This window comes from Hyperolius riggenbachi, chromosome 12 (genome assembly GCF_040937935.1).
Source record: "Hyperolius riggenbachi isolate aHypRig1 chromosome 12, aHypRig1.pri, whole genome shotgun sequence".
Taxonomy (NCBI): Eukaryota; Metazoa; Chordata; class Amphibia; order Anura; family Hyperoliidae; genus Hyperolius; species Hyperolius riggenbachi.
Genome location: NC_090657.1, coordinates 136,473,193 through 136,972,155, shown reverse-complemented (window position 1 = coordinate 136,972,155; position 498,963 = coordinate 136,473,193). Strand labels below are relative to the sequence as shown.

The following is a 498,963-nucleotide window of genomic DNA, read 5'->3' as shown; positions in this document are numbered from 1 at the left end:
AACCATCTTCAGTGCGTGTGCAGAAGACCAGTCCCTCACCGGGGTAAGTGGATAGTCTCTCGATGGGTAAACTGCTCTATCTAAAAGGTGGATGACTGTCTCCCATGGGAGGTAACACAAATGCAAGAAAGGGGGTAAGAGGCACCCAATGAAGTATAAAATGATTACAGATTAAAAGTGAGGTAAGAGATTGCTTACATAAAGCAATCTCTTACCTCACTTTTAATCTGTTTGTAATCATTTTATACTTCACTGGGCACTTCTTACTTTTTTATTTGTATATGTGGGGTTACAGATGTCGGCGAATGGTTCGCGAACCCCTCACCCTGTACTACTTCCGGGTCGCTATGACCCGGAGTAGTACGGCTGCACTGGGCCGACGGTGCTCGTCCTTGATCACCCCTCTGTTGCCGGGCACTTTCTGCGCATGTGCGTGATGTCATGAGTGACGTCACACTCATGCGCAGAGAGTGCCCGGCAACAGGCGCGTGATCAAAGACGCGCACCGCCGACCCAGCGCAGCCACACTACTACAGGTCATAGCGACCCGGAAGTAGTAGCGGCCCATAGAGATTCGCTGGCGAACGGTTCGCCAACATCTCTAGTGGGGATGCTTTTTTCAGAAACATTTTCAAAAATGTTAATAAAACATCCCTGCTAAGTAGAACATATGCAGAATTTTTTTTTTTCATAGAAAGCAATTGACAAAAATTTACAAAACTGGAGTGGCAAGGCCTTCCCTCTCTTTTCATCCTTTGCAGAGCGCCATTGTCCAATGTTAGGACCCGTAAATGGCAAGAAAATTAAATGTAAAAACAACAACCCATAACTTACTGCTCTTTAAAAGCATAAGTTAACTTTAAATCCTCTGCTCATGTGGTTCATCATATGCCGAGGCTAAAAACAAGTAGACATGCAAAGAGTTATATCTTTTGTTCACAGCAAGCCATTTTTACATTTTTATTCAAAATATTAAAGCTCAGAGTCAGGCACAGATCTAATACCATCTGGTAGCTTAGGAAACAGAGTGCAATGTTAACTTCTTCTTTTTTTCCTTTCTTTCTTTATTTTTTTAAATCAGATTAGACTCTAGCAGCTGAAAACCTTATTTTAAAATTTTTGGCCAAATGACTTTAAGCAGTTCAATGAAAAATGTTAACAGCAGGCTCTGGAAGGGGCTGTTTCTGCTCTTTGCCTGTGCGTCGCCATGTTGTCAGACCTAAAGGGTGGGGCATAAGGAAAGCTTTTAGATATGACTGTGACCTGCAGATGTGGCCCTATATACAGTAGTACTAGATTATAGAACACCCATTCATTTGGGTGCTACCATAGAACCAGTGCCTAGGATCTATAACATGTAGTCATTCCTGCAAGTTGTAATGCTTGAGCACAAGTGACCCTTGTTGATTGTACAACCCAAGCACTGGATATCAGCTGTAGTGTAGTGCTCGGCTAAGCAACAACAGCAACAACAACAGAAAAAACAACAGCAACAACAACAAGCAGCAGCAGCAGCAATCTGCCTATCAACTGTACAATGGGCAAATGTTCATGATGCCAGTAAAAATAATGGAACTTAAAAGTTTGGGCTTATATTTAGGATTTATTTTAGTGTTATGGGATATGGGGAAGCGGATACATTTAAAGGGATACTGTAGGGGGGTCGGGGGAAAATGAGTTGAAGTTACCCGGGGCTTCTAATAGTCCCCCACAGGCATCCTGTACCTGCGCAGCCACTCACCGATGCTCCGGCCCCGCCTCTGGTTCACTTCTGGAATTTCAGACTTTAAAGTCTGAAAACCACTGCGCCTGCGTTGCTGTGTCCTCGCTCCCGCTGATGGCACCAGGAGCGTACTTGCGCAGGCCCAGTATGGTCTGTGCCTGCGCCGTGCACTCCTGGTGACATCAGGGGAAGCGAGGACACGGCAACACAGGCGTAGTGGTTTTCAGGCTTTAAAGTCTGAAATTCCAGAAGTGAACTGGAGGCGGGGCCGGAGCATCAGTGAGTGGCTGCGCCGGCACAGGATGTCTGCGGGGGACCATTAGAAGCCCCAGGTAACTTCAACTAATTTTCCCCCGACCCCCCTACAGTATCCCTTTAAAGAGAACCCGAGGTGGGTTTTGAAGAATATTATCTGCATACAGAGGTTGGATCTGCCTATACAGCCCAGCCTCTGTTGCTATCCCAAACCCCCCTAAGGTCCCCCTGCACTCTGCAATCCCTCATAAATCACAGCCACGCTGCTGACAAACAGCTTGTCAGAGCTGGCTGTGTTTATTTCTATAGTGTCAGTCTGCTGCTCTCCCCGCCTCCTGCAGAACTCCAGTCCCCGCCTGCATCCCTTCCCTCCCTGCTGATTGGAGGGAAGGGACAGGGGCAGGGACCGGAGCTATGCAGGAGGCGGGGGAGCAGCAAAGACTGACACTACAGATGTAAACACAGCCTCACAGCACGGCTGTGATTTATGAGGGATTGCAGAGTGCAGGGGGACCTTAGTGGGGTTTGGGATAGCAACAGAGGCTGGGCTGTATAGGCAGATCCAGCCTCTGTATGCAGATAACATTCTTTAAACACACCTCGGGTTCTCTTTAACAATTAAGCATAGGAATTTATAGTTAGTTGTTAGAAAAGACAAAGTCCTAGGAGGAGATCTGGATTAGCCCTCAGCTTCTGCTGTTGGGCGCACTCCAGCGCTAGTGTGAATGCCAGGGTTATTTAAACCTTGGCCAAACAGCGTCCAATACTGTTGCGTCTCTGTACACAGCAACGGCATGTCTTAAGTGAAAAGTCTGTCATAGTCCAATCCTGTCTGCCAGTCCTGCCCGTCAATCCTGTCCTCTCCATCGGCCCAGTCTTGTACATCAGTCCAATCCATTCCTGTCCTATCCACCAGTCCTGTCCATCAGTTCAGTCTAATAGTCCAGTCCTGTCCAACAGCCCTATCCACTAGATCTGTCCATCAGTCCAGTCATCCCCGCTAATCTAGTCCAGTTAGACTAGTCCTGCCTGTCCTGTCAGTTCTTTCATCCCACAAAGCGGTTTTTGCCCTCCTGTTCTTTTTTCCCATGGGGAGGCAATCCTGGAGGTAGCCAATCACCCGCTAGGGGTGATGACTCATCATCCCTTGCAGGGTGCTCTGGAGAAGACATGTGGTCACTTAGACCCACACCCTGGGAGCACCCACCCTAACCACTGGTGCTGAGAACAACAGGACCTTGACATTTAGGCATTAGGAAAGAGAAGAGGATTGTTAAAAGGACATCCGAGGTGAAAATAAGCTGATGAGAAAAACAATTTTATCCATCCTCCTTCTCCTAAAAATCACATTTTTAGATATCCCACAGTTTTATTTTATATATAAATCTAGTTGTTAAGTTTTTACTGTTTAATTTTCTCTGCTCAATGACACATTCATTAATTCACTAAAGTATCCTAGAGCTCAAATGTATGAATTTTTGATTCTGTATACCACTCTTAACCTTCTTGCCGGTTATCCCAAGCTCAGCTCGGGGTAACCTGCGCAGAAGGATTTCTCGGGCCCCGCTGGGCCGATTTTCAAATTTTTTTTTTACTGCACGTAGCTAGCACTTTGCCGCCGATTCGCCGCTACCCGCCGCGCTGCGCCACCCCCCCTTCCAGACCCCTTGCGCAGCCTGGCCAATCAGTGCCAGGCAGCGCTGAGGGGTGGATCGGGATTCCCTCTGATGTCCCGACGTCCATGACATCAGTGACGTCATCCCGCCCGGTCGCCATGGTGATCTGAACGGGATTTCCTGCTTACTCTGATCGCCGAAGGCGATCGGAGTGTGTAGGGGGATGCTGCTTGTCAGCGGCTACCATGTAGCGAGCCCTGTGCTCGCTACATGATTTAAAAACATTTTTTTTAAAGTGCTGCGCTGCCCCCTTGCCGTCAGAATTGGAACAGCATGGGGGTTAAGGGGCCCATACACTCAGCCGATTTTCTGGCCGATCGATCGATCGATCGATTGCAAATCGGTTGGCCAATTGACCGATCGACGGCCGATTTCGATGGATTTCCATTGAACTGGCAGGGTGGAAAATCTAGGTCGATTTGATGAGATTGCTTATCATTTTGCATTGGCCCTAATGGAAATCTGATGGCAAAAAAATGTCATCAGATCGAATTTCAATAGATTTCAAACTGAAATCTATTGGAATTCTATCCTAGTAAAAAATGTTCTAAAAACACATCAGATAGATAAAAAATCCATCTGATGATGTATCTGCTGCTAATCTGACAAGTGTATGGGCACCTTTAGAAGCCATTTACTCACAGGAAAGTATTTTATGGCTGTAATTACTAATCCATGAGGGTTATGCTGTAGTCAGACCCAGTCCAACCCGGACCCGACCCGGACAGAAACTGTCACTTGTACACCCGTTTTTTAACTCTTTCAGGCAGAGAAAGTAAAAAAAAGAAACACAGCCTAGTTATTTGTGCGCTTGGCACTGTACATGGTGGTGGCTGGATAGTGTAGTGGTTAAGGGCTCTGCCTCTGACACAGGAGACCTGGGTTCAAATCTTGGCTCTGCCTGCTCAGTAAGCCAACACCTATTTCAGTAAGGAGTTTCTTGGGCAAGTCTCCTTAAAGTGACTCTGTAACAAAAATTACAACGTTTTTTCTACCATCCTACAAGTTCCTAAACCTATTCTAATGTGTTCTGGCTTACTGCAGCTCTTTCTACTATAACCATCTCTGTAATAAATCAATGTATCTTTCCCCTGTCAGACTTGTCGGCCTGTGTCTGGAAGGCTGCCAAGTTCTTCAGTGTTGAACTGTTCCTCTATGCACACTCCAGTGTGTGTTTTATTTACATAAGCCAGCAGCTTCTCTGCTATCTTATCAGTGATAGAAGAGAGCTGGATAAAAATCCTCCTCTGGAGGCCGTGAAAGGAGCTGGTCTGTCACATACTGAGGAATTAACGACATAGGCAGAGCTGTCTGCAGGAAGCCTGTAATGTTCAGTGCATGAGAGAAGCTGGGGACAGAAGGTAAACACACACAAGTGATCTCTTGAGATTCAGAAGTAAGGCTGTATACAGCCTGCTTGTGTATGGATGTATTTTCTATGTGTGGACATGCTGTACATCAACCTACTTCCTGTTTTGGTGGCCATTTTGTTTGTTTATAAACAAACTTTTTAAAACTGTTTTTGACTACTTTTAATGCGGCGGGGAGCGGTGAAATTGTGACAGAGGGTAATAGGAGATGTCCCCTAACACACTGGTATGTTTACTTTTGTGCGATTTTAACAATACAGATTCTCTTTAACACTGCTACTGCCTACTCAGTGCGCTCTAGTGGCTGCCTCGCAAGCGCTTTGAGTCCGACAGGAGAAAGGCGCTACACAAATACTGCCATTATTATTATTACATACACATGTCTTTCTCACTATGACACATGTCACATCGTTTGTCCTTTAAGGGATATCTAGCTGATGGGAGAAATACAGAAAACCCTAAGGTGGAAGCACTATCACAGAATATTTATTGCACTGCAGCTGGAGTTAACAGTACCGGCATTACAAACATGTACACATGTGCCCCCATGTAGCAGGCAAAGGTGTTCCTGACCATATAATTTAATGCAGATTTATTATTTCTCATCATCTAATCAAGTAGCTTATACAAAAACAAAAACAAGCTCTACCCCTAGAGCAGTGTTGGCGAACCTATGGCATGCGTGCCAGACCCGGCACGCGTAGCCTGATCTGCTGGCACGCCAATGCTGCTTATGAACTGGCTGCAGCGTCTACTAGACGCCGCCGCGCCAGTTCACAGACCGCAGCCCCGCAGTCTCCCGGGAGGCAGAGCAGGGCTACGGGAAGATGGCGTCCGTAGCCCTGTACTGGAGACTATTTGTGTCTCCAGTACAGGGCTTCGGGCGCCATCTTCGCCCATACAATGTCATGGCCATGCCTATTTTTCGGCACCCCCCCCCCCATTGGCACTCGGTGATAAATAAGTCGATGTTAGGTCGCAGTTTGGGCACTCGGCCTCTGAAAGGTTAGCCATCACTGCCCTAGAGTCTTCCCAGGGCAATGATAATGTTGTGCCCATTATAGTGCTGTAAATTTAAAAACATTTAGTTTCTGGCATTTTAGAGCCATGAAGTCCCATCTTTCATCCTGTACGATAGACTCCCATGCAGACTATAAAGCTGTCTAAATATAGGTCATGTATTGGGGTGTTCTGTCACTATCATGTGTTGTAGAACCTCACTTCTGTGTTTAGGAGAATGAAATAAACATGCAAATCCTCCTGAGGGGTTAAGAGATATAGACTGGGTTTTTAGGGGAATGTTACCTAACTAATTATCCATTCTGGATGACTGTCTAAGTCTCAGAAACATTATTTATTTACTAATAACCATCTAAAACTATATGTCATGAAGTGTAAACTATATGCAAAATACATCAAGTTTAAATGTAAATGTTAATACCATACTGTGTCACCCAACTGGAAGTCTTACGATTGCCCCATGAAATGAAAGTTTATTTTACATTCGCTTGGGATGATAATATTACGGTTACCACTTTCAAGTCAAGTTTAAGATGCACACATTTGTTTCAAGGAGTCTTTTAAAGAGTTGACCGATACCTGTGGGATTATATGTCTTATTTCCATATGGATGTGATATTGATCATTGCATCCATTCATACAAGTAATTTTAATATATCGAATGTGAACATATTGAATGTACTTCATGTATTCCAGTTTTGAGAGCTTTGTGTATTCAGCAATATAAGATAGTCTTTTGTGACCTTTTATAGTCCCTAGCACATGCAAAAGTTGTGTGTGTGTGTGTTTCATGCAAAAGTAGTGTGTGTGTGTGTGTGTGTGTGCGTGCGTGCGTGCGTGCGTGCTATGAATTTTGATACTTTATGCATTATGTATATTTTTAAAGTACTGTGATATGTGCATTTAAATAAAAAAAATTCAAATAACTAAATAACCCAAATTTAAATAACTTGTTTTAGAAAATCATTCAAGAAAGTTATTCTCCTTAAAAAGACTATTTTTTCCACATTAGTAAAACGTTTAAACTCCCCCTTGGCTCATCCCTAATCCCCAACCTCTCCCCAGTGCTTAAAGAGAATCTGTACTGTTAAAATCGCACAAAAGTAAACATACCAGTGCGTTAGGGGACATCTCCTATTACCCTCTGTCACAATTTCGCCGCTCCCCGCCGCATTAAAAGTGGTTAAAAACAGTTTTAAAAAGTTTGTTTATAAACAAACAAAATGGCCACCAAAACAGGAAGTAGGTTGATGTACAGTATGTCCACACATAGAAAATACATCCATACACAAGCAGGCTGTATACAGACTTCCTTTTGAATCTCAAGAGATCATTTGTGTGTTTCTTTCCCCCTTCTGCTCTCATGCACTGAAGTTTCAGGCTGCTCTTTTCTTCCTGCAAACAGCTTTGCCCTTGTCTGTAATTCCTCAGTATGTGAAAGCCCAGCCAGCTCAGAGGACGATTTATCCAGCTTGTAAAAGATAAGAGAGAAACTGCTCTAATCCTAAATAACACACAGGCAGTGTGCATAGAGGGGCCTCGAAGGGGGAGTTCATAGCAGAACCACAACACTGAAGAACTTGGCAGCCTTCCAGACACAGGCTGACAAGTCTGACAGGGGAAAGATACATTGATTTATTACAGAGACTGTGATAGTACAAAGTGCTGCAGTAAGCCAGAACACATTAGAATAGCTTTTGGAACTTGTAGGATGATAAAAAACAGGATGCAATTTTTGTTACGGAGTCTCTTTAAAGTGAACCCAAGGTGAAAATAAACTGTTCAGATAAACAATTGCATTCATCCTCCTAATCCTAAAAATGATTTTTTTAGATATCCCATGGTTTTATTTCAAGTAGATTGAATGTTTTATTGTCTCTGCGCAATGGCAGTCTATTAAGTGTCCCAGAGTTAAAATACATGAACTGTTGATCTTTTTCTATTTCTCCTCAGAAGTTTTATTCTTCCAGGAAAACTTTTACGGCTGTAATTTGCTTATCAGCGAGGTTTGCTATATTCCTGACAAGGTACAGACAAGAGAGAAGCAGTCACTTCATGCGTGAAAATTAACTCTTTCAGACAGCAAAGCAAGAAAAGAAAAACAGCCTGGTTATTATGCTTTGCACTGAACATACATGTTTATCTCATCATGTCAACTCAGGTACAGTTTAAGCTTATGCTCACAACCTAAAGGTGCTGGGAGTGTGTTCACACCGGGGTCTAAGAGTGAATTGTACACGTGCGAGTGAAGAATATCCGGTTAGAGGTCGCTGATTGCTTGTGGTCGGGGACTAGTCTGAGACTGATTGAGGGGAAACAGAGGCAGCAATCCTGGTGTGGATACCATATTAAATGTTTGTATAGACCTTTTTGGGCACATTGTTTTAACTCAGATGTACTTTAAGCTCCCGAAACATGTCTTGTGACATCAACAGCCTATGGAGAGATGCTGCCACATAGTGATAAAAGATGTACTCAAGAGAAAAGTTAATTTAACAGAGTCCCTGTTGTCTAACCATACTTATCCCCTAAATGTCTAAACCTATCCACCTTCCTGCTGCTTATCCTAAGCCACTCCCTCCTCCCCTAATTCAATAACCTAACCCCTTCCTGGTGCTTAACACAAAGCGGCCTCTCCCTCCTTCAGTGCCTTGCCCACACCATCCTCCTTTGGTGCCTAAACTTGGCAGCACTAAAGTGTCTTGGGTAACTTGGGCGGTAAAGTTATTATTTTTCTTTATATAGTGCCAATATCTTCCATAGTGCTGTATATAGTACAAAACACATAGTGGGTAGCATCAGTGGCGTCCCTACCATGGGGCGGCCAGGAGCGCTCCGCTCCGGGTGTCAGCTCCAGGGGGGGTGTCATCAAGGCCTCCCCAGAAGCCTTGATGACACAGGAGGGGAAGCAGCGCTGAAGGAGGGGTGGCAGCGTCGGCGGGGAGGGGGGAAATACCCCCCCACATCTCCCTCACCTGGGTCCCCTCCTTCGGCGCTTCCCCTCCACGGGCGCCGGCAACGGGCACTGACAGGGCGGCTGATAGCCGCCCTCAGTTTACCCGAGCAGGGCTACGGGAAGATGGCCGCCGAAGCCCGCACTGGAGACAAAAATAGACGGCAAGATGGCCGCCGACGCCATCTTGCCGTCTATTTTTGTCTCCAGTGTGGGCTTCGGCGGCCATCTTCCCGTAGCCCTGCACTGATGACGCAGCAGGAGACGGCGCGGGACATTCAAGAGGAGCTGCGGAGGCTGCCTGGGACTCGGAAGAGAGGTTTCATCTGCAGGTAAGGTTTTTTTCTTTTACAGGTGCACCGGCCCGGCCACCCACCGCTGCTGCCCACCTACCCACCGCTGCTGCCCACCTACCCACCACTGCTGCCCACCACCTACCCACCACTGCTGCCCACCTACCCACCAGGCTACCCACCACTGATGCCCACCTACCCACCACTGCTGCCCACCTACCCACCGCTGCTGCCCACCTACCCACCACTGCTGCCCACCACCTACCCACCACTGCTGCCCGCCTACCCACCAGGCTACCCACCACTACTGCCCACCTACCCACCACTGCTGCCCACCTACCCACCGCTGCTGCCCACCTACCCACCACTGCTGCCCACCTACCACCACTGCTGCCCACCTACCCACCACTGCTGCCCACCTACCCACCAGGCTACCCACCACTGCTGCCCACCTACCCACCACTGCTGCCCACCTACCCACTGCTGCTGCCCACCTACCCACCAGGCTACCCACCGCTGCTGCCCACCTGCCCACCGCTGCTGCCCACCTGCCCACCGCTGCTGCCCACCTACCCACCACTGCTGCCCACCTACCCACCGCTGCTGCCCATCTACCCACCGCTGCTGCCCATCTACCCACCGCTGCTGCCCACCTACCCACCGCTGCTGCCCACCTACCCACCACTGCTGCCCACCTACCCAGCAGGCTACCCACCACTGCTGCCCACCTACCCACCACTGCTGCCCACCAGGCTACCCAGCAGGCTGCCCACCTACCCACCACTGCTGCCTACCTACCCACCAGGCTACCCAGCAGGCTACCCACCACTGCTGCCCACCTACCCACCACTGCTGCCCACCTACCCACCGCTGCTGCCCACCTACCCACCGCTGCTGCCCACCTACCCACCAGGCTACCCACCACTGCTGCCCACCTACCCACCACTGCTGCCCACCTACCCACCAGGCTACCCACCACTGCTGCCCACCTACCCACCAGGCTACCCACCACTGCTGCCCACCTACCCACCGCTGCTGCCCACCTTCCCACCAGGCTACCCACCACTGCTGCCCACCTACCCACCACTGCTGCCCACCTACCCACCAGGCTACCCAGCAGGCTGCCCACCTACCCACCAGGCTACCCACCACTGCTGCCCACCTACCCACCACTGCTGCCCACCTACCCACCACTGCTACCCAGCAGGCTGCCCACCTACCCACCAGGCTACCCAGCAGGCTGCCCACCTACCCACCACTGCTGCCCACCTACCCACCACTGCTACCCAGCAGGCTGCCCACCTACCCACCAGGCTACCCAGCAGGCTGGCCACCTACCCACCACTGCTGCCCCCCTACCCACCATGCTACCCACCTACCCACCACTGCTGCCCACCTACCCACCAGGCTACCCAGCAGGCTACCCACCACTGCTGCCCCCCTACCCACCACTGCTACCCAGCAGGCTGCCCACCTACCCACTAGGCAATCAGGCTGCTCACCCTTCACCACCTACCCACCAGGCTATCAGCTTGCCAACACTCAAATCTGCTACCGATATTGTGTATTTTGTGGTCAGATCTGCTACCTACATTGTGTATTTTGTGGTCAGTTTAACTACCGTCATTATGTATTTTGTGGTCAGTTTAACTACCGTCGTGTATTTTGTGGTCAGTTTAACTACCATCATTGTGTATTTTGTGGTCAGTTTAACTACTGATATTGTATATTTTGTGGTGAAATCTGGTGCTGACATTGTGTATGTTCTGGTCAAATCTACCGCAAGATTGAATGATTTTTTTCTGGTCAAATCTGCCGACATGATTGAATGTATTTTCTTGTGAAATCTGCTCACATAACGTGTAATGTCTGGTGAAATGTTCTCGCATTACGTGTATTTTATGTTGAAAGCTTCTGACATTTTGTGTATTTTCTGGAGAAAAGCTGCGCAATGATGTGAATTTTCTGGAGAAAGGTTGACTAAAACTTGGGTGCACTTTTAAATTAGCTCCGCCCCATCCGGTCATAGCCACGCCCATTTTCGCGCGCCACAGGTGGTGTACCGTGGGGGGGGGGGTGTCTTTCAATACCTAGCACCGGGTGTCAAATGCCCTAGGTACGCCACTGGGTAGCATAAATACATGAGAAGTTCAAAACTCTGTACAGTCAGGACATCGAGCAATACAAGTTTAAATGCATACATAGTTGATGTGTGGTTTGAGACATCACCAGTATTGGTACATGTTCACAAGATAAATTACAGCAGATAACGACTAAGAGGATGTCTCTGCCCTTACAAGCTTACAATCTGGAGGGTAGTGGGGTGGAGCCCCTAGGGGAAGGGACACAGGGGTTTGCGATTGAGGTAGCAAGCTGCCAATGCTATCTATAGAAAATTATAGGCTTGTCTGAAAAGGTGGAGCATGATGGACAGGCTGTGGGAGCGAGTTACAAAGGAAAGGTGATGCTTGTAAGAAGTCCTGGATGTGGGAATGAGTGGAGGTGACCAAGGTAGAAGCCAAGAGGGTCTCATCAGAGAAGTGAAGGTTCTGGGTAGGATAGTTTCTGGAAATTAAGGGGGAAATGTATGGAGGTGATAACTTATTTAGAGCTTTGTATGATGAGGAGATTAAACTAGATAATTTGCGTAATAGGTAGCCAATGGAGAGATTGGCAGAGAGGGGCTGGCTCAGAGGAGTGGGAAGAGAGGTGGATGAGACAGACAGCAGAGTTCAGAAGAGACTGGAAAGGTTCCATTCTATTTTTGGTGGACGGTGGACCTCACAGTAGGGCGTTACAGTGGTCAAGACGGGATATGATTAGAGAATATAGAATCATTTTAGTAGCCTCGTGTGGAAAAAAAGGAAGAATTCTGGAAAGTTTTGGAGATGGAAGTAACGGGGTAGTTAATATGTGGTCTAAATGAGGGTACAGAGTTTAGAGTCACCTCCAGACAGCAAGCTTTAGGAGTTGAGGTTATTGGGGTGTTTTCTACATTGATGGTAACAGTGGGTGGGGAGTAGAGAGGTAAGGTGGAAATATCACAATCTCCATTTTATTTATGTTAACTTTAAAGAAATGGGATAACATGAATGTAGAGACAGCAAACAGATGGTCAGGGGCTCAAGATGATAGTGTAGAGAGAGAAATAGATTTAGATGCCATCAGCATAGAGGTGATATTGATAACCAAAAAAGCTTATTAATTGTCCCAGCCATAAATAGAGTGTAAATGGAGAGAGGAGAGGCCCAAAAACAGAACCTTATAGTACACCGACAGACAGTGAATGTGGAGAGTAGTTACTATTGGAGTAGAACTGTAGAAGACAGTAAAAGAATGTCCAGACAGGAAAGAGAGGATCCATGAATGCTCTATGCCCTTACTCATCAGTGGCAAAAGGGTCTGGAGAAGCACAGAGAGTAGCTCACCTCATTTGGTGGCTAACAGTGTCAGTATTGAAAGGTCAGCATCAGTGGTTCCACCACCTATAGTGTTGTCTCACTTGTGATCGTCACGTCTGTTGGTAGAACATCCGTCCAGGGAAACAAATATAGAAGATTACTGTATATAAATCACAGGCTGCTTGTTCCCATAGCGGAAAAGGTGTTTATTTTTTATTACAGGTTTTTTTTAGATTCACCCTTGTTTCATCAAAAGTTAATGATACTTTACTCCAAGTGTGGACATAGTGAGCTACCCCATGGACTAAAGGTCTCTTTTGCTGTTTAGGGTTATGGGACTGTGAGAGAGGAGAAGTATGAGAGCTTTGTAAAGGAAAGGGCTGATGCAGTGATTTTTTTGTAATGCAGGAAGGGTTAATCCTGGTGCCTGTGTAATTTCAAAGCTGCTAGGTTGGGTGCTCCAATCACTTGCACTGCACAGAATCCACCTGCCTTGCACGAAGGATGTTTTCCCAGACTATCCTCAAGGTTAATGTTGATCAGCTCATCTGGACTTTGGCAGACTTAGGCCTGGAACCCACTAGAAAGTGCAAAACGCTATCGCAATTGCTAGCGATTTGTGATAGCGTTTTGCAATCGATATTGGGAGCGATTTCCCTGCTCCTATACAATTCATTAGAATGGAAACGCTCCCAAAATGCTGCATGTCCTGCGATTGCTTATCCGCAATCAGTGTAGTGGAATCTGTCCCATCCATTTACATTGGCAGTGCATTTAGGGAAATCACTAGCGATTGATGTGCTCCCTAAAACGTTGTAGTGGGTTCCAGGCCTTATGCTGCTTTCCATGGAGAAATCATTTTCATCAGAATTTCTGCTGAGTGCTTACACACACAGGTCTTGTACTATAACAGCAAGCATGTCTACTCAATTGCTTGACAAAAAACTGTTTGGCATTCAGATCACGCAACCTCATCTGACCTCCATTTAATTTCCATGGCTAGCCTAGGCTGAAGGAAAAATGTTACAATGAAGACCTATTAGGCCTGATAATCAATCCAAAGCTGTCAGATAGCTGTATAGGACAGCTTCGGTTTTCTGGGGAATACAGTTATCTTAGGTGTTGAATAAATATTACAATGGTAATAGTGCAATGGTAACCATTGTTAACTGGGTATATTATTTGGCTCCCTCTATTCCTGCAGACAGTACACTTTCTCCCTCCATTTTATATGTTTACTAAATGTAGTGCTAAAAATATTTTTTTAAGAATATTTTTTATCAGTAATTATATAAATATAACAACTGTAAACATAATTTTTGTGTAGAGGGTTATCCACTAGTTTAGCAATACAAGTACAAGAAAGGTTTTATTTTGCCATAGAGCAGTAAAGAAATTATAGCTTTATAAGATCTACTTATCAGTCTTATATTTAAAAAGGTTGTATTCTGCTTGGTAAGTTCACATTAAATAATTACGGTCATACACTATATTCCTGCTACAATATATCAAATGCAATGATCATGTGATGTCCCTCCTTACTTCACCAGGGGGGTTGCTGAAGCAGGTGGTTTTGCACACGGCGCTCAGCCGAAACCAGGCGCCCCATAGCAGCAATGTTATGCTGCACGGGGCACGTAAGAGTAATTAGGAGCTCTGGCGATTCCCAGTTCCCGAATTAAACCTCCCTCCGAGTTGCGCCGACTCGGAGGGGGAATAGTATTTAACACCACCTCCAAGGTTTACTAGCAACAGGGAGAGCCGTCAATCGGCTCACACTGCGCACAACTCTCTGACAGCGTACTAACACGTACATGGGGCTGGAGGGAGGTCCACAGCAGAAAAGATGCCATTGACAAATAATACATTTGACAATGGGAGCTAAGATTTTACAATGTAATGCAAATACTGACTAATTTATAAGTGACTATTGTAAAAAATATTCATAAAGTTATTAATTTAAGTAAAGATCCTTTTAACTGTTGCCTTTTTTTCTTGACCAGTCTCCCCTCCCCCATACCTTTTCTCACTGCCTTTCATGTTTCTTAATCCTCTGAAAACAACGACCCGACCCCTTAAAAGTGCCTCACTTGATCATTAAGCTCAGCTGTGACACATTTCATCAATCTGACAAACACAAGTTTTTGCTGTAGCAGTTCTATAAAAAGTCGCCTCTGAGATTTTCCAATTTTTTGTCATCATCAACATGCTTCTATTAGGACATGCATTAATAAATACTTGCAATATTTAATGATGCCTTACAGTGATTTAACCTCCTTGCCGGTTATCCCGAGCTCAGCTCGGGGTAACCTGCGCAGGAGGATATCTCAGGCCCCGCTGGGCCGATTTGCATAATTTTTTTTTTGTTACAAGCAGCTAGCACTTTGCTAGCTGCTTGTAACTTCCGATCGCCGCCGCTCGCCGCCGATCCGCCGCAATCCGCCGCGCCGAGTCGCTCCCCCCCGCCCCAGAGCCCTGCGCTGCCTGGCCAATCAGTGCCAGGCAGCGTTGAGGGGCGGATCGGGATTCCCTATGACGTCCCGACGTCCATGACGTCGGTGACGTCATCCCGCCCCGTCGCCATGGCGACCGGGGAAGCCCTGCAGGAAATCCCGTTCTCAACGGGATTCCCTGCATACTCTGATCGCCGAAGGCGATCGGAGTGGGTGGGGGGATGCCGCCGCTTAGCGGCTATCATGTAGCGAGCCCTGGGCTCGCTACATGATTTAAAAAAAAAAAAAAAAAAAATGTGCGGCGCTGCCTCCTTGCCGGATTTTTTAGACCGGCAAGGAGGTTAACTAATATAAATACATAAGGATGTAACTTTTCTTATTTCTAGCATAGCAGTAGATATAAAATCCCTAATTAGAGACTTGATCTTCTGGCCTTTAAGGCAAAACCAAAATTATGCCTTGAGGACCCAAGGTTTCCTCCTCTTCCCCAGCAAGGTAAAGACAGTAACCAGAAACATTTTAAAAAGTGGCCCTAAATCGGCTTATACTCAAGTCACTACCTTTGAGTAAACACCCCCCAGTGCCCCCACTATGTGCACAGGGGCCCGCACCCCCCCCCCCCCCATTGAGCCATATGGTGGGTGGCATAATGATGCGGGATACATTTTACCAGCGGTGCAGTGCGGTAACATGTGTGGCCAACTCTGAGTCTCTCTCTCCCCAGCAGCCCTCACCAGAGCAGCGTAATATACCTTATGCTGTTTTGGGCTGCCCCCAGGCATATGCAGAGAAGCGGAGCATTAACTCATCCATCCACGCCTGCCACAGTCTCATATCTATGACGTCCAGCAGTGGTGCACATAATGAGAGGCACCACTGCAGGACATCATAAATATGAGACTCTGGCAGGCGTGGATGGGTGAACACTCGGCTTCTCTGCATATGACTGGGGCAGTTGAAAACTGTACGGTATACGGTGTATCGCTCCACTCTAGTGAGGGGTGCTAGGGGGAGAGAGAGAGAGAGAGAGAGAGGGTGGCTGCACGTGTTACTGCACTATACCGCTGGTAAAATTCATTCGGCACCATTATGCCGCCCACCACATGGATCAATAAGGGGGTGGAGGGACACGCACCCCTGTGCACATAGTGGGGGCACTATGGATGAGGGGGGAACTGGACCCACATATGTTACAAACCACTGTGCATATGGCGGATGATACAGATATTCATCCCTTGCATGCCATTCCTGTACATCACTGGGCTGCCACTGCATCATTTGAGAGAGACCACACACTTGATATTTCCATGCGAGATCCCAGCTAACCTCAATGGTTGTGGCTGGCCACGGCTGTGAGTGGTGATGTGGCATTTTCTATCCCCACCTTATACACGGGTCAGACATTTTTTCCAGTTTTATAAGGTAAAAATTGTGCGGTTAGCTTATACTCGAGTGTATACGATACTTCCCAGGTGCCATGTACCAATTTACTAAACAACGCAACACAATTTATTACACTACACAGGCTGAGGATTTGGCATCCAATTTTCCATTTTTGGCACTTGCAAAAGCTTCCCAATATCTATGTATAGAATGCAAAGAGTAGGTGCCCAAGGATGTATATATGGAAATTATCAAACCTTTTAGAACAGGCAGATCCCTGACTTTACGTCAATACATGACGTCAGTACAGGAAAATCTAAGCCCCACCAAAACTCTTTACCTATAAATAAGTGCAGCAACTGATTGCCAAAAAACAGCATGTTCTTTACTGTTGGTGAAATGTATAAAAGATTTGCTTAAATTTTCTTAAAACTAACTTTTTTCAGGGTTTCTGTTGAGAAGCTAAAATGGCTTAATTGGGTGGACAGATCTGAGGTTAAATGAATGTATTCACTATTATCTCCAAATTGACACACAGGCCTAAAGCAAGCATTGGGTGCTGCACTGTATTGCTATCTTTTCTTAAGATGGACTGTGCATATTGAGGGTAGCACTCCTTGAAATTTATATGGAATTAATGTTTTGTCTCTCCCTGCTTGATTGAAGTAGCTAGATAAAGTTGTGACATAACAAACTCTAAAAATTTTATCAAATTGAGATTGAAGTGCTGTTTGCCTAAGACGGCCAGTTATTTAGTATTTATATAGCACTAGCATCTTATAAAGGCTTTCGCAGAGTATATATATTCTTGTCATTAACTGTCCCTACCATTGTCATATGTCTGTTGCAGTCTAGGACCAATTTAGGGGGAAGCCAGTTAACCTATCTGTATGTTTTGAGGATGTGGGAGGAAAGTATAGTGCCTGGGGGAAACCCACACAGCCCCGGGGGAACATACACACTTGTTGCGGATGTGGCCAGTGTGATAGTATCTGAGATTACTCATGCACCTCAAAGCCACCTTTGTCTCTTGATGCTTACATATTTATCCTGGATACCCTAGGTCATAGTTCCCCAACCACGTCCTCAAGGGCCACCAACAGTACATGTTTTGCTGGAAACCACAAACATTCACAGGTGAGGTAATTAACCACTTGAGGACCACAGTCTTTCTACCCCTTAAAGGATACCACAACTGAAATGTGACATAATGAGATAGACAAGCGTATGTACAGTGCCTAGCACACAGATAACTATGCTGTGTTCCTTTTTTTCTTTCTCTGCCTGAAAGAGTTAAATATCAGGTATGTAAGTGGCTGACTCAGTCCTGACTCAGACAGGAAGTGACTACAGTGTGACCCTCACTGCTAAGAAATTCCAGCTATAAAACACTTTCCTAGCAGAAAATGGCTTCTGAGAGCAAGAAAGAGGTAAAAAAGGGGAATTTCTTATCAGTGAGGGTCACACTGTAGTCACTTCCTGTCCGAGTCAGGACTGAGTCAGCCACTTACATACCTGATATTTAACTCTTTCAGGCAGAGAAAGAAAAAAAGGAACACAGCATAGTTATCTGTGTGCTAGGCACTGTACATACACATGTCTATCTCATTATGTCACATTTCAGTTGTGGTATCCTTTAAGGACCAGAGCCTTTTTCTCCATTCAGACCACTGCAGCTTTCACGGTTTATGCAACGGTCATGCAACCTACCACCTAAATTAATTTTACCTCCTTTTCTTGTCACTAATACAGCTTTCTTTTGGTGCTATTTGATTGCTGCTGCGAGTTTTAGTTTTTATTATATTCATCAAAAAAGACATGAATTTTGTCAAAAAAAATGACTTTTTAACTTTCTGTGCTGACATTTTTCAAATAAAGTAAAATTTCCTATACATTTGAGCGTGAAAGTTATTCTGCTACATGTCTTTGATTAAAAAAAATCCATTCAGTGTATATTTATTGGTTTGGGTAAAAGTTATAGCGTTTACAAACTATGGTGCCAAAAGTGAATTTTCCCATTTTGAAGCATCTCTGACTTTTCTGACCACCTGTCATGTTTCATGAGGTGCTAAAGTTCCAGGATAGTATAAATACCCCCCAAATGACCACATTTTGGAAAGAAGACATCCCAAATTATTCACTGAGAGGCATGGTGAGTTCATAGAAGATTGTATTTTTTTGTCACAAGTTAGCGGAAAATTACACTTTGTGACAAAAAAAAAAAGTTTCCATTTCTTCTAACTTGCGACAAAAAAAATGAAATCTGCCACGGACTCACTACGCTCCTCTCTGAATACCTTGAAGTGTCTACTTTCCAAAATGGGGTCATTTGTGGGGTGTGTTTACTGTCCTTGCATTTTGGGGGGTGCTAAATTGTAAGCACCCCTGTAAAGCCTAAAGGTGCTCATTGGACTTTGGGCCCCTTAGCGCAGTTAGGCTGCAAAAAAGTGCCACACATGTGGTATTGCCGTACTCAGGATAAGTAGTATAATGTGTTTTGGGGTGTATTTTTACACATACCCATGCTGGGTGGGAGAAATATCTCTGTAAATGACAATTTTTTTTATTTTATTTACACACAATTGTCAATTTACAGAGAGATTTCTCCCACCCAGCATGGGTATGTGTAAAAATACACCCCAAAACACATTATACTACTTCTCCTGAGTACGGTGATACCACATGTGTGATACTTTTTTGCAGCCTAGGTGCGCTAAGGGGCCCAACGTCCTATTCACAGGTCATTTTGAGGCATTCGTTTTCTAGACTACTCCTCACGGTTTAGGGCCCCTAAAATGTCAGGGCAGTATAGGAACCCCACAAGTGACCCCAATTTAGAAAGAAGACACCCCAAGGTATTCCGTTAGGTGTATGGTGAGTTCATAGAAGATTTTATTTTATGTCACAAGTTAGTGAAAAATGACACTTTGTGAAAAAACAATAAAAATCAATTTCCGCTAACTTTTGACAAAAAATAAAATCTTCTATGAACTTGTCATACACCTAACAGAAAACCTTGGGGTGTCTTTTTTTCTAAAAAAGGGTCACTTGTGGGGTTCCTATACTGCCCTGGCATTTTACGGGCCCAAAACCGTGAATAGTCTTGGAAACCAAATTTCTCAAAAATGACTGTTCAGGGGTATAAGCATCTGCAAATTTTGATGACAGGTGGTCTATGAGGGGGCGAATTTTGTGGAACCGGTCATAAGCAGGGTGGCCTCTTAGATGACAGGTTGTATTGGGCCTGATCTGATGGATAGGAGTGCTAGGGGGGTGACAGTAGGTGATTGATGGGTGTCTCAGGGGGTGGTTAGAGGGGAAAATAGATGCAATCAATGCACTGGGGAGGTGATCAGAAGGGGGTCTGAGGGGGATCTGAGGGTTTGGCTGAGTGATCAGGAGCCCACACGGGGCAAATTAGGGCCTGATCTGATGGGTAGGTGTGCTAGGGGGTGACAGGTGGTGACAGGAGGTGATTGATGGGTGTCTCAAGGTGTGATTAGTGGGGGGAATAGATGCAAGCAATGCACTGGCGAGGTGATCAGGGCTGGGGTCTGAGGGCGTTCTGAGGGTGTGGGCGGGTGACTGGGTGCCCTAGGGGCAGATAAGGGTCTAATCTGATGGGTAGCAGTGACAGGTGGTGACAGGGGGTGATTGATGGGTGTTTAGAGGAGAACAAATGTAAACAATGCACTTGGGAGGTGATCTGATGGCGGGTCTGCAGGCGATTTGATGGTGTGGGTGGGTGATCAGATTGCCCGCAAGGGGCAGGTTAGGTGCTGATTGATGGGTGGCAGTGACAGGGGGTGATTGATGGGTGGCAGTGACAGGGGGTGATTGATGGGTGATTGACAGGTGATTGACAGGTGATCAGTGGGTTATTACAGGGAAGAACAGATGTAAATAATGCTCTGGTGAATTGATAAGGGGGGGGTCTGAGGGCAATCTGAGCGTGTGGGCGGTTGATTGGGTGCCCGCAAGGGGCAGATTAGGGTCTAATCTGATGGGTAACAGTGACAGGTGGTGATAGGGGGTGATTGATGGGTAATTAGTGGGTGTTTAGGGTAGAGAACAGATGTAAATAATGCACTTGGGAGGTGATCTGACGTCGGATCTGCGGGCGATCTGATGGTGTGGGTGGGTGATCAGATTGCCTGCAAGGGGCAGGTTAGGGGCTGATTGATGGGTGGCAGTGACAGGGGGTGACAAGGGGTGATTGATGGGTGATTGACAGGTGATCAGGGGGGATAGATGCATACAGTACACAGGGGGGGGGGGGGGGGTCTGGGGAGAATCTGAGTGGTGGGGGTGATCAGGAGTCCCCAGGGTGCAGTTAGGGACCTAATAAAAAAAATAGCGTTAACAGATAGAGACAGGGAGTGATTGATGGGTGATTAGGGGAGTGATTGGGTGTAAACAGTGGTCTGGGAGGTGGGCAGAGGGGGTCTGAGGGGTGCTGTGGGCGATCAGGGGGCGGGAGGGAGGAGATCAGTGTGCTTGGGTGCAGACTACATTGTATATCCTGAAATATTGGCATGGATATGGCACCCGGTCACCAAAATTGGACACACCTGATCTAATAATAACCAGTAATCGGAATGCACAAATGTTACATTCTACATCTAAAACAAGGAAATGCATCCTCAAGGAGTGAAAGTCTGCAGTGGAGGAAGTGGTTTGCGTTTGGGCTCCTGACAGACTTTAAGGGCTGGTTCACATTATGTCCACTGCCCGGATACTGAAGGACCAGACAGTGAAATTTAAACAGATGGCTTGAAGACTGCAATGATTTTTCATCCCATTCCTCTAAATTGATACCATATGGTTAGGCAGAGTGTGAACCCCGCCTAAACGTGATTTAACTGACATCAGGTAAGTAAGGAGTTTTTATACTGATAAACAAAAAAATTCTTCGAACAGCCTATGTTTATTAATCTGCCCAACTCCTTGTCCAATCATTCAGCAGCTATGTTAAAACGAACCTGAACTCTTGCTCAGGACAGAAGGTAAACATAGAGAAATGCACCGTGAATGTATTTAGAGAGTTTAGCCTGTTTAATTACCCCTCATTTGTGTCTAATCACAAGTTGTAATTTGATCCTCCCCTGTGTCACATGACTGCCTATGGCAGATAAGCAGATAAGCCCATTTTAAAGTACAGGTAGTAAACAATATGTCTGTTTCCATGAATCAGGAAGTAGAAACTGTGCAAATTTATTTTAGGATTTGTATCAGCTGTTCTCAGTCCAGTGTATCGGAGTTCTGAGTCCAGGTCCACTTTAACTGTTCAGTGATTTTCTAGCCCACAAATCACACCCTCAAGTGAAGCTAATTAGCAGTTAGGAGAATTGTTGGTTCATCTACTGTATATTCAGTAAATATACAGTGGGTTGCAAAAGTATTCGGCCCCCTTGAAGTTTTCCACATTTTGTCATATTACTGCCACAAACATGAATCAATTTTATTGGAATTCCACGTGAAACAACAATACAAAGTGGTGTACACGTGAGAAGTGGAACGAAAGTCAGTCATCATTCCAAACATTTAAAAAAAAATAACTGCAAAGTGGGGTGTGCATAATTATTCAGCCCCCTGAGTCAATACTTTGTAGAACCACCTTTTGCTGCAATTACAGCTGCCAGTCTTTTAGGGTATGTCTCTACCAGCTTTGCACATCTAGAATCCTTGCCCATTCTTCTTTGCAAAACAGCTCCAGCTCAGTCAGATTAGATGGGCAGCGTTTGTGAACAGCAGTTTTCAGAGTCTCGATTGGATTTAGATCTGGACTTTGGGCCATTCTAACACATGGATATGTTTTGCTTTAAACCATTCCATTGTTGCCCTGGCTTTATCTTTAGGGTCGTTGTCCTGCTGGAAGGTGAACCTCTGCTCCAGTCTCAAGTCTTTAGCAGTCTCCAAGAGGTTTTCTTCCAAGATTGCCCTGTATTTGGCTCCAACCATCTTCCCATCAACTCTGACCAGCTTCCCTGTCCCTGCTGAAGAGATGCAACCCCCCGAGCATGATGCTGCCACCACCATATTTGACAGTGGGGATGGTGTGTTCAGAGTGATGTGCAGTGTTAGTTTTCCGCCACACATAGCGTTTTGCATTTTGGCCAAAAAGTTCAATTTTGGTCTCATCTGACCAGAGCACCTTCTTCCACATGTTTGCTGTGTCCCCCACATGGCTTGTGGCAAACTGCAAACGGGACTTCTTATGCTTTTCTGTTAACAATGGCTTTCTTCTTGCTACTCTTCCATAAATGCTAACTTTGTGCAGTGCAGGACTAATAGTTGTCCTATGGACAGATTCCACCACCTGAGCTGTAGATCTCTGCAGCTCGTCCAGAGTCACCATGACTTGACTGCATTTCGGATCAGCGCTCTCCTTGTTCGGCCTGTGAGTTTAGGTGGACGGCCTTGTCTTGGTAGGTTGACAGTTGTGCCATACTCCTTCCATTTCTGAATGATCACTTGAACAGTGCTCCGTGGGATGTTCAAGGCTTTGGAAATCTTTTTGTAGCCTAAGCCTGCTTTAAATGTCTCAATAACTTTATCCCTGACCTGTCTGGTGTGTTCTTTGGACTTCATGGTATTGTTGCTCCCAATATTCTTTTAGACGTGTGTGTGTGTGTGTGTGTCTCCATCACTCAAAACGTCTTGACCGATTTCAACCTAGCTTGGTATACAGATCCCTTATTACCTAGGAGGATATGTACTAGGAGTCTCATGCCCCCATCACTCCTGGGCAGAACAACAAACAGCCATTCAGATTTCACCCATTCATGTCCATGGGAAAATGTTAATGGGAACCTAAACCGAAACTAAAAAAAAAGTTTCACTTACCTGGGGCTTCTACCAGCCCCCAGCAGCCGCGCCATCACAGATCGAGTCTCTGCCCATAGCCTCCCCCCCCCCCCCCGGCCACTGGCCAGTCCATGGCCACTGCGCATGCACAGGATGCTCCCGGCGGCGGAAGCGTGATCAAGGACGCACACAGCCGGGGCCGCGCAGGTGCAGTGGCTATCCACATGGCTGAATTAGCAACAATGAGACTTAATGACAGCAGGGGACCTGAGATTCGATCTGTAAAGGAGTGGGCACAGGGCAGCTACAGGTGGCTGTTTTTTTTTTTAATTTTATTCAATTTAAAGTACCCTTTAAAGGCTTCTATTCTCACAGTAGTAAAGGCAGAGTCAACGGTTAAAATTCAGAGAAAGTGTGTGAAGCATAAAACAGCCAATCAAATTCCAGCCATTCATTTTAAAAGGGAAAATGTAAACTGCAGCCATTCTTCGACTGTTAACTGCAGGATCCTCAAACTTTGCACAGTTGGTTAGTGGGTGACTGGGATTAATATTCAGGAAAGTGGGTGGAGCCTACAAAAGCCAATCAAAATTCACCTATTGATTTTCAAGGGGAATATTTAAATTGCTGCCATTCTTACACTGTTGATGGCAGAGGCCTCAATCCTGCTACAGTTGGTCATTGGGTGACTGGAGATCAAATTCAGAAAAAAAAGGTCAGAGCCACAAATGGCCAATCAGATTGTTTGCTTGATTTCAATGGGAAAACTTAAACTGCATACATTCTCATATTATTGCTGCCAAGGACCCCAAAGCTAAAACTTGGGTTACTGTGAAGATAAGAAAAAGTGGTCGGACCCAACAACAACCAAGTACTTACCCGAGCAGTGCCAGGTCTTCAGCTAGTTGCTAATTAACAAGCTGTGCCATAGAGTGTTTGCACAGAAATCAGTACTAGGAAAACATTTGTGCCTGCAGGGGGATCTGAGAACTTCATATAATCATCATCCATGATGAGGATCGACAGAATGTCAATAACAGAAATAAAATGTGTGAACTCTTAACCAAAAATAGTCCAAATAGTCAGTGCCCTTCAATAGAACATCCAGAAGATCAATGGAAGATGCTAACAAGCATTTTGCGTCTTGGAATGCCGCGCTAACAGGATGAGTCAGGATAGATCAATACCGTGGGAACAAAGAAAAAAACATAAAGAGTACTGTGAACCAGCAGCTGAACATATAAAACATAAAGCCATAACCACAGTGAGTAATGCATGAAATTCTCAAGAAATATAACCACTTATTTTGCATTTCCATAGGGCTGACATCTTCTGCAGCACTTTAGAGTCCACAGTCATGCCACAAACTGTCCCACAGAGGAGCTCATAATCTAATCACTCCATAGTCATATATTTTTAGGTGGTAAGCAAGTGACTTATCAGGATGTTTTAGGACATAGGGGGGGGGGGAGGGGGGAAACAGGAATGCCTACAGTAAGTACAAAGGGAGAACATAGAAACACCATGCAGATAGTGTCATGGCATATATTTGAACCAGAGACCCTAGCACTGCAAGGCAAAAGTATTATTCCTCTATGCTGCATATCCAACATCACAGAGTATCCAAAATTGTAGATTTTATATTAACCTTTTATTAAACATACCTATAGAAAGTGAATAAATGGTGAAAAAACACATAAGCAGGTGAAAACTGAATGCTACTATTTAAATTCCACTCTTGTCAATTTTAAATTTAAATTCCACTCGTCAATAAAAAAAAAATCCCTCAGTACACATCTTAACATCACAAAAAAATGTAACATATTGTTTCCAATGTATTACCTTGGTTGAATCTGCAGAGACGGCGACATGAAAGCCTCAAGCTTCCGGCCAGCACAGTGAGCACTGCGTGTGCCAGTTTTCTGATTACAGCAGTTGATGCTCCTTCAGAGTTGCATTGCATTCTGCTCTCTGCAATTAAACATACAGGAAGAGGAGAGTTACTGGGCAGACTGTATTTTACACAAGGTACTAATAAGTATAGATTTGGTGTTTGAAAAATATTGATATTTGACTGTCCAGAGCACAGGTGTCAAACTCAAGGCATGCGGGCCAAATGCGCCCCACTTTGCAATTTTATATAGCCCCTGTGACATTCAAATATGCATGATTGTTAGCATTAAAAGAAAGACAACACACAACCTTCTTAACCTAAGAAACACACCAACAGCATTTCTGGTTACAGCAAGGCCAGCTTGAAGAGGGACAAAGCAACAACCTACACGGCCCTCCAACAAAATTGGCATGAGGGTCCCTCTTGGAATCCAACCAACCCCCACACACGTGGCTAGTAAAATACACCTTTTCTTTCCCCAATACCCTCTCTCCATGTTGCAAAGTAGCGCAGTGGAGCAGTGTAATATTTACCAGCTCCAGCGCCGAGTTGGCACTCTCCTGTTCTTCCTGGTAGCTGCACGCCCTATGCTTGCATACCTCCTAATCACGTGATATCCTTTAGGAGCCAGAGGTATGCAACACAGAGGATATAGACCCGATGCAGCACTGAAACAGATGAATGTTACACTTCTCAATTGCACTGCTTTGCAGAAAGGGGAGGAGCAGCGGGCACTGATAACACTTCATACCCCCACAGTCACTACAGTTGCATCACTTAGTTTGAGACTGTTCTATAAAATGTTTGATCTTAATGAACAATTTGTCTCACGACTTAGACTGTTTTAGATTTTAGCCCCTTACGTGAATGAGTTTTACACTCCTGGTCTCTAGATCCTCAAGGACAATGAAATGGGAAGAATATGTTTGCCAAAAACTACAAAATGGCTTGTGCACCACTGACACTTGACAGGTATTTTTAAATTGAAAACAATGGGAATTTCACTTTAAGTGTAAGTACACTGATATGTTGGACGTTGTTACTGCTGTGACCTTGCTGTGCACTGAGAAGCATCCTTTCTTAGAATTTAGTCCTGTTATAATTCACATAAAATAACATTAAATGGATCAGTTACAAAGGAAGCAGAGCCTAGCTTTACATTTTGTCTTCCGCTAGCCTTGGCATTACATAGCCGGCATCAGATAGCTTGGAGCTATTTTCCACTATGCTGTTATATGATCAGCCCCAGATTGATTATTGCTCATCTGATGCCTCCACTGCAAGGAGAGCCTGTGCTGTAGAGATGATGCCAGGCCAGAGATGGCCCTTCCAGATTTCCCTGGGCAGTGAGTGACTAATGTACTGACTGTAATCCCCAGGTTCCAGAGGTCGCCACTCGCCAAGACATTTTCTATCACAAGCCACAAACACTGCAAATGGTTAAAATACGAAGGCTGCATGATTATGCTTTTCCTTTTAAGTTATAGTCTTTATTTTAGCGCAATAACAGAACCAGCTGTGTATTCATTAATAAAAGCACTCATTTCTGTTTCCAGGTAGATGAAGGATAATTCACACAGATGGTTGAGGGCTTGCTCAATGAGCGTTCCTAAACTCATGAGCTCCCCCCCTTCCCCAAACCTCCAGTGCCCAAGAATGCAATGAACTGAATGGCCCAGTACACACTTTTATGGTTAACAAGAGGCTCAGCACAACGCAGAGGGAAAAACAATGCATGCAGATTTAAGCTACAGCACCATGTACTTGTATTATTATTTGAGTATATTATAGAGCTATATTATGTTGTCAGGTTATATTATAAAGTTATAAGTAGATGAGGTAAAGTAACAAGGCAATGTGCATTACCATAGCAAAGCTTGCATTACCCATGTACAGTGGGTCTCCGCTAATTGTGCAACGTGCAGTGCTGTGCTGGTGCTAGTACCAGTAATACTGCTGTGCGCTCCCTACACGCAGCAAATTTACTGGTGGTTCTTGCATCAGGCCCCTGATGAGATAAACATAGGTACATATAGTATAGTCTTTTTAACCCTTGCCATTCATGGAAATAAAAATCAACCTCAGAGAATTTCTTATCTCTGCAGTTCATTTTTATTTTCATGAATAGCAATGGTTAAAAAAAAGTTATCTAAGCAAATGAGCTTGTTGAACAGCTTGACGAATTCAGCACAGCTTCCTGAAAAATGTTTAGAACACAGAAAAATCTAGCTGAGGAAATTGCTGATAAAGTTTTGGTGCTCGAAAGGTCAAAGGGTCATTACAATTTTTTTTGCAACTGAATAACACAATTCTACATAAGACTACCATGACTGCTGTTTAGAATTCAGTCTTAAAAATGAAGCCCTTCAACTGAAAATAAAAGTATGATTCTCTACGATACTAATTTACAAAAAGTACTACAAATTGTAACGATTGGTGTCAGCAACACAGATTTTTCTGATTATTGGTGATCTGCAGTATCACCAATAATACAGATGCTATACCTGATTATGTGGTGATCTGCAGAATCACCAATAATACTAGTATAGCTAGACACAGGACACCCAATGTGGTATTGTGTTTGGTACAACAGTAATTGGAGAAGTTATCTCCCGAGGAGCGGGAGATACAGACAATATTGCAGCCAAGGATCCCCTGAGGGGCAGGGGATTCAAACTGCACTGCAGCCAGTGGACTCCTGAGAAGCAGGGACCACTGACGGTGTTTAGAGAGTATGATCACCTGAAGAGCAGGTGATCAAGACTAAGCTATAGCCTAGGATCCCCTGAGGAGCAGGGAATACAGACTGTACTGCAGCCAAGAATTCCCTGAGGAGCAGGGAATTCAGATAGTACTGCAGCCAGTGGACACCTGAGGAGCAGGGACCACTGACTGTGCTGCAAGGGTGGTCACAGGTGGAATGAGTGATTATGACTGTACTACAGCCAAGGATTCCCTGAGGAGCAGGGAATCAGACTGTACTGCAGCCAGTGGACCCCTGAGGAGCAGAACCCCTGACTGTGCTGCAAGATGATCTCCTGAGGGGCAGGTGATCAACAGGCACTGCTTGCAGCTAACAGACACCTGAGGAGCAAGTGTCACAGACAGTACAGCAAGGCTGATCACCTAAGGGTTAGGTGACAGCCCTAAGAATTTCCCCACTAGTGGCAAGACCCACTAGTGAGCACAGCAAGGTCAGACAAGCAAGGTCAGCAATGAACGGACAGATACAGTACAGAGGCGGAAGACTGATTCGGTATCAAGGTACAGGCAGTGTCGGCAACAGTTATCAGATAGGCAGAAGTACCGAATCAGTAAGCAAGAGAGTAGTCAGGAAAACGAGAGATCATAACAGATAAACAATAGTAATATAGCAATATCCTAGTCTAGGTGTGAAGTCCTTGGTTTCAACACCTGGGAACTAGACTAACAGATGAACAGTAGCAATATACCAATATCCTAGTCTAGGTGTGAAGTCCTTGATTTCAACACCTGGGAACTAGACTAAAGAATGGTACACAAGTCTTATAATTACAATAGTACTTAAAGCTATCAACGGAATCTGACTAAGTGTGAATTCCCAGCTCCGGCTGGTTCTAACAAACTGTAAGATCTGACTAGGGTCTGAGTGCTCACACGTAAGCATTCACAACAGCAGACAACTTGCAACTCACAAGCGAGTCCTATAAATACCCAGAGCGCTCCACAGCGCCGCCCCAGTCACTCAGCCAATCCGGAGCATAGCTGGAGTCAGCTGACCGGCTTGATCAGCTGACTCCCCTTTTACTTGCATAAAGGTCCTGTCGCCTGACACGCGCGCGCATAGCTCTTAATCTGTGTGCACTAGAAGGACCAGGCGAACCAGCAGCATGTAGCTACACAGCAGAAGCCGCCGGCTGGAACGCGGAGAAGGCCGCCATGCCGCTTGCCCATGCGGCGGCATCTCCGCTATTCTTTACACAAATACAATTAACCATTAAATACTTTTATTCTCAGGTTTTCTATAAGAAAAGGTTTGCTCCAGGTTTCTAAAAGAGATTGAACCACTAATTTAAGTGACTGTCAGTTCAAATGAAGAAAGTGGAAGTTCTTCAACATTTAATTGGCCAGTCAACACATTAAAACCACCAGACTTATATTACGTAGGCTCCCCTTAAACTTCCAGAACAGTTAATGCACGGACTCTTCAAGACCTCTGAAAGGATCCTGTGGTATGTGGGAGCAAGATGTTAGCAGCAGATCCTTTTAAAGTGGACCTGATCTCTTGCAAAGGACAGAAGGAAAACATAGAGAAATGCACCCTGTATGTTTTTAGAGAGTTAAGCTTGTTTAAAGCGGAATATAACCCTGCATTTCAACTTTGCTCTAAAACATTATTTACAGTATATTATATGCAACCAGCATTTTTTTTTTCACTAGACCAGCATTGGAAGGGTTACACAGTGCTTTAAAGTTCCTGGAGATTTCTGCAGACGCATCCGAAGCTGACATAGATACATTTTGTTTACATAAATGTATCTAAGTGTTGAGTGACTCTCTCTCTCTCTCACTGAGGAGCTGGAGGACAGCCAAAGAGTGTGTAACATTTCTCAATAGATACATGTAACTAAATAGAATGTAACAATCTGAACTTCTGCATATCTCTCCACGGAACTTTAAACCTCTGTGTTTAACCCTTCCAATGCTGGTCTAGTAAAAAAAATATGCTTTTTGCCTATAATATGCTGTAAATAATGTTTTAGAGCAAAGTTGAAATGCAGGGTTATATTCCGCTTTAATTCCCCCTTATTTGTGTCTAATCACAAGTTGTAATTTGATCTCTCCCCTGGGTTATCTGACTGCCACGGCAGATAAGCTCATTTGAAAGCACAGGTTGTTAACAATATGTCTGCTTCCATGAATCTGGAGGTAGAAATAGTGAAGATTTATTTTAGGATTTGTATCAGCTGTAGCAAAGAAATTTTTTTTGTTTAAAGGTTATTATACGGTTGTGTATCTTTTAGGGCAGAGAGGACATTCTAAGTTCAGGTCTGCTTTAAGTTCTGTAAGCTGAGAGATGGGGCTCCCATGGATCAAACTTGATTTTCCAGTACATCCTACATATAGAAACCAGAGAAAGATAATTCATCAGCTCAGGCCACTTTTTCTGTTCACCTATTATTCAGTTCTGATGCTCACATTCCATTTGTATGACTTTAGCCTACACCTTTAGAAGTGTAAAACTGGTCAACACTGGCATTTGGACTAGTGTGTGGTTACGCAGTCACATACTTTTGGACTAGTGTGCGACTACACAGTAGAGGTGGGACGAACGGTTCGCCGGCGAACGGTTCCAGGCCAACCTCGGGAACTTTCCCGGAAGTTCGATTCGCCCCATAATGCTCTATGAGGGTCAACTTTGACCCTCTGCATCACAGTCAGCAGGCGCATTGTAGCCAATCCGGCTATACTAAGCCCTGGAGCCCCACCCCCCCTTATATAAGGCAGGCTCCGGCGGCCATTAGCCTCACTCGTGTGCCTGCTGGAGACAGACTAGGTACAGCTGCTGCAGACTTGTTCTCCCAGGGACAGATTAGTCAGGCTCTTGCCTTCTTAGCTTGCTCCTAGCTGAATCTTATTGCTATAATAGCGCCCCAGAACAGCTCTTTTCAGAGCTCATCCTGCTCGTGCGATCAATTTTTTTTTCTGTGTTTGAAACTGACACTTGTGTTGTTTAGACAGCATTGCTAATTCATACTGTGTGTCCCACTGCCAGCAGCAGCAGCAGCAGCAGCACATTCAATGACTACCTGTGTGTGTGAGACACTTGTGTTGCTTAGACAGCATTGCTAATTCATAATGTGTGTGTCCCACTGCCAGCAGCCCACCAGCATTCAGCAGCACATTCAGTGACTACCTGTGTGTGTGACAGGGAGCTGCACATTGTACTACCCACCCAATACTGCATTTACCTACTACTAGTACCTGTTGTGTTTAGTTAACCCACCTCATCACTGCATACACCTACGTTTGTGTTGAGTGAACCCACCTCGTTGCACATAACTACCTTTTGTGTTGAGTGAACTTACCTCACTGCATATAACTACCTTTTAAGTTGAGTGAACTCACCTCACTGCATATCTACCTTTTCTGTTGAGTGAACTCACCTCAATGCATATAACTACCTTTGTGTTGAGTGAACTCAGCTGACTGCATCTAACTACCCGTTGTGTTCAGTGAACTCACCTCACTGCATATATAACTACCTTTGGGTTGAGTGAACTCACCTCACTGCATATCTACCTTTTCTGTTGAGTGAACTCACCTCACTGCATATCTACCTTTTCTGTTGAGTGAACTCACCTCACTGCATATAACTACCTTTGTGTTGAGTGAACTCAGCTGACTGCATCTAACTACCTGTTGTGTTCAGTGAACTCACCTCACTGCATATATAACTACCTTTGGGTTGAGTGAACTCACCTTACTGCATATAGCTACTTTTTGTGTTCAGTGAACTCACCTCTCTGCATACAACTACCTTTTGTGTTGAGTGAACTCACCTCACTGCATATACCTAGCTTCCCCCCGAGATGGACAAAATGGACAAACCAGGTAGAGGAAGAGGTAGAGGCAGACCCAGAGGAAGGCCACCTGGCACTGGCAGGTCTGTGCGAGGTGGTGTTGCTGTGATTTCATGCGGACCTGGCCCAAAGTACAGTGCTCAGAAGAAGGCACGTGCCATCACTTCCCAAAATTGTGAGGACGTGCTTGAGTATTTAACACAGAACACCTCATCTCCCGCAGCCACCAGCGCTACAACAAGCACCACATCCGCAGCATTTGACACTTCGTAGGCGTTATTTGGTGGTGGTGGTGGTGAAATCACTGATTCACAGCCACTACTGCAACAACAAGAAGAAGGCGCAGGTACACCACCTCATACGTCTGAGTTAGGTGGTGATAGTATGGACGTAACGTGTGAGGAGGGGCATGATGACCCACCTGAAGTTGGTGCAGTTGTGGAGTTGTCTGAGGAAAGCGAAGCTGGGCAGGAGGATTATGATGACGATTATACGGATGCCACGTATGTTCACAATAGAGGAGATGACCAGGGGGACGGTTCAGAGGGGGAGCCAGAGAGGAGTAGGAGGAGATGACTCCATGATAGAAGCAGAGGGAGCTCGTCCTCAGAAACAGCTGGGGGAAGTGTCCGGCACCATGTATCGCCAGTTAGGGCCAGCCAGCCAACATGCCCTTCAAGGTCAGCTGTTGATGCCACCGTAGTGCCATCAGCCCAGGGGAGCTCAGCGGTTTGGAAATATTTTAACGTGTGTTCCTCAATTAGGAGCAAAGCCATCTGTTCTCTCTGCCTCCAAAAATTGAGCCGTGGAAAGGCCAACACTCACATAGGGACAAGTGCCTTACGAAGGCACCTGGAGAAAAGGCACAAACAGCTATGGGAAGAACACCTGAGGAAAAGCAGCACCCCTCAAAAGAAAAGCCACCCTCCTTCTCCTCTTCCTCCTTCAGGTGCATCGTCTTCATCCGCTTTCTCCCTTGAACCTCCACAGCCACCCTCCTTCACACCGCCTCTGCCCTTGAGCGGTTCCTGCTCCTCTGCCCACAGCAGTAGCCAGGTGTCCGTGAAGGAAGTCTTTGAGCGGAAGAAGCCAATTTCGGCCAGTCACCCTCTTGCCCGGCGTCTGACAGCTGGTGTGGCGGAACTATTAGCTCGCCACCTATTACCATAAATTTGTGGCCATTGGGACACCGCAGTGGAAGATACCAGGCCGCACTTATTTTTCACAAAAGGCCATACCCAAACTGTACCGTGCAGTTCAGAGGCAAGTGGTGTCATCTATTGCGAAGAGTGTTGGGTCAAGGGTTCACCTGACCACAGATGCCTGGTCTGCCAAGCACGGGCAGGCCCGATACATTACGTACACAGCCCATTGGGTCAACCTGGTGACCAATGGCAGCAAGCAGGGAGTGCGTGGCTGCGCAGCGGACTGACTTGTGACACCTCCACGGCTTGCAGGCAGGCCTCCTGCTACCTCCTCTCCTTCTCCTCCAGCTACATCCTCTTCGCTGTCAACCTCCTCCTCCTCCTTGGCTGAGTGTCAGTTGAACTCTAGCGGTGCTGCCATCTCCTCTTCCTCTCCAGCTACACAGCCCCATCTCCCCAGAGCCTACGCTGCATGCCAGGTACGATGGTGTCACGCAATTTTAGACATGTCTTGCCTCAAAGCGGAGAGTCACACTGGAGCAGCTCTCCTGGCTGCTCTTAACAAACAGGTGGAGCAATGGCTGACCCCGCACCAGCTGGAGATCGGTAACGTGGTGTGTGACAACGGCAGCAATCTGATTTCCGCTTTGAATTTGGGAAAGCTGACACATGTACCCTGCATGGCACATGTGCTGAATCTGGTCGTGGAAAGATTTGTCTCAAAGTACCCAGGCTTAGAGGACGTCCTGAAGCAGACCAGGAAGTTGTGTGGGCATTTCAGGCAGTCTTATACGGCCATGACACGCTTTGCGGACATTCAGCGGAAAAACAACTTGCCGGTGAGACGCTTGATATGCGATAGCCCAACTCGCTGGAATTCCACCCTGCTCATGTTCTCTCGCCTGCTAGACCAGGAGAAAGCCGTCACCCAGTACCTGTACAACTACAGTAGAAGGACACAATCTGGGAAGATGGGGATGTTGTGGCCCAACAGCTGGACACTGATGCGAAATGCATGCAGGACCATGCGGCCGTTTGAGGAGGTGACCAACCTGGTGAGTCGCGCTGAAGGCACCATCAGCGACTTGATCCCGTGCCGTACGTAGAGTGGTTGATGAAGCTGTGGAGGAGCGGGAACAGGAACAGCTACGGCAGGAGGATTCGTGGGAGCGATTTACATCTGAACCACATGTTTCCTCGACACCTGCGGCACCACAGAGGGGGGAGGAGGAGGAAGAAGAGGAGTCGTGTGGGGAAGGAGAGGAGTCAGACTCGGATGACGATTATGAGGAAGGTGTTTCTGTGGAGGAGGAAGAGGCGGCAGAAGAACAACCGCAGCAGCCATCACAGGGGGCTTCTGCTGCTCAACGTTCCCGTGGTATTGTTCGTGGCTGAGGGGAGGAAGAGGAGTTGCGTGACGTCACTGTGGAAGAGCAAGAGGAGATGGAGAGTACGTCAGGATCTGACTTTGTGCAGATGGCCTCTCATGTTGTCCAGCCTGTTGAGGGACCCCCGTATCAAAAAACTCAAGGCGAATGACCTGTACTGGGTGGCCACGCTACTAGACCCTCGGTACAGGCACAAAGTGGCAGACCTGTTACCAACTCAACACAAGGCGGAAAGGATGCAGCACTTGCAGAACAAGCTGTCAATGATGCTTTACAATGCATTTAAGGGTGATGTGACAGTACAACGCAATAAAGGTACCACTGGCAGGAATCCTCCTCCTCCTCCCCAGTTCACGCAGGCAAGGACAGGACGCTCAAGCGATCTCAGGGTGATGTCGGACATGCGGACATTCTTTAGTCCAACGCCTCGCAGTAGCCCTTTGGGATCCACCCTCCACCAACGCCTGGACCGGCAGGCAGGCCGACTACCTGGCCTTAAGTGTGGATGTACACACTGCGACTGCGAGCAGCGAGGATGAAGCCTTGCTCTACTGGTTGCGCATGCTTGACCTGTGGCCAGAGCTGTCCCAATTGGCCATACAACTTCTCTCTTGACCTGCCGCAAGCGTCCTGTCAGAAAGGACCTTCAGTGCAGCTGGAGGCATTGTCACTGAGAAGAGAAGTCGCCTAAGTCATGACAGTGTTCAGTACCTGACCTTTATCAAAATGAATGAGGCATGGATCCCTGAGGGCTATTGCACGACCGAAGACTAAGTCAGTCCCCACACACAGCATCTCTGCCTGCAGGCCGCTTGACTGCCTTCTCCGCCACCACCACCAGGGTCCAGGACTCTAGGCGGATACCAGAATTTTTAAGGCCGCTGCTAGCAGCGGCCAGTATACTAATTTTTCTGGGGCGTGCACATGCCTGCCTAATTTTTGTGGCTGAACTGCAGGCGGCTGCAACAAAAAAACAAAAGGCATGTACATGTGCCCATCCCCCTTTGTGATCATTACCTTGCCGCGGTGAAGGGGCTTGCGTATCACAATGAAGCAATGACCACTGGCTATATGAGTGTCTCGGGTGGGGGTGGCACACCAAAGATAATAAGGTCGTTGTTTCATTGTGGTCAGACCAAATTTGATCAGCTGGACAGTCACTGTTCTGTCATTCAGCTACATCAGCCGGGCGACCATATGGGCTGAAAAGCCACCATCACCTGCACTCTCGTCATGGTGCGCACCAGTCCTGCACGGCCGTAACTACACAAACGGCTGTTTGCAGTCACTGCATACCTTTCACTGCATCTGTGACTGCACATTGTATTATACCTGGTAGTCAGTGCAGAACTTGCACTTGAATGGATGGCAGACTTGCCCTCCATAACGGATTCCCGTTAAAGGATTTAAAGTTGATTCATTACAATTAGGGCCTCAAAAGTCCTCCTGAGTCCTGTATTGTTATTTGTGGTCACTACCTCGGGGCGGACGTGCATGCCTGCTGCCCTCCCTGCCTGGATGTGTGGTGGTAGCTGTTTCTTAGCCTCCAACTCCGGAACGCAATACAACCATCTACAGTTTCAAACAATTTAAAAATACAACCATCTACAGTTTCAAACAATTTAAAAATACAACCATCTACAGTTTCAAGCAATTGAAAAAAATGGCAAAAAACGTGCCCTCCGTAAAACATTCTTGGCAAATGCTTTCGACTTGGTTTGTCTTCTGCTGGGTCAAGGGTCCATCTGACCACAGATGCCTGGTCTGCAAAGCACGGTCAGGGCAGCTACAGCATGGGTCTCAGCAGGCTCCCACTTCGGGCCGGAATCCAACCTTCATTCCCCGCCCATTACCCGTGGTGACAATGGCAGACTTGCCCTCCATAACGGATTCCCGTTAAAGGATTTAAAGTTGATTCATTACAATTAGGGCCTCAAAAGTCCTCCTGAGTCCTGTATTGTTATTTGTGGTCACTACCTCGGGGCAGGCGTGCATGCCTGCCTGCTGCCCTCCTTGCCTGTGTAGTGGTAGCAGTTGCTCAGGCTCCACACCGGATTCCATCCCTCATTCCCCGTCCATTACCCAGGGTCACAAATGGCAGACTTGCCCGCCTCCGTATGATTCTCGTGAAAGGAATGTGGTGTCATCTTTGCCCGCCATAACTGGTTCTCGTTAAAGGATTTAAAGTACATTCATTTCAAATACAGCGAACCCTTGATAGTCCTCCTGTATTGTTATTTTTGGTCACTACCTCGGGGAGGGCGTGCATGCCTGCTGCCCTCCTTGGATGTGTAGTGGTAGCCGTTGCTCAGGCTCCACACCGGATTCAAACCCTCATTACCCGGGGTCACAATGCCAGACTTGCCCGCCTCCATAGGATTCTCATTGTAGCGGTACTGAACAAGTACACAGCAAGTAGAAAATGTAATTTAAAAACAAAATGTAAGCTTTTTAACAATGCCATGGAAAGTTGATAAGGCAGTCACACATTACCTGACATCACTGAGTGAGGAAGAGCACTCTCGCCATGTTGCGCAGTAGTCCAGCTTGGCCGTCACTACACAAACAGCTGGTAACTTGCGGTGCATTACACAGTTAGTTTGGTGCGTCAGTGTGAAGCAGTACTTTAATTACACTACCTGATTGATGTATACACATGCAAGATGTTTTAAAGCATGTTAGGCCTGCAATTTAGCATTCAGTGTGATTTCTGCCCTTAAAACACTGTGTTGCGTCACATCCAGATTTTTCCCCGGGACATTTGGCGTGTATCCCACTCCGCCATGCCCCCCTCCAGGTGTTAGACCCCTTGAAACATCTTTTCCATCACTTTTGGGGCCAGCATAATTTTTTCTATTTTTCAAAGTTCGCCTCCCCATTGAAGTCTATTGCGGTTCGTGAACTTTTTTGCGGTCCGAACCTTCGGGAAGTTCGGGAACCTAAAATCGGAGGTTCGGCCCATCACTACTACACAGTCACATACTAAGCAAGTCACATACTCCGCAAGCTATGATACGCTGTATCTTCTGGCACCTTTTTTCATGGCCAGCATTACAGTTTTGAGTTAATTGTCCTACAGTGGGTTTTCAGTGAGACAGAACCATACAGATTAGACTTGGGCACACATGCCAGTCACCAATTGTCCTTCCTTGGACCTCTTTTCATAGTTACTAACCACTACACACTGGAAACGCCATATAAGAATAAACATTTTGGACAAGACACCCACTTGTCTAGTTATAACAGTTTGTCTCTTCTCAAAGCCAAGGTCCTTATACTTGCCTGTTTTTCGTGCTTCCAACACATCATCCTCAAGAACTATCTGTTTATTTGCTGTCACATCCTACCCTATGACAGTTGCCAAGGTAGTACATTAATGTAATTTATGTCACCTCACCTGTCAGTGATTTTCATGTTGTGAATGATCAGTGTATGTCCGCATGGATGACTGAATGATGTAGAAAACATACCTAGTCTAGATCGAGTTACATTTGGCTGTTTAAGGTCTCATTTGATTTCAAAACCTTCCTTATGGTGTGAATTATCTCTGTGATAGGTATACATGTCAACAGAAATCTTTACTGAAGCAGTTTAACAACACTTCACACATTCATTCCTGAACAAATGAAATCCACACAATGAATGTTGTGGCCCTATGTTGAAGAGATTGTGGCAGCTTGGGAACACTCGGGCTCCTGAAGACTTCTGAAGCCTCCCGGGCAGGATATTTGAATGGAGGAGCCTGCAGGGGAACAAAGGGTTGAGGAGAGGAACGGAAAGGCTCTATAGGATCCAAAGTCCTTCCCTCTCCTTAGGTATCTGTTTTCTGGTTTATTTTTTGTTTTTTTTTTGCTTCAGATTCACTTTAACTGCTTCACCACTGAGGGGTTTTACCCCTTCAGCATCCAAACAATTTTCACCTTTCAGCGCTCCTTCCATTCATTCATCTATAACTTTATCATTACTTATCGCAATGAAATGAACTATGTCTTGTTTTTTTCGCCACCAATTAGGCTTTCTTTAGGTGGGACATTATGCCAAGAATTATTTTATTCTAAATGTGTTTTAATGGGAAAATAGGAAAACATTTGGGAAAAAAATCATTATTTTTCAGTTTTCGGCCATTATAGTTTTTAAATAATGCATGCTACTGTAATTAAAATCCATGTAACTTATTTGCCTATTTGTCCCGGTTATTACACCATTTAAATTATGTCCCTATCACAATGTTTGGCGCCAATATTTTATTTGCAAATAAAGGTGCATTTTTTTCAGTTTTGCATCCATCCCTAATTACAAGCCCATAATTTATAAAGTAACAGTTTTATACCCTCTTGATATAAATATTTAAAGATTTCAGTCCCTAAGGTAACTATTTATGTTTTTTTTTATTGTAATTTTTATTTATTAATTTTAATACAAAAAAATAAAAATTGGTAACAATTGGGGAGTGTGGGAGTTAATGAGTTAATTTTATGTTGTAAACTAATGTATTTGTATGTGAAAAATGTTTTTGGGTATAGTTTTACTTTTTGGCCACAAGATGGCCACAGTAATGTTTTGTAAATGCGCCCTGCAAGCGTCGGAAGTACACTTGCAGGAAGTTCAGGGAGGCTGGGAAACTGATTTTTTTTCAGAATGATCACGCTGCTTCTCATAGAGGCAGCCGATCATTGCTGGGGGGCAGAGATCAACGAACGGGAATGGATTTTACCCGTTCATTGATCTCCAGACAAGTGGACGGCAGCGTGCACAATCGCGGGAGCGCGCACACATGCGAGCGGGAGCGCGGACAGTGGCGGTAGCGCGGGTAGTGTGTATATCTACGCTCCAGGCCGGGAACTCAAGTCCAAAGGAGCGTAGATATACTGTATCCGGGCGGTGATGTGGTTAATTTTAACGATAAAACTAAATGAAAGTCCTATTTAAGATTAGGACTATGGATATAATAGATTATTTTATCAGTTTATTTTCACTTCAGGTTTGCCTTAAAGGATACCCAAAGTGACATGTGACATGATGGGATAGACATGTGTATGTACAGTGCCTAGCACACAAATAACGATGCTGTGTTTCTTTTTTTCTTTCTCTGCCTGAAAAAGTTAAATATCAGGTATGTAAGTGGCTGACTCAGTCCTGACTCAGTCCAGACAGGAAGTGACTACAGTGTGAACTTCACTGATAAGAAATTCCAACTATAAAACATTTTCCTAGTAGAAAATGGATTCTGAGAGCAACAAAGAGGTAAAATCTTATTAGTCAGGGTCACACTGTAGTCACTTCCTGTCAGGACTGAGTCAGCCGCTTACATACCTGATATTTAACTTTTTCAGGCACAGAAAGAAAAAAAGAAACACAGCCTAGTTATTTGTGTGCTAGGCACTGTACATACACATGTCTATCTCATCTTGTCACATGTCACTTTGGGTATCCTTTAATATAACATGATGGAAAATGCAGCAAGAAGAAATATACAATGACCCAGAGGCATGTCATTGTGCACACGACATGCCTCTGGGTCCTATTAGGATTATAATATACCCCCCGGGTTCTCTTTAATGCTAGCCATGCACACATCTATAATTTGCCCAATATGGCAATGAAACAATCGCTTAATAGTGATAGATAATACCTAATTCAACCGCTTACAATTAGATTTAGGAACACTCTAGCATGTACTGGCTGTAACTCTGTAGATATGACATAAGTAGGTGGATCTGTAAGACATTTACTAAAACGCCCAGACGTATGCTGCTGGGTATGCGCTGTCAGCATTCCTCAATTGGGTGTCCTTTTTTTCCACTATGTACTCAGTGGTACAATTGTGACATTTTTTGTGAGGAACAGGGAATAGCAAAAGCAATTTTAGTCACTTATGCAACAGGCATTTGCCATTTGCTCTAGGTTGAACAGTAACCCTCTTGACTGCCAGATGACAGCTAGTGATGCTCACAGAGGCCAATGCTGTATTCTTTATTATGGTAGAGAACAGAGGCGCCAAAAGGATAAAAACAATATTTAAAAGTTTTAAAATTATTGCTTAGGAGGCAGTGGTGGACTCACCTCCCACAAGCAGACACAACAACTGTGTATTCACAAAAGGGACATTTATTGGTATACTCCAAATAAGGTTGCAACGCGTTTCGCAGGTCAAACCCGCTTCATCAGGCAATTACAGGAAGGAGCACACAACAGCAGTATGTCCAGATAGCACCTGGCGCCTCTGTTCTCTACCATAATACTGATTGTATCCACCTTTGGTGGAGGGGGATACCCCTTCTTGTTTTTCAAGCCTACAGAGAGCGACTTCTTATTCCTGAGTGAGGACAGGCTAATCTCCTCACCTGCCTACACAGTGGTTGCCTGGAGGTAACCCTGGTTTGTGAGTATACAATTCATACTCTTTCTAATTATCCAATTACCTTGACATACTACACCATATCGGGCTCTCGGTTCTCTCTTCTTCAATGCTGTATTCTTGTACTCCTGGCACGTAGCTGATGGGAACAGCTTGCCATTGAGCAGGTAAAGTCATCCGTCCTTGCAGCATTGAGAGGATTTCCAGTGTCACTGCATCTGAATGTAAATGACAGTGCAGCCCCTGCCTGCCTCCCTCCCTCTTCCTTCCTGCAGTGTCCTCTCTGGATATAGGTTTCTGGAGCATCGGCCTCACTCAGGGGAAAAGTGTTATGCCTCCAGAATACAAGATGATCTGATCCCTTCCTTCCCAAGGGGTGTGCAGGAGACAGGATATATGAGGGAATAAGATCAAAGTGATAGGAGAGAAAGAAGGGAGGGATGGATGGGGTAGTTTATCTGTTATGTGTCACTATGCATACAGTCAAGTGTTTTATGTGGCGGAATGTAAATCTATTTATAGGAGATACACTGTGCATACCAGTACCTTTTTTTCCCCAAAAACACACAGGAATGTTTTCAGTAATTACTCTTGTCAATAGATTAATGGCTACTGTTTGCTGCAGTATGTAAGCTTATTACATAGGCATACTGCAGACAGCTATTTGTCTTGTATACTACTGTTTATATAACACCATCAAATTCCTCAGCAGGGTGCAGTGATCACTGACTTATTTTTATCTGTCCCTGTACCTTAATTATTGATCCTATACCCTACCATTTTTATACAGAGAAGTACAGCAGCCGGTGTAAATGTGTGTATTACAATAGTGGGAGTGTGTATGGCTGCACTGTGGCTAAAACTGTATTTCATTAACTTGCTTGATGCCGATTAAATAAGGCTCAGCTTACTATGTTGGAGTGTCAGCATATGCATACAACACAGATACACTGTATCACTCTGGAGGTCCGCTGGAGTGTCCCATGCACTTGGGAACATATGAATGTCATTCTATGGGATGAATGGCAACACGTCCGCTGCCTGTAAAAACTGGTTTGTTTATTGCAGAATATAATAATAATAATAATCCGAACATTTGTATAGCGCTTTTCTCCTGTCGGACTCAAAGCGTTTAAGAGCTGCAGCCACTGGGACGCGCTGAAGAGGCCACCCTGCAGTGTTAGGGAGTCTTGCCTTGAACTCCTTACTGAATAGGTACTTGACCTTGCAGAAGTGCAACAAACTAACCTGGATATGGGAAGATATAGATGTGAACAGGTTCATGCTTTTCAATAGAAAAGAATATGCCTGTTCTGCATGCCTATTGGTTCATTACCATCAGCTTTTAGACATGGTCTGGTAGCAAACTTAAGGAGCCCATTAAAGTGGACCCAAATTAAAAATACAAGATTTCAGAAATAAAATCTATTTTCTAAATTATAATAATAAATAGCAGCCTTTTTTCAGTTGCATGATGACAGATATAAAATATTTTACATTTATTGGAGGAACCCCTCCCTTCCTTTCAAATTTCCGGGATGTAGATGGTGTCCGGCAATGGAGGAATTGCTAATGGCTGCCCGCAGTATAACCCTAGCTACGAAACGAGAAGGGTGAAAAGGATGCACTACAATGATCATAGGTTTGAAGGAGTGTTTATTTATCTTTGTAGGTGTCAGAGTGGTGCAGCTAAATATTTTTAATTAAAAAAATGTTTGGTTTGGGTCCGCTTTAACAATACAATAATCGATCGGCCACATTAATCAATAAACAGTCGGTCGTGTCCATTAATGGCTGAATTCCCGCTAGCCCATTCGATCAGATTAATTGAATAAATCCGTTTTTCTAAACTATCCTATCGATCGGCCATGATCATGAACAGACCAATCGTTTCCAATCAATTACCATGGTGATTGGAAACAATCAGTTGCTGGATTGTATCGTTAACGGGCACCTTTAATGTGAGAAAGCAGTAAAAAGTTCTACTACAAAATGCACAAAAAAGTATAAACCATTTTGCATGTGTTTTTGTATGTGTTACAGACCACATTCAGTGTGTGTGTGAACATATACACTGTATGTATGTATGTATGTATATCAATGTGCTTAACAGTAATGAAAACATGACAGGTGTACACACACATGCACACACACTTATCAGCTGGAATATTAAAGCCACTTGTCTAATATTGTGTAGGTTACCCTTGTGTTACCACAACAGCTGTGATCCATCGAGCCGTGGACACACAAGACCTCTGAAAGCGTCCTCTGGTATCTGTCGTATAGTGGCAGATCTCTCGAGTCCTAAACGATGCAAGGTGGGGCCTCCATGGATCGGATTTGTCTTTCTAGCACATTCATCAAATGCTCATTCTTACTCGGTTCTGGGAAATTCATAAACCAAAGAAAACCTGATCCATCAGACCAGACAACTTTTCTTCCATTACTCCATTAAGTTCTGATGCTCACATGTCCACTGTAGGCACTTTCGCAGTGGACATAGATCTGCATGGGCATTGTGACTGGCCTGCAGCTACACAGCCCCATATGTAGCAAGATGTGATGCACTGTGTTCTGGAACTACTCTTTCTTTCCTGTCATTAAGTTTGTAGCAAACTGTGTTGTAGTAACTCTTCTGTGAGATCCGACTAGACAGGCTCACCTTCATTCTCATGAATTACAATGAGCCTTGAGTGCCCATGACCCTGTTGTCAGCTCACCGTTTGTCCTTTCTTGGATCATTTTTGGGTAGGTACTGTATCTGGCCATTCACTAGCAGATTTGCAGTAAAAAAAGTGAACAATTAATATCTACCTGAGATACTATAATCAACTGGGTTACAACCTCGAACACATGCTAGATGGTTCTCAGCTGAGGCAACCAGTAAAGATGACCCATGCCAAGAATCCAGCATGAGTACAGCAGCCCCAAAACATCAGATCCGTAGAGCCAGATCATCTCGGCCAAGTGCACCTTTTTCCACTTTCCTCCTAACAAATGAAGCCACTCTGTTGTGGGCCATACAGTCGACCCACATCCCCCTTCCATAGCAACAGAATACATCGCTACTAAGAAAATGGAGAGTATGATCGTGGATTTTCAAATCTTAACCTCCATAGATGTTGTGTAGTTTGCTTTTCTCTATGTAATGTATCATGAGTTCAGTTCAGCTTTAATCAATAAGACACTGCAGAAAGCGATAAGAATGCCTAATGTGTAATAATCAATAGCAACCAATCAGAAGTAATTTCTTGACTAGACTGTAATAAAATAAAAGCTTTGTTAGGAGATCCTGTACTTTGCACATTAACCGTTGCTCTTTGCATGGCCTTACTGAATAAACCAGAAATTGTGAAGTCACTCTGAAGTCTGTGAGCATTTATGTAGTTATGTAAATAAAGGCTAAAATAAACGTTACAATTAATGGTTTAATTTTGACAGAATGATGTCTGACCTCAGTATGTTGAGTTTGTGGTGCATTCATGTGTACCACATTTAAAATGCATCAGGAAGCATTGTTAATTAGTACAACGACTACATTAGTATCCGCATTTCAAATGAATAAAATGGAAAAGCTTTAGATGTACCACCATCTAATTCATTTTAACATAACTTCAAGCTCTGCAGTGTTTACTAAAGATAGATTTTGTCTGACCAGCATGCTCAGGTTTTATGAAGGGGCGACTGCGAATGTAGATATTGTGAATGCAACAGACATAAAATACTTGGTCCATGAAAATGTTTTAAAACCAGTTCTCATTACTGCCTAGTGCAAAAGCTGAAGGTACAGGAACTAGGGGGAAATGTGTTCACGTGGACAGAGCCAGCCAAGGAGAGCAAAGAGAAATTTTAAATGGATCATACACAAAATAGGTCATTACAGGATTCAGTTGTCTTCATCTTGTTTAATTAATTACTTTGTATATGAAAGAGAATGTGAGGTTCCCATTTTACAGATGATACAAAATTATGTAGTATTAACACTCAGACAAGATTATGTAGAATTAACACTCAGCAGGATGAGCCATACCTCCTTTAGTCCATAAAACACCAGTAAACAGGCCAGGGTGAACTACATGGTCCAGAGCAGAAATTAATGTAGGGTTTCGTAAGAATATAGGGATACCCTTAAAGAGACACTGAAGCGAAAAAAAAATATGATATAATGAATTGGTTGTGTACTATGAATGATTACTAGAAGATTAGCAGCAAAGAAAATATTCTCATACTTTTATTTTCAGGTATATAGTGTTTTTTCTAACATTGCATTATTCTATAATATGTGCAGATTACACAACACTCAGCATTCAAAATGATTCTTTCAGAGCAGTCTGTGAAGTAATGACCTCTCCTCTGGCAGAGGAAAAGTAAATAGTGCAGGAACAGTTGAGATAATAAAAGTCAGATAACAGCCCTCTCCAGGACTAACTTAGTCGGAGAGCTTAATGGCTTGTTTGCATAGAGATAACAACTGGAGTTTCTCAACTCTTCCTGTACTGGAAACAATTAGACTGCTGTATCTGATCTTAATGTTTTATTTCTTAGCTGTACTACACATACAAATCATAATATCATCATTTTTTTTTCGCTTCAGTGTCTCTTAAAACCAAATTAGCATATACTGTATAAATCAAACAGGCAGCAGACTGAGTAAAGAGTGAGTGACTCCAAACCCATTTAAGGCTTCAATAGGTCACAGCCTGATTTCAGATATGCTTTTGCATGTGTCAAAATCTCTCTTCAAAGAAGTTTTTGACAGAGAACAAGTGCTAAAGCACAACATAACAAAAGACAGATTTGCAAACTGACATGTTGTTTAAGCAGTTAGCGAAGCTGTGGATAATGCAACCATGATCAGTTTGCAAAGCTGAGAGAGGAGTAATATTGTAAATATTTTTTTTTTAGCCTTAAGTAACCCTTTACACTAACACTGGTGGAGGACAGGGTTTGGTGGAGGAGCCCTTGACTATATAATCTGGTCTTAGTAATGGAAAAGGTAAATTTACTAATGCACAACAGACAACTCCTTTAAAGGGTCTCTGCCCGCGTCCACTGGCGCATTTAGCCAGGGGTTACTGATGTTTGGACTACCCCCTTGAGACTCCTGTACCTTTAAAATAAATCCCTGAAATCAGCGGGCAAGTTGGTAAATATACAGAGCCTTGCCTCCTGCCGGGTCTGTAGGAAAAACTCATCTCTCCCACCATTGTAAAGACTGATGTGGACAGCTACATAAGGTATTTCACAGGTTGAAAAGTTTTTGACAGTCCCTAGACTCCAGGAGGGCTGCTTTCTGACTTGTGTGAAAGACTGACAGTGGCAGGAGTCCTATTACAGGCAAGCAGCCTCTGTGTGATGTGGAACTGCAATACAGATACGCTCTCTGCTCTATCTCAGTCTCTCCACTCCTCCTCTCTCCCTCATTCACTCTTGTTTTCCCCCTTCCCCTAGTGCTGGCTGGATGTGTCCGTGCTGCCATGAATTGCACCTTTGTGACAAAAAGTGTGTCTTCTGATATGAACATTAAGTGTGGAGATATGTTTGCTTTCTATGCTTTGTTGTAAAGTTAGGTGTTAAAAGGCCCGGCCCCAGCACAACTGCAAGGGTTTGTTTGTCTATTCATTGCTGAAGATACGATTTAGATGGTAGTTGGTATTTGGTATTGCTTTAGGGCAGACAGCACCACACATAATGACAGACAGCACCACACATAATGCCTGAAATGCAGGTAGCATGAAAGTCTATAGACTTTCATGGTACCATTCACACTACAGTTTGTGTTCCCGTGTGCTGCATTGTAACTTAGCCGGGAACATCATTGCACACAACGTATATATTTTTTATTATGGAATGGAAGCTGCCGACCTATGCGATTTAGTACTTTGCAATGCATGTATGAAATTGCGTTCATGCATGCGCTGCCTAGTGTGAATGAGCCCTTTGTATCACTTCGAAAGTTTTGTAAAAACTGGGTACTAGCTGTTCCTTTTACAGAGGAACAGGTCTTTTGGTGCCAAATTCTTTTGTCCCTTTTCAAGCCTTGGAACTGATGTATTGATCTATATACTGACAATATATGCACCCTTCTACTGGGATTTGTTTGTGAGACTTGAAATTTGATTCTATCCTCTGAATTGATATGTAGCTTATTTACAGATGCTAATGTAATTATTATTTAGTATGTATATAGCACCGACATCTTCCGCAGATGCATATACTGTATCCCTGCATCATATGGCTATCGCTTGCGCTATGTGACACTATGTGGCATATTCCACTTAGTTGTCCAAACTAAGTCTATCTGCCATTCCTCTCTCGGGGAGTTATTCCAGCGCTGTCCCCCGTTCAAATTTGCGGCTTCCAGAAGTCCTCAGAAACACTTGTGTCCTTGAGTACTTCCAAAGATAGGCAGCTCCGTAATATGCCAGCGCACTTTTGTGCATGGGCAGTATGGAGCCACCTGTCTTCGGAAGCACTCGGGGACATAAGTGCTTCTGGACCTTTCAGGAATATCCCCCTTAAAAATCCTGCGTTTGCCCCTGGCTTCCTCAGGTCAATTACAATTGCCTGTGATAATTCAGTCACGAACAGGACCCACATCCCTGATTACAATTACCTGTGATTCAGTCAGGGATGTGGGTCCCGTTCATGACTGAATTATCACAGGCAATTGTAATTGACCTGAAGAAGCTGGCAGAGATCTGTGAAACGCTTTGTCTTCTGTGCATCGATAAACTTACCTTTTCCATTACTTTTTGATTTGGTTTGATCTTTTGAGAAGGTAAGTTGTTACACTTCTCATTAACATTATTGCAACCTGCTTATATCATCAAGGGCGCCTCCACCAGTGTTTGTTAGCCTAGTTATACCCATTGGGGTTTCAAGTAACAAGGACCTTGTTTGTCCTCAATACTTTTTCCAGGAATGCGACTTACCAGCATCTGCATTGGGACACCTGGGACACCGAGCGGGGACAGTTATTTTCCTGCAGGCACTGACGGTGGTTGCAAGTTTTTGCAACCCTCCTTTGTGAGTATATTTCTTACATACGTGTCCTTATTAGCTCTTTGTCTGACGATACTGCATCATTAGGCTCCTGGTCTCTCTCATCCCATAGATACTTGGAGGCTATGGGTAACCATCAAGGATCGGCATTTTTGCACTTAAAGGGACCTTGACCTCTAAAAATAAATGAAATTGGTACTTACCTGGGGCTTTCTGCAGCCCATGGGAGGTCCCCCGGCGTCATCCTGGCTCCTCTCCAGGGCCCTCCGCCGCATACCGCACCGGCGACACCCAGGCCGGGTGTTGGGCTCCCACTTCCTGAACCGGGACGCTCTTTGTCATCACGACGGCCGGCGTGACAGTACTGCGCATGCGCGGTTTAATTGCGCATGCACAGTACTGTCACGCCGGCTGCCGTGATGACGCGCCGTGGCCGGCGTGATGACGAAGAGCATCCCGGTTCAGGAAGTGGGAGCTCAACAACCGGCCCGGGTGTCGCCAGTGTGGTATGCGGCGGAGGGACCGGGAGAGGAGCCAGGAAGCCGCCGGGGGACCTCCCGACCTACAGTGGGCTGCAGAAAGCCCCAGGTAAGTACCAATTTTGTTTATTTTTAGAGCTTGGGGTCCCTTTAAAGTAATTCTGAAGCGACATGTGACATGATGAGATAAACATATTCACATATGATACTAGTCCAACAAACAAATTATGTTAAGTCCCTTTCTGTTTTCCAGTATAGCAAGAGTTAAAAAAACTTGAGTTGTTCACCAACTTGGTTGAATTCAGTCCTGTTTTCTGAAGAGCTTAGGGCTGGTGCACACCAGAGCGGTTCTGGAGCGTTTTTTAAACCGCTTGCAGGTGGAAAACCGCTTGGCTAATGAAAGTGAATGGGATGGTGCACACCAGAGCGGGTCGTTTTTTCCACAAACGCAAACTCAGGGGCTGCAGCATTTTTTAGATTTCTGAGGCGTTTCTGCCTCAATGTATAGGAAAGTGGAAAACAGCTCTGAAAAACGCTAGATCAGAGCTGTTTTCCAGGCGTTTTTGTTACAGAAGCTGTTCGGTAACAGCTTTACTGTAACAATACTTGCAATCTGCTACACAAAAACGCTCCAAAAAATGCTAGGCATGTTTAGAAAACGTCTCTAAACATGTCTAGAATTGCTCTGAAATCTGCTTCAAAAATGTCTAGCGTTTTGCGGATCTGCTAGAGGTTTTTGGTGTGCACTGGGCCTTAAATAGCCAAGAAACAGTACGAGTCAGTTTCATATAAGGTTTTACTGCAGGAAAGTTCAAAGGGCCATTACTTCTGCTGTTTTACAGTTAAAAGGTAGCGTGTGGATTCTAAACGGCAACTGTGACAGTCTGATGCAATGTTATAAATAAAGCAATATAACTGAAAATAAAAATATGGGACTCTTTTCTTTGCTACTAATGTTCTATTTTTTATTTGTACTACACATACAATTCTTTATCTTATAAGTTAATTTTTGCTAACCTTGCTTGGGAGACAAAATTATTGGCAAGACTGGATGTTTCTAGCTATTCAATTCAGTTTTCCCTTAGAATTTCTCTTGCATCGCTCCTCCCAAATAATACAAAATACATACCTGGCTGAGTCAAGCATTCATGTTGATATGCTGATCTTTACAATGAAGATTTTTGGCTAGATCATGGTGTGTACATCTAACTACTACTGACAATATACCTAACTTTAGTTGCAGGCCTTATATTAACTCAGCACTACTTACAAATACTCATCCAACCATTCAGGACAGTTGCCACTAGCAGATGCTGGGTCATCCTACAGCAGACCTTGGTGAATTCACTGTTGCAATGCATAATAATCTGTGAAACTTGCACTATGCTATTTCCAGTTCAGCAGGAGGGAATACAGCGTAACAGAGATTACCAGCACTCCCTGTTGTGTTGTTGGCAGTTATCACTCTGATAAAAGCATTGCTGCAGAAGACAACATAGGAGGAAGGTGTCACACTGAGCTCCCTCCCGCAATTAAGGCTCAGGAAGGTGAATTGAGAAATTGTGTTTTATCTCAGGTTTATCGGTGTTAAGGTTCAAGACCAGCTTGTGCCACCCTGCTCATACGAGGGATGCAAAGTAATTTAGCACTAACAATCAAAAAGGTTTAATAACAATTATTAAAGGAAACCTGAACTGAGTAGAACGTAAAGGGTACAATTGTAGGAGGTACATTTGCTTGGATCGTCTCAAAATGCTGCTTGTCTGTTATGTTGAGCTTTTATCTTAAAAAGTGTGATGGATACAAAGGGTATCATAGCTGATTCCTTTTATAAATGTGGCTTGCCTAGCTGTCGTTCTGAACCTCGGTTTCTAATAATATCCAATGGCCATACACCATACCATCTTGGTTGTACAATCTTACCACATCTATTTCTTACATCTGAAATAGCTGTTCAAAGTCTATTCAGTCAGGTTATCCTTCTGCTAAATAGATTTAGGAAAATCGGACACATAGTTACATAGTTATTTGGGTTGAAAAAAGACATACGTCCATCTAGTTCAACCAGAAAATAACACGTTTTAGCACACAATGGCTATCATTCATAAAGCGTTCCCGCATGCGGATATGCTAAAAACAGCCGACTTTACCGACCACCAAGCAAAATGTGTATTCATAAAGGCTGTTTCCGCATGCGAAGCAGACTTTTCCGAGCAGAGCGATAAATCACCGCATTCGGCGGTGATTCCATGCGGAAATGTAACAAAATATCAATTCATAAAAACTAACGCAGGCGGTATGTGGACGAGGATTACCGCTTCCCTGGATGTAGCGATAGGCATGCGGAGTATATGTAAGTGAATGGGACAGACCTCCCAAGCAGCAGCAGAGAGAACACCGCATGGAGGGACTCGGCCAGCTTCTCCTGTGTCCGCATGCCTACCGACAGCCTACAGCGGGATATCTCCGCACTCCTACCGCAACAGGCAACATTTTTATGAATGACCACCCAGAAGGCTGAAATACCGACAGCGGTGTTTCCCCGCACGGATTTCATTCACCGACAGCACTTCTATGAATAATAGCCAATATTTCATAGGCTATGAACAGCTCTAATCACTGACTAGGAAGAAGCTTGTAGTTCATATATTCTGATACTACTGGCAAGATGCTGGTGGCATACCTAGAGTCGAGTACAAATGTTACACTCCCCTCCCCCCCTCCCCATACACACGCACTGCATGTATTATAATCACATGATAAAGATGGCCAAAACCATATCTTCAAGGACCACTACTTTGTGAGAAGTGTAAGGCTTCGTTCACACAATACGTGATGCCATGCGCATTTTAGGAACGTGTATAGTGTGCGATACGTAAGAACATCAGAAGTGCATATACTGCAATGTCTGATTTTCTCATTATTGTGCTGTGCAGCAGTGCAATGCAGTATCATAGTGCTGCGTGCATTTTTTGCAAAACCGAACGCTGACCCATTCAGCGTGGTGATTGGGTTCAGCAATGCAAGGGATAGTAAAACAGGTGGTGGTGATTGCTTGTTTTGCATTCTGAAGCATGGCCATTTGCGTTTGCTAATGTGAATAAGGCTTGAGGAAAGTAATGGTTTGTTAATGATTACTACTATTAAAAGGACATATAGTGGTGATCATTACTGCTGTAGCACCAATAAATGGCTGATGTAGAAACTGGACGGGGGATTCATGTGGGCTCCCCAAGTCCAGGGACCTTGGTGCGTTCACAACCTTTGCATCCCCTATTGCCACTCCACTGCGTATTCAAGGTATGAACCAGAAACTGCAGATGCCAAAAGAACACAGTGACAGCCACGCAATTCAACATGGTCAGTGATAATAGAAGCTAATAATTCCCACTTAGACCAAAAATTGTATGCAGGAAAGAATTGGGCAAATCAGACACACTTTTTGCTGAATTTGATTGGCCCAATTCTAAGCTGCATAGAATGTTGGGATCCACACACTGCATCTACTTACTTCTTCCTGTTTGTTGCGTTCCATCTTACAGCATTTTTTGCATTACAATGTCCATCTCCACAGGCAATGGGTTATTTTAGGAAGGAATTTTGAAAATTCAGATTTCAGGACATTCACTCCTGAAAAATGGTACAATGGAACCTTGGTTTGCGAGCATAATTCATTCCGGAAAGATGCTTGTAATACAAAGCACTCATATCAAATCAAATTTCCCCATAAGAATTAATGTAAACTCAGGTGATTCATTCCACAATCCAAAAACAGTTATGGAAAAATATTTAACACAAAGTAACAAGACTTTCACTATAACGAACAATCATTGCCATCTGTTGGCTTACCCCAACCTTTCTTTTTTGTGTGACTTTAACAAGGAACTTATCCAATGAAAGTTGCTTTTACCTACTTTTGAGGCTTTCATGAAAATGTGACTTAGTACAGTACTTACACTCTGATTAAGTACAATTCTGCAGCGTCAAAGGGAGAAATATTGCCTCAGTTGTGATAACATGAACCACGTATAGGTTTTTTTGCTTGTATATCAAGACGTTGCTTGTATATCAAGTCAACATTTCATAAAATGTTTTGCGTGTATTGCAAAGGGCTCTCAAACCAAGCTACTCTCAATCCAAGGTTTCACTATACTTACATTCCAATGTTCTTGATCTGTTTTGGTTAATCAATTAAAATTTAAAAAATCAACTCCAAGCACAAGTACAATGAAGGTAGGTGCTAGAATGGTAAGTTGTTCCAACCAACCTAAAAAACGTAAACCGGCAATTTAAAAAAAAAAAGATTGGGCTCAAGCCTTGGAATAACAATATAGAGGAATTAATCAGTGAATTGGGGATTTTAGGTCTTAGGATCACCGTTCATATAGCCCAGACATAGCTTCCGCGGACCACCATCAGTTGATCCATTTAATGATTCCTTAAAGCTTAAAGAGGCTCCGTAGTGACATAATGTGGTACATTAATAATTAATAATGTGGTAAATTATTTAGGATACTTCTTTTACATAAATTGTTCTTTTTTCAGCATCAGAAACACTTCCTATATCTATAGATTTCTGTATTTTAATATGTAACCCTGCCCTTTCTGCGATGTCACAGCTTAGGTTGTTTAGCTATGTGAAATTCTCCTCCCAGAGCATTCTGTGAAACCAGGTATAATTTTTGCTGGGTTTGGAACATTCTGTACACAAACATTCTGCATTGAAGTGCCTGCCAACAGCAAAGATGTCACCATGTGATACATTTCAGAATGTAAATCGGTGAGGAATGGGTGAGTAAAGATTTTTTTGCAATGGGTGAACAGTGATTAAATAATTTACACATAGAAAAATAAGCAGTTTTATTAATTGTTATTTTCAGTACAGCGCCTCTTTGAATACAGGCAAGTACCAGTTACCAAATCCTAATCTATTGCAATACATCTCAGTTTTAATAATGCAACTGCATACTTACAATGATCAATTAGCACTCTGCTTACACAATCACAGTTTGTTGGATTGCATTTAAATAATGCCATCTAGGAGGAGGAGACACTGTAAGTGCAGCCAATAGTAACGCTGTAACGATTGGTGTCAGCACGCAGAGAGAATCTGATTATTGGTGATCTGCAGTATCACCAAGAATGCAGATATATACCTGATTATTGATGATCTGCAGAATCACCGATAATACAGATATATCGCTAACCTCTGGACACCTAGGGTATGGGAGTGTTTGGTGTAACAGTAATACTTTGAGCCTTGCACCTGCTGAGCAGGTGATCAGGAGCAGCCTGGAATACTGCTTTTGAGGCCACAGGAACCTTCCAACAGCCTGAGATTCTCCAAGGGGTGGAGTCAGGCTGAAGGTAGGAGGAACCTGAGCGGGAGTGACACCTGAAGGGTGGATGTCACTAGCAGGTCTGGAGACTATCTCTTAAGGAAGAGAGATAGCTCCCAAGGTAGTAACAGATATCAAACAATGCCTAGTCTTAGTGTGAGGTCCGTAGTCTCGACACCCTGGAACTAGTCTGGAGTATAACACAAATGATAATACAGTTCCCTAGTCTTGGGTGCAAGGTCCATGGTCTTAGCACCCTGGAACTAGTCTGGAGTATAACACAAATGATAATTCAGTTCCCTAGTTTTGGGTGCAAGGTCCGTGGTCTTAGCACCCTGGAACTAGCTTAAGCATAAACAAAATACAATTCAAACAATCTGGCTAAGTGTGAATTCCCAGGTCCTCCTGGTTCTATCACACTGTTGGATCTGACTAAGGTCTGAATGCTTCCACGTAAGTGTTCGCAATCTCAGACACCCAGCAACTGGCAAGCAAGCTGTATATATAGTTGCTGGACTCTGCCGCCCCGCCCGAGCCACTCAGCCAATCAGGAGTCCAGCAGGAATCAGCTGATCGTCCTGATCAGCTGACCCCTCTCCTGTTGGTATAAAGGTCCTGACTTCTGGCTCGCGCGCGTAGTTCCCCATCCAGGTGCACTAACAGACTCAGCCAGACCAGACACACGCTGCCACGTGCAAACCGCCGCACTGGATGCGGAAGCAGCCGCCTTACTGTTGCTGCATGCGGCGGCTTTTTCACGTTCTGCCCTGCTACCAGACAAACGCTTCCGCGTGCAAACCGCCGCACTGGACACGGAATCAGCCGCCTGCTCAGTAGCACATGCGGCGGGTTTTCCGCGATCTCTCACAGTACCCCCCCCCCCCTGAGGAGTGGACTCCGGACACTCTCCACTAGATCTTCTAGAATGTGGGTCTAGAATTTTTTCAGTCTCACATTCCCATTGGTCTTTTACCCTCACATGGAGGGAGGGAGGGGAACCCACGTGCACCGCTGGCTTCAACAGAGACACATGGACTGATCTTACACCTCTCATACTGGCTGGGAGATCGACAGCATAGGTGGCAAAACTAACCCTCCTGATCACTGGGAATGGTCCTATGAATGTAGGACCCACTTTGGATGATAATCTCTTCAGGGCCCTATGCCGAGAGGATACGTACACCATGTCCCCTGAGAAAAACTCCCACTCTACAGACTTTCTCTTACTAGTCTGATTTTTTAGAGTCCGGGGTTTCTTGACACTGGTAAAGATTGTAACGTAACTGGTGAGGCCTGACGAGATGTTTTACCCCCTAGAATGTCTCGCTGGCAAGGGCCCAGACTAGGCATCCAGTCCTCCACCGTCTCCGCAGGTGCCCTGACCACCCTTCGAGGTAGGCCGGTCTCAGGCTTGGCATCTTTAACTACAGCTTCTGCTTTAACCTGCACTGCCACTCCTCCAACCTGTATCTTGGTAGCACAAACTGCCACTCTGCCCAAACAATGCTGATGGCAATAGGCTGACCATTCCAGCAGCTGACCTGAAGCCCAGTCAATCTGTGGGGAGTGGAGTTTCAACCAGGGCATACCAAGAATAATGGTGGAGGTTGCCATGGGCATAACCAGGAACTGTAATCTCTCTTTATGTGACGCCCCTAAACAACATGACAACAAGGGGGTCTGAAAAAGAGATTGACCACTCTGCAGCAGCGAGTCATCCACTGCAGTGACCAGAATCTGCTGGTTAAGTGGGGACAAAGGTATCCCCAATCTTTTAACAAAATCGTAATCAATGAGGTTTACCACAGAACCGGAGTCCACAATGGCTTCTGCGGAACTAGTCTGACCCTCCCATGTAATAGAGCAGGGAAGGAGCAGACGATCATTGTTTAAAGGGAACGACTGCTCGCCTATGGTGTTTACCAACCCCAGACGGCAGCATTCTCCTGACCCCTTATCACCATCTAGATTGCGTTTTCTTGGCCCTCTGTGACTCTCTTTCTCCTGACTTAACCCTGAACACCCGATTTGCATCGGCTCGTCTGCGGGTGATGGAGATCGAGAAGAGTCGTGTAAGACCGACCTTCTAGCATCTCTACCACGAACCTGTTTCTGGTAGCGCAAATGGCGATCTATCTGCATGGCTAAGGAAATTGCCTCGTCTACAGACTTGGGCTCAGGATGTCCAATCATCACATCATAAATTGCATCCGACAGCCCTGTCAAAAAACAATCCAAAAGTGCAAATGGCCCCCATCTCGCAGATACTGCCCATTTCCTGTACTCAGCTGCGTAGACTTCTACTGGATCCCTGCCTTGGCGCAAAGTCTTGAGCTTCCGCTCAGCAGTAGAGGCAATGCCCTGATCATCATAAATTATGGCCATAGCTTCAAAAAATGTCTCAACTGATGCCAGGGCCTCATTCCCTGCCTGAAGACCATATGCCCAGGTCTGGGAATCCCCCGTCAGCAGATAATAAACGTAATTCTCTGTGTCTCGGTTCCCGATGAATTAGGCCTCAACTCAAAGTATGATAACACTCTATTTCTAAAGTTCTGAAAGTCAGATCTGTGGCCAGAAAACCTTTCGGGTACAGGCATACGTATGTCTGTGCTAAGAGGAGATCGCACTGAGTTTATAGCTGATTGAAGTTCATGAATAGCCCCAAATAGCTGGCTAATCTGGGTCTGTTGGTTCAAAACTGTGCCGGAAAGATTGTTTACCGCGGCGGTCAGGACTTCAACATGTCCATACAGTGCGTCCATTTGGTTTGGGTCTGCCATTCTGTAACGATTGGTGTCAGCACGCAGAGAGAATCTGATTATTGGTGATCTGCAGTATCACCAAGAATGCAGATATATACCTGATTATTGATGATCTGCAGAATCACCGACAATACAGATATATCGCTAACCTCTGGACACCTAGGGTATGTGAGTGTTTGGTGTAACAGTAATACTTTGAGCCTTGCACCTGCTGAGCAGGTGATCAGGAGCAGCCTGGAATACTGCTTTTGAGGCCACAGGAACCTTCCAACAGCCTGAGATTCTCCAAGGGGTGGAGTCAGGCTGAAGGTAGGAGGAACCTGAGCGGGAGTGACACCTGAAGGGTGGATGTCACTAGCAGGTCTGGAGACTATCTCTTAAGGAAGAGAGATAGCTCCCAAGGTAGTAACAGATATCAAACAATGCCTAGTCTTGGTGTGAGGTCCGTAGTCTCGACACCCTGGAACTAGTCTGGAGTATAACACAAATGATAATACAGTTCCCTAGTCTTGGGTGCAAGGTCCGTGGTCTTAGCACCCTGGAACTAGTCTGGAGTATAACACAAATGATAATACAGTTCCCTAGTCTTGGGTGCAAGGTCCGTGGTCTTAGCACCCTGGAACTAGTCTGGAGTATAACACAAATGATAATACAGTTCCCTAGTCTTGGGTGCAAGGTCCATGGTCTTAGCACCCTGGAACTAGTCTGGAGTATAACACAAATGATAATTCAGTTCCCTAGTTTTGGGTGCAAGGTCCGTGGTCTTAGCACCCTGGAACTAGCTTAAGCATAAACAAAATACAATTCAAACAATCTGGCTAAGTGTGAATTCCCAGGTCCTCCTGGTTCTAACACACTGTTGGATCTGACTAAGGTCTGAATGCTTTCACGTAAGTGTCCGCAATGGCAGACAACCAGCAACTGGCAAGCAAGCTGTATATATAGTTGCTGGACTCTGCCGCCCCGCCCGAGCCACTCAGCCAATCAGGAGTCCAGCAGGAATCAGCTGATCGTCCTGATCAGCTGACCCCTCTCCTGTTGGTATAAAGGTCCTGACTTCTGGCTCGCGCGCGTAGTTCCCCATCCAGATGCACTAACAGACTCAGCCAGACCAGACACACGCTGCCGCGTGCAAACCGCCGCGCTGGAAGCGGAAGCAGCCGCCTTACTGTTGCTGCATGCGGCGGCTTTTCCGCGTTCTGCCCTGCTACCAGACAAACGCTTCCGTGTGCACACCGCCGCACTGGACGCGGAATCAGCCGCCTGCTCAGTAGCACATGCGGCGGCTTTTCCGCGATCTCTCACAAACGCTATGTATTTGCTTCAAGCTGGGAATAGGACTGGCAATACTGCAGCATATTGTCAGTCACGACATAGGTCTCAGAGTGTAACAGCTGTGCGCAAGCTCATGAGGAAACACACTAAGGCCCATATGCTATTAACTTTTCTTCCTTAGCTTTATCCTGGGTGATAGTTTCAACAACAACAAAAAAAGAGCAAGAAAGAAAATACTCAAAATAAATTTGATAGTACTTTTTCCCCTACCCGTATTTTTTTGTTTTTTTTCAGTTGGAAAGTGTTGAAAGGGAATTTTAAAGTGAACCTAAACAGAGGAAACAAGAAGAGCTTCAATTATCTGGGGCTTCTACCAGCCCCCTGCAACCAGTCCCCCGCTGTGGCTTAGTTTCGTTTCTGTTGACTAGCAGAGGATGTGCCTGCATGGCCCTGGCCATGCGCATCATCGTTTGGGCTCCCGTCGGTGAGAGCTGGTAGAAGCCCCAGGTAAGTTAAACTTTTTCTCTCCTTTGATTTTGGTTCACTTTAAATAGAAGATGAAAAATTATCTCCTGAGAGAAAACTCAGAATAAAATGTTAACTACATATAGGCCTAGATGTCACCTTCCTTTATACTTTGCAATCTAACAAGTAAGGTTGACACCAATGTAGTAAATTCACTAGCCGTTAATTGCTGTTTTAAAAAATCTGAAACTTTGAATAAGGTAACATTGCAGAGACAGGAATGAAAATCGATATCCAAAACTTTAAAGAGAACCCGAGGTGGGTTCTAAGAATCCTATTTGCACACAGAGGCTGGATCTGCATATAATGCCCAGCCTCTGTTGCTATACTGCTTACCCCCCAGCCCCCCTCTGCGCTCTGCTGTGCCCCCATAAATCATACGCCGTGCTAGCAACACACAGCGTGTCGATAGCCGGCTGTTTACATCTGTACTTGTCAGTTTTGCTGCTCCCCTGCCTCCTCTAAGTTGCCGCTCCCCGCCCGCGTCCCATCCCTCCAATCAGCGGGCAGGGAGCGGCGACTTAGGGGAGGCAGGGGAGCGGTGAGACTGACAAGTACAAATTTAAACAGACGGCTCTCGACACGCTGTGTGTCACTAGCACGGCATATGATTTATGGGGGCATAGCAGAGCGCAGAGGGGGGCTGGGGGGAAGCAGTATAGCAACAAAGGCTGGGCATTATATGCAGACCCAGCCTCTGTGTGCTAATAGCATTCTTAGAACCCACCTCGGGTTCTCTTTAAAAGTTGAAAAAGACACAACGTTAACAGCAAGAGATGTACATTTCAAATTCTAAAGGTGGCCATACACTGGTCGACTACCAGATAGATCCCTCTCTGATCGAATATGATCAGAGGGGGATCGTATGGCTGCCTTTACTGCAAACAGATTGTGAATCGATTTCAGCATGCTGCTGCTGCCGCCGCCCCCCCCCCCCCCCGCGCTAGCTATACATGACCTGATTCGGCCGGCACGTATCCCATCACCGCTGTCTTCTTCTCCACGCTTGGCTCCGGTTTTCGGACCGTCTGGCTTCACTTCTTCCTGTCCGGGGAAGTTCAAGAGTAGAGGGTGCTCTACTGTTTAAACTTCCTGCCGGGACAGGAAGTAGCCAGCCGGAACCCGGAATCCAGCAGAGAAGAGACAGCGGAGAGAGTGGGAACTCACGCCGGCCGAAACAGGTAATGTATTGCCGCTGTATTGCGTCGGTCGTCCGGCATTGCAGCGGGCGCTATCAATGTACTCCCGATCCGCCAGCGATCGAGGGAAATCTTACGCGCGGACGGAACGACGGGAATCGGCGGGAACGATCGATTTCAGTCGGAAATCGATCGTTCTGTCAGCATTTGCACGACAATTTCACAGCCGATTCGATCACAGTGATCGAATCGGCTGTATATCGGCGGGAAAATCGGTAAGTGTATGGGCCCCTTAATTTTAGTTTCTAGCTATATTTGGGCTTTAAGAGATCATTGATTTTTTACAGACCAGCATGTGAAAGAAGCAGTGTTAGGTGTGGCTAAGAAACCAAACTAAAACATTTTTTTTCTGAAGGCGTAAATAAACTCATGGAATTTTGGACCAAGCACACTGAAAGCAAATTGGACTACGCTGAGAATGTACCCTTTTATTAATGACAAAGTTGGCCAAAGAACATTGTCTCAAGTACCTCTTATCTCACATAATTGTTACATATACACTATAAATCTATATATATTCATAATACTTATCACTGTTTGCTTATGTAGGGTTTATCCCCATAAGCCCTACTAATGTACCCCTGGAGTACGCATAGCACATGCTGAGAACCTAGGTAGAGTCCCAGTTACCCGTAACTCAACTAACCATCAGTCTGACTCTCAACCAACCAGCACAAATCACTGGCAGTACTCACAGTGGTGAAGGCCAACTTGTAAGGCTGTTTGTGGGCTCTGCTGTGCTTAAAAAACTGGCTCCCCAAGGTTAACATACTTTCAATTACTGTATTTTAACATTTAATACATAGTTTGTGGTAACTGGGTATAGTACTGTATTAGCTAGGCCTATTTTTAATATTGAGTGTCAAGCAACCAGAAAGCACACTTATCTGGCATCCGCTGATACCCATCAGGGCCGGATAACAGAGACTCTACTGTATTAGACAACAAACAAGCAAGATAGGACAACAAGAGAGATGGCGACAGAGTCATTAGTGCTTAATAAGTGTCAATGACTTGAATGTGGAGTGAAGGCTATACTGTAAATGCATTGCTACAGACTAGACATAGGGTCCATGCCTTCCCCTCTCCACAAATGCTTATAATGGGTTCATGAGCATCACAACTGAACAAGGGCAGATTGCGATGGCTAAATGGTCATAACATCTACAAAATGCCATAGTTTGGGGTATTCCTGGTATTTAGTGGTTAGCACCTACCAAAAGTGGTCCAAGAAAGGACAACCAGTGAATGAATTAGTGACGGCAGTGGGCACTGTATGCTCTCTGATTTGTTTAGAAGCTAAGACCCCATTTACACTTAATCAGTTGGTATGCGTTTCTTTTTTCTTCTCCATAGCAGTGCATTGTAAAAAAGATTTCAGTTAAAACGGGTTAAGTGTGAACTGTGTCATACAATTGTAATTTCAGTTATAGAGAGCAACTGATTTAATGTGAATGGGGTCTTAGGCTAATGCCCCGTTTACACTTAATCAGTTGCTACGCACTTTTTTTTCTTCTCCATAGCAGTGGTGCATTGTGAAAAAGTTTTCAGTTAAAATGCATTAAAACTTAACAACCCAGATGTGCTACAAAAACAAGTGTGGTACATGGAGGCCCCTCATTTTGCATGATTTAAAGGATTTGCTGCCAACTGCCAAGACACCTTCAGAGATTTTGTGGGTTCCATATCTCCACAGATTAAAGCTGTTTTGGCCAGACAAAGAGGACCTACCCACACTGCAGGGCAGGTGGTTTTAATGTTTATGTATGTATAATGTATGCAGGTAGGAACTATATATATATATATTTTTTTTTTTTGTTTTATTTTGTATATACACACACATATATTCATTACTTTGCTTACAGCTGGCATCCTGTGCCTTTTGTTGTTTGTGTTTCTACATCAGATGGAATTACAGGTTCCATGTGGAAGCTAATGTTTTAATTTATGCAATAAGGATTGATTCGTGGGTCATAGGAAGTGCTTGGATTTCATGACCTGTTGCAAATGAATCCAATCAATTACGCCACCAGCACTGCCATCATTCAAATGGCAGAAATGAAATAATTGATCACATTTTGGCACATTCATCAAATCCACCCTTAGGAGGATGTGCGAAGTTGTGAAATATGTGTCACCAGAAAAATATGGAAGCGTCTGCCCCACTTGGGGTTTGACAGGCCAGCCGTGATGCCTGGGGGTGACCAATGACTGTCTGGTGGACCCTACAGATGATCTGCACACACACACTCTCTTTACTGCTGAAATAAAGATAGATGTCAACTGCCTTGCAGACATGATTAACTGATCTCTGCAAGGCTGTGGATAGCCACCCAGCTAATGAAGGAGTTCGTAGAATAGATAAGAGCTGAACTAATACTGTTTAATGACTTGAGTCTAATCCAGGAGACAGCAAAAAATAGAAATAGAGGAGGGCATCTAAAAAGTGAGCAGAGCAGGCAGGAAGGTGTAAGAGCAGAATTATCAGTGGAATCCAGGGGATGCCTCAGATCCGCTATGTGGTGGTGATGGTTTAATGCTCTATCTGTCGCCTCTCCAGTCTCCATCCCATTCAGCAGAAAGCGAGGCGATCATGCAGACGGAGATCTAGGGAATTCCCATATGTCGTATGTCGGTGTCTCCCCTCTCTGAATGCTCCCTCTTGCTTTCTCCGTCTCTATAGCCTGAACATGTTTTTCCTCAGCTTTCATTTCATCGCGCCCTCCTTCTCCCCTTTCGCTGTCTTTATTTCTCCCCCATCTTTCTCATTCTCTCTCTGCCCCCTCCTCCTCCTCCTCCCCCTCGCCCCCCCTTTCTCTCTGTAGATGGGGCTGTGAGTGTGCGCGCTGAAAGATCTCTGCACTGCAGCCTGCACCTCCTCCTCCTCCTTTCTCTCTCTCTCTCTCTCTCGCACACGGAGCATCGCTGCAGTATTAAGGCATCAGTCCCTGGGAAGGAAGAAAAGGAGCCCGAGAGATATCGGGAGAGGGAGCGACGCAAACAGCGAGGATGCTGAATAACCTGACAGAGTGCGAGGAGGGAGAGGGGGGTACCAGTCAAGGTAAGTGGAGGAATCTGACAACAGGGAGGTGGAGGGGAGAGAGGGGGGAGCCAATTCTCCGCAGTGCTGCTTCTGAAGTGGGGGGCGGCAGTGACCAGACATGGGGGGGAAGAGGGACCCCCCATGCTATGCTCACTTGCAAGCCAATTCATAAAACAGAGAGGGGGGGCCAAGCGCATCAGAATTAGCAAATGCATCCTTTCCATCCAGCTGTTACCCTGGAGCGCTGTCTGTGCACCCCCAAATTCAAGCACTGTTGCACTTCCTCCCTGCAGCAACTCACTTTGAACCTCTGACCCCCACTCAGTATAAGCTTAGCACCTATAAAGGTGTATGACCCCAATAGCTCAGAAGCTTCAGGTAGCCCTGGCTCCATGCTGGCACATTGCACCTCTGTCTTAATATACAGGGACTCATGCTGTGAAGATATCTGCAATAGCACAGCACTAAACGCTGACCCCGTACGACTCTACAGAGCTTATAGAAAGGCATAGCTATATAATAGCTATATAATATTAGTATAGGTTGCCTGAATGGAGCTTAATTCAGCATCACTGCCACCTGTAAGTTACAAGCTATTATACTGCAACAGCTGCTAAGCACTGGGTGCAAACTGACCCATATTGCTTCATTGCTCTGCATAAATCTAAGCAGCTCAATTCAGTATTCATATTCGCTGCATTATAAAACATTAATCCATTTTATTTCTATATGCTTTGGTTCTCTGTATTGCCCTGACTGCATTACCTCATGTTGGGTATCCTTCGCCCATCACTGGCCTCTGTCACTGTCACCCTGCTGCCCCCCACACTACCCGCTCTGTGACCTGGCTCTTCTCTCATGCTTGCTCCCTGGCTCTGACATGATGTCTGTTTACTTTTCTCATTGCTTCTGACATCCCATCAACAGAGCTCCAGCTCGATTATCTCCACCGCACCAGTGGTGCATCATGTCTCACATCCACTGCATCCCTCTCATCAGCACCGCATTCTCCCTTCATACTTACAGTGTGTTATATAGCCCCTTCCAGTCTTCCCCTTGTTTGCATGCTCAGTTTATCACCTCTGCTTGTCTTTGGCTGTTATAAAAATCACTGCATTTCCTGCTATTCTCACTGCATCACAAGTTCAGCCATATTCATACTGGCATAATTAGATAATCATTTGCTGCAAGTTCTCCGGATCCAGTCAAGCATCTGTCCTCAGCTTGATGTTCCTAATTACTCCCTTTTCTGCAGGACTCTTACACTAGTTAAAAGATCCCAACCAAGACGTTAAACTACTTTTTTTAATGTCAAAAATAAAAATTCATCTGATTATTTGTATGTGTACAGGAAGCAGTTTTTACTGATATTTTTTATGTTGATTGCCTGAGGAGGCAGCATTATCAGCAAACTAAGGAACTGTTGCATTTGTCTGATAGACTTTATGGCAGGCATTGTAATACAAATATGACAACAAGATAACGTGTAAAGACAGGGTTCAAAGGGTACTAATACACAGCAACAGCTCTGAATCAGTCTAAGCACAGGACTACAGTAAACTAAAAATGGATGGATTGCTAAAGCTAAAATACACACTCCAGAATGTATTCACCCCAGATGATTGTAAGATAGTTTCTGATGTTTATCTAGCATGAGTACAGGTGTCCCCAATATCGTGGGGGCCCCCATACGTTGCATCCTGTCTGCCTGAACTTTGTTGTTGCTCCCGCAGAAGGATGGCTAATATGTACTAATCCTCACCCCTCCCAGCTTCACGGAAATAAATTGGCTGCTTGGCGAATAGATAAGCAGTGTGTCTTCAACGATCATTCTAAAATGGTCACAAGCAACAATCACAAAAGATAATTTTGGGTGACATTCATCTTGCCTTTATGCATGGCTTCGAGGGTAATAAACTATTCACACAGGCATTGTCCTTTGTATTATACAGTATATTATTATCCTAAAAGATGATAATATAGAAATATATATTTTATTTCCAAATAATTTCTCAAGGAGGCTAGTGCTGGCCAGTGTAACCTCCAAGCAATTACATAAAACTTTGTTTAATATACAAGTATGCTCAATAAAAACAAATTACATTTTTATATGTAATAAGTGAAATAAGTGTCCAATTCCTTCCCTGTATCAGGTTCATGTAATCTGTTTCACGCTTTGTTTTCACTTGGGAGCTGCACTGTGAGCCAACCAGACTGTTCAGATTTACATACTGCTTTGAGGCCCTGTTCACACTGGTCAGTTGCGTTGTAGAATAATTCTGCATGTCTATAATTCTATGGGCCTGTTCACAGTACAGCATTGTAAGTGCTGACATTCCAATTCGCTGCATGTAGGCTTTTTTAGTCTATGTCCAGTCTCCATTGCAGTTCACAGACATTATAACGCATTATTACATGTGCATTATGCAAGCAACTGACCACTGTGAACCTAGCCTCAGTGTAAGTGAAAAGACCAAAGACCTTTTAGTCTACTTTCACATTATGACGTTGCGGTTTGATGCAATGTTAAAGTCGCACCGCAAAGTAACAACGCAACGCGTGCAAAAAGTCGCAACAAAGCGTTATAACCGCATACAGCATGTACAGTAGAAAATACAGGCAATGAAGAGTATGTCGCCAAGTGTTACTGGTGCATGTGCAAACAGTCTAACGCAGCTAAAAACGTGTATAACGCATAGCATGCAGCACTTTCATTTAACATTCAGCGTTACACACCAACGCAACGTCTGCACTGTGAACAGGCCATTGATTTTTCATTGCTGTGAATTATTCTGCGTTACATGTTGTTTTAACGTGCGACTTTAACATCGCACTGTGAAAGAGCCCTTAAGGCATGAGGTATTAGAATGATGCATTTATCAATTAGCTGCTTACATGCACTGTCCAATCAGAAACGGGGAAGGACTTTGTCCATGTGGTATTGCTCAGTAGGGACAATCAAGGAGATGCAAAGCATTTCTACTTGTGTTCAATTTTCATGTAGATGCAGCTTGAACTTGGACCAATAAAAATTGTCAGGAAGTTATTATGATTGGTCTAATTTCAAGCTGCAAATTTACATGAAATTTGAATGTGAGGAGAAATTATTTGCATCTTATTGATCATTCCTATTACTCAGCTGTAGAGGTGAGAAAGGAGAACACTCAAAGCGGTTTGTGTCGGCTGTTCTGCATTGTTTAAATTAAAGGACTAATTGGTTATAATTACAATTAAGACATTTTACTTATCGTGCATTTCAGCATATGGTGTATTTAGTGCCTGCTGTGAGTTTAGCTTTGGATGTACCCATACACTATACAGGGAGTGCAGAATTATTAGGCAAGTTGTATTTTTGAGGAATAATTTTATTATTGAACAACAACCATGTTCTCAATGAACCCAAAAAACTCATTAATATCAAAGCTGAATATTTTTGAAAGTAGTTTTTAGTTTGTTTTTAGTTTTAGCTATTTTAGGGGGATATCTGTGTGTGCAGGTGACTATTACTGTGCATAATTATTAGGAAACTTAACAAAAAACAAATATATACCCATTTCAATTATTTATTTTTACCAGTGAAACCAATATAACATCTCAACATTCACAAATATACATTTCTGCCATTCAAAAGCAAAACAAAAACAAATCAGTGACCAATATAGCCACCTTTCTTTGCAAGGACACTCAAAAGCCTGCCATCCATGGATTCTGTCAGTGTTTTGATCTGTTCACCATCAACATTGCGTTCAGCAGCAACCACAGCCTCCCAGACACTGTTCAGAGAGGTGTACTGTTTTCCCTCCTTGTAAATCTCACATTTTATGATGGACCACAGGTTCTCAATGGGGTTCAGATCAGGTGAACAAGGAGGCCATGTCTTTAGTTTTTCTTCTTTTATACCCTTTCTTGCCAGCTACGCTGTGGAGTACTTGGACACGTGTGATGGAGCATTGTCCTGCATGAAAATCATGTTTTTCTTGAAGGATGCAGACTTCTTCCTGTACCACTGCTTGAAGAAGGTGTCTTCCAGAAACTGGCAGTAGGACTGGGAGTTGAGTTTGACTCCATCCTCAACCCGAAAAGGCCCCACAAGCTCATCTTTGATGATACCAGCCCAAACCAGTACTCCACCTCCACCTTGCTGACGTCTGAGTCGGACTGGAGCTCTCTTCCCTTTACCAATCCAGCCACGGGCCCATCCATCTAGCCCATCAAAACTCACTCTCATTTCATCAGTCCATAAAACCTTAGAAAACTCAGTCTTGAGATATTTCTTGGCCCAGTCTTGACGTTTCAGCTTGTGTGTCTTGTTCAGTGGTGGTCGTCTTTCAGCCTTTCTTACCTTGGCCATTGCACACCTTATGCTTTTGGGCACTCCAGTGATGTTGCAGCTCTGAAATATGGCCAAACTGGTGGCAAGTGGCATCTTGGCAGCTGCACGCTTGACTTTTCTCAGTTCATGGGCAGTTATTTTGCGCCTCAGTTTTTCCACACGCTTCTTGCGACCCTGTTGACTATTTTGAATGAAACGCTTGATTGTTCAATGATCACGCTTCAGAAGCTTTGCAATTTTAAGAGTGCTGCATCCCTCTGCAAGATATCGCACTATTTTTTACTTTTCTGAGCCTGTCAAGTCCTTCTTTTGACCCATTTTGCCAAAGGAAAGGAAGTTGCATAATATTTATGCACACCTGATATAGGGTGTTGATGTCATTAGACCACACCCCTTCTCATTACAGAGATGCACATCACCTAATATGCTTAATTGGTAGTAGGCTTTCGAGCCTATACAGCTTGGAGTAAGACAACATGCATAAAGAGGATGATGTGGTCAAAATACTCATTTGCCTAATAATTCTGCACTCCCTGTATAATTTTTTTTAATATATTCTAGCTGCGACATTTGATAAAAACACATTGAAGCTATCAAAAATATACTTAAAAATAATGCCCTCTCAATCTATGTTTGATCATTTTAGTTATTGAATGTTGGCTAGGAAAACTCCTCCTTTACCGAATCAAGTGACCATGAGAGTGAGAAGCATGTGATCAACACTCTCATAGCTTTGTATTACTTTGGGGAGTACACAGCTAGCTACTATTTGACAGTTAATGTTGAGTGGTCTGAAGTATCGATTAATCTTTGCTAACTGATTTTCGATCAAGAAAATATTGATAATTCTCAGATACGGTAAACATGGCATTCTATGTATCTTCCTAATAGCAAGGGCCCAATCAGAAAATGGTATCACTTTGAAAGCCTGTACATGCTGAAGGGTCTTCTACACTAGCGGTAGCTTGTCATATTATGGGTAGCAGATAGAATTGTATGGTGAGAAATATGTGGGTAAAATGGCCATGCCCCCTCATATAATTACTCTATTTTTTCATGGTGGGTAATGACTTTTAGGATAAATACAGCCATTACTTTTTGTAGTATAGACTGTTTAGCATGGTTGGTTGTGTTATAGTGTGAAAGATAGCCAATAAACCCTAAGAGCCATATGGTTGAATAGTCTGCCATTATCACCTCCATTATAAGCAGTAGTAGGGCCCTCACCCTACTGTGGTTTAAAATTTTTAGAAAGAAAAATGTTCTTATATCTGTGTTGGCAATTAGAGTCTATAGTATGCCTGGAAAACTGGGAGTGGCTATAGTCCACAACGCGACCTGCAGCTATGGTGGCACAGACTGGACAATTTGGGTGGCGGAGGTGCAGCTTAGTGCTAGGTTTAGGTAGGAGAGGTTAGGTATAGGTGGGGGTTAGTGTAGGTGTAGGGGGGAAGATAGTATACATGTAGGGTGGGGGTTAGTGTTAGGCATAGGTGGGGGGGGGTATAGTTTTAGGCGTATATAGTGGCAGATTAGCGACAGGTAAAAAATTATATTGCATCTTACTCTGGGACAACGTGTACAACTAATACACATGTATTATAAATGTAACACAGTTTTTGAAAGTAGTTGTTCTTTAAGTGACCTCAGCAGAGCTGGAAGGAAATAACATCCCCCCCCCCTGCCTTTTTTTAATTTTACTGCCTTTTACTCAACTCATTCCCAAGTTAATTGTGTAAACAATCTATGATGAGTTATGAAAAGCAGAGAAAACTGCTTTGGCATGAGGACACTGAACAGGTGAAGCTACAGTGCCATTTCTGTGATCTCTTCTATTTAGAAACTGAGGAGCAGGAATCAGGGTCAGGCGGTAGTTTAGAGGACACTCATACAGCAATATCAAGATATAATGAAAGCAATTTCTATTAATAATAGGCTCTGGATTTCATCTTGGTCACATTGAAAGCAATCATGTCCTATTTTAGCTACACTTTAAAATTGATAGCCTGCTCCAGACAGATGTAGCAAGACAAATGGATCTCCCCTCTCTTGGCACTCCCCATTCAGAAACGAGTGTGACACCATTATTGTACTCTTGTTCACATTGCCTTGGTGTGATGTCTGCACATTCTGATACAATACTATGGCAATTTTATAAGGACGGGCTACTGTACCAGATATTATCTGCAGTGTATGTGTGGATGACAGTCACAGTATAGACCCAGTGTAGGGCTTTAAACACCAATAAACATTTGCTCTTTTTTAAATGTGGTTATTAGTAAATGCAGTAAAAAAATATGCATTTAAAATGAATAAAATTATTAAACGTTTACCTTATTGAAAAATCCAAGTGCCTGCTGCAAGAGATCTGTTTCCCCCTTCCCCTCTCTGGTAGTTTGAACCTGTCCTCCCTGTGAGTCACATGGCAACCACAGTGATGCGGTCCACCTTGAGAGGGGAAGGGGGGGTGGGGGGATAGTCCAATTACTATCCCCACTGCAACTGTGACTCCATAGTAGCTGACAGCTTATCCATTGTCTCTCAGTCACTGGAGAGGTGTGGCTGCAGGAGGGATCTCAGCTGAACCAGCCCCCATGACATGGACTAGGTCATTGTGTCACATGACATGCGTGTGTGCGTGTGTGTGTGTGTGTGGTGTGGGGACTGAGTCTAGACTGATGGAAGAGGGAAGTAAAGGGGGCAATGCAAGGAGACATGCTGTCAGTGCTAAGGATCTGAGCACCTATAATTTGTTTCCACAGGCACCATGAATTTCCACATTCCACATTGGAAAAACTAATGAGTTTTTGTAAATGCATAATTGCATTTTTTTAACATAAATTTACTAATATATGCATTAAAAAAATAGAAGGTGAACAAGGGCTCTTAACTGCTGCTGGAGGAGACTCTACAACTGCTATGGGGCCCTGCACTTAAGGGGATCCAGCAATTATGTACAGTCATTATGTCGTTTATGCAGATAATGACAGAACTTGACAAAGACATCTGCAATATTTTAGAAACGATGGGCTTTATTCACTTAGCTGCACTGCTAAAGCAGGGCACCTTAATGTGAAGGAGCGGACGCTAATGCATGCCTTACATAGCAGTGCTCGCTGCTATGTAAGGAGCGTGCCTTCATTAGGAGTGTGCCTTACTTAGATAGTAACTATGTATAGGAAGGCACGCTCCTATCTAAGGAAGGCACGCTCCTATCTAAGGAAGGCACGCTCTTAAGGAAGGCACGCTCTTAAGGAAGGCACGCTCCTTACATAGCAGTATGCGCTGCTATGTAAGGCATACATTAGCGGACGCTCCTTCACTTTAAGGTGCCCTGCAGCTTAGTGAATCAAGCCCTATATGTTATGGCTATAAAAAGGGTTTATATTCTTCTGTAGAACAGTATTTAACCATTTTAAATTGTGCAGTGCTTACTAGAGGAATTGTGTTTGAAAACCCGCATGCCCCTTAATTATTTTCTTAGGGGGAGGGTGGACATTGCACACAGACCCAATCATTGGAGATACAGTATGTCATGTCTATATTACACAAGGATTCTCATTTCAATTAAAGTGGAAGGTTCTTTAAAGTGACCGCTATAGACTTGCCTGTCACAGGTCAAATTTGGTCAATAATTGAATACTGTCATGAAGGCAACATATAACCTCAGGGTACCATGATTGAACAAGGCCTTGATCTGTCAGCTGAGAAATGTTGTTCTAATTATCTGTTGCAAATGAAGAAATAATGTAGGCTTGGAATTCACAGCCTATGCCCTGATCGCTTTGTAGGCACTGAACAGCAGTGTGTGTGTGTGTGTGTGTGTGTGTGCGTGCGTGCGTGCGTGTGTGTGCGTGCGTGCGTGCGTGTGTGTCACTCCACTTTTGTTAAACATCTTTGTAGGCAGCTGTTGCAGGGCTTTTTTGTCATAAAATTAAAACAATTGTAAAGGTGAGTAAGTAAGCAGCTCTTGCCTCCTATAAAACAGGCAACATTCAATTGAAAGAATTGGGCACACAACGATGTGTTTCATGATGCTTCTGCTCACGTCTTCAGCTATATTATTGGCACTGGTTCTAACCTAACGGGCATAACAATAGACCCTGCAAGTGATGCAGCCACAGAGGGGCCCCATGGGGGGAGAACTTTCTTAATCTTGTCTTGTGAGACTGACAACTAAGAGCATGGAGAGAGAAAAAAAACTTTTTGCTCTGTACACAATTGTTCTAATGACTGCATCTGCTCAGCCACCAATAAGGAATCATACAAAGTTTTGTAGACAAAGATTTGTAGACAGTCCCTATTTAGTGTGCAGCAGGCTCTTGTGTAGAGCGCCCTGCCCCCAACCTCTTCAACCCTGCCCAAGTGCTTTGTACTGTAGCAATGCTGAAGAAGTCTGCAGAGCCAGTTCTGCGGTCATCAGAGGAGGACAGAGTGAGTGTATTAAGCTGAGGCTGGGACCTCTCTCGTTTGTCAGTTTTCTGTATGTGTTTTCTGCACACCATGTATGTCTATATGTGTAAAAACATGCACATTTTATCAGTAAATACTAATGTAATTGATAGAGAAAATGCATGCAGTGCTTCACTGCTGTCTGTTTTTATCTGCATGGGGAAAACACATTCAAGTGTGCACTAGCCAATTGAAGGATGTTGGTTCTCAGTTTACCTGTGCAGAAAGCAGAGGGGGGGTCCAAAATTTTGCAAAGGGGGGGGGTGCAGTGATTTCTAGTAACGCCCCTATCTACACTCTATACCAGAAAAGCCAGCAGAAGTCTTATGAATTGCACTGTTTTGTGCCCAGTAAAGTATTCTGTTCTGTGACACAGTTTGTCTGCTTTTTAGGAGGTGAGGGCTGCTCAATTATCCCCTTTTGTTTTAATTGTTTTATATCCACGCTATGCACTTCCACCCCTGTGGATTTATCTACAAATGAAGAGACCACATAGCAATTTTCAAAAGGCTCCATCCCTCGTGGCTACCTACACTTCACCTCGTCATGGCAAAGGTGGCCACAAACGGTACAATTTGAGAAACAATCATTTACAAATTGGATTGGTTAGAAGATTTTTGTCCATTAGAGGTCCCAAATGAACATTTCTGATGTTTCATACAAAGAATCATTTGTAAACGATCATTCTGCAAATTGTATCATTAGTGGCCACCTTTAGAACACCTATGTGCAGTGAAGTCTGGCCACACCCCTGATAATGTACAGTTGCTACTACTACAAAAGTAAATGCATATTACAAGAGTAAACAAGTAAGGGACAAATTGCAACCCCTCGCCAATTCCTACTCTGTTGAGAGGGCTAATTAAACAAGCAGAGAGATGAGAAATATAGCATGCCTGTACACAAACAGCATACTATTGCCATGGCTGTGAGGAAAGGAAATTAATTTTTGGCTGCGTCGAAGTTTAAAATTCAAATCCTGACTGCAAAATCAACTGAATTAGTCATTTTGATAACACTTTATTATAAAACTATTTATTTCTTTTTATGTAACGAAAACTAGCATTTTCCTTTGGATAGTACTTCAAACAGAATATGAAATGTTCAAATCGTATAACTTGTACTAACATTTATTTGAATTTGTGTGTTTATAGTGGTGTTTAGAAGTTTCCCAAGGGAAATGAGATAGGGCAAAGGCAGGAAAGTCAAGTATGACATCTACTGTTCAGTAATGTTTGTTAACATGCTCGTCAGTGGTATGCATGTCTTGGCATAAGAAGTGACAGCAGTAACCAAAAAATAACTGCAGTAATGAAGCACAGATAGCAGTAACTTGCTGTAACTAGTCGCTTTAGTTGGAGACAGTGGCTTCAATTCACTAAGCTTATCTCCTGTCTTTAATAACGTTTCTAGAGTTATCACTATGGTGATAAGGCATGTAGTATTCAGGAAACAATTTACCTCAGGCAAACCTAAAGTTAGCCTCTTCTGTCTTTACGTTAAGGTGAGATCTCTAAAGTTAACTCTTCAATCCTTAAAGAGAACCCGAGGCGGGGTTCTCACATGAAATCCCCATACAGAGACTGGCTCTGCCTATAGAGCCCAGCCTCTGTTGCTAATCAGATCCCCCCTAAATCCCCCCTGTGCTCAGCCAGACCCCATAAATTACAGCCGCGCTGTGCGGCTGTGTTTACCTTTCTAACGTCAGTCTCGGCGCTCCCCCCGCCTCCTGCAGAGCTCCGCCCGCGTCCCTTCCCTCCAATCAGCGGGGAGGGAAGGGACGCGGGCGGGACCGGAGCGATGCAGGAGGTGGGGGAGAGCGGAGACTGGCGTTCTAAAGGTAAACACAGCCGCTGCTGTCACGCTGCGTGTCAGCAGCGCGGCTGTCATTTATGGAGTATTACAGAGCGCAGGGGGGATTTGATTAGCAACAGAGGCTGGGCTCTATAGGCAGACCCAGCCTCTGTATGTGGATTTTGTTGTAAGAACCCCGCCTCGGTTCTCTTTAAAATAACTACAGAATTCTAAAGACAGATTGATAATTAACTGCATGCGAAAATAACTACAGAGGAGGTATCTTAAATCGGTTTAAAAGCCTGACATAATATTCAATAAAATCATGTTTACCTACCGTATATACTTGCATATATGCCGTATTTTTGGGACAAAAAAAGTGGCCCAAAAGTTGGGGTCTCGGCTTATATGCGAGTCTCCAGATGGTAGTGACCCCCCTGCCCGCAAAAGATACCGCAATAGGTGGCACCAATACAATATATGCGGTAGCTGGTTTCCGATTCCCTGCATGTCCATCATATGCAATGTTGTGCGGTTGTATGTAGTGTTGGTTAATGGCTATGTCCCGCTCCCCCTGCCCTCCTCCCCAGAGCTGAGCAGCATGCGTACCTAATGCATGTGTCCCTCTGACAAGTGTCCACACAACATCAGGAGAATGGATCTTACTTCTCCTGTTCACTGATCTGTGCCGCTCTTTACTTCCCTGCCGCAGTCTCATTTCTATGACGCCATCTAGTGGCGTCTCTCATCACGTGCACTGCTACCAGCGTCATAGAGATGAAGCTGCGACTGAGGCTAGAGGGATCCTAACATGGTGCAGACCGGAAAAAAAGAAGCACGAGCCATTCCAGAGGACACATGGCAGAGGGACACATGCATCAGGTATGCATTCCGCTCAGCTCTGGAGTGGGAGGGTAGGAGGCACGGGACACAGCCATCACTACATACACCCTCACAACATTGCACATAACAGGCAGGCAGGGAATCAGACACAGGCGCTCCGCGTAGGCACAGCCAGAGTTATATATCTGGGGACAGCCATCAGCCCACATCCCTGGACCCACAGCCTACATCCCTGGCCTGGACCCACAGCCTACATCCCTGGACCCACAGCCCACATCCCTGGACCCACAACCAGCCCATATCCCTGAGCCCACATCCCAGGACCCACAGCCCAAATCCCTGGACCCACAGCCCAAATCCCTGGACCCACAGCCCAAATCCCTGGACCCACAGCCTAAATCCCTGAACCCACAGCCTAAATCCTTGGACCCACAGCCCACATCCCTGGACCCACAGCCCACATCCCTGGACCCACAGCCCACATCCCTGGACCCACAGACATCACCCCACAGCTCTATATAGGGGGGCCTCATTCATCAGCCCACATCCCTAAACCCTCAGCCCTAAACCCACAGCCTACAGCCCTGGACCCACATCTATCATCCTAGTCACAGATCTATATCACACCCTGGGCTTATATGTGGGTCAATCATTTTTTCCTGGTTTCAGAGGTAAAAGTTGGGGGGTCGGCTTATACGCGGGTCGGCTTACATGCAAGTATATACGGTACTTTTTATATGCCATACGTTTATCATATTTGCATTTGTGCATAAGTATTATTATTCATTTAGAAGTTATAGGTTTCCAAAAGTACAGTTTTTTGCTTTGTGAGCTGACTTTGCATTTTATTAATAACTGGTTTTATTCATTGCTGTTTTGCAGGCAGACATGCTTTCAGTGTCTCTCTGTCTCCACCAGCTCCTGCACTGTCAGAGAATGTGTCACATTCCTCACTTGATACATTTAAGTAAACACAAGATAACATTATCTAAAGTTCGGATGGGTCTGCATTTCACTGCACTGAACTTTTAAGCTCTGTGTGTAACCCTTCCAATGCTGGTCTAGTAAAAAAAAAATGCTGGTTGCATATAATATGCTGTAAATAATGTTTTAGAGCAAAGATGAAATGCAGGGTTATATTCCACTTTAAGGACTGAAGTGAAAAGATAACTAATTCACTGTGAAAACTTACACAGTTTAGGTTAATATACCTGATTTTTGTTTTGCCAGTGTAGTGGTTCTTTGCCCAATAACAAATTTTATAAGTCAGCGCTAGCTATGTATTTTTAACCAGACATCAATGAAATAAACCACAAAAGACCAAGGCAACAAAACCTCATATTGGGGGAAAAGTAGCAGTCACTGAGTCCAGAGCTCTATACTGCACTGCTTCCTTTTAAACGGACAACTATCAGCTTACCTTTGTTTCATAGATGCTACTGTATATGCCAAGTGATGTATTTGGAATCCATGACACACTTGTTTTTTTTAACTATTTAAAGGGGAACTGAAGAGAGAGGTATATGGAGGCGGTCATGTTCATTTCCTTTTAAGCAATATCAGTTGCTTGGCAGCCCTGCTGTTCCTTTGCCTCTAATACTATTAGCCATAGCCCCTGAACAAGCTTGCAGCAGATCAGGTGTTTCAGTGGTTCAGACTTTAAAGTCAGATCTGACAAGACTAGCTGCATGCTTGTTTCTGGTGTTATTCAGATACTACTGCATTGAAATAGACCAGCAGAGCTGCCAGGCAACTGGTATTGATTAAAAGGAAATACATATGGCAGGCTCTGTATACCTCTAACTTCAGTTCCCCTTTAAGGACTACAGGCCGTTTTAAGACCGCACCATGATACCTTCATGGTAGTGATTCTTGTGTCATTGAGAACTTGTGGAGACATATGTGAGGAGTTGGTAGTTTTTGACTTTCATGATCAGGTGCTATAGCAGGAAGTGATAGCAGCAAATCGGAGCTTTGCAAATTCATTAGCTGCATGATTTTGCATCCCCACTGATTGGTGCTGTAGCGCCATTTTAAAAAGCTCTCTACGCTCTCCACTACAGTTGTATATTAAATCAGTTGTTTAAACATTAAATGATACTGCTGTCTGAAAACAGTTAAAAAGCTGGGGACGAGATCTTGGAGACAATCATATGAGTCTTATTCACCAACCCCACGGTAAAATTGTCATGCACTACCCCGAACCCCTTAAAAAGGGTATCCCAAAGGGTCAATTTCTCCGAGCCCGTCGAAATTGCTCTAATCAAGAGGACTTTGACTCTGAATGGGCCAACCTTTCAGAATAGATTCTTGGACAGATGGTACCCAAAGAGTGTCCTGGTTACAGCGGAGGTTAATGCCAGATCAAGGGAGAGGCAAGATCTCTTGAAGCCCAGGCTCAAAATGAATGATAATGGGGCAGATTTAACATCATCAATACATACTCCGACTGATCTGAAGCTATTAAAAAGATAGTGGAGAAGCACTGGTCGATTCTTCAAATAGACCCACAGCTTAAAGACCTATTATCCCTGTACCCACAATTTACATATAGACGTGATAGTAATCTTAGTGATGCCCTAACCCACTAATTTTTACCCTCAAAGATAAGAACAGAAGGTCAGTCGATAAAAAAGAAAAGAACATGGTTGGATTCCAACCTGAATTGTATGCACAAATGCGGAAAGTTCAAAGCATGTACACATGTGGAGAGGTGTCGAAGTTTCAAATCCCCCAAAGATAATCGTAATTTTGATTTGTTTGATTTGTACAATTGTGACACAGAAGGAGTTGTTTATGCAATAAAATGCCCCTGTCCACTCCTTAACCACTTGACGACCAGGGGTGTTTTGCCTGATCTGTGCTGCGTGGACTCTCCAGCCCGCAGCACAGTTCAGGATTATGCCAGGGTGATCAGACTTACCCCCTTTTTTCCCCACTAGGGGGATGTCCTGCTGGGGGGGTCTGATCGCCGCCGGCTCACTGCGCTTTGCGGGGGCTCTTCAAAGCCCCCCTCCGCAGCGTTTTCGGCGCTCCCTCCCTCTCCCTTCCCCTCTGAGCGGCGCATTGTAGGATAGGCTTCAGCCTATCATATGCCGGCGATCCCCAGCCAATCAGAGGCTGGGGATCGCCGATCTGCCTTACGGCGCTGCTGCACAGCAGCGCCGTATGATGTAAACAGCGGGGATTTCTTCCTCGCGTGTTTACATTTTGCCGGTGAGCCGCGAACGGCGGCTCTCTGGCTGTTCACGGAGACACCCTCCGTGAATGGACATGGAAATACGCAGATGACCAGTTTACGCCAATCGGCGTTAGCTGGTCGTCAAGAGGTTAATGTTGGAGAGACTACAAGATCTTTGAAAAATCGAATTTTGGAACATGTGGGGGACATCAGAAACAAATGAACTACCTCAGTGGCTAAGCATTCCTTGAGCTGCATAATGGCAATCCCGATTTGCTTAAATTCTGGGTAATCCAACAGTGGAGACTTGGACCTAGGAGAGGGAACTTGGATCAGGCCTTAAGACAACTGGAATCCAAGTGGATTTATAGATTGAGCACACTGAGCCCCGTTGGCCTAAATGAGGGGTTTACCTATTCCCCTTTCTCATAAGGCTGTTCCCCCACTGTATTACATTAGGGTCCATTCCATTGGTAGGGCCACTTTGTCATCATATACATATTAATGTTTGTGTACTTGTATTATGCTGATGCACTGTACGTTCTCCACACAATATAAATCTCTCTTCCTCTATCATGATATGCATGCTTTCTCCCTCATATATTTTTTGCTGTGAATTCACATCAGTTGACTTGCAATTATTCGTTTCGATGCATAGTTATTCCGTATGTTACCCCCCCCCCCCCCCCTTGCCTACCTATATCTTAATGATTTTCTATATGTGACATACGCCTAACACGCTTTGTCTTACCATCGGTGGGCGTGTCGCAATCGCGATACCTTTCATACCTATCCGATTACTAATGACAGAGCGGTTGGCTCGCTTTGCCTTATATGTCACACGCCCCCCTACTCTATAACAGCATAGCGGAGGATGTATCTAGTTTCACGTCTGGTCAGTCCGCCGAGTGGTGGAGAGTGAGATGTGCATTTACTCTGTGCATCCATACAGGTCATGGGGACACATGACCTTATACTTAACAATATTAATGGTCCCCCTGAGCGCACTCGGTGGGTAGTGGAGGTGATTGGGGGGGTCTTGTCCGGATAATTCTTTGCTACGTGGGTTCTGGATTGCTGAGCTGGGGAGCTGGGACTTAAACCCGGGTCTCCTGTGTCGGAGGCAGAGCCCTTGACCATTGCACTATCCAGCCACTAACAAGTCTAACGAGACTTACTTACATAAAATGGATGGCTATGTTTACTTTTAGCCCTCTCTGCCTTTGGAGGGTGTTACACAATTGCTGGAAACACCCACTGGGCTTGCTGGTACTGTTGAATTATACACCCACCAGTGATGTCAGTGATGACACCCGGCTTTAAGCACATCTTGATTGGTCGGCTGGACATGGTCACATGACGGTGTATTAGCCAATTGCAAACAAGGATTTTCGACTGGAAGTATTTTATACTTTTAAACAATTTTTTTTGCAATGGGTGAGTGAATCTACAGATCATGTTGCACTCACCAGTCGAACATTCATTAGATTCTTGATTTCAGGATCTATGTTCTGAGTGGAAGGATGTGTTTACACTGATATAGCAAAAGATAGAGCTACACTATGATTGGCCAATATGTGATGTACAGCATTGATGACCAATCAGCAGACCTTAATAAAGGGGTGGCGACCCGAGATGAGTGGACCTCTAACCACTCCCTTCATCTCAGGTATAAAAGCACGAGGTCTGCAGCATGTTCATTTGGGCTGCTGTCATACGGCCTATACGCTATGCTAAATTTGTATATAATGTATATTTTTTTCACTATGGCACGTTAGCACTTTACTGTCTGCACTTACCCTTGAAAAAGGTTCTTTATGAATTGAAACATGTCGGGTTTTATGGTGGAGGGTGTTTAATTTTAATTCTAATATACAAATACTGCGATTGGAATGGGTCTTCCCTAATACAATACTTACCTTATAATGGTTTCCAACGCAGTTTAATGGTATTTGTCCATCTCATATATGACAGCATTTTCACTTGATTTTAAACTTACTATTAAAGGTTAAGTTTTAGTATTCAGTCCCTCTCAGGGAAATTCCTGTGTATCTATTGACCAGTCAGAATTTTGTGATTTGGAAGTTAACCACTTCTGTGCCAGGGCTTTTTTTGCTGATCGGTGCTTTGTGGGCTCTCCAGCCCGCAGCACCGATCAGATAGCAGCCAGGGCGATCAGATTTCCCCCCTTTTTTCCCCACTAGGGGGATGTCCTGCTGGGGGGGTCTGATCGCCGCCGGCTGTTGCGCTTGCGGGGGGGCTCTTCAAAGCCCCCCTCCGCAGCGCTTCCTGGCCTCCTTCCCCTCCCTCTCCCTCCCCCTGTGAGCGGCGCAGGACGTATTTCCGTCCTGCGCCTGATGGGATAGGCTTCAGCCTATCAGATGCCGGCGATCCCCGGCCAATCAGAGGCCGGGGATTGCCGATCTCCTCTACGGCGCTGCTACTCAGCAGCGCCGTATATATGTAAACAGCGGGGAAGATCTTCCCCGTGTGTTTACATTTACCCTGCGAGCCGCGATCAAAGGCTGGCAGGGTGTTCACGGAGACACCCTCTGTGAACTGACATGGAACGGTTTCCATGGAATCCACTTCAGGATTCAGGGGTGTACTTAAGCGTACGCAGAATCCTGAAGTGGTTAAAGTTTAAAAGGTTTGGATAGTTACAGTCCAACTCTAGATAAAAAATATATGTATTATTTGGTTAGTGTGGAAAGGTTTTACAAACTCATTTGGGTTTTTATTGCTGTCTGTGTTTCTATCTGGGAGAGGGGATGGATTAAACTTCCACCAAGTTTTTATAGCTGTCCACAGAGTTCTGGTCTGCAATAATCCATGGAGGCTGCAGGAACAGATGGTCAGACAAAACCCCTCCGGTGGGGACACAGACTGCAGTGCAAACTCAAAACGGGTCCTGATCCCTTCCCATACTATTTAGGATAAATTCCGATTTAGTTGGGCTTTAAAATGGACTAGAATTATTTGAATGCATCGTGAGAAAGCAGTAATAGTTTGTTAGCAGCAAACTTATTTACAGTTCATGTTCTAATACAGTCCAGAAGTCAGTCTCTTGGAGATAAACTGTGTTTATAACATGAGTATAACAATATCACTAGGGCAATCCTAAGACAGACTTCATATAGGTGTTGAATAATTAATCCATCAATCTACCTGCCCTTATCTGGGTTGGATAACAAAGTAAACTATTGGCTAATGCAGTGGTACATTACTCGAATAAAATTACACACATGAATAAATAATTAGGGTAGTTCATTAGCAATCATTTCTCAGAACACCATTTTTGGTTAGACAATTAGGTGCTGGTTGGCTGGATACCTGCAATACATCTATTCATACAGATGTTCTCTAATACATTCATCCTTTATCCAAGAATGGCCTTTACACATTTCTCAGAATATGTAACAATGCTAGTCTGTGTATAGCTGGATGTACTCTACACAATGTCAAACCAACGTAAGTACAATACAATATTTAGCTTGATCAAAACTTGATTGGGAAATATATTGATCAGACTTCAGCAGCAGAGTTTTCTATGGCTCGATGTGGTACAAAGCTACAGGAATCTGGACATCATACCTCTGCTGCCTTTGGCCCTCTCTGTGCTCTCACCTCATTGGATGAGATACAGAATAAATATGTCTGATCAGTGCCGAGTGAAAGAATGGGCACACATTCATTTTCATATACTTTCAACAGGTTCAATGTTTAAGTTTAATAATAAGTAGCATAAGGACAACTATCAAAGTTAACTACAATTTTTAATGCCACATATATTTCCAGTAATTACTAGCAAATAGCAATACAAAGGCTTTTTTTCATCTTTTCATGTTTTATGTGAAGAAAATGACATTTACATAGAACAGATTTCGCTGTGTGCATTACTATGGAGGACTGTGTCTAGAACCTCCAGCATACAGAAACAATCTTCACTGACTGTAATACAGTGACTGTGACTGGAATCTTCTTAGAATGATATATAGCAGAAATATACAGTGGAATGCGAACGTTTGGGCAACCTTGTTAATCGTCATGATTTTCCTGTATAAATCGTCGGTTGTTACGATAAAAATTGTCAGTTAAAAATATCATGTAGGAGACAAACAGTGATATTTGAGAAGTGAAATTAAGTTTATTGGATTTGCAGAAAGTGTGCAATAATTGTTTAAACAAAATTAGGCAGGTGCATAAATTTGGGCACCACAAAGAAGAAATGAAATCAATATTTAGTAGATTTTCCTTTTGCAGAAATTACAGACTCTAAATGCTTCCTGTAGGTTCTAATGAGAGTCTGGATTCTGGTTGAAGGTATTTTGGACAATTCCTCTTTACAAAAAATCTCTAGTTCATTCAGGTTTGATGGCTTCCGAGCATGGACAGCTCTCTTTAACTCACACCACAGATTTTCAATTATATTCAGGTCTGGGGACTGAGATGGCCATTCCAGAATGTTGTACTTGTTCCTCTGTATGAATGCCTTAGTGTATTTGGAGCAGTGTTTAGGGCCGTTGTCTTGTTGAAAGAGCCAGCCCCGGCAAAGTTTCAGCTTTGTCACTGATTCCTGGACATTGGTCTCCAGAATCTGCTGATACTGAGTGAAATCCATGTGTCCCTCAATTTTGACAAGATTCCCAGTCCCTGCACTGGCCATATAGCCCCACAGCATGATGGAACCACCACCATATTTTACTTTAGGTAGCAGGTGTTTTTCTTGGAATGCTGTGTTCTTTTTCCTCCATGCATAACGTCCCTTATTATGCCCAAATAACTCAATTTATTTTCATCAGTCGACAGCACCTTATTCCAAAATGAAGCTGGCTTGTCCAAATGTGCTTTAGCATACCTCAAACTGCTCTGTTTGTGCTGTGGGCAGAGAAAAGGCTTACTCTGCATACAGCATCTCCTTCTGTAAAGTGCACCGAATGGTTGAACGATGCACAGTGACTCCATCTGCAGCAAGATGATGTTGTAGGTCTTTGGTGCTGATCTGTTGGTTGACTGACTGTTCTCACCTTTCATCGCTTCTGACTACAGGAGATTTTTCTTGGTCTGCCACTTTGAGCCTTAACTTGAACTGAGCTTGTGGTCTTCCATTTCCCCAATATGTTCCTAACTGTGGAAACAGACAGCTGAAATCTCTGAGACAGCATTCTGTATCCTTTCTCTAAACCATGATGGTGAACAATCTTTGACTTCAGGTCATTTAAGAGTTGTTTTGAGACCCCCATGTTGCTACTCTTCAGAGAAAATAAAAAGAGGAGGGAAACTTACAAGTGACCCCCTTAAGTACTCTTTCTCATAAATGGATTCACCTGTGTATGTAGGTCAGGGTTCACTGAGCTTACCAAGCTAATTTGAGTTCCAATAATTAGTTGTAAAGGTTTTGGAATCAATAAAATGCCAAATTTATGCATCTGCCTAATTTTATTTAAACAATTATTGCACATTTTCTGTAAATCCAATAAAAGTAATTTCACTTCTCAAATATCACTGTGTGTGTGTCTCCTATATGATATATTTAACTGACATTTTTTATCTTAACAACCCACGATTTATACAGGAAAATCATGACAATTAACAAGGTTTCTTAAACTTTCGCATCCCACTGTAGCTTCAAATGTGTGTAAATATCAGCTGTAGCTTTGTCTGTGTGCCTGATCATGTCTCTATCTCTGCCTCGCAGTGTTAAGTAAACCGTTTACAGCCAGGTTACAGTTCAGCTCTGTCTCCGCCCCCCCCCCCCCCCCCCGATACCGACACTAATAGTTGAAAACAAATGGTAAACGAGGCAATTTTTTTCACATAGACTGTGCTGAGAGCCCTCGGAAAAGCTTTCTAGTGTTGCAGGCTAAAAGCTCTATAGGTATGTGGGGATTACAGAAGAACCGTTTCTTTGAGAGTTGTTCGTTAAGTCTTTTGGAAGCCTGCTGAATACAGACAGAAATAGACATGTGATACTTGGCTTGCAGACTGGTATTTTATTATTCTAAAATTACTAATTTACCTCATTCAGGTATTACTTAAAGTGACCCTGAAGTGAACTTACAAGTTGTAAGTTATTAAAAGGTCATATGATGATAAACTACATAACCATAGGCCACTTTCAGTAAACATTTCACAACAAAATTATATTTTCTTCAAGAAACACCCCAAGAACTATATGCAAATTAGTACTGTTGCTAGGTGTGTCAAGAAGAAGCCAGCTTTGGCTTTTAAAGTGGACCTGAACTCTTGCACAGGACAGAAGGAAAACAATGATAAATCCACCCTGTATGTATTTAGATAGCTTGGACTGCCTAATTCCCCCTCATCTGTTACTAATCACAAGTTGTAATTTGATCTCTCACCTGTGTCAGCTGACTGCCACGGCAGAGAAGCTAATTGGTAAACACAGGATGTTCACAATATGTCTACTTACATGAAAGCAGGAAGAAGACACATTGAAGATTTATTGCAGGATTTGTATCAGTTGTAACAAAAATGTTATTCTTTAAAGGTTATTATGCTCATATGCTGTTGCTTATCTTTTAGAGAACAGAGGAAGTTCTAAGTTCAGGTCCGCTTTAAAGTCTGGTCTTTGAAGGTGATGGTTGTCTTTACTAACCGCTAGGGAAGCTCAGCTCATTTTACTCATTCCCAGCCTGCCTTATGTCTGCTATAATCTCAGTTTTTACTGAAGGTGACCTCTGATTATGTACATTAACAATCATGTGATCATTTATATTACTCATGCTGACTTATTATTATTATTATTATTATTTATTGTATTTATAAAGCGCCAACATATTACGCAGCGCTGGACAATAAATATATACAATGATACAAGGATGACATACATAGGGTTATACACATAGAACAAAGTTATACATACAAATTGTACAAAATACATGATCATGCAATATGGGCTGGTTAGGTAGGCCCAGTAATACAAGTACAGGCTGTCATAGGACAGGAGCACATGATCCTGTAGATTACACCAGGGAGTGGAGGACCCTGCCAGAGGCTTACAATCTAAAGGGAGGGGTGGAAACACTAGGGGGGGGATGTTAAATATTCCTTAGAGAGTTACTGTGTGGTAGGAGGTGGGTAGGCCATCATAAAGAGGTGGGTTTTGAGGGCTTGCTTGAATGTGTTGAAAGAGGGAGCAAGTCTGATGGGTGGTGGAAGGGCATTCCAGAGGGTGGGGGCAGCTCTTGAGAAATCCTGCAGGCGGGCATGGGAGTGTGAAATGCGCGGGGTGGTGAGGCGAAGGTCGTTGGAGGAACGGAGGGGGCGACCTGGTGTATACTTGTGAACAAGATGCGAGATGTAGGTAGGGCATGTTTTGTGCACAGATTTATACGCCAGGCATAGAATCTTGAAACTTATCCTGAGACGGATAGGGAGCCAGTGCAGGGATTCACAAAGGGGAGATGTGGATGCAGAGCGGTGCGAAGAATGGATGAGTCTTGCAGCCGCGTTCATCACTGATTGAAGGGGGGCAGTGCGTTTCAGGGGGAGGCCAGAAAGGAGTGAGTTACAGTAATCAAGGCGGGAGATGATGAGGGCATGGATGAGCAGTTTGGTCGTGTCCGGGGTTAAGAATGGGCGGATCTTGGAGATATTACGGAGGTGGAAATTGCAGGCTCTTGTGATGTTTTGGATGTGTGCGACAGCATCATTTCCAATGCATTGCTACATATAGTGGCTGCAGCACCATGGACAGCGACAGCCTCTCCTCCAACAGCTGATATCACCAGCTCTTATGCTACAGTAGAGAATAGAGTCCTTCCACACATTATTAATGGATATGGGAATATGGGACTTGAGGGTCACTTTAAGTGCTTTAGAAAGATCCAGAATTATCCTCTTGCACAGGGAGCCTTTTCATGAGATAGCTCTGCAGCAATAGCATTCCCATATCCATTAATAATGTGTGGAAGGACTCTATTCTCTACTGTAGCATAAGAGCTGGTGATATCAGCTGTTGGAGGAGAGGCTGTCGCTGTCCATGGTGCTGCAGCCACTATATGTAGCAATGCATTGGAAATGATGCTGTCGCTGTCCATGGTGCTGCAGCCACTATATGTAGCAATGCATTGGAAATGATGCTGTCACTGTCCATGGTGCTTCAGCCACTATATGTAGCAATGCATTGGAAATGATGCAGTTGCTGTCCATAGTGCTTCAGCCACTATGTGTAGCAATGCATTGGAAATGATGCAGTCACTGTCCATGGTGCTTCAGCCACTATGTATAGCAACGCATTGGAAATTATGCAGTCGTTGTCCAAAGTGCTTCAGCCACAATGTATAGCAATGCATTGGAAATTATGCAGTTTCTGTCCATGGTGCTTCAACCACTATGTGTAGCAATACATTGGAAATGATGTATTGCTGTCCATAGTGCTTCAGCCACTATATGTAGCAATGAATTTGAAATTATGCAGTCGCTGTCCATTGTGCTTCAGTCACTATGTGTTGCGATGCATTGAAAATTATGAAGTCTTTTAAAGGGAATGGTCTTTCAGCTACTCAGTATAAAAATACATTGGAAATTATGTGGTTTCTGTCCTTGGTGCTTCAGCCATTATTTATAGCAATGCATTGCACATTTTGCAGTCACTGCCCGTGGTGCTTCAAAATCAGAATCTTTTATTATTATCTTATATTAATGTGGGTGGAGGAATGTAGAGGGAGGCCGAGGGGAAAAAAGAGTTTCTGTGCCTGGCAGCCCTGGTAGAGGGCCTGAAGCCTCTGACCCGATGGGAGCAAGCTGAAGCAGCAGTACATGGGTGAGAGGGATCAGTGGCAATCCTCAGCACTCTGGAATGCAGTCTGGTGTTATATTGGAGTGCAAGTGAGGGAAGGCATCTCCCAATGATCCTCTCCGCCGACCTGATGACCCTCTGTAGTTTGTGCCTGTCGCTGGCGGTTCAACCACTATGTGTAGCAATACATTGGAAATTATGCAGTCATTATCAATGCTGCTTCAGCCAATGTGTAGCAATGCATTGGAAATCAAGCAGTCACTAGCCATGGTGCTTCACCCACTATGTGTAGCAATGCATTAAAAATCATGTACATTTATAAAACATTCACAGGCTGACAGCTGGCCAATTCGGTGCTTTGCTATCCATATGTAGCAACATAGTAACATAGTTAGTTTGGTTGAAAAAAAGACATCCATCCATCAAGTCACACCAGAAAGAAAAAAAAGCACCTTTCATGGTAACAGAGATCTTCTATTCTCTAAATAATGTAGTTTCCCATCTTTGTACCCTTTCAAGAAAGTTAATGTCCTTTCCATAGTGTGGTGCCCAAAGCTGTATCTCATGCTCCAGATGTGGCCTTACAAATGATTTACACAGAGGGAGTAGTATACTAGCATCTCAAGATATTATTTCCCTTTTTATGCATCCCAGAATTGTATTTGCTTTAGCTACCACTGCTTAGCATTGTATATGGTACCTAACTTGTTATCAACCAGTATTCCAAAGTCCTTCTCCAAGTCTGATATTCCCAGCATGATGCCATTTCTTTTATATGGTGTTCTACCATTGGTAAGCCCAAGGTACATGACTTTACATTTATCAACATTAAATTGAATCTGCCATGTGCCTGTCCATATGGCCATGTAGTCAAGAATCTGTTGCAGTAACCCGCTGCTAACATTTTCTCATTTTGAGTATGTTTCACTTACCACCGCTTTTTGCCGTCTATTCCTTAAGACTTACAGCCGACAGACAGCCCAGCTCTGATACTTACCCCAGGCTGCCTCCCGCCCCATAAATACGTCCCATGCCATCCTCCAGTGGTCTACCGTTCAGCCGCGGTGAGCTCCGTTACTAGTGACATCATCCGGGTTTACTGCACATGCGCGGGAGGTCTGCGCATGCGCAGTAGACCCTGACTGGCATTGACTGAGCCCGGTAACAGAGATCACCACGGCTGAACAGCAGACTGCAGGAGGACGACGTGGGACTTAGACATGTTTATGGGGCAGGAGGAAGCCACGGGTAAGTATCAGAGCTGGGCTGTCTGTCGTCTCTGAGTCTCTTTAACCAGACCTCCATCCACATAGACACATTCGCCTCAATTCACTAAGCTTTATCAAACACTTTATCAAACGTTTGATAATTTACCTCATGGGTAAAATCTAATTTTGAATTCGGTAAGGTGTTATAGGTTTATCAAATGTTTTACTGATAAAATGTTCAATAAATCTATAACACCTTAGTGAATTCAAAGTTAGATTTTACTCATAAGGTAAATTATCAAACGTTTGATAAAGCTTAGTGAATTGAGGCCATTTTCTCTAAGTCCTTGTATCCTCAGCTTCTGCACCAGGCTATTTTGGGTAACAGTGTCAAAAACCATTGCAAAGTCCAAGTATACTACATGTATTGCTTTCCCAAAATCTAAATTTTCATTCATCACTTCATAAAAGCTAAGCATGTTGGTGAGACAGAACCTGTATTTAGTTAATCCATGCTATCAAACTGAAATAAGATTCTTCTGTGCTACATAATTTTATATAGCACCCCTTTGGGCACCTTCAAACAATTTACACAGTTGACGTAAAGCTTACAGGTCTATAGTTTTCTGGTTCTGATGTATAGCAATGCATTGGAAATGATGCAGTCGCTGTCCATGGTGCTTCAGCTACTAGGAGTAGCAATGCATTAGAAATTATGCTGTCACTGTCCATGTGCTTCAGCCATTATGTATAGCAGTGCATTGTAAATGATGCTGTCCTTGGTGCTTCAGCCACTATGTTTAGTAATGACTGGAAATTATGCAGTCCCTGTTCATGTTGAGTTACACAGACTAACCAGCAAGCTCATGGTGACCCAGAACTCATTGGGGTGTGTAAGGGACTACAATGGTCCTAAAAGCCCCCTTACTAAGATGTTAAGAAAAACAAAAGTTTGCTTTCCTAAAACAGAAAGAATTTGCGATAATTCAGGTTGGAGTGAGCTCGAGATGTCTCCCAGGCACCACTGCTGAATATATGCAAATTAACCATTGTACCCTTAGAAGCTAAACACACCTCCAGAACCGCTGGAATGCAATGATGTGTCAGCTTGTTAATATGTACAGAGCCATAATAATCCAACATGCATACAGACTGTTTCGGATTGTTTGATCCTCATCAGTGCATGGCATGGATTAATTTGGCTCTATGGAGTAGGGCTTGTAAATCCGAGAGGCACAGACTAACCAGCAAGCTCATGGTGACCCAGAACTCATTGGGGTGTGTAAGGGACTACAATGGTCCTAAAAGCCCCCTTACTAAGATGTTAAGAAAAACAAAAGTTTGCTTTCCTAAAACAGAAAGAATTTGCGATAATTCAGGTTGGAGTGAGCTCGAGATGTCTCCCAGGCACCACTGCTGAATATATGCAAATTAACCATTGTACCCTTAGAAGCTAAACACACCTCCAGAACCGCTGGAATGCAATGATGTGTCAGCTTGTTAATATGTACAGAGCCATAATAATCCAACATGCATACAGACTGTTTCGGATTGTTTGATCCTCATCAGTGCATGGCATGGATTAATTTGGCTCTATGGAGTAGGGCTTGTAAATCCGAGAGGCACAGACTAACCAGCAAGCTCATGGTGACCCAGAACTCATTGGGGTGTGTAAGGGACTACAATGGTCCTAAAAGCCCCCTTACTAAGATGTTAAGAAAAACAAAAGTTTGCTTTCCTAAAACAGAAAGAATTTGCGATAATTCAGGTTGGAGTGAGCTCGAGATGTCTCCCAGGCACCACTGCTGAATATATGCAAATTAACCATTGTACCCTTAGAAGCTAAACACACCTCCAGAACCGCTGGAATGCAATGATGTGTCAGCTTGTTAGACACTGTTGAGTTAGACACTGTATGTAGCAATGCATTGGAAATGATGCAGTCGCTGTCCATGGTGCTTCAGCCACTATGTGTAGCAATGCATTGGAATTCATGTTTATTTGTATAACACATTCAGAGGCAGACAGCTGGCCAATTCTGTGCTTTGCACTTATTTGCAGATGATTTTACATGCTCAGCTGTGCATTATAAATTATTTGCATTTTTAGAAAAAAAGGCTGTATCTAATACACCTACAGGGAAATTTTTTTCTCTTATCCAGTGAAGTGAAAGTGGCTTTAAAATGAAAATAGAACAAGGTGGTCACCACTTCACTGGGCCAACTACAAAACAAACCTGTTTAATAACCTGAAAAATCATAGGAATTTGTCCATTTTAACCATTTGCCGACCGCACGCTTATACCGTGCGTCGGCAAAGTAGCAGCTGCAGGACCAGCGACGCAGTACTGCGTCGCCAGCTGCAGGCTGATTAATCAGGAAGCAGCCGCTCGCGCGAGCGGCTGCTTCCTGTCAAATCACGGCGAGGGGCTCCGTGAATAGCCTGCGGGCCGCCGATGGCGGCTCGCAGGCTAAATGTAAACACAAGCGGAAATAATCAGCTTTGTTTACATTTGTACGGCGCTGCTGCCAATCAGCGGCCGGGGATCGCTGCCATGTGACACGGGACGTCCTGTCACTGGCTGCACAGGACGGATAGTGTCCTGTGCAGCCTCGATCACCGGGGGGGGGGGGGGGAGCAGGTAGGAGAGGGAGGGGGGAATTTCGCCGCGGAGGGGGGCTTTGAGGTGCCCCCCCCGCCAGCCACACGCAGGCAGAAGAGATCAGACCCCCCATGCACATCATCCCCATAGGGGGGAAAAAAGGGGGGCAATCTGATCTCTCTGCCTGCACCCTGATCTGTGCTGGGGGCTGTAGAGCCCACCCAGCACAGATCACTAAAAACCACGCTGGTCCTTAAGGGGGGGTAAAGGGTGGGTCATCAAGTGGTTAAGCTTGTAGAATTTATATAGATAATGTTATATGTCCATTCATTGCATTTAGAGCATAGATGTAGCTTTCCATTTAAAACATAAACTGTACATTTTCTTCTTAAAAAGCTTTGGAGCAAGGTGCCCTTATCAATAATGCACATATGCGGTGTATATTTTCATTACTGATCAAGAGATTTTCTTAAAGGAGATATCACCTGAAGGATTGCCTGCTCCTTCCAACCACACAACAATTTTAATGTCAGAGCCGAATAATATAGCAGAGCAGAGTAATATAGGATCGTCCACTTTCTCTCTCTCCCTTCTGCAATGACCCACAGCCCTGTAAACTACCATAGTGCCTTCTGACTGGGAGGAAGTGTTGCTTGGGCTGCATCTTACCCCCTTTCCTGCAGTTCTCTGTGTTAGGGGTGGTGTGGCCCAGAATGTCCTGTGTCCCACCATCTTACCCCATATAACCGTGTCTCTGTCTTCCACTCTGCAGTCTTGTTTGGCAGGATTTATGGCCAAGGCTGCCTCTCACCCTTCCTTCTTACAGAGTTGTATGGAAGGAGATGCGATGTGGTCCAAACAGCTACTCACCCACAATCCCATAGCACCTTAAGGGAAGTTGAAGTCTCCCTTTCCCTTTTCCAGCGCTCTTTGGAAGAGGGCAAAACCCATACTGTCCCTTGTCTTCCCTTCTACAGCATTTTGTACAAAACAGTGACCCATGAATGGGACGCACACAGCCAGACTTCTACAAACTGTATGAGGTAGCCATGAAGCCCATAGATTGCAACCCTATTCAGTCTTTCACATTGCTGCAAGTTCTAGCTCAGGCATGTGCAAACTTTTCTTGGATTGGGCAGTAGCTTGAGTGTCTCCTTCTGTTTGGAAAATGAGGTCATGGGGAAAGATTGGGTGGTAACTCACCCAATGGCACTTTGCTGTGGTGATCTCTATGGCGACAGCATTATCATGTGACATGATGGTACATACTGATGGCAGGTCACATGCCATTGCCAAGGAGATTGGAGCTGGAGAGTGCAATTGTGTAAGTTACTTTTCTTGTACATTTACTGCACATATTTTTGAAAGGATGGTGGGAGGGAGAAGGGGAGAGGAGCAGAATCCCACCCTCTATCACTGGGCCAGCTTCATGGTGGCTGCGGGCCGACTCCAGCCCGCTGGCTGTAGTTTGCCCAGCCTGTTTTTGTTCAAAACAAGTGATCATTCTTCATTAGTGCCACCGCGTTGCCTCACGCTCGCTTGTTTCAGCCACTCCCGATGCCGATCGGTAGATTAATGAATGGGAACTTCGTTCCCATTCATTCATCTCCTTTCTAGGCCACTGTGATCACAGGCATCAATGGATGCCTGGGTCACGTCTGAAATTACATGTAACACATTATTTCCTATTTAGCGTACTTATTGTATGCTTATAGGAAGTAATGCGCGAGGACATCTTGTGGCCAAATAGTAACATGACACCTACATACAATAGGGAATAAAAAAAAATGTATATGTATGTCAAGAGAGTATATTATTATTAAATTATGGGCTTGTGATTAGTTAAAAAATGCACCTTTATTTCCTAATAAAATATAGTCACCATACATTGTACTAGGGATATAATTTAAAGGTTGCCATAATCGGGATAAATGGGCAAATAACATTTGTGGCTTTCATCCACAGTTTTACGTTTTATTTTAAAACTGGCCGAAAACTAAACTTTTTGCTTATTACTCCTGTTAAAATGCATTTGGAATAAAATAATTCTTAGCATAATGTACCACCCAAAGAAAGCCTAATTGGTGGCAAAATAACAAGATATAGATCATTTTGTTGTGATAATTAGTGATGAAGTTATTGGGGAATGAAAGGGAGGAGCGCTGAAATGTGAACATTTCTCTCAACCACAAGGTGAACACAACCTGTGGGGGAAATGGTTAAAGTTTGTGAGGGAAAATTTGCCACTACTGTTAAGAGACAATTTTTTTCTTATTTTCAAGGCACTTTTGGGGATACTTTATCCCAGTGATCTGCAAACTTGGCTCTCCAGCTGTTAAGGAACTACAAGTCCCACAATGCAATGCAGGAGTCTTGACAGCCATTGTCATGATTCATTAAGACAAATGCATTGTGGGACTTGTAGTTCCTTAACAGCTGGAGAGCCAAGTTTGCAGATCACTGCTTTATCTTCAAGAGATCCTTTCTGTAGATCTGTACCAACAATACACAACTGTTTTTTTAAACATCACGCATCTTCAAAACACACATACAGAATTTTCACCAATAATTGCCCAAATATTTAACCACTGTCATGTTAAAAGAGACAGACAGAGATGGTTTCCATATTACAAGAAGGTGTAAGTGACCACGGTCATACTTGAGTATATCAAATAAAGTACAGCCAAAGAAACCAAAATCAATTCCTACACTTGGTACCAGAAATATATTGCATACAAAACTAGACAGGTCAACAATGATCACATACAGTATATGAATTGCAAGGGTCTCCACTCTGCAGGAAAAGTCTCTGGCCACATAATGTTTGGTTGAAGGCTGTGGAATTGACAAGCCTGCAATTAGCTCTCAAAATTCAAGCCGTCAAAGCTTAAAACATTTTTCTATTTTGGAGATGTGCTTTATTAATTAATAATTACACCTTGGCTTTTGTATTCAGCATAACTAACCTACATATTGTTTCTAATGTATGGATGGGGCTTTGTGTTGATGCTATGTATCATCAAATATAGGATATAAAAGGGGAGACACCGAGAGGCCAGTATAGTGCAATATGTACTGGAAATAGTGAATGTGTAAAAGTAAGTATATACATTTATACTCACAAACCAGGGTTACCATTCAGGCAACCAGTGAAAAGGCTGGTGAGGAGAATTAGACCTGTCCCCACTCAGGATTAAGAAGTCGCTCTCTGTAGATCAGAAAGAAGGGGCCCTCCACCAAAGGTGGACTCAATGGCAATGCAGTAGTACAGAGGCGCCAGCAGAATAAAAACAGTTAGTTAAAACTTTAAAAAATGGTGTAGGCAGTGGTGGGCCTACCCCTTCAATGCAGACATAAATCGATTATCGTTTTTAGCAATACAAATTGCTTTATTTACATACTCCAAAAAGGTGTAACGCGTTTTGCGGGTATAACCCACTTCCTCAGGCAATACAAGGGAGCATATAACCAGTGTAGTCTGTCTCGTAGCTTGGAGCCTCTGTGACAGGGATAGGCCCACCACTGCCTACTTCATTTTAAACATTTTAACTAACTGTTTTTATTCTTATGGCACCTCTGTACTACTGCATCAAATATAGAATTTTTTTTTACCTATAAGAGAAAAAATGGCTACATTGTAAACATGATTTTGACTAGAAAAGAATATGTAACCTTGAGGATCTGTGGTGATCATACGTCTTGAGTATTTTTATTACATTTTAATCAGTTTTTATTACGTTTTGATGGATTTTTATGGGCTAGAATAGCAGAATCATATACCTAATCAGTCTGCATGCTTCCTTGGTGGTGTAATATCTGTATGCTGTAATAAAAATGCTTTCTTGGTGGTATAATATCTGTGTGCTGTAATAAAAATGGTCACCAACCTTAGATATCAAACCCTAACTCACATACACAAAAAATAGGTTACAAAAAAGAAACTAATCTGAAAGGTTAATTCTGATCAGCCACACAAGGCTATTTTATTGTGCATATAAATAGGTCTCTTTTCCTATACTGTAGCAAATATGGTCACAGGCATCCAGAAAAAGCAGTGTGAGGCTTTTTTTACTCTGCAAATCGCAATTCCGATTTCTGATTCCAATTTGAGATTTTCACTGGAACACAAAAAAGAAAAAGGCAGAAAAAGAAGCAGCATGCAGGACTGTTTTTTAAATCACATCAAAATCGGAAATCGAAATTGCATGTACTGGTAGATTAAAAAAGACCTGCTTCTTTTACACTGCAAATCTCATTTCCGATTTGCGATTTTCACTAGATGCCAGCAACCAGGGTCGGACTGGGACACTAAGGGCCCACCAAGGAAGTTTCAGCCTGGGGCCCGCTCCCCTCTCCTCCTTCCCCCCCTCTCCTCCTTCCTCCCCCCCTCTCCTCCTTCCTCCCCCCCATCCCCTCTCCTCCCTCCTCCCCCCATCCCCTCTCCTACTCCACCCCCCCCCCCCCCCATTTTGGGCTCACATACACATGTACTCTACAAATTTTGCATGATTTTATGGTAGGGAATAGATTGTGAGCACTTCTGAGGACAGTCTCCAACAGGGATATGTCCACATGCGGCTCGCGCAGCAGCAAAAATAAATGAGTGTCACCACGCACTGGAACATGGGCGTGGTCATGATGAGTTATGGGCAGGCTTTAAAACAAAAAAAAAACACAAAGTAAGTAGCAGTGTTATTCACAGAGCTTAGGTCTGACCAGATACATTTTAGATAAAATAATCAAGTAGTTACATGCCTCATTATAATTCATCAAGTAGTCAAATGGTAGCAGAATTTCTGACAAAATGCAATCAGATTGGCGGCAGATTTCCCGACAAAATGCAATCAGATTGGCGGCAGATACCCCCACAAAATGCTATAAGATTGGCGGCAGATATCCCCACAAAATGCAATTAGATTGGCGGCAGATTTCCCAAAAAAATACAATCAGATTGGCGGAAGATATCCCCACAAAATGCAATTAGATTGGCGGCAGATTTCCCCACAAAATGCAATTAGATTGGCGGCAGATTACCTTACAAAATACAATTAGATTGGCGGCAGATTTTCCAACAAAATACAATCAGATTGGCGGCAGATATCCCCACAAAATGCAATTATATTGGCGGCAGATATCCCCACAAAATGCCATTAGATTGGCGGCAGATATACCCACAAAATGCAATTAGATTGGCGGCAGATATCCCCACAAAATGCAATTAGATTGGCGGCAGATTTCCCTACAAAATGCAATTAGATTGCCAGCAGATATCCTCAGAAAATGCAATTAGATTGGCAGCAGATTTCCCCACAAAGGCAGGTCCCCAGTTAGTGGGGGCCCCAGAGCTGAGAAGGAGGGGGCACAGCGCAGGAAGGGGGGAAATTGTGGACAGAGCAGCAGGGAGGGGGGAAGCCTCCTCCCCTCTCTCACCTAGGGCCCCCCCTTCCGCGATCTCCCTCCCTCCAAAATTGCAGCCAGCGGCAGCAACGGGAATAGCTATAGCACTGCGTGCCGCTGGGCTGGTCTCCGTCTCCTGCGCTGACCAATCACGCTCTCACAGGAAGTACTGTGAGAGCGTGATTGGTCAGTGCAGGAGACAAAGACCAGCCCAGCGGCACGCAGCGCTATTACTCTGATCATCCCGGTAAGCTATTCCCTGCTGCTGCCGCTGGCTGGCTGCAATTTTGGAGGGAGGGGGAGCGCGGAAGGGGAGGCTTCCCTCCTCCTCCTCGCTGCTCTGTCCACAATTTTCCCCCTTCCTGCGCTGTGCCCCCCTCCTTCTCAGCTCTGGGGCTCCCAGGAGGAGGAGCGGCCGGGGCCCACCGTTGGGACCAATCGGCACATTTCGGCGGCTCAGTACGAGCCTGCCAGCAACACAAGAAGAAAAATGCTGAAAAAAAGCAGCATGCAAGGCTTTTCTTTAACTGCATCAGAATTGTAAATCAAAATCACATGTAGTGTAAAAGAAGCAAGGGGAGCAACCCTGAAGTGTGTGTGTGTGTGTGTGTGTGTGTGTGTGTGTGTGTGTGTGTGTGTGTGTGTGTGTGTGTGTGTGTGTGTGTGTGTATGTGTGTGTGTGGGGGGGGGGGGGGGGGCTATCAAACAGGTTGATGAATAACCAAACATTTTTATCCTGCGCTTGTAACAGAGTTTTGTGGGTATATGGATATGGTCTCTCCGTCAATTACTGTTAAAAACACATTTACCGTATTTAAAAAAATATATATAAAAAAAACATTTCTAAAAAAACACATTTATCAATCAATTTTTTTCTATTTATTTTAATATTAGTGTTTGTAACAGTATTTGGTGGAAGGAACATTTTGAAGATCACACTTTAGAATCGTCAGACCCTGCAAATACCTCACAACTCCATTCTTTGGTTTATACTGTATATGCTCACTACTAATTAAAGAGGTTGGGGGGTCCTTTCTATTCTTTTGTTGTTTTGTTTTGGCTCAGTTTAAATTTGCTAGCCAAGTGTGTATAATTTAGCATAAGGGCCTGTTTCCTAATAAGTCTGTAAGTCCAGTAAAATACAATCTGATCATTTCTATTCACACAGCTATGCACAGAGAGCTCTACATAAATGCTTTTCAGCTCCCAGCCAATCAGCATGTACTGCTCAATGTAAGGGGGAGGGGGGAGATGTGTGAGTGGCACCAAAAGGAAATTCCCTCAGGTAATGAGAGAAATTGGTGATAGGTATCCAACCGTTCATACCTCTACAGAGGAGGCCTGTAATGTCAAGGAGAACTGTGCACAATTTAGATATTCACCTGAAGTGATCAAGTATGAGAAAAACCTAACATGTGTATGTGGTTTTACAGTCCATCAGAGCAGCCACATACAGAACCAGAGGTCTTTGTGGTCCTTTCTTTCTTTTCTGTTCCTCAGTGGCCTCAATTCACGGAGCATTATCAAACGTTTATCAAACACTTTATCAAACGTTTGATAATTTACCTCATGGGTAAAATCTCACTATTTTATGGCCTCAATTCACAGAGTTTTATCAAACACTTTATCTAACGTTTGATAAACGTTTGATAAATTACCTCATGGGTAAAATCTAATTTTGAATTCACTAAGGTGTTATATATTTATCGAATGTTTTACCGATAAAACGTTCAACAAATATATAACACCTTAGGCCTCAATTCACGGAGCGTTATCAAACGTTTATCAAACACTTTATCAAATGTTTGATAATTTACCTCATGGGTAAAATCTCATTTTAAATTCACTAAGGTGTTATATATTTATCGAATGTATTTCCGATAAAACGTTCAACAAATATATAACACCTTAGTGAGATTTTACCCATGAGGTAAATTATCAAACGTTTGATAAAGTGTTTGATAAATGTTTGATAATGCTCCGTGAATTGAGGCCAATGTGAGCTTTTACCCATGAGGTAAATTATCAAACGTTTGATAAAGTGTTTGATAAACGTTTGATAATGCTCCGTGAATTGAGGCCTAAGGTGTTATATATTTGTTGAACGTTTTATCGGTAAAACATTCGATAAATATATAACACCTTAGTGAATTTAAAATGAGATTTTACCCATGAGGTAAATTATCAAACGTTTGATAAAGTGTGAATTGAGGCCAGTGTCACTCTCTTAAGCACCAAGTGTGTTATGTGTTGTGTGTTCTATGTTTACCTGCTGCCAATAAGATCAGCGGAAATTGTCCTAATATGTACCCCAGCACACATTTAAATGGATATTTGAGCTTATAGAAGCCACATACTGTAGCTGCCCTGTGAGGCTCAGATTCTGACCATGTTGTACTATGCACACACACATATATGTGTAGCAACCATAATAAAATTGTAACGGCAATGCATAGTGTTTCCTTGCATGTTTGTTTTATATATTTATTGTGTTTGACACTAAAAATTGAAATTTTTTAAATATTTTTAATTGTAAACCTATATAATATTACAAATAAATGTTTTTAGCCTTTTCTGGTGCTCTGTCTACACCTCTGCTGATCATGTTTGATGAAAAAAGAGAGTATTACTTTATTGTTACAGTAAAGAAGTATCTAACATTACAAGAGCCAAGTCCCCAGACTTGGCAACTGATAACAGAGCCCATCTTGTTACTGTACTGCATGAACTAGGTGCAAAGCTCCAGCAATTGGAGTGCTAAATAAATACAGAATTTTCAATAGTAAAATTTAAAAAAAACACACACACCAGTCCTAGAAAATAAATAAATGAAAATAAATAAATGTGTGCAAGCTTCCTTCCTTGTGTAGTCCAGCGCGTTTCCCTAAGCTCCGCCCTACTGGTTTCATCAGTGCTGCTGACTCATCAGGGGAGTCCCTGCCACGCAGCTGTGGCCGGGACGGTGATTATGCGATATGCTGTATTGCAAGAAATTTTAATATACGCATATAGGTTTTAGTGTTTTTTTTATTAAAAATACTGATTCACACATGAACAGTGCTTGTGTTTTGAGTTGACATTGGATATTGATGCTTAAAGGAAGCAACATCAATTTATACACTTGCATACAAGAGAGCTTCTGGTGAGCAGAGGATTGATGGGGGGGCGTGACCCTGATACCCTGGTGATGGTTTATCACAATCCTGGGACTGTCTGGCTGCATGCTTTGGGCATACACAAGTGGAGATCCTAGTGATTTCTACAGTCTGCACTATGATATGTCTCAATTATTTTATATTTAAGATGTTAATGTGATCGAAGGAGTATGCGGGTATTGGATACTGCTGCACTTGAACACTGAGCGCCTGTAGAATTGGATAGTATAAATAATAATTTTTGCTTAGTCACAGATGGGGGGGGGGGGGGGGGGATTAGACTGGATAAACTCTATAAATACATACAGGATGCATTTCTATAGGTTTTCCTTCTGTCCTGTGCAAGAATTTAGGTCCACTTTAACTTGTTGTGACTACAGTTGGTCCAATGTTTATGTGTTATGACAAAGGGCTGTTTCACACCAAGAGTACTTGAGTAATGTTTAAAAAAAACCTTTGATTAAAGTAATCAAAGAGGTCATTTTACACGGGAAAAGCAAAATCGCTGTGAAAATCCATTCAAAATGGCGAAGTGCTTTATGGCGTGAAACAGCCCCTACAACATGTCTAATCTGCTAAACATTTTGTCCAGCTCATCCTGTGATTTAGATGGTAATAGACAGCACAGCCAGCATCTAACCATACTTTTCTCCATCGCACACCAGGCAAATGGCAGGGAGGTAGAGGCATGGTCACTAGACGACATGACACTTTCTTCTTTTGGTGCTACTGTGCTATAAAAATGTATTCAATGTGTTAATGAATGTGTAACTGAATTAAATCGTGTTTTTGTGTTTGATCTGTCTGGATGTGAATTTTAACTTACCTGTCCCTAATCAATTTATCAAGCCTTGTTAAAAAAATGGAATGTAAAAATGTAGCAGTTCCCTAGAGCTACCATCTAAAATCTTTGATTCATTGAACAGCTGAAATCCAATTGGCTTCCCTGGGCAACTGCTCCAGTTTTGCTTAACATGTTTTTGTAACTTACATGATAATGAGCCCCACTGACTTTGGTTGCAACAATTTAGTGACTGTTGCATATTTACCTGCGACTGCACGGAGACCTCCACACTGTGTACATCTACCTTCTTACCTCCTCTCTATCATGTGACCAGACTGGATGTAGGAACTGTATAAGCCATGTGTAAGGGGTTATGGAAAATGGCTGCATGTTATACAGTGAACAAAATTACTTCACTTTATTTGAAGCATATGTAATAGCTGCACATTTAATGTGGGCCATTTTTTTTTTTTTTACAATCCATTTGTTTCAGCATATGTTTTTGTGTGGCATGACTTTAAGGTGTAGCATCTGTTGAGTGGTAGAGTTTAAGCCTCAAGGTCTTCTAAAAATGTTAATCCAGTGCTGCTTAAGCTAATAACTGCAACAGAGTACTGTGGAATGTACGCTTGTCTTTTTAAAACGCATGTGTATATATAGTTGATGACTAGTGTGCTTGTGCCAATGTAGTTGTTTGTTAACATCTGCACTCAGAATACAAATTTAGTGAGGCGTGATTGGGTGTAATGCCTCTAAACTACGAATATGCTTTCAGGCTTACACTGTGATAAGGAAAGTGCAACAAAATGATAATGGGCATTGTAAAAGTAATCCATAGTAATTAATTACAAATCATCTTTGATCTGAAATGTGATTGGTTGCTATGGATTACTGTGCTTTGCGCATCACCATTGATTGCTGCAGTGTCCCAGTTAATGTATCCCGTTGCTCTTGAAGGTCCCACGGCCTGGAAGCTTGGCAGGCAAATCCGTTTAATTGGTGCGAGCAGTCCCTCTGAACTACATGACCCTATTATTGTAGAAATGGAGGGGGCAGTTACATCTTGCTCCGATGATTCTTTTTCAGTCTTATCTTTGTAATGTAGAGGGACTTCATGGATGGGTTACAAGCAAGTGATGATCACTGAGGGCTATGTAATCGTAATGAAAACAGAAGCTTAGGCTTGCATGGAGATGATATTGGAACAGTAGCCCTTGGGGAAGAAGATCATGTTAATTTTATTTAGCGGATTTTTATGAGCCGTGTTACCATACTGATGATTCGTTATGTAATGGAATTTCATTATACATGGAAATGGAGAACAGCCTTATGTTGGTCACATGACCGTAATTCATTTTCAGGCTTCTGTTTTAACCTATATTACTTTCTATTCTCTTGACAAAGCTAATATTTGATAAAAAAAAAAAAAAAAAAAGACTTAAGAGAGGATGGCTCTACATAGAGCTGCCTGCGTCACGAGAAATGCAAGAGAATATTTATACAACTGGGTCACTTCACATAAAAACAGTTGGAAAAAGATGAATGGGATCATATATAACCCTCTGAAGAATTGTCAAGGAAAGCACTGTGGTTCAGCCGTGAGCCTAATCAAAGAGAATGGAGGGCATTATATATGCAGTAGATATTTATACAATCTGAGTATGCTGGTTAAATGACCACTACAATGAAAAGGTTGATCTTCTGCAATTCCTATAGTTATTCACGTAATAGAGGAAGATAGAAATCACCAAAATGATATTCCATTATTGCTGATTTAAAATAAAAAAACTAAAACCCTTATTTCATAATAACATTACCAGGGATTTTACAAATATTTCAGGTTCTTACTTTGATCTGCAGAGATGGCTAGAACCTTGCCTTTGCTGGATGTGTAGCTGATTACTCTTCCATACTTCATCTGCGCAGCCAATTACACTTGCAGGAAGATGGGAATTACTGGGTTGTTACTGAGCAGGACATACATAAGCCATAACATGAAAAAGTACTGATTTCATGGTTGAAAAAAAAAATATTTATATTTTGGAGCTTACAGGCCCTCAAAGCTGAAAACCTACATGAAAAGATAATTTTTAAGAACGTCAAATTACAAAATGAGTTGTATAGCACTAATGCATACGTTTTTTTTTATTTTTTTTTTATTTTTTTATTTTAACAAAAGTGGAAAGTTGTCTTCTTATACTCTATGTAAAAAATAGATTAGAAATGCCATTTTTCAGTGTTTGACAGTTCATCTGTCAGTAGACTTGTTGGCAGAGCAGGGATTGCCCTCTTCACTTTAATTCCCTGATTCAATTCAAATTGTCTCTCTTTTTTTTTTCAAACTCCGCTACTATGTGACCCAAATGTGTACATATGTCAGGCCATATGCAATTAACTTTTTCTATGGAGTTTTCTCCTAGGTGATGTTTTTACACCTTGGCATAAAACGCATTTTTAAACCAGCAAGCAAGAAAATACTCAAAATTATTTTGATAGTGATTTTTCACCAGCATTTGGGTACTTTTTGAATTTTAAAATGCTGAAGCGTTATTTTAAAAAGAAAATGAAAATTATCTCCTTGAAGAAAACTCAAGAGAAAAAGTTAATTGCATATGGGCCCTCATCACCAAAGCCATCCTAGGTGGTTTTGCTGGTTTTCTCCTAAGTTTTCTCTTAAGTAAAACTTGCTTTTAAGCCACCAGCAAGTAAGAAAATACTTTAGACAGTATTTTCTCACCTTTTTAGTATTTTTTTCCGGTGCACAGTGCTGAAAAGTTATTTCAAATAGACGATAAAAAAAGACCTCCTGGGAGAAAACTTAGGAGAGATTGTGAATTAAATAAGGGTTTATGGCCCATATGCAGTTTTCTCCTAGGTGATATTTTCACAACCACCAGCAAGCAAGAAAATACTCAAAATAATTTTGATAGTACGTTTTCACCTATTTTTTTAGTACTTTTTTATTGCATAGTGCTGAAAATGTATTTTAAAGATTGAAAGCTATCTACTTGGATGAAACTCAGGAGAAAAATTGACAGTGTTAAGGATTTTATTCTACGCTATTACATGAATGACTATGGTAACACATATACCGGTAGTTATTTTGGTTGAAAAAACATCCGTCTATCAAGGAAAGAAGGAAAAAAAACAGCAAACCCCATCAACATCCTGAACCCCACATATATTCTAATTGATCCAGGGGAACCCAAAAATCCTTACAAGGCCTGGGCCAATTAGCCTTAAAAAGGGAAAACTTCCTTCCTGACTGCAGAAGACAGTCAGATAAATCCCTGGATCAACTCTCTCAGGAATTACTCAGTAATTATAGCCGGGGATGCCCTTCAATACAAGTAAAGCATCCAAGCGCTCTTTAAATGCAGATATAGAGTTTGCCATAGCTACTTCCTGAGTTAAAATATTCCAGATTTTAACCACTCTCACTATGAAGGAACCCTTTCTAAATAGATGGCAAAATCTTTTTTCCTCAATACTTGTCCGTTGTACAACACTAAGGACAAAAAGCTCATGTGCCAAGCTTATGTATTGCCCCCTAATGTATTTGTACATGTTCATCAGGTCACCTCTCAGTCGCCTTTTTTCAGAGCTAAATAACCTCAGTTTGTACAACGCTTCTTAGTAAGTGAAATGTTCCATTCCTCTGATTAATTTAGTTGCCCGACTTTGTACCCATTCTAGAAGGTCAGTGTCCTTTCTATAGTGTGGTGCCCAAAAATGTTTCCTATACTCCACATGTGGCCGCACAAGTATTTTATACTGAGGGAGTAGAATAATAGCATCTCAAGATTTTATTTCCCATTTTATGCGTGCCAGAATTTTCTTTTCTTTAGCTACCACTGCTTGGCACTGTACAGGATCTTCTAAAAAAATTAGCATATTGTGATAAAGTTCATTATTTTCTGTAATGTACTGATAAACATTAGACTTTCATATATTTTAGATTCAAATACACACAACTGAAGTAGTTCAAGCCTTTTATTGTTTTAATATTGATGATTTTGGCATACAGCTCATGAAAACCCCAAATTTCCTATCTCAAAAAATTACCATATTTCATCCGACCAATAAAAGAAGTGTTTTTAAAACAAAAAAAGTCAACCTTCAAATAATTATGTTCAGTTATGCACTCAATACTTGGTCGGGAATCCTTTTACAGAAATGACTGCTTCAATGTGGCGTGGCATGGAGGCAATCAGCCTGTGGCACTGCTCAGGTGTTATGGAGGCCCAGGATGCTTCGATAGCGGCCTTAAGCTCATCCAGAGTGTTGGGTCTTGCGTCTCTCAACTTTCTCTTCACAATATCCCACAGATTCTCTATGGGGTTCAGGTCAGGATAGTTGGCGGGCCAATTGAGCACAGTAATACCATGGTCAGTAAACCATTTACCAGTGGTTTTGGCACTGTGAGCAGGTGCCAGTTCGTGCTGAAAAATGAAATCTTCATCTCCATAAAGCTTTTCAGCAGATGGAAGCATGAAGTGCTCCAAAATCTCCTGGTAGCGGATAGATAATAGAGGATAACACGAATACATAGCTACTATTGTCTTTTTAAAATAAGAAACAATTTAAAAGGAAAGTAAGCAGCACTTAGCACCTATAAAGCATCCACAATTTTATAAACATGTTTCACAAAACCTCTGTTTACTTCTTTAGGTATAGTATCAATAAACTGACCTAAATTAGCAGGCATGCCACCTATATTCACAATTATGTTATAGATTGAGATGGTCAATGATGCTAATAATGGTGTGCATGCAAATTGTATGCAGCTTGGAATGTATCTAATCAAAATAACAGTAAGTGCAATCATTCGTTAATTGCATCTTATTGGCCATCTTTAGATATACAGTAGATAGCAGAAGAAAAGCAAACTGGGATACACTGATCAGCCAAAAGATTGAGCCTAATGCCTGCTTCACAGCATGCAATTTTCCATCAGATCAATGGGTTGAATCAATAAGTTCTAACAGATCCAATCTGATTTCTGATTGTTTTTCTGATCAATTTTCCGATCACTTCTGTTCAAAATTGTTCAGAAAAATGATCGGAAATCAGATCAAACTTGTTGGAAATTGTCAATTCGACCCGTTGATTTTAAGGGAAATTGCATGGTGTGTACCAGGTGTAATAATGTGTAGATACTTTTCTGTATTCCAAACAGCTCTGACCTATTGAGACATGACCTTTACAAGACCTCTAAAGACCCCTTCAGCCTTTACAAGACCTCTAAAGACCCCTTCAGTTGTATGTAGCACAAAGACACAAGCAGCAGGTTCTTAAAAGCAAACCAGAAGTGAAAAAAAAACCTAGTAAGTTAACAATTATATCTAGACTTTGAAACCTAATTAGGATTTTACTGAAACCCTGTAGTCGTAGTTTTGGTATTTTTGTAGTCATTTTCTGGTATATGAGGGTAGTTATTCAACTCCCATACAGACAAATCTTCAAATTAAACCTTTTTATCATGTTCCCTGCATTCAGATGTGTTTCTCTGAGTTACACAGTTTTAAAATCTCTGTTTACCTATAAGTTACTCTAGATTCCAAATGCTGTTTGACCGCAGAGACACTCATGTAAAGCCCTGGATACATAAACAGTGAAACAAAAAAAGAACACACCTAGTTCTAAGTAGGATTAGTATAAATCTCCATATATATACAAAAACGTTATAATCTCATGTCACCTGTCACTTCAGGTGCCCTTTCTGTAAGATTTGAAATGGATCTTCTATGGATTGGACTTGGGGTCAAACATGGACCCTGACTAGTGTGACGCAATGGCCTCAATTCACTAAGCAGTTTAGACTAGTCTACTGATGGTTTGGTCAGTTGAAAAGAGGAATTCGCTATTACCAAATGTTTTAGACCTGTTTTTAGACCTGATCTAAAACATTTAGTAATTAGGTCGGTAAAGCAGTGGAAATTATCAAAAGATGCAATTCACAAATCAGTAGCTATGACTGATAGCCTTCTCCTATGATGAGCTCTCCTCTGCATACAATTAATTTCCTGCATAATAAATTCAAAAGGTTCCATCCTCACATCTAAAATACCCCACAGAATTACTTTACCGAAAGAAATCAACTGGTCTAATTTCTGTCAGAAAAAGAGGGCATGGTTACTCCTTGTTTGCCTTTGTGAATTGTGTAATTACTGAATGTTAGACCATGTCTAAAAACAGGTCTAAAACATTACACCAAACCATCAGTAGACTAAAAACCATCTGTAGACTAGTCTAAACTGCTTAGTGAATTGAATCCATAGCATCTCGTTATGTAGAACAGCTGTGATGTGCAGTGTGCACCTTTCCTTCATGACCAGTACATTAGTGGCACTTGTGTACCCATGGTGCTGTTGCTAATTCACGGGTTGTCCTTCCTTGGACCACTTTTGGTTGGTAACCCAACCTGCATACCACATCACACAAGACCAGTCGCTTTACAGATGCTCTGACTCAGTTGTCTATCCATAACAATTTGGCCCTTACACTTGCCAATTTTTCCTGCTTCCAGCTCATTATCTTCAAGAACTGCTTGTTCACTTGCTGCCATAATAGATTGTACCCCTTGACAGGTGCCATTGTAATGGAAATAATGCCATCAACCTGTCAGTGGTTCTTATGTTGGGGCTGATCAGTATATTGTCACCAAATGCATAGAACATTTTCCCCATCTATCTTATTTATTGACAAGTGGACCTGTTGAACCGTTCTCCTCAGAACGTACAAGAACTGCAGGCCATTTAACTGGGCTCCTCATAGTCTCATTATTATAACTTTAGTTTACACCTATTAAAAATGATGGCCATTACAAGAAAAACTCACACACAGTGTAGCGTTGCTGTCTGTGGTGCAACCGTCTCTGAATGACTATTGCTTGATTTATGGTTCCTATAGGAAGGGATTTTTTCAAGTGATCTTTTAAACCTCATCAGCATCTATTCACATTTATTCTTCTTCATATAACAACTTTCTCAACCAAACCCGGATTTGCATCACAGGAGCCTGTGGGCACAGATATTCTGGAACCTTAGACTTCACCCTCCATGAACCCACAACCACCCCCTCATCTCAAGCACACCACAAGTGTGCAGTGTGGGTGGGTTGTCACTTCTCTCCTAACTCCTTCTCCCAGTGTAGGAAGCCACAGGTGCCCCTAAGTATTAGGTATTCAGAGGTACCCTCAGTATTAAGTAGCAAGAGGTAACCCTAGGTATAAGGTAGCTAGTGGTGCCTCCGGCTGAAGCGTGTACTTGTCAGTGGAATGCTGAGTGAGTACCCTCTAATTTATGCTCTGCTGGAAAGAGGAAGGTAGTCACATGGAGTGAGCCTCCTTTCCCTCATCAGGCGCCGGTAGGCATGAGTCTATAGTGTCTTATGGAAAATCCAGCTCTGTTCTCAACCTTATCTGTGAATTCCCCTGCAAATTCATCAGATTAATACTACTAAATTACTGAAGTGGAACAAGCATGCATGTTGGGACTCCTTACAAGAAACAGCATGATTGGTCTGGTTCTGTGACTCAATAAGCAGAGAAATACGGTAGTTGTTACAGGAGAGGTTGATTTTGGGCTGGTGTGCACCAAAACGCTTGCGCTTCAAAAAGCGGTTGGCGAATACATTTGAATGGGGTGGATCACACCACAACGATAAGCTTTTTTCCCAAACGCAGATGTGGGTCCTGCAGCATTTTTGCTGATTTCTGAGGCGATTCAGCCTCAATGTTCAGTATAAGAAAGTGGAAAATCGATCTGAAAAGCGCTAGATCAGAGCGATTTTCCAAGCGTTTTTGTTACAGAAGCTGTTCAGTTACAGCTCTTCTGTAACAGAATATAAAAACCGCTACACCAAAAATTGCTAGGCATGCTTAGAAAATCGCTAAGCACATGCTTAGAATCGCCATTAAAAAATCACTTTAAAAAAAAAAGCGCTAAACGTTTGCTTTTACGCTAGCGCTTTTTGGTGTGCACTGGGCCCAACACATGCTTTCTTTATCCTCTCAAAAAACAGTGGGAGGCCAGTCTGCTGCAATGATGTGGCGGAGGGGGGGCATGCGTCTATCATGCTGACAGAGTCCTCCTTAGTGTAAGGAGGGGTGGGGGCAATCAAAAATAAGTGTGGGTGGGCTTTACATGCAGATCACAGGTACAGAGTTCACCCTTACAGCACACCTGATGTGAGAGAGATATGGACACAGATATTTATTTACCTTTTAACGATACTCATTGCCTGGCTGTCCTGCTTATCCTCTGTCTCTAAATACTTTTAGCTAATGTCCCTGAACAATCATGCACATCAGATGCTCTGACTCAAGTCTGACTGGATTAGCTGCATGCTAGATTCAGGAGTGTGACTCTATTACAACCAAAGATCCACAGGACTATTAGGGACCTGGTACTGTTGAAATGGAAATGAATGTCAGCCTCCATATATCCCTCTTACTTCAGATTTCCTTTAAAGCCGTAATTCAGTTTTAATATTTCTAATATGCATTTTATAGAAATGCAATTAAAAAGTGATGCCTTTGAAATAATTCATCAAACCAAGTTTTGGTGAGCAAACAGTTAAATGAAAATATACTGCCAAAAAAAACCAAAAAAAAACATGGAGCCTGGGATCTAAAGTATAACCATTTTATTTTTATTTTTTTTATGAGCTGCACCCATGAGAATGTTTTTTGTGCCGGAGCTGATGATAATGAAGTGTTGCAATTGTGTCACAGCTATTGATTATGGTTTTGTAGAAACTGCATAATTGAAGGTATTTTTTTTTATAATGATGATGATGAAATAGCTTCCCAGGGCTGTTGATGGCTGTCTGCGGTGATTACTGGCTTCTGCGCTCTGTGGATGAGGTGACATAATCCATTATGATGAGTCAGTTATGATGGGAATGATCAAGAGAACATTTATTCATAAAAATACAGTGCTGGTAGACTCTACAAAGGATGACTGGACATGGAATGGATACAGCGGCACACATCATGATAACCTTTGTTACAGTTTAGCAAAGATTTTTTAAATAGTGTAGGCAATGGAGCTTTCATGGTTTTCAATATTGTGTGTGTCCAATAGGGGAGACTTCCCTCACTGGACAGGGAGTGAGGTGCATCTCAAAATGTAGCAGTTGTCATGACAAAATGAAATGAGTACATGTTCAGGAGTGGATGTCTGCAATGGCACATAGCTTGCAGTCTAGATGGGGATGTTGCACATTTAAAGGAAAGAGGGTGGCGCACATTTAAAGGAGAGAGGGTATCATTACATGTAAATGAACAGGATGTTCATTTGTAGGGGAGTAAAGGATGCTGTACATGACTGTGAAGTCTACTATACAAGCAGGGACTTTACATGTAGCTGTTAGGGCTGCTGCATTAGGAGGGCTTGTGAAGCATGAAGCATAACGGTAGCTCTGAGCAAGTCTCTATGGGGCGCCTCTGTCAAAGGCCGGAATTCCTTTCCTGCTGGAGAGGTTCTCTTTTAGTCCTGCCTTGTTTCTGTGGTAGGACATGATAACATAGCTCCCAATTGGTGCACCCACAGCAGTAAAACTACAGGGGGTTCACCCATGCCGGTGGGAAAAAAAACTCTGCAGATTCTAATCCTTTCCCACTCTATAGAAAACATGAAAGATGGCAGCAGGACTGTATGGATCACAGTGGTTTATACATTCTCTTTAAAAGAAACCTGAAGTGAGAGTTACATGGAGGCTGTCATATTTAGTTGCCTGGCCCAGTAGCCCTTCTAATCTTAATGTCTGCAGTAATATCTGAATCACACACTTGAAACAAGCATGCAGCTAATCTTTTCAGATTTTTGTCATAAACCTATTAAGGACAGAGGATCAGCTGGACTGCCAGGCAAACTGGTATTGTTTAAAAGGAAATAAATATGTCAGCCTCTTACTTCCTTTTAAAGTAGAGACTGACACTGTTGTTAATACATCAAGTCAACATTTTATTTTGTATTAACCACTTAATGTAAACTGGACACATTAAAAACATCCTGTTTGACCTTCTTAATGGCAACAGAACATTTTAATGCATTATTTACCGCTGCAACCACTGTGCATGCCCGCAGATACCAAGCATGACATATTCATGATTGGTGAACAGGAACATGTGTTCCCAGAGCCAGTCAAAGAACCAATTAAAGAGCCTGTAAGGAAAGGATCATGGATTCAATGAGAAGCCACTGATCATTACTGTAGTAAACACGGCCTGTGTGCTCTGAACTCTGTTTAGAGCACACAGAATAAAATGTGTGGGGACATCTAGTGGTGATAAAAAAAATACATTAAAATACACATTTTACACTACAGAAATTAGGAAAAAAAAACTCTTTCTCCCCCCTCCCCTGTCCACCATAATTACCCCCAAAAACACTTATTAAAAAAAAGTGACAGCATTAAAAAAACAAACCCAATAAATATTAAAAAAAATTCCATAAGGTAACAATTATGGATTTTTTAAATATTTATTTTATGAGGGTAGAATACTGTTATTTTTTCAAATAAGGGCTTGTTATTATTGAGCGGGTACAAAATAGAAAAACAGAAAAATACACCTTTTTTTCAAAAATGATATTTTGTAGCCATACATTGTACTAGGGACATACATTTTGTAATAACCGGGACAAGTAGCATTGTTTATTTTAAAGCTATTACAGTAGCATTGTTTATTGTAAAACTATTACAGTAGCATTGTTTATTTTAAAAACTATTACAGTAGCATTGTTTATTTTAAAAACTATTACAGTAGCATTGTTTATTTTAAAACTATAGAGTATGGAATTAGTTTATTTTTTCACTACTTTCCTTGTTTTTTCCCCTTTAAAATGCATAGAAAGTGAAGTAATTCCTGAAAACAAATATCACCTCCAAAAATCCTAATTTGTGGTGGAAAAAAAACAAGATATAGAACATTTAGGTGTGATAAGTAGTGATAAATGTATTGGCAAATTGGAGGAAGGAGCGCTGAGATATGATAATTGTTCTAGTCTATAAGGATAAATATCCCTTAGTGGTAAAATTGAATTTCCCTTCTTAATATTTTACATTTATAATTTTAGCCAGTAGATGGGGGCTCTAAACATTCTTGAATGTGTCCAGATAGTGTGCATTTTACAGCTCTCCTATTGTGAGATAGATAACATAGATGTCTATGGACATGAAGCTACTGCTGAACTTTCTTATAAGAAATGTGGGCAACCTTTGTAAACTTCATACCATGGGCCTGTAGAAATGGAATTTCAGCTGAACTGCTTACTTGTTTCGGAATGGGGTCAGTGGTTCATAAAGTATAAAGGTTGAAGGAATAGCACAGCAGCCAGATATGGTAACTACACTCTTTGAAAGAAAGAAAACAATGGCAGCCTCCTTATTCAGGTTGCCTTTAAACCATTCATGTACTTATATATATGTGTGTTTAAACTGTCTTCATATGGGTCTCTGTCCAATAATACATCCTTACAAAGAAGCCCACCCCCTGCTTTTTCATCACAAAACAAACATAGGATGGCACATTACTGAGCCTCTACAATTCCCAGACCCCGTGGACTCTCTTTAAAAGTAACCATCTGGGCTCCTGAATATTGGCGTACTAAAGTTACAACTATACTGGATAAGTGTTCTTATTTTATTGACCAGTTCTGACATTCTAATTTTAGTTATTCTACCTCCTTATAAAACTTTTGACTTTATAATGTTTCTTATGCTTTAGATTTAGGCTGTGCAGATGTCATACCAGTAGAGTAGGGAGGGTGGGAAGGTAGTGGTAGAGATGTGTAAAGGAAGAATCCTATTGGGGAAGTGGACTTGCTCAGATACTCTTATTATTTATGACCCATATGATTAATAGCATAACTTAGCACAGGCTGTAAACAATATGTCTGCTTCCATGAATCAGGAAATAGAATCTGTGCAGATTTATTTTAGGAATTGTATCAGCTGTAACCAAGAAATGTTAGAGGCCGGGGGCAGAGCCGCCCCTGGCCTCTAACCGCACCTCTCTCCTCCCCTGATTGGCCGTGCTATCAGCGACCAGCAGCAAAATCTGATAGGACGCGTTCTACAGCGGCTGGCCGCAAAATTCAATGTGACGTGGCCATGAGGCCGCAATCTACGAATCAGGCGATCGCAATCTACCGGTAGATCACGATCGACCTATTGGGCAGCCCTGTCCTAGAGTTACACATGCAGTTTTTAATTTCTCAGTCTTGCAATTAAAATGTCCTGAATTTGATTACTTTGCTTGCATCCCATGGTTGAGAATGAGCGCTCCTTCAGATTTGAGTTGTGAATTGAGCTATTGATCACCCACGATCTGTCAGTGCCACATTTCGACTACGTAGCAGAAAGTATAATTAATCTCCTGTGTGCTTCTTCATTGACTGGAGCACAAAAGGAAATGTATTGCTCAACAATTAGTTATTTTGAAGATCAGATTTGTTTTCTCATTCTATGTCCTGGGAGATTAAAGTCACACTGTACTAGAATCATGAATATAAATGCACTGATGTATCCTGAAAAAGAAGTGATTGATAACAGGACAGGTTCTGTTTTCAGCCCTGAACACCTTTCATTTAGTCTTATACAGCCATATGAAAATACTGCAGTTCTTACAACTTCTAGTGAAGTCACAACTGAACTTACTGATTTCCATGAACGCTGTCCACATCTCCCTTCTGATATTTCCTGCTGGCCTGGTGGATAGAAGACAGCTTAAGCCATCAGATGGGGAGGAGTGATAGGGATGAGAGAGAACAATCTCACAAAAAGCGGGATCATACCAGAGCGTTTGGAGGGCATGGACTGCATATGTGTGGGCTCTCTCTACGAAGCCACCAACTCTCCTCTGATGTACTCCATGCCACATTCCATCTTCTTACACTTCCACCTTTTAACCGAAACTTCCACTCTGAAGGTGGATAAGTGAAATGGAATGGAGCAAGGAGCATATCAGAAGGGAGGAGGCGCCAGCTTAGGTGAGTTAAACCCCGCATACACAGTCAGTGTTCTCCCACACACACTGCAGGGCGATCTCGCTTTTCGTGAGATCTTTCTCCAACCAGTAATCAGTACTAGGCCTGACTGACGTGCATTAATTATTCATAATGATTGAATAAGACAGAACAGATTTTTTTAGGGTAAGAATCCTTCTGTTTCAAGATATAATCGTGGATTCATATGCATGAATCTGCAAATTAATCACTTTAAACTAATGATAAAAATCTACTGCACCAATAAAGCGTGTTTGTTCTTGCCACTCTCTGACATTATTATATCACCATCCATGTAGCCCTGACTTATAACATCTTCATCAGCCAGCCAACTAAAGGGGGGGTTGGATTCAAGAAATTTGTTGTCAGGAAAGGACTTTTTTAATGCAAATTTTGGAAATCTAGCCTGGTTGCAAATGGCCTTTTTTTTGTCATACAATTTTTAAAGTAATGGTGTAGCCTGTATTTCTCAAGGACACTGTGGAATGGTTGTGTTCTCAAACAATGTGAGTTGCAGTGTGTGGATATGAACTAAAAGTTTTTTCCTCTCTTTAATTTATTGGGCATTTCACTTCACATTTTTATTTATTTTCTAAAGTTTGCTTATTAAAACTACGAGAAAGCATAAGAGTGATTCCAGGGATTTAAGTAAGGGAATCTAGCTTAGTGAAGACGGAGGGAATATCCACAGTCCCTGTTTAATTGTAATGATAGCTGTGGATAATGACAGGGAAGTGCTACACTTGTAATGGGATGAAGAAGCTGCGTGATGGTAGTTATCAGGGGAATGATGAGGATGGTGATGACAACATACAGGGAGTTTCTGGCAGATCCCGTCTGCTCATTCATCTGCCTTATTGCAGTTGAATGTCTTAATTGATTCTCTGCTCATCAAGGAGAGAGCTCAGCGCTCACCCAACGTGAGCCTGATGCCGTTACGTTTCTGCAGGGAGACTTTGCTTCATGTGCTTGGTGCACTCCACTTACATTCATGTTGTTATTATAGCTCTAGAGCTTCCCGCAGACCAACTTCAGAGCTGACCTTTCCTGCTAGTGCTCCCCAGTAGGTATTTGTCTTTGTAGCCTGTGTTATTTACACCACGTACATTAATGTCCTAGTAGAGCAGCAGTTTTATCATGCTGCTCTTTTCTGCGGGGGAGAGAGAGAGCAAGCCTAATTCCCATCATTAAAGCTCACCTACAAAGAGAAAAAAAATGTTATTTTAGTTCTGGAGAGGATAATTTAAAGGGTAACTGTACTTAGAAATCAAGTACAGTTATTCTTGTGCCCTGTGCCGTGCTCCTCATTGTTTCTACTGCTCACCCTGTTGCATGTAAAGCCATATGGAGTGGTGCGGCCAAGTCTCAAAGGACCAGTCTGGGCTGGATTTACACTTCAGGATCTTGTAGGCACAGAGATGCTAGCGCCCTAAACTCCGCCCCTCAGCACAGGCCACATCCCCATTCTCAGCCATTATTTTCTTGTATGACATAAAGTGCTAAATGTACAGGTACCTAACAGCAGTGTAATTTAAAAAGAGTGCTTTACCAGCAAAATCTTGGATGAGACCCCCTCTACTTGAACAAATATATATATATGGTCCTAGTTACCTTACAAAACAGGCTGCACACAATTGGGGACATGACTACACACCACAATCGGGGGCTACATACAACTACCACCTTAAGTTGCCTCAAGCCCACCAAGATGAAAAGAGCAGGAGGCAAATGGCAGTGTGTATGGCCAGAGAGCACAACTGATCCGCTCTGCTGCTGGTGCAGGGACAGAGGGAGGAGGATGCAATACTCACACACCGCCCACCACGCTATTCTCACTTTCACAGGAGGCACTAATTAAGCCTTAGATCTCCGCTGGCTACATGCCTGCGGCTGCTGGACTGGTACTGGGTAGTGAGTGACATCGCCCACCGGCTCTGCTGAGAGAGGTGACATTTGAGAAGGGAGGGGAGCTGCCTCTGCCACACAAGGCACCTGTAGGCATGCACCTACAGAGCCTTATGGTAAATCCGGCCCTGGGACAGGGGCATCCTTTCAGAATGACTGGTGACTGCCTGTCTATGAAAGAAGCGAGGGGCATACTTTAGCGGTTAAAGCAGCAGGGATTGCCATACTATCCCAGGGGAAAAAAAACACATATATAAGTAGATAACTACTTGTTCTATTTACATAAAAGATGTATTGTACTGTCCACATTTTGTTATCAGTGAATTTTATATAGTAAATAAAGAAAATTGTGTTCCTTGCATTTTCAAATTTGAGTCCCTCTAATTGAAGCCACTCCTGATGTAATTTCTTCCTTTATTTTTTTCATGTAGGAACTGCACTGTTATAGCTAGCTTGCTTTGTAAACACATGTGAGCATAGCATAGATCAGATTTCAGCAGCTCACTGAACTGCCCTGAGCCAATCGGTGAGGAGCAGGAATGTGTGTGATGACAAGCTTTCTTCTCAATGGCAATGGCAAAAATATAGCCAGGATGACTGAGATAAGATTTATTACAGTAGAAACATTTCTGAATAGATTGAAGTGCTTACAATGCAGGGTAAGGTTGCAGGCTGCATATTAAACACAGAGCAGTGGGTAAATGGAATTTGATTGTGTGGCTGACAATCCTTCTTTAAGGGCTTTTAATAGCTATGCTATGAGGGGTTATCTTTGTGAATATACTTATCCTTTAAAACCTGTTCTGAGTGTGTACTGTTGTTTATGGGGCTTAGCTATAGAGAATTGTTTGTTATTTTTTTTAAAATCAGTTCATCCCTTTAAGATGGCCATATTTACCTATGGTGATCTGATTCATTGAGGTGGATGAACTGAACAGCACTTTGATAGGCTACAAAAATTACCCTGAAAGGATCACTATCCTGAAAAATTTAACAATTTTAAATACTTGCAAAAACACATATTACAAGTACTTTTCTCCCTGCGTATAATGCGCTATAGATTACTTTTCTCCGATGTTGCTTTCACTTAAGATAGGCATTACAAATCTGACATATCTGGCAGGGTTTGTACTAGTCCATCTCCCCATGGGGGATTCTCAGCATTATTTTATTCTTTATGGAAACACTCCATACAAAAGATCCATACAATGATGCTGGTCATCCTTCACATCTTTTTGCACATTATTTGGCAGTTTAACTAAGCAGCTGCTGTCCAGTAAGTGCTTTTGAAAATAACAAAAAATCCTTTGAATCCCCATGAGTAGTTGGACTAATCTAAAACCTGTCAAATCTGTCAAACAGCACCATAGGAGAAAAGTAATCTTTAGCTCATTTTACTCTTGGAGAAATGTAAATTTTATATGTTTGCATGTATTTTACAATTTAGCATTTTTCATGATAGTGGTTCTTTAACTCTCCTGGCGGTTAATTAAAACCGCCAGGGGGCAGCGCAGCACTATTTTTTAAATTTTTTTTAAACATGTAGCTAGCCTAGCGCTAGCTACATGACAGCCGCTGTGCAGCGGCATCCCACTACCCTCTTCGATCGCCCGTCCGGAAATTCCGTTTTGAATGGCGACGGGCGGGATGATGTCATCGACGTTGTGACGTCAAAGAGAGTCCCGATCCACCCCTCAGCGCTGCCTGGCACTGTTTGGTCAGGCCGTGCACGGGGTCGGGGGGGGGGGGGGGGGGCGGAGCGGCGGCTAATCGGCACGGAGCGGCGGCGATCGGAGTAGTGCACATGCTTACCTCCAGGAAGGTTAAGTTGTGATCCAAATGTCCCTTTGTTTGAATGTAGTGTTGGATTGGAAGTGACCATTTGTAAGAGAAAAAAAGGCCCAAGTTTGGTTTGGTTTCAAAGTGGTGATATGTTTAAGGTGCTCATTAATGGTACAACTTTTACTGAATGATCATATATTCGATAAGATTATTCTGATCGTATTGCATAAAAATAGAAACTGATGATTGCCCTGTGGGTGATACTGCTCTAATCAAATCACTAGATGCTAGCAGCAACACATACTTAGAGTAATCTTCTAAGAGAGAGGAGAGTCATTTATAAAACTGGATTGAAAGTGAAATAGTTGCCACAAGCAACCAATCCAGCTTTAAATATTAACTTAACAAGGGTTCTGGTTTGTACCTGCCTTGATAAATAAGCTCTATTGTAGCATGAATAGATGTCAGATATAAATACACTGTTGTCAGAACTTCCTAGGTCTCTGTCTTCCTTATGGTTTCACTGCACAGTGAATCATTGACCTGTAAAAAGCATGCAGCCAATGAAGCATGCAGACAACTTCAGGCATAGAGTTAAATAGATCATCTGATAGCTTGGTAAGCCAAGTGCCTAAATGTTACCTTTTTTTGTATGTCACACACGGCTTCTGCAGCTGAAACTCCTATTTTAAAATTTTGGCTGTGTCTTGAAGCCATGTACTGTTAACAGCAGATCTAAGGGGCAGGGCTGCACCTGCTGTTTACATTATTTAAGCTGCTGCTTAAATAATGTACAGTCATGTACAGAGATTGGAGATACTTTATATCTCCAATCTCTTCAGATTCTATGGCCATAAGGTACCAAGACAAGAAAAAATTGTGACCCATAGTGGGTTCTAAAATTATCTGAATGCAACCTGTCGTGTAAAACTTACAACAGAATCCACTGTGTTACTAATTAAAAAAAAAAAGTCAAAATGAAGAAGCCATGTGTGAAAACTACATACACCCTGCAATTCAGTAGCTTGTAGGGCTACTTTTAGCAGCAATTACTTAAAAAAACATGTATCTATTACTAGGAGGCTTTCACATCATTGTGAAGGATTTTTAGCCCAATTTTATTTACAACATTACTTCAGTTCATTATAAATTGCCAGGATTCATTTATCCACAGCTCTTAAGGTACCACTACAGCAGTTCAGTAGGGTTGAGGTCTGGTCTTTGCTGGGCCATTGCCACAGTTTGATTCTATTACTTTTCAGCTTTTCTGTTGTAGATTAGCCGATGTACTTTGGATCATTGACATGTTGCATAACCCAATTTCTGCCAAGGTTTAGCTCGCTCACATTGGATTGTCAAATACTTTAGTGTAGAGAGGAATTCATAGCCGCATGATGTCCTGATCCCGTGGCCCAAATCCTCACCTATGCACCCTCACACTTGATGGTTGTATGAGGTGATTTTTTCTGATATTTTCGTTTTCATTTACATTTCTCAACTTGGTCTTCTCTGTCCAAAGTACACCTTTTCAGGAGTCTTGTGGTTTGTTCAGATGCACCCTTGCACACTTTAACCACGGTGCCATATTCTTTTAAGATTAGAGACTTTCTCTTGGTAACCCTTCCAAGCAAGCACATTTTACTCTTTTTCTTATTGTACTATCATTACATATTTAACATGTAAACTAAGGTGTGTAGAATCTGAGATGTGGCTCTTGGATTTTTTTGGTTTCTTTGAGCTTTGTGCAGCCAGACTTTGGGGTGAGTTTGCTGGGGCTAGGGATGAACTCACATTTTTGCATTAAAAATTGCATTTTAGTCTCTGTATTTTTTATTACCTAAATGCTCAGGATCAATTTTTTTTACCCTCATATGTAAAACGTTACATATGAAAGAGGGTGTATATGGTTTCATTGATGACTATGTTTGACATCAGATAATCAGAGATATTATTATACACAAGTAGAAGTAAGAAGTGGGGTCTGTTACTTTTTTCACCAGGGACATGCGTACAGATTTGAGATTTTGTTATTACAGTACTTACAGAAAAGTTTGTTGCCATTGGCCTACTTAGGGCTCTTTCACATCAGAGCTTGCGTTGGAGAACGCTCAAAGCATACGTTTTGTTGTATGCCTTTTACTGCGTTTTGATATGCGTTGCACTGCAGTTAGTGTGCGTTTTTAATCCGTTTTCAATCCGTTACTGCACATAGAAAAACGCAGGTATTTTTTTTTTCTTTTAGTTGTCAACTTTCTACATTGTTCCTCTGTTGCATTCTGGGACTGATTGCCTGCGTTAACGGATTAAAAACGCGCATAGTGTGCGTTTTACATTGACTAACATTGTAACGCATAAAGCTAGCGTTGGCCAAAAAACTGCGCCTGGGTGCAGTGGAACGCAACGCACAAAAAGGCTGCGTTATATGTGAAAGCTAAAATGAAAGTCTATGGACTTTCATTTCACCTTGGGTAACGCAAACTTTATCCTTTGCGTTGAAACGCAGAAAATCTGCCCTAATGTGAAAGAGCCCTTAGAGCTTTTTGTTTTTGTACTGCATGCTTTTTAAGTTTATCAACCTTTTCCAGAATTATTTGCACACCTCCCTTAAATCTGGTCTATGGTAAACAATATATATTTGCCATTTAAAGAAAACAATAATACTTGTTCCTTAGCTCAAAGTAGTGGCTATGTGATCTGTTTAAGCTTTTTTAAACAACCGGATACAGCGGATATAGAAATGTCTAAAACTGCAGGACACTTCCTCACCTCCTACAAACTTCTGTTGTGTGGTATAATTCTCTCCCCAGTCTGCTGTGTCAGTCCACCTTGATAGGTAGCTATGTACACAATAAGAATACAGACAGTACAAAAAGGATTAAAAAAAGACGTTGATGACCTGCTCATTCAGAAGTCATGGAAGCATTCGTTGTGGTCAGGTACCATAAGACAGAGATTTTTTCCAGGATTAGTCAATGAGATGCAAATCGTTCCAAGTTGAATCAGGCGCATGCAAATTTTGTATGCAAATGTATGTCACATGAAAATGCACCATTTTTTTTCTGCCAGTTGGCCAATTTTCAGCTGCATAAATTTGCATAATCCTGCATCAACTTAAAACAATTTGAATCTCATTGCCCATCCCTACTTTTGTATAGCAGTTTTTAGAGAACAATAGCTGGAGCTAATACAAACAGGTAAAATTCTGAAACCGCTAATTGTTTTCAGCTTGGCTCCCTTAAAGAGATAGACGCTATTGCTGTTATATTTAAAGTGCAACTGAGATTAAAGAAACCACTTCCTCAAGTTTATCATTTTTCTTTTCAGGAGATGGAAATCCCAAGGAAAGCTCCCCATTTATCAACAGTTCAGAGGTCGACACAGGAAAGAACATGGCTTTGTTTGAGGTAAAAAGTAGTTACAGACTAACAACCAAACATCGGTTTTCATTATATTGATCATCATAGCACTGAAAATTATTTCTGTCTGGTAATTAGTTGGTGGGTAGAGAAATAGCAGCGTTCTCCCCAGAATTTTTTTCCAGCTGGGTGGCATAACTGAAAATATCAGGCTGTAGCTTCTTACAAACATATGAGACGTAATAAAATAGACAGTTTATCCCACAATAGCTACCTTTAGACTCTGATTTGTACACCCCCAACAAAATTAGGCAGCATATGCACCAGACAACATAACTAGGCAACATATTCACCATTCATACTTGGCCAGTAAATCCTCTAAACAACAAAAATAAGCAGCATATCACACCAATCAGACAATGTACCCCCCCCCCCCCCCCCAAAAAAAAAACACAATTAGGCCGCATAACCTCTCAAATAACATAATTAAGCAGCATACCATACCAACAACATAATTAGGCTGAATATTTACCGAAAACCAAAACACAATTAGACAGTGTGTCCCTCAAACATAGACAGTGTTACAAATTAGGCAGTGTACCCCCAAATATAATTAAAGCAGTGTGTCCCCAAGCAAAATTAGGCAGTGTTTCCAACACATAAATAGACAGTGAGCTCTCAAAACATATAGTAATTAAGCAGTGTGCCCCCTCAAACATAAAGGCCTCAATTCTGGTAGCTATGTGAGGTAAATATTTTTTGGTAGTTAAAATACCTCACAAGGTATTTTCCTCTATTTTTAGAAATTCTGAAAGATTTTTCTCCATTTCCGAACATGAGGTAAATGCATAAAGTAAGGTAAAACATGAGGTATATCAGCAGTAAGCATGCAGTAAATAAATTATAGCAGTCTTTAATTGTCTTCCATAAGTTACAATAGTCTTTGGAAGATTTTTTTTTTTGAGGGGGGAAGGGGTTTACAAAAGTATTCTGCACCCCTGAAGTTTTCCACAATTTGTCATATTACTGCAACAAATATGAATCAATTTTATTGGAATTCCACGTGAAAGATCAATACAAAGTGGTGTACACGTGAGAAGTGGAACGAAAATCATACATGATTCCAAACATTTTTTACAAATAAATAACTGCAAAGTGGGGTGTGCGTAATTATTCAGCCCCCTTTGGTCTGAGTGCAGTCAGTTGCCCATAGACGTTGCCTGATGAGTGCTAATGACTAAATAGAGTGCACCTGTGTGTAATCTAATGTCAGTACAAATACAGCTGCTCTGTGATGGCCTCAAAGGTTATCTAAGAGAATATTGGGAGCAAAAACACCATGAAGTTCAAAGAACTCACCAGACAGGTCAGGGATGAAGTTATTGAGACATTTAAAGTAGGCTTATGCTACAAAAAGATTCCCAAAGCCTTAAACATCCTAAAGGAGTATGGCACAACTGTAAACCTACCAAGACAAGGCCATCCACCTAAACTTACAGGCCAAGCAAGGAGAGCGCTGATCAGAAATGCAATCAAGAGGCCCATGGTGACTCTGGACAAGCTGCAAAGATCTACAGCTCAGTAGAGATGGCCCGAACGGTTCGCCATGGTTCGTGATCGCAGAGAACCGCAAGCTTTTTCGGATGTTCAGTCCGCCCCTATACTACATCATTAGGGTCAACTTTGACCCTATACATCACAGTCAGCAGGCACATTGTAGCCAATCAGGCTACACTCCCTCCTTGAGCCCCACCACCCTTATAAAAGGCAGGCAGCGTCAGGCATTTCACTCACTTGTGTGCCTGCAGTAATTAGAGAAGGGAGAGCTGCTGCAGTGAGAGCTATAGGAAAAGCTTAGTTAGGCTCTTGTAGGCTTGTTAGCTTGCTCCTTGCTGATTCTTATTGCTAAAACCCCTCAACAGCTCTTTTGAGAGCTAATCTTGTTCTTGTGATCTATTTTTTTTTTGTGTGTGGCCCACTTGCATTATATACAGCCCTGTCAGCCAGTCGCAGCTGGCCTTTGGCCCCTTGGTGGTAATTCCTACTGTGCCACTGCCAGGCCCAGCACATTCAGCGACTACCTGTGTGTGTGACAGGCAGATGCACAGGTGTAATCCCAATCACTGCACCTGTTCACTGTTCAGTGCACCTACCTACCTACCTACGTGAGCGCACGCATTGTTAACACCACCAGTCATTGCACCTGTTCACGGTACCTGTGTGTGTGACAGCTGCACATTTGTAATACCAATCATTGCAGTGCATACGTGTAACCTGTTCAGTGCACCTATGTGACCGCAAGCAGTGTAATATACCACCAGTCACTGCACCCGTTCACGGTACCTGTGCGTGACAGATGCACATTTGTAATACCAATCACTGCAGTGCATACCTGTAACCTGTTCAGTGCACTTACGTGACCGCAAGCAGTGTAATATACTACCAGTCACTGCACCCGTTCACGGTACCTGTGTGTGACAGCTGCACATTTGTAATGCCAATCACTGCATACCCACCTGTTCAGTGCACCTACCTACCTACGCGAACGCAAGCAGTGTTATATTCCACCAGTCACTGCAGCTTTTCATGGTACCTGTGTGTGTGACAGCTGCAAATTTTGTAATACTAGTCATTGCATAATTGTTCACTGCACCTGTGTGACCGCACGCTGTTCAGTATATCAGTCACTGCATACCTTTCACTGCACCTGTGTGACTGCACATTGTATTAGTCAAGTCAGTGCATACCTTTCACTTCATCCCCCCGATATGGACAAAACAACAGGCAGAGACAGACCCAGAGGCAGGCCACCCGGCAGGTCTGTTCGAGGTCATGCTGACGTGATTTTGTGCGGCCCTAGACCAAAGTACAGTGCTCAGAAGAAGCCACGTCCCATCAACTCCCAAGATTGTCAGGACATGGTTGACTAACACAGAACACCTCATCTTCCGCAGCCACCAGCGCTACTCCAAGTACCACATCCGCTACATTTGACACTTCGCAGGAAATCACTGATTCACAGCCATCATTGTTACAAGATGAAGGCGCTAAGCAAGTTACACCACCTCATATGTCTGAGTTAGGCGACACTATGGACGTAAGGTGTGAGGAGGAGGATGATGAAGTACCTGCTGTTGGTGCAGTTTATGAGGTGTCTGAGGCAAGAGAAGCTGGGGAGGATGATTATGATACGGATGCCATGTGGGTTCCTAAGACAAGATGACCAAGGGGACAGTTCAGAGGGGGAGTCAGAGAGGAGTAGGAGACCAGTTCCTGAAAGAAGCAGGGGGAGCTTGTCATCAGAAACAGCTGGTGGCAGTGTCCGGCGCCATGTATCGCCACCCATGGACAGCCAGCCAACAAGCCCTTCAACGTCAGCTGCTGACGCCACCATAGTGCCCACACCCCAGGGTGGCTCAGCGGTGTGGATATTTTTTTGTGTGTCTGCCTCAGATCAGAGCAATGCCATCCGTTCTCTCTGCCACCAAAAATTGAGCCGTGGAAAGGCCAACAGCCGTAGGGACAACTGCCTTACGAAGGCACATGGAGAAAAGGCACAAACTGCAATGGGAAGACCACCTGAGCAAAAGCAGCACACAAAAGCAAAGCCACCCTCCTTCTCCTCTTCCTCCTTCAGGTGCATCATCTTCAGCCACTTTCTACCTTGCACCTTCACAGCCACCCTCCTCCACTCTGCCTCTCACCGTGAGCAGTTTCTGCCCACAGCAGCAGCTAGGTGTCCGTAAGGGAAATCTTTGAGCGGAAGAAGCCAATGTCTGCCAGTCACCACCTTGCCCGGCGTCTGACAGCTGGCTTGGCGGAACTGTTATCCCGCCAGCTGGTGGACTCTGAGGCCTTCCGAAAATGTATGGCCATTGGGACACCGCAGTGGAAGATACCAGGACGCAATTATTTTTCAAAAAAGGCGATACCCAAACTGTACTGTGAAGTTAAAAGGCAAGTGGTGTCATCTCTGGCACACAGCGTTGGGTCAAGGGTCCATCTGACCACGGATGCCTGGTCTGCCAAGCACGGTCAGGGCATGTACATTACTTACACAGCCCATTGGGTCAACCTGGTGACCGATGGCAAGCAGGGAGTATGTGGCTGTGCAGCGGACCTAGTTGTGACACCTCCACGGCTTGCAGGCAGGCCTGCTGTCACCTTCTCACCTTCTCCTCCTACTCCTCCTGCTACATCCTCTTCGCTGTCGTCATTCTCCTCCTCCTTGGCTGAGTGGCAGCGCAACTCTACTGGTGCTGCGATCTCCTCTCCAGCTACACAGACCCAGCTCCCCAGAGCCTATGCTGCATGCCAGGTACGACGGTGTCACGCCATCTTAGACATGTCTTGCCTCAGAGTCACACTGGAGCAGCTCTCCTGGCTGCTCTGAACAAACAGGTGGATCAGTTGCTGACCCAACACCAACTGGAGATCGGCAACGTGGTGTGTGACAACGGCAGCAATCTCATTTTGGCTTTGAATTTGGGAAAGGCGGCACATGTGCTCAATCTCATAATCAAGAGGTTTGTGTGTAAGTACCCAGGCTTACAGGACGTCCTGAAGCAGGCCAGGAAGTTGTGTGGGCATTTCAGGCGGTCTTACACGGCCATGGCACGCTTGGGCGATATTCAGCGGAGAAACAACTTGCCGGTGAGGCGCTTGATTTGCGATAGCCCGACTCGCTGGAATTCGACCCTCCTGTTGTTCGACCGCCTTCCACAACAGGAGAAAGCCATCACCCAGTATCTCTACAACTACAGTAGAAGGACATGCTCTGGGGAGATGGGGATGTTCTGGCCGAAGAACTGGACACTCATGCGAAATGCCTGCAGGCTCATGCTGCCGTTTGAGAAGGTGACAAACATGGTGAGTCGCAGTGAAGGCGCCATCAGCGACTAGATCCAGTATGCCTCCTTCCTGGAGCGTGCCGTGCGTAGAGTGGTGGATCAAGCTGTGTATGAGCGTGAACAGGAACAGTTACAGGAGGACGAGTTGTGGGATCAATTCTCATCAGAACCAGATGTTTCCTCAACACCTGTGGCAGCACAGAGAGGGGAGGAGGAGGAGGAAGAGTCGTGTGGGGAAGAGGAGTCAGATGATGAGGAAGGTGCTTTTTTTTGAGGAGGAGGAGGCAGCAGAAGAACAACCGCAGCAGGTATCGCAGGGGGCTTGTGCTGCTCAACGCTCCCGTGGTATTGTTCGTGGCTGGGGGGAGGAGGAGAACTTACCTGACATCACTGAGGTAGAGCAAGAGGAGTTGGATAGTACGTCTGGATCCAGCTTTGTGCAGATGGCGTCATTCATGCTGTCCAGCCTGTTGAGGGACCCCCGTATAAAAAAAAACTCAAGGGAAATGAGCTGTATTGGGTGGCCACGCTATTAGACCCTCGGTATAGGCACAAAGTGGCAGACATGTTACCAATTCATCTGAAGGCAGAAAGGATGCTGCACATGCAGAATAAGCTGGCAACTATGCTTTACAGTGCGTTTAAGAGTGATGTCACAGAACAACGGAATAAAGGTACCACTGCCAGTAAACCTTCTCCCATGTCCACGCAAGCAAGGACAGGACACTCTAGCGATCTCATTGTGATGTTGGACATGCGGACATTCTTTAGTCCAACGCCTCACCTTAGCGCTTCCACCCTCCACCAACGTCTCGGCCTGGCAGGTAGCAGACTACCTGGCCTTAAGTGTGGATGTAAACACTGTGAGCAGCGATGAACCCCTGGACTACTGGGTGCGCAGGCATGACCTGTGGCCAGAGCTGTCACAATTTTCCATCCAACTTCTGTCTTGCCCTGCCTCAAGTGTCCTGTCAAACAGGACCTTCAGCGCAGTTGGAGGCATTGTCACTGAGAAGAGAAGTCGCCTAGGTCACAAAAGTGTTCAGTACCTCACCTTTATCAAAATGAATGAGGCATGGATCCCAGAGGGTTACTGCCCGCCCGAAGACTAAGTCAGTCCCCATGCACAGCATCTCTGCCTGCACACCATGTGACTGGCTGCCTGCCCCAAGACTAAGTCGGTCCTCACACAGCATCTCTGTCTGCAGGCCGCTTGACTGCCACCACCAACAGGGTCCACCAGGACACCAGGCAGATTCCTGAATTTTTAAGGCCGCTGCTAGCAGCGGCCGCTATAATAATTTTTCTGGTGCGTGTACATGCTTGGCTAATTTTTTTGGCTGCACTGCAGATGCAACAACAAAATAAAAGGCATGTACATGTGTTAATTCCCCTTCGTGATTGTTACCTTGCCGCAGTGAAGGGGCTTGCGTATCACAATGAAGCAATGACCGACGGCTATATAAGTGTGTTGGGGTTGGGGGGCACACCTGACCCAAGAAGATAGATAATAAGGTTGATGCTTCGCTGTGGACAGACCAAATTTGATCAACTGGACGCTCAGTCACTGTTGTTCTGTCATTCAGCTAGCTCAGCCTGACCATATGGGCTTGAAAACCGCCATCACCTGCACTCTGGTCATGGTGCGCACCAGTCCACCACAGCCATCACTACACAAACAGCTGTTTGCGGTGCGTTACACAGTGATTTTGGTCTGTCAGTGTGAAGCAGTACGCTAATTACACTCCCTGATTGATGTATACACATGCAAGATGTTTTAAAGCACTTAAGGCCTCCAATTTAGCAATAAAATGTGATTTCTGCACTTAAAACGCTGCTGTGCGTCAAATCCTGATTTTTCCCGGTGTTTTTTGGCATGTATCCCACTCCACCATGCCCCCCTCCAGGAGTAAGACCCCTTGAAACATCTTTTCCATCACGTTTGTGGCCAGCATAAATGTTTCTAGTTTTCAAAGTTGGCCTCCCCATTGAAGTCAATTGCGGTTCGTGGAAGTTCGCATGTTCGCGAACTTTTGCGATAGTTTGCATTCGCGATTCGCAAAACGAAAAACGGAGGTTCGGACCATCTCTACAGCTCAGGTGGGGGAATCTGTCCATGGGACAACTATTAGTCGTGCACTGCACAAAGTTGGCCTTTATGAAAGACTGGCAAGAAGAAAGCCATTGTTAACAGAAAAGCATAAGAAGTCCCGTTTGCAGTTTGCCACAAGCCATGTGGGGGACACAGCAAACATGTGGAAGAAGGTGCTCTGGTCAAATGAGACCAAAATGGAACTTTTTGGCCAAAGTGCAAAACGCAATGGCCTCAATTCATAAAAGGCTTTGCGGTAATAAAAATCTGGGAGGGAAAATACCGCATTCGGTATTTTAGACCTTTGTGTGCTAATTCATAAAGATTTTCACAGCTGCCTTTGAAGTTACCGCAGCCCATTAAGCAGTACAGTAGAAGTGTGGCGATATCTCTCTTCTGTTACAAGCTGTAATTACGGCTCCCTGCACAGATGACTCACACAGACGTCCCTGCACAGATGACTCACACAGACGGCTCCCTGCACAGATGACTCACACAGAAGGTTCCCTGCACAGATGACTCACACAGACTTCGGCTCCCTGCACAGACTCACAAAGACTTTGGCTCCCTGCACTTTGCATTATTAGGACCTCACCAGAGCTGTCAGTAACTTGTTAAGACCTCACCAGAGGTGTTGGTAATTATCGTTTGGCTTACCGCTTGTTAAAGCTTTATGAATTGACATTTGCTGACAATTTACTGGAGGTAACTACTGCCAAGTCGGTAATTTTCCTCACTGCTCGGTAATTTCAGTTTTTCATGCGGTAACAGGCTTTATGAAATGACACTGGAAAGTCTGTTTTATGAATTGAGGCCTATGTGTGACGGAAAACTAACACTGCACATCACTCTGAACACACCATCCCCACTGTCAAATATGGTGGTGTCAGAATCATGCTCTGGGGGTGCTTCTCTTCAGCAGGGACAGGGAAGCTGGTCAGAGTTGATGGGAAGATGGATGGAGCCAAATACAGGGCAATCTTGACAGAATACCTCTTGGAGTCTGCAAAAGACTTGAGACTGCGGAGGAGGTTCACCTTCTAGCAGGACAACGACCCTAAACATAAAGCCAGGGCAACAATGGAATGGTTCAAAACAAAACATATCCGTGTGTTAGAATGGCCCAGCCAAAGTCCAGCTCTAAATCAAATCGAGAATCTGTGGCAAGATCTAAAAACTGCTGTTCACAAACGCTGTCCATCTAATCTGACTGAGCTGGAGCTGTTTTGCAAAGAAGAATGGGCAAGGATTTCAGTCTCTAGATGTGCAAAGCTGGTAGAGACATACCCTAAAAGACTGGCAGCTGTAATTGCAGCAAAAGGTGGTTCTACAAAGTATTGACTCAGGGGGCTGAATAATTATGCACACCCCACTTTGCAGTTATTTAAAAAAATGTTTGGCATCATGTATGAATTCCACTTCTCACGTGTACACCACTTTGTACTGGTCTCTCACATGGAATTCCAATAAAATTGATTCATGTTTGTAGCAGTAATATGACAAAATGGGGAAAACTTCAAGGGGGCTGAATACTTTTGCAAACCACTGTATGTAGCAACCTATGAAAAGTATATTTATAGGCATCCCTTATTAAAAAAAAATCCAGTAAATATTTGAAGTTTTATTTCTACTATTCTTTTCTACTACACAGCCTGAATAGGAACGACACTAAAACAGCAATAGGAACTCCACTAAAAACTGCAAAATGCATACAAATTGACTTTACATCCAGGTACAGGCAGGTCTTAAACTGATCGGTAAATTATATGCTAACATGCCCCCTAATTTCCATGAGAATAGTTATTTTCAGTAAAATGTATGGAAATTACCTCATAAATTACCTCATGAGTTAAAACATGACTAAAACCTACCAGAATTGCTAAATGTCAATACCTCACATGAGGTAATTTGTTTGATAACCCTACCAGAATTAAGGCCATTATGTCAGTGTTGAGGCGGTGTGGCCACACAAGTGTGATCTTCCCTGTGAGGATATAGACAGCAGTAAAACTCCCTACAGAAATTTTAACGCCTTTTCCACACAATTCAAAACTAAAACGTTTTTGTTGCAGATACATTTTAAACTATCTCTTAATTTTCACTTACAAAACAAATCAATCCTCATCAAATTAGTTATATACAGTATATTATAAGTGTTTTAACAAATTGTGATAAACTAAAATTATTATTGTTGTGTCTGGATCTCGCTGTACATTGCACAGGAATAACTTCCAGCAATATGTCCCTGGCATTACCACAGACTCGATGTACAGATTTGGAGGGAGAGGATGGAGGGGAATGTTTTTGCGTTTGTTTTTGTGTTTTTCTTTGGTTCTTCTGTATGTTAAAATGTGGAAGAAAGGGGGAAAAGAGGAATGTGTTCTATGGTGGAAATTGAAGATTTTTGATTGTATATGGAGGCATTCTCTTTTCTTCAATAAATTATATGAAAAAAAAAAAGGAACAGCGTTCAGATTTAGAATGCTCATCCCTAATTCAGAGACACAGAGTTGCTGAAAATGTTGCTTTCTGATATGTTCACACCAATCAAATGTTGAGTATAAATGTCCATGTGAACACATTTATATCTGTACCTGACGTAGTACTCCTGATGACAACAAATATGGGGTAACACTGACAATCATTGCCAGTGTAAATGTAAACTTATTACTATTACTAAAATACTCTAAACAAAACAGGCCACATGTACTCACAATTGCGTATTAATAATTTACCATAAAAGAAAAAGAACCGAGAGCCCAATATAGTGTAGTATGTATTGGAACCGAAGGAAATTATGAAAAGTAAGTATTATACTTACAAACCGGGGTTGCCCTTAAAGCAACCACTGTACAGACAGGTGGGGAGATTAGGCCTGTCCCCACTCAGGACTAAGATGTCGCTCTCTGTGGATAGAGGAAAAAGAGGGTGTACCTCCCTTCCACCATGGGTGGATATCTTGATTTGTAAAGAAGTACAGAGGCGCCACAAGGATAAAATATTCTAAAATCGTTTGAAACGTTCAGGAGGCGGTGGTGGACCAGCCACTCCAAAACAAACACAACGCTGTTGATTCAGGTACTCACAATTTATTTACATACTCCTAGAAACAACTGGCAATGCGTTTCATGGGCACAGTCCCGCTTCATCAAGCAATAAACAACAGGAGTATCACAGAGCCAGAGGTGCCAAGCTGATATTGGACCCCTTGCTGTGTGAAACTCCTGTTGTTTATTGCTTGATGAAGCGGGACTGTGCCCGTGAAACGCGTTGCCAGTTGTTTCTAGGAGTATGTAAATAAATTGTGACTACCTGAATCAACAGCGTTGTGTTTGTTTTGGAGTGGCTGGTCCACCACCGCCTCCTGAACATTTCAAACGATTTTAGAATATTTTATCCTTGTGGCGCCTCTGTACTTCTTTACAATAATTTACCATGCAATTTCTAGCCATCAATGTGTTCCCAGTTGCTGCTTTTGCTTATAAATCGTACAGGAAAGTTTTATAAATATTTTTCTTGATAGAAATGTCACAAAACTGTTTTAAATCTACAAGCCCAAATATTTTATCAACATGTCAATCATTTAGATTTTTTTTCTTTTATTTATAAAAAGATAAACTGCATGTTCCCCTATGTCTTTTTATCTCATTATCGACCATGCTTGTTTAGAGGGCAGGATGGAAAAACCTATCAGTATGGGGCTCCACCCCTGACCAATACCAACACACACACACAAGGTGAGGTTGAGCTCCATTGAGGTATCCGTTCAGTGTTAAAACCCATCATGTGGGTTAGTGGTGGCCAGGGGAAGAGCTGTAAGGTGTAAAATTCAGTCAGAATACATGGGCCCAACCTCTTAATACAGCCCTACTCAATATTTATGAATAATATAATTGTATAATCATTCCTACCCACTTGATGATCCATGAATGCTATTTAACATACATTACAGTAAACCTCTATTTAAAATATAGCAAATCCAGTTTTCTATCATTTTTTAATTAATTAATATATTGTAGCTACACCCTGTGAAGGAAAGAGGAGAGTATTATTCCCAGCTATGACATCACATGAGGTTCCCAGACAGCCATGCTTATTTTTTTCCCGTTCTGTGTTAGTGAAAATTTGTGTATAAAGAGAATGTTTTGCTTGCTTTGATTTGTTTTGTGCTTTTATACACTTTGCCCTCTTTCCATCACTCTTCCCAGTTTTGTACCATTGCTAAGTTTAGCTTTGTTTTGACTTCTTGTAATTACAGGAGGAGATGGACACAAGTCCTATGGTCTCATCACTTCTTAGCGGTTTGGCCAACTACACCAACCTGACGCAAGGAGTACGGGAACACGAGGAGCAAGAGAACAATGAAGGGGCCAAAAAGAAGCCAGTTCAGGTGATGTTTCCACTTATCTGTAACATTTTTAAAGCAATTCTTTACAGGACTGCATCATTTTATAAAGGACAAAAGACCACATTCTTGCAAGCTTGTCTTCCTCCATTCTGCCGTAAGCTCTGCTAAACAGCCCTCTCCTGAACCCTTGGGGCCTTTCATAGTTTCTAAACTTTGTAGTTCTACTTTCAGAAAATGGAGGACTGCCTTGCAACAATTATTAAAGGTGATCTAAGGTGAGTCTGTGATTCTCCACAAATGTGGAGGCTGCTTTCTTTATTTACTTTAAAACTGAAACTTATTTACCACAATGTAAAGCTGCCCAGATGCAGCCTTACGGTTAAAGTGATAGAGGTACCCTTTAAAGAACAACTGAAGTGAAAGGGATATGGAGGCTGCCATATTTATTTATTTTTTAAAGTACATTAATTGAATGGCTGTCCTGCTGATCATCAGCCTCTAATCCTTTTAGTTGTAGATCTTGAACAAGCATGAAAATCAGATACTACTGATATATGAAAGATCAGCAGGATGACAGGCAACTGGAATTGTTTAAAAATAAATATGGCTGCCTCCATATCCTCACTCTTAAAGTTGTCCTTTTAATTTGACTAAAAGAAAAAAAATGCAAATCTGTTATTTTGTGAATATGTATAAACTGCCATAACAAAAAAATGGGGGTACCTGCAAGTGCTGCTACTCTTACAAAGCTATTTATCTTGACTATTCCTCGAAAATATCATCAAAGGGGTTTTCTGGCTAATATTGTGGTGAAACCTCTCCCACAAATTGTCAAAAAAAAACGTATGAGAAATTTCAGAATGTAAATCAGGGTGCGGAAAGATTTTAAAATGGGCATAATTTATAAGTAAATATTGTAAAATATAAGCCAATTTATCCATTATGTTATTTTCACAACAATTTCTCTTTAACCTCTTTTGGGCACATGTAGTTGAAATCTGTTTATGTCCGCCCTACGCCTGTCAAGACATAGATTTCAACTTCCGCATTCTGCAAGGACCCACTGCTACCACCGGTCCTGCAGATCTCCTGCCACTGCAGCTCACTTGCCCTTCTTTCGGTGAGCCAGTCAGGAGACAATTTTATTGGCTCCTGACCCTGTCATCACGGAGAGACAAAAGAGCAAGTGAGCTGCAGTGTCGGGAGAGGGACGTGATTGACGGTAGCGGCGGGTCTGTGTGGCGTGACGTTGGTGAGCTCAATTTTTGTACCAGCAGTCTCTGGTACTTAAGTAAATTATTACTTCTTTATAGTAAGAATGTAGGTTTCCCCCTGCTAAGAAAAGCAACGTTGTGTTCCTATCGACATAGATGGCCATTTTCAAAGTAAGTACTAACTTTTAGAAAGCTACCATTTGCATAGACTCTTTAGTAGTAGAGGAATGCTCATGCTTTCTAGATTCTGGTGTGAGTCAGATAATCAATACTGTTTACAGAGCTTTGTTGTTTTCAGAGTTACACTTTAACTAACCTGTCACTGATATGTTAACAATATTCTTTTTTAAGAAACAATACATTTCGTTAGTTAAAAGCAGGCCAGAGTTTTTTTTGCTGAAGCAAGATTTTCAAAGCCTGCCTTCCAGGAGAATTGTGGGAGCACAATTTCACCTGTAACACAAACTATGCATGCATAAGGAGGTATCATAGGCATATGCACATTGCCAGCAGAAAGTTGCTACCTGAAGCCCCATAAGGAAATACAATATGGCAGCTCTCAATGAGAAGTCACAAAATGTGTACATTTTGCATTTTCAAGCATCAGCTGGGGTTATTATGTAACAGACACTTTTTTCTTTTCTTCAGTTGGGTCTTTGTAACACGTTAGATTTTTTACTTTTCATGCCATTGTGCAGGTCCATTTAGTCTTTTGTGGCTGCTTAAACATTCTCAGACCCCTAGTTCAAGTTTTTTTTATAATTGCATTCATAGGAGAATTTAAATGCATATTACAAACATACTTGGTTTTTGCCTCTTCCCAAAAATTTTTTGCAGATGCAGTAGATTACTGGTGGCTGCTTTCTCTCCCCTACATGCAGCTACCTAAAACTCCCCATCTTCAACTCCTTCAGCAGTTGGCTCTATCAGCAAAATGGTTCTTGTCACTGAGGCCCATATGCAATTCACTTTTTCTCCATAGTTTTCTCCTAGGTGATATTTTTAAACTTGTCAATAAAATGCCTTTTAAGCCACCAGAAAGCAAGAAAATACTCAAAATAATTTTGATAGTACCTTTTCATCTACTTTATGGTTCGTTTTTAGTTTAAAAGTGCTGGAAAGTTATTTAAAATTGAAAATGAAAAATTATCTCCTAGGAGAAAACTCAGGTGAAAAGGAGAATTGCATACGGCCCTGAGAGTGAAGCCGAGTGAGAGCTTTAAAATAGTCATGCCTAATAAGTGAATGACTCCAATGGATAGGTTGTCACTACTGAGGTGTAGTTGTAGCAGAGATCACACTCAAACCTGCCCTCTATCCCTCAACGCACCCAAATGTCATGGATTGCATCAGGGCCTTTCACAGGCAGGGAGCAGAGAAAAGGACGTGTTGCCTATTTATGGTGATGAATATGAAACCTACCAGCTACTGTAGCTATAAACGTTACCCAATTCTATCAAATTTGACTATAGTGCCCCAGCGTTAATATACTGCCTTCCGTAGAGGGAGTACTTGATTCACAGACCTGATCCACTCAGTCATAGAATAATTTTAAATGTGCTCTTTTTTAAAGAGGAGCTGTCAGCCATACTATGTCAGATAAAAAAAAACGACATATATAAGTAAATACTAGCTCTACTTACATAACATGTGTGTTGCACGGTCCAAGTGTTGATTTCAGTGAACTTTATAAAATAAAAAAAGGTAAATGGAGAGAATTTTGTTTGCTGGCCGGGGCCATCTTTACTCCTTCCAGCTGAAGCCAATGGTGAGGTAATTTCCTCCCTTACTCTCCCTTTCTCCCCACACCAATAGGTAGGGTTGATTGTAAATGCAGGGAATCCCTAAAAAAATGGTAGCAGGGACGGGGGTCCCGTCCCCATGGATGCGGTGGTGGCAGCCACTGCCCACATGAATCAGTGAAGATGCCTGTTGGGCTGGAGTGTGGGGAGGTGGCAGACAGTCATGGGAGGCAGCCAATGAGAGGAAAAGGAGTGAGAGCGACACAGGCTGCAGCCAATCAGGCTGAACTAGCTGTGTCTGTGCAGAAACTCCCCCCAGCCTGAACTGCAACTTCTCTTTTGAGGCTGATTACTGGCTGCATACTAAGGGGCTGGGGACATGAGGATTAATCTCTGCAATAAAAAAGTAAGATTGATTTTAAAGTTATGCATTGCCTTTTTAGCATTCCTTTTATATGATCAACAGTTAGAAATAGAGAATTGATTTTGTTTTTCATGCCTTACAGTTACTCTTTAAAGATGCAGGTATAAAATGGAATCAGAAGATTTTGTTTTAGAAGGTCAATAGTTATCCAGGCAGCCAAATGCATGAAAAGTGAACTATATGCATATACAGTATCATTTGCAGATGCTTGGTCCAAGAAAGAAATATAAATTCAGTAATCTCCATACCTTAGTGGTCCTGTTTATCTCATAATGAGGCTTTTTCCAGTAAGATAAGAAGTTTTTGTGGCTGTTGTGAGCATTTGTTGACTTGGATTGTTCTTTTTCTCCAGGCTCCAAGGATGGGAACCTTCATGGGAGTGTATCTTCCCTGTCTGCAGAATATTTTTGGTGTCATCCTCTTCCTACGACTTACATGGGTGGTCGGAGTTGGTGGTATTCTAGAATCATTCTTAATCGTCCTGATGTGCTGCTCCTGTGTGAGTATGAGACCAGGGTTCTACATGGGGAGGGACATTAGCTCAGGTTATTAGGAAAAGACAACCAGTAACCTAAACAACATTCATTTTAAGATGGAAAAAAAAGATAGATTCAAATACATAAATTGGAGATACGATTTTCTTTATATGTATATCATTTTAGCACATTAACATTATTGCTGGCTATAGACGGGATGGTTATTCATCTGATTACAATTTATAGAGGAGATGATTCTCTAAGTTTAGACAACTGTAGAGAAAATTGGAGAACTTAACCAATTTTTTAAAAACATTGTATGGGATAGAGAGGTGACTTGGGCCCTAATCACCTTCTATCCTCACTTGTCCCCATTCATTTTTGGATCATCTAATCCTATCCCAGAGGATGAATCTAAACTGAATGAGAGTGGGTAGAAAGTAGAGATGCATACCTCTAGTTTGCATACTTGACAGTTGTTTGCTACTCTAGCTTGAAGGTGCAGTTGCTGAAAAGTTTGTAAATTTGTGGTTGTGTAGCTGGTGTCATCTTTACACAATCACAGAATAATAACAGGAGTTCTTGGTGTGTGTTGTTGTGTACCTGTCACTGCAGTAGCAAAAATTCATGAAGCTTTCTGAAGTGTTTGTTATATGCCAAGCAGTCTATGGGAGCAGTTGGAATTTGCCTCACCAAGAACCATAGCCCATGATTGAACTTCATCTGTTAAAAGCCAAAACCCTCTTTCCCTTGAGAAATCGTTAACTTTTCTCAAATAGATCATCAGGGACATTTGTATGGTTAATCTTGCGGTAAAACCCTTCCAACAGTGATATCAGGACCATGGCCCTGACAGTTTCCTGTCTGTGAACCTCATTGCATTGCGTGAAATAACATCTGTTTCCAAAGTGCCAAGCAAGCAGTATCTCCCTCTGCGCATGGGCGTGTTTATAGATAATGGTAGTTGGTGCAGACTTTTTTACTTGTCTGCCAGCAATAAAGACGCTGACCTGCAGACTCACGGCATAACAAACAATATGAACAAATTACATGGCGAATATTAAGCGTTTCTTGATCTATCTTTTATTTTTTAAACTTCTCACTTTGCAAGGTATAGCTGTATTTTTTCCCCCTTACTACTATCTTTTGGCAAAGTTCCTTTTTAAGTTCGTTATTGTTCTCCAGCCTTAGTAAATCACCCCTAAAAGGTTCACACAACACCACTGCATAGATATATTTTTTGCTGTGTATGTTATTATGCAGACTAAAGCCAGTACTGAAATAATAATGAAGTCATTATTATCTCAACAATCTGCAGTGTCTGATCCACCAGAGAATGGCAACGGACAAGAGTTCTGCAGTTTATTATTCTAATGAGTAACCAAGCAGCTTGGGGTGACCCAAACCACTAGGAATGTATAGGGGGATAAAAGAGATCAAAAAGCCCTAGTACTAATAAGCAATGCTTAGTGAAATTTGCCTTCTTAAAACAGAATAAGTATACTGATGGCTGGGACCTCTCCATGTTATGTTACAAGACAAAGGCTTTTACTATTTTGTTGCATGTCCCCTTTAAGAAGTGTTTCTAAGGGCCCGTTTCCACTGACACGTTTTCTGTGCCAAATCCGCCATAGGGTACAATGACGCCTCCGGCCAAATTGCTTGCGCTAGCGATTCGGCCGACATTTTCATCCCAAATTGGTGCAGGAGGCTGCAAATTCCATAGCCGTGGATGGCAGACGCATGCATCACAAGTGGAAACGGGCCCTAAAGCCTGCCGTTTATAGAAACCGTGTGATGAAAGAATATCAGTATCCTTATAAGGGTCCATTTTGGCAGATATGCATTTATGAAACGTTTTGTCCTATCAGATGAAAGATCAGCCCACATATGGTCAGCATGACATTTTTCACTTTTTCACTAACACTAGTGGTAGGCCATTTTACTTCATCAGGAGTTAGGCTTAGTTTAACCTTAACACAGAGCTAACACTGCATGAAGTGACTGTTACAGCCAGTAATTTTGTTAGTCCTAATGTATTCCAAGACAGAGTGAGAACACTGTAATAAGTTGTGCTTACTACTTATGTTATCTGTTTTTAACCTTCTATTAATTCATCATGTATCCTTTCCTTCTCCCATCCTCCTACCACATGTAACTACATCTGCCTCTCCCACATCTCCACTGACGCAATTCATAGCTTCACTACTCTCATCCTACAGAACGTGCAGCCAAACACTCCGGTGCATTTGAGGGTTCTATAAGTTAGAACAGACATATCTAGTTTCTGAGGAGATGTCATACACAGAGTGATCACAAAGACTTTTAATAATAAACAACTGAGGAAAAATGGAAATGTTGATGAGGCAACCAATTAGCTTTCAAGTGTCATTCCACCGGTCAAAGAAATGATTAAAGAAAGCCAGTCGCAAATGGTTATTTGTTATAATCTGGATCCTTGCTCTCTAAAGCTTTGTACGCAAGCTAGATAACACTCAGTAAAGACAGCCATTAAAAACGGCCTCACCCGAGAATCTAGCATTATTACAGGTGTCCCCGAGGTCACATAAAACAATGACACTCAGGCCCAATGTTTCCCACCTCACCCCGCCCACTGGAAGCCACTCCGTTGTCTGTGGTACAGTCATCCCTCCTTACTTTTCCTTAGAAAGACACGCCTCTTGGCTGTAGGTGGATCCTGATGGGGGTCACTCGTGTGTGTGAACACACCTTGGGGCTCTTTCACACCAAAAATCACAAAATGCAATCGCAAAACGCAATAGCAAAACTCAAACTCATTTTGCGATTTTCAGTACGTTGGCCTCAATGGAAATGAAGGGAAAATGCAGCAGAACTATGATTGCATTCAGTGTGAATTCATCCCCACAATTCCCATTTTAACTTTACTGTACTTGGGTTTGAAAAATTGCAAGCCTTTTCAAAAACCAAACAAAATGCAGCCGGTGTGGAAGGGCAGTTATACTGCAACCTTTCCGGATTTATTTTTAATAGTCCTGTCCTCTTTTGCTATCAGAGTGCGAGGATCACTGTAAAGGTGGCCACTAACGGTCCAATTTCTAGCGAAAAATCGTTTGAGCGATCAGAAATTCTGATCGGATTGGTTGTAAATCTCTGTTGATGGGCACAATGGATTATGAACGATTATAAAAACAGTCGTCCGATTGGATTTTCTTCGAACAAAAATTTTGATTTTTTTGTTGGTTGTGATAGATGGAAAGCAAAGATTGGTTCGTTGATGGTGTAGTGAACGATTTCACTTCCGATCAGAATTTCTGATCGCGCGAACGATTTTTCGCTAGAAATTGGACCGTTAGTGGCCACCTTAAGCCTAATTCACACTGGAGGCGATTGTGTTGTGTTATTTATGGGAGCATTCTCATTTTCATTGTAAACCAGATCTCAAGCTGGATTTATCCAGCTGTGTTTAGGCTGTGTTATCTCAATTAACTATAAAATTACAAGGATGGTGCTAGAAATAAATGAAAACTAAACTATTTGTAAAGTTATTGACAACAATGGGAAATCATCTGTTAGCAGCAAGGAACTCATACTGTTTGGAAGAGGACTGTTTAGGGCTGTGACTTAGCACTGTGGCTAATGCAGATGCAGAGGTTGCAATCGCACCTTGGGCCAGAGGGCCCCTCCCTCAACCACAGCATTAGCTTTCTATTGGTCCTGTGTTGTTACTAGTCACCGCTGTAGATGCTTTGAATAGTAGAAATCATTAACAAACTGTTCCCATCCCCTTCTTGCACCTCTGACACTGCGGTTGCCCTTTGCAGGTTTTAGTGTACTGCACCAATGATGTATACAGTGCTTGAGGGGCCCCCAACTTGCACTGGGGCCCATAGTTCCTTAGCTACGCCACTGGTTTATGGGCTTCTTGTCTAAAATAAAGCGTAATTTTGATAAGACACTTAAAGAGCATCTCAAGGAATATTTTTTTCCCCTGACTAACAGAATGACATATCCCAACCCCCTTATATCTTCTTTCATTCTCACTTACAGGGCCCTTAACATTTCAGGCACACGTCCCCTGTCTGAGCAAACTTATGCCACCCCTCTACATCAGCCTCAGGGCCTGCTGCACAGAAGCCGCACGTCTCTCTATAGGCTTACATTTGAGGAAGGATGAGTGACGGGTTTGACATTCTACTTCTCCTAAATGCCACTTTTCATTATGAGACAGCTGCTCACCTTTCAGCAAGGTTGCTGGTAGTGACAGACATCTCATTCCTTAATTGGTTCACTTCCACCTGCGCACAGGTATTGAACGATCAGTTACTGCAGAGAAGTAATGGTTTGTCATGTGGAATAGACCAAGTGCATAGGGGGATCTCTGCCTCATTCAGTGGCTGACAGATGAGGAGCTGTCACGTATTGAAAAGTGGCTTTTCTGAGCATTTTTCTTACACATATTAAGGCTTTCACTGTGCTGCTTTAGTAATAACTATATGAGAAGTAGAATGTCAACATGTTTCCTATGGTAGCTGTTTAAATAACAGCATACGCATCCATTTCAGACAGAGCTGTTAAGAGTGGAGATTCACATTACAAATTCTTCTTTGCGACTGGTTCTCTTTAACATTTCAGTAATCGATCGGGCCTATGCCAGTGTATCTGCCTTCCTTGAAGGGTCAGTCTGCCCCAAAAATATATTTCATTGTGACAGATGCCAGCACCCAGTGGCTGCTAATCAGTTAGGGACTGGTAACAAAATCATTTGAGTGATCAGAAATTCTGATCAGATTGGTTGTAAATTATCTCTGTTGGTGGGCACAATGCATTATAAAAACAGTTGTCCGATTAGATTTTTGTCGGAACCAAATTTTCTTTTAGGTTGTGATAGATAGAAAGCAAAGATTGGTTTAATGATGGTGTACTGAATGATTTCACTTCCGATCAGAATTTCTGATCGCTCAAACGATTTTTCGCTAAAAAATTGGACTGTTAGTGGCAACCTTAAGCAAGTGAGTAAAGGTGGGTACACACACCAGATAAAAGTCTTTGCAAAATGAAGGATCACAGACCAATTTTACCCCCTTCCATGTAGTATGAGAGCCATACTCTACACAGTCTATTCTATTGAGCTGAACTCCCCATCAGATAAAAATCTTTGCAAGATGCTGCACACAAAGATGCTGTACACATGCAAAAGATCAGTATCTGCAAAAGATCAGCTCCTGCAAAAGATCCGTTCCTGCAAAATGCATTCATAGTCTATATCTGCAGATCTCATACACACCTTGTTTAATGGACAATCATCTGCAGATCAGATGCACCAGGATAGATCTTTGGATCTGCAGATGATTGTCTGATCTGTAGATGAATGTCTGTTAAACAAGGTGTGTATGAGATCTGCAGATATAATAGACTATGAAAGCATTTTGCAGGAACGGATCTTTTGCAGATACTGATCTTTTGCAGATAATGATCTTTTGCACGTGTACAGCATCTTTATGAACAGCATCTTGCAAAAAATTGTATCTGATGGGAAGTTCAGCTCAATAGAATAGACTGTGTAGAATATGCTCTCATACTACATGGAAGGGGGTAAAATTGGTCTGTGATCTTTCATTTTCCAAAGACTTTTATCTGATGTGTGTACCCACCTTTAGGCAAGGAAATGCCACTGCTGGGGTTGTCAAAAATATACAAGTAGTCAATGTATGATTCTGCTAAACAGCATCAAGATACAAATGTAAACAGTTCTAAATGGACTCACCATTCAAAGGTCTAGTGTAAATGGACCTTTGACTTTGACTCATTTCTCAGCTATATAGAGTAAATGGGAAACCCCTAAATTAATTGAACTCCATCCTATAGTGAAATGACAGCTGAACTGATCTCAACCTGGACATAAATTGAAGTAAATGGTCTGTGTACACTAGTCCCAAAATTGGCCATGCTCAATACAATTCGATAGAACAGCAAGTTCAATATTGTAATCAAATAAATCTGTAAATCAAATGCAACATTTTTCATCAGTTGTTTTTAAAAAGAAGTTGCAGAACTATTTGTGCCCTGAACTGATCTGCCATGTTGTAATCCATATGTATTTACTGTACTTCATGTTACATTGACTGAATGAACAATGCTGGATCATGTGACAGTGCCTTATCTTGCATCCACTGATGTACTGATTTTTTTTTTATCTCTGTCTGACTTTGCTGCCAGTATCTGTGTCTGTATCACTCCCACTCTCCATCGGATCGCTTCTGCTGCCAGATCTCACCCTTAATTGAGCAAAGCAGAGCTGTTTCCTGAATTATCGCCTAGTTTTGTATTCTATTGCAAGTGCTAATTCGAAACAAGCGCTATTTGGCGAGCACTTAAATTGCAGTACCCATTTGTGTTCGAGGCTGTTAAGTTAAAGAGGTGGAATTCATTCAATTAAGACTGCCAGAGACGATCTTTTGCCAGACTGATATGTACACGCAGAAAGAGCTGCAGAAGGGAGGAAGTACTCAGGGGGATGGTAAATTGCATAATATGCAGGTTTCCAACCCCCCCCCCCCTACCCCATAAGCATCTCTATTCATAAGGGCTCAGGTGCTTAAAGAAATGTCCACAAACCATAAACAGTTTAGGATGAAATGGGGCCCTGGGCAAAATAGCAGGGTTTTTTTTTCTACCACTAATGGTCATCTGACTTTTATAGTAATATTAGGTGAGGGCTAACATCCACCAGGCCCCTTCACTCTCTTCACACCCTAGGCAACTGCCTACGTTTGCCTTGTGGGTGACCTGGCTCTGCCAGAAACACTTACTAATGCCTTTCAGGGTCACTTTGATGTACAGTTTTATTTATTTATTAGTATTAGTAGTCACTTTTTCAATATAAAAATCTAAAATCTTGGTAACCATATCCTGCCCAAACAAACCCTGAGTTTGTTTTTTATCCTAAAACTCTAACCTGTGTAGTCCACAGCCAGGATTATGCAGTGACACTAATGACACAAGCTCAAGCAGTGCGCAGTGTCTAGGTTGTGCATACTCTTCCCTTATCTACTTACACCCAGAACGCTTCCTGGATGCATCTAACCTAAGTCACCCATCACCAAACATGGGCATATTGAATGGTACTCAAGCTATTAAAACTACAGTTATTTTTCTGTTTCTACCATCTCTACCTCGCAAAATATCCTGACCGGCATCTGAACTCTAAAGCTGTATTTACATTTGAATTCCACAAAGCTGTGGTAAAAGCAGGGGTTTCCAACCTACTGCTTCTGTTTTTGAGGATACAAAGCTATTGGAACGACCCCCATGATTCCACATAACACCCGCCAAAAAAAGAGAAAAATTTGCTGATCCTAATTTTTTCTTGTTTCATGAACAAGGAACAGAGGAAACATTTTAACAGATTATCCATAAATTTACAGGCAATTAACAGCCCCCTCCACTTACTACACACACAGTATGGCAACAGACATACAATAAAATTGTATCTACATTTTTATCCTAGAAACGTCAAGATCATGTTACCACTGCTTTGTTCCCTCTTTGCCTGCAGACTGCCTGGCAAGGTCTGGCACCTCCAGATGTCCACAACCTACCTTCTCATAGGAGTGTAGCAAAAGTGCCAAAAACATTAGACAAACTCAAGCCCCTTTATTTTAGAAGATGCAGGGCTTGAAGGACACCCCGTGCAAAATTCCTTATGCTCCTTGCTCTCTAAGCTATCATATGTGCTATGTCTGCAGCTTAATGGCTGCCATTAGTCTGGGCATTACTTTACAGTAGGATTCTGCATTTAGAACAGGTATATAATATCCTTTGTTGCTGAATTAATTATGTAATGCCCCAGCTCAGTCCTGAAATACCCCTGACTCCACCCACCAGGAGAAAGAGTACTAGTTACTTATTAATTTGCTGCCACATGTGCTTGAGAATATTTCTGTAGGGCTCTACTGTTCTATGCCAGGGGCTCAATCCAATCTAAAAGCAGGTCCCGAGGAAATGAAGTAGCTATCCTTCAGTCATGTGAACAATGTCCTTCTAAGTATTGTAAAAGAGAACAGAGGCGCCAATAGGATAAAATGTACTTAAAAACGTAAAAAATCTTCGGGAGGTAGTGGTGGACTTACCTCCCCGAAGTAGACAAGAAACTGTCGATTTTCATACAGAAATTTTTTTATTTATATACTCCAACATACAATGTCCTTCTAGGATATATATGGTAGACTGTACACAGGCTTAATTATTTTTAACCAAATCTGATCCCACACTGTAGATGGGGACGGGGGAGGAGATAAGTGGAATACACTCTTACAATCCATCTAAACTCTCATCTCTTGGCTGCCACTGCAACACTAAGCAGATCCGGGACAAGGTCCTTCAAGCACCCAAGGCTGACACACCAAAGTGCGTCCCTCCATCCCTCCCACCCCAGCCGTCACACACTGATTGCTATCAGACTAATAGGTGCTCCAGCCCCCCCCCCCCCCCCAACACCTTAATCTCTATTTATCTGGCTTGCAGTCACTGCCATGTATCCCCTTTTCTTATTTGTCTCTGCTTCAAACACAATAGGGGAATGATAGCTTAGTGAGTTGTGCACCCCCTCCTACACTGCGCCCTGAGGCTGGAGCCTCTCTCGCCTCTGCCTCGGCCTGGCCCTGACACAAAGACAGCATCCCAAGCTTCTTTCTGAAGAATAATACACCATCAGTCCAGCAGGCAGGCCCACAGAAGTGTTGGGACTAGTGTGGTATATATGTAGACTTGTACAACAGTTTCCAAAATGTTGGGATGCTGAATAGGAAATGAGGAAAAACAGAATGGGAGGGCTGCCTTCAATGTAGAGTGTGTTAAGCTTTGACACATGCTAAACGGTTCTTGGCTGAGGCAACTTGTTGGGGCAGCCTCTGCTGAGAATCTAGCATGTTTATAGTGGCACCCCATCTCACTCAGTGCCTCGGCCAACGATCAGCCTAGTAGATCATCTCACCCAAGCACTGGTTTAAGGCATTGCTTTACCCATGCACACTGCCTTCCTTGTGCCATTCTGTCATGCACTGTTTCGTCATCCCACCTGAACCTACCCAGAGGCTTTAGACTTGAGGCCAATTTTGGGTAAAACCAATTAACTTATAATCATGGTTTTTAATAACCTGTGACAAGACCACTGAGAAAACAAGACACAATCTGGATTGTACAGTAGAATGTTACCTAATCTATGCAAGATGAGGAACTTCCTAAAGTATTCATTCAAAATAAATTAAACTTTGTATTCTCTTCTACTACATAGATTTGGTAAGATTGTACAATCAAGAGTATATCATTGATAGGCACCTTAACAAGCAAGCTTCCCTGCAAAATTAACCATTGAAGGTCCAGTCTCATACCAAGTTATACATTAAGAGCATTTGATTAAAAAGTTTAAAATAAAGTAGGCAGTGGTGGACTTACTCCTTCAGTGCAGACACACAAAAATTGTTGGTTTTGAGAATAAAAATAGTTTATCTACATACTCCAGAAGGGTGCAATGCGTTTCGTGGGTATATCCCACTTCCTCAGGCAATACAAGGGAGCATATAACTTATGGGGCTTGATTCACAAAGCGGTGCTAACCCAGTTAGCACGCCTAAAGACTTTAGGCGTGATAACTAGGGTGCTAACTAGGTTAGCACCGCTGTGTAAACCTGATCTCGGGCGGTGCGCGCAAAACGTCGCATAGAGGTGAATGGGCGCTGCGCTGTGCGTGGGCAAAACTTTGCACGCGATCAGAACTTATCACGCCCAAACTGAGTTTAGGCGTGATAAGGGGCTTTTCACAAGCATGCTAACAGTTAGCACCGCTTTGTGAATCAAACCCATGCAGTCTGCTTCCTAGCTTACCACCGCCTTGACAGAGGCGCTAAGCTAGGAAACAGACTGCATAAGTTATATGCTCCCTTGTATTGCCTGAGGAAGTAGGATATATTCGTGAAACGCATTGCACCCTTCTGGAGTATGTAAATAAACTATTTTTGTTGTCAAAACCAGCAACGTTTTTGTGTCTGCACTGAAGGTGTAAGTCCACCACTGCCTACTTCATTTTAAACTTTTAAATCAAATGCTTTTACTCTTCTGGCGCCTCTGTACAATTGCATAACTACTGAGTCCACCTTTGGTGGAGGGGATTTGGCCCCTTTCTTCTGATCTACAGATAGTGACTTCTTAATCCTGAGTGGGGACAGGTCTAATTATCCCCACCTGCCCTTTCAGCGGTTTCCTGGATTGTAACCCTGATTTGTGAGTATTCAATTAGGCTAGGTCCACACTAGACACAGTTGCAGGACGGACACTATCCGTTTTCACATCAGTTTTTTGCCTGTGGAGCTGGAGATGCGTTTTCTCATTGCTTTTCACTACCCCTGCGTGTATCCGTGGTCCTGATCCGTTGCGTGAATATGCAGCAGATCCGGACCTTCCGTTCAGGTTTTGAAAACGGGTCCCCGCAAATGCAGACGGATCCGTTTTTTACTTGGGTGAGGCTGGCTGCTATTTTGAACATTAGTATCCGGGACTCCGTTTTTCATCAGGTTTGAAAAACGCAGCCACGGATACATTTCCGGACCTAGTGTGGACCAGGTCTTATACTTACATTTTCACACCCACATTTCCAGTACATACTACACTATATTGGGCTCTCTGTTTTTCCCTTTTATTTCCTTTCTGCAAGTTATACATAAAGTCCAATTTTCATTTATCCCAAGAAGAAAATGTATAAATTATCACTGTTTTCTTTCATGAAAAATGTGTGAACATGCTTTATTTAAAGCAGCTGATACGGCACGTGATTGCTTTCCCTGATTAAAGACTTTGCTGGACTGCAGCATATGTGACTTTGGAATGTTTTCCTGGCAGACACCTGGGTGGCCAGCCTGGACTTCCTCAGCAAAAGCAGAGGACATGATTCCCTAATCCACTAACTGCATGACCTACTAATCTTATAGGAGAGCTATTTCAATTAAGACTTTTTCCAGGAGCTCAGTGAAGTAAGGTGATTATATGATCAGATTAATTAAGGACACCTGCACTGTAGCACAAAGACAGTAACTGACTAAATGTATGCAAGCATAGAGAAACACAATCTAAAGACGAAGAATCCTTTTTTTGCCAAAACAGCAACATTTGTTGTAGTTGTACGGGAAGAAAAAAAAAACATTCATTCTTACAAAAAAAAAATTGTCATGTGTATGTTAAAGCATTCACTTTAACGAATGACCAACACAATACAATACTCTTTAAGTAGTTAACTGCAATGAAACTTTTAGCAAGTGGAGGACTCTCAAAGAATCTGCCCAAGTGTAATTTTACAAATATGTCACAGAAGAAGCATAGTGACCCTTTAAAATAAAAACCACAGAAGGCAGAGGATGTAAATACACGGCACAGTTGGTGAATAGAGATGAGCCGGATTTCACATAATAGCCAAATCCGTCTAATAGTAAAATTGTGCATTGACTTTACACAGGAAAAGGAAGTGTTCCTCTGTGTCCAGGTTTTTATATTTGCAACTTTTAAGACTTCTTTTAGTCAGTAAGTTCATTTAAATTGGTAATATGGGTGGCAGTGGTATCGAATTGTAGTGTCTTTCCTGCAGAAATTATAGCAGCTATGGGGAAAGTACCAATCAGCCGCCCACGACAAAAACAATCCTGTAGAGGATTGCATCACGTTTAACTGGTGATCTAGATGCATGCTGTCAGAGGGGAGGGGGAACGGCTTGGCTGTCATGTTTATAGTCTAATCCACATCTGAGCAGAGAAAGCATGCTGGCAAAGGCATAGCTACAGATCCATGGGCCCTGGCATGGGTCCCCCCACCACCACCATGGTTTAAAAAAACAGATGCATGATAATGCAGCATCAAATCTTTTTCAAGGACAGATGTAGAGTGAGAGAGGTGTAGTTAGGTTGCTTGTTGATTGTCCCTATTCAAGGCATGTGCAGTTTATAGCTGTTTATTAGTACCATATCACTGTTGAAAAGATAATGCAGCAGTTGATTGATGGTCTTACAATTCTCTGGCAGATTTACCTGACAGATTGATTATTTCCAACATGTCCAATCTGAATTTCGACATGAATGAAAATCGATTGAAAAAAACTATATAAAAAAAAACGATCGGAAAATTGAAATATCTATCGAAATTCAGACCGGACATGTTGGAAATAATCGATCTGGCAGATAAATCTGCCAGAAAATTATATGGTGTGTACCTAGCATTAGGCAGATCTTCAGGTCTAGGCACACAGGTGAAGTTGCAAGTTCTACATTTCCTATTTTTATGCTATTATATGTTGGGGATCACTAAAGTCCCTTTTCAGCATGTGATTCTGATGTGAGGATAATGCTGCACTTCCAACAGTTAAAGTGAACCTGAACTGAGAGGGCTCGTTTCCACTGTTGCGGTGCGGAATCGCCTGGATTCCACCGCAGAAGAAATCGCATGCGGCTGCGTTTCCGCCTGCGGATTTAGCCGCGATTTCGCATGCGATTTCGCATGGCAAGGAGCCAGGCGAATTTAACCATGTCACTGCCTGAGTAAAGCTCCATAGCAAACCATGCGAAATCGCACGCGAAATCGCTTGGAAATCCGCATGACAAAGCCGCATGCGATTTCCCTATTAAATGCATTAGCGGCGATTCGCCCGCATTCCTCCCGCATGCGAAATCTGACGGCTCTGCCGTGCAGATTTCTGCCGCACCGAAAAACGCTCCCGCCGCCGCACAAGTGGAAACAGCCCCATCCACTTACATTGACTATGCGAATCCGCATGCAGTGCCCGCATGCGGATTCGCTATAGTGGAAACGAGCCCAGAAGGATGTGTATTTTCCTTTTTAACCTTCCTGGCGGTAACCCCGAACGTAGTTCGGGGTAAGCCGCGCAGGAGGTTTTCTCAGGCCCTGCTGGGCCGATTTGAGTAATTTTTTTTTTGCTGAATGCAGCTAGCACTTTGCTAGCTGCGTCAGCACTTCGATCGCTGCCGCCCCGCGCTCGATCGCCGCTATCCGCGTCGCAACACAGCCCCCCCCCCCCTAGACCCCTGCGCTGCCTGGCCTATCAGCGCCAGGCAGCGGCAAGGGGTGGATCGGGACTCCCTTAGACGCCACGACGTCCATGACGTCGGGGACGTCATCCCGCCCCGTTGCCATGGCGACAGGGGAAGCCCTCCAGGAAATCCCGTTCTTTGAACGGGATTTCCTGATCGCCTATCGCCGGAGGCGATCGGCGGGGCTGGGGGGATGCCGCTGAGCAGCGGCTATCATGTAGCGAGCCCTAGGCTCGCTACATGATTTAAAAAAAATAAAAATTAAAAAAAACGGCTGCGCTGCCCCCTGGCGGTTTTTAATAGACCGCCAGGAGGGTTAAAATAATACCAGTTGCCTGACTCTCCTGCTGATCCTGTGTCTCTGATACTTTGAACCACAGCCCCTCAACAAGCATGCAGATCAGGTGCTGTGACTGAAGTTAGACTGGATTAGCTGCATGCTTGTTTCAGGTGTGTGATTCAGCCACTACTGCATCCAAAGAGATCAGCAGGACTGTCAAGCAACTGGTATTGTTTAAAAGGAAACATCCATATCCCTCTTAGTTAAGGTTTCCTTTAAAGAGACTCTGAAGCAAGAATAAATCTCGCTTCAGAGCTCATAGTTAGCAGGGACACATGTGCCCCTGCTAAAACGCCGCTATAGCGCCGCTAAACGGGGTCCCTTCACCCCCAAACCCCCCACTGCGACACTTGGTCGCAGACTTGGTCGCTCCTGGAGGCAGGGCTAACGGCTGCAGCCCTGCCTCCAGTCACGTCTGTCAGCGGCGCATCGCCGCCTCTCCCCCGCCCCTCTCAGTGAAGGAAGACTGAGAGGGGCGGGGGAGAGGCAGAGATACGCGCTGACAGACGCGCGTGGGGCAGGGCTGCGGCGGTTAGCCCTGCCCCAACCAGGAAGCGCTCCCCCACATTACGGAGGGGATTTGGGGGATCAGGGACCCCCGTTAAGCCGCGGGATAGCGGCGGTTTAGCAGGGGCACACGTGCCCCTGCTATCTATGAGGTCTGAATCGAGATTTATTCTCGCTTCAGACTCTCTTTAAGGCTGTTTCACACCAAAAGTGCTTTTCTGATTGCCAACATATTGAAACGTGCTTAGGCAATGAAATCATATGGGTTGTTTCATACCCAAAACAATCTTCATCGAAATCGCAAAGCGCTGCATGTAGCATTTTTTTAGGGACTGCGATTTTGTTTGGAGTATAGAAAAAAAATTGCTGCGAAATTGATGGCGATATAATTGCAATTAGCATTTTTTTAAAAACATCGCTTAGGTATGCAATGACTCACTGCAGGGCTGATTTAAATAAATCATTTGAAGAGATAAAAAAGGTTTTTTTTTTTAAAGATGAGCTTAAATATTTAATGTATGAACACTTTCAAAAATTGATTCAAAGATCTTCAGAGAGATTCATCTTTAGAAACAACATCCCATAAAAAGGTGCAAAAAATTAAAATCACATAGCAAGATCAGTTGTTTAACAAGGCGACAACGTCGACTTGTTTCGGGTAGACCCTTCTTCAGGCCCTCACAAACAATGGTGTACATCTAAACATACCGTAATTTACAAAAATATAACATTAAAATACATCGACCAGAGAATGAATGGTTCCAGCACCAAAGAGAAATTGGAGAAAAATACCACCAAGATAGAGATGAAAGCAGCAATGTGTGACAACCGTATAGAATCCCAGATAACAAGGGGATAGAAAAGAGCAGTAAAACTAAGGAACAGTGTCACAGAAAAACTGCGGTAGTGAAAAATGAGAGAGCCTCTATAAGTAAACCGCAAGGGAAGGATAAAGGTTTAAATAATAAAATACCTGCACTGTATAGGAAACAACAGATTAAACAACATCTGGACAACAACTAAGCCAGAAATCAACTCCTAGCATAATATTAATGTATATAGTATATATCAGAAAATTGACTCTACATGATATATCAAAATAGAACAGCAGCTCAATAGGGATAAACCACAATGTAACATATCAGTTAACCTCAGTGCAGCAAAATAAAACCGCACAGAGCCAACAAGATAGTGAATAAGTGTCAGGGACTAAACAATAAATGGATCAACAAAGCAATGTATACTCACTTTCACTGTAAAAAAGGTGCTGCATGCAGGCAGAACGGACCAGGGGAGAGTGGTGACTGATAGTAACTGAGACTACATTGTATAGCACAGTGGAATGCCCCAAATCAAATAAAAAATCAAATGCAGCTGAGCGCGGGAGATGGGCCTGGAACGCATGATGGAACGCATTAAGCTGACGTCCTATACGCCAGGAGTAAAAGTGCATATGTGCGTATCACATCCGCCTAAAAAAGAAGAACTAGCACGCATAATGGAGCGCAACGTTGCATAAAACGAAAAGGCATGATGCGCCTAGAAAGGACTACAGGGCGTAATGAAACGTGTAATGGAAAGCAGCATCATGTAAATAGAAAAAGAGTGGAACGCATTAGTAAGACGTAATGCGTAATATGGTCCGCATACACGGGCCACATAGCGCAAATTGAATGAACGCTCACCCCAACAGGTAACAGGCTGGTATAATGCGTAACACTAACCACGTGGGGCAAAAACGGTTAAAAAATGGGCTACAAGAACAGCAACAAAGTAGTAGATAGATCCAAAACTAAGTTACCTGATACCCATGGAAGATGACTATAGAGTAGATCAAGATCCAAATGGTGCATATCAAAACCAGAATGAAACTGGAGATACAAAACATAGAAATACAGCATGAGAAATATATGAAATGGAATATATACAATATTAACAAAAAGGCAACAAAACAGTGTAAGGACTATACTCAAGATTCATGCCATGGGGTACCAGTGTATGCAAAAATCTTAACTGGAACGCCTCACGTTTGATGAGATATGCCTGTCTATCGCCCCCCCCCCCTCCCCCTGGGATTTTTGAATGACCTCCAAAACCACAAATTTAAGTTGCCTCACTGAATGCCTTGCTTCCCACAAATGTTGAGCAATCGGAGAAGTCAAAGATGCAGCAGAACCATTATGTTTATAAGCTTTGTTTATATTAGAGTGATGTTTGCCTGTACGGTCCTTGACTGGACGTGTGGCATAATGTCGCAATTTTATAGGTGTCCCTCGCATAGGATGATTACATTCCTTTCCCTTCATGATATACTGACAATTTACGCACTGTAAACAAAGGAAAGTGCCACAACGCAATGGTACCAGACGTCTCTGGTTGCCAACATCAGATGGATCTATATCTGCTTTAACTAAATGATCTCTGATAGATCTAGCTACATTGGCAAATGCTGGGATCTCTGTGCTCAGAGCAGCCAAGATATCTCCTAATATGTATAAAAGTAGAGATGGAGAGACTGACCAGTGACAAGCAGAGAAGCAGAGACTGAGCAGTACCAAGCAGAAACTGAGATACTCACCAATGTCAAGCAGACCCCAGTGACAGACCAGATTTCTGTGCAGACTTCAATAACAGATTAGACCCCCCAGTAACAGGCTAGGTTGCAACTATCCATGGCCCTCACCACCTTATTACATAATTTGGCAGCAAGTCCCCAAACCACATAATTAGAAAGTCAAGTTTTCCAAAATCACAGAACCACAGGGCACATAGACACCAATCACAGGTGTGTCTATAACCTCTTCATTTTACAGAGCCATGCTACTCCCAACCTGCATAGCTTATTGACCCTCAGCAGCTAGTGGAGGAGTGTCCAAATCAATCACGCTAGTGGCCAAAATCTCAAACACAGTCTAAGTCTGGGCCAAATTGTTTATTAAGATTGAACATATATTGAATAGTCTCAAACTAAGTGGCATATCTATAGTGACCATGGGGGCCTCCTCCTCCCAATTTCGACAAGTAGCGCAGTGGAGGAGTTCAATATGTCTGCTCCAGCCCTGCTTCAGGTCTCCTTTGATCTTCTTGACAGCCACACGCTCTATAATGCATACCTCTTGCTTCTCACCGGTGTGCTCCTCTAGAAACGAAGGCATGGGGCTATCTGTTTTTTTGCTTACAATGCTGGACATTGGAAGCTCTCAATGGCCTCATAAAATGTCAAGGAGAGGGCTGCATTCGGCCTGCAGGCTTTGTGTTTGACACCTGTGAGCTAGTAAATCAAAAATAAACTAAGACCATTATAGCAGTTTGCTGATGGATAGATAGCAACAAGCTGGGTTACATCCATCCTGTAGTCAGCCAGTGTTCTGTTCAGGTTCTTTACACATCAATGTGTCAGCTTCTAAGATAAAAAGGTATATTTGCATCAAAATAAGACTGCTTAATCACACACTGAAAATGTAATTATTGCCAGTTAGTTACAATTCAATAAAAATTCAAATGTGAAATATGAATTATGAATTCACTGAGCAACGTTTCATTGTGTTGTCACCATTATGTTTGATGAGAGCAGCAGCAATGTCTGATGACTGTGACTGTTGCCATGGCAGCTGTCAGTGTTTGATCTGATTGCGTCTGTTCGATACCATTGAGCCCCATGCAGATCACAGACTGCAGCTACGACTCAGCGCAGGGTGGAAGGTGACACTACTAACCAGTTACCCTCAGCAACAAGAACACCTTCCATGAGGACAGATCAACCACTGCACTCAGTAGCATGATGCCGTTAGTCAGAAATGTTCATCTGTGATTTAACTGCATAATTTATTTACCAGTCACAGCTTTACAGCCTTGCAGGACTCTGACCCAGGAAATAAGGTCCAGAAGTACCATACTCCCTCATACAACAGGCTACCATAGCATGCATGAGTGAATCTTGTGCTAGTGATCAGAGTGTTAAATGCTCTGATCATTAGAGGTCATAAATTAGTACAGCTTAAAAGTCAAGATGCTCTTTTCCCCCAAATATACTGGTAATTATTATTAAAAACTTTATTTATATAAATAATAGGGGGCAAGACTGATGGAGGAAGTTCAATAGAGTCTATCTCCTGCTCTGGATAAGTCCTGGAGCCTTGCGAGTGAGCAAGTGATGCAAGGGTTGGATAATCGGTAGCGTGTTGGAAGAGCAGAGAGAGTGGGTTGGAGAGTACCTCTGGATGAGATCTGAGATGTACAAAGGGTAGGTATGGTGGATGGATTTCATGGAGGGCACTTTAATTCTGAGGGGAACAGGGAGCCAGTGAAGGGACTTGTGAAGTGGGACAGCTGAAGTGGAGTGGCAGAAGTAGTAAATGAGCCTGGCAGCTGCATTCATAACAGATTGCAGGGGTCGGAGTCTGGTCTCAAGAAGTCCCGAATGGGACTTGCAGTAGTTCAGACAGGACTACTGGTAATGGAATTAGCAGGGCTGGAGAAGAACTTTGCACTTGGTTAATTATATTAGGCACCTGCTGGTTAATTATTCAGCAGCTCCCAAATCTGATTAGTCCCTTGAAAAGTTTTAGTTCCATCTGTCAGCAACCTCCAGCAATATAGAGTTTTGTAAGACTAAAGCAGGTCATACACGCATCATTTTTCCCTGGCAGATTTGATCAGGGTGAAAATCATAGTGAAAATCAATTGCACTACAAGCTGCATTGATCGTAAGCCAAGCCACTTGGGATTTTTCTATCACCACACACAGGCTCAGTGGGGGTGGGTAGCTCCGGCCTGCAGAATTTCGCTGGGGGGCCCGTCAAACTTAAGTTACGCCCCTGATGTATGGCCACCTTAGCTAAAAGTTACTGTAGTTTTCATTGCAGCCAGAGACCTCCTGCTTGTTCTCCCTCCACTCCTCTCCATAGGACAGAAAATGCTGCTTTGCACAGATCCCAGCAGGATGTCTACAAAATAATTGTTAAGGTCCTTACTAAATATAATCTTCAGTGTAAAATTTTACCAAATCATGTAGTAGAAGGGTAAATTGAGTTTATATAATTTGAATGGATACTTTAGGTAGTTACTCATATTACACAAAATTAGTAAGATTGTACAGATAAGATTGTATCATTAGTGGGCACCTTTAAGATGGGCATGAACGATACAATCCTACAGACAATCGATAATTTCAGATCATCATTCTGATCGGTTGAGAAATCGTGGCCACTAACCACCAAAAACCCACCAAACAATCCGATCAGTTTGATGGGATAGATCAGAAAAATGGATCGATTCAAATAATCTAATTGAATTGGTTATCATGCTTTCATCCATGAGTGGACATGACTGATCATTCCCGATCAATCAGAATGATGATAGGAAACGATCGATCACCTGTAGGGATTTTGTCGTTAATGGTCACCTTTATTATTATTATTTAGTATTTATATAGCGCCGACATCTTCCGCATAGCTGTACAGAGTATATAGTATTGTCACTTAACTGTCCCTCAAAAGGGCTCACAATCTAATCCCTACCATAGTCATATGCCTATATGTATTGTGTAGTGTATGTATCGTAGGGCCAATTTAGGTCGGAAGCCAATTAACTTATCTCTATGTTTTTTGAATGTGGGAGGAAACTGGGGTGCCAGGAGGAAACCTACTCAGACATGGGGAAAACATACAAACTCTGTGCAGATAGTGCCCTGGCTCAAATTTAAACTGAGGACCCATCACTTAAAGGCGAGAGTGCGATCCACTACGCCACTCTGCAGCCTTTAGAGAACTATCACCTGATCCGATAACAGTTAAAACACCAAAGCGTGTACATAGCTAAACAAATCACTTGTCAGCTGTTAACCTCCTTGCCGGTTATCTCGAGCTCAGCTCGGGGTAACCTGCCGTGGAGGATTGCTCTGGCCCTGCTGGGCCGATTTGCATAATTTTTTTTTGTTACACGCAGCTAGCACATCCGATCGCCGCTGATCAGCCGCTACCCGCTGCGCCGCGCCCCCCCAGACCCCTTGCGCAGCCTGGCCAATCAGTGCAAGGCAGCGCTGAGGGGTGGATCGGGACTCCGTCTGACGTCATGATGTCAATGACGTCAGTCCAATCGTTACCATGGCGACGGGGGAAACCCCTACAGGAAATCCCGTTCAGAACGGGATTTCCTGTTGGGTATTTGCGCCGGAGGGGTGGGAGGGATAGCGAAGGGAGGGGGGAAGCATGGAGCTAGCGCTAGGCTAGCTACATGCTAAAAAAAATAGCAAAAAAAGAAAAACCCTCCCGCGGCCGCACACAGGAAATAGTTAGAACGGCAGGGAGGTTAAATGAAGAATTCTGATTGGCTGTTCTGGGCATCTGCCTAAACCTTTTTTTCCTCGTTCTCTTTGTACCGGTCTTGATAAGTCTGCTAGAGTGAACATTCACTGCACATTTTTTTGGGTAAATCTCTTGCTCCCCAGTATCTGACTCTGCAACCCTCCCCCAGCATCACGTAAGAAGTGTCAGATTACAGTTTATGTGTTATTGTGACTTGTTTTATCACCTTTTCTTAACCTCAACTCACATCATCAGCGTCTGACAGGACTTTATCTAACTGCAGCAAATTTAGCGAGTCTGCATTTCATACCATACGTCTTCATTTTGAAACTCCATTATAAAGTATGCTGTCACGTTCTCATACCTTCCATCGTGTGTGCGTGACGTCTTTTGACCGTGCACTGAATTTGGGCAGGCTATCTTTGCGTGTGACATAAAACTGAATCACTCCATATTACATGCACTGTGGCCAACACTGTATGATCTCAACACAATATCACATATTTTGACTGGAATATCCCATGACCTCCCACACCGATTAGTTAATCACCGGCTTCCCGGAAGAAAAAAGAAACATCAACCCACTGTGTTTAATCTGTGCGCTTCAGATGGTTTTAGGCTTATTTAATACGCTAGAGCAACAACGCTAATGGCGTGCTTATTGCAGCAGTCTTTTGCAACCAACCATATTTTCATCAGATCAAAACAGATGAATAGTGGCTGGTTGCAATGGGATACTGTGCTTTGCTGATTGTATTTTGCCTTATTAAATAAGCTGAGTTATCTTTCATATGTGCACGTTATCCACAATTACATCCTCAGTCCTTCCACTGCATCTGAACTCATGTCCCCGATTGTATGCTGCATTTGAACTCATATCCTCTAAAAGTGCACTGTGTCAAATAACACACCTAATGAGGTGTCAAATATCACATATATAATGAGGATGCACTGCAGTTCAGAATACATTGTCTGAGGTTGCACTGCATCTAATTTTGTACCGATGGGCTTATTTGTGTGAACTTGTGACGCCAGAGACACAGGAGAAGCCATTGCTTGTTTTTTCTTCTTAAAGAAACAATATCCAGGGCTGTCATCTTAACCCAGTTCATACTGTGGGGCTTTAGTATATTTAAGCATCAGTTCTTAGTGAGTCACTGGCCTGGAACATGACACAGAACAAGCATCAGCTGGTAGGAACTTTCTGCTCCTGCCACAAAGGCTTGTTGGAAGCCACTGAGTCTGAGCTGGAGAACTGTGGAGAACTACTGCAGACACAAGTTTGACTTTCTGCTACCCTCAAGCCATTCATATAAACAAAGAGAATAAAAGCCTCAATATACTTTTTGTGTCCAAAAATATACATACTGAGAAATGCCGATTTTCAGTATCTGACAGCTTCTCATTAAGTCATTAGGGCTGCTGATGAGGACAGGGATCCCCCTCTTCACTTGGTCTCTTTCACCGGTCACAATGTCTGATTGCCATGACTTCTTTACACATAGCTGTTGACCTGTCAGTTACTGCAGAGAAGTAAAGACTTGTCAAGGCAAAGAGACCAAATAAAGAAGGGGGCTTCTAGGTAGGAATTTCTTGCTTCTGTCAGGAGCCCCTGTTGACAGATGGGTAGCCATCAGATGTGGAAAATTGGTACATTTCAGCATTTTTTAAAATGTGTCTGTGTTTTTTTATTTGTCCACTATTAGGTTGCAAACATTTGCACCCCGAGTCAAACAGAAAAAGTTTTTAAAAAATATCAGGCCAGGTTTGCAGAATCACTGAACCTCTCCACTGTTCTCCAGCCTTGAGGAACCACCAGGCCGATTGGCTTGTTTGGTAGTGAAGTGAGGACTAGGACTACAGCTTCAGAGTTTGCACATTTCAAAAGAAATTTGGCAATGGCTTCTTCTGTGAATCTGTCTCACTGGTTCACTTTAATAAGGCACTGTGAAAGAACAGCATTGTTCTAATGACATGAATGGGGAAAGTGCAGTAAGCCGTACTGCAGCAACCAATCAGATGTCAGCTTCCCTCCCTTTAGACTGGTTAGAAGTTAAACAATGAGAGATGATTTTTGATTGGCTGCTGTTGATTACTGAGCTTTGCATCTTCCCTTTTTGCCTTGTTAAAGGGACATTGCATCCACAGCTAATAATTTCTTGATGGCTGGAACCTGGTTTTTGAATCACCATTACCCTTTAAAACTCCAGCAGTGAGATGTTTCTGCTGAGGTTCCCTGCTTCCATGGTGCAGGGTCTCATTCCTCTTGCTTAGACTTCTAAACTATATATCATATTGGAAATTCTACGAAAAAATAGACTTTAGTATCGGCCATGGAAATTGGGCAAAAGTTGTGACTTGGGTACAGAGATTTCCCTATCCGAGTATCCAAGAGACAAGACAGTATTTGGTTATTCAACTAACCAGCGTCCAGTTCATAGCTTAAATATTAGCTATGGGCATAATTACCCTTTAAATAAGCTGGTTGTGTGCACTACATCTCAGGTCATGCTGTCTGAGTGGGTGTTGCATCTCAGGCAATTTAGTCTGAGTGTGAACTGCATTAGTATCACATCCTCTAACTGTACACTGCATTTGATATCATTTTTTCCCACTGTGCACTGCACCCAAAAAATCCTCCACATTGCACTGCGTCTGACATCTTCACCCTACCACGCACTGTACCTGAGACAAATTCTTTTCATGGTGCACTGCTTTTATCCTCCCATGATGCATTGCGTCTCATGTCTCCCCCCTTATGATGCACTGCTCCTGTCATCATCTCCCTTCCATTATGCGTTGGGTATAGGCTCATGGCGCCTACCTGTGTTTGCTCTGCAGACCATGCTGACTGCTATCTCAATGAGCGCCATCGCTACCAATGGAGTTGTGCCAGGTAGGGGGAATTTCAGAGATCGACAAAAACATGGGAGATGCAGTGCGTGGGAGGGATTGGGGTGGGTGTACACAATACTGCTTGATGCAGAAGCAGTGTGTGTGGGGGTGTTGGAGACTATATGCCAGATGCAGACGCTTTGCATTAATTAGATTAAGGCTACGTGAACATGGGTGCTTGTCTTGTGATTTCCCTTTTAGAGAGCATAGCATCTGTGCTCTGCCAGTATAACATCTATGCTCTGTCAACTCAATTTTGCTTCAGTCCTTTTGCACTGCAGTTACTTTATAGGGAATCTGTCAGGATAGAAATATAGAATCTGGCATTGCAAACTACTTTAACTCACATAACATCCAAACCAACGATCTAAAGACTAAACAACATAGGCAACTCCACAACAAGTTTATATAGATTGTGACAGGTCACTAAAGTTTGAAGTGCGTCTAAAAATAGTGTCAAGTTTTAATATTATTTCATGCCTGGGACTGATGGTTGTCATCTGTGGCAGATAACATACACAGCTTTGTTGGCACACTAATGCCATCTCACAAAATAGAAGAGCATATCCACGTAAAGTTTCTTGTTAAACTTAATGAAACTGCTACAAGTTATAACTGATTACACTTGTTTTTGAGTGGAGGGTGTTGAACATCCAGGGCATCTAAGCACATCAACAATTGAAGAAAACCTCAATATAATTAATGAAGTAGTGTGGAAAGATAGATGATCAGTTGTAAGAATGATAGAAGAAATGGAGAACATTCAAAAAGACGTTTTTTTGTCAGTGAACCAACACTTCTATAAAGAAGTCTTGATCAGAGTGTGAGAGAAGAAAGTGGCTAAACTGGTGGATGAATGGTTGGATCTGACATCATGGCAGTCCACGACTAGACAGTGGAATCTCTGTGCAACAGTTTGTAGCTAAGAGCCAAGAGTGCACTGAAAGGCTTGAGGTTTGAATAAAATGATATACGGTAATAAGAAAGCCAAGATAAACACTATGCAAGGTCTATTGCAAATTAACCCCCGGTATTCATTTGATCAATGAGGGAAGTGAATGCAGCAATGTATGGATGCAGGAGAAGGTTATATTGAAGGTGAAAAAAATATATTATTAAAAAGGTCAGGACCTGGATCAGGACCACACAGAAGTACATGCTTACATATATTTTGTAGACTTATTCAGCTATGACACCAAGATTACTGAAAATAATATATATATATTATATATGTATATAAATATATACACAGTATATGTAAGCCTGGGCATGTAACATTTACTTTTATATGGTTCTGATCTAGTTGGCCAATTTTACAACCTCCATTTAGTATGAGGGTTAACAGATCTTAAATACTATGGCCAGATTGTGTAAGTAAGCTCTCATACTGCATGGAGGGGGGTCACTGATTGGCCAATCAATGTTGAGGGCTTTTTCACACTACAAGAGCATTTTAAGTGCTAGTGATTTTGAAAAGATCTTGCCAATGCTATGGGGGATTTTTTACAAAATCACATTGCTCAAGTGAGAACACACACAGAGGATAACATTAGCAAGAGCTTTTAAAACCACAAAGCGCTTAGAAAAGCCCTTGTAGTGCAAACAAACCCTGAAGGTGTGTACCAGGCTTTACCTCTGGTATTCTTATCCAATTTTGATTGGCCAAACACTGGCCAACTTTACCACTTCTATGTAGTATGAGGGACAACAGATTTTGAATATTATGACCAGATTGTGTAGATAAGTTCTCATACTGCATGGAAGTGGTAAATTGGCCATTTATTGTTAAATCAAATAGGATGAGTTTACTAGACCTGGTACACACATCCAATTTTGATTTGCCAATCACTGACCAATTTTTCCACCTCCATGTAGTATGCAAGTTTACCTAAACATAGCTCATAGTATTCAAAATCTGTTAGCCCTCATACTACATGGAGGTGGTAAAATTGGCCAATCAAAATTGAAGGTGTGTACCTGGCTTAAAAATGAACTATATTTCACTCCCATATTCAGTCATGGTATTTAGACACACCTCATGTATAGTATAATTTACAGACCCACTTAGGTCCATATGCACTTAACTTTTGTTTTCTCCAAGTTGATATTTACACACCTTGTTAATAAAATGCCTTTAAAACTTCCAGCAAGCAAGAAAATACACAAAATAATTTTGATAGTACTTTTTCAATTGCATAATGCTGAAAAGTTATTTTAAAGGTAACCTGAGATGTCAGAATAAAAAGATTTGATACTTATCCGGGCCTTCCTCCATACCCATGAGCATGGATGCGCCTCACGCTTTCCTCCCGTGTGCCTCCGCTCAGCCTCAATCACTGCCGGTAATCTGGCTCAGTCGCGCCAGTCGGCTCTTCTCCGTATGCACGGAGGTGTTGCGAATGTGCAGAAGAGCTGACTGGCGCGACTGAGAAAGATTACCAGGAGTGATTGCGGCTGAATGGAGGCACTTCGGAGGACAGCATGGGACACGTGTGCTCGTGAGGATGGACGAACACCCGGGTTTAAGTATTAAATCTTTTTTAATCCGACATCTCAGGTGCACGTTAAAGAGAAGATGAAAAATGATCACCTTGGAGAAAACTTAGGAGAACAAATGAATTGCAAATGGGCCTTAATTTCCTATGTGAATTACCGCTCAGACCTAGGTCACATGGTCAATTCACGTCACAGTAACGGGATTGCCAGTAGGGATAGTCCGTAAGATACGGATCTTCTGGAGTTGAATAAAATGCTATGGCAATTGTATGCAGACTTATACAGCTAGCAAATTTGCAAATAAACCAATTAAATATAATTGATAAATCTCAAGCTGCATTAAATGCATTATTTGATTTGATTCTGATTTTATTTTGATTCTGATTTGTATCTCATTGACCATCACTAATTGCTATTAGTAACTTACCTAAATGTACTTCCATTGACTAGCACATCACTTATGGTGGAGCAAGTCACATCTCCATCATTAGCGAATGTCAGAATCATTCTGCTAGCAATGGAAGAATGATTTTCTTCATGGTAAGTGATAACTTCGCTGCCTTGTGGCATTTATGTGGTTCTCCTCTGGCAATCCTGTTTCTGAAAACAGCACTGCCTGTATGTTTTAGGCTCTATGTAAGCGTTTCCCCCAGATTTGCTTTCAAGTCTATGATGTCTGTTTCTGAAAATTACTTTTTCACTCAGTGGAGGCTCAGTAGGTTACCCCCTTGGGGCTATCCTCTAACCTCTGCAATGGGGCAGAATCTGATACCACAGGGTGAGCGTGTCTGTGCTCCCACTTCCAGGAAGTGAAGTGCAGCACTGAGAGCCACTAGGGATCTGAAGGAAATGATTTTCAGAAGCAGACATGGGGATTGGTAAGCAAGGTGATGGGAAAGCTGCTTTGCTGTTTTTTTTATTTTTAACTGCTTAAATGTTGCAAGCTCTTGAGAAGTTATGTTTTGTTCTTGAACAAGTATGTAGTTCAGGTGATGTAACTCTTCAAGTCTCTGTACTCTCTCACATTATGATGTAAAGTCAATATTGTGAAAAAATTGAAAAGGTCCTTATTCAATTCCTTTTCTCCTGAGTTTTCTCCTAGGTGATAGTTTCACTTCTTATCAAAAAATGCATTTTAAGCCATCAGCAAGCAAGAAAATACTCAAAATAATACGATAATATGAAAAGTTATGTAAACAATAAAAAAAAATATCCTTGGAAAAAGCTTAGGGGAAAAAGTGAATTGAATGACGGCCTTATGCTATTAGGTTGCCTGCGTGTTAAAACCAATCTTTCCTTTTTACTAGATATGGGAAGTTGAAAATATGCAGTTGTGGTACTGCAAAAAGACTCTTCACCCCTATCATTATGTGGACTAACATTTTCCCCCGTCTTATCATAGTTAATTCTCTAGGGTAAGAAAGTCTTTATTAGCCTGGAGAGAAGTGTACAGATCCTCCCATTCTCAGTTTATCAAAATGCCCCCATACTTTAATAATGATACATTGCTTTGGCAACGTGAGGATGGTCACAGACCACTAAGCTAAAATTTTGTTTCACAAATCTGACTTTACTCTGTTATGTGTGGAAAAGTTACTGGTCCAGTTTCAGCAGTTGTTTGCCTGCTCAGAGCATTTTAATGTATTAAAGCAAGGATAAATCTGACAGTCCTTGAGCTTGCACCTTTTAAACCAAGCCAGCTCCTGTGTTTCTTAGCTGACAGGATACTTTTTAGCATCATTACACTGTTTTAGTATTAATAAACCTACAATGGGACTAAAGCACAAAGCCTTATTTAAAGTACTTGCAGGTTATCAACCACATTTTACAAAATGCTTCAGGTTACTGCAGCCAAATGGCACTAGTGGCCGGCAGCCTAGAGGCTTAACTGCCCAACAAATAAATAGTTCAGCTGCCCCACAGAAAAATAAACCTTACTAATATAACTTTTATGATCGTACGTTGCAGCAGCTGGCATATTTTTTATTAGAAGTGCTAGTATAAAGAAGCACATGCGAGTCCTATAGTAGCTGCTCTGCTCCCAACTCCAATTCAAAAGTGAGAAGAAAATATATCTAGCTAGCTTATTGCTCTCCAGTCAGCTGTATCAAAGCTCTCCTTCAACATCTTGCCCTTCCACCCCAAAGGGCCCTTTTCCACTAGAGCAAATCTGCATGCGTTTTCTGCATGCAGATTCGCATAACCAATATAAATCAATGGGCCTGTTTCCACTTGTCAGAAATTCTATGCGGTGGACTGTACAGAAAAAATCTGCACAGCAGAGCCATCAGAATTCGCACACCGCAAGGCTAGTGTGCAATTCGCCTGTAATGTATTTAATAGGAAATTCGCCTGCGTTTTCGCTATGCAAATTTTCTATGTGAATTTGCGTATGTTTTTGCCTAAAATCAATGTAAAAGCACACAACACAGGCACTGACGTGGTTAAATTCGCATACTTACAAACAGATGCGAATTTTAACTCGTTTTCGCGTTAAAATTTGCAGACAAACGCGTATTGTGAAAGCGAATTCGTTTTCACGTTTTTCGCAATGGAATCGCACCGCACTAGTGGAAACGGGCCCTATAGGACTACTGTTATAAAAAAAAAAATTTAAAATAAAAATACATACTCAGAGTAAAATACACTATAAATTATTTTTTCCTGTGTTGCTTTCACTGACAATAGGTAATGAAAATCTGACAAATTTGTTTTCTGGACTAGTCCATCTCCTTATGGGGTTTCTCAAGGTTTTTATTATTAGGAAAAGCACTTACTGAATGGCAATTGTTCAGTCCAGCTGGCAAATAGTGCAAAAATGAGTAGGAGACCTGACTGATATCTTTGTATAGATTATTTTCCAGGAAGTGTTTTTTCAAAGAATAAAGAAGATTCTGACAATCCCCCATGAGATCTGTCAGCTTTTTACTGCGTTCTATAAGCAACAGCGACACAGGAGAAAAGTAATTTATAGTGCATTTTACTCTAGGAGAATTTTACAGTTTTTCATGATAGTGGTGCTTTATGTGCCATTCCCTAGGTTCCATACCCGTTAAAGCCCATTTCAGACACAATTTTATATAGCAGCAACTAGATGGTGGCTAATTGAGGTCCATCCCCAGCAGTTTGTTGCAGAACTGTGTGGTGACCACTTGGTAGGGTACCATTGCTTTAACTATCCATGTGCACTAGCCCTGTAAATACACTTTAATAAACCCACGCCAGATATGTTACATGATTTGCCCACTCTGGTGTTTTCCCACCAGCTAAGGAAGGCCTAAGTAAATCGGACCAGTTTGCATAATTAATAATGTGGTGGTTTTGAAGCTTTAATGAAAACAAGTACCACTGAAGAAGAAGGCACACAGGACACTGTTTTGTGCATCCACCTTTCTTCCTGGCGTTCCTCAGATCCTTGAACTAGAGTGCTTGACTTTCAGCTTTCATCTCTGAATTCGGAGTTCTTCCTTGTACCCCTGGATATGTCATCAGCTGAGCCCAATAAGGAGGGGTCCAAACTGGAATTTGATATATGAGTAATAAGCACCTTGGGATATCAGGAAGATTGAGTGAATGTGCCTGCAGATCTTGGTGCCTTGTTTAGAGTGTTTATGTACTTATAATTAAATGTGTATAAAATAACTTCAAAGGAGGCCCTGATCAATAATGCAGCATACTTACAATATTTTTTTATACCACTTTTAAGATACAGGCATGCCATCTCCAGTATGTGCAATTTATGCTGTTAGTTATACTGATAGTAAACAAGCCACTCTCCTTGCTCAGCACTGCTTTTGTGATTTGAAGCTATCCACACTGCTTCAACAGCTCTAAACTCAACAGCATATCTTTGTTGAAACACTAGTTTAGATGTATGGTCCGATCCTAGCGCATTTCTCCAATGATTAGTATCTATCTAGAAATAAGGCAAAATCAGTAATACTGGGAACACACTATACAACTTCCGGTCCGATCAACGGGATGTTTATTTCCGACCTGTCCAATCTGTTTCTGATCGATAAGATCGATTTTTGCAAAGGTATAATCGGCAAATCAATCCCTTTATCGATTGGGAGCAGTTTGGACAGGTACACATGATACAACTTCCCGTCAGATTACCTGTTGATCAGACGGGAAATTGCGTTCTGTGTTCCCAGCATTAGGTTAGGTTCACACTGCGAGTGTTGTTGGATCAGGATGGGCAAACAAATCCTGTATTGACAGATCCTATGTTAAGTATAGGATTTGTTCAGACATGTTCAACTTGTCCGTTGTAGTGACAGACCGCCAGGTCCCATCCTGCACATTTTTCTGGACAGTAAATGGATGTATCAGACATGCCATAGATATGATTAGTCCATTACAATAAACATGAACGGACATATGAAATGGACAGCGCAGTACATCCAATCTGCTGTGACCGTCCACCCATTGCATTGGACGGGATGGTAAACTCAGGTAAATACACTTACATTGGATTATTCATCAGAGCCTCATTTTTATTTATTTGAAGCAGATTTAAGTATAAGTATATGATCACCTTAAAGCATAACTGTGCTTACACATGCACTTGCAACTTTATGCTCCCAAAACTGCTTCAAAGAGCTAAGTTGGATCTACTAAGTAGGATGTCTGGATACAGAGGTATGGCTAAGTGCTCCCTCTATTATTCCACTGCTTCCAACCATGTAAATAGTGGTGAACGTCCACATTGCAGCAGTGTGAACGTAGCCTAAAGACACTCCCTGACTAACAGAAGTCCTGTCCTCATCCATTAGATGCCCTGCCTACTTTGAATAGGCAGGAGATAATTCACTATTGTTTACAACCGGCAGTGTTGATTTAAAGGCTAGATCCCAAGAGGTCAAATGTGGTTTTTTTTAGTGCATTTAAGTACAGTTATAAGCGCAAACCCATCACTGTCCTGAGCAACAGAAACCAAGAAACTTAAAACATGTTACAGGAGATTACCCTTTGTAAAAACTGTATTTCAGGATGATGGTCTGCAGTTCCAGAGTTATAAACAGTGAATTCAAAGTTAAAGTAAAGTGAGTTATGCTTCTTAACTTACCTATTAGTGATTCCACCAATCAAGTTAAAGGCCCAATAGAGAAATGACCAAGGTGTGGTTCATGCGTGCCTTTTACAGCGATACCTAAAATTGGCATGCTGTTTTAGCAGCTTATATCTCTTAAATTGTTGATCATTTTGACATGCAGCTTGGACTAAACAGTTGTCTCTGATGATTGTGTATTTTGCTTAGTGTTCAATTTCTGCTGCTGAAGTTTGCGACAGTCCCACTTTAAAGTAGGCATTGTACTTTATTCCCACTACAGGGTGATTTTTAAGCTGCCCTTATATCCACTCAGTGGCAATTAAATCTATCATGCTGAACTAGAGGGGAATCATGTGGCAAAACCTGTGTTCACAAGCCCTATCCAACACATTAGGGGAAGATATGTATATATGCATAATGCTGATAGATATTTATATTTTGTTATGTAAGGAGTTCACCACTTTAAACTAAAAGTGAATCTCTGCTTTAGATTCCTCCAGTGTAGCAACACGAAGGGTCATTATTCAGTTAGTTAGTGGACTGAAAGTCTTCTCAGATGCAAAAAACTGGAACGTTCCATTGAGTTGCAGTCCCAGTTTTCACCTGCAGTGGTGCTGCAGATGAAATCTGTAATCACACCTCCTGGTCCTATAGAAACTGGGACTGTATGGAAGGCAGACGTCCCTTTACATTGCTAATTCTGGAGCAAAGGTTCTCCAGCTGTTGTAGTTTAAAGTGGAGAAGCCCTTCAAAGATGTCTTATACATAAGCTTGATTGACGTAGCTGTATGTCTTGAGATGCTATTGTAGAAAGTCTTATTTTTAGTATGTTATGTTACTATGTAGAATAGTGGTACAGTATGCAGCACAGTGTATGCAGCCTCATGTACTGAGTGCAGTACATGGCTTTGGTGCGATTGGAATGCAGTGCATTGATCATCACTGCAGTGGCATGAGGTATCTTGCAGTGATACAATGTAGTGTTAACAAAATGCAGTGTGTTTTCCCTATGTGTGTATCTGAGCATCTTGTCTGTCTGTAGCCGGAGGTTCATATTACATGATATCTCGCTCATTGGGCCCGGAGTTTGGAGGAGCCGTTGGGCTTTGCTTTTACCTGGGAACCACGTTTGCGGGAGCCATGTACATCCTGGGAACCATTGAGATTCTTCTGGTAAGTGACATCTGATCTCTGTTTTTCTTTTAGCTGTTCTCTGGTATTATCCATATTGCCCAACCCTGTGTGCTCCTTACATGAAAATGATAAACTTGAATAAGACGTCCTGACCTAGTGGGATTACACAGGCATATGTAACATCTCTTCTGTGCCCCTACCCTCTAAAACCTTACCTAAAAGGCCAGATAGCACGCAGGAATAGCTGAAGCAGTTAATTTGGCTAGCTCTCCCCCCTCAAGCACTCTGTAACAATCAATATGGAGCACCGAAACCTTCCAAAGGAAGCTGCAGTGCCAGGGAGTTTAGCAGGAGTTTTGATCAATGATTACCACTATCCAACTGCATACAGAGGTGATCTTTAAAGCTCCAATGAAGTGGTTGGGCCCCTCTACTCCAGGGGCTCTGTTGTGGTTGCAACCTCTATCTCCTTTTGTATACCAGTGACCTTAACCATTGACTTCAGTGGCCAGTGCAGCAGTGAGCGCTTGACACGATTCAGAAAAGTTTGCTCACTGCCTTTATGTTGTCCATGTCTGTTTTACAGAGAATTTCCTTAATTTCCTGACCGTGGAACCGCCATGGTGTGTTTTGGCTTTCGTCTGAAAATTGGTAGTCCTGCAGGCAGGAAATGCCTTTTGTCAAGTAATTCAACTGCCCAGTTGCAATTACATGCAGCTGATGGTAGTGTTTGTTAACACCACATGGGTCACGCTTGAAAATTGGCGTTGCTCAGCAGCAAAAAAATAAATAAAAAAAAAATCTCATGCATCGTCAGAGCACGCTAGCTGTGCTGAAATGCAACAACATGGGAGGCTGCCTGTTTACCAACTTTGCTGAGCGCTAGCAACCACCTGGCCGCTGGGAACAGCTGACAGGCGTGTGAATTCACTGCCTTCAGCTGCTGTTAGAAAAGAGTCCTAAAAGTAGTTTGGGATTTTAACACTTCCTCAAACGACCAAAAAAAATAAAGTTTTATTTGTTGCTCTGTCACTTTTGGAGAAATGTCTTCACTTTTTGTTTGGACAGAAAGTGATCAACAGATAGGGACACGGAACTGGAGTAAAATGACAAAATAGGTTCGCCTTACCATACTATCCCAAACTAAAAATGTTATTTTCCTGTAATTGGGCTAAAATTGAAATTCAGGAACCAAATACATGTAAACAATTAGGAGTCATGTGCCAATATCTTTATAAACAGCTCAAATCTGTAATCAGTAACTCAAGATTGTTTTAGTATTAATAAGAACCTTATTTTGACTGCACATTTACATTCGTGTGATCAGTGTCTATTTAACCCTTCTCTTTGACCAGACGTACCTCTTTCCTGGTATGGCCATCTTTAAAGCTCAAGATGCCAGTGAAGAGACTGCTGCGCTCCTGAATAACATGCGTGTGTATGGCACATGTGTGCTCTCGTGTATGGCCATTGTGGTTTTCGTGGGAGTTAAATACGTCAACAAGTTTGCACTGGTGTTTTTGGGATGCGTGATCCTATCCATCATAGCAATATATGCGGGGGTCATCAAGTCTGCATTTGATCCACCAGACTTTCCGTAAGTTTTCCTTTCACTTTTAGAATGAGATTCCTAAATTACTGTCTTCCCTTGTCAAATAACTGTGTATCAAAAATGAAGGCACTTCCCACAGCTTCCAATCAGCTCTCTCACAATTTGACACATTAAATCAAGTTACTGGTTGGTTGTCCGAGGCCACTCCTTGACTCTAAAGGTGGCCCACTAATGATCCAATTTTTAGCGAAAAATCGTTCAAGCGATCAGAAATTCTGATCGGAAGTGAAATCCTTCACTACACCATCAATTAACCAATCTTTGCTTCCTATCACGACCAACAAGAAAATCCAAATTTTTGTTCGACGAAAATTCAATCGGACGATTGTTTTTATAATCGTTCGTAATCGATTGTGCCCATCAACTGACATTATTTACATCCAATCTGATCATAATTTCTGATCGCTCAAACGATTTTTCACTAGAAATTGTACCGTTAGTGGCCACTTTTAGGCCTCTTTTCCTTGGGCAGCTGCTCCCGTCCACTGGCCAGGAGCTTGCTAGCACTCAGCGCAACTGGTGGACAGGTGCTCCCCTTGGAGTTGCATCTGAGCATGGTGGTTGCTGTCCTCAAGATGCAACAGGAGATGGTTTTTCGCCACCTGGTAACACCGCTGGGTGTCAAATGTGACGCACAGTGTTACAAAATGCTTTAATTTGGCTGCATATAATTGCAGCCAAATGGTGCTTTACAAACAGTTTGTGGAAAAGAGGCCTAAGCTGTCTTCTGTCTCTATTGGTGTTTTTTAGTTCCAATTCCCGAATCAGTTGTCCTATAGAGTCTAGGTGACCACCGTTTCCGTTTCTTCTTTTAGCAACTGTACTTCTAAACAGCATAGGAATTTCTGATGGAATTGGGCATGCTAGAGCTCACAATACCAACCTTACTGGCTGTTTTCAGCAGTCTGCATAACAAATTGCACAGTTCAAACAGCAGCGATTGAGAGATAGCTGAGTTGGCTCTGCTAAATTAATGGTAGCAGCTATGCAGCACTGAGGTGAGGAGGATTCAAGTATATAGTTAACATATGTCATTTTTTTCCCATCTGCTGTTTTCAGAGTACTCTAAAGGTATTTATATATGTAATATATATTTTAATATTTAATTTTTTGTATCAGAGACTAAAAATAAATATAAAAGTGTTTTTTTTCCCCATGAGGAAAATGTGAAAGGTAACCAGTAGGTTTTAAAAAACGCTTCAGAACCGCTCTGGTGTGCACCAGCCCTCAGACAGGGGACACACTTGTCTTTCAGTTTTCTGCATGAATTTTCTGCACACCATGTGTGTTTATATGGAGAAAAACTCTCACATTTTTTTCACAGCAATTAATGTCATTTAATAGGGAAAACTGACAAAATGTGCAGAATTATCCTGCAGGATGTCAATTTTTTTTCTGCGTGCAAAATATGCGTTAAGTGTGAACTAGCCCATTGATTAACATGGGTCCTCAGTTTTTTTGTGCAGAAAACGTGCAAGAAAACAGTCAAGTGTGTCCCCTGCCTAGGACTTGTTTCACACATCAAAAGGTGTTGTCAATTTTTGACAGTTGGCATCAGTTTTGTACGTGTTTCTATAGCGGTGTTCACACATAAATATGCACATTTCCAGTTCAATCATGGTCTTATAGTTTTGTATGTGTTTCTATGGGTGTGTCTACATTTAAAAGGTGTTCATTTCCAGTCCAGTCAGGTAAAACTGATAGAAAACTGACATGACAAGACTGGACTGCGCCAGAAATCAAGCCTGAGGCCGGTTTCAATTTAGCAACCTGCATTCGCGTTGTGATCAGATGATCGCATCGCACTGCAATGCTAAAAACAGGATTTGTGGATATCTGCGGTAATGAGCCTTTATACAGTTCTTGTCAGTAGTTCAAATCATAAGTGAGGTTCTCTAGCGCTCACTTCCTGTGGCAGAAATACACATTACAAGCAAGTGTATTGAAAAAATTTGCTTCCCCACACACCAACGTAAAACTTACATGACTTCCGGTCAATGCGCATCAATGCGGATGTTGACCCATAAAGCGTGTTTGCGTCAGATGCGATACTAGGTATGAAATGTCCCATAGACTTTCATTGAATTAGCCTTACCCTGCGGTAAAAATGGGTAAAGCAATGCATTGAATACGCTCTAGTGTGAAAGGGGCCTAAAGATGCGCACACACCTGTGAAGTATGTCGCCCGTCGGGGATCGCTACCCAATCCTCTTTGGTGACATCGCTGGTCTAGCTAGTACAAAAGAGTGTCAGCTGTTTAGCTGACAATGTGTACTGTTGCTTTGCGAAGAGGCGGAGGGAGGATGGAGTGGCGCTTGCGTGATGTCATGGGGAGCAGTGTCTTAGGGCTGGTTCTGAAGCGGTTATTTAAAATGCTTGCAGGGGGAAAACCGCTTGGCTAATGAAAGTGAATGGGATGGTGCACACCAGAGCTGGTCGTTTTTTTCCACAAACGCAAACTCAGGGGCTGCAGCATTTTTTAGATTTCTGAGGCGTTTCTGCCTCAATGTTAAAGTATAGGAAAGTGGAAAACTGCTCTGAAAATGCTAGATCAGAGCGGTTTTCCAGGCGTTTTTGTTACAGAAGCTGTTCATTTACAGCTTTACTGTAACACTATTTGAACTCTGCTACACAAAAATGCTGCAAAAAAATGATAGGCATGTTTAGAAAACCTCTCTATACATGCCTAGAATCGCTCTGAAATCTGCTTCAAAAACCTCTAGCGTTTTGCAGATCTGCTGGAGGTTTGTGGTGTGCACTGGGCCTTAAAAGTAGCTGGCCGTCCGTTGGGGGAGTTGATCCACTGGGCGGATCGCTTGTGGGGTGGTGGGGTGGTGGGGGATGCGGTACACGCTTGACTTTAGTCAAGCTTGTGTGTAAGTCTTGCTGTGAAATCAGAAGCAATGGTGATCTATTAGGAAGGGTTAAAGAGTAGTAACAATGGCGAGAGTTGGCTCTAGACAGGGACTATAGTACTTCTTCAATAATGCACAAAGATTTCAAACTGTATAACATTGCTGCAACCAATATTAAATAGGGCTGGTTAATGAGATGCAAATAATTCTGAGCTGATGCAGGATTATGCAAATTTTGTGTACAAATGTATGCAGATTAAACATGGAATAATCAAATCCCACTTATAAAACGGTCTATTTTCAAGCTGCATAAATTTGCATACAGAATTTGCATCTCATCCCTCACTTATCATACCTTAGTATTACATTTTTTATTTATTACTGGTAATTTATTTAAGAATTTATATAGCGCCGACATATTACGCATGCTGTACAGAGTATATTGTCTTGTCACTAACTGTCCCTCAGAGGGGCTCACAATCTAGTCCCTACCATAGTCATATGTCTATGTATGTATCTTGTAATGCACGTATCATAGTCTAGGGCCAATTTAGGGGGAAGCCAATTAACTTATCTGTATGGTTTTTTTTTGGGTGGTGGTGGAGGAAACCAGAGTGGCCGGAGGAAACCCACGCAGACACGGGGAGAAGATACAACTCCTTGCAGATGTTGACCTGGCAGGGATTCGCCAGCACTGCAAGGCGAGAGTGCTAACCACTGCGCAACCGCCCTGCCATATTTTGGGGGGGGGGGGGGGGGAAGCAAAACTTTTAACACACTATAGACATCTTTGGGGTGGTCTGCCACTGGTTTCTAAAACATTTTTCAACTAGATGAGAGATTAACCACAAACATCGTCCAACAGAAAAATGGTAAATGCCACACCTTAATCACTTGGCACTATAAAGTTCAAAATCACAGTTTTTAAGAAAAAAAAATATCTAAACAGAGACATTCATACATTGTAGAAGTAAAAAATGAAGGAAAAAATGATTCAGAGGCACCTAGTAACTATTGATACTATAGATAGCTAGGGCTCTATTCATAAAGAATTACTCAATTGTAACTTAAACTCAGAATTAAACAAGGTAAATTCAGTCAATCATGCTGATAAACAAGTACAGTGTATAGAAGCAAAGCAGTGCACACAATAATGATTTAATGCAGCAAATGTTCTTGAAACTGCACTAGAGCCCATTCCTACTCTTCTCTGGATTCAGCCAGTGAGCAGGTCATTCTGCTGTGACCATGTGACACCCAAAGTATTAAGTACAATAGATGCTAGACATTTCCCAGCATCCCTGTGTTACAGTAGAAATAATGGGCCTGGTGCAATAATCAGCGGTAATACTACAATGCACAGCGATATTAACCTTATTACCGGCAGCAGCGTGATGCTATTAGTATGACCCATGGCACTGGATCAATGTAAATGTTTCTACGGTATTACGTGTTACCATGGCAACATTCACATTACTCGAGTATTTCTATGCTCTGCCTCCGCATGGCAACCGCTGGTTAGAGCATTAAACCTATTGTCTTTTTTTCACAAAATTTACTTAATTAGAACATAATATGTGAGAGCTAGTAGCATAACTGGTGGTGCACTGCGGGCGGTAGTACTGGTAATATCGCTGTGCACTGTCTCTGCACCGCAATATTACCACTGGTTAGTGCATTGGGACCAGTGTGTTCTCTATGTGAGGGGGTGGACCTGTTGGTCACAGTAAGCAAGCGATGAGGTTACAATAGGTCTACTTCTAAGGCCCTGGAGTTAATAAATCTGTATGGTTAGGTGCACAGTGGCAGACAAACAATTTATCATGATGGGTTTTTGATTTTTGAAACCTAAAAGTAGACTAGCGCCAATGAATCTCCTATTGCTGTCTGCATCTGAGTTCCATATTTTAGGGATATCATTGCATGTGTATATCAGCAATCATTTATTGTATTTAAAACCACTTAGTGATGCTACAAGAAGCCTGTATTGTTTATTTCCACCAGTGTCTAGGTTCGGAAATCTTTAATCTGTCTTTCTAAATAATACCCATTATTAAATAAAAGTACTTTATAAATGCCAGATTTCCCCCAAACCTTAATTTACCTTACCTTGCTTGAGTGCTCCTCTGTGTGGGCTGCACTCACCCTGTTAACCACTCATGTACAGTTGTTTGAATTGTTCTTTCCTTTTTTTTTGTTTTACTGTCACAAATTGAAATATTGAAACCAAAAGTACCTTATAAAGAAAATCAAAAACTTTTAAAACATTTCCCTCAGTAACCAAAAGTTTATTCCACATTTAAAGCCTCGAACATGCTAGATAAAACTCATCAGAAGCGGCTAATAATGACCACCTCTGCCAAGAATCTAATGTGAGTATATTGACCCCAAATGCCTCACCAGCTATTGATTCAGGTGAGCACTGGTGCTTTCCGTGCACCGCTCTGTTTGCTCTCCGCCCGCTTGCATAGCAACAGAACGTGGGGCTAGCCTATAGGCTAGCGGCACTGACTCCCAGGGGATAGAGTCCCGACGCCTACCAGGCGACTTGTCGTGCACCTGTATACGAAACTTTCATTTTAGCACTTTATTGCTGGCTAGCTGGTTAGAAAACCAATTATGCAGTGTGAGAATAATTAGGGCTCTATCACATGAAACTTTATGATCTTTTTATCACTCTATCTGTATTAAACCATCTCATCATTTTGCAAATATTTTATATGAGTAAGTACGGTAACATCAAATTTAAGGACTCAGAACCAACTTATTTTGAGTGTATTTTAGCTTGGTAGGTATTCAGACGTCATATTGATCAGTTCTGAGTACATTCAGGAAAGTGAGGATAATGAAGTGAGGACATTCAGGAAAAACATTACAATGTATCTCGGTCAATGTTCTTTTCTTGTTAATAGAATACTTTTGTCAATAGAATTTCTGCCTCACCCTGGACAATTTTCAGTGAATATCCATGACTGTAGGGGTTTGATAAGGAGAAGACGTTACCATCGATCCAGCTAAACTTCAAACATGTATGAAGCATGTTTGGCACCCAATCCTTTGGGCGACATTGCGGGACTGATACTGTACAGACATGATGCTAGCCTGTAGGCTAGCAAAGTGTTTTGTTCCTAAGTAGCATAGGAGTGAACTGACGCGGCGGGTGGGGTAAATGGGGAAAACAATGCTCTTGGCTGAAGTGATTCACAAGGCAGATTGCTGGTCGAGCAGCTAAGAGGGGGTCGGGGGCTCCTGTACACAGGCTGGATTCTCTGCAGAGAACTTCTTATGCAGTAAGCAAACATGGCTACTGCTGCACTGACGGCCCAAGTTTGGGCAAAGGTCATCATAATAATCGAAGTCTACTTGATAACGATTCTGGTTGCCATCTTGCCCCAGTAGATGTTGAAAAAAACGACAACAAGTCTCACAACTAGAAAGCCCGTGTGAACTGGAATGAAACGTATCTTTTATTAAGTATGTAAAAAAATTGGGTTACGCAAAGTACCAATGCAGTGCAAACAACAAAAAACACATATAGGGAGGGAGAGGGAGCTGGCAGCGTAATCACAGTGCAATACATGCAATGGGGGCAGCCGCGTTCCCACATGTACACAAATTAGGCACTGATGGTGACAATACGTTGCTCCCTGAGTTGAGTTCTGTTGTCTCTGTTCTTCGCTTTTGAAGGATACTTCCAGGCTGGAAAAAATAAAAATCCATTTACCTGGGGCTTTCTCCAGCCCCTGTGCCCTCACTGCGGCTCCGGGGGCTCCCGGTATCCTCCGCTGGTGAAGCTGACTTCGCCAGGTTGGGTTCCGGGTCAGCTTCTTCTGCGTCCACCGCACGGGTCATGTGGTCTCGCTGACGTCATCAGGACGGAACTGCGCAGGCGCAGAACTACTGAATAGCAGTGAACCTTGGAAACCACTCATGGTTTTAGCTGTTAATTTTATGCTATGTTTATTGCTTTGGTCCACAGATTACATTTGAGTGTAATCCCACTTTAAGACCAAGACCTTGCCATTTGTGTATATATCTGTTAATCATTGTCCGTTTAGAACCTTAGATGATTAATGACTGGTAGTTCTGCGCAATCTATGCTTACAATTCTTGATTACATCACTACTAGTAATAATAGAATAAAGGAAAACACCATAAATTACCTCGGAGTTAGCGGTGCCCTGTTGCTTAGTTTTGTGCTTTACAGAAACTACCTGTCATCCTTTGTACACAACATACATAAACCTCCCCTGTGGTCCCATTCTGCAGTTGCTTGGGAAACCCTTTATATTGAAAAAAAAATTACGTAGTTCCACTGCTTCCCACTCAGTAAAATATCAGTCAATATACCCAGAAGCAAAATCATTCCTGCTATGTTCTTCAGTGGCAGACTGCCACAAAGATCAAACTGGGTTTCTGTGCCCACAAGAAGGCAAATACATTTCCCTGGGAGAGTATCAAAACTTTGGTTCACAATTATGATAAAAGTAATTGGATTTGTTTGTAGTTTCTATTTTAAGGGGAACAGATGTCTTCAGCAATGCAAGGTCTAATATAAATAATTACTTAATATATGCAGAAATTGTACTGATGAGAACACAGTGTTGCACAATATCGCCAGGAAACTGCAGTGCTAAACAGTCTGTTGTTAACTCCTGGATGAGACTGGAAAAGCAAAAATAGAAAGAAAGTCATTAAAGACATGATAATGCTATAAATGACGGCAGCATCACATCTAAAATAGATTGGGATGTATGTACTGAGGAAGAATGTTCAGCTAAGGGAATCTAGATTGTAATGATTGAGATTTACTTTCTACTATCAATACCATAATGTTACTGCTTCTAACTACATTGTATTTTCTTTCTTTTATAAAGGCCATCTGTCTGTACTGCCTGTATATTATTACTATTTTGTATTTGTATAGCGCTGACATCTTAAACAGTGCTTCACAGAGTACATCAGACAGGTCATCTTACTGACTGTCCTCAGAGGGGCTCACAATCTAACCCCTACCTTATCATAATCTAATGTCCCAAACCATAGTGTAAAGGTTCACATTATCGATTTTCTTTTTCATTACCAGCAGATTTTTTCATTCTGATCGAGTTAGAATTAGATTTTAGTGTTAAAAGGTTGGCATTAGGAATAAGTTAATGTTAGATAGGGGAAGAAATGGTTAGACGGCAGGATTGGGTAAACATCACAGGATGTCAGAGTTAGGCATCAGGAATGGGTTAATATTAGGGGAAGGTAAAGATTAGATATCAGAAAGTCTACATTGAGTGAAGATGATGTTAGGGTTAGATGTTATTAAGGATTAGCCGATTGATAGGGCAGCCGATGTTAGCGTCCCAACTACTACGCAGAGTCAATACGTACTTACTATACTATTGCTACCCTTATCCTGAATAAATTGTATACGTAGAATGGTTACTAGAACTCTTGCCTTGCAGAGCTAGTAGACCCCCAAAACAATGCTTATACAATTCTCTTCTTCCCACTAAAGGGAAAATAAATGAACAAATTTAATAGGGTTTATTGAGGATGCAATTTTTCAGAAAATGTGTTAATTCTATATATAAATACATAATAATACAAAGATAGATACATGGGTCTATCAAGTTCACATAACCAGGCTTATTTAACAGAGCAACACAAAAATGATAAATGGAAAAAGAAAACGGACTCCAGCACTCTCCATCAACTTCTTCTTTATTTAGCCACGGAACTCAGGTACAAACAAGTGCCCCCTGTCTACAGTTGTTCCGAGTGTGAGCACGCCTCCTCAGGACACGCGGAGCCTCACAAAAATGATGACCTGCTGTAGCCCGTAGTAAGCCATAACCATTTTTTTTGTATTCTAAAGAATTAGAGCAATAAAGATTATTTTTCTCATGACCACACATTTCTGCATTGCTTTCCACAGACCCACCACTGCACATATTTTGCAGATACCCTTACATAGACATACCCTAGGTAATTAAAGTATTTGCAATATGGAATAGTTATCATCTGTGTGGATATCTACAAAACATGCACTAGTAGTGGGACTTCAGAACCAGTTGGGGAAACTCTGCCTGAAAAGTACATCTGAAGCGAAATTTAAATAAAGCATAAACCGTAACGACTTAATAAACTTACTTCTGGAAGTCTTCATGCTGCTCTCTCTCTTTGGGGTCTCTCCCATTCCCATGCTTTTTGTTATTCGGCTAACCCATCAGTTAAATTTTCTTTAGGAGGTGCCTATGGCTGTGCACCAGCAATCCCAAATCGGGAACTCACAAGATCTAAACATGCCCAGTTAAAGCAAGTGCTTGTGCACAAAAGAAAGAAGCTGCACCCAAGCTCTCAATATGGTAGTTCTCCATTTTATTGCTTTGGTTACTTAAAGAATTTTAACGAGGGATTGAACTTCATTTCAATCAGTAGCCAATACCTCCTTTGCCATGAGAAATATTTTCCTTTTCTCAAATAGATCATCAGGGGCATCTGTATGGCTGATATTGTGGTGAAACCCCTTCCGCAGTGTGTTTACTGTGTAACCTCACTGCATTGAGAGAAATAATGGCTGTTTCCAACTGCCAAGCAAGCCGTGTCTCCCTGTGCGGAACGTTCGTTTACTGGGAGTTTTATTGCTTAGTGATGCACTTCTTAGGATTTTGACACCTGTTAAAAATTTCAGAATGTAAACCTGGGTGAGTAAAAATGTTTACAAATGGCAAACACTGACTAAAAAATGTATGAAAAAAAAAATAGGCAATCTTATTCAGTACATTATTTTCACTACAGTTCCTCTAAGTTTTTACAGTATATTGCCATTTTCTGTTAGATGTTACCTTACATACTCGTGTATAAGCCGAGTTTTTGAGCCTAAAAAAGGGGCTCAAAGGAAAAGTAGGGGTCTCGCCTTATAAATGAGTCATAAGGAAATAGTGAGCATAGGCAAATGCGGGGGGTGGGATTACAGCTGCCTGCAATCCCCCCTTAGACCAGGGCCAGTGCAGTGTCTGGGGACAGGCACAAGTTGAGACACCAGAATATCTGCAGGTATCCTGCAGCTCACAGCACTGCCCCTTTCTTTCCTTGCTACAGTTGACTTTGCATGGAGTAGCAGCATGTGCACAGAGCCTGGAGCAGCTTTGGGGACAGAGTCAGGCATGAGCACAGCCCTGTGCCCTGCTGTGTGAATGCTTCACTTTCCCCTTCATTGACAATGTTGGCTGTCATTACCTGTATCCATACTGCTCCTGATCAATCCAGTTGTCGATCAGTAGCAGATCGGACATTTAGGAAATCATTGAGCATAATCAGATCCTGTTAGTTGGACAAGAAATTGCATTATGTGTACCCAGCTTGATGTCCAACCATATTATTATACTGTATTGTGCGTGGCTGAGGGAGACCTTTCAGGAATCCCCCCCTTGAAAATTCTGGGTTTGCCCCTGGTGAGCCCCCTAAGTGAACCATTTACTGCAATACGGGTAACTGAGCTAAGCAGTGATGGTTTTGTCCTTCCCCGACACGTGCAGATATGTGCAGGATTTACCTTAAGTCCATGTGCCGTGTGTAGCAAGTTGTCTGGCCTCTGATTTAAATGGCCACGTGTGAAGATTCAGCCATGTTCTCGCCTCATCGTAGTGTAGCAGAAAGTAGATGCAAACCTGTTTCCCCCAAGTGTCCCGGCATAGTTACAGCACTGCATGGATCTTTTGGGTGGGTCTTTTGATACCAATCCCCGCTGCCATCCGCACCGCTAGGGTTTCTCTGTAGCCAAGTCAATCACAGTCGCATTACTATGACACCCTCTAGTGGCGTCATAGCAATACGACTGACACATGCGCAGGAATGGCAAAGCAGCGCGGATGGTAAGCAAAAACAACCGTGCAGCGCACGTGCATATTCCGGGACACTCAGGGGGCACAGGTCTGCCTTAAAACTCTGCTCGGGGTGGGTGAAGAAAGGATACAAAGGTCTACATGAACACATGTTCAGTCATTTGCAGCATGCTTTTATTTACACTATCCCATGCTGCTGTAGATAAATGTGTTTCACTGGGATCTAGTCAGAAGCATTTAAGCATTGTCCTCAGCTTACTGTAGTCCAGACAGTTTCTTAAAGGATAGGCCTGCCTCAGGGCTATTTGCAGCATTTTATGTCAAATTAACTGACCAGTACAGCAGATTCACATACTCCGTGCTGGTGGGGGTGGCACATCCATAAAAATCTGCCAACAGTACTCTGCACATGGGACAGGGGACATACAGAGATCTGTATAAACAATTGTTCAAAAGGAGGTGCCAAATAAGGATAGAATAGTTAAAAACCGTTTAAAAAGGGTGAGGTAGTGGTGGACTTACCGCCCACAAGCAGACAGTTCACTGAAAAATATCTTTATTCAATAATAATAGACTCCAGAGTAATAGCAATGTGTTTTATTATTATTATTATTAATTGTATTTATAAAGCGCCAACATATTACGCAGCGCTGGACAATAAATAGGGATACATACATTGCAACAAGGGGTGACAGACAGAGAGGTAGCAAACGGTTATACAAAATAGCACAAGGTTATACATGCAATCAGGGTATAAAATGCGTTTTACAGAGACCTGACAAAACAAGTCCGAGTTAGTCCATGAGAAGGGTGTCATTGCTGGGGTAGTAAAATTAAGAAGGACACACTAAGGGAAGGGGGAGGCCCTGCCAATGGCTTACAATCTAAAGGGTGGGGGAGGGACAGATAAGGTAAGATTGTGTTGGGATGTTTCATGGGTGACATCCAGATTTATCAGGCAGTATATGGAGCTTGTAAAGATTCAGAGCAGGTATGAGCGCCTTTCAGTGAATAACTGATCGTGTGATCGTACTTGTGAGAGTTAAGTCCACCACTACCTCCCCCTTTTTTATTTTTTATTTTTTTAAACTATTTTATCCTTATCTGGCGCCTCCGTTTTGAACAATTGTTTATTCTGAGAGTCAACCCTTGGTGGAGGGGTGCCACCCCCTTTTCTTCTACGGAGAGTGACATTTTTAACCCGAGTGGGGTCGGGTCTAATCTCCCCACCTGCCTACTGAGTGGTTACCGGAGGTAACCCACCTTTGTGAGTATATTCTCATATACAGTATTTACTCCTTCGACCAATTGGTTTGACATATTGCACTATTGGGACTCTCGATTTGCTTTGTTTTTCAAATACAGAGGTCTGTGTTTTCTACCATTGGCTTATACATGAGTCAATCCTGGTTGCTGGGGATGTTGGGGAGGTCGGCTTATACACAAGTATATACAGTATTTGTGATTTAATATCAATTACTGCTCTTGTCTGCACAGACTACTGAGTAGGAATTTGACCCTGCCCCCTTCTCCGTGGACACCCAAAGCTATAGTGGTTTTCTGTCAACTAGCATTAGTTGAAATATGTGACAGAGCACTCCAAATATTAACCATTTCAGCCAGCGGGTATTTTTCACCTTATGGATGAGAGGGATTTTCCCATTTCAGCACTCCTCCCTTTCATTCCCCATTAACTTTATCACTACTTATCACAAAGAAATGATCTAAACCTTGTTTTTTCCGCCACTAATTAGGCTTTCTTTGGGTGGTACATTTTGTTAAGAATTATTTTAGTCTAAATGCATTTTAACCGCAATAATTAAGAAAAAATTTGAAAAAATCATTATTTCACAGTTTTGGGTCAATATAGTTTTAAAATACCACATGCTACTGTAATTAAAATCCACACATTTTATTTGCCCATTTGTCCCGGTTATTGCAACGTAAAAATTATATCCCTAGTATGGTGACAATATTTTATTTGGAAATAAAAGGTACATTTTTTCAGTGTTACATCCATCGTGTAATGATTGGTGTCAGCACACAGAGAGCATCTGATTATTGATGATCTTCAGAATCATCAACAATACAGATATATACCTGATTATGGATGATCTGCAGAATCACCAATAATACAAGTATGACTAACCTCTGGACACCTAATGAAGTGTAGGTGTTTGGTGCAACTGTAGGCTATCTCCCGTGGGGCGGGAGACACAGATATTACTACGGCCAGCGACCACCTGAGGAGCAGGTGGCCTCCGGCTATGCAGGGACTATCTCTTTAAGAGGAGGAGATAGAAATAATCTTGCAGCCAGTAATTCCCTTGTAGACTGGAAATCAGACTGCACTGCAGCCCAGGGGACTCCTATGGAATAGAGGCCACTGGCTGCACTGCAGGAAGGACTCTCTGAGGAGCAGGATGTCCTTGCAGCAAACTGACACCCGGTGGATTAGTGTCAGGGGTAGTACAGACAGACTGACCACTCGAGGGATGAGTGACAGCCAGAAGGGTCGGACAGGCCAGGTCGGCAACACACGAGCAGATAAGGTACAGAGACAGAAGGCTGATTCGGTAACCGGGTACAGGCAAGGTTGGCAACTGATAGACAGATGGGTGGAGGTACCGAATCAGAAAGCAAGAGAGAGGTCAACAGAGCCAGAGGTCATAACAGATATCAAGCACAATCCTAGTCTGAGGTGTGAGGTCCTTGGTCTCAACACCCTGGAACTGGTCTAAAGTATAACACAGTAATCCTATGCTTGGGTGTGAGGTCCTTGGTCTCAACACCCCGGAACTGGTCTAAAGTATAACACAGTAATGACACAGTAATCCTATGCTTGGGTGTGAGGTCCTTGGTCTCAACACCCTGGAACTGATCTCAAGTATAACACAGTAAATATCAAGAGCGGAATCTGGCTAAGTGTGAATTCCCAGTTCCAACTGGTTCTAACACACTGTAGGATCTGACTGAGGTCTGAGTGCTCACACGCAAGTATTCGCAACGGCAGACAACCAGCAACTGACAAGCGCTCCTGGCATAAAGGTCCTGTTTTCTAGCGCGCGCACGTAGCTCTCCATCTCTGTGCACTAGAAGGCCCAGGCAAACCAGACACAATGCTGTGCGGAAACCGCCGGTCTGAACGCGGAGAAAGCCGCCCCGCCGCCAGACCGCGTGGCGGCATCTCCGCTATTCATTACACATCGCTAATTTTTAGCCCATACATTTATAATACTATGCCCTCTTGAAATAAAGTACATTTTTTTTAATCCCTAAAGCCAGTAGGTGTAATTTTACTATTGGCCACAAGATGTCGTTGAGCAAATCCCTATGTAGCGTATAAGTATGCTACACAGGTAACAATGTGTTACAATGTGTTGCTACATTGTAACTAGGGAAGTGACGCAGGCTTCAATGAAAACCTGCATCACGGGTGGCCTGCGGGGAGATTAATGATTGGGAACTTAGTTCCCATTCACAAATCTAACGTTTGGCTGCAGAAGGCTGCGCGAAGGCTCTATTTAAGAATAAACACTGTTTTTGAACAAAAACAGTGTTTATTCTTGGCGGATTTGCACAGGGGACTTTTTTCCGCTGCCGCCAATCTCCCCTGCTACCAGCAACATCGTGATAACAGGCATTTGCCTGCACATTAGCATGCAAACCCCCCAAACTACAGGGACGTGACTAGCACATCCCTGCGGCTATAGCAGCTGCTGCTGCAGACGTGAGGCTCACGTCTGCGCGGCATAAATGGTTAATATAGGTGTTAAATCTTTGTTCTCTAAAAATCTTTAATCAGGATGCAGCCAAGTTGCTTAGTTTGCAAAGTTTTTTTTTTCCTCCGAACACACACCATAGTAGCGCCCTGAGCCAGCTCTTAGTAATGGCACTAAACTGTTCACTTTCCTAATGGATCACCAGTTAGTCTGCTTTGGTTCTGATCTGATTTCATATCGAGCCTTGAAGTAATGCCCTCAAGAATATCTGACAGTACTTGGGAGCTCCACCTACTGGCTTCAAGTGGTAAGTATAATATTTTCATGTGCTACTGTACTTTTTTACCGGATCAAAATTTTGTTCTAAACATAATAAAGCAACCTTTAAAGACCACTATAAATGTCCATCATGCACTCAGCAAATAGTTAATAAAAGAATAACATTGACAGATGCTTCCTAGATGTGTGAACCCCTTCCTCACCCCAAAGCTCCACTCCCATTAGTTTACCTGAGCATGATTTGGACCAGTGTAACAGAATACCCAAGCAGCTCGGGGTGACCCAAAACTACTGGTCCAAGCACTATTCCACAGAGCCATATCAATCCCTGCCATGTACGGAGGAGGACCAACAGTCTGAAACAGGCTGTCTGCACATTGGGTTGATGTGGCTCTGTAAATTTTATAAGCTATAGGTTTGCTATACACCAGTGGTTCTGGATGTAAGCCTGGCTTTAGGGGCATAAAGAGATCATTTGCATATTCAGTAGTGATGCATTGTGGGAGACCAGAGTCACTCACTTTAAGCTGAATTATCGCAAATACCTTCTGTTTTAAGAAGGCAAACTACACAGTGCTGGGGTATGGTTGAAGCCGGTAACAAGCATCTCAGAGCAATTTATAACCGCTGCATATTTCAGGTGGGGGCTGAGATGTGTCTTTTTACCACTGATGTTTGTACTGTATAATTATTTTGCTTTGGTTTTCATAGAATGTTCCACAAGGCCAGGTATATTGATTACCAAGCTGGTTATCACTATCACCAGCTAGGTTGGGCATAATTGTGGATACACTGCAATCAATGCACCTGATCTTATCAGAGGATCACATTATACAATGCATCCAGAAAGTATTCCCAGCGCATCATTTTTTCCCCACATTTTGTTATGTTACAGCCTTATTCCATAGTGGATTCATTTTTTCCCTCAGAATTCTACCTACACACAACACCCCATGATGACAACGTGAAAAAAGTTTACCTGAGGTTTTGGCAAATGTATTAAAAATAAAAAACGGAGAAATCACATTTACATAAGTATTCACAGCCTTTGCTCAATACTTTGTCACTGCACATTTGGCAGTAATTACAGCCTCAAGTCTTTTTTAATATGATGTCACACGCTATACTTGGCTAGTTCGCCCATTCCTCTTTGCAGCACCTTTCAAGCTCCATCAAGTTGGAAGGGAAGTGTCGGTGCACAGCCATTTTAAGGTCTCTCCAGAGATGTTCAACTGCAGTCAAGTCTGGGCTTTGGCTGGGTCACTCAAGGACATTCAGAGTTGACCTGAAGCCACTCCTTTTATATCATGGCTGCGCGCTTAAGGTCATTGTCCTTTACCCCAGTCTGGGTTCGTGAGTACTCTGGAGCAGGTTTTGATCTAGGATGTTTCTGTACATTGCTGCAGTCATCCTTACCTTTATCCAGATTAGTCTCCCAGTTCCTGTTGCTGAAAAACATCCCCATATCATGATGCTGCCACCACCATGATGGTTCATGCCTTACTGTAGGGATGCTATTGGCCTGGTGATGAGCAGTGCCTGGTTTCCTCCAAACTGGATGCCTGACATTCACACCAAAGAGTTCAATCTGTCTCATCAGACCAGAAAATTTTGTTTTTTCCTGGTGTGAGAGACCTTCAGTTGTCTTTTGGCAAACTCCAGGCAGGCTGCCATGTGTCTTTTTACTAAGGAGTGACTTCCATCCTGCCACTCATACCATACAGGCCTGATCGGAGACATGGTTGTCCTTCCAGAAGGTTCTCCTCTCTCCACAGAGGGCCTTTGGGGCTCTGACAGAGTGACCATTGTGTTCTTGGTCACCTCCCTAAGGCCTTTCTCCTCTGATCGCTCAGTTGTGCAGTTATAGGAAAAGTCTTGAAACCATATGCAATTCACTTTTTCTCCTGTGTTTTCTCATGGAGATAATTTTCCATCTTCAATTTAAATTGACTTTTTAGCACTTTGGAATGGAAACAAAAAATACCAAGAAGTAGGTGAAAAAGTACTTTAAAAGTATTTTTTGTTTGGTGGGTGTTTAAATGGCATTTTACTGACAATTTTGAAAATATCACCTAGGAGAAAATTTTGTAGAAAAAGTTGCCAAAAGTTAAAACCCTGGTGGTTTTAAACTTCTTCCACTTCCGGATGATGGAGGCCACTGTGCTTATTGGGACCTTCAAAGCAGCAGAACTTTTTCGGTAACCTTCCCCACATTTGTACCTTGAGACAATCCTGTCTCGGAGGTCTACAAACAATTAATTTGACCTTATGCTTGTTTTGTGCTCTGACATGAACTGTCAACTGTGGGAACCTATATAGAGAGGTGTGTGCCTTTCCAAATCACGTCCAGTTAACTGAATTTACCACAGGTGGACTCCATTTACACTGCAGAAACATCTCAAGGATAATCAGGAGAAGCAGGATGCACCTTGGCTCAATTTGAGCTTCATGGCAAAGGCTGTGAAGCTCAAAATTGAGCTTCACAGCTTCAACATTATATACATGTGTTTTCTCTTTTTGTTTTAATTCGCAAGAATCTCAAGTAAACTTTGTTCATGTTTTCATGGTGCTGTGTGTCGAATTCTGAGGAAAAAAATAATTTAATCAATTTTGAATTTTAGCAGCTGCAGCTAAAGCTAACAAAATTTTGGGATGCATTAAAAGGGAAATAAAAACTCAAGATGCTAGCATAATATTGCCCGTTTAACTCTCTAGTAAGGCCACATCTGGAATATGGAATTCAGTTCTGGGCACCACATTACAAAAAAGATATTGCAGTTTTAGAGCAGGTGCAGAGACGAGCAACAAAATTGATACGTGGGATGGAAGGTCTCACTTACCAAGAAAGGTTAGATAAACTGGGTTTATTTAGTCTAGAGAAAAGACGCCTTAGAGGGGATCTAATTAACATGTATAAATACATCAGAGGGCAATATAATAGCTTGGCGGATGAGCTTTTTGTCCCTAGGCCTTCTCAAAGGACTAGAGGACGTGATCTGCACATGGAGGAAAAACGTTTTAGCCATTTATTTAGGAAAGGGTTCTTTACAGTAAGAGTAATTAAGATGTGGAATGCATTGCCACAGGAAGTCGTTGTGGCAAACTCTATACCTGCATTTAAAGGGGGCTTAGATGCTTTCCTTGCGTTGAAAGACATCCATGGCTACAATTACTAGGTAATGCCTAATGATGTTGATCCAGGGATTTTATCTGATTGCCATCTGGAGTCGGGAAGGAATTTTTCCCTTTTGGGGCTAATTGGACCATGCCTTGTAAGGGTTTTTTTCGCCTTCCTCTGGATCAACAGGGATATGTGAGGGAGCAGGCTGGTGTTGTACTTTATACTGGTTGAACTCGATGGCCGTATGTCTTTTTTCAACCAAAATATCTATGTAACTATGTATTAAGGCTGTAGCATAAAAAAAAAATGTGGAAAAAGTGATGTGTTGTGAGTACTTTCTGGATGCACCGTATAGAAAAATCAAAGGGAACCTGAAGCATGAGGTATATGGAGGCTGGCATATTTAGTTTTAAACAACACTAGTTACCTGGCCATCCTGCTGGTTTGCTTGGATGCAGTAGTGTGTGAATCATACACCTGAAACAAGCATACAGCTAATCTTGTCAGATTTTGATCAGCATGCTTGTTCAGGGTCTATGGCTAAAAGTATTAGAGGCAGAGGACTGTAGGGGTGCCAGGCAACTGATATTGTTTAAAAAGGAAAAAAAAATATGTCAGCCTCCGTATCACCTCTCACTTTGGGTTCCCTTTAAGGGGTGCTTCCAACTATGGGAGCAGCATATGTTATATTTCATCTTGTTAAGAAATGACTATGTGATTGGATGTGGACAATATAAGCTCTTACACATGTGCAAAAATGAACATCCAAAATATTTAATTTTGTAGGATTGCCTTTTGCTGTACATACACTCAACTCAGCTGTCTAGTGAGCAGTGTGTCCCTCAATATGAGAGAGGGAAGGATGGAGGGATGGGAAGGAGGACAGCTAAGAGTGGAAAAATCAATACCAATTGGGCCTTGGTATCAGGCATGGTTTTCGAATATTGCCCATTGGCAGACACCTGTACATACCTCAAAAATTTCCAAAACCGTCATAAATGATTGAGCAACCTGAGTTGCAATCCTGTTGGGCTTAAGATGCATGTGCCAATTCATGGCTCAGACTCCCAGTGCTCAGCCTATAGAGTACAGCAAGCTATCGCGTGGCCTTGTGCTACAATGCCAAGGAAGACGACTGCAGAGCAGTTATCAGAGGAAAAACTGAGCAAAGTGGCTTTGCTATATTAAAGAGACACTGAAGCAAAAAAAAAAAAAAAATATGATATAATGGATTGGTTGTGTAGTACGGATAATTACTAGAAGATTAGTAGCAAAGAAAATATTCTCATATTTTTATTTTCAGTTAGTGTTTTTTTTATAACATTGCATCATTCTCTAATATTTGCAGTTTACACACTAAGCATTCTAAATGTTTTTATAGAGCAGTCTTGTGAACTATTGACCCATGCTCTGGCAGAGAAAAAGAAAATACATGTACAAACACTTGAGATAACAAGCATCAGAAGACAGAACTCTCTGCGACTTTAAAAGTCGTGGAGCTCAATGGCTATTTTGCATAGATAACAACTGGAGTTTCTTAACTCTTCCTCTACTGGAAACAATATTAGACATATGTCTCTGCTCCTAATGTTTTATTTTTTAGCTGTACTGCACATGCAAATCATCATGATTTTTTTTAGCTTCAGTGTCTCTTTAATGGGAACCTAAACTGAGAGGGATATGGATGTTTCCTTTTAAACAATACCAGTTCCCTGGCACTCCTGCTGATCTCTATAGCTACAGTAGTTGCTGAATCACACACCTGAAACAAGGATGCAGCTAATCCAGTCTGACTTCAGTCAGTGCACCTGATCTGCATGCTTGTTCAGGGGCTGTGGCTAAAAGTATTAGAGACACAGGATCAGCAGGAGAGTCAGGCAACTGGTATTATTTTAAAAGGAAAAATCCATATCCTTCTCAGTTTAGGTTCACTTTAAAGAGAGAGAAACAAAACCTCATCAATGACTTTCAGAGGAAAAAGACTGAAAACAGTTGACCTAGGGGGAATCAGAGAACAAAGTTAATGCTTTTGATGACGATGCTTTTTAACTTGTCATGCTCTAATCTTGCAGTTGCATTTGTGCTCATCTTACAATGTGCTCTTATATATATTTTCTTAGAATCTGTCTCCTTGGCAACCGGACTTTGTCCAAAAAAGAATTCGATGTGTGCGCAAAGTTTATTGACAACGGCAACGAGACAGTCACAAGCAAGCTGTGGGCTCTTTTCTGCTCGTCGCCGCTCCTCAACGCCACCTGCGATCTCTACTTTGCTCAAAATAATGTAACGGAGATTCAGGGCATCCCAGGAGTAGCCAGCGGACTCATCCGAGGTGAAAAACAATAGAGTTTGGTGATGTTTTCACAGAACAATGGCAAATCATTTGGGTTAAAGCTGGGAAATGTAGCGCGGAGAAAAATACCATGAGGAAAACAAAACTATTATTTTTCACAGCTTTACTTTCAACTTTTTTTTGTTTTTGTTTTTTGCTGCACTTTTTTTTTAGCCTTTTAAGGGCCATAGGCTTACACCCCCCCCCCCCCCCCCCCCTAGTGACTAGGCTATTTTTTTACAATTCAGTGCTCTGTCTGCAGCTTTAATAGCTTGCTGCAGAGCCATACAACGGAGCACACCAACCAAACCCCCCTCCCCTTTCTGCCCACCAACAGAGCTTTCTGTTGGTGGGCTCTGATTGTTGCTGCAGGCTTTTTTATTATTATTAATGTATTAGTTTTTTTTAATAAAGTTGCTTATTTAAAAAAAAAATTCCCTCTCCCCAATGGCCAATCACAGCGAAGGGATCGTGTTTGGAGCCTCTCCAGGGGACAGCCGAGTGACACGGCTGTCCCCAGTACAGCGCTGCATTAGATCGCAGTTCTGTACAATGTAAATAGACGGCGATTTCGCCATCTAAGAGTCTGCTAGCGGCGTTCACCGCTGGTAGACTGATGACGGAGCAGAGCTCCGTCACTCAAGCGGGTATGCGTGCGCAATCCCCTGCAAAACCGCCCAACGCTGATTGGTGTCAAGTCCTGGGGAGCAAACTTGCGACTGCCAATTGACGTTAGGCGGTCGAAAGGTGGTTAAATACATACAGTGGGTTGCAAAAGTATTCGGCCCCCTTGAAGTTTTCCACATTTTGTCATATTACTGCCACAAACATGAATCAATTTTATTGGAATTCCACATGAAAGACCAACACAAAGTGGTGTACATGTGAGAAGGGGAACGAAAATTATGCATGATTCCAAGCATTTTTTACAAATAAATAACTGCAAAGTGGTGTGTGCATAATTATTCGGCCCCCTTTGATCTGAGTGCAGTCAGTTGCCTATAGACATTGCCTGATGAGTGCTAATGACTAAATAGAGTGCACCTGTGTGTAATCTAATGTCAGTACAAATACAGCTGCTCTGTGAGGGCCTCAGAGGTTGTCTAAAAGAATATTGGGAGCAACAACACCGTAAGGTCCAAAGAACACACAAGACAGGTCCAAGACAGGTCAGGGATCAAGTTATTGAGAAATTTAAATTAGGCTTAGGCTACAAAAAGATTTCCAAAGCCTTGAACATCCCAAGGAGCACTGTTCAAGCGATCATTCAGAAATGGAAGGAGTATGGCACAACTGTAAACCTACCAAGACAAGGCTATCCACCTAAACTCACAGGCCGAACAAGGAGAGCGCTGATCAGAAATGTAGTCAAGAAGCCCATGGTGACTCTGGACGAGCTGCAGAGATCTACAACTCAGGTGGGAGACTCTGTCCATAGGACAACAATTAGTTATGCACTGTGCAAAGTTGGCCTTTATGGAAGAGTGGCAAGAAGAAAGACATTGTTAACAGAAAGCATAAGAAGTCCCGTTTGCAGTTTGCCACAAGCCATGTGGGGGACACAGCAACCATGTGGAAGAAGGTGCTCTGGTCAGATGAGACCAAAATGGAACTTTTTGGCCAAAATGCAAAACGCTATGTGTGGTGGAAAACTAACACTGCACATCACTCAGAACACACCATCCCCACTGTCAAATATCGTGGTGGCAGCATCATGCTTGGGGGTTGCATCTCTTCAGCAGGGACAGGGGAAGCTGGTCAGAGTTGATGGGAAGATGGTTGGAGCCAAATACAGGCCAATCTTGGAAGAAAACCTCTTGGAGACTGCTAAAGACTTGAGACTGGGGCGGAGGTTCACCTTCCAGCAGGACAATGACCCTAAACATAAAGCCAGGGTAACAATGGAATGGTTTAAAACAAAACATATCTATGTGTTAGAATGGCCCAGTCAAAGTCCAGATCTAAATCCAATCGAGAATCTGTGGCAAGATCTGAAAACTGCTGTTCACAAACACTGTCCATCTAATCTGACTGAGCTGGAGCTGTTTTGCAAAGAAGAATGGGCAAGGATTTCAGTCTCTAGATGTGCAAAGCTGGTAGAGACATACCCTAAAAGACTGGCAGCTGTAATTGCAGCAAAAGGTGATTCTACAAAGTATTGACTCAGGGGGCCGAATAATTGCGCACACCCCACTTTGCAGTTATTTGTAAAAAATGTTTGGAATGATGTATGATTTTCGATCCACTTCTCACATGTACGCCACTTTGTATTGGTCTTTCATGTGCAATTCCAATAAAATTGATGCATGTTTGTGGCAGTAATGTGACTCATTTGTTTCCCCCGAGTTATCCTACAAGCAGTGTTTTTACATCTCATCAGTAAAACGGCAAGAAAAAGTTTGCAAAATGATTGGTTTCATTTCATCCTAAGTTTGCCCTCTCAATTGTTATTCAGTCATTTTTCACTTGCCAATGCTGAAAACTGAAGGTATACTATAAATAATTAATGGAACTTTCCTCACCTTGTTATATAAAAAGCTTGTCAGTCAGCTATCCAATTACTTCTTGTTCTGTTCAAATGAGAGGTCTAAGCATAAAAATGCTATAATTCATAAACCATTCAGCAAACTCAGATAAGACCCTTAAAGGGACTCCGAGCACCTCTCATGGGTATGCCTAGAGACTCCGGCCAGTACTGCAAAGTACTTAAAGGGATACTGTAGGGGGGTCAGGGGAAAATGAGTTGAACTTACCCGGGACTTCTAACGGTCCCCCGCAGACATCCTGTGTTGGCACAGCCGCTCATCGATGCTCCGGCCCCGCCTCCGGTTCACTTCTGGAATTTCTGACTTTAAAGTCAGAAAACCACTGCGCCTGCGTTGCCGTGTCCTCGATCCCGCTGATGTCATCAAGAGCGCACAGCGCAGGCCCAGTATGGTCTGTGTCTGCGCAGTACACTCCTGGTGACATCAGCGGGATCGAGGACACGGCAACGCAGGCGCAGTGGTTTTCTGACTTTAAAGTCAGAAATTCCAGAAGTGAACCGGAGGCGGGGCCGGAGCATTGGGGAGTGGCTACGCCAACACAGGATGTCTGCGGGGGACCATTAGAAGCCCCGGGTAAGTTCAGCTCATTTTCCCCCGACCCCCCTACAGTATCCCTTTAAAGAAAGTACCTTTCTGTAGCTTGTGCTCTCCTCTTTCATTTGATACCTGAATTGCCATTCTACACCTAATAGTTTTTGTTCGATTTCAATTTAAAAATTGCGGCTGCCATCTTGGCTGTGTTATAACTTCCAGGTCAACAGGGGACAAGGTGTCTTCTCTGTTAGAGAAGTGCATCACTGAATGAAGCAGGAAGAGGAAGTGACATGCATGACCATTGCAAGAGGCTCCTCCAGAGGGGTTATAGCAAAACTTTGGTGGAAGTCGTCTAGCTTAAAGGCATACTCATGAGAGGTGCTCGGAGTCCTTTTAAAGTGAATGTGAGCCGAAGCTCGGGTTCCAAACAAGAACTTACCCTGTAGAGAGGGAAGCTTCAGGATCCTATTGAGGCTTCTCTTCCTTGTCCCCTGTTGCAGAACACGGCCCCACTCCACATCAGGGCCACGCAGCTCCACTTCCTTCTTCATTTGCGTGCTGTAGCCGCTGGAGCCCGCCTGCTCATGCGCAGTAGCACGGACCCCGCAGGTCCGGCTCACTACGCATTTGTGGGCGAGCTCAGTCGGCTATTGTGTGGCCATGAATAAGGAAGAGGAGCTGGGCTCAGCGATGGGGGACATTAGCAGAGATCGGGAAGCCACAATAGGATCCTGAGGCTTCCCTCTCTTTAGGTAAGTATCTGATTTTGTGTAGCCGAGCTGCGGCTCAGCCAGGTACACTTTAACTTAATATCATCCACTGCGCGCTGCCGTATCTGTAAAATAATCTGACATAGCGTAACCTGCTTACTCAATATAAAACTACACCCACAGCAAAAGTGTCAAAAGGTGAGACTGTGCCCGTGCAAATTACTCCCTCCACCTCTGAAAACAGAGCAGCTCACCAGATGATGACCACCAATATACAGGTGGAGTTCAAGCTCAGCATGTGGTACTCAGAGGCACATCAGTAATCCACATCCATGGTGTCATAAAAAAAGGCCTTTATTCCTCAATAAAAAACACATAAAAACTTCATTGCGTAACATCCAATGCTCATATAAAACACACTGCGCCTCTCGCGCCCTCTATGAACTTACAAGCTCCAAGATACAGATAAGCATATCACAACAGCAGGGCTGTCCGGCGTACCACTCTATTACTGCTGGGTTCGTTCGCGGCGTCCCGCTCGTTCCCCCGCAATCAGCGGCTCGTCCGGACTACCGTGTAGTGCGTCAGGCGTACTGGCTCCGCCCTACGCGTTTCGTCACAAGACTCATCAGGGGCTAGCGTTGCCAGTACGCCAGCCGCACTTAAACCTCCCCATACGTGACGTCAATGTCAGCTAACCCACACGCGCACCGACGTGACGCTGCGCTCCAACTCCACGCCGCGCATCGCACTCCCCTCAAGATATCCCGCCCACAGTACTGCCCATGTGATGCGCCTTTACAATACGTGGTAACACATATTCGCCCTATCTATATTAATACAGGACCCACTCCTGGGCTAACTAGTGTATTCCCAGCTGATCCCGCCCTAATCCCCGTATTGAACAGCATTATATTCTATTGTGGTTGGCGCAGCATTTTCTACCACCACTACAGGTACACTTTAAGTTGAAGGTGGCAGGCTGTAGTTTCAGCTCATATTCTTATATAACTTTTTTTATTTAAAATAATCATAGCTTTATCAATACCCAAATATTTATGGATATTGCCTGTATGAACATGACTGTTTATGGGGGAAGGAGAGCGTGAAAAGTTTAGACATTTAACCCACTATTTTTACTCTTCAGAAAACGTGTGGTCGCATTATTCGGCAAAGGGTTTGATTGTGGAGAAAACTGGACTCCACTCTGTTCCCAACTCGGACCCTATTGACTTGGACCAGCATTATGTATTTAGTGACATGACAACATATTTCACACTTCTTGTAGGAATCTACTTTCCCTCCGTGACAGGTAATTGCTGTTTTGCTTTTTAGGTAAAGTTGTTTAGACTATTATTCTAATGTGTAGATCTTCACTGAAAAACATTTTAATGTTTTCAGAGTATACAAAATATGGGGATTTTTTTCAAGGTCTGTAAGAGCTCTATAGGAAATCTAAAAGCTATTATCTGCAGTCTGCAAATGCAATAAAATACAATACAAAAAGAAATGGCTAAAAAATTCTAAGAAGGAATTCATTATTCTCTAGAGCAGGGTTACCTGCAGAGGATGAAGGACACCTGTGCAGGCATCAGTCTTTTGGGACAAATGTTGTTATGTCTGTATGAGGCCAAAAGTAGTCCAGAATGATCTAACACTGGACTCTTGACTTTGGTCATTACGGAGCTATGGCTGGGTGTCATTTAGTGTGTTTACAGAGCTTTCATTTTATTTGAACTGTGTTTCTCAAAATTCCTGTTCAGAGTATTTCAATCGAAGGACAAAAGGAACTTTAGTGAAAATAATGTAATACATGAAATGTATTTATTTATATTTTTACAATATTTTTATAAATCATATAGTCCGTGTTGGTCCATTGCAAAATCTTTACTAACCCCAGTTTACTTTCTGAAATTTATCACAGGTCTTTTTTTTTTTAGTCCTGTCAGTTGATCTTTGCGGAATGTTTGTTTATTGCAAGTCCCAAAGCCAGTAAAAAATATACCTAGTCTCTCAGAATGCTTGAATTCTTTGAAGGGGTGGGGGGGGGATATGCCACATATTTAAACAGCTTAGGATAAACATCACTGGGAGGGTGGTGTAACATACCAATATACAGCAATACATAGATTTAACTAATTATTTTGGTAAAGTTTTAAAGCATTTGAAAAAGTTTCAAGTTGAAACTCTTTTCAAATAATGTAAAAGTTTATTAGAATGCAAACAAACAAGGAGCATAAACTTGTGTTGGAAACACAATGAGGCTTTGTTAAAGCAAATGTGAAAGTACTTAAAAAATGTGAGGCCTTTTGAGATCCACAGCCTTTTCCTTTCCATCTGTGAAAATCTAACCTTATTTTTTCACGTAGCTTCAGTTTTACTTTAATAAGAATTTGTTAAAACAGGAAAAAAATAGATTGTATACATCAAAAGAACAATTTTTAACTTGATCAGAACAGATCCAATTATAAAAATCCATCAGACGGATCGACAAACCAGCTATATTGACTCAAAGGTTGGATTCACAGTGGTCCGTTGCATAACGCACGCATTATAATGAGGGTGAACTGTAATGACGACTGGCCATAGACATTAATACAAAGCCTGCATACCTTGAGTTAGAATAACGGCTTTCGTTACAATGCAGTACTGTGATCAGGTCATCTACCGTGAGCAACGGTTCATTCTGTTTTTATACATCTCCATCTGATTTATTTGATCAAAATACAAAATTGTACATAAAAATTGGGCACCTTCAGATACATTATCTTACCAAGCTGCTGTGCATACTGCTGACATCACTAGCAAGATGGCAGTACCAACGCACACACACACAAATAAAATGAAATTAAATAAAATAGTGTGAAAATGCAGGTAGTGTTGCAGTGTTGGAAGTACGCATTTAGGGCACTTTATTTAATTCTGTGGGTCAGTTCTGACACTGAAAACAATGCAGTCTTTGTACCGGATATTATTTTATAAAAAGTTCTCTTTTAAAAACCTCTCCATTTGACCATTGATTTTTGGGTGAACTACATTCTCCATGACTTGATGAAAAGGTGAGATTTTTTGCTGTTTGTACCCCATATCTCAGCAGTTGGTAAATCAGCAAGGCAGAGTGATTGATGTGATGTAAAAGCTCTCCCTCTAGTGGCAGTTTTACAAACATGTATATTTAATTTAAAATAAAAATAAAAACACAGCTGAGTTTATACAGCACATGTGAGTTTGAATAGTAACTCTAAAAAGCCTAAATTAAGACACAGTCTTATATTCATTTAAAAAAACCATTGTTTTATGCTATACTTTAAAAAGAAAGTATTGTAAAAGAAAAAAAGGGAGACAGATACCTGCTGCGAACGTTATAAGACACCTGAAGTGAGAGAAATATAAAGGCTGCCATATTTATTTCCTTTTGAGCAATGCAAATAGCCTGGCTGTCCTGCTGATTCCCTGCCACCAATAATTGTAGCCCTTGACCAGGAAAACAAACATGCTGGATAGATGATTGACTGAAGTTTGACTGGATTTGCTGCATGCTTGTTTCAGGTGTGTGATTCAGACCCTTCTGATACCAGAAAGAACAGCAGGACAGACAACTGGTAATGTTACTATGGCATACATATGGCAGCCTCCATATCCCTTTCACTTCAGGTGTGTTTAATCAGGGCTGTGAAGATGGTAAAAAATCTGCCAACTCCTCAGTTGATAATTCCACAGGCTCCAGCTTCTCTAATTTGCATATAACAATCTTGTTGATTGGAAGTATAACATAAAAGGCATCACTGCCACAGCTTAGGGATTTTAAAACTATATTAAAGTGAACCTCCAGGCTAAAAATCTACTCAGCAACACTGAAAAGGCTTGGTGTTTCTTTAACCAACAGTTTCACAGCATCAGAACTTTGTTTTTCTTACCCAAGCCTCACTTTTAGCTGCACAGAAGCTAAGCTTCACCCCATCAAAGAAATTTGCCCGGGCATTTTTCCCTTGATGCTGGGCAAAGCATGATGGCATTTCTGATGATGTTGTTCTCCTTCTGCTGTTTTGGCGCAACTTTGTTGTTTTTTTTTTTTTTTGACCACTCCCTCCTCCTCCAATCACTACAGTCCATGGGCATCCATGGTCTTGCCTTGGCCTGGATCTCCTCCTACCTATCCAATCGCTCCTTCATCACTTCCTTCAATGGCTCCTCCTCAACCCCTGCCCCCCTCTCAGTTGGGGTCCCCCAGGGCTCTGTTCTAGGCCCCCTTCTTTTCTCCATATACACTTCTTCAATTGGCAAGCTTATCTCCTCCCTGGGCTTCAATTACCACCTTTATGCAGATGACACTCATATTTACCTTCATACCCCCGATCTCTCATCCACCACCATAAACAAGGTCTCCTCGTGTCTCTCAGCAATTTCCTCCTGGATGTCAGCTAGGTTCCTAAAGCTTAACCTAGACAAAACTGAGCTCCTGATCTTTCCACCCCATGCTGCTGCACCCATCCCAGATTTCCACCTCACAATCGACAACACAACCATTGTCCCTACCTACCAGGCCCGCTGTCTGGGTGTCACCTTGGACTCTGACCTCTACTTTATCCCACACATCCAAAACATCCTCTCCTTTAACCCCGGACACGACCAAACTGCTCATCCATGCCCTCATCATCTCCCGCCTTGATTACTGTAATTCCCTCCTTTCTGGCCTCCCCCTGAAACGCACTGCCCCCCTTCAATCAGTGATGAACGCGGCTGCAAGACTCATCCATTCTTCGCACCGCTCTGCATCCACATCTCCCCTTTGTGAATCCCTGCACTGGCTCCCTATCCGTTTCAGGATAAGTTTCAAGATTCTATGCCTGGCGTATAAATCTGTGCACAAAACCTGCCCTACCTACATCTCGGAGCTTGTTCACAAGTATACACCAGGTCGCCCCCTCCGTTCCTCCAACGACCTTCGCCTCACCACCCCACACATTTCACACTCCCATGCCCGCCTGCAGGATTTCTCAAGAGCTGCCCCCACCCTCTGGAATGCCCTTCCACCACCCATCAGACTTGCTCCCTCTTTCAACACATTCAAGCAAGCCCTCAAAACCCACCTCTTTATGATGGCCTACCCACCTCCTACCACACAGTAACTCTCTAAGGAATATTTAACAGCCCCCCCCCCCCCTAGTGTTTCCACCCCTCCCTTTAGATTGTAAGCCTCTGGCAGGGTCCTCCACTCCCTAGTGTAATCTACAGGATCATGTGCTCCTGTCCTATGACAGCCTGTACTTGTATTACTGGGCCTACCTAACCAGCCCATATTGCATGATCATGTATTTTGTACAATTTGTATGTATAACTTTGTTCTATGTGTATAACCCTATGTATGTCATCCTTGTATCATTGTATATATTTATTGTCCAGCGCTGCGTAATATGTTGGCGCTTTATAAATACAACAAATAATAATAATAATAATAATAACTTGAGATTTGAAGCCTAGCGCACGCAGATGGGAAGGGTGATCAGGACACAGGACAGTTGGAACTGTGTCTCATGCTCCCTTCACCTCCATTCAACCAAAAAGATGACAGCCCCATGAAAAAGATGGCTGCCCCCATGAAATCACAAACATTAGCCTGTTCTTTCAAAACAGGGTGGGTAAGATATTATATTACATATTTTAATTAACATAACTAATGTAACTTAAAAATAGGCCTTAAAGCTGCAGTGGCCTATTTTACAAAAATGGCCCGGTCTTTGGGGACGTAAAACCTGTGGCCCTGAAGTGGTTAATGTGAATTCCCTGGCTGTCCTGCTGATCCTCTGCCTCAAATACTTATAGCTATAGACCCTGATCAGATCAGATATCTGACTGAAGTTTGACGAAATTTGCTGCATTTCAGGTGGGTGATACAGATATTACTGATGCCTGAAAGATGAGCAGGACACCAGGCAACTAGAAGTGTTTAAAAAGGAAGTAAATAGGGCAGTCTCCATATTCCACAAACTTCAGGTGTCGTTTAAACTAATCCCTTTTTAATGCTCTATTTCCACACATAAGCTATGTGTAAGCAATTAAAAATGTGGTTAAAGGAATACTATCGATTGAAACAACTTTTTTTTTCAATACTCTATATTAGTGTACACATTACCACTAGTACTCCATATGATCTGCACCATCCAAAATGTGTCTTTATTTATAGCTCTTTAAAACATGGTACAAAAGTATAAAAAGTCCATCAGTGGGTCTGTGCAAAGTGATATCACTTTGTACAGACCCACTGATGGACTTTTTATACTTTTGTACCATGTTTTAAAGAGCTATAAATAAAGACACATTTTGGATGGGTGCGGATCATATGGAGTACTTTGCGGTTTACCTGTGACTCCAGGGGCGATTACAGCACATCCTGACTTTTACCATTGGTGCAGTGGCATTTACAATTACACATTACCACTAGTGGTAGGGGCACTTTATTTATTCACCCAGGTCTCTCTCCTGCTATCCCTGCTTAAAAATTCATTTCTCACACAGCTCACAAATATATTTCACCGTGTCACTCACAGCATGCAGGGGACATGAGGAGAAATAGGCTGATCTGAGGTGGTAACCGGTAACTAAATGAGCTGTAATATTGCTGGAATATAACTAGCTATAATGCTGGGCATACACGGGTCGACCCTGCGACTCAATTAGCCGGCGGATCGACTCCCGCCACTTCCCCGCGGGTGGCCGGATCGATTCCCGCTCGTCCCCGCGGGTGCTCCTTATCTTCCACTCGATTCCCCGCTATTGTCCGCCCGCGGGGATCGAGCGGGGAATCTATCCGGCGGGTCATCGGACCTGTCGGATATTATCAATCGAGCCATCAGCGGCTCTATTGATAAGTGAAAAACGAATAGTGAATGCCCAGCATAACATTAGTCTGTGTTTACACTCAGACTGGTTGCCTGGCTGCCTGCTTATGACGATGATTTACTCCAGGCTGCATCCACTTTACAAGCTGCTGAGAGGGGCAGACCACTGTTTACAATTAGCATTATTAGTATCTTTATCAGTCAAGAGAAGCACAGATAATAAACACACATTGCTCGAATCTTTAACCCTTACCACCATATCAATAAGATTCTTTCAGCAAGGTGATAATTAAACCATAAACTGAGGAGTTGATAGCAACTCCCCTGTGCAGAGACATCCCTCTGGGAGCCGTCAGTATTTAGATACATTTTGTATCCAAAACTGACGGAGGATTTTACAGCTGAGAGGAACAGCTGTGTGAGGAATAAAATTGCTCCTAGTACTTGTCCTAATGTGTGCTACAACATACAGCATTTAAAAATAAATGCATAGATCGATAGTATTCCTTTAAATAGCTTCATTTAGAACGGGGGTGTCAAACTTGAATATAAAATGGGCTGGAATTAAACACCTAGATGAAGTTGCTGGCCAAACTCATTGGCCTTGATTCATAAAGCATTACTGCATGTGGTAATGCTGAAAACAGCTGACTTTACCGAACACTTAGCCAAATGTCAATTCATAAAAGCTGTTAGTGCATGAAAAGATGACATTCCCGAGCAGTGAGGTAAATTATCGCCTTGTGCGGTGAACACCTCCAGCACATGTCAGTAAATGTCAATTCATAAAGATTAGAGCAGGCAGTATTGGGATGGAGAATACCGCATGCTTTGAAAAGGTAATAAGGGTGCGGATAAGAGCAAAGTTAATGGAGACAGATCTCCAAGGCAGCAGAGGTGAGAACAGAACAAACAAGGCTTCCTAGAATACCTCAGGCTGTGTTTTTTAACCTCTTGGGTACCTGTTTTCATATGTTTTTTTACATCAGAAAGCCTGCATGTGTAACATTTCTTGAAATTCTTTAAGCTGTGGCAATTAAATAGATTGTTTAGAAAGACTAATAGACATATTCAGCGCAGATTCAGGGCAAACAGAAGCAGTATAACAAAACAATGCATATCTAAAGGGAAGTTGGGGATGCCTCTTGTATTGTAACGCTGTCTCTGCACAGAGAAAATTTATCAACTCAGGCAACTTATCATGTTACTGCCAGCGTAGTTCGGGAAATCCCTGAACTTCTTTTGCAACTGTAAACATTTTTATGAATTAGCACACTAAAGTCTAAAATACCAAATGCGGTATTTTCCCGACAAGATGTTTTTCCAGCACAGCCTTTTATGAATTGACCCCAAAGTCTAGTGGCCACACCCCATCCTTAAAAAAATTCCCTGATGTCTAATGGCCCTCCTCCCTCCCATATACATTTCCCTGATGTCTAGTGTTTTCCCCCTCCTTGCTCTATATGGCTTCCTTGGTAATCAAGGGCTTCACATTCAATATAGCATTCTTCGTAGACTAGAGTGGGCCAAACATAAAGCAAAGTGGAGAAACCACTTGCAAATTATGTGACGCTTGTGGCCACAAAACCCTTAGAAGCACCCCTGACTGACAGCAACTGAAATAGTGAAAAAAGGCCCCAAGGCTTTCAGCTTCCTCAAAGACAAGTCTGACAAGATGTTGTCAGAACTGATGCGATCATTGTAAGAAGAAATGGTGAGTTTCGTGGGGGGTGTATGTAATATTCATTTACAGGTACATTATGTGTTTATTTTAAATAATTTTACTCGGTTCAGGTTAACTTTAAGAAGAGCATTTAAGTCTTAGCGCAAAATAAGCTTAGCGAGAAAATAGTCTACAGTTTCCCTGTAAAGAGACTTTCAGTGTAGTAGGTTGATGTAATTGATGACTCCCTTTCTCCCATGGGTACCTGTGTATTCCAGCTTATCAAGGAGATACAATCTTCATTCTCCTCTTTATTGCACTCAGCAGCTTGTGTCTTCCATCGATCCCACCTGCCTCGCGTTTGATTAGGAGAGGAGTATCAGTAGGAGGATGTAATTTGAGCATGAGAATATTCTGGCTGACAATATTTTTTAATCACTTTTCACAGTTTGAGTTAATTGAGCTTTAATGAGAACCCATGTTATCACTTCTGCCGAGTGATTTAATAAGCAAATTCTTTGAAAGCAGGCACCTAGAAACAGCAGTTACAGGAAGGGTAGGCTCGGGCAGACACAGCAGAGTTTCTTCACAATGCCTGTAAGCTAATTAAAATGTGGAAGGGAAGAAGACAAGCCAGACTCTTAACGAAGAACAGAAATTGTTTCCCACCTCTGGCTAAATAAAGGCTTAGGCTACGGGTGAAAAAACGGTGAAAGTGTGAGGCAAGGTGTGAGTGAACAATACAGAACGTTCTTTATTTTATGTGTGGTCTCAAATCTCTCGGAAATCCAGTCCTTACATGGTCTTCAGTGCTGCAGTGAACTTCGGTCACAGGAATGGGACAGCATTGCAAAATCCATTATTATTAGAAAATATTTTCATTGGGTCTTGAAATTTTCCCCCTTCAAAAAGCTGTACAAGCGCACTTCCCTTTCCTGCCTTGCTGATTTCTGCTTCTATAGCAACTGAACCAAACTAAGGGCTCAAACCCACTAGAAGCCTTTCTAAGCGCTAGTGGATTTGAAAAAGCTCTTGCTAATGCAAGCCTATGGGGGATTTTTATAAAATCACACCCCTCTAGCAGTGGAATCACACCCATAGCACTACATTAGCAAGAGCTTTTCAAATCACAAAGCGCTCAGAAAAGCGCTCCTAATGGGTTTCAGACCTAAGGCTAGTTTATATTGCTTAGTATAACGTACATGTTACACAATCAAATGCAACATTTGCAATAGCATGCCATGTCAAATAAGCAACTGACCATTGTGCACCTTCATTGACTAAAATTGAGTGCATCAGTGGTTGATTCTAGCAAGGCACAGCATGTTCTGCATTGTAACAGAACTTGTTGCATTGCAGCTGATGAGGTGTGAATTGTTTGACTTCGAACCGCACAGAGTTACATTGCACAAAACAGTGCCCATTATCCCATAGGGGCCATATGCAATTCACTTTTTCACCTGAATTTTCTCCTAGGGGATATTTTCACAACTTGTAAATAAAATGCCTTTTACACCCCCAGCAAGCAAATAAATACTCAAAATAATTTTGACAGTACTTTTTGGTTTGGCTTTTTCCATTGCAAAGTGCTAAAAAAGTTACCATAATTTACATTGAAATTATCTCCTGGGAGAAAACTCAGGAGAAAAAGTGAATTGCTTATGGCCCAATTTGTTTTTATTACCATGAATTTACATAGCATCAATATCTTCCGCAAAGTGAAAACATAGCCATGTCACTAACTGTCCCTCAGAGGAGGTCACAATCTAATCCCTATCATTGGGATCCTTTGGGTGACAGACCAGGGCCTATGCTCAAGGGGGGGGGGGGGGGGGGGGGTATGACGCAAGATGAAGCAGTAGAGAGTGGGAGGGGGAAGGATAGAGAACAATGGAGTTGGTCAGGGCTAGGGCGAGATGATCTGGCAGTCTGGATCTCTCGCCGACACCTTGGATGGGCTGGCTGGATTGGGGGCCGCCATATACATGCTAGACGTTTCTCAGCTGAGGTATGTTAGGGAAAGTGAAGTACCTGGGTAAAACCCACGGAAACACACAAACTCAAAGCAGTTAGTATCCTGGCCCTACTATTCACTACATCACCATAAATTCAATTTGTAAAGTAGACGCACTTCGCTGATCAACAAGTGGGTCCCAGGCCTAACACCCCACCCCATAATATACCTTCCCCCAGAAAATTGTTATGTTGAGTTCAGTTACCAGAGATGGGCTTTAGAGAAGTGGTAACATTCACACAAACTGTTTCTGTTTGATCCTCAGACAAGTCAGATGAAATACATGAATTTGTTGAAGTAGCTCTACCCAGCTTTTTTTTTCTTTGGTTTATATTTAGATCTAATAAGATTTAAAATGTCTGAAGCAATGGATGCTCAAGCTGACATGTTATACAGATGGACAGCAGTGACAGTTGAACAAGCATAGCATGGAGGAAGAGTGCAATTAAGACAGGATAGGCATCTGTCTCTGACCAAAGTATGCTAAGTACAGTACCACAGTAGCTATCAAGAAGTTTCATCACAGATTCCACGGCACATTTTCAGCACAGACCGTTTGAAATATTACACTGTTACGTTACTTCTTATGGGACTTTTGAAACCAGGCTTTTTTTAGCTAAAGAACTGCGAAAGAACTGACGTGTGAGATTTCAAACGCTATGTTACACATTTTTGCCTAGCTGCTCCCAGCGTTATACATATGTTGTCTTAACTTAAGTTAGGCCTCTTGCCCGGAGGGTTACCTCATCGTGGTGGAATAATCTAGTATATACTTTGCATGCAAACTATAGTGGAAGCTAAAGTTCCTCCATAGTATAATATATGTAGCATTTGTTTGGACGCAGAGCATGCATTCTGAGTTTAGTAGAGGTGGTGCGCGCCTGAGTGATTAACCAGTCAATTGCAGCATGTTTTTAAGGATGCGCAACCCCTCCGCCTCGTTTTTGCATAAGTTAAATGTTGATGTCTAAATTCTGCCTGCTTACAAAAGCTATTAGTAAAATGTTACATGTTTGGCTACATTTACTCTGACTCATTGTGGTGAGTTGGATTCGTCAATATAATTGCATAGCAAAGGCAATGCAATTATATTGTAATGTTATGTTCGCATCCGCAGGTTAGCATTGCACTATGATGGAATCCATTGGAGTAACTTAAAGGGGAACTTAAAGAGAACCTGAGGTGGTTTCCAATAATCCTAAGAGCCTACAGAGGCTGGGTCTGCATATAATCCCCAGCCTCTGTTGCTATACTGATCTCCCCTAAGCCCCCCCCCCCCTTCCCGTTCTCTGCTATGCCCCTTAAAATCACCCAACCATGCTAGTGACGCGCAGAGTGTCGCAGCCGGCTGTTTACCTTTGCTAGTGTCAGTCTTGCCGCTCCCCTGTTTCCTCCATAGCGCCGCTCCCCACCCGCATTTCTCCCCGCTGATTGGAGGGAAGAGATGCAGGCGGGGAGCGGCGACATAGAGGAGGCGGGGGAGCGGCGAGACAGCCAGATGCGACATGCTGCGTGTCGCTAGCACGGTTGAGTGATTTATGGGGGACAGCAGAGCGCAGGGGGGGATCAGTAGAGCAACAGAGGCTGGGAATTATATGTAGACCCAGCCTCTGTGTGCTCTTAGGATTATAAGAAACCACCTCTGATTCTCTTTCAGCCTAAATAAACATACTGTCATTAAGTTACATTAGTTATGTTAATTAAAATAGATAGGTAGTTTAATCTCTTACCTACCCTGTTTTAAAAGAACAGGCAAATGTTTGTAATGTCATGGGGCAGGCATCTTTTTCATGGGGATAGCAATTTTTTTGGTTGAAAGGAGGTGACAGGGAGCATGAGACACAGATCCAACTGTCCTGTGTCCTGATCACCCCTCCCAGCTGCACACACTAGGATTCAAAATTAAAAAAACAAATTGCGCAAAAACAGCAGGAGAACAACAACATCAGAAATCTCATCATGCTTTGCACAGCATCAGGGGAAAATGCCCTGGCAGTTTTCTTCTATGCAGCTAAAAATGAGGCTTGGGTAAGAAAAACAAAGTTCTGATGCTGTGAAACTGTTAAAGAAACACCAAGTCTTTTCAGTGCTGTTGAGTAGCCATATGCAAATAACTTTTTCTTCTGAATTATCCCCTAGGAGATAATTTTCATCTTCTCTTTAAAATAAAATAACTTTTCAGCATTTTACAATTGAAAAAAGTACTCAAAAGTTGCTGGAAAAGTACTGTTAAAATTATTTTGAGTATTTTCTTGCTTGCCTGTGGTTTAAAAGGCATTTTATGACAAGTTGTAAACATATCACCTAGGAGAAAACTCAGGAGAAATAGTGAATTGAATATAGACTGCTATGCGGTACAGGACAACATGTGAATTTACAGTTGCAAAGTGAAGTCTTTGTGTGAAGTGTATTCCCCACTGTATATGAAACGTCACATGCATAATGTGCAACTTGACTTTTCCCCTCCAATGGTGTCCTGTGTTGTACATGGTACGCAATGCCCCAGTGTAAAACTAGGGTTAGTTTCAGCGCGCTGTCAGTTTAAGACTCTACACAGAACTGCCTGAGCAGCAGGTGGCTCAGCAGTTTTTGCGCTCTTAATGGTCTGATTATTGGGCTTTACCACTAATAACACAATTAATAAGCTAGTACTGTAAAATGTTTAGTCAACTAACAGAGATCACTTTGTGTATATTGTTTAAGCATTGCGTTATCTATATAGCTCTGACTTATTTTTTTTCCCTCACTACAGGTATCATGGCTGGTTCTAACAGGTCTGGAGATCTCCGTGATGCCCAAAAGTCCATTCCTGTAGGAACCATTATGGCTATTGCCACCACTTCTTTTGTGTGTATCCTTTAACCACTTAACTACTGAGGGGTTTTTCCCCTTATGTATCAGAGTAATTTTCACATTTCAGCGCTCTTCCCATTCATTTGCTAATAACTTTATCACTACTTATCACAACTAAACAATCTATCTCTTGTTTTTTTTGCTACTAATTAGGCTTTCTTTGGTTGGTACATTTTGCTAAGAATTATATTCTAAATGCATTTTAGCAACGGAAATAATAAGAAAAAATGTTGAAAAAATTATTTTTTCTCATTTTTTTTTTAGCTATTATAGTTTTAAAATAAAATGTGCTGTGGGGATAATAAACCCCAAACATTTTATTTGCCCATTTGTCCCGGTTATTACATTTAAATGTTGTCCCTAGTACAATGTATGGCGACAATATTTTATTTGGAAATAAAGGTGTCACTAATTACAAGCCCTTATTTGCAAAAATAACAGTAAAATACATAATAAAAAGTTGAGTCCCTAATGTAACTATGTATTTTTTTTTAGATGTCACTTTTTATACAAGCGTTTTATTTTGGTAACTGTGAGGGGAGGTAAGGGGTTAATTTATGAGGTATTTTATGTATTTTTATTAAATGTAATGTATGCAGGGTGTATTTTTACTATTTGGGCACTAGATGTTCCCCCACTTTATCTTCCTGTGCGTACTGTTAGTATGCTAACAGGAAGCAATGAGAGTATGTATTAGTTTCAGTTTACTCAATGACCACCGGCATCTCGTTGATGCTGGGGATCATTAATCACAGGCACTTAGATCAGTAAATGGGAACAAAGAGTTGTGGTCAATGGATCATACTCAAAATGGGTGACTTATTTCTCAGCATCAACATGGGTTTACTAAAGACAGGTCCTGTTTGACTAACATGCTCAGCTTTTATGAGGTAGTGAACACTAATGTGGATATTGGGAACGCTGTAGATGTGATATACTTGGACTTTGCAAAGGCCTTCGACACTGTTCCACACAAAAGTCTGGTGCAAAAGTTGAGGATGCAAGGACTGGGGAAGAGTCTGTGTGCATGGATAGGGAACTGTCAATGGACAGAAAACAAAGAGTTGTGGTCAATGGATCGTACTCAAAATGGGAGACTGTTAGCAGTGGGGTCCCACAGGGGTCTGTACTGGGTTCAGTGCTCTTCAATTTATTTATTAATGACCTAGTAGATGCAGTAGAAAGCAATGTTGCTATTTTTGCAGATGATACAAAAATTGTGCAGAATCATCAACTCTCAGGAAGATAGTGACATATTGCAAAAGGATCTGGATATGATGGCTATGTGGGCACATAAATGGCAGATGAAATTCAATGTTGAAAAATGTAAAGTCATGCATTTTGGTCGTACCAATGGTCTAGCACCATACAAAATAAATGGAATACAGTTGGGTACATCAAACTTGGAGAAGGACTTAGGAGTACTTATTGACAACAAGTTAAATAATCGTATTCAATGCCAAGCCGCTGTAGCTAAGGTTAATAAAATTTTGGGATGCATTAAAATAAAAATAAAAACTTGTGATGCTAGCATAATATTGCCCCTGTTTAACTCTCTAGTAGGGCCACATCTGGAATAGAGATGTAGCGAACTGTTCGCCAGCGAACGGTTCCAGGCGAACTTTGGGGGTTCGTTTTGCGGAAGTTCGATTCGCCCCATAATGCTGTATTGAGCAAAACTTTGATCCTCTACATCACAGTCAGCAGTCACATTATTGCCAAACACACTGCTCTCACTGCTGGAGTTCCTCCAAGCAAGGTCCTTATGCCATTTCACTCACTTGTCTGCCTTCACTAATTACTTAAGGGACAGCTGCTTCCCTCCACCCTCCCCCCCTTACCTATATACTTTTAGCCACAGCCCCTGAACAAGCATGCAGATCAGGTGCTCTGACTGAAGTCAGACTGGATTAGCTGCATGCTTGTTTCAGGGTGTGATTCAGCCACTTTTGCAGTCACAGAGATCAGCTGGACTGCCAGGCAACTGGTATTGTTTACAGGAAACATCCATATCACTCTCAGTTAAGGTTCCCTTTAAGCAACCTAATGTTTCTATTGCATTGAGCATAAATAGTAAATGCTAGGCCAGCTTCAGTTAGTACTGTTGTGGTACAGCGGTTAGGGTGACTTGCCCACCACACAGTGAGATCTGGGTTCGATTCCCAGCCATGGTATGTAAACTGGTTTTTGAAATAGTATAATTCCCTGGCAGATGAGACCCTCCTCCCTCCTGGAAAAGGGAATAGGTAGAAGGGGTGGAGGGTGGGCCTCCAGGTATTAGAGCCTTTAAAACATGTTTTCTATCATTTTTGCAGCCGGTAGAATTTTTTCAAATTTTCAAAGTTCGCCTCCCCATTGAAGTCTATTGCGGTTCGCAAACTTTTTCGCGAACCGAACCTTTCGCGGAGGTTCGCGAACCGAAAATCGAAGGTTCGCGACATCTCTAATCTAGAATATGCAATTCAGTTCTGGGCACCACATTACAGGAGAGATATTGCAGTTTTAGAGCAGGTGCAGAGACGAGCAACAAAATTGATACGTGGGATGGAAGGTCTCACTTACCAAGAAAGGTTAGATAAACTGGGTTTATTTAGTCTAGAGAAAAGACGCCTTAGAGGGGATCTAATTAACATGTATAAATACATCAGAGGGCAATTTAAAAGCTTGGCGGATGAGCTTTTTGTCCCTAGTCCTTCTCAAAGGACTAGAGGACATGATGGAGGAAAAACATTTAAGCCATTTATTTAGGAAAGGGTTCTTTACAGTAAGAGTGATTAAGATGTGGAATGCATTGCCACAGGAAGTAGTTATGGCAAATTCTATACCTGCATTTAAAGAGGGCTTAGATGCTTTCCTTGCGTTGAAAGACATCCATGGCTATAATTACTAGGAATGCCCAATGATGTTGATCCAGGGATTTTATCTGATTGCCATCTGGAGTCGGGAAGGAATATTTTTCCTTTTGAGGCTAATTGGACCATGCCTTGTGAGGGTTTTTGGCCTTCCTCTGGATCAACAGGGATATGTGAGGGAGCAGGCTGGTGTTGTACTTTGTTCTCTGGTTGAACTCGATGGATGTATGTTTTTTTTCAACCCAAAAATCTATGTAACTATGAACTGTGTTCCCGTTCACTGATCTGTGTACGAACGGGCATCAGTGAGAACATGCGCACAAGGCGGGCGATCATGGTGGTCGTATATCTACTCCCCTGGGCAGGAACTAAAGTCCTACGGGACATAAATATACTTCCGCAAGTGGCATAACTGGTTAAATAACTAATTACAGTGCTTTGCAGCATGGCATGGTTAAAGTTCTGCACTTTGATCCATAATGTGCTGCCATAGTCCTTCAGTACTATATTTACTAAAGGGGTCCACCAATGTATCCCATAGCAATGTGTAGCACAACAATTTGCAAGTGTGAATTTGTCTTTAAAGTTAGCTCCCACTATGCACATTGAGCCACGTTGCTACATGTGCACTCACTGCCCAAACAATTGAATGGACATGTTAATATCTTGAATTGCAGTGGTTAAAAAAGTAGAATAAGAAACTTGGATTTTGTTTTAGGCTAGGTTCACAGTGTTCAGTTGCATAACGCATGCGTTATAATGACTGATGTGTCATCACAGTCATCACTGAAACTTTAATACAAAGCCTGCCTGCAGCAAGTTAGAATAAGACAAGACAAATAACATTTATATTGCGCTTTTCTCCTAGCGGGGGCTCAAAGCGCCAGAGCTGCAGCTACTAGGATGTGCTCTATAGGCAGTAGCAGTGTTAGGGAGACTTGCCTGAGGTCTCCTACTGAATAGGTTCTGCTTACTGAACAGGCAGAACAGAGTAACGTGATCAGTTACAGCACAGTACTGTGAACAGCCCCAATAGAATTGTATAGGCAGTGAGTTGACATGCAGAATTATTCTGCAGTGCAACTGACCACTGTGAACAGGGCCTCATACCCCTGGTATTAGCCCCAATCCTCCCTTTTTAGACCTTAATAAGGACATCATATAACCTGGTATAGCATAATTACAGGTGATATAACACCTTTATACCAATAAAAAGCTTTAATATATATCTGTCCTCTTAAAAAATACTCCTATCTTAAGTTACACCATTCAGTTATATATTACATAATTCTGTATACAAGTAAGTGCATCCTAATTCAACGGTGAACGCGCATTTTTTAACCTACTAGCTGCTTCCACAAAAGCCCAACATAGACAATCTTTGAGTAGATTTCCTATATATTTTATATTTTGATTAAATCCTAAAAATTCAAAAATGTATTGGAATCACTCCAATATGAGATAGCTTCATTGCGGTCTACCACAGACATAAAGGGTTTCTGTATCTTTACCTGTAATTTGGATGATTGCATGGTAATGGACTATGTTCTCTTAACACACTTTAAGTGCGTTTCTGGATAACATGCGATAATGAGCACGTAACACAGCAATTGCTCTAGCTATGAAAATAACACACATGGTGCAACCCACAGTGTGAACTTAGGCCCGGTTCACATTAGCGGTGGCCGTCCGGAATCGCCGTGCCGGAGCCGGACCGCTTGCAGAACGGACGGAACGGACGCACGGCAATAGCAATGAAAGCCTATGCGTCCGTTCACATGCGTCCGTTCTGCCGGAGCCGGACCGGATCCGGACTCCGGCGTCCGTTCCAACATGCGCTATTTTTTGGTCCGGCTCCTCCGGCAGCCGTATCCGGGGCGGAGCCGGACTGCACCATCCGGCCAATACAAAGTAATGAGAACCGGAGAGCGCACAACACACTGGCTACAAAAACCGGACGTTCTACCCCACTTCCTATGCATTTTGGATGGGGACCACATGGAGTTCACAGAGTGGGGCAGCAGCGATTTCATGCTGGAGCTCTAGGCAGCAACATGTCTGATATAAGTCTGATAACGAGGAGGCGAACAACAGAGAATTCCCAGGTATACGAAAAATGCCTGGATCCATGGTCCCAACTGCAGTCTCTGTATCCACGGATGGTCTCCACACGTCCACCTGTCTCCAACAATGACCCCAGACCCTTCTGCTGACCTCCCAGACCCCAGGTATTTACAGGTTGTTATCTCCTTAAGAAACCGGATCCGGACCGCAACCGTGTTCACACCGCACGAAAACAGGATGCAAACGGACCGGATCCGGACCGGATCCGGATAGGAACCGTACGGATCAGGTCCGGTCCGGATACGGTGCGGTCCGGACATCCGGTGCGGTTTTGACAAAACCGCAAGTGTGAACGGGGCCTTAGCCCAAGGCCCTGACTGCACAAGGATATTCCATTTCGTATAAGTTTTTCCCTATGTGAATTCTCATGCAAATTTTTGCATACGTCTAGAGTAATTGATGATCATTAGATGAGAAATGGAGGTGTAGTGCAAAAATTGGCTTTAGTTTAGGGGACATCTCATAAAGAACAGTTTTCCAATCACAAGCACCCTGTACAGCACAAAGCATTGTTATTGGCCAAATAGTGCAGGCGTGGTTTACTACAACCTATCTGAAACCTAGCACTTCGAGAGGGTGCTTCTACCTAATCACAATAGTGGACTTTCCCGATGAGATTTCCTGCTGAGTCTTGTAAACTAGACTTGTGCCCAAAAATCTGCAGCAAGCTGTCCCATTTTTTTTCAGGTCGCAATGGACTACAAAAAAAGGCATTGAATGTTAACTATTCCATTGAAACTGCATTGATTTCAGTACTACGATTTCGCAACCGGTGGAAATGGGCCCTAAAGGTACCGTTATCTTTACATGGAAATCTATAGGCAGGGCAGTTTCTAGTCTAAAATGCACCCAGGGTGAGGGTGTAAAAATTGTGCCCCCCCCCCTCAGTCAAACAGACACAGGTCACAAGAAGATCTGCGTACTTAGTAGTGACCAGCCACTCATCCAGGAGGAAGCAGGGACCAGGATAACACACAGGTGAAGAGAGCCCGGAAAGCCGACTCCTTAATGGGCGCCGCGCACTGACAGTCTGCAGTACCACTACAGGACATCAGGTGTCATCACGTGGTGGTGACGTTATGATGACCTGATGTCTAACGCAGGCAGCACAGGAGAAGTCAAGGAAGGTGATCAAGCTGGTAATCTTTCTTCTTCCATTTGGCTACACAACGCTTCACCAGCTCCCTTGCAGTTATGTCCTTCTGCCTGCACCCCCCTTCTACTTGCCAGTCTGCTCCAAGAGCGGTCACCCTGCCTGCACTGCCCAAGAAACGGCCCTGTCTATAGGTAATTTGAGAGAATACAGTATATTGGCTGCCATTGCTGTTTACTCCTCCTGGAAATAACACCAGGAGCCTGACTTATTAAAGCATCCTTAAAACTGGCAATGTTACAAGTGACTTTAAAAACCTAGAATGGATTTAGGGCTCTTTCACACTAAGACATTGCGTTTGATGCAACGTTAAGGTTGCATAATGTGCCCCTAACGCAACCCATGTTAGCTTTGAAGATGGACGTTACATTGAACTGCGTTATGCGTCTCTTGATGCGTACTTTTTGAAGCATATTGATGGAACGAAAACGGCGCATTTAAAGAAAAAAAAAACCTTACTGAGCATGTACAAACATTCTAACTCAGCGAAATACGACTATAACGCACAGCATGCTGCACTTTCATTTAATGTGCTGCATTATACTCCAATGCAACGTGGGCGCTGTGAACAGCCCATTGATTTATCATTACTGTCAGTTGTTCTGCGTTAGGGGCTGCTGTAACGTCGCACTGTGAAAGCAGCCTAAAACAAAAAAAGTGCTGCTGCTAGCTGATAAAAGATTGCAGTCCTCACCTGTCATATTAACACAGCAGGGATTGCTGAAAGGCGAGCAAACGGTACAGCTGTATGATTTCAGTCTCATGCCGGCATCTGCAGTGAGCAGCAGTTTTTTTCTGATAATCACCAGCCATCCTGGATTTAAAAAAAAACAACTAACTTTTATGGCTTGATTTACTAAGACAAGTCTTTCTAGTGGGGTTATAAAAAAAAAATGATTCAGCAAATTTGAACTCAAATTACAGTTGTCTACTGTGATGAGGTTTGCCATTCTCAGCAGAATTCTAATACATTATACTGAGGGTTACTGAGAGGTTTATAATGTAGTGGAGGTGTGTCTCAGGGTGGCCCTAGTTTATTAGAAACAACTCATAGGCCTCGATTCATAAAGCATTTCCGCATGAGGAAATGCTGAAAACGGCTCACTTTACCGACCACACAGCCAAATCTGTATTCATAAAGGCTTTTTCTGCATGAAAAGCCGACATCCACGAGCAGAGTGATAAATCACCGCCTTGCGCTGTGATTATCACAGCAAAAGTAACAAATGTCAATTCATAAAGATTAGAGGTAGCGGTATGCGGACGGGTATTACCGCTACCTCTGATGTGGCGAGAAGCGTGCGGAATCCGTTGCAGTGAATGGGACAGACCTCCCAAGCAGCTGCAGAGAGAACACCGCACGGAGGGATTCCGCCTGCTTCTCCTGTTTCCGCATGTCTCCCGACAGCCTAACGCCTGCCTACAGCGGAGTATCTCCGCACGCCTGTCACAACTAGCTAAATTTTTATGAATTACCACCCTGAAGGCAGAAATACCGACAGCGGTGTTTCCCCGCTCGACTTTCCCCGCTCGCAGGCACTTTTATGAATCGAGGCCTTAGTGGGCACTGAACAAGGCTAAAATCACACCACTGAATTTACTAACCTTATGGGAAATCCTGCTGTGTCAGTATAACAGAGGTTGCAATTTTGTAGCAGGTGTTGATAATGAGTAATAAAGACTCATGCCTTGTGCAGCTAACAGCAATCTCGTAGCAGCTAAGTAATTACACTTACCCAAACCCCAGCTTCCATCAACAGTACACGATCACAAACATGCCTTATGGGGCGGAGCAGTGCTTTTCAGCGCTGCTAGATTTGGGCGCAGCCGGCGCCTCCATAGACTTCAATAGGAATCATTCCTATTGAAGCGCTCAGTGAGTTGCTTAAAAACATAATAATTCGGCCTCCAGCAATCGCTGGAAGCCGAATTATTTCATTCCCCCACTATCCATGTCGGCCTGGAGGGGGAATAGTAATCGGCCCGGACTTGTGCAGAAGCAGGATCAGCTATATACCGCTGTATCCTGCGCCCACGTCTACCGGCGCTGATTTCAAATGTACTCCTTATGGGGAGAGGTTTGTGTTACACATATATACATACATGTGTGTATGTATGCATTTCCAGGTTCACAGTCCTTTCTAAATTGTATACACAAACCCAGTGTCTCCCAAAAACAGCATTTTCTTAAAGAAAACCTGTAACCTTAAAAAAAAAAATTAACTTACTTAAATTAACTTGGTGCAGATGTAGGTACCATCCTGTGCCCACGCCAGTACTCAGGCCTGGAATCCACTAGAAAGCGCAAAGCGCTAGCGATTTGTGATATAGTTGTGCAAGCGGTTTTGGGAGCCATTTCCCTGCTCCTATACATTTCATTAGAATGGAAACACTCCCAAAATGCTGCATGTCCTGCGTTTGTGATTTGCTTAATCGCAATCGCTGTAGTGGAATCTTCCTCATCCATTTACTTTGGCAGAGCGTTTTGGGAAAACGCTAGTGATTTAAAGCGCTCCCTAAACGCTTAAAAAAACGCTCTAGTGGGTTCCAGGCCTCATTCTCCTGTCTCCCGCTGCAGCTCAGTTTTGGCTTCACCGACTTGCAAGTTGATGTCCACTGCACCTGCGCGGCCCTGGCTGTACGCTTCCTCGGTCACACTCTTGTCGACGGGAGCGTCCTGCGCAGGCCAGGTACGAGAAAACCTCGTACTTCGCCTGCACAGGATGCTCCCCGCAAACGAGGATGCGTGCGTCCAGGGCTGCACAGACGCAGTGGCCAGCGACTGAAGAAACTTAGCCGAGGATCCTTGAGTACGGGCACACAAGCACAGGTGGGATGCAGGGGGCTGGCAGAAGCCCCAGATAAGTGAAACTTTTTTTTAAACAAAATTACAGGTTTCCTTTAAAACCTTCCTAGTGGTATGGACAGATATATCCGTCCATACAAAACATGCTGTGAACAGTATAAACGTGCATACACATCAATACTCTCCTGCACTGTATACTAGACCCTTGCTTGACATATTTTGGCAAGTTACAGGGGAAAAAAGTTTTAAAAATAAATTATCACTTTTTGCACAGAAATCCTGGGGAAATTGAACGTCAGGGAGGTTAAAAGGAACCTCAATTAAGAGGGAGTCTGACATTTATTCAATTTTACAACAATACCAGTTGCCTGGCTGTCCTGCTGATTCTGTGTCTGCAATACTTTTAGCCACAGACCATGAATAAGCATGCAGCTCAGATGTTTTTAACAAAATCTGACAAGATTAGTTACATGCTTGTTTCAGGTGTGTGATTCAGACACTACTAAAACATGAAATATCAGCAGGATAGCCAGGCAATTGGTATTGCTTCCCTGGCGTTCAATTTTCCCAGGATGTCTGTGCAAAAAGTGATAAAATTTATTTTTAAAACTTTTTTTTTCCCTGTAACTTGCCAAAATGTGTCAAGCAATGGTCTAGTATACAGTGCAGGAGAGTATTGATGTGTATGCATGTTTATACTGTTCACAGCATGTTTTTATGGATGGATATATCTGTCCATACCACTAGGGAGGTTAAAAGAAAATAAATATGGCAGACTTCATATAACTCTCACTTCAGGTTCCTTTATATTAAGCCAGCAAACTAGAATCTGTGTGAAATATTTGGCTATTGCTATATCAAACTATTATGTACTGTATGTGTTGGCACTAAATTCTAAAAATAAAAAACCTTTGCCCAACACTCTCCCACCACCTAAAAAAAGAAATTCTATATTTGTCAAGGGTGCAAATACATTCATTGTGAAGTCACATATTCATGCACACACACAAAAGGCTCCCATCTGAGCTAACCAGAGGCAGAGCACAAACTGACATTTAAAAGGTAATTTGGGAGGGGCAGACTTCATCATCCCTCCCCTATCATCATTTGATGACTCATAGGGATAATCAATGAGATGACTTCTTGCAGGAATAGGCAAATTCTGTATGCAACTATATGCAACATGAAAATGGACCAATCAATTCCCAAGAAGGTTTACAGTAATTGGCCTATTTTCAAGCCGCATATATTTGCATATAGAGTTTGCAAAATGTTTGCATCTTATTTATTATGCTTTTTGCCTCATTGCCATGTACATACCACCCAGTCCCTCCATAAAAACACTAAACATTCACTAAATTGTTATTTAGGTACTTATCCGTTAGCCGGGCGCATCAAGCAGGTGGCGCTAATTACTATTCCCCCTCCAGGCCGACATGGATAGTAGGGAAAGATGTAACTCTGGTGGAGTTTTGTCGCCACCTAGAGGATGCGCCCGGCTAACGGATAAGTACCATTATTTATATTACTAAGTAGAGATGGCCCGAACCTCCGATTTTTGGTTCGCAAACTTCCGCGAAAGGTTCGGTTTGCGCGAACCGCAATAGACTTCAATGGGGAGGCGAACTTTGAAAACTAGAAACATTTATGCTGGCCACAAAAGTGATGGAAAAGATGTTTCAAGGCGTCTAACACCTGGAGGAGGGCATGGCAGAGTGGGATAGACGCCAAAGTCCCCGGGAAAAATCCGGATTGGACGCAAAGCAGTGTTTTAAGGGCAGAAATCACATTGAATGCTAAATTGCAGGCCTAAAGTGCTTTAAAGGGAACCAGAGGCCCCAGAAAAAAGATTTTATACATACCTGGGGCTTCCTCCAGCCCCATACGCACGGATCGCTCCCACGCCGCCCTCCTCTGCTTCCTGTATCCGGCGGTACCGAGTCCCGTAGTTTCGGCCAGTCGGCGGCAGCACGCAACCAATTGTCCGCATCACAGGGGCTCCCGGCATACCCTTACGCGTGCGGCCGCATACTGCACAGCCGCACGCGTAAGGGTATGGAGGGAGCCCCTGCTCCTGCGGACAATTGGACGCGTCCGCCAGAAGTGACGGGACCCGGTACCAGCCGATCCAGGAAGCGGAGGATGGCGGCGTGGGAGCGATCCAGGCTTATGGGGCTGGAAGAAGTCCCAGGTATGTATAAAATCTTTTTTCTTTTTATTACTATGGCGTCTCTGGTTCCCTTTAACTACTTCCCGACCGCCGTATAGACAAATGGCGGCCGGGAAGCAGACGCCGCAAGGACCGCCGTATTGACAAAATGCGGCGGTCCTTGTTTGGGCATGGGCGGAGCGATCGCGTCATCCGTGACGCGATCCTCCGCCTGTCGCCGCTCACTCGCCACAACATCCCGCCGGCCATACGGAAGCGCCGGCGGGATGTTAACCCGACGATCGCCGCATACAAAGTGTATAATACACTTTGTAATGTTTACAAAGTGTATTATACAGGCTGCCTCCTGCCCTGGTGGTCCCAGTGTCCGAGGGACCACCAGGGCAGGCTGCAGCCACCCTAGTCTGCACCAAGCACACTGATTTTCTCCCCCCCCCGCCCCAGATCGCCCACAGCACCCATCAGACCCCCCCCCTGCCCACCCCCCAGACCCCTGTTTGCACCCAATCACCCCCCTAATCACCCATCAATCACTCCCTGTCACTATCTGTCAACGCTATTTTTTTTTAATACCCCCCCCCTGCCCCCTGCTCCCTCCTGATCACCCCCCAACCCCCCAGATTCTCCCCAGACCCCCCCCCAGACCCCCCCCCCCAATGTACTGTATGCATCTATCCCCCCTGATCACCTGTCAATCACCCGTCAATCACCCATCAATCACCCATCAATCACCCCCTGTCACTGCCACCCATCAATCAGCCCCTAACCTGCCCCTTGCGGGCAATCTGATCACCCCCCCACACCAATAGATCGCCCGCAGATCCGACATCAGATCACCTCCCAAATCCATTGTTTACATCTATTCTCTCCTCTAAACACACACTAATTACCCATCAATCACCCATCAATCACCCCCTATCACCACCTGTCACTTTTACCTATCAGATCAGACCCTAATCTGCCCCTTGCGGGCACCCAATCACCCGCCCACACGCTCAGATTGCCCTCAGACCCCCCCTTATCAATTCACCAGTGCATTCATTACATCTGTTCTTCCCTGTAATAACTGATCACCTGTCAATCACCTGCCAATCACCTATCACCCATCAATCACCCCCTGTCACCCCCTGTCACTGCCACCCATCAATCAGCCCCTAACCTGCCCCTTGCGGGCAATCTGATCACCCACCCACACCATTAGATCGCCCGCAAACCCGCCGTCAGATTACCTCCCAAATGTATTGTTTACATCTGTTATCTTCTCTAAACACCCACTAATTACCCATCAATCACCCCCTATCACTGTTACCTATCAGATCAGACCCTAATCTGCCCCTTGCGGGCACCCAATCACCCGCCTACACGCTCAGATTACCCTCAGACCCCCCCTTATCAATTCGCCAGGGCATTATTCTATCCTTCCCTGTATTAACCCACTGATCACCTGTCAATCACCTGCCAATCACCTATCACCCATCAATCACCCCCTGTCACCCCCTGTCACTGCCACCCAACAATCAGCCCCTAACCTGCCCCTTGCGGGCAATCTGATTACCCACCCACACCAATAGATCGCCCGCAGATGCGACATCAGATCACCACCCAAGCGCAGCGTTTACTCTCCTCTAAACACCCACTAATTACCCATCAATCACCCATAAATCACCCCCTATCACCACCTGTCACTGTTACCCATCAGATCAGACCCTAATCTGCCCCTTGCGGGCACCCAATCACCCGCCTACTCGCTCAGATTACCCTCAGACCCCCCCTTATCAATTCGCCAGTGCAATATTTACATCTGTTCTCCCCTGTAATAACCCACTGATTACCTGTCAATCACCTATCAATCACCCATCAATCACCCCCTGTCACTGCCACCCATCAATCACCCCCTGTCACTGCCACCCATCAATCACCCGCTGTCACTGCCACCCATCAATCAGCCCCTAACCTGCCCCTTGCGGGCAATCTGATCACCCACCCACACCAATAGATCGCTCGCAGATCCGACGTCCGATCACCTCCCAAGTGCAGTTTACACATCTGTTCTCTACCCTAAACACCCACTAATTACCCATCAATCACCCCCTGTCACTGCTACCTATCAGATTAGACCCCTATCTGCCCCTAGGGCACTCAATCACCCGCTCACACCCTCAGAATGCCCTCAGACCCCAGCCCTGATCACCTCGCCAGTGCATTGCTTGCATCTATTCCCCCCTCTAATCACACCTTGAGACACCCATCAATCACCTCCTGTCACCCCCTAGCACATCTACCCATCAGATCAGGCCCTAATTTGCCCCGTGTGGGCTCCTGATCACTCGGCCAAACCCTCAGATCCCCCTCAGACCCCCTTCCGATCACCTCCCCAGTGCATTGATTGCATCTATTTTCCCCTCTAACCACCCCCTGAGACACCCATCAATCACCTCCTGTCACCCCCCTAGCACTCCTATCCATCAGATCAGGCCCAATACAACCTGTCATCTAAAAGGCCACCCTGCTTATGACCGGTTCCACAAAATTCGCCCCCTCATAGACCACCTGTCATCAAAATTTGCAGATGCTTATACCCCTGAACAGTCATTTTGAGACATTTGGTTTCCAGACTACTCACGGTTTTGGGCCCGTAAAATGCCAGGGCGGTATAGGAACCCCACAAGTGACCCCATTTTAGAAAAAAAGACACCCCAAGGTATTCTGTTAGGTGTATGACGAGTTCATAGAAGATTTTATTTTTTGTCAAAAGTTAGCGGAAATTGATTTTTATTGTTTTTTTTCCACAAAGTGTCACTTTCCGCTAACTTTTGACAAAAAATAAAATCTTCTATGAACTCACCATACTCCTAACAGAATACCTTGGGGTGTCTTCTTTCTAAAATGGGGTCACTTGTGGGGTTCCTATACTGCCCTGGCATTTTAGGGGCCCTAAACCGCGAGGAGTAGTCTAGAAAACAAATGCCTCAAAATGACCTGTGAATAGGACGTTGGGCCCCTTAGCGCACCTAGGCTGCAAAAAAGTGTCACACATGTGGTACCGCCGTACTCAGGAAAAGTAGTATAATGTGTTTTGGGGTGTATTTTTACACATACCCATGCTGGGTGGGAGAAATTTCTATGTAAATGGACAATTGTGTGTAAAAAAATCAAACAATTGTCATTTACAGAGATATTTCTCCCACTTAGCATGGGTATGTGTAAAAATACACCCCAAAACGCATTCTACTACTTCTCCTGAGTACGGCGGTACCACATGTGTGGCACTTTTTTACACCCTAAGTACGCTAAGGGGCCCAAAGTCCAATGAGTACCTTTAGGATTTCACAGGTCATTTTGCGACATTTGGTTTCAAGACTACTCCTCACGGTTTAGGGCCCCTAAAATGCCAGGGCAGTATAGGAACCCCACAAATGACCCCATTCTAAAAAGAAGACACCCCAAGGTATTCCGTACGGAGTATGGTGAGTTCATAGAAGATTTTATTTTTTGTCACAAGTTAGCGGAAAAAGACACTTTGTGAAAAAAAACTATTAAAATCAATTTCCGCTAACTTGTGACAAAAAAATAAAAACTTCTATGAACTCACCATACTCCCAACGGAATACCTTGGGGTGTCTTCTTTCTAAAATGGGGTCATTAGTGGGGTTCCTATACTGCCCTGGCATTTTAGGGGCCCTAAACCGCGAGGAGTAGTCTTGAAACAAAAATGACCTGTGAAATCCTAAAGGTACTCATTGGACTTTGGGCCCCTTAGTGCAGTTAGGGTGCAAAAAAGTGCCACACATGTGGTATCGCCGTACTCGGGAGAAGTAGTATAATGTGTTTTGGGGTGTATTTTTACACATACCCATGCTGGGTGGGAGAAATACCTCTGTAAATGACAATCTTTTGATTTTTTTACACACAATTGTCCATTTACAGAGGTATTTCTCCCACCCAGCATGGGTATGTGTAAAAATACACCCCAAAACACATTGTACTACTTCTCCCGAGTATGGCGATACCACATGTGTGGCACTTTTTTGCACCCTAACTGCGCTAAAGGGCCCAAAGTCCAATGAGTACCTTTAGGATTTTACAGGTCATTTTGAGAAATTTCGTTTCAAAACTACTCCTCACGGTTTAGGGCCCCTAAAATGCCAGGGCAGTATAGGAACCCCACAAATGACCCCATTTTAGAAAGAAGACACCCCAAGGTATTCCGTTAGTAGTATGGCGAGTTCATAGAAGATTTTATTTTTTGTCACAAGTTAGCGGAAATTGATTTTAATTGTGTTTTTTCACAAAGTGTCATTTTCCGCTAACTTTTGACAAAAAATAAAATCTTCTATGAACTCACCATACTCCTAACGGAATACCTTGGGGTGTCTTCTTTCTAAAATAGGGTCATTTGTGGGGTTCCTATACTGCCCTGGCATTTTAGGGGCCCTAAACCGTGAGGAGTAGTCTTGAAACGAAATTTCTCAAAATGACCTGTGAAATCCTAAAGGTACTCATTGGACTTTGGACCCTTTAGCGCAGTTAGGGTGCAAAAAAGTGCCACACATGTGGTATCGCCGTACTCAGGAGAAGTAGTATAATGTGTTTTGTGGTGTATTTTTACACATACCCATGCTGAGTGGGAGAAAGATCTCTGTAAATGGACAATTGTGTGTAAAAAAAATTAACAAATTGTCATTTACAGAGATATTTCTCCCACCCAGCATGGGTATGTGTAAAAATACACCCCAAAACACATTATACTACTTCTCCTGAGTACGGCAATACCACATGTGTGGCACTTTTTTGCAGCCTAACTGCGCTAAGGGGTCCAAAGTCCAATGAGCACCTTTAGGCTTTACAGGGGTGCTTACAATTTAGCACCCCCCAAAATGTCAGGACAGTAAACACACCCCACAAATGACCCATTTTGGAAAGTAGACCCTTCAAGGTATTCAGAGAGGGGCATGGTGAGTCCGTGGCAGATTTCATTTTTTTTTGTCGCAAGTTAGAAGAAATGGAAACTTTTTTTTTTTTTTTTCTCACAAAGTGTCATTTTCCGCTTACTTGTGACAAAAAATAATATCTTCTATGAACTCACTATGCCTCTCAGTGAATACTTTGGGATGTCTTCTTTCCAAAATGGGGTCATTTGGGGGGTATTTATACTATCCTGGAATTCTAGCCCCTCATGAAACATGACAGGGGGTCAGAAAAGTCAGAGATGCTTGAAAATGGGAAAATTCACTTTTTGCACCATAGTTTGTAAACGCTATAACTTTTACCCAAACCAATAAATATACACTGAATGGGTTTTTTTTAATCAAAAACATGTTTGTCCACATTTTTCGCGCTGCATGTATACAGAAATTTTACTTTATTTGAAAAATGTCAGCACAGAAAGTTAAAAAAATCATTTTTTTGCCAAAATTCATGTCTTTTTTGATGAATATAATAAAAAGTAAAAATCGCAGGAGCAATCAAATAGCATCAAAAGAAAGCTTTATTAGTGACAAGAAAAGGAGCCAAAATTCATTTAGGTGGTAGGTTGTATGAGCGAGCAATAAACCGTGAAAGCTGCAGTGGTCTGAATGGAAAAAAAGTGGCCGGTCCTTAAGGGGTAGAAAGCCCTAGGTCCTCAAGTGGTTAAGGCTGCTTTCACAGTAAGACGTTACAGGTGCACGTTAGAGCAGCCTGTAACGCAGCCCACCGCACAGCAATGAAAAATCAATGGGCTGTTCACAGTGCACACGTTGCGTTACAGGGTAACGCAGCACGTTTAAATAAAGTGCTGCATGCTGTGCGTTCTACGCGGCTAAGCCGCGTTAGACTGTTTGCACATGCTCAGTAATGTTGGAGGAGGAGGTCTCCCCTCCTCCTCCGCGGCCAGCCACATGGCTAATTAATATTCACTGCACTGTGATGTGCAGTGTTTACTTTCCAGGAGCGGCCACTCTGTGCGGCGAATGGCTGGCGAGACCACGTGATGCGGATCACGTGGTCTCCGCATCCCAGTGCACAAAAAAGGTGCACCAAGAGCTGCATAACGCAGCTCTAGGTAGCGTCCTGCTCCAACACCACCAGGCGTTGCGTTAGGGGCACGTTATGCGACCTATAACGTCCCCTAAAACGCATTGTCCTGGTGGGAAAGCAGCCTTAAACATCTTGCATGTGTATACATCAATCAGGGAGTGTAATTAGAGTACTGCTTCACGACACACCAAACGCACTGTGTAACGCACCGCAAACAGCTGTTTGCGTAGTGACGGCCGAGCTGGACTGGTGCGCACCATGGCGAGAGTGCTGGATGTGGCGGTTTTCAAGCCCATATGGTCGCTGGGCTGTGGTAGCTCAATGATAGAACAACAGTGACTGTCCAGCTGATCAAATTTGGTCTGTCCACAATGAAGCAACGACCTTATTATCTTCTTGTATGTAGGTAGGCATAGGTTGGTGCCCCAGTATAGGTAGGTAGGCATAGATAGGTGTCCCAGTAGTTAGATAGGCATAGGTAGAAGTCCCAATATAGGTAGGTAGGCATAGGTAGGTGTCCCAGTATAGGTAGATAGGTGTCCTCGTATAGGTAAGTAGGTGCCCCAGTAGTTAGGTAGGCATAGGTAGGTGTCCCAGTATAGATAGTTAGGCAGGGCCTGGCTGGCACAGTAATAGCAATTACCAAGGTCCAGCTGCAACAGATAGGGCTGTATAATGCAGTGTCAGTGGGCAACACAAAAAAAAAACAACACATCAGGAGAACATTAGCTCTCAAAAGAGCTGTTGATGGGTGCTATTTTAGCAATAACAATCAGCCTGGAGCAAGCCTACAAGAGCCTAACTAATTTTTCCCTATGAGAGTCTGCCAGCAGCTGTCCCTTAACTAGTTAATGCAGGCACACGAGTGAGTGTAATGGCCAGCGCTGCCTACCTTTTATAAGGGGGGGAGTGGCTCCAGGAGAGAGTGTAGCCTAATGTGCCTGCTGACTGTGATGTAGAGGGTCAAAGTTGACCCTAATGGCGCACTATAGGGTCGAACCAAACTTCTGGAAAAGTTTGCGTTACATGGCAAACACGAACCACCGGAAGTTCGCCTGGAACCGTTCGCTGGCGAACCGTTCTGGCCATATCTATTACTAAGTACCATCCATTATCACTTCCTGGATCTAGCAGTATGGTCAGCATGCATGACTATATTTCCCATGATACACATGATTCTGCATTCTTGTCAGCGTCCAAACGTGTTGTATAAACTACAGCTCCCACAATGCATTGGCATCAGAGCCAGATTAAGACCATGCAGGGCCCCAAGCAGAATAATAAATTTAGGCGCCCCCTCCCCCCCCCCCCCCACACTGTTGAAAGGATGTCTCCCCAGCATACAGCATCTCACAGTAGTGAGTGCAATGCTCACTTCTTTGTAAATATTCTATTTCATCTTTTCATGGAACAGACCGCACTGAAGATATGACGCTGTGATACTCTGTAGAGCAGTCGGTGTACAGCTTTTCTAACAGTGTAAGGTTATTTGCTGTGCAATAACATCAACGCACAGCCATTAACCTCCCTAGCGTTCTGGACGAGCTAGGCTCGTCCAGAGACGCCGGAGGCCACCGCTCAGGCCCTGCTGGGCCGATTTGAATTTTTTTTTTTTGAAACACGCAGCTAGCACTTTGCTAGCTGCAGCTAGCACTTAGCTAGCTGCGTGTTTTCTCCGATCGCCGCCGCTACCCGCCGCATAATAGGGTCCCCCCAGACCCCGTGCGCAGCCTGGCCAATCAGTGCCAGGCAGCGCTGAGGAGTCTATCGGGACTCCCTATGACGTCACGACGGGGAAAGGCCTCAAGGAAATCCCGTTCAGAACGGGATTTCCTGACGGGCATAGGCGCCGGCGGCGATCGGAAGGGTGGGTGGGAATTGGCAGGGAGGGGGGTATCATGTAGCTAGTACTAGGCTAGCTACATGATTAAAAAAAATAATTAGGTATAAAAACCATGCGCAGCCGCAGAACGCCCAGCAGGTTAAAGGACAACTGTAGCGAGAGGTATGTGGAGGCTACCATATTTATTTACTTTTAAGCAATACCAGTTTCCTGGCTTTCCTGTTGATCCTCTGCCTCAAATATATTTAGCCACACTCCCTGAACAAGCATGAACCTGAACAAGCTTGTTTCTGGTGCGATTCAAACACTACTGCAGCCAAATAGATCAGCAGGGCTGCCAGGAAACTGGTATTGTTTAAAAGAAAATAAATATGGCAGCCTCCACATACTTCTCACTACAGTTGTCCTTGAATGTCTAAGCCACTGGCAACAAATGTGAATACAGCCAGGCAGATATAAAGGGAACAAGAAAAATTAAAAAAGATTTTATACATACCTGGGGCTTCGTCCAGCCCCATCAGCATGGATCGCTCCCACGCCGCCGTCCTCCGCTGCCTCTATTGCTGGTACCGGGTCTTGTCACTTCCGCAGGACGCGGCCGATTGTATGCATGCACAGGGGCTCCCTCCATCTCGCCCGCGCCTGCCTTACGCATGTGCCTGCACAGTACAGAGTACATTTTGTACACAATGCATGTAGTGCATTACCATACTGAAACCCATTTTACTGCAATGCTACTGCTGCACTGTAAACATTGCATAGGTGGTGCATTGCAGTGCAATAAGCTATAGATCACTATATCTCAAGGTACTCCTATTATATGCAGGTTACCTGCAAAATGGATGCAAAATGGATGAGCTCCCATAATAAGGTCAATGGCTCACACATCCCCATAACGACTTTAAAAAGAACCCGAGGTGTAAAGACCTATGGAAGCTGTCATATTTATTTCCTATAAAAACAATACCAGTTGCCTGGCAGTGCTGCTCATCTTTCTGGTCAGTAGGGTCTAAATCACACACCTGTAACAAGTATGTCAGATTTGTCATAAACATCTGAGCTGCATGCTTGTTCAGAGTATGTGGCTTAAAGTATTACAGGCAGAGGATCATCATTACAGCCAGGCAATGTGCATTATTTAAAGGGAAACAAACATGTCAGCCTCCGTATCCCTCTCACCTCACCCTCCATATCCTTCTCCCTTTAAGGGCTGAGACCTACTACAGGTGCTTTGCAAAAACACAAAGTGACTGCGATTTGTATAATTGTGGAAGTGCCATGATTTCCCAGAGCTACTGTGATTTGGCTTCTGTGGCAACTATTGCGATTGTTCCGGGGTCGCTACCAAACTGCAAACAGTGTTTTGTGATCACAACGCTGCTTGTGGAACCACCCCCATCGATCCACTAGCTTTGTCCATCGCCAGCAATTGGTAATAGAGGCCAAAGCAAGCCTAGTGGGTCCCAGCCCTAAGAGAAGACTGGGAGCCGGAGATATGCATCCCCCTGCATAAGGCTCACCCCTGTGTATTTCTTAGATTCCTGGACGTGGGTTATTGCTGCACCAGATGTGGTGGGGTTTTCTGTTTTTAACATCCTCCTCCCCTTATAGATCTGGGTTTCCCCTATTCCTTTGTACTGCCCTTCCCGCTTTCCAGTTAGCCTTAAAGTGTAGCCGCCGGAGAGATACGTAGAAAGTGCACTTCCCTTGCGGCAGACTGGCCGAAGTTACAGTACCCGGTACTGAAGAAGGAGAAGACTGAGTATGGCGGCGTGGGAACAATCCGTGTACATGGTGCTGGAGGAAGCCCCTAGTATGTATAAAACTTTTAGTTTTAAATGTCTCTGGTTTCCTTTAAATAAACCTAAATGTTTTTTTTTTCATTCCTTTACTTACGTTATTATGAATGGACATGGCCCCCAATCGGGGTCCTGTCCATTCATTCTAGGCGATGCGATTGGTTCTGGGAAACCTTGGTTCAATTCCCCAATTGCCAACACGGAAATGCCACCTTCCCCCCACCGATATAAATGGTATCTATATACAGTCGGCCAGATAGCCAGGCAACTGGTATTGCTTAACCATTTCAGTCTATTTTGTTGATCCTCTGCCTCCGGTACTTTTAGCCATAGACCCTGAACAAGCATACAGCAGATCCTCTCTTTTATACATTTTTTGTCAAATCTACCAGGATTAGCTGCATGCTTGTTTTAGATGTGCGATTAAGACACTACTGCAGCTAAATAGAGCAGCAGGACTGCCAAGCAACAGGTATTGTTTTAAAGAAAATAAATATGGCATCCTCCATATACATCTCGCTTCAGGTTCCCTTTAAGCCATGCTTCCTGATTCAGCAGGGAGGCATGGATTCGGATGATGATACATCATCATCATTTTTCCACATTTTGGGTCTGCAGACAATTCTTTTGACTTCATGCTTTGTGCTCTGACATGATGAAATGTCAACTGTGGGGCCTTATATAGAGAGGTGTGTGCCTTTCCAAATCATGTCCAATCAACTAAATTTACCACAGGTGGACTCCAATTAAGCTACAGAAACATCTCAAGGATGATCAGGGGAAACAGGATGCACCTCAGCTCATTTTTAAGCCTCATAGCAAAATCTCATTGTTCTTCTATTTTTTTTTTTTTTTTATAAATTTGCCAAAACCGCAAGTAATTTTTTTCACATTGTCATTATGGGGGGGGGGTTGTGTGTAGAATTCTGAAGGAAAAAATGAATTGAATCCATTTTGGAATAAGGCTGTAACATAAAATGCATTGTTTCACTGTATTTTTTGGGGGGGAGATGACTACTACCTTGGACTACCCTGATCCATCTGGGGATAGATGACAATATTTGCCCTAGGCATTTATAGCGATTCCCTGTGTGTATATTGTGCACTACAAATGGCTCCTCCGGTGGTCATTTCTTCTACTTCTGGGTCCTTCTATGTTTATTGTCTAGCTATTATGCCAATCCATTGGTATAACAGTATTTCTGAGTCTTTAAATGTGCAGAAGAGTTAACTGGCTGCATGCTTTCTCTAGATTATGGACTTAGAGTACATTCACTAGTGCCAGGCAGGTGATTGGTGTTATTATATCATCACTGTTATTCAGAAAAATATGAATTACATAGGCTATGTACAGGGTTTTTTTTTTTTTGCAAAAACGTATCATCTGCTCGCTCAGTAGATGTGATCAAGTGATTCAATATTCAAAATTCTTCTCAAGGGGTATTTATGAAGAAGCATATGATCAGTTTGATCAGATGATTGTTTTGTTAAAGAGGAACTGTAACCAAGGATTGAACTTGACCCCAATCAGTATTTGATACTCCTTTTCCCATCTTTACCTTTGCTTGAATAGATTGTCAGGGGGGGGGGTCTATATAGCTAATATGGTGGCAAAACCCCACCCACAGTGTGATGTTAGGACCATAGACTTGACAGCTTCCTGTCTGTGAGCCTTGTCGCATTTTTCCCCCTTTTCGCTAACGTTCCTCTTTAAGCTAGACACATTTCAATATTTCTTTTTCTTTTTTCTTCACTGAATAAAACTTTGTGGTGTTACAGAACAGTACGTCTTTCAAGTACAGCACTAACAACATTGAGAGTAAAGGCAGCCATACACTGGTCGATGTGCCATCAGATCGACCAGCTGACAGATCCCTATCTGATCGAATCTGATCAGATAGGGATCGTATGGCTGCCTTTACTGCAAACAGATTGTGAATCGATTTCAGCCTGAAACCGATCACAATCTGTTCAGCTGCTCCTGCCGCCTGTCCCCCCCCCCCCCCCGTATACATTACCTGATGCTGGCTCCGGGTCCTCTTCTCCGCATCTTCTAAGCGCTGCACCCGCTCCATCCCGGCGCTTCCTGTGTCACTCCGTGACCAGGAAGTTCAAATAGAGCGCCCTCTATTTGAACTTCCTGGGTCACTGCAGTGACCCAGGAAGCGCCGGGATGGAGCGGGTGCAGCGCTGAGAAGATGCGGAGAAGACGCCCGGGAGCCCGCATCAGGTAATGTATTTTTCATCGGATCGGCCGCCGCTAGTGACGCGCACTTTAACCGCGGGCGATCGAGGGTAATTTCCCGCACGGCGCGATCGACGGACCGATCCGATTTCGGGAGGAAATCGGATCGTCAGCGGCGTTTACCGCGAACGATTGGCAGCAGATTCGATCCCAGGATCGAATCTGCTGTCGAAACGGCCGGGAATCGGGCCAGTGTATGGCCACCTTTACTTGCACGGGGAGAAAAGCCACACCCCTTCTCCCCTTGCACTAACCCTTTTGCAGGGCTAGAGACTCTTGCCCATGATTATGATCCACAATACATGCTGCAGTTTTCGCAACAAAAGCAGTGTGCAGCACAGTGTATAAGAAAAGCACTGTCCGTATGGTAGTAGGGCAAGCTATGCAGCAACCACAGCTGCTGAAGAAACACACAATAGAGTAACCCTTAAAGAAATCCTGAACTGAAAATTAAAAGTCAAAATAAACATACACACATCATACTTACCTCCCATGTAGTCTACTCATCAATCTCTTTCTCCTCTCCTGCATCCTGTTTGTCCACTGGGATCAAAGGAATTCTCCGTCCTCCATTTTGAAAATGGCCATTACCCCATAACAGCTTTCTGGTCAGTACACTGTTAAACTAACATTGCCCTCTTGAGCAATAGGGAAACCTGGACATTACCTGGCAATTCAGCTGTGTTCTCAGCTATAACTGACAGCAACTGATATATAACTGACAGCAACTGATATATTTCAGTTCTGACAAAATGTTGTCAGAACTGGAAGGGATTATTGTCAGAATACAATGGTGAGCTTCTGAGAGGAACTGATGGCAAGGTAACTATGCAATGTTCATTTGAATATACCTCAAGTGTTTATTTTAAATAATTTTACTCAGTTCAGGTTCCCTTTAAAAAGGTTGATGTGGCTAGGAAATGTGAAGATAGAGGGTGTGTGCACAAGACTATGGCCCATAAACATATACTGTACAATTAACTTTTTCTCCTAGGTGATATTTTCAAACTTGTCAGTAAAATGCCTTCTAAACCAGCAAGCAAGAAAATACTCAAAATTATTCTGATAGTACTTGTTCACCTACATTTTAGTACTTTTTTTAATTGCAAAGTGCTGAAAAGTTATTCTAAATAGAAGTTGAAAAATTATCTCCTAGGAGAAAATACAAGAGAAAAACTTAATTGCATATGGGCCTATATGGCACCCCACACAGAATATACATTTACACTGGCCCAGCCCTTGAGGAAGAAGTGCAGCTCTCCCTATACTACACACTGCAAAACTAGTCTTCCCTGACTCAATGTTATACTACAAAGCCAGCATATAAGAAAGCCCTCTTTATTGGCCATTCTTAACCAGCTGACCATAGTTTACAAACTATGCAGGGCATTGTAGGACAAATGTTTCTCCTGGCAGACAAGCACAATAATTTATGAACATGTAAATCACGGCACAAACTTCATCCTTAATTGTTTTATTGAATAAGCTGGAAAGTCAAATGATTTGGTGGTATGCATGGCCAACTTAAGTTTTTGGCTGGATTATGATCATTCAGGTTTTTGGGGATTTAGCCTACTTAAGTGAATAACTGTGAACACATCAAAAGGATGGCACAGCGTATGTGGACTTTAAAATGTTTAAAAAAAAATATGTTTCTTAATATTTGTTGTTTACCAATATCAACAGCTGCTTATCATGTAAATTAACGTATTTGGTATTGTATGCACGGCTGTCACTTGTCATTCGGTTGTCTACCACAGCACTGTTTATATACAGTGAAGATGCTGAATGTGTTGTGCTGATTAGCTTTGCAGTTTCTCATGCGGCAGTTATGAAGCTATAAGGAGAGCAACTCATCAGCGCTTTATGAATCACATTGATCACAGGGACACAAAGGGCCCAATCCAGTTCACTATTTTTCCTAAATTTTCTTCTAGGAGATTATTTTTTAATATTTTTTATCTGCTTAAATAACTTTTCAGGACTTTGCTGAAAACATAGGAGTAAGTAAGTGAAAAAGTACTGTTAGAATTATTTTGAGTATTTTATTGACTGCTGGTGGGTGGTTTAAAGGGCATTTGATTGATAAGATGTGAAAATTCACCTAAGCTTAGGAGAAAAAGTATTGGGAAGTCTTGTCGAAGTCTGTTTTTTCCTCAGAACTTTATTGTATGAGGAGAAAATAAACTGCTGGGAACAGCAAATATGTTCTCTGCAAAACAAAACAAAAAGTTTTTTTAAGCGTTGAAAATTAATTAATAAAATAACAAATATACCAATAAATACTTTATTATGAAATAATAAATGCATTCAACATTAAATTGTTAATAAAATATTACTGCAGAAACAAAACAATCTTATATGAAATAACATATATCTCATTAATAATACTGTTATTGCTGTATAATTTTTATAACCATAATAATACCTGATTTCTGCACTTCTAAAAAACAGTTTTTGTGTTGTCAATATTTTTTCTTTTTGTGCGTTCAATTTCTTTTTTTTTGTTTATTTAATGGTTGGTTTTGAATATACAACACAAAAAGAAAGCCCTTGGGTAAATTATGTAAGAAGTGAAAAAAATAACCTGATACTGTAGGGAGGAGGGAAATCTCTTCTTGTTGGTAGACCTACCCCTCCTCGATGCTGTCAGATTTTTTTCCCCACTGACACTTCCCAAAGACAGCATGTTGCCCTATTAGCTAAAGTTATGTTGTTTCCTCCTTTACATCAAAACAGATATTTCTTCTGTGATTCTGTTTGGTGCCTGTGTTGAGAATGTTGTATTACAAGATAAGTGAGTATCGCAAAACAGTGTATGTTTGTATGTATATAAATATGTGTGTCTTTTTAATTTTATGTATGAAAAAGTATTTCAGTTACCTCTCTGGACTATCTTTTACCATACAATTATACCTCCAGTGTAAGAAACTTCATCTAAAGATGGCTTTATAAAAGTCACCAAAACTATTGAATGAATATATATACTGTATATATTAGTATTTATTTAGCACTGACATCTTCCACAGCGCTGTACACTTTATACACAGTAGTCTTCTCCCTTAACTCATTGTGAACTAACAGGCTCTGGCCCCTTAACCATTTCCTTTTTTAGATTTCTCACTTCCTGATCACTGTGATTGGCTCTGAGGTATGGAACTCAGCTGTCTTCAGAGAGCTGCCTTTAGAGACAGAGTTTTGTGCCAGTGGTGGTGCGTGATTGCGTCCCACGCACGGTAGTCAAGTCAGCGCCGTTAAATCTATACTGCACCAGACTTAGGCAGCCACAAGTGCGGTGTAGTTTTAACTGCACACGGTCCCAAAGTGGTTAATTGTCCCTCAGAGGGGCTCACAATCTACATTAGGCATATATCCATCATACTTTATAGCCAAATTAAGGGGAGAGCCAATATATATATTAGAATCCCTCTATAGTAAACTCCAAGGGACCAGGAATAGTAGTTTACTATATCATATATTATACAGGCACATTTGCTGGGCTCTGAGGACTAAGTTTACTATATCCAGTGGTTCACTATATCAGAGTTTACTATAAATCTAGCAAATTAGTAAGTCAAATTGCTGGTTGTTCCAATTTTAAGGAATTTTGTTATCACTGAAAGAGGTGGGTATCATATACAAATGACCTATATGAATAAAGTTCATGTTAGCAGGGGCATATAACTATCCCAGCAGCAAAATCCCCCCCCCCCCCGATGGTGCTCTGTGTGCGCTGCCTCCCCAACGTGTCTCTCTGCCCGATCAAACCCCCCGCCACCCCCAAACCTGAAACAGTAGTGCAGCAGCTTCATAGTATATTTCCCTCTGGTAGCAGGACAAACCCCCTTCACTTCTCCAGTGTTGCCGCTGTGCAGTCAATCACCTAGCTTCTCCAGACACTGCGATAGGTGATAGGCTCCACTTAAGAGGAAGTGAAGAGGACATGTCCTGCTCCCGGAACAATATACAGTATGATGCTCAGGCTTTGGGTTACCTCCCCCACCTGCAGGAGTCATGGGGGATTTTGTTAAAACCCTGCATGGTAGAGCGTTTTTGATATGTATAATAAGCAAAATGGCATGTAGCACACACAGGACATGCTTGAGGGTTGCTTTATATCAAATGGCCTTTAAAAAAATGGTTTTATCTAAAAAGGCATCAAGGCTTGCCTATTTACCCCCAGTAGATTAACCTCAATAAGAATTAAATGAAATAATCCATTTCTTTGACTGCTGACATTTTTATGTTTGTCTTCAAGGTTTTTGCAGGCAGAATGGTGCTTCTTACGTTTGCCTTTTTAATTTTGAGGTTGCTTTCTTTGTTGGACAGGCTTTTCATCATTTAGTACAGAATGGATTTTTTGCTTTCATCTACTGTCTGTCCAAAGGGTATTTTAAGGATATGAATACACAGACCTCACCATGTGTCTTTTTGTGTACAGATTTCAGTTTGCTGTATGTCTTTCTCTTGCAGGTTTGGAGAAGCTGTTAATGGAAATCTAGTGGTGGGAACGCTGGCCTGGCCATCACCTTGGGTCATTGTTATCGGCTCTTTCTTCTCCACATGTGGAGCTGGTTTGCAGAGCTTGACAGGAGCTCCTCGACTCTTGCAAGCCATATCTCGAGATGGCATTGTGCCGTTCCTCAGGGTGAGTCAGACCTGCCTCACAATAGTACAAAAGCTGAGTGCTGAAAAGAAAGTACATTCAAATGTTCCATGAAGGCAGACTGTACTGGAGAAAAAAATACCTCAGTATAGCAACAGAACATTTTATATTTTATGGTTATATTTCATTCCTGTTTATGGTACGCTATTCTGTTCGGAACCACTGACAAACTTTTCTTTGTGTCTTTTTTCTTCTTCTTTATTTACAAAGAGCTTGAATGAAAATCATGCTTATTAGAGGAAACAGGAAGTGAAAGGCTAAGGCTACATTCACAGTGGGGTGTTATGCCTGCATTGTAATGCGGAGCATTGCAGTGCAAAAACAGTGCGGTGTTCACAGTGTGGCCATTGCAGTGCCGTCTAATGGAATGCATGTAGTGCGTTACCACCAAACGCAGTGACCGTGAAGAATACTTTTTATTGACGCAACGTTTGGATAACGTTGGGTATGACTTTTACATTCCGTTGGATTCCTGCTTTATAAGGAATGCCTTAGGGTAAGTTCACATTGCATTCATTGTAATATGCATACGACACATCGCAACAGATTTCACAATAAACAGCTCCTGGTAATGCACGTGATGCAACAAACAATATCATATTGCAATTCATTCGTAATGCAGGCAATACATGCATGTTGTTCAGTAGCGCATGGCTCGGCTCACGTTATTATAATGGGACCGGGAGCCCATGCATCGATGCGAATTGGCCCATTGTGGCACCAGTGCAACTTATTTGTATGCAACACACACAATGTGAACGTACCCTTATGCTTTCTCTGACTGCCAGGCTTATCCTCTGCCCTTAATATCTTGTGAATAATGCATCCAAAGTGAGTATATTACTCAACTGCTCCACTGGCTGAAGGCTTGTTGCAGACAAAACTGAAGCCAAAAGATCAGCATAAAGACAAGGTAACTTTATTTTTAAAATGAAATAAAGATAGCAAACTCCACATTCCTCTGACTACCGATCCCCTTTATTTTAATTGCACAAACAGATATTATGTATGTTAATAGGGATCGGCACACTTCCTCTCTCTCTTTTGGTCTGTTGGATTTTTAATCATCTTTGAAATGCATTACTTTTTTACCTGAGGGCCGCACTTCATATTAAGATAAATCTCGCAGGCCAGGACACATACATATAAAAATTAAATATGAATCTTTAACATTTCTCTAGTTAACACGGCGTTGGAAAAGGAAAGAAAATGACAAACCAAGAATTGTTGTACTCACCATTTGATGCCCATTTTCTTAATGCAAAGTTTGCAGCTTTTTTTCGGAAACTAATTTCTGAATATGGAGCTCCAAATTCCCTGTTCCCTTGTGTCCTCCTTTGTCCTTGCTGTGTCCCCCTCTGTCCTTCCAGTGTCATTTCTGTCTCCCCCTCTGTCATTCCAGTGTCCCCATGAGTCTTTTCTCTCTCCCCCTCTTTAAAATGTGTCCACCTGTATCCTGTCTCCTCCTGTGCCACGATCACTCACCCTTGGTCCTGAGCTTCAGCGCGTGTAAGTAACTTCAGAGGCTGCCTTCAGATCCCTGCAGCCTGATATGAAGGGTGCACTGCCAATCACGGATGCCGGATGCTGCTGCTCTGTTACAGATGATTCTTTCTGGATTTTAGGGTCTAAAAGCATTTTTTTGTGATGTCAGGAGAAAATCATACCCCAGGGAAAATTCCTGCAGCCCCTGCAGAGAACTCGCAGCCCTGCATTTCTTACTCCTGTCCTCCAGGTGGTGCTCTACGCCCTGTGGTGAGATTGCACTCTGTCTTCACAGGACAGACATGCGATCTCACCCAAAGGATTGAGAGTCTCCAAGGACATGAAGAAGTTCTCCGGATGCCGAGGACAATAAGTAATAAAGTGCCGCTCTGCCGTCTCTGCAGTAACCTACCCAATGGTTGCTTCAACCCAGGCTCGGCATTACTGCTCATAGCATGTTTTTTTTTTTTATACCCCAAGCCTGGGTCAGGATTACCCGGATTATCAGGAACATTAATGCAGATGCTGAAAATTATTAGCAATCAGATCTGTTGTGTGTGCAGCAAGATGCAATCAGTAGTGCAAGAAGAGTATTGTTGCCATGGTTGCTAAGAAGTGCAAATTAAGCTTGCCATCTGTGATGATTCAAGGGTATGAGGACTGAGAGAGCGAAGCACACAGAAGCAGAAATTATTATTATGAATTTATAAAGCCCAACATATTCTGTGACGCTGTACAAAGTAAGAAAAACAAACATGGTGTACATAATAATACAGACAATGATATACATCAAATATGGACACTGGTACAAAATACGGAATTGGTAATTACAGTGGCAAATGTAACACAATTAATAAAATGTATGCAAGATACAAATGAATTACAAATTCCAAGACACAAAAGGGCGAGAGAGCCTTGTCCTTGCGAGATTACAATTTAAAGGAATAAGGGTATGCAGTGTTCATACAGGCAATGTGTTTTTAGGTTAACTAGTAAGGAGTACAACTTTGCCAGAGGTTGTAGAGGACAGTTAGAGTAAATGCTTGTTGGAAAAAGTGAGTTTTGAGGGAGCATTTATAGATTTCAGAGGTTGGAGAGTGATGGATTTATTGTGGAAGGGCATTCCAGAGGAGGAGTGAAGCACATGAGAAGTCTTGTATATGTGAATGCAGGGAGTTGATTCTAGAGGAGGACAAAAGTTGGATTGCGGTTGGGTTGGTATCTGGAACAAAGTGAGGACATATATAGGGGAGAAAGATCATGGAGAGCTTTGTAGGTTAGGGTTACATGTTTAAAATGGATCCTTTCACTAATTGGCAGCCAATAAAGAGTTTGGCAGAGAGGAGCAGCAGAGAAAAAGTGAGAAGAGAGATGAATGAGGCGAGCAGTCGAGTTCAGTACAGTTTGGAGCGATGCCAGTCAGTTAGTTGGTAATCCGCAAAGCAGTTTATTACAGTAGTCCAAATGAGATATTATAAGAGCATGTACTAACATTTTGTTGTATCCTGAGTGAGAAAAGTTTAGATGCGAGATATGTTTTTGAGTGGGAGATGACAGCAGCTGGTTAGGGAGTAAATGTGAGGAATAAGAGAGAGGAGTGAAATATTACCCCTAAGCACCATTCTTTAGGAACTGAAGTCTTAGAGGTATTATTAACATTTATTGTTATATCAGGAAGAGAAGTTGACAGAGAGGGTGGGAAAATGATTAGTTCTGGTTTACTCATATTAAGTTTTAAGGAGCAAGAGGTCACGAAAGAGGCTATAGAAGACAAGTAGTCAGGAACACTTGTGAGGAGGGAGTTAAGGTCTGGGGCTTAGAGGAACAGTTGTGTATTGAGGTAACCCCACAGACAAAGGATGTGGAGAAGAGGTGTAATCTGAGTAAGAGACTGTAAATTACCTTCCAGTTAGGAAGATATCCAGGAGTGAGCAAGGTATCTGTAGGAGTAAAGTGTGGTCAGCAGTATCAACACTGACGACAGAGCAAGAAGGAAGAGTATGCAATGATGACCTTCGGATTTAGCTGTAAGAAGATAATTGGCCACTTTAGTAAGAGCTGTTTCTGTGGAGTGGTTTGAATGAAAGCCAGACTGGAACTGATCAAGCAGGAAGTTGACAGATAAATTATTGCTTAGTTCAAGTGGCGTTCAAGTGATTTAGATGCAAATGGGAGGAGTGACACAGGGTGATGGTTGATGAGTGCAGTGGGATCTAAAGATGTTTTTATAGTTAGTGGTGTCACAACAGTCTTTTTGAGGATGGAAAGATGCCAGAGCTGACACAGCTTCTAACTCTTCCCCATCTATTCAAAGCTAAAACATGATTTAAGTTGTCCACACGCCATACAGTTTTTTTTATATTTCTTTTAAATTCAGGAATTACAACCAATTTTTTGAATAACCATTTGAAGAATTGCACCAATGTATCACACATGCTATTTTTCCACAATTATGGAAAAAAATGATTGAAAAACTCTGAGAAAATTGCTTTGGTCTATACATCAAGAAATTGACAATCTACTCTACACCATTCAATTTTCAGAAAAAAATAATCAGAAAAATCCACCACTGTCAATGAACCTACATTGAAAAAAACAAACAAACGGGAAATTAGATCAGATTTCTTAAAGGACAACCCGTGGTGACATGTAACCAGATGAGATAGACATGTTTATGTACAATGCCAAACACACAAATAACTATGCTGTGTTCCTTTTTTTCTTTCTCCGCCTGAAAAAGTTAAAAATCAGGTATGCAAGTGACAGTTTCTGTCCGGGTCGTACTGGGTCAGACTATACCATAGTCCTCACTGATAAGTAATTACAGCCATAAAACACTTTTCTGACAGTAAATGGCTTCTGAGAGTAGGAAAGAGATAAAAAGGGTCAATAATTCATAGATTTGAGTTCTGGTATACTTTAATGAATGTGTCATTGAGCAGAGACAATGAAACAGTAAAAACTTAAAAATGAAATCCTCTATATTAATCTCCCTGTGTCGCTGCGTCCAGCTGTCCGTGTCCCTGTTATCTGCTACTGCACATGTGCGCAGTACGGACAGCTGGATGGGACCAGGGAGCGAGGCAGGCACACGGCGGGTGGATGTGCATGTGCAGCGAGTGCGGGCGAGCCCATGCGCACTGACGGCAATAGAAAAAAAGACCTAGAGCCCGTTTTTAAACAGGCTTGGGTATACTAGTTTAAATATAAAATAAAACTGTGGGATATCTAAAAAAGTCTTTTTTAGGAGACTGAGGATAGATACAATTGTTTTTCTTATCAGTTTATTTTCACCTCAGGTGTCCTTTAAACAAATTTAAAAAAAACTAAATTTTTCTATTTTTTTTTATTACATTGCTCTAAACTGAGCTTTTCATTGATTCTGTAAAGTAAGGAGGAGAAACCATAAGATTTGCAAACAGTGACTAAATCTCTTATTTCCATATACACACTAAGGCCCAGTGTACACCAAAAACCTCTAGCAGATCTGCAAAACGCTAGAGGTTTTTGAAGCAGATTTCAGAGCGATTCTAGGCATGTTTTGAGAGGTTTTCTAAACATGCCTAGGGTCTTTTGGAGCGTCTTTGTGTAGCACATTACAAATATTGTTACAGTAAAGCTGTTACTGAACAGCTTCTGTAACAAAAACACCTGGAAAACCGCTCTGATCTAGCGTTTTTCAGAGCGGTTTTCCACTTTCCTATACTTTAACATTGAGGCAGAAACGCCTCAGAAATCTAAAAAATGCTGCAGCCCCCGAGTTTGCGTATGTGGAAAAAATGAGCTGCTCTGGTGTGCACCATCCCATTCACTTTTATTAGCCAAGCGGTTTTCCCACTGCAAGCGTTTTAAAAAACGCTCTAGAACCGCTCTGGTGTGCACCAGCCCATAGATGTTGAATTACACATTATTTTGCTGATTGACACAATAGAAATGCAAACAAGTTGTGACAGCGGTATGTGTGGGTTTCAGCTGAGAGCTGCTAATGAGGCACTAAAAATTCTCAGTTGGGTAGTCCATACATTTAGAAAATCACCAGAAACACAAGACTTGCATCTCACCATGTTTTCTATAATGCCAACACTGATAAGAGAATTTCACAATTACTGAATAGAAATAAAAACAAATATTAATAAAACATTTTTTATTAAGGCCTAGTCCACAATGCTCAGTTACGTTACAGAATAATTCTGCATGTCAACTCACTTCCCATGCAATTCTTTGGGCTTGTTCACAGTATTGAGTTGTAACAGATTGCATTACTCTAACTTGCTGCATGCAAGCTTTGCATTAAAGTCTATGGCCAGTCTCCATTGTAGTTCACACACATTTTTACGGTTGCGTTATTCAACTGACCACTGTGAATCCAGCTCAAATATTTGCTAATGTTTCTCTAAAATTAGACTATAAAGGCCACACACGGTACATTTTTTAAAATTTTGATTCAGTTCAACCAGTCCAATTTTTCGGTTGATTGGAAGTTTTGAAGAAATCATTAGATTAGATAGCTTCAATTTCAGAGAAAAAGATCATAAATGTTGAAAAAGTTGGTTGGATAGAAAACGCTTCCTGCTTGGCAACCTTTCACTCAATAATCAATTTATTATCATTTTGCATTTTCATAAAACTAATTTTTCCACTGTGACATTTATCACCATCTCTGTACATCTATTAATCCACATTGCTACTAACAACTGCATTTACCACACTGTGGGCTGGTGCACACCAGAGCGGTTCTGCAGTGTTTTTTAAAACGCTTGCAGGAGGAAAACCGCTTGGCTAATGAAAGTGAATGGGATGGTGCACACCAGAGCGGTTCGTTTTTTCCACAAATGCAAACTTGGGGGCTGCAGCATTTTTTAGATTTCTGAGGCGTTTCTGCCTCAATGTTAAAGTGTAGGAAAGTGAAAAACCGCTCTGAAAAAAGCTAGATCAGAGCGGTTTTCCAGGCATTTTTGTTACAGAACCTGTTCTGTAACAGCTTTACTGTAACTATATATGAAATCTGCTAAACAAAAACGCTCCAAAAAACGCTAGGCATGTTTAGATAACCTCTCTAAACATGCCTAGAATCGCTCCGAAATCTGCTTCAAAAACCTCTAGCGTTTAGCAGATCTGCTAGAGGTTTTTGGTGTGCACTGGGCCTTAAAATTGCTACAAACACTTAGGACTCGTTTAAACCTGGGCGTTTTTGCCCCTTTTTCAAGCGCCGGTGATTTTGAAAAATCACTCTAAAAATCTTGTGCAATGATTCCCCATGAGAGTGTTCTCATCTGAACGGTTGGTTTCCTATCCGCTCAGCAAAGTACTGACTGTACCATTTTCTGAGCATTTTTTGCTCAATAGAAGATATAGGGAAATCGGAAAGCCCTTGAAAAAGCGCTTTGTATAGCAATTTCCCCAGCCCTTGGATAAGATGGATAAATACATTGGCCTCAATTCACTAAGCTTTATCAAACACTTTATCAAACGTTTAATAATTTACCTCATGGGTAAAATCTAATTTTAAATTCACCAAGGTGTTACAGATTTATTGAACGTTTTATCGATAAAACATTCAATAAATATTTAACACTTTAGTGAATTAAAAATTAGATTTTACCCATGAGGTAAATTATCAAATGTTTGATAAAGTGTTGATAAAACTTAGTGAATTGAGACCATTGTATTTATTCATTTCCTAACTTGCACCAGGAAGTGAAAAAAGCTGAATCACTCTGCAAAAGCGCTTAGAAAAGTGCTATAAAAAAATCGCAGTGTCTAACCGAGCGCCAGGAGGGGGAAAAAAAATCACCCACAAAATCGCAAATCGCTGGCGTCAGCGATTGCGATTTTAGATGTGAACAAAGCCTTAATGAAATTAAATAAACCAATCTACAATACAGCAACATATGATAATTCAATATCTTTCCATCTTTTCACTATATTCACTATATTCATATACCGTATACACACTCTGTATAAACAACAAAAAAAGATGGAATTATGAAAAACAACAACATTTAGTATGTACTTAATAGTTATGTACAATTTGTTCTGGTTGAATACAATTTGACATCCATTACACATCATACAATTATTGGTAAAGTTGGTCTGAAATTTACAACATGTCCAATCCCAATCGAAATCTAATCAAATTTCCCATTTTTGTCATTTTTTTGCGGTCAGAGAAAAAAACTTTAAATTTTCCAGTGCAACCAATCGTTTTAATCGAATTGGGGTAAAATCAAACAGAAAAACATGTTGCCACCTTAAAGAAAACCAGTATCGAAAAAAAAGGGCCCCTGGGGGGTACTTACCTCTGGAGGGGGAAACATCTGGATCCGATTGAGGCTTCCCCCGTCCTCCACGGTGGTCTTGCTGGGCCGCTCTGAATGGCGGTCATGTAAATATTTAGATTCCTCGCTCCAGCGTAGACGTAGTAGTGGCTCTATCGGCTCTGGATCAGGCGGAAATAGCTGATCCCAGTCGGATCTGCTCTGCTGCGCAGGCGCGAGTCGCCTGTGCTTGAGCCGGGGAAGGTAAATAATGCAGGTGCTACTGTGCCTGTGCCACAGCCTGACAAATTTTCGGCTGTGGCTTCGGAGGGACCCAGCGAGACCACCGTGGGACAGGGGAAGCCTCAATCGTATCCAGAGGCTTCCCTCTCCCGAGGTAAGTACCCCCCAGGGGCCCTTTTTTTCAATACAGAGTCTCTTTAAAAGTTTTCATTTTTATTATTAAATGGACATAAAAATAGGTTAATGGTGCACAAAAATGTTTCTTTTCTTTTTTGTTTAATTTTTACAAAAAATTATTGATTTCAGTTTGCAACCAACTGAATTTCAACCAACTGAAAACTAAAATTGTCAGTAAATCAGCTCAAATTACGGTACACTTCTTTTCTACCATGGCAACAGTATTTTGTTTAGTTTAATGATTGTTCATAAACTTCCACATTGCTGCATGACTAAATACTGCTAAAGTATTTCACCCCAGGGGGCTGGTGCTATTGTTACTCACCAACTGCACTGTGTCTGGTGGCAAGATGTAATAACATGAAATGACTGAGATTTTTTTCCTCGAAAGACAAAACAAGCAAATAATGTTTGATTAGTGGTAACCTTCACTATGATCTAATGCACAGAGTAGGGGATCGCACACCACAGTCGAGGTGCTGAACCGTATAAGAGTGTGCAAACCCATTGGATATTCACTATGATCTGTCCTCCAGTCTCTGGTAGCATTACACAATAGTAATTTGAAGTATTTCTTCAGGTTTGGGGCATCTGAACATATGATCACGGTCAGTGAACTATGATCACGGTCAGTGAACTATAATCACTGTCAGTTTTGACAATTTTTATTTTTAGATTCCAGTGATTATGTACTCTTTCACCACTTGCTCAGCTTCTGTTGCTTTGATTGGTTATTGTTTTTTGTCAATATAATTTAGTATAGTGAGATGGACACTATCTTTCTCTGTTATGTAACAGGTGTTCGGCCATGGCAAAGCTAATGGAGAGCCAACCTGGGCCCTGTTGTTGACTGCCTGCATCTGCGAGATTGGTATCCTCATTGCATCACTGGATGAAGTGGCTCCTATTCTTTCTATGTACGAGATCTTTTCCTTTGGTGCCATTGTTAATACTTCTCCAATTCTCCTTCTTAACTTGTGCTAGATTCGTCTGTAACATCTCCTGTCTTCTGATTTTCTAGCTTCTTTCTCTTTTTTTCTTCCTTTCTATGACTACAGGTTTTTCTTGATGTGTTACATGTTTGTTAACTTGGCCTGTGCAGTGCAAACATTGCTTAGGACTCCGAACTGGAGGCCTCGCTTCAAATATTACCACTGGTGAGTGAAGGCCATTAGTACTGAATTGAAAATGTCAGATCTGTGCAGTTATCCTCAAGTCTGAAATATTTATACCCAAATGTTCATTTTGTTTGTACATGGAGTTACAGCAATGCATTTTTATGATTTTCCCTTGTTCTCTTACAGGACACTGTCATTGCTTGGTATGAGTCTTTGCCTTGCCATCATGTTTATCTGCTCTTGGTATTATGCCCTTGTAGCTATGATGGTCGCTGGGCTTATCTACAAGTACATTGAGTACCGGGGGTGAGTACATGTAAAGCTGCTGTATACATCAGCCTAGGTGTTATCTGGTAGAAAGAATGTGATTATATTAAATATTGTCTGTTAATATATTATGTATATATTAAATTACAGTAAGTATTGTGTATAAAATTAAGGCATCTCTGACTATCAAAGGTGATAAACGCTTAGGCCCGGTTCACATTAGCGGGCGCCGTCCGGAATCGCCGTGCCGGAGCCGGACCGCATGCGGGACGGACGGAACGGACGCACGGCATAGCAATGAAAGCCTATGCGTGCGTTCACATGCGTCCGTTTCGTCCGGATCCGGACTCCGGCATAAGACCCAACATGCGCTATTTTTTGGTCCGGCTCCTCCGGCAGCCGTATCCGGGGCGGAGCCGGACTGCACCATCCGGCAAATACAAAGCAATGAGAACCGGAGAGCGCACAACACACTGGCTAAAAATCTGGATGTTCTACCCCACTTCCTATGCGGATTGTTGCGGCGATTTTGGATGGGGACACATGGGCAAGCATTTTGGAGTGGATCAGCAGTGACTTTAAACGAGCTGGAGATATTGGCAGCATGTCGGAGGTGGAGGTGAGTGCTAAACAGCGGAGGGCCTGATTCCACAAGTCCCCCTTCTGCTGACCTCCCAGACCCCAACATTTTATTTGGTTTGTACTAACTTTTGCCAAACGGATCCGGATCGCATCCTGATGAACACCTGATGCAACCGGATCGGATCCGGATCAGAACCGTACGGTTCCGATCCGGATCCGGTCCGGATCCGGTCAGGTCATCCGGTCTGTTTGGCAGAGAACCGCAAGTGTGAACTGGGCCTAAATGTCAGTTAAATATATCATATAGGAGACACACACAGTGATATTTGAGAAGTGAAATGAAGTTTATTGTATTTACAGAAAGTGTGCAATAATGGTTTAAACAAAATTAGGCAGGTGCATAAATTTGGGCACCACAACAAAATAAGTTACATAGTTACTTGGGTTGAAAAAAGACATACGTCTATCGAGTTCAAGCAGAGAACAAAGTACAACACCAGCCTGCTCCCTCATATATCCCTGTAGATCCAGAGGAAGGCGAAAGACCCTTACATGGCATGGTCCAATTAGCCCCAAAAGGGAAAAAATTCCTCCCCGACTCCAGATGGCAATCAGATAAAATCCCTGGATCAACATCATTGGGCATTCCTAGTAATGGTAGCCATGGATGTCTTTCAACGCAAGGAAAGCATCTAAGCCACCTTTAAATGCAGGTATAGAATTTGCCATAACTACTTCCTGTGGCAATGCAGTCCACATCTTAATCACTCTTACTGTAAAGAACCCTTTCCTAAATAAATGGCGAAAACGTTTTTCCTCCATGCGCAGATCATGTCCTCTAGTCCTTTGAGTAGGCCTAGGGACATAAAGCTCATCCGCCAAGCTTTTATATTGCCCTCTGACGTATTTATACATGTAAATTAGATACCCTCTAAGGCTTCTTTTCTCTAGACTAAATAAACCCAGTTTATCTAACCTTTCTTGGTAATTGAGACCTTCCATCCCACGTATCAATTGTGTTGCTCGTCTCTGCACTTGCTCTAAAACTGCAATATCTTTCCTGTAATGTGGTACCCAAAACTGAACTGAACTGAAATGAAATTAATATTTAGTAGATCCTCCCGTTGCAGAAATTACAGCCTCTAAACGTTTCCTGTAGGTTCCAATGAGAGTCTGGATTCTGGTTGAAGGCATTTTGGACCATTCCTCTTTACAAAACATCTCTAGTGCATTCAGGTTTGATGGCTTCAAATATGGACAGCTCTTTTTAACTCACACCACAGATTTTCAATTATATTCAGGTCTGGGGACTGAGATGACCATTCCAGAACGTTGTACTTGTTCCTCTGCATGAATGCCTTAGTGGATTTTGAGCAATGTTTAGGGTTGTTGTCTTGTTGAAAGATCCAGCCCCGGCAAAGCTTTAGCTTTGTCACTGATTCCTGGACATTGGTCTCCAGAATCTGCTGATACTGAGTGGACTCCATGCGTCCCTCAACTTTGACAAGATGGAACCACCACCATATTTTACTGTAGGTAGCAGGTATTTTTCTTGGAATGCTTTGTTTTTCCTCCATGCATAACACCCTTTGTTATGCTCAAATAACTCAATTTTAGTTTCATCAGTCCACAGCACCTCACTCCAAAATGAAGCTGGCTTGTCCAAATGTGCTTTAGCATACCTCGAGTGGAACTGTTTGCGCTGTGGGCGGAGAAAAGGCTTTCTCTGCATCACTCTCGCATACAGCATCTCCTTGTGTAAAGTGCGCTGAATGGTTGAACGATGCACAGTGACTCCATCTGCAGCAAAATTATGTTGTAGGTCTTTGGTGCTGGTCTGTGGGTTGACTCTGACTGTTCTCACCATTTGTCGCTTTTGTCTATCCGAGATTTTTCTTGTTCTGCCACTTCGAGCCTCAACTTGACCTGAGCCTGTGGTCTTCCATTTCCTCAATATGCTCCTAACTGTGGAAACAGAAAGCTGAAATCTCTGAGACAGCTTTCTGTATCTTTCCCCTAAACCATGATGGTAAACAATCTTCATCTTTAGGTCATTTGAAAGTTGTTTTGAGACCCCTATGTTGCTACTCTTCAGAGAAAATTAAGAGAGGAGGGAAACTTACAATTGACCCCCTTAAATACTCTTTCTCAAAATTGGATTCACTTGTGTATGTAGGTCAGGGGTCACTGAGCTTACCAAGCCAATTTGAGTTCCAATAATTAGTCCTAAAGGTTTTGGAATCAATAAAATAACAACAGTGCCCAAATGTATGCACCTGCCTAATTTTATTTAAACAATTATTGCGCACTTTCTGTTAATCCAATAAACTTAATTTCACTTCTCGAATATCACTGTGTGTGTCTCCTATATGATATATTTAACTGACATTTTTTATCGTAACAACCAACGATTTATACAGGAAAATCATGACGATTAACACGGTTGCCCAAACTTTAGCATCCCACTGTATGTATTGTACACTTTACAATTTTTCAGGATAGATGTCCTTTAAGCCAGCAACCACCAGTATAGCATGTGGGGAAATATACTCCCCATCTGACCTTGAGATTGTGGTCGCAGCTCTGAAAAATGAAGTTTATGTGAAAACATGAACTTCAAACCCCCTGACAAAACATCAACAGAAGAACAAATGGAGGCACCCCCCAAATAAATACATTAGGCCCCGTTCACATCACAAACGCGGATGGCCATGCGTGCGGACCGCAACGCGTACGAACGCACGCCATCCGCGTTTGTGTGCGTTGCTTGGCTGATCCCATCACTGAAAAGTGAATGGGACAGTCATGCGTTTTTACAAAAAATGCGTGCAGCATGCGTTCCCGGACCGCACAGGTCCGGAACGCATGCAGTGTGAACATCAGACATTGCACTCTATGCAATGTCTGATGTCGTGCGTGTCGGCCGCATGCACGCGTTTCCAAAACGCGGCTGGAAACGCGTGCAGTGTGAACGGGGCCTTAGTTAAAATCAATTTAAAAGAAGGAAAGTGTTGGCTTACGTTCTGGTAGATAAGTTTAATTTTCTCAGTCAAAGAAAAGCAAAAATGACAACTCATTTCATGACCTAAAGCTGCTTTCTCAGGGCAAAGTAAGTGCCCAAATCAACAGTTTTAACTGTGCTCAGAGCTTACTGGCCGCGAAAAGCACTTTCATTTGTACTGTTCTTTGAGAAAAATTTACTTACGGAAAACAGTTCAGTCTAGAAGGTAACTTTCCTTCTTTTTGAATGGATTTTATTTTGATTATTTTATTATTTTTGGAGCGTCTTTGTTTGCTGTTATTCTGACAGCTGGGCTGTAATGCATCATTTAATACTCCAATTAGTATTTTAATTAAGCAGTACTGATTCTAGGTTGGATCACATTATTTCTGGCCTGTGTATAGCCAGTTTAAATGATGAACCTAAATTTTGGATACTTTTTCCCCTCAGTTTAAAGCTTTTGGTGTATTTTCCTCAGGCCCAAGATTACATAGTAGTAGTTTTAGTTTTAATTCCTGCTCAACCAGCAGTAAAAGCCATCTCTCTGCAAAGTCTTCCTCCTTCCTGTATAATCTCAGAGATGCTTAGAGTAAGAAATTAGCTGCTTTCTGGACATTTAGTACCTACGTACCATACTAAAAATGAATACAAAAAATAGTATTAAAATGTATAACACACATAGGTAGTGGGGTAGTAAGGTGAAATGGGCAACAGGGATTGCATTTAAATCAAATAAGGAATTCATTTTTAAGAGCCTGTTTCCACTACACGTGGTGCGATGCAGCTACATGGACGTATCCACCATGGCTGTACAGAAACCAATGCACAGCAATGGAACAGTTTCCATTGTGTGCTGGTTATGCGGAGCGGTGCGGAGTGATCAGAGAACCTGCAGCATGCTGCAGATTCTCGCCGGGCCGCATCTGCCCACCATCTCCGACTGTACAATTCTGCGTCGGAGATGCGGAAGTGACATGAATGGGAGCAGAAGTGATGCGACACGATAGTCACATCGCATCCCTTCTGCCAGTGGAAAAGGGTCCTAATGGTTCATATGCATCTGTTATGGAACCCTGCATCTACTGCTGATCTCTTCTCACAATGAAGATGAGAGATAAGCAATACACAGATGCATTTTCCTGCATAATCGTCGTAATTGGATCTCTCAGTGAACATGTGACTAATGCTGGAAATACACGGTTCGTTTTTGAGCCATTTAGATGGCTCGATAGATCATTTCTCACATGTCCGATCTCCCGCTCGATCGTTTTTACCGCTTGATTTGTGATAGCAGTGAATGGAAAAAGATAAGAAAAAGCGGAAGATAAGAGAATCGACTGCAGAATCGAGCGGCGAAACGATCGAACGGGAGAATCGAGCGGCAAAAATGAGCCGTGTATGCCCAGCGTAAGAGACATTTTATTGGCTCTTAGTTCTGCTTGCTAGACCTCCTTTAGGATTTGTGGAATGGTGAGTGAGGATTGTGCCATTTTTCTAATAATTGGCTGTAAGACAATTCTGCTGCAGCTCTGAACCGTTACCAAGCTGCAGCTTTAACCAGACCTCCAGGGTTCATGCCTGTACAGACCCTAAGTGGTTACGTTTGTTTCGTAATGCTTTAAACATGAAGCCACTATCATTATTCATTTTTAACTAGATCAAAGTATCATAATTATTGTTGTTAGCTAGTATGTGTGGGTGACTACATTGCATCTGGTGTAGGATGAGCAGAACATGATTACTGCTTGTCTTGCAGTCTATCATCAGTCACACAATCTGACAAATACTGATGTACTTCCAGGAGGTTGAGTGAAGGCATTCTAATCACTTTGCTTCCAATGCAAATACAACTAGCAGAAAACAAAACGAATGGTTCATCGTGCTACCAAATGGGTGTCATCTCTTTAAACAAAAACTAGGAATATATTGAGATACATATTTCTGCTATGGCCTACCCCAATACAAAAAAAGTTTTTTTTAATCATTGGGTATGTAAACAGATCAATTGCAAAAGTGGGTTTTGTACATGATAAACTGTACATAGTACCAAATTCTGATATTGAGAAGAGATACTCCCAAGACACCCTGAATTGAAGTGAATGAAGAAATGTTAGCAGGAAGTTTTTGCTTGGTCACCTCTCAGCCTCCTGAGTATAGATTCTGTGATTTTAGAGGGGCACAGCTGGCTATATAGTGGGTAAGGGCGCTGCCTCTGACATAGAAGACCTGGGTTCAAATCTCAGCTCTTTCTATTCAGTAAGCCAGCACCTATTCAGTAAGGAGTTCTTGGGCAAGACTACCTAATTCCCTACTGAGTGTACTCTAGTGGCTACCTCGCAAGTGCTTTGAGTCCGCCAGGAGAAACGTGCTATAAAAATATTGAAACTATTATTATATTCTAAGTAATAGTCCTGCTAACATCATCATATGAAACTGGCATGTGGCTAATATAAACACATTTATTACATTATATTGTGTATGCAGAGCTGAGAAGGAGTGGGGTGATGGAATTCGTGGTCTGTCTCTCAGTGCTGCTCGATATGCTCTCTTAAGGTTGGAGGAGGGTCCCCCACACACCAAGAACTGGAGGTATGTGGAGTGCTGCTTATTTAGCTGAGTTTCTGTAAATCATCAGAAAGAGGTGCATTATTATTATTGATTTATTAATCACCAACACATTCCATAGTGCTGTACAAAGTAGAATTGAAGGATGATGGAATTTGAACAGCTGCATTTTCATCTTCTTTGTAGGCCTCAGTTGCTTGTTTTGGTCCGAGTGGATCAGGACCAAAATGTTGTTCACCCTCAACTCCTTTCCTTGACTTCTCAGCTGAAGGCAGGTAAAGGTCTAACTATTGTTGGCTCAGTGCTAGAAGGAACCTATCTGGAAAACCATCCACAAGCTCAGCGTGCTGAAGAGGTAATGAGAACACAATGTTGTACTACAATTAAAACATGGTTAAGATTTGTTGCATTGTTTTTATATAATATTTATTGCCACAGTCAATCCGACGCGTTATGGAAGCTGAGAAAGTAAAGGGTTTTTGCCTAGTGGTCACTTCTTCGAACATTCGCGATGGTATTTCCCATTTAATTCAGTCCAGTGGACTTGGGGGACTCCAGCATAACACTGTCCTGGTTGGATGGCCAAGAAACTGGAGGCAGAAGGAGGACCACCAGACCTGGAGAAACTTTATTGGTATAAAAATTTAGTTTTATGCAGTATGATTCATTTTCCCAAACATATTGTAGCTAATGTTATTTTTTTCTACATATTTTTGTTTTGTTACAGAACTTGTAAGGGAAACCACCGCTGCTCGCTTGGCTCTGATTGTCACCAAAAATGTCACCATGTTTCCTGGAAATCAAGAGAGATTTTCTGAAGGCAATATTGATGTTTGGTGGGTTGTTCATGACGGTGGCATGCTGATGCTATTGCCATTCCTCTTACGTCACCATAAGGTAATTGTCACTTTGCTCTATATTTCCCACAAGGTAGCCATACGTGGAATTTCAGAACTTTTCTTTGCTCTTATAAACAAATGTTTAAGAGAGGAGCAAATTACTCCAGTATATCAATCTCAAGCAACTTTCAGCATTTAGAAAGACAGTTTTGGACGTGCCCGATATGATAAAACAGTTTAAAAAGGAGAGGTAGTGTTGGACTTACCTCTCCGACAGAAAAAGGACAGCAATAACTGTAAGATTTATCAGGCACTAAATAGACAACACTTTTCTCTGGCTCTTGTTATGAAGACACTACTTCAGGCCTGTATAGCAATAGTGCCTGTCAGCTTAGGCCAATAGGAGTGTGAGCTCCTCTTTGTCATAGAGATTCTCAGTCCTGAGTTTCAGTGATTTATAGGCAGAACCCACAGACATTTTCTAGAGAAAGAAAGCACACACATGGCCAATCAACCACTGACAGAGCTTATAGGACCTTAACTGACCTTATAGGACAACTGAAGTAAGACGGATATGGAGGCTGACATATGTATTTCCTTTAAAGCAAAACCAGTTACCTGGCTATCCTCTGCCTCTAATACTTTAAGCCATAGGCCCTGAACAAGCATGCAGCAAATCAGGCCTTTCTGACCTTATTGTCAGATCTGTCAAGATTAGCTGCATGCTTGTTTCTGACACTACTGCAGCCAAATAGCTCTGTAAGGCTGCCAGGCAACTGGTTTTTGTTTAAAATGAAATAAATATGGCAGCTTCCATATTCTTCCCACTTCATTTGTCCTTTATAATAGGCCAGTACTTACAGGAAATGACTGTGTCAGCACAGACCCCACTATAGAAAGTAACAATAACTTACACTGTGCCTTGCAGATCCCTCTGCCAATTCAGTTTAATTTAAAAATAAACATTACACTTTATTTGCTAGACCTTGAATGCATGATCATTGAACTGAGAGGCAGAGCCGGTAAGGTAAGCCAGTATGGGGCCAATCCTGCAGCCAGGTGTGTCGAGAAAACTTATAAAACGGGTCTTCTGGAGCCCTTACCAGATTGCTAAGGGGATAGTCCATGTCCAATTTCTTTTCCATCACTTTGTTGAAACTCGTTTAAAAAAAGGCAGAAAGATACCTGGATATAGCACTAGGGTACAATGCAAGGCAGTGATCAACATAAATTATATGTGTGCCTGGGGCCTTTTTAAGCTAATGGAACAGCAGTTGTTATATCATCCACACTCTGGCTATGGTGGTCATTATCTAATTTTCTGTGATCTGAATAATTGCCTGAAGTTTCCTAATGACAGTTGCGGATATGTTAAAAGAACAAGCTTGATTCTGTTTCATTAACATGCCTTCATTAATGTCTCAATTACTATAGTCTAATTTAATGTAATATAGCCATTATACCTTTTAACACAATAACCCAGCGCTCTAAATGAAAAGACAGTATAATCTTGCCTCAGTAGAATCATTATGTGTGTCCTCCCTGTAAAGGTCTGGAAGAGATGTACAATGAGGATCTTCACCGTGGCTCAATTGGATGATAATAGTATCCAGATGAAGAAAGATCTGATGACCTTCTTGTATCATCTGAGAATTAATGCAGAAGTGGAAGTGGTGGAAATGGTGAGTCTAAGTGTCCTTATACGCAGAATATTCTTGGTGCAAATTACCTGGACCCAAGACCCTTATAAAACTGAGTCAAGGGGGGATATAATGCTAACACTAAGTTCAGAGACTAAAGTTCAGCTACTGAAGTATTATCAAACACTATGTTACATATTATAGGACATATTCAAAATCTAAAAGGTAGTACAAACAGTCACAAATTGGTGTACATGTTTCAGACCCAGATGGACCATTTAGGTTGGAAACATGTCAGCTAAGTTTTGACTGTTTGTTCCACCTTTTAGATGTTAATATTTTTGATACATGCAGAATTACATAAAGGATTTATTTAAGAATACATAAAGAATTTCCTACTTATGTGGACAAAGTGCGGATGCAGTACCTTGTTTTTGATTGTTGTTGTTGTACTGGTGCACCAGGGGTCCCGAGTCCTGCACTGTTTTTTCAGCATTTCAAAAGGGGTAAGCAGTGTCGACAAATGGTGAAACTAAATATATGAACCCTCTCGAAAGATGAAACAGTAAAGAACATTTTAAATGATAAATGAACTCAAAGGACATCCGCAGTGAAAATAAACTAATCAGATAAACAATTAAATCTATCCTCCTTCTCATAAAAATTACTTTTTTAGATATCCCACAGTTTTATTTTATATTTAAATCTAGTTTTTACTGTTTCATTGTCTCTGCTCAATGACACCTTAAAGGACAACTGAAGCGAGAAGGATGTGGAGGCTTTTAAGTCACACCAGTTGCTTGGCTATCCTGCTGATCCTCTGCTTCTAATACGTTTAGCCACAGCCCCTGAACAAGCATGCAGCAGATCAGGTGTTTCTAACATTATTGTCAGATCTGACAAGATTAGCTGCATGCTTGTTTCTGGTGTTATTCAACACTACTGCATCAAAATAGACCAGCAGGGCTTCCAGGCAACTAGGATTGTTTAAAATTAAATAAATATGGCAGCCTCCATATGCCAGAGCTCAAATCTATGAACTATTGACCCTTTTTTTATCTCTTTCCTGCTCTCAGAAGCCATTTACTGACAGGAAAGTGTTTCATGGCTGTAATTACTTATCAGTGAGGGTTATGCTACAGACTGACCCAGTCCCGACCCCGAACAGAAACTGTTGCTTCCATATCTGATGTTTAACTCTTTTAGGCAAAAAAGGAAAACAAGGAACACAGTGTAGTCATTTGTGTGCTTGACATACACTTGTCTATCTCATCATGTCACATGTCACCTCGGTTGTCCATTTAACACACAGATTGCTTTGAAGTTCTTGCTAGGGATGGAATTCACCGTGGCATATGTTTGCTAGTGGCAAACTTCCATCCCATAATGTCCAGCATGACCTATAACCTTCAGTCAGCTGAGCACTAGCATTTGTACAAAATAGCCAACAGAAAGCCCAAATCAGGAGAGGTCAGTAGAAAAGCCAGGATCCCAACAAAAATGGAGAATTATCAGTGAGACAAGACAACATAAGTAATAAATGTCACTAAGTCAGTGACAGAAGATTGGTCTTCACAGGCGTTAGATGCCCCTTTTGAAGGCCTCTGAGAAAATCACAACACTTTAAATGGAACTGCAAAGGGACATGATCTGCGCATGGAGGAAAAATGTTTTAGCCATTTATTTAGGAAAGGGTACAGTAAGAGTGATTGAAATGTGGAATGTGTTGCCACAGGAAGTCGTTATGGCAAATTCTATATCTGCATTTAAAGGGGGCTTAGATGCTTTCCTTGCGTTGAAAGACATCATTGGCTATAATTACTAGGTAATCCCAGTCGTGTTGATCCAGGGATTTTATCTGATTGCCATCTGGAGTTGGGAAGGAATTTTTTCCCCTTTTGGAGCTAATTGGACCATGCCTTGTAAGGGTTTTTCGCCTTTCTCTGGATTAACAGGGATATGTGAGGGTTCAGTAGTGTTGTACTTTATTTTGTGGTTGAACTTTGACATGTCTTTTTTCAACCCAAACTATCTAACTATGTATTTACAAAATGTGCTCACTTCCAGTAATGAAGCTGGAGGGGGACAATGTTTGCATAAAAAAATGCATACTCCTCCATTCCCTCACATTTACACTACTACTTCCACAGATGTGCCTGAGCCACAGGCTCATCCAGCCCCCTCCCCCTTTCACGCACAAATGTACGCAAGTGGACATGCCAAAAAATGCAAGGGTTCACATAGAGGACATGAGACAGTGAGAAGAGTTGAGCTGTAGTGATATTATGATGTCAGAAAGCTCATACTTGGAAAGTTCAGAAAGCTGTTATCCATCAATCATGATTCTCAACAAAGTGCTGATATACCTCCTCCATACGTGAGCGCCTCCACTGTTTGTATACCTGGGGAGCGGGGTGCACTCCTTGCTTATTTTCTTTGTGGTGCACATTTTCCCTAATGTTATGTTATTGCTGCAGATCCAGATCCACACCACCTGCTATCTGTCATGACCTCACTACTATTGTCTCTATGATCACCATCAATAATGCTCTACAAGTATAGGAACCTACATGCCTATAATGTGATCAGGAGCAGCCACAAACAGAAGAGAAATCACAGCAGCGGTGCACATTTTCATGTACTGCTGCTTCAAACACTCTCCTTGTGGCATTTCTGATGCATTGCTGGATCTTAGCTGATATGGAATGGCCTAGATTAACGTCCATACTCAAGTGATTTAATGAGATATGGTAGATACAGTTATTACAAGTCACTGTGAGAAATGTTGGTGATTTTCTTTTTGTGCGATTGGTTCTTGTAATAGCAGCAATGAAAGGGCATTATAAATGGAGCACTTGGCCTTTATCTTCTGCCAACATTCTACATTCCTGAGAGGATCTGGCACGTTTTATATATATATATATATATATATATATATATATATATATATATATATATATATATATATATATATATATATATATATATATATATATATATATTCTTGCAGTATACCACCTGAATAGAAAGTGTTCCTGGTGTCAAGGAAAATAGCAGCAAGACTGTAAATCAAAGAAAAACTCAATGTTCAGCCAAAATTGCACAAATGTTTGATTAGACTGGCTATAAATATGGCCAAACATACTGCGGTAAAATCTTAACTACCTGCTGAGATCTGTCCTGAATATGCAAATAGGTTCCCCTGGCAAAGCAATAACGCACAATAATTAGTTGTTTCATAATGACTTGAAGCAGCTCCGGAGTGGGGGAGGAAAATCTGTAAACTGTAGGAGCCTCCACATCCCTGTGATCTGATCTTTTCTTTAGGGGCCCACTGGGGTATAGTTTACTCATAGATTAATTCAAAACTATAAATTATTTTGGTCTTAGACATAGTCTTAGCTGTTACTGAAGGGATTACTATTTAGGGATTATCTAGTATCTGCTGAATCCACCACTTTCAATCTCTACCATGTAGCACAACCATTCCCAAAATTTAACATTAACAGCAATTATTCTGGTTATCAGTTTCTGTTTACCACATCAACCCCTTCTAGAAATCTTGGATCCTAATTAGCCAACATAGAGTACATATGAATCGGTGGCTGGAAGATTTGGGCGCAGAGTAAAGCCAGGAAATGGCTTACCCTGCTCTTGAACAACTTCCGGCGCCATTACTATTACTAGCATTACTATTCCCCCTCCAGGCCGCCATGGATAGTGGGGTGGGGGCCACTGGGGGGTAAGGTGTAATTCAGGTTCCAGCTATTGCTGGCGTCCGTATTAAAGTGTTGTTATAGTAATTTGGGTTCCTTCTTCTGATGCCGACCAAATCATTCGATGAGCATTCTTATTACGGCCTATGGTGGCGCCAGCTGCGCCCAAATCTCCTGCGCGGTTTTTATTGTGACAGAATAGGTAAAAGGGTGACACAGGAGGACACAAAAGGGACAGGGGACCCAAGGGGGACATAAGGTACAAGGCGGACATAATAACTGGGGTAAGAAGATACATAAGACGCCCCTGCACCATGGACACACCAGGGTTGGTATTTTTTTCCCTGGTTTTCTTCTATATATCTAGGTGCATCTTATAGTCAGGAGCATCTTATGGTCCAAAAAATATGGTTAGTGGTAATTACCATTACTCAAAATAGGGACACTGGCTTCAGTCTGGATAACTTTTCCCAACTGAAGGCAGTTTTACATCGACAGCAAAATAAATGTCAGTAACACTAGGTTTATACTGTCTATATCAGTGATGGCTAACCTTTCAGAGGCCGAGTGCCCAAACTGCGACCTAACATCGACTTATTTATCACTGAGTGCCAATGGGGGGGGGGGAGGGTTGGACCATGCCGAAAAATGGGCGTGGCCATGACATTGTATGGGCGGAGCGAACGTAATTATGCAACAGCGAGGCATAAGAAAGCAGTGTTTCCGTCATCATGAGTGTGCAGAAACTGTATTGCTATTTATTAGTATACCCGCCATAACCCCAAAGCAGCAAATATAGCCAACTATGACCATTAAATAATAAATGCAGCAACAGTTACCCCAGACACCAGAAAATAAACGCAATGTGGGCAACATTTCAGCAGAAAATAACGCAATGTTGGTAACATTTCAGCAGAAAATCACGCAATGTGGGCAACATTTCAGCAGAAAATAATGCAGTGGGCAACATTTCAGCAGAAAATAATGCAGTGGGCAACATTTCAGCAGAAAATAAACGCAGTGGGCAGCATTTCAGCAGAAAATAACGCAATGTGGGCAACATTTCACCAGAAAATAAACGCAGTGGGCCACATTTTGAGCAGAAAATAAACGCAGTGGGCCACATTTCAGCAGAAAATAAACGCAGTGGGCCACATTTCAGCAGAAAATAAACAGTGGGCCACATTTCACCAGAAAATAAACACAGTGGGCCACATTTCACCAGAAAATAAACACAGTGGGCCACATTTAAGCAGAAAATAACGCAATGTGGGCAACATTTCAGCAGAAAATAAACGCAGTGGGCAACATTTCAGCAGAAAATAAACATAGTGGGACACTTTGTACCAGAAAATAAACACAGTGGGCCACATTTCACCAGAAATTAAACGCAGTGGGCAACATTTCACCAGAAAATAAACACAGTGGGCAACATTTCACCCGAAAATAAACACAGTGGGCCACATTTCACCAGAAAATAACGCAATGTGGGCCACATTTCACCAGAAAATAATGCAATGTGGGCCACATTTCAGCAGAAAATAACGCAATGTGGGCCATATTTCACCAGAAAATAAACACAGTGGGCCACATTTCAGCAGAAAATAACGCAATGTGGGCCACATTTCACCAGAAAATAAACACAGTGGGCCACATTTCAGCAGAAAATAATGCAATGTGGGCCACATTTCAGCAGAAAATAATGCAATGTGGGCCACATTTCACCAGAAAATAAACACAGTGGGCCACATTTCACCAGAAAATAAACACAGTGGGCCACATTTCACCAGAAAATAAACACAGTGGGCCACATTTCACCAGAAAATAAACGCAGTGGGCCACATTTCACCAGAAAATAAACGCAGTGGGCAACATTTCACCAGAAAATAAATGCAATGTGGGCAACATTTCACCAGAAAATAAACACAGTGGGCAACATTTCACCTGAAAATAAACGCAGTGGGCCACATTTCACCAGAAAATAAACACAGTGGGCCACATTTCACCGGAAAATAAACACAGTGGGCCACATTTCACCAGAAAATAAACACAGTGGGCCACATTTCACCAGAAAATAAACGCAGTGGACCACATTTCACCAGAAAATAAACGCAGTGGGCAACATTTCACCAGAAAATAAATGCAATGTGGGCAACATTTCACCAGAAAATAAACACAGTGGGCAACATTTCACCAGAAAATAAACGCAGTGGGCCACATTTCACCAGAAAATAAACACAGTGGGCCACATTTCATCGGAAAATAAACACAGTGGGCCACATTTCACCAGAAAATAAACACAGTGGGCCACATTTCACCAGAAAATAAACGCAGTGGGCCACATTTCACCAGAAAATAAACGCAGTGGGCCACATTTCACCAGAAAATAAACACAGTGGGCAACATTTCACCTGCAAAAAAAGGAATGTACTCACCGGACAGAAGTCTCCTCTGCCGGCCGGCCTCTGGCGCGCAGCTCCCCGGACGATCCTCCTCCAATCTCCCGCGCTGACAGGCAGAGAGCAGGGCTATGGGAAGATGGCGCCCGAAGCCCTGTACTGGAGAGTCTCCAGTGCAGGGTTTCGGACGCCATCTTCCCGTAGTCCTGCTCTGCCTCCCGGGAGACTGCGGGCGGGAACGGGGCTGCAGGCTATGAACTGGCGCGGTGTCTAGTAGACGCTGCAGCCAGTTCATGCAGCGTTGGCGTGCCAGCAGATTCAGCTACGCGTGCCGGGTCTGACATGCGTGCCATAGGTTCGCCAACGCTGGTCTATATAATGGTTGCAACTCATTACAAGCTCACTGTGCAGTCACATTACACACGGTACACCCCAGTATTTGTACATGAACAAAAGTAATACACACTAAGTCAGACAGTGTGGCTTAACATTTTTATTAATCAACACTAACATAACATTTGGATAAATATTTGTGCCAATAAATACATCAAAATAAATCAGGGTTTATTACACAGATACAAATAAAATATCTAATTGTCCTGAGGCTCAGTAAATCTATCTGGCCTAATCCTTAGAGCATCATCCCAGTAGCATTTGACCAGTACTATAGTTATAGGTGTGTCTCCTAGTATCTAAAGACAGGTAAGTTCACTTTGTGCACCGGCAGTGGGTGACAGTGCCTTTCAAAGGAGGGGTGATGTGGCTTTTCCTCCTGTAATGCATCACCCTCAATGCTGGAGGTCATGGGAGCTTTTCAGTCACTCGCTGACTTAGGATGACCAATCACATATGCACAACTGCCCCAGCTGAAAGTAAACCTGCGTAAAACCCCCCACAAAAGTTAGATACTTACCTCTGTAGAGTCTAGCGCTGCTTGCCAGGACCCTCTTCTTCTTTTTGGCCAAGCCCTTTCCCGTGTGTGAGCATGATGGCCCACACATGGGCAGTACTACAAAGGAAAAGCCTCTGCACCAGCAGCTCTGTGCTACTATGCAAGCTGTTATTGCGCCTACGCAGTGCGGCCGTGCTTTTACCCGGACAGGAGAGCGGCTCCCCTAACCTATTCGACGAGCCCTTGTCGAAGGGCTTCAGAGGGTCCCTGCGCAGGAACTGCAAGCTTTTAGGGAATGGGGGAAGCCTCTGGATTTTACAGAGGCTTCCCTCTACTAAGTCAAGCCTGTAACTTTTGTAGGTTTTTTTTTGCCACAAGTACACTTTATGTGTACAGAAGTTTCCTGAGACATCCTTACATATACTCCCTTGCACATTTTCCCACAAGTGTGTAAATCAGTAAATGCACACAGAGTTTAAGGTAATAAGTCTTTGGGGCTCTTCTCTGGTACATCAATTTTTATCTGCCACTTTGATTTGTTTGGCTGCAGTCTTGCCCCTTATTACTGGGGCCAGGAGGTGTCCAAAAGCTCTCAAGCCCTCTAGCAGTGGACAGGGTTATATATATGTGTGTGTGTGTGTGTGTGTGTGTGTGTGTGTGTGTGTGTGTGTGTGTGTGTGTGTGTGTGTGTGTGTGTGTGTGTGTGTGTGTGTGTGTGTGTGTGTGTGGTTATGTTGTTGGCAAGGTGCTGATACCCACTGCTGGATAAGAGTTAGGGGGTCTTTAACACTCGGGGAGTTTCTCCCTACTGTTATTTATAGCTTGAAGGAGAGGAGCCATGGTTATTTTTCTACTGGTTTTCTATGGAGATAAACATAGTTGGAGTGACCAGATTTTTGTAGGCTCAACCTGGGACGGGGTGAATTGGGGGGGGGGGGCTGCGCCGCGTCGAAAAATAGGGGGTGCGCCGAAAAATTTGGTGTCTGCAGCGCGCGCGAAAAATGGGCGTGGTCATGACATTCTATGGGCGGAGCTAACAGAATGATGCAACAGCGAGGCATAAGAAAGCAGTGTTTACGCCGTGATGTGGTCAAACGTGGATTCACATCATAGGTGTGCAGAAACTGTGTGATGCTATTTAATAGTATGCCATAACCGCAAAGCAGCAAACACAGCCAACTATGACCATTAAATAATAAATGCAGCAACAGTTACCCCAGACACCACAAAATAAACGCAATGGGCAACATTTCAGCACAAAATAATCGCATTGCGGGCAAACATGTCAGCATAAAATAAACGCAATGGGGGCAAACATGTCAGTACAAAATAAACGCACTGCGGGCAAACATGTCAGTACAAAATAAACGCACTGCGGGCAAACATGTCAGTACAAAATAAACGCACTGCGGGCAAACATGTCAGTACAAGATAAACGCACTGCGGGCAAACATGTCAGTACAAGATAAACGCACTGCGGGCAAACATGTCAGTACAAGATAAACGCACTGCGGGCAAACATGTCAGCATAAAATAAACGCAATGGGGGCAAACATGTCAGTACAAAATAAACGCACTGCGGGCAAACATGTCAGTACAAAATAAACGCACTGCGGGCAAACATGTCAGTACAAAATAAACGCACTGCGGGCAAACATGTCAGTACAAGATAAACGCACTGCGGGCAAACATGTCAGTACAAAATACACGCAATGCGGCCAAACATGTCAGTACAAGATAAACGCACTGCGGGCAAACATGTCAGTACAAAATAAACGCACTGCGGGCAAACATGTCAGTACAAGATAAACGCACTGCGGGCAAACATGTCAGTACAAAATACACGCAATGCGGCCAAACACTTCACCTGCAACAAAAGGCATTTACTCACCTGGCAGAAGACGTCCCCTCACGCAGCCGGCCTCTGGTGCCTCAGGTGCAGCTCCCCCTGGCCTGGACGATGTTCAATCTCCCGCTCAGCCTCTCACAGGCAGAGCAGGGCTACGGCAAGATAGCGTCCAAATAGTCTCCAATACAGGGCTCCGCCTCCGGACGCCATCTTCCCGTAGCCCTGCCCTGCCTGTGCCTGCCGGAGGAGAACATTGCAGGCTGGAGCGGGGCTGCGGGGAATGAACTAGCGCAGCGTCTAGTAGACGCTGCGGCTAGTTCATTGTACGGTGGCCAGAGTCCCGAGGCCGGGACGTCCCGCTGCTAAAAGCGGGACGTTTCCCGGGACCTCATGCAGCCTGGGACAGCGCCCCCCGAAGGCGGGACGCGTCCCGGGTAAAGCGGGACGTATGGTCACCGTAACATAGTCAACAATGTGGAAAGCTTTCTGGGCAGCACATACATTTACTGAATTAGGCATGCAAGAAGCTGCATTATTCTATGATAAAATGTGCACACAGTACTGCATCTTATTGCATGATACTGAATAAACACCTTTGAGATCCTAGCACTTCCTTTCCCTGGGCCACAAACCCCCTCCATAAGGTTCTGGAAAAGAGAGTAACAGCCTGGCCCAACACTTTCAGCCAGATCAAAGTTGGTGGGTGGGGGGGAAGTGACCTCCCATAGGGCACTGTCTGGAGGCGGCACTCTGTCCCAGAAAGAAGGCTACTGGGCGCTATCAGGAACGGTTCTAGACTTTTTGATGCCTGAGCTCCCTCTCGATTTGGAATGATCGCACAGCACCCGACAATTTGCTTAATTTAATGGTCTCAGTCAGCAAAGGAGCATATGCAACAACTTGAGACACGACATACTGCAGCTCAAAACAATAACACACTGGCTGTTTGGCAGTCTGACAAACGAGAGCGCTCACCTTCAGCCAGTCGGCCGTCCTCCATTTCTCCTTAGTAAGGACAGCACTGCCACAGCCTCCTTTCTGCTGTGCAAGTCAAATAAAACACTGCTGCTCTCCTGCCTCCCCCCTCCTCACTCACTGTCAAACTCCTTACACAACACAACAAGCTGTGACAGAGGGGAGAGGGACAGAGGAAGAATCCTGCCTGCGCATGGGCAGAGAGGACCCGTAGACTTCTTGTTACAGGGGTCACAGCGCGACGTTTGACAGAGTTGCTGCTGTAATGCATATTGAAACTGAAGACCCGGCAGTCTAAAGGTTAACAAAGGGCAGGCTGGGTAAGGGGGAATAACTAATTATACGTGGATATGCTTAAATGCATACCAAGGGCTATCAATTGTTTACCAGCTCTACTACATATTGTAACATTTAAGGTGGCCATACACTGGCCCGATTCCCGGCCGTTTCGACAGCAGATTCGATCCTGGGATCGAATCTGCTGCCAATCGTTCGCGGTAAACGCCGCCGACGATCCGATTTCCTCCCGAAATCGGATCGGTCCGTCGATCGCGCCGTGCGGGAAATTACCCTAGATCGCCCGCGGTTAAGTGCGCGTCGCTAGCGGCGGCCGATCCGATGAAAAATACATTACCTGATGCGGGCTCCCGGGCGTCTTCTCTGCATCTTCTCAGCGCTGCACCCGCTCCATCCCGGCGCTTCCTGGGTCACTGCAGTGACCCAGGAAGTTCAAATAGAGGGCGCTCTATTTGAACTTCCTGGTCACGGAGTGACACAGGAAGCGCCGGGATGGAGCGGGTGCAGCGCTGAGAAGATGCGGAGAAGACGCCCGGGAGCCCGCATCAGGTAATGTATGCGCGCGCGGGGGGGGGGGGGGGACAGGCGGCAGGAGCAGCTGAACAGATTGTGATCGGTTTCAGGCTGAAATCGATTCACAATCTGTTTGCAGTAAAGGCAGCCATACGATCCCTATCTGATCAGATTCGATCAGATAGGGATCTGTCAGCTGGTCGATCTGATGGCACATCGACCAGTGTATGGCTGCCTTTAAAGAGACTCTGAAGCCTCTTAAAAATCTTTTTTTATTAAACAATCTTGTTTAATACATTAGCCCTACTTAAATCGCCGCATTCCCGCGGCTGTAAACTATCTAAAACCCCCCTAACCCACCCTCCCTCTCCCCCGCAAAATCCACGACTTTCTTGGTCGTGGATTTTGCTGCCCTAAGTGCTTCCGTGTGAGGCAGGGCTATGAGCTGCAGCTCTGCCTCACATGCGTCTATCAGCGGCGGATCTCCGCCTCTCCCCCGCCCCTCTCAGCGAAGGAAGACTGAGAGGGGCGGGGAGAGGCGGTGATCCGCGCTGATAGACGGATCTCACACGGAAGCGCTGCACAGATCGCACCCCGGGGAGTTAGGGGGGTGTTAGATAGTTTACAGCTGCGGGAATGCGGCGACAATTTTTTAAATATCTGTTCAATTTAAGAATTGCAATAAATTTTTCTGACTGATTGTAACATTTCAAAAATATGACCAATGTACCACACACATGTTCAATTTTTTCCTCAATTATGATAAAAATGATTGGAAACTCAGAGAAAATTGCTAGGGTGTGTATATTAATAAATTAACAATCCAACACAAACCATACAATCTTTAGTAGAAATTGAAGAGAAATATCTGGCATTCCAGATCGATCTAAATCGGAAAAAACGGGAAATCCGATCGGATTTTTCAGTCGAATGAAAAAAAAGCTTTTCGATTTTTTCGGGAGATCCGATCGTTTTTATCCAATTAATGTAAAATCGGATCATTTTCTTGTATCGTGTGTGGCCACCTTAAAGCGGAATATAACCCTGCATTTCAACTTTGCTCTAAAACATTATTTACAGTATATTATATGCAACCAGCATTTTTTTTTTACTAGACCAGCATTGGAAGGGTTACACAGGGCTTTAAAGTTCCTTGAGATTTCTGCAGACGCATCCGAAGCTGACATAGATACATTTTGTTTACATAAATGTATCTAAGTGTTGAATGTGACTCACTCTCTCTGACTGAGAAGGAGCTGGAGGACAGCCAGAGTGTGTAACATTTCTCAATAGATACATTTAACTAAATAGAATGTAACAATCTGAACTTCTGCATATCTCTCCACGGAACTTTAAACCTCTGTGTTTAACCCTTCCAATGCTGGTCTAGTAAAAAAAATGCTTTTTGCATATAATATGCTGTAAATAATGTTTTAGAGCAAAGTTGAAATGCAAGGTTATATTCCGCTTTAAGTGTATTGTGAGCTTTCCAATCATTCACCAGTGCCCTTTATCCTGAATGGCCATATTCTGTAGCACATCATTAATTGTTACTGATGAGCAGAGTTTAGAATCCTGTGTACCTTACAGCTGCCAATATCTCAGGCTGCAGTGTAATAGTTTCATATGTGCTATTTATGTGTTTCAGCATGACAGTGATATTTCGGCATATACTTACGAGAAGACTCTTGTCATGGAACAAAGATCGCAAATCTTGAAGCAAATGAACCTGAACAAAACAGAACGTGAGAGAGAGGTAAGATGCTTGTTTAGATTGTAAGCCTCTGGCAGGGTCCTCCATTCCCTAGTGTAGTCTACAGGATCGTGTGCTCCTGTCCTTTGACAGCCTGTACCTGTATCACTGGGCCTACCTAACCAGCCCATATTGCGTGATCATCTATTTTGTACAATTTGCATGTATAACTTTGTTCTATGTTGTATAACCTTGTTATGTCTGTCATCCTTGTATCATTGTATATATTTATTGTCCAGCACTGCATAATATGTTGGCGCTTTATAAATACAATTAATAATAATAATAATAAGTTGTTACAGCCACAAGGTGACTGCTCAGTGATATGATAGATATCAATGGTTACCCACCCCACACCTATTCAATTCAGATAAAGTATGACTCTAAATCCTGAAAGCAGATAATGAAAGCTCAATAATAGCTGACGATTTTACAGTGTATCAACTTGTTTTCCTAGTCTATACATCAGGGCCTAATTTACTAACAGGTCTCCAAACTGGAGATCACTAGTGAACATATATAATCCTGTGAACCTAGCTTCAGCTAGTAGAAATGGTTTGCTACTAATAAATGGGAAAAGTTTTCAAAACGTACTTCAGAACATAGTGAAGGTAGGTGAACGTCTAGAAAAATAGTTGTGTTGGGATTAAAATTGTGTGCACAAATCCACAGTAAGAACTTTTTTTCTTAACATTAGTGTAATTCTTGTAATCATGCTTTCGTGTGGGTATAATTTCTTTGAATGGAACTCTGTTCTGATTTTTAGCTCTGTTTTCAAAATGCATTATTCATCACTAGTTGGTAGTGTTTGCAGAAGTGCTGCACAAGGATAATATGGAAAGTAGAGAGACAAGTGACAAGAGGTCACGGAGGAAAAGTAGTGGCAGCATTTTAGAAGCACACTGTATCCAGGATCAGCACATAGTAACCAGCTTACTATCAGTGAAGTCACAGAGCAACAACTTACTGTATATACTGAGGTGGCATGCCAGTATTGTACAAGAGAACCTAATTCAGTTATGCAAGTATATTATGTTACTGAATTCCATTTTAAAAACCACTTAACCACCAGCTAACTCCGATAGGCGGCGGCTGGTCGTTTGTGGTTTTACATGGAAACCGAGTGGCCGTTCCATGTCAGTTCACGGAGGGTGTCTCCGTGAATAGCCTGCGAGCCTCCGATCGTGGCCCGCAGGCTAATTGTAAACACGCGGGGAAAAAATCCCCGCTGTTTACATCAATACGGCGCTGCTAAGGGGGATCGGCGATCCCCGACCTCTGATTGGCCGGGGATCACCATCATTTGATAGGCTGAAGCCTATCCTACATGGCGCAGGACCGCAGCCCAATGAGGGAGAGGTAGGGAGGGAGAGGAAGGGAGCGCAGAAAACGCTTCGGAGGGGGGATCTTCAGCACCCCCCCGCTCGGCCACACGGAGCGGCGGCGATCAGACTCCCCCAGCAGGTCATCCCCCTAGTAAGGAAAAGGGGGGGGGGGAGTCTGACCGCCCTGCCTTGCACGCGATCTGCGCTGCGGGCTGGAGAGCCCACGCAGCGCAGATCTGATAGAACGGCCCCGTTCCCGAAGTGGTTAAGGAACCTGAAGTAAGAAGAATATGGAGTCTTCCATCTTCATTCTCTAATAAACAATGCCAGTTGCCTGACTCCTACACTGATGCCTCCTTTAGGTCACTGGCCCCGAATGAGCATGCTTTGACTCTGGTCTGACTCCACTGGCTGTATGCTTGTTGCTGGTGTATAACTCAAAAACAAATGAAGCCAACAGCCCAGCATGATGGCCAGGCAACTGGCATTTTTTATAAGGGAATAAAGATGGCAGCGTGCGCATTCCTCTCACTTCAGGTTCCCTTTAAGTACAATTACATAAAAGTACATCAACATCTGAATAAATTCAAAGATTTCTTTTTAAAAGGTTTCTGAGGACATTTGTAAATGATGGTAATGGCACAGCACAGTAGCTCATCTTTCAGTGCTTTCTTGCTGTGATCCGATATGACCCAATCAAGTTCTGCAAACTTTTCCATATGCAATTCTGATAAAATTAAGGCCCAGTTTACAGGATAACTTGCGTTCTCCGATAATCTAACTAAGCCTTAGTAAATCAGGCCCTTGGTATCAAATCTAATTTTAATCTGTGTATTAACTCCTCAATTTCACACAGATGGTATTGTTTTGGCCCTATAAAAGTAAATATTTAGGTTTATCTCTTGAAATTGCCCTTTGACTTACACATTAATCTATTGACCATTCATTTTATTTTTCTCAGTCTAAGCATCCTTTCATAAATACAGGAAGTCCCCTACTTACAAACAGGTTTTGTCTTGGGAGGTTGTTTGTAAGTCAAGTCATGTGTTATACAGTACATAGTGAAATGTGGATAAATGGTTTACTTTCGGACAACTCTGGATTTGGACATACTGTGTAGTATAAATAATGTTTGGGGTTTTTTTTGTTTTCAATGTGCTTTTAATTTCTTCTCAACTATTTACGAAAGTTTATGTAATGCTATAATGTGCAACAACAAAAATATGTAATAACAAAAACAGTACAGAATATTTTTTACATGAAGAGAACTTTTTATGTATGAAACGCGAGTCATTTGTAAACTACACACGATTCTCTGTAATGCCCACTTTGATTGGACTTACTCTTGATGAGTGTGTATATCACAGCAGCATGTTTTCCTCTGTTCCCCTCCTCCCTTTCTTACCAGTATGCATCTTGTCTTTGTTTTGTCCATGTTATTCATGTGAGTGTGTATTGTTCATTCTGTAAAAGAAATACAATGAAAATAATAAGCGTAATAAAAGGAGGAAAGTTAGAGAAAATTCGCCAAGTTGCTAAATATTTCAGGTTGAGGAGAAAGCAATGTTTGCTTTTCCCACTGAAGTCACCATATTGGCTTCCCCCTCCTTTACCCCACCATGTATGGTCACAGATCTTCAGCTGCTGTTATGATTTTATGAGGGTGACTTATTAAAGACAACCGGAGGTGAGAAACATGGAGGCTGACATATTTATTACCTTTTAAACAATGCACATTGCCTGGCTGTCCTATTGATCCTCTGGCTCTAATCCTCATAGCTATAGACCCTGAACAAGCATGCAGATCCAATGCTTGTGACAAAAATCTTATAAGATTTGCTGCATGCATGTTTCAGGTGTGTGATTGAGACACTACTGATCAGAAAGAACGGCAGGACTGCCAGGCAGCTGGTATTGTTTAAAAGGAAAGCCTACATATGCCTCTCACCTCTGGTTCCTTTTAAAGAAATGTACAGTCAATGGTGTCAATTCACCAGAGGTTACCAAACTATTTATCACATGGCTGGTAATTTACCTCATGTGATAACCCAAAATAGCAACAAACCACAAAGTAAAGAACACCTCAAAAATAGTGCTCCAGACTAATATAGGCACAAAATAAGTCCATCTTTATTGCTCTGAGAAAGCCGCGCAATTGGCGAATCGCGATAGCGGAGCCTTACAGGGGAGGTTTTACCCAGGGGACCCTAACACTCAATGCCCTTTGGTTGTGGCACTCTCGTTTACTACCTCATTCCCACTTCTTTGTACTGCGCTTTGGGATCTTTTCTTCTAATAGGAGTCTATTTATTGGCTACAGCATGTGCACTTTTCTGTATTTTTGCTGTGATTCACTCACTTTTTTATTCCCTCTTCATGTTAATTGTTCCATATTGTTTCACTTGTCATTGTTTTCTTATGGTTGTCTTTTTTTTGCAGTTTGTACGATTGCTTTGGCTCTAATATGCACTTTAAGTCACAAATAGCACTTTGATTATCCTCTTTTGGGGACCCCCTGTTCATCCATATTATACTCCTTGGATATTCAATTATTTATGTGCCTACCTCCACAATATTTTGATTTTAATTGTTTTTAATTGATTGTTCAACAAAGATTGACTTATTTTGTGCCTATACAGTCTAAAAAACTTTATTGCAATAAGTCTGGCTCTACAAGAATCACTATTCTTGCAATAAGAGAATTCCTACTTGTATATAAAGACAGCGATGGGTTGGGTGTGTGCAGAGAGGTAATTGAGAAGTTGTACATGGACTATATAGTCCATAACCTTGCTGTCTTCAGAAAACAGGATTTGGGCTAGGTGCACACATAGCAGAAACGATTGCGTTGCTGAAAACGTTACGTTTTTGTCACTAATGGAAGTCTATGGGCCACAGGAAAAAACGCATATCAAAAACACACCTAATGAAAGTCAATGGAATCGAAACGGTATGCGTTTTTGCTTTAAAAAAAAGTTTTGTGATGTATTTCCACTTCCTGTTATCTTCCTAGCGATTTGCATAAAATGCTAAATGAAAACACGTGAAAAACGCATACAAAACGCATATGCATTTTTTATATGCAAACGCATTAAAACACACACAAACAGCTTGAAAAACGCACCTGCAGTAAACACACAAATGCACCAAAACGCATCACAAATGCACAAAAAACACACACAACATTAACATAAAACATGACATAAAACGTAGCTTTTCATGTTATGTAATGTGTGCACCTAGCCTTAGTGTAGAGAACTGCATGATTTGTAGTGCTTTATAAATAAAAAAATAAATAAATAAAATCAGCCTGCAGAGTTGCTGTTTAGATTAATGTCAGAGTAACCGGTGTAGGCATGTTTGGAATATGAGAGGAAAAGGCTGTGAATGGACTACTATCCCTCGTCATTTATGTTGTCTTCCAATCCATCCTACGCAGATTCAGAGCATTACTGATGAATCCCGAGGATCAATCAGACGCAAGAATCCCACAAACTCTCGGCTGCATCTAAGTGTCCCAGAGGAGCAAGTGGGAGATTGTGAGGAAAAACCGGAGGAAGAGGTAGCACGATCATCATTAATCAGTGCCATCTCCATACCTCCAACTCTTCGGGGAATTAACCTGCAAGCGTCATTAAAGTGAAGCTCCACTTTTGTTGAAAATTGAGAAATTGCTTTAGTTCAGACACCAAAGTCATAGGAAACATCATTTTAAATTAAGCATTTAGCCAGGACTCATTTACCACTGTGGCTCTCAAGTTTGTTACTTGAGGAGGTGGTATCACATTCCCACAAAAACATGTTGTTGATCAAGCTGATAAAGTGTTGCCCATTGTGGCTGTGTGATCATTGGAGGTGAATGATTATCGGCACCTTCAGGTTACCTTATTATTCCATATAAGCAAAAAGCCATTCCACAATGATCCTAACAGACACTGCCAGATTGAGAGGGATTAAGCTGCTGCCAGTCATTTAAAGGAATACCGAAGGGAATATAAACCAATGAGATAAACAATTGTGTCTTTTCTCCTACTCATATATATATATATATATATATATATATATATATATATATATATATATATATATATATATATATATATATATATATATACATACATACACACACTTTTTTGAGATATCCTAGAGTTTTTATTTTGTTTAAATCTACTTTTATACGTTTTTAATGTTTCATTGTCTCTGCTCAATTACAGTCTTTGGGCTGGTACACACCAGAGCGTTTCTGGAGCGTTTTTAAAAACGCTAGAGGTTTGAAAAACGCTTGGGTAATGTATTTCAATGGGCTGGTTCACACCAGAGCAGTTCATTTTTTCCACAAACGCAAACTCGGGGGCTGCAGTATTTTTTAGATTTCTGAGGCGTTTCTGCCTCAATGTTAAAGTATAGGAAAGTGGAAAACCGCTCTGAAAAACGCTAGATCAGAGCGGTTTTCCAGGCGTTTTTGTTACAGAAGCTGTTCAGTAACAGCTTTACTGTAACAATATATGAAATCTGCTACACAAAAACTCTCCAAAAAACGCTAGGCATGTTTAGAAAATCTCTCTAAACATGCCTAGAATCTCTCCGAAAATCTGCTTCAAAAACCTCTAGCGTTTTGCGGATCTGCTAGAGGTTTTTGGTGTGCACTGGCCCTTTGAAGTATTCCAGAGCTAAAATCTATGAACAATTGACGCTTTTTCTCTCTTTCCCTGCTCTCAGAAGCTGTTCTCCACGAGGAAATAGATTGCTGTAATTTCTTTTTAGTGAGGGTTACGCTAAAGGCCCATACCCACGACGCAGTTTTCCCGAGGACCAGCAATACTTTGCGCAACAAGCAATTGTTTCCATGATCTCCCAATGTGGGTACAGGCACGGGTTCAGGCAGACGTTGTTTAGCGTTGTGCGATGATAACGACCATCACATAAGATCTTTAAGATCCCAGACGACTGTGCGCAGAGTACCGCAATCGCTTGATTTCCCATTCACACCTGTTATGTAACACCGTGTGACGTCGTGCATACCCACCGGCCGGAAGATGGATCGTGGGACTCTCGTTATCAGCGAGACGTCGCTGGATCCATCTTCCTCGTCACTGCAGTGAGTATTCAGCTTAATAGTCCGACTAGGTCTGACTGGAAAGAGTCACTTACATACCTGAATGTTAACACTTTCAAGCAGAAAAAGAAAAAAAAAAGGTACACAGTGAAGTTATTTGTATGCTTGACACTGTACATACATGTTTATCTCTTCAGTTTATTTTCACTTTGGCGCTCCTTTTAAGAAGATGCACAGCTAATTAATTATGAAGAAAGAGGTAAACATCTGGGCAGTCGGTACCGTACACAGTACAAATTCCATACTTCAAAGGAAGTGGAATTTGTGCTTCTGATCAGTTTTGGAAATTCATAGCTGGCTGCAAATTAAAAAAAAATAGCAAATGTTTTATAGCATTAAACGGCTTCTTTAGCATTGGTGCATACATATCCATAGCACATTTTTTATGAAAGTGGAATTTCACTTTAATGTTGAAGTGTTTAATGCTTGTTCTCTAACTCTGGATCTACCTTACCTTTAGGTACAGTTAATACATGACAAAAATGCAACAGGTTCAACCCCCCAGTCTCCTCCAGAGGAGCAGCCAGACTCTACTCAAGATAAAGTGCATCTAACCTGGACAAAGGATAAGTTCACAGCAGATAAGAACAAGAGTAAAAGTCCTAGCAGTACTCCGGAGGGGATCAGAGATTTTTTCAACATGAAACCGTAAGCAAATTAATATAAATAATAATATTAATAATATCAAAGTTTGCGTAACTTGCTTCTACTCAAAGACAGCTTCAAACCAACAACAGATCATGGTCTGGACCCACTGTCACATTACTGAGCCGATTCCTGCATAAACTGCATTGTCCAATGGGCACACTTGTGTGCTGTTGAGCAGTGTGTTCCATCAACTTAGTGTAGGGAGTAGAAGATACAGGCACTCTTGTACACACAAAAACAATGCCACAAGACAAAACCAACTTCCAGAGGATCCAGCAAGCAATAATCAATTACTTAGTTCTTGGTACAATTTTCTGACTACCTGTAGCCCCCACGAGTACAATGAAACGATAGACTTACAAGTGTCTGTCATCACACAAACAATGAGATGGAATCAGAAGTTGGTTGAATAGTCTGAAGGACAGAAAATAAGGTAAAGGGACAGCAAGGTGCATAGCTAGAGGGAAGTATGCTTGGGGTACCCCGGGATGTTAGGTGCCTGTGTTTCCCAGACCTCCCATGGCAGAGTTGTGCAGTGTGTGGCAGAACTCATCTCCTCTGGTTGCTCACTTTCCGTAGTCCAGACCCATGTTCTATTGCAAGCTTTTCCCTCTAGTGACTGAGAATCAGACGCTAGGGCTCTAGGCAGAGTCTGATTCTCAGCCATTAGAGGGAGAAGCAACTGCTACAGAAGATTGGTCTATAATCTGGAGACTGAGCGGCTGGAGGAAGTTAGTAGTGCTGTCCGCTGGAAAGGGGGGTTCGGGGACCACAAAACCACTATGGTAAACTTTGCGGTTATGGGGGGAACCACTGGACGACCTAGGTATTTTTTAGGGTTATGAAGGGGGGGGGGGCATTAGATGACTAGGTAATTCTATGGGGTTATAAGGGACCACTAGGTGCAGGGAATGTTATGGGGGGACAACAATTAGAGGGTGAGGTAATACAATTGGGTCATGGGGGACTAGGGAATATTATGGGGAGAGCGCTACACTACCAGGGCATAATGGTATTATGGGGGGCAACAAGGGAATACTATGGTGGGACACTAGATGACTAGGCAATATTATGGTGGACCACTAAACTACCAGGGAACACTGTGGGGGGTGAGGGGCCACTAGACTACTACGGAATACTGTGTAAAGATGGGGGGGCACCAAACTACCAAGGAATACTGTGGGAGGATGGGGGACTGGCATCAGGCAGCAAGCCAGGCCACCACAACACAGAAGCCAGGCCAGTCAGCCAGCCCGGCTTGCAAGCCAGGCAAATCTGCCTAGTTATGTTTAGGAGACACTACCTACTTATGTGATATGCTGCACATCAATTTTTTTTTTTGTGGGAATTATTTTTTTTGTATTAAAGGAAAGGGGGGTTCATCCAACATTTTGCTGGGCAGGCTTACTTACATTGCTGCTAAGTTCACATCCATTTGACTGCACCATGACCATAACTGCATTACGTTGCATGGCCATGCCCATTTTTGGTGTGGTGTGTGTTGCGTCCCTGGGGACAACCTGCAAATATTAAAGAAAATGTTATGAGATTTGCATGTGCACACACAGCTACTGTTAACTACTGAATAACTAACCCTTCCCCAACTCCGCTGATATGACCCCGACAAATATATGGTAGTTCAATAGCGGGAAGTCCCTTCTCAAATGGAGTGGAGATACCTTGGCCTATGAAGAAGGGGAGACCAGGAGCCGGATGTTGCATATCGTAAGGTACAATGTATCACAGAATGTTGTGGGTAGTAGATACTCACAAGAGTGGGTTGCAATCCTGCAACCACCGTATGCACATAAGGAAATAAAACCATTCCCGCTCGGTGTCCTAGAACCTTCTGGAACTGGTCGCTCTCCTCCATTGGTTATGCTGTAGACAACGCGTTTCACGGGTCTGAGACCGCTTCCTCACCTTAATACAAACCGATAACCTTTACTATGAGCCGTGTGGTGCGTGGGCACCTAAGCATGTTTCATGCTTCCCATCTTGCATAGTGTATAGGTTTGAAATATTTGGGGCCTGTGAGCGCCATCCTCTTGTATATATACCTAAGCATGTTTCACACACATTGGGGTATAAGCCAATAATGATTGGTGCTTGATCATAGATAGTAGATCAATTCCAAGATGAACAAATTAAGTGTATTTTGCCAATTCAGGCTATGTGACTGCAGTCCAGCTGCCAGCAGAATTACAGGTGGACACGATTAACATTACCTTAGTGTAAGAGATTACAAACCTTCGGTTAGGAATTCACTCAGTTATATATAGTGTTATGCTATAATTTTGTGTACAATATAAATTTTAGGCTTGTTGGTTATTTTGCCATCTTTTAACTACTATGTTTTTCTTTTTTTGCAATCAAAGTGAATGGGAGAACTTGTAAGTGTTTATTTTTCAATCATGTAAATGTTATACTAGCATGCATTTTGATTTTTTTTTGTACAAGACATCTGTGTTATTATGCTTATTAAGCCTGTGCTGATCTATTTATTCAGGAACCAGTCAAATGTTCGCAGGATGCACACAGCAGTGAAACTGAATGAGGTCATCGTCAAAAAATCTCATGATGCAAAACTTGTTCTTCTCAATATGCCGGGCCCACCTCGCAATAGGAAAGGAGATGAAAACTGTATCCTTTTTACTAACTGTACACGTTAAAAGCTTGAAAAGAGTTTTATGAGCTGTTTAAATATGTATTGGAATGACTCATTATGTTCTAGAGCAGGCATGGGCAAACTTGGCCCTCCAGCTGTTAAGGAACTACAAATCCCACAATGCATTTGCCCTTTATGAATGCATTGTGGGACTTGTAGTTCCTCAACAGCTGGAGGGCCCAGCTTGCCCATGCCTGATCTAGAGTAAGCTTTTCTTTAAAAGGTTATTGAATGTCAGGGGTGTAACTACAAATCATGGCACCCCGGTATGGGAGTATCATGGTAAAATCTCATGGGGCCCCACCCCCCATAGCAAGTGTGGCCAGTATATTATTTTGTATTTAGATAGGACCAACATCTTCCATAGGGCTCTACATAGTGCAAAACTAACATTGGGGAACATACAGTGGAGGAAATAATTATTTGACCCCTCACTGATTTTGTAAGTTTGTCCAATGACAAAGAAATGAAAAGTCTCAGAACAGTATCATTTCAATGGTAGGTTTATTTTAACAGTGGCAGATAGCACATCAAAAGGAAAATCGAAAATATAACCTTAAATAAAAGATAGCAACTGATTTGCATTTCATTGAGTGAAATAAGTTTTTGAACCCTCTAACAATAAAAGACTTAATACTTAGTGGAAAAACCCTTGTTTGCAAGCACAGAGGTCAAACGTTTCTTGTAATTGATGACCAAGTTTGCACACATTTTAGGAGGAATGTTGGTCCACTCCTCTTTGCAGATCATCTCTAAATCCCTAAGGTTTAGAGGCTGTCTCTGTGCAACTCTGAGCTTGAGCTCCCTCCATAGGTTTTCTATTGGATTAAGGTCCGGAGACTGACTAGGCCACTCCATGACCTTAATGTGCTTCTTCTTGAGCCACTCCTTTGTTGCCTTTGCTGTATGTTTTGGGTCATTGTCGTGCTGGAACACCCATCCACGACCCATTTTCAGTTTCCTGGCAGAGGGAAGGAGGTTGTCATTCAGGATTTCACGATACATGGCTCCGTCCATTTTCCCGTTAATGCGATTAAGTTGTCCTGTGCCCTTAGCAGAAAAACACCCCCAAAGCCAAATGTTTCCACCCCCATGCTTGACGGTGAGAACGGTGTTTTGGGGGTCATAGGCAGCGTTTTCTTCCTCCAAACACAGCGAGTTGAGTTAATGCCAAAGAGCTCTATTTTGGTCTCATCAGACCACAGCACCTTCTCCCAGTCACTCACAGAATCATTCAGGTGTTCATTGGCAAACTTCAGACGGGCCTGCACATGTGCCTTCTTGAGCAGGGGGACCGTGCGAGCCCTGCAGGATTTTAATCCATTGCGGTGTAATGTGTTTCCAATGGTTTTCTTGGTGACTGTGGTCCCTGCTAATTTGAGGTCATTCACTAACTCCTCCCGTGTAGTTCTAGGATGCTTTTTCACCTTTCTCAGAACCATTGACACCCCACGAGGTGAGATCTTGCGTGGAGCCCCAGAGCGAGGTCGATTGATGGTCATTTTGTGCTCCTTCCATTTTCGAACAATCGCACCAACAGTTGTCACCTTCTCTCCCAGCTTCTTGCTAATGGTTTTGTAGCCCATTCCAGTCTTGTGCAGGTCTACAATTTTGTCTCTGACATCCTTGGACAGCTCTTTGGTCTTTCCCATGTTGGAGAGTTTGGAGTCTGCTTGATTGATTGATTCTGTGGACAGGTGTCTTTTATACAGGTGACTAGTTAAGACAGGTGTCCTTAATGAGGGTGACTAATTGAGTAGAAGTGTCTAACCACTCTGTGGGAGCCAGAACTCTTAATGGTTGGTAGGGGTTCAAAAACTTATTTCACTCAATGAAATGAAAATCAGTTGCTATCTTTTATTTAAGGTTATTTTTTCGATTTTTCCTTTTGATGTGCTATCTGCCACTGTTAAAATAAACCTACCATTGAAATGATACTGTTCTGAGACGTTTCATTTCTTTGTCATTGGACAAACTTACAAAATCAGTGAGGGGTCAAATCATTATTTCCTCCACTGTATATATACATAAGAAGACACTGTACGGGCATGACATCCAGCAATACAAGTACAAATACATAGTTAATGTGTGGTTTGAGATATTACTAACATTGGTACACATTTATATGATAGATTTCAACAAAATAAACAATACTAGGCGTTCCCTTCCCTTGCAAGCTTACAATCTAGAGGGTAGCAGGACGGAAACAATACGGAAGGAAGACACAGGAGTAAGCAAATGAAGCCTTTCGCCTCCATTGTGACCTATTACAAACAAACAACAAACAAACACAGAACTTTTATATCGCGCTTTTCTCCTGGCAGACTCAAAGCGCCAGAGCTGCAGCCACTAGGACGCGCTCTATAGGCAGTAGCAGTGTTAGGGAGACTTGCCTAAGGTCTCCTACTGAATAGGTGCTGGCTTACTGAACAGGCAGAGCCAAGATTCGAACCCTGGTCTCCTGTATCAGAGGCAGAGCCCCTAACCATTACTCCATTCAGCCACTATTACAAATGATAGGCTTGTCTGAATAGTTAGCATCCCTCTGCCCCTCACATAATAAGTGGCCAGTACAGCAACCATTCTCGACCCCCTTCCCCAAATAGCACAAGTAGCCAGTAAAGCACTGCTCCCCAACCCCCATAGCGATTCCTTCCTTTCCCAGCAAGTGTCCCTTCCCCATACTGCAGAAAAACACAGCAGAGCAGCAGAACATTTACTTTCTGCAGCACTGGATTGGGTCTCCTCCTGGGAGCTATTCTCTACTAAATATGTATTGTGAGTTCAGATAGCTTTTAGTGGGGGCATAATGTATACATTAACAATATACCTTATTTTCCTTTTATTACTAAGTAACTGAGAAAGTGGCTTCTCTAGGCCTCTTCTTCTGCCACGTCCTCCCATGTCATGACACTCCTGCCCTGTCCCCACCTACAATATGATTGCTAATGGTGGTTAGCTTTGCATTGAAGCACAGCATTAATTGGAAGCTTCAGATGAACTAGGCAGTCCTGGCTCTTTGCTCTACATCATAGTGATAGCATGTACCTAGAGACATGGGAACCTAGAGATAAGCCGCAAGATATATAGGAGTGATGACATTGGCACAGAATGGACTTTAAAGGGAACCATAGCCAAGTAAAATTATTTCAAATAAACACATGATGTACCTGCAAATGAATATTACTTATCTCGACGTCAGTTCCTCTCAGAAGCTCACATTTTTCTTTCTAAGATTCCTTCCAGTTCTGACAAGATTTTGTTAGAACTGAAATATATTAGTTGCTGTGAGTTATAAATCAGTTGCTGCCAATTATAACTGAAAGGACAACTGATGAGCAAGGTAATGTCCATGTTTCCCTATGGCTCACGTGAGCGATATTACAGTGTAACAATGTGCTGACCAGAAAGCGGTTATGGGGTAATTGCCATTTTCAAAATGGAGGACAGAGAATGCCATTGATCACCGTGGACTAACAGGACGCAGGAGAGGAGAAAGAGATTGATGAGTAGACTACACGGTAGATAAGTATGATGTGTATATGTTTATTTTGGCTTTTAATTTTCAGTTCAGGTGTGCTTTAACTACTTTAAGACCGCCTTACGCCAATGGGCGTGACCGCGGCGGCAGCCCCAGGACCGCCTAACGCCAATTGGCGTCAAGTCCTGGGGCTGCACTTTGCAGGAAATCACGCGCAGGCTGCACGCGCATCTCCTGCTTGGGGGGAGGACCTCCACCCCACCTTCAGTCTCCGAGTGGCGATTGCCGTCCTTACATGTAGTACAGCGCTGCGATCAGCAGCAGCGCTATACTGGGGACAGATGTGTGACACAGGGGGGACAAGAGAGCGATCGGCTCTCATAGGCTGAAGGCTATGAGAGCCGATCGCCTGATTGGCCGGCTGGGGGGAGGTTGGAGTTTTCTAAAATAAAATAAAAAATTACATAAATAGTAAATTAAAAAAGTAAAAAAAACCAAGCATAAATATTGATAAAAAAAACGAACATAAATATTGATTAAAAAAAACAACAACTGGGGGGTGATCAGACCCCACCAACAAAGAGCTCTGTTGGTGGGGGGAAAAGGGGGGGTTCACTTGTGTGCTGTGTAGTGCGGCCCTGCAGCTTGGCCTTAAAGCTGCAGTGGCCATATTAGTAATAATTAGCCTGGTCTTTAGGGGGGGTTACCACTGTGGTCATCAAGTGGTTAAGACTGCATTTGAAGAAAAAACTTTTGGACATTAACCACTTCCGGGTTTCGGGTGGTTTGGATGATCTGTGCTGCGGGGGCTCTTCAGCCCGCAGCACAGATCAGATAGCAGACAGGACGATCAGACTTCCCCCCTTTTTTTCCCACTAGGGGGATGTCCTGCTGGGGGGGGGTCTGATCGCCGCCACACTGCTGTGCTTAGTGGGGGGGGCTCCTCAAAGCCCCCCTCCGCAGCGCTATTCCTCCCTCTGCCTCCTTCCCTCCCTCCCCTCTTCATTATGGGCTGCGCAGGACGGAAATCCGTCCTGCGTCGCCTCAGATAAGCTTCAGCCTATCAGATGCCGGCGATCCCCGGCCAATCAGAGGCCGGGGATCGCCGATCTCCTTCACGGCTCTGCTGCGTAGCAGCACCGTATGTATGTAAACAGCGGGGAAGATGTTCCCCGCGTGTTTACATTTACCCTGTGAGCTGCGATTGGAGGCTCGCAGGGTGATCACGGAGACACCCTCCATGAACTGACATGGAACCCATGGAAACCGCTTCAGGATTCAGGGGCGTACTTATGCGTACACAGAATCCTGAAGTGGTTAAGGTAATATAGCAGCAGTTTAACCACTGCACAACTGAGGGGTTTTGCACCAGAGCAATCTTCACCTTCCAGCGCTCCTTCCATTCATTCGCCAATAACTTTATCACTACTTAACACAATGAAATGAACTATAACTTGTTTTTTTTCCCACCACCAATTAGGCTTCCTGTGGATGGTACATTATGCCAAGAATTGTTTTATTCTAAATGTTTTTTAATGGGAAAATAAGAAAAAAATGGGGGGAAAAATAATTATTTATCAGTTTTCGATCATTATAGTTTTTAACAACTTAGGTCTATCTGGGCGGATATATCCGTCCGGATAGCCTGCCCCGCTGCTGCTGCGCCGTGCACGCTCCCACTGCCCCTGAGATCAATGAATGGGAATACAGTTCCCTTTCATTGATCTATGTCTCCGTAAGAAAAACCGACGACTTCTCTGAAAAGCCGTGATTTTTCTATTTTTCACCCCTTCAGTTCCAGTAAGCGAGAGCTCTCAGGAACTTACATGATGAAAAATCAAAAAAATCACTGTGGATAAAAAATCACTGTGGCCATTTTGTGGCCAAATAGAAAAACTACATCTACATACATTTTTGAATATACACAATCAATTACATTTAAACTTACCTGTTTACCTCCCCACTCTGAAAAACCCCAAATAACATTTTTAATAAAAAAATAATAAAATAAAAAAAATTACAATGAAAAAAAAACAACATAAATAGTTACCTAAGGGTCTGAACTTTTTAATATGCATGTCAAGCGAGTATATTACTATAACTTTTTAAATTATAAGCTTGTAAATAGTGATGGACGCAAATTGAAAAAAATGCACCTTTATTTCCAAATAAAATACTGATGCCATACATTGTTATAGGGACATAATTTAAATGGTGTAATAACCGGGACACATGCGCAAATAAAATACATGTGTTTTAATTATGCTAGCATGTATTATTTTAAAGCTAAAATGGCTGAAAACTGAGAAATAATGAATTTTTTTTCCATTTTTTTCTAAATATTCCCATTAAAATACATTTAGAAAAGAATAATTCTTAGCAAAATGTACCACCCAAAGAAAGCCTAATTGGTGGCAGAAAAAACAAGATATAGATCAATTAATTGTGATAAGTAGTGATAAAGTTATTGGAGAATGAATGGGAGGCTGTAGGCTGAAGTGGTTAAATAATGCATGCTACTGTAATTAAAATCCACATAATTTATTTGCCCATTTTTACTGGTTATTACACAATTTAAATTATGTCCCCATAACAATGTCTGGCGCTACTATTTTATTTGTAAATAAAGGTGCATTTTGTCAGTTTTGTTACATAGTTATTTTTTGGTTGAAAAAAGACATACGTCCATCGAGTTCAACCAGTACAAAGTACAACTCCAGCCTGCTCCCTCACATATCCCTGTTGATCCAGAGGAAGGCGAAAAAACCCTTACAAGGCATGGTCCAATTAGCCCCAAAAGGGAAAAATTCCTTCCCGACTCCAGATGGCAATCAGATAAAATCCCTGGATCAACATCATTCTGCCTTACCTAGTAATTGTAGCCATGGATGTCATTCAACCCAAGGAAAGCATCTAAGCCCCCTTTAAATGCAGGTATAGAGTTTGCCATAACGACTTCCTGTGGCAATGCATTCCACATCTTTATCACTCTTACTGTAAAGAACCCTTTCCTAAATAAATGGCTAAAACGTTTTTCCTCCATGCGCAGATCATGTCCTCTAGTCCTTTGAGAAGGCCTAGGGACAAAAAGCTCATCCGCCAAGCTATTATATTGCCCTCTGATGTATTTATACATGTTAATTAGATCTCCTCTAAGGCGTCTTTTCTCTAGACTAAATAAACCCAGTTTATCTAACCTTTCTTGGTAAGTGAGACCTTCCATCCCACGTATCAATTTTGTTGCTCGTCTCTGCACCTGCTCTAAAACTGCAATATCTTTTTTGTAATGTGGTTCCCAGAACTGAATTCCATATACCAGATGTGGCCTTACTAGAGAGTTAAACAGGGGCAATATTATGCTCGCATCTCGAGTTTTTATTTCCCTTTTAATGCATCCCAAAATTTTGTTAGCTTTAGCTGCAGCGGCTTGGCATTGAGTACGATTATTTAACTTGTTGTCGATGAGTACTCCTAAGTCCTTCTCCAAGTTTGATGTCCCCAACTGTCTCCCATTTATTTTGTATGGTGCTAGACCATTGGTACGACCAAAATGCATGTGTCCATCACTATTTACAAGCCCATCATTAAAAAAAAAATCAGTAATATAGCCTCTTGACATGCATATTGAAAACGTTCAGTCCCTAAGGTAACTATTGTTTTTTTTTTTTATTAAAAAATGTTTGGGTACCTTGGGGAGAGTGTGGGGGGCAAGGGGTTAATTTTAAGTGTAAAAAAAGGCTTTGAATGAAAAAAAAATGTTTGTTGATTTGTTGATGTCATTTTAATATTTGGCACAAGATGTCCTCAGTAATTTCTTTTTTTATGCGTCCTGTAAGCATACTATGTACGCTTAGAGGAAGTGTACTGTGGATGGGAAACTTTTTCTTTTCAGAATGATCACGCAGCTTGTCATAGAAGCTGCCGATCATGACTGTGTTACCATTTATTGATCTCCGTGTGAGCGGGCTATGATGTGAATGAGCGCGGGAGCAAGCTGGAGCACGGACAGCGGCGGTGATACCTGTATCTACGCCCCAGGCGCGGCAGTAAAGTTTAAAGAGTGTAGATATACTATACGGGGGCGGCCATGTGGTTAAAACTGCTTTGAGATGGTAGACAAAAATGCATGTACCCATTTTAATAATACTTTGCATATGTAACAAGAGGCCGAAGCTCTCCTGCCAAGGTGGAAATAATGATAATGACTAAATGGGAAAATCCAGCCCAACTCATCAATTTTCTAGGTGAAGACAAGACTACAGCTATTGATAAAATCAATATTGAATCACATTTTATTAGTAAAAAAATAAATAAAAAGCAATTGTTCCAGTTGCACCGACACTTTTATTACACATCACGTACTAATCTTATAATTTAAAATAGTCTAGTACAGATATCTGAAATAATTCAAAATGTAGGTAACCTAATTCTGTAAGTGTTTTATCAACTGTTCTTTTGTTTTCTTTTAGTTTGTATCTTGTGCTGTTATGCTCCTGAGCTGCAATTTTTCGCAGATATGGAATTTTTAGAAGTTCTCACAGAACACTTGGACCGAGTAATGTTGGTTCGCGGGGGAGGAAGAGAAGTTATCACCATTTATTCATGAAGACAAGAACTCCAATGAAGTTTTTGCTGCACTCAGCAGGAGCCTTCAGACCTCTCTCCATATTCTAAAGGCAGCATGGAGACTAGGAGAGGTGGTGGGGAGGCATATGGTCAGTGCTCAGAAACTTCACTTGCTTCCACCATTCCCCTCTAATGCCCTCCTTACATGTGAACTGCAGCACCAGATCTTCCATTCCAGCACAAGTGAAACTGCTCCTCATACCTTTATCAGAGTTCCTCTGGTGAAGTTTATGTATGAATCTTTACATAAAATCTATGTACCTTTCTTAAACTGAGCCACACTGCTTAAGATGCTATCAATACTGGCCCTTTTGTGCATCCTGTGATCCACCAATCTCTCCCTGACACAGACTTGGAGAACACATGGGTTGTACTGGCAGAAATCAGGAGATCCCACCCACACAACTTCACCACATGGTGATAAAGACCAGTTTCATTGATTAAAGTATTGGTGTGGCAAGATAAGGGAGAGAGGGGGGTATTCACCAGCATGCTTTATCGTTCCAAATGTTCCTCTCTCTATGCCCTTCTCTTGACCGCCACCATTTCCTCCTCGGCTTCAGCAATTCGATCTGTCGAACAGCAGAGTCTAAGGTTAAATGACAAATATATATTCTCTTCATTCAGACTGCACATACCCTAAATGAAGAACAAGTATTGAGCAATCATAGTGTACAGGACTGAATACAACATTCAGAAGTGTGCAGAAGACCATTCAGCTGTGCAGGGAATTGTGAAAGGGCTGCCTTTGAAATATATTGCCTGATGCCGAGGAGCATGTTGCAATAATAATCTGATGCAAAAAAAAAAAAAAAGAAAAAAAAAAACTATTTTATCTGCCTTTTACTTTCAACTCAACCCTTTGCTTTATAGGCTTGCCTTGGATGAACTGTGCCAGAGGAATGGTGCACAGTAATTACACCAACATTCTAGCCAAACAAACTGGGCCAACAGTTTGTGTTATTCTAGATCAGTGGCAGGGAAACCACTGCACCTTTCAAAGACTGTGAACTGCTCCCACTGTTTTTACATTGCATGGCCTAGGATAGAAAGTATATGTATCATTCATCTCACGCTAACCCAGTCATCATTATTTCAGCTGTGATTTTTGGCTTGCTTATTTTTGTCCTTTTCCCCCTCCTCTGAGCGCACATGAACTTCTTTACTCATGACAAGTCAGGAAAGAACACAATAGATGGATTGATCGCTGTCTGATTTTACAATCTAATCTGTCATTTTTTGTTTGATGGAGAACTATTAAAAAGATACAAGGCCGGTATTGTCATTGCACTCTTGAAGCCTCACTTTTCCATTAGGATGTGTTGATCTAGAAGGATTTGTCTAATCTCCAGGTGGCGGTCTTCCAGACGTGGTCAAACTCCTCATTTATTTCCACTTTCCGTATCCCGTTTTTCTCAGCTTTCTTTATTCCTAATCCCCTATGTGATCTGTACCTTTAGCCCCAATTTTCCTTAGTAGTTTCTGTATTCTTAACTCAGCGCTCCAACAAAATGCAGCAGAGGTGTGAAGGAAAAAAAAGAAAACCTATATAGTGCCATTTCAATAGTGCTGTGATTTCAGCTGTATGTGGCATGTCGGTGTAACACCGTACGCCAATGTATATATTTTTTTTAATATACATATATATAAAAAAAACATATAGAACATTAATCAGACTCCATAGGTCTGCTGTTTAAAATAAAGTGAAATTAATGATAGAGTGAGCATGTAATACAGTTATATTTAATTTATTAAGTGTAGCACATTCAGTCTAAATATTTTTATAACTGTTTAATAGCCCAAACTCCTCAATACCTTGTATAAAAAGAATATTATTGCAAAGATTATATATATATATATCATTTGTATGCTTATATAGTGTTTTATTTTGAATCTAGTGGTCTAATGTTGAAAAAAAAAAAAAGAAAAAAGTGTAGTGTTTGCTATAAACATATTGTTTGTCCTCAACCGTGTGAGATTCTATTGTATACAATATCCACATGAGCCCGACGTCAAGAACTGCATGAGGCCGTCTTCTGCTAAATGCAAGTCAAATTTATTTTCTTACAGTATAAAGAACAACGAACTTGAACAGAGGTGCCTCTCTTGATTCTGAGCCACCCAGGTAGTGAATCTTGTGTCAAACAACTAAATGCAATCTTGTATGGAATATAGAATTCACCAGCCTTGCATGCTTGTGACTGCAAAGTCAAGTTGTGTTTACTTCTCTAGCTGCTTATTGTGCAAGGATGTACCTTGCCCGTGATAGCTTATTAATTTCAAGTTTGCAAGGTTGAGAAACTGTGTCGCCTGTATGGTACAGCCAACAGTATGAAGCTGGTCTCACTGGGTGGAACCCCAGAATTTTGCAACTTGGGATTCTGCTATTACCTTACATACAGGGCCGAATGTACAGAAAGTAGGTTTCCCTATAGAAAGGAAACTGCATGAAAAGCACGAAAGCAACAGAGACTTCAGCCTAGTGTGAAAGGTCATAACAGAGTCCTTTAAAGTGCCTCTGTGTATAAAAACTAGTTCTCTAGTGCTTCTACAGTGGTTCATAGAGCAGACGGCAAAAATAATTAGCACTGCTAAAATTAGTGGGTTTTTTTTTGGGGGGGGGGGGGGGGGAGCAAGATAAATCAACATAAAATGTATTTTGTTTTCTTTTAAACATCCAAGTTGAAGTACGCTTATTTTACAGGAGATGATAGATCCAGTCAGTCTTCAGTAGTCAAAGTCAAGCGAGCATACCTAAACATTCAGACTTTGTGAAGTTCTATTCCTTTCCAAGCAACCTCTTAACACCTGAGCAATATAGTGAATTGGTGTGACAATGGATCTGTTGATTGGGTTGCTTGTGATTTTCTGAGAAATTTTCAAGTCTACTTGTCCAAAAACTTTCTCAATGGTTTGTAGAAACTGAAAAGATTTAGGGGCAAAAAAAAAAAAAGCATACGCCAAAGGATGACTGGACCTAGAAACAGAGGACCCAAGTCTTATAAACAAGGGGTTTGTATTTGAAGGAAATTTCACAAAAGAGATGCACGTCAATACCTTCATTTAAACTTCAGTTTAGACTTTAATGAGAATTTAATTTCAAGTATTCTGTTGCACCCTCCCCAATGTAAATTTATACTAAAAGATCAATAGGCCGTTAATAACAATACAGTACTTCACATTTCTATGTGTGGTTAATCTGAACAGACATTTTTGCTTCTATGCAAGCCTATCAGGGACCTTAAAGAAAAAAAAATGTTATTTTAGTACCAGATAATAGAACTGCAAGAAAATAAGAGATCTGGGCACAGCTCAGCACCTAGTTCTAAGTTAGACATGATGCTTTTCAAAATTGCTAAGTGGTTAATTAAGCAGACTATCTGCACAAAGTTTTCCTGGAACTTCTATGCTGCTGAACAGACACATTCTGTATCTGTATAGTTAGGGGTGGGAAAGAGTAAAGGGAAGTGTTGATTATATAGCAAGCTTAGAATCGGACAGGTGGGTGCTTCAACAGTATTTTCAATTTACAAGTTGCACTATAAAACCAGAATAACCTGGTGGATACAGCTTAATTTCCTTAGATATAATGGATTCCCAAGAAGCTTCAAGTTTTGGTTTTTCTTGCTTTGTGTTATTTGTGCAATACAGTAAACACACACACACATGCACGCATAATATATATCTACATATGTGTTTTTGAGAATTCCCACAACCAATGTGATTGATGAGTCCCTGATGCACTGTTTTATGTAAGCCCCCATTAACCTACCAAATGTGCTACTTCCCTTGATGGCTAGTAAATAAAATGCTTTAACCTTTAGTTCATAACTATGGATATAGATTTAACCTACAGATATTCCTGTTCCAAACCAAATGAAACTGCTACATATTGGCTGCTTTTTATTTATGTATCTTACAGTTTCATGTTTTCGTGTAGTTATTTGCAGTGTGGTTCTCTGTGTGGTTGAATGCTACCTTACGTACTCATACAGCTTTAATGTGCCGATTTCATTTGTTTTGAGACTTCTGTCAGCACAAAATGCAATAAACCTAATTTTATTAAACCCTTTCAATGTTGTGCTCAACTCTGTCAAGCTACCAAATATTTCACTGTATTAACCTAAATATCTTTTGTTTGGCGATGACTATATTTTTTTTTTGTGTCTGTACAGTGTCAATTTTCTCTCACATAACAATATTCTCCAAGTTATATCAGGTATATAAGGTTTGCTTGTAATCCAATTTAAAGGAACGTGCAAAGCAGCCATTTTTACCCTTTTTAAAGATTGTGGGTCTTATTTACTCAAGTTCTCCAGAGCTCAAGTTCTGAGGAGAACAAAAATGATCCTGCAAATGTGGCCTAGATTGATTTATTTACCCAGGATTAGGCGAAAAAAAAGTGTGCAACTGTACCCTGGATCACATAGGAGAGCAATAGTTACTAAAGGGTAAGTGAATCAGCAAGTTGTGAACCTGCAATCACATAGAACAGGAGCCAGCGGCTCAAGCAAAGGTTGTATTGTTTTGGTAACTAATGGACACATTTTAAGTGATTTGAAGAACAGCACATTTGTTCAGCATTGCATATCAAAATGTAAATATCAATTCTAATATTCACCATGATGAGCTCTGTGTTGAACTACACATTTCAGTGACATAAGGCTTCAGGGGGGAAATGAAACTAAAACTATCAATCCGTGCAAGGACTTTTTTTTCCCCTAAAGCACAAAACACAAGTACAAGAGTTGTTAGAATTTATAATGGTTTGGCTAATCTGTGGGAGCAGAAGGGAAAGTCTGACCACGGATCCACTTTAATATTACAGTTTTCTTTAGTTACATAGATTTTATCTGTTCCCTGAACTCACACTGTTTATTTCCAGGCCACACATGAGTTTAATTACCTGTAATTGATTATCAATGAGAGTTACCCTATTCCCACTGCAGTCCTTTTGCAGAGAAATGGTCATTTAGATACATGAAATATCAGAAAACAAAACTATAGTGAATGGTTATAAACCTCATTAATGGGTCCAACTCAATTAAGCATACACAAAATATATAGGAAAAATTGTAAAGGACATCCAAATAAAAAAAGGAAAGGAAAAAAGTTTACATTATTTTACATGGTGCTGAAAAGGTCACGAATTCACAAAAAGGCACACAAGACACTTTAAAGTGAACTGAGCATTAGGGGTAGGGGGGTGAATCAGGCATTTACTTACCTATGGGGGATGCTCCAAAGTCCTCAACCTATATGGATGCCTCAATTTTATATCCCCTGTGCTGCAGAGCCGCAAGTTCCTGCAGTTTTGTCCTATGTACCCTGGCACCTGGGATGCCTGCAGGGGTGCGCAATGCATACCGGGAGATGTAGTTCTCATTGATGTGAGTACGTCTCTTGGCCGGGAAATGTACCCATGACAATACATCTTCCGGCATGCATTCCGGCAGCTGGGGAGACAGGATATTACCGTGGGAAATTTAACCTGTGGCACAGGGACGTAGAAAATGGAGGCATCCATATACACAAGGGGAGCTATGGAGCAGTCCTCCTAAGCAAGTACGGTAAATGCCCGCTGCACCCCCCTGTCCACACAATTTACAAACCTCCCTAAGGGGGTGGTTCATTTGATAAGTTTTCTGAAGCTAAGAGCACCCAGGTGCTCATATTGCTTTAAAATCCTACACTGTGGCCACGGTGGCAAGATAGTGTCACTAGTGTCTGTTCAGCTCATGGGCAATACCACTGAAACAAACAACCTATTCTGGAGTTCTAACACATAGCCAAGACAGTGGGTACCCATCATTTTTTTAGAGCATACACAACAGAGTGGACAACAGACTATGAGCAGATACTATGGATCTCATTCACAGGTCGCCAAGATGAGCAGTTAGGTATAAAAGCGTGCATGCAAGAGCAGAAGCAAATTCCTATCAATGCTGAAGCTGTGTGTAAATCAACATGCAAATCCATCAGCTACTAAATAGGGTTGCAATGCCATGCATAACTAAGAAGCAGTTTGTCTTTATCACCAAACAATGGCTGTATAGACATAGGAGTCAATTTACTGACACTTTACCAGGCAGTCACCTGAATTGCAGATTATTTGCAGCCCCAATTGCATGCTCGGCATAAATATGACAGCTGTTTAGCTCTCAGCCAATTCGCATCACTGGCCCCAATCACAGTCACTCTGGATGCTTAACAATAAAGTAGGCCCAAGTAAACCAGCCTCTAACTGGATTGTGTTTTGCCAGGATGAAATTATTGGTCAGTAGAAGCAGTTTATATGGGAGGGAATAATTGAATTGTGGACTGTGGTATTAGATAAGTCAACACAGGTACCATTGGGCAAATGAAAAGAGGAAGACAAATGAAGAGAAAAAAATAAGGGAACAAAATCACAAAAGAAAAAGGTGAGTGGAATGGTATAATTGGGTAGAAGGAACATTTAACCACATCACAACTGAGGGGTTTTTCACCTTCAGCACCCAAGCAATTTTCACCTGTCAGCGCTCCTTCCATTCATTTGCCGATAACTATCACTACTCATCACAACTAAATGATGTATATCTTGTTTTTTTTGCCACTGATTAGGCTTTTTGGGGTGGTTATTTGTTTTCAGTAATTACTTTATTTTCTATTCATTTTAAAGAGAAAACAAGAGAAAAAAAAGAAAAAATACACTATTTATTCAATTTCATCCCCTATAGTTTTAAAATAAACAGTACTATTATAGATAAAACCCACACATTTCATTTGTCAATTTCTCCTGGTTATCACAACATTTAAATTATGTCCTTAGTACAGTGTATGGCGACAATATTTTACTTGGAAATAAAGGTGCATTTTTTTCATTTTGTGTTTGTGGTTTGCTCATTATACTCTATCAGTAATTACAAGCTCTTATTTGCAAATATAACAATAATAGACCCTCATGACATACATGTTTATGAAGCTGAGTCCATAAGGTAACAATTTAGGTATTCTCTTTTCAATTCTGTCACTTTTGGTTTTTTTTTTACAAGTGTTTTATTGTAGATGAAAATAGCACTTTTATTGCTTACGATTCTGTTTGCCACAAAAAAACAAACAACGTGACATATACTTCAGTTCTCAAACATCACAAATTCTATTATTTCACTTGTCACGGTTAAAATGATACCCTATATACATAGTCATATAGCTTTCTGGGCGCACAGCAGACAGTTAACCACAGGTAGCACCAACTGATTTTTCAAGGCCATTTTTTTGCACCAAAGGTAATACAGTCATCGTTCTTAGCAAAGCCCCTGGAGTCTCAGAACATTCAATACAGGTCACAAATGTCACCATTCTGAAAACTATAGAGACCCAGGCCTACTCAGATACACATATTTTGTAACATGTGGACAAATGTGCTTTTGCTGAAATTGCACGATAACACTGAAAATGGTATTTTTTACATTTTGTTTTCACTTTGGCCCCCCAATAAATTCACATGACACGGGTCACACCTCTCAAACATCACAAATTCTATTATTTCACTTGTCACGGTTAAAATGATACCCTATATACATAGTCAGATAGCTTTCTGGGCGCACAGCAGACAGTTAACCACAGGTAGCACCAACTGATTTTTCAAGGCCATTTTTTTCACCTGTCATTCTTTTTTTAAGCCTGGTACATCCTTTCAATTATGATTGGCGGAACACTGACCAATTTGAACACCTCCATGTAGTATGAGAGTCAACAGATACTGACTATAAGCAGATTATGTAGGTATACTACATACAGGTGGTAAAATTGGTCAGTGATTGACAAATCATAATTGAAAGTGCGTACCAGGATTTAGCAAAGTACACCAAGGGTTTATACAGTTTATTTTTTAGGAGACAGAATAAAACCTGGTACACACATTTAATTTTGATTGGGCTAACAGATTGTGAATACTATGAACAGATTTTATAGGCAAGCTCTCATACTACATGTGAGTAACGCAAGGTCTCAAACATAAACACACACACATTGGTACTCACCACTGTAGAAGCTGTAGAAACGTGGAAGCTAGAAGGTCATCGTAAGCAATGCAGAGGTCAGAGGGTGTTCAGCAGCCATTCCAGTGGTCAGAAGGTGTTAAGCATGCCAGAGGACAGAGGGTAGTCAGTCATGCCAGAGGTCAGATTCCAAAGAGTGGTAGTCAGACATGCTGGGGTCAGATTCCAGAGAGTGGTCGTCAGCCATGCCGGGGTCAGATTCCAGAGAGTAGTCGTTAGCCATGCCGGGGTCAGATTCCAGAGAGTGGTCGTCAGCCATGCCGAGCCAGATTCCAGAGGGTGGTTGTCAAACATGCTGGAACTTAGGTCATCAAGGTGCAAAAAAAAAAAAAAAAACAGCGAACAAGATTCTAATATTTAAGCAGTGTGTGATAAATTTTGAAACACGGCTTAAGGCAAAGTCCTGGTTTAGAGGGACAGTCTGGGCAATAATACCGGGAGTCTTTTCTGATTCGGTGACTCCGACAAACTTTGCAGCGTTTCTGTGGGTATTTTTTAGATGCCGTTGCAGGGAGCGGTTCAAGAAAAAAAATTTCACGGATTCTGAGGATGTCCTCAGAGGCATGTGGGTCTATGTTTGGTACAAAGTGGCCGGATTCAAACACCAGGGAAGTGATGATATCCTCCAAAAATTCGAGAAAGGTGCCCAGATTGCCTGCTTTTTTGTAGATGATATGGGCATTGACAAGGGACATCTGCATTAGGTACACAGCTACTTTTTTGTACCATGCCTTTCTTTTATGATCGATCCTGTAAGTGGCAATCAACTGCACCCATGTACAGTAGTGTGAAAAACTATTTGCCCCCTTCCTGATTTCTTATTCTTTTGCATGTTTGTCACACTTAAATGTTTCTGCTCATCAAAAACCGTTAACTATTAGTCAAAGATAACATAATTGAACACAAAATGCAGTTTTAAATCATGGTTTTTATTATTTAGTGAGGAAAAAAACCTCAAAACCTACATGGCCCTGTGTGAAAAAGTGATTGCCCCCCTTGTTAAAAAATAACTTAACTGTGGTTTATCACACCTGAGTTCAATTTCTGTAGTCACCCCCAGGCCTGATTACTGCCACACCTGTTTCAATCAAGAAATCACTTAAATAGGAGCTATCTGACACAGAGAAGTAGACCAAAAGCACCTCAAAAGCTATACATTATGCCAAAATTCAAAGAAATTCAGGAACAAATGAGAACAAAAGTACTGTAATTGAGATCTATCAGTCTGGTAAAGGTTATAAAGCCATTTCTAAAGCTTTGGGACTCCAGCGAACCACAATGAGAGCCATTATCCACAAATGGCAAAAACATGGAACAGTGATGAACCTTCCCAGGAGTGGCTGGCCGACCAAAATTACCCTAAGAGCGCAGAGAAAACTCATCCGAGAGGCCACAAAAGGCCCCAGGACAACATCTAAAGAACTGCAGGCCTCACTTGCCTCAATTAAGGTCAGTGTTCACAACTCCACCATAAGAAAGAGACTGGGCGAAAACGGCCTGCATGGCAGATATCCAAGGCGCAAACCACTTTTAAGCAAAAAGAACATTAAGGCTCGTCTCAATTTTGCTAAAAAAACATCTCAATGGTTGCCAAGACTTGTGGGAAAATATCTTGTGGACCGCCGAGACAAAAGTTGAACTTTTTGGAAGGTGCGTGTCCTGTTAAATCTGTCGTAGAAGTAACACAGCATTTCAGCAAAAGAACATCATACCAACAGTAAAATATGGTGGTGGTAGTGTGATGGTCTGGGGTTGTTTTGCTGCTTCAGGACCTGGAAGGCTTGCTGTGATAGATGGAACCATGAATTCTACTGTCTACCAAAAAATCCTGAAGGAGAATGTCCGGCCATCTGTTCGTCAACTCAAGCTGAAGCGATCTTGGGTGCTGCAGCAGGACAATGACCCAAAAGACACCAGCAAATCCACCTCTGAATGGCTGAAGAAAAACAAAATGAAGACTTTGGAGTGGCCTAGTCAAAGCCCTGACCTGAATCCTATTGAGATGTTGTGGCATGACCTTAAAAAGGCAGTTCATGCTAGAAAACCCTCAAATAAAGCTGAATTACAACAATTCTGCAAAGATAAGTGGGCCAAAATTCCTCCAGAGCGCTGTAAAAGACTTGTTGCAAGTTATCGCAAACGCTTGATTGCAGTTATTGCTGCTAAGGGTGGCCCAACCAGTTATTAGGTTCAGGGGGCAATTTCTTTTTCACACAGGGCCATGTAGGTTTTGAGTTTTTTTTCTCACTAAATAATAAAAACCATCAATTAAAAACTGCATTTTGTGTTCAATTATGTTATCTTTAACTAATGGTTAACGTTTTTTGATGAGCAGAAACATTTAAGTGTGACAAACATGCAAAAGAATAAGAAATCAAGAAGGGGGCAAATAGTTTTTCACACCACTGTATTTGTTATAGTCTCTGATGGCAACTGGTTTCTCCATCACCTCTCCTCTTCCAGACCTCACAGTTCTTGTTGCCTCTGTGTGAATCGTGGATAAAATGAGGACATCTCTTTTATCCTTGAATTTGAGGGCAAGGAGCTCATCACTGCGTTGGCTAAATAACTCCCCCCTTTTCAGTCGCTTGTTCACGACTTCTTGTGGCAGGCCTTTTCTGTTTGATCGCACTGTACCACAGGCTGGGGTCTTGGCAGAAAATAAAAATTTAAAAAGGGGGATACTAGAATAAAAATTGTCCACATATAAGTGGTACCCCTGGTGTAGCATGGGGTTGAAGTTGAAATCAAGCACAATTTTCTCGGTTGTACCCATGTAAGGTAAGCATCCAGCAGGCTGGAGGAGGTGGTCTTTCCCTTCATACACTCGAACTGAATGTGTATACCCAGACCCACTCTCACATAATTTATATAGTTTCACTCCATATCTTGATCTTTTGCTAGGGATATAATGCTTTATCCCTAGCCTCCCATGGAAGGGGATCATGGATTCATCAATTGCTATTTGACGCTCTGGCACATACACCTCTTGAAATTTGGTGTTAAGGTGGTTAAGTAGCGGCCTTATCTTAAATAAACGGTCATGGGCTGGGTCTTCCCGAGGCACCTGTTCAGCATTGTTTACAAAATGCAGACAGCTCATTAGCATCTCATAACGCTTTCTGGTCATAGTTCCTGAGTACAGAGGTGCACTGTGAAAAATCTTTCTTGACCAATAATGCTGTAGCTGTGGTTTTATGGTAATGCCCATGCTGAGTGTGAGGCCCCAAAAAACTTTCATCTCTGAAAGATTTGTAGGTTTCCACCTTGCAGCAAAAAAGGAAGTGGGATTGTCTGCTATGGCTTGCTGGGCATACAGATTGGTCTGTTCACAGATGTAATTGAGGATTGAATCGTTCACATATAGTTGAAAAAAATTAATTGGCTCAAAATTTTGCACATCAACCTGTATGCCGCTTCTGGCCGTAAAAGCTGGGATGTTAGGGACCTTCATGTTAGAGGGTGACCACTGTGGGTGACTTATAGCTGGAGGCACTTCATGTGTCACCCTGCGCTGCCTTTGCCTGACAACCCTCTGACCTCTCCGGCTGCTAGAACTGGCAGTAGCCAAGCTGCCTGTTGTTCTCTGATAAGGCTGAGGTGCTGGGCCTTCCCCTGCTGAATCACTGTCGCTACTTATGATAGGGTCCCTAGCCTGCACCTCTGGTCTGGGTTCAGCTGGTGATGGTACATCTGTTTCTGATTCTGAACATGACTCCCAGTCCCTCTCAGACATGGACTCAGAATTGTCAGTCGGAAGCCACTCCGCATCAGAATAATCCGATTCCTCCTCTTGCTCTCCCTCACTACTGGTGTGCTAAAGAATGACGCATGCCTCTTCTGCGCTGAAAAACCTTTTTGCCATCTTTGTATGTGTAAAAAAGGACAGGCAGTAAATAAAGAAAGGTGTGGTTTTTTTTTGTGTTTTTGTTTTTTTTTTTGGGGGGGGGGGGAGAGGGGGTAGAGATAAGGCTGGGGAGTAAACTGTATATATGCGTATATGTAAAAAAGATATACACTAATAATACAGATGGCAAAAAAAAAAAAATGAATGAAAAATCTCTGCCGAAGTGATGGAGAGGGGATAAGGGGCTAGGCAAAGGGAGACTTAGTTAAATGGCTAGGGAAAACGTTTTGAAAAAAATAAAAAGCAGATCGAATACAAATGTCCTCAAAAACTCACTGTCAACCAAAGATCAAAAGCTGCTGTCATCTCAGATGAGCAGAATTGCTGATCTGAGGTGAAGTAGCAATTGTAAAAGATACTGAGTATCTATTTACAAACTTTTACTGAATGACTATTGCCATTGGCTTAGGCAATAGTCATTCAAACAATCAGACACTTTGATTGGTTCTAGGAGCTCCTGCCCCATCACCAATCACAGACCATGTGGGTGGAACACACTGTAACTGAATGACTGCTGCCATTGGCTTAGGCAGTAGTCATTCAACAATCAAATAATATAATTGGTTTTAGGGACTCATGACCCTATCACCAATCACTGGGCAGGCAGAGGGCACAGATTTTTACTGAATGACTACTGCCAGCTTTGGCAGTAGTAATTCAGGTGATCAGGCATTCAGATTGGTTAATGGGAACTAAGTTCCCATAAGCCAATCTGTGGGCACTTATGGGGCACACTGTGCGCGCGGGTGCGCGCTCGTGCACGCGCATGGAGGCAGATTTTTATCATGGCGGCGAAGGGGGACACACATACAGAGAATCACTACTGCAACTGATGTTTGCAGTAGTGATTCAGGCGATCGGAGGCTTGGATTGGCTAATGGGAACCCAGTTCCCATGCACCAATCCCTCAGCAACAAAACAGCATCGCGCGGGCGCGCGCCCTGAAAGTCTCGGATTACTAATATCTACGCTCCCGGCGGGGAACTGAAGTCAGTGGGAGCGTAGATATACTGTCCTCTAGCGGTGAAGTGGTTAATATACAGGCAAAAAAAGTGACCTAGATCCATAAACAATCAGAACAGAAAATCCACAGGACGCTTCCAGCGGCACATTGAAGAGGGTGTGTGAAGTGGACAGAACATGTACCCTGCTCCCACTGGATCTTGTCAGAGCAGTGAACAGCAGCTACAGTGGGGCCACGGAGGAGAGTTCCTGTGGACACTAAAGAAGCCCTAGGTATGATTAACACTTTCTGCGCTGCCAAGAGATAAGCCGACCAGTCTGGATTGTGGAGATTTTGTGAATGTATGTACAAAAATGCAGAATGATACAAGAACTACAGAAGAGGTGTGCAAACCTATCCTGCTTTACAAATGCACTGTACTACAAGGAGAAACTGGAATGTATCACCTTAAAGAACAACCAAGGTGACATGTGACATGATGAGATAGACATGAGTATGTATAGTGCCAAGCACACAAATGACTAGGATGTGTTCCATTTTTTTTTCTCTGCCTAAGGCCCGGTTCACATCTGTAAAAAGAGCCAAAAGGATCCGGTGAGCGGATCTGGTCTCCGCTTCACCAGATCCGGATAGCTCAGTCAGTGTCTTGGTTCACAAATGAAAACGGATCTGATCAATGATTGATCGGATTCGTTTTCATTCAGCAAATACATACCTTATCTTCTGCAGCAGCTGGCGGTAGAGGGTTCCTCTTCTTCCGCTGTGACTACACAGTGCGTCATGTGTGCGTCATGTGACTAGTCACATGACGCGTCATGTAGTCACATGACGCGGAAGAAGACGGAAGCCTCTACCACTGGCTGCTGCAGAAGATAAGGTATGTATAAACCCTCCCTAGCCCACCCACCTGGCTGCTGCACCCTCCCGTCGCTATATTTGCGTCGACCCATGCCCCCATCCCCCGTGGAATGGTCTGTTTCTTCACAAGTGTGAAATAACGTTCCGTTTCCCATTGCCCCCAATGCTGCTGTATTTTTTGTCCGAATCCGTTCCGCTAAGCAGAATGGTCTGGAAAATTAGGGCCTGCAGCAATTTTTCGGTCCGGCGACCGGAACGTATCTGTACCAACGGACGTATGTAAATGGATCCATAGGTTAACATTGGATCTATTGACATCCGTTCCGTTTGTACAGTATACATTCCGGTTACGTTCTGGTAAAAACCGCTAATGTGAACCGGGCCTAATAGAATTAAACATCAGGTATGGAAGTGACAGTTTCTGTCAGAGTCGGATTGGGTCAGAGTCAGACTATAGCAGAACACTCACTGATAAGTAATTACAACCATGAAATACTTCCCTATCAGTAATAAGCAACAATAGCAGTAGCTTTCTAGACATTGCTATTGTAAAGGATGTCAGTATGTAGTCAGACTCACTTGGGTATAATTTACATCAAAAGTTTCAACTTTCTTACTTAAAGAGACACTGAAGCGAAAAAAACAATTATGATATTATGATTTGTATGTGTAGTACAGCTAAGAAATAAAACATTAAGATCAGATACATCAGTGTAATTGTTTCCAGTACAGGAAGAGTTAAGAAACTCCAGTTGTTATCTCTATGCAAAAAAGCCATTATCTCTACGACTTTCAAAGTCGTGGAGAGGGCTGTTATCTGACTTTTATTATCTCAACTGTTCCTGGACTATTTACTTTTTCTCTGCCAGAGGAGAGGTCATTAGTTCACAGACTGCTCTGAAAGACTCATTTTGAATGCAGAGTGTTGTGTAATCTGCACATATTATAGAATGATGCAATGTTAGAAAACACACTATATACCTGAAAATAAAAAATATGAGAATATTTTCTTTGCTGCTAATCTTCTAGTAATTATTCATAGTACACAACCAATTCATTATATCATATTTTTTTTTCCGCTTCAGTGTCTCTTTAAAGCTGCCAATCAAATGCACCTGAATTGTAATGTATAAAGTGAGTCCAGTGAAATGCCACCTTTCCCCACCATTTCTTACTCACCGCTATTGAATTTCAGTTGCAACAAATCCAGTGACTTAGCAATAGGGGATGCAAAGGTTATGACCGCATCAGGGCCCCTGGACCAGAGGGGCCCACTAGGGACCCTCCTTAATACATTTTATTTGTTTGTCATTGGTGCTATGCTGGTAATGGATACCTATCTATGTTCTATGTATGCATTGCATAGTGATAATCCTTACCAAACTGTTAACTCTAAATACACCTCTGTGACACTGCAGCTGTCCTTAGCAGGTTTTGTGGTTCAATATCAATAGAGTGCTTGGGCCCCCCCCCCTGCAAAACTATCACTTGGGCCCCAAGCTCCTTAGTTACACCACTGAACAGCTCTCTTATAAATCCTAAGAGAAAACATTATTAATCACCAGTTTGTAATAAACAACTCTGAAGCCTTTTCTCACTGATCATCATTAAAGTAATAAACTAAATGGAAACAAGCTGTAGAACACAGAAATGTGAAGCGGTATCCATTTCAAGTAGAAATTCCTTATGACACAGCAACTGCCCCATGGGTTTCTGTGTATAAAATACGGCTCAGCGATTCGGCAGATGAAATCTTGCGATTCAGTGTTATTTGCGCTTGTGATTCTCGTTCAATAAAATGAGAATCACAGCACAATTGCTCCAAAGACGCTACATGCAGCGTGTTTGCGTTTGATCCAAAACACTGCAGTGTGAATGTATCCATAGGAATACATTAGTAGCAGCGCTTTGTTGATCGCTGACGATCAGCAAAGCGCTGAGAAAGCGCCAAGTGTGAACCAGCCCTTAGAGATCAAAAATATACCTTTAACAAACTGAGTTCTCACTCCACAACTTCATATCTTTATAAAGAAGAGATACTTGTTATACACAGCGTCTGTTGGAGGACTGCATAAGGAGATTTATCCCCTAGCGCACTATTGCTCCACTGACTAACTGTTTATTGAATGTTAACACCATAGCTATACATGTTCCAGGGCTGGAGACCAGTTTGGCTTATGCAATATATTTCAAGTTTCTAAGCATGCTTAGTGGCTGTAACTTTGTCGTTAAAGTTTATGGATCCCAAATTTGCTAAAACTTTGGAAATTTACTATTATTAAAAACCAACAGGAATCTACTGTTGCTCTTGAAAGATTTATGTACCATGGTACTTTTTATAGGACTGGCCAGTCCGTTTTTTGGTGCAACAGATTTCCTTATATGTAGTATTATATGTAGTGTGGACATCTGTGAGTGCCCTGTTGATCGTGCTGCCACCTCCCTTTATTTCATCCTTTTATATGTTATGTAATAAATAACATTTGATATGTTTTACATATTTGGGACTTGTTCTCACATTGCCAATTTATTATGTATACAGTATATTCACTCCCCTTTTCAATTTGTTCTTTTCAAAGTCTTTTCGGACCTCAGGCCCAAAAGAGGGGACACATTTTGTCAATTTGTCAAAAGTCATTTGCCAATTTATTCTTGATATATTCACTCCCCTTTTCAATTTTTGATAAAATACAGAAGTCTATATTCAAAGTGTCTGCTATGGGATGTTCAGGTTACGAGTGCAAAAGATGCAGAGACAAATTACAACCACAGAGCTTGGATGAGTGCTGTAAAAAGTTAGTGTGTGTTCTATAATTAGCCAGTCACTTTTACTACAGTCTCCAGTCTTAATCTTAAAATAATGTCGGTAGCTAAACCATGTGCCGTAGGTTTAGCTCATCTGCTGTTAGGTCTGGTCCACACTCCATAACTTAGCGATTGCTATTTTGCAATGTGATTTTCAGGGCAATTCTTTTTAACCAAATTGCCACAATACTGTGAGAACACTCTCATAGGCGTACGGGTAAAATCGCCACCGGGACACTTGGGCACAGGATACAGCCGATATATGGCTTACCCTGCTTCTACACAAGTCCAGGCGGGGTTAATTGCTATTCCCCCTTTAGGTCGATGTGGATGGTAGGGAATTATGTAATTCAGCTGCCAGCTATTACTGGTGGCCGAGTTACAGTGTTTTCAAAGTAACTTCAGCTCTGTCTTCTGACGGCGTTAAAGTTACTCACTGTGTGCTGCTATAGCGGTAATTCCTATAAGGATCCATTTACACTTCGTTGGTATGAGTTAGTGTGCATTGGTATGGGTTTGTTCCATAGCAGTGCATTGTGCAAAAGCTTTCAGTTAAAACACGTATAGTGGGAACTGTGCCATAGGAAAACATGGGCATCACTTTGAAAATCAGTTTTCTTTCAGTTAAAACTGAGAGCAACTGTTTAAGTGTAAAAGGGCCCTTACAGTCTATGGTGGTGCTGGTTCGCCCAAATCTCCGCGCTGTATTTGACATGTTTGCCTGTAGGGTTTCATTAGCAAATTACTTTTCAAATCACCTTGTGATTCTAAAAGCGCCCCGAAGTGCTTGCAGTGTGAACCGGCCCTTAGGGCCCTTTTACACTTAATGCATTGGTATGCGTTAGTGTGCGTTAGCACGCATTGGTATGTGCTTTTTCCATAACAGTGCATTGTGGAAAAGCTTTCAGTTAAAAGCGTATTGTGAACACTGTGTCATGTGAAAACATGGATATTTGAAAATCAATTTTCTTTCAGTTTTAACTTAGAGCAACTGATTAAGCGTAAAAGGGGCCTAAGGCCCCGTTCACATCACAAACGCGGATGGCCATGCGTGCGTAACACAACGCATGCGAACGCACGCCATCCGCGTTTGTGTGCATTGCGTGGCTGATCCCATCACTAAAAAGTGAATGGGACAGCCACGCGTTTTTGCAAAAAATGTGTGCAGCATGCGTTCCCAGACCGCACAGGTCCGGAACGCATGCAGTGGGAACATAAGACAGTGCACTCTATGCACTGTCTGATGTCGTGCGTGTCGGCCTCCCGCACGCGTTTCCAAAACGCGGCTGGAAACGCGTGCAGTGTAAACGGGGCCTTAGAGTCTCTGGTCAGGTATCAAACAGATGATGTTCACCAAATCTAAACTGCTCGCAACATTTGAAAATACAAAAGAAATAGTTAAAGGGGCACTATGGCGAAAATTTTTAAAATATGTGCAAACATATACAAATAAGAAGTACATTTTTTCCAGAGTAAAATGAGCCATAAATTACTTCTCTCCTTCATTGCGGTCACTTACAGTAGGTAGTAGAAATCTGACAAAAGAGACAGGTTTTGGACTAGTTCATCTCTTCATAGGGGGTTCTCAGGGATTTATTTATTTTCAAAAGCACTTAGTGAATGGCAGTTGCTCTGTTCAACTGCCAAAAAACTGTGTGGCTAGCAGGGAAGCTGGCCAGCATCATTGTTTAAATTCTTTTTAGGAACTATCTTTAGAAAGAATAAAAGCCTTGCCGAGAATCCCCTATGAAGAGATGGACTAGTCCAAAACCTGTCACTTCTGTCAGATTTCTACTACCTACTGTAAGTGAGAGCAACATAGGAGAAAAGTAATTTATGGCTCATTTTACTCTGGAAAAAAGTAGTTCTTATGTAAGCTTGCTCATATTTTAAATTTTACAATTTTTCGCCATAGTGCCCCTTGAAAAGAAAATACACGGAAAATTGTATTTTAAAGCGGAATGAAACCCAGCATTTCTTCTTTGCTCTAATATATTATTTATATATTATATATATATTTGCAGCATATTATATACAACCAGCATTTTTTTATTAGAACAGCATTCAAAGGGTTACACACATGACTTAAGGTGCGTACACACGCACTACTTCCGCTAACGACGGGTAAGTCAGACCCTCCCCTAGGCGGACGTTCTGCCGACAGTCGCACGTGTGTATGCGCTGTCGGCAGACTGATAAGGCTGTTTCTGTATTATCCGCTCAGCAGATCGTTCAGAAACAACCTGATCAGCCTGCCGACAGCGCGTACACACGTGCTACTGTCGGCAGAACGTCTGCACAGTGGGAGGGTCTGACGGACCCGTCGTTGGCGGAAGTAGTGCGTGTGTATGCACCTTTAGAAGCTTCCTTGCCAGCAAAGTTGGACTCATCCGAAGTTGTAGATAATGTTATCAAGTGAGGAATGTAAATAAACACTTCTCTGACACTGCTGGGTCTCCTGTACAAAGTCAGACAATTTAGAAAGCATTTCTGCTTGTTAGAACATGAATAAAGCAGTTATAAATAAAATGCAAAGTCAGCTTTCAGAGCAAAAACAGTGTACTTTGCAAACGTATAATTTCTAAATGAATAATAATACTTATGCACAAAAGCAAATATGATAACCGTATGGCATATACAAAGTAGGAAAACATGCTTTTATTGAATATTATGTAAGGGTTTTATACCTCTTTAAGGATGATTGAAATAAAATAGCAAATTGTTTAGTGACGAGTAGCAATATTCAGTATTAAATTTGGTTATGTTTGATGTCCTTTCACTTTCAAAATAAAGCACCAAATCAGATTTCATGCAACTTCATGCTTTTTATTATTATGGGTGGGAAGGGCAACATTTAACCTATACAAGTTTTAGTTGGAGCCATGACATAACGCCTCCATGTGTTGAAGAGACTCCGTAACAAAAATTGCATCCTGTTTTATATCATCCTACAAGTTCCAAAAGCTATTCTAATCTGTTCTGGCTTACTGCAGCACTTTCTATTATCACAGTCTCTGTAATAAATCAATGTATCTTTCCCCTGTCAGACTTGTCGGCCTGTGTCTGGAAGGCTGCCAAGTTCTTCAGTGTTGTGGTTCTGCTATGAACTCCCCCTTCCAGGCCCCTCTATGCACACTGCCTGTGTATTATTTATTTAGGGCAGCTTCTCTCTTATCTTTTACAAGCTGGATAAATCGTCCTCTGAGCTGGCTGGGCTTTCACATACTGAAGAATTACAGACAAGGGCAAAGCTGTTTACAGGAAGAAACGAGCAGCCTGAAACTTCAGTGCTTGAGAACAGGGGGAAAGAAACACACAAATGATCTCTTGAGATTCAAAAGGAAGGCTGTATACAGCCTGCTTGTGTATGGATGTATTTTCTATGTGTGGACATACTGTACATCACCCTACTTCCTGTTTTGGTGGCCATTTTGTTTGTTTATAAACAAACTTTTTAAAACTGTTTTTAACCACTTTTAATGCGGCGAGAAGCGGCGAAATTGTGTCAGAGGGTAATAGGAGATGTCCCCTAACGCACTGGTATGTTTACTTTTGTGCGATTTTAACAATACAGATTCTCTTTAAGGAGGGATTAGAAAAGAGGTAAGTGAATGAGACATTGTGGTTGCAATTGTGGTTGCAGTGCTATGGGGAGGTGTGGGATGAATGGTGACTGTACTTGTTAGAGGCAGTGAGAAAGTCACATGATGGGTGTTTCATGAGTATAAACTTCTTATGTACACAGATAAGAACACAATATGAAGAAGGCATGCATACCCCAGATCAGCCTTTCTCAACCTTTTTACCTTGGAGGAACCCTGTAAATAACTTTTGGATCTCAAGGAACCCCTGCAAATAATTTTTTGGTCTCGAGGAACACCTATATTTATTTTTCAGGAGGCATGGTCTTTAAATAGGTTAGGCTGCTAATTTCACTATCTTCTATTACACTGCCACTCATTATCTTGTCTCCTGACCCCCCAATTTAGTGCTTCTTGTTACAGTACCATCTATTATAGTGTGCTCTATTATACTTCCCCCACGATGGGGTAAAATGCCAAGGAACCCCTGCAGAGTCCTCAAGGAACCCTGGGGTTCAAGGGAACCCTGGTTGAGAAAGCCTGCCCCAGATAGTTACATGGTTATGGTTGAAAAAAGACAATCATCTGTCTAGTCCAACCAGATAGTAATCCTTTCCCGCTATCAGCAACTTCAACATTCTCTCACGAAAACTTCTTACATAGTTTGGTTAAAAAATGTATAAATATGATAAATAATAATAACATCAAGTTCAACTAGAAAACATGGTACAAAAATGACTTGGACCCTCACATATCCCAGGTGATCCAGAGGAAGGTGAAAAATCCTTACAAGGTTTAGACTACCGTATTTGCTGCTATATAAAACGCTCCAGAATATAAGACGCACCTAGGGGGCAAAAACCAGGGGAAAAATATATACTAATATACTAAACCTGGTGCGTCCATATTACAGGAGCATCTTGTAGATGTTTTCCCCCAATGATTGTGTCCCCCATTTGCTCCCTTCTGTCCCCAGGTGTACATTCTGTCCCACCTTCTGCTCCTCTCCTGTATGTTCCTCTGCCCCAACCCCCGTATAAGTATGGAGAAGCAGCAGCAACGGCTCACCTCCTTCACAGCTCCTGCGGCTACAGTAGACCTCTACTATCCTGTGCGGTTCTCCCTAATGAAGGCTTCTGCTGATGACACGACCAGCAGAAGCAGTTACTAGGGGAAGCTGTGCAGAAGAGAAGAGGTCTACTGTGACTGCGGGAGCTGTGGAGGAGGTGAGCCGCTGCTGCCGCTTCTCCATACTTGTACGGAGGGGGAAGAGGAACATACAGGCGAGGAGCAGGAGACACAGGGGGCAGAGCAGCGCAAACAGGGGACAATGCAGGGAAATCCTGGCGTCGGGGCGGGTCATATTGGTGGGCGGTTTTAAATCGGGGATTCCCTGCATTTGCCGTATAAGACGCAGGGACTTTTTCTTCCCATTTTTGGGAGAGAAAAGTGTATCTTATACGGTGGAAATATGGTAATTAACCTTTAACCTCCTTGGCGGTAGCGTCAGCACACCGATCGCCGCCGCCCCACGCTCGATCGCTGCTATCCGTCGCGCCGTGCGCCCCCCCCCACAGACCCCTTGCGCTGCCTGGCCAATCAGTGCCAGGCAGCGTCGAGGGTTGGCCGGGACTCCCAATGACGTCCCGCCGTCGGTGACGTCATCCCGCCCCGTGGCCATGGCGACGGGGGAAGCCCTCCAGGAAATCCCGTTCTTTGAACGGGATTTCCTGATCGAAGCGGGCGGAGGGATGCTCAGCGGCTATCATGTAGCGAGCCCTGGGCTCACTACATGATATAATTAAAAAAAAAAAAAACTGCTGCGCTCCCTCCTGGCGGATTTTTTCATACCGCCAGGAGGGTTAAAGGAAAAAAAACCTTCCTGACTCCTTATTAGATGACAGCATTTAACCACTTACTTCTGCCACGCTTTTCTACATCCCTGTTTATAAACACCTGTAAACACTTGGTTCTGTTTTCTATTTTTAGAAAATGGAGTTAGTATAGCACCATCTTATGGCCAAAAAGTAAAACTACTCTACTTCCAAATACACCATTGTACTCTTACCATTGGAAAATTAAATACATTTTTATTATTTTTTTAACTCCTTCACCCTAACCCAAAATAAAATATCGCCATACATTGTACTAGGGACACAATTTAACCATTTCAGCCCGCAGGGATTTTTCACCTTCTGCAACAGAGCACTTTTCACCTGTCATTCATTCGCTAATAACTTTATCAGAATCAGAATCACGTTTATTTCGCCAAGTACAACGGGGGTTGTACCCGGAATTATTTTTGGCTCAGACAGGGTCGGAGATGGTACAAACACATGCATGCAATCCAACATGTACAGTCAGGTACAGTAGTACAAGTAGCATATACCTATAAATACAGCACACTAGCTATAATGACGGACCCGTGGGGGAGTCTGGAGAGCTGTGTGAGGGGAGCAGCCGGTGGCCCTCTGCCGGTGGCGCTCGCTCAGCTCTGCAGCAGCTCCATACGCCCCTCCATGTGTCCTGGAGAGAGTGGACAGCGAAAGAGAGAGAGAAACAGCAGGAATAGCTAAGAGACTTAGGAAGGAAAGAGAAAAGAAAAAGAACAGAGAAAGAAAGAACCAGGGCAAGAGGAGAGAGACAGAGGCAGAGTCCCCCCCAGGGCTGCAGGATAAGAAAAAAAAGCACCCCAGGGTCCGACAAAACAGTCCAAACAGAGTACATCCCCGAGGAGAAAGTCGCCAGGTGTAGACCGCTAGTCCTCCAGGCTGAGTGGTGGAGCAGGACCTCACGGCTGAATGGTGGAGCAGGCTGACCGCTGGTCCTCCCGGCTGAGTGGTGGGTGGTGGGGCAGGCTGACCGCTGGTCCTCCCGGCTGAGTGGTGGGTGGTGGTCCAGGCTGACCACTGGTACTCCCGGCTGAGTGGTGGATGACACGAGCCTCGTCAGTGGCAGATGACCCTGGTAAGGCTGGGGGTCGCGGCTGGTAAAGACCCACTACCACATGGGAGGCCCGGCAGGAAGCGGTGGTGGTCAGGCCTCCTGCCCACATGGAGTGGCGGTGGCTGAGGGGCTGGCTCGGGACAGCAGCCGGGCAGCACCGAAAGTGCCAGTGCCCGAGAAAAGAAAAAGCCTGTGCCAGTGCCCGAGAAAAGAAAAAGCCCGAACAGCTGATCAGCTGTCGGCCCGCAGGCGGTTTGTGCAGCCGGGCGCACCGACCCGCTGGAGGCCTGCATGCCATCGTCCTCCGTGGCTGGAGTGTGCGGAGGATGGTGGCCTCTCCCCTAGGAGCTTTCCTGGTCATCTGGCCTTCAATTCCTGCATGGGGTCGGCGCGGAAGGTGTCCCTGATGGTCCGGGGGCAGTGGTGGCAGATCAGCGGAGCTCCGTGCTTGCTAGACTCCATGCTGCACGTGAGCTCCCGAACAGCTGATCCACTCACCTGCCTTCCCACCCGCGGCCCGTGGCTGTTGCAGGGCCAGACTGACTTCGCCGATGTCCTCCGCCTCTTACCCCAGTACGAGATAAGAAGCCAGAGGTGAGTGGAGGGAGAGACCTCCTCAAAAAAGTGAAAAAGGTCGGAGCCCTGTGGCCGTGGCGTCCGAGTCAGGCGCCATGAATTGATCTATTTGCTAAGAATTTTTTTTTCTAAATGCATTTTCACAGGAATATTAAGAAAAAAAAATCATTATTTCTCAGTTTTTGCCCATTATAGCTTTAAAATAATACATGCTCCCATTTGTCTCGGTTATTACACCATTTAAATTTTGTCCCTATCACAATGTATGGCGGCAATATTTTATTTGGAAATAAATGTGCATTTTTTCAGTTTTGCCTCCATCACTATTTACAAGCCTATAATTCAGAAAATGTTCGTAATATACCCTCTTCACATCCATATTTAAAAAGTTCAGGCCCTTAGGTAACCATTTATGTTTTTGTTTTGTTTTTTATTGTAATTTTTATTTCCATTAAAAATTTTACTGGTGTGGGAAATAAACAGTTAATTTTAAAAGTGATAATGTGTGTTTATTGTAATGAAAAATGTATGTTGATGTAGTTTTACTATTTGGCCACAAGACTTTTTTTTTGGTCCATCCGCTTCCAGGAAGCGAGAAGAGGACGGGAAACTTTTTTTCCCCCCGAAAGACCGCGGCCTCTGTTAAGAGGCCGTCAGTTTTTCTGCTGGGGACTTAGATCAATGAACGGGAAACATGTTCCCGGGCTACCTGGGGGCGGCGTGGGAGCGCGCATCAGCAGCACAGCAGCCGCCTGGATGCGAGGATCACAATAACCGGGACAAATGGGCAAATAAAATGTGTCTGTTTTATCTACAAAAACACATTTTATTTTTAAACTACAATTGCTGAAAGCTGAGAAATGGTACATTTTTTTTATTTTTTTTCTTCTTCTTCCCTGTCAAATGCACATAAAATAATATAATTCTTTGCATAAAGTACTGACCGAAGAAAGCCTAGTTTGTCCCGCAATAAAATAATATATAGATCATTTCAGTATGATAATTCGGAATAACGTTATTACCAAATGAATAGGAAGAGCTTTTGAAGGGGAAAAAACCTGTGGTATTGAAGTGATTAAAGGAGTTATCAGGCAATTACAAGTAAAATAAGTACGCTCCGATCTACGTAGCAGTGATTGACAGCGCCGCTCGTGCAGGCGCAGTACAGGCCGACCTCCAGGTCGGCCTGTACTTATTATATTGGAGAAAAAGCCGTAGGGTGAAACATGTTTGCTTTCTGTGAGACAGACACAGTACATGAACAGTGATGCTTATAGATACATTCGTACATCCGAGTATGTACCTAGGATTACTCTTTTTGAACAGCATTTGTCTAACCACTGTACACGTCTGCTTGTACGCATCACATGCGGATTGTTATGACGCATGTGAAGAGGGAGTCATGCCGTCCTGCTATGCAGTGCCTTCAAGTTTCACATAGGAGATGCGTACATTCACGCGTCACATGCGGACTATCAAGACGCATGTGAAGCGGACGTATACATTCCTCCTTGTAATCTTCCCCTTTTTAACTTTGTTTACATTATAAATGTAAAATGGCCACTGTTGCCATAGTGACAACATGCACACATAACGTGTGGTTGTCATAACTACGGAACACTGCAATGTTCAGAGCGGAAGTTCCCGTGCACGCATGACCTAAGGTCAGGCGTATGGTACATCGCATGCAAATTTGATATGTACGCCAGCGATGCGTACACGGCGTCGCATGCTAATTTGATCTCCTATAGTACGCATGACAGGAGATGACGCGTACTTTATGTTGCATGCAAATTTAGGCTATCTACAGTACGCATGGCAGGATGCGATGCGTACTTTACGTTGCATGCAAATTTAGGCCAACACATGCAAATAGGCTCACCTCTGACATACAGAGAGAGGAGGGTAGTTCCCTCCCCTCCTTGATAAGATGCATGGCTTGTACCTACCCTGTAACGAGCATGAATGTAATGCGTGCACACACCCTGTTTGGGCGTTTCCCCCACCAGTCTTCAGTATAAAAACCTGTGCCTCACAAGGCAATTCAGCTCTGACTTGGGCGTTTGCTGGGGGAATTGCTACTGGTGGGGGGCTTGCACTTTGTAAATAATTACTGCATATATGTATAGCACTCTTTGAAAAAGCCGTAGGGTGAAACATGTTAGAGTTCCATATTGCAGCACTTTTGTAAATAGCACCTCATATCCACTCTGCAATGTCTCCAGTATTTTCACTTTGCAGCATATACTATACTACTAAGGGGCTCCCTATGGAGGTTATCAAGCCTGCATCTGAGCTTACCTGTTGTATATTCTGTATAGTGTAGTAGGTTTACATGCGACCTCTATGTGGAATAGCTACACCACAATCCTTTTTGTGGGGGATCAGCAAAGACCTCCACATTATATATTGGTCTCTGCACTTATGAGAAGTGTTCTAACCTACTGAGGAGTAACCTGATACGCCTGTTCCCTCCTTTTGAGCAAATAGCTCTTTTAGATATAAAGCGACTTACCTGTGCTTTCTAGTACCTATAGGGCCTGTCCTCCTTGGACTTAGTGTTTGTTCTATATTTCCCGGTACAAAACTTTCTCGGTTTGTGTTTGTTAGTTTAAATTCTATATAAGCAAAGGACTGAAATCTGATAAAGGTTCTCCATTTAACACCACGTATGGATTGAAGTTAACAAAAGAACTCACAGCTAGTTCCTAAGGAACTTTGGATCTCAACACAAACGACATCTTTCTCCCAACATCTTTAAGTATTCCTTTTTGTAGCTTTTGACTTTTTATTTTACCTGTGGCTACAGTCTCTGTTGTATAACTGTTACTTTTAATACTTTTCTGTATATATTATTTATATTGCATTTACAATTAAAGACTCATTTTCAGGTCTTTTTTCGACTACATACCTGTTTAAGCACCGCAGAAAGAATCCTAGCCTTTCTGAAGATTCGCTACCTGCAGTATTGTATTGTGGTTAGTCAGACCAGAGTGTTTTAACTATTTCATTTGCAGGTTTAGAATAGTCAGAGCAGGTCATCTATCCTTCTACAAAGGAGGTGGCATCCTTGTACTTGAAATATTGTGTATCAAAGTGTTTGTGTCGTTTGCAAGCTCCCTTCCTGATCTGTCTGCCCAATTCCAGGAATTTCAGCGCTTCAATTGAATCCACGATATTTGATTGGAAATATTGGATTGGGAGGCACTGAGCAGTCTGGTTATGTGACAGGCATGTTTGAACAAGTCCGTCGTTATGTCATTATCAATGAAGCAGATAAAAGGCATGGATTTGATTTAATGCTAGGAATACACGGTACGTTTCTGGCACTCGATTCTCCTCTTGATTATTTTTGCCGCTTGATTCTGCAGTCAATTCTCTTATCTTCCGCTCGTTTTTCTTATCTTTTTCCATTACCTTCAATCAAAAATCGAGCGGCAAAAGGATCGAAAGGGAGATCAGACATGTAGGAAATTATTTATCGAACCATCTAATCACCAGCATACGGTGTGGTGCTTGCATGGGGAAGATTTTGCTGTGAACAGACAACAGGCAGTCAAAAGATCTCTACATGGAGGAAAGAGAAGTCTTCCTTAAAGTGGACCCAAATTAAAAATACAAGATTTCAGAAATAAAATGTATTTTCTAAATTATAATAATAAATAGCAGCTTTATTTCAGCTGCATGATGACAAATATAAAATATTTTACCTTTATTGGAGAAACCCTTCCCTTCCTTTTATATTGCCTGGACAGAATCCGGCAAACTGTTGGAGTAGATGGTGTCTGGCAAAGGAGGAATTGCTAATGGCTGCCACCTGTATAACCCTAGTTATGAAAAGAGAAGGGTGAAAAGCAGGCATTGAAATGCTCATAGGCTTGAAGGAATGTTTATTTATCTTTGTATGTGTCAGAGTGGTGCAACTAAATATTTTGAATTAAAAAAATGTTTGGTTTGGGTCCGCTTTAAGCTGTGAAAACAGAAAAAAACCCACATCCGAGTAATTCCTAGAATATTGCAAGTGGCAAAATTTACAGTTTGGTAAATCCCGAGAAAAAAAAAGCACTGGTGAAATTAGCAATGCAAAAAGACCAGGATGTCCACGAAGACAACAGTGGTGGATGATCGCAGAATAATTTTCAGGGTTGGCTGTTGTGACATAGGACAGATGCAGCCGAATTCATTCTTAAGGGCTCTTTCACATCAGAGCTTGCGTTGGAGAACGCTCAAAGCATACGTTTTGTTGTATGCCTTTTACTGCGTTTTGATATGCGTTGCACTGCAGTGAGTGTGCGTTTTTAATCCGTTTTCAATGCGTTACTGCACATAGAAAAACGCAGGTAATTTTTTTTTCTTTTAGTTGTCAACTTTCTACATTGTTCCTCTGTTGCATTCTGGGACTGATTGCCTGCGTTAACGGATTAAAAACGCGCATAGTGTGCGTTTTACATTGACTAACATTGTAACGCATAAAGCTAGCGTTGGCCAAAAAACTGCGCCTGGGTGCAGTGGAACGCAACGCACAAAAAGGCTGCGTTATATGTGAAAGCTAAAATAAAGGTCTATGGACTTTCATTTCACCTTGGGTAACGCAAACTTTATCCTTTGCGTTGAAACGCAGAAAATCTGCCCTAATGTGAAAGAGCCCTAAGTGTTCAAAGACATATTGTCTGCTCATCTGCAGCTAAATGCAGTCAAACTGCATCAGAGTTGTTTCATTTAAAATTAATTGTGGTAATGTACAGAACCAAAATTAGAGAAAAAAAGTTTTCTGCCTAAATATTTATGGACCTAACTGTATACTGCATATATCCTTGTATTATCAAAATACACTTTATTCGACTCCTGGTGTTCCTGTGTTTTTATTCATGCATTCCTTTACCTAGATGATCAAACCATATCACCTAGACCTTCTCTCAGTGGGTTCATGTAATAGGTTCCCAAAACACAGATGTTCATCACTAAAACACTCTGAATAACTTTTCGAAGTGGTTTCTTCTGACCACGCTGTTATAAAGTTTAAAACAAACTGCTGGGGGGGTGTCGCGTTTTTTTGCTAAAGCCCTAGTTTAGGCTCCCGATTGTATTCATAGTAGTAGTGATTACCTGATCACACCACTCTCCTCTGCTAGTAACTTTTTGTGGCTAGTACTGTAGCTCCAATTCTACAGGGTTCTACTCCCCTCAATGTATAAAAAGCATTTAAAGTGGATCCGAACTCTTGTACAGTACTCAATAGAAAGCAATTAGTCCACGTATTCTGAAAAACAAAACACTGTTCAGTGTTTGTTCATACAGCCAGATCAAACTGTCTTATCAGTAGCTACAGCAGAGAAGCCACAGCTCTCAGCTCATAGGTAAACACCAAAGCTTTAGTACTGGTTCACATTGGGGTGAGTTTTCAGCACTTTGCTGATCGTTCACTCTATAAGCATTTCCTGCTTTTTTTTTTTTTTTTTCTTTAAAGCGTGGGCGATTTTAGAAATCGCCCTAAAATCAATTGTGTAATGTTTTCCTATGAGTGTTCACATGTGAGCGTTTCTATTTATTTGAAATTGCAAATGTTCCATTTTCTGATCGCTCTGGCTCAGTGGAAGGCATGGGGAAATCACAAAGTGCTTGATAAAGCGCTGTATAGTGATTCCCCAAGCATTGTTATGAATACATTGTATTTATTCATTTCCGGGTCAAAGAATTCACTTCCAGACTGATGTCAGGAAATGAAAAAAACGAATCGCTTAGCATAGCGCAAAGCACAGGGAAAAGCGCTTTTAAAAAAGCTCAAGAAATCGCTCAGTGCTTGCGATAGCGCTGGCAATTTATAACGTGAACATAGCCTCAGTCTGGTTCAGTAGGAATCAGAATCATGGGAAAAAATGCGGACCTGACAGTTGTGCAGGAACCATAATTGTCAACCTCCTTAAAGAGGAACTCCAGTGAAAATAATGTAGTAAAAAAAAGTGCTTCATTTTTTACCATAATTATGTATAAATGATTTAGTCAGTGTTTGCTCATTTTAAAATCTTTCCTCTCCCCGATTTACATTCTGACATTTATTACAAGGTGACATTTTTACTGTGGGCAGGTTATGTAGCTGCTCCTAGCTGTTTTGGCTGTTAGAGACAGCTGTAAACAGCTATTTCCTGTCTGTGATCATTGTTACATTGTGGCAGTTTGCCCAGAGTACCACGGTCCCAGAGCTTCTTGTGGGAGGGGTTTCAGCACAAAATCAGTCATACAGCGCCCCCTGATGGTCTGTTTGTGAAAAGCATTATATTTCTCATGTCAAAGGGGGTATCAGCAACTGATTGGGATAAAGTTCAATTCTAGGTTGGAGTTTCTCTTTAAAGGAGTTATCAGGGAAAATAAATAAAATAAGTGCTACTTACCGGGAGCTTCCTCCAGCCCCAAGCTCTCAGCATGTCCCTCGCCGCAGCTCGCTCCCGATTCCCGGCGTTGACGTCAGGTCAACTTGTACTGCGCCTGCGCGAGCGGCGCTGTCAATCACCGCCACATGGGCCGGAGCGGATTGCGCAGGCGCAGAACTACTGATTGTGATTGACAGCACCGCTCGCACAGGCGCAGTGCTGGAGGTCGGCCTGACGTCATCGCCGGGGTCCGGGAGCGAGCTGCGGCGAACGGCTGCGGTGAGAGCTGCGGTAAGGGACATGCTGGGAGCTTGGGGCTGGAGAAAGCCCCCGGTAAGTACCACTTATGTTATTCATTTAGCTTGATAACTACTTTAACCTTCCTGGCGGTATCCCCGAACTTAGTTCGGGGTAAGCCGCGCAGGAGCTTTTCTCAGGTCCTGCTGGGCCGATTTGCTTAATTTTTTTTTGCTGCACGCAGCTAGCACTTTGCTAGCTGCGTCAGCATACCGATCGCCACCGCCCCGTGCTCGATTGCCGCTATCCGTCACAGCGCGCGCGCCCCCCCCCCCCCCCGCAGACCCCGTGCGCTGTCTGGCCAATCAGTGCCAGGCAGCGCTGAGGGGTGGATCGGGACTCCCAATGACGTCACGATGTCGCTGATGTTATCCCGCCCCGTTGCCATGGTGACGGGGGAAGCCCTCCAGGAAATCCCGTTCTTTGAACGGGATTTCCTGATCGGAGATCGCCGAAGGCAATCGAAGCGGGCGAGGGGATGCGGGAGCGGCTATCATGTAGCGAGCCCTGGGCTCGCTACATGATTTAAAAAAAAAACTGCTGCGCTGCCTCCTGGCGGTCTAATTATTTCCGGGTTAAAGGATACCAGAGCCGAATGAAGACTGGAAACGGTCTCTTTGTGCCCCCCCCCCCATCTTACCTAAAAGTCCCCCGGCACCCTCTCCTGGGTTGGCAAAGTCAGGCTTTATTGCACAGGTGCTGGCTGGGCTGCGTGCGTCCAACAGCACACTGTGCATGGCATAGTTGTGACGTCATATGCATTAAGTAAAATCTGAATTCTGCAACCTGGAAGTGGGTGCCAGGGAGTTTTTAGGTAAGATATTGGGGGTGGGGGGGGCACAGAAGAGAACGGGGGAGCGGTGGGCATCAGGAAAGCAGACAGTATATGCCTGCTCCCCCCGTTTCTCATTCTTCATTCAGCTCCAGTATCCTTTAAGAAGGAAAAGCCTCAAAAGGTGCTGTGTCAAAGCACATTAATAGAAAGTTATGTGGAAGGGAAATGTGTGGAAGAAAAAAGTGCACAAGCAGCAAGGATGACCGCAGCCTGGAGAGGTTTGTCAGAAAAAGGCCATTCAGGGCTCATTTCCACTATAGCGAGTCCGCATGCGGATTCGCACAGCCAATACAAGTGGATGGACCTGTTTCCACTTGTGCGTTGCGTTTTTGTGTGCTGGGAAAATCTGCACGGCAGAGCCGTCAGAATTTTCTCCCCCCACACACCGCTATGCGAATCGCATTCAATAAGAAAATCGCATGCGGTTTTGGCATGCGGTTTTTCCCGCGATTTCTCATAGGAAGTAATGTTAATTTACACAGGCAGTGACATGATTAAAATCGCATACCTACTACCCTATGCGAAATCGCGGCAAAAAACGCATGCAAAATCGCCCCCGGTTTCGTCCGCAGTGATTTCCCGGCGATTCCGCAACGCTATAGTGGAAACGAGCCCTCAGAAGTGTTGTGGCCTTACACAAGGAGTGGACTGAAGCTCGAGTTAGTGCAACAAGAGCCACCACACGTGCTTTAAATGCTGTATTCTTCTTGTCAAGCTGCTCCTGAACAGCAATGTCAGAAATGTCGTACCTGGGCTAAAGAAAAAAAAAAAAACTGCTCAGTGGTTTAAAGGGAATCTAAACTGAGGATAAGGATTTTTCCTTTTAACCTCTTGCCGACCACGTCACGCCGATGGGCGTGGCCGCGGCGGCAGCCCCAAGACCGCCTAACGCCGATTGGCGTAAAGTCCTGGGGCTCTGTTTTGCAGATCGCGCACAGAAGGCGCGCGCATCTCCTGCTTGGGGGACGGAGCTCCGCCTCGCCTTCAGTCTCCGAGTGGCTGAGTGGCAATAGCCACTCGGGAGATTGTTAGACGGCGTGATCGCCGTCTCTTTACATGGTGCAGCGCTGCACTGGGGACAGTCGTATAACACGGCTGTCCCCCTGGGGGACAAGAGAGCGATCGGCTCTCATAGGGTGAAGCCTATGAGAGCTGATCGCTATGATTGGCTGGCTGGGGAGGGAGGGTATTTAAAGAAACAGGGTTTGTTTGTTTTTAAAAAGGCAACACTAATATTTATTAAAATATATATATATAAACATGGGGGAGCGATCAGAACCCACCAACAGAGAGCTCTGTTGGTGGGGATAAAAGGGAGGGGGGAAATCACTTGTGTGCTATGTTGTGCGGCCCTGCAGCTTGACCTTAAAGCTGCAGTGGCCAATTTTACTAAAAATTGCCTGGCCACTAGGGGGGGGGGGGGGGGGGGGGGGTTAGCCCTGCAGTCCTCAAGAGGTTAAAATAATACCAGTTGCTTGACTCTCCTGCTGATCCTGTGTCTCTAATACTTTCAGCCAACACCCCTGAACAAGCATACAGATCAGGTGCTTTGACTCAAGTCAGACTGGATTAGCTGCATGCTTGTTTCAGGTGTGTGATTCAGCCACAACTGCAGCCAAAGAGATCATCAGGACTGCCAGGCAACTGGTATTGTTTAAAAGGAAACATCCATATCCCTCTCTGTTTAGGTTCCCTTTAACCACTTAAGGACCACGGGCCTAAACCCCCCTAAAGACCAGGCTATTTTTGACCAATTAGTCCACTGCAGCTTTAAGGGCTCGCTGCAGGGCCGCACAACTCAGCACACAAGTGATTACCTCCCCCCCTTTTCTGCCCACACAACAAAGCTTTCTGTTGGTGGGCTAAGATCGCTGCCAGGATGTTTGTTTTTATATATTTATTTTTTCTTTAATAAATTTGCTTATTTTTTTAAATATTTTTTTCTCCCTCCTCCTGCCAGCCAATTAGCGTGATCGGCTGTCATAAGGTTCAGCCTATGACAGTATCTGCCACTGAGGGGGACAGTCACACGGCTGTCCCCAGTACAACGCTGCCGTAGCTAACAGTCTCCTAGCGGCGATCGTCATTCAAGCGGAGATGCTTGCGCATCGGCGCGCAATCTCCTGCTAAACGCGCCCCCAGAGCTGCACGCCGGGGCAGTCCTGGGGCTGCTGCCGTGTCCACGCCAATTGGTGTGGAGAGGTCGTTTCAAGGTTAAAGTCCTCTTTTCTGATGAGAGCAAATTTTGTATCTCATTTTGAAACCAAGCGATAAGCACTGTCAAGTTTCAAAGTAAGGTCACAAGACCATTGCCCAATTTAATTGCATTTAGCACCCAGCAGAGCGGTAAAAAAACTCACTTCTGCTAGTTTTTTTTTCCCCCTTATGGAATTGAACATAACTTATCACCCTCCAGGAAGCGGTGCTTCTTGTCAAACATTGGCAAAAACTTTTTTTGCCCATTCTATCAAGTCTTGCCGGCTTCTTTACTCATCTTGGAGGCTACTTTACTAAGGAGACCCCAGATGAATGTATTCTAAATAGGCAAGCCCTATTTACTGTAAAAAAAAAAAAAAAACCAAAAAATAAGTTCTCTCACCCATCACACCTCTTTCTGCCTATACTATTGAGCAAGCCTCCCTAATGGTACAAAGTTTTAACCAATGAGAGTCTGCCATAAGAAAGAAAAAAAAAAACTTGCATAATCTTTTTAGATAGGATGGCTGAGTCAAGAGGGGCAACAAAGCCTCCCCCTCTCCTACAGCACCCTTGTTCACATCATGGACAAGGGACTCATACCCACCTCAGGTGTCTAGGTCCTGGTGTGAAGGGGGGGGGGGCCTTGGAATCTGAGGGCTCTATTTAATAAGGAGAACCCCCAGCTGTACATTTCCATCCCAGGCAAATAGAATAAGAAACTTTATTGGGGGGGAGGGATTTTTTTATATGTTGCTCCTTTCCTTCCATTAAAGTCTTGATTGAAGAATCCATAAGCTGTAACAATACTTAGAGAACTTGAAGCAAGAAAAAAAGATGGCCCATCATGCCAGTCTATCTATGTGCCCTTATCAATGAGCAGTTGATAGGCAGTGAAGATTGTCGAATTCTCACACCTACTTGCTGCTGTTTTGTAATGTTTGGTGCTGCTTGGTAACTGCTAGTGTTGGGCGAACATCTAGATGTTCAGGTTCAGGCCGAACATGGCCGCGATGTTCGGGTGTTCGAGCCAAACTCCGAACATAATGGAAGTCAATGGGGACCCGAACTTTTGTGCTTTGTAAAGCCTCCTTACATGCTACATACCACAAATTTACAGGGTATGTGCACCTTGGGAGTGGGTATAAGAGGAAAAAAAATTAACAAAAAGAGCTTATAGTTTTTGAGAAAATCGATTTTAAAGTTTCAAAGGGAAAACTGTCTTTTAAATGCAGGAAATGTCTGTTTTCTTTGCACAGGTAATATGCTTTTTGTCGGCATGCAGTCATAAATGTAATACATATAAGAGGTTCCAGGAAAAGGAACCGGTAACGCTAACCCAGCAGCAGCACACGTGATGGAACAGGAGGAGGGTGGCACAGGAGGAGAAGGCCACGCTTTGAGACACAACAACCCAGGCCTTGCATGAGGACAAGAAGCGTGCGGATAGCAATTTGCATTTTGTCGCCATGCAGTCATAAATTTAATACAGATGAGAGGTTCAATAAACAGGGACCGGAAAGGCTAACCCATCACAGATGTTCATTGTTCATGTTACTTGGTTGGGGTCCGGGAGTGTTGCGTAGTCGTTTCCAATCCAGGATTGATTCATTTTAATTTGAGTCAGACGGTCTGCATTTTCTGTGGAGAGGCGAATACGCCGATCTGCGACGATGCCTCCGGCAGCACTGAAACAGCGTTCCGACATAACGCTGGCTGCCGGGCAAGCCAGCACCTCTATTGCGTACATTGCCAGTTTGTGCCAGGTGTCTAGCTTCGATACCCAATAGTTGAAGGGTGCAGATGGATTGTTCAACACAGCTATGCCATCTGACATGTAGTCCTTGACCATCTTCTCCAGGCGATCGGTGTTGGAGGTGGATCTGCACGCTTGCTGTTCTCTGTGCTGCTGCATGGGTGTCAGAAAATTTTCCCACTCCAAGGACACTGCCGATACCATTCCCTTTTGGGCACTAGCTGCGGCTTGTGTTGTTTGCTGCCCGCCTGGTCGTCCTGGGTTTGCGGAAGTCAGTCCGTCGGCGTACAACTGGCTAGAGGAGGGGGAGGATGTCAATCTCCTCTTTAAAGTCTCCACAAGGGCCTGCTGGTATTCTTCCATTTTGACCTGTCAGACTCTTTCTTCAAGCAGTTTTGGAACATTGTGTTTGTACCGTGGATCCAGAAAGGTATAAACCCAGTAATTGGTGTTGTCCAGAATGCGCACAATGCGTGGGTCGCGTTCAATGCAGTCCTAGGCCGAAGAGGTCATAGCCTAGGGTCACAAAAACCTGTTTATTTGGGCTATTTCAATGGTAGTGATGGTGACGTACATAAATCTCAGCCATGGCCGTTAGCAACATCTGAATTTCACGGAATGTCTCATGCAGGTAGAAGACATATTGTTAGACTTGGATTCCAAAGATGGGGTCCCTACATCTCTGCAAACCAGAGTTACAGGGATCCAAAATTGGTAAAATCCCCCATAGACTTTCATTGCCTCCCTATTTCACTTTCCAAAATCTCACATCTTTTCAAAGGGCAATGGCTCAGCAGTACCAAATTTTCTAGCATTGTAGGGACCCTTAGGGGGATCATGACTGGTGAGTTTTGCCACTGCTGAGCCATTGCCCTTTGAAATGGTGTGAGATTTTGGAACGGTAAATAGTAGGCCCAATGAAAGCCTATGGGGGATTTTACCAATTTTGGAGCCCTGTAACTCTGGTTTGCAGAGATGTAGGGACCCCATCTTTGGAATCCAAGTCTAACAATATGTCTTCTACCTGCATGAGACATTTCGTGAAATTCAGATGTTGCTAACGGCCATGGCTGAGATTTATGTACGTCACCATCACTACCATTGAAATAGCCCAAATAAACAGGTTTTTGTGACCCTAGGCTATGACCTCTTCGGCCTAGGACTGCATTGAACGCGACCCACGCATTGTGCGCATTCTGGACAACACCAATTACTGGGTTTATACCCTTCTGGATCCACGGTACAAACACAATGTTCCAAAACTGCTTGAAGAAAGAGTCCGACAGGTCAAAATGGAAGAATACCAGCAGGCCCTTGTGGAGACTTAAGAGAGGAGATTGACATCCTCCCCCTCCTCTAGCCAGTTGTACGCCGACAGACTGACTTCCGCAAACCCAGGACGACCAGGAGGGCAGCAAACAACACAAGCCGCAGCTAGTGCCCAAAAGGGAATGGTATCGGCAGTGTCCTTGGAGTGGGAACATTTTCTGACACCCATGCAGCAGCACAGAGAACAGCAAGCGTGCAGATCCACCTCCAACACCGATCGCCTGGAGAAGATGGTCAAGGACTACATGTCAGATGGCATAGCTGTGTTGAACAATCCATCTGCACCCTTCAACTATTGGGTATCGAAGCTAGACACCTGGCACAAACTGGCAATGTACGCAATAGAGGTGCTGGCTTGCCCGGCAGCCAGCGTTATGTCGGAACGCTGTTTCAGTGCTGCCGGAGGCATCGTCACAGATCGGCATATCCACCTCTCCACAGACAATGCAGACCGTCTGACTCAAATTAAAATGAATCAATCCTGGATTGGAAACGACTACGCAACACTCCCGGACCCCAACCAAGTAACATGAACAATGAACATCTGTGATGGGTTAGCCTTTCCGGTCCCTGTTTATTAAACCTCTCATCTGTATTACATTTATGACTGCATGGTGACAAAATGCAAATTGCTATCCGCACGCTTCTTGTCCTCATGCAAGGCCTGGGTTGTTGTGTCTCAAAGCGTGGCCTTCTCCTCCTGCGTCACCCTCCTCCTGTTCCATCACGTGTGCTGCTGCTGGGTTAGCGTTACCGGTCCCTTTTCCTGGAACCTCTTATATGTATTACATTTATGACTGCATGCCGACAAAAAGCATGTAACCTGTGCAAAGAAAACAGACATTTCCCGCATTTAAAAGACCGTTTTCCCTTTGAAACTTTAAAATCGATTTTCTCAAAAACTATAAGCTCTTTTTGCTAAAAAATGTTTCCCTCTTGTACCCACTCCCAAGGTGCACATACCCTGTAAATTTGGGGTATGTAGCATGTAAGGAGGCTTTACAAAGCACAAAAGTTCGGGTCCCCATTGACTTCCATTATGTTCGGAGTTCGGCTCGAACACCCGAACATCGCGGCCATGTTCGGCCCAAACCCGAACATCTAGATGTTCGCCCAACACTACACGTGACCCGTTCGGCCAATCACAGTGCTAGCCGAACGTTCGGCCATGCGCTCTTAGTTCGGCCATATGGCCGAACACAATCAGGTGTTCGGCCGAACTCGAACATCACCCGAACAGGGTGATGTTCTGCAGAACCCGAACAGTGGCGAACACTGTTCGCCCAACACTAGTAACTGCTAACCGAGTACCTAGTTTAGCCACCTGTGGAAAAAGGGCCCTTAATGCTGCAGTATAGTTTTTCTTTTTTTTTGGGGGGGGGGGGGGGGGGCTGTTTACACAGTGCTGTAACAGATTCTAACTGCATGCAGGCTTTTAAAGTCTATGTTCAGTCTCTATTACAGGTAATGCTCATAACATGTGCATGGATAATGAGTATACTATCCAAGCAGGTTTAACCACTCCCCCAGGACTCTGATAACCATTGTGAGGCCAGACTGTGAATTTTAAGCATCCTATTTGCCAATTCGGGGAACAGCGTAACCAAACCAGCGGGCCTGCCTATAAGGCAACAGGGCAAAGCCTGCTAAGCTGTAACCCTAGATTACAAACCAACATATGTAAGTGCAGTTGTTTCTTAATACAGTTTATCTTTTTAATGTTATTACACTATGTGGAGCATTTATTTTTCACACAGGTATCCATTTACATTTGAAACTGACAAGAGCTTGGATAGGCAATGAAATATTACAGCTCAAAACACTAATAAGAATGTGTTTCGCAGAACGCAGTCCGCTTCTTTAAATCAATGATAGTGTCTGAAATGAGGAGTGTATGAGCAATGAGAGTCTAATATACACTCCTTATTTCAGCCACTATTGTCATTAATTTGAAGCAGACTTCATTCCATGAAACACGTTATCCTATTAGTGTGTGAACTGTAATAAAATGTATTCCTTCATCTAGCCTTTGTACATTTTGGAGGTAAAATTTTTAATTAATTTTATGAAAAGTGATTACTGCTACAATTTTGGGGCACCTCCTTTCCAGTTTTAACCTTTGCAGATCCATGTGTATGGGGTGGTTTTGTTTTAGTTCTTTTGAACCTTTACTATATTTTTTTTCTAGAGCACAGCCCATCCATCCAGAGACCCCAGAACCTGAGTGAGGACAGGTTTTCTTCATTGGCTTTAATACTGTGGATGCTAGTATTATAACCCTTGTTTATGAGTATTTTTGGTTTGCTCATTTATACCTAATACATTTTCCAATTTACTACACCAGCATTTCTCAACCTTTTTACCCTGGAGGAACCCTGTAAATAACTTTTGGATCTCAAGGAACCCCTGCAAACAACGTTTTGGTCTTGAGAAACCCCTACATTTATTTTTCAGGAGGCTAAGTAGGTTAGGCTGCTCATTTCACTATCTCCTATTACACTGCCACTCATTATACTGTCTCCTGACCCCCCAAATTTAGTGCTTCTTGTTACAGTACCACCTATTATAGTGTGCTCTATCATACTTCCCCCCCCCCCCCCCCCCCCCACGATGGGGTAAAATGCCAAGGAACCCCTGCAGAGTCCTCAAAGAACCCTGGGGTTCCAGGGAACCCTGGTTGAGAAAGCCTGTACTACACCATATAGGGCTCTCAGTGTTTTTGTGCTTTTTTTTTTCTATGCATGGTCCACAGATCCCGCAGGAGTAGAACATTAGGCTTAACCTCCTGAGCGTTATGCCCCCCAGAGTGAATCTAATAGGTTTACTGGCTGTATTACAAGTTGGCTAGCTTTTTAAGGTTGCCGACATGCCCCCCCCCCCCCCTCAATAGAGCCACTATGTACATTACCTAGCCTGGCGCTAGCAATCGCACAGCCTCCCCACATAGCTCTGTTCTTCTCAACATCATTCACAGACTCGATCCTCCGCATAGAGAGACCGAAGCTGTGCTGGAAGGCTGCACGATCATTTTGAATGGCCACATTCAAAACAAGACAAGCGGTTCTAACAACTTGTACACACGTGGCCAACTGCACTATATCAGCCATAACAGCCATCGTTCTGCCTGTTGATCGGGTGTTGGATCGGAAAAACTGCCTGTCATCAGTTGCTCGGCAAATCATTTGTTACACATTCACATGCCCAACTGATCAAGTTTGACAATCAGTGGGGCAGAAAAGTTGCACATCTGTACAAGCCTTTAGGACTTTTTTTGTATTATTTTAGTATGCAAACCCTTAAAAATTGAACAAGGTGTTACCTTTTTGTCATAACAGGATTACAGAACTCCAGTGAAAATAACGTAATGAACAAAAGTGCTTTATTTTTACAATAAAATATGTATAAATTATTTAGACTGTTTGCCCATTGTAAAATCTTTCCTCTCCCCAATTTACATTCTGAGATTTATCACGTCAACATTTTTTACTGCTGGCAAGTGAGGTCAGTGGAAGGAGATGCCGCTTGCTTTTTTTGGCAGTTGGACCCAGCTGTAAACAGCTGTTATTTCCCACAATGTAATGAGGTTTACAGACAGGAAACTGTCAGGACCATGGTCATGACATCACACAGTGAGAGGGATTTCCCCACAATATCAGCCATACAGAGCCCCCTAATAATTAGTTTGAGAAAATAGATTTTTCATGGAAAAGGAAGCATCAGCTACTGATTGGGAATAAGTTCAATTTTTGGTTACAGTTTCTAATTAAAGGAGTTATCAGGGATATATATATATATATAGTAAGCCGCGTACGTGAGCTTTATTGACATCGGTGCTTCACGCATGCGCACAACCTCAGGATCAGCTTGCGCACCAAGCACTGTGACCTGGACAGCGGCTGAGAGCAGAGGTGACAGCAGAGAAGAATAAGAAGTCTAAGGCCCCATACACACATCAGACCATAGTCTTTTGAAAATGAAAGATCACAGACCAATCTTACCACCCTTCATGTAGTATGAGAGCCATACCTTCACAGTATTTTCTATGGAGCTGAACTCCACATCAGAAAAAAATCTTTGCAAGATGCTGCACACACAGATGCTGTACAGACACAAAAGATCAGTATCTGCAAAAGATCTGTTCCTGCCAAAAATCCATTCCTGCAAATTGCAATGATAGTCTATGAGAGCTGCAGATCATCATACACACATGATTTAACTGACATTCATCTGCAGATCAGATCCACCAGGATGGATTTTCAGATCTGCAGATGATTGCTTGATCTGCAGATGAATGTCAGTTAAATCATGTGTGTATGATGATCTGCAGATCTCATAGACTATCATTGCAATTTGCAGGAATGGATTTTTGGCAGGAACAGATCTTTTGCAGATACTGATCTTTTGTGTCTGTACAGCATCTGTGTGTGCAGCATCTTGCAAAGATTTTTTTCTGACGTGGAGTTCAGCTCCATAGAAAAGACTGTGTAGAGTATGGCTCTTATACTACAGGAAGGGTGGTAAGATTGGTCTGTGATCTTTCATTTTCCAAAGACTATAGTCTGATGTGTGTATGAGCCTTTAGAAGTGATGGTTTGTCCCCCACAGAACCATGATCTCTACATCAAGAGGGTCTGGGAATACATGAAGAAACAAAAGGATCTGAGGAAGCCTACATCCACAGAAGATCTGTAGTAAATTCTCCAAGATGTTTGGAACAGCCTACCAGCAGATTTCCTTCAACAACTGTGTGCAAATGTACCTAAAAGACCTGATGCTGTTTTGAAGGAAAAGAATGGTCACACCAAATATTGATTTTAGATTTCTCTATTGTTCATTCAATGCATTTTGAGGATTGCTGAAAAAACTATTAAATAACACTTCCATGTTTGAAAGCATTCTTTGTTTACAGCATGTTTGCACAGAACACACATTCGCTCCATCTTTGAGATTTTTTGCACTACAGCTTTCTGAAAAACCTTCAAATACAGTAGTGTCTCCAAAAAGAGGAATATGTTATTTGTAATAAACCTTGAGTATGCCTAAAATGCACTCAGAGCGGAATAGTAGAACTAAAACTGAAATTTATGTAAGGAGAAAATCTGTACTAAAAAAGTTTAGGCACAGCATAACCATTTTGAGGGGGGGGGGGGGGGTCAATTTACAGAAAACCTAAAAATAAACCTGAAGCTTTAACTAGATTAACTTTCAGGGAGCACAGAAAGTTAAAGCATCAGTGCAGTTTGGCAATATTTATGTGTGGAATTAAAAGGTTTAATTGTGTGCTATGCAAGAGTTTGAATCCACTTTAAAGGGAGGGTTCAGGGACTGTATAAAAAAAAAATTCACTTACCTGGGGCTTCCTCCAGCCCTTGGCAGGCAGGAGGTGCCCTCGGTGCCACTCCGCAGGCTCCCGGTGGTCTCCGGTGGCGAGCCAACCTGAAAGCCAGCTCGGGCTTCTTCTGCGCTCCAAAGTGCGTGTCACTCGTGTGCGCCGGAGGACGTCCGATGACGTCAGCGCACACGAGTGACACGCACTTTGGAGCGCAGAAGAAGCCCGACCTGGCAGCCGGCCTGGCCAGGTCGGGCTCGCCACCGGAAGCATGCGGAGCGGCACCGAGGGCCTGCCACGGGCTGGAGGAAGCCCCAGGTAAGTGGATTTGGATTTTTTTTTTTTATACAGTCCCTGAACTTTTCCTTTATAAAATGCATCATTGCAGTATAGACTCTGGAGACATAGGTTAAATTTTGGTTTTCATTCTATCCCATAGCATCAATATTTCACTATAATACCGGTTAATCACATAAAAATCGTTAATTTAGCATAACAATGGAGGACAACAGGGTTAAATTTCCATGCTAGCAGTTGGCAAACTAGCAACCTTTTGTAATAAACAGAGCGGCCAAAAATTAGAGACACCATCTACTAAGTTGAGTCACCTTTAGCTCTGAGCACAGCCTATAGTCTTCTCGGCATGGACTTAACAAGATGCTGATACCATTGCTGAGGAATGTTGGCCCATGCTGACATAATAGCTCTAACTTGGGTCAGATTGGATGGTGGCATTTTCAAGCTTTGAAGTGATCTTTAGACTTTGTCCCACAAATGCTCAATAGGATTGAGGTTAGGGGGACTGAACTGGCCATGGAAGAAGGTTAAACTCTGATGTTCCTCAAACCAATAGGAGACCGATCAGCATGGTGGCAAGTGCCTTTAACACTTTTTTTCCCTATGATACCAAATACTAACTCTTGATGGTTTCCTGGTGCTAAAGTCCATCCTTTGCAAAGTCCATCTTGTGCGTTAAGATATTCTTTGTGATGAACCAGCATTAAAGTGAACCTAAACTTAAAAGGATATAGATTTTTCCTTTTAAAATAATACCAGTTGCTTGACTTTCCTACTTTTAGCCACAGCCCCTCAACAAGCATGTAGACTGAAGTCAGACTGGATTGGCTGCATGCTCTTTTTAGGTGTGTGATTTAGCCACTACTGCAGCTAAAGATCAGCATGACTGCTGGGCAACTGGTATTGTTTAAAAGGAAACATCCATATCACTCAGTTTAGACGCACTAAAACAAAACCAGCTATTAGTGTGTCATGTTGCTGCCCTTCTATTGCCGGGTACTATGTGCGTAATACGCCTTTCATCTCTCTCTTCACCAGCCTTTTTAACCAGAATAGTCCTTCTCACTTTAAGTTTTTTCTTCGACTCTCTAAACCGACGAGATACTGTTGGGCGAGTAAATCCTAAAAGAGTATTTGTTCCAGAGATGCTAGCACCAGCTCTTCCTGCACCAACGATCATCCATGTGCATTTGTATTCACAGTGCATCACTTTTTGTTATATTACAGCCTTATTCCAAAATGGATTCTTTTTTCCCTTATAAATTGTACACACAACATCCTATAATGACAACGTAAAAAAGTTTGAGGTTTTGGAAAGTTTATTGAAAATAAAAACTGAGAAATCACATGTACAGTAAGTATTCACAGCGTTTGCTCAATACTTTGTCGATGCACCTTTGGCAGCAATTACAGCCTCTAGTCTTTTTGAATATGATGCCACAAGCTTGGCACACCTATCCTTGACTAATTTTGCCCATTCCTCTTTGCAGCACCTCTCAAGCTCTATCAGGTTGGTATGCATTGGCGCACAGCAATTTTAAGAACTCTCCAGAGATGTTCAATTGGATTCAAGTCTGGGCCACTCAAGGGGATTCAAGTCTGGGCCACTCAAGGACATTCAAACAGTGGTCCTGAAGCCACTCCGATACCTTGGCTGTGTGCTTAGGGTCATTACCTTGCTGAAAGGTGAACTGTTGCCCCAGTCTGAGTTCAAGATGGCCCTGGATCAGGTTTTAATCCAGAATGTCTCTGTACATTGGCTGCAGTCTTTCCCTTCATCCTGACTAATCTCCCAGCTCCTGCTGCTGAAACAGTCCCCACAGCATGATGCTGCCACTACCACCATGCTTCACTGTTGGAATGGTATTGGCTTGGTGATGAGCAGGGCCTGGTTTCCTCCAAACATGATGTCTGGCATTCCCACCAAAAAGTTCACATTTGTCTCATCTGCACACTACTCTGAGCCTGCATCGATTCCCTCAAAAGCACTGGCCAATGCATGGGCCCAAAACCGCAAGCTTCATCTACTGTTGATAAGCTTCCTGCATAACCTGCTGTTTGATTACTTAGGGAATTGCCTATCATCTAGGACCTAGGTTCTCAACTTGTGGTACGCGTACCCCAGGGGGTACTTCTGATGGTTCCAGGGGGTACTCAGGCTTGATATACTTAACCAAGAATAACAAATTTAGAGTTTTAGAAAATGATAAATCTTATTTAAACACCATCAAATTAGTATTTTAGCTAATTAAAAACAATAGTAAATGCTTGGAAATTGTTTAGTACCAATTATCATGTATTAAGATTAGATATATATTTGTCAAGGGTACTTGTGATAATGTTTACTATGCTGGGGGTACTTGGTGAGTACAGGGTTTTAAAAGGGGTACATACCAATAAAATGTTGAGAAACACTGATCTAGGACTTGCTTGTGCATGGATACCATGCTACAGTATCATGCAGACTGCACAGAAATGTGGCCAGAGGAGCACAATATCAGAACTATTCCCTAAATTACCTGGTGAGCCCTAAGCTTCCTGTGCAAGCTGTTGCATAATTACTACAAACCCCTGCATATTGAGTATTATGCATTTTGTTCTAGCTTTGACGTTGTCTGTACTCACATGCTGAAAGAAAAAAAAAATAAATAAATAAAAAAAAAAAAGACTCTCCATACTACATACTACCATGTGCTTTAGTATGACAATTTCTGATATAGTTCATAGTAAACTATTCGGCTTGGTCCCTTGGAGTCTACTAAAAGGGATTATACTGTCATTTTAGGCAATATCACCATGTATATGAATCACCATTCTTCCCTGCCTAGGAATTTCCAAAATCTACCCAATCCCTAGCTAGTTTTTGGATCATTGAGACATGAACGAAATAGTTCTTAAATAGATGTTAAGTATAGTTTCTAAGAGCCTGTTTCCACTAATGCAGAAATCGGTCTGAATCCAGTTTCCCGGGAGGCAAATCACGCTTGGAAACTCTACCATATGGGATAATGCAGCAGCTGCCTGAATCACCGCCATAGCGATTCGAGCAACATTGTAACGTATTTCCGGGCGAGTTGCAGCTAATCTCATAGCAGTGCATGGCATGGCTTCCAGGATTTGTCTGCGTACTCGCACAACAGGAAGTGCACCAAACGTCTAATAGTATGCACGTCAGCTAGCGGAAACAGCCTAAAGATCCTGCAAGATTCATAAAGGTACTTTGGTGGGTAAATAAAGCATGTACCTTTCTCAAACACTGAACAGCTAGACAGGAACAGATAAGACTCTTGATCTGCAGTGCTGGCCACAAACGGAGAGTTCACACTATACAGGTTGTGTCAGGCTTTGTTGCTGTATGAGAACACACTGCCCTTACAAGTGTATGGGCATGTTTGAATCTCTGCATTGTAATGGATTATGTTGTCCAAGTGCATTCTAGTGTTTGTTTTACACGAGCTAAAAAAATGGGCATGTTGAATAGCAATTGTTCATGCTATGAAAAACAACATGCACGGTGCAATGTAAGCATTGTAACATGAGCATAACACCACACAGTTCAAACTTGACCTTAAAGAGACTCTGAAGCGACATTAAAAACAGCTTTTTAGCTTATATTCTACATGGGCATGTTTTCCCCAGCTAAAACGCAGCTATCCCGCGGCTGAACGAGGGGTCTTTACCCCCCGAATCCGCCCCTGCAAAATCCACGACCAACTTAGTCGTAGATTTTGCTCTTCCTGGAGGCAGAGCTAATGGCTGTAGCTCTGCCTCCACGCGCGTCACAGTGGTGGATCTCCGATCAGCGCTGATAGCCGCTCTGAGAGGCAGGACTGCAGCCATTAGCCCTGCCTCAACAGGAAGCGATCCCGGGACACCACTGAGGGTATTTGGGGGGTAAAGACCCCACGTTCAGCCGCGGGAGAGCGGCGTGTTAGCAGGGGCAAACATGCCTATGTAGAATATAAGCTAAAAGCTGTTTTTAAAGTCGCTTCAGAGTCTTTAACCTTATAGCAGCCACATAATATAAGTGGCTGCTGAGCCGCATATTTCCTGCCACTGGGAAAGCATGCCTTTTCCAGTCTGGCAAGCTATGCAGAGGGGACGGCAGAGAGTTTCTATAGTTACCTGTCCAGACGGCTGGATCGATGACTTCTCTCCTCCACTGCGGCGGTGTAATCCAGACATGTCTTCTGGGTCCCGATCACATGATACAACGTGATCGGGATCCAGGGGCTGAAGCAGACGTTACAGCGCCACTATGTGGTGGAAGAGGGGTGATTAAAGTTTTTCACCACCGAGTGGCACTGTATTCACTGACACCATCTCCTTGATCCCAATTAATTTGTAAATAGACTATCTTGTGCAAATATGCCCGAAAAAAGTATAAGTATATGGAGTTTCCAAGTACTTCCTAATGAGCAAAAGCCAACAAGAGGGCATTTTTAACTTACCACAGTTGATTAGACTGGAGGGTTAGGTGTAAGAAAAAAATGGTGTACTTAGCTTAACCATTTAAGGACGACGCTAATTGAAATAAATCTACGCCGTTTTGACGTTGATCTGGCTGCCAGGGCGTAGTTTTCAATACACCGACGCCACACATAATTGCCACTTTCTTTGCACCACACGATCTTGCCGCTGTCTCCCCACCACGGCTCAGTCACTCTACACGTCTCTATAACGGCAGAGCCCTGTGAGCTATTTCATTGGCTCCTGACCGGCTCACAGGAACTCTGCTGTCAGAGATAATAGAGTGGGTGGCTGAGGTTCACGTGTGCGACGTGGACGGCAGGTATATGCGGCGATGCTTCGGTGTTCCGCCATTTCTGGTACCTGCGTTCTCTGGTCCTTAAGGCGGCAGAGACCGCTGGTACTTTAGTGGTTAATAAGCTGAATGCATATGCAGATATGATGGTGATAAGGGTATTTCCACATGGTCTCTTGCAATCGAGACCAGGCACTTTCACTGAGCTTTACATTTGCCTTTTTCAGTATACCATTGTTGGTTCTACTATAACAATTGTTCTGCTTTCCAATGTAATTTTATAGGGCCGATTTGCAACTAAAGCAATAAATACATCTGGTTGCTATGGAAAACTAGCAGATGACTTTCCACAGTTGAGGGAGGCCCTGGGATGCAGTTTTACACCTCTCATAGGCACAGCTGTACTATCCTTATCACCAATACCACATAATTCAATGTGATTAGTTGCCAATGCATCAATATACATGTCTATAAAGGCCATATATTTCTACCCAAGTACTGGTCAACTAAAAATTCTGAATTTATTGCCATAATTGTTTTTTTCTTTTATTATTACCTTGTATTTGGCAATGTGGCACCGCACAATTTCCATTTCATTGTTGTATTCTACAAAGTGTGAAACCACAGGAGTGATACCGATTATTAAGTAGCATTATACCACTATATTATATTCAGAACAGTTTTTTTTCCTCCCCATCACAAAATCACAAGAACACTTTTAAAATGTAACTTTTACTTAAAAAAAAATCTGCAACATAATACAGTTCCAAGTAACATATATATGACTGTGCAGGGAATTTTCTTATACAAACTATTTCACAACTTTAGTGATAAAAAGAAAAAAAGAAAAAAGGGATGCAGTCTGTCAACAAATACAACTAATAACCGCGAGGACAATTATTCAAAATGCTTATCAGTATTATTATATAACATACACAGAATAAACAATAAATGGGGATGGAAGGCAGTGCAACTACTGCAATGTTGAAAAATGCCCTAGGAAATTATATCTACAGAAACAATGGACCATGGCAGGTCTAGACCAGAAACTAAAGATGACGGGGATAGGATCCCACAGAAGACTGTTGTGGCATCCCACTGCGAACACCTTGGCCTGCTGTTTGGCTCACCAAATGAGAGAGTGTAGGCCCACTTTGTATAAGTGTGTCTAGAGCCTTTTGTACACTAGGGTTATCAAAATTTATACCAGATGATGCTCCTGGTCTCTGACCTGGAACATTATTGGGTGCCTGGAGCCTATTTGAAGATTGCCCATACATAAAAGGCATCTGTAGGCCTGTTCCTGGCCTAGGTGGCATAGCTCTTACGCCCCCCTGTGCCATGATATTAGGGTGTTGGCTCACTGCAGGATGTTGGCTGGCTGCAGGCTGTGATCTTTGTGTAGATGGACCAAGACCTCCAGTATCCATCTGTGCAGGTGAACGCTGCTGAATGGTGGACATATTTCCATAGCCCTGGCTTGGGCTAGCTGTAGTTGCAGAACCTGTTGGGTTAGCAGCAGCAGCAGAAGCACCACTATTAAAAAGACTGAGAATCTTTGCTTGCAGCTCTTGCTGAGAGTTAGCAGTCTGAGTTCCTGGGCCAGCAGAAGTCAACTGTTGAGAATGCTGGTGTGTCTGATTATTGGACAGGGTAGACTGGCCAAGACTCAACTGGGAATCTGTTCCACTAGTCACAGTTTGCCTTGAATGTTGTGCTGCAAAATGAACAAATATATGTAAAGATTGAATAAAAATTACAACAATCAACTGGAAAAGCTAACCAGGACACACACAAAAAAAATGAAAACTTACCTGCTAGGGAGTCACCAGACAGGGCCAACAATCTTTCTTTTCGCTGCTGTAAATATAGAATGACCTTGTCTAATTCTTCAGCAGAAACATACCTATTGTCTGCCAACATACCCAATAGGGTCATTATTCCAGGAGGGTGAGTACTCCTTACTCCTTCTTCCAAGGAAGATCGCTCTCTTAATATAGCTTCTGCCGACAGCTTGGCAGCTTGCCGTGCGATATCCTCACGTTCCTTATCCCGAGCTTCTACTTTGTACCGTTCATGGCTTCTTGCAATAAGCACCATTGCATCAGCTAATGGCATGTTTCGATGTTCTGCAAAATAAAAATATTTATCATTACTAACTAGCCACATGATACTTGGTATAATGAAAATCAAAAGCTTTAAATTTTCGTTCTGCTTACAAAAAAAATTGATGCCAAAAACTGCATAAAGCCTGCAATAAAGTGTGTATTATGTGAAAATAATGAAAAGCATTAGGGCTGAAGGTGTACTATTTTTCTCTTTGGACTAATTTAGCCACAATAAATCCATATTTACGACGAATTGCGGTCTTTATATGCCACTGACGTCTAATGGGGTTTCTGCCCAAACTGTGAAATTTCCGCATTTTGGTTTTAGTTTAAATTTTTTGCTTTTTGAGAATAAAAGGTATAATTGCCTATTGGATTCCTGGGTGTTGATCCACTAGTTCAGTGATCTGCAAACTTGTAGTTCCTTAACAGCTGGAGAGACAAGTCCCACAATGCATTGCAGGAGTCTGAAAGCCACAGTCAAGATTCATAAAGACAAATGCACTGTGGGACTTCTAGTTCCTTAAAGGGGTACTGTAGGGGGCGGTCGGGGGAAAATGAGCTGAACTTACCCGGGGCTTGTAATGGTCCCCCGCAGTCATCCTGTGTTGGCGCAGCCACTCACCGATGCTCCAGCCCCGCCTCCAGTTCACTTCTGGAATTTCTGACTTTAAAGTCAGAAAACCACTGCGCCTGCAAGCCTGTGTCCTGGCACCCGCTGATGTCACCAGGAGTGTACTGCGCAGACACAGACCATACTGGGCCTGCGCTGTGCGCTCTTGATGACATCAGCGGGATCGAGGACACGGCAACGCAGGCGCAGTGGTTTTCAGACTTTAAAATCCAGAAGTGAACTGGAGGCGGGGCCGGAGCATCGGTGAGTGGCTGCGCCAACACAGGATGTCTGCGGGGGACCGTTTTGAAGCCCCGGATAAGTTCAACTCATTTTCCCCTGACCCCCCTACAGTATCCCTTTAACAGGTGGAGAGCCAAGTTTGCAGATCACTGCACTCGTTCTTCCTTACATGGTTTATTTCACTTCATTACACAACTGTAAGAAGATGGGGGTTAGAACCCTTTTCAGTTGGCTAGAGATATGCAAATAAGTTGATACAGAATCATGAAAATGTTGTTGAAAAACTGTTTGAAAATGTTGCTGAGTAGCAGGTATTTCAAGCCCTTCCACCCTGCTGTTGCTGCTGTATACAGCACCTAAAGGTTAATTTGCCAAGGGGTCACCAGACTCACCACTGCCAATCCTCACTCAGAATCATCTGCTGCTGCAGCCAGTCGAGACAGAGGGACCCTGCAACTGAGTCACCAGTCCCCTCCACAGATCCACCTTCCTCTGTGGACTAGTAAACTAGGCAGCAAGCCGGGTGCTAAATTTGGATTGCGGCCAGCAGGCATCTCATAAAAGGCCTTTGGCCAGACCAGCCAGCATACTTACCGGCCAGGTTCTGCCACAACACAAAAGGGACACTCTCTCTCTCTCTCCCCCCCAAAGAGACTGTGGGCATCTGATTTATTTATCGCTGGAGAAGCATGAGTGCCATAGACTGCAGCGGATACCTCTATTCTTTCTCCTGGGTTCATCTTTTATCTATGTAAAACGTTGTATACTCAGTTTCTATCTTCTGTATGCATATTGTGCTATACTGCTGTTTACTGTACCACTACAGGTTACTATATATATATATATATATATATATATATATATATATATATATATATATATATATATATATATATATATATATATATATATATATATATATATATACACACATATATATATATATATATATATATATCTCTTATGAAGTAGGATAATGCCCGCACGATGTCCATAAGAGTTCAATCCTTTATTATGGACGTATCCAAAAATCACACCACAGCATACAACCAAACCAATTCCAGGTACAACCCCCATTGTCCATGGCAAAATAAAAATCAATTCTGATCCTTCCAAAATTAGATTAGCACTTTTACATGTTGCAAAGATTTTCATTATAATTTCCATAATTCTGTATCAAATCTCAATGATTTGCCTTCAAACACAATCCCTACTGACTAATGTGGAATATGGAACATGGAGAGCTTGTCAAAACATTAAATCGCAGTATGCCAAAATAGATGGCACAGGCAAACACAAACTAAACAAAAATTACATCAGTGGGAAGTGAAGCCACAAGCTTTATTTCCCAATACAGGGAATGCAACGCAACATCACACTGTGAACCTAGCCTCACTGAAAAAAAAAAAAAAAAAAAAAAAAAAGGGAACCCTAAAGGTCTGCTAATACTTGGAACCCACCAGGCATTTCCATATAACATACTATAGCCTGGCCAATCCTAAGTAATCGAGAAAAAAGTTAACCTAGATTTTTTTGTTTGTTTTGCAATGGAATATTAGGTGCTAAATAATGGCAGATGACATCTTTATCATATTAACCACTTCACATCCAGACCTTGTTTCCCTCCTATGGACCAGAGCAGTTTTGACATTTTAGCTATGTCCCTATTTCATCAGCAATTACGTTATCCCTACTTATGACACCTAAAATGAAATGTATATCAGCAAAACAAATTTTGTTTGGCTATTACTACAGTTTATCACAAAGCTTAAATTATGTTCCTGTCACAATTTATGGTGAAGATATTGGATTCTGAAATAGTGCTACAGTGTGTATTTTTTACAATGAACTCAAAAAATAAAAGTATTTTTAATGGTAAAAAGCTCAGGGAACATATATTCGCTTTCACTACTTGCAGCAGATAGTGCCGGAGGTTTTGCACAGGAGTAAGCCCACTCGTGCAGATCTGTGCTTCAGCTACACAACATATCCACGTCTTCATGGATTAGATGAAGTCACAGAGGATGTAGATACACTGAAGTGGTGGAAAAAGTGGTTAAGAACACAGCAGAAGCTGTTGAAAGGCGACTTGGCACATATGCTAAGTAACGCCGGTTTCTATATGGGCATTTTTCTTCATTTAGGGCTGGTGCACACCAAGAGTGCTTCTGAGCGCTTTTTAAAACGCTAGCGCTTTGAAAAGCACTTTGCTAATGTATTTGAATGGGATGGATCACACCAGAGCGATGCGATTTTTCCCAAACCACAAACGCGGGTCCTGCAGCATTTCTGAGGCAATTCAGCCTCAATGTTAACCTCTCTGGCGTTATGATTATTTCCAGATTTAAAGGTCTAAAAGCCATAAAACATTTTTACAAGCTTCTAGACCCTAAAAACAAGAAGAAAAACATACATCAGAGAGGTCTGCAGCAGCTGAACGTTTTGAGATTACTCTAGCACTTTTAGGTGTGCACTGGCCCCAACAATGTTTTTTTCCTTCTCTTTGTGGATATATGCAACTAAACACATGATCCAAATTCACTATTCTTTGCAATTATTATTTACTATTTGTATAGCGTACCCATCTTCCACAGTGCTTTACAGAGTAAATACAGTGGTGCAGTGGCTGGAGAGTGTACTGGTTAAGGGCTCTGCCTCTGACATAGGAGACCAGGGTTCAAATCTCAGCTCTTCCTGTTTAGTAAGCCAGCACCTATTTCAGTAGGAGACCTTGGGCAAGACTCCCTAACACAGCTACAGGCTATAAAGAGAGTGTTCTAGTGGCTGCAGCTCTGGCGCTTTGAGTCGCTAGGAGAAAAGTGTGATATAAATGTTCTGTGTCTGTGTGTGTATAGTCTTGTCACTAACTGCCCCTTAGAGCAGAGTTCCCCAACCATGTCCTCAATGCCCACCAACAGTGCAAGTTTTGTGGAAATCCTCAGAGGTAGTTAATCAGCTCTGCTGAGACACTAATTACCCCACCTGTGCATGTTTGTGAATTCCTGCAAAACATGCACTGTTGGTGGGACTTGAGGACAGGGTTGGGGAGCTCTGCTAGAAGGGTTCACAATGTCCACCATAGTAATATGTCCATCATAGTCTAGGGTCAATTTTAGAGAGAAGTCACTTAACTTCTGTTTTTGGGATATGAGAGGAAATCAGAGTGCATGGAGAAAACCCACACAGACACGGGGATGACATACAAACTCCATGCAGATAGATTGCAACGGTGTGATATGATGAACTTTTTAAAATGCCTAGAAAACGATGCCTAACATCTTTCAACTGTCTAACACGCAAAAGCACATTGAAAGACAAATTTCTGTAGGTTTCAAGAAGCTAAAAATCTCTTCCACTTTTTTTTTGTTGTTAAAGTAGAATATACACAGTAAAGAGCAACAGTTTGGACACTTTCTCATTCAAAGAATTCTCTTTATTTTCATGACTATGAACACTGTAGATTCACACTGAAGGCATACAGAGTATGAATTAACATATATGGACGTATACTACATAACCAAAAAGTGTGAAACTGAAAATAAGTCATATTCTAGGTTCTTCAAAGCAGCCACCTTTTGCTTTGATTACTGCTTTGCACACTCTTGGCATTCTCTTGATGAGCTTCAAGAGGTAGTCACCTGAAATGGTTTTCACTTCACAGGTGTGCCCTGTAAGGTAAGTGGGATTTCTTGCCTTATAAATGGGGTTGGGACCATCAATTGCATCGTGGAGAAGACAGGTGGATACACAGCTGATAGTCCTACTGAACAGACTGTTAGAATTTGTATTATAGCAAGAAAAAAGTAGCCAAGTAAAGAAAAACGAGTGTCCATCATTACTTTAAGAAATTAAGGTCAGTCAGTCCAAAAAATTGGGAAAATTGATGGTTTTTGAGACTGCACTTGGGGACACTTTCAAACGCTACAAAGAAACTGGCTCACATGCGGACCGCCCCAGGAAAAGAAGGCCAAGAGTCACCTCTGCTGCAGAGGATAAATTCATCCGAGTCACCAGCCTCAGAAATCACAGATTAAAAGCAGCTCAGATTAGAGACCAGGTCAATGCCAGAGTTCTAGCAGCAGACACATCCCTAGAACAACTGTTAAGAGGAGACTGCGTGAATCAGGTGTTCATGGTACAATATCTGCTAGGAAACCACTAAGGACAGGCAATAAGCAGAAGAGACTTGTTTGGGCTAAAGAACGCAAGGAATGGACATTAGACCAGTGGAAATCTGTGCTTTGGTCTGAGGACTCAAAATTTGAGATTTTTGGTTTCAACCAGTGTTTTTTTTTTTTTTTTTGCAGAAAAAAAAAAAATGAACAGACGGTCTCCACCTGCCTGGTTCCCATCGTGAAGCATGGAGGAGGTGTGATGGTGCTTTGCTGGTGACACTGTTGGGGATTTATTCAACATTGAAGGCATACTGAACCAGCATGGCTACCACAGCGTCTTGCAGCGGCATGCTATTCCATCCGGTTTGCGTTTAGTTGGACCATCATTTACTTTTCAACAGGACAATGACCCCAAACACACCTCCAGGCTGTGTAAGGGCTATTTGATCAGGAAGGAGAGTGATGGGGTGCTGCGCCAGATGACCTGGACTCCACAGTCACCAGACCTGAACCCAATCGAGATGGTTTGGGGTAAGCTGGACCGCAGAGTGAAGGCAAAAGGGCCAACAAGTACTAAGCATCTCTGGGAACTCCTTCAGGACTGTTGGAAGACCATTTCAGGTGACTACCTCCTGAAGCTCATCAAGAGAATGCCAAGAGTGTGCAAAGCAGTAATCAAAGCAAAAGGTGGATACTTTGAAGAACCTAGAATATGACATTTTCAGTTGTTTCACACTTTTTGGTTATATACTATACTTCCACGTGTGTTAATTCATACTTTGGATGCCTTCAGTGTTAAGTGAGCGAGAACACCTTCAGTGAAACATTTTTAATTTTCTGAATATTAGGCAAAACAAAGGTGCACAATGTACAAGCTGAACATCATTGCATTTCAGTGGTCCTGGAGGTATACTTAGCTTACAGGAACAACAAAGGATGATATGCATATTCAGCAGTGATTCATTGTGATATCAATTTGAATAATTGCAAATTCCTTCTGTTTTAAGGAGGCAAACTTGTTTTGCATAACATTTTGATTTGACAGACTGTCTCATTTACCAGTAGGAATTATAGGTACTCCAGCCTTCATCCTATTACTAACACTGTCCAAAACAGAAGAGATTTGAGCAGGACGTTACCTTGCGGTGTTCCAAACAGAATATTCACAGTGCAGGACCGATGAGTCTGGTGTTGCTGAGTTATGACAATTGCAAAAGGTGTACCCCCTCTAGCAACATCCTCCAAGGCCTGGGTCAGCGACACTTCAGTATTAAGAAATATTAAGTCCACCATCATGCCAAGGTCACGGACCTTACGGCCAACGGATTCTGCATACTCCCTGGTTAACGAAAAATTAAAACAAAATAAATAAATAAATAAATAGATCACAGCTGTGCTTCATGATCAGAGAAAACTTGATGACAAACCAAAACAGCAATCTTACTTTGATTGTTTGTTCAGCACTACCACAGAACAATCTACAGCACGATCAGAATCAACCCGTCTTTGTATTTCATCAAAATATTGCTTGTACAACTCTTCTCTGCGACGTTCCTCACGCTTCAAACGATCTGAGGTCAATAACGGGGGAAAAAAAAAAAAAAAGTTTTTCTCATGCAAGGATAATCATGTATTTTCAGTACTAGTTCCAGACTTAATTTCACAATTCTCTCAGAGATTACAAAAGCCATAACGTATGGTCAATAAGATGAAAATAGTTCTTACTTCATACAGGAATACGCAAATATTGCCTGCAATTTTATGCAGCTTGAAAATTTACCAATCCAATTCCATCTTGGCTAGTATGTAGGAAGAGGACCAAAATACCTTGATCGAAAAATGCACACAATATGAGGCAAATTTAGTGTAGTATATTTAGAAACAAGGAGTGTGAGTGAGCGAGCGAGCGTGTTTATGCGGGCGCGAAAGTGTGTGTGTGAGAGGAGTGTGTGTTTGTGAGAGTGAGTGAGTTTGTGAGAATGAGTATACATACACACCCATAATTATTCATACACCTTGCAAATTTTGACTGTTCCTTTTCTTCAACCAGCAAGAAATGATTTGAATGAAAATGACATAGGTGTCTGTCAGGGCTCAGACATACTATAAGCGTTTCATTGGCCAGCGCTTTGAGTGCTAAAAAAGTGCTCAGTCATTTGCTTTTAAATCGCCGCTATCGCGTACAATGGGAAAGGTCTGCAATTTTACTGCAAGTGAATGATTTTTTTTAAAAGCGATCAGAAAGTGCGTCTGAGCCTTCACAGTCTGAGGGAAAATCCAAAGTTCTATACCATTCAAAATAGTCCAAGCAGTTCTAAAGCATCCCAATTACCCTGATTAATTGGGAACACCTGTTTTAATCAATTCAACAGGTGAAAATCAACTCAACAGGTGAAAAACAGCAGCCATCTGCAGTTGGATTGTGGACAGTCATGGCTAAGGCAAAGGGGCTCAGTGAGGGCTACAAGGCCATTTCTAAATGTTTTCAAGTGCCAGTGGCTACAGCGCAAAGTATTGAAAAAAACATTCCACACTGGAAAAATCACAGAGAACGTGGTTGGAAGCCAAAAGCGACACTTGTGCTGGCCAGGAGAATGGTGAGAGAGGAACACCACAAAATCCATCCTGGTGAATCTGGGCTCTGCTGGTGTCAATGTCTCAAGGCAGACAATCCAACAGGCATTGCACACTGCTGGGTTCCATGGATGCAGACCAAGGAGAACGCTTCTCCAGATAAGGCACACAAAAAAGCTGGCTTGGCCTTTGCAAATGCTCACCTGGACAAAGAACAAGACTTCTGGTCTTATGTGTTATGGTCCGAGACCAAACAAATTTTTGTTTCATCTACGAGGTTTCCATTATTTGGCGTAAAAAAGGAGAAGCCTTTAACCCAAAGAACAACCATCCCCACTGTCCCACATGGTGGTGGGAACCTAATGCTTTGGGGGTGTTTTTCAGCTAATGGACCAGAGACCCGAATCACAGTAAATGGCACCATGAAAAAAAGAGCAATACATGAGGATTCTCAACAACAACACCAGGCAGTCTGCAGAGAATATGATTTAAATTGATTGAGAAGGGTATGAATATTTTGGGACTGGACACTTTTTGCTCAAAGGTGAGAATTTTTATTTTTTCCACAACAATGCCTCTTGTTATATTCTAGTCGTATTATCTTTTGGGAGACAACTATGTCATTTCCCGTCAAAAAATTACTTGCTGGTTGAATAAAAGTAACAGTCAAAATTTGCCAGGGGTATGAATAACTATGGGCCACACTGTATACATAAAAAGCAAGGTACTCAAATTTGAGTTGCTAGATAGCAACCACTTTCAGCGATTGGGGAAAGCCTGTTCCGCACTCAGGTTAAGTAGATGTTCTCTCGAGGAGTAGGTCAACCTCTCTAAATTGGGACAGTCTCGTTCTTCCGATGGAGAGTAAACACAGATATAGGTTTTAAACAGGTAAACTCCACTGGGCACTTATTAGCCCCTACCAACTTAGCAAGATTTGATTTACCGTATATACTCTGCTATAAGTTGAGAATTTAGAACTGACTCAAAGTATAAAAGTGTGTGTTGGACTTATACACGAGTAGTCCTAAATTTCCAAACTTATAGCCAATATGCCAATGTGCTTTAATTCCCTTGCACTCATGTATCAATTTCCTCCTTGCACTGTGTAATCCTGTGCAAAGTGATTCCTGCAGCAGAAGCAATCACCCCCCATCAGCGCGCGCTGTGTACTCTTCTCCCTTCACTCACGCTGACCTCCCTGCTTTATCAAGCCCCACCTCCCGATATCAAAAGATGGAGCCATGCTAACGCACGCAGGTCAGCGCGAGTGAAGGGAGAAGGGAGGACGCAGCGCACACTGATTGGGGGGGGGCGCACGACAGCTTCTGCTGCGAGAATCACTTTGTTCAGGATCACACAGCACAAAGAGGAAATTGATACAGACGGCTCCCTTTCAGTGATGGTTGGTGGATGTTAAGGGGGTAACTACAGGCATCAAGTGTTTGGGGGATGGTGGGAGGGGTGAAATGGAGACAGGGGCTCCCTTTGGGTGACGGTGGGTGGAATTACAGGCAGCATGCATTTGGGTGATGGCGTGGGGGAGGGAGGGGGAGTTACAGGCAGAGGGTTAATGGCTATTCAGAGGAGTAATTGGCTATACTTGGGGGCCAGGAATGGTTAATGACTACAAGATTGTATGCAATGCATCCATTTACCTATCCTGATCCCCAAGTGCAGCCATTAACTTTGCTGGACAGACATATATAGGAGTAATTGAAAAATTCCAGCTTTTGAGGTTCAAATATTAGAGTCGACTTATACACGGGGTTGACTTGTATCAGAGTCTATACGGTAGCTAAATTTTCAAGCTGCAAAGATTTAAATAAAGAAATTGTATTATCCTGTATGAACTTGGATAAATTTACATCTGACCATGCCTAATATGCTGTCCCAGTTTACTGGCACAAAGGAGGAGGATTTCTTGCAATAAAAGCAAAGTGCAAAAATAAAAACACAGATGGAAACATTAACAAAAAAGATGCACCTTCTGGTACTCTATCCATGGGTTCTCTAAAGCGTTCATACACATCATCTCTCTTTCGATATAAGTCATCAAGGCGATATTTATCTTGAGCAGAATTGGTTCTGAGGAAAATAATGTGAGAATACAGTATATGTTGTAAAAAGATGAAAATTTCCACTACAGTTTTAGAGTATATCAATAAAATTATGTTTTAAGGCCTAAAGATAACCCTCACTGCCAAGCAAACTTAGCTAGAAGACCATAAGAACAAACACTCTGATTCTTGCACCTCTCTGTTTTAAAGGCACCTGAACTGAGCGATATGGAAAATGCTGTTATTTACTTTTAAACAATACCAGTTACCTGGCAGTCCTGCTGATTTCTTCGGCTGCAGTAGTGTCTGAATCACAGACCTCAAACAATCATGCAGCTGATCCAGTCAGATTTCAGTCAAAAACTCCTGATCTTTATGCTTATTCAGGGTCAATGGCTGAGAGTTTAGGAAACAGAGGCTCAGCAGGACAGCCAGGAAACCTTCACTGTTTAAAAGTAAATATGTCAGCCTCAGTTCTGGTATACTTTAAGCTACAATTCTCTCCAAAATTGCAAGAGAAGATTCCCATTGGTCTGTTGCAAACAAATTGAGAGTCCAATGCTTCTGCCTGGGCCCATAATCCATACCCGCAATTAAAGTGTCCATCAGAGCCTTCAGCTCCGCTCATTGGAACTGAACGAACAGACCCATACAGAATGGACATATGTGGATCTGTTAACATGCCTGCCGATCCATTCTGATTCAGATGAAAGACTGCAAATACTGCCCCTGACAGAGTAGGCAGTTTTTTTTTTAATTTTAATTAATGTAAACAAAACGAGATTCACCCCCCCCCAAAAAAAAAAACCCCACACCACACATGCTGGCAGTTCCCAGCAGTGTCCTCCCCCCCCCCCCCCCCCCCCCATGGAGCAGCAAAAGAAAAATACAAACGCCCACAGCACACAGAGAAGAGAGATAAAATTCAATTTAGAAATAAATATAGGTCTTATCTTTATATAGTGCGCTGCGGGCTTCTGTATTTGTTCCAACTCAAGTATATAGCCCCAGTTTTGTGTTTACAATTATTACTCGTGTTCGACATATTTTAAAGACTAATGCTACGTACACACTTGCGATCGTTTACAAGGAACGATAATTACCAGACGAACATTATTGGAACGATTGGAATGCAACGATGGGATACAGCAATCATACACATCAACGATCATTCTCGCAGAAAAGAACGATAAGAGGGAAATGTTGCATATATAATTTTTATAAAGTAAAAAAATAAAAAAATACACAAACATGGGGTTACAATAAATAAACTGTCTAAGTTAATCATTTTTTATTTGAAATTGATAATGTAACAATCATTATGGGCCGCGCTACACAGAAAGTATCCAACGCAGGCGCATTGGCCCTTGTAACTATCGTGCTCGGCAGAGAACTGTACACACTATAGTTTTGTAACAATTGTCATTTAATATGAGTCATCCTGTTGTATTTTTTTTTTTAATCATGCCGATATCATTTGTTCATCATGGAACGTAATGATAGTTTGGTAAACTTCTTTACCAGATTGTCAGCAGACCGATCGTTAAGCTGCTGCTAGTAACGACCATAGTAAAACGCAAAACGGACCTGGAAGTGTGTTCTGCAAAGGGCAGCATGGATCCATTTGCGTTCCGGTCTTTGAAAACCGGAGCCTAGACCACGGATTACGTTCAGCAACCGTATGTGGTGTGGACCAAGCCTAATTTAAAAAAAAATACAATATTGCAGCCTGCACAACGCATGCAATTCCTTACGGCTCATTCACACTAGGTAGGAAGTTAAAATACATTAAAATCAATAAATTAAAAAAAACAAAAAAACTCATGAATGGGTATGTGAGTTTTGCATTTCCATTAGTTTTAACTCCAGACGAGCTGAAACGCACTGCACAGCAACTTACTGTTGTAGTGCGAGTGATAAAATGAAAGTGTATGGACTTGGTTACCAGACGCACACTATGTGCAGTGAGTCAAAAATCACTGCAACTCACATGGTGTGAATGAGCACTTAGTGAAATCACTGACTACCGTAAAAAGTGTGCATGTTAAAACATATCAAGCAACAAATGCTTGCATGTGAGGATCCCTCTTCAAGACTTCTATAAACCCCATTTAGAACCTCCCCACAGTAACAACTCAAGCCCCTACCTTAATCCTGACCCTATACTGGGCCCCAGTAAATCATTAGAAAAAGGGAAGGTGCCACAGTAGTCAAGTGTGTGTGCGCCAGGGAGGCAGAGAAGACACATTGGCCCATATGCAATTCCACATTTCTCCTACGTTTTCTCCTGGGATATAATTTTTCATCTTCTATTTAACATAATTTTCCAGCACTTTTCAACTACAAAAAGTACAGAGAAAAAAAGTACAAAAGTACTATCAAAATTATTTTGAGTATTTTCTTGCTTGCTGGTGGCTTAGAAGGCATTTTATTGACAAATTAAAAAATATCACCTAGGAGAAAACTCAGGTGAAAAAATGAATTGCATATGGGCCATTGATTTTGAAAGTTGCAGGGCGGGCATCACTGGGAGCCATACCACAAGAAAAGAGCTGTGTTTTCCCACAATTCAACCTTTTACATTAGCCTTAACGCTAACTTTAGCCGATAAGCCTGCCCAAAAACTTGTAACCACCTGCACTAACCCTACCATCATGCACAAATTAAAGTAACTTTCAGGCATAAAATCAATTCTTTATTTTTGTCTGGTAAACAAGTAATAAGGATGCTAACCAGGCAATTCTAAAGTTAAAATCACTATAACTGTTCTTGTTGATAAATGATGATCCCCAGTTTACCTGACTTATTTGGTACACAAAATGTGGCATGCAAAAAGGAAGTTGCAGGGCATGCTAGGTTGTCCTTTTTTGCTTCTCCATTTCTGAAGCGAGTCTCAATTCTCTTTATTAACCTATATTAATGTTAAGCCCCATAAGCACAGCTAAACCGCCGCTATCCCACGGCAAATGGAGGGTTAATACCCGCCAAATCCCCTCTCCTGTGTCGGGGGAGCGCTTCCTGACTGAGGCGGAGCTACAGCCTTAAGCTCTGCCTCAAGCGCGTCAATCCACTCCACTCCCCCACCCCTCATCTGCCTTCACAGAGACGGGTGAGGGAGAGGCGGAGATCTGCGCGGCGATTGACGCACATGGAGGCAGAGCTACAGCTCATAGCTCTGCCTCCAGGAAGAGCAAAATAAACATCCAAGAAAGTCGTGGATTTTGCTGGGGGGATTTGGAGGGGGTATTAACCCCTCGTTTTGCCGCAGGTTAGCGGCAGTTTAGCTCTGCTTATGGGGCTTAACATTAATACATGTTAGAAAAGAGAATTGAGACTCGCTTCAGAGTCTCTTTAACTAATGCAGCCCGATTGGCTGAAGCCTCTTTCCCTCTTGTTTTCCCCTCCCACACCTGTCCAATTTGATCAGGCCCATACTAGCCCAGCTATCAAAAATCTAAACTAGTCAGTTCCAGCAGGGCATTATTGTGCCATATTGGTGTATAAACAGTGATTACTTGTATGCGTTGCAGAAGCCGGACCTTATACATCAGAACCAGTGTGGGCATTTTATGGGGCATGGATAAAGTTTTGCCAGCCCCCAGTGCTTCATAAATTGACTTAGTACTATCTACTGATTAAGTAAATCTCTAGTCGACTCGGCTAGATCACTCTGCTGTCAGCCCTGCAAATGAGCAGATAGAAAGTACACCCATAGATTAGGAACTGCCAATCCTCCCTCATCCTTGGGATATTGCAAAGTTTCCAATCTGATCCTAGGCCATTTCTTATTAAAGATTAGATATCTGAACATTTTATCAAATATTTTTAAAAAGTTTCACCGGTAACCACACTGGGTAGTTAAAATACTTTTACTTTGCAACCAAAACCATGGGGTTGGTCTAATTGTTTATTCACTTTGTTTGACTGTCCTAAATGTAAAATGAAACATCCAGGAATCTGAGGCTTCTTCCAGCCCCTAGAAGTCTCTTAGGTCCCACAGCACAGTTTGCTCTGAGCCAGGCCTCCACTCTGCCCTCTGTAAGACTGCAACCAACGGCCGAGACGTGATCTTCTGCGCATGTGCAGGCATGCTTCTTGATAGTATTCCTGTCATTAGGAGCACTCTGCGCTTTCGCAGTTCAATTCTCTCTGAAATGCACGAGAGCCAAGCACTTCCGGCGATAGGAGTGCTACCACGAGAGGTGCAGGGTGCACCAGAGCATACACAGAAGATCCCAATCCAGCCGCGATCTTACGGAGGGGGGGGAGCAGAGGCTTGGTTTAGAGCGGAACTTCCCCATGGGACCTAACAGATTTCTAGAAACTCGCAAAAGCCTCTGGTGAGTGAAACTTATCTTTCAGATTCCCTGATATGCCGTGTAGTGTAAAGCGTTCAAATGTTCAGAGTCTCTCATATTCAAGATCTTCAACTTGCACTTTAAAAATTGCATATGGGGGAATGTAAGCCACAAGGCCACGGTGCATGTTGTAGGATGCACGCAGCACGGCCAGCACCTGTGCAGTAAAGCAGGACTCTGGCGACCCCTAAGAGGATGCTGGTGGGGCTTAAAGGCAAGATAGAGAAGCAAGAGAGAACGGGGGACGGTAGGCATCAGGACAGGGGACAGTGAAAGGCCGACTTTAAAATATATTGTACGACTAACTTTTTTTCAGCAAGGCAGCAGTTTTTCCTCCTCACTTGATATTTCAAAGCCACAACAACAAAGATATAGGGATAGAATAGATATAGGCTATAGATAGGATAGATAAATATAGGATAGATAGGATTGATTTTTTTTTATTTATTTATATGGAACCTGAAGTGAGAAGAATACAGAGGCTACCATCTTCATTTTCTAATAAATCATGCCAGTTGCCTGGTTTCCGCCCTAATGCTCTGCCTCTAAAGCCTCAACATGGTACAATTTTTCATCAGATCTGATCTATTCAATAATTTCCAACTGGTCCAATCGGATTGCACTAGATTTTCCTTTGATAAGTACCCAAAATCTATTGCAAAATCTAATTGCAAACCTAAATCACTGCAACTCTAAAGTGAAATTGCTGGCTGTCGTCATGACAGCCCCTGAGGAGAGGAAGAAGAATGGCGGCCGACGTCAGGATCCCCGGGAGGCATGTAAAAACCGCCCGCTGCGCGCATTGCTCTGCACACGGCCTCTGGCGGCTACCCCGAGCACAGGTCGGGATTACCGCTCTGCGCAGCGGTTATCCGTCCCGTCCCTAGCTCGGGATTACCGCCAAGGAGGTTAATGCACAACACCTATTAAATCAGGTCTACTGAGTCAAGGTACATTAACTCTAAGGGCCCTATTCCACCAGCAGTGTTGAATGAGAATTGTGGCAAACATTGCTGAGAGATTTAGAAAAATTGTGCGCCTCAGATTTGCCACAATTCTCATTCAAGTGAATGTGTTTTCAACACAGAAACACAACACAAAATGCAGCTAGCAGAGAAGGGCACTAATCAGTATCCTATGATCTTTACCTCATTAACAATGCATGCACCTGGGTTTTGGCGGCTTATCACATTTCTGCCATCATTGGCGTAGCACAATGTGGAGGAAGACAAAATCGAGCTGGCCACCACCTCCAGGACAAGGGCCAAGCAACATCGAAATCAAAAAAGAGAGACGGCACACCACTGGCTCTGCAAAACTTGCTGTGTATTGAGCGAACAAACACTACATGTTACGGATCAGCGATCCTTCATCAGGTGTATAACCTATACACCTGATGAAGGATCGCCGATCCGTAACATGTAGTGTTTGTTCGCTCAATACACAGCAAGTTTTGCAGAGCCAGTGGTGTGCCGTCTCTTTTTTGATTTCGATGTTGCATGAGCTGTATGAGCAGTCCAGCTGAGGCTGGGCACCGGCCAGTGTACAGGTAATCACAGACCTGAGATACCGTTTTTTCCATATATCTGTTTTCACAAGGTCCAAGCAATCCTGCTGACAGATCTGCATGCAATTTAACATTAGGGGATACTGTCCTATGTCAACACGGTACAGGGAACCGCATTACACACAGTCAGTACTCTACATGGGGCTTTATTTACACAATACACATACTGCACTGGTTGAAAGACAAAGCTTGTGCTGCTCAAGATAGAACTGTACTGCTACATGGTTGGGCAAATAATAAATTACTTCCCCTATGCAAAGAAAGCCTAAGATTTACACCCAAACTGAAGTAATTCATGATAAATTAACAAAACACCAGCATTTGCTTGGCTTTGATCTTTACCAAGATCTATATAAAAAAAGTCACCTGTATAATGGATCTCCTGGGTCTCTGGCATCTCTGTATCTTTCAAATAATGGATCTCGTGAATCTCTGGCATCACGGGTATCACGAACACGAAGATCTCTAGCATCTCTGATATCTCGATCCCGAGGATCCCTGTATTCCCTGGAGTCTCTAGCATCCCTAGGATCTCTGATGTCTCTAGCACTTCGGAAATCTCTATCATGGCCATCTTTCAAATCTCGTGCATCATGATCTCTTGCATCTCGTAGGTCTCTGGGATCTCTAACATCTCTAGCCTCACGTGCATCTCGAACTGGTCTTAGATCTCTGTCATGTGGCTCTCTACTGCCTCTTCTAGGGCTGGAGCGCAGTGGAGACCGATCCCGTCTAGGATCCAGTGGAGACCGATCCCGTCTAGGCTCCAGTGGAGACCGATCCCGTCTAGGCTCCAGTGGAGACCGACCCCGTCTAGGCTCCTGGAAGTTTTCAAATCCATATGGACCTCTGAAGCACCAAAAATAGCGGTTAGTTTTCATTATCATTTCCTCTAGTATAGATTTAAACATAGAAAAAAAAAAAAAAAAGGTGTCCTCCAACTTGACTTCCTGGAAGAGAGGAACACCATTTCACCCTGCAGATACCAAATACTAAAAACAACAAAAAGAGATAAGTGTATAACAGACTGTACAAAAAAAAAAAAAAAAAAAAAAAAAATTGTATCTGCTTTTATCACCTTTTTGCAATAGATCTGAGCACAGGAAGAAAATATGCGCCATTCGCACATTTAGTGAATCTTTGCTTTAACGCAACATCATTATGTGACAACTTCAGTTTTGTGTCTAGTTATTGAATTCAGATTTAAAAAGAAGCTGAAGAAAAAAATAACTAATACCACGTTAACAAATATCTGTATGTGGTCCTGTTAATATAGGGACAACACCCCCTTCCAAATGTGACTGAGGCCCAATAGACCTGTTCACATAATGCCATGGGTCTAGAGTTAAAACTTTTTTTTCTTATAGGTAAAAATAAATTAAAATATGTCAGCCTTTAAACCATCTCCGGATGCTAGATTCATGTTAAAGTGGACCCAAATTAAAAATACAAGATTTCAGAAATAAAATCTATTTTCTAAATTATAATAATAAATAGCAGCCTTTTTTCAGCTGCATAATGACAAATATAAAATAGTTTACATTCATTGGTGGAACCCCTCCCTTCCTTTCAAATTGCCGGGACAGAATCCGGCAAAATGCTGGAGTAGATGGTGTCTGGCAATGGAGGAATTGCTAATAGCTGCCCCCAGTATAACCTTAGTTATGAAAAGAGAAGGGTGAAAAGCAGGCACTGAAATGATCATAGGTTTGAAGGATTGTTTATTTATCTTTGTATGTGTCAGAGTGGTGCAACTAAATATTTGTAATTTAAAAAAAATGTTTGGTTTGTGTCCGCTTTAACCTCCTGAGCGGTATGGACGAGCTCAGCTCGTCCATCACCGCCGGAGGCTGCCGCTCAGGCCCTGCTGGGCCGATTTTCCTCAAATAAAAAGCAGCACACGCAGCCGGCACTTTGCCAGCCGCGTGTGCTGCCTGATCGCCGCCGCTCTGCGGCGATCCGCGGCGAAAGAGGGTCCCCCCAGCCGCCCGAGCCCTGCGCAGCCGGACCAATCAGTTCCGGCCAGCGCTAAGGGCTGGATCGGAGGCGGCTGACGTCCATGACGTCACTCCGCTCGTCGCCATGGCGACGAGGAAAGCCAAACAAGGAAGGCTGCTCATTGCAGCCTTCCTTGTTACTTATGCTTGCCGGAGGCGATCGGAAGAACGCCTCCGGAGCGCCCTCTAGTGGGCTTTCATGCAGCCAACTTTCAGTTGGCTGCATGAAATAGATTTTTTTTTATAAAAAAAAACCCCTCCCGCAGCCTCCCTGGCGATCTTAATAGAACGCTGGGGAGGTTAAAGCAAATTATCAGGTATTTATATATTTCACAGTACTTCAGTCATGTCACTAACCCTCTCCCAACAGGAGCTCAAAATAAGTTTACAAATGTTTTGGGAGAGGTTTTACCGGTAGGAACGATCGCTGAACACACATGCTCAGCTATTTGCCAAGCAGTGCATCATGTTTTATGGAGTGGAGGGTAAATTACACCAGCTGCATGAACATGGACAATGGTTATTACGGATGGTCAATAAGATTCTAGAAATTCATAATTTATGATGATGCAGCAAGGAAATAAATTAGAAGCAACAGCTGTTGCATTTAAAGGGACTCCGAGCAGTGCAGAAACTATGGAAAGATGCATATCATTTTAAAGCTCTCTTTCTCCCCTTTCCAATGATATATAAACCACCCCCCTTCACCTTTTAGTTTTCGCTATTTTCGCGATCGAAATTGCCGCGGCCACGACTTCGATCGCGAAAATAAAGAAAACTAAAAGGCGTAGGGCGACAATTTAGGTGTCACCAGAAAGAGAGCTTTAAAATGATATCCATCTTTCCATAGTTACATTGTATTACACAGGGCGACTTTTTCTGCTGAATGGAGCTGCTGATTTTGAGAAAAAGTCTCCCTGTGTAATACAATATAACTATGCAAATATGGATATCATTTTAAAGCTCTCTTTCTTCTCTTTCTGACGACATCTAAATCGTTACCCTACGCCTTTTAGTTTTCTCTATTTTTGCAATCGAAGTCACGGCCGCTGCAATTTCGATTGCGAAAATAGCGAAAGCTAAAAGGCGTAGGGCAGTGGTTTATATATCATTGGAAAGAGGAGAAAGAGCTTTAAAATGATATGCATCTTTCCATAGTTTCTGCACTGCTCGGAGTCCCTGTAATCAGTTCATTTCCACATCCCTTCAGAGTTATTAATCTTTTACCCCTAGTGGTCAGCACCGACTGTCAGTGAGATACAAATAGATCTGGTTGGCATGTAAAATTTCATGCAGCCGAGATTAGGGCCAGTTAAAAAACAGTTAGTGCATTTGAATGACAAATTTCAAAAAGGTACATACAACTAGTGTAACTGTCATTTTTAGAATTATCTGCATCTCATTATTTATCTAGTGGTCAGAGTGGGATCCAGCACGGTAAAATAAGGCAATGTCAGGGACACCTATACCAAGGCTAGACTTTTACTTGAGACCATTGCGAAGGACAATCACTCGAGAGGATTGTCTAGTGTCCCCCCCTCCCAAAACTTTTTTTTTTAAGAATACCCTGTTAAGAGGCTGCACATCAACACATCAAGAAAGGGCTTTGAGTAAATGGTTTATTTGAAAGGGAATAATGACACTGTCAAGTTTGACCCAGTACACTGGAGCATTTAAATTTAGTAGCGGTAGGTATATATAGACTTGGCAATGAAAAAAAAAAAGGAAAAAAAAAAAAAAAAGCAACAAACATGAAGCAAGTTATCAAATACCTCCTAAAGTGCCCTTGAAGACAAAAAGGATGGCATAACCCAAGGGAGTATACAACATTTTGCTTTTAAATAACACCACAATTACAGCAAGAGCAAAAACAATCCAATGGAAGATTTCACAAATGCACATGGATATAAATGCATGTACGTGCAAAACTTGCAAACGATTAAAGTAGATTCTATAGGTGAAAATGGTGGTAAGACATGTGATGAGCTTGAACTACTTGTCTATGAGGAGGCTCACACATGCCTGCACAAATAATGTGAAACACGGGCAATAGTTACCAATTTTATTTCAGGTGTAACACAAAATTGTTGAGGATTTTAGTTTTTTCTTTTTTAGCTTATCTTTTAGGCCAGTTGCACACCTGAGGTTTGCAATGTGAGCACTGCAGAAATTAGGCTTCATATGACCTTGCACCACGGTGTGGCAACATGGTCATATGCATAGGCGTATAGATTTGCATGGCCCTTGTGGCAGGAAAGCTGGGCAACAAATTGCAAGGGGCCTTATAGTTATGTTTCGATTTTTGGCTGCTTCTTCAGCTGCACATTTCTATAGTTTAAAAAAAAACAAAAAACAAAAAAAAAAACTCCAGGATGTGCAAAATAAAGGTATTGCTCAGTTATATTTAGCTTAATTAACATGTTTATACTGTTCTCTCTTGCTAATAATATCTAGAAAATAGCATTACTGTTATATAACACTTTCATTGAAAAGGGCACCTAAAATGAAGTTAATAAATCAACAAATCAAAGATATTACAAGGTACACAAATGGCATGCTTACATTTAAAGGATAGCAGATGACAAATTAGCAACAGAAATGGAGTATGCATACACTCTTACCTGTCCTCATGCCTGTCACTCTCCCTGTTCTCTCTGCCACCCCCGTATTATGCCTAAAAGCCCCCTGGCAGACTCTTCCGGGCCACTTAGGCACAGATGCGCATTGCCCTGCCAGTGCCTGCGCAGTAATGCCCGACTTGGGATAAGGCAATGTCAGGGACAGGCGCTACACCTGCTACTGCTGGAATTCTGTTTTGTCCCCACTTTATTGCCTGATAAAGCGGGCTCGGCCTGCGAAACGCGTTGCACTTTTGGGGTACCATATAATAAATGTGATTGCTACTTTTCAGACAGTCTTTCGTGTCTGCTTTATGGAGGTAATTCCACCGCTTCCTCCAAGCAAATTGTAAAGGTTTTATCCACTTTTATTCTGCTGGCGCCTCTGTTCTACTTTTTTTTAATGCTCAGTCCAATCCAATGGCAGTTCCTGGAGTCCTTATTACCAACATCCTATAAAATATACAATACACATCCAAATGGGGATAAACAAAATCTTTAGTTACTAATATTCCTCATTCCTTTTTAGGCATGGTTCACACACGAATGGCAAAACATTATCGCCTGCCAATTACGATTCTGTGAAGCTAATTTTTGTTCTCCTTCAAGAGAACAAAAAATGCATCACAATCCCAGCTAAGCTGCTGCATGCAGTGCTTTTGCAGTTTATGCAGCGAGAATGTTCTCATTGCTATTCCGGGATATTTCCCATCTTCTAAACCTTCTGTGACTGAGGGACACATATCATTCCATGGTTCATAGGTATATGCCATTTTACTGAACTGAAATTGGCCAGATTTGGCCTTGAGTCCCAATTTCATTACAGTGATGTCATGCAGGCAATTCAGGGTCTAAAGCCTCTTACACAGGCTAGAGGAAAATTACCATTGTGTGAGGCTTCGGACAAGAATCTTAAGTGTTCAGCGGTCCAAACTTTTGTAATTGATCACCAATGCTCATTCCCCGAACTGTAGACCTAATGATCAATGATCGTTAATGTAAACATTTAATGTGTAGAAGGCTTGAATAAATGCAGCAAGCACACAAAGGATTACATCCTGCTGCTGCATAGATACACAAACATTGTAGTTAGGCATAGCACCTTGATAAAAAGTAAACACGCTACTCTTCTGCTTTCTTTATCCTACAACTAAGCATATACACCCTGAGCTTAGTAGACTTTTCATTTTATTAAAGAGCCCACGATTGCGGAAAAAGGCCAATCTTCCAGCCATGGAGGGATCTCTTCTGCTGAAGTCATGCTTTAAGATGATAGATCCGTCAGACTAAAAGCGGCTTTTCACTATGAACTCTGATGCTAGGCCTACATAAGAGGTGGTAAGAAAATCCAAGAATAACGCCAGCGTCTGTTTTGTTTTTGCAGGTCCCCCACGGAATAGGATCAGGGCAAGTAAATACATAGAAACATTTAATTACACCATTCATTTGATTTATTTATGAAACTCTAATCTGGCATGACACTACATTATATGGCATACAACAGGAACACATTGGGGAAGGCCTCTGTAACCAGTCACTGAGGCTCTTGTGCACCTACTTCTTGCGCCTTTTTATGTTAACACGTTGATAAGCTATTTTTTCAGCTTTCTAACACATACATTTCAAACAGATGTTGTAGACCGCTTTTATCAGGTACCAAAATGAGATGTGATCCCTACTACCACTTTCACATGTCAATCTGAAAAGGTAGATGGCAGATAGTACCCGTGGTGATGATAAAGCAAACTTATTTTGAATAATGGTTGCAAGTAAAAAGGTTTAGTGGATTTTATATATATTTAATTCGGCTTCAGTTTTGTCTACAAAAGTGACGAAATGTGTGTATACGCATAAGGCAGGACGCCATAGTCTCTTGATCATCTTAGAAGTGGAGGGTGGCAGAGTTGCATTTCCTTATTAATCTGAGAAAGAGGCTTTTTATGATCTCCCTCAAAATGACACATCTGAATACACGGCCATGCTTATTAGTTCTTCCAGTATAGTCTTCTGTTCCTTGGCTGAACCCCTGAAGAAGTGAACCCTGTTCAGAAAACGTGTTGATTATAACAGCTGTAAATCTCCTAGGGTACAGATATTTTACCAGGCCCACGCTACATACACTGATTATCAAAAGGACAGGAAGAGCTTTTGTGTTAGGACCAACATGGTACCAGAATACTGCATTGTGTACTGTTTGTTTAGATGAAGGTACTACCAGTTTCTCTTATGGTTAGCAGCCTTTTTTATATTTATTTATTAAAAGTGTAATGGTTTTATTGATTGGATACATTTCATACTTTGTCCCCTGAAAGCCCACAGTTACTCCTGACTGGAATGTGAGGGGTTTAAAATTACATTTTTAGTGTTTGAACAAGTACGTATTGCTTGGCACCTTTGAGGCCCAATAAAGTATATATTAGGGATTTTATATTTTTAATTCCTCTTGAGTTTTTTTAGACAAGCAACAAAATGTGCGTGCGCCGCCGATTCCATGGTTGTAGTGTACATCCAGATTAATCCATCCAAACAGCAAAAAGGGAAGATTGCTTAAAGAGGATGATGTCCGGTTATTTAATAAGCAAAACTGATTTTAGAGCAGTTTATTTCCAGACCCGATAAAGACCAGTCCATGAACGATTCGCGAGTACTTTACCTTCGTGTAGGGCTGGACCTGGACCGACCCTTATTCATATTTCTTCTTTCCGCTGCTTTGTTAATATCTGAAAAGCACAATTAACCCATCTGTTCAATAATGTGAAACAGGCTGAAACATTTTATTATAAACAAACACAAATACAAAGGATAAAAGGAGTAAAGGCAGGATGTTTATTTTTTGTCAATATGACTAATCAACTGTACAATTAAAAGTTCAGTAAAAAAAAAATGCTTACTGTGGGTTCCCAAAATACTTCACTGGCAAGTCTTGCAATAAAAAGTTGAAAATAAATGGCCAGAAAAAACGTGCACAATGTACCTGTCTAACAAAACAAAGCAGTGAACAATGGAAATCCAGAAAAGGGTGGAGACTGCAGTAAAGTGTAAGCCTAGTCTGTAAAAGCATACAAGTTGAGCTTTCAAGCAATCCAGTTCCACTTTAGTCTGCTTTACTATGCTAAAAGTTGATGCTTTGTAAAAAATTATAGGCGATGACACGGCGACAACTACAAGGCATTTTTTGTTTTTGCAGGGAAGGCTTTGTCCAAACGCCCAAATAGTGACCGAGCTGCACAAGGTCAGGTTACACAGCGGGTAAACAAACTTTCACAGGAAATGCTAGATGCATCTTCGTGGAAAAACTGATTAACGTATTACTGTATGCATTTTCTTTTAATAATAGTTTGTGGCATTTGATTGCCTGAGATCAAAGGAAAACTGATAAATTGATGGAACGGCTCCAGAGTGCAAAGCTATGCTTTGCAACGGAAATTTTCGTAAGTGCTTTCATTCTGGTAAAATTTGCTTGTTTGTTTAGTTTGTCACAAGATGTAAGTAGTGTGAATTTCATAAGCAGAGAATTGTAACCACGTAGTAATTGTAACCCACTGTCAAATACAATCCATATGTATATGAAAGAAAAAAAAATGCACAATTTTATATATCCCAGGTTTTTGTATGTAAGCTTTCAATTAACGTATGTTGTGCATGCAGCGTCCATTGCAGTTTACACACATTACGTGTACAGAGTGAGTCCAGCCTTAAGCTACGTACACACATACGGCAACGATCGTTCGTTGTAAACGACGAACAATCTTTTAATTGACGAAAGAACGACCTAACTTTTAAAGGTGTGCAACGATCTGATCGTTTGTTAACGAATGATCCGGAACAACATCACATACTATTCCTGAAAATTACATCATGGCAAGTTCCGCCCACACGTAACGAACGGTTCTAAACGTATGTTACACTGTAAATCTAACGTTACACATATGACATAACTAAATTTCTATTTCATACTGTCGGTATGTAGTAGAGCATCTAGATAATATAGTGTTGACAAAACATACAAAAATACACTTTGTCCTGTTAAAATAAAAATTATGGTATAATCATGTAGTATACAACGCATCACTGGGCACAATCATAGAACGAACGTTACATCGCGAGGGGAAAATGTAATGTGCTTTGACTATAAAACGAAGTGCGCATGTCTTGCCTACTACGAACAACCGTTTAACGATATACTACTTTTGCAAACGACAGTTTTAAAAAACGCCAGGACAGATCTTTCGTTTTAACGATCTAGCTCGTCCATCGTTTGCCTTAATGATGGTTGGCTGTTTTTTTTTTTTAAACTGTCGTCATTTAAAATGATCGGGGAACGATCGTTTCAAACGACTATAGTCGCATGTGTGTACGCACCTTTAGACTTTTCTCCACCCAAATATCTCAAGGTGGCCTTAGTGGTAATACCCGTTGACTAACTGTACAGCTCCAAACACACCTATACTGCACTAGCAATTTGCCCATCTCCGTCCATAGGCAATCGCTGTGCAAATGCCCCCCAATCACACACCGATTCACTGACTTCCTATTGGCGATGATCACACACTTGCCAGGATCTCAAGTCATTCGGGAACAGTAATTTTTCCCAATTGGTTCTCCAGCATGGGAAATACAGTACACCTGGAAAGAATTCACAGTGCATCACTTTTTACACATCCTTATGTTACAGCCTTATTCCAAAATGGAATTTAAATTTTCTTCCCTCGGAATTCTACTTACAACACCCCATAATGGCAACATGAAAAAAAAAAGTTTGATATTTTAGCAAATTAAAAAAAAATAAATAAATAAATATATGAGAAACCATACATACATAAGTATCCACAACCTTTGTTCAATATTTTGTCGATTCACCTTTGACAGTAGTTACAGCCTCAAGTTTATTTGAATATGCCACAAGCTTGGCAAACCTATCCTTGGGCACTTACTCCCATTCTTTGCAGTACTCTCAAGCCCCATCAGGTTGGGTGGGAAGCGTCAGCACAGCCATTTTAAGATCTCTCCAGAGATGTTAAATCGAATTCAAGTCTGAGCTCTCAAAGACATTCATAGAGTTGTCCTGAAGCCACTCCTTCGATAACTTGGCAGAGTGCTTGGGGTCATTGTCCTGCTGAAAGATGAATAATCGCCCCAGTCTGGGTTCCTGAGTGCTCTGGAGCAGGTTTTCATCCAGGAGGTCTCTGTACATTGCTTCATTCATCTTTCCCTTTATCCTGACTAGTCTCCCAGTTCCTTCCATTACGTAACATACCCATAGCATAATGCTATGCCCGGTTTCCTTCAAAACGAGACGCCTGACATTCACAACAAAGCGTTCAAATTTTGTCTCATCAGACCAGAGAACTATTTATCATGGTCAGAGTCCTTCGAGTTCCTTTTGCCAAACTCTAGGTAAGCTGCCATGTGTCTTATTAAGGAGTAGCTTCTCTGTCTGGCCACTACTATACAGGTTTGATTGCTGCAGAGATGGTTATTTTGTAAGATTCATCTCTCTCTGGAGCTCAGACGGAGTAGCCATCGGGTTCTTGGTCACCTCCCTGACTAAGGCCCTTCTCCCCTAACCGCTCAGTTTAGAGGGCAGGCCAGCTCTAAAAGTCCTGGTGGTTTTGAACTACTTCCACTTAGAGATGATCGAGTCTACTGTGCTCATTAGGATCTTCAGAGCAGCAGAATTTTCAGATTTGTGCCTCAAGACAATCCTGCCTCAGATCTACAGACAATTCCTCTGACTTCATGCTTGGTTTGTGCTTTGATATGAACTACCAACCGTGGAAAAGACAGGCGGACTCCAATTAAGCTGCAGAAACATTTCAAGGATGATCAGGAGAATCCGGATGCACCTGATCTCAATTTTGAGCTTCATGGCAAAGGCTGTGCAAACTTATGTACATGTGCTTTCTAATTAAACCTCAAGTAAACTTTTTTCACACTGTCATTATGGGGGGGTTGTGTGTAGAATTCTGAGGAAATTAACAAAAAATAATTGTGGAAAAAGTGATGCGCTGTGAATACTCTCCAGATGCACTGTATGAGCCTGCAAACCACCACCATATTTGTGGCCTGCACCATGGTACACGTCAGGAAAGGAGAAATTGCAATATCCCTCCCTGCGGTGAATACCGGTGAAAAGGTTTAAGGACTACAAGCCTTTTAAAACAAGAGTTTTAACCACTTTCCCTCCCTCAGGACAAGTAAGTACATCCCTAAAGAGAGGCCATAACTCTGTGCAGGGAAGTAGCTACTACGTCCCTCCCTGCTGCGCGTTCCAGCTACCCTCCCCCCCCCCCCCATGCGCTTGGTACTGTCAATTGATAGCCACTAAGTCCCCATGTGAATGACCGCGGTCACCTATTAGGCGGCTCTGCCATTCACAAAACCTGTCCACACATCACTTCCTCTACGCGTGATAATATTGCGCATGAGAAAGTGAGTGCGGCGAGGACATCTTGTGGTCAAAGTTAAATTATATCTACTTTTTTTTTTTTTTCAATGAAACTTTTTTTTTTTTTTTTTTTTTTTTATAAACATGTAAAGTTAATCCCTGACCTCCCACACTTCATTAGCTAACATAAAAAATAAATAAAAAAAATACACAGTTGCCTTAAGAACTGTGCTTTTTAGTATGTATGTAAAGAGGGTATATTACTGTTACTTTATAAATTATGGGCTTGTAGTTAGAGATGGAGGCAAAACTGGAAAATATGCACCTTTATTTCCAACTACAATATTGGCACCATAGATTGTACTAGGTAAAAATTGTATATATTGCAATAAGCAGGACAAATGGGCAAATAAAATGTGTGGGTTTTAATAATGGTAGCATGTATTCTTAAACTATAATGGCCGAAAACTGAGAAATAATTTTTTAATTTTTTCTTATTATTCCCGTTAAAACGCAGTTAGAATAAAATAATGTTTAGCAAAAAGTACCCCCCCCCCCCCCCCCCCAAAGAAAGCCTAACTGGTAGCGAAAAAAATAAGTATGTGATAAGTAGTAATAAATTTATAGGCGAATGAATGAAAGGAGCGCTGACAGGTGAAAAGTGCTCTGTTTTTTAAAGGGGTAAACCCCTTCTAGGTGAAATAGTTAGTCTAAATCCTGTATTAAAAAACCCGACATGATCTGCCCCATGAACCAGCTGCAACCTTCTACCTTCATGAGACGGACCTCAAATCAAATCAACAGTTCAAAATTTAAATTTGGCTGCATTTGGTCACAGGTTAACACTTCTGTTATTAATAAAATAGCCCAAAGCATAATGAAAATAGGGGAAAAACAAAACAAAACAAAAAAAACAAGTTTTTCAGATTTGCTGTTCCCAGATGCTTGCTAGGCATGTTCCTTTCTCCGTCCTCTCTAACCTTTCTAACTACCCCAAGAACAATGTAGTTGGAGAGGTCATTGGCCATTTGTACATGAGCCTCAGGCACATCAACATTACAACTCCACCAATGTCCGACTATTCCTATTACTTGCATTTTCACCATGGTGATAACTCTAAGAAGAAAGGAGTTAAAGCGGAACCGAGATGAAAAAGTAACTATAACAAGTAACTTGTCTAAATATCTTATCCAAAGTTTAGATAGTTTACACAGCAAATCTAGCAGGAAATAGCTTCAAAAGTTTATGCTTATTTATTCCTGTGATACAATGAGGGCAGCCATGTTCTGTTTGTCACACTACACTTAGGCACACTGATAGCATCTCCAGCCCTCAGACTGTGTAAAATTTCACTCCCCCCGCCTCCCCTCTGCCTCTAAAATCTCTGGCTAGTAACCTCCTCCTCCTCCTGCCCAGACTGAGCTCCCATAAACCCTTGCTACCTGGGACTGAGTGCCAAGGCTCTCTGAAAAAGCGGTGAGCGAGGCTGGTTTAGTTTATAGGGAATTAGATCATTAAAACAAATAAAAGTATTTGGCTTGAGGAACACCCTATAAACTATATGAAAGGAACACAATTATGCAATGAGTAAAAGTTTATCTCTGATTCACTTTAAGCTTAGTGAATTGAGGCCAATGTCACCATCCCCTTCTCTTAAGAGGAAATTATGTCACATCCTTTTTGAAGTCAATGGGAACCGTGCTGAAAAAAAAAAAAAAACATGAGTGGGAAGGCTCTGGGTCCTAATGAGCCTTCCCTCTCCGGGTGCCTGTTCCAGAGCAGGATCCCCCGTAGCAGCATTCGAACAATTCAGTCAAATGCTGCTGTCTCTGCCGCTGAAGGGAGGCTTCGGAAGCACCAGTGCTTTCGAAGACGTGCTGCTCCATAATGAGCACGCGTGAGAACCCTCTCTCGAGTACTCATGCGTGTGCAGTATGGAAGCTGCCTGTCTTCGGGAGGACTGCTCCCGAAGCCCCCCGCAACAACAGATTCAAACGGGGAAGCCAGCGCGGCACCGGGAGATGAGAGGGAAGGCTCATTAGGACACAGAGCCTCCCCTCAGGTAAGTAAAGTATCTGGCTTTTTTTCCCCCCTTCTCAACATGACTCCCAATAACTTTAACACGATTAGAGGAAGCACAGTAAGTGGATGGCATTCTTGCTTTGTAGCACTGGAGTCTCTAGTGTAAAAACGAGGTCAGGATGCTACCTGCATGGAGTTCATCTGCTTGTGTTGGTTTCTTCAGGGCACTCTGCTTTCCTCGCACATACCAAAAACATACTGGTGGATAAATTGAATTTCCCCAATATAATAGCTCTAGACATTCTAGGTATATTTACAACACAACTATAAGCTTCATTGAGTGACAGCAAGTAACGCAAACTATTCAGTGTATGCTACAGATATAGTTAATCCTTTTAAAAAAAAGGTACATAATTACAAACAAGCAATACACAAGCTTATAGCAAGATAGAAATATGTATACAATTCACGGTGGTTATTCTAATATAGACATGTTACTGGCCACAATACTTATAATAAAAACACTGCTAATAGGACACATAGTTGCTTCAGGACTATGTTTATTGTCAAGTTTCTGCACAAAGTTAATATGGAACTCCAGCTTTAGTTCCAGTTACCAAATGTCTCATTGTTGAAACAAATCAAAATCTAAACCGTGAGGGAATAAAACAAAAAACATAGCTTTAGATACTAACCGATGCAGAGGTGAGGCTCTGGCTTCCAGACAGCCGCCCTTGTCCTCTTTGGGCCCTCGGTCCACTGCTGTGACCAAGTGCTTCCGAAGACAGGTGCATTTATATGTGTGAAGTATGGACCCACCCCATGGTCACATACAATACACTAAAGAGTCAATGTTACTTTTTTCCATAACACGGATGTTATTCAACCAAGGATTTGAGTGAATTTTCCCTATAATATTTGATTTAAAGACCAAAGGGGGGGGGGGGGGGGGGGGGCTGGCTGGGCGCACACAGAGTAGGTCTTCCCAAGTAGATGGGAACCCTCACTGCCCAGTTACTACATCTGCTGCTAATTAGTTAATTTGAAAGCACAGGATGTTAACATGGCTGCTTCCATGAAAGCAGGAAGTAGACAAACTGCAGATTTATATCAGCTGTAACAAAAATGTTTTTTGTTTAAAGGGAGGGTTCACGGTCTAAGTGAAAATAATAAAAATACTAATCCACTTACCTGGGGCTTCCTCCAGCCCGTGGCAGGCAGGACGTGCCCTCGACGCTGCTCCGGAGGCTCCCGGTCTTCTCCGGTTGCTCACCCGACCTGGCCAGGCCGGCTTCCAGGTCGGGCTCTTGTGCGCTCCAACGTGTGTCTCACGCTGTCATCGGACGTCCTCCAAGCTGTAGTGTGCAGGCGCAGTAGTTCTGTGCCTGCGCAGTACAGCCTGGAGCATGTCCGATGATGGCAGCGTGACGGTGTGAGACGCACGTTGGAGCGCACAAGAGCCCGACCTGGAAGCCGGCTTGGCCAGGTCGGGTGAGCCACCGTAGAAGACCGGGAGCCTCCGGAGCGGCGTCGAGGGCACGTCCTGGAGGAAGCCCCAGGTAAGTGGATTAGTATTTTTTATTATTTTCACTTAGACCGTGAACCCTCCCTTTAAAAGGTTATTATGCTGTTGTGCATCTTTTAGAGCACAGAGGATATTCTGAGTTCAGGTCCGCTTTAAAAAGACAAAAAAGGAACTATTCATAGCAGGATGGGAATAGGCTGTGCACAATGGAAGTGTTTTTATTTAGCCTCCCTGGCGGTCTATTAAATCCGCCAGGGGGCAGTGCAGCACTTGAATTTTTTTTTTTTTTTTTTTAAATCCTGTAGCTAGCCTAGCGCTAGCTACCTGATAGCCGCTGTGCAGAGGAATCCCCCTCCAATCGCCTCCGGCGATCAAAGCAAACAGGAAATCCCCTTCAGAACGGGATTTCCTGTTTGGCTTCCGTCACCAGGGAGATTAAATAAGAATGGCAACTTGGATATGGCTAGATCGGATAGTAAATCCTTTTATAGTAAACTTCAATGGATTCAGACAAGTGATTTACTGTACCAGAAATAGTCATACGTAGTATATTCATACAGGCACATGGTCGGGACCTGGGGACTGAGTTTACTAAAGTCAGTGGTTTACTACAGCAAAAGGTGTAGGAATGCAAAACTAAATTTTACAGTGGAAAACAGTGATCCCCCCAAACAGCTTAACTAGTTTACTGCAGAAAATAAATTTGAAGGACACGGAGAGGCTGCCATGTTTATTTCCTTTTAAACCATACCAGTTGCCTGGCATCCTGCTGATCTCTTTGGCCGCAGTAGTATCTGGATCATACACCTGAAAACAAGCATGCAGCTTGCAACTGAAGTACGACTAGATCAAGTCAGACATCAGTCAGAAATATCTGATCTGTATGCTTGTTAACTGATACCTTAAAGCTAATGGGAACCAGGTAAGTCAAGATACTCACCTAAGGAGAGGGAGGCTCTGGGTCCCATAGAGCAGGGCTTTTCAACCTGTGGTACGCGTACCACCAGTGGTACTTTGCTGTTGGCCAGGTGGTACACACCAGGTTTGTCTGCCATTTGTCATCATCCCATCTTGACTCCACAAAGTTCAGCTCCCCTCGTTCGCTCCCCGCTGTGCTGTCCTGCGGCATACTTCAGACCTCAGATCAGTGGTGAAGAGACAGTCAGGCAATCGGTGCACAGTGACAGTGACAGTCGGGTTACTGTTGATCTGAGGTCTGAACTATTCTGCAGGGCAGCACAGTGAGGACCTCGGGGGCTAAAGAGGCTTCCACCTTCTTCCACAGTAGAGGGGATCCAGCAAAAGGACGCCCAAAGATCTCCTTGTCAGCATACCAGCATTCGCCGTAGCAGCTCTCCGCTTTGATTTTGGTGGAAACAGCCGAGCCTGATCGGGTCTGCTCTACTGCGCAGGCCCACGGGTGGTACTTCTAAATTTTCAGGTGATAAAAGTGGTACAATTAGTGAAAAGATTGAAAATCCCTGCCATAGAGCACTCCCTCTCCTCTCCCGGTGCCCGCTGCTGTCCTGGCTCCTTCGTAGCGGTAATCGACCGTTTCGGTCAAATACAGCTGTCTCTCGGCCGAAGGGAGGCTTCGGAAATGCTTCGGGAGCCCGAGTGCACTCGAAGACGGGTCGCTCCACACTGCACACGCGCCCTCTGACGCATTCGCGTGTGCGCCACCTGTCTTTGGGAGGACTCCGCTCCCGAAAAATTCCAAAGTCCCCTCAGCGCGGGACGAGAACACAGGAGCCAGCGCAGCACCGGGGCCACCGGCGTAGTGTGTTTGTGTGGCTGGAAGCAATCTGCGCAGGCGCACTACGTATTTGTGACCTCACAACAGCGGGAGCGGTGGGCATGGGGAGAGCCCTCTAAACATGCCTGCTCCCCCTATTATTGATCTGTGAGCTAAGGTATCCTTGAAAAAAAAAAATCTATGGCTGAAAGTATTTGAGGCAGATTATCAGCAGGTAAGCCTGGCAATTGGTATTGTCTAAAAGGGAATATATATGGGAGCCTTTATATCCCCCTCAGTTCAGGTATACTTTAAGAAGCAGTATGCAGCAACAATGTAATTCAATAGACTGTGCACCACAAACCTTTTCTGGTGAGATAAACGGCTACAGCTGGTGACCTATTAGGCCTTGTTCACATCAGGGACGTTTCTGTGAGCTTTTCACAGCGCACTGCCCTGTGCGTTCAGCAAGGTATTAATTTCCCATGTAATTAAATGTAGCTGGTTCACATCTATGCGATGCTTTGAGTAGTGTAAAAAAAAAAAAAAAAAGTAGGGTTGCATCCATTTCTGTGCGTTGAGCTGTAAAGCGCACATCAATGCAAGTAAATGGGTGCGATTTTCAAGCACATAGAAGCTCATGCGTTTTTTACCCCAATTGGAGAAAAAAAAACTAAAACATTTACATATAAAAAGAAAGCTTTATTGACAACTACTACAATAAGCAAAACGTGCTTTAAAGAAGCACATCGCAATGCACAGAAACGCGCACAGGTGCATGCGGTTTTTACCACGCACTTTCACACGCTTCTCAGCACAGCAGATGTGAACGAGGCCTTAGTCCATACAACTGAAGCCATGAATTTCCATGGTACATTAAAGCACTAATTTTCAAAAACAAAATTTAATCATTTTTAAAAAACATCAAATTCATAGAAGTGGAAGACGAGAAAATGGCAATGCATTTTCAGATAACCATGCTTTATGAATAGGCCCATTACTTTTCCAAGTATATGTAGAACTTTAGCTCTAAAGAAAACTGATGAGTTGTGACATTAGTATTTGCTGCATAATTACTGTAATGTTTCACGGATTCCTTTCTGGAGCTCCACAAGCAGAGTTGACGGGAAAGGTTTGGTAGCAGAAATGTGACTTGTCAGTAAAAAGACCAGCAGTCTGAGCTCCCAAAAAATGAAATATTAGCACTGTTCCAACTCTAAACCTAATACAAATTGAAGAACAGAAATCAGTCCATAATGTCTAAGCATCAAGTTTTAAGGATACTTCCTTTGTGTAGACAGATAATGTAGTGAGAAAAGCCACACAATTAAAAACATTCTGTAGTTTTTTTTTGTTTTTGTTTACTAAAATATGCCTTACCTAATCTATAACTCTTATATACACGACCATTTTCACCCTTCACAGCAGCATCAGCCTCTTCTTCCAGCTTAAACTGCACAAACCCATAACCACGGAACATGGACAAGGCTGGAAAATTAACAGAAGTTAAAGCCAAAAATACCTCCATTGTTTCTTATTTGAGATGTTCTATAACAAAAAAGTGGTCAATTATTTTAAGGACAAGTCTGTATAAAGCCACTTATCGTGCAAAGTAAAAAGTACACATTGGTGGCTTAGGAAGATACTGTTTTTACGTGACTTTTTTGGGAGGCATCACACACACATCTACATGGTTTAAACATAAACATAATTAAAGCTGAACTACTGGCAGTGAGCCACATAAGTACAACTGAAGTGTCTACAGTCAAAGATATAGGACAGCATAGGTGTTCATGTGACCAGTCTGAAGTAATATAATATTTTTAGGTTTTTACTGCTTGTCTAACAATTGCTTACACAAACTGTGAACCTGACAACCTCAGAGAGGATTTTACACAAAAGTAAAATCTGAAGACACCTTTGTGGGAAAAAAAATTTTTTTGCTTTAAAACAAATATTTGTTATCCTATTCATAAATGCTGCTCAGCTCCTGCCAGGCAGAATGCCCTGTTCTACAGAGTGGGAAGGATAAGTGAAAGGGGATTTACTGTAGGAACGTCAACAAAAGTTCCCACTGGAGCAAGAGGTGTTAAGCATTTCTGGGACACCAACCATCACTTCAAAAGTTAGGGAACACTAGCACACTGTAGATTTTCAGCGAAGGAAAAACCTAAAAAGTATGTATGTGGCTTAACCCTCCTGGCGGTATAAAAAATTCCTGCAGAGGCTTACAAACACCCTCCTGGCCCCCACTGTTGCCACACACAGACACACACAAGAAAATCGGACAAGAGCTTGCCAGATTTATTATCTTGTCCACGCTCCTCTTCATGCACTAGCACAACCATTCTGCTCTCGAGTACAGCCGTGCCTGTGCAGTAAGCCAGAGCCGCTCGTGCAAACAGCAACAATTCATTGTATTAGCCTGGAAAAGCAAGGGCACCCCCCCCCCCCCCCCCCCAAAAAAAAAACGTATTGCTGTTTGTTACTAAAAAGCTTTAAACTCCCATGGCACTTCCTGCGTTTCGTTTCCTTGCAGCTAACGTTCACTCCACAGCGGAAAGGGTGAGGCAATCACATGAGCCACCACAGTTTTCCACACCACCAGAATTCCCATCCACAAGGAGATCAACCAAGCCGGCGACAATGCTACCCCTGCTGCCTTATCAAGGGAAGACTAAGAACCGATGTGACCAACTCCTATGGAGCACAATTGGCTTCACCCCATTGGATCGCTGGCTCAAGAGGGATAAAAGTGCAACCGCTGGACACCCATAAGGGTTTCACCAGCCACTACAGCAGGTAAGAATGCTCCAGAAAGGAGTGCTTTTTTTTATTATAGATGCCCTCCTTTTCAATGCTTGTGCAGCAGCACCTTGACTACTCTTAGATCGCTAATTTGGGGTTTACCCCACTAACATCCAGAGACATTGGTCGGCAGAGAATATAGGCAGGGATGAGCAAAACTGAGTTTAACCTGTGAAACTGAACTGGCCTGTTAGTGGCTGCAGTCCGCAGAACAGCAATTATTTGAAATAATCAATATTCTCCATAGAGGGGTGTGAAAAAAAAAAGTTTCAGCGATAAATTGTGAAATATTAACACTTCCACCCAGATTACATGATTCTCCTTGTAACTAAAATCCATACGGATGGGATTTAGCCCATCTTAAACCTCCTTAGCGGTAACCCCAAATCAGGCTAAGGGTAGAAAACCGCTACCCAAAGCGGTAACCCCGAGCCTGACTCGTGATAAGCACCAGGAAGTTAATGCATAGCATGCTTTGTAACTCACTTTCCCCAGGATCCACACGCCGGCAGCCATTCTCCTTCCGGTCCTTGGAGGCTCTGGATCACTTTGGTGAAATTGCAGTCTGTCGGCATGACAACAGCTGGCAATCTCACTATAAGGTTATAGTGCTACCCATAGGATAGAGGGAGAATTGCAGACCTGGATTCTAGGACGTTAAGTGCAAGGGCTGCTGTAGGCTCTCCTGGGGTACGAGGTTTTTCCTTGCTTTTAGGGTCTAAACCCAAATTTTTTAAAATTGTATCGGCTTTTAGACCCTAAAAATCAGGAAAGAATCCTACCGCCATTGAAGTGTAACGAGAGAAAGTCTCGGGATTTAAAAAGGTGCAGCAAAATTAAGGCGCTATAGAGACAACAAAATATACTTTTCAGGAAATTAAATAGGTATATAGAACAAAGTCTTGTCCAAGGTTAACTAGTAAAATGACTGGGAAATTACTATTCACTCTGCCTGAAGTTCAGCTTTAAGTATTAAGACAAAACCATGTCGTATATGCCTCATAGAAATTGCATTCTAAGGGTGTTGAACTATGTAGAAGCACATTGTAGGCTTGCTCAAAGTCAACGCATCTTCCCTTCTTTCAGATTAACATTCTGTGTATAAATTAAGTACTTTCATTACTTCCATTAAAAATAGATGTAACCTATACTGACCAGTAATAGTTCCATATTTGGAAAATATTTCTTCAAAATCATCGTAGCTCATGTGGTTTGTGGGTAAATTTCCAACAAAAATTCTTCGGTCTAAATCGATGGGATCTTCACTGTTTGTCAGGTTCTTTTTGGGCTTTTTGGTAGACATGGTTGCTGAATTCCGGAGAAACTTCACAAAAGACAAAAAATGGCCAGGCATATAATTTCAAAACCAGGTAGAGAAATCATAAGATAAGAGGTCTTTCCGAAATGCAGGTTTATACAATATTTTAGCAGAGCCGTGTACACTCTTTAGAAAACAGAGTGCCGTAGAAAATTTTCATGTCAGAAACCTGAATTGTGGCATCAGGCCAAACCACTCAATTTTAGAGAATCTCACCGGTGTAGTTTTATGGACAAGATAGCATTTGTTAACATTAAAAACTGCTCACGTGTTGGCAATTTAGTAATGTACGGTGTATCAAGTGCGAAAGCTTATAGCCCAGTGTTCTCCCCAGAAGTTTTTTCCCAGCCGGGTGGCATGAAAAAGTAGGAGAGTATGGTGCGAGGGGGGTAATTCAAGGCCAATGCAACTGTGATTACAGCATAGGAGGAGGCGAGCCAATAACAGCCGGGTGCTCACCAAAATTAGCTGGGTGTAGCACCCGGCTAAAAGAGCCTAGGGAGAACACTGTAGCCCAACAATTGGTTTTTCGTTTCAATGTTTCAAATTACAAATTTAGGCATATTTGTCTCCATTTTGTGTTTTTTTTTTTTTCATACAGGGCATTTATCAGAATGGGTTATGCAGGTGTAGTCTGGATACTAGAATGTGGTAGAGACAACAAAAATGTACAAGTTGTTTCTTGAGCACCTACAGCAAACTTATATTTTATCTCATTTCAAAATAAAAATCAGTTCATGCATTCATAGGATAGCTGTTCTTTGCATAAAACTTTCTACAGATGCCATTTTTTAAATAAATGGGTCAGGCAGATGTGAACAGATCCTTTTTATAATTGCAATTTCCCCAAAAAATTCTTTATCTCACAACTGACATTAGCACTTGACTCAAGAACCCACTCTTCATATTGTAATTGCCTGGCATATTACAAATATTGCTTGTATTAAATTGGATTTTTCCAGTTTTAGTGAGATTTGGAGGCATGGAGAATGAAACGCCTATTTCAGTTACCACAAACACAATAGGTATTTAGCAGGTATTGTGGGCACAGTTTAGAAATATGGATTGTATTTAGTTAAAATTTTCACAATTTTTCAGGAAATAGTTGACCTTTAAGAGACACAAAATTCAATTTTCTACAGCTGAACTGCTAAGACACTGTATTAAAGAACATTTACAAATTACAACACTCCGTGAAAAATGTATGCAAACATTATGTCGCCCATTTTTTATGCTTAGTGCCAGCTGCTAGTCAATGTAGATCATGCAAATTTACAAAATGATCCCACATTTGGAAAATGTCCAGAAAAAAAAAAAAAAAAATCAAATGTGATTGCTCAAAGTGACAGCAGGCTGAAATCACACGTGAACACTTGACCCACTAATATGTCAATCTATGTATCCTGTCTATCCACAGGCTGATTTTGGAAACTAAAGATCATATAAGTTTAACCACTTGCCGACCGCGCACTCATAACACACGCCGGCAAAGTGGCAGCTGCAGGACCAGCGACGCACATCTGCGTCGCCGGCTGCAGGCTAATTAATCAGGAAACAGCCGCTTCCTGTCCATTCACGGCGGGGGGCTCCGTGAATAGCATGCGGGCCGTCAATCGCGGCTCGCAGGCTAAACGTAAACACAAGCGGAAATAATCCGCTTTGTTTACATTTGTACAACACTGCTAACAGTAGCAGCGTTGTACTAGATCAGTGATCCCCGGCCAATCAGCGGCCGGGGACCGCTGTCACATGACAGTCAGGAGCCTGTTAGAGGCTGCACAGGACAGATCCGTTCCTGTGCAGCCTCCGCTCTCCGGGGAAGGGAGGGAGGAGAGCGAGAATCCTGCGGTGGAGGGGGCTTTGAGGTGCCCCCCCCCCACCAGCCACACGCAGGCAGGAGCGATCAGACCCCCCCAGCACATCATCCCCCTAGTGGGGAAAAAAGGGGGGTGCGATCTGGTCGCTCTGCCTGGTGTTTGATCTGTGCTGGGGGCTGTAGAGCCCACCCAGCACAGATCAGCAAAATCAGCGCTGGTCCTTAAGGGGGGGGGGGGGGTAAAGGCTGAGTCATCAAGTGGTTAAATGCAAGTCTCATTATGTTCAGAAGAACAAAAGCTTGCCTTCTCAAAACAGAAGGTATTTGTGATAATATGGATTGGAGTGACCTCTAAAGTGTCCCAGTGTATCACTGCTGAATATGTAATATTAACAAGCTGACACATCATTGCATTTCAGCTGTTCTGGAGGTGTGTTTAGCTATCAGGAACAGAGATGATTTGCATATCCAGCAGTGAAGCATTGTGGGACACCTCAGAGCTCACTCCAGCCTGAATTTTCACAAATACCTTCTGTTCTAAGAAAGCAAATTTCAGTTTTGCATAGCATTTTAGCAAAGAGGCTTTTTGATCTCTCTCAGTCCGTTACATACTCCTAGGAGTTCTGGTTCACCAGAACCCTTCTGGGAAATCTGTAACTATGTTCAGAAACACACCATTTAGGTTTGAATTCCTGACCAGTCTAAAACAAAACAAAAAACAAAGAAAAAAAAAAAAAAAAACAAACAAACACATGGACGTGTTCAAAATGAAGATAGCATACACCTTACTGTATTTTTGCCACTCCCCCACCCCTGGATCCGTTTATTTTTCCCCAGCACCGATGCCCATGTTATCCAAGATGGCTGCTGACCTTTGCTATGCTCTTCCAGGTCAGCAGCCGGTGTGCGACCATGAAATGTTGCATCGTTCTACTCATAACGGTTAGTAACTATTTTATAGCATTGGAGACCGCGTCCAGGGACTACTATGGAGAGTATTTTGCAGTGTTTAACCAGCGGTGCACTGCAATTAACTCACCAGGTAGAGAGTTTGCTTAAAATTAATTTAGCACATGAAATCCATGATCGAAGGCAATGATTCATTATGTCATTAAGTACATAAAACTTAGAAGCAACAAACCAGTTTATCAACCACCCTGGTGGTCTATTGAGATCGCCAGGGCGGCTGCGGGAGGGTTTTTTTTTTTTAATAAAAAAAAAAAAAAAAACTATTTCATGCAGCCAACTGAAAGTTGGCTGCAGGAAAGCCCACTAGAGGTCGCTCCGGATGCGTTCTGATCGCCTCCGACGACCAGAAGTAACAAGGAAGGCTGCAATGAGCAGCCTTCCTTGTTTCGCTTACCTTGTCGCCATGGCGACGAGCGGAGTAACGTCATGGACGTCAGCCGACGTCCTGACGTCAGCCGCCTCCGAACCAGCCCTTAGCGCTGGCCGGAACTGTTTGTTCCGGCTACGCTGGGCTCAGGCAGCTGGGGGGGACCCCCTTTCGCCGCTGCGGCGGCGATCAGGTAGCACACGCGGCTGGCAAAGTGCAGGCTGCGTGTGCTGCTTTTTATTTCATGCAAATTGGCCCAGCAGGGCCTGAGCGGCAGCATCCGGCGGTAATGGACGGGCTCGCCCGGCTGGTTAAGCAAGAGTTTTGGCAAAGCAACTAGGTATGCTGACAGTCCAGCAGGAATACCTAAAAGTTCAGTTCAGTAGCAAAAGGTTTTAGGGCTCGTTTTCACTATTGCGGTGTGGAATCGCCTGGATTCCACCACTGATGAAATCGCATGCGGATGAGATTCCCCATGCGTTTTTTGCCGCGAATTCGCATAGGTGAGGGTATATGCGATTTTAACCATGTCACTGCCTGTGTGAATTTACATTGGTACCTATGCGAATTCGCGTCAAAAAAACGCATGGGGAAACCGTATGCGATTTCCCCATTAAATACATTGCAGGCGATTCGCATGCATTCCATTCGCAGGCGAATTCTGCGGCTCTTTTGTGCGTTTTTTTACCGCTGAAAAAAAACATACCTCAACAACGCTACAGTGGAAACAGGCCCATCCACTTGCATTACATGTGCGAATCCGCATGCGTTGGACGCATCCGGATTCGCGATAGTGGAAACGAGCTCTTAGAATAGCAGCAACTTGTTAGCAACAACACATGCAAGGACAACTGAAGCATTTGCCATTTCTCTCGGTAGCTTCTCTTTTCAAAGTTAATGTTGCGCTATTTTTTGGGTCATTACAAACTAAGCGTGCAACCTAGGTAAACCGACAGTTTCAGGCACAAGCTTGTACAGACACTGCACGCTACTTAAAGGAAAAAAACCACTTCATTCAAAAGGGAATAATGGAGACCAGACTTTGAAGTACCACCAGGGTTGTGGAGTCGGAGTAATTTTGGGTGCCTGGAGTCAGAAAAAAAAATGCACTCCGACTCCTAGTGAACTTAAAACTGTAATTAAAATAGAACATATAATAAAATGTTCTATTTCTCAGATAATAGTCATCAAATTATAATATACTATACTATACCTAAGCCAGTTTAAAACCGGGCTCTAGGTCTGTGTGGAATCCCCATCCCCTCTCACTCTCCGCCGCAGTGTCACCACGCATGCGCGCACCCGCCGCAAACCCGGCCGCCCGCTGACCCGCTGCACGCCCGGCGACAGGCCACCCTGGTCCCACGCTATCCCTGTGTAACGTTGTCCGTGCTGCGCAGTGCACGAACAACGCTACACAGGGACAGCGCACGGACACAGGGGTTTTATGATAGAGGAGAGATAGATAGATACACACAAATATACATATCTGGTAAAAGCTGTGCTTAGTCCACAAAAAAGAAACCAATCAAAATGAGTTATTTGTTCTGCTTCAATAAAAGCAGTCCCCTTATTTTTAAAGTCAGATATACATATCTGATTCTGAATGTACAGTATATATGAGGTGTACACAGGAATCTCATATATACTAAATAACATTTATGCTGCAAGAATAAAGCCTGATGTGTAGCCGTGTCACTAAAAGAGATGGTCAATGAGATGGAAATAATTCTGCATTGATGCTGATTTATGCAAATGTATGCACTCACTTTGCTCATGAAATCAAATAATTTGATATGTTAAAATTTGGTTTGGTGACTACGAATTAAAAAGGTACCCGAGACGGATGAAAAAGAAAAAGGTTACCCATACCTGGGGCTTCCTCCAGCCCCCTTCAGGCCAGTCAGTCCCTCACTGTCCTCCACCACCTGAATCTTCTGCTAGGAGTCCCGATAATTCAGCCAGTCAGCGCAGTCCGGTTACGTGCCGCTCCTACAGCCAGGAAAATTCTGCACCTACGCAATAGCAGGTGTAGTACGCTCCCGGCGGCGGAGTGTGTGTGCATGCGCACTACACCAGACTGGCTCAAGTACCTGGACTCATAGCAGAAAATCCAGGTGGTGGAGGACGACAGCGAGGGACTGATTAGCCTGTAGGGGGCTGGAGGAAGCCCCAGGTATGTATAAAACAGGGCTGTGGAGTCGGTACAAAAATCTTCCGACTCCAACTCCTGTTTATGAAACCACGACTTCAACTCCGGGTGCCCAAAGTTGCCCCGACTCCACAGCCCTTGTATAAAAATTGAATTTCATCTATCTCAGGTTTACTTTGTTACACAGTAGTACTATACTCTACATATGCACTCCCCACAGAGCTGCAGGGAATCCACTGAGAATGTTGTGCACATTGAACACAGAGGTGTTGTCTATCGCCCATAAACCTGGTTCAGATTGTGCCAGAAGAATGTGTAATAGAGGAAGAATCGCCTCATTCTCCTGCACATCACTCTTAAGGGGCCCATATACCTAACGATTCTCCCGCTGATATACAACTGATTCGATCACTTATCGAATCTGCTGTGAAATCGTTGCGCAAACGCTGACAGAACGATTTCCGTCCGAAATCAATCGCTCCCAAACGGTTTGTGCAGAAGATTTCGCTTGATCGCCGGCGAGTGCGTCGATAAACGGCGTTCGAATGCCCGACGACTGACGCTGGCGGCAATACATTACCTGCTCCGCTGGCACGTATCCCCTCTGTCCCCGCTGCTCCTTCTCCGCTGGGTTACGGCTGGCTTCACTTACTTCCTGTCCCGATAGGGAGTTTAAACAATAGAGTGCCCTCTACTGTTTAAACTTCCCCAGCCAGAAAGAAGTGAAGCCAGCCGGAACCTGGAGCCCAGCAGAAGAAGGAGCAGCGGGGGCAGAGGGGGGACTAAAGCCAGCCGGAACAGGTAATGTATAGCTGGCGCCGATTCACATGCTGAAATCGATTCACAATCTGTTTGCAGTAAAGGCAGCCATATGATCACTCTCTGATCAGATTCGATCAGAGAGGAGTCTGTTGGTCAATGTGATGGCAAATCGAACAGTGTATGGCCACCTTTATATGTACCCAGTTACATTGCCTAGGGCCTGATCCATGTTCAGATTGTGCATGAAGAATGTATAATAGGAGGAAGAATCTCCTCATTCCCCTGCAGAGTACCTGCACATCATTCTTACATGTACCCACAGTTACATTGCCTAGGGCCTGATAGATGTTCTTTGCTCCGATCTGTACCTTTTACAAGTACTCTTACCAAGGACTAGTTTTAGTCTATGACTAAAGGGAATAAATATGGCAGTCTACATATCCTTACTTCAATTGTCTTTTAAAATTCCTAAGCTTTGGCAGTTGAGACTAATTTTATGTTACATACTTTCAAACAACAATATTGTAATATGCAAAATTAGAGGAGTCGGTGGAATCCTAAACTGAGTCGGAGGATTTTTGTACCGACTCCACAGCCCCGAGTCCCACCACATAGGCCACTTAACCCCCCTGGCGGTATTCCCGAGCTGAGCTCGGGCAAGGACTCGGGAGCTAAAAGTGATAAGCCCGAGCTCAGCTCGGGCTAGCTTAAACCGCTGCTTCTATTGGTTGCCTGGGTTCCACGTGTGATCAGCGCTGGCTAGCGGGACTCCAGGCTTCTTTCCCCAGCCACCGGAATCCCCTTTACATCTGATCTCGTTCCGGAATTCCGGCGGCCACTCAGGATGGCAGAGCGACTGTGCTTTGTGATGTCATCAGGGGGAAGTGAGGCAAATTAAAATGTTTTAAGGCGATTGGCCCAATTACACATTGTATTGGACATAAGGCGATAAATGTACAGTGGGTTGCAAAAGTATTCGGCCCCCTTGAAGTTTTCCACATTTTGTCACATTACTGCCACAAACATGCATCAATTTTATTGGAATTCCACGTGAAAGACCAATACAAAGTGGTGTACATGTGAGAAGTGGATCGAAAATCATACATCATTCCAAACATTTTTTACAAATAAATAACTGCAAAGTGGGGTGTGCGTAATTATTCAGGCCTGAGTCAATACTTTGTAGAACCACCTTTTGCTGCAATTACAGCTGCCAGTCTTTTAGGGTATGTCTCTACCAGCTTTGCACATCTAGAGACTGAAATCCTTTCCCATTCTTCTTTGCAAAACAGTTCCAGCTCAGTCAGACTAGATGGAAAGAGTTTGTGAACAGTAGTTTTCAGATCTTGCCACAGATTCTCGATTGGATTTAGATCTGGACTTTGACTGGGCCATTCTAACACATAGATATGTTTTGTTTTAAACCATTCCATTGTTGCCCTGGCTTTATGTTTAGGGTCATTGTCCTGCTGGAAGGTGAACCTCCACCCCAGTCTCAAGTCTTTTGCAGTCTCCAAGAAGTTTTCTTCCAAGTTTGCCCTGTATTTGGCTCCATCCATCTTCCCATCAACTCTGACCAGCTTCCCTGTCCCTGCTGAAGAGATGCACCCCCCCGAGCATGATGCTGCCACAACCATATTTGACAGTGGGGATGGTGTGTTCAGAGTGATGTGCAGTGTTAGTTTTCTGCCACACATAGCGTTTTGCATTTTGGCCAAAAAGCTCCATTTTGGTCTCATCTGACCAGAGCACCTTCTTCCACATGGTTGCTGTGTCCCACACATGGCTTGTGGCAAACTGCAAACGGGACTTCTTATGCTTTCTGTTAACAATGGCTTTCTTCTTGCCACTCTTCCATAAAGGCCAACTTTGTACAGTGCCCGACTAATAGTTGTGCTATGGACAGAGTCTCCCACCTGAGCTGTAGATCTCTGCAGCTCGTCCAGAGTCACCATGGGCCTCTTGACTGCATTTCTGATCAGCACTCTCCTTGCTAGACCTGTGAGTTTAGGTGGATGGCCTTGTCTTGGTAGGTTTACTGTTGTGCCATACTCCTTCCATTTCTGAATGATCGCTTGAACAGTGCTCCGTGGGATGGTCAAGGCTTTGGAAATCTTTTTGTAGCCTAAGCCTGCTTTAAATTTCTCAATAACTTGATCCCTGACCTATCTTGTGTGTTCTTTGGACTTCACTGTGTTGTTGCTCCCAATATTCTCTTAGACAACCTCTGAGGCCCTCACAGAGCAGTTGTATTTGTACGGACATTAGATTACACACAGGTGCACTCTAGTCCTTAGCACTCATCAGGCAATGTCTATAGGCAACTGACTGCACTCAGATCAAAGGGGGCCTAATAATTATGCACACATCCCTTTGCAGTTATTTGTAAAAAATGTTTGGAATCATGTATGATTTTCATTCCACTTCTCATGTGTACACCACTTTGTGTTGGTCTTTCATGTGGAATTCCAATAAAATTGATTCATGTTTGTGGCAGTAATATGACAAAATGTGGAAAACTTCAAGGGGGCCGAATACTTTTGCAACCCACTGTATTTGTATTCAATGCAATGTAGTCATTTGGTTCCCAGCTGCGTCTGAGCTAAGTGCTTGGGTGATCTGCTTTTCTGATTACTATTCTGCTTACCTGTTGTCGATTTTTGTCTGGATTTTGACTACTCGCTGCCTGCCGCCTGTACCGACTTCTGCCTGCCATCTGGTACGGCGTCAGCCTCCAGAAGGCGTCCCACACCGGAAGTGGAGTTTGAGGACAGCAATCTGCAGTCACTGGCAAACTCGAGTGACAGCGACACACCTGGAGATCTTTCATCTGACCCAGGTAGCGAGAGCCTGTGCTGTGGAGTCAGTACAAAAATCATCTGACCCCGACGCCTCATTTTGTGAAACCACCGACTCCAACTCCAGGTACCCAAAACTGCTCCGACTGCAACGCCACAGCCCTGGCAAGTGACAGTGACTCCATCACCACATAGGTCAGTGATGTCCACATTTGGTGCCCCTCCACCACCCCAACATTTCCCTTTTACTGTGGAGCCTGGCCTGAAGGTAGCTGCAAACAACCCCCTGGCCTACTTACAGTTCTTTTTTTACTGATGCGGTCATCGATAAAATAGTAGAGGAGACAAACCGCTATGCCACCCAACAACTGGCTGCTCCACAAGGGCATTCTTCCGGGAGCAGGACATGGGAGCCAGTCACCAAGCAGGACATTTGGCTCTCTTTCGGTCTCGCTTCCCCACCACCCCCTGAAGAAATGGTGTTGTCTACCAATAAAGTTATTGCTACCCCCCCTTTTTTTTGGAACGGTGATGTCCGAATATCACTTCAGTTTGATTATGAAGTTTTTGTACTTCACCAACAGCGACACCTTGCACAGCCTGGCTGGTAGCTTCCCACCATTCCGCACTGGACCAGGACGTAATCGAAGGACTACATTTCTGCAAGCATGGCATGGACTGTTATTCTACACCTATGGGGACCATCAGACTCGCTATCTACCTCTCTCCTATCGCTCCTTTTTTTCTTCTCTCTCACCACCTGCAGTTTCCAAGACATGCAGTGGGGTGTCCGTTATTTCTGCAGAGCAGTTGAGCACCGCACAGAGTGTAGCAGGCAGCTCCGCTCGACATAACACTCAGACGGATCCATGTAGCTAAAAGGTTTTATGTTATGTGCAACATGAAATGTAATATGATGACTGCTTGTATATCTCTGGAACTACTTTGTATATTTCTTTGATCTTGCTATTACCACACCATCACCGACCCTGTATGTGCCAAAAAGAACTCACTAACGCGGCGAGTCGACAGGAAGCAGCGGCGATCGGTGAGTTCACGCAGCTAGCAAAGTGCTAGCTGCCTGCAACAACAAAAAAAATTATGTAAATCGGCCCAGCGGGGCCTGAGCAATCCTCCTGCGCAGCATAGCCCGAGCTCAGTTTGGGATTACCGCCAAGGAGGTTAAGGATGGTTAATGAGATGCTAATAATTCTATGTTAATGCAAACTGCATGTAAGCATCTTGTATATATATGGTAGTGCCTTAGTGCCATATACTGCAGTGTTCCTCAGCCTGGTCCTCAAGGCCCACCAACAGTGAATGTTTAGAGGAAATCCAGAGGTAATCTGTTCTGCTGAGACACTAATTACTCCACTTTGTGGTTTTCTGCAAGATATGTACTGTTGGTGGTCCTTGAGGATAGGGTTGGGGAACTCTGACATATAGGAGCCAGTGGGAGGCTTTCCTTTTTAGACAAGTACGTACTTTTCTTAAAGCAGATCCGAGATGAAACACTAACTACAACAAGTAACTTGTCTATATATCTTATCTAAAGTTTAGATAGCATATCTAGCTGCAAACAGCTTCAAACGTTTATGATTATTTATTCCTGTGATACGAGGGCAGCCATGTTGTTTGTCTCATTGTCACAGGCTGAGGGCTGGAGATGCTATCAGCTTGCCTGTGTGTAAATTCAGTCCCCTCTCCTCCTCTGAAATCAATGGCTAGTAACCTCCTCCTCCTGACCAGAAAGAACTCCCATAAGCCCTTGTTACAGTGCCAAGGCACAAAAAGGAGCTGCGTGCAAGGCTTGTTTAGTTATAGAGAATTAGTGTTAAAACAAAACAAAAAAAAAAGTATTTGGCTTGAGGAATGCCCTAGAAACTATATGAAAGGAACACAATTATGCAATGAGTAAAGTTTATCTCTGAACACCTCAGGTACATTTTAAAGGCAGCCCAAACATTAGTAGTAAGTCACAAAAATTGTCAAATATGCAAGTCTTCAATTAGTAGAAACAAAAAGCCAGAAACTGCTGACAAGAAGCAATGAAATACAAATAAATTGCGCGTCGATTTAGATTTTATGGGAAATTCTATGGAAAAGTATGCAGCTTAAAAATGGATCAAACTATTGATCCATTTCAAAGGTGCACAAAATTACAGTGCCATAAATTGTGCATCAACTTGAATTATCGACCATTCCTACTTATGAGTTAACAGATGCATTTACACATCTGCTATTTAACTGGTCACAAGTTCGCAATTTGAATCTGCACAACTACACTAGGTCTCATAGCATGTATCAATGGTAGCGTAACAGAAATCATTTGTTTACACAAAGCGGTAGGCCACATAATAAATTCTATTTCTATCCAACACACAGAGGTTACAACACTTCCTGAAAATAAAGGAATAAAAAAAAAAAAAAAAAATGTTCTTTGTACTGTATGCATTGCATGTGCAACGTTTCCCTCCATTGTAATCCTGCTTTTGCAACTTCCCACTGTGAATATACCCCAATACATAATTCCCTTACATCTTTAGGGTTCAGACACACCATAAGGGCTCTTTCACACCAGAGCCTGTTTTCTGCGGTTTAACGCAAAGTCGAAACTTTGCGTTAACCAAAGTAAAATGAAAGTCCATAGACTTTCATCTTATCTTTCACACCCGATGCTGCGTTTCGATGCGTTGCAGTTTGACACGCCCAGGAGCTTTTAATCGTCGGGAGCCGGGGTTTTTCCATCTAGTTGAATTAATTACTACTGCCCCCGATTGCATCGCACCGCTACATCACGACGACACGCAGTAGGGCATATAAGGCGTGCAGGAGAACAGCTCCTGCACGCGTTCTAGATGTGAAAGACCTCATAAGCGCTTTTGTGTGCTTTTTGGCCTCCAGGGCTTTCTAAAAAAAATGCTGTAAAATTGTGCCAAAAAGCGGTCAGAGAAGCGGTTATAGGGTGTCTGAGCCCTTAGGCCTGAGACCGCCTAGCAGCACTTTTCGAAGCGCTTGCAATTTGAAAAGCTATTCCTTATGTAATGTTAAGTTTGCAGATGATACGACTGTCATTGGGCTTATATCAGAAAATGAGGAAGCTGCATACAGAGAAGAAGTTAGGAACCTGACTGCATGGTGCGACATTAACAACCTGTTCTTAAATACAAAGAAGACTCCGCTAATTATCAATGCAGAGGCTGTGGAGAGTTTCCAGCTTCAAATTTTTGGGAGTCACCATCGCAGAGAACCTGTCCTGGGCTGACAATGCTTTAGCGCTAACTGGCAAAACACAACAACGCCTCTACTTTCTGAGAAAACTAAGGCGCGCTAAACTCCCACCGAAGCTGCTGGTTAATTTCTACAGATGCACTATAGAAAGCATGCTGACCAATTGCATGACGGCCTGGTACAACATCTGCATGAAGGCTACTAGAGAAGCCCTGCAGCGAGTTGTTAAAACAGCAGAAGCCATTATTGGCACTGAACTACCATCACTGAAACTTTTGTATAATACTCGCAGCGTGAGAAGGGCCAAAAACATTATCAAGGACAACACTCACCCTGGAAATGCCCTGTTTGAGCTCCTTCCATCAGGTAAACGTTTTAGATCAATCCGCACACACACAAACAGACTGAAAGACAGCTTTTTCCAATCCGCCATAAACTTGATGAACTCTGAATCCTCTCTGAAATAATTAACACTGTACAAATTGTTTAAACATCTGTAATACCTGGCATACTTGTATGATTTCTTCTCTTCCTTGTACTATCACTATGTTCCCTATATGCACCGTGGGGTTGTCATGCAAAGTAATTGCGTTGTGTTACACAATGACAATAAAGTGAATTGAATGCTGTGTGATCTCACTTGAGAGATGCGATTTTCTAAACATTCCCTATAGCATTACATTAGCAAGAGCTTTATAAATCACAAGCGCTTAGAAAAGAGAAGCTAGTGGGTTCCAGGAATTAGGCTTCTTTCACACTTTATCCGTTGCATTGTCGCAACGGACAATATAATCACATTCCAACACGATGCAATTATATGACTGTGGTACAGGTACATTAAAATCAGCACAGTTGTGCAGCTGGTTTTGGCATGATAATATGCAGCATACAATGGATTTACAGGGCCAGGGCTGTGGAGTCTGAGTAATTTTGGGTACCTAGAGTTGGTGGTTCCATAAACTGAGGAGTCCAAGTTTGAGGCGGATGATTTATGTACCGACTCCACAGCTCTGTGCAGGGCAACGTGTGCATCTAAGCCTCATTCACACTATATGTGTTGCCATGTACATTTCAACATGTATGGTGTGTGACACACAAGAATATCAGAAGTGCAGATTACACGGCAGAAGTTCAGACTACATCTGCACTGCACGCATTTTCTGCAATGCACAATGCTAACCCATTCATTGTAGTGAAAGGGAGCAGCAACGCAGATGGCATGCAATCACAGTCACCTGTGTTTACAAGTGTGAATGAGGCCTAATGACAGTGAAGCACAAGTATACTTTCAATGGCACAGTACCCCTTACTCAGTCGCATTGCACTTCAAACCTACAATGCAACTTTTTTGCATCATTGTATTGCAACATGCAGTGTGAAAGGAACATATATATTACTTATGACCTCCCATGCCATGTTTTAATTATGTTACATAAACAATTAGTAAGAGGCGATATGAGAACACATCTCTAATGACAAGTTCATAGTGTTGTACTAATGCACTTAGTCTTATAGTCACGTGACCCCAGTGACGAGGGAGGAGCAGGCAGGCTACAGAGGTGGCCTTTGGTTTGACAAATGGGTCACATTTGAGCTCTCCGGTTATCGGTGTGTTTGAGGTGCATTATCTGAAGCTGTAACAGGAGCCTGGTGTGTAAAAACATAATAATAAAAAAAAACCACCTCATGCCGGGATGACGACATATAGCACAAGCAGCAGAGGAAGCGGCTGTGTAGTGCTGTGATGAAGCGCGGGAGTCTCGCCGTTATCGCTATGTATGCAGTTAGCGCGGGACTCACCTCAGTCACTGATTCGCTGGATTACGGGATCCCGGTTTTCCTTCCCCGGGAATCAGCGGCGCTTGCTTTCCTTCCACACAAAGTAGCTTTCAGTCAGGCCAGTACTCTACACACGCTGTTTCGCTTTACGACAACGTCCCCGCCCACACTCCTTGACCTATGGAAACCCAGCTCCCTATTGGGCCGCTAGAAGCCACGTGAACGAGGCTCACCAACTACTACGCCTTCCCGCCGCCATCTCGTCGTTTGCTGATACTGTTCTGTTCAGCTAATGGCTGCTGATGACGTTGCGCCACGAAACTTGCACGTTGTCTTTGTGGTTGCAAGTCGAACATGGTTCGAAAGCAATTTGATGAATTGATTCCATGCTAGATACACAGCATAAAAAAAATAGATACACACCATATCATTCTGTGTTAGATAATAGTAACAGGAAATTGTATGGTGTGTGCCTGGCATCTATAAGAACATGCTTTGACTTTTGAATTGTTCAGCATAGGCAAAAGGTTATCAATAAAGTCTTCAGCCCACTGACACAGTTGTGTCCACTTTTCTTACACATCATTGTTAGATTTGCTGAAAAGCGTACAGAAGCGTGCACAACTGCTTCATTTTTTGTGATAAACCTTACATAAACTACCAATTCACATTGTTTTTGTGAATTTAATTATAGATGTGTTTTTGAGACGTTTGAAAATACAGTATCGTTATACAATGGAGGTCATACCCTACCTAATAAAATACAAGTGTCCCATCTCCCTGTCAGTGCTTTTGCGCTGCTGTGCATGTCCTGCACTGACACAGCCATTGGGACAGGAGGCAGGGCGGCATACCTCCCAACTTTTTGAGATAAGAGGGAACTTTATGGCGTCGCACCGGTAGCCACGGCCACAGGGCTCCGACCTCTTCTTTCTTTTACTATCTCTTTCTCTCCCTGGTCCCCCCTGGTCTACAGGGGAGGATGCGGAGACACGGGAGAGGACATGCAGAGACTTGGGCTGGTTCGGGGCGCCCGGTCTCGGATGCTGGCTGCAGGCCAATCAGCTGATCGGCTGTTCGGGGACCTCGTGCTCGCCGCACCTTCAGCACTGCCGGCTCGATCCAGCCCTGCTCACCACCGTGCAAGGGAGCCATCCACCACTGCTGGCTGCCAGCAAGATAGGAGGAACGAGGACCCGCAGGATCCCACGTGGTGCGGCTCTGCTGCCGCGGCAACCAGACGCAGCCGAGGAAATGCAGCTGCTCTGCGACGATCCGAGGACCCGGGGACTGCCTGTCCCACACTGGTGTAGGTTCAACACCACTGCCAACACCACTGCCAGGGAAAGGAGACGCCGCCAAGGACATGTGGTTACCCTGCCAGGTACTGAGGGCCACTACACCCCGGCGAAGCCATCCCAGAAACATGCGGGGCCTCTCCAACGCTGCGATGTGGATGGTATGTACACCACCACTCACCATGCTCCCTGTTCTGCTCCTTATGGCCACTGAGAATCAAGGCCGCGCCGCTCCACCACTGCAGCCCGTGGGGTATGTGCACCCTTCGCTCACCCCGATTCCTCTCCTGCTTCATCAAGCCAGGCTCTGCTCCCCACCACCGAGCCTTAATAGTCACCAGCATCACAGTGCAGCTCTAGAGTACCCATCTGCTCTTATCCACCAGGCCACCAAGACCAGCCTACACAGCAGCCCTGGTTCCCCGTAAGCCCTGGAAGGCCTAGTTCCAGTCACCAGAAGACCAGCTCCAGGACAAGTGGTCATCAGTCACCCCGACGCATTACCAGCTGCCTTGAGGGCTCCAGCCATCCCACGGGTCCCTGTCCTCCAGCATGCCTGTGAGCACCACCACCTAGCCCTAATGATAGGTGAAAGCATGGAAGGATCTCACGGCCGTTCCCCCACTGCAAACAGCTAGCAGGCGCTGCCAACGGACTCAGGTCGCCGCACATCGGGCGTCACAGCTGCTCCATTCCATGCTCCCAGCCTCTCAGTGCACATGGGACACGCCATGGCAGGCCACATCCACCAAGGCCGGAGAATCCTTTTGTTTACCTGGATCCCTATGGGCCCTGGAGCTTGGTCCTTTCTCTGTACGCTTCAGCGGCCAGAAGCACGGGGTCCCATCTGCCTACATCCACCAGAGATCCCTGCACATCGACTGGACTGAGGGCCGGATCCAGGGGTGTTTTTTTAATCTGCAGCCCATGGACTCTGAGTCTGCGCTTCTGTCTCTCTCTTCTTGCCTTGGTCTTCTCTTCATCTCTCTTAGCTATCCTTTCTCTCTCTCTTCCTCTATCCACACTTTCCGGGACACACTGCGGGGCATCTGGAACTGCTGTGGAGCGAGCGAGCACCGTCGATAGTCGGCAGGCTGCTCCCCTCACATAGCACTCCAGATTTCCCCACGCGTCCTTCACTACAGCTTTAGGTGACATGTGTATATATAGGTATATGCTTACTTGTACTACTGTACCTGTTTGTATGTGTTGAATTGCTGCATGTGTTTGTACCATCTCCGACCCTGTATGAGCCAAAAATAATTCCGGGTACAACCCCCGTTGTACTTGGCGAAATAAATTTGATTCTGATTCTTTACGCCACGCCCCTGCCACAACCCTGACCATGCCAATGTCACACACACCATAAAGATTTCATAAGAAAAATATGTTGTTTTATAATTCAAACCACACTGATCCTTTCTATCCTTGCACATTTTCCTTCATATAAACATTTTAAAATTAGTAATATATCAATTTAAAGGATAGGAATAAAGTTTAGAGTTAAACACATTTTTAGTAGAGAAATATATATATTTATATAGAAAGAGGGATAAAGTCCTGAAAGAGGGAGAAATAAGGAGGAAAGAGGGACAGAGGGAAAGGGCGCCCAAAGAGGGACTGTCCCTCTAAAATAGGGACAGTTGGGAGCTATGGGGCGGGTTTGTGTGCGGTGGGCGGGTGCTTGTGCACGGCCGTCACAGACCTAGAGCCCTTTTTCAAACGGGCGTAGGTAACTAGTCAGTGACATAATTTAATAGTGCTTAGAGGAACTGAAGTGAAAATAACACAATGAATACATGTTTTGTTTTTTTTGTACAATATTTATACATAAATCATTTAGTCTGTGTTTGCACATTGTAAAATCTTTCCCTGATTTACAATCAAAAGTTTTCCTTTCTTAAAACAGAAAGAATTTGCGATAATTCAGGTTGGAGTGAGCTTGAGATGTCTCCCAGGACATCACTGCTGAATATATGCAAATTAACCATTGTACCCTTAGAAGCTAAACACACCTCCAGAACTGCTGGAATGCAATGATGTGTCAGCTTGTTAATTTGTACAGAGCCATAATAATCCAACATGCATACAGGCTGTATCACAGGTGGCAACCTATTTAGTCCTGCCACGTGATATCTGCGGAATGTTTGTTTACCAAGTTTCTATGAAGAGAGGAAAAAACTGCTTGCTCGGCAGTTAGAAACAGCTATTATTGTCCACAATGCAACAAGGTTTCACTGGCAGCAAACTGGAAAATGTAATACTCACCTTTTGGTAATTTTCCTTTCCTGTGAAAACAAGGCAGCATGCTAATGGGTGTAGATCTGCCTCCACCCATTAGGACAGCTCGTATAAATTAAAAGAATCCCTGCTTCAAGCCATTCTTTTTTTGCTGTCTTCAAATGGACAAGCTCATTTTTTTCCCTTTGTCTTTTCAGTTTTTTGTTTTTTTTCTTTTACCTACCCCTGCCTGCCTGAATGTCTGGATGGGTTCAGCCTCTCCCATCCAGGTGCATACCATTGCAGCTTCTAAAGTAGAAATCAGGAAATTTGGGTGCCTGGGGCTAATGGACTATTAGGGAACCGCATAGGCGCTTATGCAAAATATCAGCTATTGGGCACCAAAGAAGAAATTCGGGTGCCCAATAAATAGCGGGTGCCGGGTTCATACAATCAAAATGTATCGTTTTGAGAATTAGTGGTTCAATAAATACATTTTTGAAATTTGTTTTGAGAATTATAATATCGTAAATTATTGTTTTGAACTTTATTCTCTTAGAAATGTATCGCTTTTTGTATTCATGTTTTTTTATGGTTAGGCATCAGGAAGGAAGTTTTACGGTTACCGTAGGTGTCAAGAAGGGTTAGGCACCACCAGGAGGAAGAGGGGGGTCTTAGATTTAGGCACCACCAGGAGGGATCTTATGGTTAGGCATTGGTAGAGACGGTTCTGTGTGAGAATAGGGTTAGGTTTAGTTGTAGTAAAATATCGGTAATGTTTTTCCAAGCTTATTACGACTGTAAATATATTTTTGTTTTCATTGTTATAGATCCTAGGGTCTCAGCGTGTGGTACGCGTACCCCAGGGGGTACTTCTTATGGTTCCAGGGGGTACTCGGGCTTGATATACTTAACCAAGAATAACAAATTTAAAGGGCAACTGAAGTGAGAAGACTCTGGAGGCTGCCATGTTTATTTCCTGTTAAACAATACAAGTTGCCTGGCAGCCCTGCTGGTCTGTTTGGCTGAAGAAGTGTCTGAATAACACCAGAAACAAGCATGCAGCTAATCTGTCAGATCTGACAATAATGTCAGAAACACCTGATCTGCAGCATGCTTGTTTAGAGTCTATGGCTGAAAGTATTAGCGGCAACTGGTATTGCTTAAAGGGGAACTTCAGCCTAAACAAACATACTGTCATTAAGTTACATTACTTATGTTAATTAAAATAGATAGGTAATATAATCTCTTACCCACCCTGTTTTAAAAGAACAGGCAAATGTTTGTGATTTCATGGGGGCAGCCATCTTTTTCATGGGGCAGCCATATTTTTTTTTGGTTGAAAGGAGGTGACGGAGCATGAGACACAGTTCCAACTGTCCTGTGTCCTGATAACCCCTCCTAGCTGCGCGTGCTAGGATTAAAATCTCAAATTCAAAATTTAAAAAATTGCACCAAAACAGCAGAAGGAGACCAACATCAGAAACCCCATCATGCTTTGCACAACATCAGGGGAGAAATGCTTCTGATGCTGTGAAACTGTTAAAGAACCACCAAGCCTTTGCAGTGCTGCTGAGTAGATTTTTAGTCTGGAGGTTCACTTTAAAAGGAAATAATCATGGCAGCCTCCATATACCTCTTGTGGCAAACATTACGGAAAGTCGTGTGCGTAATCGCCAACGATTTTTGTATGGTCCCGCACCATCACTGTCAGTGCTGTGTAACTGCAATAAACAATAACTGCCTTTCCTTTCTCTTTTCCCCCCTCTGAGAGCATTGCAGAGAGTACAGTAACCTTCCCCCCACATCCTGTGTCAGGGCAGGAAAGAATTTCACACGTGGGCAACCCCCCTGGGCAGAGCCATTTGGCTACCCAGCTCATGTCCCCAAGCCAGCTCAAACTGGCTCAGATAAGCTTGTGGCTGGACAGTGTAATGGTTAAGGGCTCTGCCTCTGACACAGGCGACCTGGGTTCGAATCTCGGCTCTGCCTCTTCAGTAAGCCAGCACCTATTCAGTAGGAGACCTTGTGCAAGTTTCCCTAACACTGCTACTGCTTATAGAGCGCGTCCTAGTGGCTGCAGCTCTGGCGCTTTGAGTCCGCCAGGAGAAAAGCGCGATATAAATGTTCTGTGTTTGTTTGTTTGTTAGATAAGAAGATTCCCTCCAAACTCATAAGCTTTAAACAAAGAGAACTTTAATTTATTAATAATTAAAAATAGGTTTGGCACAGCAAGACAAAAATTACATTTTCTGATACCTAGAAATCAGTTCTATCATTCACCTGAACTGCAATTTTCAGCTATCAGGAATCAGTAGAGAAACCACTTTATCTGGCCTGTGTAGAGCGAATGCTATAGACCCAACATGTATAGCCTCGTTTAATACAGGGTCACAAGCCGCTTATGAATATACTCTCGGATTTGCGATGGGCCAATCTGGGGCGGAGTCACACAGATTATTAATAAATTGGTACATTTCTTGTTCTGAGTCTGGAGGTGGCAACCTTGATGCCAGGAGATAACCCTGCCTTAAACACACCTACTTTCCAGGTAGTGACAGCCCCAAAACTCAGGTCCTATAAAAGTGGGGCGCTACCCTGTGTTTAATAGGAGTATACATTTATAACCCGTATGCGTCAATCCGGCTCAGATAGTCCGATCTGACCCAGATTCCTGCATACCACAAAGGGTTAATAGAGCGTTCTCAAAGTCCTAGTATAATTACAGTAGCGGGCTGTGTAACTCGCTTGATGGCAGATCTTTGAATTGCATGTGTGAGGTGAGTCCGTTGGCTCCCTCCGTGCGTCGGTTCATCAAATTGCGAAGTCGGGTTACCCTTCGTGATGAACAAAATGACCGCGTGAGAGGATTTCTGACGCTGATCGACTGACCCCATCCGCAGACCGGCCTTGCGGTCTGTGACACCTCTCTCTTCAGATGTCCTTTAAAGATTTACAAAATGACAAATCTTATTTAAACAACACAAAATTAGTGTCTTAGCTAATTAAAAACAATAGTAAATGCTTGGAAATTGTTTAGAACCAATTATCATGTACTACCATTAAATATATATTTGGCAAGGGGTACTTGTGATAAGGTTTACTATGCCAGGGGTACTTGTTGCGTACAGGGTTTTAAAAGGGGTACATACCAACAAAATGTTGAGAAACACTGTTATAGATGATATTTTGCTATATTTATTACCATTATTTTAACATTTATTATTCTATCTCAGATAAAGATGCAGATACTATAATAATATTGTTATATACAATATCTTAACATTTCGGCTATACCCCATGCCCTTTTTCCGGCACCCTTATTTGATGTATGCTCTAAAGGGGGTCTATAGATGGGGAGTGTAGCTTTGGTGTAAACTACTCCCTCCTCACCACAATATCAACCATACAGATGTCCCTGGTGATCTATTTTAGAAAAGGTAAAGATTTCTCATGGGGAAGGGGGTGTTCTTGGTTTAAGTTCCTCTTTACCTGTAGACAAACACTTGTCAACAGAGCAGGGCTACACAGCACAGGCGGATAGCGCCTGCGCAGTACCATGAAGCTGAATGGGCTCTGCACTACTGCGCAGACGCAAGCCATCCTGCGCAGTGTAGCCGCACTCATTCACTTATAGAAACTCGGCCATGAACTTCGGTGGTCCCAGCGCTGGAATGGCGAGGTTGTGGGGGACTGAGAAAGCCTCTGGAACATCCAGAGGCTACCCTCTACTAAGGTAAGTATCAGAATCAACTTTATTTTCCAAGTGCAACAGGTTCTGCCCCTGAAATTATTTGTGGTACACACAGAAATGAACATAGTGCAAACAACAAGACATAACAATATATGATATAACGCAACAGGTGAGAGTCAAACATACAGACATGCTTACATACACTAGGACTCCAGAGGAGCTGGAGGAGACTGGGGGGAATCATTGGGGAGGGGACTTGAGTTCAGGAGGAAGGCTGCTTAGGGGAAGAAAGTGCTTCTGTGCCTGGAGATTTTGGTGTAGATGGTTCTGTAGCGGTGGCCTGAGGGGAGGAGGTTGAAGAAGCGACTGTCAGGGTGGGATGGGTCTTGTGTTATCCTGTTGGCCCTAGACCAGTGTTGCCAACTTATCCCTTTAATTGCGCAAAAGGTGGATCAGCGCATCACCAGGCCGCCTCTGAATGGCCTACAATCAGAGGTGCGCTGAGCCCCCCCAGAAACTGCAAACGCACCTTGAACCCAAACAGAAGCTCTGCATATACACCAAAAGCATGGCTGCTAAGTGGGAGCAGCTGACCAAAAATGAATTAAATTAGTACATAGCAAAGAAATGAACAGCGCTACTTAAAAACAGATAAGTGCCTACCTGCAAGATAGTGCAAGCCCCACTTGTGGAATAAAATACACACCTAGCATACACATAACCTGTCTACCACTGGAGGATGTTGGTTTCCTGTAACAGCTTGCATGCAACTTGTTAAGTACTCGTCCCTCCCACTGCGGATAAGTCATCCCCCTATGGGAGGGGACCTAACACTAACTAAATCCTAACCTATGCATATACATAGCCTGGGTGCGCTACCAAGTAAAATTGAAAATTGCGCAAAAGGTGGATCAGCGCATCACCAGGCCGCCTCCGAATGGCCTACAATCAGAGGTGCGCTTAGCCCCCCCCCAGAAACTGCAAACGCACCTTGAACCCAAACAGAAGCTCTGCAGATACTCGCAACCTCCAGAGGAAAACACGCGCCACTGAACGGAAATGGAGAAAAACTAGACTTAACCAGGATTTCCTACAGTACAAGACCAACCTGCTGCAGTTCCACACTGCCCTTGCTCATGCGAAGCAGGAATACTTTACCAAGCTCATCGGAGAACATGCTTCCAACCCCCGGCGTCTTTTTGCCACTTTCAACTCCCTGCTTAAACCCCCCCCCCACCCTCCGTTTCCTCCCTCTCTGCCACAGATTTAGCCACCCACTTCACCAACAAAATTGTCTCCATCCGCCAGGAAATATCCAATCTCCAATCTTCACCTCCCACCCCCTCCCAACCAGCTCCTCCTCCACCCTATCCTCCCCTCATCCTTCACTCCTACTACCACTGAGGAAGTCAACCACCTACTGCAGACTTCCCATACCACTACTCCCCCCCTTGACCCCATCCCTTCTGATTTACTCCAGCCTCACTTCACGGAATTGGCCCCAGTCCTCACTACCCTGTTCAACCTCTCCCTATCCACAGGCACCTTCCCCTCAGACTTCAAGCAGGCCACTGTACTACCCCTGCTCAAGAAACCCTCCCTGGACCCCTCGCTACCCTCCAACTACCATCCTATCTCCCTCCTCCCCTTTGCCTCAAAACTCCTTGAGCGTCTGGTTCACAAACGGCTGACCAAGTACCTTAATGCCAACTCACTGCTAGACCCACTGCAATCTGGATTTCGGCCTGCCCACTCAACCGAAACTGCTCTCACTAAAGTGGTCAACGACCTTGCCTTAGCTAAAGCTGTCCAACCTACATTTCCGATCTTACTCAGAGGTACACACCTAGCCGCTCACTCCGCTATTCCAATGAACTTCGCCTAACCCGCCCCCCGCATCACCCAGTCCCATGCACGCCTCCAGGACTTCTCAAGAGCTGCTCCAACACTATGGAACTCCCTACCTCCACCCATTAGGGCAGCCCCCTCCTTCAACATCTTCAAGAAAGCCCTCAAAACTCACCTTTTCACTCTGGCCTACTACCCCTCACAAGTGCTCTAAACCTACAACTGAACTCTGGTCCCCTACTGTTCGTGTCCTTACCTCTCCCTCTAGATTGTAAGCCTTTGGGCAGGGTCCTCCTCCTTTTGTGTCCTACCTGATCATGCACCTCCATTACTGTGAACCCATGCTATGCATCTGAGTGAACCTAACTTGCCTAATCTCCATGCTCCATCCAGTGACTGACTAAGCATTACCTGGTACTCATACTGTGCTGTGTGATATGGTTTTCTTGTATTCCTGTATTGTCATATTGCTGTATGTCCCTAAATATTGTCTGTAACCTAAATTAATGTTCAGCGCTGCGTAATATGTTGGCGCTTTATAAATACAATAAATAAATATACACCAAAAGCATGGCTGCTAAGTGGGAGCAGCTGACCAAAAATTAATTAAATTAGTACATAGCAAAGAAATGAACAGCGCTAGTTAAAAACAAATAAGTACCTACCTGCAAGCCCCACTTGTGGGATAAAATACACACCTAGCATACACATAACCTGTCTTCCACTGGAGGATGTTGGTTTCCTGTAACAGCTTCCATGCAACTTGTTAAGTACTCGTCCCTCCCACTGCAGAGAAGTCATCCCCCTATGGGAGGGGACCTAACACTAACTAAATCCTAACCTATGCATATGCGTAGCCTGGGTGCGCTACCAAGCAAAATCGAAAATTGAAAATTGCGCAAAAGGTGGATCAGCGCATCACCAGGCCGCCTCCGAATGGCCTACAATCAGAGGTGCGCTGAGCCCCCCCAGAAACTGCAAACGCACCTTGAACCCAAACAGAAGCTCTGCATATACACCAAAAGCATGGCTGCTAAGTGGGAGCAGCTGACCAAAAATGAATTAAATTAGTACATAGCAAAGAAATGAACAGCGCTACTTAAAAACAGATAAGTGCCTACCTGCAAGATAGTGCAAGCCCCACTTGGGGAATAAAATACACAGCTAGCATACAGATAACCTGTCTACCACTGGAGGATGTTGGTTTCCTGTAACAGCTTGCATGCAACTTGTTAAGTACTCGTCCCTCCCACTGCGGATAAGTCATCCCCCTATGGGAGGGGACCTAACACTAACTAAATCCTAACCTATGCATATACATAGCCTGGGTGCGCTACCAAGTAAAATTGAAAATTGCGCAAAAGGTGGATCAGCGCATCACCAGGCCGCCTCCGAATGGCCTACAATCAGAGGTGCGCTGAGCCCCCCCCCAGAAACTGCAAACGCACCTTGAACCCAAACAGAAGCTCTGCAGATACTCGCAACCTCCAGAGGAAAACACGCGCCACTGAACGGAAATGGAGAAAAACTAGACTTAACCAGGATTTCCTACAGTACAAGACCAACCTGCTGCAGTTCCACACTGCCCTTGCTCATGCGAAGCAGGAATACTTTACCAAGCTCATCGGAGAACATGCTTCCAACCCCCGGCGTCTTTTTGCCACTTTCAACTCCCTGCTTAAACCCCCCCCCCCCCCCCACCCTCCGTTTCCTCCCTCTCTGCCACAGATTTAGCCACCCACTTCACCAACAAAATTGTCTCCATCCGCCAGGAAATATCCAATCTCCAATCTTCACCTCCCACCCCCTCCCAACCAGCTCCTCCTCCACCCTATCCTCCCCTCACATCCTTCACTCCTACTACCACTGAGGAAGTCAACCACCTACTGCAGACTTCCCATACCACTACTCCCCCCCTTGACCCCATCCCTTCTGATTTACTCCAGCCTCACTTCACGGAATTGGCCCCAGTCCTCACTACCCTGTTCAACCTCTCCCTATCCACAGGCACCTTCCCCTCAGACTTCAAGCAGGCCACTGTACTACCCCTGCTCAAGAAACCCTCCCTGGACCCCTCGCTACCCTCCAACTACCATCCTATCTCCCTCCTCCCCTTTGCCTCAAAACTCCTTGAGCGTCTGGTTCACAAACGGCTGACCAAGTACCTTAATGCCAACTCACTGCTAGACCCACTGCAATCTGGATTTCGGCCTGCCCACTCAACCGAAACTGCTCTCACTAAAGTGGTCAACGACCTTGCCTTAGCTAAAGCTGTCCAACCTACATTTCCGATCTTACTCAGAGGTACACACCTAGCCGCTCACTCCGCTATTCCAATGAACTTCGCCTAACCCGCCCCCCGCATCACCCAGTCCCATGCACGCCTCCAGGACTTCTCAAGAGCTGCTCCAACACTATGGAACTCCCTACCTCCACCCATTAGGGCAGCCCCCTCCTTCAACATCTTCAAGAAAGCCCTCAAAACTCACCTTTTCACTCTGGCCTACTACCCCTCACAAGTGCTCTAAACCTACAACTGAACTCTGGTCCCCTACTGTTCGTGTCCTTACCTCTCCCTCTAGATTGTAAGCCTTTGGGCAGGGTCCTCCTCCTTTTGTGTCCTACCTGATCATGCACCTCCATTACTGTGAACCCATGCTATGCATCTGAGTGAACCTAACTTGCCTAATCTCCATGCTCCATCCAGTGACTGACTAAGCATTACCTGGTACTCATACTGTGCTGTGTGATATGGTTTTCTTGTATTCCTGTATTGTCATATTGCTGTATGTCCCTAAATATTGTCTGTAACCTAAATTAATGTTCAGCGCTGCGTAATATGTTGGCGCTTTATAAATACAATAAATAAATATACACCAAAAGCATGGCTGCTAAGTGGGAGCAGCTGACCAAAAATTAATTAAATTAGTACATAGCAAAGAAATGAACAGCGCTAGTTAAAAACAAATAAGTACCTACCTGCAAGCCCCACTTGTGGGATAAAATACACACCTAGCATACACATAACCTGTCTTCCACTGGAGGATGTTGGTTTCCTGTAACAGCTTCCATGCAACTTGTTAAGTACTCGTCCCTCCCACTGCAGAGAAGTCATCCCCCTATGGGAGGGGACCTAACACTAACTAAATCCTAACCTATGCATATGCGTAGCCTGGGTGCGCTACCAAGCAAAATCGAAAATTGAAAATTGCGCAAAAGGTGGATCAGCGCATCACCAGGCCGCCTCCGAATGGCCTACAATCAGAGGTGCGCTGAGCCCCCCCAGAAACTGCAAACGCACCTTGAACCCAAACAGAAGCTCTGCATATACACCAAAAGCATGGCTGCTAAGTGGGAGCAGCTGACCAAAAATGAATTAAATTAGTACATAGCAAAGAAATGAACAGCGCTACTTAAAAACAGATAAGTGCCTACCTGCAAGATAGTGCAAGCCCCACTTGGGGAATAAAATACACAGCTAGCATACAGATAACCTGTCTACCACTGGAGGATGTTGGTTTCCTGTAACAGCTTGCATGCAACTTGTTAAGTACTCGTCCCTCCCACTGCGGATAAGTCATCCCCCTATGGGAGGGGACCTAACACTAACTAAATCCTAACCTATGCATATACATAGCCTGGGTGCGCTACCAAGTAAAATTGAAAATTGCGCAAAAGGTGGATCAGCGCATCACCAGGCCGCCTCCGAATGGCCTACAATCAGAGGTGCGCTGAGCCCCCCCCCAGAAACTGCAAACGCACCTTGAACCCAAACAGAAGCTCTGCAGATACTCGCAACCTCCAGAGGAAAACACGCGCCACTGAACGGAAATGGAGAAAAACTAGACTTAACCAGGATTTCCTACAGTACAAGACCAACCTGCTGCAGTTCCACACTGCCCTTGCTCATGCGAAGCAGGAATACTTTACCAAGCTCATCGGAGAACATGCTTCCAACCCCCGGCGTCTTTTTGCCACTTTCAACTCCCTGCTTAAACCCCCCCCCCCCCCACCCTCCGTTTCCTCCCTCTCTGCCACAGATTTAGCCACCCACTTCACCAACAAAATTGTCTCCATCCGCCAGGAAATATCCAATCTCCAATCTTCACCTCCCACCCCCTCCCAACCAGCTCCTCCTCCACCCTATCCTCCCCTCACATCCTTCACTCCTACTACCACTGAGGAAGTCAACCACCTACTGCAGACTTCCCATACCACTACTCCCCCCCTTGACCCCATCCCTTCTGATTTACTCCAGCCTCACTTCACGGAATTGGCCCCAGTCCTCACTACCCTGTTCAACCTCTCCCTATCCACAGGCACCTTCCCCTCAGACTTCAAGCAGGCCACTGTACTACCCCTGCTCAAGAAACCCTCCCTGGACCCCTCGCTACCCTCCAACTACCATCCTATCTCCCTCCTCCCCTTTGCCTCAAAACTCCTTGAGCGTCTGGTTCACAAACGGCTGACCAAGTACCTTAATGCCAACTCACTGCTAGACCCACTGCAATCTGGATTTCGGCCTGCCCACTCAACCGAAACTGCTCTCACTAAAGTGGTCAACGACCTTGCCTTAGCTAAAGCTGTCCAACCTACATTTCCGATCTTACTCAGAGGTACACACCTAGCCGCTCACTCCGCTATTCCAATGAACTTCGCCTAACCCGCCCCCCGCATCACCCAGTCCCATGCACGCCTCCAGGACTTCTCAAGAGCTGCTCCAACACTATGGAACTCCCTACCTCCACCCATTAGGGCAGCCCCCTCCTTCAACATCTTCAAGAAAGCCCTCAAAACTCACCTTTTCACTCTGGCCTACTACCCCTCACAAGTGCTCTAAACCTACAACTGAACTCTGGTCCCCTACTGTTCGTGTCCTTACCTCTCCCTCTAGATTGTAAGCCTTTGGGCAGGGTCCTCCTCCTTTTGTGTCCTACCTGATCATGCACCTCCATTACTGTGAACCCATGCTATGCATCTGAGTGAACCTAACTTGCCTAATCTCCATGCTCCATCCAGTGACTGACTAAGCATTACCTGGTACTCATACTGTGCTGTGTGATATGGTTTTCTTCTATTCCTGTATTGTCATATTGCTGTATGTCCCTAAATATTGTCTGTAACCTAAATTAATGTTCAGCGCTGCGTAATATGTTGGCGCTTTATAAATACAATAAATAAATATACACCAAAAGCATGGCTGCTAAGTGGGAGCAGCTGACCAAAAATTAATTAAATTAGTACATAGCAAAGAAATGAACAGCGCTAGTTAAAAACAAATAAGTACCTACCTGCAAGCCCCACTTGTGGGATAAAATACACACCTAGCATACACATAACCTGTCTTCCACTGGAGGATGTTGGTTTCCTGTAACAGCTTCCATGCAACTTGTTAAGTACTCGTCCCTCCCACTGCAGAGAAGTCATCCCCCTATGGGAGGGGACCTAACACTAACTAAATCCTAACCTATGCATATGCGTAGCCTGGGTGCGCTACCAAGCAAAATCGAAAATTGAAAATTGCGCAAAAGGTGGATCAGCGCATCACCAGGCCGCCTCCGAATGGCCTACAATCAGAGGTGCGCTGAGCCCCCCCAGAAACTGCAAACGCACCTTGAACCCAAACAGAAGCTCTGCATATACACCAAAAGCATGGCTGTTAAGTGGGAGCAGCTGACTAAAAATGAATTAAATTAGTACATAGCAAAGAAATGAACAGCGCTACTTAAAAACAAATAAGTGCCTACCTGCAAGATAGTGCAAGCCCCACTTGTGGGATAAAATACACACCTAGCATTATCCCTTTAATTACTGACACATATGAATTACACAGGTTTTGTAGCTAGGTAGATGCAGTTAAAGTGAACCTCCGGACTAAAAATCGACTCAGCAGCACTGAAAAGGCTTTGTGTTTCTTTAACAGTTTCACAGCATCAGAACTTTGTTTCTCTTATACAAGCCTCATTTTTAGCTGCACAGAAGAAAACTGCCCGGGCTTTTTTTCCCCTGATGCTGTGCAAAGCATGATGGGATTTCTGATGTTGTTCTCGTTCTGCTGTTTTGGTGCAATTTTTTTTTTGTTTACAATTTGAATTTGACATTTGAAGCCTAGCACATGCAGCTGGGAGGGGTTATCAGGACACAGGACAGTTGGAACTATGTCTTATGCTCCCTGTCACCTCCTTTCAACCAAAAAGATGGCTGCCCCCATGACAAAGATGGCAGCCCCCATGAATCACAAACATTTGCCTGTTCTTTTAAAACAGGGTGGGCAAGAGATTATATTACCTATCTATTTTAATTAACATAACTAATGTAACTTGATGACAATATATTTGTTTAGGCTGAAGTTCCTCTTTAAGGCATCGATTATGTGCAAACAGCCCCGGAACCTGTATAACTTAGATGTGTCAGTAATTAAAAGGATGGGTTGGCAACACTGCCCTGGACCTCATTTTAGATGTGTGGTGGAGGTCCAGGGGAGGTAGGGGTGACCCAGTGATCTTCTCAGCAGCACTGATAACTCTGGATATTTTGCCTGTCCCTTGCCTTTGCCCCTGTGTACCAGACAATGATGGAGGAGCAGAGGACAGATTCAATGGTGGCAGTGTGGAAACTGGTCAGTAGGTCTCACGCATTACAAACAACCTCAGCTGCCTCATGAAGAACAGCCTCTGCTAGGCCTTCTTTTGCATTATGGTGGTGTTCATGCTCCATCCCAGGTCATTAATAATGGTAGTATGTATGAAACCCTAATCTAGATAGATTGAATGCAAACTGATACATATATATGCAGCTAGCCATAAGTATACTTATATTTTTGTATAACAGGAGATATTGACAGTGCTTCAAAATAATGGCTGCAACTGATTTGACCAGCTGCATAGATGTGCAGAGCCCAATACATGGGCAGATTACACAACTTACATGCAAAACAGATGCATCAAAAGAGGAAGTTAGTTTCCAAAACAGTTTCCAGATTGTTAGGTACTAGATCAGGGCTGGGCAAACTTTGAGTGGCCCAGGCTGCATGCTCCTCCCTTCCTGCAGAGTCTCAAGCGTACGGTAATAAGGGAAACTAAAAACTCACCTGATCGCCGTCCAGTGGCGCGTCTCCATAGCAATAGGGCATCACATGACATGACATGACATCGGGCGTACCGGCGTATTGCATAAGCCTGGTAGGGGGCTCACCCAGGGCTGTTTTTAGCTCTAGGGGGGGCACTACACAGGAGAGGGAGCAGTGGGCACACAGCAGTGGGGAGGTTGGCCCAACCCCCCCCCCCCTCACCTCAGGCCCCCCCATTCAGCTCTCCCAGCTCCCCATCCAGAAATAATGGCAGCGGGCGGGGAGTGCGCCTCTACCGCATTCAGGGCGGTGACTGAGCTCTTCGTGCCTCCGTATTCTATGTCTCCAATCCCGTTGATTCCTGTCAGCGGCGTTGGTGGCATACAAGACGGAAGCACGGGTCCCCCTCCCGCTGCCATTGTACTCATTTCTGGAGAGAGAAGCCAGAAGCACTGAACGGGGGCCCCAGGTAAGGGAAAGGGGGGGGGGAAGGAGTCAGGTCCCTCTCCCAGACACTGTGTATCTATACTCGGGCACCAATAACTTGCTACCTATACCGGGACATTTATAGCTAGCTACCTATACTTGGGGCACCTATAGCTAGCTAACCTATATTGGGGGTACCTATAACTTGTTATTTATACTGGGGGCACCTTTAACTAGCTATCTATTCTGGGGGCACCTATAACTGGCTAACTATACTGGAGGCACATATACCTGACTAACCTATGCTGGGAGCCGCTATAGGGCTAGTTACACTGGGGGCACCTATAACTGGCTATACTGGGGGCACCTATAACTGGCTACCTATACTTCGGGCACCTAAAGCTAGTTAACCTATACTGGGGGAACCTATAACTGGCTATCTATACTGGGGGCACCTATAACTGGATATCTATACTGGGGGCACCTATAGTTGTCTACCTATACTAGGGGCACCTACAACTGGCTACCTATACTGGGTGCACCTATAGTTGTCTACCTATACTAGGGGCACCTACAACTGGCTACCTATACTGGGGGCACCTACAACTGGCTCCCTATACCGGAGGCACCTATAACTGGCTACCTATACTGGGGGCACTTATACTTGGCTATACTGGTGGCACCTATACTGTAAGTTTTTAATTTTTTCTTTTATATCCTGCCAGGCTTGCCTTTCCAATTTCAGTTTTTTTGTTTGTTTTGGGGGGTAAGGGCCCCATCCAAAGTTTCGCAGGGGGGGACCAGTGATTTCTAGTTACCCCCTGGATACAGCCTTAGTGTGCGGGTGATCACTCCAGAGGATGCACATGTCTGAATTTCACACGTTAAATATACACATGGTGGCCAGTTTTTTAATGTTCTCCTTCCATGTGCACAACCCATATATGGCAGATTTATTTTTATTTATTGAATTTATAAAGTGCCAACATATTACGCAGCGCTGGACCTTAGGTAAGGTTACCGACAATATTTAGGGGTGACAGAGCAATAAGGCAATACAGGATAGAGATGGCTCGAACCTCTGATTTTCGGTTCGCGAACCTCGAACGTGAACTTCCGCAAAAGTTCGGTTCGCGTGAACTTTCGCGACCCGCAATAGACTTCAATGGGGAGACAAACGTTAAAAACTAGAAAAATTAATTTTGGCCAGAAAAGTGATGGAAAAAATGTTTCAAGGTGTCTAACATGTAAGTTTTTGCATGGATGAGTGGGAAACACGCCAAAAGTCCCGGGGAAAAATCTGAATTTGACACACAGCAGCGTTTTAAGGGCAGAAGTCACATTGCAATGCTACATTGCAGACATAAAGTGCTTTAAAACATCTTGCATGTGTATACATCAATCAGGTAGTGTAATTAGTTTACTGCTTCACACTGACACACCAATCTCACTGTGTAACGCACTGCAAACAGCCGTTTGTGTAGTGACGGCCGTGCTGGACTGGTGCGCACCATGACGAGAGTGCAGGTGATGACGGCTTTCCAGCCCATATGGTCGCCGGGCTGAGGTAGCTGAATGACTGGACAGTCACTATCCAGCTAATCAAATTTGGTCTGTCAACAATGAAGCAATGACCTTATTATCGTGGGTGTGCCCCCCTGAGACACTCATATAGCCGTCAGTCATTGCTTCATTGTGATGCGCAAGCCTCTTCACCACGGCAAGGTAACGATCACGAAGGGGAATTGGCACATGTACATTGCCTTTTGCAGTGCAGCCATAAAAATTAGGCAGGCATGTACACGCACCAGAAAAATTATTATAGCAAAATTCAGGAATCCGCCTGGAGTCCTGGACCCTGTTGGTGGTGGCAGAGAAGGCAATCAAGCGGCCTGCAGGCAGAGATGGTGTGTGGGGAGCGACTTAGTCTTGGGGCAGGCAGTCACATGGCGTGCAGGCAGAGATGCTGTGTGTGGGGAGTGACTTAGTCTTCGGGTGGGCAGTAGCCCTCCGGGATCCATGCCTCATTCATTTTGATAAAGGTGAGGTACTAAACACTTTTGTGACTTAGGCGACTTCTCTTCTCAGTGACAATGCCTCCAGCTGCGTTGAAGGTCCTTTCTGACAGGACGCTTGAGGCAGGGCAAGACAGATGTTGGATGGCAAATTGGGACAGCTCTGGCCACATGTCAAGCCGGCGCACCCAGTAGTCCAAGGGTTCATCGCTGCTCACAGTGTCTACATCCACACTTAAAGAGAACTAGAGATGAATCAAAGAAAAGCTTTTATACATACCTGGGGCTTCCTCCAGCCCCATACGCACAGATCGCTCCCACGCCGCCGTCCTCCGCTGCCTGTATCCGCCGTTATCGGGTTCCGTCATTTCCGCCAGTCAGCCGGCGGACGCGGCCAATTGTCCGCATCACAGGGGCTCCCTCCATATACTTACGTGTACGGCTGCATACTACGCAGCCGCATGTGTAAGGGTATGGAGGGAGCCCCTGTGCATGCGGAAAATTGGTCGCGTCCGCCGGGAGTGACGGGACCTGGTACCGGCGATAGAGGAAGCGGAGGATGTCGGCGTGAGAGCGATCCAGGCTTATGGGGCTGGAAGAAGCCCCAGGTATGTATAAAAGCTTTTTCTATTTTTACTGTTCATTCCTCTCTGGTTCCCTTTAAGGCCAAGTAGTTGGCTACCTGCCGGTCGAGGCATTGGTGGAGGGTGGATCCGGAAGGGCTAAGGCGAGGCGTTGGACTAAAGAATGTCCGTATGTCCGACATTACCATGAGATCGCTGGAGCGTCCTGTCCTTGCCTGCGTGGGCATGGGAAAAGGATTACTGGCAGTGGTACCTTTATTTCGTTGTGCTGTGACATCACCCTTAAACGCACTGTAAAGCATAGTTGCCAGCTTGTTCTGCAAGTGCTGCATCCTTTCTGCCTTCTGGTGATTTGGAAACATTTCCGCCACTTTGTGCCTATACCGAGGGTCTAGTAGAGTGGACACCCAGTAATTGTCATTCCCCTTGAGTTTTTTTATACGGGCGTCCCTAAAAAGGCTGGACAGCATGAAAGACGCCATCTGCACAAATTTGGATCCAGACGTACTATCCATCTCTTCTTGCTCTTCCTCAGTGACGTCCGGTAAGTTCTCCTCCTCCCCCCAGCCACGAACAATACCACAGGAACGTTGAGCAGCACAAGCCCCCCAAGCCCCCTGCGACGCCTGCTGCGGTTGTTCTTCTTCCGCCTCCTCCAAAAAAAAAAAACACTTTCCTCATCATCTGAGTCTGACTCCTCTTCCCCACATGACTGGCAGAAATTGGCTTCTTCCACTCAAAGATTTCCCTCACGGACACCTGACTGCTGCTGTGGGCAGAGGAGCAGGAACCGCTCAAGGTGAGAGGTGGAGTGGAGGACGGTGGCTGTGATTGTGTAGGTGCAAGGGAGATGGAGGCTGAAGAGGATGCACCTGAAGGAGGATGAGGAGAAGGAGGGTGGCTTTTCTTTTGTGTGCTGCTTTTCCTCTGGTGCTCTTCCCATTGCAGTTTGTGCCTTTTCTTCTTGTGCCTTCGTACGGCAGTTGTCCCTACTCGGCTGTTGGCCTTTCCACGGCTCAATTTTTGGAGGCAGAGAGAACAGATGGCATTGCTTCGATCTAAGGCAGACACACTAAAAAATTTCCAAACCGCTGAGCCCCCCTGGGGTGATGGCACTATGGTGGCATCAGCAGCTGACGTTGAAGGGTATGTTGGCTGGCTGTACATAGGTGGAGATTCATGGCGCCGGACACTGCCACCAGCTGTTTCTGACGACGACCTCTCCCTGCTTCTTTCAGGAACTCGTCTATTCCTACTCCTCTCTGACTCCCCCTCTGAACTGTCCCCTTGGTCATCTTGTCTTTTAGGAACCCACGTGGCATCTGTATCATCATAATCATCCTCCCCAGCTTCGCTTGCCTCAGACACCTCATAAACTGCACCAACAGCAGGTACTTCATCAACCTCCTCACACCTTACGTCCATAGTGTCGCCTAACTCAGACATATGAGGTGGTGTAACTTGCTTAGCTCCTTCATCTTGTTGTAACAGTAGTGGATGTGAATCAGTTAATTCCCCACCAAATAACTCCTGTGAAGTGTCAAATGCAGTGGATGTGGTGCTTGTAGTAGCGCTGGTGGCTGTGGAAGATGAGTATTACAAATGTGCAGCTGTCACACACACACACACATACACACACAGGTACCGTGAACAGGTACAGTGACTGGTGGTATTAAATATCACACTGCGTGCACTCACGTGGGTAGGTGGGTGCACTGAACAACAGGTAGGTATATGCAGTGATGGGTATTAGAAATGTGCAGCTGTCACACACACACAGGTACCGTGAACAGGTGCAGTGACATTGCGTGCGCTCATGTAGGTAGGTGGGTGCACTGAACAACAGGTAGGTATATGCAGTGAAGGGTTTTAGAAATGTGCAGCTGTCACACACAGGTACCGTGAACAGGTGCAGTGACACTGTGTGCGGTCACGTAGGTAGGTAGGTGCACTGAACAACAGGTAGGTATATGCAGTGATGGGTATTACAAATGTGCAGCTGTCACACACACAGGTAGTCATTGAATTTCCTGGGCCTGGCAGTGGCACAGTAGGAATTGCCAAGGTGCCAAGGTCCAGCAGCTAAGACTGACTGACAGGGCTGTAGATGCAACACAAGTGTCTGTGGGACACACACACACACACACACACACACACACAAAGATCACAAGAACAACATTAGCTCTCAAAAGAGCTGTTGAGGATGAGGAGTGCTTTTTAGCAATAAGTATCAGCAAGAAAGAGCAACCTAACAAGCCTAACTGGAGCCTAACTAAGCTTTCCCTAAGGTCTCTGCAGCACCTATCCCTTCTCTAATTACTGCAGCCACATGAGTGAGTGAAATGTGCAGCTGTCACACACACACAGGAACCGTGAACAGGTGCAGTGACATTGCATGCGCTCATCCTATCCTCATCTCTCTTGCCTGCACTAACAACGCTATTTAACCTGTCCCTCTCTACTGGCATCTTTCCTACCCCACGCAAAAAAGCTGTTGTGACACCACTACTTAAAAAACCTTCTCTAGATCCTACCACACTTGCCAACTACCGCCCAGTGTCACTTCTCCCATTTGCATCCAAACTACTTGAACGCCATATACATGCAGAATTAAGCCATTATTTATCTGCTAACTCCCTACTTGATCAGTTCCAGTCTGGCTTTCGTTCTAACCACTCCACGGAAACAGCCCTTACCAAAGTGGCCAATGACCTTCTTACAGCCAAATCCAAAGGTCAATTTTCCATACTCATCCTTATTGACCTGTCATCAGCATTTGATACTGTCGACAACACCTTACTCCTACAAATACTTGCAAATGTCGGAATAAAGGGCCTTGCTCTCACATGGTTATCTTCCTACCTCTCTGGAAGGTCCTTCACAGTCTCCTACTCAGATCAGATCTCTTCTCTTCATGCTTTGTCTGTCGGGGTTCCCCAAGGCTCTGTCCTTGGTCCCCTCCTCTTTTCCATCTACATGGTCTTGGTGATCTAATCAACTCATTCGGGTTTCAATACCACATCTATGCAGACGATACACAACTGTACCTCTCTGCCCCAGACCTTAACTCCCTCCTTAAGCGTGTTCCTGACTGCTTGTCTGCTATATCCTCCTTCATGTCCTCTCACTTCCTAAAACTTAATATGAGTAAAACAGAACTAATAGTTTTTCCACCGTCTCTGTCCACCTCCCTGCCTGAAGTAACAATAAATGTTAATAACACTCCCATAACTTCAGTTCCCAAAGCTCGGTGCTTGGGGGTGATATTCGACTCATCTCTCTCTTTTATTCCTCATGTTCACTCCATAACCAGCTCCTGCCATCTCCAACTCAAAAACATATCTCGCATCCGTCCCTTTCTCACTCAAGACACAACTAAAATGTTAATACATGCTCTCATAATTTCTCGTCTGGACTACTGCAACATACTACTTTGTGGACTACCGTCTAACAAACTGGCCCCGCTCCAGTTGGTACTGAACTCAGCTGCTCGTCTCATTCATCTTTCTTCTCGATCTTCCTCTGCCGACCCTCTTTGTCAAGCTCTTCACTGGCTGCCAATTAATAAGAGGATTCAGTTCAAACTCCTAACCCTAACCTACAAAGCTCTCCACAATCTCTCTCCCCGGTACATATCCTCACTAATCTCCAGATACAAACCCAATCGCAATCTTAGATCGGCACATGATCTTCTGTTGTCCTCCTCTAGAATCAACTCCTCACATTCACGTTTACAAGACTTCGCACGCGCTTCACCCCTCCTCTGGAATGCCCTCCCACAACACATCCGTCACTCGCCAACCTTTGTTACCTTTAAACACTCTCCAAAAACACACTTGTTCCGACAAGCATATGCGCTACCTTAGGCCACTTCCCTTTGTACTAAGACCAAATTGCACTCCTACTAGGTACCCTAAAACACAAAGCCTCTATATATCTCCTCCTGTTCCCCCCCCCCCCATTCCCTTTAGATTGTAAGCTCGCAAGGGCAGGGCTCTCTCCCCCTTTTGTGTCTTGGTAACCACTATACATTTTATTCATCATGTTAATTTTATTACTGTCATTGCCAATTGTATAATTTGTATTTTGTATCATTCTTTGTATTTTGTCACTAATTATGTATCTTGTATTTTGGTGTACACCATTGTCTGTATTATTATGTACCCCATGTTTGTTTCTTACTTTGTACAGCGCCACGGAATATGTTGGCGCTTTATAAATCAATAATAATAATAATAATAATAAATGGCTGATGCTGCCTGCTTTTTATAAGGGGGGGCTTGGGCTCCAGGGAGTGTATCCTGATTGGCTACCCTGTGCCTGCTAACTGTGATGTATAGTGGCAAAGTTGACCCTAATCATGTAGTATAGGGGGCGGGTCCAACTCGCCATAAAGTTTAGCGTTTGTTCGCGAACACGAACCACCGAAGTTCGCGGGCGAACTGTTCGGGCCATCTCTACATGCAAACAGTGGCGTTGCTAAGAAGCCGTGGGCCCCAGTGCAAGTGTAGCATTGCCCCCCCCCCCAGCATGCTATAGATAACAATTGATACAACGCACCAAAACCAATCAAGAACAACCACAGTGTTAGAGGTGCAAGAAGAATGAAAAGGTGAGTTTTGAGGGCCTCATGATTTGATCAGATGCCAAAGTCTGAATAACACCAAGATGGCAGAGAATTTGATTCTAGGCACCCTGATCTTTCTCTATGGATGTTGCAGCTGTGCAACTTACTCCTCTCACTGTCTGTTGCTTTGCTGGTGCTTGGTTTTAACCAGTGTTCGTTCATACACCATGTTGAGAGAGGAATTAAGTTGAGCCAGCTATTTTTTCCTATGAAACACGTGGTCCTTCAGGAGAAAAATTAATAGGATAAGGGCCAACGTATACAAAATAACACGTAAAAAAACCAAAAACTTTTGTGCGGTTATCTTCATTCACTTGTGTATGAAGTGTATCACTATATTTATACCTAGTTCACAGTGGTGCATTGTGGTGCGGTGTAACAGCCACTTTGTACATGGCTTACCACATTGCAATGCACCACCTATGCAACGTTCATGGTGTGTCGGGAGCGTTGTGGTATAGTGGGTTGCGATATATGGTGCGTTACCAATGAGGCATAGTTTAACTGACTGTATATTTCACTATACCCAGTGAGCATAATGTGCGCCAATCTATTGCATTACGTTCCTGGGTCCATATGCAATTAACCTTTTCTCCTGAGTTTTCTCCTATGAGATTTTTAATCTTCAATTTAAATTAACTTTTTAGCACTTTGCAATGGAAAAAGTACCAAAAAGTAAGTGAATAACTACTGTTAAAATTATTTTGAGTATTTGTTTGCTTACTAGTGGTTTAAAGAGACTCTGAAGCGAGAATAAATCTCGCTTCAGAGCTCATAGTTAGCAGGGGCATATGTGCCCCTGCTAAAACGCCGCTATCCCGCGGCTAAACGGGGGGGTCCCTTCACCCCCAAACCCACCCCCGCAAGACTTGGTCGCAAGTTGGTCGTAAATCTTCTTCCTGGAGGCAGGGCTAACGGCTGCAGTCCTGCCTCCAGTCGCGTCTATCAGACGCGCATCGCCGCCTCTCCCCCGCCCTTCTCAGTGAAGGAAGACAGACGCGCGTGGGGCAGGGCTGTGGCGGTTAGCTCTGCTCCAACCAGGAAGCGCTCCCCTGCTGCACTGAGGGGATTTGGGGGTGAAGGGACCCCCGTTAAGCCGCGGGATAGCGGCATTTTAGCAGGGGCACACATGCCCCTGCTAACTATGAGGTCTGAAGCGAGATTTATTCTCGCTTCAGACTTTCTTTAAGGCATTTTATTTAACAGTTGTGAAAATATCACCTAGGAGAAAACTCAGGTGAAAAAGTGAATTGCATATGGGCCCTGCTGTCAAAGGGGACGCAACGCAATAGCCACTGTGAACAAGGCCTCATATATGTTATTTTTTTTAGCAAAATTGACTTTTTGCTGAAATTTATTTTTTTCTATCTAACAAGATTAAACTTTTCTGTGTTGGTGTGGCAGATAGATTTGTTTTGATTCAAAAATTATGTCTGTCGTTTTGGCCTTTGGCTCAGTATTAAAAGACAATGATGAAACAGTGCCTAAAAATTATAGAACACTTATCTCAGTTGGCGTTTTTAATTTGAAAGGTTAGGTGAAAGTGGCATCGTACTTCATTCTGATAATTTGTATGGCATGACCAAACTTTGAGAGATGTGAAGGCACAAATATGGGGGTCAGCAAAGGAAAAATTTGTACATGTGAGCTGGCAGAGATTTTTAACAGATGAATTGCTTATTCCTGAGACAGCTTTTCCAGGCACAGTGGCTTTTGCCCTGAAGTCACTATAATCAATGGTGAAAATTGGATAAAATTAATGGCTTTTTGGATTTTACAAGCACTGGAGTTCACAGGAGATCCAACATCAGTTAGAACTCGTCATCTGTATCTGTCAAACTCTGCTCTCTGGATAATTATGCTTTTGAATCCTGAAGGCTACACTTCAGTATTCCAATAAATTGCACAATGTTAATGCTTTCATGATTTACTGTAAATCCAGGAGAAGGAATATTAGATTGGATAAACGCACAAAAGAAAAGTCTTTGCTATCTACACATTTCATACAAACTTTTACGTTAAATATGATATACAATTGGCTGAAAGGTACTCCAAAGAATAAATTAATAAAACTGAAGAAATGCAAATAAATAAAATATAAACTTGAGTGTAAGGTATCGCCTACTTCTTGTAATGCAACATCTAGGCAAGATTAAACACAAAACAAATTGATTTAGGGATTTGACATATTTTGTGGGTTCAAATCCACTTTGGTGGAAAGTGCAAGCCTAGTTGCAGATGATAGTGTAAGCATGTATTGGTGTAGCTTTTAGCTCACAAATAGTGTTTTTAGAATAGAAATTAATTTGTTTTGTTTTAAAAATCAGATACTTTCATAAGGAGAGGTAAAACTCTCAGCTAACAAATGCAAAATGAACGCAATACTGTGATCCCTGCCTTAGACAATGCCATGACGTTTGGAAGAGAGCACAAGGCACTGGCACTAAATGCAGCAGGGACGGATAAAACCACACTGGGCTTAAATGCAGCGTGCTCCAGAAGTGATCCACAAGTCCAGTCAGAAGAGAGGTGAAAAAAGATGGGCAGAGCTGCTAAAATAACCTTTATTTGTGGCTGGGTAGACACATATAGGTTACTTCAGTGGGGGGAAGGCGAAGTCTGACAGCTGTTTCGCAGGGACTAGCCCTGCTTCATCAGAGGTCTCTTATGTATATATACTGTATATATAGTATATATATATATATATATAGTATATATATATATATATATATATATTTCCAATAATTAGTTCTATTTTATTGATTGGAATCAATAAAATGACAACAGTGCCCAAATTTATGCACCTGCCTAATTTTGTTTAGACAATTATTGCACACTTTCTGTAAATCCAATAAACTTAATTTCACTTCTCAAATATCACTGTGTGTGTCGTATATATATATATATATATATATATATATATATATATATATATATATATATATATAAGTTTATTGGATTTACAGAAAGTTTGCAATAATTGTATAAACAAGATTAGGCAGGTGGATAAATTTGGGCACTGTTGTCATTTTATTGATTCCAAAACCTTTAGGACTAATTATTAGAATTCAAATTAGCTTGGTAAGGGGCGGGACACAGCACCGGGGCAATCAGGAGACACATGTAGCTAGCCTAGTGCTAGCTACATGATTTAAAACAAGTTTAAAAAAAAAAAAAAAAGCCCTCCCGCGGACGAAAGTCCACATCGATTGAACGCCAGGGAGGTTAAGTTTATTGGATTTACAGAAACTGCACAATAATTGTTAAAATAAAATTAGCAGGTGCATACATTTGTCATTTTATTGATTCCAAAACCTTTAGAACTAATTATTGGAACTCAAATGGGCTTGGTAAGCTCAGTGACCCCTGACCTACAGTGGAGGAAATAATTATTTGACCCCTCACTGATTTTGTAAGTTTGTCCAATGACAAAGAAATGAAAAGTCTCAGAACAGTATCATTTCAATGGTAGGTTTATTTTAACAGTGGCAGATAGCACATCAAAAGGAAAATCGAAAAAATAACCTTAAATAAAAGATAGCAACTGATTTGCATTTCATTGAGTGAAATAAGTTTTTGAACCCCTACCAACCATTAAGAGTTCTGGCTCCCACAGAGTGGTTAGACACTTCTACTCAATTAGTCACCCTCATTAAGGACACCTGTCTTAACTAGTCACCTGTATAAAAGACACCTGTCCACAGAATCAATCAATCAAGCAGACTCCAAACTCTCCAACATGGGAAAGACCAAAGAGCTGTCCAAGGATGTCAGAGACAAAATTGTAGACCTGCACAAGGCTGGAATGGGCTACAAAACCATTAGCAAGAAGCTGGGAGAGAAGGTGACAACTGTTGGTGCGATTGTTCGAAAATGGAAGGAGCACAAAATGACCATCAATCGACCTCGCTCTGCGGCTCCACGCAACATCTCACCTCGTGGGGTGTCAATGGTTCTGAGAAAGGTGAAAAAGCATCCTAAAACTACACGGGAGGAGTTAGTGAATGACCTCAAATTAGCAGGGACCACAGTCACCAAGAAAACCATTGGAAACACATTACACCGCAATGGATTAAAATCCTGCAGGGCTCCCAAGGTCCCCCTGCTCAAGAAGGCACATGTGCAGGCCCGTCTGAAGTTTGCCAATGAACACCTGAATGATTCTGTGAGTGACTGGGAGAAGGTGCTGTGGTCTGATGAGACCAAAATAGAGCTCTTTGGCATTAACTCAACTCTCTGTGTTTGGAGGAAGAAAAATGCTGCCTATGACCCCCAAAACACCGCCCCCACCGTCAAGCATGGGGGTGGAAACATTTTGCTTTGGGGGTGTTTTTCTGCTAAGGGCACAGGACAACTTAATCGCATTAACGGGAAAATGGACGGAGCCATGTATCGTGAAATCCTAAACGACAACCTCCTTCCCTCTGCCAGGAAACTGAAAGTCGGTCGTGGATGGGTGTTCCAGCACGACAATGACCTAAAACATACAGCAAAGGCAACAAAGGAGTGGCTCAAGAAGAAGCACACACAGTCAGTCTCCGGACCTTAATCCAATAGAAAACCTATGGAGGGAGCTCAAGCTCAGAGTTGCACAGAGACAGCCTCGAAACCTTAGGGATTTAGAGATGATCTGCAAAGAGGAGTGGACCAACATTCCTCCTAAAATGTGTGCAAACTTGGTCATCAATTACAAGAAACGTTTGACCTCTGTGCTTGCAAACAAGGGTTTTTCCACTAAGTATTAAGTCTTTTATTGTTAGAGGGTTCAAAAACTTATTTCACTCAATGAAATGCAAATCAGTTGCTATCTTTTATTTAAGGTTATTTTTTCGATTTTCCTTTTTTGATGTGCTATCTGTCACTCTTAAAATAAACCTACCATTGAAATGATACTGTTCTGAGACTTTTCATTTCTTTGTCATTGGACAAACTTACAAAATCAGTGAGGGGTCAAATAATTATTTCCTCCACTGTACATACACAGGTGAATCCAGTTATGAGAAAGCGTATTTAAGGGGGTCAATTGTAAGTTTAACTCCTCTTTTAATTTTCTCTGAAGACTAGCAACATGGGGGGGGGGGGGGTCTAAAAACAATTCTCAGATGACCTGAAGACAAAGATTGTTCACCATCATGGTTTAGGGGAAGGATACGGAAAACTGTCTCAGAGATTTCAGCTGTCTGTTTCCACAGTTAGGAACATAGTGAGGAAATGGAAGACCACAGGATCAGTTCAAGTTAAGGCTCACAGTGGCAGACCAAGAAAAATCTCAGATAGACAGAAGCCACGAATGCTGAGAACAGTCAGAGTCAACCCACAGACCAGCAGCAAAGACCTAGAACATCATCTTGCTGCATATGGAGTCACTGTACATCTTTCAACCATTTGGCACACTTTACACAAGGAGATGCTGTATGCAGAGGAAGCCTTTTCTCCACCCACAGCACAAACAGAGCCGTTTGAGGCATGCTAAAGCACATTTGGACAAGCCAGCTTCATTTTGGAATAAGGTGTTGTGGACTAAAATTGAGTTATTTGGGCATAACAAGGGGAGTTATGCATGGAGGAAAAACACCTGCTACCTAAAGTAAAATATGGTGGTGGTTCCATCATGCTGTGGGGCTGTATGACCAGTGCAGGGACTGGGAATCTTGTCAAAGTTGAGGGATGCATGTATTCCACTCAGTATCAGCAGATTCTGGAGACCAATGTCCAGGAATCGGTGACAAAGCTGAAGCTGCGTCGGCACTGGATCTTTAAACAAGACAACGATCCTAAACAGTGCTCAAAATTCACTAAGGCATTCATGCAGAGGAACAAGAACAACGTTCTGTAATGGCCCTCTCAGTCCCCAGACCTGAATATAATTAAAAATCTGTGGTGTGAGTTAAAGAGAGCTGTCCATGTTTGGAAGCCATCAAAACTGAATGAACTTGAGATATTTTGTAAAGAGGTATGGTCCAAAATACCTTGAACCAGAATCCAGACTCTCATTGGAACCTACAGGAAGCAATTAGAGGCTGTAATTTCTGCAAAAGGAGGATCTACTAAATATTGATTTCATTTCTTTTTTTGTGGTGCCCAAATGTATGCACCTGCCTAATTTTGTTTAAACAATTATGCACACTTTCTGTAAATACATTAAACTTTATAAACTTCATTTCACTTTTCAAATATCACTGCGTGTGTCTCCTATATGATATATTTAAATGACATTTTTTATTGTAACAACCAACGATTTATAAAGGAAAATCATGACAATTAACAAGGTTGCCCAAACTTACGCATCCCACTGTGTATATATACAGTGCTGCCCATAATTATTCATACTCCTGGCAAATTAGAGGCATTATTGTGGAAAAAAAACATTTCTCAGCTTTTATTTACATTTGAGCAAAAAGTGTCCAGTCCAAAATTATTTATACCCTTCACAAACTGTCATAGTGTGTGGGGAAATCCAAAGTTCTATACCATTCCAAATAGTCCAAGCTATTCTAAAGCATCCAAATTACCCGGATTAATTGGGAACAGCTGTTTTAATCAACTCAACAGGTGAAAAAGAGCAGCTCTCTGCAGTTGGTTTGTGGGCAGTCAAGGCTAAGACAAAGGAGCTCAGTGAGGACCTGCAGCCGCGTATTGTAGCTGCTCACAAGTAAGCAAAGCGCTACAAGACCATTTCTAAATGTTTTCAAGTTCCAGTGGCTACAGTGCAAAGTATTATAAAAAAAATACAAGATGTTCTGAACTGTGGACAATTTCAGACGATGTGGTCGGAAGCCAAAAGTGACACCTGTGCTGGCCAGAAGGATAGTGAGAGTTGAAAAATAATCCAAGGATCACCCCCAAGGCCATCCTGGTGAATCTGGGCTCTGCTGGTGGCAATGTCTCAAGACAGACAATCCAATGGACACTGCACACTGCTGGGTTCCACGGATGCAGACCAAGGAGGATGCCACTTCTCCAGATAAGGCACACAAAAGCTCGCTTGGCCTTTGCAAATGTTCATCTGGACAAAGAAGAACACTTCTGGTCTTCTGTGTTATGGTCAGATGAAACTTTGTTCTCTGGTTGAACTCGATGGGCGTATGTCTTTTTTCAACCCAAATAACTATGAAACAAAAATTGAATTTTTTGGTCACAATGATGTTTCCTTCATTTAGCGTAAAAAAGGAGAAGCCTTCAACCCAAAGAACACCATCTCTACTGTCAAACATGGTGGTGGGAACTTAATGCTTTGGGGGGGGGGGGTTCAGCCAATGGACCAGGGAACCTAATCACAGTAAATGGCACCATAAAAAAAGAGCAAAGACCAAGGATTCTCAACGACAACATTAGGCAGTCTGCAAAGAAACTTGGCTTTGGGCACGAGTGGACATTTCAGCATGACAATGACCCAAAACACACAGCAAAAGTGGTAAAGAGTCAGCAGACAACAACATTAACGTTTTGGAGACAGAGTCTTGACTTGAATCCAATTGAGAATCTGTGGAGGGAGCTAAAGATCAGGGTGATGGCAATAAGACCCTCCAACCTGAAAGATTTGGAGCTCATTACTAAAGACGAATGGGCAAAAATACCTGTGCAAAAAGCTGGTCTGCAATTATAGGAAGCGTTTGATTGCTGTAATAGCCAATAAAGGCTTTTCTATTGATTATTGAGAAGGGTGTGAATAATTTGGACTGGACACTTTTTGCTCAAATGTAAATAAAAGCTGAGAATTTTTTTCCCCACAATAATGCCTCTTGTACATCATCTTATTATCTTTTGGGAGACACCTATGTCATTCCCCGTCAAAAAATTACTTGCTGGTTGAATAAAAGTAACTGTAAGTCAAAATTTGCTAGTTGTATGAATAATTATGGGCAGCACTGTATATATATATATATATATATATATATATATATATATATATATATATATATATATATATATATATACTGTATATATACACATACAGTGGTTTGCAAAAGTATTCGACTCTCTTGAAGTTTTCCACATTTTGTCATATTACTGCCACAAACAATCAACTTTATTGGAATTCCACGTGAAAGACCAATACAAAGTGGTGTACACGTGAGAAGTGGAACGAAAATCATACATGATTCCAAATATTTTTTTTACAAATAAATAACTGCAAAGTCGGGTGTGCGTAATTATTCAGCCCCCTTTGGTCTGAGTGCAGTCCCAGTCAGTTGCCCATAGACATTGCCTGATGAGTGCTAATGACTAAATAGAGTGCACCTGTGTGTAATCTAATGTCAGTACAAATACAGCTGCTCTATGACGGCCCCAGAGGTTGTCTAAGAGAATATTGGGAGCAACAACACCATGAAGTCCAAAGAACACATGTAACGATTGGGGAATAATCTCCACGGTCAACGCACAACGTGTACGCTGACACTGAGGGGATCTCCCACAAGCGCTCAGACAGAGGACCCCAGTTATGGTGCAAATGCACCTGTGGAGAACAGACCAGCCAGCAGGAGGAGCTGTGGAGCACAGAGGATTAACACCTCTGAATGTCCCACAGATGTCAGATAGAGATTGCTCAGTGCAAATGTAGCAATGAGCAATACTTAAACAGTATAGAAACAGAACAGATTTGGAACAGATCAGATGAATGTCTGTTAAACTGATTGCAAACTTTGTGAGGACAGACATTCACACACAGAGCAGATTAGAAACAGATCAATGATAATAAACAGCTGATAGTGGCGAGGGCCCACTATCAGCACACCATCTGCCAGTGGCAAGGGTCCACTGACAGGCAAGGATGACTAGTGACTGTGGCGAGGGCCCACAGTCAATATACCATCTATCAGTGGCAAGGGCCCACTGGTAGGCAAAAGTAAATAACAGCTGGCTGTGGGGAGAGCCACAGCCAATACACCATCTGTCAGTGGAAAGGTCCCACTAGCAGGTACGGAAAAAGTAGCCGGAAATGTAGCTGACCAGAATTGGTCAAAGACAAGAGTAGTAAGGAAAATCGAAACACAGAAATACAACACAGTAATTCGCGAACGCCATGGAAAATAACCAACGCGCTGGTCTGAGCATACACTGGCGAACCAGCATATGACGCAAACCAACAATGGCTAACAACTAGCTACAGTACGGAAACCATGTAATATGTACAATAGTCCCAAGCGTGCTGAATGCCCTAACTAACAATAACAGATACAAAACAATATCTCTCTGCACTAGAAGGAGAGCCTAATGCACTCCAAAGGGTTAACTAAGATAAACTAGACTTGGAGCTCACTGAACTAGAAGGAGAGGCAAACGCAACTCCACAAGATAAACTAGACTAAATATCACAGGAAGAACAAGACATGAAATAACACGAACCCGGAACCGCAGTCAGAGTGAACTGACAGTATGTCGGGCAAGGAAGCAGACTCAAGTGACATATACAGTGGAGGAAATAATTATTTGAACCCCTCACTGATTTTGTAAGTTTGTCCAATGACAAAGAAATGAAATGTCTCAGAACAGTATCATTTCAATGGTAGGTTTATTTTAACAGTGGCAGATAGCACATCAAAAGGAAAATCGAAAAAATAACCTTAAATAAAAGATAGCAACTGATTTGCATTTCATTGAGTGAAATACGTTTTTGAACCCCTACCAACCATTAAGAGTTCTGGCTCCCACAGAGTGGTTAGACACTTCTACTCAATTAGTCACCCTCATTAAGGACACCTGTCTTAACTAGTCACCTGTATAAAAGACACCTGTCTACAGAATCAATCAATCAAGCAGACTCCAAACTCTTCAACATGGGAAAGACCAAAGAGCTGTCCAAGGATGGCAGAGACAAATTTGTAGACCTGCACAAGGCTGGAATGGGCTACAAAACCATTAGCAAGAAGCTGGGAGAGAAGGTGACAACTGTTGGTGCGATTGTTCGAAAATGGAAGGAGCACAAAATGACCATCAATCGACCTCGCTCTGGGGCTCCACGCAAGATCTCACCTCATGGGGTGTCAATGGTTCTGAAAAGGTGAAAAAGCATCCTAGAACTACACGGGAGGAGTTAGTGAATGACCTCAAATTAGCAGGGACCACAGTCACCAAGAAAACCATTAGAAACACATTACACCGCAATGGATTAAAATCCTGCAGGGCTCGCAACGTCCCCCTGCTCAAGAAGACACATGTGCAGGCCCGTCTGAAGTTTGCCAATAAACACCTGAATGATTCTGTGAGTGACTGGGTGAAGGTGCTGTGGTCTGATGAGACCAAAATAGAGCTCTTTGGCATTAACTCAACTCGCTGTGTTTGGAGGAAGAAAAATGCTGCCTATGACCCCCAAAACACCGTCCCCACCGTCAAGCATGGGGGTGGAAACATTTTGCTTTGGGGGTGTTTTTCTGCTAAGGGCACAGGACAACTTAATCGCATTAACGGGAAAATGGACAGAGCCATGTATCGTGAAATCCTGAATGACAACCTCCTTCCCTCTGCCAGGAAACTGAAAATGGGTCGTGGATGGGTGTTCCAGCACGACAATGACCCAAAACATACAGCAAAGGCAACAAAGGAGTGGCTCAAGAAGAAGCACATTAAGGTCATGGAGTGGCCTAGTCAGTCTCCGGACCTTAATCCAATAGAAAACCTATGGAGGGAGCTCAAGCTCAGAGTTGCACAGAGACAGCCTCGAAACATTAGGGATTTAAAGATGATTTGCAAAGAGGAGTGGACCAACATTCCTCCTAAAATGTGTGCAAACTTGGTCATCAATTACAAGAAACGTTTGACCTCTGTGCTTGCAAACAAGGGTTTTTCCACTAAGTATTAAGTCTTTTATTGTTAGAGGGTTCAAAAACTTATTTCACTCAATGAAATGCAAATCAGTTGCTATCTTTTATTTAAGGTTCTTTTTTCAATTTTCCTTTTGATGTGCTATCTGCCACTGTTAAAATAAACCTACCATTGAAATGATACTGTTCTGAGACTTTTCATTTCTTTGTCATTGGACAAACTTACAAAATCAGTGAGGGGTCAAATAATTATTTCCTCCACTGCATGCATGCAAGCACCAATCAGAAACAAACATGAAAAAAGCCAAAGAAGCAATCTGCATTCACTCAGCCCGCCGACTGCAGGCTGAGAGCAAGAACTGCATCTCAAACTCATGCATAATTATGCAAACAGCACAACATTTGGATTCAGAATAGCAGGCCAGACTATAATTGAATGCGGAGGAATTGCAAATGAACAGAACACTCACTGTGAATGCCAGAAAAGCCATGCAAACAGCAGTCAGCATTGCCTGGCTGCAGTAGTGTCTGAAAGCAGAACGGACACCACAGGGGAGATCACCACAACACACCAGACAGGTCAGGGATAAAGTTATTGAGAAATTGAAAGCAGGCTTAGGCTACAAAAAGATTTCCAAAGCCTTGAACATCCCACGAAGCACTGTTCAAGCAATCATTCAGAAATGGAAGGAGTATAGCACAACTGTAAACCTACCAAGACAAGGCCGTCCACCTAAACTCATAGGCCGAACAAGGAGAGCGCTGATCAGAAATGCAGTCAAGAGGCCCATGGTGACTCTGGACGAGCTGTAGAGATCTACAGCTCAGGTGGGGGAATCTGTCCATAGGACAACTATTAGTCGTGCACTGCACAAAGTTGGCCTTTATGGAAGGGTGACAAGAAGAAAGCCATTGTTAGCAGAAAAGCATAAGAAGTCCAGTTTGCAGTTTGCCACAAGCCATGTGGGGGACTCAGTAAACATGTGGAAGAAGGTGCTCTGGTCAGATGAGACCAAAATGGAACTTTTTGGCCAAAATGCAAAACGCTATGTGTGGTGGAAAACTAACACTGCACATCACTCTGAACACACCATCCCCACTGTCAAATATGGTGGTGGCTGCTTTATGCTCTGGTGGTGCTTCTCTTCAGCAGGGACAGGGAAGCTGGTCAGAGTTGATGGGAAGATGGATGGAGCCAAATACAGGGCAATCTTGGAAGAAAGCCTCTTGGAGTCTGCAAAAGACTTGAGACTGGGGCGGAGGTTCACCATCCAGCAGGACAACGACCCTAAACATAAAGCCAGGACAACAACGGAATGGTTTAAAACAAAACATATCCATGTGTTAGAATTTCTTTCAAGTCCAGATCTAAATCCAATCGAGAATCTGTGGCAAGATCTGAAAACTGCTGTTCACAAACGCTGTCCACCTAATTTGACTGAGCTGGAGTTGTTTTGCAAAGAAGAATGGGCTGGGCAAGGCTTTCAGTTTCTACATGTGCAAAGCTGGTAGAGACATACCCTAAAAGACTGGCAGCTGTAATTGCAGCAAAAGGTGGTTCTACAAAGTATTGACTCAGGGGGCTGAATAATTACGCACACCCGACTTTGCAGTTATTTTTTTTTTTTAAATGTTTGGAATTATGTATGATTTTTGTTCCACTCCTCACGTGTATTGGTCTTTCACGTGGAATTCCAATAAAATGGATTCATGTTTGAAGTGGAAAACTTCAAGGGGGCCGAATACTTTTGCAAACCACTGAATGTATATATGTATCTATATATATGTGTATATATATATATATATATATATATATATGTATATATATATTTAGAGAGTGAGAGAGAGTTTAGCCTGTCTAATTCCTCCTCATTTGTCTCTAATCACAAGTTGTAATTTGATTTCTCTCCTGTGTCACCTGACTTCCATGGCAGAGGTGGCAGATAAGCTCATTTGAAAGCACAGGATGGTAACAATATAGCCATTTGGTTCCCAACTGCTTCTGAGCTAAGTGCTTCTGCCTTACTGTTACCAATTTTTGCCTGGATTTTGACTACTCTCTGCCTACCGCCTGCACCAATGTCTGCCTGGATTTTGACTACCCTCTGCCTGCTGCCTGCACCGACCTCTGCCTGGATTTTGACTACTCTCTGCCTGCCGCCTGCACCGACCTCTGCCTAGATTTTGACTACTCTCTGTCTGCCGCCTGCACCAACCTCTGCCTGGATTTTTACTACTCTCTACCTGCTTTATTTGTACAGTTTCACAACTTTTTACATTTAATCATACATTTAAGTAATTCAACAATTTTTGTGTTCCAGTCTTTAATTTATATGCTGAATGTCTATCAGGCTTTTATTCTGAAATATTTTGGTGAGTTATGACTTAAGAATTGGAGGCCTAAAATTATTGAAAAAAATGTTCTGCTTTTAAGCTCATAAATCTAAACAGAATTTCACTGCCAGGGAGGTTAAAAATGTGTTGACCCGGAAGCTGTTACAGGGTCATTGCCATTTTTAAAATGGAGGATGGAAAATTCCATCAATCACAGTGGACAAACGCCCAGGAGAAGAGAAAGAGATTGAGGAGTTGACTACACAAGAGGTAAGTATGACCTGTGTATATTTATTTTGAGTTTTAATTTTCAGTTCAGGTTTGCTTTAGGCCGGCTTCAGGCAGTGTATTGGCAGATTCGTTATGGTGCGGCCCTTCAAGGATTACTGCGTAAGGGCCCTTTTCCACTAGAGGCGCTTGTGATTTATGAATTGCAAAATCGCAAATCGCTAGCGATTTTAAAATCGTTAGGGTTTGCTATATAACATAGGAATCACAGTAGGTTATTTCCACTACTACAATTTGATTTTTACAAAAGCGCAATTGCGCCGCGGAGCAATTATTGCCGCGATTTTGCTATGCCATGCAGTGCATAGCAAAATCGCAATCGCAATCACCGGGAAAAAAAGAACTTTGCTGAACCACAATCGCTAGCGTTTAGCGCAAACGCTAGCAATTGCTAGTGGAAAAGAGCCCTTAGTATGCGATAGTCCGCTACTGGCCGGGATCCAAACAGGAAGTGATGTTTGTTTGCTGTCACTTCCTGTTTTGGAGATATGGAAGTCCGCAGAAGGGTACTGTAAAAATACGCTTCCACTCATGCGTGCTGCAGTGCCAGCATTTTGGCAAACCCTGCATCGCCATAGACATACATGACTTCCAGTCTGTCGCACGGTGATATCGGTATGCACTTGCGGTAGATCGGCGACTTTTAGCGTTCCGCACCGCATGCTGTATGAAAGCACCCATAGGCTTTTATTAGCCTAGCGGTGAGGTGCAGTAAAATGACCCACCACACCGTACCAGTGTGAAAGGGCCCTTAAGGTTTTCTGGACAACATGAGCATTCACACGATAAAAATGCATGCGTTTTTAGCAGCACTATGTAATTAAAGGAATACTTAAGGCAAAAAAAAAAAATGACATTTACTCACCTGGGGCATCCCTCAGCCCCCCGAAGCTGGATGGTGCCCTCGCAGCCCCGCTCTGATCGTCCTGTCCCCGCCGGCGGCTACTTCCGGTTCGGCGACAGCCGCCGACAGGCTGGGAACGCGGCTGATTTTCCGCGTTCCCAGCCGCTGCTATCACCCTCTATGCTGCTATAGCGTATATATAGACGCTATAGCAGCATAGAGGGTGATAGCAGCGTTTGGGAACGCGGAAAATCAGCCGCGTTCCCAGCCTGTCGGCGGCTGTCGCCGAACCGGAAGTAGCCGCTGGCGGGGACAGGACGATCGGAGCGGGGCTGCGAGGGCACCATCCAGCTTCGGGGGGCTGAGGGATGCCCCAGGTGAGTAAATGTCATTTTTTTTTTTTTTGCCTTAAGTATTCCTTTAAGTAGAAAGGACATACATGTTGGCCAGAAAAAAGAAAAAAATGTGCAAAAAAAAGCAATTAGTTGAAAAACATCTGTTTTTGTCAATAAAGTGGTTTACTTTGTCTTCTATGTAATCACCAGTTGAGGGCAGGGGTGCAGCTAAGGTTTTTGTGGCCCCAAGCGGACTGTAGGAAGTGGCCTTATCCTGCGGCACGTGAAAAATGGGTGTGGCTATCCCGCATAAGTGGGCGTGGCCATCACATGTGGGTGGAGCTGGAGGGCGGATTGAGGCGGGGCTGTTAGCGGGGAAAATTGATGTGGGGGTGATTGAGGCACGCGCAGCGCGCCGTGCCGAAAAATGGATTTGGCCATGACATTGTATGGGCGGAGCTTAACCATAGCACAGCAAATATAGCCAACTATGACCATTAAATAATAAATGCAGCAACAGTTACCCCAGACACCAGAAAATAAAAACGCAATTTGTGCAACATTTCAGCAGAAAACAAACGCAATTTGTGCAACATTTCAACAGAAAACAAACAGAATTTGGGCCACATTTCAGCAGAAATCAAACGCAATTTGGGCCACATTTCAGCAGAAATCAAACGCAATTTGGGCACATTTTCAGCAGAAATAAAACGCAATTATGGCACATTTTCAGCAGAAATCAAACGCAATTAGGGCACAGTTCAGCAGAAATCAAACGCAATTAGAGCACATTTTCAGCAGATATCAAACGCAATTAGGGCACATTTTCAGCAGATATCAAACGCAATTAGGGCACATTTTCAGCAGAAATCAAACACAATTAGGGAACAGTTCAGCAGAAATCAAACGCAATTAGGGCACAGTTCAGCAGAAATCAAACACAATTAGGGCACAGTTCAGCAGAAATCAAACACAATTAGGGCACAGTTCAGCAGAAATCAAACACAATTAGGGAACAGTTCAGCAGAAATCAAACACAATTAGGGCACAGTTCAGCAGAAATCAAACACAATTAGGGAACAGTTCAGCAGACATCAAACGCAATTAGGGCACATTTTCAGAGCTGCAAAAAGAAAAGAATTTACTCACCTGGCACTGGCAGAAGTCTTCTCTCCCCGTCTCCTCTCCTGGCCGGCTCCTCAGGTGCGCAGTTCCCACGGAGCTTCCTCCCTCCTCCAATCTCATGCGCTGATTGAATCAGAGCTACGGGAAGATGGCCACCCGAAGCCCTGTACTGGAGGCATAAATAGTCTCCAGAGCAGGGCTTCGGCGGCGGCCATCTTCCCGTAGCCCTGCCCTGCTCTGCTCTGCCAGCCCCGCGGGGCTGCGGGAAAACAGTGACGTCACACCGACGTCACTGAGCCGCCGAGGCCCCTACGATCTTGAGGCCCCAAGCGGCCGCTTGGTTCGCTTTATGCCTCGCGGCGCCCCTGGTTGAGGGCACATAAAGAAATATGATACAGTTGTATTTAGCACAATAGAATCCAATATTTAAATAACAAGCTTCAATAGAGTATTTTGTGTTTAACAATAACATAGCTAAATAAACTGTAAATAATGAAACTATTTAACCAAATCTTTGTACACATCTTGTTCTCAGCAAAAGTGTTATAGCCTAGCTTTAGGGGGCTAGTGATGCATTCTGTCGCTATGTGGGGGTGAGGAGGGCTAACGGAGTGGCGCATGAGCAGGGTAATGGAGTGGGCAGGGGTTGTGAGGAGAACAATACCCACAGACAGCACTTGTCCTAGTCCAACCACCGGGGGACCACTTGCCAATGTTTCGAGGGCATCAGGGCAGATGTACACACTGTATATTATCGACAGAGGTGGTTGTTATCAGCCACCTCAACCAAGTTTACTGTAGCTGAACTGGGGATGGAACCCAACAGGACTCTGATTTCTCATTCTGAGTTAACTTTTATACATTTGCACCTGTTTTGCTCCAATTTCTCCTGCACTAATTTCGAGAAATCTGGTCCATTGTCCACACACCTGCTTTGATCAAAAAGTACAGCTTTACAAGGTATAAAACTGCAAATATACTATTCTATGCATTTAAAAAATGGGAGACAAAATTAGAGCTGCAAGCTAAATAAATGGTAGTGTACAGAGGGTTTATTTGCAGTGTTTGCACTTTCAGCTCCGTGAACACTTTAATTACTTATTTTTTTATTCACAACCATTACAGTTATCATTGTCAAACTAATTACATTTTTGGAATATCAGAAAGAAAATCAGCCAGTATCAATTAGAAATGTGTGGTGGCCATAATTACCCTCTGTTTTATAAAGTGATACTGACAATTTAAACGGTACAGGGTTTTTTTTTTTCATTCTAGAAGTCATTTTACATTGTATGGTGGTATGAAACTCAGCATTTTTTCTTTGCTATAAAAGATTCTTTACAGCAAAAAGTACTACCAGAAAAAAACACTGGTAGCAGAAGAGCATTCAAACAGTTAAACACAGCACTTTCTCCTTCAGTGGGAAGCTTAGCTCCATAGCCGAACTTGAGGAAGTGATTATAATACTACCTGATAAGAAAACAAGATAAGGAGAAGACACTTTCTCACTGGATACATTGTAATATATAAATACAGCAGCTATGAAATAAATTACAATGGCAGCTTTCAGTGCAGAAAAACTGTACTTTTGGAACGTTTAATTTGTAAACAGACAATAAATAATACTCATGCACAAAAGCTAATATGATAACTGTATTGGTAATAAAATGTAGTAAAATATGCTTATACTGAATGTTATGTCAGAGTTTAATCCCCCTTTAAGTGGTGTGCTTGGATCTAATGAGTTAAAATACACCTGAAGCGGGCCGAAAAATATAGTTAGGTGCTTACTTACGTACAGGGAAGCCACTCAATTAATCTTTCTAATCCTGCTGCGCTTCCATGTCGCAACAATCCATCATGATTCACCTCCAGATATGAACCACTTTTGTATGTAGTGGTATTCACGCTTGTGGTGAGAGGACACCGCAGACTGGTGAGGTTGGCAGAAGCAAGCTTGGAGGTGCCCTGTATAATAACCTAAAGTGCCCTTGTACTCATTCTTTTTCTAAGTTGGAAACCAGTTGAATTTTTTTTTGTGCGCTGAGGCAGCTAAATGCTGTGACTGCCACTGGTCGGCTTTGAGTTATAGACAAGTGTTTTTCTTTTTATGGGAAGAATAAATATTTTCTATAACCTTGGAATGGAGTTGGATACTGCTTGTGAACATACGTAATCGGGCGCTAATCCACTACTCATAAAAGCGGTAAAACATATGGTAAGAGGCTGGGCATGTGTTAGGACCCACTTGAGCAGCCCTGTTAAACAGGACTAAATCAGGAGGTCCCCCATTTTCTGTTTTGGCTATTAGGTGCAGACTTACTACGCTATTTGAAGTTATCTATTTTCAGAACAGTCCCCATTAAGGAGTTTGGAAGAGCCGTGATTGGCCAGAATCACCACAAGCGTGAATACCACTACATACAAAAGTGGTTAATGTCTGGAGTCCAATCATGATGGAGTGTTGAGACACAGGAGCGCAGCAGGAAGATGCTATATGTACATCTACTGCAGAGAACTTTGAATGGTACGCAGGAGGTGTGTGTGTGTGTGTGTGTGTGTGTGTGTGTGTGTACCCAGTGTCTATCTAAGAACTGGATAGCGAATTTAGAGGGATACAATGTGTTTAGGAAGGATAGAACAGGGAAAAAAGGTGGAGGGGTTAGTCTCTGTTAAGAACTCTTTTACAGCTGTCCTGAACAATGAGATGGAGGAAGATTGTGAAGATGTGGAGTCTGTTTGGGTAAATATTCATGGTGGAAATAAAGGTTGCCAATTGCTTATTGGGGTATGCTACAGGCCACCATATTCATGTGCTGCAGAACTGCAATTACGTACATACATGAAGTACAGACTATCCAGCAAGCTCATGGTGACCCAGAACTCATGGGAGTGTGTAAGGGACTACAATGGTCCTAAAAGCCCCCTTACTAAGATGTTAAGAAAAACAAAAGTTTGCTTTCCTAAAACAGAAAGAATTTGCGATAATTCAGGTTGGAGTGAGCTTGAGATGTCTCCCAGGGCATCACTGCTGAATATATGCAAATTAACCATTGTACCCTTAGAAGCTAAACACACCTCCAGAACCGCTGGAATGCAATGATGTGTCAGCTTGTTAATTTGTACAGAGCCATAATAATCCAACATGCATACAGACTGTTTCGGATTGTTTGATCCTCATCAGTGCATGGCATGGATTAATTTGGCTCTATGGAGTAGGGCTTGTAAATCCGAGAGGTACAGACTAACCAGCAAGCTCATGGTGACCCAGAACTCATTGGAGTGTGTAAGGGACTACAATGGTCCTAAAAGCCCCCTTACTAAGATGTTAAGAAAAACAAAAGTTTGCTTTCCTAAAACAGAAAGAATTTGCGATAATTCAGGTTGGAGTGAGCTTGAGATGTCTCCCAGCGCAACACTGCTGAATGTATGCAAATTAACCATTGTACCCTTAGAAGCTAAACACACCTCCAGAACCGCTGGAATGCAATGATGTGTCAGCTTGTTAATTTGTACAGAGCCATAATAATCCAACATGCATACAGTCCTTGGACGCAAGCAAGTGAGCAAGCGCCAGCTGGGTGCGAAACGGCTGTAGTGCCGTCCATTCATCCCTGGTCAATTGCGCAAAAGGTGGATCAGCGCAACACCAGGCCGCCTCCGAATGGCCTCCATCAGAGATGCGCTGAGCCCCCCAGGAACTACAAACGCACCTTGAACCCAAACAGAAGCTCTGCATATACAGTACACCAAAAGCATGGCTGTTAAGTGGGAGCAGCTGACCAAAAACGAATTACATTAGTACATAGCAAGGAAATGAGCAGCGCTACTTAAAAACAGACTAGTGCCTACCTGCAAAAGAGTGCAAGCCCCACTTGTGGGGTCGAATACACACGGAGCATACACATGACCTGTCTACCACTAGAGGAGGATGTTGGTTTCCATTAACAGCTTGCATGCAACCTATTAAGTACTCGTCCCTCCCACTGCGAAGAAGTCAATCCTCCATGGGAGGGGCCTAACACTAACTAAATCCTAACCTATGTATATGCATAGCCTGGGTGCGGCTAATCAAATAAAATCGAAAATTGAAAATTGCGCAAAAGGTGGATCAGCGCAACACCAGGCCGCCTCCGAATGGCCTCCATCAGAGATGCGCTGAGCCCCCCAGGAACTACAAACGCACCTTGAACCCAAACAGAAGCTCTGCATATACAGTACACCAAAAGCATGGCTGTTAAGTGGGAGCAGCTGACCAAAAACGAATTACATTAGTACATAGCAAGGAAATGAGCAGCGCTACTTAAAAACAGACTAGTGCCTACCTGCAAAAGAGTGCAAGCCCCACTTGTGGGGTCGAATACACACCGAGCATACACATGACCTGTCTACCACTAGAGGAGGATGTTGGTTTCCATTAACAGCTTGCATGCAACCTATTAAGTACTCGTCCCTCCCACTGCGAAGAAGTCAATCCTCCATGGGAGGGGCCTAACACTAACTAAATCCTAACCTATGTATATGCATAGCCTGGGTGCGGCCAATCAAATAAAATCGAAAATTGAAAATTGCGCAAAAGGTGGATCAGCGCAACACCAGGCCGCCTCCGAATGGCCTCCATCAGAGATGCGCTGAGCCCCCCAGGAACTACAAACGCACCTTGAACCCAAACAGAAGCTCTGCATATACAGTACACCAAAAGCATGGCTGTTAAGTGGGAGCAGCTGACCAAAAACGAATTACATTAGTACATAGCAAGGAAATGAGCAGCGCTACTTAAAAACAGACTAGTGCCTACCTGCAAAAGAGTGCAAGCCCCACTTGTGGGGTCGAATACACACCGAGCATACACATGACCTGTCTACCACTAGAGGAGGATGTTGGTTTCCATTAACAGCTTGCATGCAACCTATTAATTGATCCACCTTTTGATCCACCTTTTGCGCAATTTTCAATTTTTGATTTTATTTGATTAGCCGCACCCAGGCTATGCATATACATAGGTTAGGATTTAGTTAGTGTTAGGCCCCTCCCATGGAGGATTGACTTCTTCGCAGTGGGAGGGACGAGTACTTAATAGGTTGCATGCAAGCTGTTAATGGAAACCAACATCCTCCTCTAGTGGTAGACAGGTCATGTGTATGCTCGGTGTGTATTCGACCCCACAAGTGGGGCTTGCACTCTTTTGCAGGTAGGCACTAGTCTGTTTTTAAGTAGCGCTGCTCATTTCCTTGCTATGTACTAATGTAATTCGTTTTTGGTCAGCTGCTCCCACTTAACAGCCATGCTTTTGGTGTACTGTATATGCAGAGCTTCTGTTTGGGTTCAAGGTGCGTTTGTAGTTCCTGGGGGGCTCAGCGCATCTCTGATGGAGGCCATTCGGAGGCGGCCTGGTGTTGCGCTGATCCACCTTTTGCGCAATTTTCAATTTTCGATTTTATTTGATTAGCCGCACCCAGGCTATGCATATACATAGGTTAGGATTTAGTTAGTGTTAGGCCCCTCCCATGGAGGATTGACTTCTTCGCAGTGGGAGGGACGAGTACTTAATAGGTTGCATGCAAGCTGTTAATGGAAACCAACATCCTCCTCTAGTGGTAGACAGGTCATGTGTATGCTCGGTGTGTATTCGACCCCACAAGTGGGGCTTGCACTCTTTTGCAGGTAGGCACTAGTCTGTTTTTAAGTAGCGCTGCTCATTTCCTTGCTATGTACTAATGTAATTCGTTTTTGGTCAGCTGCTCCCACTTAACAGCCATGCTTTTGGTGTACTGTATATGCAGAGCTTCTGTTTGGGTTCAAGGTGCGTTTGTAGTTCCTGGGGGGCTCAGCGCATCTCTGATGGAGGCCATTCGGAGGCGGCCTGGTGTTGCGCTGATCCACCTTTTGCGCAATTTTCAATTTTCGATTTTATTTGATTAGCCGCACCCAGGCTATGCATATACATAGGTTAGGATTTAGTTAGTGTTAGGCCCCTCCCATGGAGGATTGACTTCTTCGCAGTGGGAGGGACGAGTACTTAATAGGTTGCATGCAAGCTGTTAATGGAAACCAACATCCTCCTCTAGTGGTAGACAGGTCATGTGTATGCTCGGTGTGTATTCGACCCCACAAGTGGGGCTTGCACTCTTTTGCAGGTAGGCACTAGTCTGTTTTTAAGTAGCGCTGCTCATTTCCTTGCTATGTACTAATGTAATTCGTTTTTGGTCAGCTGCTCCCACTTAACAGCCATGCTTTTGGTGTACTGTATATGCAGAGCTTCTGTTTGGGTTCAAGGTGCGTTTGTAGTTCCTGGGGGGCTCAGCGCATCTCTGATGGAGGCCATTCGGAGGCGGCCTGGTGTTGCGCTGATCCACCTTTTGCGCAATTTTCAATTTTCGATTTTATTTGATTAGCCGCACCCAGGCTATGCATATACATAGGTTAGGATTTAGTTAGTGTTAGGCCCCTCCCATGGAGGATTGACTTCTTCGCAGTGGGAGGGACGAGTACTTAATAGGTTGCATGCAAGCTGTTAATGGAAACCAACATCCTCCTCTAGTGGTAGACAGGTCATGTGTATGCTCGGTGTGTATTCGACCCCACAAGTGGGGCTTGCACTCTTTTGCAGGTAGGCACTAGTCTGTTTTTAAGTAGCGCTGCTCATTTCCTTGCTATGTACTAATGTAATTCGTTTTTGGTCAGCTGCTCCCACTTAACAGCCATGCTTTTGGTGTACTGTATATGCAGAGCTTCTGTTTGGGTTCAAGGTGCGTTTGTAGTTCCTGGGGGGCTCAGCGCATCTCTGATGGAGGCCATTCGGAGGCGGCCTGGTGTTGCGCTGATCCACCTTTTGCGCAATTTTCAATTTTCGATTTTATTTGATTAGCCGCACCCAGGCTATGCATATACATAGGTTAGGATTTAGTTAGTGTTAGGCCCCTCCCATGGAGGATTGACTTCTTCGCAGTGGGAGGGACGAGTACTTAATAGGTTGCATGCAAGCTGTTAATGGAAACCAACATCCTCCTCTAGTGGTAGACAGGTCATGTGTATGCTCGGTGTGTATTCGACCCCACAAGTGGGGCTTGCACTCTTTTGCAGGTAGGCACTAGTCTGTTTTTAAGTAGCGCTGCTCATTTCCTTGCTATGTATTCATCCCTGGTCACCCGCATCCCGCACTCCCCTGACACCCTCATCAATGCAGGTTTGATCCATCTAAATCTGATTTGATGTGAATGTACTACTGCTATATATTTTTCGGCAAGATGCTACATTAAAGAGCTTAAAAGGACTGATGCCCGGTCTGTCTTCATGTATGTACGTTTATAGACTGTTGTTCACAGGAATTGGAACCGGTGCACGTCCGGAGCTTTAGCTATATGCCATCTGTTTGGGTGTCTTGCAAAGGGGAAGTGATCATTGAATATAAAGCAGGAGTAGAGCCTGCCCCCCACTTACACGGACTGGGTCTGAGTGCAGAGTGGTTTTGACTGTTCTACACTGTAGAACTGCAATTACTACAGCAGATTGAAAAAGCTGCAAGTAAAAATGGAGGCCATAGTTATGGGTGACTTCAACTTTCCAGACATTGACTGGAGTATTGAGACTACCCATTCTGGTAAATGCAGCAGATTTCTGGCAACACTACAGGACTCAAATGGTAACGGAACCAACTAGGAGGAATGCGTTACTGGATTTGATCATTTCAAATAAACCAGATAATGTATCAAATGTGCAGGTCCAAGAACATTTGGGAAATAGTGATCACAACATGATAACGATTGATCTGGCGACTAATAGGCCACGGGGCAGCGGGACCACTAAAACTATGAATTTTAGAAAAGCAAAGTTCAATCAACTCAGACAGGCACTAAGTTTGGTGAACTGGGATAATGTACTACAAGGGAAGGACACTGAAAGGAAATGGCAAGCTTTTAAACTTATTCTCAATCAATATTGTAGTATATATATCCCTCCCATATAGAAGCAAAACGTCTAGGAATAAAAAAAGGCCTCTATGGATGAATAGAAAGGTTAGAGATAACATTAAGTGGAAAAAGAATGCCTATAAGGTCCTAAAACAGGAGGGGACCGAGGTTGCATTAAGCAATTATAAGGAGTGCAATAAAAGTTGTAAAAAAATAAATTAGGCTGGCAAAGAACCCAAAGAAGTTTTACAAGTACATCAACTCTAAAAAGGTTGACTGTATTGGACTCCTAAAGGATGAGGGTGGGAACTCAATAGTGGATGACCAAGGTAAGGCAGAGTTATTAAATGCTTTCTTTGCTTCTGTCTTCACAAGGGAAACATCACTGTTGCAAATTACAGATGCAGAAGAGTCTCAATCTTCCAATTGTAATATTAAATACTTAACGCAGGAAGAAGAGAAGGCAATGCTAAATAAATTAAAAATAGACAAGGCACCTGGCCCGGATGGCATGCATCCTCGGGTTCTAAGGGAATTAAGTTCAGTTATAGATAAACCCCTTCATCTTATCTTTTGTAATTCTCTTTCAACTGGCAGAGTCCCAGTAGATTGGTGTACAGCCCACGTGTTCCCATTATTTAAGAAGGGCAAAAAAATCAGATCCAGGAAATTATAGACCAGTAAGCTTAACGTCAGTTGTATGCAAACTATTTGAGGGGTTACTAAGAGATACTATACATGAATTCATAGTAGAAAATAATATTATTTCTCAGCATCAGCATGGGTTTCCTAAAGACAGGTCCTGTTTGACTAACATGCTCAGCTTTTATGAGGTAGTGAACGGACGCTAATGTGGATATTGGGAATGCTGTAGATGTGATATACTTGGACTTTGCTAATGCCTTCGACACTGTTCCCTCCCATAAGTCTGGTGCAAAAGTTGAGGATGCAAGGACTGGGGAAGAGTCTGTGTTCATGGATAGGGAACTGGCTAATAGACAGAAAACAAAGAGTTGTGGTCAATGGATCACACTCAAAATGGGTGACTGTTAGCAGTGGGGTCCCACAGGGGTCTGTACTGGGTCCAGTGCTCTTCAATTTATTTATTAATGACCTAGTAGATGCAGTAGAAAGCAATGTTGCTATTTTTGCAGATGATACAAAATTGTGCAGAATCATCAACTCTCAGGAGGATAGTGACATATTGCAACAGGATCTGGATAGGATGCTATATGGGCACATAAATGGCAGATGAAATTCAATGTTGAAAAATGTAAAGTCATGCATTTTGGTCGTACCAATGGTCTAGCACCATACAAAATAAATGGGATACAGTTGGGGACATCAAACTTGGAGAAGGACTTAGGAGTACTCATTAACAACAAGTTAAATCGTATTCAATGCCAAGCCGCTGCAGCTAAAGCTAATACAATTTTGGGATGCATTAAAAGGGAAATAAAAACTCTAGATGCTAGCATAATATTGCCCGTTTAACTCTCTAGTAAGGCCACATCTGGAATATGGAATTCAGTTCTGGGCACCACATTACAGGAAAGATATTGCAGTTTTGGAGCAGGTGCAGGGAAGAGCAACATAATTGATACAAGGGATGGAAGGTCTCACTTACTAAGAAAGGTAATGCTGGGAATACACGGTTCGTTTTTGCCTTCGTTTAAACCTTCGATTCGTTCGGTAAACGAATCGAGTGTTGAAAACGTATGTGAAAATAGTCATAATCTCATTATAGTTTCGATTAATAGACCCCAAAAACGAACGACTAGTGATCGAACATGTTTGATATTATCTCTCTTTATCCATCTAATCGAGCCATTGGTAGGCTTGATGGCTGTTCAGATCGATTATATATTCGTTTATGCTAGTCCGTCCCTGTAAAAAGGGATTTTCGTTTCGTTTCTTTGCAGCCTTCGATCATTGGAAAAACGAAACCATCAGAATCGGAAAAAAAAACTAAACCGTGGGTGGTGATATTAACCGTATGACTGATTATTTCGGGATCGAAAAGGACAAAAGGCACAATCGAAACGAAGGTTTAAACGAAGGCAAAAACGAACCGTGTATTCCCAGCATTAGATAAACTGGGTTTATTTAGTCTAGAGAAAAGACGCCTTAGAGGGGATATAATTAACATGTATAAATACATCAGAGGGCAATATAAAAGCTTGGTGGATGAGCTTTTTGTTCCTAGACCTTCTCAAAGGACTAGAGGACATGATCTGCGCATGGAGGAAAAGGTTTTAGCTATTTATTTAGGAAAGGGTTCTTTACAGTAAGAGCACAAAATGCATTGCCACAGTAAGTAGTTATGGTAAATTCTATACATGCATTTAAAGGGGTCTTAAATGCTTTCCTTGCGTTGAAAGACATCCATGGCTACAATTACTAGGTAATGCCCAGTGATGTTGATCCAGGGATTTTATCTGATTGCCATCTGGAGTCGGGAAGGAATTTTTTCCCTTTTGGGGCTAATTGGACTATGCCTTGTAAGGGTTTTTCGCCTACCTCTGGATCAACAGGGATATGTGAGGGAGCAGGCTGGTGTTGTACTTTGTTTTCTGGTTGAACTCGATGGACGTATGTCTTTTTTCAACCCAAATAACTATGTAACTTGACTAACTAGCTACTATACTCCGTCTCCGTTTAGGGACAGGGCGCCAGAGGCACAGTGTTTGTTGTCCAGAAGTTCAAATGATGACAGTAGTGGAAGGAGGCTATGGAGAGAAGACCAGGAAGACTGTTGGATCCAGAGCCTTCCCTTTATGGATAAGTATAACCTGAAGCAAGTTTCCTTGCTTCAGGTTTACTTTAACCCTCCTGGCGGTCTATTAAAAACCGCCAGGGGGCAGCGCAGCAGTTTTTTTTTTAGTTGTTTTTTTTTTAAATCATGTAGCGAGCCTAGGGCTCACTACATGATAGCCGCTGTGCAGCGGCATCCCCCCACCCGCTCCGATCTCCTCTGGCGATCTGCGATCATTAAATCTTGTTCAAAGAACGGGATTTCCTGGAGGGCTTTTCCCGGTCGTGATGACATCATCGGGAGTCCCGATCCACCCCTCAGCGCTGCCTGGCGCTGATAGGCCAGGCTGCGCAAGGGGTCTGGGGGGGGGTGGGCGGCGCGGCAGGTACCGGCGAAGCGGCACGGAGCGGCGGCGATCGGTGTGCACACGCAGCTAGCAAAGTACTAGCTGCGTGTAGCAAAAAAAAAATTATACAAATCGGCCCAGCAGGGCCTGAGAAATCCTCCTGCGCGGCTTACCCTGAACTACGTTCGGGGTTACCGCCAGGAAGGTTAAGTGAAATCTCTTTTTTATTTATCTGTTGGTGGTGCTTAAACACATGGCAATCAAAACACTCAGTTTTCCAGTTGAGTTGCTGAAAAACAAATCATTTAATTGTGGTCTTTTTGTATTCAGTATAATGTACATTTTATTTCAAGGTGGGGAGAAAATCGATGGGAATAGACATAAATTGTACAATACCTTTTGACTGAAATGCTACATTTGTGTGTGGTTTCAATTAAAGGGAATGGAATTTTTATTCAACTTGATTTATTTAAAAAGAACCTTAAATAATATCCAGCATAGGTGCGATCTTATGCCTGATAGACACACCATTCCATATTCCATCAGAGAAACGAGTCGAATTGATAATTTCTGACAGGTTCGAGGTGATTTCATTGATTAAAATGAATTGCTGAATACATTTTTGTTCTTGCTTTTCATCCACTGTAAGGCCTCTTTCAAACAGGAGGCTTGTGGACCAGTTCAAAATTCCATCTGCCGCCCACAAGTGCTTGACGTGGCAGCTTTACCAGGACACAGAGTTGTTGTCGCACAGCTGTGCCCACCCTCAGATGCAACTCCATGGGGAGGAGGCCGCTTGTCCACCCCTGGCTTGTTACTGCTCGATCGGTACTAGAGAACAGCTGACAGGCAATGAATTCTCAAAATTTTGACAAAGGCCTGCATTGCGAAAAGTTATGCTGTTTTTTGGCTATGATACCATGCAATAAATGAAGGTAAAATTGCAAATCCAGGTGGAGACTCGGCTACCTTTATTCTTTGCACGCGAGTTTGCACCCTTTGGGGATTGGAGTGCTGCTGGTTGACTCCCTGGTTTCTGGAATTGTTTTAGTGGTTTGAGTAGTGGACCTCTCTTTCTACAGTGGATTCAACGCCTTCAGCTTTCCGTATGAAAGAGCCCTTAAGAATACTGAAATTTGTCTGTTAGGCCTCTGTAAAGTCTAGAAGCTGTTTTAAATCAACATATATTGATTTGTTAGCAGTGATAACAAAAATTTCAACTCGAAATATGTTGTGTACATGTTAAAATGCCTGTGTGGTCTGGCCTATATTTGCAAGACCACACAGCGACTCAAAGAGCGCATCTCGTCGCATATGTCCAATATTCGTGACCTTAATCGTAAACTTGCAGAACACTTCCATGAATGCAGACATTCTGTGTCACAATTGAAAGTGATGGTGATTGATGGAATACCTGACACTTGGAGAGGCTCTAACAGGGATAGGGCCCTTCTCAAAAGGGAGGCCTTCTGGATTAAAAAGCTAAATACTTTTGGACTGGGGGGGTCTAAATCGGGAGTACGACTTAAAGAGAACCTGTAGTGAGTAAAAATATTTAAAATAAACACATGAGGTAACTTCAAATGAACATTACATAGTTACCTTGCCATCAGTCCCTCTCAGAAGCTCACCATTTTCTTCTGATAATAATCCCTTCCAGTTCTGACAATATTTTGTCAGATCTGAAATATATCAGTTGCTGTCAATAAAATATCAGTTGCTGTCAGTTATAGCTGAGAGGAAAACTGCTGTACCAGGTAATGTCCATGTTTCCCTATGGCTCAAGTGGGCGATGTTACAGTTTAACTGTGTGCTGACCAGAAAGCTGTTATGGGTAATGGCCATTTTTAAAATGGAGGGCGGAAAATTCCCTTGATCACAGTGGACAAACAGGACGCGGGACAGGAGAAAGACACTAAGGAGTAGACTTCATGGAAGGTAAGTATGACTTGTGTATGCTTATTTTGACTTTTAATTTTCAGTTCAGGTTTTCTTTAAGCTTTTGCATATAATATGACATCATGACTTCTAGGAGTTATCTATGTTTTCACTAATGTATATTGCTCTTTTTCTAGATTATGCTTTTAATATATACTCATGGAGGACCAGGTAGGGGACCTACATATGTTTGTCTCTATTCCTGTTTTTTGTTCAATGAAAGACATGTTTTTTTGTGGGGGGTGCGAGTGGAAGGTCGCATCACTGTGGTTACACATTGCCAGTATTATTTCAGGTGGGGCGCCCTGTTGGGCGTACCCTTCTGGATTTATTGATACTATGAGACTATTTATAGTATACATAATTTTATTTTGATGTATGGTGCGACTGCAGTGTCGCATGTTGCAGGATGGTGACATTCAGTGGCCACCATATACATGTTTAAATAAACTTTTCTCATGATGTGACCTTGTGATCACTTTTTATTACATAGAGACGTCTAGTGGTCACTTTCATGAATATATGTCTCCATTTTTTGCAAGATGATGCAACCTTATCGTCGCACCATACTCGATGGAGACATCTTGTGGATGTTTCTGGTACTACAACCAGAGCTGTGTGTGGACATCACGGTAAGCCTCCTCCGATGATGTCAGCGTGACCTATACTTCTGGGTTGACCCGGAAGTGGAAGTGGTCAGAGCGAGGGACACATTGGCTTGATCCGTGCAAGAGGGGGAGACAGGCCTGCAGGATATCCCATAAGCTTTTGTGAGCTGCTGTTTGGTTTGTGGATGGGGCAGGGAACCCCATATTTAAAAGGTATACTATGCTGCTATTGGCTATTTTGTACATATCCATGCCCCATTACTGTTTTACATATAAAGACTGTAGTTCTCAATCAGGTCCACTCTGGGGTCCCTCCCACAATGGGAGGGTCTATTTAAAGGTGTATGTGCATCACGTTCTTATGGCTATTGAAGCAGTTTGATAAAGGTTGTGTAACCGAACAGCAGTCTGTCACTGCTGCCACTTTGGGCTTATAAAGAGCTTTAAATACAGACAGCGGTGCCGGTCTTCTTCATTTTGCTTGGACTGTGCTCCCCAGGAGGCACACGGCATCCACCTATTGAAATGGTGCTCCCTTCCTTCTGTCCTTGAACAAAAATGTCAAGGCAGAATATTCTAACTTCACTTGTATTTCTCTCCATATCTTTCTGACTGGGTGTACAATCAGGCATCTGAAAAATCGCAAAGATTTTGACAAAATCACTTTTCACTGCATATTATATCTGTGTCGGTCTGGGGTGCCCCTTTAGCAAGGGAAGTTTTCCTCGACCTGTGGAAAAGGTGAAACCGGGATCCCTTATGGTGTAGTATCGTTAGGAAAGTTTGAAGGAACAGAATTGTGAATAATATATACTCACAAAGGTGGGTTGCAGTCCTGCAACCACCGTATTGGCATGCGGGAAAAAAATGTTTCTGCTTGGTAGCCCGGACCCTCTGGATCTGTGTGGTCGCTCTCCTCCTATGGTCCTGTACCCTGGTCGGCCGTGTCGCCCAGTGGTAGGGATGGCACCTCAGAGAGGTGTTGGATACACAAGTAAAAGCACGTTTGTGGAGGCGCCCAAATGTATGCAATGGTAGTAAAATTGGTAACGGAGGTCTCTTACCTCCAGAAGAAGACTCTCATAGGTGGAACAAAGGGGTCATCATTAAAAAACGGTTATACTGTAGATAACGGGTTTCACGGGACACAGCCCACGTCCTCAGGTCAATAAAACAGATAACCTTATTTCCAGCCGTGCAGAGCGAGGGCGCATAGAGTTTTTGTTTTGATCTATGCGCCCTCACTCTGCACGGCTGGAAATAAGGTTATCTGTTTTATTGACCTGAGGAAGTGGGCAGTGTCCCGTGAAACGCGTTGTCTACAGTATAAGCTTTTTTAATAAAGACTCCCTTATTCCACCTATGAGAGTCTTCTTCTGGAGGTAAGAGACCTCTGTTACCAATTTTACTACCATTGCATACATTTGGGTTCCTCCACCGACGTGCTTTTACTTGTGTTTTCACTGCATATGCATTTAGTATGCATTTTTCTGTGTGTGATTTTGAATATTGAATTGCGTTGGTATGTGTTTTAATTCATAAGGTTAGTAGCAAAAAAGTTTCTGTACCGTGTTAGCCAAACAAATTATATAGGTAGAAAAAAAACAACGTTTTGTAAAAAATAATACATTTTAATGGCTAACTAATAGACTTAAATGATGCAAGCTTTCTGGGATGTAGTCCCCATCTTCAGGCATATTTCCAGATGTTAGCTGAAGTAAAACACTGATGCAGATAAATGAAGATGACAGTTGTGCTGGTTACTGTTTATACGTTATTTGTCAGGTTATCAGCAGGCTGGAGACAGTGAGTTAGTGCAACCAAACATGAAATCCAGCAGGCCTCTGAAGATCATGAAGCCAAATCAATCATGTTACATAAGGAGTCATGAATCCTGTTCCACAATTTAAACCTTCTGTTAATGTCTTGAACATTTTCATAAATTTGTACTCAGGAATTTTTCTTGATTGATCATTTTTGAAGTTATTCTTAAAGTGAACCTTAAAGAAAACCTGAACTGAACATTAAAAGTCAAAATAAACATACACAAGTCATACATGCCTCCTGTACAGTGTACCCATCAATCTATTTTTCCTCTCCTGCATCCTGTTTGTCCACTGTGATCAATGGAATTATCCGTCCTCCATTTTGAAAATGGCTATTACTCCATAACAGCTTCCTGGTCAGCACACTGTTAAACTGTACCATCGTCCACTTGAGCCATAGGGAAACATGGACACATCAGTTCTCCTCTCAGCTGTAACTGACAGCAACTGATATATTTCAGTTCTGACAAAATGTTGTCAGAACTGGAAGGGATCACTGTAAGAAGAAAATGGGGAGCTTCTGAGAGGAACTGATGGCAAGGTAACTATGTGATGTTCATTTGAAGTTACCTCATGTGTTTATTTTAAATAATTTTACTCAGTACAGGTTTTCTTTAAGCCAGAAAAAAAAATGAGTTTTACTCACCTGGGGCTTCTACCACCCCCCTGCAGCAGTCCTGTGCCCACGCAGCCACTCACTAATCGACTGTAATTAGCGCTATTGCAGGCCGCAACGTGCACAAAAATACGCATATCTATGCGTTCGTAATGCGGCAACGCGTATTTTTGTACGTGTTGCGGCCCACAATAGCACTAAATACAGTCGCGAATGCGGAAAAAGCTACGCGTGGCCAGTCCTGACGGGCCTGTCGGCAAAAACAAAACTAGCTGGCAGCGGGGGACCAGAGGATTAGTGAGTGGCTGCGAGGGCACAGGACTGCTGCAGGGGGCTGGTAGAAGCCCCAGGTGAGTAAAACTCATTTTTTTTTCTGGCTTAAGTGTCTCTTTAAGAACAAGTACTTTTAGATCTTGCATGCTGTGTCCATTTTACCTTCATTGATTTTAAAGCGGTGATGGTTCATTCTTGTGCGCAGTTTTTGTCCTGTTTCTCCTATATAGATTCCTCTTGAGGGGCATTTCATGCAGCGTATCATGTATACAACATTGGTCTTGTATTTGATGATATTTCTGTGAGTTTGGTATTTGTATTTGGCTTGTGCTCAAGACATAAGGGCAGGTCTCATTGCCCTGCAATAACACAAGGTGTGAGACCTGCCCTTATATCTTGAGCACAAGATTATTATTTAACAATGGATTGGAGTGGTTTAAATCTGGATTAACAATTATTACATAATCTGTTAATGAATGGTGGCATCATAAACCTGTTGGTTATATACGTATATTATTATTTTGCTGTCTTGAAAACAGATGAAATGAGTAGTATAGTTTAGATCCATTCTTACAGGGTTGCAGCATGGAATGGCTGAGGCAAATACTTCTGCATAGGGCCTTCATCACAAAATGTATTCCATTCCAGTTTATGCAAAAATATTCCGGAGAAATCAGTAAAGGGGAAAAAAAACTTTTTTTCATTTGAAAATGAGATAGATCATTATATCCTCTTCCCTTTAAAAAGTGCTATTTTTCTGAATACTCTGTCCATTATCATGCAGTTCTTTCTGTCACTTCTTTTAATGTTTACAGTAAATGAGACCTGAATGGCTGTATAAATTGCCCGGAGTAAACCATTTCCACATGAAACTGTTTGTCTTTGTTCATGTACCTTTGTATGCACCACATCAATGCTTTGTGGAAGACAAAGCTTTACACATGCTTTTCTTCACAGGATAGGCATACAATTCTCATGTGTGGAAAAAGCACATGAGAATTGCCGTATTTTTCGGACCATAAGACGCACTTTTTCTCCCCCCAAAATGGGGGAAAAAAGTCACTGCGTCTTATGGTCCGGATGCAGAAATTTTGGCCAAGTGCCTGTCCCCTGTTCTGAGTCCCCCATCTGCTTTGTTGTACCCCGTGCGCTGCCCCGTGTCCTCTGCTATGTCCATGTGTCTCTAGGGGCCCCCGGGGTAATATGTTACTAAAGTGAGGACAGGTTGTACCTGGGCGGAGTGAGAAGCGATCGCAGTATGCGCCGATCACAGCCCGCACCGAGAAGGGCAGAGAGCGGCAGAGCATCCCAGCTGACGTGCAGACCGGCGGCTTACAGCATAACGGGGCCACAGTGGCGAAATGAGTAGCGGTAACCGTCCACAGAAAAGCCGCTGGCTGGTCCGTGCACGCTGCTGAAGCTTATGTCTCAACACTTCCGCTTATGTCACTAATGCGGAAGTGATGAGAGATAGGCTTCAGCAGCGTGCACGGACCAGCCAGCGGCTTTTCTGTGGACGGTTACCGCTACTCATTTCGCCACTGTGGCCCCGTTATGCTGTAAGCCGCTGGTCTGCACGTCAGCTGGGATGCTCTGCCGCTCTCTCCCCTCTCTCTGCGCGGGCTGTGATGGTGCGGGCTGCGATCGCTGCAGCTGTCGGATCCGGATGACTTTTCCCTACTCCTCGGTCAGCTGGGAAGCTCTGACGCTCTTTCACCTTCTCTGTGCGGGCTGTGATGGTGCGGGCTGCGATCGCTGCAGCGGTCAGACCTGGATCATCTCTCCTTCCTCCTCGGTCAGCTGGGATGCTCTGCCACTGTCTCCCCTTCTCGGTGCGGGCTGTGATGGTGCAGGCTTTCATCGTTGCAGCTGAGTAATCAGGATGGCTTCCCTCTCTGCCCAGGTACAAAGTGTCCCTTACTCCTGAGCTGCACATTACCCGGGGCCATGGGTGCCACATGCTTTTCCCAAGGATGATAACTTGCTGGGGGGACAGGGAAGGGGTGTGCTGCTGGCTGGCAAGGTGTCATGTGCTGGGGGGGGCATATCATATGGTGAGTGGACGAGGGACAGTCTAGGCAGGGGTGTTATTTGCTTTAGGGGGCAGGGTGTCATGAGCTAGGGGGTAGAGGGACAGGGGTGTCTTGCTGTGGGGATAGGTGCTGTTTTTAAAGGGGAAGGGAGCTCTGACTGGTGAGGTAGGGGCAGGCACCATTTCAGTGTTTGCCATAGGTACCATATTACCCAGACACATCACTGCACACAAGACTCAGGCCAGGGGACACTCAGGATAGGGAACACAGAGGACAAGGGGACACACAGGACTCAAGACAGAGGAGGATAGAAGACAAAGAGGGGCACATATAAGGACACAAAAGGGACAAGGGGACACAGGGACATAATATTTGGGAGGAGAAGATACTGAAGATGCCAATGCACCATAGACGCACCAGGTTTAGTAAATATATATTTTTTCCCTGGTTTTTGTCCTCTAAACCTAAGTGCGTCTTATGGTCCGGAGCGTCTTATAGTCCGAAAAATACGGTGTTTCCTGGCTTTTCCTGGTTTTTCAGGCACATTGTTTCCTGGTTTTTCAGGCACATTCTTTGTATCAACTTAGTAGTATCAGCTTAAAAGATATTACTTTTGCAAAACTTTGGTTTTTTCTACCTACTTAGTATCAGCTTATAACTGTAGTCCTGGGGTAATAGTTCCATTTTACTGAGTCATCAATGAAGCAGTAGAGTGTTGTCAGTATATGTAGGAACCAAGTCCGATGAAAGCTTATTATTAGCTGAAAGCTTTCTTTTTATTTATCTCCAAGGGCTGGGGCACACCGAGCAGCTTTGTGAGCGTTTTTGCAGCCGCTTGTGGCTGCGGATACGCTAGGGCAATGTATTTCAATGGGGGTGTGCACACCACAGCGGGAGGCGTTTTGCAGAAACGAATCCTTCCAGGGTGAGGCATTTTTTGGATTGCGGAGGCGTTTCTGCCTCAATGTTAAGTATAGGAAAAACGCAAACCGCTCTGAAAAACAGCAGATCAGAGCGGTTTGCCAGGCGGTTTTGTTACAGGAGCTGTTCAGTAACAGTATGAAATATGCTACACTGAAATCCACAGCAGCATAACGCTAGCAAAATGCCTAAAAAAAAATTAAAAAAGCGTTTAAAAATCTGCTAGCATTTTGCGGATCTGCTAGCGGGTTTTGGTGTACACCAGGCCTAAGTAAGCCAATAAATGGTATCATACTGATTCAAAACTGAGTCATAGATGAAAAGTTAACAATCCTGAGTGTTGTCACATTAAAGCGGACCTGAACTCAGAACGTCCTCTCAGCTCTAAAAGATACACAACAGCATAACCACCTTTAAACAAAAAAAATGTCTTTGTTACAGCTGATACAAATCCTAAAATAAATCTGCGCTGTTTTTACTTCTTGATTCATGGAAGCAGGCATATTGTTATCATCCTGTGCTTTCAAATGAGCTTATCTGCCATCTCTGCCATGGCAATCATGTGACACAGATCAAATTACAATGTGTGATTAGATACAAACACTGAAGGTCCAGGTGAACCAGCCCTATAGGTACTGTAAAGAACAGTAACTTTATTGTAAAAGGTAAATTCTTCTTAAAATAGAGGGCCTAAACGTCTATAGGTGCCTCTAAATGCAAATGAATATACAAATGTTGTGCTAGTTTACACTGATATTGCAAATATAGCCCAGGGTGTCGTCGTTGATCCCCCTTCACTCTAACTTGTCAACTGGAGTGAGGTGTAGCTAGCCCAGGTTTAAAGCTGCAATATATTCAGTGAACATGGAGCAGTAAGTGGGATCGCAGTGTATTGCTGTAACGTCCCAGGCTCAGCTATAAAAAAAAGCTACCAGCAAAAACATGAGAGGGCAGAGAGGCGCTCTGTAAAATAACTACATGGGTGCTATACACATATATACAGTGCACTTAGGACTTAGAGCACCCATGTAGTTGTTTTACAGAGCGCCTCTCCGACACCCTAGGCTATATTTTCAATATTAGTGTAAACTAGCACAACATTTGTATATTTATTTGCATTTAGAGGCACTTGTAGACATTTAGGCCCTCTATTTTAAGAAGCATTTACCTTTTACAAAAAAGATACTGTTCTTTTATACAGTACCTATAGGGCTCGTCCATCTGGACCAGGGGTCCCCAAACTTTTTCGGTCAAGGGCTAAGTCAACATACTTCATACTGCTGGGGGGCCGGAGTATACATGACATGATGTAGTAAAACATTACATTGAGCCTAGGAAGTATAAACTAACACCTGTTAACTGTAATTTCCGCATCGAACATGCCATTTTTAATTTCAAGAAATATTCACGTACAACAGGCCTGTAGCAAAATCGCCGAAATTCAATATTTTTACTGAAAAAAAACAAAACTATTTATACTTCAACGCAGAAAAAAAATATTTTTACCTCAACAATTTTTACTGCAAAATTTTTTGAATTTTGAAAATTTTTGCTGCAAAAATTTACAAAAAGCGCAAAAAATAACAATACAATATTTCGCTGGAATTTTCACAAAAAAAATCAAATTTTAACATTTTCACAAAAACAATATTGGCATTTTCGCTCATCACTAGGGCATGCTATCTGCACTTGCTGTGTTGCAGGGCATACTATCTGCACTTGCTGTGTTGCAGGGCATACTATCTGCACTTGCTGTGTTGCAGGGCATACAATCTGCATTTACTGTGTGTATAGAAGGTGCCAGCACTGCTATTCTATATGCAGGCTGACAATATTTAAAGATGCAGTGGACTGCATCTATAAGTAATACATTTTGAGAGTAGGGGGCCGGTGAAAATGCCTCAGAGGCCCGCGGGCCTTAGTTTGAGGACCACTGATCTGCACCTTCAGTGTTTGTATTTATTCTTCTCTGGTACCCATTCAGTGAGTGGGTCATTGTGATTAGCAGAGCCGGCCTTTTGGGGGGCAAGTGGGGCAATCGCCCCAGGCCCCGCACCTGAAGAGGGCCCGCACCCTCAGCAGGAACCTCGGATTTCTCCATGACAGTTTCTTCTCATGGAGCAGCAGAGCGACAGGTGCGTGCACACTGGGTATAGCCATGGCCAGGGGGGTGCTTGGGGAGGTTATAGCACCCTTTTAATTACCGGCAGCCGGCAAAGGAGTCCCAACTCCTGCAGCCGCCAAAGTACATTTAATTAGAACAGCTACGAGTGCTGTTCGGCGACTCCTCCTCCCTCCCCACAGGCTCACACAGTAATCTATCACACGTCAGCGTCAAGCGTGTGTACGCTGACCTGACGTCTCTTTTGAGTGTGGCATGGCGGGAAGTTCTGGAGGGAGAGATGCACGAGGCTGGAGATCTTGATGGGGAGCTGACACACATTCCAAGTGTACAGCTTGAAGCGCAGGGCAGAGGAAAGCTTGTGATCATCCAGCCGTGACTAGGACAGGGGAGAGCCAGCCTCCGAGACAGCAGAGGAACAGGTTCACCCACGCTGGTGAGACGGGAGGAGGAGAGCGAGTGCTGCTGCTGAAGTGAAGTCTGAAGAGGGGATGAAAGTGAAGAAGATGTGCTGCAGGTGTCTGTGGTGAAAAGTTGCTGGGAACAGTGGTTCCACAGAGAAAAAAGGAAGGAGGCAAGCATGTGAGTAACTGCAGTGATAATCTTTTTTGCCCAAATATTCTGGTTTATTGTGTTTTCTCTATGGTCTGATTCAAATCTGTTATTGTAAAAATGCTCTTAATTTTTTTTTTAAAGAAAACTCACATAAATGCATGGTTTAATATGTTTTTCTTGCATTCTGTGCATGATATGTAAATATTACATTTCTCTCATTAGTTCTCAGTTCTTCTGTGAATTCCTCCAACTGTTCCTTTGTTCCCTCCCAGACCAAGAGCATGTTGTCTATGAACCTCAGCCACAGCACCATGTGCCTCTGGCAGAGGCCCTTCAGGATATAAGTCCGGCCTCTCTCACAATCCCAAGTGGAGGCAGGTGTATGCTGGGGCAGAAGAGGCCCCCATCGACGTGCCCCTGGTCTGGCGATAGAACCATCCATCAAAATCAAAACAGTTAATTTTCAATACCAATTGTAAGACCTCAACTATGAACTCATTGTGGAGTGGTGACTCAGGGTAATGCTCCCTCAGAAAAAAAAAGCTGTAACTCCCAACCCAACTTCATGGGTTATTGAGGTATATAAGCCCTCTACATCAATACTCACAATTAATTCATCCTCACTAATAGGCAGCCCACCAAGGACCATCAACACATTGCCAGTGTCTCTCACAAAGGAGGGCAAGGTCTCCACCATTGGCTTCAACTTACCATCCAGGTATTTTCCTAGTCTTTCTAATGGTCCATCAATCCCAGGCACGATGGGGTGGCCCGGGGGATTCTGCATATCCTTGTTTGGAATAATATAAAATATTATTTTACACTACAAAACTTTGCCTCATTCTTCATGAGCACTCCCCCTTCATGAGTTCTTTCCCCTAGTTCACCTTGGTCTTAATAGCCAAAAAATGGGTTGTCCCTTAGTCTCAACTAAGTGTCAGCATCACTGCTGAGCAGTCTCAAATGTTCCTGTTTGTAGTAATTAGAGGACAGAATCACTACATTTCCTCCTTTGTCACTTGCTCTAATAACAATGTGATCTTGTTTTTTTAAGCATCTTAAGGGAGTTTCTGTCCTCTAAACCTAGGTGGGTCTTATGGTCTGGATTGTCTTATTGTGCCAAAAATATGTAATACGGAATCTGGAGGTAAGGAAGTATCTTTTAAGTAGGGGGCCCCCAGATATTTGCCCCTTCCAAGTAAATAAGAAAAAAGGGCCATTTATGTTACCATACAGGGTTAAAAAGTAACTTCCACAGTGTGAAAAATATTTATATTGAAATAAACACAGAAGCTTTTAAATACTTTAGTAAAATCTATTTAAAAAAATAAAAACAAACAAAAAAATAGTTTTTATCTGAACTAATCTGTATTTTTTTATATATTTCTATAATCTTCTTTACTATACTTCTTAACTATACTTACTGTACTTCTGTCTTCTGATCTACATACGTTTTTTTTGTTTGTTTACTCACAAAACGTATGTATTGAAAAAAAGTTTAAAACCGTATTTCCAGGCAGAAGTAATTACAGTACATGTGTATGTCGTTAACATATAACATTATTAAGAATAAGTCAAAAAATCTATTTTAAACATGTTTTAAGAAAACATCACAATAACATAAATACAGTAATTTAAAAAGAAATCCAATGGCCTTGTGTACAATGCTCTTATATATTCATCATATACGGTCTGAAATCATGCAGGCCACTATTAGCTCAGTATAAGCTATCTATGCCATGTATAAAAGTTCATCTTTTGTGTCACTTAAGCCTATTTAACTACAGCATTTATCCATCTCACCCGGGGGTAGGGAGAAAGTGAAGTAATAAAAGGAAGACGTAGGAAAAAAAAAACGAATAAAAACTAACCACTCTCAAGTTTACAAGATACACACAGAACTGCAACATGGTATTCTTTAGATTCAGCGGATAAGTCATATAACGATTTCCGATTCTTTGAATTCAGACCATAATACCCATGTTTAGATAAATAGATGTATTTTATGTATCTAATATCTCGATTTACTGTAGATAAGATAAATTCAATTTTATAGAACCGTTCTTTCAGAGTAGGTGTGTGGGTGGATGATCTGCATACTTAAGTCTTCTTCATCTGTGTATGGAAATCATCAGTAGGAAATTCAAGTAGGGCCCTAGCGGCAAATTTATATCGGCCCTAATGGCCTCCCCATTTATCCATGTCAATGTAAATTAGCCTTATGGTGTGTAACATGGCAACAATCACTTATTTTCCTGTAAAATAGCCAGTTTCACTCCTTGACACATTGTCAATAAAATGACTTTAAAGCCACCGACAAAGAAGAAGCTAGGAAAAATCATTTTGACAGTACTCTTTCAATTGCAGAGTGCTGACAAATTATTTAAAACATAACGATGAAAACTTGCCATTAACCACTTGAGGACCCAGCCTTTACCCCCCCCCCCTTAAGGACCAGCGCTGTTTTTTATGATCTGTGCTGGGTGGCACAGATCAGGTTGCATGCAGAGCGATCAGATCGCCCCCTTTTTCCCCCCTATGGGGATGATGTGCAGGGGGGTCTAATCGCTCCTGCCGGCTGGCATGTTGCGGGGGAGGCACCTCAAAGCCCCCCTCCGCGGCGAAATTCCCCCCCTCCCTCTCCTTCCTCTCACCCCTGGTGATCGGAGCTGCACAGGACGCTATCCGTCCTGTGCAGCCTGTGACAGGATGTCCTCTGTCACATGGCGGCGTTCCCCGGCCGCTGATTGGCCGTGGATCGCCGATCTGCCTTACGGCGCTGCCGTGCAGCAGCGCCGTTCAATGTAAACAAAGGAGACAAAGGTTTCCTGCGTTTACATTTAGTCTGCGAGCCACGATCAGCGGCTCGCAGGCTATTCACGGAGACCCGCTCCGTGATCTAACAGGAAACGGCCGCTCGCGCGAACGGCCTTTCCTGATTGATTAGGGAGGCACCTGGCGACGCAGATGTGCGTCGCTGGTCCTCCAGCTACCACTTTGCCGCCGCACGGTATGAGTGTGTGGTCGGCAAGTGGTTTAAATGGTGGAAGAGGTGCAGTGTAGATTGTGCACAACCCTATCCTCTGTTTAACCATTTAAGGACCGCAGTGATTGAGATCTACACCCTGTATTGGTGGGCTCCTGGCTGGCAGGGCATAGATCTCAACCACTGTCCGCAGCGCGCATCCGCCGTTTCCGCTGCTTCACGCCGATCGCGCCGCTCAAACCCGACGATTCTCGCCGCATCTCACAGGCTCTGCCTGTCTCTATGACGGCAGATTCATGTGAGCGGGTCAGGAGCCGATTTCATTGGCTCCTGGCCCTGTCTTTCAATGTAAGCCGTTCCCATTGGCTTACATTGAAAAAACAGGGTCAGGAGCCAATGAAAGCGGCTCCTGACCGGCTCACATGACTCGGCCGTCATAGAGACGGCAGAGTCTATGTCCTGGGGGTCTCGGCGAGCGGCGATGACGGCGGTTGCGGCGGGTATGTGCGGCGATTCGTCAGGATTTCGTCGGGATTGGACGAGCGGTCTCTGGTCTTTAAGTGCCCAGAGACTGCTGGTCCTTAAATGGTTAAAATGACCCAGAAAACTAACATGCAAACATAAGTGTTGACCTGGGAGCAGCTAGCCATTAAAATGGAGGAAGGGGTGCAGCGTGAACCACGCACGCCCTTCCAGGTTCTTTACACAATAGAAAGATACAACTTACAGTTTTGTACACAATAGAGAGGAATGGCAGCACATATCTAAACCAAGCTGCACCTGACTGACACTATCTGCATAGAGCTGCAGGGCCTCTTAAAGAAACAACTGCGCTCGTTACAGCTGACACAGGTGCTAAACACCTAATGGAGGATGTTTGCTTCCAACATAATGTGGATGCAAAGGATTTTATACTAGACCCTACCACTGCGATGAGGTCATCCTGTGGGAAAGGACCCTAGCAACTAGCCATTAAAATGGAAGATGGGGTGCAGTGTGGACTTTGCACAACCCTACCCTCTGTTTAAAAAAAACCTGACATTCAAACATAAGTTTTGACCTGGGAGCAGCTAGCCATTAAAGTGGAGGAAGGGGTGCAGCGTGGACCTGTCTTTCTCCATAGAGTGCATATGCTAAGCCGCTTTTTCCCAGAGCGTGTTTAAACATCAAGACTGATGGTACAATACCTGGTCCTAATTCACTAGCATTCCAAAGCGGTCTGCCCTTAGGATGATAAGGGAGTTCTGATAAAATAGCAAGTTACTGTAGTGCCTGCATTTTCTTTTCCTCTTCTCTCCTGAATTGTATAATATTGCCACTGAAACGAGGGAAACATAGGAAGCCCTACAAGCTCTGGGGCTTTTGACAATGGCCCAGTTTGCCCTTTTCAGAATACAGAGTGAATCACAATCTGTTGAGTATGAGGAAGTTCCCATTCTGACCCCTGTCCACCCACAAGAGTGCCTACGGTGGTCACGCAAGTGTCATAACTGGACCATATTGCAATGGAAGAGGATGGCTTGAAATTATGATTTTCTTTAGCCTCCACATTTCCCAAATCTCAATCAGGCATGTCTCAGTTGCAATGGAAAAAGGAGTCTTGCCAACAGAGGCACCACGTTGCATTTTGCAAAATTTAAAGGGAACCTAAACTGAGAAGGATATGGATTTTTCCTTTTAAAATAATACCAGTTGCCTGAATCTCCTGCTGATCCTGTGTCTCTAATACTTTTAGCCAAATTCCCTCAACAAGCATGCAGATCACGTGCTCTGACTGAAGTCAAACTGGATTAGCTGCATGTTTGTTGCACGTTTGTGATTCCGCCCCTATTGCAGCCAGAGATCAGCAGGACTGCCAAGCAACTGGTATTGTTTGAAAGGAAACTGTTAGAATTTAAGTATGATATGCTTGAATTCATAGGCCTCAGTTACTTGACCTAACTAGGTTTAGTAAAAGGACTTGCTCTGCATAGTGTCTCTTTAAGTGACATAAAGGTATTTCTAGAAGCAGTAGAACATTGTCCTGTGTCTCACACAAGGCTGGAGGGCTTATTAGGCCGAGATGTACAGACCTCCAGGCTGCAGCAGGATAAACATGAGCCAATGTTATGAAAACATGCTAACAAGTACATTAAACAATAGTCTTAGGGACATATCTCATTTACAGGGTAATAGGAGAGGAAACGTCATATTTGGCTTGTCCCATATGAGCAGGCGCGGACGGTGTCCTCTATTGCATGCTATTATCAGCCAATTGCATGCAAAGGGGCCTGTGCCATCCCTGCTGGATGATGTCACATTTAAATCTTTAGATGCTAGTATAAAAACAGCCAACAGGGGCTCCAGGGTGCCCTTCTGACTTCTCACCTCTGACTGCTGAATTTCTATTTTCCTCCTTGTAACTTACATTATTTGTATGCTGACTATACGCTAAGTGCAGCGTATTATAGATTATAAGATAAAGCCTGGACCATTCACAGAGCGAAACCCAAATCATTAATAAGAATTGATTTGTTTGTATTTCGATTTCAGGAGTTTGGCAACATGGAATCGAGAAAGCTGAGGTGCTGGTAACAGAGATGGAGATGTCAGTCGGATAAGCAAAAGTTTCCAAAGGCCAATCCTGGTTTGGAGAACAGCAAGATTTCCGAGATCAGAAAGAGACTAAAAAAACTGACTGAGCAAAGCATAATGCAAATTGCTAATGTTTTTCTTTCCCAAGGAGGTGCTCTCATAACGAAGAGTACCGTGCTGATGGTGATCCTAGGTTGCCATTTCGTCCTAGAAGACCGAGGAGAGGACATTCTCATGAACAATAAGGGGTTAATGAGAACACAAGCCCCAAGTATGTTAATGTTTGGAGAAAAAGGTACTGATCTTTTTTTCACATCCCTCTGATTGGCCCGAATGGACTGACCAGGGAAGGAGGAAAAGATCACTAGTGCCAGGTGGAAACAAATTTCATGGCACAATGTTGGTGAAAGGTATGGAGGGTCAAGTCAGCTTAAATCTGCTCTTGAATGTCACACTCCTGGAGCCAGCGCACTGATCTAAAGTCTCGTTAAAAGGTACATTGCAGTACAATGGGTACATGCAAAAGGTGGAGTGTGTTGTTCAGGATTACCTTGTCTTGGTGCTCCGGAGTAAGGTTCTTCTAGACTGAAGAGGAACGGGCAGTAAATGTAAACGTCCTTTCTCCTCAAGGAGAGAAGCGGGGAACCATACCACAGCCTGGAGTGGCCAACAGAGGGTGTCCCTGAAACATCTACAGTGGAGGAAATAATTATTTGACCCCTCACTGATTTTGTAAGTTTGTCCAATGACAAAGAAATGAAAAGTCTCAGAACAGTATCATTTCAATGGTAGGTTTATTTTAACAGTGGCAGATAGCACATCAAAAGGAAAATCGAAAAAATAACCTTAAATAAAAGATAGCAACTGATTTGCATTTCATTGAGTGAAATAAGTTTTTGAACCCTCTAACAATAAAAGACTTAATACTTAGTGGAAAAACCCTTGTTTGCAAGCACAGAGGTCAAACGTTTCTTGTAATTGATGACCAAGTTTGCACACATTTTAGGAGGAATGTTGGTCCACTCTTTGCAGATCATCTCTAAATCCCTAAGGTTTCGAGGATGTCTCTGTGCAACTCTGAGCTTGAGCTCCCTCCCCAGGTTTTCTATTGGATTAAGGTCCGGAGACTGACTAGGCCACTCCATGACCTTAATGTGCTTCTTCTTGAGCCACTCCTTTGTTGCCTTTGCTGTATGTTTTGGGTCATTGTCGTGCTGGAACACCCATCCACGACCCATTTTCAGTTTCCTGGCAGAGAGAAGGAGGTTGTCATTCAGGATTTCACGATACATGGCTCCGTCCATTTTCCCGTTAATGCGATTAAGTTGTCCTGTGCCCTTAGCAGAAAAACATCCCCAAAGCAAAATGTTTCCACCCCCATGCTTGACAGTGGGGACGGTGTTTTGGGGGTCATAGGCAGCATTTTTCTTCCTCCAAACACAGCGAGTTGAGTTAGTGCCAAAGAGCTCTATTTTGGTCTCATCAGACCACAGCACCTTCTCCCAGTCACTCACAGAATCATTCAGGTGTTCATTGGCAAACTTCAGACGGGCCTGCACATGTGCCTTCTTGAGCAGGGGGACCTTGCGAGCCCTGCAGGATTTTAATCCATTGCAGTGTAATGTGTTTCCAATGGTTTTCTTGGTGACTGTGGTCCCTGCTAATTTGAGGTCATTCACTAACTCCTCCCGTGTAGTTCTAGGATGCTTTTTCACCTTTCTCAGAACCATTGACACTCCACGAGGTGAGATCTTGCGTGGAGCCCCAGAGCGAGGTCGATTGATGGACATTTTGTGCTCCTTCCATTTTCGAACAATCGCACCAACAGTTGTCACCTTCTCTCCCAGCTTCTTGCTAATGGTTTTGTAGCCCATTCCAGCCTTGTGCAGGTCTACAATTTGGTCTCTGACATCCTTGGACAGCTCTTTGGTCTTTCCCATGTTGGAAAGTTTGGAGTCTGCTTGATTGATTGATTCTGTGGACAGGTGTCTTTTATACAGGTGACTAGTTAAGACAGGTGTCCTTAATGAGGGTGACTAATTGAGTAGAAGTGTCTAACCACTCTGTGGGAGCCAGAATTCTTAATGGTTGGTAGGGGTTCAAAAACTTATTTCACTCAATGAAATGCAAATCAGTTGTTATCTTTTATTTAAGGTTATTAATTCGATTTTCCTTTTGATGTGCTATCTGCCACTGTTAAAATAAACCTACCAATGAAATGATACTGTTCTGAGACTTTTCATTTCTTTGTCATTGGACAAACTTAAAAATCAGTGAGGGGTCAAATAATTATTTCCTCCACTGTATATATGCACAAAGGCTGGAAAGCAGAAGGGCTTCAGTTCTTGGAACAAGTCGTAAGTCGTAAGAATCGGGATCCTTCCACATTTTCAGGTAACCAAGAGGGTGGGGAGAGCGATCCTGAGGAAGGTAGAGTCAACACAGGTAACACCAGCCCCACTACATGGTTCACCATACGAGGCAATCCAACACAATCTATATTTAGCCACTTATCCTCATTCTAGATGGGTAAGTGAGAAAGTACTCTTAATTGAAAGAATGCAGAGAGTACATTCTTCCCGACCTAAAGTATGCATTTTTCCTCAGGACATAAGGGGGGCAAAAGTCCAATCAGGACAGTTGGGAACATCTTTTGTCATTGAGATGCTAATCAATTTCCCAGAAGAAAGAGTACCAACCGTATTCTTCTGGGGAGGGCCACAAGGGTTAGCATGGGACGTGAGTTTAATGGATCGGGACTTTTTGGAGTAGAGAGGTAGAATCCTGGGATACATCAGGTAGCACCCCTGGGACTCTCTATGATGGAAGGGTGATGGGACTAAAACGAGGGAGTTTAAAAATAGTGCCCTTAGTCCGGGAGGATGAAGGACCATTGACATACGGTTTTTGCATCCCACAGTCCCTAGAGTTTAAAGGTCCGAATAGATCTTGCATAATAAGAAGGAAAACCGTGATGGTAAAAGTGGGGGTTCCGATGACTCAGGTAGCCACCCTGCCAATGACTACCCAGGAACCCAACCTACCGTCATGTGATACACATCAAGTTGTAAAAAGTGGCCCTTTATCAATTTTCCTGGGGAAGGATCTTTTGCATGGATGCACCGAGATGTCTGGGTAAACAGGTGAAATGGGTGTGACAATTCTTTATGCATCGCTACTTCCTTAGTTCCTACTGATGGAAAAACCTAGGTAGTTTTTCCAGTAGTATCACGGGGGACACCTGGTTCCTCCACACGTCTTACACCATGATCTGAGAGGTCAACATTTTTTGGTGCTAGACGGAGAGGTGAAACAAGTAGACTTGTCGTAATGCTGGCAATTCTCAGATAAGAACCTGTGTTTGCCGGGGCAAGTCAGATTTAGTGAGGAAGCATGTTGGCTCAATAGCCCAGAATGCCCAGCTGCCATTCAAAAGATCCATTCTAAAGCTAAACCAATATCTCCGGTGGCTGAAGGAAAATGTCATGATCGCTGCTGCAGCAGGTATTGCTGGAAGTAGTAGTGCTGCAGCTCAGGCAGTTCTGATCTCTTTCCATGCAAGCTGCATAGCTTTGTCTGCCTTTCCCTGCTGTCAGCTTGTGACTGATTATCATTCACCTGTGTGGGAATCTGCATGTCTGCTCCCATTGGATGACCTCAGTATAAAGATCTGCTTCCTGCAGCACTCCTCGGGTTTTCATAGCTTCAGTTTAAGCCTGTCTTGCTGTTGCTTCAGCCCCCGATCGTGTTTCTTGTTCTAAAGATACTTTGCTGGTCTTTGCATCATATATTGGTTCATTGCCCATATATATGCATACCAGCACGTTTATTATTTTCCTTGTATTCGTGTTACGTTGATACATCAGTGACGCTGATATATACGTACACGAACTGTTTATATCCTGTGTTCAGTTAGTCAGTTCCAGCACGTTTTGGTGGTTGCGCGTATCGTGATCACCCGTGCTGAGCTAGTTATCCTGTTCCTGGTCCTGTTTGTGGATTGCGTTCATCTCTGCGAGGAGATAACGAATCCTTCTGAATCCTGTCCTGTTACCGTTTGTGGATTGCGTTCATCTCTGCGAAGAGATAGCGACTCCTTCTGAGTCCTGTTCCCTGTATCGTTCCAGTCCTAAGTCAGTGTTCCTGCTTATGTCATATATCGGTTCATTGCCGATATATACATATGTTAGTCAGACGTTACAAATAGTTTCATTGATAGCTGTAATTGTAATACGCTAGGAAAACATACTTATTGTATTTTTGTCTGTGTTACGTTCATCTATCTTGATCCTGCTATTTCCTGACTATCCTGTCCTGTCTTTGTGAGGCACGCCATCGCTGCAAACGCATTGGCTGCCTCATTCCAGTCTGTCTTGTTTTGGACGCTTGCTGTCACTAAGTAGCGGCTAGCCAGCAAGCGTTCATTCTGTCCACCTGTCCTGATCTCCTCAGTTCTGGTTTATGCGCTCAGCGCTACTTTGCGCTGAGACGTTATAGCGAAAGTATTGTTTGTGGCTGTCGGATCTGCACCGGCTCTGTGCGCCACAATCTCCTATTGGAGTCAGTCCTCCCCTCCACTATACTAGGGATAGCCTGTTTCCTTGTGCTAGTGTGTGTACCTCCTCCACGTCAGCTCATGCGTTGCATGTTGACTGTGGAGAATACACCACCAAGCCTTACAGAAAAGTTTGTTATTTAAACATGAGGTCTAATGACACATTCATTGTACATTTTCATAATTTTCATAATTGTTCCGACAAGTTTGATCTCCCAAGGGGAACTTATTGTGTGAGCGGAGATGACTATGTTATTCCTCAAATTGTTAAGAGAACTCTAAAGTTCAAAGCTCCACAGGAAGTGCCCATCCTGAGAGATAACACGCAATGGGACAAATGGGTACAGGTTTTGACACAAGACCACACTTTGTTACAATGGTTAAACAAACAGAACACTAAACTAGAGGTGATATTTCACCATGATCAAGGTGATCTTAAAGAAGTTATAATCTGGTGAGTTCCAGTCTGACCTGGTGGAAAAGGTTTCTGGCAATGTTCCAGGGACACTCGGACTGGGCCTCTGCAGTTCAAAACTTATTTCTACACCCACTGGCCGTAATGATGGGGATTACAATCATAGGCATCATTACACAGGTGAGTTTGTGTGTGAAATTACGCAAACAAATCAACATGGTTAAGAGATTGGTGTCAGATAAACTATCTCATAAGCCCATATTTCCAAGCTAAGCTACATTATACAAGGTTAGGTTTCTAGCTTTCAGCGGTACCTATGATGAAGCTGATTGTTTGAAGGCAGTCTTTTAGTAGACACCTGGCACTGCTCCGTTGCTAAACAGACAAACAAGTTTCACTTTTCCATGAACATGCAAGTTTGTAAGGGATACGTATGTGACGCAAATACTGAGAGTTAGGTCAATAGGCACCTAGAAGTAGGGCATCCCCAGAGAGCCTGGTCCAAGAGGTCGTGCTCTCTCTCCCAGGGATAACCACCTAGAGCAGAGAGAGTGTGTGAGCATGAGCATCGAAAAGTAAAACATAAAGAAAATAATCATGAGTGCTGTCTGAACCATAAGTCAGAGATCTGCAGATCAAGCCTTTTCATGGGGGGCTGTTAGAATTTAAGTATGATATGCTTGAATTCATAGGCCTCAGTTACTTGACCTAACTAGGTTTCCTTCTTATTATGCAAGATCTATTTCAACCTTTAAACTCTAGGGACAAAACCGAATGTCCATGGTCATTCATCCTCCCGGACAAAGGGCGCTATTTTTAAACTCCCTCGTTTTAGTCCCATCACCCTTCCATCATAGAGAGTCCCCAGGGTGCTACCTGATGTATCCCAGGATTCTACCTCTCTACTCCCAAAAGTCCCGATCCATTAAACTCACGTCCCATGCTAACGCTTGTGCTTGTAATAAATATTTGTTGGTTGCTATTGGCAACAACACTACACCATTGTTCAGCACCCTATCACAGAAAGTGTGATAACTTGACACTCATCACTGTATACCTCTCAGTAGGTTCCCTTTAATGGTTGTGCTGCCAAATGTCTTAATGCCAGATACCTTTGTTGGTGTGGAGGAATCTGTGCCTGGATGGGTCAGAGTGTTTTGGTAGCACAAGTGCGATTTACACAATATTAGGCAGTTGGTTTTAATTATTTTTCTATTTCAGGGAGATTTTGTTATTATACAATGCAATTGCATATTAACTGTTTGCACATTGAAATATACATACACAGTTTTTTCCCCTCAAAGAAGATAATAAAAGTCCTACTAATATTTTTTAACATTGGAAATCTTAGTAAAAAATACTGTAGTAATTTGCAACAATGTTCCGTATTCAAGGACTGGACCTATAAAATATTTCAGTCAGGCTCTCAGGGCTCATTTACACTATGGGCATTTTCGGCCTTGTTTCCAGCGCAGGTGATTTTCAAAATCACCCACAAAACGCTTGTGCAATGAATCTCTGTGAGAAGGTTCATATCAGCGCATTTCGTCCGCTTTGCGGTCCCCAAAGCGTTGGCTGTACCATTTTTGGGATGATTTTCGTATAATGGAAGGTATAGGAAGAGCGCTAAACGCTCACAAAAATGCGTTATGCTGCGATTGCATTTTTTCTTCCGTGCATATTTAAATGTGAAGTATTTTTGGGTCAGCCTGCACTTCCTGTTAGTAGCGAGAGCTGACGCAGCGAAAAAAATAAAAATAAATATGAGTGGCAAAAGCTGAGTTCACATGGAGGAGCGGATCACCAAAATCCAGGAATACCCGGAATTATACGACAAGACGCATCCACACTACAAGGACACCTCCAAGACAAATCTTGTTTGGGCTAATATACAGCATACATATTTGAAAATCTATGGGACGATTTTTCTCATACAACACAAGCAGCTAGTAAGTTGACTGGTGACATTATTCTGATGACATTATTCTGATATGTTCTTGCATCATTGTGTTGTTTATGATACCTATGTAATGGTATGGTGTGCAGTGAAGAAGGCAATACTGGGTGGCTTTTAATTTGCATCACTAGCAAATTAGGTCTCATACACACGCAGACCTGTTGCTTCTAGTGCTGTATGTCATCAATGCTTCTTCTGATGTCATTGTTAGCAATCAGCCACAAATATATTGAGTATGCTGTAGTTAAAAATGTGGGCAATAAAAATTAATGTATTTGTGGACGATGTTTTGTGTACAAATGTTTTCTAAAATCAAAAAGCATACCCTATATTTATTTTTATTTTTTAGGTTGGTGCTGCCATGGCTCTTTGGTAAGAAAGCATTATGACATTTAGTGGAAGGGCAAAGGCTTCAGCAGCAATAAAGGTTCAGGGAAAGTCCGGCGACTAGGTGTTAGGCCAAGGGCCTGGGACAGGGATGAGAAGTTGGGTCAGTTTCAGTTCCAGACGGATGTGTTCTGCAGGTATCCAAAACTGTGTCTGGGATGCTTGCTGTAACGATTGTGGAATTCTCTCCGTGATCAGCGCACAAGGCGTGCGCTGACACTGCGGAAATCCTCCACAAGCGTATAATTTGAGGGCACCCAGCAAAATGTGCAATGCACCTGTAGAGGGAAATTCCTGTCGGCAGGTGGAGCTGTGGAGTGCAGAGGAACAGCTCCTCTGCCCTACCACAGACGCCAGACAGGAATTGCACGAAGGAAAGAAACGCAGGACAAGATAGCCCTGAAAGAGAGAGACCAAAGCGACAGAGGGTATGTGTGTCCACCAATCTAGTCGCCACCCTGCGACGGCGGACACACAACCAGGAAGATAAAGTGAGAAGGCAATCGCCAGAGATGGCGGTTGCTAACAGCGACACAAGACCGAATAAGCACAGATGAGGAATGTATGTATGTCCACCAATCTAGCCGCCAACCTGCGACGGCGGACACACAACAGAGGAAACCAAGCGCGAACGCAATCGCAAGAGAAGCGATTGCAAAACATAATGAGCACAGGGATAGAATGTATGTATGTGCCCCAATCTAGTCGCCAACCCGCGACGGTGCACACACAACAGCAGATATGAAGTAGGAACGCAATTGCGAGAGAGGCGATTGCCAGAGGTGACACAAGGCTACAGCAAGGCAGAGCACGAGAGTAGCAAAGGCGCAGCAAATCATACAATGAGAAGATAAGGAAAATAACAAACGCTAACTAAACGCGAACACCGCACTCATTCGCAACAGCGAACGCGTTTTCTGCGCGGCCTCCGTGTGTTAAGCACAACAGAGACAAGCATGCCTAACTCACCACCGCCAGACAAACATGAAACAGAGGATGCGAGCGCTTGCTTAACGGTTACCTCACCGAGCCTCCAGCAAGCGTTCGTAGCAGACAAGACAGATACACGAAAACAGGAATAAGTGAGAGATACGATCCACTGCTCTTTCGCCAGAGCGAGTGCGATCCAAGTATGGAAACAGACCGAGCTGGATCCACTGCTCTTTCCGCCAGAGCAGGTGCGATCCAAGTACAGCAAGAGAGTTGGGGAGCAGAAGGATCCACAGCTGCTACCGCTAGAGGCTAGTGCGATCCAAGCACAACCGACAGATGAACAGAAGGGCCTACCAGTAACAACCGCTGCTCTGGTTAGTACCCCACAGACAGACAGAACAGGCAATACAAATAATACAATCCTAACTGCTCTAGCAAGGATGCCTAGTGCAGTCCCAGGAATTACTCTAAGCTAATCTTCAAACAATAAGCATGGCTGACACTCCAGGAGTGTTTCACAGGACAAACCGTTATGACCAGCCAAATACTGTGGGATCACATGGTATATATAGAGCAAGCCTACAAAGGATGTGGCTAGGCAATTTGCATGACAAATGTATGCAAATTCCTCAGCAGCAGCAAGCTGCAAAACTGACAAAATGTTTCTCTTCCAGAGACCTGCAGAATGCAGACCTGAACAGTGGTCAAAAAGCTGCCTGCATGCGCAGGCAGCCGAGCGGATCATCACACTTGCCTTCCACTAGCTGTATTCGAAATGTATTGCTGCATACATTTATCCCGTTACAATGAGTGTGCACGTGTAAACAGCAATTTCTTTTTTTTTTTTTTTTTTTTTTTCAGTTGAACAGTTGAAAAGAATATGGAACTCTGTTTTTGATAACTACAAAAGGGATTTGGAGAGACACAAGCTTTACCAACAATGTGTTCCAGGGGCCAAACACAGGAGAACAATCTAAATTTGCAGGCTTTCTTGACTTTCTGAAGCCACATACTGATACTGTGATGAAAGTATTGACACCGATTAGTTAAATAGCCATCAGATATTTCAAGAATAAGGTGAGATTTTTTATTATTATTATTATTATCCTTTATTAACAGTACAGAAGACAATCTACCTGCTGAAAAACCCACACAAACAACCAGTACAGATGTGGACATAGCTGACCCATCATCAGTGGATAGTGGAGTTACATCTGTGCTAGAAGACGAAGAGAACATCCCTCTGCACTCCCCAGAGAAATATTGTGCGCCCAACATACTATAGTTGAGGAGATAGAGCTATTTGTCATCCCAGATCTACCTAAAGAAACCCAAGACGCATCCTATTATAGCCAAAGTCATATTGGTAATCCTAATGCTCCATACCGACCCCAACTACAGCCATCTTACTATGTCAAATCTAGAAATGAGCATCAAAACTATCCTGTACCAACTTATCCAACTTATTCTCAGAGATCTACACAACCATACTACACACCCATAGCACCAGATATGACAGTGAGACAATCAGCATGTGTCAATATCTGTTTGTAGAGTGAAATGTATTGTGGCCTACTTACATACACACACTGGTCATTAAGATTTGTATGTAAAGTTTAATTTTTGTTTAAGCAGAATAGTGCTAAAGTACCTATTTTATACCACAGTGTACACAGTAGTGTAGCAATATGGGGTGCAGAGGTTGCGACCGCATCGGGGCCCTTGGGCCAGAGGAGCCCTACTTTAACTGCAGTATTAGCTCTCTATTGGTCCTGTGGTGGTTATAATCACTTCTATAGATGTTTAAGATAGCAGTAATCATTAATAAACTGTTCCCCATCCCCCTTCTTGCACCTCTGGTCATCCTTGGCAGGTTTTGGTGCACCGCCTCAATTGTTATGTATGGAGTACTTTGGGGCCCCAAAGTAAAATTTGCACCAGGGCCCATAGCTCCTTAACTACGCCACTAAGTGCACATATTTTTATTTTAAAATTACATTAAGACAAATAACAGTCATTGTGTAGGACATATAGGGCTTGATTCACAAAGCTGTGATAAATGATATCACGGCCGTGATATGCTTAGCGCGTGGGTTAGCGCGCGTACAGTTTGCGCGCAAAAAAGTAAAACTTTACCCATTCACGCGCTAACCCATATATTAGCACGTGAACGGGGAAGTTAATGCGCGCAAACCTTTACCATTATGCGTGCTAACCCGCGTGCTAAGCATATCATGGCCGTGATATCATTTACAGTGGCTTGCAAAAGTATACGGCCTCCTTGCATAGTGCAAAGTGGGGTGTGCGTAATTATTCAGCCCCGAGTCAATACTTTGTAGAACCACCTTTTGCTGCAATTACAGCTGCCAGTCTTTTAGGGTATGTCTCTACCAGCTTTGCACATCTAGAGACTGAAATCCTTGCCCATTCTTTTTTGCAAAACAGCTCCAGCTCAGTCAGATTAGATGGACAGCGTTTGTGAACAGCAGTTTTCAGATCTTGCCACAGATTCTCGATTGGATTTAGATCTGGACTTTGACTGGGCCATTCTAACACATGGATATGTTTTGTTTTAAACCATTCCATTGTTGCCCTGGCTTTATGTTTAGGGTCGTTGTCCTGCTGGAAAGTGAACCTCCACCCCAGTCTCAAGTCTTTTGCAGACTCCAAGAGGTTTTCTTCCAAGATTGCCCTGTATTTGGTTCCATCCATCTTCCCATCAACTCTGACCAGCTTCCCTGTCCCTGCTGAAGAGAAGCACCCCCAGAGCATGATACTGCCACCACCATATTTGACAGTGGGGATGGTGTGTTCTGCGTGATGTGCATTGTTAATTTTGCACCACACATAGCGTTTTGCATTTTGGCCAAAAAGTTCTGTTTTGGTCTCATCTGACCAGAGCACCTTCTTCCACATGTTTGCTGTGTCCCCACACGGCTTGTGGCAAACTGCAAACGGGACTTCTTATGCTTTTCTGTTAACAATGGCTTTCTTCTTGCCACTCTTCCATAAAGGCCAACTTTGTGCAGTGCACGACTAATAGTTGTCCTATGGACAGATTCCCCCACCTGAGCTGTAGATCTCTGCAGCTCGTCCAGAGTCACCATGGGCCTCTTGACTGCATTTCTGATCAGCGCTCTCCTTGTTCGGCCTATGAGTTTAGGTGGACGGCCTTGTCTTGGTAGGTTTACAGTTGTGCTATACTCCTTCCATTTCTGAATGATCACATGAAAAGTGCTCTGTGGGATGTTCAAGTCTTTTTAAAAAAAATTTGTAGTCTAAGCCTGCTTTAAATTTCTCAATAACTTTATCCCTGACCTGTCTGGTGTGTTCTTTGGACTTCATGGTGTTGTTGCTCTCAATATTCTCTTAGACAACCTCTGAGGTCGTCACAGAGCAGCTGTATTTGTACTGACATTAGATTACACACAGGTGCACTCTATTTAGTCATTAGCACTCATCAGGCAATGTCTATGGGCAACTGACTGCACTCAGACCAAAGGGGGCTGAATAATTACGCACACCCCACTTTGCAGTTATTGATTTGTAAAAAATGTTTAGAATCATGTATGATTTTCATTCCACTTCTCACGTGTACACCACTTTGTATTGGTCTTTCATGTGGAATTCCAATAAAATTGATTCATGTTTGAGGCAGTAATGTGACAAAATGTGGAAAACTTCAAGGGGGCCGAATACTTTTGCAAGCCACTGTATCACGGCTTTGTGAATCGAACCCTAAGGCGTCAGAAAGACCGTAGTTGTCTATAAACATCTAGGCCAACATTTTGTTTCAAGAACAATGTGAAGACTCTCTGGAAAAGAGTTGATTTGACATTTAGAAAAATTTTAAGTGTGACATGTGGAAGCTACACATGTTATTTTGTCTACTGCGTTTTTTTTTTAAAACACAGTTTAATGTTTTATTTGAAAAACAATTATTGCAGGGAAAAAAGGTGGAGGGGTTTGTCTCTTTGTTAAGAATTCTTTTACAGCTGTCCTCAACGATGAGATGGGTATTGCGAAGATGTGGAGTCCGTTTGGGTAAATATTCATGGTGGAAATAAAAGTTGCCAATTGCTTATTGGGGTATGCTACAGACCACCTCATATTAACCACTTGAGGACCGTGGGCTTTACACCCCTTAAGGACCAGCCACTTTTTTCCATTCAGACCACTGCAGCTTTCACGGTTTATTGCTCGCTCATACAACCTACCACCTAAATGAATTTTGGCTCCTTTTCTTGTCACTAATAAAGCTTTCTTTTGGTGCTATTTGATTGCTCCTGCGATTTTTACTTTTTATTATATTCATCAAAAAATACATGAATTTTGGCAAAAAAATGACTAACTTTCTGTGCTGACATTTTTCAAATAAAGTAAAATTTCTGTATACATGCAGCACGAAAAATGTGGACAAACATGTTTTGGATTAAAAAAAACCCATTCAGCGTATATTTATTGGTTTGGGTAAAAGTTATAGCGTTTACAAACTATGGTGCAAAAAGTGAATTTTCCCATTTTCAAGCATCTATGACTTTTCTGACCCCCTGTCATGTTTCATGAGGGGCTAGAATTCCAGGATAGTATAAATACCCCCCAAATGACCCCATTTTAAAAAGAAGACATCCCAAAGTATTCACTGAGAGGCATAGTGAGTTCATAGAAGATATTATTTTTTGTCACAAGTAAACGGAAAATGACACTTTGTGACAAAAAAAAAAAAAGTTTCCATTTCTTCTAACTTGCGACAAAAAAAAAGTGAAATCTGCCACGGACTCACCATGCCCTCTCTGAATACCTTGAAGTGTCTACTTTCCAAAATGGGGTCATTTGTGTGGTGTGTTCACTGTCCTGACATTTTGGGGGGTGCTAAATTGTAAGCACCCCTGTAAAGCCTAAAGGTGCTCATTGGACTATGGGCCCCTTAGCGCAGTTAGGCTGCAAAAAAGTGCCACACGTGGTATTGCCGTACTCAGGAGAAGTAGTAAAATGTGTTTTGGGGTGTATTTTTACACATACCCATGCTGGGTGGGAGAAATATCTCTGTAAATGACAATTTTTCATTTTTTTTTTACACACAATTGTCCATTTACAGAGATCTTTCTCCCACTCAGCATGGGTATGTGTAAAAATACATCCCACAACACATTATACTACTTCTCCTGAGTACGGCGATACCACGTGTGGCACTTTTTTGCACCCTAACTGCGCTAAGGGGCCCAAAGTCCAATGAGTACCTTTAGGATTTCACAGGTCATTTTGCGACATTTGGTTTCAAGACTACTCCTCACGGTTTAGGGCCCCACAAATGCCAGGACAGTATAGGAACCCCACAAATGACCCCATTTTAGAAAGAAGACACCTCAAGGTATTCCGTTAGTAGTACGGTGAGTTCATAGAAGATTTTATTTTTTGTCAAAAGTTAGCGGAAAATGACACTTTGTGAAAAAAAACAATAAAAATCAATTTCCGCTAACTTGTGACAAACAATAAAATCTTCTATGAACTCACCATACTCCTAACGGAATACCTTGGGGTGTCTTCTTTCTAAAATGGGGTCATTTGTGGGGTTCCTATACTGCCCTGGCATTTTAGGGGCCCTAAACCGTGAGGGGTAGTCTTGAAACAAAATTTCTCAAAATGACCTGTGAAATCCTAAAGGTACTCATTGGACTTTGGGCCCCTTAGCGCAGATAGGGTGCAAAAAAGTGCCACACATGTGGTATCGCCGTACTCGGGAGAAGTAGTACAATGTGTTTTGGGGTGTAATTTTACACATACCCATGCTGGGTGGGAGAAATATCTCTGTAAATAGACAATTGTGTGTAAAAAAATCAAAAGATTGTCATTTACAGAGGTATTTCTGCCACCCAGCATGGGTATGTGTAAAAATACACCCCAAAACACATTGTACTACTTCTCCCGAGTACGACAATACCACATGTGTGGCACTTTTTTTGCACCCTAACTGCGCTAAGGGGCCCAAAGTCCAATGAGTACCTTTAGGATTTCACAGGTCATTTTTAAAAATTTTGTTTCAAGACTACTCCTCACGGTTTAGGGCCCCACAAATGCCAGGACAGTATAGGAACCCCACAAATGACCCCATTTTAGAAAGAAGACACCTCAAGGTATTCCGTTAGTAGTACGGTGAGTTCATAGAAGATTTTATTTTTTGTCACAAGTTAGCGGAAAATGACACTTTGTGAAAAAAACCAATAAAAATCAATTTCCGCTAACTTGTGACAAACAATAAAATCTTCTATGAACTCACCATACTCCTAACGGAATACCTTGGGGTGTCTTCTTTCTAAAATGGGGTCATTTGTGGGGTTCCTATACTGCCCTGGCATTTTAGGGGCCCTAAACCGTGAGGAGTAGTCTTGAAACAAAATTTCTCAAAATGACCTGTGAAATCCTAAAGGTACTCATTGGACTTTGGGCCCCTTAGCGCAGTTAGGGTGCAAAAAAGTGCCACACATGTGGTATTGTCGTACTCGGGAGAAGTAGTACAATGTGTTTTGGGGTATATTTTTACACATACCCATGCTGGGTGGCAGAAATACCTCTGTAAATGACAATCTTTTGATTTTTTTACACACAATTGTCTATTTACAGAGGTATTTCTGCCACCCAGCATGGGTATGTGTAAAAATACACCCCAAAACACATTGTACTACTTCTCCCGAGTACGACAATACCACATGTGTGGCACTTTTTTGCACCCCAACTGCGCTAAGGGGCCCAAAGTCCAATGAGTACCTTTAGGATTTCACAGGTCATTTTTAAAAATTTTGTTTCAAGACTACTCCTCACGGTTTAGGGCCCCACAAATGCCAGGACAGTATAGGAACCCCACAAATGACCCCATTTTAGAAAGAAGACACCTCAAGGTATTCCGTTAGTAGTACGGTGAGTTCATAGAAGATTTTATTTTTTGTCACAAGTTAGCGGAAAATGACACTTTGTGAAAAAAAACAATAAAAAGCAAATTCCGCTAACTTGTGACAAAAAATAAAATCTTCTATGAACTTACCGTACTACTAACGGAATACCTTGGGGTGTCTTCTTTCTAAAATGGAGTCATTTGTGGGGTTCCTATACTGTCCTGGCATTTTAGGGGCCCTAAACCGTGAGGAGTAGTCTTGAAACAAAATTTCTCAAAATGACCTGTGAAATCCTAAAGGTACTCTTTGGACTTTGGGCCCTTTAGCGCAGTTAGGGTGCAAAAAAGTGCCACAAATGTGGTATCGCCGCACTCGGGAGAAGTAGTTTAATGTGTTTTGGGGTGTATTTTTACACATACCCATGCTGGGTGGGAGAAATATCTCTGTAAATGGACAATTGTGTGTAAAAAAATCAAAAGATTGTCATTTACAGAGGTATTTCCCCCGCGTACGTTAAAAAGGGGCGCTGGGAAAATAGGGCGCGGGGTTTTAAACGATAAGCATGGATAACGTTTAAAAATGTATTGTACTGTATTTCGTTTAAAATTAATGTTTTATAAAGTTATAAATCATTAAATAATGTGCATTAAATCGGCAATTGTAAAAACGTTAATCTTTCGTTTAAATAGTGAAACGTATAATAACGTTTAAAAAAAAAATTACTAAGTAACCCTCCCTGTACCTACCCCTAACCCCTAGACCCCCCTGTTTATGCCTAAACCTAAGACCCCCCCTGTTGGTGCCTAAGTAACCCGCCCTGTACCTACCCCTAACCCCTAGACCCCCCTGTTAGTGCCTAAACCTAAGACCCCCCTGTTGGTGCCTAAACCTAAGACCCCCCTGTTGGTGCCTAAACCTAAGACCCCCCTGTTGGTGCCTAAACCTAAGACGCCCCTGTGATAAGCATTAATAACGTTTTTTAAAAACATATTGTGCGGTTTTTTCGTTTAAAAATAATGTAAAAAAAAATTTGTACTGTTTTTCGTTTAAAAATAATGTTTGAAAAAAATATTGTACTGTTTTTCGTTTAAAAATAATATTAAAAAATGTATAAATCATTAAATAATGTGTAATCATGAGAAGCAGTAATAAAACATTAAGTCTCCGGGCGCCGCTTTTAAAACGTTATTTTTCCCCGGCGCCCTTTTTTCCTATCGGGCGCCCATTAAACGATATTTATTATGGGAGTGAATGGCGGCGCCCGATTTGTCCACTAGCCTCCTGCTCCCTTTTTTACTGTTACCTCTCCCCCCACCCAGCATGGGTATGTGTAAAAATACACCCCAAAACACATTGTACTACTTCTCCCGAGTATGGCGATACCACATGTGACACTTTTTTGCACCCTAACTGCGCTAAGGGGCCCAAAGTCCAATGAGTACCTTTAGGATTTCACAGGTCATTTTGCGGCATTTGATTTCCAGACTACTCCTCACAGTTTAGGGCCCCTTAAATGCCAGGGCAGTATAGGAACCCCACAAATGACCCCATTCTAGAAAGAAGACACCCGAAGGTATTCCATTAGGAGTATGGTGAGTTCATAGAAGATTTTATATTTTGTCACAAGTTAGCGGAACGTGACACTTTGTGAAAAAAAAACAATACAAATCAATTTCCGCTAACTTGTGACAAAAAATAAAATCTTCTATGAACTCACCATACTCCTAACGGAATACCTTTGCGTGTCTTCTTTCTAAAATGGGGTAATTTGTGGGGTTCCTATACTGCCCTGGCATTTTAGGGGCCCTAAACCGCGAGGAGTAGTCTTGAAACAAAAATGACCTGTGAAATCCTAAAGGTACTCTTTGGACTTTGGGCCCCTTAGCGCAGTTAGGGTGCAAAAAAGTGCCACACGTGGTATCGCTGTACTCGGGAGAAGTAGTACAATGTGTTTTGGGGTGTATTTTTACACATACCCATGCTGGGTGGGAGAAATAACTCTGTAAATGGACAATTGTGTGTAAAAAAATCAAAAGATTGTCATTTACAGAGGTATTTCTCCCACCCAGCATGGGTATGTGTAAAAATACACCCCAAAACACATTGTACTACTTCTCCCGAGTACGGCGATACCACATGTGTGGCACTTTTTTGCACCCTAACTGCGCTAAGGGGCCCAGAGTCCAATGAGTACCTTTAGGTTTTACAGGGGTGCTTAAAATTTAGCACCCTGCCCACTTGCCAGGACAGTTAACAAACCCCACAAATGACCCCATTTTGGAAAGAATACACAACAAGGTGTTCCATGAGGGTAATGATGAGGTCATTGAAAATTTTATTTTTTGTCACAAGTAAACGGAAAATGACACTTTGTTAAAAAAAAAAATAAAAAAAAAATTCTGCTAACTTGTGACAAAAACTAAAATCTTTTATGAACTCACCGTGCACCTCACATAATACTTTAGGGTGTCCTCTTTCCAAAATGGGGTCATTTGTGAAGTCTGTCCTGGCATTTTAGGGTCTCTGCAATCATTACATGTATGGCCAGTATTAGGAGTTTCTGCTATACTTCTTATATTGGGTATACGGGTAATGCACTCTGGGCTGAAAGGAAAAATGAACGGCAAACATACCTTGCCCCACATCAATGGCAGATCTTCCTCCACATCAATGGCAGTGATAACCTCAGGAGAGAGACAACCCGTGCCACCCTGCACTCAGGGTGAGCCACCAACTTATGTGACTGGGCCTCAGAACTTTAGTGTACAGCATTATGCCTGTAGGATACAGCAATATGCCTGCCAATAGAGATGACTCTGTGTGGCATTAAAGCATCATCATAGGCCCAAAGTAAATCACATATAAACCGGGGGTCCACACTCAAGGGAAATTCAAACATGCCGTCTTATATCGCCAACCCAGGACAGATCAGCAATATCAAGCATGGAAACCGATCCTTCATCCGACTTTTATGCTTACCCGTTTTTTTGGTTTTCAAGCTCACCTCTCCTCCACCTGGGACAACATGCGAAAGACCACTGAGTGTGTGCCTACTCCTATGTCTGGAGTTCCCTAGGTTCTAATAGTGTACCTGCTCGTGGTACCTCTCAAAGCACTCCCCTACGCATAGGCCAGGCTGGTCAGGACATTTGGGACAAAAAAAAAGGTGTCAGTCCTTCTAGCACTGCTGCAGACACGACAACGTTTTCTTCGGATGCGTTGACCTGGGGTACTTGGAATCTGATAGGCGTAATGCCTTCCATGCAGTCGGCTAGTTGCATCTGGGGGGGGGGGGGCCCTGGCACCTCCTGGATACAGGATGTCCAGAATGATCTGTTCCTGAAATTAAAGGAAAGATCCAGTTCTCCCAGCCTTACTGTAGAGAGCAAAGCTGTTGTATACTGCCAATTGAATCAGATAAAAAGACACTTTCTTATACCAGCGTCTTGTTTTCCGGGTAATTAAATAGGGCGCTAACCTCTGGTCATTGAAGTCCACCCCTCCCATGTTGACATTATATTCGTGGACGACAAGGGGCTTTTCAATGACCTTAGTTGCCCGTTGAATTTGGACTGTCGTGTCTGTGTGAATGGTGGACAGAAAGTAAACGTCCCTCTTGTCCCTCCATTTCACCGCGAGCAGGTCGTCAGTACGCAAGGCGGCCCTCTGCCCCCGTTCAAGTCTGGTGGTAACGAGCCGTTGGGGGAAGCCCTGGCGACTAGGCCGCGCAGTGCCACAGCATCGGATTCCTTCTAACTTTAAGTGCTGAAAGAGGGCCACACTTGTGTAATAATTGTCCACAAAAAGATGGTACCCCTTCTGGAACAAGGGTGACACCAAGTCCCACACAACCTTTCCACTGCTCCCCAGGTAGTCAGGGCATCCGACCAGCTCCAATTTTGAGTCTTTTCCCTCATAGACCCTAAAACGACATGTATAGCCTGTGGCCCTTTCACAGAGCTTATACAGTTTCACCCCATACCGGGCGCGCTTGCTTGGGATGTACTGTTTGATGCCAAGGCGCCCGGTAAAGCGTAAGAGGGACTCGTCTACACAGATGTTCTGTTCAGGGATATAAGCATCTGCAAATGTTGATGACAGGTGGTCTATAAGGGGCCGAATTTTGTGGAGCCGCCATAAGCAGGGTGGCCCTTTTCATGACAGGTTTTGTCGTCGTTGAAGTGCAGGAAGCGCAGGATGGACTCAAATCGTGTCCTGGACATGGCAGCAGGGTACAAGGGAACATGATGTACTGGGTTCGTAGACCAATACGACCGCAATACATTCTGTTTCATTAGTCCCAAGTGAAGGATAAGGGCCAAAAAGATTTTAATGTCGGAAACTTGGACTGGTTTCCACCGGAAAGGCTAGATGCTCTCCGGGTGCTCGGTGATGAATTGTGTGGCTTTACGGTTGGTCTCAACCACAATTAAGTCCAAGAGAACCTGGGTGATGAACAGCTGCAAAAAGTCTAGGGCCGTTCCTAGATGAGCTGTCGCCACCTGGACTCCAGACTGGGCGGTGAAAGGGGGCACTACGGGTGCGGCGGAATCAGGGGATTGCCAATCTGGATGTGCCAGCACCTCTGGGAGTCTATGGCTACTACGGGCCCGTCTTCTTCTTGGTGGCTGCGACGGGGGTACTACTGCACTTGCCACCGTACCAGTTTCAACTTCCATGCTGGCGCTCACCACTTCACCAGGGTCTACGGAAGTACTGGTACCAAGTCCAGGAGATGCTGCGCTGCTGGTGCCTGCCTCACCAAGAAAACTATCATCAGCGCTAGCACCACCCTGCTGCCCTTGAGGCGGATCCTGCGCCACCTGCGGTCAAACGACATGGGGTCTGGTACGCCTGGCTCTAGCCTGGACCAAAGCCTCGTCATCACTTTCGGTCAGGGAACCACTGCTTTCCACAGGTTCAAATTCGGACCCGGATGATTCGACGGATGATTCTTCCCAAAAGAACTCATCCGACTGGTCCATATACCTGTATACCTCCTCATCGGAAAGCCCCCTTCTTGTCATTGTGGATTGCTAAATTTATGGGGTTTTCCTACGAGACTACCCAGAAAAAAAGAGCACCTACCTAGCAAAAGGGAGTATTTGAGAGGTATTGGGGTTGGTGGGAAGTGGGGTCTCAGAGGCAATCAAACAAGCACGGGACAATCAAATACAATTACAGCACAATCGACTCCAATCACAGCACAAGCAAATCTGATGCACTCGGAAGGTGGTGGTTGGAGGTGGTGGGGGGGAGGGTGGGGTTGGGTGTGGTGGGGGGGGGGGAGGGAGGGGGGTGTGGTGGGGGGGAGGGGGGGGGTTGGGTGTAGCGGGAAGTGGGGTCTCAGGCAATCAAACAATCACGGGACAATCAAAGCCGATCACGGGACAATCAAATACAATTACAGCACAATCGAATCCAATCACAGCACAATCAAATCTGATGCACTCGGAAGGTGATGGAGGGAGGGTGGGGTTGGGTGTGGCAGGAAGTGGGGTCTCAGAGGCAATCAAACAATCACGGGACAATCGAAGCCGATCACGGGACAATCAAATACAATTACAGCACAATCAAATCCAATCACCGCACAATCAAATCTGATGCACTTGGAAGGTGATGGGGGTGGGGGGGGGGGGGGGGGGGTTGCTGGGAAGTGGGGTCTCAGAGCAAACAATCACGGGACAATCGAAGCAGATCACGGGACAATCAAATACAATTGCAGCACAATCGAATACAAGCGCAGCACAATCGATACAATCACAGCACAGTCAAATACAATGCACTTGGACGGTGATTAAGGGGGGGGTCTGAGGGCGATTTGAGGGGTTGGGGGGTTGATCAGGAGCCCGCACGGGGCAGACTGAGTCCTGATCTAATGAGAGGCAGACACAGGGCCTGATTCACAAAGCGGTGCTAACAGTTAGCACGCTGGTGAAAAGCCCTTTATCATGCCTAAACTCAGTTTAGGCATGATAAGTTTAGGCATGATAAGTTTAAGCACCAACTGGGTTAGCACCGCAGTGCACAGCTGATCAAAAGTTTTGCGCTAGCAAAGTCTGGTGCACTTCGCATGGAGTTTAATGACGCTGCTTTGCGTGTGGGACTTTGCGTGCGATCTAAACTTATCTAAACTTAGCATGCCTAAACTTATCACACCTAAACTTATCACACCTAAACTTATCACACCTAAACTGGCTTTTCACCAGCGTGGTGCAATGGTTATCACGCCTAAAGTCTCTAACTGGGTTAGCACCGCTTTGTGAATCGAGCCCAGGGGGTTACTGATCGCAGGTCAGTTAGTGATTGCTGGGGAGGACAGATGTAAACAAAGAGCAGGGGATGTAATCAGGAGGGGGGTATGAGGGCAATCGAGGGCCTGGGCAGGTAATCAGTTACCCCCGCGGGGCAGTTAGGGTCTGCTCTGATGGGTGGGGGTGCTGAGGGGTGATGGACAGGTGATCAGAGGGGGATCATAGGGGGATCAGGGGGTAAGGTAGCTGTATACAGATGTATACAGTATACAGGGGGGTAGTCTGGGATGAGGTCTGGGGGTGATCTAAAGGTAGGGGGGGGGGATCAGGGGTGACTAGGAGGCAGTTAGGGACCTAAACTAAGGGACAGCGTCGCTAGTTAGTGGCAGGTGGGGGGGTGGGGGTTTTATAGGGGTGCAAGGGTGCTGGCAGGGGTCTGCTGGGGTGATCAGGGGGGGGGGGTATGAAGGCTGGGGTGGGAGATCAGGGACTCAAAGCAAAAAAAAGCAATGTGTTGTGGATACTCACAAAGTGGTTCCTCCTTGCTGGTGGTCTCTGCAACAATGAGACCACGAGGCGAGGAGGAAGCACGTATAAGGCACTTTGTTTACCTAACAAAGTGCCTTATACTCCGTGATTGGCTATATTTGCGGATTCCTCCGCTCGCCGGCGCTGCTAAGTGGCCGGCGAACGGAGACAAAATGCCGGGCTATCGATCCCGGGCGGAGGATCGCGTCACGGATGACGCGATCGCTCCGCCCATGCCCCTACAAGGACCGCCGCCTTTGGGCATGAGCTGGTCCTTGTGGGGTCCGCTTCCCGGCCGCCTCTGTGCGTTAGGCGGTCGGGAAGTGGTTAATGAAGCTGCAGAACTGCGATTACTACAGCAGATTGAAAAAGCTGCAAGTAAAAATGTGGTCATAGTTATGGGCGACTTCAACTTTCCAGACATTGACTGGGGTATTGAGGCTACCCATTCTGGTAAAAGCAGCGGATTTTTTGCAGCACTACAGGACAATTACTTGACTCAAATGGTAACGGAACCAACTAGGGGGAATGCGTTACTGGATCTGATCATTTCTAATAGACCAGATAATGTATCAAATGTGCAGGTTCAAGAACATTTGGGAAATAGTGATCACAACATGATAACGTTTGATCTGGTGACTGATAGGCCACGGGGCAGCGGGACCACTAAAACTATGACTTTTAGAAACGCAAAGTTCAATCAAATTAGGCAGGCACTACGTTTGGTGAACTGGGATAATGTACTACAAGGGGAGGACACTGAAGGGAAATGGCAAGCTTTTAAACTTATTCTCAATCAATATTGTAGTATGTATATCCCATATGGAAACAAAATGTCTAGGAATAAAAAAATGCCTCTATGGATGAATAGAAAGGTTAGGGATAAAATGAAGAAGAAAAAGAATGCCTATAAGGTCCTAAAACAGGAGGGGACCGAGGCTGCACTAAGCAATTATAAGGAGTGCAATAAAAATTGTAAAAAAGAAATTAGGCTGGCAAAAATCGAAGCTGAAAATCAAATCGCTAGGGATATCAAATCTAACCCAAAAAAGTTTTACAAGTACATCAACTCTTAGGCTGCTTACACACAGGGACGCTCCCCCAACGCACAGCAATGTAACACAAGTGGGCTGTTCACACAGCCCACGTTGCGTTACATGTAACGCTGCACGTTGTCCGGAAAGTGCAGCATGCTACGGCGTTAGAGCGGCTATAGCCGCGTTAGACTGTTTGCACATGCTCAGTGGGGGGCAGAGAGGAGGCGGGGAGAGCCAGCTACAGTAGCCGTGCACATGGCTACTTAATATTCACTGCACTGGCGGCAGCTGATTGGCCGGCGGGACCACCTGATGCGGAGTGTCTCGCTCCGCATCACGTGGTCCCGCGGGCCAATCAGCGCCACTCTGGGAGACCTTATAGGGATAGTGCCGCCTAACGCGGCTCACTCTACCGTCCTTTCTTGCAGCACCATACGTTGTGTTAGGTGCTTGTTATGCGACCTTAACGTGGCACCTAACGCAACGTCTTGGTGTGCAAGTAGCCTAAAAAAAGAAAGGTTGACTGTATAGGACTCCTAAAGGATGAAAGTGGGAACTCAATGGTGGATGACCAAGGTAAGGCAGAGTTATTAAATGCTTTCTTTGCTTCTGTCTTCACAAAGGAAACAGCACCGTTGCAAATTACAGAGGCAGAAGAGTCTCAATCTTCTAACTGTAATATTAAATACTTAACGCAGGAAGAAGACAAGACTAAATAAATTAAAAATAGACAAGGCACCTGGCCCGGATGGCATGCATCCTCGGGTCCTAAGGGAATTAAGTCTATATAGGTATGAACAGCGCTGAGAGTAGTAGTTGGATAATATAAGCTTTAATAGATTGTTATGGCCTGTATATATTCAGGATAGATTTCAAAGCATAAGGTCAAATGCTAAAAATACAAAAAAAAAAAATTGTCAGAGAATTCTAGGACCAAGCGTGAGTACCCCCGTTGATCGGGGAAAAGATCCGTTCATCAAGTTTGTGATCCACCATTATCTACATCCGGCGGAATTGCCGCAAGCGCAATTGAAGCGCAACCACGAGGAGTACTCTAAACTCAGTCTCTACTATTAGAATATCCATCATTCATCTGCCCCACCCTCCGCTGTTTTCGGACATTTTGGTCCTAGAATTCTCTGACAATTTTTTTTTATTTTTATTTTTTTTTTTGTAGCACATTTTTGTGCATAAACAGCATCGGGTGGTTCAGGAGTGAATGGGGGTTGAATGTTGAATGTAGACTGAATATTGCATTCTTTGTCACAGAATTTATGGTGAATACTCCCAATGCGGTGTGAACTTTTACAACTTTTACAACAACCGAGTTAGCTGTATGCAATATATGCATTTGAATTATGTACTATGCGATTTTAAATATTTTGAACTTTTGAGTAATGATCTTTTTTTGATTAAATATTAATCCTAAACATACGCAGGGCATGTGTATGCATTATATGCACTCTAGCTATATGCGGTGCAACCTTTTATAGATTTTAAATTCTGTATTTTTAGCATTTGACCTTGTGCCTTGAAATTTATTCTGAATATATACAAGCTATAACAATCTATTAAAGCTTATATTATCCAACTACTACTCTCAGAGTTGTTCATACCTATATAGACTCCATTTATAACACAACTGTATGCAATATATGGATTTGAATTACATGCTATGCGATTTTATATATTTTTTTGTACCTTTGAATAGGGATTTTTTTGATTGAGTATTAATCCTAAACACACACAGGGTACGTGTATGCAATATATGCACTCTAGCTATATGCTGTAAGACTTTTTACAGATTTTAAATTATGTATTTTTAGCATTTGACCTTGTGCTTTGAAATCTATCCTGAATATATACAGGCCATAACAATCTATTAAAGCTTATATTATCCAACTACTACTCTCAGCGCTGTTCATACCTATATAGACTCCATTTATAACACAACCAGAGGTGGTTGGGAACCCCTGGCCAGTGAACAGCAGCGGGTGAAAAGAACCACACTATCCCCATCTGTACTCCCATACCACCTAAGCGCCTCTCCACCTTTCTAAATCTTCTTTAACAGTTTGAATCCCAAGGGATGATGGCTGCTAGTGGTGTGGATGAGGATATCTGGTCATACAGGACCAACAGGGATGCAAGGATTAAAACCTTCTTCAATAGTGAGAACTAAAATGAAGAAAAGGAAATACAAATAGAAGATATGATCTATAATGTAAGGAACCTAGAGAAACTTCTCATTAAAGCGGAACATAACCCTGCATTTCAACTTTGCTCTAAAACATTATTTACAGTATATTATATGCAACCAGCATTTTTTTTTTTACTAGACCAGCATTGGAAGGGTTACTCAGGGCTTTAAAGTCCCTGGAGATTTTTGCAGACGCATCCGAACTTGAGTTAGATACTTTTTGTTTACACAAATGTATCTAAGTGTTTATTGTGACTCATCTCTCTCACTGAGAAGGAGTTGGAGGACAGCCAAAGAGTGTGTAACATTTCTAAATATATACATATAACTAAATAGAATGTAACTATCTGAACGTCTGCACGGAACTTAAAACCTCTGTGTTTAACCCTTCCAATGCTGGTCTAGTAAAAAAAAAATGCTTTTTGCATATAATATGCTGTAAATAATGTTATAGAGCAAAGTTGAAATGCAGGGTTATATTCCGCTTTAAGGAAACAAAGAACTCATGGGAAGTTGCGACCCTCGACCAATACCTATTATGGGAAATTAGCCCAGTGGGCCTCACCATATACAAACAGCTAGCGGCCGACTTAACAAGCCCAGTAGCACAGGAGGAGTGGGACAAGATGTTTCACGATTTCTCATTACAGGTGGTCTCATTTGTGAGGGATATCAGGAAGGGACAATGTATCTCAATCAATAATGAGCTAAGAGACCTGAGGAAGGACAGAATACCCTATAAGCATATGAAGGAATATCAAGGATTAGAAAGAAACATCAAACAAAGGCTTGTCACCCTAGAGAAAGAAATCGTGGAAAAGAAGAGAAAAAATTCATCAGGGATTCCATCCCCACCCACAGCCTGGAACAAACACACGGAACATCGGAGAAAGAAGAGTGTGCATGGAGTTACATAGTTATTTTGGTTGAAAAAAGACATACGTCCATCGAGTTCAACCAGTACAAGGAGTGTACATGAGATCTCACAAGACACTCTAGTTTCCTATGAAACACTAGATCAAACTGGATTTGTACATAGTGAAGATTCTGACATAGAAGTAGACACCAATACAGAGACGAGGAACTCCTACTGCACAAGAAGTAATACAGAAGAACCTGGAGCGTGGGGTGGTGCAGCAATAGAGGAAACTGTATCGGAAGACGATATAGCAGACTGGGACGAACAAGACTATGAAGAAACCACTGTGGGTGGACCAGCTCAGGACCAGAAAAAAGGACGATCGAAGGGGTTAGACGAACTTGAGGGGAAACGCAAATCTAGGGGCTCAGGATACAAAGAGAACACCAAAGAGAAAGAAGAAAAAAAGCACAAGGGCAACATCAAAAGAGGTACGAAAAGAGACCCCCAATCAGAAATACGAGTGACATCGCCAAGGAATAGGAAACAGAATCCCAATCCCCACAAGGACGACAGGAATGGAGTCCCCTACAATGTAATTACCCGAAACAGGTTCTCCTGCCTGCAAGATGCAACAGAAACAAGAGGTGCGGTCACACGGGGAGCTGGTACTGGAGGTGGGGGGGGAGAAGACTCAGGGACCACACAGAGGAGTGTGAGAAGAAAGCCGAAGACACAATACCCCAAAGGTGCGCATTCAAAACCAGGGAGGAAGACCCACATGAACTCAGACCCAAACACTCTCGATAGGTATTTTTTAGGGGATGGAAGGGTAGGAGGGGATGCAGGGGGGGGGACGCAGAAAGGAAAAAGGGCCCAGAAGATAGTATCACAAATGGGGAAAACGGAACGTGAAATGGGCATCTTCAATCTAAGTAAACAGGAGCTCACAGAGGCAGAAAAGGGCCTACTCTCCAAAGGATTGAAGTTCGCACCAACACAGGGAACTAATAAATTCGAAACCTATATTGACATAAAGAAGTATGTGAGGAAACTTTGCCTGAAGAAATACTTCATGAAGAACAAATCCGAAACAAGAAAGAGCACAGAAAGTGACACCTTCCAACACACTACCCTGAAGAACAGGTCCAAATTTTACCCCATTGAAGAGATGAGTAAAGAAATGAGGACATTTGAGAACCTAGTGGGTAGAGATCTGAAAAGATTGAGACCACGGAATGATAAAAGCCTAAATAACCTCAGTGCATTGGAAACACAGGCCCTCAAAGATCTCCAGAGGAACAAAAATGTAGCGATACGCCCTGCAGACAAAGGGGGGGGGGGGCATAGTGATACAGGACCAAGAGGACTACATGAGGGAGGCCAAGAGACTCCTAGATGACGAGAGAACCTATATCAGATTGAGAAGGGACCCAAAGAATGAATATAGGAAGGAACTGAGGACCCTCACCAAAGAAGCTTATGACAAGGGGATCCTGAATAGGAAGGAACTCGAATTCATCAATATACCACACCCCAGAACAGCAATCTTTTATAATTTGCCCAAGATACATAAAGGGCTCTCAAATCCACCTGGGCGCCCGATCATCTCGGGGATTGGCTCAAACACCTCCAACCTCTCAAGATACATTGACAGTTTCCTGCAGAAGTATGTAAAAAGCACTCCAGCCTTTTTAGAAGACACTAGGCACGTCCTTAATATCCTGGAAGACCTCGAGTGGGAAAATAATTGGTTGATGGGAACACTAGATGTCACCTCACTGTACACTATCATAGAACATGAGGAAGGACTAAGAGCAGTGGAAAATTTCCTGGGACAAGATACATCTCTAGTAGAGGAACAGAAGGAATTCCTACTAGTTGCCATTCGGTTTGTCCTCACTCACAACTAATTTGACTATGACGGTGACCACTACCTACAAATCAGTGGAACAGCTATGGGGACCAGGTTTGCGCCAGGGTACGCAAATCTAATTATGGCCAACTGGGAGTCTAAATATATACAGTGGTGTGAAAAACTATTTGCCCCCTTCCTGATTTCTTATTTTTTTGCATGTTTGCCACACTTAAATGTTTCTGCTCATCAAAAACCGTTAACTATTAGTCACAGATAACATAATTGAACACAAAATGCAGTTTTAAATGATGGTTTTTATTATTTACTGAGAAAAAAAAACTCCAAATCTACATGGCCCTGTGTGAAAAAGTGATTGCCCCCCCTTGTTAAAAAATAACTGGTTTATCACACACCTGAGTTCAATTTCTGTAGTCACCCCCAGGCATGATTACTGCCACACCTGTTTCAATCAAGAAATCACTTAAATAGGAGCTATCTGACACAGAGAAGTAGACCAAAAGCACCTCAAAAGCTAGACATCATGCCAAGATCCAAAGAAATTCATGAACAAATGAGAACAAAAGTACTGTAATTGAGATCTATCAGTCTGGTAAAGGTTATAAAGCCATTTCTAAAGCTTTGGGACTCCAGCGAACCACAGTGAGAGCCATTATCCACAAATTGCAAAAACATGGAACAGTGATGAACCATCCCAGGAGTGGCCGGCTGTCCAAAATTACCCCAAGAGCGCAGAGAAAACTCATCCGAGAGGCCACAAAAGTCCCCAGGACAACAACTAAAGAACTGCAGGCCTCACTTGCCTCAATTAAAGTCAGTGTTCACGACTCCACCATAAGAAAGAGACTGGGCAAAAAACGGCCTGCATGGCAGATATCCAAGGAGCAAACCACTTTTAAGCAAAAAGAACATTAAGGCTCGTCTCAATTTTGCTAAAAAACTTCTCAATGATTGCCAAGACTTTTGGGAAAATACCTTGTGGACCAACGAGACAAAAGTTGAACTTTTTGGAAGGTGCGTGTCCCGTTACATCTGGCGTAGAAGTAACACAGCATTTCAGCAAAAGAACACCATACCAACAGTAAAATATGGTGGTGGTAGTGTGATGGTCTGGGGTTGTTTTGCTGCTTCAGGACCTGGAAGGCTTGCTGTGATAGATGGAACCATGAATTCTACTTTCTACCAAAAAATCCTGAAGGATAATGTCCGGCCATCTGTTCGTCAATTCAAGCTGAAGCGATCTTGGGTGCTGCAGCAGGACAATGACCCAAAACACACCAGCAAATCCACCTCTGAATGGCTGAAGAAAAACAAAATGAAGACTTTGGAGTGGCCTAGTCAAAGTCCTGACCTGAATCCTATTAAGATGTTGTGGCATGACCTTAAAAAGGCGGTTCATGCTAGAAAACGCTCAAATAAAGCTGAATTACAACAATTCTGCAAAGATGAGTGGGCCAAAATTCCTCCAGAGCGCTGTAAAAGACTCGTTGCAAGTTATCGCAAAAGCTTGATTTCAGTTATTGCTGCTAAGGGTGGCCCAATCAGTTATTAGGTTCAGGGGGCAATTTCTTTTTCACACAGGGCCATGTAGGTTTTGAGTTTTTTTTACTCACTAAATAATAAAAACCATCATTTAAAACTGCATTTTGTGTTCAATTATGTTATCTTTGAATAATAGTTAATGTTTTTTGATGAGCAGAAACATTTAAGTGTGACAAACATGCAAAAGAATAAGAAATCAGGAAGGGGGCAAATAGTTTTTCACACCACTGTATATGGACCGGAAGGCCCGGGCGCAAACCTGGTCCTTTGGAGGAGGTTTATAGATGACATCATATTTATATGGAGAGGTGACCGCACTTCATTAAATATGTTCCTGAGTGAAATTGGACACAACCAGCTGGGACTAAAATTCACAGCAGAGGTGAGTGAGACCTCCATCCACTTCTTAGACTTAGAGATCTTTGTGGAGAATAATCAGCTGAAGACTAAGACTTACACAAAACCCACAGACTTTAATGGATACATATTAGCACAGAGCTGCCACTTTCCTCCTTGGTTAAGTAACATACCGAAGGGTCAATTAATGAGAATTAAGAGGAACTGCACTGAAGATCTTCAGTACACTAAAGAGGCAGGAGATATATCCTTTGTCCTTGAATCTCTGGATCATGAGGAAGACATCCTGAGACGAGCAAGAGAGACTGTGGACAGAGTAGGAAGGAGTGACCTACTCAAGAAGAGAATAAGGGGGGACACTTAGGAGCACAATTTGAAAATTAGTTTAACCACTTTACCCCCGCGCGTACGGATTTCTCCGCCCCTTTTTCCATCCTTTCACCCCCAGGGACGGAGAAATCCGTACTTTGCGCACTCCCGCCGCTGTCCGCGCCGCCGCTAGTAAACACGCCGCCCGCCGCTAGTAAACACGCCGCCGCCCGCTCGCCCAGAGATCAACGAACGGGAAAATCCATTCCCGTTCGTTGATCTAAGCCCCGCAATGATCTGCTGCCGCTCGGCTGAGCAGCGCGATCACTGTGAAAAAATAAAGTCCCAGCCTCTTTCTACTTCCTGCAAGCGTCCGGAAGGACGCTTGCAGGTCGCATGAAACAAATTGGTAATGTTGCCATCTTGTGGCCAAATAGTAAAACTACACCCTAACCATTTTTTACACACAAATAAACTTGTTTTACACAAAAAATTAACTCCTTACCTCCCACACTCCCCAATTTTTTTTTTTTTTGTAATTAAAAAAATAAATAAAAAATTTACAATAAAAAAAAAACATAAATAGTTACCTTAGGGACTGAACTTTTTAAATATTTATGTCAAGAGGGTATAACACTGTTACTTTATAAACTATGGGCTTGTAATTAGGGATGGACGCAAAACTGAAAAAAATGCACCTTTATTTCCAACTAAAATATTGGCGGCAAACATTGTGATAGGGACATAATTTAAACGGTTTTATAACCGGGATAAATAGGCATATACATTTAATGGGTTTTAATTACAGTAGCATGCATTATTTAAAAACTATAAAGGCCGAAAACTGAAAAATAATAAATTTTTTCCCACATTTTTTCCTATTTTCCCATTAAAACACATTTAGAATAAAATTATTCTTGGCATAATGTCCCACCACAAGAAAGCCTAATTGGTGGCGAAAAAAACAAGATATAGTTCATTTCATTGCGATAAGTAATGATAAAATTATAGATGAATGAATGGAAGGAGCGCTGAAAGGTGAAAATTGCTCTGGTGGTCAGGGGGTAAAACCCCTCAGTTGGGAAGTGGTTAAAATACAACATACAAAGTAAACGAACCCGGAAAATCATTGAGAAACACTGGGATACCCTGAGGGGCGATAGGCTACTGAATGAGATTATCCCAGATAAACCATCTTTAATTTACAGGAAACCAGGCACAATTGGACTCAAGATTGCCACAGCAGCAAATAGCAAGAGACAAGAGAATAGAAAAACAAAGAACGGTGGGTTTGTACGCTGTGGGAGATGCAAATGCTGCCAAAGGACAAGAGGATACAGTAAGATTACCACAATCAACTCAGGCAAAACGGAGTATAAAATTAGAGACCTTATAACATGTGACACAAAAGGGGTAATCTACAGCATCATTTGCCCCTGTGACAAGATATATGTAGGGAGGACGAAGAGGTGCCTCAGAGAGAGGGTTAATGAACATCTCCGTAATATTGAAAAGGGTTGGAACGGCCACCCACTCTCTAAGCACTACAAAAGGCATCACAAGTGCAGTGTCCTGGATACAAAATTTATGGAGTTAGAAATTGTGACCAAGGACAATAGGGGGGGCGATTACATCTCAAAAATGTCCTGTAGGGAAGGATACTGGATTTTTGAACTAGACTCCATGGCACCAAAGGGACTGAACATGGAGTTTGAGTTGTTTGGGTTCCTGTGAGTATGAGTGGGGTGGAGCCACCGATGCACTGATCCATCTGATGCCTAGGTATAACACCAGGATTTCCCTCCATCGGGGGCGCCACCTACACCTGGCACTCTCCCTACCCCAGGGCCCTCCATTTCATATACACGCCTCCTCTTCTGTGGTGCCACCCACACCTGGTACCCCACCCCCCGATCAATCCATCCCCATACCACTCCCCAATCTCTCCCCCCCCTTTCCCCCACTGCTCCACACTCCTTTCCCCCGCTCCCACCCACCTCCCCCTCCTTCCTACCCTCCTCACTAAGACTTGGAGTTAGTAGGGACATGCATAAATCAGCATGTGTAATATATAAACCGAAGATGGGACAAAGTACAAGCGGGGGGGGGGGGGGGGAATTGAACTTACAACATGTGTGATAACCTGGCCCCATGCCCCTATGCATGGTGTCAAAACCATGTTTTGAGTGGTGCTTATGTTACCTCCATAAACAAAGAACTATGGAACTAATACAAAGGGATTGAGGAAGAGAAAGGACTACTGTCTCTTTAAGACTGGAGTGCATTATGGTAAAGACATGTGACCAGAAAAGACAATATATCCGGGATTTGCTGAGACACTGGTATGCTTCCATTAAGCTTTGATAAAGGCGGCCGGGACCGCAGAAATGCGTCAGCTGGAGGGATATAGCGTGTGAGCAGGGCCATCAAGTACTGCAGACCAGAAGACCCAACGCTTGCAAACACGCTAGAAGGGTGACGTCACCATCCATACCCGGAAGCATACCACCGGCGTCTAGGCAGACCCGGAAGGACTCTTGTCACACTGCACAGCTCTCATGCTGTCAGGGAGCACTTACACTGGAACTGGAGCGCTGCAACCAGCGGAAGATACGCACCTGGATTGCGGACAAGGACATTTGGAGCCCCGCACAGGACGACACCAATCGCTGTACACCTGGATAGCTGCAGGAGCGTGAGTACCCCCGTTGACCGGGGAAAAGATCCGTTCATCAAGTTTGTGATCCACCATTATCTACATCCGGCGGAATTGCCGCAAGCGCAATTGAAGCACAACCACGAGGAGTACTCTAAACGCAGTCTCTACTACTAGAATATCCATCATTCATCTACCCCCCCTCCCCCCCCCCCCCCCCCCCCCCGCTGTTTTTGGACATTTTGGTCCTAGAATTCTCTGACAATTTATTATTTATTTATTTTTTGTAGCACATTTTTGTGCATAAACAGCATCGGGTGGCTCAGGAGTGAATGTGGGTTGAATGTTGAATGTAGACTGAATATTGCATTCTTTGTCACAGAATTTATGGTGAATACTCCCAATGCGGTGTGAACTTTTAAAACTTTTACAACAACCGAGTTAGCTGTATGCAATATATGCATTTGAATTATGTACTATGCGATTTTAAATATTTTGAACTTTTGAGTTATGATCTTTTTTTGATTGAATATTAATCCTAAACATACGCAGGGCATGTGTATGCATTATATGCACTCTAGCTATATGCGGTGCAACCTTTTATAGATTTTTAAATTCTGTATTTTTAGCATTTGACCTTGTGCCTTGAAATGTATTCTGAATATATACAAGCTATAACAATCTATTAAAGCTTATATTATCCAACTACTACTCTCAGAGTTGTTCATACCTATATAGACTCCATTTATAACACAACCTTATGCAATATATGGATTTGAATTACATGCTATGCGATTTTATATATTTTTTGTACCTTTGAATAGGGATTTTTTTGATTGAGTATTAATCCTAAACACACACAGGGTACGTGTATGCAATATATGCACTCTAGCTATATGCTGTAAGACTTTTTACAGATTTTAAATTCTGTATTTTTAGCATTTGACCTTGTGCTTTGAAATCTATCCTGAATATATACAGGCCATAACAATCTATTAAAGCTTATATTATCCAACTACTACTCTCAGCGCTGTTCATACCTATATAGACTCCATTTATAACACCCCAGCACAAGGGACTTAAGTTCAGTTATAGATAAACCCCTTTATCTTATCTTTTGTGACTTTATTTCAACTGGCAGAGTCCCAGTGGATTGGCGTACAGCCCACGTTTTCCCATTATTTAAGAAGGGCAAAAAATCAGATCCAGGAAACTATAGACCTGTAAGCTTAACATCAGTTGTATGCAAACTATTTGAGGGGTTACTAAGAGATACTATACATGACTTCATAGTAGAAAATAATCTTATTTCTCAGCATCAGCATGGGTTTACTAAAGACAGGTCCTGTTTGACTAACATGCTCAGCTTTTATGAGGTAGTGAATGCTAATATGGATATATTTAAATGCTGTAGATGTGATATACTTGGACTTTGCAAAGGCCTTCAACACTGTTCCCCACAAAAGTCTGGTGCAAAAGTTGAGGATGCAAGGGGTGGGGAAGAGTCTGTGTGCATGGATAGGGAACTGGCTAATGGACAGAAAACAAAGAGTTGTGGTCAATGGATCGTACTCAAAATGGGAGACTGTTAGCAGTGGGGTCCCACAGGGGTCTGTACTGGGTCCAGTGCTCTTCAATTTATTTATTAATGACCTAGTAGATGCAGTAGTGAGCAATGTTGCTATTTTTGCAGATGATACAAAATTGTGCAGAATCATCAACTCTCAGGAAGATAGTGTCATATTGCAACAGGATCTGGATAGGATGGCTATATGGGCACATAAATGGCAGATGAAATTCAATGTTGAAAAATGTAAAGTCATGCATTTTGGTCGTACCAATGGTCTAGCACCATACAAAATAAATGGGATACAGCTGGGGACATCAAACTTGGAGAAGGACTTAGGAGTACTCATCGACAACAAGTTAAATAATCGTACTCAATGCCAAGCCGCTGCAGCTAAAGCTAACTAAATTTTGGGATGCATTAAAAGGGAAATAAAAACTCGAGATGCTAGCATAATATTGCCCCTGTTTAACTCTCTAGTAAGGCCACATCTGGAATATGGAATTCAGTTCTGGGCACCACATTACTAAAAAGATATTGCAGTTTTAGAGCAGGTGCAGAGACGAGCAACAAAATTGATACGTGGGATGGAAGGTCTCGCTTACCAAGAAAGGTTAGATAAACTGGGTTTATTTAGTCTAGAGATAAGACGCCTTAGAGGAGATCTAATTAACATGTATAAATACATCAGAGGGCAATATAATAGCTTGGCAGATGAGCTTTTTGTCCCTAGGCCTTCTCAAAGGACTAGAGGACATGATCTGCACATGGAGGAAAAACGTTTTAGCCATTTATTTAGGAAAGGGTTCTTTACAGTAAGAGTGATTAAGATGTGGAATGCATTGCCACAGGAAGTCGTTATGGCAAACTCTATACCTGCATTTAAAGGGGGCTTAGATGCTTTCCTTGCGTTGAAAGACATCCATGGCTACAATTACTAGGTAATGCCCAATGATGTTGATCCAGGGATTTTATCTGATTGCCATCTGGAGTGGGGAAGGAATTTTTCCCTTTTGGGGCTAATTGGACCATGCCTTGTAAGGGTTTTTTCGCCTTCCTCTGGATCAACAGGGATATATGAGGGAGCAGGCTGGAGTTGTACTTTGTACTGATTGAACTCGATGGACGTATGTCTTTTTTCAACCAAGAAACAGAAATTGCGCAAGTTTAAAACACTAAAAATTACTTTGTTCAATCATAAGGTTTACAACTACTGTTTGATGCATTGTTGAAAGAGCATAAAAATGTTACTACCATAAATTTAAACGGTAGGGTATATGTAACGATTGTGGAATTCTCTCCGTGATCAGCGCACAGGACGTGCGCTGACACTGCGGAAATCCTCCACAAGCGTATAATTTGAGGGAACCCAGCAAAAGGTGCAACGCACCTGTAGAGGGAAATTCCTGTCGGCAGGTGGAGCTGTGGAGTGCAGAGGAACAGCTCCTCTGCCCTGCCACAGACGCCAGACAGGAATTGCACGAAGGGAAGAAACGCAGGGCAAGATAGCCCTGAAAGAGAGAGATCAAAGCGACAGAGGGTATGTGTGTCCACCAATCTAGTCGCCACCCTGCGACGATGAACACACAACCAGGAAGATAAAGTGAGAAGGCAATCGCCAGAGATGGCGGTTGCTAACAGCGACACAAGACCGAATAAGCACAGATGAGGAATGTATGTATGTCCACCAATCTAGCCGCCAACCTGCGACAGCGGACACACAACAGAGGAAACAAAGTGAGAACGCAATTGCAAGAGAAGCGATTGCGAAAGAGAATGAGCACAGGGATAGAATGTATGTATGTGCCCCAATCTAGTCGCCAACCCGCGACGGTGCACACACAACAGCAGAAACGAAGTAGGAACGCAATCGCAAGAGAGGCGATTGCCAGAGGTGACACAAGGCTACAGCAAGGCAGAGCACGAGAGTAGCAAAGGCACAGCAAATCATACAATTAGAAGATAAGGAAAATAACAAACGCTAACTAAACGCGAACACCGCACTCATTCGCAACAGCGAACGCATTTGCTGCGCGGTCTCCGCGTGTTAAGCACAACAGAGACAAGCACGCGTAACTAACCAACACAAGACAGACACGCTTGCTATACGGTTGCCTTACCGCAGGCACCAGCAGGCGTAGACAGACAGACATACAAACGAACAACAGGAATGAGTCACACAGGAACCACTGCTCTTACTGTCAGAGCCAGTGCGAACCAAGTACGAGAAAGATCCACTGCTCTTCCGTCAGAGCAGTGTGATCCAAGCACACAACAGACAGAAGGAGTAACCAGAAGCGACCGTAGCTAAGGTTAGCTCCAAGATACAGACCACAAGAATCCACCACCTCTAACGCTAGGGCGAGTGCGATCCAGACAGACAGAGCGATTTCCTGTCGACCGCCGCCGGCGACAGGACAATCGTAAGACAGAAGGAGTTACCAGTAGCAACCGCTGCTTCGGCCTACACTCCCAGACAGAACAAGGCAAACAGATAATACAGTCCTGACTGCACCTAACAAGGATGCCTAGCGCAGTCCCAAGATTTACTCTAAGCTAATCTTAAACAATCCAACAGAGAAGGCTGACACTCCAGGAGTGTGTTAACAAACCGTTATGACCAGCGACGTACTGTGGAATCACATGGTATATATAGAGCAAGCCTACAAAGGATGTGGCTAGGCAATTTGCATGACAAACGTATGCAAATTCCTCAGCAGCAGCAAGCTGCAAAACTGACAAAAGGTTTCTCTTCCAGAGACCTGCAGAATGCAGACCTGAACAGTGGTCAAAAAGCTGCCTGCCTGCGCAGGCAGTTGAGCGGATCATTACAGTATACCTGGTGCTAATTGGTAGTCTATAGCTGTTGTTGAAGACATTGGGGTCTCATTTTTAAAATTTGTAGATAATTAACATATTGGAAGATACAAAATCTAACTTAAACATGCTATTACATACAGATAAGGTGGAAATAAAAAATATAAAATCAGTGTTATTAAATGGTTTTACAGATTTAGCATTTCATTATTTCTCTTGGTCTCACATTGATGGATGCACCCAGGAACAAGGAGGCATGGGCCTTGCCCTCAAAAAGTTCCACAGATAAAAATAACAACTCTTCCTGCATGGCTAGACTCTTCTCTACAACCCACAAAGCATTGCAGGTAACACTCCACTTATACTGTATATCCTGCCCACTACACATTACAATATTTATTTAGACTATTTTAAATTATTTAGGTAAGGGACTCTTTAAATCTGGCCAAAAACAAACTAAAAAAACACAAATTAACCCCCTCTCCCCCCACCAAAAAATGCTTACAGAATGCGTGCCTAAAAATGCACTGTGCAGCCAAGCATCGGGACGTGCTAAAAAAAATAAATAGTAATAGAAATGTTTGTATGTTTCTCCCCGTGTCTGTGTTTGTTTCCCTCCAGGCACTCCGGTTTCCTATCACATCCAAAAACATACAGATAAGTTAATTGGCTTCCCCCTAAATTGGCCCTAGACTATGATATATGCACTACACAATACATACATAGCAGGGGCGTAACTAGATATAAATGGGCTCCCCTGCAAAACTTCTGGATTCCCCCTCCCTCCTTCCCTCCCGGACTCCGCACCAGCAGAATCTCCTGTTCCATAATTGTAGAGCGGGCTGCAGCAGAAGCGAACATTACCTGTTCCGCCACCGGCGACAGGACCGCTAATCTCCTGTTCACTCGTGTGGTGAGCGCCAGCATCCCTCCAGCTCCCAGTGTCAAGTGACGCCCGCTGGGAGTCTATAGAGGCTAATGGTATGCTTACCGTGTGAGTGAAGAGGAACAGGTAATATTCGCTTCTGCTGCAGTGCGCTCTGCAATTGCCATGAATGTGGAGGGGGAGAGGGGAGGCACATGGGGATAGAGAACCCCCCCGCACGCCAACATGGACGGGTCCCTGTGAGTTTCCAGGTGCCCCAGCCCCCACAGGGGCTATAGTTACGCCAGTGATACATAGACATGTGACTATGGTAGGGACTAGATTGAGGGGCATACATATGAAATCGGCGCCGGTAGACTTGGGCGCAGGATACAGCCAGTATATGGCTGATCCTGCTTCTGCACAAGTCCGGGCCGTATTAATTACTATTCCCCCTCCAGGCCGCCAAGGATAGTGGGGCAATGAAATAATTCGGCTTCCAGCGATTGCTGGAGGACGAATTATAGTGTTTTAACCACTTCGGGACCACAGTCTTTTCGCCCCTTAAGGACCAGAGCCTTTTTCTCCATTCAGACCACTGCAGCTTTCACGGTTTATTGCTCGGTCATACAACCTACCACCTAAATGAATTTTACCTCCTTTTCTTGTCACTAATACAGCTTTCTTTTGATGCTATTTGATTGCTGCTGCGAGTTTTACTTTTTATTATATTCATCAAAAAAGACATGAATTTTGTCAAAAAAATGACTTTTTTAACTTTCTGTGCTGACATTTTTCAAATAAAGTAAAATTTCCTATACATTTGAGCGCGAAAGTTATTCTGCTACATGTCTTTGATAAAAAAAAAAACATTCAGTGTATATTTATTGGATTGGGTAAAAGTTATAGCGTTTACAAACTATGGTGCCAAAAGTGAATTTTCCCATTTTCAAGCATCTCTGACTTTTCTGCGCACCTGTCATGTTTCATGAGGGGCTAAAATTCCAGGATAGTACAAATACCCCCCAAATGACCCCATTTTGGAAAGAAGACATCCCAAAGTATTCAGTGAGAGGCATGGTGAGTTCATAGAAGATTTTATTTTTTGTCACAAGTTAGCGGAAAATGACAGTTTGTGACAAAAAAAAAAAAAAAAAAAAAGTTTCCATTTCTTCTAACTTGCGACAAAAAAAAATGAAATCTGCCACGGACTCACTATGCTCCTCTCTGAATACCTTGAAGTGTCTACTTTCCAGAATGGGGTCATTTGTGGGGTGTGTTTACTGTCCTGGCATTTGGGGGGTGCCTAATTGTAAGCACCCCTGTAAAGCCTAAAGATGCTCATTGGACTTTGGGCCCCTTAGCGCAGTTAGGCCGCAAAAAAGTGCCACACATGTGGTATTGCCGTACTCAGGAAAAGTAGTATAATGTGTTTTGGGGTGTATTTTTACACATACACATGCTGGGTGGGAGAAATATCTCCGTAAATGACAATTTTTTTATTTTTTTTACACACAATTGTCTATTTATAGAGATATTTCTCCCACTCAGCATGGGTATGTGGAAAAATACACCCCAAAACACATTATACTACTTCTCCTGAGTACGGCGATACCACATGTGTGGCACTTTTTTGCACCCTAACTGCGCTAAGGGGCCCAAAGTCCAATGAGTACCTTTAGGATTTCACAGGTCATTTTGAGAAATTTCGTTTCAAGACTACTCCTCACGGTTTAGGGCCCCTAAAATGCCAGGACAGTATAGGAACCCCACAAATTACCCCATTTTAGAAAGAAGACACCCCAAGGTATTCCGTTAGATGTATGGTGAGTTCATAGAAGATTTTTTTTTTTTGTCACAAGTTAGCGGAAATTGATTGTAATTGTTTTTTTTCACAAAGTGTCATTTTCCGCTAACTTGTGACAAAAAATAAAATCTTCTATGAACTCGCCATTCTCCTAACGGAATACCTTGGGGTGTCTTCTTTCTAAAATGGAGTCATTTGTGGGGTTCCTATACTGCCCTGGCATTTTAGGGGCCCTAAACCGTGAGGAGTAGTCTTGAAACCAAATGTGGCAAAATGACCTGTGAAATCCTAAAGGTACTCATTGGACTTTGGGCCCCTTAGCGCACTTAGGGTGCAAAAAAGTGCCACACATGTGGTACCGCCGTACTCAGGAGAAGTAGTATAATGTGTTTTGGGGTGTATTTTTACATATAACCATGCTGGGTGGGAGAAATATCTCTGTAAATGACACATTTTTTTATTTGTTTTACACACAATTGTCCATTTACAGAGAGATTTCTCCCACCCAGCATGGGTATGTGTAAAAATACACCACAAAACACATTATACTACTTCTCCTGAGTATGGCGATACCACATGTGTGACACTTTTTTGCAGCCTAGGTGCGCTAAGGGGCCCAACGTCCTATTCACAGGTCATTTTGAGGCATTTGTTTTCTAGACTACTCCTCACGGTTTAGGGCCCCTAAAATGCCAGGGCAGTATAGGAACCCCACAAGTGACCCCATTTTAGAAAGAAGACACCCCAAGGTATTCCGTTAGGGGTATGGTGAGTTCATAGAAGATTTTATTTTTTCTCACAAGTTAGTGAAAAATGACACTTTGTGAAAAAAACAATAACAATCCAATTTCCGCTAACTTTTGACAAAAAATAAAATATTCTATGAACTCATCATACACCTAACAGAATACCTTGGGGTGTCTTCTTTCTAAAATGGGGTCACTTGTGGGGTTCCTATACTGCCCTGGCATTTTACGGGCCCAAAACTGTGAGTAGTCTGGAAACCAAATTTCTCAAAATGACTGTTCAGGGGTATAAGCATCTGCAAATTTTGATGACAGGTGGTCTATGAGGGGGCAAATTTTGTGGAATCGGTCATAAGCAGGGTGGCCTCTTAGATGACAGGATGTATTGGGCCTGATCTGATGGATAGGAGTGCTAGGGGGGTGACAGGAGGTGATTGATGGGTGTCTCAGGGGGCGGTTAGAGGGGAAAATAGATGCAATCAATGCACTGGGGAGGTGATCGGAAGGGGGTCTGAGGGGGATCTGAGGGTTTGGCCGAGTGATCAGGAGCCCACACGGGGCAAATTAGGGCCTGATCTGATGGGTAGGTGTGCTAGGGGGTGACAGGAGGTGATTGATGGGTGTCTCAAGGTGTGATTAGAGGGGGGAAATAGATGCAAGCAATGCACTGGCGAGGTGATCAGGGCTGGGGTCTGAGGGCGTTCTGAGGTGTGGGCGGGTGATTGGGTGCCCGCAAGGGGCAGATTAGGGTCTAATCTGATGGGTAACAGTGACAGGTGGTGATAGGGGGTGATTGATAGGTAATTAGTGGGTGTTTAGAGGAGAGAATAGATGTAAACAATGGATTTGGGAGGTGATCTGATGTCGGATCTGCGGGCGATCTATTGGTGTGGGTGGGTGATCAGATTGCCCGCAAGGGGCAGGTTAGGGGCTGATTGATGGGTGGCAGTGACAGGGGGTGATTGATGGGTGGCAGTGACAGGGGGTGATTGATGGGTGATTGACAGGTAATCAGTGGGTTATTACAGGGGAGAACAGATGTAAATATTGCACGGGCGAATTGATAAGGGGGGGGGGGTCTGAGGGCAATCTGAGCGTGTGGGCAGGTGATTGGGTGCCCGCAAGGGGCAGATTAGGGTCTAATCTGATGGGTAACAGTGACAGGTGGTGATAGGGGGTGATTGATGGGTAATTAGTGGGTGTTTAGAGGAGAGAATAGATGTAAACAATGGATTTGGGAGGTGATCTGATGTCGGATCTGCGGGCGATCTATTGGTGTGGGGGGGTGATCAGATTGCCCGCAAGGGGCAGATCAGGGGCTGATTGATGGGTGGCAGTGACAGGGGGTGATTGACGGGTGATTGACGGGTGATTGACAGGTGATTGACAGGTGATTGACAGGTGATTGACAGGTGGTCAGGGGGGATAGATGCATACAGTACACGGGGCGGGGGGTCTGGGGGGGGGGGTCTGGGGAGAATCTGAGGGGTGGGGGGGTGATCAGGAGGGAGTAGGGGGCAGATTAGGGACTTAAAAAAAAAATAGCGTTGACAGATAGTGACAGGGAGTGATTGATGGGTGATTAGGGGGGTGACTGGGTGCAAACAGTGGTCTGGGGGGTGGGCAGGGGGGGTCTGAGGGGTGCTGTGGGCGATCAGGGGGCAGGGGGGGGGAAATCAGTGTGCTTGGGTGCAGACTAGGGTGGCTGCAGCCTGCCCTGGTGGTCCCTCGGACACTGGGACCACCAGGGCAGGAGGCAGCCAGTATAATAGGCTTTGTATACATTACAAAGCCTATTATACACTGTTGCAGCGGCGATCCGGATGCCAGTAACCCGCCGGCGCTTCCGAACGGCCGGCGGGTTACGGCGAACGGGGGGCGGAGCCAGTCCCCGGCGGCTGATCGCGTCACGAATGACGCGATCGCCGCATAGCCACTCCCGCAGCCGCCCCCGCCGATGGGCGTATTGCGGTCGTTTGGGACCGGTCTTTGCCGCCGCCCATCGGCTGGGGGCGGTCGTTAAGTGGTTAAAAGCAACTTCGGCTCCGTCTTCTGACAGAGCCGAAGTTACTCACTGAGAGCCTGATACAAGTAATTCCTATTCTAGTCTATGGAGATGCCGGCTGCTCCCAAATCTAACAGCGCTAAAAAGCACTGCTCTGCTCTGAGGGACAGTTAGGGACAAGACAATATACTCTGTGCAGCACTGCGTACAGCACTTATCCAAGGGAGTGGGTTCACACACAATTTTGCCAAAAAACGCAGCCATGTATAAAGAATGGTACCAAAACACCCTCCAACAGCAACTTCTTCCAACAATCCAACAACAGTTTAGTGAAGAACAATGCATTTTCCAGCATGATGGAGCGCCGTGTCATAAGGCAAAAGTGATAACTAAATGGCTCGGGGACCAAAACGTTGACATTTTGGGTCCATGGCCTGGAAACTCCCCAGATCTTAATCCCATTGAGAACTTGTGGTCATTCCTCAAGAGGCAGGTGGACAAACAAAAAACAACTAATTCTGAGAAACTCAAAGAAGTGATTATGAAAGAATGGGTTGCTATCAGTCAGGATTTGGCCCAGAAGTTGATTGAGAGCATGCCCTGTCAAATTGCAGAGGTCCTGAGAAAGAAGGGCCAACACTGCAAATACTGAGGGCCCGTTCAGACTGCACGCGTTTCCAGCCTAGTTTTGGAAACGCGTGCGGGAGGCCGACACGCACGACATCAGACAGTGCATAGAGTGCACTGTCTGATGTTCACACTGCATGCGTTCCGGACCTGTGCGGTCCGGGAACGCATGCTGCACGCAAATTTTGCAAAAATGCGCGGCTGTCCCATTCACTTTTTAGTGATGGGATCAGCCACGCAACGCATACAAACGCGGATGGCGTGCGTTCGCATGCGTTGCATTCCGCATGCGTGGCCGTCCGCGTTTGTAATGTGAACGGCCCCTTACTCTTTGCATAAATCTCATGTAATTGTCAATAAAAGCCTTTGAAACGTACTTAAATGTAATCATACATCACATGAACAACTGAAACAAAGATCTAAAAGCAGTTTAGCAGCAAACTTTGTAAAAACTAGTATTTTTGACATTCTCAAAACTTATGGCCTGGACTGTAATATATCGGCACTATATGAATACTAAAAAATACATAAATAAATAAATGTTGCCAAGCATTTTCTTTCCTACTTAGCTGTTGATTTTTTTTCATGCTTTGCGGTCTATGAGCACAGACATATTTCTTTTGCTTCAGCCCAGCAGAATGCATTGTAAACACATGGCAAACACATTATAAATGCATCATAAACATGTCTCAGCACATCGTAAAAAATCACATATCACTATAAAAATAATACATGCTTCCCTGAAGGCATGAACATCCTCTGGTTGTGTTTCAAATAGAACTATAGGCAAAACGTTTTTTTTTCTCTTTTTTAGCTTTATAAGAAAAATAAGGAAAGGGCATATATGATTACTTCGTGCATTGAAGAAAACAGAATGCGTGCATCTTCCGTCTATAGCATATACATTTATTGCCAGTGTTCAACATTCAAGTGGATTCTGTGCATAGCATCATTCCATTGTTGCATAAACAGCTTGCAAATATTATAGAAGTGGTACCTTACAGATCCTGGTACTAGCCTGTCAGCATAGGAGGTGGGAGTGCGGGGCAGATGTGGGCCTGGCGACAGCCGTTTCGCGTCCTCCTGGACGCTTGGTCACGCCGTGTTCCACTGTAAAGGGCATGAAATGGCATATATGATTATTTCCCTTGTTTTTTTATTTATTCTATCCATCAATTTTCGTTTTAAATTAACATTACAGGAGGTTTCTTTTTTTTTTTTTTTGGAACACCACCTGCAGGTTTGACTGTGAAGTATCTGTGAGTAGAAGAGTAAGTAGACCGTTAAAAAAACAAAGTAAAAAACACAGTTTCTCTATGCTGACTGCGCCCTCTGCTGGTTGTAAGTGTCAGCATGATTATTTTTTTGGGGACAATGTTAATATAGAATTGATATACCAAATAATATAGAACAGACATACAGTACCTGATGTGTTCTGCGTGTGCTCTTCAACTGTTGTTTTCAGAGAGATATTCAATTTTTGGGAAGCAAATCCCCCTGTCCCTCTCTATTCTTCATTTATAGGATTTTTTTTCCTTTGGTGATTCTTGTAAGGGCCAAGAATACCTAGGTGAGAAGTAGGGAGAGACCGGTAGCCCAATGGTGCAGTATCCTTAGGTATAGGGAGGATAAAATCAGATAAATATATACTCACAAAGCTTGGTTGCAGTTCCTGCAACCACTGTATAGGCCTGCAGGGAACTAACCATCCCTGCTCGGTACTCCAGGTCCTGCTGGATACTGGATGATCGCGCTCCTGTACTACGATATACTTTCCAAAAAAACTGCATAGCTATTACCCCCAAAGGAGGTAGTGGGCAGGATGGAGGCGCCCAGTGTATGTTCTATTTTTCTATTTTTAAATGAAAATAAAAAAATATATACAATATATATATATATACTGTATATATATATATATATATATATATATATATATATATATATATATAATGTCAGTAGTGACAGAGGCGCCTACACTCTATCCCCTATGCTATCAAGGCATTTTGTATTGACCTGAAGAAGCGGGCCATGACCCGTGAAACGCGTTGTCAGATTGCTTTTTGCAGAAAATCTTTTTTCCAGTTGAACTGGTGTCTATATCTTCTGGAGAGGTATGCAATTACCTCTCTTTATATTATATAATTTTTTTATTTGCATTGAAAAATACCAAAATAGAACATACATTGGACACCTCCATCCTACCCACTACTATACTTCATTTGTCCCACTTTCATAACTGATGTCAGGATCTTCATAAGTATATGTATTTTTTCCTATTAAAAATGTGTTTAATTGACCCGAAAATGTATCTTCATCTTATAAAATGATATATTTCTTATCTTCAAATGTTAATATGAAGGAAAACTAATGATGATAGAAAGGACTAGTGTGGTTTGAGTTATAAGTCTACGCCTTATGAGGTCTTGGGAGTGTTTAGCCTGGGGTGTGGCAAGGGTATGTCTCATAGGTGTCCACCTTTCTTTCCTGAAAAAGTTGTTAGATATGCTGATCTGCTCACTTGCAGTCTAAAGAGCATGCTGGTGTGCTAAGAAGTAGCAATAGCCCCTCTCACACAGTCTGCTGTTTATGATTTAAAGTCACAACACCACATTTTTGAAGAATCTGGAAAACAAAAGAGAGGGGAGAGAATGGAGAACAGGGGAAGCAGGAGAAAACAGGTATTAGAGGGGGTGAGTATTGATAGGGATATGGTGTTGGTTACTGCAGACGTAAGTTCACTATATACTAATATCCCCCACATTGGGGGTATGGAATCAGCGAAAAGACACTTAATGGATGAAGGTGAGTTGGAAAGGACACAGGTTGAATTTATTTTGGAACTTTTAGAATTTGCACTCACTAGAAATTATTTTTGGCATAGGGGTTCCTTTTATAGACAGATACAAGGCTGTGCCATGGGGGCCTCGTTTGCTCCCAATCTGGCAAATATATACATGTCAGACTGGGAGCAAGAAGCTATTGAAAGATCTCCAGACAACATCATCATGTGGCAAAGATACATTGATGATTTGTTGATAATCTGGAGAGGCACAGGACAAGAAGTTGAGGCCTTTTTTGAAGAGGTTAATAGTATACAAGCTAATGTTACTCTCACAGCTGAGTGGGATATCAATAAGATCTACTTTCTGGACTTGGAAATTATGAGGGTTGATAATCACATTGAAACCAGGTGTTTTTTTAAGCCAACAGACAGAAATGGATTTATTGGCACCAAAAGTTGTCATCATCCAAACTGGCTGAAAGGGGTTCCCAAGGGCCAATATGTAAGAGTACTGAGAAATTGTACAAAATTGGATGACTATAAGACTCAAACTGATGTATTAACGAAAAGATTTGTGGAAAAAGGCTATAATGAAATGTGGTTACAAACTATACGGGATGAAGTAGGGGATATGGACAGAGGGGACTTATTGGGGGAGGGAAGGGGGAAAAAAAGTGAGAACAAACCGTATGCCTTTCTTAGTAATTTTTCAAAACAACATAGAATTATGGAGAATATATTCAGAAAAAATTGGACCATTCTGTTGAGTGACCATGTGCTTAAAAATTTGCTGCCCACTAGACCCTCATTTATATATAGGAAGGCCCCAAATTTGAGAGATGCCCTGGTACCTAGCTGTGTGGACCCTCCAATTAAATCCAAATTTATGGGGTGGCAGAAACCAGGGTTCTTTGCATGTAGAGGGTGTAATGCATGTGAGGAACGCATGGGGATGAAGATGGAAAACATTACATCACACGTAAGCGGTAGATTTTTTTAACCACTTGAGGACCTAGGGCTTTCTACCCCTTAAAGAGACTCTGTAACATTAAAAAGATCCCCTGGGGGGTACTCACCTCGGGTGGGGGAAGCCTCCGGATCCTAATGAGGCTTCCCACGCCGTCCTCTGTCCCACGGGGGTCTCTCCGCAGCCCTCCGAACAGCCGGCGACTGTGCCGACTGTTAGTTTAATATTTACCTTTGCTGGCTCCAGCGGGGGGCGCTGTGGAGGCTTTCCGTTCCGAACTACACGGAAATACCCGATCTCAGTCGGGTCCGCTCTACTGCGCAGGCGCCGGAAACTTGCGCCTGCGCAGTAGAGCAGACCCGACGGCGATCGGGTATTTCCGTGTAGTTCGGAGCCGACAGCCGTCAGAGCGCCTGCGCTGGAGCCAGGAAGGTAAATAATGACGTCACCGCTGCCCGGACTCCACGGAGGGCTGCAGCGAGACCCCTGACGGATGGAGGACGGCGTGGGAAGCCTCATTAGGATCCGGAGGCTTCCCCCACCCGAGGTGAGTACCCCCCAGGGGATCTTTTTATGTTACAGATCCTCTTTAAGGACCGGCCACTTTTTTTCCATTCAGACCACTGCAGCTTTCACGGTTTATTGCTCGCTCATACAACCTACCACCTAAATGAATTTTGGCTCCTTTTCTTGTCACTAATAAAGCTTTCTTTTAGTGCTATTTGATTGCTCCTGCGATTTTTACTTTTTATTATATTCAGCAAAAAAGACATGAATTTTGGCAAAAAAATGATTTTTTTAACTTTCTGTGCTGACAGTTTTCAAATAAAGTAAAATTTCTGTATACATGCAGCGCGAAAAATGTGGACAAACATGTTTTTGATAAAAAAAACCCCATTCAGTGTATATTTATTGGTTTGGGTAAAAGTTATAGCGTTTACAAACTATGGTGCAAAAAGTGAATTTTCCCATTTTCAAGCATCTCTGACTTTTCTGACCCTCTGTCATGTTTCATGAGGGGCTAGAATTCCAGGATAGTATAAATACCCCCCAAATGACCCCATTTTGGAAAGAAGACATCCCAAAGTATTCACTGAGAGGCATAGTGAGTTCATAGAAGATATTATTTTTTGTCACAAGTAAGCGGAAAATGACACTTTGTGAAAAAAAAAAAAAAAAAAAAAAGTTTCCATTTCTTCTAACTTGCGACAAAAAAAAAATGAAATCTGCCACGGACTCACCATGCTCCTCTCTGAATACCTTGAAGTGTCTACTTTCCAAAATGGGGTCATTTGTGGGGTGTGTTTACTGTCCTGACATTTTGGGGGGTGCTAAATTGTAAGCACCCCTGTAAAGCCTGAAGGTGCTCATTGGACTTTGGACCCCTTAGCGCAGTTAGGGTGCAAAAAAGTGCCACACATGTGGTATTGCCGTACTCAGGAGAAGTAGTATAATGTGTTTTGGGGTGTATTTTTACACATACCCATGCTGGGTGGGAGAAATATCTCTGTAAATGACAATTTGTTAATTTTTTTTACACACAATTGTCCATTTACAGAGATCTTTCTCCCACTCAGCATGGGTATGTGTAAAAATACACCACAAAACACATTATACTACTTCTCCTGAGTACGGCGATACCACATGTGTGGCACTTTTTTGCACCCTAACTGCGCTAAAGGGCCCAAAGTCCAATGAGTACCTTTAGAATTTCACAGGTCATTTTGAGAAATTTCGTTTCAAGACTACTCCTCACGGTTTAGGGCCCCTAAAATGCCAGGGCAGTATAGGAACCCCACAAATGACCCCATTTTAGAAAGAAGACACCCCAAGGTATTCCGTTAGGAGTATAGTGAGTTCATAGAAGATTTTATTTTTTTGTCAAAAGTTAGCGGAAATTGATTTTAATTGTGTTTTTTCCCAAAGTGTCATTTTCCGCTAACTTTTGACAAAAAATAAAATCTTCTATGAACTCACCATACTCCTAACGGAATACCTTGGGGTGTCTTCTTTCTAAAATGGGGTCAGCAGGTTAGGGGCTGGCTGATGGGTGGCAGTGACAGGGGGTGATTGACGGGTGATTGATGGGTGATTGACAGGTGATTGACAGGTGATCAGGGGGATAGATGCATACAGTAAACAGGGGGGTGGTCTGGGGGGGTGGTCTGGGGAGAATCTGAGGGGTGGGGGGTGATCAGGAGGGGGCAGGGAGCAGGGTGGGGGATAAAAAAAAAAATAGCGTTGACAGATAGTGACAGGGAGTGATTGATGGGTGATTAGGGGGGTGATTGGGTGCAAACAGGGGTCTGGGGGGTGGGCAGGGGGGGGTCTGATGGGTGCTGTGGGCGATCTGGGGCAGGGGGGGGGGGGAAATCAGTGTGCTTGGTGCAGACTAGGGTGGCTGCAGCCTGCCCTGGTGGTCCCTCGGACACTGGGACCACCAGGGCAGGAGGCAGCCTGTATAATACACTTTGTAAACATTACAAAGTGTATTATACACTTTGTATGCGGCGATCGCGGGGTTAACATCCCGCCGGCGCTTCCGTATAGCCGGCGGGATGTTGCGGCGGGTGAGCGGCGCCAGGCGGAGGCGGAGGATCGCGTCACTGATGACGCGATCGCTCCGCCCATGCCCCTACAAGGACCGCCGCCAATTGTCAATACGGCGGTCCTTGCGGGGTGCACTTCCCGGCCGCCAATTGTACATACGGCGGTCGGGAAGTGGTTAAACTAAGGTCGTTTATGACATGTAACACCGCTTATGTGGTGTATGTGATATGGTGTGAATGCGGCCTACTATATGTGGGCCGCACCACCCGACCCCTTAAACAACGCATTTCAGAACATGTGTATAATATAAGAAGAAGGTTTGAAAAACACAGTTTATCCTTACATTTTAAAAATTGCCATAATCAAGATCCGACGGGTATGAAATATTGTGCTGTAGATAAATTGGAACCATCATGGAGAGGATGTAATAGGGTCAGAGAGCTTTCCAAGTTGGAGACACGTTGGATTTATGACCTGGGGAGTTTAAACCCAGGTGGGATGAACGTAGATATAGACCTGAACTGTTTCATAAATAATGATTGATATGTAAGGGGGACCGCTCTTATTGAATCTGCTATGCCTTTTTCTAATATTTTGTATTTTTTTAGCTCCCATTTTTTTAGCTTCCATTTTTAAATTGTAAATTTTAATTTTATTTTTTTATTTTTTAATTCTTTTACTCAGTATCCTACGGGGTTCATGTGGATCAGTGATTCTTATCCGCACTCACCCTGTGGCGTGCGCCAGGGGTTGGTGCGCGGAAGTATGTGATCCTTTATGAAGTGTAGAGAGAGGTACGCAGACCGATACTGCCTGGTATTGCAGCCTGAAAGGGCTGGGGGGGCGCAGACTGAAGTATTCAGGTACTGCAGCCCTATAAACCTAAGAGAGGCGCAGACAGGTGGAAACTGGTACTACAGCCAAATCCCATAGGGGAGGCGCAGACGGAGGAATTGAGTATTGCAGTCAGTTTTGTAATGAAAGGGAGGGGGGCGCAGACAGGCATTGCTTGGTACTGCAATGTTTGTGCGCACAATTTTAATTAATAAAGTTAGGCAAGGAGTTTAAAAAGGCTCACCTCGCAGCCAATCAGTAGCCCCTGATGAGACTTCCGGGTCGAAACGCGTAGGGCGGAGCCTGAAAGGAGCGAGGAGAGGGATCCATTTGCGGCAGCGTGGCTTGACTTGCTATGAACGGGCGGAGGTGGAGGCATTGAGAGCGGTGTCCCGGGAGCACAACTTGTTATATGCGCATAAACTTCCGACATTCTGTAAGTGCAATACCACTGGCCTATATATTTATTAAACTGTACTTCACTATTTTAAATTCATTTGAGTCCTAGTGGTTGAATTATTGAGGTCTGTAATGGACCCCCTCCCTGGATGCAAAGTTGACTAATGTGACCCCCTCTGAGCGTTTATGCATACCTCTTAGTGAAGAGGTTTACTGGGTGAGTGCGGGCTATTCGGGGGGGAGCCTTATACTCACTTGGTGACCAGTAAAAGGGGAGAGGAATCCACCTGGTGTATATTGTTGGTGAAGGATATGATCTGAGCTTTACAGTATTACGCTATGGAACTCTTTTTCTATCTCTTAAAGTGATAACACAGTGGATTTGGATGGACTGATCTGGGTGAGCCCTGGAGGTCGTCTCCATCTAAAAGGACTGTGAGATTGTAGCGCGATTGTTTGTATCATATTTGAATCTAAAGTATATGAAAGTCTAATGTTTATCAGTACATTACAGAAAATAATGAACTTTATCACAATATGCTAATTTTTTGAGAAGATCCTGTATATATATATATATATATATATATATATATATATATATATATATATATATACATACAGGTCCCTCTAAAAAATATAGCATATTGTGATATAAAGTTCATTATTTTCAGTAATGTACTGATAAACATTATAGTTTCATATATATACCTCTTCTCGTTGTGCACACTTTTTCCTTCCCACAGACTTCCCACTAAGGTGCCTTGATACAGCACTCTAGGAACAGCCTATTCGTTCAGAAATTTCTTTCTGTGCCTTACCCTCTTGCTTGAGGGTGTCAATGATGGCCTTCTGGACAGCAGTCAGGCCAGCAGACTTACCCATGATTGCGGTTTTGAGTAATGAACAAGGCTGGGAGTTTTTAAAAGCCTCAGGAATCTTTTGCAAGTGTTTAGAGTTAATTAGTTGATTCAGATGATTAGGTTAATAGCTCGTTTTAGAGAACCTTTTCATAATATGCTAATTTTTTGAGATAGGAATTTTGGGTTTTCATGAGCTGTTTGCCAAAATCATCAATATTAAAACAATTAAAGGCTTGAACTACTTCAGTTGTGTGTAATGAATCTACAATATATGAAAGTCTAATGTTTATCAGTACATTACAGAAAATAATGAACTTTGTCACAATATGCTAAGGACCTGTATATATATATATATATATATATATATATATATATATATATATATATATATATATATATATATATATATATATATATATATATAAACATAGTATATACAAAGGTATGTAACAGTTATAGGAAAGGGGCAAAGCTGAATTCTGTGTTGAGGCCATTGGGTGTCATTGGGGAGTACCAAGCTGGTAGATCCAGCGAGTTTCTATTTGTCTAATTACTCTATCATAATCACCACCCCTAGTTGATGGCTCCATTTTGCAAATCCCTTTGAATTTCAGTGTCGGGGTTGGCATTATGAAAAAGATGGAAATGTACCCCAACAGGTGACTTGTCGTAATTTTCCTTACCTAATAACAGCCATATGCTGTTGGATACTTTTTTTTAGTTAATTGGTGGTTTTTCCCACATACAACAAGTGGTATGGACATTCTAATACATATATTACAAATTTTGTATCACATAGAATGAGATAAACTTTATGATGCA

The 498,963-nt window shown here is 43.1% G+C and overlaps 2 protein-coding genes across 7 annotated transcripts; one reads left to right on the top strand and one right to left on the bottom strand.

Annotated features, from left to right (window-relative positions):
• Positions 1-61,820: 61,820 nt before the first annotated feature.
• On the top strand, positions 61,821-284,929 carry SLC12A5 (solute carrier family 12 member 5). 4 transcript variants are annotated; one of them, XM_068263353.1, is made up of 26 exons: positions 61,823-62,330; positions 118,850-118,929; positions 130,082-130,213; positions 133,904-134,050; positions 157,088-157,142; positions 165,736-165,866; positions 167,183-167,424; positions 187,375-187,586; positions 192,524-192,688; positions 204,645-204,743; positions 230,495-230,552; positions 232,229-232,403; positions 241,382-241,500; positions 241,642-241,740; positions 241,888-242,007; positions 248,036-248,140; positions 248,303-248,471; positions 248,555-248,750; positions 248,844-249,013; positions 250,506-250,637; positions 262,885-262,992; positions 267,754-267,876; positions 269,891-270,078; positions 272,457-272,471; positions 272,588-272,721; positions 280,742-284,929. In XM_068263353.1, exons 1-26 carry the CDS (start codon positions 62,279-62,281, stop codon positions 280,831-280,833), a joined length of 3,318 nt encoding a protein of 1,105 aa, XP_068119454.1. In that variant the 5' UTR covers positions 61,823-62,278; the 3' UTR covers positions 280,834-284,929. The 4 variants fall into 4 exon arrangements, with proteins under 4 accessions (XP_068119456.1, XP_068119457.1, XP_068119454.1 ...); XM_068263355.1 differs by lacking the exon at positions 267,754-267,876 and having other exon boundaries at positions 61,821-62,330; XM_068263354.1 differs by lacking the exon at positions 272,457-272,471.
• Positions 284,930-326,907: 41,978 nt separating this feature from the next.
• NCOA5 (nuclear receptor coactivator 5) lies at positions 326,908-379,802 on the bottom strand. 3 transcript variants are annotated; one of them, XM_068263357.1, is made up of 10 exons: positions 379,649-379,802; positions 365,591-365,759; positions 363,008-363,115; positions 352,611-352,677; positions 345,709-346,191; positions 339,345-339,445; positions 336,228-336,354; positions 335,923-336,122; positions 329,519-329,833; positions 326,908-329,421 (listed from the first exon to the last, which is right to left on the bottom strand). In XM_068263357.1, the coding sequence occupies exons 2-10, from the start codon at positions 365,736-365,738 to the stop codon at positions 328,754-328,756; spliced, it is 2,217 nt and encodes a 738-aa protein (XP_068119458.1). In that variant the 5' UTR covers positions 365,739-365,759; positions 379,649-379,802; the 3' UTR covers positions 326,908-328,753. The 3 variants fall into 3 exon arrangements, with proteins under 3 accessions (XP_068119458.1, XP_068119459.1, XP_068119460.1); XM_068263358.1 differs by lacking the exon at positions 365,591-365,759; XM_068263359.1 differs by lacking the exons at positions 363,008-363,115; positions 365,591-365,759.
• Positions 379,803-498,963: the final 119,161 nt, after the last annotated feature.

What these genes read in the sequence shown, in the direction of transcription:
- SLC12A5 (XM_068263353.1), top strand. Translation starts at nt 62,279, where the DNA reads ATGCTGAATAACCTGACAGAGTGCGAGGAGGGAGAGGGGGGTACCAGT. An exon ending in TGCCACCACTTCTTTTGTGT is followed by an intron (nt 204,744 to 230,494) that starts GTATCCTTTAAC and finishes ACATCAAAACAG; the next exon opens with ATATTTCTTCTGTGATTCTG. An exon ending in TCCTCTTACGTCACCATAAG is followed by an intron (nt 249,014 to 250,505) that starts GTAATTGTCACT and finishes CTCCCTGTAAAG; the next exon opens with GTCTGGAAGAGATGTACAAT.
- NCOA5 (XM_068263357.1), bottom strand. Translation starts at nt 365,738, where the DNA reads ATGTCTACCAAAAAGCCCAAAAAGAACCTGACAAACAGTGAAGATCCC. An exon ending in CAAATATGGAACTATTACTG is followed by an intron (nt 363,116 to 365,590) that starts GTCAGTATAGGT and finishes TTAATTTTCCAG; the next exon opens with CCTTGTCCATGTTCCGTGGT. An exon ending in TCTGTTTGGAACACCGCAAG is followed by an intron (nt 329,834 to 335,922) that starts GTAACGTCCTGC and finishes TTTATTTTGCAG; the next exon opens with AACATCGAAACATGCCATTA.